Consider the following 576,152-nt stretch of genomic DNA (forward strand, 5'->3'; position numbering starts at 1 on the left):
CCCTTGTGACCCAGGAAATCCAATGGTGCTTGAAGTATTTGTAACAGATCATGATGCCATATGGGAGTCTGCAGTAATCCTTGATAAGATAATCAAATCAGTGGACCCTTCAAATCAGTTGAAGCAAATCCAATCCATGTCTCCACAAGCAAGTAGCTATTGTCTTTTTTGAGAGACTGAACCTAGCTTGCTACTGGCCCTGGTAGAGACTGACCTTGAGAAACCAGATGGCCATGTGACCTGAACTGCCTTTCATGCACTGGATGTTGACTAATACCCTAAGCCATAAAGTCTCATGTCGTAAGCAGAACTCTATCATCAAAGGGAAATGGTATATGCAAAATTGGGCTTTTATTCCTCCCTGCTGCCACCTGTTCCACAACTCACACAGAGGGGTTCATTGGGAGTTTCTTATAACCTGGTGACTGGGGAGAAAGACGGTAGTCTAATGAAGGGTTCTATGGAATGTGCTGGAACCACGTGGAAATGAACTGCTGCGATACTATAGTCCCGATGAGATGCGGCCCTGGAGTACAGTGGGGAAAGCGAAATCCTCACAGTGAGAAGAACATTGGTAAACTTACCGTCTGCCCATTTCCCCCAAAAGTACAGAGGACTGATGTGGGGGTTTACACTCATATATGGGGCTGTGGTTGGTGATTGTGAGATGGAATAAGACTGGCAGACTGGCGATAAGATTTGTGGAGGAGGTGTGTGGATGGAGCTCTCTGAACGGGCCCAGAATTTGAGAATAGTTGTGTCTCATGTGAACGCTCACTAAAGGGCCATTACTGTGAAGGAAGTTCTTAATGATTAGGTGAATTATAGGGAGCTGTCTGTGCAAGCCAGCCAGGCTATTTCCTAGGGCTTGAATCAACACTGCATCAAACACTCTTGTACAGATATCCTTTGATACATGTTCAAGAGATTCTCTAGGACCGTGCTTTTCAAATTTTTTGGACAGGGACCCCAGAAAGAAATATATTGTGCCTTAAAACACAAGTATGCATACACATACTTATACAGACACAACCATGTACATGTAAATGAAATTTTCATAAAGCAATTCCTACCCTTACTACTGGCAATGCAATCTGACATTTTCTATTCTGTTTTCTTTTAGTTCACTTGTTTAATGGTAGTCACAACCCACTACATTAATTTCACAATGTATTTACTAAAGTTTCATAGTGAGTATTTTGAAAAAGCTTTGCTCTTTGATACACAACTAAAAGTGGAATTTGCTGCATCGTAGATTATGGGTATCTCTGACTTTACTCAGTTATTCTAAATAACTATCTACATTCTACTCTCTACAATGATTGCGTCTTTGCTCCATATTCTTATGAACACTCAGTATTGTCTAAATCTCGAAGTTTTGCCTATCTCTTCAGTGTGAAATGGTCTATGAGGGAGAGTAGAAAAGCAGTAGAGTAGCAGGACGTGGATGGGGACTCAAGCAAGGGTTTTTCCCCCCTTCTTTTTAAGATGGGATCTACTAGAACATGCTTAAATACTAATGTTAGTGACCCAAAGGAGATGGGCAGATTACTGATTCTGAAGAGGGTGTGCTTGCGAGGCAGGGGTTGGAGTCATATGTTCGAAGTGTTCGAAAAGTCGGGGGATGATGGGATCCAAAGTACAAGTGAAGGGACAGGAGGAGAGACATTTTCTCCCTTGCAACAGGAGGAAGAGGCTGGGTTCAGAACTAACATAGGTTTAAAGATCCATTGTGGAAGGATGAGGCTTTTGTTTCAAAGCAGACACGGTGCCTGTGCACAAGGAGCTTCCCAGTCCAGCGGGAAAACGGAGTAAGTGATTAGAAGTTATACATGCTGAAAGGGAACATGGTGCTGTGGTAGCATTCAATGACGGATTTGATGTAGTCTCGTGGGTCCATAGAAGGCTCTCTAAGGAAATGCCATTTTAGCCGAGACCCGAATGATGAGGAAGAGTTACTGAGGCAAAGATTGGGGGAAAAGTACACTAGGCTGAGGGAATTATATACATTATATAACATGATATTATAATGTTTTGTATGTTATACAATTATGCATTATATAACATATAGCACATATTATATAGAATATATAATTATATAATAAATATTATGGGCTTCCCAAGTGGCACAGTGGTAAAGAATCCACCTGCTGACGCAGGAGACGCAAGAGACGTGGGTTCGATCCCTGGGTTGGGAAGATCCCCTGGAGTAGGCAACGGCAACCCACTCCAGTATTCTTGTCTGAAAAATCCCACGGACAGAGGAGCCTGGTGGACTACAGTCCATGGGGTTGCAGAGAGTTAGACATGACTGAGCATGCTGTACACAATAAATACTATATATACATGTGTGTGTGTGTGTGTGTGTGTGTGTGTGTGTGTGTGTGTGTGTATAATGAAATAGACATGAAATAGAGCTTAAAGTGGCTGCAAAAGTAAAAGAAGGCCAGTAATGCCAGTCTGGAGATTGAGGAGGACCAAGTCTGAGAGCAAGCTGGAGAGGCAGGCAAGGATCACATCCCTTAAGGTCTTATAGTCCCTGTAAGGAGACTCCAAGTTATGTGGGAAATCCTTACAGAATATTAAGGAAGAGGATGGACTTAATCAGATATGCTTCTTTAAAGACATCATGATTGCTGGTTTGGGGGATCGTACTGGAGATGGGCCCGAGGAGATGTGGTAAGAACCATTTTTCAGTAGTTCAGGCAACAGGTGCTGCTGGGTTGGACTGGACTGGTGACAGCTGATAAGAAACGATTGGAGAGATATTTATGAGATAGAATTGACAGTATTTGGTGATAGAATGTTGGTGTGTGTGGCGGGGATGGGGGATGGCAGGGCAGGGAGATTTAAGGGAAACCCATGTTTTTTGACTTGTTTAGACTACTGGGTGGATGGTGTAAAAGTTACAAAAGTGAAAGAGACTGAAAGAGACTCAAGTTCAGTGGAGAGGATCCTGAGTTCACTTATGATGTTCATTTTGAGGTGTGTGCAATAAATGTGTCACGGTTAGTCATTCTTTTGGCTGCTGCTACCAATGCAGACTTCCCTGGTGGCTCAGACCGTAAAGCGTCTGTCTATGATGTGGGAGACCTGGGTTCGATCCCTGGGTCGGGAAGATCCCCTGGAGAAGGAAATGGCTATCCACTCTAGTACTATTGCCTGGAAAATCCCATGGATGGAGGCGCCTGGTAGGCTACAGTCCATGGGGTCACAAAGAGTCGGACACGACTGAGCAACTCCACCACCAATGCAGATGCCAACTGAATACCCAATTAGGGATAGTTTAAACAAATGGGCCTTAAACGTTCATAAAACAAAAGGTCTAGACGAGGGTGGCTGTTGGAGCTGGTTCTGTGATTTAAAATGTCAACGCCAACATCTCCATAATTCTCTTGGCTTTCCCCCTCATGGTCACAAATGCTGTTCAAATGCATTCAAGTCCAAGGCAAGAAGAAGAGAAAAGCAGGAAAAAGTTTTCTTCCTGTGAGGCCTTGTCATTTGGTTCAGAAAGGGAAACTTCTCCCTAGTAGAATCCCTCTTGTAGCACATTAGCCTCCCTTGCATGCCCACCCTTAGGCTAATCAATAACTAAGAGGATTGTGCACCGCATCACTCATTTAGAACAATTCTTATTTCCTCCTTGAAGTCAAGGGATCTATGCATGGGAAAGGTGGGGCAGGAAATTGTTGTTGGATTCCCCTGGTGGCTCAGATGGTAAAGCGTCTGCCTACAATGCGGGAGACCCGGGTTCAATCCCTGGGTCAGGAAGATCTCCTGGAGAAGGAAATGGTAACCCACTCCAGTATTCTTGCCTGGAAAATCCCATGGACCGAGAAGCCTGGTAGGCTACAGGCCATGGGGTCGCAAAGAGTCGGACACGGCTGAGCGACTTCACTTTCAGGCCAAGGACAGTGATTGCCACAACATAGAAGGGGAGGAGATGTCAAGGACTATAATCCTGAGAAGAAGGCAAAAATTTTCAGATCAGGTGAGTATATTCATCCATCCCATATCAGAGAAAACAGCAGACTGTACACAGTTTTCCTTTTAAATATGAGCAAGATGAAAAGAAAGGCAATTATGTAAACATAGAAAAGCAAAAAAGTAAAGAGGAACAAAGTATGCAAAGACAGGGTTAAAACTTGAAGGAAAGCACAACCCAACAGAAAGAAGAAAATTTCCCACTGGTGCATCATCTTATAGAAGAACATAATAAATAGCATTTTCTCATGCATTGGGAGATGCCTGAAATAATGTTCATCTAATGTTGATGACTGATTTGGAGTGTGGCATTTTAATGTGTGTTTTTTTCTTTCTTTGTACTTTTCTGTATTGCTTGATTTTGTCATAAGAAACATTAAAAGTATTAACACTGCTGCTGTTGCTGTTAAGTTGCTTCAGTCATGTCCGACTCTGTGCGACCCCATAGATGGCAGCCCACCAGGTTCCACTGTCCATGGGATTCTCTAGGCAAGAATACTGGAGTGGGTTGCCATTTCCTTCTCCAATATCAGCACACAGGTGGTACTTAGATCCATATGTATGCATGAGATCTCTTAGGAGGATAGCATAATATACAGAAGAGCATTAGGAAATACCTCTGAGGAATTTTTAATGGTTGCGTATAGTAAAATATCTGGGAAAAAAGACTCAGTAGAATAACTGGAGGATATGAGGAAAATGTTATATCAAGGAGTGTTATATCAAGGAATATAAAGCCAGGAGTGATTTGAATGTGAGGGAGTTATAAGCTTTCGATGCTGACAAGATGTCAAAGAGATAAAGACTAAAAATGGCCATTGAGTTTAGCATCTACTGTATTGGTCATTAGTGTATTAGAAGAATACCATTTATGAGTGATGGAGGCCCAGCTTGACTGATGTGGGTAGAGAAGTGCATGAATAGTGAGTAAATAAGAACAGTGCTACATAAACTACTTTTTAATATACCTAAGTGTATTTTAATACTTATGAGATGGGTCCTTTAGAGATGGAAATATAATACAGCCACATAAAGTAGATAATCACTAAAGCAAGACACTGAAAGTGCAGGAAAGGAACTATGTGCAGAACAGTGAGTAAGGTTTAGATAACAGGAGGGAAAGAGAAAAGGTTGGAGGAAATGGAAATCAGTTTATAGATTTAGTGGTGGAAGGTGATGTTCATCTAGATTGTAGTATGTTTTATTACTTCATCCCTTTTATGGCTGAATAATATTCCATTGTATACCAAATTTTTAAAATCTATTCATCTGCTGATGGAAATTGTGAATAGACCTGCTATGAATATTCATGTACCAGTATTTGTTTATCTGTTTTCAGTTGGGTGAGTATACACCTAAAAGTGAATTTGCTTGGTCATATGGTAATTCTGTTTAACTATTTTTAGGAACTGCCAAACTCTCTTTCTCAGTGACTACACCATTTTACTGTCCCATGAGCAAAATACAAGAGTTCCAATTTCTCCATATCCTTGCCAACAGTAGTTATTTTCTGCTTCTTAAAATTATTGTTAGAGCCATCTTAGTGGGTATGAAGTGGCATCTCACTGTGGTTTGTATTTTTATTATCCTAATGACTAATGATGCTGAACATATTTTTATGTGCTTATTGGCCATTTGTATATCTTCTTTGGAAAAAAGTCAATTCAAGCCTATATTTTAATTGCGTTGTCTTTTTATTGTTAAATTGTAAAAGTTCTTTATATATTCTGGTTATTAGATCCTTACAGAGATATGGTTTGCCAAAACTTCCTGTAGGTTATCTTGTCACTTTCAGCTTAGTGTCCTTTGATGCACAAAAGTTTTAAATTTTGATGAGGTCCAATTTATCTATTTTTTTCTTCTTATGCTTGTCCTTTAATATCCTATCTATTCATCCATTGCCAAACCCAGGTCATAAAAAATTACTTCTATATTTTCTTCTAACATTTTTATATTTTTAGTTCTTACATTTAGTTGTTTGATTCATTTTAAATTTTGTATATGGTGTGAGATATGGGTCCAACTTCATCTTTTTGCTTGTAGATTTCCAGCTAGCTAAGCACCATTTGTTGAAGAGAGTATTCTTTTAAAATTCAATGGTCATGTAACACTTGTTAAAAATCAATTAACCATATATATGTATGGGTTTATTTCTGGAATCTCAGATCTATTTCATTGGTCTACCTATCTATATTTATGCCACTGCCACACTATTTTGATTACTCTAGCTTTATATTATGTTTTAAAATAGGAAATTTCCAACTTTGCACTTGTCAAGATTGTTTTAATTATTTGTGGTCCCCTGAAGTTCCATATGAATTTATGACTGACTTTTTTATTTCTGTAGAAAAGGCCATTGGGATACTTCAGATACTTCTGGAAGTGGTAATGAAAGTGGAGCTAAAAACAGAAGGAGTGCATGAAAGTCTGTTTAAGAAGTATTTAGATTTTCAGATCCCCTCCAAATTCTGTGGACTAGCCAATTTACCTCTTGTTTCCTGGCAAAAGACTCAAGGATTATTTTTAGAAGAGGGTGAAACAGGGTCTCTGGAATGGGAAACCATAGACAAAATTGAGATTAGGAAGCCTATATTAGAACAGGGAATTAAGACAACATGTTCAATCTCCATCCATCTTGCTGCAAATGGCATTTTCATTCTTTTTAATGTCTGAGTAATATTCCATTGTATATATGTACCACATCTTCTTAATCCATTCCTCCATTGATGGGCATTTAGATTGCTTCCAGGTCTTGGCTATTGTAAACAGTGCTACAATGAACACTGAGGTGCATCTATTATTTTAGACCATCTTTTTCTCCAGGTCTATGCTCAGGAGTGAGATTGCAGGGTCATATGGTAGCTCTATTTTTAGTCTCTGAGGGAAACTCCATACTGTTCTCCATGGAGGCTATACCAATTTACATTCCCACCAAAAATTTTGGAGGGTTCCCTTCTCTCCACACCCTTTCCAGTATTTATTGTTCGTGGATTTTTTGATGATAGCCATTTTGACTGGTGTGAGGTGATATTTTATTGTAGTTTTGATTTGCATTTCTCTAATAGTTATGTTGAGCATCTTTTCATATGCCTCTTGGCCATCTGTATGTCTTCTTTGGAGAAATGTCTATTTATATCTTCTGCCCATTTTTTTGATTGGACTGTTTGTTTTGATGATATTAAGCCTGATAAACTGTTTGTAAATTTTGGAGACTAATCCTTTGGGAAAGGAGTACATGAAGGCTGTATATTGTCACCCTGTTCATTTAACTTATATGCAGAGTACATCATGCTAAATGCCGGGCTGGATGAACCACAAGCTGGAATCAAGATTTCAGAGAGAAATATCAATAACCTCAGATATGCAGATGACACCACCCTTATGGCGGAAAGCAAAGAGGAACTAAAGAGCCTCTTGATGAAGGTGAAAAGGAGAGAGAAAAAGCTGGCTTAAAATTCGACACTCAAAAAATAAAGATCATGGCATCTGGTCCCATCATTTCATGGCAAATAGATGGGGAAACAATGAGAGACTTTATTTTCCTGGGCTCCAGAATCACTACAGATGGTGACTGCAGCCATGAAATTAAAAGACGTTTGCTCCTTGGAAGAAAAGCTATGACAAACCCAGACAGCATATTAAAAAACAGAGACATCACTGCCAACAAAAGTCTGTCTAGTCAAAGTTATGGTTTACCCAGTAGTCATGTATGGATGTGAGAGTTGGACCATAAAGAAAGCTGAGCACCAAAGAATTGATGCTTTTGAACTGTGGAGTTGGAGAAGACTTTTGAGAGTCCCTTGGACTGCAAGGAGATCAAACCAGTCAATCCTAAAGGAAATCAATCTTGAATATTCATTGGAAGGACTGATGTTGAAGCTGAAGCTCCAACATACTTTGGCCACCTGATGCAAAGAGCCGACTCATTGGAAAAGGCCCTAATGCTGGGAAAGATTGAAGGCAGGAGGATAAGGGGATGACAGAGGATTAGACAGTTGGATGGTATCACTGACTCAATGAACGTGAATTTGAGCCAGCTCTAGGAGATGGTAACGGACAGGGAAGTCTGGCCATGGGGTTGCAAAAAGTCAGACACGACTGAACAACTAAAAAATAATCCTTTGTCAGTCACCTCATTTGCAAATATTTTCTCTCAATCTATGGGTTGTCTATTTGTTTATGGTTTCCCTTGCTGTGCATAAACTTTTGAGTGTAATTAGGTCTGATTTATTTTTGCTTTTGTTTCCATTATTCTGGGAATTGGGTCCAAAAAGATACTGCTGCAATTTATGTCAGAGAATGTTTTGTCCATATTTACCTCTAAGAGTTTTATAGTGTCTGGTCTCACATTTAGGTCTTTAATCCATTTTAAGCTTATTTTTATGCGTAGTGTTAAAGAATGATCTAATTTCATTTTTTTACATGTATCTGTCCAGTTTTCCCAGCATCATTGTGTTGTCATGCCCCCTTTGTCATAGATTAATTGACCATAGGTGTGTGGGTTTATTTCTGTGCTTTCTATCCTATTCCATTAGTCTATATTTCTATTTTTGTGCCAATACCATATTGTTTTGATGACTATAGCTTTGTGGCCTAGAGTTTTTCATACTGAGTGAAGTAAGTCAGACAAAGGGATATTGTGATATCCTTTACAGTGGAATCAAAAAAAGAAATGATACAAGTGAAATGATATAATGTTTCTGATTTAGAAAACAGAGATTCACAGACTTGTAGAATGAACAAACATATGGTCACCTGGGGGAAGGGACAGTGACAGAGTTTGGTATGGATATGTACACACTGCTATATTTAAAATGAATAACCAAGAAGAACCTAATGTATAGCACAGGGAACTCTGTCCATTGTTATGTGGCAGCCTGGACTGGAGGGGAGTTTGGGGGAAAATGGATACATGTATATGTATGGCTGAGTTGCTCTGTTGTGCACCTGAAACTATCACAACATTGTTAATCAGCTATACCCCAATACAAAATAAAAAGTTGAAAAAAGAGAGAACATGTTCAAACAGATTATTAGTCTCCTGAAGAAAGTCTAACATGAAAGATAATGAGGGATGAGAAGAAACTTGAAGGAAACTATGCAATAAGAGGAAACCTTTTTTAAAAGCTATTAACTGTTTCTCAGAAGAAAGAAATATTCTTTAGAAGATTTCCAGATATATTCATGAAACAAGAACAGAATACTATTTTTAAAACAACAAAAAATGTACTCTTGGGGAAAAATACTTTAGCAGAAATGAAAAACTTGCTAGAAGGGTGGACAATATGTTTGAAGAAATCTTTGAGGAAATAAATCCAAATAATTAATATTGATTGAGGGAAAGGAAGGGGGTGGAGGAATAGGAAAGAAATGAGAAAAAATAAGAGCTCCAGACTAGAAGAGCTAATTTCCAAATAATAGAGATTCCAGAAACTACAGGAGAAAAAGGAAAGATGTGATCAAAAAGTAAAGAAAAATCCCCAGAACTGAGGTTTATAAATTTCTAGCTAGAGCAAGGGCAGAAGAATGCCTGGCACTTTCAAGGAACAGCAAGGAGGCTGGTGGGGCTTGACTAGAGTGCATGAAGGGAGAGTGGAAGAAGCCAGAGAGTTGACAGGGACAACATGTAAGGAAGCTAAGGATTTGGACTTTTACTCTAAGATAAGGAATCATTGTGGTCTTCCCTGGTGGCTCTGTGGTAAAGAACCTGCCTGCCAATGCAGAAGAGCAAGTTCAATGTGGGTCGGGAAGACCCCCTGGAGGAGGAAATGGCAACCAACTCCAGTATTCTTGCTTGAAAAATCCCATGGACAGAGGAGCCTAGCAGGCTATAGTCCACGGGGTCACAAAAGAGTTGGACATGACTTAGTGACTAAACAACAACAACAAAGGAATCATTGCAGGATTTTGAGCTGAGGAATCATATGGTTTGACTTAGATTTTTAAACTTTTATTTTGAAATTATAAAGACTGTTGCAAAGATAGTTCAGGAGATCTCATGTTCACACAGCTTCCTATAATGGATGAATCTTAATTATAATACAATATTATATCATAGTCTGTGTGTGTAATCAGGAATTTAACTTTATTTTTGTATTGTTGTATGTCATTTTATCATGTGCAGATTCATATAACCACCACAATCAAGATATGGAACTATTCCATTGCCATATAGATCTCTCTCATGCTTCCCCTTTATAGTTATACTTCTCACTTTCCCTGTCACCATCCCTAATCCTTACCAACCATTAATAATCTTTTTTTTCCATTTCTATAATTGTCATTTCCAGAGCATCATATAAATGGAATCAAACAGTGTATCACATTTTAAGATTGACTTTTTTCATTCAGCATAATGACCCTGGAACCCATTCAAGTTGTATGCACCAATAGTTTACCACTTTTGGTTGCTGAATAGTATTTAATGGCATAGATGTATCAGTTTGTTTAAACCATTTACATACTGACATACAGCACATGACCGGCTTTTCCTCAACATAATGACCTTAAGGCCCATACAAGTTGTGTATATCAAAAGTTCATTTCCAGTGTTTGGCTATTAAATAATAAATAAGGCTGTTATGAATGTATGTGTACAAGTTTTTATGCAGACATTTTCATTTAATTAGGGTAAATGTTTAGGAGTCAAATTCCTGGGTCATATGATAAGTTTTTTAGGAAACTGAAAAGCTGTTTACCAGAGTGGCTGTATCTTTTTACATTCCCACTGGCAATGTATGACAGAACTAGTTTCTCAGTTTTGTCAGCATTTGGCATTTTCATTATTTTTTTATTTTAGCTGAGAGGTGTGTAGATGTCCCAACATAGGCACAATTTGCATTTCCTGTCTATGGGGTTGCACAGAGTCAGACACGACTGAAGCAACTTAGCAGCAGCAGCAGCAATGGCTAATGACATTAGACATCTTTTCACATGCTTATTTGCCATCTATATATCCTCTTCAACGACATCTGATTTTTTAATGTTGAGTTTTGATAGTTCTTTATATATTGTAGATATGAGTCCTTTGTCAGATTTGTGGTTTGCAAATATTTTCTCCCAGTCTTTAGTTTGCCTTTTAATCCTCTAAACAGGGTGTTAGAACAAGATGTTAATGAAGTTCAATTTGTCAAATTTTTTTCTGTTTTTGGCATCATGTCAGGAATGTGTTCACTTTATGACAATTTCTTAATCTGTACATTTACAGTTTGTGCCTTTCTCTATATATATTATACTTTTTATGCTTCAGTTTAAAATTAAATAAAAAGCTAAAAATATTTAAAGACCCTCAATAAGGACTTTCCTTGTGGCTCAGTGAATAAGAATCTTCCTGCCAATGCAGGGGACATGGATTTCATCCCCGGTTTGGGAAGATCCCACATGCCACAGAGCAACTAAGCCCATGCACCACAATTACTGAAGCCCATGCACAACTACTGAGCCTGTGTGCTGCAACTACTGAAGCCCACATGACGAAAGCCTGTGCTGGGCAACAAGAGAAGCCACCACAATGAGAAGCCTGAGCACCACAACGAAGAATAGCCCCCACACCCTGCAACTAGAGAAAGCCCACACACAGCAACCAACACCTAGTGCAACAAAAAATGAAGAAATAAATGAATAAAACCCCTCAACAACATGTCAATTCTCTCCAAATTGGTCTATAGATATAATGCAATTTCTTTCAAAATACCAGCAAGATATGTTCAGGCACAGGAAAGCTTATTCTAAAATGTGTATGAAAAGGCACAGGCCCTAGAATAGATAAACAATTTTGAAAAAGAAGACTGGGGTGGGAGGAATAACTATTTGATATTAAGGGTTACTATATACAACAATTAAAATAGTGTGGTATTGGTGTAAGTATAGACGCATAAGATTAATGGAATAGAATAGAGATTGCATAAATAGACCCACACAAGTATGGCCACTTGAATTTTTACAAAAGGGCAAAGGTAATTCAACAGAGAAAGGACAGTTTTTTCAACAAGCAATGTTGGTACAATTGAACACTTCATAGGCAAAAAAAGAACTTTGACCTAAACCTCTTACAGTATACAAAAATATCTCAAAATGGATCATAGGTCTAAATGTAAAACATTTTTAAAAGATAACATAGGAGAAAATTTCCATGAACTAGGGTTAATCAAAGAATTCTTAAACATAACAATCCATAAAATAAGTAAAATTGATAAATTGGAATTTATCAAAATTAAAAACTGTTGCTCAGTAAAAGGTACTGATAATAAAAAGATAAGCTAAGACTGGGAGAAAATATTTGCAAATCACATATCCAACAAAGAATTTGTATCCTAAACATATAAAAAGCTCTCAAAGCTCAATAGTAAGCAAACAAACCAATAAAAAATGTCAAATGATTTCAACAGGCACTTCACCAAAGAGGAAGTATAAGATGGCAAATGAGCACAAATGGAAGCACTGTGTTGTGTGTAGTAGCCCTTTTGTTCCTCATTATTAATCCTAAAGTCCTTCCCTCCCTCATCCCTCCCCCTTGGCAACCACAGGTTGTTCTCTACGTCTGTGAGTTTGTTTCTGTTTTGTGGGTAGGTTCATCTGTGCAATATTTTAGATTCCATAAGTGATACCATATAGTATTTGTCTTTTTCTGACTTACTTAGTATGATAGCCTCTAGTTGTATCCATGTTATTGCAAATGGCATTATTTTGGTTTTTTATGACTAAATAGTATTTCATTATATATATGTACCACATCTCTTTTATCTATTCATCTGTCAATGGACATTTAGGTTGTTTCCATTTTCTGGCTACTGTGAATACTGTTACTATGAACATAGGTGGATATGTATCTTTTTGTTTTTTAACTATTTATTTTAATTGGAGGCTAATCACTTTACAATATTGTAGTGGTTTTTGCCATACATTGACATGAATCAGCCATGGGTGTACATGTGCTCCCCATCTTGAACCCCCCTCCCACCTCCCTCCCCATCCCATCCCTCAGGGTCATCCCAGTGCACCAACCCTGACCACCCTGTCTCATGCATCAAACCTAGACTGGTGATGTATTTCACTTATGATAATATACATGTTTCAATGCTATTCTCTCAAATCATCCCACCTTTGCTTTCTCCCACAGTGTCCAAAAGTCTGTTCTTTACATCTGTGTCTCTTTTGCTGTCTCGCATATAGGGTCATCGTCACCATCTTTCTAGATTCCATATATATGCGTTAATATACCGTATTGGTGTTTTTCTTTCTGACCTTTTTGAATTATAGCTCTGGGTATATATCCAGGGGTGAGACTGCTGGATCATATGGTGATTCTATTTTTACTTTTCCGAGGAACCTCCACACTATTTCCCACAGGGGCTGCACCAAGTTACATTTCCACCAACAGTGTAGGAGGGTTCCCTTTTCTCCACATTCTCTCCAGCATTTATCATTTGTGGACTTTTCAGTGATGGCCATTCTAACCAGTGTGAGGTGGTATCTCATTGTATTGACAGTTTTGATTTGCATATCTCTAATAATTAGTGATATTGAGCATCTTTTCATGGGCCTACTGGGCATCTGCATGTCTTCTTTGGAAAAATGTCTATTAAGATCTGTTCATTTTTCAGTTGGATTTTTAGCATTTTTTGTTACTGAGTTGTATGAGCTATTTGTGTATTTTGGAGATTAAGCCTTTGTCTCTCATACCATTTGCAAATATTTTCTCCCATTCTGTAGGTTATCTCCTCGCTTTTTTTTTTTTTAATGGTTTCCTTTGCTGTTGTGTGCAGCCATCTTTTAACCATGAAGAAATATCCCAAAGAGAAAGCTAACACATACAGAAGAGAGCAGATCTGAAAAAATCAGAACCAAAGCTCTGATGAAACTGTGCCTAAAATCCACATACTTTTAAACTTTTCCATTACATAAGCCAATGTCCCATGCTTGACTTGCATTTTCTGTTACTTGGAACTTAAAATATCTTTGTGTCTGCCATTCACATTATCAAAGTCAATATCATTCAAGACTTAAGTCCTCTCACCTCCAGGAAATTTTTCATGGCTGTTAACGGTTCTTCCTCCCTTTTTCCTTTGAGCTCCTCCAGTCCCTCCAAAGTCTGAGCCACTTGCTTTATCTCTTCCTTCTCCACCCACCTACACACACTCCAAACCCCCACAGAACTTTTGTGCTGTTTTATCTCATTTTCCATCCTTTCCTCTGTTATAGCACTGACCCTGGTACAACATGCAACATCTGTTACATAGAATTGTGACTGTTTCTGTCTTCCTCACAAGATTGTTAGTTCCTGGGGGCCTGGCAGTCCCTTGACTCAATTTCTCTCTGCCTCACCATTTCATGCATTGATGAGGCCCAGGAAGGGGAAAGGAGGGAGGCTGAAAGGCATCTATCCATTCAAGCTTGTTTAGTAAAGCCTGTGTATCCCCCATGACTACCTGCCTTTGTGATTTTGCTGAAAAGGGAAGCCATCCAGTTTCTCTCCACCTGGATCATCTATTTTCAAATCCTATCCTTTCAAACAAGGCCTACCTACTGTGGAAGGGAGAAGGGCTGTGACTGGAAAGAAACATGTGGGAACTTTCTGGGTGGATGGTAATGTTCTGTGTCTTGATAGGGGTGTTGATTACACGGGTATATATACATTTATCAAAACATGAAATTATACTCAATTTATATGCACTTCATTGTGTGAATATTTTAGCTAAAAAAGAATCACAAACATATTGAACTCTAGTTTATGGCATGCATGCAGAAGTGTTTAAGAGAATGTGTACAGGTATCAAATTTTGAAATGCATAAAAACAAGATGGGCTGATGGACAGATAGAGGGATGGATATAATAGATATATTTGACAAAGCAAGTGTAGTAAAACACTAATTGTAGAATCTAGATGGTAGATATACGGGTGTTCACTGTACAATTACTTTGACTTTCTGAACGTTTGAAAATGTTATAGTAAAATATCAAGGGGAAAAAAGGGAGGGGTGGGTTAACACCTCTAGTATCTTCATAACCACTGCCCTGGGTTAGACCTCACTGCATCTTAACTGGAATCTTGCAACCACCTTCACACTGGCCTCCACACTATGTGCTTTTGTCTCTCCCCACTCCAAGGATCACCAGAAAAAACATCCTGAAGCATAAACTGGACCTCTACGATCATGTTCCTGCCAACCTCTTCAGTTTCATCCCCCAACATGTGCCATCTAACCCCAGCCTGTATACCAACCCAACTCAAAAGCTTATAGTTCCACCTACACGCCAAGATGCTTTGATTTTCTCCTTTTGTTTATAATGCTATTGCAACTCATTCTTCTGCCTTCTCTTGCCAGGTGAATACCCTTCAATAGTTAATTCAGGTGTTCTTTCTTGAAATCTTTCCTGATCCTCAGACTGGGTTTGGTCTGCTTCATGCTCTCATATCATCCTATACTAATTTGTAACATAGTATTTATCCTAGCATTGCTATATTTGGATTTCCAAGTCTGGGTACTAAACCACATACATGCTCCTTAGGATCAAGTCCTCCAAAGGCATGTACAGGGCCTGACACAAAAGCTTTGATAAATCACTGTAGAATGGAACCAATGATATTGAACTGGCATGGATGATAATCTAGCACCTTCCAACAACTTTGTCATAGATTTAGTTGTATTTCCTCTAAAAGAGTGTAAGGCTCACTGTACTAATTAACTCAGTCATCTCTCTATGTCCTTAAAATATGTTCCTCATGAAGCCAACTTGATTTCCCACTGCAGGTTGAAATATTCTCTCCAATTCCCTTAAGGCTTACTTTCTCTGTAATCTTTAAGATTACAGGCCTTGTTGGTAGTGGTTGTGCTCAGTCACTCAGTTGTGTCTGACTCTTTGTGGCCCCATGGACTGTAACTTGTCAGGCTCCTCTGTCCATGGGATTCTTCAGGCAAGAATACTGGAGTGGATTGCTATTTCCTCCTCCAGGTGATCCTTCCTGACCCAGGGATCAAACCCATGTCTCCTGCATTGGTAGGTGGATTCTTTACCACTAAGCTACCTGGGAAATACCCAGGCATTGTTGGGCACATTTTAATTGGGGAAAATTAAACTTGATTTACCTGAATGTCAGGCATAGAATTAAGTTGTTTAAAGACACTGATAGGGTTAACAACACTCTCAACAATCCTCTATCTTCATTTTTATAAATGATGAAACCGAGTCAAGGAAACATGAAGCAACCTGCTCAAGATCCCATAACTGGCAGAGTTGGAATTGAGTCATTGGTTTTCTCAACTCCCAGGCAGATCCTCCTTCCATCATAGCCCATTGTCTCAGGTTGGGCCAGGTATGAAAAACCTTGAAACTCATGTGTAAAGAGCAGTGGAAAGCCATAGATGTTTTTATGCAGGAAGAAATGAAAAAATGAGGACTTTTGGGAGATAACCCTGAAAAGTTGTGTATGACAGAATGAGATAGAATATGACAGAGGCTTGCTGGACTCCTGACAAGGAAAATATAAAATGGATATTGTATCTCTCTTACCACATTCATTGTTGAGTGCTGGCAAAATGTTGTGGTCCTATAGGAAAGGAGAACTTTCTTGAGTTAAAGCTGAAAATTGGGATAAAGAAGTGCAACTTCTATCTCTTGTGTTGTATGAGTGGCTGACTCCATGGGTCAGCCTCCTGGAAATGACCTGGAATATCCACCCTTTATGAGATGCAAAAGTCCAGAAAAAGGTCAGAATCAACTACAGAATTGGGTGAAGGCTTCCTTAGGGGAGTGGCATTTGATAGGGCATTAGAAGATGGTACCCTCCCCATGCTTCTTTCAGTAAAAAGAAAGGATCTTTTTAAAAGGCGAGTTGAATCATGCCATTTTCTGCTTAAAACCCTTTAATGGTTCTCTGTCATTCACAGGATACAGTTAAGTCTTTGGACAAACATCAAATTATATATCCTCCATTATCTGAGGTTTTGAAATTAATATTGCGCCAAAAAACTAATCAATTTTGATCATATGACTTCTCAAACTACACATTCCCTCTTGGAGACGGAGACTCTGTATGTTCCCCTAGATGAAAATCACAGCTACAGTTATACTAAATTGCCTGTCCTCTATATGCATGTGGGTTTTCTTTTTTTTTTGCCTCCACTTCTGTTTTTTATTCATGGTATTGCCTTAGTTTGGAATATTCTTCCCACTGTTCTCTGCCTGACTGGCTACTTAATTTTCATCCTTCAGCTTCAAACATCCCACCCACCCTCCCCCTGCCCACCTCTCCCCCCACTCTGCCCCCAGAAAGGAAGCCTTGTCTGAACTCCCAGCTTCGCTGACCAGCATCCTGTGCTCATCTCTATCACCACACTGTACCATATAGTGCTCTTCTCCTCCACTCAGTTTACTGGAGAGCAAATGCCATTTCAGTCAACTGGTGGCTCAGATGGTAAAGCATGTGCCTACAATGCGGGAGACCTGGGTTCGATCCCTGGGTCGGGAAGATCTCCTGGAGAAGGAAATGGCAACCCACTCCAGTATTCTTGCCTGGAAAATCCCATGGATGGAAAAGCCTGGTAGGCTACAGTCCATTGGGTCTCAGAGTCTGGACACGACTGAGCAACTTCACTTTCTTTCACTTTCTGGTATGAACAAGGTCTTGATGGAAAGGGAGGAGTCCATGTACTTGAGGCAGAGAATACAACACAGGCAAGCAGAAGTGTGTGTGTACTAAGGACAGGTCAGGACTAGAGATTCAGTTTGGGCATCACAGCATCCAGGAAGTTTAGGAGTGACAATGCATTAGAGGGCTTCAGAGCTGAGATAATTCCATCTGACAAATGTAGAAACTGGTATCAAGACAAGCAATCTCCCCCAAATTACTCAGTTAGTCATTGAGACGGCAGGCTCTTAGTGACAAGTTCTGTGCACTTTTACACTTCACACTGGAGAGAAGACTGAAGTTGGGTGCTCTTGTTTTCTTTCCATTTTTCAGACAGAAGCCTCTTATCTGCTGGTACCTCTTATCCTATGAGAGAGTAAGGTGACCAAGACTCTTATCTGCTAATCGGAGGCTAGTGACAGTGCTCTGTCCCCTTACTGGAAAGGGTGGGGTGGGAGTTGGTGACAAAAAGAACCCAGCCCACCATTCCTGCAAGGGCTCTAAAATCCCTCCTCTTCCCTGTTGCCTTTCTACCAGGAGACACAGTTCCCCATGCTCCAGACAAGAACCTTCTCTATCTAAATCCTGCCCAATGTCAAGATTCATACTGGGAAAGCTGGAGGGGGGGACAGTCATTTAACTAGTAGGTGCTAAACCCAGCCAGCCATACCCTAGCGACACAGAAGCAAAATCTCCAAGATAAAGAAATCTTGATTGGGTTCAAACTTCTTTTACAGTGACCCTCAGACAGTAAGCAGCCTGCCTTTGGTCACAGAGAGAGTCCAGGTGGTGGTAAATTTGGAACTGAGGCTTCCAACATCACCCCTGAGGCTCTCCTCAGGATACACTGTCAATGCTACATGGTGCACACAAATGCTCAATAAACATCTACTGGGTCACTGAGCTGCTAAAGATCTTCTCACATGATAAAAGGAAAGAACATGGATTTTCAAGTCAGGCAGATCCTGCTATGGAAGGCCAGTGGCAAGCTTCAGTCACCTTCACTGTAAAATAGGGCTAATAACTATCTCCTGGGGTTGTCAATGAAGATTAAATGACATATCCCAGGTAAAATCCCTAGCCCAACCCTTGGCACAGAAAAGGCACTTAAATGGTAGCAGTTATCAGTGAGAGGTGCTAGAACAGAGTGATAGGAAAAGAACACAGAGTGTGGAACCAGGTTGGCTCCACTTTGTAAGATGTGTGATGCCAGAAGTTTCTTTTGCCTATTCCTTCATCAGTAGGATGAAGCTATTGGAGACGATGAAATGAATATAAATAGAATGCTAAGAGCAATGTCTAGCACAAGGAAATAAGCATGATATGCTAGCTCTAATAATTATATCCTTTGCAGTGGCCCTAAACACAGTAATCAAGTGCAGTCTGGAGAAGCATGTCAGAGAGAGAGAAGGGGAATAAAAAATAAAACCCCCACAACTCCACATTCACAGAAAGAAGATACAGGTATAGCCAGTAAAAATAGAAGCTATGGAAAGCCTTCCCAACAAACTTGTCAGGCCCCTTTGAATTGTTGCACGCTTTTCTGCTCACTGTACTTTTGATTATCTGTTTTTGGTGTATGAACTGTGTCTCCTGTGAGGGCAGGGATCCTATCCCATCACCACCTCAGGTATAAGGCTGGGCACTAGGGAAGAGCTGAGTTGATGGAAGAGACAGACGGAATGTGAAGAGAAGGCAATACTCCTGGGCCCCAACACACCACCACTCCCACCACCACCACCAAAAAAAAATAAAAATAAAAAAAGAATGCCGAGCAAAGCAATTGCCAAGATAAATCACTTTTATCTCTATAGGAAAAGAAGGATCAAAAAAAAAATATAAATTACATTAGTAACACAACATAAGAAAAAAACAGGGGAAAAAAAACAACAGAGATGTCTGTATGATGCTATTCTAACCTGTTTATAAAAAGGCCCTGCATCAGAAATTCACAATCCTACCCACTTCTAAAAATATATTTAGACATGTACAGAAGCGGTGGGTTTGTTTTTAAATTGCTTTTCTGTAAAAATATATTAAAGGTAAATAGAAATCCTCTCTCCCTGCCCCCTTTCCAACCCCCAGCTTTGTGCTGGGGATTAGAGACCAGAGGTAACTCTCTCACCATGTTCTAAACCTTGGTTATGGCCACTCCCAATCCCTTCCCAACTCACTTAGAACCTGAAACATTAAAAAAAAAAATACACTAGCCTCTTTGGAAAAGCATAAATCTGAGGGTAAACTTGCTTTTCATTTAAAACACAAAACAACAAACAGCAGGCTCTGAGAGCCCAGCTAAATTAAACAGAAACCCAGTCAAACTGAGGTTGGGTTTCAGCTCCACAGAAACTTTTAACAAAGAAACAGGGGAAAGAGGCCTGGAACCAGGGGGAATATGCTAGTAATTAGCTGCCTTTGAAAGAGCAAGGGGAGGAGGTTGTTAATGGGCAGAAAGGCTGGGGTCCTGGTCTTGGTTACAGCAGTCAGGGCCTAGTCAGGCAGTTGCCTACAGAAGAACACAGGCTGCCCTCCTTTCCTCCCGTCACTACCCTCTGTTGCTCTGAAATCCCCAAGAAAAGCAAAGCTGGGCAGAAACAGAGGGGAAGGGAGTGGTAACCCCAAGTGCTAGGGGGGAGGTAGCCAGGCTTTTCTGCCTTTGGTGTGACTAGATGGAGGACTGCTTGGCCCCGGGGTCCCAAAAGACAGAAAAGGCAAATGGGGCTAAGGGACCCCTGATTCCAATGAAGGAGAGTAGATGTGGGGCTGTGGAGAAAAGAAAGACAAAATGGTGACATGAAGATGACTAAGGAAGCCTCACATATTCCCTGCAGCCTGCATGGTAGCTGTTAGGTTCCCCAGAAGCACTGGGAAAACTGAGGTGACATTAAAGTGGGGGGTAGAGGACAAGGAAGTACTCCACTTGGGTAGTGCCAAAAATGGAGAGAGGGAGACATTCTCCATTCAGTCCAGGTCACCAGGGAGGGAAGACAGGTGGAGGTGGAGGGAGCTGGGGGAGGGCCAGGAAGGGGGTGGGCTCTGTCTGGACAATAGAAACATTCACAAAGGGAAGAGAGGGTGGGAGGACCAGATGATCTGCTCCTTTACAGAGGGGCATCACCACTCCTACACTCAGGGTTCTGAGTGACCCGTCAGCACTCTGTTTGAGCATCTACCTGACATCTGGGAGTACAGAGCCCCAGGAGTAAAAGTGTGAGTTCTGTAGCCTTCTTTAGACCAAGACCTCAAGGTGGGGAGAGAAGCAGGGAGGCTCCTGATGGAGAACCCGAGATGAACTGTCCTGCCACATCCTCTCCAGAAGGTCCAGGCTGTGCTCCGTGGTTTAGGTGAAGGGATCAGGCCATTGAGCATGGGCTATCTGCTTCAGTGGCAGATGCTTTCAAGCTTCTGGGAGATGGTTTTTGCCTTCTGGTGCCCAGCCAAAGCTTTGTGGATAATGTTCTGCAGGACCTCAAACTCCAGGCAAATCCCTGGAGCTCACCTTGGGAGAGGTGGCTTTGTCTATAGTCACCCAAAAGTAGCTTCCTCCAACAGGCAACAAAGTCTCAACCAAAGTCTTGGGTGTTGGTCCTGTCCCCACCTTGAAAAGTGACAGGAATCTTTCTTCTTTCCAAAGATGAATGAAGTCAGTCCATGGGCTTTCTAGGCCACCCTGGAAATGGGGCAGTAAGAAGACTCTGGGCCCTCCTCTTTATTTCCATGAAGCATTTGGCAAGAGGGGGCTGAAGCCAGAGCCTTCTCCCAGGAATGAGTCTTGAGTGAGACACATCCACTGGGCTGAGGGGATGAAGGAGAATGGGCAGAGATGGGTAGGCTTCTGGAGACAGGGCTAGAGCTGCAGAAAGTGTTGAGCGCTGGGCCTCCCACTTCATGACCAGGGAAACACCAAGGGGCCCAGGCTCACCTCATGCTTCTTCTCACTCTGCCTTCCAGCTTTAAGTGGGGATGAGAGTAAAGGGCAGACAAGGCTGGTGAAAGGGAAATGGATTGGAGTAGCAGAGAGAGGATTCTAGTCAGCTGGAAACCTCTCCCATTTATCTGCTACTCAGAGATATGGAAAAGAAAGGCAGGATGCTCTACTGGAAGTGGGGAAGGGAGTCGTGGGAGTAGGTGAAGGGGCCCATGGGGAGAGTCCATGCCCTTGGTCAGTTCCAAGAAAGCAGGACAATGCGCCTCAGCACCTTGTCCGGGGCAGGTAGGATCCAGGAGTGCCCCGAGAGTTGACAATGGAGAAGGCAATGGGGGTGAAGGGGTGAGGGGCAGAACACAAAGGAGCTCACAGAAGCAGTTTGCCATTTCTGTGGATTTTCAGGATACGGCCGAGTCTCTGCTTTGCTGTAGCCAGGCCCTTTTTGGGACGCTTTCCTGTGGGGGAAAGGAGAGGTAAGCAAAGGCTATGGCAAGGGTGATGGCAGCAGCTCCAGAACCAACTGTCCTTGAGCCATCCCCATCCTGTTCCTCTGCCCACAGAGCCTCTCCATCCTTATGCCTGGCTCCAGGACCATCTTGGGCCAACAAGCCCTCCTTAGTTACTTCCATCCAACACCACATGCTTTGGCTGTTCCTTCTTTGACCTCCTGCAGTGGCTACAGACTTTCTGGTTACTCTGTCTGATTCTTTTTCCCCACTGATTTCTTTAGTCCCAATCATTTTCCTTCCTAAATTCTGCAAGGAGGTGATTGTGCCTCCCCATCCTCTTATCCTGCCCAGCAGGATTGAACAAGTGCCTGGTTAGAGATTATAGCTAGTGTCTCTGAAGTTGCCACTCCCAGGGCCTTGCTTCATTAGAAACCCCTATCCTCATCACCCCAATGCTACACCAATCTCATCACCCTTGAGCTGTGTACTCTCAGAGCCAAAGTGAGGAAAAGGAGAGCTTGAACCCTCCCCATCCTTTTCCCCCACATCAAACCACCTCCTATGTCCCATGTGAACTCTTCCATATTTGATCAACTTATCCCCTCCTTCATTCCCTCTGCCAGAGCCCTTAGCTTCACTTCACTACAGCTTGGACTTGTGTATGCATCTCCTTCCTAGACTTCCCACCTTCAACTCACCCTCCACTTTGGCACACCAGAAAGATCTTTCCAAACTCATATCTGAGTTAATCTCTGCTTAACACCAATGTCTCTTCATGAACTATGAGGTCAAATCCAAGCATCTTAGGTTGCCCATTAGTGTCCCTCCTGGGTGTTTTAATTTACCAGAGTGCTTAGGGTTTGAAGCTGGTGATCCTAAGATCTCTCTCAGTTCTATAACCATGTGGCAGTTATACCTTGTCCTGCTTGATTGCTCTGGGAGCCAACTGAAGGGCGCCGCTGGGTCAGGAAGACACCTGGGGCCATGGGTGTGGTACTGCGATTTGCTTGGGCCATGCCAAAGGCATTGGGACGAGCAGTATACTCATGGTCAGCAAGACTTCCTGAGAGCGCTTCTTGTTTAGGCTCAGGAGGAGGCAGGGGTGATGAGGAGGTGAGAAGCTGGGGTGTAGCAGCCAGAGTTGGGGCTGGTACTGCCATGCTGAGATTGGGCTCTTGAGGGCGAGGCTGTTCTACCTCCTTCAACAAAGGCTTCTTCTTGATATATTTCTTTTTTTGGGCCTTCTGTAGCTCCTAAAACACAAGCCAAGTAAGAGGGGAGAATTTAGGAATGAATAAAAGAGAAGAAAATTCCCCAGAAAGTAAACTAGACAGTGGTCAGTATGGTTCCCCCCCAACTACCCTGCTTAGCTTGGATGTATTTACATACAGCACACAGGCCTTCCAATACTGCAGGTCCTTTAGTACCATCCATTCTTCATTCTTCACTGCTACTAATTAGTACAGTGGCAACAGAAGGGTAAATGAGTTTAGAAACTTGGGTTTTGGTCCTAGCATTGCCATTTATGAGGTGGACCAAGGACATGCCTAATAATAATAGCTAAATTTATGCTAGCAGCTGAGGCATTTTGAATGTTTGACCTCATATAATCCTTAGAACAGCCCTGAGAAGGAAAATTCCTGTTTACACATGAGAAAACTGAGGTACAAGGATATTAAGTAACTTAAGCCCAAAGCCTCACAGCTAAAGAGTTGTTGGGTTCAGGTTTCAACTAGGTATATTAGAACACCCACCCTGCACACTTCTCAAAATGGGACATCTGCAAGTGAAAGAGCAGCAGCTTTGGAATGAGATAAATTTGGGTTTAAATCTATGCTTGTAGTCCCTAATTTGGATGACCTTGGTCAAGCTACTAACCTTTCTGAAATTCAATTGCCTCTGTAAAATGAGCAAAACAATAGCTGTTTTTTAGGGTTGTTGGAAACATCAAAAAATATAAAAACACATAGCAAATAATAGGTACTCAGTAAGTGGTAAACTATTATTTTATCTTCATCTCTTACATCTTCTTTCTGGTCTTTTTTTAAATTTATTTAATTTAATTAGAGGCTAATTACTTCACAATATTGTATTGGTTTTGCCATACATCAACATGAATCCACCATGGGTGTACACGTGTTCCCCATCCTGAACTCCGCTCCCACCTCCCTCCCCATACCATCCCTCTGGGTCATCCCAGTGCACCAGCCCCAAACATCCTGTATCCTGCATCGATGTTCATTGCAGCACTGTTTATAATAGCCAGGACATGGAAGCAACCTAGATGGTCTTTTTTTTTTTAAATAAAGGACAGTCCTTCAGGTTGCTGCTGCTGCTGCTAAGTCACTTCAGTCGTGTCCGACTCTGTGTGACCCCATAGACGGTAGCCCACCAGGCTCCCCCGTGCCTGGGATTCTCCAGGCAAGAACACTGGAGTGGGTTGCCATTTCCTTCTCCAATGCATGAAAATGAAGTTGCTCAGACATGTCTGACTCTTAGCAATCCCATGGACTGCAGCCTTCCAGGTTACTAGATCTTAAAATATCAATTTTGGATGGAAGGGATGAATAAGGAGTTGTGTCACTTCTTGCAATATATTAGGTATCACCCATCCATCCCACTATAGATATACTATCCAGTGTGTAGTGAGTACCTTTATAATGAGTACCCGGACCCCTGAGAACCTGGAAAAGTGGTACTGGGAGCTTGTGAACAACTTCACCTTCTGAAATGCTACACAGCCACACAGACCAACTCAGTGATTACATTTCTTTGCCTTCTTTTGGCAACACAGGCCTATTCCTGCCTTTGGAAGATCTGACAGGCTGTGGCTACCATAGGAATTTCTAGGGCACAAGAATAATAATATTAGTAATACATGCCAAGCACTGTTCTATAATTTAACTCATTTAATACTCATATGAAACATGAGAAAGAAGAATTATAATTTCAATTTTATGAGCAGAAACTGGCACAGAAAGATTAAGTCATTTTCCAGTTCTCTTGCCTAGAGAACTCCATGGACAGAGGAGCCTGGTGGGCTATAGCCCATGGGGTCGCAAAGAGTCAGACATGACTGAGCAACTAACATACACACATACAGGAACAATAATGGGAGGGATGAATAAAGAGTTGTGTCACATAATCCCAAATTGGGAACCACCTGTCTTCAGAGTCTCTTTTCTCAGCCAAAGTGCTTGCTACTCCATCAATACCAAGAACTCTGTTTCTGATCCCATTTCTCTCATGTGAATCCAGAAATTATCTCTTCACACCTAGGTCACTTAAATTTTTCTACCTTTGTTGCTAATCTCCTTCTCATATATTCATCCAGATTCCCCCACAGAAGACTAATCTATCTTATGACAGGGCCACTTTTACCTTATCAATTCCTTTGTTCAAAAGGCCATTACCCAAGTACAAACTCCATGGCCTGACATTCATGGTCTTCCACAGTCTGGTCACTTATACCTAGCTAACCCGTAATGATAATGATGAAAAGTTAATGTGCCTATAGTACTTACTCTGTGGCAAGTGCTGTTCTCAGAGCTTTTACACATATTACCTCATCTAATCCTCAAATAGAGTCTATGAGGAAACCGAGGCACAGAGAAATTAAGTTACTTGCTTAAGTGAAAGGGTGAAGATTTGAACTCAAGCAGCTGGCTCTGGAACACATTTTTTAAACTCTATCTTACTCCCTTCCCCAACAAGAAGTCTATAATCCAGAAAGATCTGTTCATCCATTCATTCATTCTGTTAGTCAACAATGACTAAACACATGCTTAACATAGTAGGGATACCAAGTTAAATTAGACATGTCTCCACCCTTGAGGCCCTTACAGTTTAATAAGAAACACAGAAAAGTACACATTGTAAGTATCATGAGAGAATGCTATGGAAGCACAGAAGGCCACTGAAATAAACTGGTGGTGGATGGTGTGAAGGGGTGTTAGGTAAAGGCATCTAAAAGGGCATGATTCCCAATGTGCAGAGGGAACAGTTTGTGCAAAGGCACAGAGGCCTGAGACAATCTGATACACAGAATGAATATAAATACTGTAATGCAACAGTATGACTGGTATAAATGGCATACATGAAGGGCTGATATAAGGTCAGGGAGGAGAGGTAATCAGAGAGCAAATCAAGAGGGCCTTGTGTGCTGTACCAAGGAATTCCCTTATACTGGAATGCCTCCCTATCTCCTCCAAAAGTTTAGCCTGCAAAACCCTTCCCAAATTCAAAACCTCTTCTTTGAGGTCATCCCTGATGAACTCAACCAGAAGTGAGCTCCTCAGAAGGGACTAAGAGTAGTTTTTACAACTTTAATTAATTTGTTTATTTAAAGCAATCAAATCTCTCTCTCTCTTTTTTTTTTTTCAAATTACATCTTACATGGTACACATAACAGAGAGAAGTTCTGGACAAAGAATGGCCACTTGGCCTGGTTGGTTTCTGCTGGCTCCCATCAAAAGTCTCCAAGACATTTCCAAGTAACTCTAGAACTTCAAAGAACATCATATTAAAAAACATCATTCTATTAAAATTTAATTTAAATAGGATGTAATTACTGAATCATATAGACATTTAATTATTTAATTTTATTTAAATAGCACGTAACATGAAATTTGAAGTAAGAGGATATGAGTTTGAATCTTGTCTCCTCCATTTACTGGCTGTATTATCCTGGACTAGTCACTTAAAGAGAGCCTCATTTTCTTCACCTGCAAAATGATGAAAATGTCACCTACTGTACAGGGCTATTGGACAGATTACATGAAACATTGTACATGGAAGCACTTAACATAAAGCTGATGGTGAATAAATGCTCTAAGCTATACGATGTGGGATATAAGGGGATGTTGATAAGGAGAGAACCATTAAGACTCACCTCCAACTGCTTCCAGGTGGAGCACATTTAAGAACTTTGAAAACTATAACATGCTAGGAAGTCAACTTGATTCTAGGGCAAAACTTGGTGGGTGAAGCTTTCTTGGGAAGCAGAGGGTGAAGATCAAGGTAATAGGATCTGGTATAGAGGATGAGAAAAGCCTCTTTCCGAAAAAACAAAAACAAATTCCAATACTAATGGGAGACTGAGAAATTGAGTGTACTCAACTGAGTCACCTCCTCAGAGCTTCATCTGAAGCCAAATGCTCTCACCCAAGGACACCTGGTCCTTCCCATATGAGAGGTTTTTACACACCCAAGTGATATATGCAAGGGCTTTTCTCTGGCCCCTTATTTTCTTTCACTCTAAATCATGTCAACTGTGTGACCTATGGAAGTAGCTTTGCCATTTGGGATATGTAGGATATAGGAGAGAGCTGGAATACTGACATGGATAAAGATCACAATTTACCCACTTCCCAATGAGAACAGTGGGATCCTATCAGCCTGAAGGTCTGAGTTTTGAGACTCCAAGTCAAACTGTGATCAGTGGCAGAGCCATTGCCTAAGTGTCAGCACCTACCTGCTGGGCCAACTTTGCAGCTGCTGCAGCCAAGCCTGTCTCAATGGAAGCTACCCGGGTCCCCTCACGCACAGGACGGTCCTGCTTCGGTAAAGTTGGGGTCACACGGGCTGCAGAGAGAACAGGATGAAGACATTTATCTGAATGCCAATCATATTCCTGAACCCTGATCCCCCAAAAGGTGTCTCCTTAGTTTTCCTCCATTTAGCTTTTTACAAAGCCAGATTTTGCTTCCCAATGGGTAAAAAGCTAATTCATAAATGCCCAAGGTACACAAACCACACATTGATTAAAAGATAAAAGTTAATTTCCCTGAATTGGCATGTAAAGTTGTCCATGTTCTGCTCCCTACCTACCTCCCCAATCTTATTTCCTCTCCTATATCCTCAGCTTCTACAGACAGAATGGTTTCCTTATTATATATACCTCCAGAACACATACAGCTCATCCTATCCCCCTGTGCCCTCATCCTCACCATCCACACTGCCTGGAGTACCCACTTCCCTTTTGTCCACCTCTTTAAAACCTGCCCATTATTCAAAGGCAAGCCAAAATCAATCTTCTATGTAAAACATCTAGGGCTTCTTTGGCTCACACTGACCCCTCCCTCCTTTGAACTTAAGTACAACTCACTTAATACACAGCACATACCATCCTGTCTCATTCCCTAATGTTAATGTGTGCTATTTTGTCTAATAACCAGGCTATGAATTCCTGAAGAAGATCATCTTCTTGTAAAACCTTTTTTATAATGTCTTAACAATCCTGAATGAAAAAATAGTTATTCATCCCACATTTTATATAGGAATTGTATTTCAGGATACCCAAACAGCCCCAGATGATGAGCAAAAGCTCTTTACAGATGGCAGCTAATAAATGTAGAAGGAATAACAAAATTGGAAAATCACAGGTTTGACATTTCTCCAAACACATACAGATGGCCAATAAACACATGGAAAGATGTTCAACATCACTAATTATTAGAGAAAGGCAAAGCAAAACTACAATAAAGTATCATTTCACACCAGTCAAAATGGCTATCATCAAAAAATCTACAAACAATAGATGCTGGAGAGGATGTGGAGAAAAAGGAACCCTCTTGCACTGTAGATAGGAATGTAAATTGATACAGCCACTATGGAGAACAGTATGGAGATACTTTAAAAAAACTAGGAATAGAAAGAACTACCATATGACCCAGCAATACCACTACTGGGCATATACCCTGAGAAAACCATAACTGAAAAAGACACATGACCTCAATGTTCATAGCAGCACTATTTACAATAGCTAGGACATGAAACCAACCTAGATGTCCATCAACAAATGAATGGATAAAGAAACTGTGGCACATATGTATATAATGGAATATTACTTAGCCATAGAAAAGAATGAATTTTAGTCAGTTCCTGCGAGGTAGATGAACCTAGAGCCTATTATACAGATTGAAGTAAGTCAGAAAGAGGAAAACAAATATCACATATTAACACATATATATGGAATCTAGAAAAATGATACCGAGGAAACTATTTGCAGAGGAAGAATAGAGACTCAGATATAGAGAATGGACTTGTGGATACAGTGGGGGAAGGAGAGAGGGGGGTGAATGGAGAAAGTGGTGTTGACATATATATACTACCATGTGTAAAACAGATAGCTACTGAGAAGTTGCTACATAACACAGGGAGCCCAGCCTGGTGCTCTGTGATGATGACCTAAAGGGGTGGGATGGAGGGAGGGGAGGGAGGCTCATGAGGGAGGGGATATATGTATAATTATGGCTGATTTGTGTTATTGTATGGTAGAAACCAACACACACTGTAAAGCAATTTCCCCCAATTAAAAATATATTTTTTAAAAAAGAAAAAACCACAGGTTTGCAAGCCCTAATGAATGAACTGATTTTAGGGAACTGGATATTCAGATGGTACCAAAGTATTATCTTACGGATTACTTGCTAGTCTCAAAAGAAAAAAAAAAAAAGAATTTTACAATGGTGAGATCAGGAGTTCACCTCTTACTGTCACTAACAGCAAGATGGCAAACTTCATGCACCTCCTAAGTGTAATGTAATAGGAAATTTACAGCATCACCCGGGAGGTAGTTTTGCCACAGACCTGATGTCAAGTAAGCAGTTCATATTACTTCCAGTTTTCAAGAAACACAGAGACTTTTTAAAAATTAAATGACACTGAGGGCAAACAATCATCCTACAAGATAACTGGCTTGGTTTCTTTAAAGATACAATGTCACAAGGAAGCAAACAAATCTAGAAGGTGGAATGTGCTACAGGACAATTACACTAGTTTTTGTAACAATTCAACAGCATCAAACAAGAAAGGAAGGGCTTTCTCTGGATTCAGAGAGATTCAAAAAACAAGACAGCCCAATGCCATATGGACCCTGTTTAGACTCTGATTTAAACAAATCCACTATGAAAGTGCTTTTTTGTTAGACAGTTAAGGAAATTTGATTACAGAGTTAGTATTAGTAACATTGAGGCAAATTATAAAATTATTATATTGTTATGTATGATTACAGGACAGTGGTTATGTGAGCAAATGTATACTTTAGAGATGCATACTGAAGTATGTGGTGGAGTGGAGAGGGAGGGAGTGACACTATCTGGGATTTGCTTTAGACAGTTTTAAAAAAAGAAAGTTATAGATGAGTCAAATATAGCAAAATTTTTATAACTTGATTCTCAGTGGTGGATATATCAGATTTCACTTTTTTTAATTAATGAAAAAAATGTCATAGGAAAAAAAGAAGTGGTGGTACTATTGGATCTATATTTAAAGATTCCTTGGTTGGTTACCTATTGTTATTACTATAAAGGAGACTTTCTGTATAAGCAGTATGCCAATTCTAGAACAGGCAATTCAGGAGGGTGAAGTCCTTTTTTTAAAGGTGATGTTTTATTTGTTTTAAAAATAATCTGGAGCCAACCTAGCAAAAATGCTACTGCATACTTTTCAGTCATGGATTCTTGGGTGTATTTTATAGTGTTCTCTATAGTTTTGTAGAGATTCCCTGGTGGCTTAGTGGTAAAGAACCCATCTGCAATATAGGAGATGCAGGTTTGATTCTCGGGTCAGGAAGATTCCCTGGAGAAGGAAATGGCAACCCACTCCAATATTCTTGCCTGGGAAATTCCAATGACAGAGGAGCCTAGAGGGGTCCATGGTGTTACAAAAGAGCAGGACACAGCTTAGCAACTAAACAACAACATAGCTTTATATGTGTGGTGGTTTTAAAACAAGACCCCCAATTCTTTGACATTTTTCCTATTAATAGGTGGGGGTGGTGTCTATGTTTCCTCACACTGAACCTGAGCAGACTCATTTGTAGCCTATAGAATGTGACAGAAGTGACACTGCATGACTTCTGAGACTATGTCAGAAAAAGCAACTTTAGTTTCTATGTTGCTTCTTGGAACACTCACACTTAAGAGCCCTAAGCAGCCACATAAGAAGTCTGATTGCCTTGAGGCCATCAGGCAGTGAGGAAGCTATTAACCGTCACATGCAGAGGTCACATAATGGCACTCTGCTTGGTACTTCTGGCCTTTGAGTCTTCCCAGCCCAGGCACCAAACATGAGTTAATGAAACTTCAGATGATCCAAACTCTTGATCATCCAGTCTTCAAATTATTCCAGCTGAGGTCCCAGACATCACAGAATAGACACAAGCTGTCCCCTTTGTGTCCTTTCCAAATTCCTGACCTGTTAACACATGAGCAAGTTATTTTAATCTGAAAAAAAAAATTAACCTCCTGACCAGACCTGGATTTTGGGGGGAAAACTATAAAAGACATCTCGTAGGGATAGTTGAGGAAATCTGATCATGGGCTAGGTTATTAAAAGATCTTAGGGAATTATTAACTATTAAGTAAAACAAAGGTAGTGTGGTTATGCAGGAGGGCATTCTTATTCTTAGGAGATACTGAAGTACTAAGGGGTAAGATACTATGTTACGGTGGCTGCACATTAAAGTGGCTCAGCAAAAACTATAGACAGATAGATATAGATAATGAAGCAAATACAGCAAAATATTACAACTGTAGGATCAAAGTATTGAGAATATGGGTGTTTATGTTCTCTCCTACATTTACACGTTTGAAAATTCTCATAAAATTTCAAATAATGAATAAGATTAAGTGGTTACAAAAAATAAATGAAATGTATAGTTCTTGAACAGATCCTGGCTTAAATAAGCAAATTATATAAGATATTTTTGATATAATTGGGGGAAATTTGAATAAGCATTTGGTATTAAATGATATTAGGAAATAAATGTTACTTTACTCAGGTGTCAAATAATAGTACTATGATTATAGAAGAAAAAGTCATTTTCATAGAGATGAATACTGTACCATTGATATTTAGTATGTCATGATGGAATGACATCAGCAAAAATAGCAGTTAAGGGGTTCCAAAATTTCACTTCTGCATGCACAGGGGCTGTGAGCATAATCTGGAAAGACTTGAGAAATACTAAGTACTCACATGTGGCTGACTTTGAGGCTCTGCAAAGCAGGAAGTGAAGGCTAAGGCAGAGTTGTAAGTTGTCTGCCTGAGTGCTGAAAGTATGTCCCAACATGCACACAGAGCCCTTTGTCAAGCCCTGGAAGATTTATTGGTTCCAGGCATTTAAGGAAATCACCATCCAATTATTAGCTGACCACTAAGCTAAGTGAGTAGAAACTTGTACGTTAGTGATTTTTCTGAATAAATTCTGTAAATAAATAACAAGTAGCAACAAAACAAACCCTAGGGATTGAAGTATGGAGTACCTGATTTCCAGAGTTGCTGCCACATTAAACTTAAACGTTTAGTTTTCAAAAATATTTAGAAGATATGCAAAGAAACAAGAAAGGGTAGCAACACACAGGGAAAAAGTAACCAAAAAAAACCCTCCATGACTTTCTAAACAAAGTTCAACCTACTAGACAAGGACTTTATACCACCTATTTCAAACATGTTCAAAGAGGTAAAGGAAATCATGTCTAAAGAACTAAAGGAGAATATGAGAATGATGTTTCACCAAATAAAGAATACCAAGAAAGGGACAAAACATAAATAGGAAGCAAATGGATATTTTAGAGTTGAAAAGTAACTGAAATGAGAGTTTCACTAGAAGGTTTCAACAATAGATTTGAGTAGGCAGAAGGAAGATTCAGTGATCTTAAAGAGAGGTCATTTGAGATTACCCAGTCTAATGAGCAGAAAGAAAAAAGAATGAGGAAAATGAGCAGAGCCAAAGGGATCTGTGGGATGTGATCAAATTTATCAACATACGCATATAGGAGAGACAAAAAGGAGTGAAAAGACTATTTGAAGAAATAATGGCTGAAACATTCCCAAATATGATTAAAAAAACTAACCTACATATCCAAGAAGTTCAACAAACTTCATGACAGATAAACTCAAAGAATTTATATATCATAACCAAAGACAGAGGATCTTGAAATCAGCAAAAGAGAAGTGACTCATAAAAGACTTACAGTTTACTGATCATCAGAAACCATGGAGTTAGATAAAAAGCAGTAGGATCACATAATGAAAATGCTCAAAGAAAATCACTGTCAACCAAGAAATCTAAATCCAGCAGAATTATCCTTCAAAAAAGGAGAAATCAGAATATTCCCAAATAAACAAATACAGGACTTCTCTGGTGGTCCAGTGGTTAAAGACTCGACACTTCCAAAGTAGGGGGTCCAAGTTAAATCCCTGATTGAGGAAGTTTTGCATGCCACACAGTGTGGCCAATAATAATAATAAATGATCACTCTTAAAAAATGGCAAAAAAATTCCACAGAGTTCATTGCTAGTAGGCCTGCCCTATAAGAAATACTAAAGAGAGCTCTTCAGCTTAAAATGAAAGGACACTATACAGTAAGTCAAATCCGTATGAATAAAATGCACTAGTAAAGGTAACTATATATGTAAATATACAAGGAAGTATAAACATATTTTTGTTTTATCTCATTTTTTCCTCCTAATTAAAGACTGTTGCATAAAACAATTATTATAACTCTATGCTCTTGGGCACACAATTTAGAAAAATGTTATATTTAATTTGTGACAGTAATAACATAAAGGTTAAAGGAATGGAACTAATATACAGCAGCAAAGATTTCATATACCATTGAAATTAAGTTGATGTTAATCTGAATTCAAACTGTATCAATTAAGATATTAATGTTAATCCCTAGAATAATCACTAAAAAAACAACTCAAATATATATAGAAAAGAAAAAAATTAAAATGGACACTAGAAAGTAGCTTGTAAATACAAAAGAAGGCAGAAATGAAGAATTGAGGAACAAAACAGAAATAAAACATAGAGAAAACAAACACAGAAATGTGAACCCTACATTGTCAGTTATTACACTGAGTACAAATGAACTAAATTTCCCAGTTAAAAGGCACAGATTGGCAGAATGGATAAAAAACCATAATTACTATATGCTGTCTCCAAGAAACACAATTCAGATTCAAAACTATACTAATATCAGAAAAAATAGACTTAATTGCTTAAGAAAAAGACTGTTACTAGAAACAAAGGACATTTTATAATGATAAAAGGGTCAGTAGATCAAGAAGGTATGAGAACTATAAACACATATGCACTTAACAGCAGAAGCCCAAAATACATGAGGCAAAAACTGACTGAATTGAAGGGAGAAACAGATAATTCAACAACAATAGCTAAAGATTTCAATATCCTACTTCCAATATTCTAATGGATAGAACAATTAGACATAAAGTAAGCAAGGAAACAGAAATGTCCTGATGTCTGAAATTTCCCATAAAATGCTTAAAAAAAAGGATGAAGCAAATATAGTAAAACATTAGTTGTTAAATCTCAGTAATAAGTATATGAGTATTCATGATACCAGCCTCTCTAATTCTGTGTATATTTGAAATTTTTCATAGCAAGAATTCTTTAAAAACAAAGGAAAAAATATTCACTATTCTTGTAACCATTTATTATAGAAATATAGTATATTTAAATCTTAAAAGGCTAATTTCCTTTCATCATATCTGTTTACTCTCTTAAATTAATTTTAGAATGAGTTCCCCACAAAATTCCATTAGGATTTTGATTTAGGATAGTGTTAAGTATATATATTAATTAAATGACCCTTTATAAAAATCAGTCTTTATAATCAGACACATGCTATAACTCTATTTATTTAGGTCTTCTTATATGTTCCTCCAGAGAAGGCAATGGCACCCCACTCCAGTACTCTTGCCTGGAAAATCCCATGGACGGAGGAGCCTGGTAGGCTGCAGTCCACGGGGTCGCTGAGGGCCGGACATGACTGAGCGACTTCACTTTCACTTTTCACTTTCATGCATTGGAGAAGGAAATGGCAACCCACTCCAGTGTTCTTGCCTGGAGAATCCCAGGGACGGGGGAGCCTGGTGGGCTGCCATCTATGGGGTCGCACAGAGTTGGACACGACTGAAGCGACTTAGCATATGTTCCTCAGTAATGTTTTGAAGTTTCTTCACATAAGTCTCACACATATCTTAAGATTATTCTTGGGTATTTTATATAATTGTTGTTATTGTCAATAGGATCTTTTTTCCCCCCTCAGTGTATTATGGTTATTACTGATACTGGCAATTCCTGATTCTTAGATATGTGGCTTATATGCAGAGATTACCTAATTTATTAAATTCTCATATTAGTCTTAGTTGTTTTTCAGCTGATTCCCTTACATTTTTCTAGTTATACAGTCATATCATTTCTTTCACTTGTCAAATACTTATTATTTCCCATGTGCCAGGCACTCTGCAAGTTGCTACAGATATAATGATCAGGATTGCCACCCTTACAGTGCCTCATATCATAATTTGGTCTCTTAATTTCTAATAATTATAGTTCTTATTTCTGCTTCATTCCTAATTACGCTGTCTAGAACTTCTACAGTAGTGCTAAATAACAGCAGTGATGATGGGTATATTTGTCTTATTCCTCATTTTAAAGAGAAAATCTTTAGTAGACTGAGTCAATCTACTTTGAAAATGTGATAAAAGTTATTGGCTTTCTCTTTAGAGAAATATACATGCATATATGCATATTTATATAAAAAATACAGTCGTGTTAATTATCTGCTCTCTGAAAAGGGAAACAATGGATAAGATCACATTTTGACATAGAAATATTCATATTTTTTATGTAGAATGAGGAAAAAGTATCATAAATAAATTATATATATTTGACTACTTCTTATATATAAAGAGGGCCTCTGAAAATCTTGAAGACCTACATGAATAAATGAGAAAAAGTCAGACATGTAATTTACAAAAGAAGAAATTCTAATGCTAATATGAACATATAGGAAATGTCTAATCAAAAAATTGAAATTAAATTGGTGAAATATTATTGTTTGCCTGTGAATCACCAAAGGTCAAAAAAATACCATAATAGAGACTGCTTGTTTTCAACTCAGTACCATTCTCTCTTTCTTGTTTACTAATAAAAAATTTAACTTCGTGGAACAACTTAGCTAATTGGTATCTAACTAAAAACTATACTTCCTGGCCTTTTTAGCAGATAACATTGGCCATGACACAATTTCAGCCAAGGAGATTTTTTTTTTAAGTAGAACTTAAAACTCCTTGGGGAGGAATGCCCACCAGGCCTATTCCTTTCTCCTTTTGCTCTTCCTCTTCTTCCTAACTGCAACTCAGACCCTTCCACTGGAGGGGATAAGCACTCACTAAGGATGCCTGAGAGGTTTCTATTACTCATAGGCAAAGACTATTCTTAGCTATATGCTCAATGCCTATGAGGATTCATAAACAAATACTCTCACACATGGCTGGTGGGAGTGTAAACCAGTAAAACCTTTCTGGAAAACAATTTGGTAATACACATCAAGAGCTTTTAAAACATTCATATTAACAAATTATATTGGCAAGAGTGTAGGGAAACAGGCACACTCATGTATTGCTTGTGGGAGTATAAACAATGTTCAACATGTAATTGTTAAATGAGAAAAGTAAAGGCACATAACAGTATATAAAGTATGCTTCCAATTGAGTTAAGGGGTGAAAGAAAATATATACACGCATTTACGTGTATATGTATAAACTATGTCTAAAAGGATACACATGAAACTGATAACAGCAGTTGACTCCAGGTGGGGAATTGGAAGGCTGTGGAACAGGGGTGGGAGGGAGACTTTTGACTTGGCCCTTCAAGAGTTTCATGGGAATCACTTTTGACTTGGCCCTTCAAGAGTTTCATGGGAATCTATCCTAAAGCATATAAATAGAGACACACTTACAGAGAAAAATGTTCACTCCAAATGTTATCACTAATTGTAAAAATTTGGCAATTGGCTAAATGTCCCATATTAGAGAGGTTAGGTAAATTATATTCATGGAATAGAATATTTTGTAGCCATTAAAATACTATTTATAAATAATGGCATAGGGATATGTTTATGATATAATATCCAAAAGGCCAGATATATTTACTGGTTTTCAATTTTTACAGTCAACTTCTAGTCAACATGGAGTATTAATTACAAGACAGTGTTAACAACCGTGACAATATAAACAAAAATATACAGCTTATAGAAGGTTGGAGAAAGAAAAAAAGAGTAGCAGCATTAATATACACATCTTAGACAGTAGGTAATCAAGAGAGACTGACAAAAGCCAATTGAAGGAGAAATAGAGATTAAGATAATAAATCAAGAAATGGTAGTATAAACCCTATTATCTTGGGTTTTGGACTCAACTACCAGAAAAATGAAAATGACAATGTTGCCTCTCAGGCATGGGATTGGAAGTAGGGAAAGCAGAGGCAGACCACTGCATTTCATCCTAAACTCCTCTGTATTATTTGCTACTAAATATAGACATTATTTTGATTAAAAGGCAAAAGAAATTTTAAAACAGGATATATGATTGTGCTTTCAACCATAAAAAGAAAAATGCATAAAAAAAGACTAGAAGGAAATATAGCTGCTTCTGGGTAGCAGAATCATGGGTGATTTCTTCTTTACCCTTTCCTCGATTTACTGTATTTTCCAAATGTTCTATTATGCTAAAAGCCAGAAAGTATAGGAGAAAATAAAATCATAAAAGAGGCCTCAAGGAAGAAAAAAAGAAACATTTGCTGACTGACTCACTAAGAGAACACTTCCCAGGACTGTCCTGCCTGCCCACTCCCCCAATCCTAAGCAACTACCAGAAAGGTCAAATAAGGCTGGGTGGGGACACAAGGCCCTTTATTTCCTAGAAAACCACAGGGATACTGGAATGTTAGTACCCTCTATGGCAGGCTGTTGCAATAATGGCTCTCAATTTGTTCACATGTCCTTGTATGCCAAGGAAGACACTGCAGCTTCCACTCCCAAGAAACAGAATCTACTTCTCCACTTTTGGAATCAAAGCTTGGCCATGTTACTTGCTTTGACTAATAGGACAATAGAAAACAACACAGCAGAGGCTTGCAGAGTGCTCGCACATTGGGCTTATCCTCTCTTGCTCCTGGATACCCTTCTCCTACCATGTGAAAAAGCTTAAGCTGACCTCCTCCTGATGGATGAAATACCCCCTGGAGAAAGGCCCCAGCCACCCCAAATTAGGTCCCAGACACCTGAGGGAGATCTTTTTAGACCATCCAGCCCCAGGCAATCTGGTCCAGAACTAGAATAATAGTTCAATCAATGTACAGAATCATGAGAAACAATCAACTATTGTTGTAAGACACTAAGTTTTGAGTGGTTTGGCTAACTGACATACCATCCACTGTAAAAACCACCCAACCAGTGAGATGAATACAATTGTTTTATTACCCTCTAAATTCCATATTCAACTCAACAATCATTTTTCCTTCCTTCCTCAGAGGTGGACTCTCAGCCAGTACAGGTGACAATCTAAGGAGTCTTGGGCCTTGCAGAACTCAACAGTCAGCAGAATTTTCCTCCTTTGACAACAATATTATTACGAAAAGGCTTGGATGATGGTAGCTGAATGTTCTCAGGAGCCTTTGACTGCTTGCTGAAGTCTGTTCAAGGTCTTCCTCCTTTCATCTCAAGCCATATAATATCAAAAGCAACATGCTCCATTACCTCTGGCTTTGCTGATGTGAGTACATGAACTCTGTGTCTTACTGATCATTTTTGTTCCAGTACCTAACACAGTACCTGGCATACAGCAGATACTCATCAAATAAGTGGCTTCCTATATTAAATGTCCCACCTAGCCAGTCTATCTCCCTCCCAACTGCCCCCACAGAGTTTAAGGACAGAATACTGGATCACCTTTAGGACTCCATGGAGCATCATCTGAATTCTTCTTTTTCTTGTGTCGAGATTTCAAAGCAGGGTCATCATCATCAGACTCCAGGGAAGGGTAAACTGCGTGAGAAGGAAAAGCAGGATAAACTGAGATCTCATCCAGAATAGTGACAACAGAATGATACCTACCTGGGCTCCTCCCACTCCCCTACAAGTGGACCCTTTACTTAATCCATACTCAACTGTAGGAACTCCTGAATATGTCACATACTTTTCATGTGTTTCTACTTTGTGCACCCTTACTGCAAATGTTCTTCTCCCAGCATCATCTAACTCTGATTTCACTTGTCCAACAACCATTTAATGAATAACTTCATGAGTTGCTGCTGCTGCTGCTAAGTCGCTTCAGTCGTGTCCAACTCTGTGCAACCCCAGAGACGGCAGCCCACCAGGCTCCCCCGTCCCTGGGAGTCCCCAGGCAAGAATACTGGAGCGGGTTGCCATTTCCTTCTCCAATGCATGAAAGTGAAAGTGAAGTCACTCAGTAGTGTCTGACTCTCAGCGACCCCATGGACTGCAGCCTACCAGGCTCCTCCGTCCATGGGATTTTCCAGGCAAGAGTACTGGAGTGGGGTACCACTGCCTTCTCCAACTTCATGAGTTAATGACCCTATAAAATTCAGCTTTAGATTCACTTCCTAAATAAGCTTTCCCTCTCCTCTTAATCTCTTTCAGATGCCTCCTCAACTCTCCATAGTATCCTGTGTATACCTCTATTGGAGTTGTTACATAGTATTTAAGAGATAATTAGTAAATCTGCCACCTCTAATTTACTGTGAGGGCAAGGATATGTATTATCTGATTTTAAACGAAGGGAGCCAAACACAGTGTAGAGTAGCTGCTCAGTAAGTGTTTGTTAAATTAATGGAAAAAGAAGTGCCTCACACATTCATGCAAAGGAAACAAAAAGACCACTTAGGCTGAACTGGGAACAAGATAACTGGAATTGAATGATGTGAATGACAAAACACACACATATATTTTATCCTATACAAATACATACAAAAACCTAGTTTTATCATATATATACAACATCTATATGATTTAATAGGAAGAAAGTCTAGAAAGGTCCTACTGATGAGGTTACTCTACTGCTGCTAAACCTAAAAGAAAAGCAAAATGAGAGTGAAAATTTCTTCTTAGTGAAAATTTCCTCCTAATTTTCCCATTCCTACTAAGGATCAGCTTCAAACTTCTCTAGAATTCTACTTCATCAGAGAGAGGAATCCACTCTCACAGTTCTTTCCAGATGGGCCTCTCTGTAGGAAAATGAGTCTGTTTTTCAGGCCTTCTTCCTTGAGCAAAGAAGTAAAACCTCTGCCTCCTGACTCATTAAATTTTTAAAAAATTTTATTAATTGTCCCTAGAAAGAAAAGACTACCGGTAACAGAGTTGTTTGACAAAGGTTCCATCCCTACTAGCCTAATGGCTGTCAATGTTGGGTTTGTCGATTATTTCATTGAGTTTGAAAGGTTTTTTCCACCTAAAGGAAAGTAGAAGTGTGGTATGGTAGAAAGACCTCGAGTTTCAGGATTAGACAATTACTTTGAAATTTGGACTGACACACTAGCTCTGTAGCCAAGAACTTCTGTAAGTCTCACTACCCTCAACCATAAAATTGAAATAATAGATGCTACCTGCCTTGCAAAGTTCTGAGGACTGAGAGATCATAAGGTATAAAGTAATATACAAAAGGAAATCTACTCTAAGGTTCATGTCTTAGTCAAGATGAAATAAGATGTAGATAATAATTCATTTCAGACATTTAAAAAATACAAGTTAAAATATGCATATTAAAAATATGAGGGTGGGAGGAGTGATGCCCCCTCCAAAAATGATGGAATTGGGAGCTCCAAGGATCTGTTTTTTATTGAAGCAACCATTAGGGTGTCAAAAACTTATATAATAAACTTTTGGGTGATTCTGTAATCCAATCAAAAACTTACAACAACAAAAGGAATGTTTAACAAAGAAAAAACCTGCTAAATTAAGGAACTTATAAAAATTCTTTCAGGAAACCTCAGCTGACTGCTGAGGCAATGAAATGGATACTTCAGTGACCACACACAACAAGAACACAGTATTTGCAAAAAATCATTTGTAAATTCATTAAGTAAATAGATAATTGTAGCTCACAATAAGCAATAACAGTTAATCTCTAGGGAAAAAGGAAAGTATGATTTCCAGTTATCACATTATATTATTCAAAAGGTCCAGGTTTCAACAAAAAAATTTATAAGGCATGCAGAGAAACAGAAAAGTATGTCCCATTTATAGAAAAAAAATTGATAAAATTTATCCATGAGGAAGCCTGGACATTAGACTTACTATACAAAGACTAAATCAATTGTCTTAAATATGATTAAAAAAATAACCATGTCTCAATTTAACAAGAGACTATCAATCAGGAAATAGAAAATATAAAAAGAAACCAAATAGAAGTTTTGGAGTTGAAAAGTACAATGGCTTGAATAAACAATTCACGAGAGGGATTCAAAAGCAGATTTTGAGTAGGCAAAGACTCAGCAAACATGAAGAAAAAATTATCTAATCTGATGAGCAGAAAGAAAGAAAAAAGAAAAATGAACAGAGGTAAAGGGACTGTTGGGACACTATCAAGCTTAACCAACATATTCATATGGGAGTGTCAGAAGGAGAGGAAAGCATGAAAAAGGCAGAACAACTACATGAAGATACAATGACCAAAAACTTTCCAAGTTTTATGAAATACATGAAAATACACATCTAAGAAACTCAACAAATTCCAAGTAGGATAATATCAGATATTCACACTGAGATGAATGATATTTAAACGGTCAATAGACAAAGACAAGGAAGAAGAAAATATAGAACTACTTTGTCAAAAGAAAGACGGGATTTTAAAAGTGTATAAATACACCTCAACATGTTACCCAGAGTGTTAACTGGGTTATGGTATAGAGTTGCCAGATTTAGCAAATAAAAAATACAAAACATCCAATGAAATTTAAGTTTTAGATAAACGGCAAATATTTGTTTTTAGAACAAGCATGTTCATGCAATTATTTGTTGTTTATCTGAAATCCTAAATTAATGGGAAGTTCTGTAGTTTATCTGGCAGTGCCACATGGGGGACTTTGTTTACTTTTTTTTTTAATGATAAACGCACTTTAATTTTGAAATAAAAAGGAGAACTTACTAGAGTTCTGCTTTGTGTAAGAAAAAATAAAAGAAAGACAAAGGAGAGGATCTTGAAAGCAGCAAGACAGCACAATAAAACAACCAATTTCTCATCATAAACAATGAAGGCCACAAGACAGTGAGATGATATATTTTAAGTGCTGAAAGAAAAAACTGTCAACCAAAAGTATATCTGGAAAAACAATTCTTCCAAAATGAAGGCAAATTAAGACATCTCAAGTAAACAAAGGCTGGGGTAGTCCATTAATAAATCTGCCATTTAAGAAATGCTAAACAAAGTCCTTCAGAGTGAAATAAAAGGACATTTGAGAGTATAGAAAAACATCAATAAAAGCAACTACAGAGGTAAATATAAAAGTCAGTATTGCTGTAGTTGTGATTTCTAACTCTTTTTTTCTACATTATTTAACAGTTCCAATGTATAAAACAGTAACCATAAGTCTATGTCAAAAGGATCACAATGTTTAAAGATGTGATTTGTGACAAAAATAACATACATGGGTGGGAGAGCTATATAGAAGCAGTCTTTGTATGCTATAGAAGCTGGATTGTATTAATTCAAACTAGATTGTTATAAAGTTAGAATGTTAGTTGTAATCCCCAGGGTAACCACTTTTGAAAACTAAAAAGCATAAAAAAGGAACTCAGTGAGTCAATTTGGTATACCATCCTCCAAATATCAATTAAATATAAAAGAAAGCAGTAACTTAGGAAATGAGGAACAAAAAAATTTAGACATATTGAAACAAATAACAAAATAGCATAGGTAAGGGCCTAGATCTGATAGACAGAGTGCCTGATGAACTATGGAATGAGGTTCGTGACACTGTACAGGAGACAGGGATCAAGACCATCCCCATGGAAAAGAAATGCAAAAAAGCAAAATGGCTGTCTGAGGAGGCCTTACAAATAGCTGTGAAAAGAAGAGAAGCGAAAAGCAAAGGCGAAAAGGAAAGATATAAGCATCTGAATGCATAGTTCCAAAGAATAGCAAGAAGAGATAAGAAAGCCTTCCTCAGCGATCAATGCAAAGAAATAGAGGAAAACAACAGAATGGGAAAGACTAGGGATCTCTTCAAGAAAATTAGAGATACCAAGGGAACATTTCATGCAAAGATGGGCTCGAGAAAGGACAGAAATGGTAGGGACCTAACAGAAGCAGAAGATATTAAGAAGAGGTGGCAAGAATACACAGAAGAACTGTACAAAAAAGATCTTCAAGGCCCAGATAATTACAATGATGTGATCACTGACCAAGAGCCAGACATCCTGGAATGTGAAGTCAAGTGGGCCTTAGAAAGCATCACTACGAACAAAGCTAGTGGAGGTGATGGAATTCCAGTTGAGCTATTTCAAATCCTGAAAGATGATGCTGTGAAAGTGCTGCACTCAATATGCCAGCAAATTTGGAAAACTCAGCAGTGGCCACAGGACTGGAAAAGGTCAGTTTTCATTTCAATTCCAAAGAAAGGCAATGCCAAAGAATGCTCAAACTAACGCACAATTGATTCATCTCACACATGAGTAAAGTAATGCTCAAAATTCTCCAAGCCAGGCTTCAGCAATACGTGAACTGTGAATTTCCTGATGTTCAAGCTGGTTTTAGAAAAGGCAGAGGAACCAGAGATCAACTTGCCAACATCCGCTGGATCATGGAAAAAGCAAGAGAGTTCCAGAAAAACATCTATTTCTGCCTTATTGACTGTTCCAAAGCCTTTGACTGTGTGCATCACAATAAACTGTGGAAAATTCTGAAAGAGATGGGAATACCAGACCACCTGATCTGCCTCTTGAGAAATCTATATGCAGGTCAGGAAGCAACAGTTAGAACTGGACATGGAACAACAGACTGGCTCCAAATAGGAAAAGGAGTGCGTCAAGGCTGTATCTAGTCACCTTGCTTATTTAATTTCTATGCAGAGTACATCATGAGAAACGCTGGGCTGGATGAAGCACAAGCTGGAATCAAGATTGCCAGGAGAAATATCAATAACCTCAGATATGCAGATAACAAGAGGAACTAAAAAGCCTCTTGATGAAAGTGAAAGCGGAGAGTGAAAAAGTTGCCTTAAAGCTCAACATTCAGAAAACGAAGATCATGGCATCCGGTCCCATCACTTCATGGGAAATAGATGGGGAAACAGTGGAAACAGTGTCAGACTTTATTTTTCTGGGCTCCAAAATCACTGCAGATGGTGACTGTAGCCATGAAATTAAAAGACGCTTACTCCTTGGAAGGAAAGTTATGACCAACCTAGATAGCATTTTCAAAAGCAGAGACATTACTTTGCCAACAAAGGTCTGTCTAGTCAAGGCTATGGTTTTCCCTGTGGTTGTGTATGGATGTGAGAGTTGGACTGTGAAGAAGGCTGAGCGCTGAAGAATTGCTGCTTTTGAACTGTGGTGTTGGAGAAGACTCTTGAGAGTCCCTTGGACTGCAAGGAGATCCAACCAGTCCATTCTGAAGGAGATCAGCCCTGGGATTTCTTTGGAAGGAATGATGCTAAAGCTGAAACTCCAGTACTTTGGCCACCTCATGCGAAGAGTTGACTCACTGGAAAAGACTCTGATGCTGGGAGGGATTGGAGGCAGGAGGAGAAGGGGACGACAGAGGATGAGATGGCTGGATGGCATCACTGACTCGATGGACGTGAGTCTGAGTGAACTCCAGGTGTTGGTGATGGACAGGGAGGCCTGGCGTGCTGCGATTCATGGGGTCGCAAAGAGTCGGACACGACTGAGCGACTGAACTGAATTGAAGTCCTTCCATACCAGAAATCACTTTAATTGTAAATGGTTTAAACTCATTCTTCAGAACTTCTCTGGTGGCATACTGGGTAGGAATCTGCCTGCCAATGCAGGGGACACAGGTTTGCTCCCTGGTCTGGGAAGATTCTACATGCTGCAGTGTGGCTAAGACCATGCACCACAGACCCTGCACCACAAATACTGAGCCTGCAAGTCACAGCTATTGAGCCCGCATGCTGCAGCTACTGAAGCCTGCATGCCTAGAGCCCATGATCTGTAACAAAATAAGCCACCACAATGAGAAGCCCACACACCACAATGAAAAGTAGCCTCACACTCACCGCAACTGGAAAAAGCCCGCACAAAGCAACAAAGACACACTGCAGCCAATAAATAAAATTAATAAAAAAAAAAATTCACCCTCCAAAAGGCAAAGAAAGATAGACTCGGTCAAAAACAGGATTCAACTGTATACTACATATGAGAGATTCACATTAGGTCCAAAGAAACAATTAGGTTGAAAGTGAAAGGATGGAAAAAGGTATCCCATGCCAACAGTAACCAAAAAGAGAGCTAGGGTAGCTATACTAATATCTGGCAAAATAGAATTTAAGTACAAAATTGTTACAGGAGATAAGGAAGGGTATTACACAGTAATAAAAAGGTCATTCAACCAAAAACATATAAAGCAAATATTGACATACTTGAAGGGAGAAACAGTTCTATAATAATAGTTGGCAACTTCAATACCTTACTTTCAATAGTGAATAAGACATCCAGATAGAAGATCAATAAAGAAATGGAATACTTGAACAACACTATAAGTCAACTAGACCTAACCAACAAATACAGAAAACTTCACCCCAAAACAGCAAAATATACATTTTCCTCAAGTATACATGGATTATTCTCCAGGATAGACCATAATTTAGCCTACAAGTCTCAATAATTTAAAAGAATAAAATCATATAAAGTATGTTCTCCAAAAGCAATGGAATAAAACTAGGAATCAGTAACAGAACTGGAAAATTTATAAACTGGTGAAAATTGAACAATATACTCTGAAAAAAATCAATAGATTAGAGGGAAAAAATCAAAAGTTGATTTTTAAAAACTCTAAGAGGAAGGAAAACCAAAACACAAAACTTATGGGATGCAGCAAAAGCAGTGCTCAGAGAGACATTTATGCGTGCAAATGCTTACAATATTAAAAAAGAAGAAAGATATCAAATCAGTAACCTAATTTTACACCTTAAGAAACTAGAAAAAGAACAAACTAAATCTGAAACTAACAGAAGGAAGGGAATAATAAAGATCTGAGCAGAGATGAGTGAAATAAAAAAAGAAAAACAGAATCAACAAAATCAAAATTTGGTTGCTTGAAAGATAATCAACAAAATATGCACATATTTAGCTAGACTAACAAAGAAGAAGAAAGAGAAGACAAAGATACTTGAAATGAGAAATGAAAGTGGGGACATTATTGCAAACTTTACAGAAATAAAAAGGATTATAAGAAAATACTATGAACTGTATGCTAACAAATTAGATAAACTATACAAAATGACAAATTCCTAGAAGCACACAAATCACCTAAACTGACTGAAGAAGTGGAAAATCTGAACTCACGTATATTAAGTACAGAGATTGAATAAAAAATCAAAAAGCTTCCAACAAAGAAAAGTTAAGGTTATTTGATGGTTTCACTGGTGGTTTCTCAGTTCAGTTCAATTCAGTTCAGTCACTCAGTCCTGTCTGACTCTTTGCAACCCTATGGACTACAGCACTCCAGGCTTCCCTGTCCATCACCAACTCCTGGAGCCTATTCAAACTCATGTCCATTGCGTCAGGGATGCCATCCAACCATCTCATCCTCTGTCGTCCCCTTCTCCTCCCGCCTTCAATCTTTCCCAGCATCAGGGTCTTTTCCAATGAGTCGGTTCTTGGCATCAGGTGGTCAAAGTATTGGGGTGTCAGCTTCAGCATCAGTCCTTCCAATGAATATTCCGGACTGACTTCCTTTAGAATTGACAGGTTGGATCTCCTTGCAGTCCAAGGGACTCTCAAGAGTCTTCTCTAACACCACAGTTGAAAAGCATCAATTCTTCAGTGCTCAGCTTTCTTTATAGTCCATCTCTCACATCCATACATGACATTTAATGATTTCAATCCCTGTCAAACTCTTTCAAAAAACAGAAGAGGAGAGAACACATGCTAACTCATTCTATGCGACCTTGATATCAAAGCCAGAAAAAAGATGCTACAGGAAAGGGAAACTACACATTAATATGCTTTACGAATACTGATGTAAAAATCCTTAACAAAATACTAGCAAACCAAATTCAGCAGCCTATTAAAATAAGTATATGCTATGACCAAGGGGGATTTATCCCAGGAATGCAAGAGTGGTTCAACGTAAGAAAATCAAACAACCTAAATGTCCATCAATAGACAAATGAATAAAGAAAATGATACACATACAAATGAATGAATACTACTCAGCCAAAAAAAAAGAAAGAAATCCTACCATATGTGAACTGAAGGGCATTATGCTAAGTGAAATAAGTCAGATAGAGAAGGACAAATAATATATGATCTCACTTATATGTGGAACCTGAAAAAGAAATCCCAAACTGATAGAAAAAGAGATCAGATTTGTGGTTACCAGAGGCAGCAGGTGAGGAGTAAGGGAATTGGATGAAGGTGGTCAAAGGCACAAACATCCAGTTATAAATAAATAATGTATAAAGTAACTTCAGACCAAGGAAAATTAGCAGGGATGAAAAGGGATAGAAAAGAATGATAAGATGGTAAACATAATGACAAGAAAACAAAGCAATCTTTAAATGTGGATGCACCTAACATCAGAGCTTCCAACTGTACAAAGCAAAAACCGATGGAACTAAAAAGGGAAACAGATAAATTCTCAATTATGCTTGGAGACTTCAACACATCTCTCTCAGTAATCAAGAAAATAAGTAGATGAAAAATTAGCAAAGATACAGATTATCACTAATCAACAAGATTAAATTGAAACTGATAGAATATTCAACCCAACAGTAGCAGAATATACATTCTTCTCAAGTTTACAACACAAAATTATCAAGATAGACTAAATCCTATGTGAAAAAAACAAATCTTAATGAAGTTTAAGTGAAACCAAAAACTGTTCTTTGAAAAGATCAAATGGATAAGATGCCAACAAGAATGACAATAAAAGATACAAATTACTAACATTAAGTATAAAAATGAAAAAGATAACATCAAATTAAAAATATCACTAAAGACCTCACGGACACTAAAAGGATAATAGAGGAAAACTACAAACAGCTCTATGCTCATAAATTCTACAACTTAGCTAAAATGGACCAATTCCTTGAATACCACAAACTATCAAAACTTACCCAAGACAAAATAGAAAATCTGAATAATTCTATATCTACCAAAGAAAATAAATCCATAGTTAAAACATAAAAAGAAATCCCTAGGCCTGGGTGGTTTCACTCAAAAATTCTACTAAACATTTTTTAAAACCCACTAATTCTACATTATCTCTTCTAGAAAATAGAGGAGGAACATTTCCCAACTCATTCTTTGAGGCCAGCACTGATTGCCCTGATACCAAAACTAAAATATAAGAAAAAAAAATTATAGACCAATATCCCTCATGAACAAAGACACAAAAATCCTCAGTGAAATACTAGTAAATCAAATCCAATAATATATAAAAAGAATAATACATCATTAGCAATTAAGGTCTATCCTGTGATTTCAATTCTATGATATTTGAAAATCAATCAATGTAACCTACAATCTTAACAGATTAAATGAATAAAACAACATGATTATATCCATTGGTGGAATAAACACATTGGGAAAATTCAACACTCATTCATTAAAAAAAAAAAAAAAACTCAGCAAAAAAGGAATGGAAATGAACTTCCTTACCTTGATAACCTACACAGATAACACCATATTAGTAAAAAGATGATTTCTCCCTTAGATTGGAAACAAGGCAAGGGTGTTAGTTCACCCTCACCACATTGTGCTTGAAAATTGTAGCCAGAGCAAAAAGGCAAGAAGGAAAACAAAGATTGGAAAGAAAGGAATAAAATTGTCCCTACTTGCACATGACATGATCACAATCATCTAGACAAAAAAATACAAAGAATATGCCAAAAAAGAAGCTATGACAAACCTAGACAGCATATTAAAAAGGAGAGACATCACTTTGCCAACAAAGGTTTGCATAGTCAAAGCTATGATTTTTCCAGTAGTCATGTATGGATGTGAGAGTTGGACTGTGAAGAAAGCTGAGTGCCGAAGAATTGATGATGCTTTTGAACTGTGGTGTTGGAGAAGACTCTTGAGGGTCCCATGGACTGCAAGGAGATCCAACCAGTCCATCCTAAAGGAGATCTGTCCTGGGTGTTCATTGAAAGGACTGATGCTAAAGCTGAAACTCCAATACTTTGGCCACCTCATGTGAAGAGCTGACTCACTGGAAAAGACTCTGATGCTGGGAGGGATTGGGGGCAGGAGAAAAAGGGGACGACAGAGGATGAGATGGCTGGATGGCATCACTGATTCAATGGATATGAGTCTGATCAAACTCCGGGAGACAGTGAAGGACGAGGAAGCCTGGCATGCAGTAGTCCACGAGGTCACAAAGAGTCAGACATGACTTAGTGACTGAACAACAATTCCAAAAAAATTCCTAGAATAAGTGAGTTTACCAAGGTTGCAGGATATAAAGTCAATATAAATCAATCATATTTATATACACTTGTTGTTCAGTTGCTAAGTCATGTCTTTGTGTTTTATATACATATACACACACACACACACACACACACACATTACACTAGCAATAAACAATTAGAAACCAAGGGTTTAAAAAGGTACCATTTACAGTATTTGCAAAAAAAATACAGAACTCAGGGATAAATCTAATAAAAAAAGCATATGCAGGATCTGTATGCTCAAAACTATGAAACGCTGATGAAATTTTTCAAAGAGTAAATATGGAGGAACATATCATGCACACAAATTAGAAGATTCAATATATCTAAGGTGACAATTCTCTTGCAGTCCTTGTGTAAAATGTTTCAGTGGTCCCTCAAAGAGTTAAACACAGAATTACCATAGGACTGAGTAATTCTACTCCCGGGTATATGTCCAAGAGAAATGAAAACATGTGCCCACACAGAAACATGCACACAAACATCTATAGCAGCATTATTCATAACAGCCAAAAGGTGGAAATAACTCAAATGCCTATCTGCAGATGAATGGATAAACAAATGTAGTATATCCATACAATGAAATACTACTTAACCATAAAAAGGAACAAAATACTGATACATCCTATAACTTGGATAAACCTTAAAAACATTATGGTAAGTGAAAGAAGCCAGACACAAAAGATCACATACTATATGATTACTACTATATCATATATCCATAACAGGCAAATCCATATGGACAGAAAGCAGATTAGTGGTTACCAGGGGATGAGATGAGTGGGGACATGGGACACAATTATTTAATGGATCCAGGATATTTTTCTGGGGCCACGAAAATATACTGGAAACAGAGAGAGGCTGTGGTTGCACCACACTGTGAATGCACTAAGTATCACTGAATTGTAAACTTTAAAATGTTTATAATTATGTATTTCATGTTTAATTATATATACATATATATATGTTTAGCTATATATTTCACCTTGATAAAAAATAAAGATCACAATTCTCTCTGAATTGATCTATATAGTTAACATAATTCCAACCAAAACCCTAGCAGAAATTATTGTAGATTCAGACAAACTGACTCTTAAATTTTATGGAAAGAAAAAATTGAAGACGTTGTATTACTCGATTTTAAGAATTACTATAGGGCTTCCCTGGTGGTCTAGTGGTTAAGAATCTGCCCACCAATGCAGGGGACACAGGTTTGACCCCTGGTTAGGGAAGATCCCACAGGCCGCGGAGCAACTAAGCCCAGGTGCCACAACTATTGAAGTCTGTGCACCTAGAGCCAGTGCTCTGCAACAAGAGAAGCCACCTCAATGAGAAGCCAGCACACCACAACAAAGAGTAGACCCAAATCTCCACAACTGGAGAAAGCCTGTATACAGCAATGAAGACCTAGTGCAGCCAAAAATAAATAAATCTTAAAAAAAAAAAGAATTACTATAAAGCTTCAGCAATCAAGACAGTGAAGTTTTGACAAAGGGATTGATAACACAGATCAATGGAAAAGAACAAATCAGAGAAAGAACCACACAAATATGGTCATTCCACTTTTGACAAAGGTACAAATGCAAGTTAATAGAAAAATAAAAATTAAAAATCTTCTTTTCAAGAAATGGTGTTGGAACAAGTGGACACCCATATGCCAAAAAAAGGTTCACCCAACCTAAACATCATATGTTATGTGAAAATTTAGTCAAAATGGAACACAGATAGAAATGCAAAACCTAAAACCATACAGTTGTTAGGTTAAAAAAGGAGAAAAGTGCACCCTGAGTTTACAGAAAGAGTTGTTAAAAAGAAGCATAAGCCATGAAAGATAAAACTGATAAACTAGACTTTCTAGAATGTGAACGTGTTTAAGAAAGCCATAAGAGAATGAAATACAAGCCACAGAGTGGGAGAAAATATTTGCAAATCACATACCTGACAAGAGACTTGAATCCAGACTATACAAAGAACTTTCAAAGCTCAACAGTTAAACAACCTAATTTTTTAAAAGGCAGTAGTTGTTCCAAGTGTCTGTTTAAAGACATTTCAAAAAAGAGTATATGAGTAGCAAATAAATACATGAAAAGATGCTCAACATAATTAGCCATTAGATGAGCCACAAAATGAGGTATCACCACACACGTATTAGGATGACTAAAATAAGTGTACTAACAATACCAAGTGCTGGTGAGTATGCAGAACAATTGGAACTCTCACATATTTCTGGTGGGAATGTAAAATGGCACAATCACTGGAAAACAGTTTGGCAGTTTCCAATAAAGTTAAAGCATCTACTGCCCACACCGTTCAGGAATGCTATTGCTAGGTCTTTACCCTAGGGAAACTCATGTTCACCCAAAAGCCTCACACAAATGTTCACAGCAGCCCAATTCATAATCACCCAAAGCTGTAAACAATCCAGTGTCCTTCAATGGGTAAATTAATAAACTGTGGTAGAGGAATTTCCCTGACAGTCCAGTGGTTAGGACTCTGTGCTTCTACTGCAGGGGGCAGGGGTTTGATCCCTGGTCAAGGAACTAAGATCCTGCATGCCACATGGCTCACCCAAAATAAACAAAATGAAACTGTGGTAGATCCATACAATTCTTCAATAAAAAAAGAACAAGCTATCGATATGTGACAACATGGATAAATCTTAAAGGCATTAGGCTAAGTAAAAGAGGTCAGTCTCAAAATATTACATACTGTGTAATTCCTTTATATGACATTCTGGTAAAGGCAAAATCACAGTGATGGAGAACAGTGGTTGCCAGGAGTTAGGGATAGAGGGAGGGCATGACTACTAAGGGATAATATAAAGGACTTTGGAGGGGTTGTGTTCTACTCATTGTGGTAGTAGTGGTGATTGTGGTGGTTACAAGAATCTAAGCATGTGTATATCAACAAAGCCAATTTTATTTAAATGTTAATTTAAAAAATAAAATTAAAAAAATATTTTATCAAAAGGGCAGACTGAAAATAAATGAACAGAGCTTTCAACTCAAGATGTTGTACAAAGTACATTAAGAAAAAGGAATAAAATAAAGCCAGAAATTGAGTGCAAAGTTGCTTCAGTCATGTCCGACTCTTTGCTATCCTATGGGCTATAGCCCAACAGGCTCCACTGTCCATAGCATTCTGCAAGCAAGAATACTAGAGTGGGTTGCTGTGCCCTCCTCCAGGCAATCTTCCTGACCCAGGGACTGAACCTGGGTCTCTTTTGTCTCTTGCACTGGCAGGTGGGTTCTTTACTACTAGCGCCACCTGAGAAGCCCCAAATACAGTTAATTTTAAGACAGAAATATCAATTCTAAATCAGTAATTCTATTAATACAAATCACCATTAGCAAATTAAGAGAAAAACTATGTGTTTATATCAAAAGGTGCCCCCCCAAAATTTGATAAAACCTAATTCCACTCCAGTTTTTAAAACAAACAAAAACCTCTCTAACTAGATAGAGACTCCCCTGAACTTCATGAGAGTAGTCTACCAGAGACCTACAGAGCCCTGTATATTGATTGGATAAACACTGTCAACATTACCTGTAAAGTCAGAAACAACATAAGGATGCCTCTACCACCTGTAATAAAACTAGGAAAATCTAGAGGTATAAATACCAGAAAGAAAGGGGGTGTTATGGGATAACTGTGTCCTCCCTCCAAAATTCGTATGTTGAATTTCTAACTCTTAGTACTTCAGACTATAACTGTATTTGGAGATAAGGCTTTGAAAGAGGTAATTAGATTAAAATGAGGCCACTAGGGTGGGCCCTAACCCAATCAGACTGCTCCCTTTTTAAGAAGAGATTGGGATATACAGAGGGACAATAGGAGCCTGTATGCATAGGGGATCACCTCGTGAAAATGTAGCAAGAGGGAGATCATCTGCAAGCCAAGGTGAGTCTTCAGGAGAAAGCAACTCTGCTAATAATTTGATCTTGAATTTCTAGCCTCAAGAACTGTGAAAAGAATAATTTCTATTGTTCTGTGGGCTTCCCTGGTAGCTCAGCTGGTGAAGAATCCACCTGCAATGCAGGAGACCCTGGTTCAATTCTTGGGTCAGGAAGATCTCCTGGAGAAGGGATAGGTTACCTACTCCAGTATTCTTGGGCTTCCTTGTTGGCTCAGATGGTAAAGAATCTACCTGTAATGTGGGAGACCTGGATTTGATCCCTGGGTTGGAAAGATTCCCTGGAGAAGGGGACGGCTACCCAGTCCAGTATTCTTGCCTGGAGAATTCCATGGAGAGAGGAGCCTGGCAGGCTACAGTGCATGGGATTGCAAAGAGTTGGACATGACTGAGCAACTTTCACTTCATTTCACTTCCAGCCATCCAGTCTGTGGTATTTTGTTATGGCAGCCCTAGCAAACTAAGATAGGGGACATAGATCACCTACTTCAAGAGCCCAAGACAATTACCTAAAAAACTAAACTAACAGAACTAACAAGAGTATAGTAAGGTAACACAGGAACAATATAGAAAAATCAACTATTTTCCTGCATACTAGCAACAGCCAATTGGAAAATATGATAGATAAAAAGTGCCATTTTCAATGGGAACCAAACTATAAAATAAAATACATAGTAATAAACTGAAGAAGAGATATACAAGAAAGCATGAATAGAGCCAGACCGTGTTTGAAAACAAAAGGACAAGATGGCCTGTTTTGTGACTATTCAAAGGTAAATGGCAGAATGACAGCAATGTCATCTAGAAGTTGCACTGGTTCAAAAGCAATTTTCCCTGGCATGTTGTTTTTAACCAATTAGTGGTAAGTTTTCTCACATTTCAGAGAAAACCTATATATGAAGATCTACATATAAAAGCTAAAAATCCTACAACAGTGCCTCCTATCAGGAAGGGCAAATGGTGGCTTTGTTTTCTACAAAATTAAGTGCCAGTGGGTGAGGAGGATGGTGGAAAGTGCACATGAAGCAAGTTGTGAAGACACTTCTCCCTGTGTCTAAAACCAACAACAAAGACTGCTGATGACTAGGCTCTAGATCAGATTTTAATTTAATGAAGTTGCTATCTATCTTGAGCAAATACCCTCAAGAACCTACTTCCGCCCAGGCAGAGTTTAAGGCTACAAAGGATCCACTGATTACCCAGTACAGTACTGGGTGCAAATGCAAATGGGTTCAAACTGGGCAAGGATTACTTAAGGTAATCTTATTAAGGTTAGTTCCCCTAACCCTAATCCTATTGGTCAATGTGATTGCTAAAGGTAGGATGAGTAGCCAGGGAAACTTGGTAACAAATTAAGACTAATCACAGTTCAACCCAGACATAATGGGCTTGCTGAACATCCTTGTTCTCCTTAGGTCCAAAGCAAGTTCTGCAGAGGGGATCTGCTCTACCAGACACAAGGCCTGTAGTAACTAACCTATGAGGTAGTGCCACAGGAATGGACAAATTGGTTTTATGGAACAGAGTATTATTAATACTTATTATTAATATAATTAGTATAATAATATATAATAATAATATAATAATAATAATATATATATAATATATAATAATTAGTATAATAATACTAATTATTAATAACATCTAACACACAGCACTTATTATGTGCTGGGCAATATTCTAATTGCTTTACGTATAATTCATTTATTCCTCACAACAATCTAAGAGGTAAATACTATTATCACAGAGAAGTTAATTAGCTTGCCCAAAGTAATATAGCTATTTAGCAATAGAACTGGGAATAGAGCAGAAAAACAAATTCAGGGAATTCCTTGAAGTCCAGTGGTTAGGACTCTGTGCTTTTACTGATGAGGGTATGGGTTCAATCCCTGATCAGGGAACTAAGATCCCACAAGCCACTCAGCATATCATCCCCTAATTAAAAAAAAAAAAAAAAAAAGGAAAGAAATCCACACATATAAGGAAATTTCGTTTAAGACAGAAGAAGAGCTTCAAATCAGGGGATAATTGATGAACTAGTCAATAAATGGTTATTGGGGCAAATGACTATCCGTGTGGAAAATAATAAGTTAGATTCTTACCTCTCACAATTCATAAAACTTAATTCCAGAAAAAATAAAATTTTAACTTCTATATACTTTTTAGGTGAAAATATAAGAAATTTTCTTACCAAAACATAAAATACAAAATGTTGACAAAGACGACTATGTAAAAACTGAAATCTACTACACACTAAGATACCATAAGTAAAATTAAAATACAAGCAACAGACTAAAAGAAAATATTTTTCAACATTTTCAGAATATATAAAAAACACTCCAACAAATTGAGAATATATAAAGAATTCTTATAAATCAATAAGAAAAACTAACATTCTAAAAATGAGTGAATAACTGAGTAATTAATTCACAGGAAAGGAATAAGCACAAGTCAATAAACATATAAAACAAACTGTGACACCAGTTTTTGCCATCAGATTGGCAAAAATTAAAAATTACCACTGTTGGTAAGGCTGTAGGGAAACAGGTATTTCTCATACACTGCTCATATACTGACCCTTGTGGAGGGAATTCAGCACCATTAACATTTATTTTGTATATACCCTTCAACTCAGCAGGTCTAGCTACTTTAGAGAAATGCTAACTGGCACATGAAAACAAAAGGTTATTTACAAGAATTTTCATAACACTAAAAATTAGAAATAACCTAAATGTTAACCAGTAGGGGACAGTTAAACAAATGATGGTACACCTATGCTTCAGACTACTATGCAGCAGGTAGATCCCAATGCATTGATGAAGTAGACCTCTACATACTGATGTTGAAAGAAATCCAAGCAAGTTGTAGAACCACATACACACAAAACAAAACTATACCTCTATTTATGTCTACAAACGGGTATAAACACAAAAAATTAAAAGGTATACTTCAAACTGATAATAAATGTTACCTTTGGATAACTTCCTCAGAGAGGGGAGAATGTTAGTCAAAGGGAATTTTTCCTTTCTCTGTCCTACTTTTGGTCATCAAGGATTACTTTTTAAAATAATGTTAAAACGAAAACCTACAACTCAGTTGCACTATAAAAAAAGTGCTTTATACACTGCATACTCAATACATTTTAGTTTAAAAAAGGAGTCATCTATTAAATGTGAAAAGCCCACTAAAAAGTCATATACCTTTGCAAGAGATGAACTGAACAACACATAACACAAATGATACAGGTAATGGAAGTAAAGGGGCTTCCCTTGTGGCTCAGTGATAAAGAATCCATCTGCCAATGCAGGAGATGTGGATTCGATCCCTGGATAGGGAAAGTCTGCTGGAGGAGGAAATGGCAACCCACTCCAGTATTCTTGCCTGGGAAATCCCATAGACAGAAAAGCCTGGTAGGCTACATTCCATGGGGTCGCAAAGAGTCGGACACGACTGAGCAACTAAACAACAACAAGTGGAAGTATAATAGGTAAGAGGGAAAAAAGAGTCACCTGCAGTGATAACTGGACAATGATAAAAATGGATAATAGCTACCATTAAAAAAATTATTTATTTAAATTTGGCTGCACTGGATCTTCGTTGTGGCAGACGAGATCTAACTTCCTGACCAGGGATTGAGCTCAGGCCCCCTGCATTGGGAGCACAGAGCCTTAACCACTGAACCACCAGGGAAGTCCTTATAATAGCTATCATTTTTTGAGGGCCTCCCATAAGCAAGACACTGTGCCAGGTAGTCTGTACATCAACTTGTAAGATATTCCCATTTTACAGATTAAGAAAATACAGCACAGAGAAACTGAGTATCAGGCTTATGGTGAGGCCTTTGCTCACTACAGACTGTCCTGGACTGGATTTGGGATTGAGATTGGGGCTAGGGGGAACCCTCCTAGCCTTGACTCCAGTGCTCAGCTGCCCTTACTATACTCTGCATCCTTGAAGCATGCTCCCAAGCTGTCCTGTTCATCAAGACTGGCGTTCTCCTCTTCCTCCTCGCTTTCGGTTTTCCAGTAGGCTGGCCGCTTGATGGGCCGCTTCCCTGGGGTGCGCTGGGAAGCAGGACTGCTAGACATTGTGCCCAGCCCACTGTTGGAACTCGTGCTGCTTCGGTCCTGCCCTCCGGTCCACCAGGCCTGCAGGCTGGAGGTAGCTGGTGAGGATGATGAGGACTGCAGGTTGGCCATGCACAGCATGCCCTGGATAGCCTCCTGAGTGCTGGGAGAGGCAGGAGCCTCACTGTAAGGGACAGAAAAGAAATGCTGAAGGAGTTTCTCTAGTTGTCAGAGGAAACTAGTCATCAGAATAGTCAGGGAGGAGGGACAAGAGCTGCCTGGGTCAAGATAGGAACAAGCACAAGAGAATAATCCCAAGTGAAAAACTAGAAACCAAACTAAAGATCAAAATAGTATCAAAGACTATTTCCATAAAAAGGCCAGTCCTTCTTGACTGAAGTCTCTCCATAGACAGCAGGCAAAGTGGCAAGAAAAAGGGTGCACCTCCCTTCCTATTCACACAGGCCGCATTCTTTTTTTTTAAAGGAAAAAAAAAAAAAAAAAACAAGATCCAGAAAAGGCCCAGTGCTCCTTTCATGCCTCTTCTGACTTCCAAAGAACCCAGACTCACTGCCCTTGAAATCTGTACATCCTTTCTAAGTCATATCTTAAATATCTCAGGACAGATTTCATGTCTACTTTATTCTTTCAGCCCAAATGCCCTGGATAATTCTTTGTCCCTTTAAATGACTCAATTAATACCTACTGATTGGCTGACCTAGCCAAAGGTGGCAGGTGGGGGTGTGTGTTGTCTGATCACCTAGAAAGGGGAGAACAAAGCCAGTACTCACGTGAGGGCAGCATAGTCAGGTCCCCCCACCTGCCTGCTGGCCTTGAGCAGATCAAGAATTCCACCGGCTCCACTCCCATTTCCAAGCTTGCCTTCGACCCCTTCTATAAGGTCCTCATCTGTTGTATAGTCCTCCTGTTGGAGAAAAGGGATATCACCTCAGCTGCCCAGGCCCTAATATATGGTTGACACTAATATCTTCTGAGCACCAAGTATCTACCAAGTACTAAGCAGAATATTTGTTTTTTCATCTTAGTCTTTGAAGCATCTTTGTGAGGCAAGTACTAACTCCCATTTTACAGATAAGGAAACTAAGGCTCAGTGAAGTTAAATATGTATGCAAAGTCACAATCAGATATTCCAAATCAGATACTCTTTCTCCTACATCACACTGCCTTTTAGTCTACTCTATATTAAAGATTTTTTAAATATTTCAACTAAAGTATAATCTTCCATTTATATATTCAGGAGCACTTAGCATACAATCTTTCACTTTATAAATATTTTAGGAACTGAATGCATAGGCTGTCTCCCCCAACCTCAACTAAAATGACAAATCATATTCTGGTTCTGTAACCAGAACAAGCAGAAGATAAGAAACAGGGAAGGCTCCTACCTCAATGTCAAACTCAACTTCTCCTGGTTCACGAACTCGATTGGGGTCCGAGCAAGGCTTCGCACGAGGCAGCTTTCGGGGAAATTCTAGAAAGCAATAGAATGTACTTACCATGAAGCTAAGGTTAGTATCTGAGCCAAATATCCAGGAGAAAGAGAATAAAACTATAATTTTCCTGAAAGTAATGACCACAGATAAGTAATTTAGGGAGGTAAGGAATTAGTTCATAAATTAATCTCTAGAGCAAAGAAAGCCTACAGAGCTGGTAAATCAGAAAGTCAACAAGCTCAGGCCTAAGGTCTTAAGTCTACTGAAGGGACTAAAACCAAACTGAAATGGGCAGGGCAAGAAAGAAAAAGAACAAATACATACTTGGTCTTATTAACAGGGTCGCCTTCTCCTTTCCCAGTCTCTCATCAATCTGCAGTTCATCATCTGAATCCAAGTCCAATTCATCCTCCATCACCTGTTCTGACACCACCCTAGTCTTGTCTGCCTTCTTCACGATCTTGGCTCGCCGAGACTTAGATAAGCTCTTCACCTTCTTGGTACTGGAGAGAGAGTGAAGGAAAACATAAAAACAGTCTCACACAAAGGCAATTCTCTCCAAATTGTTCTATAGATTCAATGCAATCCTATCTAATGCATCTAGTTTTGTGGAGATTAATAAACTGATACTAAAATGTATATGGGCATACAAAGGCTATGTACATGGCCAAAACAATTTCAAAAAAGAACAAAGTTGGAGGACTTACACTACTCAATTTAAAAATTTACTATAAAGCTACAGTAATCAAGGTAGTATGATATTGGCATAAGGATAAAAATGAATGGAACAGAACTGTGAATTTAGACCTAAATCCTTAAATTTATAGTCAATTGATTTCTGACAAAGGTGCTTAGGCAATTCAGTGGAGAAAGAACAGTCTTTTTAACAAATGATGCTGAAATAAGTGGATATTACATGCAAAAAAATGAATGTGAACTCTTAACCTTATATCACACACAAAAATTAACTAAAAATGGATCATATATCTAAATGTAAAAGCTAAAACTATAAAACTTCTAAAAGAAAATGTAGGAAAATATCTTGTGGCCTGGATTAGGTAAAATTCAAAACATTTGTGCTTCAAAAGATGCCATTAAGAAAAAGAAAAGACCAGCCACAGACTGGGAGAAAATATTTGTAAATCATTTATCTAGAAAAGGATGTGTATCCAGAATATTTAAATAACTCTTAGAACACAACAAAGACAAAACGAATTAGAAAGTAAGTAAAAGATCTGAATAGACATTTCTCTAAAGTTGATACATAAATGTCCAATAATCACACCAAAAGATGCTCAACATTATTAGTCATTAGGGAAATGCAAATTAAAACCACAATAAGATACCACTTTACATCCATCAAGATGGCTATAATAAAAAAGATGGGCAATAATAAGCATTAGATAATATATGGAAAAACTCATAATTGCTGGTGGAGGTGTAAAATGGTAGATGCTTTGGGATAAATTTTGGCAGTTACTCAGAATGCTAAACAGAGTTACCATATGACCCTAAATTTTATTTCTAAGTGAGAAACAAAAACATGTCCACACATAAACTAGCATACAAATGCTCATAAGCACCATTATTCATAACAGTCAAAAAGCATAACCAATTCAAATGACCATCAACTAAAGAATGGATAAAGTAAATGTGGTAGATCCACACAATGAAATACTATTCAGCAATAAAAAGGAATCAATTAATGATAGATTCTACATCATGGATGAACTTCAGAAACACGTTAAGTGAAAGAAGCCAGACACAAGAGACTACATTTACATAGGAACTAAATGACTTCCATTTATATGAAGTATCTAAAAAGGCAAATTCATAGTGATAGAAAGAAGATTACTGGTTGCCTGGGTCTGGGGAAGAAAACCAGGACTGAATGTAAGTGGATATGAGTGATCTATTTGATGTGATAGAAATGTTCCAAAATTGGATTGTGGTGACAGTTGCATATTCTTTAAATTTACTAAGAGTCATTTTATTATATACTTAAAAAAGGTTAATTATATGATATGTAAATTATATCTCAAAAAACGTGTTAAAATATATAAAGTAGAAAGAATTCAAAAGTAGCTTAAATCTTAATAATTCTACCACACATGGTAAACAATGTTAACCAGTACAAACTGCTCAAATAAGCCTTATAAATCAAGAGAAACAAGTTTTTGGTAAGTGAATATACATTCAACAAATAGTCATTTGGTGAACTGGCTTTTAGTGAATTAGCTGTTTTCTACCTCAAAGGGTTGCTGGGAGGATAAATGAGCTAATGTAGAGACTGACATATAACAAGTGACCCAATAGTAGCTAATCTTATAGTTCTCTGGGTCTCACTTTCCCATATTAGTAAAATAGGGATAACAACACTTACCCCTAAGGGTTGTTGTAAGGGCTAAATAATGTATGTAAATTGCTAACATAGAGTCTGACACAAAGCAGGTGCTCAATAAATGGTAGCTATTCAACCTTGATCTTTTATTAACTTCTAATTATTAAAAATGACAAACTTAAAAAATATTAAAAACTCCATGTATCTAGGACCCAGCTAAGTTTCAGCAATTATCAACATACAGCCAATCTTGTTTTATTTGCACCTCAGCCTCCACAAAACATGGCACTATTCTGGAGAAAAGATCAGACATAATAAGTATCATATCGTCTGTAAATATTACTGTACCTGGACTCCCTAGGTTAACTTAGCAGCAGCCTCTAGCAGGTGGAAGGAAGTACTAGAAGCAGCACAAGGAAGACTGATGAGGAAAGGGAAAACGTCTCGTGTCCTTAATAAACATTACAGGCTGGAACCTCAGGACTCTCAACTTTCTCTTCCCCAGCAGACCAACCATAGGTTCTAGATAAAGGCAATGCTCAGTCTATCTTATTCTTGAGTAACGATGTTCTCAAACCACAAAGATAGCTCTGCTGCTTTCAGAATCTGCCCTGCCTTCACACTCCCTTTTCCTGTATTTCCCAGCCAGGTAGACTTACTATACTCACCCTTGAGATCTGAAAACAATCTTTTCCTAAAAAAAGGCTGTTAAAGTATCCTTGTCCCTCATGTTCCTACACTGTTCATACTCTATACTTAGCTCTTGACTGCTCCTGTCTGGTGTTCTGAGTGTCCAGAAAATAACTTTTACTGTCTTCCTCTGCTTCCCTACATGTTTGAGGATTTCTGACAACCTAGTTAGCTTCCGGCCATACCCACAACTATCATCATCATCACCACCACTGTCATCTTTCATTTTCAACTTCATTATTATATTTATAAAAGCAACCACTTATTAAACATTTACTATGTGCCGGGACCTGCAATAAGCACTTTACATACATTACTTCATTTAGTCCTCCAACAACCCTAAGATAAGTTTTATCTATAGAACAGATAAAATGAAGACAGAGAGATGCAGATATGTGTCAGAGCTGGGATTCAAATTCGGGAATGTCTGATTCCCAAGCTCAAGCTTTTTGTCAAGATGTGCTTTTATTCTTTTAGAAAACAGTCTGCTAAAAATTATTTTAAGAAAACTAATATATATTCACTGTACAAAATTCAAATGCTTTTGAAGTGAAAATTTCCTGTCTTGCCTCCCCTATCCTACTTTCCAGAGATAACTACTATTACAAGTTTGGTGTGACAAACATAAAATATATAACAAATATTGATATATTTGAGTGAATGTGTATAAACATCTCTGGAAGGAAAGCACTGACACTGGTGTTCCATGTGTGAGGGGAAAACTGGAGAACAGAGAAGGGTGGGAGCAAAATTTTTTCCTATGTATTCTTTCACACTTATTGAATTTTAAGCTGCATAAATTTTAAACCTCTTTTAAAAAGTTAAATTAAAAATAAAGGCAAGGGACTTCCCTGGTTGCCCAGTGGTTAAGAATCCACCTTGCAATGCAGGGAATTCAATCCCTGGTCAGGAACTAAGATTCTACATGCCACAAAGCCACATGCTGTAACTACTGAGCCCATGTGCTGTGGAGCCTGTGTGTCTCAACTCGACAGCACACATGCTGCAACTACTGATACCCGCATGCTCTGGAGCCCAAATGACACAACCATAGAGCCTGCGCATCATAACTACTGAGTCCCTGTTCCACAATGAAAGATGCTACATGACGCAACAGAGATCCCACATGCTGCAACTAAGATCCAATACAGCCAAATAAATAAATGTAAAAGACTGTATGTTACTTTTTTACACACACACATATGCATACATGCCTTTTTAAAAAATTAAAATGAACTATTCCCATATATTATCTTGCAACCTGATTTTTTCCACTTAAAATGTATCTTGGAAATCTTTTCACATCAATAGATACTAAACTCATTCTAAGTTACACAGTATTCTATTCCATAGATGTACCATAATTTATCCAACCCTTATTAATGAACGCTTCCAACTATTTACTATTACAATGATATAGTGAAATATATTTCACTATAAATATAGTGAAAGAGAAATACTCTTTCACACACCTAGCAAATACTTCTGCAAAATAAGTTCCTAAAAATTGAATCGCAAAAGGTATATAAAAAACTACTGCTCTTAACCAGTATACTATACTACTTCCTATTCCTGCCAACAGTTCTGATCCACTGACTTGCTGAAATTTCTAGAACTTATACAAGATTTTTCTCAGAATTGCCAATTAGTTCCAGACCTCTCCCCTTACCCACTCCCAGCACTACCATGGTTCTCTGTACTAAGCAATGTTTTCTGATAATATCTGGGTATTTCCCCAAGTACAGTCCCTCCCTCACCCATGTCCCAGCCCCAGGTCCCAATTCCATGCCTTGCATATTGCTACCAAAAATCCCAGCATCTCTGCTTCTTCTTCCCACCTCACCTGCCATTAGACATCAATAGGGCCAGCGGGCCCTCATTCCCATCAAGGTCCAAGTCTGGCGAGTCATCATCTGAGTCATTCAAGCAGGTGCCAGTGATGTTGAACTGCAGGAGGAGGAGGCTCAGTTGTCACCTGTCTGAAACTCCCATGTGAATCAGAATAACCAGTTCCCTCTGGTTTTACTGGTGGAGTTCACTATCAAAACCACCTGAACCAAGGTCTTCAACTATGCTGTCCCCCCATCCCCAACCCAAATGATCACAAGAGCAGAAGGTTGAGAATGTATGGCTGGCTCAGGGGAAACCTGTCAATCTTGCAAAACATGTTCCCTAAAAGGAGGGTGGAGCATCTTCACATGCCCATGGAGGGTACCACAATCTTTAAGCAAGGTGGGGCCCTGGAGGAGGACTTTTCTAAAAAATCTGTTCAAGGCTCCAACCTGCCACTCATATACCATGTACTCAAATATCATTCTTATCCTAGTATTTCAAGATCAGCTCAAGTTTCATGCTTTCTGAGAAGAGCTCCTGACCATCATCCCTACCCAGATACAATCATCCCCTCCCCTGTGTCTCAGGGTCCCACACTCACCCTTAATTGTGGCATCCACAACATCTCATTGCACTCATTTCTTTTTATGCCTATCTTTCTCACTAGCCTGTTGGCCTCTTGAGGGTTATTGTCTGCAGCAGCTATCACAGTGCCCAGCATAGACAAGGTCTCAATAAATGCCTATTAAATGAGTGGGACTGGCAGCCAAACACCAGGGGCCCTAAGGGAGGTGGGAGGACAGGAGAGCCTTTCCTTTTGATACTCTGCTCTTCCAAGGGACCCGAAAGGGTTGGGCTGAACCCATTGGCCAGCACCCACCTTTGCTTTCTGGGAAGAGCCTGTCTTCAGTGCCTGATGATTGTATGTATCCATGAGATTATAGCTCAATTGGCCAGCAGGCCCCAAGGCTGAGCTCTCCTTGCCCTTTCGCTCTGCCTTCTTGAAGAATTCCTTGGGCTTCAGGCCTTTCTTCTTTGAACCACTTTTGGAGGGCAGTGACAGCCTGGACATGGATACTGAAGTGGAATGGGCTGGCCTGGTTAAGGGAATGGAGCCGGCTGGGAAGATCCTCTGCAGCCCAAAGATATTGCTCGTCTTCCCAACGTTCTGTTGGAAGATATCCTACAAGAGTGTTAGGACACGAGGGGTTAGAGCTTACTCAAGGGTTCTCTCTACACTAAGAGCAGAGGTCTGTTCATGGCACTGGTGGTACTGCCATGAAGGGGTTTAAAGATGCTCCACATAGGCACTTATGCACACCCTAGTTTTTGCACAATAAGTCATCAAGAATTTACCGGGTGGCATTTCTTTACCCAGCCATTGACGAGTAAGAAGACGAGCAGAGAAAAATCCCAGCACTACTATCAAAATTGGAGAGAAAAGACTCCAAGAGCAGCTGACATGAGACAGAAAATAAATGAGTACTAAAATGTGTGGTTCCAACTCTAAGGACTACAGGATTTAAGAGAAGAGAGCTTCTAGTTCTAAATCTGCTTACTCATTAGCTCTGTGACCAAGGGTAAGTGCTCTGATCACTCTGGGGATCTGTTTTCTCAGCTGTAAATGTAAAGGAGCAGACTGGTTTTCAAAGATGCTCTGTGGCTTCTTTGAACTTCTTGGGAAGAGCCCTGAGGATTGGAGGTAGGTGGAAGGCAAATAAGAGAAGCAAGTGGAGCTCTAAGCCTCCCACCTTCGTAACTGCTACTTATTCATAGTAGTTATGCTTCAATTGGTTGCATATATTGAGATTCCATGTAAGATTTCATTTGAAAAAAAGGATTTCACTTCTTCAAAACATTTGAAAGCCAGTGAAAAAGATATGATCCACCTCTAAGTCCTCTTCCAACCAGCCCAAAGTTCCGTGTATACAAAACTTATATAGTTAGAGAAAAGACAGGCATTTTAACTAAACCCTGATAGATTCTGGCAGATGGAAGTGGAAGAAAATGAGGTAGGAGACGGGCAACGTTAAGCCATGGTGTAATGGTGCAGGTAGTGGAACATGCTGCAAGAGGTGAGGCTAGAAGTCCAACTTCCCATAAGCGCACTCTGACCACCCTTTAGCATGTTTAGTGCCTATATTCTGGGTGCTAAATGGAATCTTACAGCTTCTGAGCTAAAGGAAAGTTGAAACTTCAAGTCCAATTCTCCTCTGGTGCCTCTGCTACTTCACCAGCCCACACTGAGTTCTCTCTTCACTGCAAAGTCTAGTAACAACAATGGCTCACATTTATTGAGTACTTACTCTGCCAGGCACTGTGCGAGGGGCTCTACATACATTAGCTCTTAATTATAACAAAACTCTGAAAAGGTGGTATTGTCCTCACTTTACAGATAAGGATACTGAGGCCCTGAACGGCTAGCAAGTGACAGAGCAGGAACCAGAACCCAAGTTTCTCTGAGTCTCTTACCACTACACCTCACTGCCTCGTGGTATATGCCACCTGTTGAAACATGGCTTTGTAATCATCTTCAACCCAGGAGAACTGTCATTTTGTAGAATGCAGAGACTGAGTCAAAATATTAATAACAACAACTACTACTATGACCTCCACCACCCACAATCACATGACCCACCATCAGAATTTATTGAGCACCCACTATCTGCCCAGTCTTATACTTTGTGCTCAATCTATATTACCTTATTCAATCCTCTTAACAATCCCTCAGTAGTTATTAGCTATAGCCGCTTTAGGGATGAGGAACAGGCTCAGACAGGTTAACTTTGCCCAGGGTACTCTACTAGATTGTGAGTTCTTTGTGGGCAGGCACTGTAGTTATTTATGTGTCCTAAGCACTTAACCCAACATGTGGCATACTTGAGGCACAGAATAATTATTTAAATGAATGAATAGGGTCCTTGGTGGGGTCTTCTCAATCCTTCCCCTGAGCTCCCACGCCAGCTACAAAAGCCTGAGTAGCTGAGCTACCTGCCACTTGAGTCTTAAGCCCTTTTCCAATGCCTCCCCTGTTCCCATGCTTCTTACTTCCACCAGGCGGATCTCCCTAGCCAGATCTTTAATGAGCTGAACAGTCCGCACTGTCTCTGGGATTTCATCCTCGTGGTCTGGCAGAGCCTGTCAAACAAAAGGCATGAGAAATAGATCCACACATAAGAAACAACTGATTTTCAACAGTTACCAAGGCAATTCAATGGAGAAAGGGTACTTAGACTGATCAGATATCCACATGCAAGACAATACCTTCATTCTATATTTTGCATCAGACATACACAGACTCAAAATGGATTATAGAACTAAATGCCATAACTAAAACTATAAACCTTTTCGAAGGAAACAGAGGAGAAAATCTTTGTGACTTTAGGTTAGGCAAAGATTTCTTAGGACATAAAAAGTATGAATCATAAAAGAAAAACTGATAAATTAGACTTATTAAAAAAACACTGTTAAGGCAAACCACTGACTGGGAGGAAATATTTGCAAAACAGTGTCAAGAGGTGTGAGGAACTTAGTTGTGAGCTTGAACCACACCCCTCAGAAAGTCAAGAACCTCAGGAAGAACCCAGCCTCTTCACTTGTGAGCACAGAACTCAGTGCTGAGCAGCTATAGGCAGGCCCACAGCTAGCCCAACAGCAACCCAGGGAGGGACCTGTTGGTTATCTCTTTTTTAATTCATTAACAATTTTATTTACATCTTTATGCAGACAGACCTCTCAAGCTTTTCCTCTGTGATTTCTTCCACCAGTTTTGACTTGAATTCTGTATCCAGAGAGTACTGATAAAAATTCCTCAGCACTTCTTCCTTGCTTCCCATGGTTTAACTCTTTTAATCATCTGGAATTTATTTTGGTTGGCTGGGCAGCAATGGGGGCTGAGAACCCATGTGACCCAACTGGATAACCCTGACAGCTCTCTCCTCCCTGCCCAGGGGCTCTGGAAAGGTGAAGGAGCAAGTGCTTCTCATGGAAACCATTTGCACTTCACAGAAGTTTTCTTCCATGAGTGCGGGCTCCTCAGTTATATGTCCTCCTCTCTTCCAGCTCCCTCTGGTCACACTGTCTGGGGCCATTCTTTGGTCCTTGAGGCCATCCTGGCCCAGGACACGAGTGCTTAGGACCTACCCACCTCCCTCCCTTAAAGGTGTTCCTGAGGCAGAGTCAATCAGAAGTTCACTTCAGACAAGGGGCTGGTGGTATGCACAGTCAGAAATGAAACCCAAGGCAGCCACACCTGAGGGATGTGGCAAAACAATCAAAGGCTAAAGCCCAGGTGCAGGTGAGTCCAGGGAGCAAGAGAAGGCCCCAAACATGAAGTCCAAGAATATTTGAGGGGAAGGCTGTCAACAGGAAAAGGGGAAATTGAGCAAATCAAGCCTTCGGTGGCTGAAGAGTCTCCTCATGCTACTGTATGCAGGGGAAGGAATCTATAAGAATATCAGAAGTATAAAAGAATATATTGATATTTCCTTTTTTGCATTTCTTAAAATTGTTTTTTTTAATAAATCCAACATTTTGAATAGGTAATCCATTCACATAGCTCAAAAATCAAACAATATAAAAAGATATATACTGAAAAAACTTTGTCCCTGCCATCAGCCCCTCTAGCCCACCCCAACAGGTAACCACTTTTATTACTTTCTTCTGAATCCCTCCAGATTGTGTCCTCAGGCAAATACAAGCACATACAAATATAGTTCTTATCCCCTCCCCGCCTTTACACATAAGGCAGCACACTATACACACAGTTAGACACCTTTACATGATAAATTCTAGAAGTCTTCCCAAATCAGTACATAGACAGCTTCCTTAATCTCTTTTATCGCTGTTTAGTATTCAGTTGGATAGATGGATATTGGTATATTCCTAAAAAGCCATTTTGGCAGCATGCATCAAGAGTCTTAAATTTTTCATATACTTTGATTTAGCAATTGCTCTTCTAGGAATCTATCCTGAAGAAACAATCAAGAAATGAAGGACAAAGACTAATGCAAATAGATATTTACTGCATGATTTTCTAGAACTATTCCCCAAATAAATAAATAAAAAGGAAGCAACAATAAACAAGTGGTTAGGTAAGGATGGTACATCCCAGCAAAAGAATATCATGTAACTATCAATGTTTCTGGAGAACTTGGTAACACAGAAAAATTAAGATAAACCAATCAATTCAGATACAAAATTATATGTACAGGGTGATAGAAATCATGTTTTAAAAATGCATATTACAAAAAAACAAAACAAAATATACCCGCATGTTAATTCCCTGTGTGAGTGTTAAAATTACAGGTGAAGTTTTTCTTTCTTAATACTCTTCTGTCCTCCACTCTAATGCCAGGAGCCCACAAACCTCCCTGGTATCTTCTACCTCCCCAGAAGATCTTCCCAAAGCCAGTCCCTACTGACAGTAGACCTCTAAAGTAGATAGAGAAATAAGTATATTTACTTCTTTCTTTGTCCAGGCTCTAAAGGCCAAGTTCAGAGCTTTACCACCATGGACCAGGTAGGAGGCAGGGTGTCTCCTGTTTTCTCGCAAACCTACAGGGGGAACGAGGAAGGTAGAGTGTCAAAGAAACCATGCAGGGAAGTGAAGGACTTTTTAATTTTTTCAGACAACCAGAGAAAATGTTCAAGGTTCTGAGCACAACTCTAGATCTCAGTTCTTATAATGGTGTTCATTTTATGAGTACCTTGACATCTACTATCTGATTGAACCCTATACCCAACCCTGTAAGCCAGATATCATCTTCATTTTATAGTTCAGAAAGTAAGGCCCAGAGAGGCAAAGAATACAAAGGCCATACCTGGTAAGTGACAAAGCCAAGACTGAAACCACGTCTGTCAGAATCTGACACCAGTCTTCCTTCTACACTACTCTGCCTCTTGGGTTTCCAAATATGAACACTCAAGAGGACCACAATTGCCACTTACACAGATCTGAAGAGCCATTAACGCCTTGTTCTGAGTTACTCCAGGAGGAGATTATAACAAACATCCAAATTTAGGCTCAATAAAGAATTTTCTACTGAACTAAGATGTTCAGAACAGATAATAAGCAGTTAGTCATCTAGCCCCTGAATGAACACTTACATGACGGCTTATCTAGGTGGCAGAATAAGGGCTTGAGGTATTGCATAAGAGACTATACTCATTGGCCTCTGAGGTTCTTTGTAACTCTTCCTGGCCAAGTCACTTGGGAAATCTCAGGTCTGAGTAAGGGAGCCACTCTATTTCAGAGCAAACCAGGAAAGAAGAAACCCAGTAGGTTGGCTTCCACTTGGGCTGATACCCAAGACCAAACCAATGAGGTCAGCATAGGACTGGGTCTTGTCCCCTGGGGAGGGATATCTAGAGAACTCTAACACTATTCAGATTGAGTTTCTTATTTTAAGAATAGGAATAATTTTACTGTGATCCAATTTTCTCAGCTCCTTTTATTAAATGATATTTAAAATCCATGCCTTACCCTACATTATACTTAGTAAAAAAGCCAATTTCAAAAGATCACAACATTTGGTTCCATTTTTATAACATTCTTGAAATGACAAAATTAGAGAGATGAAAAACAAATCAGTGGTTTCCTAAAGTTATGGATAGTTTAACGGGAGAGAGTGGGTGAGATTATAAAGGGGTAGCACTACAGAGATTTTTGTGGTGATGGAATAGTACTGTATCTTGATTGAGGTGTTGGTTATGAGAACAGGGCAAAAAGGACAGTTGGCAAAGGGCTCCATACCTCGAAAGATGTCCAGGATGTGCTTTCCCACATACCAACAGATGGTCTCAAAGTTGGGGAACTTGAAGAGGTCTGCTGTGCTCAACCGTTTCTCAATCTCATAGGCTCTGGAGGAAGTAGTTACAATAACAATGATGAGGATACTGTTTACTGGGCACCTACTATATATCAGGTATTGTTCTGGATGCTTTGTATCCATTATCTCTAATCCTCACAACTATCCTTTAAGACTTTATTTTATGGGTTACGAAATTTGAGCTCAAACATTATGTGACTTGATAGTCACATAACGGCTAAGTGAGGAAGAGGTATTCATCCTCCACTGAACATCATCAGGAACCAATATCCATTCCTTTATGATCATCTCGCCTCCTTCTATGCTGTACTCCTCACTATAGGGGAGAACTCAAGGACTCCAGCAGATGGAAATGGCCAACTTGGGATCACCAGAGCTTCAGGACTCACTTGAGCTGCATTTCAATATTAAGGCTGTGTAAGAAATTCCCTCCAAAGGCAAGGCAGTCCACGGGGGTCAGCACAGCATGAATCCATCCTGCAGTGTAACAAGGCAAAAATCATAGCTGGCAGCGGGCCTTTCTTTCTTTGGACATCTCCACTGCCCACTCAGCTCAAACACAATACCTTAGAGCATCCAGTCTGGCAGTAACTCAGAATATTCTAGGTTCCTCCATATTCCCAACACTCATCCTGGCCAAGTCTGCCATCATTATAACCCTGTACTGGACCAACCTATGGGGTTAATAAACTCCTTCTACATCCCCCCCTCTGTCTGTACTTCAAAATCTCTTTGGTGCCTCACCTATCTTCTCTCTTATCACTAAGAAAGGCATCATCTACTTGCTATGATTACGTAACTCTTCAAACTCTGCCCTAAGTGAAACAAAGAGCTTTTGTGTTAGACATGGGTTCAAATCCTGCCATTTTCTAGCTAAATATCCACTTCACAGGTTGTGAAGAATGTACCTAGCTGAAACTAAATTATTTTCCTTGCCCTTGACCCTATACTGCTTTCTAGGACCTCCTGATTTTCCTTCTTAAATCTCTTTCATATTCATCTCCTCTTCATCCATCCATCCTACTAATGATTTGGTTCAGAGCCCTCATTATTTCTTACTTATGCTACTTATAACAGCCTCCAAACTGTCTCCTCTAACACCAATGGTTCTTTAAGGGGTGATACAGGGAATCCTGGGGCTCCTAGAGCCTCTTTCAGAGCATATGCAAGGTCAAAACTATGTTCATAATAATACCAAGATGTTATTTGTCTTTTTAACTCTCATTCTCTCATAGGTATACAGTGGAGTTTTTCAAAGGGTATAGGACATGATATCATAACATGCAGAGGCAGATTTGAGGGCCTTAAGTTTTCTATTAACCCAAACATTAAAAAGATTTGAAGAAATGTAAAGGTCAACCTTTTAACTAAATGTTTAGTTTTAAAATAGTTATTTTTCATAAAAATGGTTACTTATGCTAACATATAATGGGTTTATTCTTGTTTTCTCTCAATGAATATTTTTAAATTATCAGTTTTAATTTATAATTTGGTAAATATTAATATATATAAACCACATAAATAAAAGTTCTTTGGGATCCTCAATAATATTTAAGGGTATAAGGACAGCTAGAGTCCAAAGTGTTTGTAAACTACTGCTCCACAATAATCTTGATCTCTGAAGTCTATCTTCCAAATCCCAATCCTAAGTAATATATCCAAAATACAAATCTGCCCATATCATCTCTTGCTTGAAACTCTTAAATGAAATGTATATACACGGGAGAATACATAAATTGCTGTAGAGTGGAATAATAGAAAGCAAGTAAAATGAATGAGCAATAGCGACACGTATCAACAGGATCTCACAATTATAATGTTCAGAGAAAAATACATGTAATATGATTCTATTTATATAACAAAAACATGTAAACCAGAGACTTCTGTAGTGACTGGAGGTTAAGACCACACCCCTCCCCCCAAAAAAACATGTAAAACAATACTATACAGTGCTTAGTTGCTTAGTAAGGCATTACCTATGTAATAAAGGGATAAAAATGCAGGAGAATGATATCATCAACTTTAGGACAATGGCTAGCTCTGAGAGGGCAGAATGGGAAATTGAGGAGAGATATACAGAAGGCTTCAAATATGTTTGTAATATATTATATTTTTAGTTAAGTTATAAACACATAAATGTTCACTATATTATTCTTTATATCTTTTGCTTCATCTAAAATATTTCATGAGAAATTAAACAAATAAATCTTTAATAGTCCCCAGTTGCCTCTGAAGTAAGTTCAGCCTGCCAATCTTTTCAGCTTCATCTGCTCCCAGCCTTTGGTCTTTAGGCTCTAGTATTCATAAACTGCTTCACACATCTTTGCTTTGCTTATGCCTTTCCCTAATCTGAGAGGTCTTTTATACCTTTATTTCCTTTATCAGTAGCCACTTACCCTTCAGGTGTCACTCTTCTGAGAAGATTGTCACAAACTTCTGGCCAGACTAAGTGTTCTTCTCTGTGCTCCCCAAACTTCTGGTGAATACCTCTATTGTGTCTATTAGAACATTATACTGAAATGGCCTATACATGTTTAATCTCTAGCACCTAGCACAATGTTGGGGCAGATAGTAAACATGAAATGCTTGTAGAACTAAGCAGATTGCCCCCAGTTGTGGGAGTATCTACCAAGAAACAAATGAATCCAACTCAAATCTCTGGTAGACAAGTTCAATTTACCAGTTACCAAGTGTCCAGTGTTAAAAAAAAAAAAAACAACCATGTAAAACTCAGCAAAGAATTTAAAGATGGGTAAATAAATGCCTGGGAATAGAATACTATAAAAGAGGAAAGCAGATGGGTATGGGGGTGGGTGTGTGTGACTTGCCTTAAACATTTTATAAAACCAATGTAATCAAATCAATATAAGAATAAACAAATAGATCTGAGTAACAGAAAAGTCCAGAATTATACAATATAATGTTAGACAAAGATGTTAGAATTATATGACATGAATTTTAAAGGAATCATCATAAAAATGCTTCAACTAACAATTACAAACATGCTGGAAACAAGCAAAAGAAGTAGAGAGAGAAGCCATAAATAAACAAATGAAAATTATAGAACTAAAAAATTACTTCATCTGAAATATATAATGAAACAATGGATTCAACAGAAGAATGGAGACAATGAAGAAAAGAATCAGAGAATTTTAAGAGGGCAACAGAAAGCACCCAACATGAACAAGAGAAAGGAAACAGACTGAGTGAAAAATAAACTCAGGAACCTAACAAGGAACCTACTGTATATGTATAGCACAGGGAACTATATTCAATATCTTATAATAACCTATAAAGGAAAATAATCTAAAAAAGATATATATATGTAAAACTGAATCATTTTGCTGTATACCTGAAACACTGTAAATCAACTATATGTCAGTAAAATTTTTTTAAAAGACCAAAAAATAAAGAACCATGCAATAGGACAGAAAAAAAGTCTCAGAAACCTGTGAGACTACAGCAAAATGTGTTATATTCGTATCATCAAAGACCCAGAAGAAAAGTTAAAGAGTGTGGGGCTGAAAAAGTATTTGAAGAAATAATATCTAAAAACTTCACTAATATGGCAAAAGACATAAACCTACACATTCAAGAAGCTCAGTGAACATATAACAGTATAAACCCAAAGAAATCCACATATTATTGTCAAATTGCTGAGAAACTAAATAAAAAAGAAAAAATATTGAAAGTAGCAAGAAATAACACATACAGGAGAAAAAATAATTTGAAGGATAGTCAAAATGTTTTTGTATAGAATCTAGAAGGAAACAGCACAACATTAAAGTACTGAAAGAAAATAACTATCAACCCAAAATTCTACATCCAGCAAAAATATCTTTCAGGAGTGAAAGGGAAATCAAGGCATTTACAGATGAAGGAAAACTAAGAGAATCTATTGGCAGCAGGCCTACCCTGAAACTCTAAACAGAGGGGAAATAAGAGAAGGAATCCTGGAACACCAAGAAGGAAGAACAATGGAAGAGTAAAAATACAGGTAAAAACAACAGACTTCCCTGCTATATGGGTATTGAAATTACGTTTGACAGTTGAAACAAAAATTAAAACACGATGTGATGTGGATCTAATGTATGCAGAGGAAATATTTAAGGCAAATACATTATAAAGGGTAAAGAGATGTGAAAAGAGGTAAGGTTTGAACCCTTTGCTCAAACTGGTAAAATGTCAATTAAAACGTCAATACCAGTAGACTGTGGTAAGATTCATATATGTATGTATGTATATACATATATAGATATGGACATATTTACACATGTAAACACATGTACATATTTATCTATACATGTACATATGCATATGTGTATACATGTGTACACATATATATTCACACATATAAAACTAGAGCCAACACTAAAAAAAACTATATAAAATCTGAAGCTAAAAAATTTATATGGAAATTAAAGGTGAAAAAAAAGTTGGAAGGCTGATACTTTTCAATTTCAAACTTACTACAAATGTACAGTAACTGAGACAGTGTGATACTGTCATAAAGACAGACATATAGATCAACGGAATAGAATTCAAAGTTCAGAAACAAACCAACATATGGTCTACAGTCAATTGATTTTTGACAAAGGTGTCAAGACAATTCAATGGGGAAAGAATGGTCTTTTCAAATGGTTCCAGGACATCTGGACATCCACATGCAAAGGAATGAAATTGGACCCATATCTCACATCATACACAAAAATTAAAATGAAATGGATGAAAGGCATAAACGTAAGAACTAAGAAGAAAACACAGGTGTTACTCTTCATGACTCTGAATTAGGCAATGGTATCTTAGATATAATACCAAGCACAAGCAAAGAAAAAAAATAGATAAACTGGATTTTTGTGCCTCACAGACCAATTGCAAGAAAGTGAAAAGACAATCCCAAGAATAAGCAAAAGTATTTGCAAATCATACATCCAATAAAAGTCTAATCCAAAATACATAAAGAATTCTTACAAGTCAACAATAGAAAGATAAATTACCTAAAGAATGGGCAAAAGTTTTGAATAGATATTTCTTTTAAAAAAGATATATAAACATCCAATAAGCACATGAAAAAATGTTTAAGATCAGTAGCCATTAAAGAAACACAAAATAAAAATCTCAGTGAGCTACTACTTCACACCACCAGAATGGTTATAATCATAAAGATAAACAAAAACAAGTGTCAGGAAGGATGTGGAAAAACTGAGACCCTCATAAATCACTGGTGGAAAAGTAAAATGCACCTGCTTTAGAAAATAGTTTGGCAATTCCTTAAGAAGTTAAACACAGAGTTACCATATGACTCAGCAATCCCTTTCCTAAGTAGATATACCCAAGAGAACTGAAAATATAATATCTGTTAACACAATAACTTGTACATGAATGTTCGTAACAGTACTATTCTTAATAGGCAAAAGGTGAAAAAAACCCAGATGTCTATAAAATGATGAATGGATAAACAAAATGTGGTGTATCCTTACAAATGGAGTACTTTTCAGCCATTTAAAGAATGAAGTATTGATAAATGCTATAACATGGATGAACCTTGATATGCTGCATGACAGAATCCAGACATAAAAGACCACATACTGCATGATTCTATTTACATGAACTATTCAGAAAAGGAAAATTCATATACAAAGAAAAGTACAAAAGTGGCTGATACGGGCTGGCGAAGGAGAAGGAATGAGGAGTGACTGCTAATAGGTACAAGGTTTCTTTTTTTTTAAAGTGATGAAAACTTTCTGGTATTAGTGCTGATGTTTGTACAACTTGATGAAAACCTGAACTGTATCCTTTAACAATATGGTAATTTTAATGGTATGTGCATTATATCTCAACTTTTTAAAAAGCACATTTAGGGGACTTTCCTGGTGGTCCAGTGGCTAAGACTCTGCACTCCCATTGCTGGGGACCTGGGCTGATCCCCAGTCAGGGAACTAGATTCCCACATGCCACAACTAAGACCCAGCACAGCCAAATGAATAAATAAATTTCTTTTAAAAAAGCACATTTAACAAAATGAAAACTACAACATATCAAAATATGTGACATACCTAAATCAGTTCTGAGGGGGAAATTTATAGCACTAAATACATTAAAAGTGAAGAAAAATCTTAAGTCAATAATCTAAGTTATTGTCTCAAGACTGAAAAAAAGGAGAGCAAAATAAACCCAAAGTAAGCAGAAAGAAGGAAAAAAGATAAAAGAAGAAATCAATGGAATTGAAAACAGAAAGACTACATTGAAAATCACAATGAAACAACAGATGATTCTTTTAAACGTTCAACAAAATTGAAATTCACAGATTACTAACATCAAGAATGAAAAGAGGGTACACTAGAGACTTAGAAGATATCAAAAGAATAATAAGAAATACTATGAATAACTCTTCACATATAAATTTGACAACTTAGATAAGATGGGTCAATTGCTCCAAAAGCACAAACTATTGCAACTCACCCAGTATAAAATAACTTGAATAGCCTAATAAAGTTTAAGGAAAATGAATGTTAATTAAAATCTTTCCCAAAAGGGAAAGCTCTAGGTCCGTGTGGCTGCAATAGAGAATGATACTGAACATTTTGAGAAAATTTAACACTAATTCTGAAATCAAGGAATTAAGAAATTAGATACTCAAGAAAAATCTAAATAAATGGAAAGACATGCTGTGTTCATGGAAGATGCAACATACTAAAGATGTCAACTTTCCCCAAATTGAGACAACTAGGTTTTTTCCCCCAAAATAGCCACACTCAGACCAAACTTCAGACCTATGAATTCATAATTCTAGGGGTAAAGCCTAGGCACTTATTGTTTCAGAAAAAAAAAAAAACCTATCCCTACCCAGGTCATTCTGACTTACAGCTTACAATGCCAGTCTCTCCAGTCACTATCTCTAGAGTCATGGGGCTGAGAGTCCTGTTTTCTAACTGTCCACCAAGTTGACATCAGTTCAGTGCAAAAGAAGCCTATCAACTTCCTTCTGGACCTCCCCAAACAACCACACTGGTCACCACTTTGGTCACCACTTGAATTTTCCTGATGTGCAATTCTGAGTCTTTAACTGATACGAGAGGGGTATCTCACATTCAGGTCAAAACATTATGGGAAGGGGTTGGTTCTGGTGCCACAAGTTCCCTTCTTCTTCCCACCTTCCTCAAACCCTCCCAGAGGGGCCCAGGGAAGACCTGTAGGAATGAAAAGTGTCTGTCCTTGCTTCACAGAACACTTGTAGCACTTGTCCACCTGGTCCCCAAAGAACATCTCATTCTGGTTAGAGGAACTGCTCCAGCACTCAAAGAGAGTCAGGTTGGCATTTGTTGGACGGATCAGGTAGAAGATCTTCTCACCCTGAAACAAAGATGGAAGGGCCAAAGACATCAAGGGTTTCCAGTAAAGACTTCCAGGAGTCTCCAAAAGAATATTCTCTCATGTTCCAGGACCATGTAGTATGCTAGAATTCTTTCTGTCCAACGATCATTTATATACAAATATGGAAAACTTAAAAAGTTCCTTTTCACTTTGTACTTTTAAGCTTCTATAAGGTTAACAAAAACAATCGGGAAAGGGCATTTCAAACAAAATTGTCAACTTAAGACAAATGTACACCAAAGGCTCCTGCAATACCAAATGAAAGTGTCCTCTACAGATGAGCAGATCAATACTACCAGCCCCAGGAGAATTTAAGGCCACATTACTAATGAGAAGAAAATTGAATTTGCCTTTAAATGCCATTTGCAGAGAGTGTTTCTTCTCACACCTGTAATCACAGCTAATAAAAGTTTAAAAGTTCAGTAATCGCCCAAGGACTTCTGGAAGATTATATGTTGGGTGATTATCTGTTGGAAGAACACTTTATTTCTTAATTATGCTTTGCCTGGATAATCACCACATAAGTAGTTTGGCAGAAAAGAAAGAAAAACCCACTAGCACAAAAATCTCCCCAACCCATAGCTTGATTAGTTTAACCAATATTTCATGACAATACATTTCAGTGTAGAAAAGCAACACTAGAAAATATCTACTGTACAACTGGAGAAATTTGAATCAGATCTGTAGATTAGATAATAGTACTATATCAATATTAATTTTGATTCTGATAACTATATTGTGATGATATAAGAAAATACCCTTGTTTTTAAGAAATACACACTGAATTATTATAAGATAAAGGGATATCATGTCTGAAAATACTTTTGAGTGTTTCAGAAAAAATATATATGTAAGATTATTTTATTATGTTTGCTTCAGAGAAAGAGAATATAATAAAATAGTAACATAGGAATTTGAGTGAAGGGCACACAGGAAATCTTCCTATTAGCAATTTTTCTGTAAAAATGAAACTATTTAAAAATTAAAACGTTAATAGGGGAAGAGATAGGGAGTTTGGGATCTCCTGCTATATTTAAAACGGATAACCAACAAGGTCCTAGTGTATAGTACAGGGAATTCTGCTCAATGTTATATGGCAGCCTCAATCAGAGGGGAGTTTGGGGGAGAATGGATACATGTATATTTATGGCTGAGTCAATTTGCTGTCCACCTGAAACTATCACAACATTGTTAATGGCCTATACTCCAAAATAAAAAGTCAAAAAATAAAATAAACAGTTAAATATAACATTTGCATAATAGCACTTTAATTTACACACTCCAATTTCTTCATGATAAACAACTAGTTCAGGATTTGAGATCATTTGTACAAGAGCCATATCCAAGTTTCTGCTCTTTTCTTGGCATTTCTGATAAGAAAACTAAATAACATGAACAGTGGTAGAAAACAATAAGTTATTTAAGAAATTTGTTTACCAGACCTCAAAAATCCTTTAGTCATTGACAATCAATATGCTAATTACAAAACTGTAACAACCATGAAAAGGGAAACTATAGTAAGGCTGACATTTAAAAAAACCATCTCAGACTTCCCTGATGGTCCAGTGGTTAAGAATCTGCCTATCAATGCAGGGGACACAGGTTTGATCGCTGATGCGGGAAGATTCCATATGTCTTGGGGCAGCTAAGCCTATATGCCACAACTACAGAACTGCATTCTAGAGCCTGCGAGCCACAACTACTGAGCCTGTATGACACAACTACTGAAGCCCATGTGCCCTACAGCCCATGTTCTGCAACAAGAGAAGCCAGTGCAATGAGAAGCCCATGCGCCACAGCTGGAGAGTAGCCCCCACTTGCTGCAACTAGAGAAAGCCTATGTGCAACAATGAAGACCCAGTGCAGCCAAAAATAAATAAATAAAACTTTTTTAAAAAACCAAACACTTCATACATGCTCTATCTTCAGTGGTGGCAGTCATGCAACTATTTATACAATTGTCAAAATTCATTAAACTATAAACTTAAAACCGATGAATGTCATAGTAACAAAAATTATAATAAACTTGGGAGGAGGTTGAGTGTCTCATGTTACCAGAAATTTCTGCAGTAAATACGGACATTTCCATACCTAGAGGTAGGAGTACAGATTGGTTCAATTAAGATAACAAAGAAAACCTTAGACATCTGTTGTTATTTTTAAAAAAGTTAATCATCAAAACTATGAAGCAGAGACAACTTATACTGCATATCCACTCAATACCCAACCTTGATAAGAGTAGTTATGTGTAAATGTTACCCAAATAGAATCTGGGATGCAGGTAGGCCTTAGCAGCCTGTTTTATGCTACCACTTGAAACAAACAGGGAGGCCCAAGGCCTGGCTGTCTTCAGAAACCATACCCATCCTTACCTTGAGCACATGGTACCAGACCGAGGTGCCACCAAAGTCAATGTGAAAGTCTGTATAGCTATCCCGCACGCTCATGAGGCAGTACTTCTGCACGTTGGGCCTCTCAAAGATACACTCCTCTGGCCACAAGTTCTCCACCCATGAGAGCTTCCGAACAATCTTGGGTGTCTCCACAAGGTTAGAAAGCCTATCAAGGAAGGGGTGGAGAGCAGATGTCAGCTGATTGGGAATTGAAGGTTGAAGCCAGTATAAAATGCCCCCCATCCTAGTGAGAACCAGGGAAGACAAAGAAGTTCTCTCCACAGAATCCCCAAGAGCACATAGTACACTTATTTTTGTAAGACAAGTCAGCATTCTCTTTCTACTCAGCTATGGAAGTTCCAAGTCCCAGCTCCACAGCCATCCCCAGTCACAGGTGATCATTTCCTCCACTGAATGCTCAGAATCTCCACACCCAGGCCCACTCACTTGGCATGTGGTGTTTAATAGTATTGTATTGTCCCTATGTCATAGTGTCTTCTTTATGAAGATCAAGTAGAGAAACCTGTCAGAGCTCAGTTTCAGGTAAAGAAGTGTTTATCTGGGACAGTGGCGCTATCCTGGGAGTTAAACAGTGACCATGCCACAATCTACATACCAGAAAAAAAGGTCTAAGGAAGCTGTCCTGGATCTTAAAAGAGACAAAAATTAATTAAAACAGCCACTGAATAATCTATCCAATGCTAGAAACTGTAAAGGAGAAACATGATTTGGTTGTTATAATGTGAGCAACTACCCTAGAAAGTATAAACCAGCTCCCCATGCCAAAGGAAGAAACCACCCGAAGGAAGGGAGAGGAACACTAATACATACTCAGTATATACAAGTCCTGGGTACTCTGTGAAGCTTTTTACTTACCCCTGCCCCTCTTACCTGGTATCAGAGAATTCCAAACTAATAACATTGAGGACTTTCTCCCTCTTCCCGCTATAATAATATTTCACAAAATCACCAAGCTTCATCTTGCAGTCGGCCTGGCGGGCCACATCAATCACATCAATCTCTTTGTCAGAACCTGGAATAGAGACAGGCTCTGTACCAAGTGGCCTCAGGGACCAGGGAACACTCATCCCCTAATCAGTCCCTAGAGTGACCTTACACTGAAAACTTCTCTCAATGTATTTGTCTACACATATATGGGAAGTGGGGGAATTATTCCCTGGTGGCTCAGATGGCAGAGAGTCTGCCTGCAATGCAGAAGACCCGGGTTCAATCCCTGCGTCGGAAAGATCCCCTGGAGAAGGAAATGGCAACCTACTCTAGTATTCTTGCCTGGAAAATCCCATGGACGGAGGAGCCTGGCAGGCTACAGTCCATGGGTCGCAGAGTCGGACACATATGGGAAGTGGGGGTAGGTATTCCTCACACTCTCCTTAGACCTATGTGCCAGGTCCAGACATGCTAGGGCAACAGAAATGCCTGACACACAGTCTCACAGTACAATCCATCTGCCTGGGTCCTGCTTCCTCACTTCTCTTCCTCTCCCCTAAAACTCATGTCCAGAATACAACTAGCATATGAGGGCAAAAGTCAAAGGCTTTCTCATTTCAACAGAGTACAAAGAGGTCATAACAATCTTTGGAATTCCCCAGGTAAAAGATGGGGCTCAGCCTGGAGTTTGTGGTCTATTAGAAGGAAAAGGTAGAGAAGGCAATGGCACCCCACTCCAGTACTCTTGCCTGGAGAATCCCAGGGATGGGGGAGCCTGGTGGGCTGACGTCTATGGGGTCACACAGAGTCGTACATGACTGAAGTGATTTAGCAGCAGTGGGAGGAAAAGGCAGAGAAGGCAACGGCACCCCACTCCAGTACTCTTGCCTGGAAAATTCCGTGGACGGAGGAGCCTGGTAGGCTACAGTCCTCGGGGTCACTAAGAGTCGGACACAACTGAGCAACCTCAATTTCACTTTTCACTCTCATGCACTGGAAAAGGAAATGGCAACCCACTCCAGTGTTCTTGCCTGGAGAATCCCAGGGATGGCGGAGCCTGGTGGGCTGCCATCTATGGGGTCGTACAGAGTTGGACATGACTGAAGCGACTTAGCAGCAACAGCAGCAGGAGGAAAAGGAAAAAAGACCAGGATTTTGGTTCTAGCTTTGCCTAAGAATGACTCTGGGCAAGGTACATCACCTCAGATTTCCAAGATGGCTAGAAAAGAAATGAAAACTGGAAGGGAAGGGTCATATGTTTTGATGGGAGTGAACAATGTCACAGTTAAAAGGGTCTGTGGCGCTTACCAACATAGTGTTCCACATCCCTCACAGTGAATGATGGTGAGGGCAACGTCATCCCCAATCCATCTTTCTTCAAGACCAGGATGGGCACACTGAAGCTATTCTCTTCCAGGAATTCCACGGTCAACTGACTTCCAGTGGGCTTCAGAATCACTTCATCTGAACTGTGGGCCACACAAGAGAAAGCATGAACCCTACAAGCTCTGCTACTGAAGGCCTCACTGGATGCTTTCACTCACCAAAGGTGTGGGGTCTTCCTGAGGGGACATAATGTGGGCTGGCAACTAATAAGTGGCATAAACTTCACATCCCAGCTAAGAAATGACCTATCGAAGGCAAGAAGCCAGGCCACTGGCAGAGGTGGGAAGTTAAATCCAGGATATCCTGTCAATATAACGCTCTTCTTTAGATGACAAAGGAACAAACCAGTCAATAGCCTGCCCCAGAAGAAAAGAGGTATCAGACAAGTTTAGCTGATTTACACTAACCCAGTGCAGCACCTTGGGCTTCCCTGGTAGCTCAGCTGGTAAAGAATCCACCTGCAATGCAGGAGACCTTGGTTTGACTCCTGGGTCAGGAAGATTCCCTGGAGAAGGGATAGGCTACCCACTCCAGTATTCTTTGGCTTCCCTGGTGGGTCAGCTAGTAAAGAATCCACCTGCAATGCGGGAGACCTGGGTTTGATCCCTGAGTTAGGAAGATCTCCTGGAGAAGGGAACAGCTACCCCCTCCAATATTCTGGCCTGGAGAATTCCATGGACTATACAGTCCATGGGGTCGCAAAGAGTCAGACAGGACTGAGTGACTTTCACTTTCAGAGCAGTACTACCCCATTTTAAAATACTGGAAAATAGAGAAAAGATTGATTTAGAAAACAAAAACAATTTTTACAACCACTCTCTTCACATATATAGTTAGTTAACTAGAAAACAGGGGTTTCTGGTTTTCTTAAAATCATGTTGGAGAAAAAGATGGGCTATTTGACAAATTGTGTTGGGATAAACATCTGGAAAAATATTAAGATCAATGTCTGGCTCATTATTTACATAATTCTATATGGAACAAAGATTAAATTAGAAAAAAATAAAGCCACAGGGTAGAAAAAATTATGGAAAAGACAAGGCCCAGTAGCCATAAAAAATAGTAATAAGTAAATTAAACTACCTAAAATTTAAAATTTTCTGCATGGAAAGCTATTAAAAATCAATAAGAAATAGGCAGTAACCCAACAGAAAAACTGTCAAACAATGTAAGCAGATAGTTAACAGAGAAGAAAAATAAAGATGACTTATAAATGCATCATAATATACATGCTTCCTTAATCATGTTTCACATGGAAACAGTGAAATCTCATTTTTTATCTTATTAGAAAGGCAAAAAAAAGTTTGATAATAAATAGTGTTAGCCCGGGGATGGGGGAGCCTGGTTGGCTGCCATCTATGGGGTCGCACAGAGGCGAATACAACTGAAGCGACTTAGCAGCAGCAGCAGCAGTGTTAGCCAGGATAATAGGGAAATAGGGACCCTCACACATTGTTTAGTGGGAGTATGAAATGATGTGGTCACATTAGAAACAACCTAGCAATATCTATAAACATGTTTAAAGCACATACCCTTTGACCTAGCAGTTTTACTTTTAGGTAGTAAATCTACACGTACACTCACTCACATATTCAAACACTTAAGTACAAAGACATTAACTGCAGCGTTTTTTTCCTAATAGCAAAATACTAGAATCGATTTAAATGTTCATCAAGAGGACTACTTAAATAACTATACATTCATACAATGGAGTACTAAATATCCATGAAAAGGAATGAAGAACATCGGAATATGCTGTTATGGATTGACCTCTAAGATACAGAATTTATATTTTTTAAAAAGCAAGATATAGAACAGTAAGTGTTTCTATTTGTGTTTTTTAATTTTAAAAAAGGGGCAACACACACATTCATATATGTCTGTATAAGCAAAAACTATTTCTGAAAGAATGCACAAGAAATTGGTTGACTTTGGAGAAGGGACCTGAGGGGGGTAGGGTAAAAATGAGACTCATTGCCTTTAAATAAAACAAATATTAAGTTGAAGAAATACTTATAATCCTAAATAACACTTCATTTACAGGAGAGCTGAAAATGGTCAAATGAATTAAAAACTAAGCAAAAGAGTGTTTTTATTCATTAATTTTTCTAACTCATTATTTTTGTTCAAGTAGTTTATTTTCAATAAGCCAATCTTAATTTTTTGAGGAAACAAATATTTTCTTGATTGGAAAAGAAATACATGACTACTCAAAAAAATTTTTTTCCAGAAAGTTTCCGCTTCTCTACAATGAGAGAATTAAAATTTCTGGTTTTTAAGACTCTTTCTAGTTATAGCATTCCCTAGGTACATGTAAATATCCTCTCCTGACTGAGGCAAAAACTGCCTCTCTATCTACTCATAGTTTCTACAAGTAGACCTTAATGTACTCTGTACATCAAATGAAACTCTAACAATGTTTCTCAGAAACTGACTAAAACAGAAGATCTCCCCACAAAGGGAACTCACAGAGCCCTGCAAACATCCCCAAATGATGGAGGCACCTAGTGGGACAGCCAGTAGAAAAGCTGAGAAGAGATGGGTCCCAGCTTCCCAGAGCAGTAGCGTTCACTGGCCCTTGGAGTAGGGGGTCCTCACCTGTCAAAGGTCCTACTCCGGAGCTCTCGAATGAATGTAGGGCTTCCCGTCTTCACTGGCTTCCCCTTGTGTGTATCATGGCCTTTTGAAGATACACGGCGTTTTTTCACTAAGCCAGAAAAAGACAAGAGACTGAGTCAAAATGGCTACAGGCTATGGTTCTAAAAGCAAAAGGCTCAGCAGATCTTGCTTCTCTTCCAATCTAACAATGCACTGGGGCATCTGGAGTCAAGGAAGCCCTCATGGACTCAGAAAAGCACTTGGTGAGGATAGGTGCTTCCTTTGGGGAATCCCTAAATAAGGGAGGGAGGTGAAACTGCATTTCTGCCCTCTGAGTGGAGCAGCTGCTGGCCTGCAGGGCCTACATAAGCTTCTCCTATTTCCCAAGGGAGACAAATCTGAAGCACTCAGGCAAAGGCAATTTCCCTTCCAAGCTTCCTTTGCTTTGTCTGTCTGGATTGCCTTCTCTTTAAAACCCCAAGATCTACTTACTAATGGAGGGCCCATGTAAGACCTCACAGTTGGGGCAGTGGTAGAGGTCAATGTCAGCAGCCTTCTCCTCTTCGACACCAACACAACTAGAAAAGAGAAAATCAGCCAATGTTTGTGGAAATTTTATTTTTCATAAGGTCTAGAACTGTGTTGTTCAATACATAATTAAGTAAAATTTTAAATGTAGTTCCTCCATCACTCTAGGAACATTTCAAGTGCTCAATAGCCACATGTGGTTACCATATTGGGCAGATTATCAAACTGTTTTGTCAACGCAAAAAGTTCTATTGTACCACAACGGTCTAAAATAATTATGACAGAGCTAAAAATGTACAGACAATAAAGCTTCATTAAGACTCAGAATGGTCAAAGCTGGAAGAGAGTCTAGAGCAGTGCTGTCTGACAGAAATATAATGTGAGTCAAATACATAATTTTAAATGTTCTAATAGCCCCATTAAAAAGGTAAAAAGAAACAGTGAAGTTAATCTTAATAATAATTTAATAATAATATTTTATTTAACCACTATATCTAAAATATTATTCCTATATAAAATCAAACATTTAAACTTTATTGCTGCTGCTGCTAAGTCGCATCAGTTGTGTCCGACTCTGTGAGACCCCATAGACGTCAGCCCACCAGGCTCTCCTGTCCCTGGGATTCTCCAAGCAAGAATACTGGAGTGGTTTGCCATTTCCTTCTCCAGTGCATGAAAGTGGAAAGTGAAAGTGAAGTCACTCAGTTGTGTCCGACTCTTCGCAACCCATGGACTGCAGCCTACCAGGCTCCTCCGTCCATGGGATTTTCCAGGCAAGAGTACTGGATTGGGCTGCCATTGCCTTCTCCTAAACTTTTTTGAGCAATTTATTAAATGAAAAGGAATGAAAACAGTGCTTCCCTCTCAGTGAAGGATTATGGTAACCATTTTTTCTTCCTTATCTGTATTTCCTAATTTTCTACAATGAACATGCATTATTAATTTCATATTATAATATCTGAGAAAGACATAATTTTGGAAATCTCAGTTTACATGTACGTGAGCTAGTAATCTCACAAAATGTAAACCCTTCCTCACCAAAGAAGTCATCAGCAGCCCTCTAAAAATCTTCTGGCTAAGATCTAACTCTTAAAATCTTTGGTCAGCCACACAGAACAGGGAACATAAAAATAAGGCAGAGCTCCAACCATTTTGGTTCAAGACGATGCTCATGAACTGACTTCCTGGAATCAGGACGCCATCACCTTCCCCATTGCTAACCCTGTAAATCTGTTGCAGATCAATAAATTGGGGACATTTTATTTCATAAAAGCATTAGTCCATTACAGATTGGAAATTAAAAAAAAAAATACCCTGGTCCTTCACCTCAGAAAGTCTCAGAAGCACTGTGTTAGAACTTGGTCAGGTAGAAGCTGTACATTCTCCCAGACCCTTACAACTCAGGGCTGGGCTAGGGGTGGACGTCCCCCTCATTTTCCAGTGAGACTCTGAAATCATCTCTCCTCTATCTTTGTATAAGATTTCCTACTCTTCTGAGTTTTGTATCATTCATCCATACCTCTTCCCACTCCTCTTCACTGTCAGCTACTCATCTCCCAAACATACCTTTTTCATTCATTGAGGAACCTGCTCACAGATTCCTCTCCATCTCAAGTCCTGCCAACCTCTCACGTGACATAGTAAAGGATATAGAGGCCTAACATCCCAGCCTCTTAGCACATTGACCTTCTCATCTTCAGAGATTCCACTCCAATTTCAGCTACCAATTCTCATGGCCATCCCGCAAAACCCTATCAATACTTGCAACTGCTACACCTCTGGAATATAAAATGCACACATTACTCTCTGACCACAAGGTCATCCATCCAGGTCTCATTCTTTACACCTGTTCTTTGCCCTCAAAATCTCTTGATTCTACTTTTCACCTGTTCAACTACTATTGCCTTCACCCTTATTCCCTATCTAGTTTATAGATTCCATCATTCCTCACTTCAACCATTCTCTTACAGATACCCTCAACTCACTTGCCCCACTGCCTTTACATCACTCCCATGTGCAAATCCAAGCCCCGGCTCAATCCACTGAACCACTGGACATGGCTAGAAGAAAAAAAATCATTAAATGGATTGGTGCCACAATATACTAAGTGTCCAAAATATCTAAGCCATAGAATAACCAACACAACATTGAAGGAGAAGAACAACGTTGGAAGACCAATGCTACCTGACTCAAACACTTATTGTAAAGCTACAGTAATCAGAACTTCCCTGGTGGTCCAGCAGTAAAGACTCTGTGCTTCCAATGCAGGGGTAGCAGGTTCAATTCTTATCAGGGAACTGAGAGCCCACATGCTGCATGGTGTGGCAAAAATTTTAAAAAGCTACAATAATCAAGACAGTATGGTACTGATGGAAGAATAAACAGATCAATAGAACAGGAAAGAGTGCCCAGAAACAGATCAACAGAAATAGAGTCAACTGATCTTTGATAAAGGAGCAAAGGTAATACAATGCGGCAAAGACAGCCTTTCAACAAATGGTGCCAGAACAACTGAACATGCAAACAAATGAAATTACACACAGACCTTATACTCACCACAAAAAAGAACTCAAAATGGATCACAGACTGAAATACAAAATGCAAAGCTATAAAACTTCTAGAAGATAACAGGAGAAAATCTAGATAAATTTAAGTTTGGCAATGACTTTTTAGATGTTATACCAAAGGCACAGTCCATGAAAAATGAGAATTGATATGCCAGACTGCATTATAATTAAAACCCTCTCTATGAAAGGTAGATAATGAAAAGATAAGCCAAAGACTGACAGTAAATATTTGCAAAGGACATATCTGATAAAGGACTGTTATCCAAAATACACAAAGAACTCTTAAAACTCAACAGTGAGAAAATGAACAACCCGATTAAAAACGGGCATAAGATCTGAAGAAATACCTCACCAAAGAAGGCGTACAGATAGCAAATAAGTATATGAAAAGGTGTTCCACTTCATATATCAATAGGACAATACAAATTAAAACAATGAGATATCACTATACACATAACAGAATAGCCAAAATTCAGAACACTGACAGCACCAAATGTTGGCGAGGAGGTGGAACAACAGGAATTCTCATCCTTTGCAGGTGAGAATGCAAAACACAGCCACTTTAGAATACAATTTGGCAGTTTCTTACAAAACCAATTGCACTCTCTGTATTGAAAGTAACTAAAAACTATGTCCACACAAAAATCTGCACACAGATGTTTATGGCCACTTCATTCATAATTGCCAAAATCTGGATGCAACCAAGATGTCCTTCAGTAGGTGAATGGATAAACTGTGGTACATTCAGACAACTGAATATTATTCAGCACTGAAAAAAAATAAAAGAGCTATCAAGCCATGAATAGATATGAAAGAAACTTTGAAAGAACACCATCAGGCTACATATTTTATGATTCCAACTACATAACATTCTGGAAAAGGCAAAACAATGGGGACAGTAAAAAGATCAGTGGTTGCCAGGGGATGGCAGGCAAAGAGAGATGAATAGAATGTAAAGGACTAAGGCTGAGACTTCCCTAGTGGCTCAGACGGTAAAGCGTCTGCCTACAATGTGGGAGACCCAGGTTCTATCCCTGGGTTGGGAAGATCCTCTGGAGAAGGAAATGGCAACCTGCTCCAGTACTCTTGCCTGGAAAATCCCATGGATGGAGGAGCATGGTAGGCTACAGTCCATGGGGTCGCAGAGTCAGACACAACTGAGCAACTTCACTTTCACTTTTCATGAATCTATAATTATTAAAAAATAAAATTTATTAAAAAAATATGCCACTCCAAAAACAACCTATGAGCCCTAACAGAGCAGGCTGTCCTTCTGATCCTTCTAACTCCACACCCTACAAGACTTTCTCCAGACCAGGGATTCAGCAGCCCATATACTACATCTAGTAAACTCTGAATATGAATGCTAAGCCTTCTCTTTTCTCTTCCCTTTGCTACACACTCTGAAAGCTGTGGATTACCCTTCTGCTGCTTTAAAGAGAGTGGTATCCACTTTAACTTGATTTCACTTGGAACAAAAATGTGGAGTGTGTGTGAGCTTATAAGCCTGATTTTCTCTATCTCCCACTTGAAAATGGTTTAACCCAGCAGTGCCTTATACTATCTACAGTATTATATCCTATAGCAAGAGTCCAAGGGACCCAAGTTTGACTTGTGGTTGAACAACTAACTGGGTGTGTAGCTTTGAGCAAGCTATTTAACCTCATGAGAGAAAATAACAGCTCCAAAGAGCTATTTGAAAGATTAATCGGTCACTTCTGGTTCAGGAATAATGGAGTAAATGTACTTCTCCCTATTACTCTCACTAAGTACAGCTAAAAATCTAGGACAGTAAGAAAAATAAAAGGTAAAATGACTCTGAAAAATGGAGAGAAGGCAGCCTGACCAGATGACAGCAGTACCTGAGGTAGTGAGTGTCAACAGACAGCAAGTGGGGGAACCTGGACTTCTACTTCTACCTGCAGTAAAGAGTAGTACCTACCCCTTACCCTGACAATGAAGTGCAGTGTCTGAAGAAGTCTGCAAAAACAAGATATAATAACATCCAGAGTCTCATAACGTAATACCCCAAATATTCAGGATATAATGAAAATAATGACTCAGCTTATCAAGAACAAGAAAAATCACAACTTGAATGAACAAAGAAAATCAGTAATCTCACTAATGAGATGACACAGATGCTGGAATTATCCGACAAATTTTAAAAGAGCAACCACAAAAATGCTTCAATAACAATTATAAACATGCCAGAAACAAATGAATAAATAAAAAGTATAAGCAAAAACTAGAATCTCTGCAAAGAAATGGAAAATATAGAAAAGAACCAATGACATTCTTAGAAAAAACTGTTGTTGCTTAGTCACTAAGTCATGTCTGACACTTGTGAGACTCCATGGACTGTAGCCCACCAGCTCCTCTGTCCATGGGGTTTCCCAGGCAAGAATACCAGAGTGGGTTGCCATATCCTTCTCCATGGGACTCTTCCCAACCGAGATCAAATCTGTGTCTCCTGTATTGGCAGGCAGATTCTTTACCACTGAGCCACCAAGGAAGCCCTTAGAAAAAACTAAAGCAACTTAAATGAAAACTCACTGCATGGGCTCAACAGCAGAATGTAGACAATAGAGGGAAAAAAATAGTAAACCTAAAGACAGAACAACAGAAACTATCCAATCTGAACAACAGAAAGAAAATAGATTGAACTGTGAACAACTATAAGTCAAAAAATTGGACAACCTAGAAGAAACAGATTAATTCTTAGAAACATACAACCTGAAAAAACTGCATCAGGAAGAAATAGAAAATCTGAAGAGACTAATAAGGAGATTGAATCAGTAATAAATACAAAAATTTCCCAAAGAGAAGAGAAGCCCAGGACCAGATGACTTCATTGGTAAATTTTATCAAACATTTAAAGAAGAATTACCACCAATTTTTCTTAAACTCTTTTTTAAAAAATCAAAGAGAAGGGAACACTCCAGAACTCATTTTATGAGGCCAGGATTACCCTGGTACCAAAGACAGGTAAGAACACTACAAGAAAAGAAAACTACAGGTCAGTATCCCTGATGAATACACATAGAAACATTCTCAATAAAATACTAGCAAACCAAATTCAGCAGCAAACTAAAGGGAACATTTCCCAGGATCAAATGGGATTTATCCTTGAAACACAAAGCTGGTTCAACATAAACAAATTAATAAAGGTGATACATCACATTAATAGAATGAAAGAAAAAAGTGATCTCAAAAGAAGATACAGAAGCATTTGACAAAATTCAACACTGATTCATAAACACTCAGTAGGGTAGAAAAGAAATGTACTTCAACATAATAAAGGCCATATAAGATAAGCCCATAGCTAACATCAGACTCAATGGTATATGGTTGAAAGCTTTTCCTCTAAGATCAGGAACAAGACAAGGATACTCACTCTCACCACTTCTATTCAATAGAGTACTAGAAATCCCAGCCAGAGCAATCAGGCAAGAGAGGGGGAAAAGGCATCAGAATTGGAAAGGAAGAAGCACAATTATCTGTTTGCAGGTGACATGATTTTATATATAAGAAATCCTAAAATTCCATCCCAAAACTGTTACAGCTAATCAATAAATTCTGTAAAGTTATAGGATAAAAAGATTAACATGCGGGACTTCCCTGGTGGTTGAGAATCCACCTGCCAAAGCAGGGGACACAGGTTCAACCTCTGATCTGGGAAGATCCCAAATGCCATGGGGTAACTAAGCCCATGCATCAAAACTGTTGAAGCCCATGGGCCTAGAGCCCATGTTCCACAAGAAGAGAAATCACCATAATGAGAAACCCACACACTGCAATAAAAGAGGAGCCCCTGCTTACTGCAACAGAGAAAGCCCACACGCAGAAACAAAGCCCTAGCACAACCAAAAACAAAAAATTAATTTAAAAAATTAATATGAAAAAATCAGTAGTATGTTTATAAACCAAAAACATTATCTGAAAAATAAATAAAACAATTCCATTTACAGTAGTGCCAAAAACTATAAACTACTTAGGAATAAATTTAATCAAGAAGGTGAAAGATCTCTACACTGAAAACTACAAGACATCAGTGAAAGAAATTGAAGAAAACACAAAGAAATGGAAGGATATCCTGGGTTTATGGATTGGAAGAATCAATTTTGTTGAAAAGTCCACATTGCCCAAAGCCATCTATAGATACAAAACAATCTTTATCAAGATTCCAATGGTAATGATACAGAGAAGATTACCATGGCCCCTGTGCAAGTCAGTCAGTTTGGTTGGTCACTTGTGTCTGACTCTTTGTAACCCCATGGAATGCAGCACTCTAGGCTTCCCTGTCTATCATCAATTTCAGGAGTTTGTTCAAACTCAAGTCCATCGAGTCAGTGATGCCATCCAACCATCTCATCCTCTGTCGTCCGTTTTTCCTCCTGCCTTCAATCTTTCTCAGCATCAGGTCTTTTCTAATGAGTCAGTTCTTCGCATCAGGTAGCCAGATTGTTGAAGCTTCAGCATCAGTCCTTCTTTCCCTTAGGATTGACTGGTTTGATCTTCTTGTAGTCCAAGGGATTCTCAAGAGTCTTGTCCAACACCACACTTCAAAAGCATCAATTATGCAGCACTCAGCTTTCTTTATGGCCCAACTACCACATCCATATATGACTACTAGAAAAGCTATAGCTTTGACTAGACAGGTCTTTGTCGGTAAAGTAATGTCCGTTTTTTAATATGTTGTCTAGATTGTTTCTTATAGCTTTTCTTCCAAGGAACAAACATCTTTTAATTTCATGGCTGCAGTCACCATCTGCAATGATTCTGGAGCCCAAGAAAATAAAGTCTGTCACTGTTTGCATTGTTTCCCCATCTATTCGCCATGAAGTGATGGGACCAGATGTCATGATCTTAGTTTTTTCAATGCTGAAGTTTTAAGCCAGCTTTTTTACTCTCCTCTTTCACTTTCATCAAGAGGCTCTTTAGTTCTCTTTGCTTTCTGCCATAAAGGTGGTGTCATCTGCATATGTGAGGTTATTGATATTTCTCCTGGCAATCTTAATTCCAGCTTGTGCTTCATCCAGCCTGGCATTTCACATAATGTTCTCTGCATATAAGTTAAATAAGCAGGGTGACAATATACAGTCTTGACATACTCCTTTCCTAATACAAAACCAGTCTGTTGTTCCATGTCTGGATCTAACCGGTGCTTCTTGACCTGCATTCAGATTTCTCAGGAGGCAGGTAAGGTGGTCTGGGATTCTCATCTCTTAAAGAATTTTCCACACTTTGTTGTGATCGACACAGTTAAAGGCATTCACATAGTCTACGAAGCAGATGTATTTCTGGAATTCCCTTGCTTTTTCTATAATCCACAGGATGTTGGCAATTTGATCTCTCATTCCTCTGCTTTTTCTAAACCCAGCTTGTACATCTAAAAGTTCTAGGTTTATGTACTATTGATGCTTGGCTTGGAGAATTTTGAGCATTACTTTGCTAGCATGTGAAATGAGTGCAATTGTGCAGTAGTTTGAACGTTCTTTGGCACTGGAATGAAAACTGACCTTTTCCAGTCCTGTGGCCACTGTTGAGTTTTCCAGATTTGCTGGCATATTGAGTGCAGCACTTCAACAGCATCATCTTTCAGGATTTGAAATAGCTCAGCTGGAATTCCATCACCTCCACTAGCTCTGTTCATAGTGATGCTTCCTAAGGCCCACTTGACTTCGCATTCCAGGATGTCTGGCTCAAGGTGAGTGATCACACCATCATTATTATCTGGGTCATGAAGATCTTTTTTGTGTAGTTCTTCTGTGTATTCTTGCCACCTCTTCTTAATATCTTCTGCTTCTGTTAGGTCCATACTGTTTCTGTCCTTACAGTGCCCATCTTTGCACGAAATGTTCCCTTGGTATCTCTAATTTTCTTGAAGAGATCTCTAGTCTTTCCCATTCTATTGTCTTCCTCTATGTCTTTGCATTGATCACTCAGGAAGGCTTTCTTATCTCTTCTTGCTATTCTTTGGAACTCTGCATTCAGATGGATGTATCTTTCCTTTCCTCCTTTGCCTTTCACATATCTTCTTTTCTTAGCTATTTGTAAGGCCTCCTTACAACCATTTTGCCTTTTTTGCATTTCATTTTCCTGGGGATGGTTTTGATCACTGCCTCATGTACATGTTACTAACCTCCATCTATAGTTCTTCTGACACTCTATCAGAGCTAATCCCTTGAATCTATTTGTCACTTCCACTGTAAGGGATTTGATTTAGGTCATACCTGAATGGTCTAGTGGCTTTCCCTACTTTCTTCAATTTACGTCTGAATTTTGCAATAAGGAGTTCATGATCTGACCCACAGTCAGCTCCCAGTCTTGTTTTTGATGACTGTATAGAGCATCTCCATCTTCAGCTGCAAACAATATAATCAGTCTGCTTTTGGTGGTGACCATCTGGTGATGTCCATGTGTAGAGTCTTTTCTTGTGTTGTTAGAAGAGGGTGTTTGGGAAAAAAAAAAAAAAAAGAAGAGGGTGTTTGCTATGACCAGTGCATTCTCTTGGCAAAACTTTGTTAGCCTTTGCCCTGCTTCATTTCGTACTCCAAGGCCAAACTTGCCTGTTACTCCAGGGATCTCTTGACTTCTTACTTTTGCACTCCGGTCCCCTATAATGGAAAGGATATCTTTTTTGGTGTTAGTCCTAGAAGGTCTTGTAAGTCATCATAGAACCATTCACCTTCAGCTTCTTTGGCACCAGAAGTTTGGGCATAGACTAGGGTTACTGTCATATACAATGGTTTGTGTTGGAAACAAATAGAAATCATTCTGTCATTTTTGAGATTTCATCCAAGTACTGCATTTTGGACTCTTCTGTTGACTATGATGGCTACTCCATTTCTTCTAAGGGATTCTTGCCCACATAGTGGATATAATGGTCATCTGAATTAAATTCGCCTATTCTGGTCCATTTTAGTTCACTGATTCCTGAAATATCGATGTTTTCTTGCCATCTCCTGTTTGACCACTTCCAATTTATCTTGATTCGTGGACCTAACATTCCAGGTTCCTATGCAATATTGTTCTTTACAGCATCAGACTTTATGTCTATCACCAGTCGTATCGACAGCTGGGTACTGTTTTCGCTATGGCTTAGCCTCTTCATTAATTTCTCTACTCTTCTCCAGTAGCATATTGGGCACTTATTTACCTGGGGAGCTCATCTTTCAGTGTCATATATTTTTGCCTTTACATACTGTTCATGGGGTTTCAAGGCAAGAATACTGAAGTGGTTTGCCATTCCCTTCTCCAGTGGACCACATTTTGTCAGAACTCTCCATCATGACCCATCCATCTTGGGTGGCCCTACACAGCATGGTTCATAATTTCATTGAATTAGACAAGGCTGTCATCCATGTGATCAGTTTGATTAGTTGTCTGTAATTGTGGTTTTCATTCTGTCTGCCCTCTTATGGATAAAGATAAGAGGCTTGTGGAAGCTTCCTGAGTAGTGGACTGGCTGTGGGGGAATCTGGGTCTTGCTTTGCTGGGCAAGGCCATGCTCAGTAAATCTTTAATCCAATTTTCTGTTGATGGGTGGGGCTATTCCCTCCCTGTAGTTCAGGCCAAACTATGGCACGAGTAATGATGACCTCCTTAAAAAGGACTTATGCCAGCATGCCATGGCTCTGTTGCATTTCATCTCTCTCATGAGACTGTTGCATTCATTGCCCCCAATCCCACGGCAGGTCACTGTCGACCCATGCCTCTGCCAGAGACTTCTGGACACTCACAGGCAAGTCTGGCTCAGGCTCTTGTCAGGTCACTGCTACTTTCTCCTAGATCCTTGTACACACAAGGTTTTGTTTGTGCCCTCCAGAAGTCTGTTCCCTCAGTCCTATGGAAGTCTGTAATCAAATCCCACTGGCCTTCAAAGTCAAATTCCCTGGGGGTTCTCAGACCCTATGCCAGATTCCCAGGTTAGGAAATCTGTTATGGGCCCTAGAATTTTCACAAAAGTATGAGAATTTCTTTGGTATAATTGTTTTCCAGTTTGTGGGTCATCTGCTCAGTATAAGGATGACATGCAAATTCATGAAGCATTTCATATTTTTGAATTGAGAGAGTAGCACTGAAACATATACACTACCATATGTAAAATAGGTAGCCAGTGGGAATTTGTTATATGACTCAGAGCTAGACCCAGTGCTCTGTCACAATACAGAAGGGTGGAATGGGGTGGGAGAAAGGAGGAAGGTTCAAGAGGGAGGGGACATACATATACCTGTGACTGATTCATGTTGATGTATGGCAGAAACCAACACAACGTTATGAAGCAATTATCCTCCAATTCAAAATAAATCTTTAAAAATATTCCAATGGTATTTTTCTAAAGAAGTAGAAAAAACAACATTCAAATTTATATGGAACCACACAGGACCCAGAATAGCTAAAGCAATTCGGATAAAGAAGAGAGTGGGAAGTATCACATTTCCTGATTCCAAATTGTATTACAAAGTTATGGTAATCAAAACAGTGTGGTACTGGCATAAAACAGACCCATAGACCAAAGGAGCAGTATCAAGAGCCCAGAAATAAACCCTGCATACACAGTCATCTAATAATGGACAAAGGAGTCAAGAATACTCAGTGCAGAAAAGACAAGTCTCTTAAATGGTGCTGGGAAAATTGGATATTCAAATGTAAAAGGAGGGGCGGTCCTAAGATGGCAGAGGAATAGGACAGGGAGACCACTTTCTCCCCCACAAATTCATTGAAAGAACATTTGAACACTGAGCAAATTCCATAAAAAAACTTCTGAATGCTGGCAGAGGACATCAGGCACCCAGAAAGGCAGCCCATTGTCTTCGAAAGGAGGTAGGAAAAAATATAAAAGATAAAAAGAGAGACAAAAGAGGTAGGGACGGATATCCATCCCGGGAAGGGAGTCTTAAAAAAGAGAGAAGTTTCAAACACCAGGAAACACTCTCACCGACGAGTCTGTGGCAAGCCTTCGAACCTCAGAGGGCAACATAACCGGGAAGAAAAATAAGTAAGTAATTAAAACCCAAAGATTACGTGCCTAATGGCAACTCCCAGTGGAGAAACAGCACAGATGCTCCGCATTTGCCACTAGCAAGCGGGGTCTGGACAGGCAGGCCCAGGCTGCATTGCTTAGGATAAGGACTGGGCATGAATGCCCGAGGGCAATCTGAGGGAACTAACTTAAGATAGCAATCCAGACTGTGGGATAGCTATCCCATGAAAATCCCTAACCTAAGACACTGCCAGGCCTGTTCATAGAACAAAGGACTAAGCAGAGCTAGCAGGCTGCAGACCGGCCCATCCCCCGCTGGAGACAGGCAGGTGAGGGCAGCCAGAGCCAGAAGGGGGCAATCGCGGCCCCAGAGAGGCATCATCTACCAAACTGCAAGCAGGCTTCATTGCTAACCAAGACTTCTTGGGATTCTGGATGGTCGACATCCACCAGAAGGGTCACAGCCAGAGATCAGCTCCCAGAAGAGACATATCACATACCTGAGAAGGCACGCCAGTTGTACACCCAGAAAACTGAGCGGCTGGGACCGGGGAGGCAATAAGACACAGCCCCCAACTGGGGGCGACTGCGCTTACCAAGCACCTGGTCACCTGAGCTGCTCGGACCTGTGAAGGGCACAAAACACAGGCCCAAACAAGTCTGCGCCTTTGTGGAGTACCCAAGAACCTGAACCTGAGCATCTTAGACCTGAGAACTGCACGCAACCCAGGGCTCACCTCAGACAGCTCCTGGCAGAGCAACCTAGAGCCTGAACAGTGTAGACTGGGAAAGCACACACACTGTGAGCGGGGGCAAACCCAGTGTGGCCGAGGCACTGCAAGTACTCCCCACACAAGCCAGTGATATTTGCTTGCAGTGTTCTGCCCTCCCCACAGCACAACTGAACAAGTAAGCCTAAAAAAGTGACCACCACCACCCCCTCGTGTCAGGGTGAAAATTAGACACCGAAGAGACCAGCAAACAGAAGAAATTAAAATAAACAGAGGGAAATGCTTTGGAAGTGACAGGTGCAATAGATTAAAATCCTGCAATTAGCACCAACTACATAGGAAGGGGCCTATAGATCTTGAGAAGTATAAGCTGGATCAAGGAACATTCTGAAAATGAACTGACCCCACACTGCCCACAACACCACCAGAGAAAGTCCTAGATGTATTTTTGCTATTATGATTTTTTTTTAATTTTTAAGTCCTCTATTACTCTCTTAATTTTCATTTTTATAACCTACTATAACTTTGCAAAAAAAAGACCTTATTTTTCCAGCAAACTTCATGTATCTATATATATTTTATAATTTTTGTGACTTTGTTTTTTTGAGAATCTAACCTCTACTCTAGATTTTTAATCTTCGGTTTTTGATATTTGTTATCAATTTTGTACCTTTAAGACACCAATCTTGAGTACCCATTTTTACTTGGGAGCAAGATTGTTGGCTTGATTGCTCTCTCCCCCTTTGGACTCTCCTTTTTCTCCACGAAGTCGCCTCTATCTCCACCCTCCCCCTTCTCTTCTCTACCCAACTCTGTGAATCTTTGTGTGTTCTGGGCCATGGAGAACACTTACGGAACTGATTACTGGCTAGATCTTTCTCTCTCCTTTTGATTCTCTCTTTTCTCCTCCTGCCCACCTCTGTCTCCTTCCTCCCTCTTCTCTTCTCTGTGTAATTCCATGAACATCGCTGAGGGATCCAGACTGTGCAGAGCACATAAGGAAGTGATCACTGGCTAGCTTGCTCTCTCGCCTTTAGTTTCCCCTTTCTTCTCCTCCTGGTCACCTCTATCTCCCTCCTCCCTCTTCTCTTCTCCATGTAACTCTGTGTACCTCTCCGGGTGGCCCTCAGTGTGGAGAAACTTTTCATCATTAACCTAGATGTTTTATCATCAGCGCTGTATAGATGCAGAAGTCTTGAGGCTACTGTAAGAATAAGACTGAAAACCAGAGGCAGGAGGCTTAAGTCCAAATCCTGAGAACACTAGAGAACTCCTGACTCCAGAGAACATTAATCGATAGGAGCTCATCAAATGCCTCCATACCCACTCTGAAACCAAGCACCACCCAAGTGCCAACAAGCTCCAGAGCAAGACATACCATTCAAATTCTCCAGCAACACAGGAACATAGCCCTGAGCTTCAATATACAGGCTGCCCAAAGTCACACCAAACCCACTGACATCTCAAAAGTCATTACTGGAAACGTCATCGCACTCCAGAGAGAAGAAACCCAGCTTCTCCCACCAGAACACGGACACAAGCTTACCTAACCAGGAAACCTTGACAAGCCACCTGTCCAACCCCACCCACAGTGAGGAACCTCCACAATAAAGAGGAACCACAAACTGCCAGAATACAGAAAGGCCACCGCAAACACAGCAATGTAAACATGATGAAAAGGCAGAGAAATACTCAGCAAGTAAAGAAGAGGATAAATGCCCACCAAACCAAACAAAAGAGGAAGAGATAGGGAATCTACTTGATAAAGAATTGTGAATAATGATAGTGAAAATGATCCAAAATCTTGAAAACAAAATGGAGTTACAGATAAATAGCCTGGAGACAAGGATCGAGAAGATGCAAGAAATGTTTAACAAGGACCTAGAAGAAATAAAAAAGAGTCAATAAATGAGATCAAAAACACTCTGGAGGGAACCAACAGTAGAATAACCGAGGCAGAAGATAGGATAAGTGAGGTAGAAGATAGAATGGTAGAAATAAATGAAACAGAGAGGAAAAAAGAAAACTGAATGAAAAGAAATGAGGACAATCTCAGAGACCTCTGGGACAATGTTAAACACCCCAACATTCGAATCATAGGAGTCCCAGAAGAAGACGACAAAAAGAAAGGCCATGAGAAAATACTTGAGGAGATAATAGTTGAAAACTTCCCTAAAAGGGGGAAGGAAACAGTCACCTAAGTCCAAGAAACCCAGAGAGTTCCAACACGATAAACTCAAGGCTAAACACCCCAAGACACATATTAATCAAAGGAACAAATATCAAACACAAAGAACAAATATTAAAAGCAGCAAGGGAAAAACAACAAATCACACACAAGGGGATTCCCATAAGGATAACAGCTGATCTTTCAATAGAAACTCTTCAAGCCAGGAGGGAATGGCAAGACGTACTTAAAGTGATGAAAGAAAATAACCTACAGCCCAGATTACTGTACCCAGCAAGGATCTCATTCAAATATGAAGGAGAAATAAAAAGCTTTACAGAAAAGCAAAAGCTGAGAGAATTCAGCACCACCAAACCAGCTCTCCAACAAGTGCTAAAGGATCTTCTCTAGACAGGAAACACAGAAAGGGTGTATAAATTGGAACCCAAAACAATAAAGTAAATGGCAATGGGATCATATGTATCAATAATCATCTTAAACGTAAATGGGTTGAATGCCCCAACAAAAAGACAAAAACTGGCTGAATGGATAGAAAAACAAGACCCCTATATGTGTTGTCTACAAGAAACCCACCTCAAAACAAGGGACACATACAGACTGAAAGTGAAGGGCTAGCAAAAGATATTCCACATAAATAGAGACCAAAAGAGAGCAGGGGTAGTAGCAATACTCATATCAGATAAAATAGACTTTAAAACAAAGGCTGTAAAAAGAGACAAAGAAGGACACTACGTAATGATCAAAGGATCAATCCAAGAGAAGATATAACAATTATAAATATATATGTAACCAACATAGGAGCACCACAATATGTAAGACAAATGCTAACAACTATGAAAGGGGAAATTAACAATAACACAGTAATAGTGGGAGACTTTAATACACCACTCACACCTATGGATAGATCAACTAAACAGAAACTTAACAAGGAAACACAAACTTTAAATGATACAATGGACCAGTTAGACCTAATTGATATCTATAGGACATTTCACCCCAAAACAATGAATTTCACCTGTTTCTCAAGCACACACGGAACCTTCTCCAGGATAGATCACATCCTGGGCCATAAATCTAGCCTTGGTAAATTCAAAACAATTGAAATCATTCCAAGCATCTTTTCTGACCACAATGCAGTCAGATTAGATCTCAATTACAGGAGAAAAACTATTAAAAATTCCAACATATGGAGGTTGAACAACACGCTGCTGAATAACCAACAAATCACAGAAGAAATCAAAAACGAAATCAAAATATGCATAGAAACAAATGAAAATGAAAACACTACAACCCAAAACCTGTGGGACACTGTAAAAGCAGTGCTAAGGGGAAGGTTCATAGCAATACAGGCTTACCTCAAGAAAAAAGAAAAAAATCAAATAAATAACCTAACTTTACACCTAAAGCAACTAGAAAAGGAAGAAATGAAGAACCCAAAGGGTTATTAGAAGGAAAGAAATCTTAAAAATTAAGGCAGAAATAAATGCAAAGGAAACAAAAGAGACCATAGCAAAAATCAACAAAGCCTAAAGCTGGTTCTTTGAGAACATAAATAAAATTGACAAACCATTAGCCAGACTCATCAAGAAACAAAGGGAGAAAAATCAAGTCAACAAAATTAGAAATGAAAATGGAGACATCACAACAGACAACACAGAAATACAAAGCATCATAACAGACTACTATCAGCAATTATATGCCAATAAATCGGACAACTTGGAAGAAATGGACAAATTCTTAGAAAAGTACAATTTTCTAAAACTGAACCAGGAAGACATAGAAAATCTTAACAGACCCATCACAAGCACGGAAATTGAAACTGTAATCAGAAACCTTCCAGCAAACAAAAGCCCAGGACCAGACGGCTTCACAGCTGAATTCTACCAAAAATTTAGGGAAGAGCTAACACCTATCCTACTCAAACTCTTCCAGAAAATTGCAGAGGAAGGCAAACTTCCAAACTCATTCTATGAGGCCACCATCACCATGATACCAAAACCTGACAAAGATGCCACAAAAAAAAGAAAACTAGAGGCCAGTATCACTGATGAACATAGATGCAAAAATCTGTAACAAAATTCTAGCAAACAGAATCCAACAACATATTTAAAAGATCATACATCATGACCAAGTGGGCTTTATCCCAGGGATGCAAGGATTCTTCAATATCTGCAAATTAATCAACGTAATATACAACATTAACAAATTGAAAAATAAAACCATATGATTATCTCAATAGATGCAGAGAAAGCCTTTGACAAAATTCAACATCCATTTATGATAAAAACCCTCCAGAAAGCAGGACTAGAAGGAACATACCTCAACATAATAAACACTATATATGACAAACCCACAGCAAACATTATCCTCAATGGTGAAAAACTGAAAGCATTTCCCCTAAAGTTAGGAACAAGACAAAGGTGCCCACTCTCACCACTACTATTCAACATAGTGTAGGAAGTTTTGGCCACAGCAATCAGAGCAGAAAAAGAAATAAAAGGAATCCAGATTGGAAAAGAAGAAGTAAAACTCTCACTGTTTGCAGATGACATGATCCTCGACATAGAAAACCCTAAAGACTCCACCAGAAAATTACTAGAGCTAATCAATGAATATAGTAAAGTTGCAGGATATAAAATCAACACACAGAAATCCCTTGCATTCCTATACACTAACAATGAGAAAACAGAAAAAGAAATTAAGGAAACAATTCCATTCACCATTGCAACGAAAAGAATAAAATACTTAGGAATATATCTACCTAAGAAACTAAAGACCTATATATAGAAAACTATAAAACACTGGTGAAAGAAATCAAAGAGGACACAAATAGATGGTGAAATATACTGTGTTCATGTATTGGTAGAATCAATATAGTGAAAATGAGTATACTATCCAAAGCAATGTGGAGATTCAGTGCAATCCCTATCAAGCCACCAACAGTATTTTTCACAGAAACTAGAACAAATAATTTCACAATTTGTATGGAAATACAAAAAACCTTGAGTAGCCAAAGCAATCTTGAGAAAGAAGAATGGAACTGGAGGCATCAACCTGCCTGACTTCAGACTCTACTACAAAGCCACAGTCATCAAGACAGTATGGTATTGGCACAAAGACAGAAATATAGATCAATGGAACAAAAAAGAAAGCCCAGAGATAAATCCACGCACCTATGGACACCTTATCTTTGACAAAAGAGGCAAGAATATACAATGGAGAAAAGACAATCTCTTTTAACAAGTAGTGCTGGGAAAACTGGTCAACCACTTGTAAAAAAATGAAACTAGAACACTTTCTAACACCATACACAAAAATAAAATGGATTAAAGATCTAAATGTAAGACCAGAAACTATAAAACTCCTAGAGGAAAACATAGGCAAAACACTCTCCAACATAAATCACAGCAGGATCCTCTATGACCTACCTCCCAGAATATTGGAAATAAAAGCAAAAATAAACAAATGGGACCTAATTAAACTTAAAAGCTTTTACACAATGAAGGAAACTACAAGCAAGGTTTAAAGACAGCCTTCAGAATGGGAGAAAATAATAGCAAATGAAGCAACTGACAAAGAATTAATCTCAAAAATATACAAGCGACTCCTGTAGCTCAATTCCAGAAAAATAAACGACCCAATCAAAAAATGGGCCAAAGAACTAAACAGACATTTCTCCAAAGAAGACATACAGATGGCTAACAAACACATGAAAAGATGCTCAACATCACTCATTATCAGAGAAATGCAAATCAAAACCACAATGAGGTACCATTTCATGCCAGTCAGAATGGCTGCTATCCAAAAGTCTACAAGCAATAAATGCTAGAGAGGGTTGGAGAAAAGGGAACCCTCTTACCAACAGTGTAAACCCTCTTACACTGTTGGAGTGCAAACTAGTACAGCCACTGTGGAGAACAGTGTGGAGATTCCTTAAAAAACTGAAATAGAACTGCCATATGACCCAGCAATCCCACTGCTGGGCATACAACACTGAGGAAACCAGAATTGAAAGAGACACGTGTACGCCAATCTTCATCGCAGCACTGTTTATAACAGCCAAGACATGGAAGCAACCTAGATGTCCGTCAGCAGATGAATGGATAAGAAAGCTGTGGTACATATACACAATGGAGTATTACTCAGCCATTAAAAAGAATACATTTGAATCAGTTCTAATGAGGTGGATGAAACTAGAGCCTATTATACAGAGTGAAGTAAGCCAGAAAGCAAAACACCAATACAGTATACTAACGCATATATATGGAATTTAGAAAGATGGTAACAATAACCCTGTATGCGAGACAGCAAAAGAGACACAGATATATACAACAGTCTTTTGGACTCTGTGGGAGAGGGCGAGGGTGGGATGATTTGGGAGAATGGCATTGAAACATGTATATTATCATATGTGAAACCAATCACCAGTCTAGGTTCAATGCATAATACAGGGTGCTTGGGGCTGGTGCACTGGGATGACCCAGAGGGATGGGATGGGGAAGGAGGTGTGAGGGGGGTTCAGGATGGGGAACACAGGTACACCTGTGGTGGATTCATGTCAATGTATGGCAAAACCAATACAATATTGTAAAGTAATTAGCCTCCAATTAAAATAAATAAATTTATATTAGAAAAAAAGAAAAAAAAAAAAACCAAATGTAAAAGGATGAAAATAGACCCCTGACTTATATTACTCACAAAAATTAACTCAAAATGTATTAAAGATTTAAATGTAAGATCAAAAACCATGTAACTCCTAGAAGAAAACACAGGAAAAAAGGTCTTTAATGTGGAACTTAGGCAATAATTTTTTGGCTGTGACACTGAAAGCACAAAGTTACAAAATCAAAAATAAGTAATATCAAAAATAAATCAAAAATTTGGTTTGGCCACATCAAACTAAAAAGTTTCTGCTATGCAGAAATAAAAAGGTAACCTATGGAACAGGAGAAAATACTTGCAAATCATATGTTATATATTAAATAAGGGGTTATTATTCAAAAAAATTAAGAACTACAGGTCAATAGCAAAAAAAACCTGGTTAAAAAGTGGGCAGATGAAACACATGAAAAGATTTTCAACATCACTCATTATTAGAGAAATGAAAATCAAAACTACAATGAGGTAATATGTCATTGTAATGGCCAGCATCAAAAACTACAAACAATAAATGCTGGAGATGGTGTGGAGAAAAGGGAACCCTCTTGCACTATTGGTGGGAATGTAAACTGATATAGCCACTATGGAGAACAGTATGGATATTCCTTAAAAAAGTAGCAATAAAACCACCATACAACCTAGCAATCCTACTACTAGGCATATACCCTGAGGAAACCAAAACTGAAAAAGACACATGTAACCACATGTTCACTGCAGCTCTATTTACAATAGCTAGGACATGGAAGCAACCTAGATGTCCACTGACAGATGAATGGATAAAGAAGCTCTGGGATATACATACCATGGAATATTACTTAGCCATAAAAAGGAACACATTTGAGTCAGTTTGAATGAGGTGGATGAACCTAGAGCATATTATACAGAATGAAGTCAGAAAGAGAAAAACAAATATCGTATATTAATGCCTATATATGGAATCTAGAAGGATGATACTGATGAGCCTATTTGTAGTGCAGCCATAGAGACGCAGACACAGAGAACAGCCTTGTGGACACAGGTGGGAAAGGAGAGGGTGGGATGAATTGGGAGAGGAGCACTGAAATATGTACTTTACCATAAGTAAAATGGATAGCCAGTGGGCATTTACTGTATGACACAGGGAGCTCAAACCTGGTGTTTTGTAATGACCTAGAGGGTTGGGATGGGGTGGGAGGTAGGAGGGACGGGGCATGTGTATGCCTATGGCTGATTCATGTTGATATATGGCAGAAACCAACACAATATTGTAAAGCAACTATCATCCAGTTAAAAAAGAAAAAGTAAACAGACGAACTGAACAGACATTTTCACAAAGACATACAGATGGCCAACAGATACATGAAGGCATTATGCTAAGTGAAATAAGTCAAAGACCACTCTATGATCTCAATTATATATGAAATCTAGGAAAAAAAACCCAAACTCATAGAAAAAGTGAGATTTGTGGTTACCCTCCAGAGGCGGGGGTGGGGTAAGAGAATTGCATAAAGGTAGTCAAAAAGTACAAACTTCCAGTTACACGATATATAAGTATTGAGGACGTAATGCACAACATGATGACTATAGTTAACACTGCTGCATGGTATATTTGAAAATTGCTAAGAGTAATTCCTAAAAGTTCTCATCACAAGCAAAAAGCTTAGTTTTCCTTTCTTTTTTGTACTTACATGAGATGGTGGATGGTAACTAAACTAATTGTGGTAATCATTTCATTCTACACCTTATTGTGGTATAGTTATTGTATCTATACCTAATTGTGGTAATCATTATACTCTATACCTTAAACAGTACTGTATGTCAATTACATCTCAATAAAACTGAAATAAAATAGAGAAAAATGAACAGAGCTTTAGCAACCTGTAGACTAAAAAAACAAACCCAAAGAAATCCACACTCAGAAATAGCATAATCAGGAAACTCCTTGATGGTTTAGTGGTTAGGACTCAGTGCTTTCATTGCCATGGTCCAGCTTTGATCCTTGTTCAGGAACTAAGATCCCACAAGCCATGTGGTACAGCCAAAAAAAAAATCAAATTCCTGAACATAAAAAAGACAAAGAAAAAATCTTGACATCAGTGAGAAAAATGATATTTCCTAAAGGAGAATGCCAATTTAAATGACAGAAGCTCTCTTATCAGAAACCATGGCAGCCAAAAGACAGTAGCACAACAGTTTTCAAGGGCTGAAAAGAACTAGAAACCTAGAATCTGATATCAAATGAAAAGACCCCCTCAGCAATTCAAGGGAAATCAAGACATTCTTATATGAAGGAAAACTAAGAGTATTTGTTGCCAATAGGCCAATTCTAAAAGCATGTGTAAAGGATGTTCTCTAAACAGAAAGGAAATGATAAAAGGACTCTTAAGAACACCAGGAAGTAAGACAGAACAAGGGAAAGACTGAAAATATGGGTACATACAATGTATTTTCCTTCTCCACTTGAGTTTTCTACATCATATTTGACAGTTGAAGCAAAAATTATACCACTATATGATATGGTTCTCAACATATGTAGATGAAATATTTAAGATAACTATAGCAGGGGAGCATAAAGAAATTTAAAATAAGATTTCTACTCTTCACTCAAACTAGTAAAATGTCTATACCAGTTGATTGTGATAAGTTATGTATGTATTATGTCAATGCCTAGAACAAGCACTGAAAAAGCTATACAAAGAGATCCACTCAAAAACATTATAGATAAATTTATATTTATTTATGTATATATTTATATCTAAATTTATTATAGATAAATCAAAACGGAATTATTGAAAAGATTTAAGTAACCCAAAGGAAGGCAGGAGAAAGAAAACAGAATGAACAGAGAAAACAAACAAAACAAAAAAATTACCAACTTATGCCCTAACACATCAATAATTGCATTAAGTATATATGGTCTAAATATACCAATTATAGAGATTAGCAGAGTGGAAAAAAATAATTCCAAACTTATATGTGTCTACAAGAAACTCACTTTATATATAATGGTGTCAGTAAAAGTAAAGTGAAAGTAAAGGGATATAAACAGACATAAGGCAACCATTAATCAAAAGAAAGGAGTGGCTATTTTAATGTCTATATTAATATCCTATAAAATGGACTTCCATGCAAAGAAAACTGCCAGTGACAGAGGACATTACATAATAATTAAAGGGTCAATCCACCAAGACACAGCACTCCTAAATGCATCTGCACCAAACAACAAAGCTGTAAGATATGAGGCAAATGAAAAAACTGAAAGGAAGAATAGAAAATTTGACAGTTATACCTGGACACTTCACCTCTTTCTCAACAACTGACTGAACAATTATACATAAAATCAGCAAAGACAGAGAATTTAGCAACAACATCAACCAACAGGGGTAAATCAACATTCACAGAAAACTCCTCCAAACATCAGCAGGATATACATTCTTCTCAAGTGACCATGGAAACATCTACCAAGACAGACCATATCCTGGGCCATAAAACAAAATCCAGTAAATTTAAAGGAACTGAAATTGTACAGAGTATATTCTGTGGAAACAAACCAGAAATCAGTAACAGAATAACAGGAAAATCTGCAAACACATGGAAAGTAAACAACATACTTCTATACAATTCACAGGTCAAACACGAAGTTCCTAAGCGAATTAAAAATTAGAGTGAACTACATGAAAAGGAAAACATTAAAAATTTGAGGGACATGGCTAAATCAGTACTAAGAGGAAAACTGATAGCACTAAATACTTATGTTAGAATACAGGAAAAGTCTCAAATCAATAACCTAAGCTCCCACCTCAAGACATTAAGAGGAGCAAAATGAACCCAAAGCAAGCAGAAGGAAGGAAATAATAAAGTGTAGAAATCAGCAAAGCTGAAAACAGAAAGATAATAGGGAAATTCAATGAAATAAAAAGCTTGCTCTCTGAAAAGATCAATAAAATTGACAAAACTATAGCAAGTCTGAAAAGAAAAAAAGAAGATAAAAATTTTCAATATCAGAAATGAAATGAGATGTCACCACAGAGCCAGCCTGCAGACATCAAAAGGATAATAAGGGAATATTATGAACCATGGTACACACTAAATTTGACAACTTAGAAGAAATGAATCAATTCCTTGGAAAGCACAAACTACCACAACATATCCTATATAAAATAGATAATTTAAATAGTCCTTTAACTGTTAAAAGAGATACCAAAGGAACATCCCCATGGAAAAGAAATGCAAAAGAGCAAAATGGCTGTCTGGGGAGGCCTTACAAATAGCTGTGAAAAGAAGAGAAGTGAAAAGCAAAGGAGAAAAGGAAAGATATAAACATCTGAATGCAGAGATCCAAAGAATAGCAAGAAGATATAAGAAAGCCTTCTTCGGCGATCAATGCACAGAAATAAAGGAAAACAACAGAATGGGAAAGACTAGGGATCTCTTCAAGAAAATCAGAGATACCAAAGGAACATTTCATGCAAAGATGGGCTCGAGAAAGGACAGAAATGGTATGGACCTAACAGAAGCAGAAGATATTAAGAAGAGATGGGAAGAATACACAGAAGAACTGTACAAAAAAGATCTTCATGGCCCAGATAATCACAATGGTGTGATCACTCACCTAGAGCCAGACATCCTGGAATGTGAAGTCAAGTGGGCCTTAGAAAGCATCACTACGAACAAAGCTAGTGGAGGTGATGGAATTCCAGTTGAGCTATTCCAAATCCTGAAACATGATGCTGTGAAAGTGCTGCACTCAATATGCCAGCAAATTTGGAAAACTCAGCAGTGGCCACAGGACTGGAAAAGGTCAGTTTTCATTGCAATCCCAAAGAAAGGCAATGCCAAAGAATGCTAAAACTAACGCACAATTGCACTCATCTCACACGCTAGTAAAGTAATGCTCAAAATTCTGCAAGCCAGGCTTCAGCAATATGTGAACCCTGAACTTCCTTATGTTCAAGCTGGTTTTAGAAAAGGCAGAGGAACCAGAGATCAACTTGCCAACATCCGCTGGATCATGGAAAAAGCAAGAGAGTTCCAGAAAAACATCTATTTCTGCTTTATGGACTATGCCAAAGCCTTTGACTGTGTGGATCACAATAAACTGTGGAAAATTCTCAAAGAGATGGGAATACCAGACCACCTGATCTGCCTCTTGAGAAATCTGTATGCAGGTCAGGAAGCAACAGTTAGAACTGGACATGGAACAACAGACTGGTTCCAAATAGGAAAAGGAGTTCATCAAGGCTGTATATTGTCACCCTGTTTATTTAATTTATATGCAGAGTACATCATGAGAAATGCTGGACTGGAAGAAACACAAGCTGGAATCAAGACTGCCGGGAGAAATATCAATAACCTCAGATATGCAGATAACATCACCCTTATGGCAGAAAGTGAAGAGGAACTGAAAAGCCTCTTGATGAAAGTGAAAGTGGAGAGTGAAAAAGTTGGCTTAAAGCTCAACATTCAGAAAACGAAGATCATGGCATCTGGTCCCATCACTTCATGGGAAATAGATGGGGAAACAGTGGAAACAGTGTCAGACTTTATTTTTGGGGCTCCAAAATCACTGCAGATCGTGACTGCAGCCATGAAATTAAAAGACGCTTACTCCTTGGAAGCAAAGTTATGACCAACCTAGATAGCATATTCAAAAGCAGAGACATTACTTTGCCAACAAAGGTCCGTCTAGTCAAGGCTATGGTGTTTCCAGTGGTCATGTATGGATGTGAGAGTTGGACTGTGAAGAAAGGTGAGCGCTGAAGAATTGATGCTTTTGAACTGTGGAGTTGGAGAAGACTCTTGAGAGTCCCTTGGACTGCAAGGAGATCCAACCAGTCCATTCTGAAGGAGATCAGCCCTGGGATTTCTTTGGAAGGAATGATGCTAAAGCTGAAACTCCAGTACTTTGGCCACCACATGCGAAGAGTTGACTCACTGGAAAAGACTCTGATGCTGGGAGGGATTGGGGGAAGAAGGAGAAGGGGACAACAGAGGATGAGATGGCTGGATGGCATCAGTGACTCGATGGACGTGAGTCTCAGTGAACTCTGGGAGTTGGTGATGGACAGGGAGGCCTGGTGTGCTGCGATTCATGGGGTCGCAAAGTCGGACACGACTAAGCGACTGATCTGATCTGATCTGGTAACTATTGAATGAATTGAACTGATAATTTTAAAACTCAAAAAAAAGATTAAAGATAGTTCAGTTGCTCAGTCGTGTCCAACTCTTTGTGACCCCATGAACTGAAGCACGCCAGGCCTCCCTGTCCATCACCAACTCCCAGAGTCCACCCAAACCCATGTCCATTGAGTTGGTGATGCCTTCCTCCATCTCATCCTCTATCGTCCCCTTCTCCTCCTAACCTCAATCTTTCCCAGCATCAGGGTCTTGTTAAATGAGTCAGCTCTTCGCATCAGGTGGTCAAAGTATTGGAGTTTCATAAGTAAAGTATTTAGCATAATGACTGGCAGACTAGCTAGTACTCAATAAACAATAGTCATTACCATTTTATTTAAATCATCACAACTTCTCTTGGGGAAACTGAGGCTTTACAGAGATGAAATCCTTTGCTAAAAAGTAACACAGTCAGAATTTGAACCCAGATCTGAAGCCAGTGCCAATTTCCCTAGAGTTTAAGAGTCCACACCACAGCCACCATGTTGGGGATGTGCCAACCAATACTTCCTTTATAGACAGGAAAACTGTACAGGAGTGAGGTTTTGTCAAAGCCCAGATATATGCTTGCCAACCAACTTCCTCCACTAGTGTACAGCAAGGTTTCTCAAAAGTTAGGATACATCAGAATCCACCTGTTTGTAAAAATAGACTGCTGGCTTCCAACCCAAGAATTTACATTTTTTACAAATTTCCAGTTAATGAACCACATTTTCAGAACAACAGTGTACAGTTATGATATGTTAGCCCACCCATCCCACAATATCAGAAGCTGTCACACTCCACAGAATGGGAAAGAATTGAGACAGAATAATGCTCTAAATCAGTGGTTCTGAGAGTAGCTCCCACTCACATACTGAATCAGAAATCCTGCGGGTGGGGCCTACCTATCTCATCTTTTTAGAGGTCTTCCAAGTGATTCTGATACACCCTAAAGTTTGAGAACCACTTCTCTACAAATCAAACTGCTCTTCAAAATCCAGCCCCTTACAATAGAGGAATGGAGCTATACCACTGTTTTTTCCACTTTTGAGAGCCTGGTCTCAAGCCAGATAATTCTAAGTTCAAATCCAGACTCAAAGAGTAACTTAACTTCCATGAGTTCCAGATTCTCACCACCAAAATGGAATAGTCATCTTCCTTGTTATAACCTTTCCAGGAAGTAACATGGCATTACTAATCCCTAACTAGACTTTAAGAAATCTGGCCTTTGTAAGTCATCAGAGATATGAACAGATTTATATCATCTACAGGCATCTGTGGGCTTAACTATTGTGGGCAACCATGAAAAATGCAAAATATTTAGTAATTTTCAATTATGCTAAAGTATTACGAGCCTAGGATGTGTGTATATGTATGTGTTTGTGTGTGCATGTGTGTGCATGTGTGCAATGCACTTAGTAACCAAGAACAGCCACCCACCAAGGACCTGATTCTCAGCTGGCTTCCTTATTCTCTGGCAGTCCATAGAAAAGCATGATAAGAGATAAAATTTTGGTCTCTTTCATGGGAAAAAAAAATTAAGGCAGTTAACTTATGTCAGGGTGTGCACAGAAACACAGGACTCACCACAGAAATGTGATTAAGAAGGGGCCTGGCCCATAAACACATTTTCATATTGTAAATTTGGAATTCTTAAAGGTCTCAGTGGTATTCCTTATAAATTTCAGGTCTCTACCATGCAAAGATGCTTTCCACAATGTTTTCCCTTTTGTTTCAACGAGCACCCAAATAAAAATGCCAAACATTTCCAGAAACCCTAAAGTTTCCCTCACATCATAGTATTATTTATAATATAAAAAAGTAGAAACAACCTAAGTATCCAACCTCAAAGGAAATGACTGAGTAACTGATGACAAAGATATATAATGGGATATCAGAAATCATCTTTAGATCAATATTTAATGACCGTAACTTTATAATGTTAAGTAGGAATAAAAATCATGTTACAAAATGGTGTTTATAATACAATCCCACATTGTATTGGGTTGGCCAAAAAAATTGGTTCAGGTTTTTCTGTAAGATGTTATGGAAAAACCCAAATGAATCTTTTGGCCAACCCAATAAAATATACATTTATATTCTAAGTCAAACAATGGGAGTTAATGCAACAAAAAATTAAACAGTAGACTGTGCTGGATAAAAGGCCCATGGATGATTTTTATTTCCTTTTTTATTCTTTTTCTGCATTTTCTACAAAAAGCATGTCTCACTTATATAGTCAGGGAAAAATTTTTAATATTATTTGAAAACGAAATATCTAACTTTCAGGCTTGGATTTGCATTAGATGAGATAAATGTATGCCAAGTCTCTGTCATGGGGCCTGGCACACAATAAGCACTCAGGAAGCATTCATTCCCATTTCCTGTTCCCACACTGCAGAGTTAGGGTCTCTGTACTGCATGCAGAAGTTCACTTTTCAGGTTTAAACCTACACAATCCAAAGCAAGGCCCACAGGCAATGAATCAAGAAGATTCATTCGTTCATTGAAAAATGTACTCAGCATCTATTACAAGTTTAGCATTGAACTAGGTTCTGAGGATACCAAATATGAAAAGATTGCATCTCTGCCCTCAGGTAGCTCTTGCTAGTGAGTGACAAAAATACATTTATAACTATGATATGATGAAATAATTACTTTCAATAAGAATATACATAAAGTGCCATGGGAACCCAAAAGGAGGCCTTCTACAAAAGAGGTATGCTATGAGTTGTAAATGGAAGGACATTAGTGGGAATAGCATGTGCAAAGACAAAGAGGCATAAGGAAGTATAAAATTTCCCCAGAACTATAAGTAGTTCAGTCTTTCTGGGATATAAAGAACAAGGGAGGAGGAGTGGTGGTAAATGAGACTGAACAAGTATATCACAAAAGGTTTTGTCTGTCACACAAAAGAGACTGATTTTTATTATGTAGGAGGATCACTGAAAGAATTTTAAGCAGAGGAGTGACTTGATTAGCACTAGCAAAGATACCAGGAATCCTGAAAGACATCTTTTTTTTTTTTCTGAAAGACATCTTAATCCCCATTTATTTCCAGGGGAAAGAAAAATGCCCCATCATCTAGGTCTGTCCCCTCTTAAATGAAATAATATGAGGCAGTAAATAGAACTCTGCACCTGGCACACAGTAAATACTCAACAAAGATCAGCTGAATATGAATTTAGATGTGCTGCATGGGACAGTCCTTGCTAAGAGTAGAATTTTACCAGTACCAAAACCTTCAGTTTGGTCTTGGGTGTGGTAACAGAAACACCTCCTTCGGAAAGTGCACATGTGGTCAGTCACTAAGTCATGTCCGACTCTTTTTGACCCCATGGACTGTACCCTGCCAGGCTCCTCTGTCCATAGGATTTTCCAGGCAAGAATACTGGAGTGGGTTACCATTTCCTCCTCCAGGGTATCTTCCTGACCCAGGGATTGAACCCACGTCTCCTCTGTCTCCTGCATTGGCAGGTCACTAGAGCCTCTGTGAAGCTTCCCTTTGAAAAAGACTGATAACTGAAAATTCTAGAACCTAACAACATGCAACAGCAGGAGGGCGCCATACACTGTTTTGTTGTACTCCAATGTACAAATCCTTGCATGGTTTTCTTTCCAGAGCTGACATAAGTCCCAATAATGGGATAATAGTACAGGTTTATTCCAGACACTAACCTTTCTGGAATCCTGGGTGACAGGTGCTTATGTGCACACATGGTTACCTGGAGGGATTTCATTAGTGGTTTTACTCCTACTGTTTTACCCAATATCTCCTCTGCTTAATTCAATTTACCTGGATGGTTCTGCAGGTAAAACTGTAGAAATAAAATGCTATTGTATTTCTGCCTCCATTTACTAGGTGCGTGCAAAAATGCTTTAAATAAAGAGGAAGGCTGTATTAGATATATTTTATCTAATAGATAAAGAAAACACTCTGTCTGCCTGAAGACAAAGAGACTCAGAGAAGCAAAGCAACTTGTCCAAGGTCACTCTGATAGTAAGCTGCAAAACCACAACTCAAATCCATGTTTGTTGGACTCAAATATCTCAAAAATGCAGTACAGTCTCTCCCAAAGCCAGCCTCTGAGGAAAAACAAAATTACCAGAATACAAAGATGATACATTCTTTGTAACTGAAAAGAAAGTATTTTTCTAAGAAAAAAAATACAAAATAGAAGAAGGGTTCAAAATAGAAATATATATAGGAAAAGAAAAAAGAGGAGAAACCAAATGTCAATGTTAAGCTAGGCCATAATCTACAAGGAGGGATGTAAGAACCTGTGTCTTGGGGTGGGTTGGACCTAACTGTAGTGGAGAGAGGGGAAATTAAGTTTCTGAGGAGGAACCTGAACCAGAGTTGAGAAAGGAGCAAGCCAGTGAGCACCTGGCCACTGCACCCTGTCCAGGATGCCCTGCCCTCCTTACCTGCCATGAAACCAGTCCTGGCACATGTCACACTCGATCATGAAGCGGGTCACATCATAAGGCAGCCGACAGAGGCAATACACTGGTACTGAAGCCATCTTCACCAGGCCTTGGAGTGTTCTGCAGTGGGCCAGGATCTTAGCTTCAAAAGGAGCAGGAGGCGGCAGCACGCGTCCCCTCTGGACCAAAGCTGGGCACAAACGACACTTTTACAGAGTGAATCAGGTCCCCCAGGGTACCAACCCTCAGCTCTCAAATGGACAGTTACCGCTGCCGCCGGGATGCAACACAGCTGGTTGGGGCTGTAGGGGGCAACTGGAGAAAGTCCATGGGCCGCTTTAACAAATAAAGAACAGCGCTCTGCTCTCGTAGCTTTATTTCCCCTCCTTACCTCCTTCAGCCCCCTGCGTCAGTGATAACTTCTTTCCGGATTTCAGGGAAAGATCTGACGCCTTTTCAGGAAGCTCCTTTAATCTCTCACTGCAACCTCTCCTTGTTAGCAACGCTGCTTCCCAGGGCTCTCTTTATTATGACGCAAACGACAGCCTAGAGGATGAGGCTGGGGGTATAGAAAAAGCCCCTTCTCTCACTCCAAAAATAAAGGCAACAAGACAGAGAGAATAGGGATCCCTGGAAGTCCTCAGATTACTCGAAAATTACCTCCATGCCTTCAAGAACGAGGGAGACAAGACTAGGCGCCCAACTAAAATCACAGTTCTGGGGTCGTGTTCTGAGAGTTTAAATTATCTGCTCCTTCACTTTCAAAATTATTCCATCCACGACCAGACGGGAGTCTCATCACCCCAACAACTGAAATAAATCTCAACCCCAAAACTGATCAGCTCACCCACTACTTCAAAGCTGACAGGCTTCTGTTGCACCCCAGAAACTCAAATAGTTCACTTCAAAACCCCTGAAACTGACTAGAATTTCCTCACACTCCGCAACCAAGTGAGGATTTTCCTCCCACAGCTCTGAAATTGGCAGACATATCCTCACAGCCTCCTCAAACTGACCAAGACTCCTCTGCCCCCTTAAAACTGACAGGTATCTATCTCATCACAGATCCCAAAGTGACAGGAATATCCTTCCAGCCCCAGAAACTTAGGAGAATCTCCTCACGCCTCCCAAACTGACAGGAACCTCCTCATGCCCCAAACCTGACAAGAGCGTCTTCGGTCCCGAACCCTAAAGGGACCTCCTCATCCGTAAAGCTGCAGAGAGTCTTCAAGCCCGCGCAGCTCAGTCCTACCGAACTGCCAGCGGCCAGGCTCGCTCTGGAGCGGCTCAGCGCCTCTCTCAGCGGGAGGCTCGGCCGGCAGTTCCGGCCCCACAGGCTGCGCGCGCCGAATTGTGGGATCGTCACGGCAACGCGGCGAACCTCGCTCGCCTTACCCTCGAACCACCCGCTGGGTCTCGCTGGCCGCCCGGCGGTGCTTCAGGGCAGCTTTCTCCACAGCTCTGCCTCGGGCCCGGCCGTTAGGGCCTACTGGAGCCCTCGGCTCGGGCCTAGTCCGGCGGCCGCCCAATGAACGGGCTAGCGGCGGCGTCGCTGGGCTGGAAGGAGATTGCCGTGAGCAAACCAACGAAGAAAGAGACGAACCGGCGGCCGGGTTGGAGAAAAGCAGTCCGGAAAGTCGCTGGGAGATGCTCAGCGGCGGTGGTAGGTAATTCGGAGTAGTCAATAAAGTTTATTCAAAACAACGAGGAAGTTGGGGCGGAGAGGGCAGGAGAAACACGGGGTAAACAGCTACCATGTTGAGAGTGGCGGCACCGCCGTGGGGAGGCGACCCAACCGCCATCTTATGAGGTCCAGACTCGCGAGGTAACCGCGGCAGAGGCGGGCCCCGGCTCCCGCGTGACGCCACGAGGGGCGGAGCATCACCTTGAGAAGCAGGGCGGGGCTCAGCCACCTTTGGACCCGCTGGACTCCCCAGGTACCCAGTGGACGCCGAGGACCCGGAACCAAGAGGCGGAGAGGCCGCCATCTTAGGCGAGGCGGGCACTTGGCTCCATTTTGAGTGGGGCCAGAGCCTTCCCTGCTTCCCCCCTCCTCCGGGCAAGCAGGGAGTTAAGCACCCACCACCAACAGACTCTGACACACACACATACTATCTCTTCCTACTCCTCGCCAGCTTTTTCTTATGAGAGGAGGTGAACTCTGCGACTGTGCGCCGCAAACTTAATAGGTGGCGGCGTGGGGGAGGTGGGGGAGGGCGAGTGCTCACAGAGGCTCCTGTTCACTGAGCACCTTCAGCAGGTCGGCCTGTTTCACAGAGTCTCCAGGTCTTTAATCTACACAATGCAGGAGAATCTATCATCACCGAGTGAGGACACGGGCTTAGGGAAGCCAAGTTGCTTGAGTTTCAGAGCAAGAAAGTTGAACCTTGCACCCTCTACTACCCCTGGGGTCCTGCCCTCAGTCCCTCCATAAAACCTCTGTCAACTCCCCAGCTCCCTCTGAAATCTCTCTTCTTTGGTACTTCCCAACCCCGTGTGGGCTTCCCTGGTGGCTCAGCTGGTAAAGAATCCGCCTGCAGTTTGGGAGACTTGGGTTCAAACTCTGGGTTGGGAAGATCCCCTGGAGAAGGGAAACACTATGAACTCCAGTCTAATGGCCTGGAGAATTCCATGAACTGGTCGCAAAGAGTCAGACCCAAAGGAGTAACTTTCACTTTCACACCCACACCGCCCCCCCCCCCCCCCCCCAGTTCAGTTCAGATACAACTGAAGGGTTTCCATGCACCTGTCCCATGATTTTCTTACTACAGCCTGAGGATGGAGTAGAAGAGGTTGAAGGGACGGAACTCCACACGCATGCTTCAGGGTGGCGCTGGTTTTCTCAGACAGTCTAGAAAATTCTCTAGGAATCCGCTTAATATTTCATTTTCTTAACCGGTCCCACTGCTTTAGAAAAGAAAACGCGTGTGTGCGCTCCGATTTCCTAAGTGATGAGGGGGTTAGGCCCTGGGGATAGAATAATGAAAAAGAGGGACACTGCAGTGGGAAATTGCCAGCCAGTGCAGGAGACAAGGCTGCAAGTAAACGATTGGAATACAGCATCCAATAAGTACACAGATACCTCTCGCAAAATGTACAATAAGGCTAAGAAAGTGCCTCAGAAGCTGCTTGATGATGTCAAGGAAGATTTCAGAGAGACTTGGAGAGTATATAAAAGTTCACTAAATTAACAAGAACATTGTATGTAAAAGGATTATGATGTACAAACGGGATTCCCAGGTAGCTCAGTGATAAAGAATCTGCCTGCTAATGCAGGAGATATAGGAGATGTAGGTTGGATCCCTGGGTGGGAAAGATCCCCTGGAGAAAGGAATGGCAACCCACTCCAGTATTCTTGCTTGGAAAATCCCATGGACAGAGCCTGGTGGGCTACAGTCCATGGGGGTTGCAAAGAGTCAAACACCACTGAGTGCGTGCACATGCACAGACACACACACACACAAGCAAACATTGTGTACAAATGCATGGATGCACATGGGAAAACATTTACAAAAAAGTTGACTATTAGATTTTATCCTGGAAGCAATAAGAAATCACTATAGTTTTTGAGCAGAAGCAACAGCGTCACATTTGTGGCTTAGGCAGATGACAGTCCAGGTTTAGTGGGACCTGAAGCTTATACAGTTTGTGAGGTTCATTTCATTAGGAAAAAAAATATAGACTTGTAAATTCAAAATTACATTAAAAGGTAAAGTTTTTTCTAGAAATCATTCTTATACCTGGGTAATAACATATAAATGGAAATGGCACAAACATACAGATGTCCCCACTAAACCCAAACTAAATTTATCCTGCAAATCAACTTCTACTTAGCTGAATCTCAAAAATGTCTGAGGCGCTCCTACATCACCTACAAGGAAAATGTGACCAGGAAAACTCTCAGTAGAAAGGGACAGCAATTTTAACCAATTGTGGTTTAATTACACTTTGTAAACTTTATAAAACATATAACCACATAACCAAATGGCAGGTGACAAACCCTGCAGCTAAGCTTTCTTAACTTCACACAAAGGCAGAAGGATGTTTGCTTAAGCAGCACATATATTAAGATTGAAAAGACACTAAGAAGATTAAGCATGGTCCCTGTATGAGTATGACATACAAATTTATGAAGGATTCCATAATAAATGGCAGAAAAGGGGGAAGGCAGAGAGGAGGCAGTTGCAATAGTCATGAAAAAAAGATGAGGCCTGAATCAGAATAGTTGCAGCAGGGGGTAGAACATGATCAGATAAGTGGGGTATTTTGGAGGTTGAATAGGCAGGGCTAGGAGACTAACTGAAAATAGTAGATGAATGAGTGAAAGGAGTATGAGTTCATTTATGGATTGGGTGTCATTTCTGGATGATGATGCCATTGACTGAGCCAGGGTACATAGAAGGAAAAGCAGGTTTCGTGCAGAAGAGACTAAGTTCAGTTCTGAATATGCTGGGTTAAAGAGTGTGTGGAACATTAATTCACTCACTCAATAATTCTTGAGCATCTACTATTCACTAGGTACTGTACTAGGTGTGAAGATGTAGTAGTAACCCAGACAAGGTCCTGGCCCTTGTGATATTAACATTCTTCATGGAGATCAGTCAATAATCATGTACAATTCATTAATATATTTACTGAACACCTACTGTAAATGATCAAGCCAGTCAATCCTAAAGGAAATTAATCCTGAATATTCATTGGCAGGCAGGACTGATGCTGAAGCTGAAACTTCAGTACTTTGGCCACCTGATGTGAAGAGCTGACTCATTAGAAACAACCCTGATGCTGGGAAAGATTGAAGGCAAGAGGAGAAGGGAACAACAGAGGATGAGACGGTTGGATGGCATCACCAACCCAATGGACATGAATTTGAGCAAGCCCTGGGAGATGGCGAAGGAGAGGGAAGACTGGCATGCTGCAGTCCATGGGGTTGCAAAGAATCAGACATGACTGAACAACTGAACAACAACTATATACAAGGTACTGTTCTAGACACCGAGGATTCAGACAAGGTCCCTGCCCTCCTGTGGTTCACATTCCAGAGAGCGAGACAATTGAGTTAAGTAAGAGAATTTTAAACTGCAGTGAGTGCAATGAGGACAATAAAACAAGTTATGAGACAAAGATTTAAATAGACACTAGTCTATTTTAAATAGTCAAGGAAGGCCTCTTAGAGAAGCTGACATGTGAGCAGAAGACCTGAATAACAGGAAGAGCTGGCCAGGGACAGGATAAAAGGAATAAAAAGTGTAAAGTCCCTAATTTGGTTGTGGGGGCCATTTCAGGGCTCTCTCTCAGTAACATCTCCTGAACATTTATGATGGACTGGTGGGTTTTGGGGGTGGGGTCTCCAGACATGAATTAGAGACCCTGTACAATCTAATTAGGAAGGCAAGATTCAATGAACAATAACAAGGCTTAAAAGGTTAAACCCTCTCAAGTGCTAACTAGAGGTATGAATGACATGTATAAACAGAAAGGGAACCACAATTAATTCACATGTATTCAGTGGATGTGTCAAGAAAGGCTTCACAGGAGGTGGTGTTTGACCTAGGTACAGTGGTACCCATCCCTAAAATTATCCCCAGTGATCTTGAGTGGTGAGGTTGGTGGGATAAAAGATAATGGGGAAAGCAAAGCTGTAAGGGGGCTAAATCGAGCCAGTTAGATTTGCTGACAAAGTAACTCACACTGCCCTGGTTGGGAGGCAGCCCGCTGATGCCCTGAAAATGTGTGCTCCAGTTGTGCCTTACAACATCAGTGCTTGATCTGAACTGGCCGCCATAGCACAAGGCTGCCCTGGAAACTTTCTTCCTCTACCCCACCTCTACTTAACAGCTGTAAACATTTACTTTTAACTACATAAACCATAGGAAATGCATTCCCATTGTAGATTAACATCCAAACAGGCTGAAGATCCACCCTGACCACCATTCAATCCCTGCTTGCTTTCCTAGAAGGAACCTCAGTGAGCTCTTTTCTGATTTATCTGTCTAAATGTACATACATATAACTGTTGAGATAAAAAATTATGAGGGCCAAAGTGAACTATAAAATTTATGAAGAAAAACGGGGAAAATGAAAGCATTACATAAGAACAGACTTGCTCCAAAATAGACTGGAAAGTACAAAGACAGTGAAAACAGACAAAATAACAATAAATAACATTATCTGAGAAGCTATGGTGTGCTAAGCACCTGTTCTAACCTCTTTAAGTGCATTAACTCAATCCTTACAGCAACCCAATGAGGTACTAGTGATACTAGTACATTGGGTACTAACCCAATGATAGTACTAGTGCTTGTACTATCCCCATTTTATGGATAAGCTGAGTGTAGACACTTAAAACCACCTGCTCGAGGCCATATGGCTAGTATGTATGCAAGCTGGGGTTCCTGGTGATACAGGACCAGACTCCAGGCTTTTCACCACTCCATTTGTGAATCTAACGGTAACTGGTGACTCTAAGATCCATGTAATAGGAGAAGGCGATCAACAGCTTTTTGCATAATTTGAATCACAGAAGCAAAATAGGGTTTACACTCACTTAGAATGAAAACTAACAAGATAGTCCCCCAGGTGCCGAACTAGGTAACTAAAAACACCAGCCCACTCCTCCATGGCCATCTTGGGGTGCGCCAGATATACAGAGCTATACTCCCAGAAAAGACTTCAGGCTTGATTTAATGCTCGCCTGGCACTATCTTGACATTCTTAATTTTATGTTTGAATCTGTGTCTTTTAAGTATGGTCCAGCGTGACAATGGAGCATACACATGAGCAGAAGAGATATACTGAGTGGCAGTGAGCACAGCCTGTGGACATGGCAGTGCCTGGTATGTATAAGCAAATCAGGGGCAGTCTGGGACACTATGGGACCTGGAGTGGGGGACATTGAGCCAATGACAATGGTGGCAGCAGTAGCAGCAGCAGCAGCAGCAGCAGCAGAGGTAGCAATAGCCGTAGCCCTGAGAGAAAGGATAGCCTCTGCATGGGGGTAGTGATGGGACCTGTGGTGAGAGGCAATCTTGCCCTTCTGTCACAGAACCTGTCCCTGCCACTATACACAAATATTAACTCTGGCCTGAGAACTGGGTCAGGAACTGCTAGCATTCAGGCAGTAAACTTTGTCAGTAAATTATTACAAAATAAAAAGGTACTCATGGACATTGCAGAACAACTTTCAGTTCAGTTCATTTCGCTTGCTCAGTCATGTCCAACTCTTTGCGACCCCATGGACTGTAGCAAGCCAGGGTTCTCTGTCCATCACTAACTCCCAGAGCTTGCTCAAACTCATGTCCATCGAGTTGGTGATGCCATCCAACCATCTCATCCTGTCATCCACTTCTCCTGCCTTCGATCTTTCCCAACATCAGGATCTTTTCTAAGGATTCAGTTCTTCACATCAGGAGGCCTAAGTATTGCAGCTTCAACTTCAGCAACAGTCCTTCCAATGAATCAGGACTGATTTCCCTTAGGATTGACTGGTTTGATCTCCTTGCAGTCCAAGGGACTCTTAAGAGGCTTCTCCAATACCACACTTCAAAAGCATCCATTATTCAGCACTCAGATTTCTTTATGGTCCAATTCTCACATCCATACATGACTACTAGAAAATCCATAGCTTTGACTAAATAGACCTTTGTCAGCAAAATAATGTCTCTACTTTTTAATATGCTGTCTAGATTGTTTATCATAGCTTTTCTTGCAAGGAGCAAGCATCTTTTAATTTCATGGCTGCAGTCACCATCTGCAATGATTCTGGAGCCCAAGAAAATAAAGTCTGTCACTGTTTCCATTGTTTTCCCATCTGTTTGCCATGAAGTGATGGGACTGGATGCCATGATCTTAATTTTTTGAATGTTGAAGTTTTAAGCCAGCTTTTCTACTCTCCTCTTTCACTTTCATCAAGCGGTCTTTAGTTCCACTTTGCTTTCTGCCATAAAGGTGGTGTCATCTGCATATCTGAGGTTATTGATATTTCTCCTGGCAATCTTGATTCCAGTTTGTGCTTCATCCAGCCTGGCATTTCACATGATGTTCTCTGCATTTAAGTTAAATAAGCAGGGTGACAATATACAGCCTTGATGTACACCTTTCCCAATTTGGAACCAGTCCTTTGTTCCATGTCTGGTTCTAACTGTTGCTTCTTGACCTGCATACAGATTTCTCAGGAGCAGGTAAGGTGGTCTGGTATTACCATCTCTTTAAGAATGAATGTTCCACAGTTTGTTGTGATCCACACAGTCAAAGGCTTTGGTGTAGTCAATAAAGCAGAAGTAGATGTTTTTCCTGGAATTCTCTTGCTTTCTCTATGACCCAACCGATGTTGGCAATTTGATCTCTTGTTCCTCTGCCTTTTCTAAATCCAACTTGAACATCTGGAAGGTCTCAGTTCATATACTGTTGAAGCCTTGCTTGGAGAATTTTGAGCATTACTTTGCTGGCATGTGAGATGAATGCAATTGTGCAGTACTTTGAACATTCTTTGGTATTGCCTTTCTTTGGGATTGCAATGAAAACTGAAGTTTTCCAGTCCTGTGGCCACTGCTGCATTTTCCAAATTTGCTGGCGTATTGAGTGCAGCAGTTTCACAGCATTGTCGTTTAGGATTTGAAATTACTCAGCTGGAATTCCATCACCTCCACTAGCTTTGTTCATAGTGATGCTTCCTAAGGCCCGCTTGACTTCACATTCCAGGATGTCTGGCTCTAGGTGAGTTTTCATACCATCATTATCATTTGGGTCATTATGATCTTTTTTACATAGTTCTTCTGTATATTCTTACCACTTCTTTTAGTATCTTCTGCTTCTGTTAGGTTTATATTATTTCTGTCCTTTATTGTGCCCATCTTTGCATGAAATATTCCCTTGGTATCTCTAATTTTCTTGAAGAGATTGCTAGTCTTTCCCATTCTATTGTTTTCCTCTATTTCTTTGCATTGATCACTTAGGAAGGCCTTCTTATGTCTCCTTGCTAGGTTTTGGAACTCTGCATTCAGATGGATATATCTTTCCTTTTCTCCTTTGCCTTTTGCTTCTTTTTTTCTCACCTATTTGTAAGGCCTCCTCAGACAACCATTTTGCCTTTTTGCATTTCTTTTTATTGGTTTTTGATCACTGCCTCCTGTACATGTCAGTACTCCATCCATAGTTCTTCAGGCACTCTTTCTATCAGATCTAATCCCTTGAATCTATTTGTCACTTCTACTGTATAATCATAAGGGACTTGATTTAGGTCATACTTGAATGGTCTAGTGGTTTTCCCTATTTTCTTCAATTTAAGTCTGAATTTTGCAATAAGGAGTTCATGATCTGAGCCAAAGTCAGCTCCAGGTCTTGTTTTTGCTGACTGTATAGAGCTTCTCCATCTTTGGCTACAAAGAATATAATCAATCTGATTTTGGTATTGACCATCTGGTGATGTCCACTTGTAGAATCATCTCTTGTGTTGTTTCAAGTGGGTGTTTGCTATGACCAGTGCGTTCTTTTGGCAAAACTCTGTTAGCCTTTGCCCTGCTTCATTTTGTACTCCATTGCCAAATTTGCATGTTACTCTGGGTATCTCTTGATTTCCTACTTTTACATTCCAGTCCCCTATGATTAAAAGGACATCTTGTTTTTGGTATTAGTTCTAGAATGTCTTGTAGATCTTCATAGAACCATTCAGCTTCTTCGGCATTAGTGGTTGGGTCATAGACTTGGATTACTGTGATATTGAATGGTTTGCCTTCAAAGTAAATTACTTTGAGGTGTGGTTGTTAGAATTTTTTGAGCTGTGTAGAATATCTCATTTTGAAAACTAGTGTAAAATTGCAAAGAAAATATCCACAGGCTAGAAAGTGAAAATTAAATTTAAAGATCATCAAAGTAGACACATTAGATAAAAACTTTGGATTAACCAATTATTAATGAAGAAGATAATTTAAAAGTGTTTTCCTTATAATTGAAGGTATATTGGTAGAATGCATACAAATATGTTTTAAATTATAAATAAATTATGAAGCTATTTTCATTTCTTGTACGACCTTGTATTAGTCTATTCAGGCTGCTATAATAAAATTGCCATAGACTGGGTGGCTAATGAACAAAGATTTATTTCTCATGGTTCTGAAGGCTGGGAAGTTCAAAATCAAGGTGCTGGCTTGATTTAGTGTCTAGTGAGAGCCAGACACTGGCTCATAGATGGTAATCTTGCTGTTTGGGGGAAGGGGTGAAAGAGCTCTCTGGAGGTTCTTTTATAAGGGCACTAATCTCATTTATTAGAGCCTCACCCTCAAGACCTAATCACCTACCAAAGGCTCCCCCCTCCTAATACCATCACATTATGGGGGTTAGTATTTTAACATATGACTTTGGGGGTCAGGGACACAAGCATTCAGTCTATATAGCATACCTCCACAAGTTACAGGAAATGTTAGAGGAAACATTAAATGCCATTGTAAAAATTATATTTAAAATTAGATTTAGACTTGGACAAAACTGATCTGTGTGAAGAGTTAAATCTTTTTAGAAGTGTTCTACAGGAATCATCAGGTCTAGATGTGTGAAAATTTGTATTTTGAAAAATTGATCAGGAATTTATCCCATTGTTTTCACACCCTACAAAAAACAGTGCTAATGCATCAGCAGAAAGCTCCTTATCAAAATGAAAAGTTATCAAACATTTACAATCTTGTGACTGATGTTGCCTTCAATCATGTTGGTTCAAAATGAGCTTGCTAAAATGACTAAGTAATTGAATTTGCAGAAAAGAGAGGCAGAAAAATCTTATGATCAATCAAGATATCACATTAGTACATTTATTATATAAATTATAAAAATATTCTGCAATTTGTAAATTATTTTTCAGCTATCACTATTATCACCATTATGTTTTATAAGTAAAATATTTTTAAAGAAAAAACATTTTATTTTCATGCCTTTAACTGTACTTCCCATCTCTCCCCTAGGTTTTGAGCAAGGAACCCTCCATTTTCATTTTGCACTGGGCCCTACAAATTATGTAGCAGGCTCTCACTCCTGCTGGATGGTAATTGTGAGATGATTTGAGGGAATTGTAGCCACTCAAATGGTTACCGCCCTAACCAAACTCCTTTTCACTGGGAGTAGGAGGTGGGGGTGGGTAGAAACAAGATGACAACACAGAAAATGGAGGTTAGTGTAGGTATCAATCATTTTCATGTGAACAGGATCATACTGTCCGTATCATCTGGCCAACTGCTTTCTTCACTTGGCAATATCTTGGAGATCTTTCTACAAGCAAAATAATCAACCCTGTTCTTTTTTGAATTCTTGTTCAGGGAATTCCATGATTTGGATGGCTCTTGATTTATTTCTCCATTCCCCTGATGGATATTTACAATGGTTTAATTTTTCAGTAATACAGAGCTGCAGTGAACATACTAGTAAGGGCCTCCTTGTGCACAGGCATGTTTCTGTAGGTGGACACTCACAAGCGAGTTGCTGGGCCATGGGGTATGGATATTTTCAATCTTAATACATACTGCCAAATTGCCTTTCAAAACCATTATGTCAATTTTCACTCCCATCAGCAGTGTAGCTTCACATTTCCTAAGACTCCAACCTTTAAACTGTTTGCCAATCTGATGGAGAAAAAAAATGGTAACTTGTGTTTGTTTTTAACTTTGCATTTTCCCTCACTAGTGCAGTTGAGCATCTTTTTATCTGATGTTTATTGGCCTGTTCTTTGTGAACTGTTTGTAACCTTTGCCTAGTTTTTCTTAAAGGGTTGTTTTTTTCCATATTGAGTTGTTGAAGTCATTTATATTTCAGGATATTAATCCTTTGTCTATTATATATATATATATATATACACACACACACACACACATATATATATAGCTGATATTTTCCTATAGTATGTACCATGTTTATAGTTTGTGTTATCATACAGGAGTTTTAGATGTTTGTGTAGCCATTTGATATATTTATATCAGTCTTTTCTTCTGTGGATTTTCTGTTTTGTTTATTGCTTTGCAAGACCTTTTTTATCCAAGGCAACAACCATATTATTTTTTTTTCTCATTCTGTTATAGTGCTTTCCATTTAGGTCTATAACCTACCTTAAACTCATTTCCTTCTCAAAACCTTTGCATTTCCCCTATCTGGAACTCTTTTCCCCAAGATGTTCCTATGGCTGACACCCTCAGGGCTCAGCTCAAATATTACTTCTTCCAAAAGGCCTTTCCTGACCACCTTAACTAAATCAACCACCCTCTCTACATTAAGATGTGCCCTAGTTCATTACCTTAATTTATTTTCTCATAGATCACCTCTTACTGAAGTTACCCAACTTTTGTTTATATGTTCATGGTCTGTCTCTCCTTAGATCGAAAACTCCATGAAAGTAGGGATTTTGTCCTGTCCCTAGCTTCTAGAACACATTTAGAGTTTATTATAGTGAACTTGATAATGATAACTTAATTTTTTTCAAAGGATTGTCACAATACCTAGGACTCCCTTTTCTAAAGGAGAAATATTTCAGTCATCCTGTTTTTCTACTCTTAGTACTGTGTGAGTCGAGGATGGTTATGACAATTATTTGGTCCAGTGTTTCACAACCTGTAGTGTTTTGGAATCACACTTGATTTATTTTTAAATTTAGATATAGAGTGTGTATATCTTTTTTCCCTTTCATACTGAACCCTAAATATTCATTGGAAGGACTAATGCTGAAGCTGAAGCTCCAATACTTTGACCACCTGATACAAAGAGCTGACTTATTAGAAAAGACCCTGATGCTGGGAAAGATTGAAAGCTGGAGGAGAAGGGGACAACAGAAAGTGAGATGTTTGGGTGGCATCACTGACTCAATGAATATGAGTTTGGGTAGGCTCTGGGAGGTGGTGGAAGACAGGGAGGCCTGGCGTGCTGCAGTCCTTGGGGTTGCAGAGTCAGACGTGACTAAGCGACTGGACAAATAGAGTGTATATAGTTTCCTAGGGCTGCCACAACAAAGTACCACAAACTGTGTGGCTTAAAACAACAGAAATTTATTGCCTTACAGTTCTGGAGGCTAGAAGTGGTGATGGTGGGCCATGCTCACTCTGAAAGCCCTAGCAAAGCATCCTTCCTTGTCTCTTTCTAGCTTCTAGTGATTGCAGTCTTTGATATTCCTTGACTTGTAGGTGTATCTCTCTGCCTCCATCATCACATGTGTGTACCTGAATTTCTGTCTTGTAAGGATCCCAGTCATTGGACTAAGGTCCACCCTAATGTGATATGATTTCATTTTAACATGGTTATATTTGCAAAGACCATATTTCCAAATAAGGTCACAATCACAGTTTGGGAGGACACTATTCAACCCAGTACAGAGGGTCACATTTTAAAAATCTGCTTTATTAGGTCTGGAGTGGAGGCCCAGCATCCTTAATTTTTAAAAGCTTTACAGACTTGACTGATGTTCACCTGGAAAGGTGGACATGGGGGAAGGCCCTTTTAAAGCAAAATCCCAAATACAGATTCCAGTAAAGAAAAATACTGATGAATTTCACTGCATAAAAGTTAAAGCTTTGGTGGCGGGAGGGTGGGGGAGAATACCATAAACAAATTCAAAAGGTCAACAAAGCTGGGAAAACATATTTGCATCATATATGATAAAAGGCTAATTTAATTTACAACAAATTCAGAAGAACTAACATGAAAAAGACAAAACCCAATAGTAAAGTGAGCTAAAGAATAAGCAAGTAATCTACAGAGAAAGACATGCACACATCAATAGAGATTTGAAAAGATGTTTAATTTCATCCATGAGTAAAGGCATATAAATCAAAACAATAAAATGCCATCTTTATCTATAAGACTGGGAAATGTTTAAAGTATGATTTAAACAGAGTAAGTCAGGGTATGAAGAAATCCTAGATGTTTTCATATGCTGCTGGTGGGCTTGACGTTGTTACAACTTTTTTGATGTATAATTTGGTAGAATATATCAAAATAAAACATGCAGATATTCTTTGAATGTTGTAGGTGTTGCTCGTGCCTTCTCAGTAATCATTCCCCATTTTTTTCCTTCCCAAGAAGTTGTAGATTTTTATTTATGTGTCTATTCTTCCCACTCATAGCCCACGTATTTGCGGGTAAACAGATTTTATTCTCAGTTCTTCTGACCACAAACAACATTAGTTCAGAGGACTTGTGACCTAAGCAAGTCAGTGAGGGAGAACCATGGGAGTCCTACTTACTTGGAATGTTGGGTCAGAGTTTTCTCTTCTCTGCTGGACTTGATGAAGAGATTCAAAGCTTCCATTGCCACTGTCAGCGATTTCATTGGCACCTTGGCTTAAAGCACTGGTTCTCAGTCTTTAGTGTTCATCAGAATCACCTAATCTGTTAAAACATAGATTGCTGATCTTTATCTACTTTCAGAGTTTCAAATTCTGCAGATCTGTGGTAGGGACAAAGGATTTCCTTTTCTAAGAAATTCTCAGGTGAGATTGATGCTGCTGGTCCAGGGATCACACTGAAAAAAACTACTTGGATAAAGTAGGGACTGCACAGTAGAGACACTTAAAGAAACTGGGTAGCTCTAGCTCACCCTACCCCTGGAATTGTGTTTCGTTACTTGTAACCAAAATCACCCTAACCAATATATTCAGCAATTTTGGACTAAAAATTTACCCTATGGATATACTTGCAGAACTTTATCAAAATATATGCTGATGGATAGACTACCCTTGTGGCTCAGAGGTAAAGAAGCCGCCTGCAATGCAAGAGATGCAGGTTCAATCTCTGGGTCGGGAAGATCCCCTGGAGAAGGAAATGTCTACCCACTCCAGTATTCTTGCCTGAAAAATCCCATGGGCAGAGGAGCCTGGCAGGCTACGGTCCATAGAGTCACTAAGAGTTGGACACGACTAAACACAGCGCGGGCGCGTGTGTGCACACACACACACACACATATGCTGATGCATGGTAACTGCAGCATTGTTTGTAATAGCTAAAACTGGAAGCAGTCAAAGTACTTGTCAATAGGGAATTGATCCATCAGATGGAATCATCTATCTAATGGAATACCATGTGGTTTAACAATTATGAAATGCTCTGTATATGCTTGTAGAAAAATAAGATATATTAAATATAAAAATCATGATGATTAAAAGGGAGTAATTTATACTTTTTAAACAAAAGAATAAACATATATGCAGGTATGTGGTTAATTATTTCCTAGGATGTTAATTCTGATTAAGAACAGCAATATTTGAGAAAAAGAGTTGGAATTGAGGTGGTGCTAGCAGTTCTTCATTTTGTATATTTTATTCTGTTTGAGTTGCCTAACCTTAGGTAAATTTTCCTTTTGTCAAAAAAGAAAAGTCATTTGGCATTATCTGGGCAAGGCATAATTCAACTGTAATTTCCTTCTTTGTATTTCTCTATTGAAGAAACAACTAATAAATGTATTATTTTTAAAAAGATTAAATAATAAAAAGATAAATGGAAAATTGAAGACTTCTCAGGTATTCTGATGTGCAGCTGGGCTTGAGTGCCACTAACATGGTGCATAGGTTATACACTGGTGAGGACTTATACCTATCCTGATTGAGACTTAACTAGGGAGTTGCTAACTGTACTTTAATGTGCATATGAATTATCTAGGGATTTTGTTTGGAGAAGGCAATGGAACCCCACTCCAGTACTCTTGCCTGGAAAATCCCATGGATGGAGGAGCCTGGTAGGCTGCAGTCCATGGGGTCGCGAAGAGTTGGACACGACTGAGCGACTTCACTTTCACTTTTCACTTTCATGCATTGGAGAAGGAAATGGCAACCCACTCCAGTGTTCTTGCCTGGAGAATCCCAGGGATGGGGGAGCCTGGTGGCTGCCGTCTATGGGGTCACACAGAGTTGGACACGACTGAAGTGACTTAGCAGCAGCAGCACGGATTTTGTTAAAATGCAGATTCTGATTGAATAGATCTTTAGATGGGGCCCAATATTCTGCATTCTAATAGTCTCCCCAAATGATGCTGATGTTGCTGGACTACTGGTCACACTTTGATAGCAAGAACAAAGAAAGAGGAAAAGAGGAAAAAAAAGAAGCAGAAGGAGGAGGGACTATGAAGATAGAGAGAAGGGACAGATATGAGACATTGCAGAATTACTGGGCATATGGAGAGTTTTAGGTGATGAACTTTTTGGCCTGAGTGATGTGAGGATGGTAGTGACACTATCTAGAGATAGAGAAATCAAGCTAGAGGATGAGGAGATATAGGAAACAATGAAGGAGTGTGAGTAAGACTTCACATTTGAACATATTGAGTCATGATTTTTCTGGGAGAATATTATATAGACTTGCCCAGTAGACCATTTGAACTCTGACTCTGCTCAGTAAAGTTCACACAGAGGTAGATTTGGGAGTCATCTGTATAAAGGTAAGAGTTGAGGCCATGTGATAGGATGAAACTGACCAGGGAGAATAGTGAGAAGGTAGCTGAAAATAGAAACTCAGAAATGACATTAAGAGACATTCTAAGAAGAAAATGGTGAAGTAGTGGGAGAGATAGTACAGAAGAATAAATATCTTGAAGGGTGTTCCTCGGAGAAGGCAATGGCACCCCACTCCAGTACTTTTGCCTGGAAAATCCTACGGACGGAGGAGCCTGGGAGGCTGCAGTCCATGAGGTCGCCAGAGTCAGACACGACTGAGCGACTTCACTTTCACTTTTCACTTTCATGCATTGGAGAAGGAAATGGCAACCCACTCCAGTGTTCTTGCCTGGAGAACCCCAGGGATGGGGGAGCCTGGTAGGCTGCAGTCCATGGGGTTGCTAAGAGTGGGACACGATTGAGCAACTTCACTTTCACTTTTCACTTTCATGCATTGGAGAAGGAAATGGCAACCCACTCCAGTGTTCTTGCCTGGAGAATTCCACGGACGGGGAAGCCTGGTGAGCTGCCATCTATGGGGTCGCACAGAGTCAGACACGACTGAAGCAACTTAGCAGCAGCAGCAGCAGGGCGTTCCTACGAAAGAACAACCAGATTCGGCATAAAACATATTTTTTATTGTGTGAGTTAGCAACTGCTGCATGATAAACCATCCAAAACTCAGTAGCTTGAAACCAAACCATGTATTGTTGCTCAAGAGTCTATAGGTCAGTGCTCTGTTGATCTGCACTAGGCTTGGCAGATCTTAGCTGGGCTCACTTATGTATCTGTGGCTTGTGGGTTGGTTGAGGACTGACAGGTCTAAGCTGGTCTGGCTGGATATAGCTAGACAAATGGGTCTCTCCTCCAGAAGACTAGCCCAGGCTCATTCCCATGGTAACTCCAGGGGTCCAATGGAGTGAGCAGAAGCATGCAAGGCTTAGAACTGACATAATATCACTTCTGCAACATTCTATTGATCAAAGGAAAACACAAGACTATTCTAGATTTGAAGGGTAGAGAAACAGATGTCATCTCTTAAAGGGAAGAGCTGCAAAAGGTGTACATACAGAGAGGTGTAAACACCTGTGACCATTTTTGTAATCAGTTTATCATGCTGGACTTAGAAGTGAAAGAAGTCTTTAAAGATCAAGCAAGATAAAGCAAAGAAACAAAGCCATGACAATAGCAGTAATAAACCCCAGTAAGCTGGCTAGGGAGAGCAGGGCACTTGAGGACACTCAAGTGTCCTCAATGGAACAGAGGTAGTTCTTTGGAAAATTGAGGTGCTGTTATTGGAAGAAATGAGGAAAGGCTGCTGATCAGGTAGGAAAACAAACAGACATCTGCCTCAGAATCTAAGAGTCTAGTCTTTATCATGAGAAAATTCTAGAAATACTTTAAATTGATATGGAACAGTCAGTCTTTCTGGTCCTTGAAATCAGTATGCACAGGACACACCCTTCAGGAGTCTGAGCTTGGACTCAAAACCAGCATGCCAATTGTGCCACCTTAATGTATTAATGTGTAACGTGTTTTCACATCCACTAGCTTGTGTTACTCTTACAACTACCTATAAGGGAGGTAAAGCAGGCATTACTATTCCCATTTAATACTACTTCTAAAAATAATTTTGTCATTATCTTATAAAACTGAGCATTTGCCTGCCTTAGGTCCCAGCAGGAGACATATACACAAGCATTCATGGCAACATTGATGGAAATAATAATGGGTAGAGCTTGCCAGAGTTGACCAGAGCTGAGCACCCACCACTGCCTGCTGTGTACACCTCTGTGCCATGGCTGGCCTCAACTCCCTGGAGGCGGTGAAACGCAAGATGTAGGCCCTGCAGCAGCAAGCAGATGAGGCGGAGGACCGCACACAGGGCCTGCAGCATGAGCAGCACGAGAAAGACCAAGATGACGTGGCAGCTCTCAATCCACACATCCAGCTTGTCGAGGAGGAGTGGGACAGGGCTCAGGGATGACTGGCCACAGCCCTGCCGAAGCTGGAGGAGGCAGAAAAGGCTGCAGATGAGACTGAGAGAGGGATGAAGGTGATAGAAAACCCAGCCATGAAAAATGAGAAGATGGAGATTCAGGAGATGCAGCTTAAAGAGGCCAAGCACATTGCTGAGGACGCTGACCACAAATACAAGGAGGTTGCTCGTAAGTTGGTCATCCTGGAGGGCGAGCTGGAGAGGGCGGAGGAGTATGAGGTGTCTGAACTAAAATGTGGTGACCTGGAAGAACTCAAGAATGTCACTAACAACCTGAAGTTGCTAGAGGCTGCATCTTTAAAGTATTCTGAAAAGGAGAACAAATATGAAGAAGAAATTAAACTTCAGTATGACAAACTGAAAGAGGCTGAGACCCATACCAAATTTGCAGAGAACAGTTGTGAAACTGGAAAAGACAATTGATGACCTGGAAGAAAAACTTGCCCAGGCCAAAGAAGAGAACAGGGGCTTATCTCAGACACTGGATCAGACACTGAATGAACTAAACTGTATATAACCAAAACAGAAGAGTCTTGTTCCAACAGAAACTCCAGAGCTCCATGTCTTTCTCTTCTCTTGTAAGAAGTTTCTTTTGTTATTGCCTCTTCGCCTTGCTGGAAATGTCAAGGAAATTATGAATACATGAAAAATATTTTGTATCAGAGAAGCTTTGAGCACCAGTTAAATCTACTCCTTTCTTTTTTTCAAGTGGCACCAGTTTTTTCAGCTCTATTTTTATCCTTACCTTGCATATATTCTTAAGGTAGGCAGGGTATTTCATATTGAGCATACTCTCTTTTAAGACTGAGGGCATTTGGTTCCTGGGAGAATAGACAAACCCACACTTTCAAAACACAGATTCTGACATCTGGTCATGGGTCAGTTTAAAAGGTTGAAGAATTCCACCATTGGTCACACTGTAGGAGGCCAGGGATCATCATATTAAAATCTCAAGTGGATCTTCCCAACCCTACATTAAAATGGGTGGTGATTTTCCACCAGAGCAAAAAAGGCGGGTGAGGTTACTGTGGGAAGTCATAAACTACCAAGAGGTTAACCTGATCATCCTGGTTCTTTTCCACACTCCACCATTCAGAACATTATCTGAGCAGCCAGTGTAAGAATGCTTGGAAAAGAGTCGTAATAATCACCCAAATGTTTTCTGGACTGATCCTTGATATATTCTTCTATACGTTTCTTTCACTCTAAAGTTGTTCTCTGAGGAGCTGATGTCTTATTCCAGTAATGACACATGCTTATCTGCTTTGATATGAGGCCATTCACTCAGGAGAAATGAATGTTGGAGAATTCAGTCCTATTAGGAGAAGCTGTCTTTTTCATAAAGACTGCTTAGCCATCAGTAATTGAGAAAGACTGTTTTTCTATGAACAAATATTGGACAGAATGGCCCTCTCAGACTACAAAGTAAAAATAAAAGAAGTAATTGACCCAACTTCATCGCCTCTATACTCGAGGGAATGGCAAATTGGAGATTTACTTATTTAGAATTTTAATTCCTTCTTCAGGACCAAGTTAATAAAAAAACAAGAAACTCATGATTAAACTGAAAATGCAGTATTTTGTAGACAGGGCTGCACATTTTAGCCTTGTTATATTTCTGCTTTCTCAGTTAACATCTCAGAGCTGAAACATTCCACATTGTCCAGCAGTGTGGGGGCCAACTCAAGGTTACAATTCTGACTAAAAAATCACACTGCTTCTAGCTTATCTGAATCCTCTGCCCTCACTCCTATTTATTAAGCACCACACTATGCAAGAAATACACTAGCAAATTGTGCAACTGAATAAAACCCACACTTTTCATTTAGGTTCTTGCAACTGAATCATATGTAATAGTATCACTTTTTCTACATTTTGGTCAAATAAACTTTTACTCCAAAAAAAAAAAAAGAATGGGTAGATAAACTGTGGTATTACTATATAGAAGTGAAAAATTAACTACAGCTATAGCAGCAATGTGGAGAAGGCAATGGCAACCCACTCCAGTACTCTTGCCTGGAAAACCCCATGAACAGAGGAGTCTGATAGGCTGCAGTCCATGGGGTCACGAAGAGTCGGACACTTACTGAGCGACTTCACTTTCACGCATTGGATAAGGAAATGGCAACCCACTCCAGTGTTCTTGCCTGGAGAATCCCAGGGACAGGGGAGCCTGGTGGGCTGCCATCTATGGGGTCACACAGAGTTGGACAGGACTGAAGCGACTTAGCAGCAGCAGCAGCATAGCAGCAATGTGTTTGTGTCTTAGAGGAAAAAAAAAGTTGGATGAGAAAAGGGAGTTGCAGAACCTACATAAAATAACATTTTTATAAAATTAGAAAGCAAGTACAACCTAATACTATGTTGTTAAAAAATAATTGCATATGTGATATAACTATTTAAGAAGAAATCTAGGGAATGAAAACTGAAAGTGAAAATACTGGTTACCTCTGGGGAAGGCAGAGAGATGGGATAGTTCTTAGGTTGGGCAGCGGGTTCAGGAGAGTTCAGTTTATTATTGAATTTTATAACATATGTTACATACCCTTTTGCATTTATCAAATAATATGTGTGAGTGTGCTTAGTCGCTTCAGTCATGTCCGACTCTTTGTGACCCTATGGACTGTAGCCCGCCAGGCTCCACTATCCATGGGATTCTCCAGGCAAGAATACTGAAGTGGGTTGCCATGCCCTCCTCCATGGGATCTTCTCAACCCAGGGATCGAGCATGCATCTCTTAGTCTCCTGCATTGTCAAGTGAGTTCTTTACCACTGGTACCACCTTAGGAAGCCCTTATTAAATAGTACATAATAATATTTTTAAATAGTCAAAAAAGGAAAGCAAAACAGCAGAGAAGTGTCAAGGAAGCCAGAGAGTTTCATGAATGGGTTGTATTTCAATGTCAATTGCTGTGGAAGGCCTCAGCAAGATGCCTGTATGAAAACTGTGGACTTGGTGACAGGGTGCACACGTCACCTTTGGAAGCAGCCACATTCAAATAGGAAGGGCTGATGCCAGATTATAGGCTAGGGAGAACTGTATTACGAGGAAATCAGGACCTGGAGCTTAGACAAGTCTTTCATCTACTACCAACTCTTCCCCCACCCCCTGGCCAAACCTGTAACAGCTAACATTTATTGAGGCTGCATTATATGCCGGGCATTTTACATACACTATGTCTAGGGGGAGCTAAACTCAATGCTTGCTTTACCCCCAGATTATATCCACTTCAGTGCACATGCAGAGAAGCCCTATGACACTAGAATGGGAATGAATGCTTTACTCTTCCATTACAAATTTTAGGTATAATAACTCAAGTGGTTAGGCAGTGGCAACCAATCAAAAGGCAATTAATTGGAGCGGTTCCCTTGGCCTGGTGGCGGTGGCTGGTGGGGCCCCGGCCTGAGGGTGGCAGCGGCTCGTCTGAGCACCTGGATGTGTTGGTGGAGGACAAGGTGGTGGTCTTCCTCAAGGGGACGCTGGAGCAGCCCCAGTGTGGCTTCAGCAACGCAGTGGTACAGATTCTCCAGCTACACAGCATCTGCTACTATGCGGCCTACAACGTGCTGGATGACCCCCAGCTCCAGTAAGGCATTAAAGACTACTCCAACTGGCCCACCATCCTGCAAGTGTACCTCAACGGCGAGCTTGGGGGTGGGGGGGCTGTCACATTCTCCTGCAGATGCACCAGAATGAGGACCTGGTGGAAGAACTCAAAAAGCTGGGGATCCACTCAGCCCTCTTAGATGAAATCAAAGACTAGGACTCAAAGTGAGGGAGGGTGGCCCAGGTGAGAAGCTGCTGATGTCAGAGTCTCACCGCCAGAGAAGCCTTACCCATTCTGGTTCCTGCTCTACAGATGACTGCACTGGTTCCTCCAGTTTGTAAGCAGCCAAGTGACTTTAGCGTGTCTGGTGTTTGGGCAAGGAATATCCTATCGTAAACATAATCGTAACCACTGCACTGTCATAATCAATGTGGTATTACGAGCTTGTTGTAAACAAAATTCTTTCTTGTGTTGTCCTTTGCTCTTTGCAAAGGATTCAGGAGTAAACCTAGGAACTTTTGAATCATTGTTATTATTCATAAGTCCTCCGCAAATATATCAGTCTGCAAAGATAATATAACTCCCCTCCCCAGTTTTTTATAACTTTTTCTGTTAAGAAAAATGATGGGCAAGGAAGAAAATAAGATAATTGTTTTTTTTTTTTTTAAATAAACTGCCAACCCAGGGGGGGGAAAAAAGGCAATGAATCAAATCTACCCAGAAATGGGTCATTTCTCCCTGTGATGCTATTATTTTGACTCACCAAACTTATTTCTTCCGTGTTTCAGGGACATAGTAGATTTGTACTTTCCACCTCCAGGAAATTAGGTGCAACCATGTGGGCCATTTCTTGGGTAATGAAGAGAGAAGTGATGGGTGACATTTTAAGCTGTAAGGATCAGTGTGTGTTTTGGTCACATCCCTTCCTAACTCAGTGATGGGGCTTCTGTTGGTTTGAGTTTTCAAGTGGCTTTGGATGAACAGAGCTCCCCTGCCAATCTATGTTGGACATAATGAGCAAGAAGTATACCTTTATTATGTGAGATTTTGTATTATTATAGCAGCAAAGGGCTTCCCCAATGGCTCAGAGATAAAGAATCCACCTGCAATGCAGGAGATGCAGGTTCGATCCTTGGGTCAGGAAGATCTCATGGAGGAGTAAATGGCAACCCTCTCCAGTATTCTTGCCTGAAAAATCCCATGGACAGAGTAGCCTGGCAGGCTACAGTCCAAAGGGTCGCAAAGAGTCAGACACAACTGAGCAACTGAGCATGCATACACGCATAGCAGCAAAATCTAGGCCATCCAACTGATACATTCCCCTTTTCTAGAATTAAAGATTATAAATGTATAAGGACTTAATAATAAAATGAAAAATTTTTAAAGGTATAAAGTGACTAGAATTCTCCCTGGCACATAGTAATCCCTCAAAAAGATCACTTTCTGCATCTGCTCCTAATAAATGAGCACAGAATTTTCCTATTTCTTACACACAAATAAAGATTAGTTGAAGATATAAATAGAAGACAATGTTCCAGGCTCACATTATTCTTAATGCTTGTGATTTTAGGAGAGATATCTGCCTTCTTGGTCACGTTCTTCAAGTCCATGCAAATAACAGAGTTGGCACTGCTTGGGTCATATACCCATCCCTGCACTGGGGGAGGTGAAGCCATGTGACTGATGGTCAATCCACCTCTATCCCAAGATTGGAAGGAGAAGTTCCCCAAAGGGGTAAAAATCTAGGCTTAACTGCTGCCATAGGAGGAAGGAATGCTGAGCAGGGTTCAGTATTATCTACTTAGTCAAAACAAAATTAGATTTAGAACTCTGGTTTTTAATCACTTATTAGTTGTATGTGAACTTATGTAACACTGAACCAGTTTGCCCATGTGTAAAGTGAGGATAGTATTTACTTTGCAGAGTTGTTCAAGGTTTAGAAACAATGTACAAGAGCCTAGTACTGATAGCTTAGAGGTGAGTGATGCTGCTGTATTTGTGGTCTCTGAAGGACAGTTTCAGTCACTCAGAGCTTTGTGTAGATTTTATTTAAAGTAAAAGTGACAGAAAAAGCTTCTGACATAGACAACAGAAGGGGGCAGGAGAATACCCACCTCACTAGTTTAAGCTGGGCCTTATATACTTCTCAACTAGCTGCTGAGAATAGATAAAAAATACCTCAAGGCTATGAGAATTTTGTCCTGTCCTTTTCCCATAACATACATCCTGGGATGACATCAGCATGAGATTAGCCAAAAGGAACATGTTAACCCAGAGCTCAAGGCTGTGAAAGTTTTTACCCAGAACTTTTCTCATACCATTCATCCAAAGCTCAAAAAAAGGCATGTCCTTGAACAAGAGATACTGCTGTCTACAAAGGCCTACTTGTCCATGGCAAAAAAATGTGAAAAAGAAAGAATGTGTATCTCCTCTATAAAGGGGCCTTAGGCTTGGACTGCTTATCAACCTGCCTAAATTAACTCTCTTATTCTCCCCTTTTTCTTTTAGGAGAATATTGTTGCTGAGGAGAAAGGGGAGGAGAAATCTGTCAGTAACTGCTTCCTGCAGGTGAGGGGGGGCAGACCCTAAGTTGTTGAAGCAACATATTCTCATTACCCCTTTATTTAGGGTTTCTGATCCAAGGATCCCAAGTAATAGCTAGAGGAGGCAGTAGAAATTGTAGGAGCATGAACAATTATTTGTAATTTAAATGTTTTCAGACGGTTGGAAACAAATCTTATTACACAGTTACAGATGTAAGGAAAAAAACAGCAAAATCAGAATGATTACAAGTATTACAGTCAAGATAGTTTTTCACCAAGGAGAGCTTGTAAACCAAGATTATATCTATGACCAGAGTGGAACATCAGGGAAGTCCAGTTTTGAAGAGTGACCAGAATCTCTGTATCACCATTACTTTGTATGGGAAGCTGTTGTATCCTTCAGAAAGAACAAACTAGACAAGTAGATTAAAAGGCAGAGACCAAAAATCAGTAAAAGAATTATTGTAATCAGCAGTCCAAGCAAGAGTAAGAATCAGGTTACATTTGGTAGTAACTTTGATCCTGGTTTAGATATAGTCAACACCTGGGCTGCCCTATTTATAAGAATGGAGCCATTTGGCATGTTCATATACATTTTGAATGTGGGTATAACAAACCCAGTTAGAAGTAGTTGAAGGAGTGACAGCCTGAAGCTTAACAGACAAAATAAATCTTACCATTTCTTTTTAGAAGAATGAGTCTGAACCCCTATGTATACAGCTGTTTTAAGGAGATTTATAGTCATAGGTTACCCACTCCAGTATTCTGGCCTAGAGAATTCCATGGGCTGTATAGTCCATGGGGTTGCAAAGAGTCGGACACGACTGAGTGACTTTCACTTTCACTATGGTCAGAGCTAGTTGTCTAAGTTTGTCCAAGTAGGCTTTAGCCTCTTATTGTGGTATTAACATATAAGCCAAAGTAGTTGTCACTATTAACAATTGTAGATAGTGTTTTTCTAGGTATGAGAAAATGCAAGAATTTGGGCTCAAAAATTTTTTTACCTGAAAATATCTGACTATTCAAAGGCTTGTTTTGTCCATTTTTTTTCAGAGCACAAACCAAGTGTCTAATCTCTGATTTTCACCCTGAACTCCTTTAAGAGGATGTCGAAGGTCAGCAGCTGTAGTGTCCATGATTTAATCTTTGTAGAGGCAGATGGCAAGGGCCAGTTTCCAGGCACAGGGCCCCTTTATGGCCATGAGTTTGACCATGGTTTGGGGGCGTTTCATGGCCATCTTGTCCCACAGTGCTTGGAAAACTCATTACCAGGTCTGTTGAAGATTTCACTGATAGGCCACTCAATGTGCTGTTACTGGACTAGGCCCTGTGAGTAGCAAAATCTCCAGACTGCACCTGTCTCACTAGTCTCTTGGTCCAGGAGAATATTCCCTCTTGCTTCTTTTCATATACAGAGTCATATCATTATAATTATGGATTTTATATAGAACTGTACACCATCATTATATCAGTGGCTCCATCACATACTTGATAATGTAAGGGACAACACTTCTTGAAACAGGCAATATAGAAAACAATATAGTTAGCAGTAATAGTAAAATCACAAGTAAGACCTTAAGTCAAGAACTTAATTAGGTATAGCCCAGTGATATCTCCAGGTCATCTGACTGAGTTTGTTAAATGACTATAGCCTGCTGTTAATCTTCTGGTTGTAGATCCTGGAGCATCGGATCTTTATTTAAAGACTGGTTAATCGGATCTTTATTTAAAGACTGGTTACTGGGATAAACTTTAGAAACAAACTCAGAGTGTCCTTTTTAATAACTTAATTAAACCTCTTAGCAATGTAATATAACCACAAGGAACTAACTCAGAAGTGAGTCAGTAAATACAGACCTTAGTTAATAAAACTAGAATGTAATACTCAGTGAAACATGATAGATGCCATAGGCCTGACATCAGTTGGGTGGATTTTTCTTTTAGAGCTCCCCAGAACACTTTGAGATTTCTGTATATGTTGGGACACAGTCTTTTTTACCTTGATAAGGCTGTCCAGAACCCAAGTGTCTCCAATTTCGGAGGGACGAGGCAGAGAGAGAAGAAAAATGTTTTAATTTTACCCATAGATGTAAATCATTAAATTGCTTTAAACCATCAGTAACTTGAGAAGAAGAGCTTCTTTATATCTGAAAACAAAGATTGGAAGACAGTAATACATCAGACAAAAAGTCATGAAAATTGTAGTCATATTTTGCAGTCTACTCAATCCCATGCAACTGACCCCTTTATTCTGCCATTCCTGCTCGATGACCAAGGACATCAGCGAAAGCAATAGTCTCCAAGAAGCTCATGAAGTTTTTGCCAATGTCTGTATGACCTGTCCAGCAAAGTGGGTGCCCCAATCACTGGAGACTGCAGAAAACACACTTTAACCATTTTTTCCCATTGTGAGATATTAACCCCACAGCCAGGAAAGGCTTTAGCCTATCAAATAAAAGTGAGGTTTGTCAGGGAGCCGGAAAAAGCCAAGCGGCTGTGTTGGACCTCCCATAGCCCTGACTGTTTGGTTTACAGCCATTCTTTATCCATTTTAAATTCCCTGATGAGGGGTTAATTTTGTAGAAGCAGAATGAGCTTTGTCTATGTGCATCATAGTCCATTATTAAAAGCCACATTTCAAGAAAACTTTGTTCTTTTAATCAGGGAGAGAAAACCAAATTCCAGTTTGGTACCAGCTTACGTTCACTGTGAAACAATAGTTGTTCACTTAGTCAAAGTAACAATAAAAGACCTCAAAGGCAGTTTAATATCTTAAGAAACTTGTATCTTGCACAAAACTGTCTTCCACTTGCCACAAATCTTTTTTCATTTGTCACAAACCTTTTTTGTATTTTCTGTATTTATCACTTTATTTGCCCATTCAGAGAACAGCCACCTCTAAGTTCAGATTTACTTTCTTTTTCTTAATAGAATGTAATTTCATTTCTTATACCTTTTTATTGAAAACACACATCTTTCCTTCAGTAACCATGAACTGTACTTTATATCATCATTTTGTAGATTGGTAAATATAAATCACCCAAAGCTATGTCATTTGCAAAAGTATCTTCACAATGTCTATGTTAATTAGGTCAATAAGCAAACATCAACACTAGATATTAATTCAATAGTGAATATTTCCCAGTTTACACAAGCCTGAAATTCATTTTAATTTTTTTGAATTTAGAATTGTTTGATTTCTAAGTGCTTACTTCTCTCTAGGCCAATTAGGCTTCAGCAATATTGTCCAAGGACAAAGACACACACAGAGACCTCACAGTTTTCCACTTGAAATATAAAATGTCTCTTTGCTCCCCCCCTTTTTTTTCTTGGCTTGAAGTTCTGCCAACTTGCTCATGGTTGGAGTCCCAGACAGAGTGGGCTGTGTATCTCAAGGACATGATAAGAGTTAACTTCAGTTTCTTCCCCAGGCATGTTTTCTGTTTCTCAGGCAGGATCGGAGCTCCAAAAAAAGTATTTTAACAAGTCAGCTTTTTCCTAATTGCATGTGCTAGAAGAACTGGTTTTGCAATTTCAAAAAGATTTCATTTTAACCTATTTTTTCCAGAGTCTAAAAAATATCATGGCCATTCAGTGTCAAAAATGTCATCTCTTCTTTTTGTAGTCACAGTTTCATAGCTAAAATTTAAACCAGAGTGTTCAAATTGGCTCTGATGACAGGGGTAGACTGATTGATAAGATGTTGTCCCAGCAGGGATTGTCTCTCTGGGCAAGTGAGGTCTTCTCTTAAAGAAATCCTGTATATAAGGGACATTTTGGGCTCTGGGGATGAAACTTACCCCAGTTTTTCCAAGATACAATTCAAAGGGGGTAGTTTTAGGACTGCTAGCTCCCATTTGTAAGAGAAAAAAGCAGCGCCCAGTGCCGTGGCTTTTTTCTACTGGAGGCGACCCTCCCTGCTCTAGATAGGGGTGTAGACAGGCCTTCCACCTAAGCTTCCTTCCCTGGCCAGAGTTAAACTGTCCCTTACCAACAGTAATCCAAGTCTATGCCCCACTAAAGCTGAAGAAGCTGAACAATTCTATGAAGACCTACAAGACCTTCTAGAACTAATACCAAAAAAAAAAAAAAAAATGTCTTTTTCACCATAGAGGACTGGAATGCAAAAGGAGGAAGTCAAGAGATCCCTGGAGTAACAGGCAAGTTTGGCCTTGGAGTACAAAATGAAGCAGGGCAAAGGCTAACAGAATTTTGCCAACAGACCACACTGGTCATAGCAAACACCCTTTCCAACAACACAAGAGAAGACTATACACATGGATATCACCCGAAGGCCAATACCAAAATCAGATAGATTATATTCTTCATAGCCAAAGATGGAGCAGTTCTATACAGTCAGCAAAAAGAAGACCAGGAGCTGACTGTGGCTTAGATCATGAATGCCTTATTGCAAAATTCAAATGTAAATTGAAGAAAGTAGGGAAAACCACTAGACCATTCAGGTATGACCTAAATCAAATCTCTTACAATTACACCATGGAGGTGACAAATAGATTCAAGGAATTAGATCTGATAGGATGCATGAAGAACTATGGATGGGGATTTGTAACATTGTACAGGAGGCGGTGATCAAAACCATCCCCAAGAAAAAGAAACACAAAAAGGCAAAATGGTTGTCTGAGGAGGCCTTACAAATAGCTGAGAAAAGAAGTGAAAGGTAAAGGAGAAAAGGAAAGATATATCCATCTGAATGCAGAGTTCCAAAGAATAGCAAGGAGAGATAAGCAAGCCTTCCTAAGTGATCAATGCAAAGAAATAGAGGAAGACAATAGAATGGGAATGACTAGAGATCTCTTCAAGAAAATTAGAGCTACCAAGGGAAAACTTCATGCAAAGATGGACACAATAAAGGACAGAAACAGTATGGACCTAATAGAAGCAGAAGATATTAAGAAGAGGTGGTAGGAATACACAGAAGAACTATACAAAACAGAACTTAATGACTTGGATAACCATGCTGGTATGGTAACTCACCTAGAGCCAGACATCCTGGAGTACAAAGTCAAGTGGGCCTTAGGAAGCATCACTATGAACAAAGTTAGTGGAGGTGATGGAATTCCAGCTGAGTCATTTCAAATCCTAAAAGATGATGAAAGTGCTGCACTCAACATGCCAGCAAATTTGGAAAACTCAGCAGTGGCCACAGGACTGGAAAAGGTCAGTTTTCATTGCAATCCCAAAGAAAGGCAATGCCAAAGAATGTTCAAACTACTGTATAATTGCATTTATCTCATACGCCAGCAAATATTCAAAATTTTCCAAGCGAGGCTTTCACAATACGTGAACTGAGAAGTTCCAGATGTTCAAGTTGGATTTAGAAAAGGCAGAAAGAGGAACCAGAGATCAAATTGCCAACATCAGTTAGATCATAGAGAAAGCAAGAGAATTCCAGAAGAACATCTACTTCTGCTTCATTGAGTATGCTAAAGCCTTTGACGATGTGGATCACAACAAACTGTTGAACATTCATTCTTAAAGAGATGGGAATACCAGACCACCTTACCTGCCTCCTGAGAAATCTGTATGCAGGTCAAGAAGCAACAGCTAGAACTGGACATGGATCAGTGGAATGGTTCCAAATTGGGAAAGGTGTACATCAAGGCTGTATATTGTCACCCTGCTTTTAAACTTATATGCCAAATACATCATGCAAAATGCTAAGGTGGATGAAGCACAAGCTGAAATCAAGATTGCTGGGAGAAATATCAATAACCTCAGATATGCAGATGACACCACCCTTATGGCAGAAAGTGAAGAGGAACTAAAGAGCCCCTTGATGAAAGTGAAAGAGGAAAGTGAAAAAGCTGGCTTAAAACTTCAACATTCAATAAACTAAGATAATGGCATCTGGTTCCGTCACTTCATGGCAAATAGATGGGGAAACAATGGAAACAGTGATAGACTTTATTTTCTTGTGCTCCAAAATCATTGCAGATGGTGACTGCAGCCATGAAATTAAGACACTTGTTCCTTGGAAGAAAAGCTATGATAAACCTAGACAGCATATTAAAAAGCAGAGACATTACTTTGCTGACAAAGGTCTGTCTAGTCAAACCTATGGTTTTTCCAGTAGTCATGTATGGATGTGAGAATTGGACCATAAAGAAAGCTGAGCACTGAAGAATTAATGTTTTTGAACAATGCTTTGGAGAAGACTCTTCAGAGTCCCTTGGACAGCAAGGAGATCAAACCAGTCAATCCTAATGGAAATCAGTTCTGAATATTCACTGGCAGGATTGATGCTGAAGCTGAAGCTCCAATACTTTGGCTACCTGATGGGAAGAACTGACTCTTTGGAAAAGACCCTGAAGCTGTGAAAGATTGAAGGCAGGAGGAAAAGGGGACAACAGAGGATGAGATGGTTGGATGGCATCACTGACTCGATGGACATGAGTTTGAGCAAGCTCCAGGAGTTGGTGATAGACAGGAAAGCCTGGTGTGCTGCAGTCCATGGGGTCACAAAGAGTCGGACAATACTGAGCAACCGAACTAAATTGAACTTACCGATGCAGGTGTCTTATTACCATCCCTCCCCATTCTACCACCAAGGTGGGGTGGAGATGCAGCGAGGGTAGTCCTGATGGCATCCCAGATTGATGTCCAGTTCCTCACTATTAATGCCTTTGCATGATTTCTGCTCCTCCTCTGATGCCACCCGGGGTGATAAGAAAAAAAATAGGTGGTGAAGGGCCAGCCAGCGAGGAAAAAGTGATTTTTGTTGAGCTATTAGGGCCAATCCTTCCAGTTCATTTCCACAGATTACACAGAAAGAATATCTAAGGAGTTGAGACAAAAGCCACTGGAGAACCTCCTCTGGTCCGCTAAGAGCCAGCCTTACCAAATGAAGCCCATCACACTTCCAATCTGACCAGATCCTGGAATTCCCAATCTGTGTCCTCAGAAATCTCACAGTTGCCACAGATGGAGTGCCTCCATCCATATAGACCAGATGCACAGCTGTAACAAGGATTCATTTTCAGGTTGTTGGCCCGAGGCAGGCAGCTAAGGGAACAACCTCTAGCCTGAGAAATGTTCCTGGAGTCAGAGCTCCACCCAGCTCCCAACTGTGCTCCTGTCTGCAGTGCATGAAGACAATCCAGGTGTAACTTTTGGCTTCTAGCAAGACTAGGTGCTTTGTGACTATCAATCCAAATTTGAGGTCTAAGTAATAGTACACAGTAACAGAATAGATGGCAAGTCCCTTGAAAGTCTAGATTTGACAGATTAGGTTAGTAGTTTCAATTCTCCAGGCAGTTACAAAATGGTCAAAAAGACCAGGAAAAGGTGACCAAGAAAGGAAAGTTTGGTCCACACACTTCACCCATTTCAGGCTACTCCCCTCACAGGGACGTTGGCTGCCTCTGGGTATCACCAGTTCAGTATAAATCCCTGACAGGCTCCCCTTTTGGGGCTGCCCTCAGTCATTATGAGGTGCCACGGAAACACAAACTGGGCTCTACTCTCGCTTCGCACTTGTTTTGTGCATTTCTGGCTTTCAGTCAATCACTTGCACAGGCACACTGTAGAGTTAACAAAGCAGAAAACGTGTTTACTAGGACAACAAAAGAACTAGAACTCCAAGTGTCCTTACCTTGTCTTGAAGATCCTGGACGAGCACCAAAGATGATAGCTTATTGGTAAACAGTGAACAGTGCCGCTGGATTCATGGTCTCCGAAGGAGATTTAACTCTGGGACCAAAGACAGTCTCAGTCACTCAGAGCTTTGTGTAGATTTTATTTAAAGTGAAAGTGACAGAAAAAGCTTCTGACATAGATATCAGAAGGGGGCAGAAGAGTACGCACCTCACTAATTTAAGTAGGGCCTTATATACATCTGAGAATAGACAAAAAATACCTTAAGGCTGTGAGAACTTTGCTGACCCTTTCCTGTAACATACATCCTGGGATGACATCAGCACTAGATTAGTCAGAAGGAACAGGTTAATCCAGAGCCCAAGGCTGTGGAAGTTTTTACCCAGACTTTCCCCCATAAAATACATCCAAAGCTCAAAAAGAGGCATGTCCTTGAACAAGAAATACTGCTGCCTACAAGGCCTATTTGTCTATAGCAAAAGAATGTGAAAAAGAATGCTTACCTCCTCCATAAAGGGGCCTTAGGCTTGGACTCCTTATCAACCTGCCAAAGTTAACTCTCAGTACTGTATTAAGTCACTTTAGTAGTGTCTGACTCTGCAACCCCATGGACTGTAGCCCACCAGGATTCTCTGTCCATAGGATTCACTAGGGAAGAACACTGGAGTGGGTTGCCATGCCCTCCTCCAGGGGATCTTCCCAACCCAAGGACTGAACCCGCGTCTCTTATGTCTCCTACGTTGGCAGACATGTTCTTTACCACTAGCATCACCTGAGAAACCTAGTCCTATGCTTGGTACCTAATAGGTCCTCAGTTAACAGTAACTTTTAAAGGCCAAATGTAAAGATTTCCCACTATTAAATTCTTTTTTCTAGTTGAAACACTCACTTTATTGTTGACTGAATTTTATCATGCTTGAAGTGGAGTTGCTCAGTCATGTCTGACTCTTTGTGATCCCATGGACTGTAGCCTACCAGGCTTCTCTGTCCATGGAATTTTCCAGGCAAGAGTACTGGAGTGGGTTGCCATTTCCTTCTCCAGGGGATCTTCCCGACCCAGGGATTGAACCCAGGTCTCCTGTATTGCAGGCAGATGCTTTACTGTCTGAGCCACCAGGGAAGCCCTTATCATGCTTAAGGTGCTGAAATACTGAGGCACTAGTCAGGAACCTTGTTAGCATGTGTCAGACCCTACTGACTAATTCACAACAAAGATTTTATGTTATCTTTTGCCACTTTGTCCAAGACAGTAATGATAGCTTTAGGCATGTGAGTACAGCAGAAGATCCAGCTCCTCAGTCTGTTGTATTCATATATAAAAAAAAAAGTTTGGAAAGCTAATAAAGGCATTTCCTTAAGCCTTAAAACAACTGAAACCAAATCCATGCCAAGGTTCCTGCTTGACACATGTTCCTCGAAAGATATCTCAACATATACAAAGTCAAAAAAGGCATAGTTAAGGGACAGAGTATTACCTACATTATATGTCAACTTTTCAACATGAGAGAGAAAAGGCAAAGTTTCTTCATTTAGAAACTGGGTCTCCTCTTCACATATTCTGCCAAAATAGGATTGTGGGACTGGTTTTTAGGAGAGGTATTTTGAATGTCCAGTTTCTGCGGTTAATCCCTCATTTGCTCATCCTATGACAGCAAGAAACTTTCTGATTTTAAAGTCTTTTCAACTGACTAGAACTTTCTTATTGGATTCTGCCTGTTTTCCTTATAAGCACCACAAAAACAAAAGGAAAGCCTAGGAATATGAAACTAGTGAAAAAGGAAAGGCACATGTATCACTATATGAATAAGTACTCTTCTATCCATGGTGGATGTAACAATCTATTTCTTAAATTGCACTGTGCCTTCCTAATGATGTCAAACCCTAAAAGTATTGCAGAGATAGTAGGTTTTTTTGGGAAAAGGATGAGCTCTGTATTAGTCTGCAGTGACTCAGTTTAGATATGAAAACAGGTTCTGAAAAGTGACCTCTTTGGCCCATCTGGTTAGACTAGTTGATGTCTATGTAAACATTTATTCATCTTTATTAGCAAGGTTTAAAAGATGAACAGATTATCAAGGCTCCCACTATCAAATTCTGAGACCCAACACCTAGAGAACAAAGGTTAGGAAAAGACATCTATAGCCATAATGAACCAACTATAAAACAAAGTTTTACAAACGAGTTTTCATTTAAGGGAAAGTGTTTACAAACTTCAGTAACCTCTAATGCTTGCCTTTAGGCTCAGCTGTTTCCTTCTACAACCTGTACACACAGGGCACAGAGCAGTCATGGAGGTCAAGCCTAGCTAGCAACACTTAGCAGAAGCAGTAAAGTAAGAATCTACTCTAGAGTCCTGGCTTCAGATTCTGCTTTAAGCATCAGTCTATTGCTCAAAGATGACTCAGAACTCTTTTTTAATTTTTTTATTTTTTATTTTAACTCTTTAAAATTTTATTTTTATTTTTGGCTGTGCTGGGTCTTCACTGCTGTGCAAGCTTTTCTCTAGTTGCGGTGAGCAGGGGATACTCTTTAGTTGAGGTGTGCAGGCTTCTCATTTCGGTGGTCTCTGTTGTTGTTGTGGAGTACTGGCTCTAGGGTACATGAGCTTCAGTAGTTGCAGCTCCCAGGCTCTAGAGCACAGGCTCAATAGTTGTGGCGCATGAACTTGGTTGCTCTGTAGCATGTGGGATTTTCCCGATCAGGGATGGAATCTGTGTCCTGCATTGATACGTAGATTCTTTACCACTGAACCACCAGGGAAGTCAGGATTCTTTTTTTTTTTTTTTTTAAGAGCCCCATTTAAAAGCACATTTAAATGAACAGCATTCAGTGATGAACATTCATATTCAATCTTCCTGCATTTTGTCACTAACACATCCTCTGCCTCAAAAATCTACAATCTGTTTTGCACCATGTAACATTTTCAAACGTGTTTTAGCTGTCCTTAATTTAGTCATCAAACATTTCTAAGTGCATGCACGGTGGTAGATGCCAAGACAAAGTTGTTCAAGTTTAGTCTAGTGGCAGAGATGCAGTGAAGTGCTACAGGGACTGGCTATGGTGAGTCTGTACAGGGACCCCAGTAAGGGATCAGGAAAAGAACCCAAAAGACATGAGCTGAATCTGGAGGGAAAAGTTGACACTGCACCAGAGACAAGGAGAGAGAGGGATTCTAGGAAATGATATAAGCAAATGAGAAGAAATGGATATTAACAGTGTAATGTGTAGGATGCGCTTTAGTGTAGCTAGAGTAAGTTGGGGTGGCAGGAAATAAGGCTGCCAGATCATGAAGGCACCATGGAAGCAGCATGTAGCATGTCAGGACAGATTCCTCTGGAAGCTGATAAGCATGATGGATTAAAGCAGTGGTTCTTAACTTCTTAAGACTTCTTTAAGCAATAGAAGAAGGTACACACCCTTTCACTGGAAAAAGGTACATACACATAGACATAAAATTTGCTCACAGTTGCCTGGTTAGGAATAAGGCAGAGGAGCAACTACACCAATTCAGGTGAGACATAAGGAGGCCTGAACTAAACCACAGCAAGTGGGGAGATAAAAGAGACAGATGTGAGAAAAAGAAAGATGGTTGAGTGTTACCAACAGATCTTGTCATAAACTGGACTTGAGAAATGAGGGAAAGGCATGCATCAAGGATAACTCCCAGGTTGGTTTGTGGCATAGACAATTGAGTAGAAGGTAGTGTCACTCATGGAGAGAAGTAGGCTTTGGAAGAGAGATAGGTTTAGTTTGGGAAATGTGAAGTCAAAGGTGCCTTTAGAACATCCAAATAAAGAAGTTCAGCAGGAAGCTAAATATGACCCAGAGGGATGGTACAGTGAGGAAGGTGGGAGGGGGGTTCAGGATGGGGAACACGTATACACCTGTGGCAGATTCATGTTGATGTATGGCAAAACCAATACAATATTGTAAAGTAATTAACCTCCAATTAAAATAAATAAATTTATATGAAAAAATATGCCTTTCCTTTTAATGATTCTTGTACTGGCTCCCTTGCCCTAATGTTCAACTACAAACAGGCTTCTAAGTCTCTGTGTAACACTTTTAAATTGAGACAAGTATATCCTCCATTTACAGAAAAAAGTCCAGAAATGGGAAAAGAAATTAAACTTCACACACCCAAAATTATTTCACATTTTTTAACTGAAAGAATAGACTTTTATTAAGCACTGTAAGTTTCTTTCCATCAGCATTAACAGAACACCAGACCAATTTCCATCACAGAACAACTCCTGAGACATTTTCATTCCTTTCTGAAACACTTTCCTTAACTCCTGCAGTTTCCCCTAAGAAGCATCCATTCAAACTTACATTAATAAACTATGGAGCTTTTGTGGTGAGTTGGGCCAAAAAGGCAGGGAATTTGGAAGAGAAATACATATTATCCATCCACTAAACACACTGTCAAGAGCACAGGAGAAGAGAGATTAACACAGGAAAAAACAATGAAAGATTTTACTTTTGTCAATAACATCATTTATCAGGGAGCACTAAAAATCAATGAATCCTTGTAGTTAAAGTTTCTTTACCTAGTATGTTATTCTAGAAATAGAATAGAATAAAATAAAAGGTGGATGAGGAAGTATCTTCTGGGAAGTAACTAAAATGAATTCATCAGCTTTGGCGGGGTTATGAACAATTAATAAAAACTGAAATATGTAATTTGTTTCATTTACATGAAAATCCACTAGTCATCAGTTACTACCAACACGGACAAAGAGAGCATCTATAAAAAAGTACAAGGGCAATGTCAAAAGCTGCAGTGGGCACCCTAGCACAGGGGGTATTTTATTTTGCTTTTACCTTGGAAAAAATGTTTTGTAAAAAAAATATGAAGTTCTTTTCTTAGAACAGCAAAATAACCTCTGACAATCCTGAAGATAATTAGCAGTAATAGGGGAATAGGTACACTGAGCTCTACCTGCACCAGCAGACTATAGCAATAAGCTAAGGGAAAAGAAAATGGAAAGTCAAATAAAAGAAGGTGCCAAAGTCACAAGAGGGAGAAAAATATAGGGTGACACACAATGGAATAGTGAGAACTTACCCCCTGAAACCCCAAGCATATTTGGGAAATATGCATTAGGAACTGAACAAGTAAAATGATTAAACCTTAGTAGAATTAACTAACTACTTAAACTGTGGTCTACTTGTACTGTCATTTCAATGTGGGGTGGGGAGTCTTAAAGGCTGAAAGGGTAGCACTGACATGCTTACAGAAGCCTTCTAAGGTTCCAGTGGACTGGATCTCTATAGCCAAGCAGTTACTTCCACATTCTTTCTACCCTACATAAACGTTCTTTCCCCAAGCCCCTTCTTAACCACACTAATGCCTTACATGACTGTTTTTCTCAGTGATTAAAACAAGTTAATGTGACTTGGCCAATGATGCCAGGAAATCAAGATGCAGACAAAAATCAAATGTCACTAGCCAAAGCAAGTGCCATTTCTTGGGTTTTAAAATCTACCCAAAGTCCTACTGGCTTAGAATGAAAATGGTACAAGTGAGCAGAAGTTTTATCAGGCCTGGTCCAGACTAGACTGGCCACTGAATAAGGGTGGGAGTTATAGGCTGACCCCAAGATACACCAGCAGAAATCAAGAACTGCAAGTCCTTGAGGATCTGTGGCTGTATATATCCGGGGTGCTTTTGCTTATGGCCTTACAAAGTAAAGGGGTCATTCCTGGGGGTTCCTAAATGATGTATGACTTTGTTCAAGAAAGGCCACATTATAGTCAGAAATTGAACCTTAAATGAAGGATGACAGTCTCTTCAAGTGGTACTCACAACAAAGAGCAGACTCAGTTCCCTAATTTGAAAGAAATTAGAAAAAGTTGATCTTGAAACTAGAAAAACTTAACCTTCCAGTGATAAACCTTAGTCTTTCTGACTTCTAAATTATATGTCTTGGCAGATAAAATATAGGACTATGGCCCTTTATAGTTCTTTCTTGTAACCTTACAAACCCAAAATTCTGAATCTAAATAAAAATCAAAGTTGGAAGTGAGTCACTTGTTTCATCCTGGGCCAGGCTAGGAGAAAGTGGAGGTGTGTGGAAGGGAGAAAAGCAAGCCTTTTGGCAAACTGGAATCATCCCTGTCAAATAGCTGTTTTACTTCTCACAGTGAATGCCTACAAAATAATATATCTTCTTAATGCTGTGAGAGTTAACAATACTGTCATTTGATCGTATCAAATAGATTCAAGATTCACAGAAACAGCAGCTGAAGAAAATACCTTTCCATATAACTCCAAGTAGTTCCTAATAGAAAATAGAGCTAGCTAGCTAGTTAACACAGCTCGGTGATTCTGGTTACCTTTAGAGCTCCAAAGGATTCCTCCCTCTGTGGTTCCAGAAAGAAATTTCCAAGTCATGTAAGTTCGCTATTAAATCCTTCTCTTGCTGGAAACAGAAGTCCTAACCGTCAAGATGTTGTGAAAGGCTGGGCAGGCTAGGAGAAGAGCGGGGAAAACTAGGGGAGCCAATTCCATAGAGGAAGCTTTTGTACACTTTATCACTGGTTACATTTGCCTGGGTATGCATTCTTGTCATCCTGCTCTGGCTTATGTAAGAAGTGTCTGGGTAGGGGAAGAGGCATTCTAGACCTCCCCACCTCTGCAAACTGTGGGTTCTCTTAAACTGGGCCAGACTAGGATAAAACAGTCTGAGACATCTTTAATCTTTCATGATGATACACTTACTGTAAGTGGGCAGTAAGCAAACACCTTTCTGGTTGTCTGGAAAAATGTCACCAAGGACCTGCTCTGGGTTAAGGCGCATGAGGTTTTTCAAAAAGAGAGAGGACCCTGCTAGAAGTCTAGTCAGTTGTGTTCCTGTAGAAATGGTACTTCTTGGGCAAGAATATTACAAAGCCCAAAAGGAGGTGTATGAGGCTAAAAGCCTCAATTCCTGAATGAAGACACATGCTAATCTGTTGCAAGTCATGTTCCCATCCCTTATACTTAGGCTGCTGAGGAGGGAAACTGGAAGTGCAAGGTTGTCTCAAGAGTATTTCTGGCAAAGAGTAACAGACTCTTTGTCCTGGGCAGATTCTGATCTTACCTGGGGGCCGGGAACCTTTCATAGAACATCCCTGTTGGCCCAGGCCAGAGTCCTCTGAAGTCTTCCTTGCAAAGCAAATGAAAAGATCCAGTAGTCAAAATGTCAATGAATAAATGAAACAATCTAGGCATGTAAAATCAAATTGTCGATTTCCTCACACTTCCCTACCCACTGTCCTTCAGGGATGCATGGCAATCAATTCTAGCCTAAGGCCAGTTTGATGCTAGAGTTTCAGATAAGATTTCCCCAAACTGGCTGCAAGCCCTGGTAATTACCTTCCACCCCCCTTCTCTCTCCCAACCAGGCTGCTCCTTCATAAGAAAATGCCCAACTCTTCCCAATCCTACTCCAATCTCCTGTTTTTACCATAGGGGATGTGAGGACTCTGATCAAGATTAAGCTTGTAACAATCCAACTGTTTGTTGTTCTGAACAGGCAATCTCTGGAAAGTACTTTTTGTCTGCTTAGAGAAGCCCATCTTCTTGTAATTGTGATGGGCTACGACTTAGTAAGGATTTTTAAAATGTGGTCTTCTGAAACCCACCACTCCATAGCAGTGGAAGCATTTCTGGGAAATTCAGTAAATCTTCTGGGACATCATCATGTATGTATGTGTGTGCATATATATATATATATATATACACATACACACAACATATATATATTTATATATACATACATACACATATATTTATATATATATATATAAAATATATATAGATAAATAGATCTGTCTCTTTATATAAAGGGTATGTGTATGCATATAGATACACACATTCATATATACATCCACCCAAACATCCGAACACAGACACACACACACACACACGCACGCACGCACACAGTCTTTTGAGTTCCCTTTAGAACATCATTTAATTACATTGATTCCCACCCTTGCAGGGAGTGGGTGAACTGCACCACATCTTCTATTTTACAAATAATGCTTTAGTTCAGAGGCAGGAAAAATCTGCCCAGTACTTTTTCGACTCACTTGAATCCCCCAGTACAAAGGCCATTGGTAGTTATTTTAAGTGTATAAAATTAAAAAAAGAATAAAAAAAATAACCAATACTACCTCACTTCCCTGAAAACATCTACCTATCTGATTGTCAGGCCAGAGCTAGAGGCGGTAGTACAAATCCCTGGCATAGGTGAATGGGGAAAAGAGTTAGAAGGATGTGGATACTGATTATATATGAAGGCCCTACCAGTTCATAAAGAAAAAACCACGTTAGGAAGCCATAAGTAGCTGTATCCACTTTCCCATGGGTTTTGTAAATGAACATCATAATAAAGACTCAGAAAACCAAAGCTAGACTTTTCTGTAGGTCCTTGTGTGATGATACCCAATAGTCTGTGCCTTAATAGCCTCCCAGGGGAGGTAAAGACAATATTGGCACTATATATTCAATTTGAGAATAGGAACTAGTCTTGTTGTCATTCATATTTGATCAGAGCTTCTCTAGAAACAGACTGCTGAGTCTGGAAGCCCAGAAAAAGACAGGGAAGGGGAAAAGATGGATACCAAAGAACACCCTCATCAAAATCCTGAACAAAACTAGGATAAGCATTTCATGTCCTCCTCTAACTTAGGCCTACAATCAGAGAAGTATAGGTTTTCCCCTCTTCCTGATCTGCTGAAGCCATCTTCTTGCTTGTTACTCCTCTTTCTGTTGTGTCACAGTTCCTAGCTTTTGCTCTTGTAAGTGGTTCTTCTCGCCATTCTTCCCAGGGAAGTACCGGTTACCGTTATTACACACACTGTTGTCTCTGGATAAGGCAGACTGTGATGGAGATGGAAGATGATCATTCTTCTCTTCCTTGATCAATGTGCCACTGTTTCCATCTACCTGTGAGCTAGACCGACCTTGTTGAGGCTCCAGGGATTTAGAAACTCCATCTGAAGAGCTCTGTCAAAAACAGAGATAGTCAGTAGGAATGGTAATCCCAAAACTAGCTGATCCTTCCCAAGCATGTTTATAAGCTAGCCTGTGGAAACTGCTTCAGCTCTTAAAAAACACCAGAAAGCCCAAAGCTTGTTAGCACCTAGTACACTCTGACACTGTCTGGAGAACTTAGGGTGACAACAAAAGGATCTAACTCGAATCTAATGGCAATGACAACAACACAATAATGGCCCAGCTACTATTTACCAAGTTTTACAATGTATTTTTTCAAATGCTAAAAGGCACCTTAAATGGTAGATATTATGACATCCCATTTACAGATGAGGAAGCTGAGGCTCAAAAAGATTAAAGTAACTTGCTTAAGGAGATACAAGTAGAAAGTAGTGGGGCCAAGATTCCACTCCAGGTCAGTCAGTCTCTAAAGTTTATTCTCTTAACTTCCATGCAGCCATCCAATACTGACAGCTGGGTTTGTAAATGAAAGGAAAAGAAAACAAACAATAAGATCTATGTGCAATATTTCACAGTATCTTTCATAACTAAAAACAATCACTTGGTTTTAATTTCAGCAATGGTAACTGCTCCTGAAATGCTAATGCCATGAACTGCATGACCTTGAAGTACAGTATTGGCTCCCAATGAGTATTATTAGGAATAATAGGAGTTTCTGATTATTAAGTGGTTGGACATGCCAGGTATTCTGATGTTGGTTTCACAGATAAGAAAGACAAATGAGGCTCAAAAAAGTAAAATGACTTGCTCAAGGCCATTGGCATACCCAGATTTGCATCCAAGTCTGTTTTATTCCAAAGACATGTTCTTTCCACTGACACCATACATAATGGAAATCTAATGCCCATTGAATATGTGGTCATTATAGATAATAACTACCAATATTTATTGAGCACTTCCCATGTACCAGGTTCTATGTTAAATACTTCACTATATTACCTCATTTAACACTCAGAATAATTCTGAAGTAGATACCAATTCTTTCATTTTTATAGATGAGGGAACTAGGGCACAGAGAGGGTAAGTAACTTGCCCAAAGTTACAAAACTGGTAAGTGGCACTACCAGATTCAATGCTAGATCATTTGTCTCCAATACCTATACAACATAGAGGTTACTGTGAAGTTCTTCTCAAGAACCTGGAAATAAGACGAAACTAGTAATGGAAGGAATTAGCCATGTGAGTCAACAAAGAAATAAAAACATAATAAATACGGGACTGAAGAATTTGAGAATACACAAAACTCCACTGACCTAGAAATAATCTCATGAAGATAGGACTGTAATGGAATATTTAATAAACTGGAACAATTATCTCAGATGGGAAGATGCCTTAGCTACAAACAAAGTCAATGTAAGGATTTCCTTGGCCAGGGTACCTCTAAAGTAGGTAATAGTACCCCCAGAAATCTTAGCTAAGAGGAATTTAAGATCATCTATCATTCCTTTTTCACCCCTAGTTTCCCCATCTAGAAGAGAATAATAGTATATGACAGAGGATGAGATGGTTGGATGGTATCACTGACTCGATGGACATGAGTTTGAGCAAGCTCCAGGAGTTGGTAATGCACAAGGAAGTCTGGCATGCTGCAGTCCATGGGGTTGCAGAGTCTGACACGACTGAGTGACTGAACTGAATAGTATATATTAACTAGATATCAAATAAACCAGAGAGAATATCCATAAACTAGGTATCCATAAATAAGAGAGAATAATATCTATATCACAGGTTCATATAAGGATTCAATGACACACACCATGTAAAGCATGGTGGCGTCTGGCATGCTGTAAGAACTCAATAATTGGTAGCTAATATTATTGTTCTGATTCCACACCCTCGGGCAAACTTCTGATACCATGGCCTCCTTGGCAGCTTGCTCTTAGAGAAAGAAAGCTCTGATTAGACATGGTTAAGAGCATGCATATAAGAGTCAGGCAGGCCTAGGTATGAATCTTGTCTAACAATTACAGTTGTTATACTGTATCAGAATTAGCACAGTACAGGGCTTTGGAATCAGTCAGCTCAAGCTAGAATGCCAACTCTAATACTAACTTGATGGTCAAGATGCTTCATTCTTCTGAGCCTCAGTTTTCTCCTGTTTAAAATGGGAATAATAAATACATGTATTTATAAGAGTGACTAGGAAAAAGTATACAATATATTGTGATAATTATTTCTTTCCACTGTAAATTAGTACTTTACCTTTCACCTTCTCCCTTCTCGTCCCCTCCCCCACTCCTTTAGCCATATCCACAAAGCTATTTCTGTGATGTTGGTTAATGTGAGCCAACTACTGAAAGATGGATCCACTATGATTGCACCAAAGATATCAAGTTTTTTAGGCTGTATGCCTACTGATCAGTCCCTGAATCATGGTGAATTCATCAAGGCTGTACTACCTTGTGTATGTGTATGTGTATGTGTATGTGTGCTCAGTCATGTTCGACTCTTTGTGACCCTATGGACTGTAGCCCACCAGGCTCCTCTGTCCATGGGATTTTCCAGGCAAGAATACTGGATTGGTTTGCCATTCCCTTCTCCAACCTTATGAAAGGGCTATCTTATAGGGTACTACCTTATGGGAGACAACCCGAGTGATCTGTTCCTGCACAGTGCAATCCCTTTTCCCTTACTGAGCAGTTTCTGGAAAAAGCTGAGAAGCTTTGGAAAAACCCAAAGTCATTGCTTTCTGGCTTTGGAGTACATTACAAAATACGTTGTGTAGGGGACTTATCACTGTAGTTTCATATTGGACTCAAAATAACATTAAAGCAAATTTGTATTCCTTGCGAAAACATTAGAAAATGGGAGTAACATGGATGCAATGAGTGCTGGCTATATACATGAGAGCTGAGCTGGAATTGAGGACTGATGATAAAATGGCCTTGCAGTATGGTCTCATCAACGACCTTTGTGAGGATTAGAAACCACATGTAAAATGTCTAGTAGAGGCCTTTGGAGAATGCAGGCACTTAAGACATGATAGTTACTATGCTATGAGGAGCCCAGCGGTCTGAAGCCAGTACAAGATTTTGGATCTCTACAGGGGGATGGGGGACCAGTGAATTTGAAGACCAGTGAGTCTCAGACCATTCTGAACCATCAAGAATAAGCAGAATGGCAGTGCCTCCTCCTCTCCCATCATCAGCAAAGGCAAAAGTCCAATTTTCTAAGCATCTCTGGTAGCACCACAGAAACTGAGGTGTGCTGTTGGAATCCCACTGTTAATTTCACTTTGGCCTCCTTATGGTTCATGTAGTAATGCTTTGCTAAGTGCAGGTCTTTAGGACACAGTACCAGGTTTCTATTTTGTGGCCTCACTCAGGGAAAAGGATAACACTCTGCAGCCCTGTGGGAACAGCCTGGGCAGGTTAACCCTCAAAAGACTGCTAGAGAGTAGGCAGATGAAATCAAATGCTGGGAGAAGCTACGAAAGCTCCCAGGTTTCCATGCCTGATGTGATCTCTTGCAAACAACAACAACAAAAAAACAGAAGAGGTAGATCATCTCAAAAAGGTACTTACTTGTTTATTTCCTTTTTTGTGTCCTTTGGCTCCTCTACCAGTCTGTTCTTTTCCATGCCTTGAGAAAGTTAGGGGAGGGGGGAAAGTGATCATGAGGAACACATAAAGCCCATACCTCCATTTTCACTTAATTAACTACTCACCTCCACTAGCAAGTTTGACCCTCTTAGGTTAGATGCCTCTCCTCTGTGTTACCAGTGTAAACCTATATCTGTCACTTCTATGTTATACTGAATTGTCCTGTGTCCCAAGTCCCCCTCTAGGGGAAAGACTGTTTCAAGGCAGGGCATTTATTATATGTTTACTGAACTCAACTGAAAACTGGCTTTAAAAATGCAAAGTTAGTTCATGCCTCTTACGTTAATAAAAGGGTTCAATAGCTGGGCATTTTCCCAAGAGCACCTCGATTGATACAAGCTTATACCAACCTATTCAAATACATACCCCTTTCCTGGCCCACCGACAGAAACCACTTGCATGCCAAAGGAGCCTCGCCCCCTGGAGGATCTGCTGCCAGCCCACTGGCCTACAACCATCCCAGCAATCTCCAGTTTTCCTCCTTGGGGTGGGATTGGATGGAGTCCTAGAAAGAGAGGAACAATGGCAGCAGTGAATGGCAAGTGCAAGGTAGGATAAGAGGTGGAATAAAAGATCCACAGCCCACCTACTCTATGTATTTTTCCATTTCTCTATGATAAAAAGACTGTGATAACAACAAAGGGTCATGGTGGAAGCAAATTTCAGAGGAAGGGGTTGAAAATCTACATACATCCACTTAGCAAGTGGGGTGGGCCTAATTCATTTTTCAACTACAGAACCTATACACAGTAGGCATTCAATATTTGTGGAGAGAGAATGAGGTCTTAAGATCTAGCTATTGGAAAATTATAGGCCCAAACTACCTTTTAAAGCAGGAAATGAATTTATTTCATGTACACATGTATTCATGTATTTCCGGGAGAAATATCAATAACCTCAGATATGCAGATGACACCACCCTTATGGCAGAAAGTGAAGAACTAAAAAGCCTCTTGATGAAAGTAAAAGAGGAGAGTGAAAAAGTTGGCTTAAAGCTCAGCATTCAGAAAACTAAGACCATGGCATCTGGTCCCATCACTTCATGGCAAATAGATAAAGAAACAGTGGAAACAGTGGCATACTTTATTTATTTGGGCTCCAAAATCACTGCACATGGTGACTGCAACCATGAAATTAAAAGATGCTTACTCCTTGGGAGAAAAGTTATGACCAACCTAGACAGGATATTAAAAAGCAGAGACGTTGCTTTGACAACAAAGGTCCGTCTAGTCAAAGCTATGGTTTTTCCAGTAGTCATGTATGGATGTGAGAGCTGGACTATAAAGAAAGCTGAGTGCCGAAGAATTGATGCTTTTGAACTGTGGTGTTGGAGAAGACTCTTGAGAGTTCCTTGGATTGCAAGGAGATCCAACCAGTCCATTCTAAATTAGGAGATCAGCCCTGGGTGTTCTTTGGAAGGAATGATGCTAAAGCTGAAACTCCGATACTTTGGCCACCTCATGGAAGATTTGACTCATTGGAAAAGACCCTGATGCTGGGAGGGATTGGGGGCAGGAGGAGAAGGGGATGACAGAGGATGAGACGGTTGGATGGCATCACCGACTCAATGGACACGAGTTTGAGTCACCAACTCTGGGAGTTGGTGATTTACAGAGAGGCCTGGCATGCTGCAGTCCATGGGGTGGCAAAGAGTTGTACACGACTGACCAACTGAACTGAACTGAAATGATACATGAATTTATACATCCTCATGTAACTGGCCAAAACTACTTTTGATTCAAATGCATGTCACTACACACTGGAGGATTAGTCAAACAACCAAACAACAAAAAATAATGAAATTAAACTAACAATTTAATGAAGAATTGATGCTTTCGAATTGTGCTGGAGAAGACTTTTGAGGGTCTCTTGGACAGCAAGGAGATCAAACCAGTCAATCCTAAAGGACATCAGTCCTGAATATTGATTGGAAAGACTGATGCTGAAGCTCCAATACTTTGGCCACCTGATGCGAACAGCCAACTCACTGGAAAAGACCCTGATGCTGGGAAAGATTGAGGGCAGAAGAAGGGGAGACAGAATGAGATGGTTGGATGGCATCACTGACTCAATGGGCATGAGTCTGAGCAAACTCTGGGGGACACTGAAGGACAGGGAAGCCTGGTGTGCTGCAATTTATGGGGTCGCAAAGAGCTGACACAACTTAGTGACTAAACAACAACAAACTAACAGTGATTTATGATTACAAAGTAAGAACAGTAACAGTTTAAAACCAGAAGCAATTAAAGACAAGATAGCATATCATCTTAAAACAGGAAATTCCAACTCTGTGTGCGAGCTCACAAGCACAGCTCAGGTCTGAAATTTGGCACAAAAGAAAGCTTTCATAAGATAGGGAATGTTAGTAAGCCTTTAACTTTATTTTATGGAAAAACCCAAATATTAATAACTCTTCACTCACTTAGCAGGTTGTTAGCAAAGAGCCCCTCATTTATATAAAAATGGGAGTCTAAGGAACTAGGTGACTAGCCAATCCTAAGAGGGCAAGAAAGACTTGCATTTGGGGATCCTATTGTGGCCTTTAAGAAGGCAGGAGGCTCCTCATGAGCCACCAGTAACTGGAGACTAAGTTTTATCACTGGGAGCTGGGACAATGGTGAGGACCTTCTGAGAACTTGGCCTTAATTAAAGCTGTCTTCTGAGACACAATAAAATCAGCATGTAAAGAATGAGAGCAGGCATCTGTAAAAACATCTTCAAAGGATGGAATGAAGGGTTGGCTCCCTGGTTTGTGAGACCTAATCATGACCTAAGTGAACTGAGCAGACATTTACACTGCTCACCTAGGCACATCCTTGAACTAAAACATCCATGTTGAATTTTGTGACCCTAAATTTAAGACAAATTTCAACTTCCAAGCTTTACTATTTTTAAAGTGATGAGCAATACACAGCACACACTTCAACCATACCACTCTCACCCCATCACAGAATCTTGACATTTCATGTTAAAATGTCCCCATTAAAATACTGTTTCACCAGGGAAAAAGGTTGTTTGAATTATCAGGATCAGTACCTGACCTACCTAAGCAAGAGTGCTTGTTTGTCATTAAGCCACACCATAATTTATTCATACATGTGTGTATATATACTGTGTTGGTCAAAAGGTTTTTTTTTTTTTTTTGTAAGATGGCTCTAGTAGCGCTTCAGTTCAGTTCAGTTCAGTCACTCAGTCGTGTCTGACTCTTTGCGACCCCATGAATTGCAGTCTTTCCCAGCATCAGGGTCTTTTCCAGTGAGTCAGCTCTTCACATCAGGTGGCCAAAGTATTGGAGTTTCATCTTCAATATCAGTTCTTCCAATGAACACTCAGGGCTAATCTCCTTTAGGATGGACTGGTTGGATCTCCTTGCAGTCCAAGGGACTCTCAAGAGTCTTCTCCAACACCACAGTTCAAAAGCCTCAATTCTTCGGCGCTCAGCTTTCTTCAGAGTCCAACTCTCACATCCATACATGACCACTGGAAAAACCATACCCTTGACTAGACAGACCTTTACTGGCAAAGTAATGTCTCTGCTTTTTAATATGTTGTCTAGTTTGGTCATATCTTTCCTTCCAAGGAGTAAGCATCTTTTAATTTCATGGCTGCAATCACCATCTGCAGTGATTTTGGAGCCCAAAAAAATAAAGTCTGACACTGTTTCCACCGTTTCCCCATGTATTTCCCATGAAGTGATGGGACTGGATGCCATGATCTTCGTTTTCTGAATGTTGAGCTTTAAGCTAAATTTTTCACTCTCCTCTTTCACTTTCCTCAAGAGGCTTTTTAGTTTTTCTTCACTTTCTGCCATAGGGGCGCAGTTACCTGCATATCTGAGATTATTGATATTTTTCCCAGCAATCTTGATTCCAGCTTGTGCTTCTTCCAGCCCAGCGTTTCTCATGATGTACTCTGCATATAAGTTAAATAAGCAGGGTGACAATATATAGCCTTGACATACTCCTTTCCTATTTGGAACCAGTCTGTTGTTCCATGTCCAGTTCTAACTGTTGCTTCCTGACCTGCATATAGGTTTCTCAAGAGGCAGGTCAGGTGGTTATCAGGGTGCATTTATTTAAAAAAGAAAGGTAAAAACGCAACTGAAATGCAAAAAAAAAAAAAAAAATTTTGTGCAGTGTATGGAGAAGGTGCTGTGACTGATCGAACACATCAGAAGTGGTTTGAGAAATTTTGTACTAGAGATTTCTCACTGGACAATGCTCCAGAGTCAGGTAGACCAGTTGAAGTTGATTGGGATCAAACTGAGACATTGAGAACAGTCAATGTTACACCATGTGGGAGATAGCTGATATACTCAAAATATTCAAATCAAATGTTGAAAATCATTTGCACCAGCTTGGTTATGTTCATCACTTTGATGTTGGGCTTCCACAAAAGTTAAGGGAAAACCTTCTTGACTATAATTCTGCTTATGATTCTCTACTTAAACGTAATGAAAACGTTTCATTGTGATGGATAATTAAAAGTGGATACTGGACAATAATGTGGAATGGAAGAGATCATGCAGTAAGTGAAATGAACCACCACCAACCACATCAAAGTTCAGTCTTCATCTGAAGAAGGTGACGTTGTGTATATGGTGGGATTGGAAGGGTGTCTTCTATTATGAACTCCTTCTGGGAAACCAAACAATTAATTCCAACAAGTACTGCTCCCAATTAGATCAACTGAAAGCAGCACCCAATAAAAAGCATCCAGAATTAGTCAACAGAAAATGCAAAATCTTCCATCAGGATAGTGCAAGGATATATGTTTTTTGATGATCAGGCAACAACTGTTACAGCTTGGCTGCAAAGTTCTGATTCATTCACCGTATTCACCAGACACTGCACCTTCAGATTTCCACTTATTTTAGTCTTTACAAAATTCTCCTAATGGAAAAAATTTCAATTCTTTGGAAGACTATCAAAGACACCTGGAACTATTCTTTGCAAAAAAAAAAAAAGTTTTGGGAAGATGCAATTATGAAGTTGCCTGAAAAATGGCAGAAGGTAATGGAACAAAATGATGAATTCTTGTTCAATGAAGTTCATGGTGAAAATGAAAACTGTGTTTTTTAACTTTAAAAATGAAGGAACTTTTTGGCTAACCCAGTATATTTATATGTGGATCCACATGTGTATGTATGTATTTGCTTTCTTCACTAAAACGCAACCCCCTAGAGGGTACAGACTGTGACTTATTTCTCTCTATGCTTCTGGAAATGTGTTAGGTCTACTCTCAGAGTGGAAATGGGCATATCAAGCTATGGTTGTTTGCTGACACTAGGCATTTACTGACTTCCCACTGCTCTTTCTGCAAGTTCCTGTGTACACCTGTCTATGGGGAATGAGTGAGCTAACCAGCAACCATGAAGACCCAGTTCACATGAACTGCAGTTCTCAAAAGTAAAATGTGACTCTTGGTTTCTACATCAGTTACTTCATAAGTCAAAACCTTAGGGACTAATAACTTCCATGGAGAGTAGTCTGGGAAGTCAGTGGGCTTTCTTCTCCAGGCTACACCCCTCCATTTCAATAAGCTACTCTTCAAACCACACTACAGCACAGACCGTAAATGAGATAAGATATACACGAAACTGCTGATTTTGTAACTGGCAATAATTACTGGATGGGTTATTATGAAATAGATTGACACTGACACACACCTTATTCTTAGGTACTGACCTGCAAACCCCCGGCTCCTTCCTTGAGGGGGAGGTGGCACTGGGCCCATGGCTCGGGGGTAAAGTGAAACAGGGTAGAGAGAGGGCACCATGGGAGGCACGAAGGTAGGTGATGGAAGCAGAGAAGGCGGTGGATGGTTCATGTTGACTCCTTCAAGTATGCTCTGTCTCATCTTCTCCACTTTGGTTGCCAGGTCAGCCTTCAAATGAAGAACAGAGTAATAATAGCAGCTGCAATTTTTAAAACTTCTCCTATGTTTCAGGCACAGTATTGGGCGGTCTATGTAGAAACTCACAAGTCTATTCCCATGAATGGAATCATGACCTGGAGTTAAATGGCTCAAGGTAACATACTCAGGGAAGCCTGCCTGACAACAAAGCTCCCATTCTTTGCATGATGCCAAACTACCATCATACTAGTTCTGACCAAGGGCTTATGAGGCACCATGATTAGGTCAAGAAAGACAAATACAACGAGTATTTAGTAATGCCCGATCACACAGCCAGCAATAGGCTAGGTTATTTTTTAAGGGGGAGGTAATAGAATTATGTAAAGAGAGAACAAACTTGACACATACAAACCCTTTTAACCTTCTCCCTCATACTCAGGATCAGAGATCATGACCTCTATCCAGGAGAAGTCCATGCCTCTAATCAAGAGGTCAGCAAGCTTGTTCTGAAAAGGGCCATACTGTTTCTGTCACAACTACCTGACTCTGCCACTGTAATATGAAAGCAGTCATGGACAATATGTAAATGAATGAATGTGGCCATGTTTCAAAAAATTTTAGTGGAATAAAAATTCAAATTTAAAAAAATCTTTCTGTAGTTTGCTAGCCTCTTCTCTCTCAGCGTATTTCCCAAAAATGGACAAAGAAGAAAGTAAGGGCTCCTTTCCCTTGCCTTCTTTCATCTTTCCCAAGGCTTTATTGCAAAAAATATCCCCTGCTTTTACTCTGTGAGCTATTTTAATACCCTCTTCTATTTATAAAATAGTTCCTTTACAAAAAATATCATTTGAAAAAATGACTTAATTTTTGTAAATAAGTGAAATGAAATTCTAAGAATGAGGGGAAAGGCATATAATATATCTGAGCATTCATTTCATGGGGAAAAAATAACTCAGGGCAAAAAAAAGGAATATGAAAACTTGAAGCCCCATTATAAAAAAAAAAACAAACTCTTCCCAACATGATTTTGTTTTTTTTTAATATAAATTTATTTATTTTAATTGGAGGCTAATTACTTTACAATAGTGTATTGGTTTTGCCATACATCAACATGAATCCGCCACGGGTGTACACGTGTTCCCATCCTGAACCCTCCTCCTACTTCCCTCCCCATACCATCCCTCTGGGTCATCCCAGCGCACCAGCCCCGAGCATCCTGTATCATGCATCGAACCTGGATTGGTGATTCGTTTCATATATGATAATATACATGTTTCAGTGCCATTCTCCCAAATCATCCCACCCTCGCCCTCTCCCACAGAGTCCAAAAGACTGTTCTATACATCTGTGTCTCTTTTGCTGTCTCGCATACAGGGTTATCGTGACCATCTTTCTAAATTCCATATATATGCATTACTATACTGTATTGGTGGTTTTCTTTCTGGCTTACTTCACTCTGTATAATTGGCTCCAGTTTCATCCACCTCATTAGAACTGATTCAAATGTATTCTTTTTAATGGCTGAGTAATACTCCATCGTGTATATGTACCACTGCTTTCTTATCCATTCGTCTGCTGATGGACATCTAGGTTGCTTCCATGTCCTGGCTATTACAAACAGTGCTGCGATGAACATTGGGGTACACATGTCTCTTTCAATTCTGGTTTCCTCGGTGTGTATGCCCAGCAATGGGATTGCTGGGTCGTATGGCAGTTCTATTTCCAGTTTTTTAAGGAATCTCCACACTGTTCTCCATAGTGGCTGTACTAGTTTGCATTCCCACCAACAGTTTAAGAGGGTTCCCTTTTCTCCAACCCCCTCCAGCATTTATTGCTTGTAGAGTTTTGGATAGCAGCCATTCTGACTGGCGTGAAATGGTACCTCATTGTGGTTTTGATTTGCATTTCTCTGATAATGAGTGATGTTGAGCATCTTTTCATGTGTTTGTTAGCCATCTGTATGTCTTCTTTGGAGAAATGTCTATTTAGGTCTTTGGCCCATTTTTTGATTGGGTCATTTATTTTTCTGGAATTGAGCTGTAAGAGTTGCTTGTATATTTTTGAGATTAATTTTTTGTCAGTTGCTTCATTTGCTATTTTCTCCCATTCTGAAGGCTGTCTTTTCACCTTGCTTAGAGTTTCCTTTGTTGTGCAGAAGCTTTTAATTTGAATTAGGTCCCATTTGTTTATTTTTGCTTCTATTTCCAATATTCTGGGAGGTGGGTCATAGAGGATCCTGCTGTGATTTATGTCGGAGAGTGTTTTGCCTATGTTCTCCTCTAGGAATTTTATAGTTTTTGGTCTTACGTTTAGATCTTTAATCCATTTTGAGTTTATTTTTGTGTATGGTGTTACAAAGTGTTCTAGTTTCATTCTTTTACAAGTGGTTGACCAGTTTTCCTAGCACCTTGTTTTCCCATCTCTTGTTAAGGAGACTGTCTTTTCTCCATTGTATATTCTTACCTCCTTTGTCAAAGATAAGGTGTCCATAGGTGCATGGATTTATCTCTGGGCTTTCTTTTTTGTTCCACTGATCTATATTTCTGTCTTTGTGCCAGTACCATACTGTCTTGATGACTGTGGCTTTGCAGTAGAGCCTGAAGTCAGGCAGGTTGATTCCTCCAGTTCCATTCTTCTTTCTCAAGATTGCTTTGGCTATTTGAGGTTTTTTGCATTTCCATGCAAATTGTGAAATTATTTGTTCTAGTTCTGTGAAAAATACTGTTGGTAGCTTGATAGGGATTGCATTGAATCTATATATTGCTTTGGGTAGTATACTCATTTTCACTATATTGATTCTTCCGATCCATGAACACGGTATATTTCTCCATCTATTAGTGTCCTCTTTGATTTCTTTCACCAGTGTTTTATAGTTTCTATATATAGGTGTTTTGTTTCTTTAGGTAGATATATTCCTAAGTATTTTATTCTTTTCATTGCAATCGTGAATGGAATTGTCTCCTTAATTTCTCTATTTTCTCATTATTAGTGTATAGGAATGCAAGGGATTTCTCTGTGTTGATTTTATATCCTGCAACTTTGCTATATTCATTGATTAGCTTGGACATGACTGAAGTGACTTAGCAGCAGTAGCAGTAATTTTCTGGTGGAGTCTTCAGGGTTTTCTATGTAGAGGATCATGTCATCTGCAAACAGTGAGAATTTTACTTCTTCTTTTCCAATTTGGATTCCTTTTTTCTTTTTCTGCTCTGATTGCTATGGCCAAAACTTACAAAACTATGCCAACATGATTTTGTAACATGTACATAGACCCTGGGCCTTTGGGAGCATCCCTGACCAAGTTAGTTTAAGGTCAAACACATTCTCCCACTTCTGCTACCTCCTTCGCCAGTCTCTCTGCTCCTTTACCCTTTTCTGCCATTCACTTTCACAGCACATCACAGTTGATCTCAGTAGCTACCCAACATGCTGGTACCTGGCCATCGCAGAGCTCAACTAGGGATACTCTCTCTCGGCCTGCTTTAATTAGCTTGCTCTGGAACAGCTTGCCATCGAAGTAAATCCAGGGGCAGCAGTGTTCCCAAGGAACTGGCTGGCCACAGGCATCATTGGCAAACAGGGCTGTATCAACTCCGCTCATGAAGAGAGCAGCAAGCTGGATCCCTCGAGCATCCAGTTTCTCAATCTGAAACCACCATAGAGGAAAAACTACCATTAAGAAACTGCTGTTATTGGTTACATTTGCTCTTATTCCTGTTTCAGTTAAATAAGAACATGTTACTTTTCAATATGGACATTTGAGTACATAAGCAGCCTCTATCCATTTCCTTCCCTGAGATGGTTTGGAAGATACTCATTATAAAAAAAAAACCAACTTTCAAATCTTAAAAAGATACCCACTTCAGATACCAATTTTTCTGCCTGTCAAATAAGAAAAAAATTAGAACAAAACAAAAGACCAAAAGAACGTCCAATGCTGACAAGGATATGGTGAAATAAATGGCACACTCAAATAAAACTAATGAGCAATGTATACTAAAATTAAGCAATATGCATCAAGAACCTTAAAATGGTCACATTTGTTGATTCAGAAATTCTACTTTTAGGAATCTATTCTAAGGAAGTTAAGATGTGAATAAGGCTCTAATACATAAAGATGTTAATTATTACATATAGTAAGTGAAATCTGGAAACCAAATGGCCAAAAAAAGAATAATTAAATGATACATCCATATGATAAAATATTTACTATAAAATTTTCAGACATAGAAACTATGTTCTATGCTAAGTTTAAAAATATAATATATAATTACATACATAATATATCAACCATGTAGAAAATGCATGACAAAAGGCTGGAAGAAACCATAAAAATGTACACACAGCGGTTATCTCAAGTTGACATGTTAGATAGCTTTAATAGGAAAAGGGATAGTACATGCAGGTCCCCTCCTAGGTGTGGTGTGGAGTTGTCAGTACCTGCTCTAGTACCAAGCAATATCACATTTACTGTAGAAAGGAACCAACACTGTTTGTCTAAGACTGTTTTCATCTTTTCCTTAGTTGATCTCACATCAAGATTTTTAAGTCTTACTAGACTTGATTTTCTTCTAGTTTATACTAGGGTCTCAAAGGACCATGGCTACTTAAGTCACAAGAGGAGTGTCCTGCATTAATACCTAATTGAGTACTGTATACTTAGAACATGCTACCCACTCTTGTAAGTGTTTTGCATAGATTATTTTATTTAATATTCTCATAATACTATAAGTAAGGAAACTGAAACTACAGAGGTTAAGCAACCTAATGAGCTAAGATTCAAAGCCAAGGCAGCCTGGCTTCAGAGCCTACTCTCTAACCTACTATATTCTACTGCCTTCAGTTATTATGTTGGATTTACTTGCTTCCTCTTGCTTGTCTAGACTTCCCTCTAACACTCAGTATTATTTTTTAAAAGGAGGGTAGCACAGGGAATTATATCCATTAACTTATAATAGTCTACAATGGAATATAATCTTCAAAAAATACCAAATCACTGTGCTAACACCTGAACCTAATGTAATATTGTAAATCAAGTATTGGATTGTGTACGTGCTCAGTTGTGTCGGTCTCTTTGTGACCTGATGGACTGTAGCCCATGGACTCCTCTGTCCATGGAATTCTCCAGGCAAGAATAATGGAGTGGGTTGCCATTTCCTCCTCCAGACGAACTTCCCATCCCAAGGATTGAACCTATGTCCCCTGCACCTCCTGCACTGCAGGTGAATTCTTTACCACTGAGCCACCAGGGAGAGAGGGTAGATATTTACTCAAAGACAAACAGAACACCAGGATAAGTCCCCTGTAGCATCTTTTGAAAGAGCTGGAAACCTTACTGTGATCTATGGGCCACAACTTACCAGTCTTACACAATACCATTTTTTCTACCCATTCTCACCCATCAGTATGTAAGCAGTGTTGGGTTTATTAATAGACATAAATATTTGGCTAAAGTAAACCAAACATTTACCTGAAGAACTTGCTCTTCTCCCCAGCTGCAGGAAAAAAAAGACCTAAAATAGAGCTATGAGCTCATAAAATAATTTAAATGAGGATAGTTCAAATCACCTTGAGTTCTTGAAGTTGATCTGGTTCATAAAGTTGAGTAGAAACTGCCTGTGCCAGGAAGGTGTCTAGCTCATGGCGATGCAGGATTCGGCCGCCAGGCCATTGAACCATGTATCTAGAAGATAAAAGCATCATTGTTAAGTGACAAAAGCTCATTTATTCATTTCACAAAAACTTAATAAGCTAAGTGTAACCTACCATGGCCCAGATGCTAGCTAGGTTCTAAAATAAAGTAAAAGAATCTCTGCCTTTGGTTACTTCATCTAGATGGTAGAGGAGACAGGCACCGTTCACGTATAACTGCTGTTAAGTTTATGGCTTCTTTCTTCCTAGCACCTCAAATCTCAGTTTTTTCTCTTTTTCATACTACATATAGAATATTCTATCTTGCTTTTTTCATTCAGCATTGTAAGAACCTTTCATTCATTAAATAGTTGTCAAAAACATGATTGTAAATGACTTCACGTTCCTCATGTGTTTTATCAATTTATATAAATATTCCTATAATATTAGAAACATACTATTCATTTTCTTTTATTATAAAACTACTATAAAGATATTCACATATTTAAATCTCATCTGTATTTCTGATTATTCATTCAAGATAGACTTCTAGAAGTGCTGATCATTTTTATTTTATTAAATTTACCTCAAGAACATGCTGGCCCTTCGTTCAGATTTTTAAAATGGACACATGGCTTTAAGGGTGCAATGTATTTAACACTGCACAATATATTCAACAATGAGAATCTGGAGGTGGTATAACTATATACCTTTATACATTTAGTGGCACAAGTATAGGCACAAGCCCTGCAATTGGAGGGAAAATCCATTCAGGACTGAACAGAGAGGTTCTTGGTGCTGAGAGAATTTCCCCTTGACTTCAGCCTCGAGACAAACCAAGGAGTCTGCCAGTACACAGAAACCACTGAATTCAGGACAAACAGGAGTAACAAGATATGTATTAAGGAATTGGCTCTAGCCAATTACGATTATGGGGGCGCCAGTCTGAAGCAAACAGGGTTGGCTGGAAGCAGGAAATGTGACAATTCAAGTTTGTGATCTGTAGATTAGAACAGCAGTTTAGAGACAGAATGGTTAATGCTTTCTTCAAAAATTCCCAGTTTTCTAAACAAGTTCCTAGGATGCCTTCTTTAGACAGGGTTGAGTTAATTTTTGTATAATGTGTGAGGTTCAGATTGAAGTGTTTGTTTCTTTGGCCTATGGATGTCCGATTGTTCCAGCACCATTTGTTGAAAGGCTATCCCTTCTCCATTGAATTGTTTTTACACTTTTGAGTATACCTGTGTTGTTCTATTTCTAGGTTCTTAATTTTGTTCCATTGACCTATGTGCTTATCCCTTTGCAAATAACTCCAGTCTTGATTATTTTGGCTACAATATTAGGTAGAGTGATTCCTATACTTCTTTTTTGCAAGATTGTTTTAGCTATTGTAAGGGCCTATATAAATTTACACATAAACTTTAGAATAAGTTTGTCTTCATTCATAAAAAACCTTGCATTAAGCCCACAGGAATTGTGTTAAATCTACAGATCAATCTAACAATTGACAGCTTTACAATGGTAAGTCCATGAACGTTCCTTCTTTGATTATTTTCATTGGCATGAAGCAGAGTGATTCTGAGGTTGGTTCAGTGCTCTGGCATGTATTAGTAGTTTTATTTTACTGATTAATATTTTATTGATGGACATATCACATCCACTTCCCAGTTAACAGATATTTGAGTTGTTCCTACTTCTTGATTATTATGAATAATATTTCTTTGAACATTCATGTGCAAGTCTGTGTGGACCTATTTTTTTCAACAGATACCTAGGAGTGAAATAAATGAGTCATATGATTACTTGAATGGGCTTCCTTGGTGGCTCAGACAGTCAAGAATCTGTCTGCCAATGCAGGTAATCCAGGTTCGATCTCTGGGTTGGGAAGATTCCCTGGAGAAGGGAATGGCAACCCACTCTAGTACTCTTGCCTGGAGAATCCCATGGCCAGACGAGCCTGATGGGCTATAGTCGATGGGGTCACAAGAGTTGGATACAACTGACTATTTATATATTTATGTTTAACCTGTTAAGAAAATACCAAACTAATGTCCAAAGTAGCTATACCATTTTAAATTTACATCAGTGTATGAGGGAATCCCAATTCTCTGCAGCCAGGCCTACATTTGTCATTGTCATTTTTTAAAAATTATTATAATCATTTCAGCTGAGTGAAGTGATGTTTCAGTATGGTTTACATTTCCTCAGTGATTACTGAAGATGAGAATCTTTTCATGTGCTTATATTACAACCCTATATTGTCTCTGGTGAAATGTCTATTTACATCTTTTATTCATTTTTAGACTGAGTTGTCTGTTTTCTTATAAGTTTTAAGAGTTTATTATATATATTCTGATACAAGTCCTTTATCAGATATATGATTTGTAAATATTTTCTCTAGTCTGTGGCTTTTCTTTTCTGTTTTGTAATGGTGCCTTTTGAAGTGTACAAATTTTGTATTTGGATGAAATCTATTTTTTTAGGTTGATTTTGCTTTGGCTGTTGTATCTAAGAAATCTTCGCCTAACTCAAAATCATGAAAAATTTCTCCTGTAAGTTAGATAGTTTTAACTATCACATTTTAGTCTATGATCCATTTTTGTGTATAGTGTGAAGGATCTATATTCATCGTTTTTATCAGGTCACGTCAAGTTGGTTGATGATGTTTTGTGAATCTTCCATATTTTTTCTTTTTGTCTAGGTGTTCTAGCCATTATTGAGAGTAGGGCATTGAAGCCTTCAACTATCATTGTTGAAGTGTCTATTTCATTCTTAAATTCTACCAGTTTTTGCTTCATGTATTTAGGGATATTGTTGTTAGGAATATATGTTTATAATTATTATACTTTCCTGATGAATTGACCCTTTTGTTACTATAAAATTTTCTTATTTGTCTATTGTAACATTACTTGTCTTAGAGTCTATTTTGTCTGATATTAGTACAGCTATTATATCTCATGTGGTTATTGCTTGCATGGTATATTTTCTTCTATTCTTTGTCTTTTAACCTATTTGTGTCTTTGAATCCAAAGTATATCTCCTGTAGATAGCTCATGCTTTGTATCGAATCTCACAATCTCTGCCTTTTGATAGGAATGTTTAGTCCAGTTACATTTGATATAGTTGTTGATAAGTTTAGATTTATACGTTTCATACCTTTTTTGCTTTTTTGTTTTTTCTTTTATTGTCTTCTACTGCATTAAATACTCTCCAGTATAGCATTTTAATTATTTTATTTTTTTTACTATATTTTAGTTATTTTCATAATGGTTGCTGTGTAGATTACAAAATACATCTTAACTGACACACCACATCAAATTAGTACTAAGTAATTCCAGTAGAAGAAACGTTACTCCAATACAGTTCTCTCCTTTCCTCCCTCCACTATGTTATTATTGTGGTGTGTATTATGCTATTATTCTAAAACCAACGCACAATTTTATAATTATTGACTTATGCAGTTGTCTTTTAAATAGGTTAAGTGAACAAATGAGAAAAAATATATTTATACCACTTTTTACATATACCTATGTAACTACCCGGAGAAGGCAATGGCACCCCACTCCAGTACTCTTGCCTGGAAAATCCCATGGATGGAGGATCCTGGTAGGCTGCAGTCCCTGGGGTTGCGAAGAGTCGGACCTGACTCAGAGACTTCACTTTCACTTTTCACTTTCATGCATTGGAGAAGGAAATGGCAACCCACTCCAGTGTTCTTGCCTGGAGAATCCTGGGGATGGGGGAGCCTGGTGGGCTGCCGTCCACGGGGTTGCACGGAGTTGGACATGACTGAAGTGACTTAGCAATGTAACTACCACTACAGGTGCTTATTATTCATTTATTCATTTGGTGTCATTTCCTTTCAATGTGAAGGACATCTTTTAATAATTCTTATATGGCAAGTTGACAGCACTAATTCTCTTAATCTTTGGTTATCTGGGGATCTATTTCATTTTCCTTTCTACTTTACAGCTCTATTGAGATAAAATTATTATACAACTCATGTATTAATAGTGTATAAGTCACTGATTTTTGTTAATCCACAGGGCTATGTAACCGTCACCACTACATTTAAATCACCCTCAAAAGAAACTTCATATCCATTAGCATTCACTCTACATTTGCCCCTCCCTCAGACCCCTGGTAATCCCATATCTACAGATTTGCTTATTCTGAACATTTCATATAAACAGAACAATATATGCCATATTGTAACTGGTGAATTTTATTTAGCCTACTGTTTTTCAAGGTTCATCCACGTTATAGCATAAATCAACAGTTAATTCCTTTTTATAACTGAATAATATTCTATTGTATGACTATACTACATTTTGTTCACCCATTCATCAGTTGATGGACATCTGAGTTATTTCTACTTCTTGGGTATTATGAGTAATGCTATATGAATATTCAAGAACATGTTTCTGTGTGAATATGTGTCTTCATTTTATGTTCTTACCAGCAGTGTTCCAATTTCTGCACATCCTCACCAACACTTGTTGTCAGCCTTTTTAATTATAGCCACCCAACAACAGAATGGGAAAGACTAGAGATTACTTCAAGAAAATTAGAGACACCAAGTGAACATTTCATGCAAAGATGGGCTCCATAAAGGACAAAAATGGTATGGACCTAACAGAAGCAGAAGATATTAAGAAGAGATGGCAAGAATACACAGAAGAAAAACTGTACAAAAAAGATTTTCACGACCCAGATAATCACGATGGTGTGATCACTCACCTAGAGCCAGATATCCTGGTATGTCAAGTGGGCCTCAGAAAGCATCACTATGAACAAAGCTAGTGGAGATGATGGAATTCCAGTTGAGCTATTTCAAATCCTGAAAGATGATGCTGTGAAAGTGCTACACTCAATATGCCAGCAAGTTTGGAAAACTCAGCAGTGGCCATAGGACTGGAAAAGGTCAGTTTTCATTCCAATCCCAAAGAAAGGCAATGCCAAAGAATGCTCAAACTACTGCACAATTGCACTTATCTCACACACTAGTAAAGTAATGCTCAAAATTCTGCAAGCCAGGCTGCAGCAGTATGTGAACCGTGAACTTCCAGATGTTCAAGCTGGTTTTAGAAAAGGCAGAGGAACCAGAGATCAAATTGCCAACATCTGCTGGATCATTGAAAAAGCAAAAGAGTTCCAGAAAAACATCTATTTCTGCTTTATTGATTATGCCAAAGCCTTTGACTGTGTGCATCACAATAAACTTTGGAAAATTCTGAAAGAGATGGGAATACCAGACCACATGACCTGCCTCTTGAGAAACCTATATGCAGGTCAGGAAGCAACAGTTAGAACTGGACATGGAACAACAGACTGGTTCCAAATAGGAAAAGGAGTACATCAAGGCTGTATGTTGTCACCCTGCTTATTTAACTTCTACGCAGAGTACATCATGAGAAACGCTGGACTGGAAGAAACACAAGCTGGAATCAAGATTGCCGGGAGAAATATCAATAACCTCAGATATGCAGATGACACCACCCTTATGGCAGAAAGTTAAGAGGAACTAAAGAAACTCTTGATGAAAATGAAAGAGGAAAGTGAAAATGCTGGCTTAAAGCTCAACATTCAGAAGATGAAGATCATGGCATCTTCATGGCATCATGGCATCATTCCCATCACTTCATGGGAAATAGATGGGGAAACAGTGGAAACAGTGTCTGACTTTATTTTTTTGGGCTCCAAAATCACTGCAGATGGTGACTGCAGCCATGAAATTAAAAGACGCTTACTCCTTGGAAGGAAAGTTATGACCAACCTAGATAGCATATTGAAAAGCAGAGACATTACTTGGCTAACAAAGGTCCGTCTAGTCAAGGCTATGGTTTTTCCAGTGGTCATGTATGGATGTGAGAGTTGGACTCTGAAGAAAGCTGAGCGCCGAAGAATTGATGCTTTTGAACTGTGGTGTTGGAGAAGACTCTTGAGAGTCCCTTGGACTGCAAGGAGGTCCAACCAGTCTATCCTAAAGGAGATCAGTCCTGGGTGTTCATTGGAAGGACTGATGCTAAAGCTGAAGCTCCTATACTTTGGCCACCTCATGTAAAGAGTTGACTCATTGGAAAAGACCCTGATGCTGGGAGGGACTGAGGGCAGGAGGAGAAGGGGACGACAGAGGATGAGATAGCTGGATGGCATCACCAACTGGATGGACATGAGTTTGGGCACAACTCCAGGAGTTGGTGATGGACAGGGAGGCCTGGTGTGTTGCGATTCATGGGGTCGCAATGAGTCAGACACAACTGAGCGACTGATCTGATATCTACTTTGGAGAAATGTCAAATGAATTTTTTTGCCCATTTGATTTTTAAATCAAATCATCTCTCCTTTATTATTGAGTTGAAAGAATTCTTTATACATTCTGGATGCTTTTGATACTTATCAGATATATGATTTGCATTTTATCCCATTCTTTGAGTTTTGTTATCACTTTTCTTCATGGCATTGTCTCTAGCACACAAGCTTTTAGTTTGTTTTTTAATTGTAGTATAATTTTTTTTTGATTGGAGCATAAGTTTTAAATTTCTTAACTGGAGTATAATTGCTTTACAATGTTGTGTTAGTTTCTGATGTACAACAACGTGAATCAGCTATAAGTACACATATATCTCCTCCCTTGTGAGTCTCCCTCCTCACCACCCAGCATCCCACTCTTCTAGGTCATCACAGAGCACTGAGCTGGGATCCTTGTGCTATACAGCTACTTCCTGTAGCTATCTATTTTACACATGGCAATGCATATATATGTCAATGCTATTCTCTCAATTCATATCCTACCTCCCCTTCTCCTACTGTGTCCATAAGTCTGTTCCATACATCTCTGTCTCTATTCCCGCCCTACAAATAGGTTCATCTGTACCATTTCTCCAGATTTCATATATATATGTGTTAATATACGATATTTATTTTTCTCTTTCTGACTTACTTCACTCTGTATGACTGATTCTAGGTCCATCCACATTGGTACAAATGACCCAATTTCATTCCTTTTTATGGCTGAGTAATATTCCATTGTATATATGAACCAAAACTTCTTTATCCATTCATCTGTTGATGTACATCTAGGTTGCTTCCATGTTCTGGCTACTGTAAATAGTGCTGCAATGAACATTGGGGTACATGTGTTCTTTTGAGTTATGGTCTTTCTCAGGTTATATGCCCAGTAGTGGGGCTGCTGTGTCATATGGTAATTTTATTCCTACTTTCCTTCATACTGTTCTCCATAGTGGTTGCATCAATGTATATTCCCACCACCAGTGCAAGAGGGTTGGTACCCTTTTCTCCACATCCTCTACTGCATTTATTGTTTGTAGATGTTTTTTTTTTTAATTTTTTAAATTTTATTTTTAAACTTTACATCATTGTATTAGTTTTGCCAAATATCAAAACGAATACGCCACAGGTATACATGTGTTCCCCATCCTGAACCCTCCTCCCTCCTCCCTCCCCATACCATCCCTCTGGGTCATCCCAGTGCACTAGCCCCAAGCATCCAGTATCGTGCATCGAACCTGGATTGGCAACTCGTTTCTTATATGATATTTTAGATGTTTCAATGCCATTCTCCTAAATCTTTCCACCCTCTCCCTCTCCCACAGAGTCCATAAGACTGTTCTATACATCAGTGTCTCTTCCAATGTTCATCGCAGCACTGTTTATAATAGCCAGGACATGGAAGCAACCTAGATGTCCATCAGCAGATGAATGGATAAGAAAGCTATGGTACATATACACAATAGAGTATTACTCAGCCATTAAAAAGAATACATTTGAATCAGTTCTAATGAGATGGATGAAACTGGAGCCTATTTTACAGAGTGCAGATGTTTTGATTATGGCCATGCTAACTGGTGTGAGGTGATACCTCATTGTAGTTTTGATTTGCATTTCTCTAATAAATGAGGAATTTTGAACATTTTTTCATATGTTTGTTGGCCATCTGTATTTCTTCTTTGGAGAAATGTGTGTTTAGGTCTTCTGCCCACTGTTTGGGCTTTTTTAAAAAAAAAAATATTGAGCTGCATGAGCTCCTTATAAATTTTGGAGATCAATCCTTTGTCAGTTGTTTTGTTTGCAATTATTTTCTCCCATTCTAAGGGTTGTCTTTTCATCTTGTTTACAGTTTCTTTTGCTGTGCAAAAGTTTTAAGTTTAATTAGGTCTCATTTGTTTATTTATGTTTTTATTTCCACTGGTCTAGGAGGTGAGTCAAAAAGGATTTTGCTGTGATTTATAGCAAACAGTGTTCTCCCTATGTTCTCCTCTAGCTTTATAGTATTCAGTGTGACATTTCGGTCTTTAACTCATTTTGAATTTATTTCTGTGTATGGTCTAAGAAGTGTTCTAATTTCATTCTTTAACATGTAGTTGTCCAGTTTTCCCAGCATCATTTATTGAAGAAACTATCTTTCCTACATCATATATTCTTGTCTCTGTTGTCAAAGATAAGTTGACCATAAGGTGTGTGGGTTTATCTCCAGGCTTTCTATCCTGTTCCATTGATCTATATTTCTGTTTTTGTGACAGTACCATAGTGTTTTGATTACTACAGCTTTGTAGTACAGTCTGAAGTCAGGGAGTCCAATTCCTTCCTTTTCATTTTCTTTTTCAAGACTGCATCAACTATTTGGGGGTCTTTTGCATATCCATACAAACTAAAATTTTTTGTTCTAGTCTGTGAAAAATGCTATTGGGAATTTGATATGGAATGCACTGAACCTGCAGATTGCTTTGGATAGTACAGTCATTTTTATAATATAGATTCTTTCATTCCAAGAACATGGTATATCTCTCCATCTATTTGTGTTGTCTTTGATTTCTTTCATTAAGTGTCTTATAGTTTTCTGCATACAGGTCTTTTGTCTGCTTAGATAGGTTTATTCCTAGGTATTTTATTCTTTTGGGTGCAACGGTGAGTGAGATTGATTCATTAATCTCTGATTTTTTTCTGTTAGTGCATAGGAATGCAAGAGATTTCTGTGTATTAATTTTGTATTATGTGACTTTACTAAATTCATTGATTAGCTCCAGTAGTTTTCTGGTGGCATCTTTAGGATTTTCTATGTATGGTATCATGTCATCTGCAAACACTAATAGTTTTACTTCTTTTCCTTTCTGGATTCCTTGTGTTTCTTTTACTTGTTTAATTGCTATTGCGAGGTCTTCCAAAATTATATTGAATAATAGTGCTGAGAGTGGGGATCCTTGTTTTCTTCCTGGTCTTAGAAGAAATATTTCCAGTCCTTCACCATTGAGAATAATGTTTGCTGTGGATTAAGCTTTTAGTTCTGATCTACTCCAATTTATGTACTTTTCTTTCTGTCATGCTTCTGGCACTATATCTAAGAAATCATTGCCTAATCTGAGATCATGAAGATTTACACGTGTTCTCTTCTAAAAGTTTTATAATTTGGGTTTTTACATATAGGCTTATGATACATTTTGAGTTAATTTTTGTATATTATGTGAGGTAGAGATCCAACTTCACTTTTTTGCATATGAATGTCCAGTTATCACACAACTATTTGCTATCCAGTTATCACAAAACTATTTGCTAAAATGACTATCTTTCCCCATTGAATTATTGTGGTATCTTTGCCAAAAATCAGTTGACCATAAATGGAAGGGTTTATTTCTGGGCACTCAAATGTACTTCATCATTTATATGCCTACCCTTATACTACTGTCTCAATTACTGTAGTTTTGTAGTAAATTTTTAAATTAAGAAGTATGAATCTACAATTACGCTTTTTGTTTGTTTGTTTGTTTTTAATTTTATTTTATTTTTAAACTTTACATAATTGTATTAGTTTTGCCAAATATCAAAATGAACCCGCCACAGGTATACATGTGTTCCCCATCCTGAACCCTCCTCCCTCCTCCCTCCCCATATCATCCCTCTGGGTCGTCCCAGTGCACTAGCCCCAAGCATCCAGTATCGTGCATCGAACCTGGACTGGCAACTCGTTTCTTACATGATATTTTACATGTTTCAATGTCATTCTCCCAAATCTTCCCACCCTCTCCCTCTCCCACAGAGTTCATAAGACTGTTCTATACATCAGTGTCTCTTTTGCTGTCTCGTACACCAGGTTATTGTTACCATCTTTCTAAATTCCATATATATGCATTAGTATACTGTATTGGTGTTTTTCCTTCTGGCTTACTTCACTCTGTATAATAGGCTCCAGTTTCATCCACCTCATTAGAACTGATTCAAATGTATTCTTTTTAATGGCTGAATAATACTCCATTGTGTATATGTACCACAGCTTTCTTATCCATTCATCTGCTGATGGACATCTAGTTTGCTTCCATGTCCTGGCTATTAAAAACAGTGCTGCGATGAACACTGGGGTACACATGTCTCTTTCCCTTCTGGTTTCCTCAGTGTGTATGCCCAGCAGTGGGATTGCTGGATCATAAGGCAGTTCTATTTCCAGTTTTTTAAGGAATCTTCACACTGTTCTCCATAGTGGCTGTACTAGTTTGCATTCCCACCAACAGTGTAAGAGGGTTCCCTTTTCTCCACACCCTCTCCAGCATTTATTATTTGTAGACTTCTGGATCGCAGCCATTCTGCCTTTTTTTTTCAAATTCAACACTGTTTTGGCTACTCTGAGCCCACTGCATTTACACATTAATTTTAGTGTCAGTTTGTTAATTTCTGCAAAGAAGCCATCTGGGATTTTCAGTTCAGTTCAGTCGCTCAGTTGTGTCCAAGTCTTTGTGACCCCATGAATCGCAGCACGCCAGGCCTCCCTGTCCATCACCAACTCCCGGAGTTCACTCAGAATCATGTCCATCGAGTCAGTGATGCCATCCAGCCATCTCATCCTCTGTCGTCCCCTTCTCCTCCTGCCCCCAATCCCTCCTAGCATCAGAGTCTTTTCCAATGAGTCAACTCTTTGCATGAGGTGGCCAAAGTACTGGAGTTTCAGCTTCAGCATCATTCCTTCCAAAGAAATCCCAGGGCTGATCTCCTTCAGAATGGACTGGTTGGACCTCCTTGCAGTCCAAGGGACTCTCAAGAGTCTTCTCCAACACCACAGTTCAAAAGCATCAATTCTTCGGCGCTCACCTTTCTTCACAGTCCAACTCTCACATCCATACACGATCACTGGAAAAACCATAGCCTTGACTAGATGGACCTTTGTTGGCAAAGAATGTCTCTGCTTTTCAATATGCTATCTAGGTTGGTCATAACCCCAATGTTATACCCCAATGTTCATCAGAGCACTGTTTATAATAGCCAGGACATGGAAGCAACCTAGATGTCCATCAGCAGACGAATGGATAAGAAAGCTGTGGTACATATACACAATGGAATACTACTCAGTCATTAAAAAGAATACATTTGAATCAGTTCTAATGAGGTGGATAAAACTGGAGCTTATTATACAGAGTGAAGTAAGCCAGCAAGAAAGACACCAATACAGTATACTAACGCATATATATGAAATTTAGAAAGATGGTAACGATAACCCTGTATGCGAGACAGCAAAAGAGACACAGATGTATAGAACAATCTTTTGGACTCTGTGGGATAGGGTGGGGGTGGGATGATTTGGAAGAAAGGGATTGAAACATGTATATTATCGTATGTGAAATTGGATCGCCAGTCCAGTTTCGATGCATGAGACAGGATGCTCGGGGCTGGTGCACTGGGATGACCCAGAGGGATGGGATGGGGAGGGAGGTGGGAGGGGGGTTCAGGATGGGGAACACATGTACACCCGTGGCAGATTCATGGCAATGTATGGCAAAACCACTACAATATTATAAAGTAATTAGCCTCCAATTAAAATAAATAAATTTATATTAAAAAAAAAAAACACTGATTTGATGGACATGAGTTTGAGCAAGCTCTGGGAGTTGGTGATGGACAGGGAAGCCTGGCATGCTGCAGTCCATGGGGTCGCAAAGAGTCAGACACAACTGAGCAAGTGAAATGAACTGAACTTCAAATTTGATAATCTCTATTCATCTGCCTTCAAATTCTCTGATGTTTTTTTTCTTCTCTCAGCTCAAATCTGGTATTGAACTCCTTGAGTTAATTTTTCACTTCAATGAAGACATACTTTTCCACTTCAGAATATCTATTTTGTTTCTTTTAGTAATTTCTATCTTTTTTTTAATTGAAGCACAGTTGGTTTAAACATCATATTAGTTTTAGGTATACAGGACCATGATTCAGTAGTTTTACAGATTACACTCTATAACTCTTAATAGAGTTATTACAAAATGATGGCTATAAGTTCCTGTGCTATATAATATATCCTGTTGCTTATCTATTTTATACATAGTAGTTTGTATCTCTTAACTGCATAACCATATCTTGCCACTGCCCTCTTCCTTCTCCCCACTGTTAACCACTGGTTTGTTTTCTATATCTGTGAAACTGTTTTTGTTTTGCTATATACATTAATTTGTTTTACTTTAGATTCCACAAATAAGTGACATCATACAGTAATTTGTCCTTCTCTGTATGAATTATTTCATTATGCCTAATATTCTCTAGGTCTACCCATATTGCTGTAAATGGAAGCATTTCATTCTTTTTTTACAGCTCAGCATTGTTCCACTATATATATGTGTGTATATATATGTGTGTGTGTATATATATATATGTGTATGTGTGTACACACACAGACACAGATAGAAACACACCATATGTATTTTATCCATTCATCTGTTGATTTACACTCAGACTGTCATCTTAATTATAATATGTCTTGGTGTGGGTCTATTTGAGTTCATCTTTTTTGAGACCCTCTGTGCTTCCTGTCAGAGAAGGCAATGGCACCCCACTCCAGTACTCTTGCCTGGAAAATCCCATGGATGGAGGAGCCTGGTAGGCTGCAGTCCATGGGGTCGCTGAGGGTCGGACACGACTGAGCGACTTCACTTTCACTTTTTACTTTCACGCATTGGAGAAGGAGATGGCAACCCACTCCAGTGTTCTTGCCTGGAGAATCCCAGGGACGGGGGAGCCTGGTGGGCTGCCGTCTATGGGGTCACACAGAGTCGGACACGACTGAAGTGACTTAGTAGTACCAGTGCTTCCTGTATGTGGATATCTGTTTCCTTCTTCAGGTTTGGGAAGTTTCTAGCTATAATCTCATCAAATATATTTTTGATCCCCTTCTCTCTCTTTTCCTTCTGTGGCCCCTATAATATGAATGTTAGTATGCTTAATGTTATCTCAGAGATCTCAAACTGTTCTCATATTTAAAAATTTGTTTTTATTTGTGCTTTTCTGACTGCGTGATTTCCATTATTCTATCTTCCAGATCATTTATGCTTTCTTCTGAATCCCTTAGTCTGCTATTCATTCTTTCTAGTGTGTTTTTTATTTAAGTTAATCAATTATTCATTTCTTCCTTTTCCTATTCTAAAAGTTATTGTTTTGGTATGCTATTTATAGTAAGCTCTTTTTTCTCAGCTATCTTCATACTTTTCACAATCTTATTATACTTACTATACTTATTTAATCTACTTGAATCAGTTAAGCTCTAAGTGTTTTATCATATGAATAAATAAATACTGCAAGTGTTATTTTGATTTATCTATAATCTTGGAAGTTTATCATTCTAAACACATATATTTACTGTTTACAGAACATTTCTATTTAAATATCTAAATGACCTTTCAAAGGGAGTATATTCAGAATCCAACTCTTGTGAATTCTTCATTTCTGATTGGGTCTTTCTTATATTTTCAAGTTCTTGTTAAAATTCTCACTGTGCTCATCTGCTCTGTTCTTTAATTCAGTTAACATTCTTATTACTTATGCTTCAAATTCTTTATTATTTCTTTTCATTATTTGTTTTTCCAAGGGTTTTCTCTTGCTGTTTAAATTGAGACCAGTTCTTCTGTCTTTTCATTTTTGCTAAACTTGCTCTGTGCCTATGAAATTAGGTGAAACAGTTACCTATTGTGGTCTTGCGGGGATGTCTTTATATGGGAGTGTCCCATATAGACTGCGTGTGCCTAATGCCTTTGGTGGGGGGGTTGGATTTGATGTGGTTGCAAGTCACTGTCTTTCCTCAGGGTGTGCAGGAAGCTATTGCTGTGGTAGGAGGTGGGGCTGGAGATGGAGGTGCTGGGGCGGAGTCTGGTATGAGGCGGGGCTTCCTCTCTGCTCAGTGGCCATCATCATCCTGTCAGGGATTTGGATCAAGTCCCAAGATACTGAAATGGAAGCCCTTAGGATCTAGCTGAGTTGGCTCTGTTCCCTCTAAGTATGTGTTTCCCCCCTTCCTGCACTAGGACTTTTGCCCCAGAGGGAGATCATGCTGAAGCAAGGGGGGCCCATGCGAGCTCAGAGCTCATGTCAGCTGTAGGAGGTACAAGCTGTCTCCAAGGCACTGCTTGTGCAGGCGCCAGCAACTGTTTCCCTTGCTCTGCTCAGATGCAGCCTCAGTTCAACTCCCTATTGTCTCTCACATCCAATTACTGCCCTCAGCCTCCACTTCCCCAACCCTGCTTTGGAGTGACACTCAGGGCAGGTGGGGCCTGCACTGATTCGTAGTGCTTACGGGGAGGTGAGCTGTGCTGGAGTGTCCACTGTCAAGAGTTTTGGGCTACTTCTAATACACTGCTTGAGTTCAGTTCAGTCACTCAGTCGTGTCCAACGCTTTGCAACCCTATAAACCGCAGCATGCCAGGCTTACCTGTCCATCACCAACTCCCGGAGTCTACCTAAATCCATGTCCATTGAATCGGTGATGCCATCTAACCATCTCATCCTCTGTCGTCCCCTTCTCCTCCTGCCCTCAATCTTTCCCAGCATCAGGGTCTTTTCAAATGAGTCAGCTCTTCGCATCAGGTGGCCAAAGTATTGGAGTTTCAGCTTCAACAACAGTCCTTCCAATGAATATTCAGGGATGATCTCCTTTAGGGCTGGTTGGATCTCCTTGAAGTCCAAGGGACGCTCAAGAGTCTTCTCCAGCACCACAGTTCAAAAGCATCAATTCTTCAGCGTTCAGCTTTCTTTATAGTCCAACTCTCACACCCATACATGACTACTGGAAAAACCATAGCCTTGACTAGATGGACCTTTGTGGATAAAGTAATGTCTCTGCTTTTTAATATGCTGTCTAGGTTGGTCATAACTTTCCTTCCAAGTAGTAAGAGTCTTTTAATTTCATGGCTGCAATCACCATCTGCAGTGGTTTTGGAGCCCCCGAAAATAAAGTCAACCACTGTTTCCCCATCTATTTGCCATGAAGTGATGGGACCAGATGCCATGATCTTAGTTTTCTGAATGTTGAGCTTTAAGCCAACTTTTTCACTCTCCTCTTTCACTTTCATCTTGAATAAGCACCAACAATGGACATCACAGCCCCACCCAGACACCCCCCTGGAACTCAGTAGCCTCTGTGTACCACATCTGAGCTTTCTACCTGGTTGTGGCAATTCTAGATCCAATGCTGTGCTGCACTGTGGATAAGTGGGTCTGGAGCAGTCATTCGATTGGGGTTGGCACTGGGGCAGTTGTGGGAAACCTGGCAGTCACTGAGGCAGTCCTCACTCTGCCCTGCCTTGCTGGTGAGCTAGTATACACATGCTTCTCATACTCAATCCAGGCTTCCCACAGCCCTCTTGTTAGTCCCTGTAGTCCTCCAATCAGTCAAGAGAGCTTGTCTCCCCTGCGTCGGATCCTGGGGCTTCCCAATTTGTGGCTCAAACAACTTACTCCCCAGGGTGAATCTCCACCCGTGTAATCTCCCTGTTCTTTTGAGTTCCCTCCCAGGGGTACAAGGCCTGACCTGATTGCTTTTCTTCCCTTCCTGCCTAATTACGGATGAACCTTTCTTGTTGTCTTGGTTGTACAGGAGTCCTTTGCCAGTTTCCAATTAGTTTTCAGTGAGAATTGTTATGTGTTCATGGGGCAAGGTGAGTTGCACGTCTCCTTCTACTCGACCATCTTGATCTATTTTCTTATTGCTGTTCTCTATTTGATGGGTCATTGTCAGCATACTTTAATTCTTTAGATATGTTTTCCTTTAGTTCTTTGAATGTATTTATAGGAGCTGATTGAAAGTGTTTATTTACTATGTCCTATATACATATGCCCTCTGCTGCTGCTGCTACTGGAGAAGGCAATGGCACCCCACTCCAGTACTCTTGCCTGGTAAATCCCATGGACGGAGGAGACTGGTAGGCTGCAGTTTCTATTGACTGTTTTTTGTCCTGAGTATAAGCCACATATTATTATTTCTTTGCAAGTTTTTTAACTTTTTATTTGACATTGGACAGTTTTGATAATATAGCAACTCTGGACTTTTGACTCCTTCCCAAAGCACTGTAGTTGCTGCTTTTTAGTTTATTTGTTTAGTGACATGTCTGAGCTAATTCTGGACAGTCTGTGTCTCCTGCAATGTGTGGCCTGATGTCCTTGCTCAGATTTTTACTTTTAATTCATGTCATTTTTAAGTCTAGCTTCCTAGGAGTCTCCCTAGGATCATCATAGTTTATTCATCAGCCAATGATTAGTCAAAGGTTGTGCAGAAACATCTTGGGCCAATAAAGCTTTCATTTTTACAAAAGGGATCAATGTGTAGGTTAGGGCATACATTAAAAATTCAAGCAATTTATGTCTGGCTTTTATTGTTTTCCTTGTGCAGGTCTCATGTTCAACCAGGTATGAATATGTAATCAGGGCTCTTCTAAGCCTCTCCTGAGTCTATATGTAGCCATGCATATCTACACAATCTTCCAGATTCCCAGGACTATATGGGAGCTTATTCAAGCCATTTATGATTGTTTTATTTCTCAGATGTCCCAGTTAAATTTTTGTATGGTGTATTGCAACCACAGACAACTAAGGTATTTGTCCCACCTGATTGTTTGCCATTGATTTTGCTATTATTTTTGACAATGCCCTGGGCTTGAAGGCCTCTATATTTTCATTGAAGAAACGTGTTTCTTGTCTCAAGATCGGGTAAATCATTGCTCACCTTTTATTCTACCTGTTATTTTTTCCTTTACATTTATGTCTATAATAAATTTGTCTAGAATTTATGTGTGGTAAGGCTCTAACATGATGTTTTTTTCCCCAAATACCAACCCAATTTTCTCAACAATTATTAACAATTCATCTATTCCTCATTGATTTGAGAAGGTTTCTTTAGCATATTTTAAGTTATCATGTGTCTAGAATCTAACTCAGTATTAGCTGCACTAAAACAATGACCTGTCAATTTTTGTGTCAGTATCACATCATTTTAGTATATGTTTATAATATACCCTGGCTTTTTTGTTGATGTTGTTTGAGCCAAGACTCCTTTTACTGCTCTTTTAAAAAATTGCAGCACTGTTTTTAATAGCCAGGACATGGAAGGAACCTAGATGTCCATCGGCAGATGAATGGATAAAAAAGCTGTGGTACATATACACAATGGAGTATTACTCAGGCATTAAAAAAATACATTTGAATCAGTTCTAATGAGGTAGATGAAGCTGGAGCCCATTATACAGAGTGACGTAAGCCAGAAAGAAAAACACCAATACAGTATACTAATGCATATATATGGAATTTAGAAAGATGGTAATGATAACCCTATATGCGAGACAGCAAAAGAGACACAGATGTATACAACAATCTTTTGGACTCTGTGGGAGAGGGTGAGGGTGGGATGATTTGGGAGAATGGCACTGAAACATGTAAAGTATCATATGTGAAATGAATTGTCAGTCCAGGTTTGATGCATGATACAGGATGCTCAGGGCTGGTGCACTGGGATGACCCAGAGGGATGGGATGGGGAAGGAGGTGTGAGGGGGGTTCAGGATGGGGAACACGTGTACACCCGTGGCGGATTCATGTTGATGTATGGCAAAACCAATACAATATTGTAAAGTAATTAGCCTCCAATTTAAATAAATAAATTTATATTAAAAAATAAAAAATTATAATCTATTCTTATTCATTTGCTTTTCCAACATACCTTAGAATTATTCTGTCAGGTGAACAAAAACTATTTCTTATGCATCTTTATATATCAGGATGGTACATGATTAACTCAAATGTTTTATTATTGCTATGAATGAATCTTCTGCTTCTTAATAGAACTGTTCCTCTGAAGATACTACTTGAAACCCAATGGATTGGCAAAAATTAAGAAGTTATATAAGAACTGGCAATAATATGAAGAAATAGAAACTCTTATGCACTATTCATAATTTAGAACAAATTTCTAGAGAAATCTGGCAATATTTGGTGAAAAATTTATATGCACATTTTACAGGATCCAGGACTTCTACTCTAAAATGCATACTTCTGATAAGCTGACACAGGAACACAAAGAGACAGAGACATCTGTGAAGATATTCCCTGCAGCACTTTGGAATACCTAAGAACTGGAAACTTGTCTATCAAAGAACAAATAAAGTACTGTGATATTAGTACTTGTTGGAATATAATTCAGCAGTCATCAGGAATGAACCATATATGAATATGGATAGATCTAAAAAAGAACACTGAGTGAAAAAACTAAGAAATAGAAATGAGATGTACAACATCTCTTGTGTTTAAAAAGAAAAAAAAAATCTATGCAAATAAACATCACTAGAGATTGTACATGGATATGGATCTTGCCAACCCAGGGATAGAGCCCAGGTCTCCTGCATTGCAGGCAGATTCTTTTACCATCTGAGCTACTGCTATTGCTAAATTGCTTCAGTCGTGTCCGACTCTGTGCGACCCCATAGACGGCAGCCCACCAGGCTCCCCCGTCCCTGGGATTCTCCAGGCAAGAACACTGGAGTGGGTTGCCATTTCTTTCTCCAATGCATGAAAGTGAAAAGTGAAAGTGAAGTCGCTCAGTCGAGTCCGACTCTTAGCGACCCTGTGGACTGCAGCCTACCAGGCTCCTCCGTCCATGGGATTTTCCAGGCAAGAGTACTGGAGTGGGTTGCCATTGCCTTCTCTGTCTGAGCTACTGGGGAAGCCCATATATATGTCATGGCAATCAATTCCAGTGTTTCTGAAGTCTAAAGTCAGCATAAAACCTTCCCACTTCAAAATATCATAAAAACCACTTGCTTAAGGGAAATGTCAAAAAAGTAAAAGAGAAATGAACTGACCGCTTCCGGGTCACATAGCTTACCGGAGGACACAGCACATGAGCAGCAGATGGGTGGGGACGTTAGCTGGATTGAGCATACTGGGTGTGTCTGACTTCATACAGGCCAGGAAAGCACGCATCCTTCTGTTTTTGTCCTCAACTGCTTTGCCTAGCCAGAGCTTCTTGAGGTTTGGGCAAGTCCATTCCCGAAATGTCAGTGCAGACACCAGCTCTGGGGTTTGAGGTGACTTCCCTTTATAGGCAGACCACTCTTTAAGAATCACTGAAGGAACTAAAAGACAGAAATTGAGGAAAAACAGGCTATAAAGACTCTGAGCATTTCGCCGCTGGTCACAACTGACAGAATCCATCACACTTCAACATCTTCATATTTTCTGTCACTATAATTTTTATTGTTAGCAGCAGTAACGGCGAGAGTAGCAAACATTTATCAGATGCTTGGCATGTATTAAGTATTTTATATATAAATGTAAATCTTATTTCTCTAGACAAACCTGAGAGAGAAGCATTATGATTATATTATCACAAAATATAGTACCCATTTTATAAATGAAAAACAATCAAAGCTCAACTGTCACATAGTTCTATAGTCATATAGTAGTCCCTCCATTGTTCACAGGGAATACATTCCAAGACCCCCAGTGGACACCCAAAACCATGCATAGTACTGAATCCTGTATATACTATGGTTTTTCCTATACCTATAAACCTATGATAAAGGTATGCAAGAGATTAACAACAATAATAAAATAGAACAATTATACTGTAATAAAAATTATCTGAAAGTGGTTCTCTCTCTCTCTCAAAATATCTTACTGTACAAATTTAATGCCTTTTCCATCTTAACTAAGCCCTTATCATGTACTGTGTCCATAACTTTTGCAGTTCAAGATGTGACAGCAAAACTAGCATAAATTTCTTTTTTCTTCTTCACAATTTCACAGATAGAAGACTTGTTCTTACCATACATCTGTTTGTTCTTAGTACAGATGTTAGCAATGTCAGCATATCATTTTTCCTTCCCTTATTAATTATTGAGAACTTAATAATTAACTAATTATCAATTATTGAGAACTTTTACCTTTTCACTTAAAGAAAGCACTTTCTTGTTTCTCTTTGACATATTTGAACTGCTAGTATCACTACTCTTGCACTTTGGGGCCATTATTAAGTAAAATAATGATTACTTGAACACAAGCACTTCAACTGATTATAGGGACATCTCTGGCTGTCCAGCAGTTAATATTCTGCACTTCCACTGTAGTGGACACAGGTTCAATCCCTGGTTGGGGAACTAAGATCCTGCATGCCTCACTGTGTGGCTAAAAAAATAAATGAATAAAACAAAATGATTTTAATACAATAGCAAAGATAGGAAATAGACATTGGTACAACTGTGTGTATAGTTCTACATCATGTGTAGATTCATGCAATTATCACTGCAATCAAGATATAAAACTATTCTATCACCACAAAGATTTCTCCTGTGCTACCCCTTTTATGGTCACATGCAATGATCTCTGGCACCATCCTTGATCTCTGCCAACCACTAATCTGCTCTCTATCTCTATAATTTTGTCAGTTTGAGAATGTTATATAAATTGAATCAGAATGCAACCTTTTGAGACTGGCATTTTCACTCAGAATAATGCTCTTGAGATCTATTCATGTTGATGCATATATCAATAGCTCATTCCTACTTTGCTGAGTAATATGCCATGGTATAGATGTACATGGTTTACCTTTTGAAGGACATCTAGGTTATGTCCAGTTTGGGGCTATTATGAATAAAGGTGTTATGAATATTTGTGTATAAGTTCCTGCATGAAAATACGTCTTCATTCTCTAGCATAAATGCTCCAAAAATGTAGTGCTACATGCTTATTTTCAGTCTACTTTTAGTTTTAAGGAACTGCCAAATTGTTTTCCAGAGTGGTGGCATCATGTTACATTCCCATCAGCAAATCATGAGTAATCCAGTTTTCCCACACTCAATCTAGCATGCTCTATTAACACCATTATTCATTTTAGCCATTCTGATAGATAGGTATATAGTAATACTTCACTGTGGTTTTGATTTGCATTTCTCTAATGGCTAATGATGGCGAACATATTTTCATGTCTTTATATTTCACACATATATCTTGTTCAGTGAAATGTCTGTGAATGTCTTTCCTGATTTTCTAATTGGATTATTTTTATATTGTTCAGTTTTGAGAGTTCTTGCAGATACTTTCTTTCAGAGTATTTCAGATACTAGTTTAGATATGTGGCACTTGTTCACCTGTGGATTTCCAATTGATCCAGTACTATTTGTTAAAAAGACAATCCTTCTTCCAACGAAGTGCTTCTGCAGCTCTGTCAAAAATCAGTTGGCTGTACTTGTGTGAGGCAATTTTTGGGTTCTCTATTCTGTCCCATTGGTCTATACCACTGTTGATCACAGTCTTAATCACTGTAGCGACATATTAAGTCTTATAATCAGGTAGAGTGATTGCTCTCAAATTATTATTCCTTCTCAAAAATGTATTAGCTATGCTAGGTCCTTTCTTTTTCCATATAAATATTAAAATAATCTTATCTTCATATATATAGAATCCTGATAGAATTAGATATAAACTCTGTTAAATCTATATACAATTAATTTTGAAAAAAATTCCCAACAAACAAAAGTCCAGCACCAGATAATCTGATAGTGAATTCACCAAAAATTTAAAGGAGAGCTACCACCTATCCTTCTCAAATGATTCCAAAACAACTGAAGAGGGAGGAATGCCTCTAAACTCATTCTATATAAAACAAAAATATCCTTCAAGAATACAGGGAAAATGAAGACATTTTCAGATGAAGGAAAACTAGGATACTTTTAAAAAAGCAAACCTATCCTAAAAGAATGACTACAGGTATTTCTCTACACAAAAAGGAAATGATAAAAGAAGAAATTTTGGAATTATCAGGAAGGAAAAAAAAAAACAATGAAAAGAACAAATATATGGATAAATACAATATATTTTCTTTCTTCTGAGTTTTCTAAATTATATCTCACAGTAAGCAAAAACTATAACAATGTCTGTAGAGAAAATAATTAAGACAATTATAAATGGAGAAAGATAAAAAGATGCAATAGAGGTCAGGTTCACCTCACCTGAACTGGTAAAATGTCAACACCAGTATAGAGTATGATAAGTTATGTATATACAATGTAATACCTACTAAATACACTAAAGTAGTTATACAAAGAGATACATTCAAAAACATACAGATAAATAAAAATGAAATTCTAAAATAAGTTCACATATCTATAGGATTGGAAGGATAGGAAAACAGAGACATAAAAAACAGAACAAACAAGTAAAAATAAAATGCCAGACTTAAGCTTTAACATGCCAATAATTACATTAAATACAAGTAACTTGGTAAAGTAAAGTAAATTGGTCTAATGACACCAATTAAATACACTGTGGAATCTAAAAAGATGACACAAGGGATTCCCTGATGGTGCAGTGGTTAGGACTGGGCACTTTCACTGCCAGGGCCCAGGTCCAATCCCCGGTCAGAGAAACTAAGATCCTGCAAGCAGAGTAGTGAGGCCAAAAAAAAAAAAAAAGAGAGAGAGACACACACACACACAAATGAACTTATTTACAAAACAGAAACAGACTCACAGACTTCAAAAACAAACTTATGGTTAACAAAGCAAAAAGGAAAGGGCTGGGAGGGAGGGATAAACTAGGAGATTGGGATTAAAACATACACACTACTATACATAGAAGATATAAAGCAACAAGGACCTACTGAAAAGCAGTGGGAACTCTATTCAATATTCTGTAATAACCTCTATGGGAAAAACATCTGAAAAAGAGTGGATATATGTATAACTGATGAAATTAAAAGACGCTTACTCCTTGGAAGGAAAGTTATGACCAACCTAGATAGCATATTCAAAAGCAGAGACATTACTTTGCCAACAAAGGTCCGTCTAGTCAAGGCTATGGTTTTTCCAGTAGTCATGTATGGATGTGAGAGTTGGACTGTGAAGAAAGCTGAGCGCTGAAGAATTGATGCTTTTGAACTGTGGTGTTGGAGAAGACTCTTGAGAGTCCCTTGGACTGCAAGGAGATCCAACCAGTCCATTCTAAAGGAGATCAGCCCCAGGTGTTCTTTGGAAGGAGTGATGCTAAAGCTGAAACTCCAGTACTTTGGCCACCTCATGCGAAGAGTTGACTCATTGGAAAAGACTCTGATGCTGGGAGGGATTGGGGGCAGGAGGAGAAGGGGACGACAAAGGATGAGATGGCTGGATGGCATCACCGACTCGATGGACGTGAGTTTGAGTGAACCCCGGGAGTTGGCAATGGACAGGGAGGCCTGGCGTGCTGCAATTCATGGGGTCGCAAAGAGTCGGACACGACTGAGCGACTGAATTGAACTGAACTGATAACTGATTCACTTTGCTGTATGCCTGAAACTAACACAACACTGTAAATCAACTATACCTGAATATAAAATAAAAGTTTAAAAAAGGGTTCCCTTTCCTCCACATCCTTTGCCAATATTTGTTGTCTTTTTGATAATAACCATTCTGCAAGGTGTAAGGTGGTATCTCACTGTGGTTTTGATTTGCATTTCCCTGATGACTGGAGAAGTTGAGCATTTTTTCACATGTCTGTTGGCCATGTCTTTAGAAAAATGTCTATTCAGATCCTATGCCAATTATTTAATTGGGTTGGCTTTTTGATGTGGAGTTGTAAGTATTCTTTGTATATTTTGGATATTAACCCATTGTTGGATAGATCATTCACAAATCTTTCCCAATTCAGTGGATAGCCTTCCTGTTTTGTTGATAGTTTCATATGCTATGCAGTTTTCAGTTTGATGGAGTCCCATTTGTTTATTTTTGTTTTTGTTTACCTAACATAAGGAGACATATCAAAAAAAAAAAAAAAAAAACCCAAGACTGATGTCAAAGAACATAGGGCTTAGGTTTCTTTTAGAAGTTTTTATGGTTTCAGGTGTTATGTTTAACTGTTTAATCCATTGCATGTAGCTATCCAGTTTTCCCAACACCATTTATTGAAGAGGCTGTCCTTTTCACCATTGCATATTTTTGCCTCTTTTGGGCTCATTTATGGGCTCTCCATTCAGTTCCATTGACCCATATATCTGTTTATGTGGCAGTACCATTCTGTTTTGATTATTGAAGCTTTGTGTGTAATACAGTTTGAAATTAGGGATTGTGATGCCTCCTGTTTTGTTCTTTTCTTTAAAATTTACAACACTGTGTTAGTGTCAGGTGTACAGCAAAGTGATTCCATTTTATACATATATATATACACATTATATATAGGCTTCCCCGGTAGCCAGGCAGTAGAGAATCTGAACTTGAATATACAAGATATATAATTATAACTATATAATATGTATAACATATATATGTCCTTTTTCAGATTGTTTTCTCATATAGGTTATTACAGAGTATTAAGTTGAGTTCCCTGGGCTACACAGTAGATCCTTATTATCTGCTTTATGCATGCATGCTATGCATGCTAAGTCACTTCAGTCATGTCCAACTCTTTGTGATCCCAAGGACTGTAACCTACCAGGCTCCTCTGTCCATGGAATTTTCCAGGCAAGAATACAGAGTGGGTTGCCATTTCCTCCTCCAGGGGATCTTCTTGACCCAGGGATCAAACCCATGTCTCTTCTATCTCCTGCATTGGCAGGCAGGTTCTTTACCACAAGCGCTGTTTATGTTAATCCCAACCTCCTAATTTATCCCTTCTCCCCAGCCTTTCCCCTTTGGTAACCATAAGTTTGTTTTTGAAGTGTGTAAGTCTGTTTCTGTTTTGTAAATAAGTTCTTTTGAACCACTTTTCAGATTTTCCACACTAAGGAGTATCATACGATATTTGTCTTTCTCTGTCTGACTTACTTCACTTAGTATGAGAATCTTTAGTTCCATCTGTACTGCTGCAAATGGCATTATTTCATTCTTTTTTAATGGCTTGAGTAATATCCTAGTGTGTGTGTGTGTGAGAGAGAGAGAGAGAGTGTATTCCATTATCTTCTTCATACATTACTCTGTTGATAGAAATTTAGGCTGCTTTCATGTCTTGGATACTATATATAGTGTTGCTATAACCACTGGGTTGCATATATCTTTTCAAATTAGTTTTCACCTTTTCCAGATATATGCACAGGAGTGGGATTACTGGATCATATGGTAGTTCTAGTTTTAGTTTTTTTAAGGAAAAACACCATACTGTTATCAATGTTTTTTTGTTTTTAAGACTTTATGGCTATTTGGGTCTTCTGTATTTCCATATAAATTTTAGAGTTGTTTTAGTTCTGTGGAAAACATTGTTGCTCTTTTGATAGGGATTGCATTGAATCTGTAGATTACCTTAGTATGGTTTTTGACAATATTAACTTTTGACATTGATAGTATGGTTTTTGACAATATTAATTAACAATAATTAACAAAATTAACAAGCAATTATACCTTTCTGTTTGTGCCATCTTCACTCTCTTTCATCAAGGTCTTATAATTTCCTGAATATAGGTCCTTTAACACCTTGTTTAGATTTATTCCCAGGTATTTTAATTTTTTTAATTGGAGGATAATAGCTTTACAGTGTTTTACTGGTTTATTTTAATCTTTACATGCTTGTTTGTTGGGAGTTTTCGATTACTGATTCAATTTCATTAAATTGGCCTGTTCATATTTTCTATTTCTTCCTGATTTAGTCTTGGGAGATTATACATCTCTAGGAATTTATCTTTCTTCTAATTTGTCCATTTTATTCATTTTTTAATTTTAAAAAATTTTTGTTGTATATTGGAATATAGTTGGTTAACAATGTTGTGTTAGTTTCAGGCATACTAACAATGTTGTGTTAGTTTCAGGCATACAAGCATTCAGCTATACCTATACATGTACCTATTCTTTTTCAAATTCTTTTCCCATTTAGGTTATTTTACAGAGTACTGACCAGAGTTCCCTGATTCTTGTTGGTTATCTATTTTAAGTATAGCAGTATGCACATATCAATCCCAAACTCCCAGTCTCTCTTCCCACCTTCCCCCTGATATAGGTTGTCCATTTTATTGATGCATAATTGTCCATAGTAATCTCTTATGATCTTTTTCATTTATGTGGTGTTGGTTGTAGCTGCTCCTTTTTCATTTCTGATCTTATTGATTTGGGCCCTCTATTTTTCTTGATGAATCTAGCCAAAAATTTACCAATTTTATCACTTCAAAGAACAATGGATAAGAAAGCTATGGTACATATACACAATGGAGTATTACTCAGCCATTAAAAAGAATTCATTTGAATCAGTTCTAATGAGGTGGATGAAACTGGAGCCTATTATACAGAGTGAAGTAAGCCAGAAGGAAAAACACCAAAGAACAAGGTCTTAAGTTCATTGATCTTTCTTATTTTTAGTCTCCATGGCATTTATTTCTGTTCTGATTTTTAACATTTCTTCTACTACGTTTGGGGTTTTTGCTCCTATTTTCTAGTTTCTTTAGGTGTAAGGTTATGTTGTTTCAGATTTTTCTTTTTCCTGAGGCTGGGTTGCATTACTATGCCTCTTAGAACTGCTTTTGGTGCATCCCACCGTATATACTCAATTACTGTGTTTCTATTTGCATTTGTTTCTAGGTATTATTTGATTTCTTCTTGAATTCTTCAGTGATCCATTGATTATTTATATATGCTATTATTATTTATTATGCTACAATTTATTATAGTAGCATAACCTTTGACCTCCATGTTTGAGATTTTTTTTGCAGGCTTTTTTTTTCCCCCTTGTAGTAAATAACTAGCTTCATATTGTTGTGGTTGGAAAAGATGCTTGATGTGATTTCAATCTTCTTAACGTTACTGTGACTTATCTTGTGGCCCAGCATGTGATCTATCCTGGAGAATGCTCCATGTACACTTGAAAATAATGTGTATTCTGCTACTTTTGGATGTAACTTCTATATATCTACTAAGTCCATTTGGACTAATGTGTCATTTAAGGCCAGTGTATCATTTATATTCTGTCTGGATAATTTGTCAACTGATATAAGTGGGATGTTCAAGTTCCCTAATATTAATATGCTACAGTCAACTTCTCCCTTTAGGTCTCTTAATATCTGCTTTATGTATTTAGTTGCTATGTTAGCTGTATATATGTTTATAATTTTTGTATATTCTTGGATGGATCCTTTGTTCATTATGTAATGTCCTTTTTCTCTAGGCCTAGAGCTGGTGTTGAAAGGCTAATGGGTGGGGCTGGAGCCCAGAGGGTCCAGGGCCTGCTGTCCATCCACTAGTAGGTGAAGCCAGGTCCTAGGGCTAGTGCTGGCCCATTTGTGGGTGGAGATAGGTCCCAGTGTGTTGGAGTTGATGTTGGCCTGTAGCTGGATGGGCCTGGGTCCTGGTGTGGCTGGCAGCTCAGTACAGCAGCCAGTGTACTGGTGGGTAGGTCTGTGTATCTGCCCAGCTATCTGTCTGGCTTGGAATGTCCTAAGACTGGTGCTAATTGGCTGGTGGGTGGGGCTGGGTCCAGGCACTAATAAACTAAAGGGAAGGTTCCAAGATGGCACTTATCAGCACCAATATACCCATGACAGGATGAACTCCTCAAAATGGCTACTGCTGGCTTGATGTCTGCACGATGATGTTTCAATTACCTCTTGTCTCTCTGGGAGGCTCTCTAAATTAGCACTTGGCCTGATCCAGCCTCTTTACAAATTATTGTTTCTGTCCTGAGTCTTGGACTGTGTGAGATTTTTTGTGTATATCCTTTAACAGTGGAGCCTTTACTTTTATAAAGGCAGAAGGGACTCCATGACTTCTGATGAAAGATCAGCCTTTATTTGTATTATTTTCCCCTATATGTAAAGCATCATTTCTCTCTGGCTGCTTTCAATAATTTTTCTGTCTTAGGATGGACAAGGGTTTCATTTCCAAACTACACAAACAGATCATACAATTCAGTACTGAAAAACCAAACAACCCAATCAAAAAGTGGGCAGAAGATCTAAATAGACATTTCTCTAAAGAAGACATAAAGATGGCCAAAAGGCACATGAAAAAAAAATGCTCAGCACTGCTAATTATTAGAGAAATGCAAATCAAAACTACAATGATGTATCACCTCACACCAGTCAGAATAGCCATCATTAAAAACTCAATGCATATATATGGAATCTAGAAAAATGATACAGATGAACCTATTTCTAAGGCAGGAATAGAGACAGAGACATAGAGAATGGACCTATGGACATGGGGGGGAAGGGAAGGGTGGGATGAATTGGGAGATTAGGATTTACATATATACACTACTATGTGTAAAACACATACATTGGGGCTTCCCTGGTGGTTCAGATGGTAAAGCGTCTGCCTGTAATGCGGGAGATCCAGGTTCAATCTCTGGGTCGGGAAGATCCCCTGGAGAAGGAAATGGCAACCCACTCCAGTATTCTTACCTGGAGAATTCCGTGGATTGAGGAGCCTGGTAGGCTACAGTCCACGGGGTCGCAAAGAGTCGGACACGACTAAGCAACTTTCACTTTCAGCTTCTTGACTCTGTAGGCTTGTTTTTGCCAAATTTGAGAATATTTAAACTATTATTTCTTTAAGTAATTCTTTTCTCCTTCTGAGACTCTGATTTACACAAATATTAGATCTTTTATTATAATTCCACTGATCACTGTTCATTTTTCAGTCTATTTTCTGTTATTGAGACTAGATAATTTCTGTTTTTCTTTCTCTAGGTTCAAAATTATTTTCTCTGTTGTCTCCAATCTGCAGTTTAACCCATCCTTTGTGTACTTTATTTCAGTTATTGTATCTCTTAATTCTTAATTTCCATTTATTCTTCTTTGTATATTAGATCTCTTTGCTAAGACTTTCCGTCTTTAATTTGCATGAAGAATGTTCAGGGAATTCCCTAGCAGTCCAGTGGTTAGTACTTGATGCTTTCACTGCCAGGGGTCTGGATTCAGTCCCTGGTTGGGGAAATAAGATCCCACAAGCCAAGCAGTGTGGCTAAAAATAAATAAATAGAAAGAAGAAAAACAATGTTCAAAATTGTTTGTCAAAGCATTTCTCTCTCATGGCTGCTCTGAAATCCTTAGCAGGTAATTTAATCAGTTGTGTTACAATGATTTCATTTTCTATTGATAACACAAATCTATTGATTTTCTTTACTCAGTTTGAGATCTCAGTTTAAAATCTTTCTGGTTTTTGGTATAAAGGGGGATTTTCAATTCAAACCTTGATATTTTGGGTATCATTTTAAGAGACTCTGGATCTTATTTAAATTTTGTGTTTTAGCAGGTCTTTTCTGTTAACATTCTGGTGGGTGAAGGAGGATGCTGTCTCTTTACTGGCAAGTGGGAGAAGAAGTCCTAGCTTCCCACCTGGCTATGTCTGTCACCTCCACAGTGGGTGTAGGTGGCATACCTTCTTATAGTATGGCAAAGGTAGAATTCCAGGTTTTTCATTTGGCCTTTGTTGGTTGGGGCAAAAGTAGGTTATAGTTTTTCTATAGTGTTTGGCTGGAGTAGAATGGTTATTATCTAAACGCTTTCTGTATTGCTAGGTTGTTCCTTTGGGTACTTTGGCTAGAGAAAACCAAAATACTTGGTTTTCTTGGTCTGTAGCTGTTGGCACTTCTGGGCTGTGAGGTTGTCCTGTACCCAGCATGGGCTATGTAAAACACAGGGAAAACCAAGGGAACTTACTACTGCTTCATTCCTTGGAGCCCAAGGCCCTTAGCCAATCTGTCACCTCTTCACCTTCTAGAGCATCTTGTGCTTTTTAATATAGAATATCCTGAGCTTTTAGTTTTATTTAGCAGGAGGAATAGGTAAAAATACATCTACTCCATCTTCCCATAAGCAGAAATCTAGTTGGTTCTTTTGAATGTATTAATTTGACCATATTACTCTGGAGCTTAAAACATCTCAATGGCTCTAATTACCTACAAGATCGAATTTCAAAACAAAAACCACACTGAGGAGGAGAGACTACATCAGATACATCTCCACATTCCCAAAGTTCAGCACGGATCTTATAAGTAATAGTTACTCTGAATGCTTAACAATTAAAGAATTTGGGCTTAAGTTAATGTATTTCACTTTGGCCACCTCATGCGAAGAGTTGACTCATCGGAAAAGACTCTGATGCTGGGAGGGATTGGGGGCAGGAGGAGAAGGGGACGACAGAGGATGAGATGGCTGGATGGCATCACTGACTTGATGGACGTGAGTCTGGGTGAACTCCGGGAGTTGGTGATGGACAGGGAGGCCTGGTGTGCTGTGATTCATGGGGTCGCAAAGAGTCGACACGACTGAGCGACTGAACTGAACTGAACCAATATGTATTCTGGTGAATTATGCACTTTCTCAAAGACTGTTCCACAGCCAAAAGTATGATGTGCTTGCATAGACATTTTTGTTCTGAGCCAAAGCTTTCAGAGAACTACCAAAGCTAGAACCACATTTACCTTCTACAGGTAGCCGCCGCCGTATGGCTAGGCGTTCCATTTTCCGCTGTGTCTCTGCCAGACTGAAAAGAACCCCGTATACATATTGACGAGCTGACCGGAACAGGATGGCAGCTGGAGGAAGCTCCATGTTACACTCATCTTCAATACATACAGGAATCTTAATCTCACCCTAAAAAGAAAATGGTTCAGGAAAAAGGAGAGAATGAGTTACCTCAAGGTTTGGAATTGAGCTGAGAAGAACAAGTAATGAACTGTAGCCTAGCTATTAAATTTTCTACTTTTATTTAGACAAAATTTCAGACTAAAAAGAAGTTGTAAGAGCCCAGCTGAGTATTAGACAGCTTAAAGCTATTCCATTTTTAAAGTCTCTGCTATGATTAACTACAGCTGACTAAATGGGGAAAATTTATCTTAGACATTCTGCTGGGGAATGGATTTGTATGGTAAGGCTAGAGGAGGGAAATAGCTCAGGAGAAGTAGAGGGAGAGGTAAAGACCAAGGGTATAATGCCTCTTCTTAGAGTGTGTTCATCCCTAGACCAGACTTTACAAACATGGTACATTGTCTTCTCCAAAATCTCACAATTACCCTTCTCCTCTAGGCCTCATTTCCTGCACAGTCCCATCTTCTGCTGGTCTCACCTCACTAGAGACCCTCGACACATGAAGGGCCCTAGCATACTTGGTCTCTTTTAATCTCCTTTCAGATACAAAGGTCAGACTTTTCTCTGGTAACCTACAGTCCTAGGAAGTTGAAGTACAGTGCAGAGAGCAGGGAGGTAAGTGTCGATGTGTTCTCTTACCTTAGTGAGGACATGGTAGATATATGGGTACATAAGACCCCTTCGATGTCTGTGTTCAGCAACCCGCAAGACTTCTGGAGCTACTGGAGGTAAGGGTGGAATGGTGATGTCCATATGGTTCCTTGTAGACATAGACAGCAGAGATGGGATGTGGGGCTCACCATCACCCAGGCTGGCATTTGAAACTCCAGCATCAATGGGCTCTACCCAAGACCCTCTGTCACTATTTGGATCCTCCCATCCAGGCTGCTGCTGAAGTGTTTCTGTGATGCGACTAAAAGGTTTAAAAAGATAAGTGTGGAAAACAGAAAGGAGGTTAATAAAGATATTTCAACTCAAGATGTCTATTCTGATTACAAGGAATCTTACAAACCCTCTAGAAGCCAGGACACTGGGTTAGCACTGGATCTGATATCATTCCTCTCAGTGGCCATCACTATCCTCCTAGCTTCTTTCTTCAGATATAAACCAAAGCAATCAAAAGTCATGGGCTCCATTCTGAGTCCTTTATACCTTATAAAAGTCATGTTTAAAGTCTGCTTATGTTCTAAGGAAATAACTACAATTAAAACCTCAAAGTGGCTCTGTCTTCCAGGAATAATCTGCTTGGAAGAATAATCTAAGAAAAATGTTATTATACAAAATCCCACTGTTTTGATCCTCAGAACCTTTTTAGCTACACTTTTTTAGTTACCAAGCAATATAACTGCATACTCAACTGTTCTAATATTTCAACTCTATAAAACTTTCAATTTTTTTAATGTTCAATCTACTGTTCTTCACAAACTGAGAGATGAAAGACATGATACATAGCGCACCCCTACCAGGGCGTCCCTAGCCATCTGCTATGCTGTCTTCTACCTCAGTGGCCTGGGTATCTGAAAATTATTACCTGTACAGGGTCCAAGTGATCATGAAGTGACAAAAACATAGAGTTTTCCTACTTCACTTAAGTGCAAAGAGTCATAGAAAAAAGCCAGGAACATACACTTTCCCACATTCCCTACCTAGGTTAAAAGTACTTCAGAAATCTATTCCCTGGGGTGCCCGTATAGCTACTTACTCAGAGCTGGCTCCTTCTGGCTCATCACCATCAGAGGAAGAGGAGTGGGAAGAGTCTGGTCCCAAAGGAGTTGAGGCTTTGGAAGTCAGGTAATTGGGAAACTGGGATGCAGAGGAATCATAAGAGATAGCCCAATTGGCAAAGGGGCTGTCCTGCAGCATGGAATCCTCAGAAAAAGCATGGGATTCCCCCAAAGCATGGGGGGAGAAGAGAAGAGAGGAGTTGGGTCTCACTGGGAATGGTGGTGGATATTTCATTTTCTGGGGCACGTGGTGAGAAAACTAAAGGATGAAACAGACACAAAAGCTATTTATTTAACATTTTACCAGGCTCCAAGATGGTTCCCCCAAAGGTTGTGACACAGTGGATGAGGCCAGTAGCTGGAATTGTTGGGATACAAAGAACATACTGAGAATAACAAGAAATAATTCTAACAGTGATGTATGGACAGAATCCTTCAAAGGCAGGACAACAGACCAATCTATGTCTCCTAGAGTCATTCTTTCAATATTAGCTAATCTACATTCACAATGACCTAGTGGTTGCTGATTTGAATGTTTTCTTTAGAGTTTGCCAGCCTCAAGTTGAGAACGTGACATAGGTATATACAACCTTGACATTCTGATAATACTGAATCACCCGAACTCCTTAACTCAAGATTATAAAAATTAGGAAACAATCCTAGTCTAATGCTATCAAATGGTCTCAAGCTTCTTAAAAGATACTTACCATCGGCTTCCCAGCAGAGAGAGTGCCCATTTGATTTCGTGGAATGGGAGGATTTCCAAGGCGATTATTTCGAAAACCTGAAGCAAAGAGAAAGCGCTATCTCCTTTAGTCAATCCTAATAATTCTACTCTGTTACATTCTGGTAACCTCATATCATCTGAGAAATTATTATGAATATATGAGTTACAATTTATTGAATAGCTACTACAAGCTACACTAAGAACCTTACATAAAATTATTTCTTCTGATAACAACTCTATTAAGGAGGTATCATGAACCACATTTCATGTAAATGTGACTTGCAAAGATCACACAGTGAGTACATAACAGAGGTAGAATTCAAATTCAGGCCTGACCCCCACAGACGGGGCAATTTTACATATACCAGGCCACAACAGAGATTAGCACCAGAAGAAGCCCAAGCTAAGGAAATGGCATTGGATCCCATCTATAAATTCAAGAAATGAGGGCCCCGTTTCATGTCACCTCTCTTATTACATGGAAATCAAAAGGCAAATGTCTATCAAATAGGAATAACTTCTAGGAGGGTGCAATACAAATAAGTGATTACACTCTGTCCCAGGAGTTCTGAGAGACTCAGTTTCTTCTACATAAAGAGCAGCCCAGGGTCAAATGGAAGCCTTACCTAGAAAGGAGGGCCCCACTGGCAGTGAAGAGAGTTTGGTTGTAACTGAATAGTACTCAACTGCTTTCTTGAATCGTTCTATTTTATCTTCTGTCCTGGACTGGATATAGGAATATCAGATGTTCAGAAGGAGAAATAACATGAGTGTGCCTTTTTCATGCAATTTATAATTTGAGATTCAAAATAGTCACAGAAATAAAATGTTTCAAGAAACCCAAGAGAGCAATTTTTTTTTTATACTGCAGAAAAGATTAGGTTAGGGAGAGAGTATTATAGAACATTAAAGCTCAAATACTTAAAAAAATTGTTTAAAAAGTTTACTTACATTTTGTGCTATTCTAAAATTCTTACATGATCATTAGAAAAAATACATAAAGATAGAAAAAAACTACACGGTACCATCACCCAAAGGTATTTTGATGTGTTTCCTTCCACTGATTTTTAAAATTCATTTTTTTGGGGGTTGAAGTACAGCTAGTCTATTTTAATACATTTCTGTAATAGCTTATGGAAAAACTCGAACAAACTTTTTGACCAACCTAACATTTATTTTTTTCCTATAGCTGATACCATACTCTATGTAAAATTTCATGTCTTGCTTTTATTATAGTACAAGATAATTTTGAATGGCTGAATATCTTATCATTGTAAGTGTATCATAAATTATTTAACTACTTCTCTAATACCCAATGTCTCACTTATTTCTCACATTTGGCTATTATAAGTTACACAACAAAGAACATATATGTACATAAAAGTTTTTCTGGATTTCAAATTATGTCCTTAGGAAAATGTCCCCAGAGTGGAATTACTGGTTCAAAAAGTATGAACATTACAACCAAAACCACTTAAACATACAGAAAATCCATAATGTGAAATCACTATATATCCTCCAGAATGGTTAAAATTTAAGATTATAAATATCTAGCCCTGGCAAGGATATGGACTGACTGGAAGTCCAATACACTGCTTGTAGGAATATACATAGGTAGAGCTGAGAAAACAGTTTGGGAGTTTCTTATTATGCTAAACATATATTTGCCATATGGCACAGCAATCCTACTCTTAAGTATTTATCCAGGAAAAATAAGTACATATGTCTACCAAAAATATAAACAAGAATACTAACAACAGCTTTATTTAATAGCACCAAACTAGAAATAATTCTATCAACAGAAGAATGGATAAATTATGATATATACATATGATAAAAAAAACTGTACAGTAATAAAGAACAAAGGACTGATATATGCAACAATATGGACTAATCTCAGACATAATAATGAGTGAAAGGAGAAGCAGACAAAAGAGTACATATGCACAAGTGCACTCATCTCACACACTAGTAAAGTAATGCTCAAAATTCTGCAAGCCAGGCTTCAACAGTATGTGAACCATGAACTTCTAGATGGTCAAGGTGGATTTAGACAAGGCAGAGGAAGCAGAGATCAAATTGCCAACATCTGTTGGATCATCAAAAGAGTTCCAGAAAAATATCAACTTCTGCTTTATTGACTATGCCAAAGCCTTTGATTGTGTGGACCACATCAAACTCTGGAAAATTCTCAAAGAGATAGGAATACCAGACCACCTGACCTGCCTCTTGAGAAATCTGTATGCAGGTCAGGAAGCAACAGTTAGAACTGGACATGGAACAACAGACTGGTTCCAAATAGGGAAAGGAGTACGTCAAGGCTGTATACTGTCACCCTACTTATTTAACTTAAATGCAGAGTACATCATGAGAAACACTGGGCTGGATGAAGCACAAGCTGGAATCAAGATTTCTGGGAGAAATATCAATAACCTCAGATATGCAGATGACAACACACTCATGGCAGAAAGCAAAGAAGAACTAAAGAGTCTCTTGATGAAAGTGAAAGACGAGAGTTAAAAGGTTGGCTTGAAACTCAACATTCAGAAAACTAAGATCATGGCATCTGGTCCCATCACTTCATGGCAAATAGATGGGAAAACAATGGAAACAGTGATAGACTTTATTTTCTTGGGCTCCAAAATCACTGCAGATGGTGACTACAGCCATGACATTAAAGGACGCTTGCTCTTTGGAAGAAAAGTTATGACCAACCTAGACAGCATATTATAAAGCAGAGACATTACTTTGCCAACAAAATTCTGTCTAGTCAAAGCTATGGTTTTTCCAGTGGTCATGTATGGATGTGAGAGTTGGACTATAAGAAAGCTGAGCACCGAAGAATCGATGCTTTTGAACTGTGGTGTTGGAGCAGACTCTTGAGAGTCCCTTGGACTGCAAGGAGATCCAACCAGTCCATCCTAAAGGAGATTAGCCCTGAGTGTTCATTGGAAGAACTGATATTGAAGATGAAACTCCAATACTTTGGCCACCTGATGTAAAGAGCTGACTCACTGGAAAAGACCCTGATGCTGGGAAAGACTGAAGGCAGGAGAAGGGGATGACGGAGGATGAAATGGTTGGATGGCATCACCGACTCAATGGACATGAGTTTGAGTAAACTCTGCGAGTTGGCAATGGACAGGGAGGCCTGGCGTGCTGTAGTCCATGGGATTGCAAAGAGTCAGAAATGACTGAGCGACTGAATTGACTGAACTGAAAGTCCAAGTAGAAGTGAAACTTGGGCTTCCCAGGTGGCACTAGTGGTAAAGAACCTGCCTGCCAATGCAGGAAACATAAGAGACCTGGGTTCCATCCCTGGGTTGGGAAGATCTCCTGGAGGAGGGCATGGCAACCCACTTCAGTATTCTTGCCTGGAGAATCTAATGGACAGAGGAGCCTGGCAGGCTACAGTCCACAGGGTCACACAGAGTCAGACACTACTGAAGCGACTTAGCACACATGCACAGAAGTGAAACTTACTTATGGCAATAGAAAATACCACTTATCTCTGTGGGATTGGGGATGATTGAGAAGGGGGTTTTCCGATGTAATTTTAAAATCCTCTTGAATATAATTTATGACCTTTATAATATTTCATCAAATAGAATGTAAGATATTAAAGTCATTTCTAATTATAAATAATGTTCTAATAAGCATATTTTTACATGTTTCTTAGGTTATTTCATAGGAGATATTTTTAGAAGTGGAATTACTAGGTCAAAGGATATAGTTATTTTCATAGACTCTTGACACATGATATAAACCTCTTTCAGATGCAGATGTCTCAAGTTATACTCTCATCATCAATGCATGTGTGCTAAGTAACAGAGAAGCCTGGTGGGCTACAGTCCATGGGGTTGCAAAGAGTTGGAGATGACTAACCGACTAAACCACCAGGCACACAAATACAGATATTAAGATGTCTAGGTCATCTAGCCTCATTTTAGACACACAAGCCATACACAGAACCTTCCTTAATATCTCTACCTCTGTACCCTCATCCCTTCCACAAAGTGACCAATGTAACCAGTTTGGTATGTGTCCTGTCATAACTTTTGCTGTTTATACACACACACACATATGTAAATAAATACAGCTTTGTTTTTTTTTTTTCACATAAGTGGAATTGTATATTGTTTTTCAAATTGCCTTTTGCACTTAACAGTATGTCTTATAAATTATTATGTGTCAGTGAGTATACATCTATGACCCAATACCCTGAAATACTGAATCACACGTACTTCCCTCACTGTCCCACTCTGCTCTGTTTCCCGAAAGCTAAACATTTACTTTTCCTTCAAGGGGCACCAATTCTATGAAATCTTTCATTCTATGAAAACTTTATTGTTTTTTCCTTTGTTGTACTTATTTATTTGCTTCAACCTTCCCCATTAACCTCAAGTTCTATGAGGACAAAGAATGGTTTATTCATACTGACATTCTGCTAACATGGGACTTATCTATAGAAGTTTACTCAATATTTTACACATGATCATATTTAATTAAGCCCTACCATTTTCTTTTTGTTTTACATATTTATTTTTTAATTAATTAACTTTTTCAGCTGCACTGGTCTTCATTGCTGCACGGACATTCCCTAGTTGTGGAGTGCAAGTTTCTCATTGTGGTGACTAATCTTGTTGCAGAGCACAGGCTCTAGAGTGCGAGGGCTTCAGTAGTTGTGGCACATGGGCTTAGTTGCCCTGTGGTATGTGGAATCTTGCTGAACCAGGGATTGAACCCATGTCCCCTGTGTTAGCAGGTGGATTCTTAATCACTGGACCACCATGGAAGCCCCTAACCTCTTCATTAATAGATCCACAGAGGCCACAAGTAGCAGAGTAGAAATTCATAATTTGATGCTGTTACCTAGCAGATTTTGTATGTTTTTTTAAAACAGTTCTGATAATTCTATAACTGTTAAAAATATTTGTGAAAATTATATAGCAACAATGAAGAATGGTTTAAGACATAATGTTCAGTGGAAAAAGCAAGTTAAAGATGACTACACTGAGCTGACTACCACATTAGACATATAAAGAGGACTAGGAAATATTGTAAAACATTTAGGATGGAATTAGAAGCAAAGTCACTATTAAACAATTTTATTTTGTTTAGTCAAAGGGGGATTCTTGTTATTAAGTTACAAAGGCAAGCAAAAGCTATAACATTAAAAATATTCAACACTCAATTGAGCATGTACAAAAATTTTCCTCCATTTACAAACAATGGAATATTGTTGTTGCTGTTGAGTCTCTAAGTCATGTCTGAGTCTGCAATCCCATGGACTGCAGCATGCCAGGTTCCTCGGTCCTCTACTATCTCCAGGAGTTTGCTCAAATTCATGTCCATTGAGTTGCTGATGCTATCTAACCATCTCATCCTCTGCCACCTCTGTCTCATTTTGCCTTCAATCTTTCCCAGCATCAGGGTCTTTTCCAATGAGTTGTCTCTTTGCATCAGGTTTCAGTAACACTCCTTCCAATGAATAATCAGGGTTGATTTCCTTTCGGATTGACAGGTTTGATCTCCTTGCAGTCCAAAGGACTCTCAAGAGTATTCTCCAACACCACAATTCAAAAGCATCAATTCTTCGGTACTCAGCTTTATTTGTGGTCCAACTCTCAAATCCGTATATGACTACTGGAAACATAGCTTTGACTATAGAGACCTTTGTCTACAAAGTGATGTCTCTGGTTTTTAATTTGCTGTCTAGGTTGGTCATAGCTTTCCTTCCAAGGAGCAAGTGTCTTTTAATTTCATGGCTGCAATCACTGTCCATAGTGATTTTGGAGCCCAAGGAAATAAAATCTGTCACTGCTTCCACTTTTCCCCCTTACATTTGCCATGAAGTGATGGGACCAGATACCATGATCTTAGTTCTTTAATGCTGAGTTTCAAGCCAGTTTTTTCACTCTCCTCTTTCACCCTCATCAAGAGGTTCTTCAGTTCCTCTTCACTTTCTGCTACTGGAGTGGTATCATCTGCATATCTGAGGTTATTGATATTTCTCCCAGCAATCTTGGTTCCAGCTTATAATTCATCCAGCCCACATTTTGCATGATGCTTTGCATATAATTAAATAAGCAGAGTGACAATATATAGCCTTGTTGTACTCCTTTCCCAATTTTGAACCAGTCAGTTGTTGCATGTCTGTTTCTAACTGTTGCTTCTTGCTTTCTTAGTCGCTCAGTCAGGTCCAACTGTTTGCAACCGTTTGAACTGACTGTAGCCCACCAGGCTCCTCTGTCCATGAGATTTTTCAGGCAAGAATATTGGAGTGGGTTGCATTTCCTCCTCCAGGGGATCTTCCGAACCCAGGGACTGAACCCATGTCTCTTGCATCTCCTGCATTGCAGGCGGATTCTTTACTGGCTGAGCCACCAGGGAAGTCCCAAGTACACTGGAAATGGGTGCCATTTCCTCCTCCAGGGGATCTTCCCTACCCAGAGATCAAACCCGTGTCTCTTACCTGCATACAAATTTCTCAGGAGACAGGTAAGGTCGTCTGGTACTTTCATCTCTTTAAGAATTTTCCAGTTTGTTGTGATCTACATAGTCAAGGCTTTAGCATAGTCAGTGAAGCGGACTATGCTAGATTTTTTTTTTTCTGGAGCTTCTTTGCTCTCTCCACGATCCAATTAATGTTGGCAATTTGATCTCTGGCTCCTCTCCCTCTTTGAAACCCAGCTTATACATGTGGAAGTTATTGGTTCCTGTACTGTTGAAGCCTGCTGCTGCTGCTGCTAAGTCGCTTCAGTTGTGTCCAACTCTGTGTGACCCTATAGACAGAAGCCCACCAGGCTCCCCCTTCCCTGGGATTCTCCAGGCAAGAACACTGGAATGGGTTGCCATTTCCTTCTCTAATGTAGGAAAGTGAAAAGTGAAAGTGAAGTCACTCAATCGTGCCCGACTCCTTGCAACCCTGTGGACTGCAGCCTACCAGGCTCCTCTGTCCATGGGATTTTCCCAGGCTAGCTTGAAGGATTTTAAGTATTACCTTGCTAGCATGTGAAATGAGCATGACTGTATGGTAGTTTGAACACTCTTTGGCATTGCCTTTCTTTGGGATTGGAATGAAACTGATATTTCCAGTCCTATGGGCACAGCTGAGTTTTCCAAATTTGCTGGCACACTGAGTGCAGCACTTTAAATAGCATCATCTTTTAGGATTTTAAATAGCTCAGCTGGAATTTTGTCACCTCCACTAGCTTTGTTCACAATAATGCTTCCTAAAGCCCACTTGACTTCATATTCCAGGATGTCTGGTTCTAGGTGAGTGACCACACCATTGTGATTATCCAGGTCATTAAGACCTTTTTTGTATAGTTGTTTTGTGTATTTTTTCCACCTCTTCTTAATCTGTTAAGTCCTTGCCGTTTCTGTCTTTATCATGGCCATCCTTGCATGAAATATTCCCTCAATATCTCCAATTTTCTTGTAGAGATCTCTAGTCTTTCCTATTCTATTGTTTTCCTCTATTTCTTTGCATTGTTCATTTAAGAAGGTCTTATCTCTCCCTGCTATTCTCTGGAGCTCTGCATTCAGATGGGTATCTTTCCCTTTCTCCCTTGCCTATCACATCACTTCTTTCTTCAGCTATTTGTAAAGTCTCCTCAGACAACCACTTTGCCTTCTTGCATTTCTTTTTCTTTGAGACACTTTGGTCACTGCCTCCTGTAAAACGTTATGAACCTCCATCCATAGTTCTTCAGGCACTCTGTCTACCAGATTTAATCCCTTGAATCTATTTACCACCTCCACTGTATAATCATAAGGGATTTGATTTAGGTCATACCTGAATGGGCCTAGTGGTTTTCCCTACTCTCTTGAATTTAAGTCTGAATTTTGCAATAAGGAGCTCATGATCTGAGCCACAGTCATCTCCAGGTCTTGTTTTTGCTGACTGTATAGACTTTCTCCATCTTTAGCTGCAAAGAACATAATCAGTCTGATTTTGGTTTTGACCACCTGGTGATGTCCACATGCAGAGTTGTCTCTTGGGTTGTTGGAAAAGGGTGTTTGCTATAACCATCATCTTCTGGTGTCATATATTTTTGCCTTTTCATATTGTTCATGGAGTTCTTCAAGCACGAATACTGGAGTGGGTGGACATTTCCTCATCCAGTGGACCACGTCAATCTTGGGTGGCCGTGCACAGCAAGGCTTACAGCTTCACTGAGTTATACAAGCCCCTTTGCCATTACAAGGCTGTGATTCATGAAAGGGACAACAGAATATTATTCAATGTTAAAAAGGAAGGTTATTCTGACACATCCTACAACATGGAAAAATCTTAAGTACATTACGTTAAGTGAAATCAGCCCATTGCAAATGGGCATGCAAGCAGGCTCAGTCATGTCCTACTCTTTGCAACCCCATGGGCTATAGCCCCATCAGGCTCCTCTGTTCATCCAGGCAAGAATACTGGAGTCGGTTGCCATTCCTTTCTCAAGGGGATCTTCCTCACCCAGGGACTGAAGCTGTGTCTCTTGTGCCTATTGCACTGAAGGCAGATTCTTTACCACTAAGCCACTGGGAATTTCCTATATATAGTATAATTCCACTTATATGAAGTATGTAGAGTAGTCAAAATCAGAGATCAAAAGTAGAATAGGCAGAGAGGGAGGAGAGAATGGGGACTTATCTTTTAATGGTTGTAGATTTTCAGTTTTACAAGATAATAAGAGTTATAGGGATGAATGATGGTGATGGTTACACAATATTATGAATGTATTAATACCACTGAACATATATTTACAATGTTTAAGATGGTAAATTTTATATGCATTTTTATCACAATAAAAAATCAGCAGGAAAATGTATTCTCCATTTAAACAGTATTCCCTTCTTAATAAATACTAGGATCTCTCTCTACCAAACATGGCAACTTCTTTTTTTGTGGGTCAATCTCTTCATAATTGTCTCATACAAACAGCTGAAACTGCAACGCAAAGTAACAAAGCGAACAGGTAAATCTGTCATAAAGTCAGGATTTCCCAAAGTAAAGACACATGATGAAAAATGGCTCACATTATGCTAGAAGTCACAGACCAATGAGGATCTGTTACAGTTAGTCTTCAACAATGATGTAAGAGAGAATTATGAAAGATCATGGCAGGAAAGGCACTTGAAAAAAGAATGATTTGAATATCAAAAGAATGTAAATATTTTAAGAAAATATAACCCAAGTATGCTTTTTATTAAAACAAACCCAGCACTTAAATCATGCTAGAAAGTTAAACGTGACCTAGTGGGTATGAGAGCTATCAGAAAATTTTGTTTGGTAAACTTATTCTTTATTCATGGAAAAACTTTTTAGCTGTTGTTCAGTTGCTCAGTCATGTCCAACTTTCTGTGACCCCAAAGACTGCAGAATGCCAGGCTCCCCTGTCTTTCACCATCTCCCTGAACTTGCTCAAACTCATGTCCGTTGAGTCGGTGATGTCATTCAACCATCTCATCCTCTGCCGTCTCCTTCTCCTCCCATCTTCAATCTTTCTCAGCATCAGAGTCTTTTCCAATGAGTCAGTTGACCTTATCACGTGGCCAAAGTATTGGAGGTTCAGCATCAGTCCTTCCAAAGAATATTCAGGACTGATTTCCTTTAGAATGGACTGGTTGGATCTCCTTGCAGTCCAAGAGAATCTCAAGAGTCTTCTCCAATACCACAGTTAAAAAGCATCAATTCTTTGGCACTCAGCTTTCTTTATACTCCAACTCTCACATCCATACATGACCACTGGAAAAACCATAGCTTTGACTACACGGACCTTTGTCGACAAAGGCATGTCTCTGCTTCTTAATACGCTGTCTAACTTGGTCATAACTTTTCTTCCAAGGAGCTAGTGTCTTCTAATTTAATGGCTGCAGTCACCATCTGTGGTGATTTTGGAGCCCCCCCCAAAAAAAGTCGGTCACTATATCCACTGTTTCTCCATCTGTTTGCCATAAAGTGATGGGACCAGATGCCATGAACTTAAGTTTTCTGAATGTTGAGTTTTAAGCCAACTTTTTCACTCTCCTCTTTCACTTCCATCAAGAGGCACTTTAGTTCTTCTTCACTTTTTGCCATAAGGGTGGTGTCATCTGCATATCTGAGGCTATTGATATTTCTCTTGGTAATCTTGATTCCAGCTTGTGCTTCATCTTGCCCAACGTTTCTCGCGATGTGCTCTGCATATAAGTTGAATAAGCAGGGTGACAATATACAGCCTTGATGAACTCCTTTCCTGATTTGGAACCAGTCTGTTGTTCCATGTCCAGTTCTAACTGTTGCATCTTGACCTGCACAAATTTCTCAGGAGGCAGATCAGGTGATCTGGTATTCCCATCCCTTTAGGAATTTTCCACAGTTTGTTGTGATCCATACAGTCAAAGGCTTTGGCATATTCAATAAAGCAGAAATAGATGTTTTTCTGGAACTCTCTTGCTTGTTTGATGATCCAAAGGATGCTGGCAATTTGATCTCTGGTTCCTCTGACTTTTCTTGAACATCTGGAAGTTCACGGTTCATGTACTGTTAAGGTCTGGCTTGGAGAATTTTGAGCATTACTTTACTAGCATGTGAGGTGAGTGCAACTGTGAGGTAGTTTGAGCATTCTTTGGCATTGCCTTTCTTTGGGATGGTAATGAAAACTGACGTTTTCAAGTCCTACGGCCACTGCGGAGCTTTCCAAATTTGCTGGCATATGGAGTACAGAACTTTCACAGTATCATCTTTTAGGATTTGAAATAGCTCAACTGGAATTCCATCACCTCCATTAGCTCTGTTCATAGTGATGCTTCCTAAGGCCCACTTGACTTTGCATTCCAGGATGTCTGGCTCTAGGTGAGTGATCACACCATTGTGATTATCTGGGTCATGAAGATCTTTTCTGTATAGTTCTTCTGTGTATTCTTCCCACCTCTTCTTAATATCTTCTGCTTCTGTTAGGTCCATACCATTTCTGTCCTTTATTGAGCCCATCTTTGCAAGAAATGTTCCCTTGGTATCTCTAATTTTCTTGAAGAGATCTCTAGTCTTTCCTATTCCATTGTTTTCCACTATTTCTTTGCACTGATCACTGAGGAAGGCTTTCTTATCTCTCCTTGTTATTCTTTGGAACTCTGCATTCAGAAGGGCATATCTTTCCTTTTCTGCTTTGCCTTTTGCTTCTTTTCTTTTCTCGGCTATTTGTAAGGCCTCCTCAGACAACCATTTTGCCGGTTTGCATTTCTTTTTCTTGGGGATGATCTTGATCACTGCCTCCTATACAATGTCATGGATCTCCGTCCATAGTTCTTCAGGCACTCTGTCTGTCAGACTGAATCCCTTGCATCTATTTGTCACTTCCACTGTATTGTCCTAAGGGATTTCTGAAAGAGATGGGAATACCAGACCACCTGACCTGCCTCTTGAGAAACCTATGTGTAGGTCAGGAAGCAACAGTTAGAACTGGACATGGAACAACAGATTGGTTCCAAATAGGAAAAGGAGTACATCAAGGCTATATATTGTCACCCTGCTTGTTTAATTTATATGCAGAAAATTAATTTATATGAGAAACGCTGGGCTGGAAGAAGCACAAGCTGGAATCAAGATTGCCGGGAGAAAGATGAATAACCTCAGATATGCAGATGACACCACCGTTATGGCAGAAAGTGAAGAGGAACTCAAAAGCCTCTTGATGAAAGTGAAAGAGGAGAGTGAAAAGTTGGCTTAAAGCTCAACATTCAGAAAACAAAGATCATGGCATCTGGTCGCATCACTTCATGGGAAATAGATGGCGAAACAGTGGAAACAGTGTCAGACTTAATTTTTCTGAGCTCGAAAATCACTGCAGATGGTGATTGCAGCCATGAAATTAAAAGACGCTTACTCCTTGGAAGGAAAGTTAAGACCAACCTAGATAGCACATTGAAATGCAGAGACATTACTTTGCCAACAAAGGTCCGTCTAGTCAAGGCTATGGTTTTTCCAGTAGTCATGTATGGATGTGAGAGTTGGACTGTAAAGAAAGCTGACCGGCGAAGAATTGATGCTTTTGAACTGTGGTTTTGGAGAAGTCTGTTGAGCGTCCCTTGGACTGCAAGGAGATCTAACCAGTCTATTCTAAAGGTGATCAGTCCTCTGTGTTCTTTGGAAGGACTGATGCTGAGGCTGAAACTCCAATACTTTGGTCACCTGATGTGGAAAACGAAATCATTTGAAAAGACCCTGATGCTGGGAAAGATGAAGAGCAGGAGGAGAAGGGGACAACAGAGGATGGGATGGCTGGATGGCATCACCCACTCGATGGACATGAGTTTGAGTAAACTCTGGGAGTTGGTGATGGACAGGGAGGCCTGGTGTGCTGCGATTCATGGGGTCGCAAAGAGTCAGACACGACTGAACAACTAAACTGAACTGAACTGAACTGATACCTGAATGGTCTAGTGGTTTTCTGAATTTGGCAATAAGGAATTCATGATCTGAGCCATAGTCTGTTCCCAGTCTTATTTCTGCTGACTGTATAGAGCTTCTCCTTCTTTGGCTGCAAAGAATATAATCAGTCTGATTTCGATATTGACCATCTGGTGATATTCACGTGCAGAGTCTTCTCTTGTGTTGTTGGAAGAGGGTGTTTGATATGACCAGCACATTCTCTTGGCCAAACTCTGTTAGCCTTTGCCATGCTTCACTCTGTACTCCAAGGTCAAATTTGCCCATTATTCCAGGTATTTCTTGACTTCCTCCTTTTGCATTCCAGTCCCCTATAATGAAAAGGACATCTTTTTTGGGTGTTAGTACTAGAAGGTCTTGTAGGTCTTCATAGAACCATTCAGCTTCAGCTTCTTCAGCATTACTGGTCGAGGCACAGACTTGGATTACTGTCATATTGAATGGTTTGCCTTGAAAATGAACAGAGATCATTCTGTCGTTTTTGAGATTGCATCCAAGTACTGCATTTTGGACTCTTTTGTTGACCATGATGGCTATTCCATTTCTTCTAAGGGATTCCTGCCCACAGTAGTAGATAATATGGTTATCTGAGTTAAATTAACCCATTCCAGTCCATTTTAGTTCGCTGATTCCTAGAATGTCGACATTCACTCTTGCCATCTCCTGTTTGACCACTTCCAATTTGTCTTGTTTCATTGACCTAACATTCCAGGTTACTATGTAATATTGCTCTTTATAGCATTGGACTTTACTTCCATCACCAGTCACATCCACAACTGGGTGTTTTTGCTTTGACTCCATTTCTTCATTCTTTCTGGAATCATTTCACCACTGATCTCCAGTAGCATACTGGGCACCTACTGACCTGGGGAGTTCATCTTTCAGTGTCCCGTCTTTTTGCCTTTTCATACTGTTCATATTGTTCATGGGGTTCTCAAGGGAAGAATAAAAGAATAAAGCCCAGAGATAAATCCACGCACCTATGGACACCTTATCTTTGACAAAGGAGGTAAGAATATACAATGGGGAAAAGCGATCTCTTTAACAAGTGGTGCTGGGAAAACTGGTCAACCACTTGTAAAAGAATCAAACTAGAACACTTTCTAATACCATACACAAAAATAAACTCAAAGTGGATTAAAGATCTAAACCTAAGACCAGAAACTATAAAACTCCTAGAAGACAACATAGGCAAAACACACTCTGACATAAATCACAGCAGGATCCTCTATGACCCACCTCCCAGAATATTAGAAATAAAAGCAAAAATAGACAAATGGGACCTAATTAAAGTTAAAAGCTTTTTCACAACAAAGGAAACTATAAGCAAGGTGAAAAGACAGCTTTCAGAATGGGAGAAAATAATAGCAAACGAAGCAACTGACAAAGAATTAATATCAAAAATATTCAAGCAGCTCCTTCAGCTCAATTCCAGAAAAATAAATGACCCAATCAAAAAATGGGCCAAAGAACTAAACAGACATTTCTCCAAAGAAGACATACAGATGGCTAACAAACACATGAAAAGATGCTCAACATCATTCATTATCAGAGAAATGCAAATCAAAACCACAATGAGGTGCCATCTCACACTGGTCAGAATGGCTGTTATCCTAAAATCTACAAACAGTAAATGCTGGAGAGGGTGTGAAGAAAAGGGAACCCTCTTAGACTGTTGGTAGAAATGCAAACTTGTACAGCCACTATGGAGAACAGTGTAGAGATTCCTTAAAAAAACTGTAAATAGAACTGCCATATGACCCAGCAATCCCACTGCTGGGTAGGCATACACACTGAGTAAACCAGAATTGAAAGAGATGCATGTACCCCAATGTTCATCGCAGCACTGTTTATAATAGCCAGGACACGGAAGCAACCTAGATGTCCATCAGCAGACGAATGGATAAGAAAGCTGCGGTACATATACACAATGGAATATTACTCAGCTGTTAAAAGGAACACATCTGAATCGGTTCTAATAAGGTGGATGAAACTGGAGCTGATTATACAGAGTGAAGTAAGTCAGAAAGAAAAACACCAATACAGTATATTAATGCATATATATAGAATTTAGAAAGATGGCAATGATGACCCTATATGCGAGACAGCAAAAGAGACACAGATGTATAGAACAGTCTTTTGGACACTGTGGGAGAAGGTGAAGGTGGGATGATTTGAGAGAATAGCATTGAAATATGTATATTATCATATGTGAAACAGATCACCAGTCCAGGTTTGATGCATGAGATAGGGTGCTCAGGGCTGGTGCACTGGGATGACTCAGAGGGATGGGATTGGGAGGGAGGTGGGAGGGGGGTTCAGGATGGGGAACAGATGTACACCGATGGCTGATTCATGTCAGTATATAGCAAAAACCACTACAATACTGTAAAGTAATCAGTCTCCAATTAAAATAAATAAATTTAAAAAAATGAAAAAAAAATAAAGTTTAAGTTAAACATACACTTACCATATGACCCAGAATTTCCATTGCTAGGTATTACAGTAGGGAAATGAAAACGTATTCATACAAAAACTTGTACAGAAATGTTTATAGAAGCTGTATTTGAACCACCAAAAATTGGAAACAACTGAAATATTCTCTAGGGGTGAAAGCATAAAGAAAATGACATAGAGTGACACAATAGATACTATGGCAATAAAAAGGAACGAATTATCTATAGATGCAACATTCAACAACTTAAAACAATCTCAAAGGCATTATTTTGCATGAAAAATGCCATTCTTAAAAGATTACACACTCTATGATTCCATTCACATACTATTCTCTAAAAGATATAAGTATGACAGAGAATAGACTGGTAGTTTCCAGGGATTAGGGATGAGTTTGGGTGTAATTATGAAGGGACAGCATGAGAAATTTCAGGGAAGGTTCAACTGTTCTGATCCTGATTGTGATATTGGCTACACAAATCTATACATGTTTTAAAAATCCATATAACCATACAAGTCAGTTTTATTGACTTTTAAATTTAAAATAGAACTGAAAAACCCAGAGGATAAGTATAAATGAAATTGTCAAAAATAAAACTAACTTATTTTCCTAACTTTTAGTTTCATTTCACAAGATAAAATCCTAGGTGAGCCCTTTTTTCACTATTAATAATGAAACACTGTTGTTTCATATGGACATACTTAAGTAGCCTTTTTCAGCACTCATTTTACTCCAATAAGCAAGACCTCCTTTATATTAAAATATACACTGAAAAAAAAGAGAGGGATATATGCCAGAGTGATAACTATGGCAAGTTGTTTCTGGGTAATGAGAGTATAAGTGACATTTTCTAAATTCTGTAGAATGAGTTCATATAACTTTAATAATCAGTAGAAAAAAGGTAAAAAAAAAAATCCTTTAAATCCAGGCCTAGTGATGTTTTCTAAAAGAAACTTTGGGGCTCTAGTCTGTAAGAAGGGAGAAGATAAGCACCTAGGAGGAGAGAAGGCAGGCAGCACAAAAATGATCAAATCTGCTGGTGCTACTTGTGAAGTAAGAAAACTGGCCATTCTTAGGAAGGTGAAGGCTAGCTTACCTGAGACTGTTTGAAAACATCCTTCCCAACCACATCCAGGTTTGAGGGGTCTTTGATGGAACTAACATACTCAGAAACAGCTTTGATTACCACATCACAGGGAGGAAGAACCAGCTGATGAGCTCTGACCTAGAAGCAGATAAGCAAAGCACATTGATGTCTAAGATGGATCATTAAGAAAAAAGGTGAGACAGGGGTGAGATACAGAATTCAAATTCAGTAAATCCACTGAGAGATAGTTATCATCTTTTCTTTAAATTAATTTCCCCCTAATTTTTAGTACAGAAGACTTGGAATCAAGATTAAAAAGGATAAAGGAAGAAAAAAAAACCATATCAGCATAATCCCACACCAAAGATTACTGTTTTATTGCACTATCATAATTAATCATGATAAATTGTCATGATACATTTTAGCTGTTTCCAAACTTCTGCTATTAAAGGTAATGTATGAATCATGTTTAGATCCTGATTTGAAGTAACCACAAAAAAGCTTTTGTAAGACAAGCATGAAAATCTAAAAATGGATTAGATATTAAGATGATATCAAGAAATTATCATTAATTTTCTTAGGAGTAATAATGGCATTGTGCCTGTGTAAGAAAATGCTTATGTTTTACAGATGCATATCAAAGAACATGAGAGTGAAATAACTTGAGGACTGGCATCTGTTTTAAAATATATGAGTAAGAGCAACAACAACAACAAAAACTCAAGCAACCATGGCCACATGTTAACAACTACTGGCTATGGAAGTTGTTACAGTGACAGCTAACTATATATTACTTTTTCTATTTTTGTGGTGCTTGAAAATTTAAAATGTTATGGTGAAATGTAGGTATGACTTGTTGTCCACCTTCCAATTATCTAATTACATGTTTTCTAGAATGATAATTGCTGAGTAAAAGGCTATCAACTTCTTAAAAGCTTTTCAGTTCAGTTTACTTCAGTAGCTCAGTCATGTCCTTGAATACCCATGTCGTGCTTTTGTGACCCCATGGACTGCAGCATGCCAGGCTTTCCTATCCATCACCAACTCCCGGAGCTTACTCAAACTCATGTCCATCAAGTCAGTGATGCCATCCAACCATTTCATCCTCTGTCGTCCACTTCTCCTCCCGCCTTCAATCTTTTCCAGCATCAGTGTCTTCAAATGAGTCAGCTCTTCACATCAGGTGGCCAAAGTATTGGAGCTTCAGGTTCACCATCAGTCCTTCCAATGAATATTCAGGACTGATTTCCTTTAGTTTGATCTCCTTTCTGTCCAAGGGACTCTCAAGAGTCTTCTCCAACACCACAGTTTAAAAGCATCAATTCTTTGGCACTCAGCTTTCTTTATGGTGCAACTCTTACATCCATACATGACTACTGGAAAAACCATAGCTTTGACTAGATGGACCTTTGTCGGCAAAGTAATGCCTCTGCTTTCTAATATGCTGTCTAGGTTTGTCATAACTTTTCTTTCAAGGAGCAAGCATCTTCTCATTTCATTGCTGCAGTCACCGTCTGCAGTGATTTTGGAGCCCAAGAAAATAGTCTGTCATGTTTCCATTGTTTCCCCATCTATTAGCCATGAAGTAATGGGACCGGATGCCATTATCTTAGTTTTTTGAATGTTGAGTTTTAAGCCAGCTTTTTCACTCTCGTCGTTCACTTTCAAAGAGGCTCTTTAGCGCCTCTTTGCTTTCTGCCATACAGGTGATGTCATCTGCATATCTGAGGTTATTGATATTTCTCCCGGCAATCTTGATTCCAGCTGTGCTTCTTCCAGCCCAGCGTTTCTCATGATGTACTCTGCATTTAAGTTAAATAAGCAGGGTGACAATATACAGACTTGATGTACTCCTTTTCCTATTTGGAACCAGTCTGTTGTTCCACGTCCAGTTCTAACTGTTGCTTCCTGACCTGCATACAGGTTTCTCAAGAGGCAGGTCAGGTGGTCTGGTATTCCCATCTCTTTCAGAATTTTCCACAGTTTATTGTGATCCACACAGTCAAAGGCTTTGGCATAGTCAATAAAGCAGAACTAGTTGTTTTTCTGGAACTCTCTTGCTTTTTTGATGACCCAGTGGATGTTGGCAATTTGATCAGAGCTGTACAAGAGGGCAGACAGCATAGGGCTTTGTAGGCCATGGTAAAGATTAGGTGAGTGATATGAAGAGCCATTAGAGAATTTTAAAAAGAGAAGTGACATGATTTTAGTCAGTTTTTAAAATGACTCTGGCTGTTGTACTGGGAATAGATTTGGGGCTGGGGGTGAGAGGTATTGGGACATGAAATAGTGAAAGCAGAAGACCAATAGTTAGTAAAGTGGTATAATAATCCAGGCAAGAATGATGGCTTGCCCAAGGTAGTAGCTATGAAAATGGTGAGAAGTGGATATATTTTGAAGGAAGAACTGATAGTATTTCCTGACCAGAGGAGAGGTGGAGCATGAGTAAGAGAGAAGTCAAGGATGACGTCAAGCCTTTCAGACTGAGCAACTAGAAGGATGAAGTTGCTGTTAATGAAAATTAGGGAAGGCTGTGGAAAGGAACAGGTTTAGGGGAAAGATCAGGAGTTTCCATTTGGATGTGTTTCTTTGACATGTTTAATAGGCCATTAGATATTGGGAGCTAGAGTTCAAATGCGAGATCAAAGCTGGAGACATATATTTAGGAGTCATTAATGGACATATAGTATTTAAAGTCATGACCCCAGATGAGATCAATCACCAAGGCAGTGTGTGTGGATAGAAGAGAGAAAGGACTGAAGATAGAACTCTGGGACACTCCAAAGTTAAGTACATAAGACAAGGAAACAGCAAAGGAGATAGAAGCAGCAGCCAGTGAAGTAGGTAGGATTACAAGAGAATAGGGTCCTTAAAGCCAAGTGAATAACATGTTCTCAGAGAGTGAGCAAGTGGGTCATATACTGCTGATTAGTCAAGCAAGATGAAAACTGAGAGCTAGTCATTAGATTTATTAACATCACAGTCACTGGTTACTGTTGAAAGCAATTTCAGCACAGCAAAGTGAAGAGAGAAGAGGGAAAGGGGATAGTAAACAGCTCAAACATAGGCAACTCTCTAGAAGAGTTTGCTAAAAGGGAAGAAGAAATACGGAGCAGTAGCTTGGGTGGAGGGAGTAAAATCAAGAGCAGGTTTTATTTTTTCTGATGGATGCATGCTTATGCATCTGATGGGAAAGAGCCAATGAGAGAGGGAAAATGATGTGGGAGAAAGAGGGGAGAACTTCTGAAGTGATGTCCTTAAGTTAGCAAGGAGGCATGGATTCAGCATAAGAGCAGAAGGGCTGGCCTAAGACAGGAACAATAAGTCATCCAAGGCAGGCAGAGCATGCAGGTGAGAAGTTGAAAGGGTGGGACCTGGTGGAAGTTTTGCTCCCATTGCTTCAATTTTCTGAGTGAAATAGGAAGCCAGGTCATGAGCTGAGAATGAGCAAGGAAGGAGAATTAGAGGCTTGAGGAGAGAAGGAAAGATGTGAAATAGACATCTAGGAGAGTGAAAGGATTAGGGAAGTGTAATACCACCACCAACTTATACTACCACAAGAAGTATATGACAGCACCAGTCTCAACACAGCCTTGACAGGAGTGGGTAGACTAATCTTTCAATATTTTCTAAACTGTTAGGTTAAAAAAAAATCACACTGCTCATTTAATTTGCATCTCTGATCACTAGTGAGGTTTAACACCTAGTCATATTATTGGCCACTCTAGTTCCTCTTTTGTGAATTGTCTGCTTCTTTCCTTTGCTCATTTTTTTATTTAATAGCATATTAGTATTAATATTTTCCTTCATAGGTTTGTATGAATCCTTAAGATAATAAGGGTGTGAGATAGTAGAAAACATATATTGTTCTCTGACCGCAGTTCCTGGCATGCTGCTGCTGCTAAGTTGCTTCAGTCGTGTCCGACTCTGTGCGACCCCACAGACGGCAGCCCACCAGGCTCCCCCATCCCTGGGATTCTCCAGACAAGAACACTGGAGTGGGTTGCCATTTCCTTCTCCAATGCATGAAAGTGAAAAGTGAAAGTGAAGTTGCTCAATCGTGTCCCACTCTTAGCAACCCCATGGACTGCAGCCTACCAGGCTCCTCCATCCATGGGATTTTCCAGGCAAGAGTACTGGAGTGGGTTGCCATTGCCTTCTCCAGTTCCTGGCATAGAGCACCTAAAATCTTTGTAATTTCCTAGGTGGTAAGAGCACTCCTGTGCTCAGGATCCTCCCAGACCTCATCCTATGTATCTCTTCATCTGGCTGTTCACCTGCATCCTTTATCATACCCTTTAATAAACTGATACATGTAAGTATGTATTTCCCTGAGTTCTATGAGGTGCTTTAACAAATTTATTGAACCCGAGAAGGGAGTTGTTGAAACCTCAAAACTATAGCTAGTTGGTTAGTAAGAAGCACAGGTGATAACCTGGGCTTGCACCTGCCATCTGAAAGTGTGTGAGGGGTGGGGCGGTCCTTGGAATTGAGTCCTGAACCTGTGCAATCTGACACTATCTTCAGGTAGTAGTGTTAGAATTCAGTTAAATTGTAGGATACCCAGCTGGTATCACAGAAGATTGTTTGGTGCGGGGAAAACTCACCACATGTTTAGTGACTAGAAGTGTCAAAAGTGAAGTACTCTATGTGACAGTGGTAGTAGTGTGAGAGAGAGGAACACACAGGGAAGAACGACACAGGGGGGGATAACTAGATTTTTCCCTATAGAGTAGGTAGAAACTCAGTTTCTCCTTTTCAACCATAATTATAATTTCAACCATAATTATAATTTTTTTCTAAGTATCTGAAATAATTTAAGCCTAATGAAAGATTTACTCTATCAAAATTCCAATCAAAACGTGATGTCCTCTAGGCATGGATGCACAGGCAGGAAATGGGGCACATTACCTTAAGTGATGCAAGGGGATGTTCTGGTCCCAAGAGGCTCCAGTGAAAAGCAGCCAGGTCCTCATCTGGGAGAATGTGATTACCTATAAAGTATATCTGTCATTTATTGACTGTACAAATGTTTTCTTAGAATCTCCAGGCCATGAATGGACTTTGGGGAAAAAAGACAATCAAATAATTCATACATATCTATGTTCTTAATTTAACAACTACAGTATGTTTGATTATCTACTATGAATCACATACATTATATATATCATCTTTATACTAACTGTGTATGGTAATATTATCTCCATTTTTATAGATAGGAAAACAGGTTTGAGCAAGTCTCTTGACTTTACCCAAGGTGTCACATCTAATAAGTGCCCACACCAGGCTAAGAATCTAGGACTGTCTGGCTCCAAAGTACATGCTATTTTCTGTCACCTGGTTATGCTGCCTTTTATAATAATAGCCACCAACTGCTGACTGCCTACTAAGTGCTGGGCATTTTATATATCTTATTTCATTTAATCTTATCAATAACACTGTGAGGTATTATTATTCCATTTCACAGATGAGGAAACTGAAACCAGGAGGTGTAACTTCAGTGATTTGTCCAAGGCCTAATGCCAAAACTTGTGCTGACTCCACTAGATTGCTGCTGCTACTGCTGCTAAGTCGCTTCAGTCGTGTCCGACTCTGTGCGACCCCATAGACGGCGGCCCACCAGGCTCCCCCGTCCCTGGGATTCTCCAGGCAAGAACACTGGAGTGGGTTGCCATTTCCTTCTCCAATGCATGAAAGTGAAAAGTGAAAGTGAAGTTGCTCAGTCGTGTCCGACTCCTAGTGACCCATGGACTGCAGCCTACCAGGCTCCTCCGTCCATGGGATTTTCCAGGCAAGAGTACTGGAGTGGGGGTGCCATTGCCTTCTCTAGACTCCACTAGATTATCCAAGCTCAAATCCTTTGGGATTATAAACAGAGGTCACACCTGAGACAAGATATTAATTTTCATGCTGTCAGTACTTGGAAAACCAAATCAAACATAATCAACAGTCTGCAGTAACTTTGAAATACATTTTTTAAAGAAAAACTGATGGATGGATATAAAGACAGATATACGATAAAGCAAGTTTAGTAAAATGTTATTGGCAGAATACAGGTGGTAGAAACAGGATTTTCAGAGCAAATTCTTGCAGCTTTGCTGTACTTTTGGGACTTTTCATAATAAAATGTTAGCACAAGAGAAACAAAAAGAAAAATATGCAGAATGATTTGTGTTTTTGATCTAAAGTTAAACAGTGGGGAAGAGATGCTAATGCTCTGAGTGGGAAACCAAAGTTACCTAGGGCTAATAAGATATTTGGCCTAAGACGGTACTCTGCATAAAATACTTACAGAATGTAATGGAAGAAAAAGTTTTACAAGAATCAAAATAATATTCTGGAATATCCTGTATTAATAAATAATAAAACATGCTGAGTTTCTAGTAAGAAGCCCCAAAGCACAGTGTTTGGCGTGCAAATTTTCAGAAGATAAATCCAACAGTGATAACCATTGCTCTGGTTTTCATCTCTTAACACTGAAAGAGGAAACTTACATGATCATTAGAGTCTGTTCTTTGGACCACCTACCTAGCAGTGCAGCAAATATGGGAAAATTCATCCGCTTCAGGCCTAGCTGCTTGGCTACCTCCTGCATCAGAAACTGGTTGGTGGTGAGGTTCTTTCCATTCCAGCTCAGCTTCAGAGCATGGGAACTATAGTAAGATGGAATATTGTAGAGCGCATACTCGGAGTCATGGGCAAGAAGACCATGGAAGCCATTTTCCCTGAAAAAAGCCACCACTTCCAAATGGTGGTCTTCAAGGCTCTGAAAGACCTAGGAGGGAAAAAGAGAACACATCATGCAACAAAAGCTGACCTATATTTGTTTAAAAGTCAGAAAGGCTAGAAACTGAATTTTATAGTTTGTTGAAATTTAAGACTAAATATAATATAACTAAATATAAAACTAAAAAGGGCTTCCCTGGTAACTCAGCTGGTAAAGAATCTGCCTGCAATGCAGGAGACACCAGTTTGATTCCTGGGTTGGACGTTTCCCTGGAGAAGGGATAGGCTACCCACTTCTGTATTTTTGGGCTTCCCCAGTGGCTCAGCTGGTAAAGAATCTACCTGCAATGCAGGAGACCTGGGTTGGATCCCTGGGTTGGGGAGATCCCCTGGAGTAGGGCATGGTAACCCACTCCAGTACTCTTGCCTGGAGAATCCCCATGGACAGACTACAAGTAGCCCTGGCGGGCTACAGTCCATGGTGTCACAAAGAGTCAGACACTACTAAGCACAGCACAACACAAGGCTGAACAAAATACTCTTAAAATAAAGAAAGCCTTTCCTAGCCTAAACTGGATTATTCCTGTAAACACAGGCAGCATTATCCATTTGTTCATTCAAATGACCAGTTTTTTGACTCCCTGCATGGAACTATGGCCTGAAGCTCTTTAAAAGAATATTGAAATTAACATGGTTTATAGTATTTAAGTTTTTACTTTAAATAATAATAGATGAGAACTTTGTTAGAAAGATAATAAAGCTATTATATACTGCTTAGTACCTTCTATATACTGTGTGTGCTTTACATACATTATCTCATCAACAGAACAATCAAGGACAAGGCAGATATAAATGAAAAAACATACAAGTGGAAATAGACATAGAAAGGTTAAATAACATATAACTAGAGCCTGAATCTAAGTTCATCTAACTCTTTTTAAAAAATCCCTGCTCTCTTTCTTGGGAGCACCTTGGCCCACAGGGCACCTAAATGGGGCGCTTCCAACAGTTAGAAGCCAGAAACTTCACTCTATTTTAGAAATGGAAAAACTAAGGGTGTGAGAGGTTGGCTGCCCCCAAAGTTGCATAATGAGGGTGTATACACAGGTATACAAACCTAAGCTGATCTGACTCCAGAATGCACACTTCCCATTCTACCAGGCTTCTTCCTGGAGAGCACTATTTTTAATGTAATAGAGGCAGACTGTTAAGTGCCCTTCTTGTGCACACATCTATTGCTCTACATAAAGGATACTAAAGTGATTTGCATACTGGTTCTGCCATACTAAGTTCCTTGACTGCAGAAACTTTATAATCTCTGTATTCCTGGCTCCCACATAAGATCTGATGCACTGCAGTATGAATAATAGTTACTAACAGATACTGAACATATACTATGTGCTAAGTAATGTTCCAATTATTTTACATGTATTAATTCATTTCATACTCAAAACAATCCAATGAGGCTATAACTATTATTATTATCTCCATTTTACATCTCTAAGGTCACACAGCTGGAAGGAATAAAGCCTGGAGTTTGTCTCCAGAGCCTACAGACCTCAATAATTTTGTTGAACTCAATTGACTTAATTTTTAATTTAAGTTTTAGAGGAATGGTAGTTCTTCTGGCGGAGAAGGCAATGGCAACCCACTCCAGTGTTCTTGCCTGGAGAATCCCAGGGACGGGGGAGCCTATTGGGCTGCCGTCTATAGGGTCACACAGAGCCGGACACGATTGAAGCGACTTAGCAGCAGCAGCAGCAGTTCTTCTGGAGTCTGACAGGAGTTTCAATGCATTAAGCTTTCTCTAAGCTATGGAAAGAGGCTCTAGTTGCAGTACAGAGCCATGTCACATATTAAGTCACAGCAGAAGGAGGGACACTTGTAAGCAAATAACAAAGCAAGGTCTGTATTTATTTGATATCCAGGCAAAGGAAGCAAAAAACCTTACTTTGTGCCACAACATATTTATGTCTAGAGTTACAATTAACTCCAGATGGGTCTGGGTAGGGGTACAGTTTTGGGCTATCCCCTGGTGACAGTTTCTTCCAGCATATACCTCTCATACCAGTCACTGACTGAGCATCTATCTACATTGTACCAGGCACAGTGCTGACTGTGATACATTCTTTCTCATCATCAAAACCTGACTATGTTGGCATTATAAGTCCTGTGGTTCTGGTAAGGAAACTGAGGCTCAGAGAAGTGATGTGGTATGTTCAGGGCTACAGAGCTGGGAAACAGGAACCCAGATAAGACTGACACCAAAGCCCATGGTCTTTCTACAACATCACATTACCTTTAGCTGGTATGTAGTTGATTATGCCACCATCCAAGTGATTTCAACCCTAGAAAGTCAAAGACTAGTGATCTTTAACAAATTTGATGGCTCTCATAAGGAATATAAATCACAATCACCTGGAAAGCATTTTCAAAATCTACAAACCTGTGCCTCACCTCAGATCTGCTGAAACAATCTCCTGAAGGTGACTGGAATGCCTATATTCCAAAATTAGCTTCCAGTAGGTTCTGATGCACACTCCTAATTAAGAACCATTGAGCTAATCTAATTACTCATTAAAAAAAAAGTTGTATTGAGGTATAACTGACATACAGAATTATTACACATTTAAAGTGAAACTGAGAGTCACTCAGTCATATCCGACTCTTTGTGACCCCATGGACTAACAGTCCATGGAATTCTCTAGGCCAGAATACTGGAGTGGGTAGCCTTTCCCTTCTGCAGGGGGTCTTCCTAACCCAGGGATTGAACCCAGGTCTCCCAAATGAGAGAGTCACTTCCTAGGCAGGTTGATAAGAAGTCTAGGGGTCCCCAAGGAGGGACGGGTCTGGAATTCTCAAGGAGGAAGAAAGAACAAACTTTTTTTCCTCTACATTCCTTAGGATTATATAACAATAATGTATCCTGCCTGAGGATAGTCTCTGGATTAAACCCTCTGGCTAATCCTGTTATCTTAAAATGTAAATTATGGGAGTAGGTCTGGTGAGGTTTTTACAGTTCAGTTCAGTTGCTCAGTCCTGTCCCACTCTTTGCAACCCCATGCATCCCAGCACAGGACAGCCAGGCCTCCCAGTCCATCACCAACTCCCAGAGTTCACTCAAACTCATGTCCATCGAGTCGGTGATGCCATCCAGCCAACTCATCCTCTGTCGTCCCCTTCTCCTCCTGCCCCCAATCCCTCCCAGCATCAGAGTCTTTTCCAATGAGTCAACTCTTCGTGTGAGGTGGCCAAAGTATTGGAGTTTCAGCTTTAGCATCAGTCCTTCCAATGAACACCCAGGACTGATCTCCTTTAGGATGGACTGGTTGGATCTCCTTACAGTCCAAGGGACTCGCAAGAGTCTTCTCCAACACCACAGTTCAAAAGCATCAATTCTTCAGTGCTCAGCTTTGTTCACAGTCCAACTCTCACATCCATACATGACTACTTGGAAAACCATAGCCTTGACTAGATGGACCTTTGTCGGCAAAGTAATGTCTCTGCTTTTGAATATGCTATCTAGGTTGGTCATAGCTTTCCTTCCAAGGAGTAAGCGTCTTTTAATTTGATGGCTGCAATCACCATCTGCAGTGATTACTGCTTCCACTGTTTCTCCATCTATTTTCCATGAAGTGATGGGACTGGATGCTATGATCTTAGTTTTCTGAATGTTGAGCTTTAAGCCAACTTTTTCACTCTCCTCCTTCACCTTCATCAAGAGGCTTTTTAGTTCCTCTTCACTTTCTGCCATAAGGGTGGTGTCATCTGCATATCTGAGGTTATTGATATTTCTCCCGGCAATCTTGATTCCAGCTTGTGCTTCTTCCAGCCCAGCATTTCTCATGACATACTCTGCTGCTGCTGCTAAGTCGCTTCAGTCGTGTCCGACTCTGTGCGACCCCATAGACGGCAGCCCAACAGGCTTCCCCGTCCCTGGGATTCTCCAGACAAGAACACTGGAGTGGGTTGCCATTTCCTTCTCCAATGCATGAAAGTGAAAAGTGAAAGTGAAGTCGCTCAGTCGTGTCCGACTCCTAGCGACCCCATGGACTGCAGCCCACCAGGCACCTCCTTCCATGGGATTTTCTAGGCAAAAGTACTGGAGTGGGGTGCCATTGCCTTCTCCGGATGTACTCGGCATATAAGTTAAATAAGCAGGGTGACAATATACAGCCTTGACGTAGTCCTTTTCCTATTTGGAACCAGTCTGTTGTTCCATGTCCAGTTCTAACTGTTGCTTCCTGACCTGCATATAGGTTTCTCAAGAGGCAGGTCAGGTGGTCTGGTATTCCCATCTCTTGAATAATTTTCCAGTTTATTGTGAGCCACACAGTCAAAGGCTTTGGAATAGTCAATAAGGCAGAAACAGATGTTTTTTCTGGAACTCTCTTGCTTTTTCCATGATCCAGCGGATGTTGGCAATTTGATCTCTGGTTCCTCTGCCTTTTCTAAAACCAGCTTGAACATCTGGAAGTTCACGGTTCACGTATTGCTGAAGCCTGGCTTGGAGATTTTGAGCATTACTTTATTAGCATGTGAGATGAGTGCAGTTATGCGGTAGTTTGAACATTCTTTGGGATTGCCTTTCTTTGGGATTGGAATGAAAACTGACCTTTTCCAGTCCTGTGGCCACTGCTGAGTTTTCCAAATTTGCTGGCATATTGAATGCAGCACTTTCACAGCATCATGTTTCAGGATTTGACATAGCTCAACTCGAATTCCATCACCTCCACTAGCTTTGTTCATAGTGATGCTTTCTAAGGCCCACTTGACTTCACATTCCAGGATGTCTGGTCTTTACAACCTCCAGACATTCTTTTGATTCACTGTAAAGTATATAACTCCATTGCTAACACTAGCAAGTGGGTACTCTTTCTGCCCCCTTCTGATGCCTATGTCAGAAGCTTTCTCTATCTCTTTTATACTTTAATAAAACTTTATTACGCAAATGCTCTGAGTGATCAAGCCTCGTCTCTGGCCCTGGATTGAATTCCTCTCTTCTGGAGGCCAAGAATCCCAGCATCTTTTCATGGTTCAGCAACAACTGTTCACACATTACAGGTGGATTCTTTACCATCTGAGCCACAAAGGAAGCCCAAGAATACTGGAGTGGGTAGCCTATTCCCAGATCTTCCTGACCTGGGAATTGAACAGGGGTCTCCTGCATTTCAGGCAGATTCTTTAAAAACTGAGCTATAATTAAAGTGCACATCAAAGTGATATGATATACATATGCCCAATTACTCATTTTGCTGCTTAAGCAACTAGCCCCCTAGAAAAGATAGATGACTTGACATGGTTACCTAGTTAATCTGTAGCAGAACCAAGATTAGAACAAAAGTCTCATGATGCCAGGTATAAAACTTCTTTCACTGCATATTCTGGGGTAAATAATGGAAAACAAGAGAACAATAATATCATAATTCCCCAGCACCCTGGTCCTACCTGGCTAGTTTCCTAGCTACCCTTCTCTAAGATTACTGTTTCCTTTTCTTTGCTCCCTTGGTTTCCCTGCCTAGAATACCATACTGCCTCTCTTTTCCAATGTTCCAAATACTTTCCATAGGCCCCCTCTTACATTTCTTTCCTCTTAACTCTTACAGCACCGAGACAGTTGACACCATCAAGAAGTAACTCAACAATATCATCACCTGCCAAGTTGTAAGACCACAGATTCCTTGGTACTCTCATGTGTATCCTCCACAGTCCTAACCAACACTTAGAGAGGACATAGAGCTGGGGTTGACAGAATAGCAAAGAAAGGCCTACACAGGTTGTAAAAAGGGAAAGCAGCTCTGGCAAATAATAGGGCACTATCATCTGAGTATTTGACTTCAACAATTGATGTACCAGTGTCACTGGGAAAAGTCTTCCTGGACCGCAGGTTATTTAGATATCAAGTAGCAAAGTAATATTAGGTATCAACTGAGTACCTACTATGTACCAGGCACTGTTCCAAGTATACCTCATGTCTATTAACCTTCCAATAACATCATGATGCATTATTATCTCCCTTTTACAGATGACAGAATAACAAGGCTCAGAGGTTGAAGAACTCGACCAAAGTCACACAGCTAAAAAATGAAGCTAGCCAATATGCACATGAAAAGATGTTCAACATCATTAGTTATTAGAGAAATGCCAATCAAAAAACCACAATGAGAAACCAATTAAGACATACTAACATGGCTATAATTTTTAAAATGTAAAATAACAACAGTGTGGAGAAACGAATCCTCCATACATTGTTGGTAGAAGCATAAAATGGTGCAGTCACTTTGGACAACAGTCTGGGAGTTCCTCAAATGGCTAACATGGGGTTATTACACGATCCAATAATTGCACTCACAGATGTATATATACAAGAGAATTAGAAACATACATTCACACAAAAACTTGTACATGAGTGTTTGAAGAATTATTCACAAAAGTAAAAAATGGAAACAACCCAAATGTTCATCAACTAAAAAACAGATAAACAAAAGAGAGTATATTAATAAGAGGGAATGTTATTCAACCATAAAAAGGAATGAAATGCTGATTCATGCTACAACATGAATGCATCTTGAAAAAATTATAAAGTGAAAGCAGCCAAATACATATTTAAAAAAAAATTTATTTGGTTGCTCCAGGTCTTAGTTAATACACTTGGAATCTTTAGTTGTGGTATATGGGATCTACTTCCCTGACTGGGTATTGAATCCTGGTCCCCTACTTTTTCAGTGTAGCATCTTAGCCACTGGACCACCAGGGAAGTCCCACAAACAGACTTATTTCCAATAAATTGTCCAGTATTGGAAATATACAAAGATGGAAAGATAGTGGTTGCCAGGGACTGGAGGAACGAAAATTGGAGAATGACTGCTAGCAGATACTGGGTTTCCTTTTGGGGATGATAAAAAGAGTCCTGGAATTTGATAGTAGTAATAGTTGCACAATTCTGTGAAGTAACTAAATGACACTGAATCGTATACTTTAAAATGGTGAGTTTTATGGTGTGTAAATTATATCTCAGTTTTTTTTTTTTATCTCAGTTTTTTAAAAGTGGAGTTAGGATTAAAATTTAGCTCTGCCCACAAATCCTAAGCTCACTAATGCACTTTAAAAGCTTTTGATTATGGAAAATTTCAAAATAGAAAGGTAAGGAGACTAGCATAATGAACCTTCATGACACCATTATCCAGTTTCATATATCAATGTTAAGTCATTCTTCTTTCATCTGCTTTCTTTTGTATGGCATTTTTTAAATATAAGTTTTTACTGTGATAAGAAAAATCACACAACATAAAATTTACCATCTTAAACCATTTTATGAAGTGTATAATTCAGTGATAAATATACTCATCTTGAGACAGAGCTCTAGAACTTTTTCAACTTAAAAGTCTGAAACTTTATACCCATTAAACAACTCCCATTCCCCCTGCCTCAGCCCCTGGCAATCGCCTTTCTACTTTCTGTTTCTATGAATTTTACTACTTTTGGGGGCAGTCAAACAGTATTTGCCCTTTTGTGACTGGCTTATTTCAACTTAATGTTTTCAAGGTTCATCCATGTTGTAGCATGTAGTAAGATTTTATTCCTTTTAAGGATGAACAATATTCCATTGTATGTATATACATCTTCTTTCTTTATCAATGGACATTTAGGTTGCTTCCATTTCTTGGCTATTGTGAATAGTGCTGCTATGAACATGGGTGTGCAAATATACCTTTGAGATTCTGCTTTCAGTTCTGGATAAAGACCTAGAAGTGGAATTGCTGGATCATATGGCGATTCTACTTTTAATTTTTAAAGGAAACTCTATATTGTTTTTCATAGTGGTTGCATTGTTTTAGATGCCTGTCAACAGTGCACAAGGGTTCCGATTTCTCTACAACGTCACCAACACTTATTTTCCTTTTTTAAATAGTAGTTATCTTAATGAGTATGAAGTAATAGCTCACTGTGGTTTTGATTTGCACTTTTCCAATGATTGGTGATATTGATCATCCTTTCATATGATCACTGGTCATTTTTGGTACACTTGAAAGCAAGTTTCAGATATCAAATGACCTCTAAATACTTCATTATGTACCTGTAACAGAGACTTAAAAATGACAAACATGCTATTATTTCACTGAATAAAATTAACAAGAGTTTCTTAATAATACCCTGTCTCAAGGAGTTCTCCGGTGGCCTAGTGGTTAAGATTCCAGGCTTTCACTGCCATGGCCGAGATTCAATCCCTGGTCAGGGAACTGAGTTCCCAAAAGCAGCATGGAGGGCCTAGAGGAGCTATTCCACGTTCAAGGTCAGAAGGGGCGGCGGTGAGGAGATATCCCTCGTCCAAGGTAAGGAGCAGTGGCTGCGCTTTGCTGGAGCACCCATGAAGAGATACCTCACGCCCAAGGTAAGAGAAACCCAAATAAGACGGTAGGTATTGCAAGAGGGTATCAGAGGGTAGACACACTGAAACCATACTCACATAAAACTAGTCAATCTAATCACACTAGGACCACAGCCTTGTCTAACTCAATGAAACTAAGCCATGCCCATGGGGCCACCCAAGACGGGTGGGTCATGGTGGAGAGGTCTGACAGAATGTGGTCCACTGGAGAAGGGAATGGGAAATCGTTTCAGTATTCTTGCCTTGAGAACCCCATGAACAGTATGAAAAGGCAAAATGATAGGATACTGAAAGAGGAACTCCCCAGATCAGTAGGTGCCCAATATGCTACTGGAGATCAGTGGAGAAATAACTCCAGAAAGAATGAAGGGATGGAGCCAAAGCAAAAACAATACCAAGCTGTGGATGTGACTGGTGATAGAAGCAAGGTCCAATGCTGTAAAGAGCAAAATTGCATAGGAACCTGGAATGTCAGGTCCATGAATCAAGGCAAATTTGAAGTGGTCAAACAAGAGATGGCAAGAGTGAACATCGACATTCTAGGAATCAGCGAACTAAAATGGATTGGAATGGGTGAATTTAACTCAGATGACCATATATCTACTACTGTGGACAGGAATCCCTCAGAAGAAATGCAGTATCCATCATGGTCAACAAAAGTCTTCGAAATGCAGTACTTGGATGGAATCTCAAAAACGACAGAATGATCTATGTTCATTTCCAAGGCAAACCATCCAATATCACAGTAATCCAAGTCTATGCCCCAACCAGCAACACTGAAGAAGCTGAAGTTGAATGGTTCTATGAAGACCTACAAGACCTTTTAGAACTAACACCCAAAAAAGATGTTTTTTTCATTACAGGGGACTGGAATGCAAAAGTAGGAAGTGAAGAAAAACCTGGAGTAACAGGCAAATTTGGCCTTGGAATAGGGAATGAAGCAGGGCAAAGACTAATAATAGAGTTTTGCTAAGAAAATGCACTGGTCATAGCAAACACCCTCTTCCAAAAACACAAGAGAAGACTCTACATATGGACATCATCAGATGGCCAATACCGAAATCAGATTGATTATATTCTTTGCAGCCAAAGATGGAGAAGCTCTATACAGTTAGCAAAAACAAGACCAGGAGCTGACTGTGGCTCAGACCATGAACTCCTTATTGCCGAATTCAGACTTAAATTGAAGAAAGTAGGGAAAACCACTAGATCATTCAGGTATAACCTAAATCAAATCCCTTATGATTATACAGTGGAAGTGAGAAATAGATTTAAGGGCCTAGATCTGATAGATAGAGTGCCTGATGAGCTATGGAATGAGGTTCGTGACATTGTACAGGAGACAGGGATCAAGAACATCCCCATGGAAAAGAAATGCAAAAGAGCAAAATGGCTGTCTGGGAAGGCCTTACAAATAGCTGTGAAAAGAAGAGAAGAGAAAAGCAAAGGAGAAAAGGAAAGATATAAACATCTGAATGCAGAGATCCAAAGAATAGCAAGAAGATATAAGAAAGCCTTCTTTGGCGATCAATGCAAAGAAATAAAGGAAAACAATAGAATGGGAAAGACTAGGGATCTCTTCAAGAAAATCAGAGATACCAAAGGAACATTTCATGCAAAGATGGGCTCGAGAAAGGACAGAAATGGTATGGACCTAACAGAAGCAGAAGATATTAAGAAGAGATGGCAAGAATACACAGAAGAACTGTACAAAAAAGATCTTCATGGCCCAGATAATCACAATGGTGTGATCACTCACCTAGAGCCAGACATCCTGGAATGTGAAGTCAAGTGGGCCTTAGAAAGCATCACTATGAACAAAGCTAGTGGAGGTGATGGAATTCCAGTTGAGCTATTCCAAATCCTGAAACATGATGCTGTGAAAGTGCTACACTCAATATGCCAGCAAATTTGGAAAACTCAGCAGTGGCCACAGGACTGGAAAAGGTCAGTTTTCATTGCAATCCCAAAGAAAGGCAATGCCAAAGAATGCTAAAACTAACGCACAATTGCACTCATCTCACACGCTAGTAAAGTAATGCTCAAAATTCTGCAAGCCAGGCTTCAGCAATATGTGAACCGTGAACTTCCTTATGTTCAAGCTGGTTTTAGAAAAGGCAGAGGAACCAGAGATCAACTTGCCAACATCCGCTGGATCATGGAAAAAGCAAGAGAGTTCCAGAAAAACATCTATTTCTGCTTTATGGACTATGCCAAAGCCTTTGACTGTGTGGATCACAATAAACTGTGGAAAATTCTGAAAGAGATGGGAATACCAGACCACCTGATCTGCCTCTTGAGAAATCTGTATGCAGGTCAGGAAGCAACAGTTAGAACTGGACATGGAACAACAGACTGGTTCCAAATAGGAAAAGGAGTGCGTCAAGGCTGTATATTGTCACCCTGTTTATTTAATTTATATGCAGAGTACATCATGAGAAATGCTGGGCTGGAAGAAACACAAGCTGGAATCAAGACTGCCAGGAGAAATATCAATAACCTCAGATATGCAGATGACACCACCCTTATGGCAGAAAGTGAAGAGGAACTCAAAAGCCTCTTGATGAAAGTGAAAGTGGAGAATGAAAAAGTTGGCTTAAAGCTCAACATTCAGAAAACGAAGATCATGGCATCCGATCCCACCACTTCATGGGAAATAGATGGGGAAACAGTGGAAACAGTGTCAGACTTTATTTTTCTGGGCTCCAAAATCACTACAGATGGTGACTGCAGCCATGAAATTAAAAGACGCTTACTCCTTGGAAGGAAAGTTATGACCAACCTAGATAGCATATTCAAAAGCAGAGACATTACTTTGCCAACAAAGGTCTGTCTAGTCAAGGCTATGGTTTTTCCTGTGGTCATGTATGAATGTGAAAGTTGGACTGTGAAGAAGGCTGAGCGCCGAAGAATTGATGCTTTTGAACTGTGGTGTTGGAGAAGACTCTTGAGAGTCCCTTGGACTGCAAGGAGATCCAACCAGTCCATTCTGAAGGAGATCAGCCCTGGGATTTCTTTGGAAGGAATGATGCTAAAGCTGAAACTCCAGTACTTTGGCTACCTCATGCGAAGAGCTGACTCATTGGAAAAGACTCAGATTCTGGGAGGGATTGGGGGCAAGAGGAGAAGGGGACGACAGAGGATGAGATGGCTGGATGGCATCACTGACTCGATGGACATGAGTCTCAGTGAACTCCAGGGGTTGGTGATGGACAGGGAGGCCTGGCTTGCTGCAATTCATGGGATCGCAAAGAGTCGGACACGACTGAGCGACTGATCTGATCTGAAACCTACTGAACAGACAAAAGACCTGTACCCCCAAAACTATAAGGTGCTAATTAAAGAAACTGAAGAGGACACAAAGAGATGAGACGATATACTACGTTCTTGGCTTGGAAGAATCAACATTGTCAAAATTACTATACTATACAAGGCAATCTACAGATTCAATTAAATCCCCATCAAATTATCAATGGCATTTTTCACAGAACTAGAAGGAAAAATCTTTAAGATCTGTATGGAGACAAAGAAGACCCGGAATACTCAAAGTAGTCTTGAATACAAAAAATGGAGCTGGAGGAATCAGGTTCCCCCAGATCAGGCTATAATACAAAGCTATAGTCATCAAAACAGTATGGCACTGGTACAAAAACAGACATATAGATCAATGGAAGAAGACTGAAAGTCTAGAAATAAACTCTAGCACACATGGTCAGTAATCTATGACAAAGGGAGCCAGACTGCACAATGGGAAAGACAATTTCTTCAACAAATGGTGCTGGGAAAACAGGACAGCTGTATGTAAAAATGAAATTAGAACACTTTAACACAATACACAAAGGTAAACCGAAAATGGAATAAAGACCTAAATGTGAGACCATACACTATAAAACTATTAGAGGAAAACATAGGCATAACATTCTATGACATAAATAGCAGCAAGATTTTTTCAATCCATCTCCCAGAGAAATGAAAATAAAAACAAACTTAAACAAATGGAACCTAATTAAACAGAAAAGCTTTTGCACAGCAAAGGAAACCATAAACAAAATAAGAACACAACACAGACTGGGAGAAAATATTCATAAATGAGGTAACCAACTGGGGATTCAGTTCAGTTGCTCAGTCATGTCTGACTCTTTGTGAACCCATGGACTGCAGCACGCCAGGCCTCCCTGTCCATTGCCAACTCCCTGAGTTCACTGAAACTCATGTCCACTGAGTCGGTGATACCATCTAACCATCTCATTCTCTGTCGTCCCCTTCTCCTCCTGCCCTCAATCTTTCCCATGTATCAGGGTCTTTTCAAATGAGTCAGCCCTTTGCATCAGGTGGCCAAAGTACTGGAGTTTCAGCTTCAGCATCAGTCCTTCCAACGAACATTTAGGACTGATTTCCTTTAGGATGGACTGGTTGGATCTCCTTGCAGTCCAAGCTACTTTCAAGAATCTTCTCCAACACGACAGTTCAAAAGCATCAATTCTTCAGTGCTCAGCTTTCTTTATAGTCCAACTCTCACATCCATACATGACCACTGGAAAAACCACAGCTTTGACTAGACGGACCTTTGTTGGCAAAGTAATGTCTCTGCTTTTGAATATGCTGTCTAGGTTGGTCATAACTTTTCTTCCAAGAAATTAGTGTCTTTTTATTTCATGGCTGCAGTCACCATCTGTGGTGATTTTGGAGCCCCCCCCCCCCAAAAAAAGTCTGCCACTGTTTCCCATCTATTTGCCTTGAACTGATGGGACCAGATGCCATGATCTTAGTTTTCTGAATGTTGAGCTTTAAGCCAACTTTTTCACTCTCCTCTTTCACTTTCATTAAGAGGCTCTTTTGTTCTTCTTCACTTTCTGCCATAAGGGTGGTGTCATCTGCATATCTGAGGTTATTGATATTTCTCCCAGCAATCTTGATTCCAACTTGTGCTTCATCCAGCCCAGTCTTTCTCATGATGTAGTCTGCAAATAAATTCAATAAGCAGGGTGACAATATACAGCCTTGACGTACTCCTTTTCCTATTTGGAACCAGTCTGTTGTTCCATGTCCAGTTCTAACTGTTGCTTCCTGACCTGCATACAGGTTTCTCAAGAGGCATGTCAGGTGGTCTGGTATTCCCATCTCTTTCAGAATTTTCCACAGTTTATTGTGATCCACACAAAGGCTTTGGCATATCAATAAAGTAGACCTAGTTGTTTTTCTGGAACTCTCTTGCTTTTTCGATGACCCAGCAGATGTTGGCAATTTGATCTCTGCTTCTTCTGCCTTTTCTAAAACCAGCTTGAAGATCTGGAAGTTCTCGGTTCACATATTGTTGAAGCCTGGTTTGTAGAATTTTTAGCATTACTTTGCTAGCATGTGAGATGAGTGCAATTGTGCAGTAGTTTGAGCATTTTTTGGCATTGCCTTTCTTAGGGATTGGAATGAAAACTGACCTTTTCCAGTCCTATGGCCACTGCTGAGTTTTCCAAATTTGCTGGCATACTGAGTCCAGCACTTCCACAGCATCATCTTTTAGGATTTGAAATAGTGCAACTGTAAATCCATCATCTCCACTAGCTTTGTTTGTAGTTACGCTTCCTAAGGCCCACTTGACTTCACATTCCAGGATGTATGGCTCTAGGTGAGTGATCACCTATCTGGGTCATGAAGATCTTTCCTGTATCGTTCTTCTGTGTATTCTTGCCACCTCTTCTTAATATCTTCTGCTTCTGTTAGGTCCATACCATTTCTGTCCTTTATCGAGTCCATCTTTGCATGAAATATTCCCTTGGTATCTCTAATTTTCGTGAAGAGATCTGCAGTCTTTCCCATTCTACTGTTTTCCTCTATTTCTTTGCACTGATCACTGAGGAAGGCTTTCTTATCTCTCCTTGCTGTTCTTTCGAATGCTGCATTCAAATGGGTATATATTTCCTTTTCTACTTTTAAAACAGGGGATTAGTCTCCAAAATTTACAAACATGCAGCTTAATATAACAACAACCCAACCAAAAAATGAGCAGAAGACCCAAAGAGACATTTCTGCAAAGGAGACAAACAGATGGCCAAGAGGCATGTGAAAAGATTTTCAACATAGCTAATTACTAGAGAAATGCAAATCAAAACTACAATGAGACATCATCTCACACCAGCGAAAACAGCTATCATCAAAGAATCCACAAACAGTAAATGCTGGAGAGGGTGTGGAGAGAAGGGAACCCTCCTACACAGTTGGTAGGGATGTAAATTGGTAAAGCCATTATGGAGAACAGTATGTAGGTTCCTTAAAAAATAGAGCTGCCATATGACCATGTAATCCCACTCCTGGGCCTATACCCAGAGAAAAGCATGGTCTAAATGGATACATGCACCCGAGTGTTCATTGCAGCACTGTTTACAATAGCCAGATGCTTTTGAACTGTGGAGTTGGAGAAGACTCTTGAGAGTCCCTTGGACTGCAAGGAGATCCAACCAGTCCATTCTGAAGGAGATCAGCCCTGGGATTTCTTTGGAACGGATGATGCTGAAGCTGAAACTCCAGTACTTTGGCCACCTCATACGAAGAGTTGACTCATTGGAAAAGACTCTGATGCTGGGAGGGATTGGGGGCAGGAGGAGAAGGGGACGACAGAGGATGAGATGGCTGGATGGCATCACTGACTCGATGGACGTGAGTCTGAGTGAACTCTGGGAGTTGGTGATGGACAGGGAGGCCTGGCTTGCTGAGATTCATGAGGTCGCAAAGAGTCAGACACGACTGAGTGACTGAACTGAACTGACATGGAAGCAACCTAAATGTCCACCAGCAGATAAATGAATAAAGAAGATGATGACTACTACCCTCTGAAGCACAATGAGTTCCTAGTCTAAAGTGGGCCGGTTCAGTTAACCTTACAATTTTCCAGGAGACTAAAATTATTTAGGTGAGATTAAACAACAATATATGCAAACAACTAATCAGAAAAGGAGCACATTTGAGCTTTAAAGAAAGTAGGAGTTGAGATTCTGAACAACTATCTACAGCTTTTAATTGCTGGCTTACTGTTCAGTCTAACGAACATGAATTGAGGGACTACAAATGTCAAGATGCAGATAGCACCGAGTAAGTCACTTAAAAAGAACACAAAAAGCTATAAGCACGGTACCACTGGAACACAGAGGAAAGACACGTAACCAGTCAGTGAGGTAATGCTTTCTAGAAGAAGCACACCTATTTATAAAATTCAAGGGAAAACAGCTCCCTGAGAAAAGTTTAATGTCTCATTTTCCAATGTAGACATGTAGTCTAAAGCTTTACTGTACTTAGTCACTCAGTCGTGTTTGACTCTCTGCGACCCCACAGAGTGTAGCTCGCCAGGCTCTTCTGTCCATGGGGATTCTCCAGGCAAGCATACTGGAGTGGTTTGCCATGCCCTCCTTCAAGGGTCTTCCCAACCCAGGGATCAATCCAGGTCTCCCGCATTGTAGGCAGATTTTTTTTACTGTTTGAGCCACCTGGGAAGCCCAAGAATACTAGAGTGGGTAGCCTATCCCTTCTCCAGGGGAACTTTCCGACCCAAGAACTGAACTGGGGTCTTCTGCATTGCAGGTGGATTCTTTACCAGCTGAGCTACCCAGGAAGCCCCTACTCTACAGCTGCTGCTGCTGCTAAGTCACTTCAGTCGTGTCTGACTCTGTGTGACCCGATAGACTGCAACCCACCAGGCTCCCCCATCCCTGGGATTCTCCAGGCAAGGACATTGGAGTGGGTTGCCATTTCCTTCTCCAATGCATGAAAGTGAAAAGTGAAAGTGAAGTCGCTCAGTCATGTCCGACTCTTAGCGACCCCATGGACTGCAGCCTAACAGGCTCCTCTCTCCATGGGATTTTCCAGGCAAGAGTATTGGAGTGGGTTGCCATTGCCTTGTCCATACTCTACAGCAGTGGCTTTCAAATTGTGCTTCCCAAACCAGGATTTGGAGAAGTGGACCAAATAACCAGACAGGGCAAGTGCTCCTATTTTCTCTTCAACCTGAGCTCATATTCTCCATCTTATCTATTTTGTATTTTGGCTCTTTCAAAAAATATCTTACTGAACAACATTTTGCATTTAAAAACAAGTGTAAGTATTTATCACTAGAATGCATGCTCCAATAAAGCCAGGATTTCTTCGTCTGTTTTGTTTACTGGTATACCTCCAGTGGATAGAACATCAGTGAACCATTTAGGGCTTCAACCAATATTTACTGAGCCAAGCACTGAAACATGCCAGGCACTGACCTAGGTGTTAAGATACAATAGTGAACAAGAGCCCCACATTCCTGTCCTCATGAAGCTGACATTCTAGTGATTAATATTTCACAGTGGGGGGTCAGTTAGCTCAGTTTGGTAGAGCATGGTGCTAATATTTCACAATAGGCACAGAGCCATAGAGAATATCTAGATTGTAAGCCTGCTAGCTGTTAATTGTTTAGTCACTAAGTTGTGTCTGTCTCTTTTGTAATCCCATGGACTGTAGCCTGCCAGGGATTCAGTTCATGGGATTTCCCAGGCAGAAATACTGGAGTGGGTTACCAATTCCTACTCCAGGGGATCTTCCCACCCATGGATCGAACCCCTGCCTCCTGCATTGGCAGGCAGATTATTTACCACTGAGTCACCAGAGAAGTCCAAGCTTGCTAGTTACAATGGTTATATTATACCTATCTCTAGAATCTTGCCTGACCACAGAAGGTTTAATCCAGAGGTAATACTGCTTTCTGACCTCTGCAATATGACTTTCTCCAGTTCATCCCAAATTCTGCTGGGATACTAGCCTCATTTCCCTACCATGTTTAATACATGAAACTGGTGTCAGACTCAGACAGGGCTCTGTGGTCCACCTGTTCTCAATTCTGAAGAAATCAGAGATGACAAGGAAGCAGCACTTTATAAGAAAAGTAAAGGGCAGGTATGGATTATGTGTAAGTGTGCTTTATCGGGAGAAATATGGATGGCCTTATACTTCAACTGCAAGGTCTATGTGCCTTGAAGTCTAATTACCTTAAAATTACAGACTAAAACTACTGTTGATGCAAATTTGTGCCACTGCATACTGTGGAGTTCAACAACCATTAAAAAACTAAACTGATAATCACAAAGCTAAGAATAATGTCAAATTAAAAAGTAGGAATAGGGCTTCCCTGGAGTCCAGTGGTTAAGAATCCACTTGCCAATACAGGGGACACTGGTTTAATCCCTACTCCGGGAATATCCCACATGCTATGGGGCAACAAAGCCTCTGTGCTACAACTACTGAGCCCAAGCTCTAGAGCCTGTGAGCCACAACTACTGCGTCCACATGCTACAACTACTGAAGCCTACACACCCTCCAGCCCATGCTCTGCAACAAGAGAAGACACCTCAATGAGAAGCCTGGGTACTGCAACAAAAAGTAGCCCCCACTCACTGCAACTAGAGAAAGTTTGTATGCAGCAGTGAAGACCCAGTGAAGCCAAATATCAATCAATCAATCTTCTTTTAAAAAGTAAGAATAGTAGCAATCAAAATCATAGCCAATTCAAGGCAACATTCAAAAAGTGGTCCTCTCTCTCAACTATAGGAATATCAGTTATCTACACACACACACTGGTAGAGTCTTTGCCATTAAATAGTGCAGTCAAGCTAGAGGTGGTAAATACTGATCCAGAGTTACCAAAGGCTATTAAAGATGGTCATTTTAATTTGTGAATACTCAATTTTAGTACCCTTAAATTGCTCTTAGGCTGCCAAGAGCCAGCTCATTTCTGTAGGTGAAACTGCCTATCAAATATAAGAACAATAACTTAGATTTATTTAATTTGTTGTGGCTCATCTGGGGGCTGGAGACTATTTTGAGCATAACTGTTGTAATCAGCAGAAACTTCAGCATTCAATGGACCTATGCTCAAACTGAAGTTGTGGGGCAAATCATGGGCAAGTCATTTAACTTCTTCATCTATAAAGTAGAGATTCTGTTATATTCCTACCTAACTGTAAGACTTTGAAATTATCATTATGAAATAAAGCCCAGTCCGTTTCTTCTACGAAGATGAATTCTATGGTACATATTACTCTCTGCAGGTCCTCAGGAATATTTGAAACAAGTAGATTCCAGAATAGGCACTTGTTCTACCCAAAGCAACATCTTTAGGATTGAAAAATCAGAAGGCCCGATGAAAGGTAATCTTAGAAATAAGAGGAGAACAGGGATTTCCCTGGTGGTACAGTCTGCCTGCCACTGCAGGGGACATGGGTTCGATTCCTGGTCCAGAAGACTCCACATGTGGTAAAGCAACAAAGCCTGTGCTCCATAACTACTGAGCCTGTACACCACAACTACAGAAGGCAACATGCTCTAGAGCCTGCATGACCCAACTACTGAGCCCATGTGCCTAGACCCTGTGCTCTGCAACAAGAGAACTACTGCAATGAGAAGCCTGTGCACCCAACAAAGAGTAGCCCCTGCTCACCACAACTAAAGAAAGCCTGCCCAAAGCAACAAAGACCCAGTGCAGCCAAAAAGAATAAAAAATATTAAAAAAAAAAAAAAAGAAATAAGAGAAGAACAACAGTCCAAGGTAGCTTTTGGGTTACCTTGGCAAGGACAGGAACTGGAGAGGTGACAATGATGCTGAGAAATTTCTAACAGTCCTTGAATTAGGGGTTGCAGCTAACATAAATGAAAATGGTTAAGAAAATCAACCACCAGAAAAAAATTTTCCCTAAACTACACTGTGGGTGTTAACAATATGAACAACTAAAATACTAGAGTTTATAAATTCAAAATTTAAAAAAAAAGTTAAACATAGGAAAATTTAACCATTACATTTTTGCATCTGCTCCTTTGACTTAGAACAGGAGGTCTGATGCCTTTCTAATGTACCAAGAGGTCAATGTTAGGTCTTATATTTTTGTGTTACATGGGTACTAAAGAATTTAGCCTTGAATCCTTTTACTGGGAATGATTAATTTTATCCTATTTCATAATGGAAAACAGCTGCTTTGAAATGTAGGAATTTCCAAACATAAATAGATGTCTTGCATAGTGTTTTTTATATTTAGGATTACTACTCCTCAGATATTTGTAGAATTTTGGCATTTGAATGACATCATGCTTCAATTTCAGTACCACAGAACACTACATCAGTTATCTCCACTGTCGCTGAATATTCATTGGAAGGACTGAAGCTAAAGCTCCAGTATTTTGGCCACCTGATGTAAAGTGCCAACTCATTGGAAAAGACCCAGATGCTGGGAAAGACTGAGGGAAGGAGGGAAAGATTGAGGGCAGGAGGAGAAGAGGGCAACAGATGAGATGGTTGGATGGCATCACCGACTCATCCATCAATGGATGGACATGAGAGAGTGAAGGACAGGGAAGCCTGGCATGTTGCAGTCTATACGGTGGCAAAGAGTAAGACCCAACTGAGGGACTGACCAAAAACAACTGTAGCTATTCTTTCACACCATGAAAATCAATTGGAAAAGGTTATTTTCATAGAATATAAGGTCAGAGAAACTTTTACTGGAATTCAGTAGACAACTCCACAATTTGGGGAATGTAATTCAGGCCATCATGTTCATTTACTGGAAACCAATTTCAGCAAAGTGAGCCAGTCTATCTTCTGCCAAATGAGTGGTCCTAAGGCATAATTTTGCTGCTGCTGCTGCTAAGTCACTTCAGTTGTGTCCAACTCTGTGCGACTCCATAGATGGCAGCCCACCAGGCTCCCTGTTCCTGGGATTCTCCAGGCAAGAACACTGGAGTGGGTTGCCGTTTCCTTCTCCAATGCATGAAAGTGAAAAGTGAAAGTGAAGTTGCTCAGTCCTGTCCAACCCTCAGCGACCCCATGGACTGCAGCCTACCAGGCTCCTCCGCCCATGGGATTTTCCAGGCAAGAGTACTGGAGTGGGGTGCCATTGCCTTCTCCGATAGTTTTGCTAGGAATGAGCAAATACAGCCACACATTTGGAACATATTTCTGAACAACCTTACTTTTATTCAAACTGAACTGTAATGTCAACCAAATAGGCCAAATATTTTATTTTAGTCTTTGCTGGTGTGCTGAATGCCTTTTGGAGGCCAAGTAAGTTGTTTTTCTCCAGTATCTTCAGCACCATACCTCAACTAGGTCAATTAATCTCCATAATAGGGCAGATTTCCATGACATGAATCTAAAAATTCACCAAGCAAAGTATTCAACTATGTTTGGTGCAAACCAAAATGTTAATTACCAGTTACTGACATGATTCATTTTGAACATTTCTGCATAAAAAACGGAATCCAAAGGAGTGATACAATGAACAGCCTTAAGTCTTTGTAAAATGTTTCTGAAAAAGAATTGAAGCTTCCTAAGGCCAACAGTTTAACATTATTGCAGAAGCACCATCTGTAGTCATATTCATTAATTTTGACCAATCTATACTAAAAATTTCAAGACTTTTCTCAACATACAAAATCCAGATATTTGTAGATGAACCCATCACAAGCAACTCCAAAAGAGTTAGACTGCATCAAAATTATTAACATATAAATTATATATCTAGGTACAGTTCTCAAACTTTAGAGTGTATCAGAATCTGTTGGAGGGCTTATTAGAATAAATTGACAAGCTTCATTTCCAGTAGGTCTGGGGTAAGGCCTGATAATGTGTATTTATAACAAGTTCCCAAGTGGTACAGTGCTGTTGATCAGGGACCATACTTTGAGAACTACTGGCTAGACACATAATTAAGTGTATTTTTAAATGTACAGTGTTTATATCTGTTGTAACCAACTGTAATCTAAAACTTTATAATTTAACTGCTTGACACAATTTGTCACAAAAATGTTCAGCCACCAGTCTTAAACATCCTGAACAACAGTATCTACTACTTTTGCAAATGTTTATTCATGATGTAAAATTCTGCTGTACTCAACACTCTTTTCTTAAATCACTACCTACAAAAGGCTTTCAAGCCCTGGCAATTTTTTCATGTAATATATAATCACATTTCACGGCTGCTGCTGCTGCTGCTGCTGCTGCTAAGTCACTTCAGTCGTGTCCGACTCTGTGTGACCCAATGGACGGCAGCCTACCAGGCTTCTCCGTCCATGGGATTCTCCAGGTAAGAACACTGGAATGGGTTACATTTCATGGCAGTATTATTTAATTCTGTCTGTATTAAAAAACGACCTAATGAAATTCCAATCCCTTTTAAAAATTCTTTTTGATTCAGCACTTATTATTCTTGTATACTCGTCATATTTCTTACAATGGTTTATTTTTAAATGGTGTCTTAAGTTATAGTCTTTCAACAAACACACTGTGTTTAGATACATCATCACTTCCACTAGGAAATAGGCTCCCTTTAATTTTCCTTTAAATATTTGTCCTTCTGTATGTTTTCTCCACTTTTCAGATATGGGTAGAAGAAATATTGTATATTCTTCAAAACTACTATAAAAAAAGGACAAGCAAAAAAGAAAACAAAACAAAACAATAATACAAGCACAACAATCAATGGTGTTTTAGTTTTCTATTTTTATATAACAAATTACCCCCCAAATTTAGTAGCTTAAAGAGCATTTATTTTCTCATAGTGTCTGTGAATGTGGCTTAACTGGGTTCTTTGGCTCAGGGTCTCTCACAGACTGCAATCAAGGTGTCAGCTAAGGCTGCAGTCATCTCAAGGCTCGACTGGGAAAGGATCTGCTTACAAGCTCACTCAAGTGGCTGTTGGCATGATTTAGTTCCTGTGGGCTGTTGCACTGAGGACCTCAGTTCCTCACTGGTTGTTGGTCAGAGGCTGCCCTCAGTTACTTGTAACGTGAGCTTCTTCATAGGGCAGCCCAAAACATGGTAGTTTGCTTCACCAGAGTGATCAAGCAAAAAATCCAAGGGGGAGACAGAGTGCAAACAAGATGGAAGTTGCAGTCTTTTATAACCTAATTTTGGAAGTGACATCTCATCATTTTTTTTATATTCTGTTCATTAAAAGCAAGTCACAGTCCAGCCCACACACAGGAGGTGGAGGTAGATTAAACAAGAGTGTGAATACCAGGAAGTGGGAATTACTAGGAGCCATGTCAGTTCAGTTCAGTCACTAAGTCGTGTCTGACTCTTTGAGACCCCATGAACTGCAGCACGCCAGGCCTCCCTGTCCATCACCAACTCCCGGAGTCCACCCAAATCCATGTCCATTGTGTCAGTGATGCCATCTAACCATCTCATTCTCTGTCGTCCCCTTCTCCTCCTGCCCTCAATCTTTCCCAGCATCAGGGTCTTTTCCAATGAGTCAGCTCTCCCCATCAGGTAGCCAAAGTATTGGAGTTTCAGCTTCAACATCAGTCCCTCCAATGAACACCCAGGACTGATCTCCTTTAGGATGGACTGGTTGGATCTCCTTGCAGTCCAAGGGACTCTTGAGAGTCTTCTCCAACACCACAGTTCAAAAGCATCAATTCTTCAGTGCTCAGCTTTCTTTACAGTCCAACTCTCACATCCATACATGACTACTGGAAAAACTGTAGCTTTGACTAGACAGACCTTTGTTGGCAAAGTAATGTCTCTGCTTTTGAATATGTTGTCTAGGTTGGTCGTAACTTTCCTTCCAAGGAGCAAGCGTCTTTTAATTTCATGGCTGCAATCACCATCTGCAGTGATTTTGGAGCCCAGAAAAATAAAGGCAGCCACTGCTTCCACTGTTTCCCCACCTACCTACTGTGAATTGATGGGACTGGGAGCCATGTAGAAAATGGCTATCATGACAGGCAAGTGGCACTTGGTCAGACACCATGGAGTAGTACAGACTCCAATAAATGAAGACCATGTGGCTTGATAAAAGGGACAAGTCAGTGTTGCATGAGGATGATATTTCAAGAGCAGCTACAATGTTAAAATTCTTGGTAATATTTCACAATTTTTAAAATGTTGGCAACAAATCCATACTTATTAAAAAAGAAATGAGTTTGTAAAATGCAAGTTAAATGATAGAGGGAAATGAAAAACCATCCAACTAGATGATGCCTTAATATTCAATCCAAACCCACAATGTGACTTTAGATCCTGATGAACACTACTGATCAATGAAAATCAATGGAATTCTTTTAAAAAATGTGTGGTGCTATGGGCTGCCAGTTTGCCATCCTTGCCATAATCCTTGTGATTTTCTTTGTGGTACAGATGAAAAGACAAAAGTTTTGGTATCTGAAATGCAAATTGTGGTCCTGCCACCTTCACTATGTCCTTGGGCCTATGACAAGGGTCAGAGAAAAGATCCTCAGGGCTATTACTGTTAGTATTTTCTTATTTGTCTTTCCTACTAGACTATGAGCTCCTGGAGGATTAGAGTACCACTCCACTGACTGCAGTGTTCCCTGATCTCACTTTCCTAGTTCATTTTTCCATACAGCGCTTACTATACTACCTAAAATACTATACACTTTGTCTTTTTATCTGGTTTATTGTTTGTCCTTCCTACCAGAATATAAACTTCATGAGGTAAGAAACCTGTTTTGATCACTGCTTTATCCTCTCAATATTAAACTGTGCCTAGAGCACAGTAGAAGCCCATTAAACATTTGTTTAAGGAATAAATTCCACTGTTCATAGTGCAGAGCACAGGGTCTCACACAGGTGTTCAAAAAATGCTAAAAAGCATTCATTGTTCTGATGAGAAAAATGGGGTTAAATGAGGCCAGAGAATGGTAGGCAGATCAAGAAGTACCCTCCATGTCATGTCAAGCTTAAGGCATGAGAGTGAAATGTCAATGTCCAACTTATTTGGCATACAATATATTTTGGTCAAAGTAATTGAAGCTGTCATTTATATGGCATTTACTATGTTGCATATAATGTTCTAAGCACTGAACTTAATTTAATACTCACAATAAAGTCTGTTGCTGCTAAGCTGCTTCAGTTGTGTCTGACTCTGTGCGACCCCACAGACAGCAGCCCACCAGGCTTCTCTGTCCCTGGGATTCTCCAAGCAAGAATACTGGAGTGGGTTGCCATTTCCTTCTCCAATGCATGAAAGTGAAAAGTGAAAGTGAAGTCGCTCAGTCATGTCTGACTTTTAGCGACCCCAAGGACTGCAGCCTACCAAGCTCCTCCATCCATGGGATTTTCCAGGCAAGAGTACTGGAGTGGGGTGCCATTGCTTTCTCCGAATAAAGTCTGTAAATAAGATTAACATAATGAATCTATATAAGTTACTTAGCACAGGTGGTAGCTATCATTACTAAGACCAAGGGGAAATTTATTCCATAAATGCATTGCTAAACAGCTACAAAGCTTACTTTTCCTTAACAAATTGTGGCAATTACATTTGAAATTGAGTAAGTTTCATGGAACGAACCTATAAAATTATAAAACACTGGCTCTACATTCTTCCTTATCTGCCTTTCAAAGCCTTCTACAGTAAATGAGTCTATCAACTTACCTCTTTCTCTTTCAATAACCATTATTATTCACAATTCATCAAGCCCTGCAGCAAAATCTCTGCCCTCTTTGAACACAATTAAGAGATAATAGGGCCTCCCGATATGGATGGGTCATAGTGGAAAGTTCTGACAAAATGTGGTCCATTGGAGAAAGGAATGGCAAAAACACTTCAGTGTCTTGCCGTGAGAACTTCATGAACAGCATTAAAAGGCAAAAAGACATGACACTGAAAGATGAACTACCCTGGTCGGTAGGTGCCCAGTATGGTACTGGAGAAGAGTGGAGAAATAACTCCAGAAAGAATGAAAAGCCAAAGTGAAAACAACGCCCAGTTCTGGATGTGACTGGTAATGGAAGTCAAGTCTGATGCTGTAAAGAACATTAATGCATAGGAACCTGGAATGTTAGGTCCACGAATCAAGGTAAATTGGAAGTGGTCAAACAAGAGATGGCAAGAGTGAACATCAACAGTTTAGGAATCAGTAAACTCAAATGGACAGGAATGGGCAAAATTAATTCAGATGACAATTGTATCTACTATTGGGGCAAGAATCCCTTAAAAGAAATGGAGTAGCCCTCATAGTCAACAAAAGAGTCTGAAATGCAGTACTTGGGTGCAGTCTCAAAAATGACAGAATGATCTCTGTTCATTTCCAAGGCAAACCATGCAATATCACAGTAATCAAAGTCTATGCCCCAATCAGTAATGCAGAAGAAGCTGAAGTTGAGTGGTTCTATGACTACCTACAAGACTTTCTAGAACTAACATACATAAAAGATGTTCTTTTCATCACAGGGGAGTGGAATGCAAAAGCAGGAAGTCAAGAGATCCCTGGAGTTAACAGGCAAGTTTGACCTTGGAGTACAAAATGAAGCAGGGCAAAGTTTTGTGAAGAGAATGCACTGCTCATAGCAAACACCCTCTTCCAATAATACAAGAGACGACTCTACACATGGACATCACCAGATGGTCACTACTGAAATCAGACTGATTATACTCTTTGCAGCTGAAGATGGAGACGCTCTATATAGTCAACACAAACAAGACCAGGAGCTGACAGTTGCTCAGATCATGAAAAACTCAGATCATGAACAACTCAGATCATGAACAGCTTATTGCCAAATATAGACGTAAATTGAAGAAAGTAGGGAAAACCACTAGACCATTCAGGTATGACCTAAATCAAATCCCTTATGATTATACAGTGGAAGTGACAAATAGATTCAAGGGATTAGATTTGATAGAGTGCCTGAAGAAATATGGACGGAGGTTCATGACACTGTACAGGAGGCAGTGATCAAGGCCACCCCCAAGAAAAAGAAATGCGAAAAGGCAAAATGGTTGTCTGAGGAGGCCTTACAAATAGCTGAGAAAAGAGAAGCTAAAGGCAAAGGAGAAAAAAAAAGATATACACATCTGAATGCAGAGTTCCAAAGATTAGCAAGGAAAGATAAGAAAGCCTTCCTCAGTGAACAATGCAAGGAAACAGAGGTGAAAGACTAGAGATCTCTTCAACAAAATTAGAGATCCAAGGGAACATTTCATGTGAAGATAAGCACAATAAAGGACATAAGTGGTATGGACCTGACAGAAGCAGAAGATATTAAGAAGAGGTGGCAAGAACACAAAGAACTACACAAAAAAGATCTTCATGGCCCAGATAACCATGATGGTCTGATCACTCACCTACAGCCAGACATCCTAAGTGTGAAGTCAAGTGGGCCTTTGGAAGCATCACTATGAACAAAGCAAGTGTTCAGTTCAGTTCAGTTCAGTTCAGTTGCTGAGTCGTGTCCGACTCTCTGCGACTCTCTGCCACTCGCCAGGCCTCCCTGTCCATCCCCAACTCCTGGAGTTCACTCAGATTCACGTTCATTGAGTCGGTGATGCCATCCAGCCATCTCATCCTGTCGTCCCCTTCTTCTCCTGCCCCCAATCCCTCCCAGCATCAGAGTCTTTTCTAATGGGTCAACTCTTTACATGAGGTGGCCAAAGTATTGGAGTTTCAGCTTTAGCATCAACACTTCCAAAGAACACCCAGGGCTGATCTCCTTCAGAATGGACTGGTTGGATCTCCTTGCAGTCCAAGGGACTCTCAAGAGTCTTCTCCAACACCACAGTTCAAAAGTATCAATTCTTCGGTGCTCAGCTTTCTTCAGAGTCCAACTCTCACATCCATACATGACTACTGGAAAAACCATAGCCTTGACTAGACGGACCTTTGTTGGCAAAGTAATGTCTCTACTTTTGAATATGCTATCTAGGTTGGTCATAACTTTCCTTCCAAGGAGTAAGCGTCTTTTAATTTCATGGCTGCAGTCACCATCTGCAGTGATTTTGGAGCCCCACAAAATAAAGTCTGTCACTATTTCCACTGTTTCCCCATCTATTTTCCATGAAGTGATGGGACCAGATGCTATGATCTTCGTTTTCTGAATGTTGAGCTTTAAACCAACTTTTTCACTCTCCTCTTTCACTTTCATCAAGAGGCTTTTTAGTTCCTCTTCACTTTCTGCCGTAAGAGTGTTATCATCTGCATGTCTGAGGTTATTGATATTTCTCCTGGCAATCTTGATTCCAGCTTGTGCTTCCTCCGGCCCAGCGTTTCTCATGATGTACTCTGCATATAAGTTAAATAAGCAGGGTGACAATATACAGCCTTGACGTACTCCTTTTCCTATTTGGAACCAGTCTGTTGTTCCATGTCCAGTTCTAACTGTTGCTTCCTGACCTGCATACAGGTTTCTCAAGAGGCAGGTCAGGTGGTCTGGTATTCCCATCTCTTTCAGAATTTTCCACAGTTTATTGTGATCCACACAGTCAAAGGCTTTGGCATAGTCAATAAAGCAGAAATAGATGTTTTTCTGGAACTCTCTTGCTTTTTCAATGATCCAGTGGATGTTGGCAATTTGATCTCTGATAGGTGATGGAATTCCAGTTGAGCCATTTCAAACTTGAAAGAAGATGCTTTGAAAGTGCTGCACTCAACATGCCAGCAAATTGGGAAAACTCAGCAGTGGCCACAGGATTGGAAAAGGTGTTTTCATTCCAATCCCAAAGAAAGGCAATACCAAAGAATGTTCAAACTATACACAATTGTGCTCATCTCACCCACTAGCCAAGTAATGCTCAAAATTCTCCAAGTGAGGCTTCAACAATATGTGAATCAAAAAGTTCCAGATATTCAAGCTGGATTTAGAAAAGGCAGAGGAACCAGAGATCAAATTGCCAACATCCATAGGATGATAGAAGAAGGAAGAGAGTTCCAGAAAGACATCTACTTCGTCTTTACTGACTATACCAAAGCCTTTGACAGTATTGATCACAACAAACTTGGAAAATTCTTCAAGAGATGCTAATATCAGAACACCTTACCTGCCTCCTCAGAAATCTGTATGCAAGTCATTAAGAACCAACCATTACCATCTTTCTAAATTCCATATATATGCGTTAGTATACTGTAGTGGTGTTTTCCTTTCTGGCTTACTTCACTTTGTATAATAGGCTCCAGTTTCATCCACCTCATTAGAACTGATTCAAGTGTATTCTTTTTAATGGCTGGGGGGGGGGTATGATTTGGGAGAATGGCATTAAAACATGTATAATATCATATAAGAAACGAATCACCAGTCCAGGTTCGATGCAGGATACAGGAAGCTTGGGGCTGGTGCACTGGGATGACCCAGAGGGATGGTATGGGGAGGGAGGTTCAGGATGGGGAACACGTGTACACCTGTGGCAGATGCATGTTGATGTATGGCAAAACCAATACAATGTTGTAAAGTAAAAAAAAATAATAATTAAAAAAAAAAAAAAAGAACCAACCGTTAGAACCGGAAATGGAACAGCAGACTGGTTCCAAATTGGGAAAGGAGTACCTAATGGCTGTATATTGTCATCCTGCTTATTTAACTTATATGTAGAGTATATCATGCAAAATGCTGGGCTGGATGAAGCAAAAGCTGGAATCAAGATTGCCAGGAAAAATATCAGTTACCTCAGATGCAGATGACACCACCCTTATGGTAGAAAGTGAAGAGGAACTAAACAGCCTCTTGATGAAAGTGAAAGAGGAGAGTGAAAAAGCTTGTTTAAAACTCAACATTCAGAAAACTAAGATCATGGCATCCAGGCAAATAGATGGGGAACAATGGAAACAGTGACTGAGTTTGTTTTCTTGGGCTCTAAAATCACCACTGATGGTGACTGCAGCCATGAAATTAAAAGACACTTGCTACTTGGAAGAAAAGCTATGACCAACCTAGACAGCATATTAAATAGTAGAGACATTACTTTGCCAACAAACGTCCATCTAGTCAAAGCTATGGTTTTTCCAGTAGTCATGTATGGATGTGAGAGTTGGACCATAAAGAAACCTGAGACTGAAGAACTGATGCTTTCGAACTGTGGTGTTGCAGAAGCCTCTTGAGAGTTCCTTGGACTGCAAGGAGATCAAACCAGTGAATCCTAAAGAAATCACTCCTGAATATTCATTGGAAGGGTGGACGCTGAAACTGAAGCTCCAACACCTTCGGCACCTAACTCAAAAAACTGACTCATTGGAAAAGACCCTGATGCTGGGAAAGATTGAAGTGGGGAGGAGAAGGGGATGATAGAGGATGAGATGGTTGGATGGCATCACCGACTCAATGGAGAGGAGTTTGAGCAAGCTCTGGGAGCTGGTGATGGACAGGGAAGACTGGCGTGCTGCAGTCCATGGGATCACAAAGAGTCAGACGCAACTGAGCAACTGAACTGAGTGACATACAAATTTCCAGTCATAAGGTAAGTAAGTTCTAGGGATACAGTGTACATGGCATGGGAGAAAAAAAAAAAGAGAATCATAATGTGATATGAAAATACTATGAGAAAAAAAAAATGAGAATTTTTTTTTTTTAAAGCACTCTGATAGCACTAGGGAAGGCATCATTTACCTTGGCTGGGAAAGGTTTCATAGTGACAACATTTTAGCAAGAATAAGTAGGAATCTGCTACACAAAGAGTGAGAGTTAAATAAGAAAAGCACTATATGAGAAGACATAGTATGTCTAGAATGTTAAAAAAAGAAAGTTCAGAATGGTTGGGACCTTCCAATGTTTGGAACAGGTGTGGGCAAAGGTAAGCACCAAGTAAGCTGGAGAGAGTTTGGGATCAGACTGTGTGAATGGCATTGTCTGCCATGCTCACAAGTCTGAGTTTAGTAAGGTTAGGCAAAAAGTCATTGGGTATCTTTGGGCATAGGAAAACGTCAGCTTATCTGATAGAAATGTATAAGATGGACTATGGCACAAAGAGTGAGGCAATTTTCACAGTTCAGATAAGAAATGATGGCAGCCTGAACTACAGCAATGGGGGTGGAAGTAGCTGGATTCAGGAGACATATTTGAGGTAGAGGTGACAAGATCTGGTGACCAAGTGGATAGGAGAAGTGACAGGAAGACTGAAGAATTGAGAAGATCTCCATGGTTTCTGGCTTGAAATGGATGAAAGATGACATTCATAGAAAAAGAGAACATCATAAGTAGAACAAGTTTTGGTGGAAAATAATGAACTCCATCTTGGGTATTTTTTAATATAAGTGACCTACAAGACATTGAAAAGGTGTGTTGAAAGCTTATGAGAGAGGCTGGGCTAGAGAAAAACAGCTATAGGAATAATCATAATACAGTTAACACTTAAAGCCATAATAACAGATGAGATTGCTCAGAATATGTATGTAGAAAAATAGGGCTAGGGCAGAAATCATGAGAGCACCAATGCTTAAGGAAGCAGTAAGAGGAGGAGAAACAACTAGAGACTTATATGGGAGAATCAGCAGTAAGCTGCATTATGGAATCCAAGAAAGGAAATTCAAAGAAAGGATATCTTATAGAGCATTAATAAAGGGTAAGAATGGAAATGGTTTTGGTGGCTTCAGAATGGTGACATCACAAATCAAGTGGCAATAGGCTAGGGAATGGAAATTAATAAAATCTTATATCTTCAAGAATGATGGTTAAAAGGGAAGAAGAGGGATTAAGGGAATTACAAAACAAAGAGGAAGTTTTTATTCTTTAAAGGTTATTTATATATGCATATGTACTTATAAATGAAGGAAACCAGAAAGGGAGAGACTTAAAATGTAGGAAAAAAGAGAGACTGCTACTTTTGAATTCCTATAAAATCATTATATGAGTCACTCATTTGGCACTGAGCTTACACATTTGCTTGTACTGGCAGTACTGTCCACTTAGCAAATGAACATATGCTAATGCTAAGTCACTTCAGTCGTGTCCGACTCTGTGTGACCCCATAGACGGCAGCCCACCAAGCTCCCCCGTCCCTGGGATTCTACAGGCAAGAACACTGGAGCGTGTTGCCATTTCCTTCTCCAACGCATGAAAGTGAAAAGTGAAAGTCAAATCGCTCAGTCCTGTCCGACCCTCAGCGACCCCATAGACTGCAGCCCAGCAGGCTCCTCTGTCCATGGGATTTTCCAGGCAAGAGTACTGGAGTGGGGTGGCATTGCCTTCTCAAATGAACAGAAGTGCCCAATAAATCTTCTTCAAAATTTTATTGCATATTATCTGGCTAGAAAGTGTACAATTTGACACAAGAATGTACAAAAAGGAAACCATGTGAAACTGTGGAAACAGACTTTAAGCAATACAAATCCAGGACAGAATTTTACACACTATTTACTGTATATTTTGTTGTTGTTCACTCACCCGATCATGTCGGACTCTTTGCAACCCTATGGACTGCAGTATACCAGGATTCCCTATCCTTCACTATCTCTCAGAGTTTGCTCAAATGCATGTCCATTGAGTTGCTGATGTCATCCAACCACGTCATTCTCTGTCGACTCCTTCTCCTCCTGCCCTCCATCTTTCCCAGCATCAGGGCCTCTTCCAATGAGTGGGCTCATCGCATCAGGTGGCCAAAGAATTGGAGCTTCAGCTTCAGCATCACTCCTTCCAATAAATATTCAGGTTTGATTTCCTTTATGATTGATTGGTTTGATCTCCTTGCAGTCCAGGGAATTCTCAATAGCCTTTTCTAGCACCACAGTTCGAAAGAATCAATTCTTCGGCACCCTGCCTTCCTTATGGTCCAATTCTCACATCTTTAAACGACTACTGGAAAAACCATAGCTTTGACTAGATGTATGTTTGCTGACAAAGTGATATCTCTGCTTTTTAATATGCCTCTCAGGTTTGTTATAGCTTTTCTTCTAAGGAGCAAGCGTCTTTTAATTTCATGGCTACATACACCATCTGCAGTGATTTTGGAGCTCAAGAAAATAAAATCTGTCACTGTTTCAATTGTTGCTCCGTCTACTTGCCATTAAGTGATGGAACCGGATGCCATGATCTTCATTTTTTGAATGCTGAGTATTATGCCAGCTTTTTCACTCTCCTCTTTCATATTCATCAAGAGGCTCTTTAGTTCCTCTTCACTTTCTGTGGTGTCATCTGCATATCTGAGGTTGCTGATATTTCTCCTGGCAATCTTCATTCCACCTTGTGCTTCATCCAGCCCAGCATTTCACGTGATGTACTCTGCATGTAAGTACATAATGTACTTTGCATATAGGTGAAATTAGTACAGTGACAACATACAGCCTTGACATACTCCTTTCCCAGGTTTGAACCAGTCCATTGTTTCATGTCTGGTTCTAACTGTTGCTTCTTGACCTGCATACAGGTTTCTCAGGAGGCAGATAAGGTGGTCTGGTATTCCCATCTCTTGAAGAATTTTCCACAGTTTGTCGTGACCCACACAGTCAAAGGCTTAGCATATTCAATGAAGCAGATGTTTTGCAGGAATTCTCTTGCTTTTTCTATGATCAATGGATGTTGGTAATTTGATCTCTGGTTCCTCTGCCTTTTCTAAACCCAGCGTGCACATCTGAAAGTTTTCAGTTCACATACTGTTGAAGCCTAGCTTGAAGGATTTTGAGCATTACTTTGCTAGCATGTGAAATGAGTGCAATTGTGTGGTAGTTTGAACTTTCTTTGACATTGCCCTTCTTTGATATTGGAATGAAAACTGATCTTTTCCAGTCCTGTGGCCACTGCTCAGTTTTACCAATTTGCTGGCATACTGAGTGCAGCACTTTAACAGCATCATCTTTTAGGATTTGAAATAGCTCAGCTGGAATTCCACCACCTCCACTAGCTTTATTAATAGCGATGCTTCCTCAGGCCACTTGACTTCACACTCCAGGATGTCTGGCTCTAGATGAGTGACCACACCATTGGGGTTACCCAGGTAATTAATAGCTGTTTTGTATAGTTCTTCTGTGTATTCTTGCCACCTCCTCTTAATCTCTTCTGTTAGGCCCTTTTCGATTCTGTCTTTTACTGTGCCCATCTTTGCATGAAGCGTTCCCTTGGTATCTTCAATTTTCTTGAAGAGATCTGTAGTCTTTCCCAGTCTATTGTTTTCCTCTATTTGTTTGCATTGTTCACTTCAGAAGGCTTTCTTATCTCTCCTTGTTATTCTTTGCAACCCTGCATTCAGAGGGTATATCTTTCCCTTTCTCCTTTGCCTTTTGCTTGAACCCCATGAACAGTACTAATATCTAGACCAAAGAAAAATCATTTCACTTCTTTGCATCTGTTATTCAACTGTTAAATGGGCAGAAAAGCACATATTTTGAGAGCTTATGTGGATTAAACAAGATAAAAAGCACTTGCTATACAACCTGGTGCTCAAGAACAGAAGTAATTACTATTGTGGTAATTTTTCCTACCACTGGTGCATCTAGAAGAGTCACTAACATTTCAGGATGTGTCAATGACTGAGGATAACTAAATAATCAGGAGGCAAGAAGACGGCAGAGGAGTAAGACAGGGAAATTGCCAGCCTTACCACTAATACATCAAAAACTCATCAAGATAAAGAGCAACGCCTACAAAGCAACTTCTAGGTGACAGCAGAAGACTCCAGGCCTCCAGGGGGATAGGTTAAGCTCCCTAGAATGAGGTAGGAGAGAGAACGGGAGACATAAAAAGGGAAAAGACAGAAAACTTCTGGATGGGAGCTTGTGCCCGAGGGAGGGAGGGAATCCTGAAGCAGGAAGAGTTCCTGTGTGCTGGGAACCTCCCTCACAGGCAGGCCCAAGGGGGAGATGCAGAATCTGGGAAAACTGGCAAAGCAAGGACTTAGAGGGCAGAAAACAGAAAAAGCTGCACTACTCAGCCCATAAACAACTCACGGACTCTGGCCCTGAGCAGATGGCGGGCTCAGGGAACTGAGAGAAGCCCACAGAAGTCCCCCAGTGAAGAGGGTGGGCCTGGGGTGACGAGCAAGGCGCAGCATACAAACCTCTCCAGCGCACACAACCCTTGCAGCTCAGAGGGCAGGCCTGGAGAGCCAAGACAAGTGCACACAAGACCTGCAACATAGAGAGCTGACTGATGAGACAAAACAAGTGCACACAAGCCCCGAGACCCAGACAGCGGGTCCAGGGAGCCGAGACAAGTGCACATAAGCCCCAGGATGCAGAGGGTGGTCCCAGGTTGCGGAAACAAGTGAACACAAGCCCTGAGACATAGAGGGCAGACCTGGTGAGCTGAGACAAGTGAACACAAGGAGCACAATGCAGAGTGTGGGCTCAGGGAGCCAAGACAAGTGTACACAAGCCCCACGAAGCAGAGGGTGACCTCAGGGGCCTGAGGGAAGCCCACACAGGTCTCTGCAAAGCAGAGTGCACAGTTTGGGAGCCGAGAAAAGATCCACATAAGACCCCATCTATCAAGCTTTGTCTTGCAGTGCAGTGCAGGGCAGGACTGGGGAACAGAAGCACCAGCAAAGATTCCAGGGACAAGTAGGGGGCTGGCGGCAATGAAGATATGCTGAGAGGGCTTTGACACAGCTGTGGAAATAGATGTGTGTAACACTGCTAAAGCTAGACGGACTGCCCAAAGACATACCGGACCCAGACACCCCAAAACCTACTAGTGGAAACTGAATTGCCCTTCAGAGAGATGAGATATAGGTACATCAATGAGAACACAGGCACAAGCTCCCCCAACCAGGAAAGCATCACAGTACACTAATCCAGCCCCCATCCACTGGGGCAGAATCCACAGCCAAGAAGAACTATGACCTTGAAAACTTTTTTTTTCTTATAAATCACAGTTTATTCCACTTACATATTTCTACCTTCACATTAGCCTTTTGTGGTGGTGTGGAGTTTTCCTCTGTTTTTCCTGTAAACAAAAAACTCATTTTAAGATTTATTTTTCCTTTTTCAACCCTTTTTTAGGGGATTTCTTGGATTTTGTTTTTGCTATATTTGACTGCTTTTCTTATAGTTCCTTACCAGTTGTAGCTATTCCTGAATATGTATAAATCTTTCACATATGTCTATTTATCTTTGCTTTTCTATTTTTCTTTTCTCTTTTTACCCTCTTTTCCACCCTTTTCTTTTCTTTTTTTCTTTTCCCTATTTTCCTTCATTTTCTTTTTTTCACCAAGTACATTAAATTCTTGAGCTCTCTTTGCTATATTCCCCAGTTGGCACTCTGCTCAGGCTCAGTTTTTCAGATTGAGCATTAGCTAGCTCTGGTTTTAATTGGTTGATATCATTTTTCGTTTCCCTTCTTCACGAAGTCAGTCTCCTGTACTCTTTTCTTTAGAATACTTTGCTTGTAACTTTATGTGTGGAAGTGTGTGTATATGTCCCAGTATTTCTGTAATTATCTGCTTGATCAGCTTGGTCTCCTCTGACTAGAACACAGGCAGACGTCACCCCTAAAAAGAAGTCAACACAAACCACTCAACCAACCTTTCCCTCCAAGGGCAAAAACCAAGAGGAAGAAGGAATACAACTCCAAAGCCTGGGAAAAGGAGACCTCAAGTGGAGCAAGTTAGGAAAATAATGAAAAGACAGAGAAATACAGTACAAATGAAAGAACAAGGTAGAAACTTACAAGACCAAATACACAAAGAGGAAATAAGCAATCTACCTGAAAGAGAATTCAGAATAATGACAGTAAAGATGCCCCAAAGACTTGAAAATAGAATGGAGAAAATGCAAGAAACAATTAACACAGTTAATACAATCATCAGGACATAGAAGAAATAAAGAATAAGCAAACAGAGATGAAAAACACAATTACTGAAATTAAAAATACTCTAGAAGGAATCAATAGCAAAATAACTGAGGCAGACTGGATAGGTGAGCTAGAAGACAGAAAGGTGGAAATAACTGCTGAAGATCAGAATAAAGAAAAAAGTATGAAAAGAATTGAGGATAGCCTCAGAGACATTTGGGACAATATTAAACACACCAACATTTGAGTTATAAGGGTCCCAGAGGAAGAAAAACAAAAAGAAAGGCACTGAGAAAATTTCTGAAGAAATTATAGTTAAAATCTTCCCCAACACAGGAAAGGAAATAATCAAGTCCAAGAAGCGCAGAGAATCCCTTACAGGATAAACCCAAGGAGAAAAACATTGAGACACATATTAATTAAGTTAACAGAGATTAAGCACAAAGAAAGAATACTAAAAGCATCAAGAGAAAAGCAACAAGTTAACATACAAGGGAAAACTGATATGATTAACAGTGGATCTTTCAGGAGAAATGTGGCAGGCCAAAAGGGAATGGCAAGATATATTTAAAGTACTGAAAGAAAGAAAAAAAATCTACAACTAAGATTATGATACCCAGCAAAGACCTCATTCAAAATTGATGGAGAAATCAAAAGCTTTACAGACAAACAAAAGTTAAGAGAATTTAGCACCACCAAACCAGCCTTACAACAAATACTAAAGAGAATTACATAGCCAGTGAACACAAGAGAAAGAAAAGACCTACAAAAACAAACCCAAAACAATTAAGAAAATGTCAATACATTCTCTTAATGTATTGACATACATTAAGGAACATACATATCACTAATTACCTTAAATGTAAACGTATTAAATGCACCAACCAAAAGATACAGACTGACAGAATGGATACAAAAACAAGATCCATATATATGTTGCCTACAAGAGACACACTTCAGACCTAGAGACATATACAGACTGAAAGTAAAAGGATAGAAAAAGATATTCCATGTGAATGGAAACCAAAAGAAAGCCCGAGTGGCAATCCTTATTTCAGACAAAATAGACTTCAAAATAAAGAATATTATAAGAGACAAAGACAGATACTACATAATAATCAAATGATTGATCCAAGAAGATGTAACAGTTGCAAATATTTATGTACCCAACATAGGAGAACCTCAACGCATAAGGCAAACACTAACACGCATAAGAGGGGAACTCAACAGTAACACAATAAGAGTAAGGGACTTCAACACACCGTTTACCAATGGACAGATCATCAAAACAGAGAATCAATAAAGAAACAAACCTTAAATGAATCATTAGACCAAATGGACCTAATTGGTATCTTCAGGACTTTCCATGCAAATGCAGAGGAATACAATTTCTTCTCAAGTGCACATGGAACATTTTCCAGAATAGACCACATCTTGAGTCACAAGTCAAGCCTCAGGAAATTTAAGAAAACTGAAATTGTATCAAATGTCTTTCTCTGACCACAACGGTATGAGAATAGTTATCAACTACAGGGAAAAAACTGCCCAGAACACAAAATCATGGAGATTAAATAATACACTACTAAATAATGAAGAGGTTACTGAAGAAACAAGGGAAATAAAAAGATTTCTAGAAACATATGACAACAAAAATACAATGACCCAAAACCTATGGGGCTCAGAAAAAGTAGTTCGAAGAAAGAAGTTTACGGCAATACAATTCTACCTCAAGAACCAAGAAAAGCACTGAATAGACAACCTAACTACAACTAAAGCAGCTGGAAAAAGAAGAACAAAAAGTCCCCAAAGTCAGCAGAAGGAAAAAAATCATAAATATCAGAGCAGAAATAAATGAAAAAGAAATGAAGAAAACAATAGCAAAGATTAATAAAATTAAAGCTAGTTCTTTGAGATGATAAACAAAACTGACAAACCACTAGCCATATTCATCGAGAAAAAAATCAAACTAACAAAATTAGAGATGAAAAAGGAGAGGTTACAACAGACAAGACAGAAATACAAAGGATCATAACAGAATATTATGAACAAGTATATGCTAACAAAATGGACAACCAAGAGGAAATGGACATATTCTTAGAAAAGTTTAACTTCCCAAGGCTGAACCAGGAAGAAATAGAAATTATGAACAGGCCAATTACAAACGATGAAATCAAAACTGTGATAAAAAATCTCCCCAAAAGCAAAACACCAGGGCCAGATGGCTTCACAGGGGAATTCTATCAAGCATTTAGAGAAAAGCTAATGAATATTTTTCTGAAACTCTTTCAAAAAATTGCAGAGAAAGGAACACTTCCAAACTCATTCTACAAGGCCACAATCACCCTGATACCAAGAACAGGCAAAGACAACACAAAAAAAGCAAACTACAGGCAAATATCACTGATGAACAGAGATGCAAAAATCCTCAACAAAATTCTAGCAAACAGAATTCAACAAAAGGCTCAAACACCATGATCAAGCCAGGTTTATTACAGGGATGCAAGGATTCTTCAATATATGCAAATCATTCAATGTGATGCACCATATTAACAAACTGAAAGATAAAAACCATATGATCATCTCAATAGATGAAGAAAAAGCCTCTGACAAAATTCAGCAACCATTTATGATAAAAACATTTCAAAAAATCGGCATAGACAGAACCTGCCTCAACATAGAAAAGGCCATATATGATAAGCCCACAGGAAACACTTCTCAATGATGTAAAAATAAAAGCATTTCCTTTAACATCAGGAACAAGACAAGCGTGTCCACTCTCACCACTAGTATTCAACACAGTTTTGAGAGGTCCTAGTTATGGCAATTAGAGAAAAGAAATAAAAGGAATCCAGATCGGAAAAGAAGTAAAACTCTCACTGTTTGCAGATGACAATACATCAGTTCAGTTCAGTTGCTCAGTCGTGTCCAACTCTTTGCGACCCCATGAACCCCAGCATGCCAGGCCTCCCTGTCCATCACCAACTCCCGGAGTCCACCCAAACCCATGTCCATTGAATTGGTGATGCCATCCAACCATCTCATCCTCTGTCGTCCCCTTCTCCTCCTGCCCTCAATCTTTCCCAGCATCATCAGGGTCTTTTCAAATGAGTCAGCTCTTCGCATCAGGTGGCCAAAGTACTGGAGTTTCAGCTTCAACATCAGTTCTTCCAATGAACACCCAGGACTGATCTCCTTTAGGATGGACTGGTACTATAAATAAAAACCCTAAAGATACTATCAGAAAATCACTAGATCTAATCAGGGAATTTAGCAAAGTCAATACACAGAAATCACCTGCGTTCCTATATACTAACAATGAAAAATCAGAAAGAGAAATTAAGGAATCAATCCCATTCACCATTGCAACAAGAACAAAAAATATCTAGGAATAAACCTACCTAAGGAAACAAAAGAACTGTATACAGAAAATTATGAGACACTGATGAAAAAAAATCAAGGATGACATAAACAGATCGTGAGACAGTCCATATTCCTAGGTAGGAAGAATCAGTATTGTGAAAATGACTATACTACCAAATGCAATCTACAGATTCAATGCAATCCCTATCAAATTACCAATGGCATTTTTTCACAGAACTAGAACAAAAAATTTCACAATTCATATGGAAACAGAAAAGACCCTGAATAGCCAAAGCAGTCTTGAGAAAGAAGAATGGAGCTGGAGGAATCAACCTTCCTGACTACAGATTATACTACAAAGCTACAGTCATCAAGACAGTATGGCACTGGCACAAAAACAGAAATAGGGACCAATGTAACAAGATAGAGAGTCCAGAGATAAAACCAGGCACCTATGGGTACCTTATTTTTGACAAAGGAGGCAAGAATAAAGAATGGGGCAAAGACAGCCTCTTCAGTATGTGGTACTAGGAAACCTGGACAGCTACATGCAAAAGAATGAAATTAGAACACTTCCTAACACCATACACAAAGATAAACTCAAAATGGATTAAAGACCTAAATGTAAGACCAGAACTATAAAACTCTTAGAGGAAAACAGGAAAAACACTTCATGACATAAATCAAAGCAAGATCCTCTATGACTCACCTCTTAGAGTAATGGAAATAAAACAAAAATAAACAAGTGGGACCTAATTAAACTTGAAAGCTTTTGCACAGCAAAGGAAACTACAAACAAGGTGAGGTGAAAATACAACTCTCAGAATGGGAGAAAATAATAGCAAAGGAAACAACTGACAAAGAATTAATTTCCAAAATATACAAGCAGCTCATACAATTCAATGGCAGAAGAACAACCAACCCAATCAAAAAGTGGGGGAAAAGACTTAAACAGACATTTTTCCAAGAAGACATACAGATGGCTAACAAACACATGAAAAGATGCTCAACATTGCTCATTATTAGAGACATGAAAATCAAAACTATACTGAGATACCACCTCACACCAGGCAGAATGGCCATCAAAAAGTCTACAAACAATAAACACTGGAGAGGGAGTGGAGAAAAGTGAACCCTCTTGCATTGCTGGTGGGAATGTAAACTGATACAGCCACTATGGAAGACGGTATGGAGATTCCTTAAACTAGGAATAAAACCTCCATATGACACAGCAATCTCAGTCCTAGGCATATACCCTGAGGAAACCAACACTGAAAAAGACACCTGTACCCCAATGTTCATTGCAGCACTATTTACAATAGCTAGAACATGGAAGCAATCTAGATATCAATTGACAGATGAATGGACGGGGAAGCTGTGGTACATATATACAATGAAATATTACTCAGCCTTAAAAGGAATGCGTTTGAGTCCATTGTAATGAAGTGGACAAACCTAGAGCCTATTATACAGAGTGTAGTAAGAGGAAATATATATACCATATACTGACATATATACAGAGTCTAGAAAGATGGTACTTATGAATTTATTTTCATGGCAGCAGTGGAAAAACAGACATAGAGAACAGACCTTGGACATGGGGAGAGGGGAAGAAGGAGTGAGATGTATGGAGAGAATAACATGGAAACGTACAATACCATATGTAAAATAGACAGCCAATGGGAATTTTCTGTATGACTCAGGGAACTCAAACAGGGGCTCAAACTGTGACAATCTAGAAGGGTGGGATGGGGAGGGCGATGGGAGGGAGGGGACATGGTTTTACCTATGGCTGATTCTTGTTGATGTTTTACAGAAAACAACAAAATTCTGTAAAGCAATTATCCTTCAATTAAAAATAAAGTGGCAAAGAAAATAATAATCAGGAGCCACAGCAGCCACTGCTATACTGTATTCTAGAGAACAGAAGCACAAAATGGTGTATGCTCTTGGTCAGATTTCTCAAACTTTATTCATTTACTATCAACATGATTTCCGCAACATCCAAGTACTGTTGTTGTTTAGTCGCAAGGTCATGTCTCACTATTTTGCAACTCCATGGACTACAGCCCACCAGGCTCCTCTGTCCATGGCATGTGCCAGGCAAGAATACTGGAGTGGCTAGGCATTTTCTTCTCCAGGGGATCTTCCTGACCCATAGATCAAACCCACATCTTCTGCATTAGCAGGTGGATTCTTTACCACTAAGCCACCAGGGAAGCCCCTCCAAGTACTATATCCAAGTGCTGTACCTTAATACTTTTATTTAAATCAACTTACTTTTTAAAAATTGGCCTCATTCTAAAGAGTTATACCTATGAAACTACGGGTTTCATGTGTTCTATTTTTTTGTAATATATATATACTAACCATTAAAACAAAGTATTCGTACCATTAACCACACTACATCACCTTTGAAACCACATTCTAAAACTGCTTTATGGTTGCTCTGAGACCCTTGGGAAGAGATTAGGTAGCGATTTGTGGTTTTACTTAATTTTTGTGCTACTGGCAATGATCACGTACAAAGGTTTGCAGAACATACAATTGAAACCAACCAAATAACAAAAATTCATCCCAGTAAAATATAACACTGAATATTTTCAAGGGAAGTCCTAAATTGTTTAAACCTAAACAGACAATCTGGCAATTTATCTTTTATTTAATCCCTCTATTTTCTCTATCACAAATGAAAGTCAGATTGGGAATAAAGGCTGAACTTGTGACCTAGACTCAAGAACAGAACCAAGGGAAGGAGAAATACACTAGTGGGTTTTGGACTGAATCACTAGCATTTCAGTCAAAAGAAATGGAAAGCATGCAAATCATTCAAGTGAAAAACTGTTATCTTCAAGACAGTGAAACACCCCCCCTGAAAATGCAAACCACAATCAGTTATTAACCAACACCTTTCACGTCTGTGTTAGAAACCAAGAAGTTCTCCATCACTCCGACAACAACCACTGACCAGAGCAAGGAGAGAAAACTTCAGTCACTGATTACATCTACAGATACTTTATAGATGCAGTTTGGAGCCAGTCTTAAATCCACCATATTAAAAGCCACACTACACACTTTTAAAAAGTCATTCCCACAATGCATTCTATTAAGATCACTAACCTCTTCATTTCATCTCAGATATGCAGATGACACCACTCTTATGGCAGAAAGTGAAGAGGAACTAAAGAGCCTCTTGATGAAAGTGAAAGAGGAGAGTGAAAAAGTTGGCTTAAAGATAATGGCATCTGGTCCCATCACTTCATGGGAAATAGAGAAACAGTGGAAGCAGTGGCAGACTTTATTTTTTTGGGCTCCAAAACCACTGCAGATGGTGATTGCAGCCATGAAATTGAAAGACACTCACTCCTTGGAAGGAAAGTTAAAACTAGATAGCACATTAAAAAGCAGAGACATTACTTTGCCAACAAAGGTCCGTCTAGTCAAGGCTATGGTTTTCCCAGTGGTCATGTATGGATGTGAGAGTTTGACTGTGAAGAAAGCTGAGCGCTGAAGAATTGAGGCTTTTGAACGTTGATGTTGGAGAAGACTCTTGAGAGTCCCTTGGACTGCAAGGAGATCCAACCAGTCCATCCTAAAGGAGATCAGTCCTGGGTGTTCATTGGAAGGACTGATGCTGAAGCTGAAACTGAAGCTGAAACTCCAATACTTTGACCACCTCATGCGAAGAGTTGACTCAATGGAAAAGACCCTGATGCTGGGAGCGACTGGGGGCAGGAGGAGAAGGGGACGACAGAGGATGAGATGGGTGGATGGCATCACTGACTCAATGGACGTGAGTTTGGGTAAACTCTGGGAGTTGGTGATGGACAGGGAGGCCTGGTGTGCTGCGATTCATGGGGTCGCAAAGAGTCGGACACGACTGAGCAACTGAACTGAACTGAACCTCTTCATTGAAGGAAAAAAAGATATCCTGCACCTAAAATAAACAAGTTATTATGGAGACTATGAAAAGATCAAAGAGTTGTTTATAATCTAGCATGGGAAACAAGACATATTTTGCAAACAGTAGTGCTTATGACTACTGAGAAATTTTCCCCCCAACATTTTGTTACAAAAAACTTTAAACATATAGCAAAGTTCAAACAATTTCATAGTGAACATTAAACTAATCACGACTGAGACTTTACCATGTTTACTACATTTGCTTTGCAAAAAAAAAAAAAAGTGAAAATGAAGTCGCTCAGTCGTGTCCAACTCTTTGCGACCCCATGGACTGTAGCCTATCAGGCTCCTCCATCCATGGGATTCTCCAGGCAAGAGTACTGGAGTACTTGCCATTTCCTTCTCCAGATCTTCCCAACCCAGGGATTGAACCCGGGTCTCCCGCATTGTAGGCAGACGCTTTACCATCTAAGCCACCAGGGAATCCATCTATCCAATCCAAGATATATTTTTTATGAACTGCTGGGATTTTAAAAGTGAGCCTATGTGTATTGAAGAATCTTAGTAGGTCATTTTAGGGTTGCCTCTCAAAAATGTTTGCTGATGATATGCATGAACAAAGAAGTTGGAAAACCACAAACCCAGCGTTCAACTACCCTGCCAACCTCTAATCAAAATCTATTCAGAGCTTAAAGGCCATTTTATGTCTCCACATCTGTGTCCACTCTCTGAACCACCCTTTCCAGACCTCTTCAAGGCTCAGTACCAATCTGTGAAACCTCCCTCAATTTTCACTCTCAACCAGAATTAACCAATACTCCCTACAGGGACCATATTTTTCAATCATGAGCAATTAGCTCACAGTATCTGCAACTTTGTTTTCAGCTTGTCTCGTTTACTAAAATCTAACCTTCTTGAGGGTAGTGATCCCCTGACCTCACTCTGAATCCTCAGCAATCAACATATTACTAGCCTATAGGTACTCAACAAATAACAACAAACAGCCCCAAACCTGTCTTTACCCAGAAGCCAGAGAAGATGTTAGTCCAATATGGAAATGATTTAATCTGGCACTTTAGAAGGCTTCATCTTAGAGCACTGTTGCTAAGAGCATGAGCTTTGGAGCCAGATCACCTGGGCATGTATCCTAGCTCTGCCATTTATTGCCAGGTGACTCTGGGCAAGTTCCTAAACCTCCTGTTCCTCAGTTCCCTAGTTTGAAAAACGATAATACTGTTTCACAGGTTATTGTGAGGATCAAATGATATAATTTTCATTTGATAAAGCACCCAGATTAGCAGCTGGCACACAGTGAGCATTCCATCAACCTTAGTCACTGTTGACAGCAACCAAGTTAATGACAATGAGGTAAAAAGTCCTTAAAGATGGAGTGGTAGCAGTGAAAACAAACTGGAAAGAATGGCCATGAATGGACAAACTACTGAAAAAATGCCCCGTCAGGAAGGCAAGCAAATGGAGTCTGATATATATATTTCTTCCACTTTGTATTGAGATAGCTTATGATTGAATTTAAAAAAAAATTATTAAAAACAGCTATAATCTACCCAGCCTAGGCACGTATTAGATGCTGAGCACAAGAAGTCTAGCATGACTAGACTTCAGCCAAAAGCTGTATGACCACTGCAAGTTTCTTTACGTGGGTCTTTCAATCTCTCAGCTGAGATTTTCCCCTCCTCATTACTCCACCCAGCACCATTTCCTTAGTTTATGATTCCAGTTCCATGTCGTCTTCTGACTGTGTGTACATCCTCAAGAGCCTTGGTTGGGGAATAGGTTTGTGGTTCTGTCCTACTCAACCCTGTACTACTTTTTTTTTTCCTGCCCAACTCCTTTAATTCTCAAGCCTTGCTATTCCCTACACGTAGGAACTTGAAACTTAAGAGTATGGGAAAGAAACAAAGCAACAGCAGTTGTACCAAGAACTGGGGGGTGCTGCCAAGCTGTTCTCCAGGCCTCTCCATATGCAGTGACCCAATGCAGAGATTAGACTGGCCCCCATGAGGCCTCACATGCTTGATATTCCCATTTGCTTCTGCTCACTTTCTTTCTCTCCTTTAAAGAAGCCTCTTCCCAAGCCTGCAAGTAATTCAAATCCAATTCATTCTTAAAAGATCCAGGTGAGGTCCAACTTCAAGAAAGCCTCCTCTGAGCATTTTAGCCCAAATATTGCCCCCCAACACACATACACCAAACAAGTACTATACTTACAATCTTTACCATAAAGCGTAATCACATAACACATTTATATCATTGAATAAATGTTTCATGTGTATATTCTGATTTTCCAAGGGCAGGAACCATGTCTCACATGTCTTTTAAACACCTTACTCTTAGTGGGTTAATACTTGTTGTAAAGTGAACCAGTCGGTTTGTTTGTTTGTTTAGGCTAAGGAAGGATGAGATAGAAACAGGTTGAAATGAAAATGGTTGAATGGACAGATGGGTGCAAAAGAAGCAATGGTTCAAAATTCGGGGAAAAATTGTAGAAGAAAGGTGTTCAATTAACATGTTTAACTGATCTGCTGCAGGGTTGGAAAGAGAAACAGAAGGATGTCAACTGTAAAATTTGAAAAGGGCATTTCAGCCTGAGGCAGAAAACAGCAGGAGAAAGATGGAGCTACAAAAGAAATTCTGCTAAAATCCAGAGATAGGCCAACTGGGTAAAGGGGGTTATTGGGAGGACATGGGCAGAGAGATGTGGTTATGCAGGTGAGCGAATCAGTAGGGGGTGGTATGAAGGGTTGGGTAGATGGATAAAATGATCAAGGGTGCTTAGGCAAGTGGGTTAGCTGACTGGGCGGTGAGTGGGTAAATGGGAGAAAGGTAAGTGGGTGGGTGGTTAGGTGTTTAGTTGAGGGAATAGGTGTGGGGCGAGTTATTTAAGATCCGGCCCCTCCCTCACCTTGACCCGGAAGCGGATGAGTGCTAGCCTCACGCAGTGGCTCAGGCAGGCCGGTGGCAGGAACCAGGCCCGAGGAGGAGGGGTGCCCTTGTTGCCCACGTGTCCCACGATCAGTTGCGCTGTCTGCCGCTCGGCCTGGCACCGACGGCCCCATTCGGCCAGCCGGTCCTTACCCAAGCCCCCGGGGAACATGACCACCAGCTCCAGGCCGTCGCCGCCGGGATAGGCACAAGCCTGACAGAGCGCTGACAAGTAGCCCAGCATGGCGTTCCATTGGCCGCCACACACCCAATCCGTCTGGTAGCCGCCATAAAGCCGCGGCAGCGCTGAGCCCGCGTCCACAAGCACCCGGGCCCCGGGCAGCGGAGGGGGCGGCGGCGGCGGCGGCGGCGGCGGGTGCAGGCCGGGGTGCGCCTGGCCGTGATGGTGGAAGTGGTGAGCGGGGTGATGGTGCCGAGTAGGCCCCGCGCCCCCGGAGTAGGCGCCCAAGGCGGCGGGCGGGAATGGCGGTTGCTGAGGCGCAGAGCCCCTGGCGGCGCGTGGAGCCCCGGGCGCTAGGGCTGCCGTAGGCGGCAGTTGGCGATGCTGGTGCTGCTGCTGCTGGCGCGAGACCGTGCGCGCGAGTTTGAGGAGGTCCACGGGCACCACGGCCCCAGGACAGCGCTTCTCCAGGAACTCTTGGAAGCCCTGGACGCCCATGCTTCGTCGGTGGGCAGATGAGACGGCGGCTGCGCGAGCAAGCTAGGCGGCGATCTGGGCGCGAAGCTGGGGGCGGGCGCGTGCGCACTCCACGGGGGGCGAGGGGGCGGGGAAAGGATTCCCGAGGGGAGGGTGAGCTAGAGAGGGAACGAGGGCGGGGTGAAGAGGAGACAGCTGACTGGATTTGGGAGGAGAGAAGGGGAGAGGCCGACCGGACTCAGGAGAGGCTGGGAGGATAAAATCGATGACAGGCTCTAGTCACTTTTGTATTCCTCTGCCGCCGCTCTTCACCGCTTCAAAAGGGGTAAAGCCTTTTCCTGCCACCTCCGGGAGCCATATTGCCTCTTCTCTGTGGTACACGCTTTCCAGTCGGAGGCGGGGGTGGGGGAGTAGCGGGGGCGGGGCAGGGAAGCGGGGCATCCTGGGAGTTGTATTCTCTTCTAAGGCTTCAGGATAAAGAGTTGGAACTAAATTACCACCTTCGTCTACCCTTGTATTCACTAGGTATCAAGGGGCGGGGCGTGATAGGCATTTAGGATTTGCACTCCAACTCTACATCCACCGAGTTGCTTCAGGCTGTTCATCGCCTTTCCCAGGAAAAGGAGTTTGGGGGATAGTGATGCATCATGGGAAAGGAAGTAAAGTGGATTATTATAATTCACCTTAAGTATTATAAGATTCCCACGAAGGAAGAATTTTCCTTTGGGGGGAAGGAATAACGTGGGTAGCACATTATTGAAAAGGACACATATGAAAGGTAAAAGTGATCACCACCACCATTTCTGTGAGACCTTGATGCTGGGAAAGATTGAAGGCAGGAGAAGGGGAGGACAGAGGATGAGATGGTTGGATGGCATCACCGACTTCAATGGACATGAATTTGAGCAAACTCTGGGAAATAGTAAAAGGGAAGCCTGGCGTGCTGCAGTCCATGGGGTTGCAAAGATTTGGACATGACTGAGCCACTGGATAACAATAACAATATAATCTTAGGTTGTAAAATAACCTTAGTTCTGTAATAAGCCACATAACTTTTTAGCTAAGGTAATTCTTTGAGGAAGAGTTTTTTGGCCCCAGTTTATGAACAGTGAGATTTATATTATTTATTTGCCCAAGGTAATGCAGAGACAAAGTGAAATGGGATATCCAATGTACTCGGGATCTCTTTGTTTAGGGAGATGAGCATCAACACAAATTAAACTACAAGTTGTACCCTTCTGGTACTCTTTGAGCTACAATGTCATATAGTTAGGACATTTATTTGCAACCACTATGAATTAATTTGTTGGGGAGCTCTTGAGAAAATAGCAGTAAGGGCTCCAATTCCAGACATAATGAAGGAAGGGTCTGAGAGTGGACTCTTGTTTAACACTTGGAAATGAATTGTCTGAGGAGACATGTGCTGACAGAACAAGAGGCTTTATCAGGAAAGGGCACCAGAGCAGAGAACAATAGGGTAAGGGAACCCAGGAGAAGTGCTCTGCCACGTAGCTCGCAGCCTTGGAGTTTATGGTGATGGGGTTAGTTTCCAGTTTGTCTCTGGCCAATCATTCTGACTCTGGGCTCTTACTGGTGTTGTGTGAATTGCTCAGCCAAGATGGAGTGCAGTTAGGATTCTGGGAGGTTGGTAGGACATATGGACTGGCATCTTCTCTTTTTGACCTTTCCTGAATTCTTCTGGTTGGTGGTAGCTTGTTAGTTTCATGGTCCTTACCAGGAATCTCCTGTTGTTAAGATAACTCATGCAAGTGGCTACTATCTTGCCTGGCTAGGGCAGGCGGTTTCAGTTTTTCCCCTAACAGTACAGAATCATCTTTTGAAAAAACTATTTTTAGCATTCTCCTTGGTTGATTATGATATTGTGCCAGTCTTCTGGCTGGCTGACTGGCTTTTAGAGCCCACTGTTTCAATAGGAGGAGGGTAGCAAAGAAGATTAATTCTGTTCTGTGAGTAGTAGTCAGATCTGTCTTGGAATTTAATACAAGGCAGGAGATAAAAGCAGGCTAAATAAGAACACAAAAGTGCAGAACCCAAGAGTAGTCCAGGTGAAATGAAGTCTGAGACTAGTGTGAGTGCATGCTACATTGCTTCAGTTGTGTTTGACTCTTTGTGACCCTATGGACTCTAGCCTGCCAGGCTCCTCTGTCCATGGGATTCTCCAGGCAAGAACACTGGAGTGGGTTCCTGTGCCTGCCTCCAGGAGATCTTCCCGACCCAGGGATGGAACTCACGTTTCCTGCCATTGGAAGGCGGGTTCTTTACCAATAGTGCCACCTGGGAAGCCCAAGAAAAGTGTGACAGTGTTAATCACTCAGTCGTGTCTGACTCTTTGCAGCCCCGTGGACAAGTAGCCCATTGAGAAAAGTGTATGGGGATGCAAAAGCTGAAAAAGCATCAAACTCCATAAAGAAAGTCATCATAAAAGACTAATGGAGATAGAACAAGCCAGGTTGGCAAAGAATAAGTAGATATTGAAGCAATGCACATAAATAACTCTTGAGAAAACAAGCAGTGAAAGAGAGAATAGTGCCTTGAAAGGATGGCGGATGGAAAGAATAGAGGTTTTTCTAGTATAATGGATACCTAAATGATTGTTTACTCAGCCCTCCTTTCCTAAGAATTAACCCTCTCCCCATTTACAGTTATAACAAAAACTGTCATGTTAACCATAACCATAGCTGACTGGGTCAAAGGCAGATAATGAATTCAGGCTGGGTCGATCAGAATCTCATTCTAGAAATTTGAAACTGGACCAAAGAGACCAGTTTTTCTTGAAATTTAAATCTTGGACACTATCAGCAGTCAATTTTCCCATTAGATGAACAAAAGTAAAAGATGCTGGTCTGAAGGAAGGGAAGAAAGATGCAGACTCAGAAAAGAGATGGGAAATAGGAAGCCTTCATCATGTTTAAGTCCCAGGTTTTAGATCATTCTTTAGATATTCTTGTCCTTGGTTTCTCTGAAGCAGTCTCATACCCTTACTATTTTTAAGGTAGAATTGAATTAGAAACTACTCATGACCAAAAAATATTAATTCAAGAACTGGTACCAGAAATGGGGTATGTCAAATTACAAACCCTAAACTGTAGGACTGGCAGAGATTGGAGATCTCTCGTATCATTAATTGGGAGTTTGCATTCTGTTATTTGGCAATGAAATAGTTGCTTATTGCTCTTGACACTCAAAAACAGCAGCCCTTCTGCATATATCAAGAGTTTGGCAACTGTTGACGTTCAGATATTCATCGGCTTTGCTGACTTATAGTAGTAGAACTCTGTCTCACTTCAAATATTTCACTAATTAGGAAACTGGCATCCAGGCAGTTGGAATGAGGTTATTTATATAAGCAGATTCTTTACCATCTAAGCCACCAAGGAAGCCATCTATATAAGCCAAAGCCCCCAAATGTGAAGATCTCTTCCTCTGTACATGCATTCAGCTGAAATACAAGAGAAAGTCGGTAAGTGTAACATTCCCAGAGCAGGTCAAAAAAGAGAAGCGTCACGTCCTTTAAATCAGCCTACTGTTTTCTATCTGTGCTCTGAACTGGACACCTTGAGCAGAATGCCAGGGAGAAGGACGCAAGTCCTTAGGTACAGATATAAGAAATAGAGCTGCAACAGAATGAGTCAGGTTACTCTGTTTAGCAAATCTAAAGATTCAAAGTGCATAAGTTGATTAGATTCTTGGCACTTATTAGCATTGTGAGTCCCCTCAAATGAAATCAACAAGCAGTCCTATGAGGTTTTGAAGATGAAAATCATATTTAGTGAACAGCGACCATGAGCCAGCAGTGATTCTCAAAGTATGGTACATGGACTAGCACATCTGCACCTAGGATCTGTTAGATATGTAAGTTCTTGGGCCTCATTCCAGACCTCCTGAATCAGAAACTCTTGGGGGTGAGGCCAGTAATCTGTGGTTTGTGTCTGTGTGCTCAGTTGCTTCAGCTGTGTCTCAACTCTTTGCAACCCATGGACTGTAGTCTGCCAGGCTCTTCTGTCCATGGCATTTTCCTGGCAAGAATACTGGAGTGGGTTGCCATGCCCTCCTCCAGGGGATCTTCCTGACGCAGGGATCGATCCTCTGTGGCCTGTTTTGCAGGTGGATTCTTTACCTGCTGAGCCATTGAGGAAGGCCAATCTGTGATTTAAGTGGTGTCAAAGATAAACAAAGGCTGACATTAGTTAAAGCAGTGAGAACAGATTTTATTCAGTTACTGACAGTAGGGGAAAGAGCAGAGCTCCATTCCATTTGTGCAGAGGTGACAGCATTTTAAAGGGAGGAGGAGGGAGGAGGAGTGAGGCGGGGCTCAAGTAGAAGCAGGAAAGGGAAAAATTACAAAGGGCTGGCCAGTGTAAATGCAATTAGGCTAGCTGTGTATGCTCATTGGCAATTATTGAAGTCAGTATTATATCCTCCCACAGTTCCTGAGAGACAGAGGCCCTAGCCTTCATAATGATTACATTTCAAAGGATTGGTCCTTGAGACACACACACAGGGGAAGAATTCATAATTGTAAGCCCTTTTTGGTAAACACTCTTAAGAAAGAGAGGTCAGGAGTCTATTGTCAGATGTCAGCTAGAACAAGCTACACATTCTTTTTACAGCCCCAAGCTTTTCCAGATGAAAACTGGGTCATCCCAGAGACTCTGACATGTTAACATATTAGAACATGTTAGAACCAGACATGGAACAACAGACTGGTTCCAAATTGGGAAAGGAGTATGTCAAGGCTGTATACTGTCACCCTGCTTATTTAACCTATATGCAGAGCTCATCATGTGGAATACCGGGCCGGATGAAGCACAAGCTAGACTCAAGATTGCCAGGAGAAATATAAATAACCTCAGATATGCAGATGATACCACCCTTATGGCAGAAAGTGAAGAAGAACTGAAGAGCCTCTTGATGAAAGTGAAAGAGGAGAGTGAAAAAGTTGGCTTAAAACTCAACATTCAAATAACTAAGATGATGGCATCTGTTCCCATCACTTCATGGCAAATAGATGGGGAAACAATGGAAACAGCAACAGACTTTATTTTCTTGGGTTGCAAAATCTCTGCAGATGGTGACTGTAGCCATGAAATTAAAAGATGCTTGCTCCTTGGAAGAAAAGCTATGACCAACCCAGACAGCATATTAAAAAGCAGAGACATTACTTTGCCAACAAAGGTCCGTCTAGTCAAGGCTATGGTTTTTCCAGAAGTCATATATGGATGTGAGACTTGGACCATAATGCTGAGCACTGATGAACTGATGCTTTTGAACTGTGGTGGTGGAGAAGACTCTTGAGAGTCCCTTGGACTGCAAGGAGATCAAACAAGTCAATCCTAAAGGAAATCAGTCCTGAATATTCATTGGAAGGACTGAGGTTGAAGCTGAAACTCCAATATTTTGGCCCCCTGATGCAAAGAACTGACTCATTGGAAAAGACCCTCATGATGGGCAAGATTGAAGGCAGGAGGAGAAGGGGATGACAGAGGATGAGATGGTTGGATGGCATCGCCGACTCAATGTATGTGAGTCTGAGCAAGCTCCGGGATTTGGTGATGGACAGGGAAGCCTGGTGTGCTGCAGTCCATGGGGTCACAAAGAGTTGAACACAACTGAGTGACTGAACTGAACTGAGAGACTTAAAAGGCTAGAAGCCAAGTTTTGTCTAGTCTCTTTAGTGCAGGTGTTTGAATGGAGTGTTTGTGTTGAGTGTTTTTGCAGGTTGCACTAGTTCTCCAGATGATTCTTATGTACTCTTAAGTTTGAGAATCACTGCTCTTCTAGAGCAATCCCAAGGCCCAAGTACAGACTGGTAAAACAAGAAGGACCATCAGTATAACTGACTCTCATAAGTTTTTCTACACCTGTAATTTATTTCCTTCCTTCTTTCCTATCCAGGTGGAATGGTGTATACTCGGACCGGTGACTGGATAAAGGTGTGCCCCTTTGCTTTCCTAATAGGAAACTTTGTGGTTAATCTAAATATTTCTCTATTATTGCATGTTAGATCTATTGGTGGCAGTCAAGTTATAAAGAGGTTGCAGGATCCACATTTAGATTGCACTGAACTAGATGAAGAAGGGGCATGTCCATGCCATGTTGTTGCTCTGGATGCAGTAGCTGCATGTGATTGGCAGTTGTCCATAGATTGTTAGGTGTGGGCATTTTGGAATTGTAGATATGGGGGAAATGGCATATGTGTTTATAGGGCAATCAAAAGGAGGACTGTATGTAAACATCTATTTTGTCTCTTCTATACCCCTCTGCTACCCTTTTCTCTACCTTACTCTCATGGTTGCATCAGAAGCCATTCTTTATGTACCTTCCCAGAGAATTTGGGATTGAGCTGGAGGAGGAAAGATGATAAATCCTGGCTTCATTTCAGCACCTAATTTATTTGTTCCTAAGGGCCATCTGCATTATCCTTGTGTTTTGTCAGATACCAGCAACTTTATAATAAATTCCTCTTTTTGTTTAAGCTTGTTCAAATTGGGTTTCTGTTACTTAAAAACAAGAAACATAGAGCACAAGAGAAACTTTATGCTAAATATAGGCCATAGAGAGAGTACAGTAAACAGAGGCCAAAGCCCTGAAAATAAAAAGGGACAGTGAATGTCACAGAATAGTGGTTAAAGTGTGTGCTTTGGAGCTGAGATCTGGGCTCCAAAACCTGTTCAACCCCTTACGTGCTATATAACATCAACAAGTTATTTAACCTCTTGAGCCCTTAATGTATCTGTGAAACATAGACTCATTAAGTTTTCAGCAGATTTATTTGGTACATACTATGTGCCAGGAATAACACTTTAGTTAAGTTAGTGTTAGTCACTCAGTCGTGTCTGACTCTTTGTGACCCCTGGACTTTAGCCCACCAGGCTCTTCTGTCCATGGAATTCTCCAGGCAAGAATACTGAAGTCAGTTGCTATTTCCTTCTCCAGGGGACCTTCCCGACCCAGGGATTGAACCCGGGTCTCCCACACTGTAGGCAGATTCTTTACCATCTGAGCCATGAGGGAAGCCCACTATGTGCCAGGAATAACACTAGGCTGGGAGTAAAGAGTTCTCAAGACAGTCAAGGAGCTTACAAAGGAGATGTTAATGATACTTACCTCAGAAGCTTGTGAAGATTTAATGATATAATAAAGTGTTTGGCACAGTAAGCACCTAACAAATCTTAATCATTAAAGTGAAAGGTAGAGAGAAGCATAAAGAGGTTGCATGGAGAGGTCACATTGGATTAAATCTTATTATCTTCCACCTAAGTAGTTGACTAGCTGTTTAGTTTCTGTAAGGGCCCCACTTAGCCTTCTTTATTACCCAAATCTTTGGGGCTGTTTGAGAGGCTGTAAGCTTATAATGGTAATAGGAAATAATTCATTAGAAGGTCTAATGAGGCTTCTGTTTCTTAAACCAGCAATAATAGCAGGGAGGTCATTTGCTTAGTAAAGAAAACAATGACTGTGGTTCTCAACCCTAGTTAGGTTAATATGATACTAATATATTATCTGGGGAGCTTTTTAAAACAATACTAAATAGAGGGATGGGGCCCAGACACTATTTTTCTTTTACATTCTGGTAAAATACAACACAAAATTTACCATCTTAACCATTTAAAAAAATTAATTTATTTCTCTTAATTGGAGGCTAATTACTTCACAATATTGTAGTGGTTTTTGCCATACAGTTCAGTAGTGTTAAGTATATTCACTTTGTTGTGCAACCAAGGCACTAATTTTTAAAAATACCTCCGGGGTGATTTTAATATGCAAACAGGGATAAGAACCTCTGAGCTGGAATGGAGAAATCTTACAAATACTGGTTAAATTCCTGAGTCTATTTCCTCATTTGTAACATGCATGTGAGCTAGTCTTTTCTAATTCTTCATCTATTTATCCCAAAGTCCTCTTCCTATTCAGACTATCATCTATGCTGTACTTCATTTGTGTCTTGAGCTCCTGTCTTAAGACCCACCTTCTGTATTTCTTCAACTCCTACTACTTGAGCTCCTCCTAAATTCTTTAGTCACAGACTTAATTATGTCATCTCATTCTTTTATATAATGCTCATTAATGATGGCACATTTTAAATGGGTTTTATGGTGTTTTATCCCCCAACTTAAATATTTTCATCTCTGAACCTCACTTTACATCATCTATCATTGCAGCCAATACTCAATCGTTCCCCAGCCGACTTCCTGTTGACTTGCAGATTGGGTTCAGCTTTGTTACATCTCTATGACTGTTTCCTCTTCTCTTTAGTGATATGTAAGGTCCCTTCAGGAGTTGTTACTGTTATATGAGCAAACCTACTATGTGCCAGGCACAGTGCTAAGCCCTTTATGTTTTGTTTGTTTTTTTTTTTTTTTTTTTACTTAGTCTCAAAATACTACCACTGAAGTATTTTTACAGATAAGGAAATTGAAGCTAATAAGTAATTTTCTTAAGTTCACAAAGCTAGAATACAAATCCAGGTCTTCTGGACTCCAAAAGGCATCTGTATTAACTATAATCTGAACCAGGGCCCATTTCTAAACCAGCCTGATTTCCCAAGTGCAAGTTCGTTGTGAAGGTCACTAGAGATGTCTAACAATAAGCACACTTAGCAAATTTGGGACATATCTCATTTAATAGTCAAAACCACCTCATTTTACAAATGAGAAAACAGAGGTTTGAGAGGTCTGTAAATCAAAAAACCTGTGCTTGTTCCATTGTGTATCCTCCCTTTGTTGTTGTTTAGTTGCTAAGTTGTGTCTGACTCTTTTGTGACCCTAGGGACTGTGGCCTGCCATGCTCCTCTGTCCATGGGATTTCCCAGGCAAGAATACTGGAGTGGGTTGCCATTTCCTTTCTCCAGATCTTCCCTTTAGGGATCACCTAAGAGTGAATACCTTGGAGTCAATGAATCATTAAATCAAGGTAATAGATTTTTAAAAACATTTTAAGAATCCTCATCTAATCTTGAATATTTCTAATAGAGCCCTTATTCTGCCTCCAGGGCTATTTGCATAAATATATTCATGAGTCTTCTACCTAAATTATCAAATGAACAAGGGATCTGACCTCATTTGACAGTTTCCCAAGTCACTGTAGTGTGGTAAATGAAAGATGTGCAAGGGAGATTTCCAAATGCACTTTTTTTCCCTGAAGGTGGACCATAAACACTATCAATACAAATGGAAATACCCCATCATAAGTTTGTGCAAAGAGCACATTTTGAATCATTGCTTGTATCATAAACATATACATCTAATCCTGAAATTATAAAACAAGCACTGGATATAACCTCATGTAAGATATATGAAGGACTTTCCTGGTGGCGCAATGGATAAGCATCCTCCTGCCAATACAGGGGACACAGGTTTGATCCCTGGTCCAGGAAGATTCCACATGTCACAGAGCAACTAAGCCCCGTGTACCACGTCTAGAGAGTAGCCCCCACACACCACAGCTAGAGAAAGCCCGATCACAGCAATGAAGATCTAGCACAGCCAAAATTAAAATAAATAAATTAAAAACAAGAAAGATATATGAAAATATATACTAATCATAATGATTAGTTGAAAAGTTAGTCTAAATGAATTTTGATTGTTATTATTACAGTATATCTGAGGCTTCCCTGGTGGCTCAGACAGTAAAGCGTCTGCCTGCAATACGGGAGACTCAGGTTCGATCCCTGGGTCGGGAAGACCCCCTGGAGAAGGAAATGGCAATCCACTCCAACACTCGTCTGGAAAATCCCATGGACAGAAGAGCCTGATAGGCTACAGTCCATGGGGTCACAAAGAGTCGGACATGACTGAGCGACTTCACTTCCACTTTCTGAGAGTCAGTATGAAAGTCAAACTATTAGTCACTCATTCGTGTCTGACTCTTTGCAACCCCATGGACTGTAGCCCACCAGGTTCCTCTGTCCATGGAATTCTCCAGGCAAGAATACTGGAGTGGGTACCCATTCCCTTCTCCAGGGAATCCTCCCAACCCAGGGACCAAACCAGGGTCTCCTGCATAGCCTGGGATTTTTCACATGAACTTTGGAGTCAGACCTGGCTTTGGATCCAGGCTTCATCATTTACTAGCTATCATGCCTTGGTAAATTATGTAATCTTTCTGACCCTCAAATTTTCTCTGTTGAGATAGTAACAGATCTCGCTTATAGGATTGTTTTGTGAATTAAAAATATCACAAGCCTATTATTCAGTAAATCATAGTGACTGTTACAATTATGGCTCATTGACAAATCAGGGGAAGAGGTCCAACTCCAAAATTTGTTGGGCTATAAATCAAGAGGTAACATACAGGTTGGTTAGTTTGTCCAGCCAACATAACTACAGGATTAAAGTTTTTAAATCTGTTAAGTTAGATTTGGTAAATGAAGAATCAGCTTAAGCCAGGTGATTGCAGTGACTATGACAGCATTTTAATAAGATAATATACTCATTTTAACACAGCCTTTATTTTCTGTTTCAAAACAAAATTTCCAGGAAACAAAATACTTAACAATGGTTGGGTACAAATGAAATAAAAATCACAGTTTCAAAGAACCAAAATCAGACAACTGCTTAAAGGCAGATTGCTTAGGTTTATAAAAAAAATAATAAAAGGATTAAAATTAGGTTTAACAACATTCCATATAATGCTACATTCCCCAATTAAGAAAGGAGAGTTGACATATACAACTAAAGGTTAAGTGTAGAGAAGTGGCTAAAATTCTGCATATTTTATAGTAAATTATGCATGAAAGTTTATTAATTGCATAAACTTCCTGAGTGGCTCCCATGCTGCACTAGGTCTACATGCTTAATATTCATATCAAACAAATTACAGCTTTAAGTGATTGAGCATGACAGACCTTGAACAACTGCACTTTCCAATCAATCACTGTTTCTGCTGAGGGTATGTTTTGGACCACAAACTTCAATCTGAAATCTTACAGTGGAGAAGAAATGCAACTTTAAAAAAAAACAAAAATGGGAAGGATGACAAGCATGGATTTAGGAATTTTATTTTTCAGTGGCACTGATTTCGTTCTCAAGAGCCCAGTTTCTCTCTTCCCTTCTTGCTTGACTTTAAGCCTTTTTGCTTGAGGTTCTTTTAATTAAAGGAAAATCTTCCAGAATGGGAGCTGTTGGTTTATATAATCTTCCAGCTATCTCAGTTGAAAATACCTTCAGTGTAACCTAGTTACTATCCCAGGCCCATGCCTATGTTGGCTGTCAAGGTTTCTGACCAATGTTTGTGTTCATCCTTCGCATACAAAGACTATTTCCAGGGTGACCTGAAAGCATTTCAGAAAAAATTTCATACTAATTTCACTTCAAAGGATTTTACCAAGTTTGAGTGTCACCATTTTATAGTCTGAACTACTTGTGGGTTTTTTATTTCAATCTCAGAAATTACACTTAACCAAATCAATGACCTTTTCTATGCTCCCTTCCCTGATTGGGTCATCTTTTAAATAAAAGGGGAAAAAACAAGTCCCCAGGAAACTACTTTCATCAAACTTTCATCCAGGATGAAAAATGAACAATCTATTCTAGAAATAATGGCTTGCACAACACCTCAAATATCTCAATATTCTTCTAAACCAAACAGAAGATTAAATAACTAAATCCCAAACTGATGGCAAGGATACTTCAGGAATGTACTTGTAGATGAAGCCGGAAATACAATATTAGTACTAACATTAAATATGCTTTAGTGTTACACATAGTAAACAAGGGAAACAACATGTGGTTTACAAACATTTGCTCAGTCTTCTGGGGGAAAAAAAGGAATGCATCATTTTTATCACTCAGAGAAGACAGCAAAGAGGAAAGTCAATGCCTCTAATAAATGTTAGAGATTGGATGAACAGTTACAACTAACTACAATTCAACTAAAAGCATATAGCCATTTTAAGGTAATAAAATATCACTACAAATACTTAGTTGTATGCTAGTATGCTGAATGACAGGCCACTGCTATAAGATTTATCAAATATTTCATTGTGATAGTTAAAGCAATTTCAACCCATAGCCCTTTAGGCACACAGACAAGAAATGCATCTCTAATAAAAGATGCGAAGTTACAGGCACTGGACTGTCTAATTTAGGTACTTTCTTACCATTTGTTTGTTTACAACTAACTTCTACCACTAAGTCCTATATTGCCACCAGCTGGATTTATTTCTCTGTTCTCCATCCCTACATCCCCAAAGCTTATTTTAGACGCATGTGGCTCTCATCACTTAAAACATAGATTGGTGGCAGAGTGATGGTCCCTCTCATTTCAAACTCACAGCACTGGGATAAGAAGGCATGCCAGATTTATAACCTGAAAGAATACTGAGAATCAAGGCAAAAAAACAAGTTTCATAGGCAGTGTTTTCATGTGTACCCCAAAACAGCTTTGAAAGAGGTAGATAAAAAATTGTAATTAGATTGGGATTAAATATGGGGTTCTAAAATGATATAGCCCATCGTATTATACATAACACTCCACACTCAATCCAAAAATTGCAGCAGAAAAGTGCCTTTTAAACTTTCACAGATAAGTTTGCTGTCAAACCATTGGAATTCATGCTGGATATAAAACTGGCAAGAAAAGATGAAAAACGAAGTGGATATTTGTTAACTACAGCAAATTGCCTTAAATAGAGATTCAAGACTGGTACAAATACATAGGGTTATTTTCATTAGATTTACACCAATACTTGTTTCATATTCTTATGATGTTACACCCAACTTCACAAACATAGCAGCAGGTACTTCATGATGAAATGTTCACATTGCCACATATGGAGATACAGTACTATTCATCAGACTTGCACTTTGAGAAGTAAACATGATGGTTGGACATACTGACTACCCTCAAAAAAGCTTTACAAGCAGGATTGTTTAGTGTAACCTTTTTTCTTCTACAAGAAGGAAAATGGAAAGGACAGGTTTTGGTGTGTGTTGGAAATGAAAAGAAGGCCTTTCTTTGTAGTAGGCTCTTTGTTAAGTAAGAAGGGAATTTCTGAGCTATACCTCAAGAGTTAATTATTTCTGGGGAGGAAAAGTACCTCAGCAAGGATGAAAACAGCACTATCATGATTTATCAAAATTATGAAATAATGCAAAACCCCTAGATAGAAAACTAGCTAATATTTACAGTCAAAGTGACTATAATCTGAGTCAAACATTTAAGTAATGGGAAAAAAATAACTTAAAAACCCACAGTGATGTGAATAACACTGTTTTCTTAATTTCTGCACAAAACTCATTTTTTTCTGTATTTTTAAACTTATACACGTTACATATACATCATGTATACATAACATATATGTTAACCCAACTACTGCAGTCAGCATGGAGACAGCAGTACACTACTCACCATCTTCAAACTTTAGAAGACTACTTTTCTTTCCAGCAAAAAATCTGAAAAGATTCTAAATATTACAAGGCACTGCAAAAGTCTGCAGGCAAAAGAATGATGAATTGTACATAAAACAGAGGTGATGGCAAAATGTGGGACATATGATATAGAGCAGCCATTAATAAATGTCATCCATGGAGCTTTTTTCATCCTGGGGTACACTATTTAAAAGGATTGTAACTCCAAAAAGGATCATAAAACCTGCAGTATTTTCAGCTTATAAATTTTAAGTCTCAATGTAATCACACAAAGCTGACTCTACTAATGAAACGCAAGCAGTTTGAAAGAATTACAGATTTTAGGCACATTGTTTTTTATACACATGGAAAACGGCAATGCGAGAATCTGCATTACACTAATGTCCTAAAACCATTTCAACTTGCAAATAATACTGTAGAAGAAATTTGACGAATCTGTACATAAGATTTAGAAAGACTCATCCAAACCAGAGTATGTTTTATAAAAAGAAGCTGTGACTCTTATCAACAGCAGTTCTCAAAATGCTATCCTGGATGCCCCCAAATGATAGTGACAGAATCTTCATGATGCTGAGTGTGATCCTCAGGTAAGCAACAGAAGACATTTTTCTTTTTTGAAAAAGGGTGCTGAATGTCACAAAGTAGAGTGTGCAAAAAAAAAAAAGTACACCCATTAAGTTTTCCTCATTACCTGGCAAGATCATAGGGTAAAATTTTTAGAGGAATATGGAGGAAAATCTGTCAATAGAAATGTTGGGTGATCATCTGGAATGTTGACCAGTAGAACTCATTATTAGGTAAATGTGTCCTAGAAATGACTTTGAAATCTTCAGAGTGAAAAGTATTTTAAACATGTTTATATGTGGTAGTTGACAAATACCATTTTAGAATTCAATATTTGGGTTTCACAGATTGATCAAGCATTAGGTAACTCTGTGACCAGACTTTTAAGAATATTAGTTAACTTTCTTGAAAACCAAAAGTGTATATTCTGACATTGCCTCCCTTCCTCCTAAAACTGGATAAAACCCAGTAAAGTGCAACTTGACAGTGATCTCTCTCAGATTCTAAAGAGGCTGCCAAAATCATCTAAGATGCTACAGACTCTAACAAGATAACTATAACAACTAAAAAACAAAAAGGTAATCCCCCCAAAAAAATAAGCTAAGGACAACTTAAATAGTATCCTTTGAGGGTCTACTATCTACTGCAGGACAGTGTATACCCCTCATCTCTTCAGTTCAGTTCAGTTCAGTCGCTCTGTCGTGTCCGACTCTTTGCGACCCCATGAATTGCAGCACGCCAGGCCTCCCTGTCCATCACCAACTCCCAGAGTTCACCCAAACCCATGTCCATCGAGTCGATGATGCCATCCAGCCATCTCATCCTCTGTCGTCCCCTTTTCCTCCTGCCCCCAATCCCTCCCAGCATCAGAGTCTTTTCCAATGAGTCAACTCTTGGCATGACGTGGCCAAAGTACTGGAGTTTCAGCTTTAGCATCACTCCTTCCAAAGAACACCTGGGGCTGATCTCCTTTAGAATGGACTGGTTGGATCTCCTTGCAGTCCAAGGGACTCTCAAGAGTCTTCTCCAACACCACAGTTCAAAAGCATCAATTCTTCGGTGCTCAGCATTCTTCACAGTCCAACTCTCACATCCATACATGACTATTGGAAAAACCATAGCCTTGACTAGATGGACCTTTGTTAGCAAACTAATGTCTCTGCTTTTGAATATGCTATCTAGGTTGGTCATAACTTTCCTTCCAAGGAGCAAGCGTCTTTTAATTTCATGGCTGCAGTCACCATCTGCACTGATTTTGGAGCCCAGAAAAATGAAGTCTGACATTGTTTCCACTGTTTCCCCATCTATTTCCCATGAAGTGTTGGGGCCAGATGCCATGATCTTCATTTTCTGAATGTTGAGCTTTAAGCCAACTTTTTCACTCTCCTCTTTCACCTTCATCAAGAGGCTTTTTAGTTCCTCTTCACTTTCTGCCATAAGGGTGGTGTCATCTGCATATCTGAGGTTATTGATATTTCTCCTGGCAATCTTGATTCCAGCTTGTGCTTCCTCCGGCCCAGCGTTTCTCATGATGTACTCTGCGTATAAGTTAAATAAGCAGGGTGACAATTATACAGCCTTGACGTACTCCTTTTCCTATTTGGAACCGTCTGTTGTTCCATGTCCAGTTCTAACTGTTGCTTCCTGACCTGCACATAGGTTTCTCAAGAGGCAGGTCAGGTGGTCTGGTATTCCCATCTCTTTCAGAATTTTCCACAGTTTATTGTGATCCATACAGTCAAAGGCTTTGGCATAGTCAATAAAGCAGAAATAGATATTTTTCTGGAACTCTCTTGCTTTTTTGATGATCCAGCGGATGTTAGCAATTTGATCTCTGCTTCCTCTGCCTTTTCTAAAACCAGCTTGCTGAAGCCTGGCTTGGAGAATTTTGAGCAGTACTTTACTAGCGTGTGAGATGAGTGCAGTTGTGCGGTAGTTTGAGCATTCTTTGGCATTGCCTTTCTTTGGGATTGGAATGAAAACTGACTTTTTCCAGTCCTGTGGCCACTGCTGAGTTTTCCAAATTTGCTGGCATATTGAGTGCAGCACTTTCACAGCATCATCTTACAGGATTTGAAATAGCTCAACTGGAATTCCATCCCCTCCACTAGCTTTGTTCGTAGTGATGCTTTCTAAGGCCCACTTGACTTCACATTCCAGGATGTCTGGCTCTAGGTGAGTGATTACACCATCGTGATTATCTGGATCGTGAAGATCTTTTTTGTAGAGTTCTTCTGTGTATTTCTGCCACCTCTTAATATCTTCTGCTTCTGTTAAGCCCATACCATTTCTGTCCTTTATCGAGCCCATCTTTGCATGAAATGTTCCCTTGCTATCTCTAATTTTCTTGAAGAGATCTCTAGTCTTTCCCATTCTGTTGTTTTCCTCTACTTCTTTGCATTGATCGCTGAGGAAGGCTTTCTTATCTCTCCTTGCTGTTCTTTGGAACTCTGCATTCAGATGCTTATATCCTTCCTTTTCTCCTTTGCTTTTCGCGTCTCTTCTTTTCACAGCTATTTGTAAAGCCTCCCCAGACACCCATTTTTCTTTTTTGCATTTCTTTTCCATGGGGATGGTCTTGATCCCTGTCTCCTGTACAATGTCAGGAAACTCAGTCCATAGTTCATCAGGCACTCTATCAGATCTAGTCCCTTAAATCTATTTATCACTTCCACTGTATAATCATAAGGGATTTGATATAGGTCATACCTGAATGGTCTAGTGGTTTTCCCTACTTTCTTCAATTTAAGTATGAATTTGGCATTAAGGAGTTCATGATCTGAGCCACAGTCAGCTCCTGGTCTTGTTTTTGTTGACTGTATAGAGCTTCTCCATCTTTGGCTGCAAAGAATATAATCAATCTGATTTCGGTGTTGACCATCTGGTGATGTCCATGTGTAGAGTCTTCTCTTGTGTTGTTGGAAGAGGGTGTTTGCTATGACCAGTGTGTTCTCTCGGCAAAACTCTATTAGCCTTTGCCCTGCTTCATTCTGTATTCCAAGGCCAAATCTGCCTGTTACTCCAGGTGTTTCTTCACTTCCTACTCTTGCATTCTAGTCCCCTATAATGAAAAGGACATCTTTTTTGGGTGTTAGTTCCCAAAGGTCTTTTAGGTCTTCATAGAAGCATTCAACTTCAGCTTCTTCAGCATTACTGTTTCAGGCATAGACTTGGGTTACTGTGATATTGAATGGTTTGCATTGGAAATGAACAGAGATCATTCTGTCATTTTTGAGATTCCATCCAAGTACTGTATTTCGGACTCTTGTTGACCATGATGGCTACTCCATTTCTTCTAAGGGATTCCTGCCTGCAGTAGTAAATATAATGGTCATCTGAGTTAAATTCACCCATTCCAGTCCATTTTAGTTCACTGATTCCTAGAATGTTGACGTTCACTCTTTCCATCTCCTGTTTGTCCACTTCCAATTTGCCTTGATTCATGGACTTAACATTCCAGGTTCCTAAGAAATATTGCTCTTTACAGCATCAGAACTTGCTTCTATCACCAGTCACATCTGCAACTGGGTATTGTTTTTGCTTTGGCTCCATCCCTTCATTCTCTCTGGAGTTATTTCTCCACTGATCTCCAGTAGCATATTGAGCACCTACCGACCTGGGGAGTTCCTCTTTCAATATCCTATCATTTTGCCTTTTCATACTGTTCATCTCTTAGAACCTTGTAAAGCCAGTGTTTCATGTGTAAGTCTCAAAACCTACTTTATCAAGTAAATTTCTCTTCAGAAGAATGGATTAATAGAGGTGTAACTTGAATTGTCTTTGTTAGGAATACAAAGATTCCCCCCAAATGAGATTCATATCAGCTGCAGTATATCCCTTGCAAAAGAATGCAAGCCAAACCAATGCCTCTCATGCTCAAATACATGTAGTGTGCACATGAGAAACAAAGAGATAGCTGCTTTGAATTACTATGGAAATCCTAAAGCAGCTACATTATCTGCAGAATCAAGAACTGTTACAGTTCTGTTTTTTCCTTCCTCTCCGCCTCACCTAAAACAAGGCTTCACTCCTACTGCTGTGACGACGGGAAGAAAATCACATTAAAAAGGGCTCATGTTCTATATTGGTTGACAAAGTTATTCTAATTTTATACACCAAAACATTTCCTGCAGCAAGTTACCCTGCCTTCTGTGAAAGGTAAACCTAAGATAAACAACATGAAGAATCTCATAAGACCCTGCTGGAGAGTCTCACTTTGTGTATGTTTGGGGAATATAAATTTAAATAGTTCTTATACCTTTTAAAGAAAAGTATCATCTAGCTGCAGAGAACTGCAATAAAAAAAAATGGGGGCTCCTCAGCAATGCATGGAAAGTGTCCTGGAAATGACAATGCTCAAGCTGAGCATATTAAAGCATTCTAAACAGTATTTTTTTTAAAAAAATCAAGTATCAAAGAGGATAGGATTTGAAGTGAAAAAACATTTCTATGTGCAGTGTTCTATGTATAAACTGCACAGTTCTACAGGTGATGAGCTATATCAAATACTACATTGGAACAAAAAATAAGAGTGAAAAGTAAACTCAAAATGAGGGAAAGTATGGCAGAACCCAAGAAGAAGAAAGTTTAATACCTTAGGTATCCTGAAAATAATTATAAAGAAAACTCCCTTTTCTTCATTATCTACTCTGATTTACTTGGGACCAGGAGGGATTGTGGACGGATTCTGCACTGATGAAGCTGGAAACGCCTGCAAATTCATCCCTGGTTGGAACGGTCCCCCAGGTTGGTTAGGAATTACTAGAGACTGTTGTGGTGTTCCTGAAATTCCTACCCACTGTACTGGATACCCTGGCCCCACCACAGCATTATACTGACAAACATGGGGTATTCCATATGATGATAATGGCCCAGGAAATGAAGGGAGTGACAGTCCTTGTGGCAAGGAGGTTGGGACAGCTCCACGGATTTGGGACAGAGAAGAAATCCATGTTGGTGTGTAGCCCATAGTAGATGGAGTATTCTAACAAAAACAAAAATAAAAACAAAAGATCAGTTTATTTGATAGATGCTTTTATTCTATATTCCTTCCTATTCTTTTTTTGTCTTACTACTACTCTATCATTATTATTCTGAGTGTCTACCATTTTGGGAGTAACTTTCTGTGTGCTCACAGTTATATACCTTATTTCATTTCATCTTCATAACTGTCCTGCAAGACAAGCATTTTTAGATGAGGAAACAGAAGCTCAAAATTAATAATGCCCATCACCACTTAGCAAATTAATAGTAAGGTAAGGAGTTGAACACAGTTCCAGATAACTCCAAGGCCCCTGGTAAATTTCTGTTCACAGTTCCTTTCCTCATGCTAGCACTACTCTTCTATTTTTACTTCCTTCTGCCAGTCCCAGGCATTCTTTCATTCAGGGCCACAGACAATAATAGTTCATCTTACTACATAATTCTCGGAAGAGGATCATAATTTAGTGTGGCATAGGGAAAACAGCCTGGCATATACTGAGCCTGGTGCTCAGTAAATGTCACCTCCCTACCTCTTTCTACTACTCACTATTTGAAGTCTGATATTTCTGTTATATTTTGGGAAATTTAAACTCAAGACAATTATGTTTTTGACAGTTCTGAGAAAATATATTCCTGCTTGATTCTTATTATATCATATTGTGATTATGTGTATGTATAGAGATTACTAAAATCAACTAAGCACACACATAGAGATTACTGGAATCACATGCACATGGGAATAATATGTCTAAATGAAAGTAAATAATTCTTCCTTGAGGGAGAGCTTGGTATCAGTCCCCAATTCTTAGTTCTTTTAAATTGATGGTCAAGTTAAAACCCTTTCAACTAAAGTTTCAAGTTTAAGTTAGGATAAAGGTTTTTTTGCTTGACTCAAGAATAAATGACAAGATCTCTTGAGGGGAAAAAAGAACTTTTATTTAAAGTCCAGCAATCCAATTTTTATATCAGCATTTTTGTTGTTAAAGTAAAATTAAATACTTCTGGTTTAAAAATAACACAAATAGTATGATCATATGTTTGTAAAGCTATTTCTATGTATCATATATAGATATACAAAGATATCTGAAATGATGTTTATCTAAAGTTAGTGACAATCATTTCTGGGTGGTGGGATTTGAAGGTGGTATTTTAAAATTTTGTACTTTTCTGCATTGATTAACTTCTATAATATACATTATTATTTTACAAACAATACCAATGTGATTTTTATTTTTAACAAAGACTGAATTGGAGATGACTTGTTATACTTTATTTTCTCTTGGATATTTAAAAGGCACCTCAGATTCAAATAACCAAAATGAAATGTATGATTTTTCTACTACCAAAACACACTGCCTGCTCATGTTCCCCTTTTTGATAATTGGTACACTGGAATGATAGCCAGTTATACCAGCCAGAAACCTAGCCTTGACACCTCCATCTGGTCCATTTTATCTCTTAAACATTTTTTGGAATCTGTTCATTTCTCTTCATATCAGCTTCTGTCTGTCTCTCTTTTTTAAATAAAATAGTTTAAAAGTTCAACTTCTCTTTATCAGGCCTACTGTGACTAATTCTTGATTGGTCTACCAAGCTTATCTTCAATAATCTTTCTTCTTGCTTCAAGTCAGAGTGATCTTTTCAAAAAGCAAATCTGATCATGTCAACCCTAGGGCTTCAATGGCTATCATTCTTAAAGTAAAGACAAAGATCCTTATCATCACCACTTTTAAGACCCTACAGATTCACTGTGCACCAACTCCTCTCTGCTCTCTTCACTTCAGGCAAATGGGCCTGCTTTGAGTCCTTTCAGTCTCTGTTTCCCCATACAGGGCTTTGCATATGCTATTCTTCCTGCTTAGAATCATATTCCCTCCTGTTTTCAACTAGTTAATACTTACCCTTCACATCTCTGCTTAATCATCACTTTCTCAGGAAAGCTTTCATTGACTTCCCTTTACTAGGTCAAATTTCCCTTACTGTATGATATCTTATATCTCTCTTTTGTAGTCCTTATTACAGCTGCAATTTTATATTTTTTATACAAGTCTGTTCATATCTAACTTTCCCACCAGCATATAAGTCCCATGAGAATAGGGAACATAACACTTGTTCTTACTAATCAAACCCAGTGCCTAGCAGAGGGCTTGGCACATAGTAAAGGACCTGGAATATAACTGTGACAGTTTTCTAAAGCTACACAACAGTACTACGCAAGATCATTAGATAGTGAGACAGGCTCTCCACATAAAGATATAATCAACTGAACTTAAAAATACAAAAACAGTTACCACATACAGGATACTACTATGTGCTAGGCACTTTATAGATGTTAATCCTCACAACAATCCTGCAGACAAGAAAGTATCATCCCTGTTTTAAAGGCATGGAAACTGAGGCACAAATGACTTGTCTAAAGTCACATAACTAGTAAATGACTGACCTGACCTGGAACCAAGTCTGTATTAAGAACGTTTACCACTTTTATTCATACTCCATTTCCTATACACTCTTCCTCCAAGCATCCCTCATTATAACTGCAATAAACCACTCTTCAACTCAGCAACAAAGGCTTCCATTCACATGTTCAGAGCATCTTTCACTGGCAGCGCAAACACATTTATGCCTTGAAATCTGCCTCTAATGGCTTCCAATTTTTACAATGGTGATACTATCTGTGTATAAATCCATGCCAAGAATAATATAAATACAGAGAGCCCTCAAGGAGATACACTGTTTACTAGTTTGGAAAATCTAGGCTTTTGAAAATTTTTATTCAATGATAACTCTAAATGTATTTTCAGACTCTTTACCAAACTACATGCAATGACTATATATACACACACATATGTGTACACAAACATAACAGACACAGACATATCTCTTTCAATGATATGGGTTCAGATTCTAAGCCGTGATTCACATTTTAATAGATTTACTCATTTTGAAAAAAAATGATACTTTAAAAATTCACACACAGAAAACAACAAAGTAAAATTAGATCCAAATTCCACCATCCAGGATATTTTAAGGGCTTTTCCTATTTATATGCATATATAGGCTAGGCTCGGAGAAGGCAATGGCACCCCACTCCAGTACTCTTGCCTGGGAAATCCCATGGACAGAGGAGCCTGGTAGGCTGCGGTCCATGGGGTCGCTAAGAGTCGGACATGATTGAGCGACTTCACTTTCACTTTTCATTTTCATGCATTGGAGAAGGAAATGGCAACCCCCTCCAGTGTTCTTGTCTGGAGAATCCCAGGGACGGCGGAGCCTGGTGGGCTGCTGTCTATGGGGTCGCACAGAGTCGAACATGACTGACGCGACTTAGCAGGAGCAGCATAGGCTAGGCTAGGCTAAGTCGCTTCAGTTGTGTCTGACTCTTTGTGACACTATGGACCGTAGCCCACCAGGCATGCCTGTCCATGGGGTTCTCCAGGCAAGAACACTGGAGTGGGTTGTCATGCCCTCTTCCAGGGGCTCTTCCCAACCCAGGGATTGAACCCACATCTCTTAGGTCTCCTGTATTAGCAGGTGGGTTCTTTACCACTAGTGCCACCTGGGAAGCCCATATGCATATATACATGTATCTAATATATATAATTTTACCTAAATACTATATATACTATTCTGTGATCCTATCTTCTTTCTACTCCAGAATGCATTTTGGACATCTTTCTACACTCCAATTGCCATGTACACCTAAGACCAGATGCAATTAACCAGACATCTCATCCATAAACTTAAGACATTTGTTATAATAATTAAAGATCTTTAAAATTCTTTTTCATATTGAATACATAAAATAATTTACTGGCTCTGAGAATATTGATCTACCACTAACATAAGATAGCTTTTCCTCAAAATCCAAACTTCTTGTACCACAAAACTGAATTAACCCTTACTCCAGATGCTTTCTTTTTTGATACTTGATGTTTTTTCTTCCAGGTATAATAGCCTAAAACAAGGGTCAGCAATCTACAGCCTGCCTACCCTTTCCAAATCAAATTTTAATGGAACAAAGCCATGCATACTTGTTTATATACTGTCTATGTATGTTTTTGTAGCATTGAGTAGCTACAACCCCATGGCTTGAAAATATTTACTAATTGGCTCCTTCCCAGAAAAAAGTTTGCAGGCCTCTGCCCTAAAAGATAATTTGCTTGAAGACATAATGAACTAGACAAGGATAAGTGTCTCTATACTGTCAAGTCACACCACTCTTTCATGGTAATTATAACCACAGACCTATGTTAATCAATTTTTATGGTTTTAGTTCTGATAAATAAAGTCAGGTATAAACTACTTACTTCATATGCTTTGTTCCAGTTGTCTGTTTCTAGTTTCTGTTGACTTTGTTTAAGTTGGTTTAAACTTGGCTTAATAAGCGAATTTCCTACTGTTTCCTTTGTCCAGTCATCCACCAATTTGTGTAAGTCATCTGTGAACATTCCTTTTTTACTAACTGAAGATTGCTGGAATGATGCTGCACTACTTTCCACACATAGTGGATCTATAAGAAGAAAAACAGAGAAACCATGAAAATGAATTAAAACATAAACAAATACTCTTTTGTGGCTGATAATGCAGAACTACCTATTGGGTATTGATAGGGTAACCAGGTATTCTAGTTTATCTGGGACAGTTCTGGTTTAAAGCTGTTGTCCTGGTGTTATTACTAACAGTATGCCCTTCACTCTCAAAAGTTTCCTCTTGTTTGGATGGCAAATTATATGGTCACCTTAGGTATAAGTCAAATATAATAAACAGTATCTCAGAAACATCAGTATCAACTCTATAGTCTTTTCATCAGTTTCCTCAGATAGATACTTAGAAGAGTTAAAAAACAATCAGAATGTTAAAAAGTAGAAAGAATCTTAGAATCCTAATTCAAACCACTATTTGTTTTATAATGGGGAAATGTGGCCTAGAAAAAATAAATTGACATGCCTGAGAGCTTTCAGTTACCAGCAGAGTCAGGCCTGAACTCTAAAATCTAAATGAGAACTCTCTCTTTTTAATATACCATACCAACTTTCAAATTTTTCAGAAAACTAGAATCTCATTTATTTTTTTAAACCAATATTTCTGTTTATATCTAGAATAGCAGAAACCAGGAGGCAGATGGTTTGTTAGTCTCATGAGTTCTAGAGCACAAGATGTACAAATAGATGAAAGAAATCAAATATAGATGTCTCCATCAATGAAGAGTCTCCTAATCTGAACATCATAGTTAAGTCTTTAATTTAGTACTCTTACACAAGCTAACTAAATCATTCTCACAGAAAAGAATCATAAAGTTCCTCTGACTGATTTACAAGTCAAAACTTACAAAGTGGGTCTAAAATGAATTTTAGGAAATGCAGTTGTGAAATTTAAGCACAATAACACTTCCAGGGATTTAATTAAATACATAAGTGACAAAATCTTGTACAATTGTTGTTACTTTTTTTAATTGTGAAAAACTATTTAAAATGTAAAAGATAAGGCAAGAACCTCGATATTAACACATTCAAAGTACTTTTATCTTCTTTGAAACTCATAACAGGGCCATGATATAGGTTCAGCAAGTTATCATTCTATTTTGGGGATGGGAAGACTAGAATCCAGAGGGTAAACAGCTGAGGTTATATGCTGGGGTTAGAACCAAGTATCCTGACTGTTTTGTCAATGTGCTTTCCTTTTCCCATGGGAAAAGGATAAGAAAATTCCTTAATAAGGAGGAACATAATAATCTCAAGATTGCTTATATATAATCTGTCATTCTCTATGACTCCTGAGCTACTGAAGGCTTAGATTCAAGGATATTAAAAATTAAATGGACACAGGGAACTATATTCAATATCCTGTGACAAACCTTAATAGAAAAGAATATGAAAAACTCTCTCTATATATATGTATGTATGTATACCTGAGTCACTTTGCTGTAAAGAACAAATTAACACAACATGGTAAATCAAATCAACTACACTTCAATAAAATTTAAAAACAAACAAACAAAAAAGCAATGGAGTCTGAGGACAGACCAAGAGGAGCTTAGAGACATGACAAGTAAATATCAGGTAGTATCCTGGACGGGATCCTAGAACAGAAAAATAATTTATGTAAAAACTAAGGAAATTAAAGTATGGACTTTTGTTAATAAAAAAATTGAATGGAAACATATTAGTGAAAATTGCTTAAAAAGAGTTTAATGAAATAAGTGGAACATATTCTCATATATAAAATTTCACAAAATTAATTTTTACTAATTTTGGGCAACAATGGTGCACTAAAAACTGATGTACCAATCTTGTTGGAATTCCTACTTTTCTAAGTTTTAAAATCCAAGAACATACAAGTCAGCCTATAATAAAAGTATCAGTTTTTCCTGTTTTCCCTCTGCACATTCATCTGATTCTCTGCCAACTCCAATGAGCAAACAAATAGCACAACAATGTTGGGGAAGACTTTGGAGCTGAAGCCTTTTATAGATTGTGTTCTTACCCTGGAAAAATGTCAGCAGGTAGGAATGAAAAGGAGACAATAGCCAGAAACATATACATATTATCATTCTATTCATATCATAATAGTCTATACATATATATTCTATACATGTATCACAATCTTCTATACATATTATCAAGTGCCAGCATTTCTGCCCACACAGCTAATCTGGAGGAGTATTTCTGTGCTCATTCCCCTTTAGTTTCTATTAGAAAAAAACGTGTTACAAAGAGCTAAGTTTGGATGTCATTCATTTATGAACATTTCTGTACTAATGGAAAACCCAGTGTCAGGATTTTTCCTGTGTACAAATCTGGTGGAACAAGTGATCTTGAGCACTCAACTGGTGGTCAGTGATGGCCGCTACACTAATGCTACAATTGCCAACAAGTGGAGGATGTATTTATTTATTTATTTTTATTGAGAAAACACTGATCTACAACATTATATGTTTCATATGTACAACACTGTATTTCTACTTCTGTATACCTTACTGAATGTTGTTCAGTGCCTAACTATGTTTTACACATGGAAGGAACATTTATTGATTGATTTCATTTAAAAGTTATTCATGTCATATTAAAGTTCACAAACCAGAAATTATCCAACCAATGTATATTAAAAGAAATACACTTCATTCTTTTACAAGTGGTTGACCAGTTTTCCCAGCACCACTTGTTAAAGAGATTGTCTTTTCTCCATTGTATATTCTTGCCTCTGTTGTCAAAGATAAGGTGTCCATAGGTGCGTGGATTTACCTCTGGGCTTTCTATTTTGTTCCACTGATCTATATTTCTGTCTTTGTGCCAGTACCATACTGTCTTGATAACTGTGGCTTTGTAGTAGAGCCTGAAGTCAGGCAGGTTGATTCCTCCAGTTCCATTCTTTCTCAAGATTGCTTTGGCTATTCGAGGTTTTTTGTATTTCCATACAAATTGTGAAATTATTTGTTCTAGCTCTGTGAAAAATACCATTGGTAGCTTAATAGAGATTGCATTGAATCTATAGACTGCTTTGGGTAGTATACTCGTTTTCACTATATTGATTCTTCCGATCCATGAACACGGTATATTTCTCCATCCATTAGTGTCCTCTTTGATTTCTTTCATCAGTATCTTATAGTTTTCTATATATAGGTCTTTTGTTTCTTTAGGTAGATATATTCCTAAGTATTTTATTCTTTTTGTAGCAATGGTGAATGGAATTGTTTCCTTTATTAGTGTACAGGAATGCCAGGGATTTCTGTGTGTTGATTTTATATCCTGCAACTTTACTATATTCATTGATTAGCTCTAGTAATTTTCTGGTGGAGTCTTTAGGGTTTTCTATGTAGAGGACCATGTCATCTGCAACTAGAACACTTTCTAACACCATAAACAAAAATAAACTCAAAACGGATTAAAGATCTAAACGTAAGACCAGAAACTATAAAACTCCTAGAGGAGAACATAGGCAAAACACTCTCCGACATAAATCACAGCAGGAACCTCTATGACCCACCTCCCAGAATATCGGGAAAAAAATCAAAAATAAACGGGACCTAATTAAAATTAAAACCTTCTGCACAACAAAGGAAACTATAAGCAAGGTGAAAAGACAGCCTTCAGAATGGGAGAAAATAATAGCAAATGAAGCAAGTGACAAAGAACTAATCTCAAAAATATACAAGCAACTCCTGCCACTCAATTCCAGCAAAATAAACGACCCAATCAAAAAATGGGCGAAAGAACTAAACAGACATTTCTCCAAAGAAGACGTACAGATGGCTAACTAACACATGAAGAGATGCTAAACATCACTCATTATCAGAGAAATGCAAATCAAAACCATAATGAGGTACCACCTGACGCCAGTCAGATGGCTGTGATCCAAAAGTCTAGAAACAACAAATGCTGGACAGGGTGTGGAGAAAAGGGAACCCTCTTCCACTGTTGGTGGAAGAGGGTTAACTTCAAAAGTGCTCTTTTAATATTCATTTCTTATTGATGAAATGAGTAAAGTCAGAGTTTAGTCCTTCGTGTTCTTTTTTGTTTTTCACCCAAGTTAATTCCTACATTCAGGTAGTTCCAGTAATCATCCAACTGCAAATGTTTCCATCTCTTTACCTCAAATCTTGATCTTTCTTCAATACAACCTCACACACAACTCCCAAATGTGTTTTTCAAATTCAACTTCAATAAATTGTTCAATTAAATACACCTATCATTCTGTTAGTATGACAGTTTGCCTAAATGGTGTACTTCTGTTAAAGATACCACATTTTTTCCATTCAGACTAAGACCCTTTGAATCTCCCCACAAACACACATATCTAGTTTATCACCACATCATAGCAATTCATCCTGTACTACATCTCTTATCTATTTTCACTTCCGTAATTCTCTAAACTCTTAATTATCTCATACATGAACTGCTATGATGGCAATGATCTAAATAGATTGACTCCCTGGCTCTAGCTAACACACTCTTCAAAATGACAACAGATTCAGTTCAGTCGCTCAGTTGTGTCTGACTCTTTGCGACCCCATGAATCGCAGCATGCCAGGCCCCTCTGTCCATCACCAACTCCCAGAGTTCACTCAGACTCACGTCCATCGAGTCAGTGATGCCATCCAGCCATCTCACCCTCTGTCGTCCCCTTCTCCTCCTGCCCCCAATCCCTCCCAGCATCAGAGTCTTTTCCAATGAGTCAACTCTTCACATGAGGTGGCCAAAGTACTGGAGTTTCAGCTTTAGCATCATTCCTTCCAAAGAAATCCCAGGGCTGATCTCCTTCAGAATGGACTGGTTGGATCTCCTTGCAGTCCAAGGGACTCGCAAGAGTCTTCTCCAACACCACAGTTCAAAAGCATCAATTCTTTGGCGCTCAGCCTTTCACAGTCCAACTCTCACATCCATACATGACCACAGGAAAAACCATAGCCTTGACTAGATGGACCTTTGTTGGCAAAGTAATGTCTGCTTTTGAATATGCTATCTAGGTTGGTCATAACTTTCCTTCCAAGGAGTAAGGATCTTTTAATTTCATGGCTGCAGTCACCATCTGTAGTGATTTTGGAGCCCAGAAAAATAAAGTCTGACACTGTTTCCCCATCTATTTCCCATGAAGTGATGGGACCGGATGCCATGATCTTCGTTTTCTGAATGTTGAGCTTTAAGCCAACTTTTTCACTCTCCACTTTCATCAAGAGGCTTTTGAGTTCCTCTTCACTTTCTGCCATAAGGGTGGTGTCATCTGCATATCTGAGGTTATTGATATTTCTCCCGGCAATCTTGATTCCAGCTTATGTTTCTTCCAGTCCAGCATTTCTCATGATGTACTCTGCATATAAGTTAAATAAGCAGGGTAACAATATACAGCCTTGATGTACTCCTTTTCCTATTTGGAATCAGTCTGTTGTTCCATGTCCATTTCTAACTGTTGCTTCCTGACCTGCATACAGATTTCTCAAGAGGCAGGTCAGGTGGTCTGGTATTCCCATCTCTTTCAGAATTTTCCACAGTTTATTGTGATCCATACAGTCAAAGGCTTTGGCATAGTCAATAAAGCAGAAATAGATGTTTTTCTGGAACTCTCGCTTTTTCCATGATCCAGCGGATGTTGGCAATTTGATCTCTGGTTCCTCTGCCTTTTCTAAAACCAGCTTGAACATCAGGAAGTTCATGGTTCACATATTGTTGAAGCCTGGCTTGGAGAATTTTGAGCATTTGGCAATCCCTGGTGGCTCAGAGGTTAAAGCGTCTGCCTGCAATGTGGGAGACCAGGGTTTGATCCCTGAGCTGGGAAGATCCCCTGGAGAAGGAAATGGCAACCCACTCCAGTATTCTTGCCTGGAGAATCCCATGGAGGGAAGAGCCTGGTAGGCTACAGTCCACGGGGTCATAAAGAGTCGGACATGACTGAGCTACTTCACTTCACTTTACTAGCATGTGACATGAGTGCAATTGTGCGGTAGTTTGAGCATTGTTTGGCATTACCTTTCTTTGGGATTGGAATGAAAACTGACCTTTTCCAGTCCTGTGGCCACTGCTGAGTTTTCCAAATTTACTGGCAAATGGAGTACAGCACTTTCACAGCATCATCTTTCAGGATTTGAAATAGCTCAACTGGAATTCCATTCCCTCCACAAGCTTTGTTCGTAGTGATGCTTTCTAAGGCCCACTTGACTTCACATTCCAGGATGTCTGGCTCTAGGTCAGTGATCATACCATCGTGATTATCTGGGTCGTGAAGATCTGGGCCATCAGATTAGTACCAGTTACATGCTGTTTTCAGCATTTCATTCCTCTGCTCAAAGAAAACCCCTCAAACCCAAACTTTAATAGTTTCTTAGAACTAACAGTAGTGGGTTTTCAACTTGTTTTGGTGGCAAAGTCCTTGGTAGTCATCATTATCTTTGCAGAGCATGCAAACATTCATTATCTTATTTATTATCCTTAAACATTATATCATTAAGCTTAAATACATAATAAAGTGCTGCTGCTGCTGCTGCTGCTAAGTCGCTTCTTCATGTCTGATTCTGTGCGACCCCACAGACGGCAGCCCACCAGGCTCCGCCACCCCTGGGATTCTCCAGGCAAGAATACTGGAGTGGGTTGCCATTTCCTTCTCCAATGCATGAAAGTGAAAAGTGAAAGTGAAGTTGCTCGGTCGTGCCCGACGCTTAGCTACCCCATGGATTGCAGCCTACCAGGCTCCTCCATCCATAGGATTTTCCAGGCAAGAGTACTGGAGTGGGGTGCCATTGCCTTCTCTGAATAAAGTGCTAGATTAGATATATTATCTTACATCAAACTATAGCAATTTTTTTAAAGTGTGGGGAAACACCTACTAATGTTATGTCCTCCATTTAACTCAACTGTTATATTCTCTTTCTCCCAAATAAATCTTAACAGTTTATGATTTGCATTTCTTTGTATCATGCAGTTCTACCTATGGACAATACTCTTCACACTCCACTTTATCACTTTTAATCCAGTCCATTTACCTTTCAACACCAACTCAAATCCTATTTCCTGAATGAAACAGTCTCAGACCACTATTGCCTTTAGATGATCTCCTGTTGCCTCCTTTCAATCCAGTGCAGACACAATTTCTGGTATTGAGAAGCAATGCAATATAACAGTGAAGAACCAAGGCTTTGGAGTCAGATCTGCTTAACCCCAGTAACTTTAGTCTCCTTGTAAGGACAGACTTACTTCTAACTAGTTGAGAGATGTTTTGAGGATTGAGATTAAGTAATGTGATTATGGGCTTCCCTGGTGGCTCAGAGGTTATGCTTCAGGGCTCCCAAGACAACTCACAGATTCAGTGATTCAACAGAAAGTCTTACAGGACTCAGCATATAGTTGTATTCACAAATGAGTTTACTAGCGCAAAAGGATGCACAATAAGATCAGCAAGGGAAAAAGACAGAGGAATCTAGAGAAATTCATGCACAGATTTCCTTATGCTCTCTTCCTAAGGTGAGGGAGCATTCTTGAGTATGCTGCTTTCTCTCAGCAACAAAAAAGACAGCAACATATGGGTAAATATCTGGCCAGGGAAGACCAACAGAGACTCAGGTTTTTGTTAATACCCAGGTCAAATAAGCACTTTTTGCCTAGCATGAACCAAACTACCACACTCTAAAAGAGTCTTTATTCAGCATAAATCACATGATTTGTACCAACAATCTAGGCAAAGTGAACTATACTTATCAGGGAAGAAAGGGAAACCAAATTCCTACACAACAGCCAAAGTCCAACCTCGGAAACAGGCCTTCCTAAAGACAGCAGTCTTGTATCTACTATATTAACTCTTTTCAGCATAGTTTAGCACAGTGCTCACATTCAATATTATAAGTTAATCACACACCTGCATTGTAAATACCATTACATTGCAATATGCATCATTTCATGTTTCTCAAAATAGGTATAACTCCGGGCAGACAAAGATGGATATGGATCTTAGTATACATGTTAAGGCAGTGCTTCGTAAAATGTATTCTGTGAAAAGAAGGTTCTCTGGTAAAACTGTTTGAGGAAATGTACATTTATTCCCTTTCGTGAAAATTCTCAATACATATTAGCATATTAAAGGATCTAAGAGGTTCTACAGAGGAAAAATGATTTTTATATGACTGACTCCAACATTTCCTATTTGACCATACAACACCTATTAACTCCTTGCTGACAGCTTATAAAATGCTGTGCTAAGGCCAACAAATGTGTTCATTAATCATGGCCAAATAGGGAAAATATTAAACATCAGCAAGCTTTGAAGGAAAGCTATTAGAACTAGACATGTGAAATCACTTGGTTCTGTGATGGTCCACGAAGTAATACAACCACTAGAAGCTATGTGTGGAACACTCTATATTTGCAAACCTGTCTTTAATAGATTCTTAAAAGAAAGAAAAAATGAAAATAATTTAGCTTCCGTTTAGGGAAATAATATTTTCATATTAGGTATGCTTAGGAATTAACCTAAATATTTTAATAAATAAATTATTTAAATGAAAGTTTAATAGATACTCTCATTTCTACCTGATGAAAAATAATTTCTGTCTTCCAGCATGACAGAGTGAGGTTATCAAATTCTCTCGCTCAAAAGCAGTAATAAAACTGGACAAAACTCTCGAAAACAATTATTTCAACAATGTGGAATTTGGCCAAAGGCATGCAACAAAATCAAAAGTGTTGTTCATGAACACCACTCAACTTTTAAGAACTATGTAATCTGTGGCGTTTTTGCCCAGGACTCCTCCTGTTAACTCTGCATCAGCTCTTTTTGAATAGCAATTCAAACACAATGGCGGTGCTGTGGCGCCAGAGTGGCCCAGACGACATACCCCACGTCCAAGGTCAGGAGCAGCGGCTGAGAGGAGATACCCCACGTCCAAGGTAAGGAGCAATGGGTACACTCTGCTGGAGCAGCCATGAAGAGATACCCCACGTCCAAGGTAAGAGAAACCGCAGTAATACAGTAGGTGCTGAGAGAGGGCATCAGAGGGCAGACAGACTGAAACCACAATCACAGAAAACTAGCCAATCTGATCAAATGGACCACAGCCTTCTCTAACTCAATGAAACTAAGCCATGCCGTGTAGAGCCACCCAAGATGGATGGGTCATGGTGGAGAGTTTTGACAAAATGTGGTCCACTGGAGAAGGGAATGGCAAACCACTTCAGTATTCTTGCCTTGAGAACCCCATGAACAGTATGAAAATGCAAAAAGACAGGACACTGAAGATGAACTCCCCAGTTCAGTAGAAGCCCAATATGCTACTGGAGATCAGTGGAGAAATAACTCCAGAAAGAATGAAGGGATAGAGCCAAAGCAAAAACAAAGCTCAGCTGTGGATTTGACTGGTGATAGAAGCAAGGTCTGAAGCTGTAAGAGTACTTATGCATAGGAACCTGGGATGTTAGGTCCATGAATCAGGGCAAATTGGAAGTGGTCAAACAGGAGATGGCAAGAGTGAACGTCAACATTCTAGGAATCAGCGAACTAAAATGGACTGGAATGGGTGAATTTAACTCAGATGACCATTATATCTACTACTGTGGGCAAGAATCCCTTCAAAGAAATGGAGTAGCCATCACAGTCAACAAAAGTGTATGAAATGCAGTACTTGCATGCAATCTCAAAAACGGCAGAATGATCTCTATTCATTTCCAAGGTAAAAAATACAATATCACGGTAATCCAACTCTATGCCGTGACCAGTAATGCTGCAGAAGGTGAAGTTGAATGGTTCTATAAAGACCTACAAGACCTTTTAGAACTAACACCCCAAAAAGATGTCCTTTTCATTATGGGGGACTGGAATGCAAAAGTAGGAAGTCAAGAAACACCTGGAGTAACAGGCAAATTTGGCCTTGGAATACAGAATGAAGCAGGGCAAAGACAAATAGAGTTTTGCCAAGAAAATGCACTGGTCATAACAAACACCCTCTTCCAACAACACAAGAGAAGACTCTATACATGGACATCACCAGATGGTCAACACTGAAATCAGATTGATTATATTCTTTGCAGCCAAAGATGGAGAAGCTCTATACAGTCAGCAAAAACAAGACCAGGAGCTGACTGTGGCTGAGACCATGAACTCCTTATTGCCAAATTCATACTTAAATTGAAGAAAGTAGGGAAAACCACTAGACCATTCAGGTGTGACCTAAATCAAATCCCTTATGATTATACAGTGGAAGTGATAAATAGATTTAAGGGACTAGATCTGATAGACAGAGTGCCTGATGAACTATGGATGGAGGTTCATGACATTGTACAGGAGGCAGGGAGCAAGACCATCCCGAGGAAAAAGAAATGCAAAAAGCAAAATGGCTGTCTGAGGAGGCCTTACAAATAGCTATGAAAAGAAGAGAAGCAAAAAGTGAAGGAGAAAAGGAAAGATATACCCATTTGAATGCAGAGTTCCAAAGAATAGCAAGGGGAGATAAGAAAGCCTTCCTCAGTGATCAGTGCAAAGAAATAGAGGAAAACAATAGAATGGGAAAGACTAGAGATCCCTTCAAGAAAATTAGAGATACCAAGGGAACATTTCACGCAAAGATGGGCTCGATAAAGGACAGAAATGGTATGGACCTAACAAATGCAGAAGATATTAACAATAGGAGGCAAGAATACACAGAACTGTACAAAACATATCTTCGTGACCCAGATAATCACAATGGTGTGATCACTCACCTAGAGCCAGATATCCTGGAATGTGAAGTCAAGTGGGTCTTAGGAAGCATCATTATGAACAAAGCTAGTGAAGGTGATGGAATTCCAGTTGAGCTATTTCAAATCCTGAAAGATGATGCTGTGAAAGTGCTGCACTCAATACTCCAGCAAATTTGGAAAACTCAGCAGTGGACACGGGACTGGAAAAGGTCAGTTTTCATTCCAATCCCAAAGAAAGGTAATGCCAAAGAATGTTCAAACTACCGCACAATTGCACTCATCTTAGACGCTAGTAAAGTAATCCTCAAAATTCTCCAAGCCAGGCTTTAGCAATACGTGAACCATGAACTTCCAGATGTTCAAACTGGTTTTAGAAAAAGCAGAGGAACCACAGATCAAATTGCCAACATGCACTGGATCATCAAAAAAAAAAAAGAGTTCCTGAAAAACATCTATTTCTGGTTTATTGACTATGCCAAAGCCTTTGACTGCGTGGATCACAATAAACTGTGGAAAATTCTTCAAGAGATGTGAATACCAGACCACCTGACCTGCCTCTTGAGAAACCTATATGCAAGTCAGGAAGCAACAGTTAGAACTGGACATGGAACAACAGACTGGTTCCAAATAGGAAAAGGAGTATGTCAAGGCTGTATATTGTCACCCTGCTTATATAACTTATGCAGAGCACATTATGAGAAATGCTGGGCTGGATGAAGCACAAGGTGGAATCAAGATTGCTGGAAAGTGAAAGAAAGTTTAGTCGCTCAGTCGTGTCCGACTCTTTGCAACCCCATGGACTGCCCCCAGGTTCCTCCCTCCATGGGATTCTCCAAGCAAGATTACTGGAGTGGGTTGTCATTTCCTTCTCCAGGGGATCTTCCCAACCCAGGGATCAAACCTGGGACTCCCGCATTCCAGGCAGACACTTTAACCTCTGAGCTACCAGGGAAGCAGGGATGAGGATTGCTGGGAGAAATATCAATAACCTCAGATATGCAGATGACACCACCCTTATGGCAGAAAGTGAAGAGGAACTAAAAAGCCTCTTGATGAGAATGAAAGAGGAGAATGAAAAAGTTGGCTTAAAGCTCAACATTCAGAAAACTAAGACCATGGCATCTGGTCCTATCACTTCATGGGGAAATAGATGGGGAAACAGTAGAAACAGTCAGATTTTATTTTCCTGGGCTCCAAAATCACTGCAGATGGTGACTGCAGCCATGAAATTAAAAGATGCTTACTCCTTGGAAGGAAAGTTATGACCAACCTAGTTCAGTTCAGTTTAGTTGCTCAGTCATGTCCGACTCTTTGCAACCCCATGAACTGCGGCACACCAGGCCTCCCTGTCCATCACCAACTCCCAGAGTCCACCCAAACCCATGTCCATTGAGTCAGTGATGCCATCCAACCATCTTATCCTCTGTCGTCCCCTTCTTCCTGTCCTCAATCTTTCCCAGAATCAGGGTCTTCTCAAATGAGTCAGCTCTTCGCATCAGGTGGCCAAAGTATTGAAGTTTCAGCTTCAACATCAGTCCTTCCAATGAACACCCAGGACTGATCTCCTTTAGGATGGACTGGCTGGATCTCCTTGCAGTCCAAGGGACTCTCAAGAGTCTTCTCCAACACCACAGTTCAAAAGCATTAATTCTTCGGCACTCAGCTTTCTTTATAGTCCAACTCTCACATCCATACATGACCACTGGAAAAACCATAGCCTAGACAGCATATTAAAAAGCAGAGACATTACTTTTCCAATAAAGGTCCGTCTAGTCAAGGCTATGGTGTTGGAATTGTCTGATAAATACTCTAAAGCAGCTATTATAAAAATGCTCAAATAGGTAATCACAAAAACTACTGAACCCAATGACAAAACTGGAAATCTTAACAAAGAAATAGAAGAACATATATGAAATTTTAGAACCAAAAAATATACAAAAATGGTAACAACAAAAAACACCCACCAAAAAACCTCCTTGGATGAACTCAGTAACAGAAGGGAGATGACAAAAGAAAATTCAATTTTTGCCAGCTTTATTGAGATAGCACTGCATAAGTTTAAGGTATACTGCGTAATGATTTGAACTAGAACACCTTATGCAATGATTACCACGATAACTTTAGTGAACATCCACCATCTCATATAGATAACAAAGTAAAAGAAAAAAATTTCTTTTTCTTGTGGTAAGAACACAGATTTACCCTCTTAAGAACGTTCATAAAACATATAGCAGTGTTAATTGTGTTAATCATGTTATACATTACATCCCTACTACTTGTTTATCTTATAACTGGAAATTTGTACCTTTTGCCCATCTTTGTCACCACAAAAAAATATTGCATTTTTATTGACTATATTTTTCATACTATATATTTCATCCCTATGACTCTTTTAATTGTAACTGGATGTTTGTACTTCTTAATTTCCCTCACCTAATTCACTCATTCCACCCACTCCACAAAAAATTCAATTTAAACAACAGAGAAATAATACTGAAACTCAAACATGCACAGAAAGTAAGGGACCTATGGGACAAAAGCAAAAAGTCTAAAATTTGTGTCATCAGAGTCTTAGAAGGAGAGAAAAAAAAGACCATGATAAGAAAAAAATATTTGCTGATAACTTGCTAAATTTGGCAAATGATATAAATCCACATATTCAAGCAGCTCAGTGAACTCAGAACAGAAATAAACACAAAGAACCTCATGCCAACATACATACTAATTGCTGAAACAGAAATAATTTTCATAAAAATTATTGAAAATTAAAGAAAAGAAAAATTCTGAAGGCAACCAGAAAAAAACAATGTAGGAATTTTATACAGGAAAACAATGATTCAAATTTCTATGGATTTCTCATTATAAATCATGGACGCTAGAAAGAAGTGGACTAATATTTTTAAAATGCTAAAAGATACGTGTCAACCCCAAATTCTGTATACAGCAAAAATATCCTTCAGGAATCAAAGTGTGAAAAAAGACATTCTCAGATGAAAAAAATTTAAAAGAATTTGTCACCAGTAGATCTGTTCTAAAAGAGTAACACTAAAGGAAGGGTTTTCCAGGTTGGGCAGTGATAAAGAATCTGCTTGCCAATGTAGAAGATGCAAGGGATACAGGTTCAATCCCTGGGTGGGTTAAGATTCCCTGAAGTAGGAAATGGCAACCCACTCCAGTATTCTTACCTGGAAAATTCCATGGGCAGAGGAGCCTGGCAGGCTACAGTCCATGGAATCTCAGAGTTGGACGTTGCTGAGCACGTGTGTGCACACACACACACACACACACACAGGAAGACCACTATAGGAAGGGAACTTATAAAAGTAGGAAACATGAAAGAGCATGAAATGAAGGCAGACATACAGAAATGGTATATCAAATACCCTGAAACCCAAGTGAAAATGAAAATTATAATTCAGTGTGATACAGCTTTCCATATATGTAGATGGAATACACAAGATAATTATAAAGAATAAAGAAACCTATATGAATGTCAGGTTTCTACATTCCCCTTGAAGTAGTAAAAGATTGATTTTAGGTAGACTGCAAAGCTATAATCCCTAGAACAACCACTTAAAATGTAAAAAGAAATGAAGAAAAAACATAATAGATAAACTGAAATGGAATATTAAAAGTACATTTGAATAAACCAAATGAAGGTAGAAAAGGAGAAGGAATGAAAAATATGAACAGAAAACATATTTAAAATATGACCGACCAAAATCCAAACATACTGATCATTACATTCACTATAAATGGCTTAAAAATAAGTGAAAAACAAAGACTGCCAGAATGGATTCTTCTTCATGTGACCGTAAGTTATTTGCAAGAAACTCACTTCAAATGTAATAATATAGACAGATTAAAACTAAAAGGATGAAAAAGATACACCATGCAAACACTAACCAAAATAAAGATGGAATGGGTATTTAATATCAGACAAAGGAGACATCAAAGCAAGCAAAAATAACTAAGAATAAAGATGGATACATAATACTAAAAGAATTAACCAAGAAGATAAAACAATGCTGTGTTTGTAACTGCAGCCTCAAATACATGAGGCAAAAACTGATAGAACTGAAAGGAGAAAGAGACAAATCTACAATTACAGTTGGAGTCTTCTACACTCTTCTCTCAGTCAACAATAGAAGTAGTAATGCGGTTTAGGGAGAGAGTGGGTGGGATGAATGAGGAGATTGTGACTGGCATATATACATCTCTAGGTATAAAACAGATAGCTAATGAGAACCTACTGTATAGCACAGGTATCTCTACTCAATGGCCTCTGGTGACCTAAATTGGAAGGAAATCCAGAAAAGACAGGATATATGTATACATAGAGCTGATTCACTATGCTACATAGCAGACTGATACAACATTGTAAAGCAACTATAATTCAATAAAGATTTTAAAAAACAAGAGAAGTAGTGCATAGCAAATGAGCAAGGATATAGAAAAATTGAACAATACCATTCAAACATCTAGATCTAACCAACATTTATAGAAAACTCTACTAAACAACAACAGGGTTTACATTATTTTCAAGTGCACATGAAACATTCACCTAAATAAACCATATCTTGGGTCATAAAACAAATCAGAACAAATTGAAAGTAATCAAAACCACTGAAAATATATTCTCTGATCAAAATGAAATTGAAGTACAAATTAGTAACAAAGATAATAAGAAAAATCTCAAAACATGTGGAAATTAAACATAACCAAATAAACATGGAAGAAAGAGGAAGTCTCAAGAGAAGAAAAAATTTGGAACTGAAAAAGCCCCCAAAATACAGCATATCAAAACATAGAGGCTCTAGAGAATAAAGACTAAAACTTAGTGTGTGGAAAATTTTTAAATCACTTAGGAGGTAATAAGATCCCAGTATAGGATGCATTTGTCAAAAAATATAGAACATTACAGCAAGGAGATCAAACCAGTCAGTCACAAAGGAAATCAGTCCTGAATATACATTGGAAGGACTGATGCTGAAATTGAAGCTTCAATGCTTTGGCCACCTGATGCAAAGAACTGACTCTTTGGAAAAGACCCTGATGCTGGGAAAGATTGAAGGTGGGAGGAGAAGGGGACAACAGAGGATGAGATGGTTGGATGGTATCACCTATTCAATGGACATGAGTTTGAGCAAGCTCTGGGAGTTGGTGATGGACAGGGAAGCCTGCTGTGCTGCATTCCATGGGGTTGCAAAGAGCTGGACGTGACTGAGCAACTGAACTGACTGATAGAACTTTACAGCAGAGAAAGCCAACAAAATATTAGAATGAAATGTATGAAAATTTTAAAAAATCATTTAGGAGGTCGGGAATCCCAGGATGGAATCCCAGAATATAACAAAAGAACCTAATCATATTAAGTTCAGTTCAGTTCAGTCGCTCAGTTGTGTGTGAATCTTTGCGACCCCATAGACAGCAGCATGCCAGGCCTCCCTGTCCATCACCAACTCCCAGAGTTTACTTAAACTCATGTCCATTGAGTCGGTGATGCCATCCAACCATCTCATCCTCTGTTGTCCCTTTCTCCTCCCACCTTCAATCTTTCCCAGCATCAGGGTCTTTTCCAATGGGTCAGTTCTTCACATCAGTTGGCCAAAGTATTGGAGTTTCAGCTTCAACATGAGTCCTTCTAATGAATATTCAGGACTGATTTCTTTTAGGATGGACTGGTTGGATCCCCTACAAATGTATAATAGAATCTCACATAAAGGAGTAGAGGAACAAGTGCTGACCTACATAACTTTGGAAATGAGTGGCACCGTTAATATTAAAGGCAAAAGAAACTATACATAAGCACTGCATTCTAGTTGATAAAGGTATTTCCAACTGGGTTACAAATTAACAAATCTGAAACCACTATACATTATACTGAAATTGAACAATTAAATAAAGGGAAAGGGGATGGTGAGAGCCTCTCACTGTTGGACTGGGAGGTTATAGATAAACAAGAGAAAGCTATATAATCCATATGGTAATGGATTAGAGTTGGAGATAATATCAATGTGTATTTAATATAGATACAGATAGTTACATACAGAAATATTCATAGACATGGATATATATGAGTTAATATGCATATTCTTTATCTGTCAGCTAAAAGAATCTAGAAGCAATGACATCCCAGAAGCAAGGAGTACACCAAACACCCAGATCTTCGTTTCTAATCTGTTCTCCAATAAAATGATTTATGGTTCCTTGTGGAAACAATGGCTTCTAGGAGCAGGAAATATACAAGATGAGCTTGGAGAGTCTTCTGGTGTCTTTGTGAAAGTGTTTCTCAGCCGTGTCCAACTCTTTGCCACTCCATGGACTGCAGCCTGCCAAGCTCCTCTGTCCATGGAATTCTCCAGGCAAGAATACTGAGTGTGGATGAAACTGGAGCCTATTATACAGAGTGAAGTAAGCCAGAAAGAAAAACACCAATACAGTATACTAACGCATATATATGGAATGTAGAAAGATGGTAACAATAACCCTATATGCAAGACAGCAAGAGAGACACAGATGTATAGAACAGTCTTTTGGACTCTGTGGGAGAAAGTGAGGGTGAGATGATTTGAGAGAATAACATTGAAACATGTATATTATCATATGTGAAACAGATCGCCAGTCCAGGTTTGATGCATGAGACAGGGTGCTCGGGGTTGGTGCAGAGGGATGGGATGGGGAGGGAGGCTCATGATGGGGAACACATGTACACCCATGGCTGAGTCATGTCAATGTGTGGCAAAACCACTACAATATTGTAAAGTAATTAGCCTCCAATTAAAATAAATAAATTAAAACAAACAACAACAACAACAACAAAATAAATCCACTTCATACCTTTCAAAAAAACAGAATACTAGAGTGGGTAGCCATTTCCTTCTGGACGGGATCTTCCTGATCCAGGGATCAAATCCTATTTTCCTGCATTACAGGCAGATTCTTTACCATCTGGGCCACCAGGGAAACCCATGGACTGTAGCTCTTTCCTACTCCAGGGGATCTTTCTGACTCAGGGCTTGAACCTGTGTCTCTTGCATCTCCTGCATTTGCAGGCAGATTCTTTACCACTGTGCCACATGGGGTAAATCTGCTACTGCTACTGCTAAGTCGCTTAAGTCATCTCCGACTCTGTGCGACTCCAGAGATGGCAGCCACCAGGCCCCCCATCCCTGGGATTCTCCAGGCAAGAACACTGGAGTGGGTTGCCATTTCCTTCTCCAATGCATGAAACTGAAAAAATAAAGTGAAGTCACTCAGTCGTGTCCAACTCCTAGCAACCCCATGGACTGCAGCCTACCAGGCCCCTCTGTCCATGGGATTTTCCAGGCAAGAGTACTGGAGTGGGTTGCCATTGCCTTCTCCGAGGGTAAATCTAGGCAGGGCTAAAGATCAGAGTCCATTCTGTGTCTCACTTTCTCTGCATGGCCCAGCAAATATTTGTTTTTCCATCTTCATAGGAAATGCCTTACTCCCCTTTGAAGTTCCCCCAACATCTTCTTTTGTCGTTAGCTAAAGATGGTATTTAAGGTGAGGGCTTCAGTCATTTTGGTGAGTTATTTAGTTTTCCTGGGTCTCTCCTATAATTAGGTCTCTCTCCTAATAAAAGTATACATGTTATTAAAATTTTGTTTGATTTTCTCCTATTGTTTCATGTTAATTTAATTCTTAGACCAGTCAGAACCTAGAAGGAAAGAGAAAAATTTCTTCCCCCCAACAATGGTAAGTAAAGAAGTGTTCAAAAACAAAATTCTTCAAAATAACTGACTAGTACTCCTCAAAATTGTCAGGTCATTAAAAACAAGGAAAGTCTGAGAAACTGTTAAGCCAAAAGGAGCCTAGGATACATGACTGCTAAATATAATGTGGTGTCCTAGATGAGATCCTGGGACAGAAAAAGGATATAAAGTAAAAACTAAGGAAATGAAAGTAAAATATGGGCTTCAGTTGACAATCATATATTAAGACTGATTCATTATTTGTGACAAATGTACCATACTAATGTATAAGATGCTAATAATTGGGGAAACTGGGTGTGAGGTGTATGGAAACTTTCTGTACTATCTTAATAATTTTTCCATAAATCTAAAACTATCCCACCAAAATAAAGCTTAATTTTAAAAAATCTTAGTAGATGCAACAAAGTAGTGCTTATAAGGAAAATTTATAGCATCAAATACTTGTATTTTTTAGCATGAAATTCTTGTATTATAAAAAGAAAGGTCTCACATCAAAAATCTAAGCCTCCATTTTAAGAAACCAGAAATAGAATGAAATAAAAACAAGGCATGTATAGGGAAGGAAATAATAAAGATAAGAGCAGAAATCAATGAAATTTAAAATTGGAAAACAACAGAGAAAATCAATAAAAGCAAAGCTGGATCTTTGAAAAGATTAACAAAATTAATAAACCTCTATCAAGACTAACAAAGAAAAAAAAAAGAAGACACAAATTACAAATATCAGGAATGAAAGGAGTGATATCACTACAGATATCCAAGACATTACAAAGATAATAATGAACAACTCTAAACAAAAATATTCAGCAACATTGATGAAATGGATCAAGTTCTCAAAAACCACAAACTATCAAAACTCACCCAATAGGAAATTTATCACTACTGCATAATCCTATAACTACTATTCAAGAATTTGCATAATCCTATAACTACTATTCCAGAGAAGGCAATGGCACCCCACTCCAGTCCTCTTGCCTGAAAAATCCCATGGACGGAGGAGCCTGGTAGGCTGCAGTCCATGGGGTTGCTAAGCGTCGGGCACGACTGAGCGACTTCACTTTCACTTTTCACTTTCATGCATTGGAGAAGGCAATGGCAACCCACTCCAGCGTTCTTGCCTGGAAAATCCCAGGGACGGGGGAGCCTGGTGGGCTGCCGTCTTTGGGGTTGCACAGACTCGGACACGACTGAAGTGATTTAGCAGCAGCAGCAGCATAACTACTATTCAAGAATTTGAATTTGCAGTTATAAACCTCCAAAAAATAAGTCTTCTGGGCCCACATGGTTTCACCTGAAAATTTTTCGAGACATTTAAAGAAGAAATGATAATTCAACACAAACTTTTTCAGAAAATAGAAGAAGAGGGAGGAGAAAGCCTTCTAAAACTGCAGAGTAAGGACCTAGCTGAACTTACTTTTAAGACAATGAAAATATGGGCAAAACAACAAAAACCAACCATTTCAGAACTCTGAGAATTATCCAAAGACAAAGAACAAAATAAAACTCATTTACCCAGGACAAACTACTGAGGTCTGTGACATTTTAAACTGTGGCAGTTCACATTCCTGCTTTCTCCTCAGCTCAGTGTCGCAGTAGCCAAAACCCAGCACTGCAACAATGGAGAAAGAACTCTTTCGAGCTCTCTTCTAAGCACCTGTGGTGCTCGAGAAGACTCGAGAGTCCATTGGACTGCAAGGGGATCAAACCAGTCAGTCCTAGAGGAAATCAACCCTGAATATTCATTGGAAGGACTGATGCTGAAGCTCCAATACTTTGGCCACCTGATGCGAAGAGCTGACCCACTGGGAAAGACCTTGATGCTGGGAAAGACTGAAGGCAAAAGGAGAAGGGGGCAACAGAGGATGAGATGGTTAGATAGCATCACTGATTCAGTGGACATGAGTTTGAACAAACTCTGGGAGATAGTGGAGTACAGAGGAAGCTGGCATGCTGCAGTCCATGGGGTCACAAAGAGTCAGACAAGATTTAGTGACTGAACAACAATAACAACAAAAGCACCATCCCTAGAGCAAAATCAATATTTTGTCCAACAACCTAGGGAAATCTCTATTGAGAGTGAGGTAGATGTTTGATTTCACTCAGAGTTCAGTTCAGCCCTGCCAGGCATAGGTCTGGGGTGAGTGGGGAAGGTAGGGAGCTACCTCCAGGACATTGCTAAAACAATAGGAAAGTGCTTGGCAACAACTCAGATGCTTAAGACTATGATTTCAGTTGGGGCAAATAAGAGCCTGATCTACAACTTAAAAAGAATGTTAGATAGCTCAGTTGCTAAAGAATCTGCCTGCAATGCAGGAGACTCTGGTTTGATTCCTGTGTTGAGAAGATCCCCTAGAGAAGGGAAAGGCTACCCACTCTAGTAATTTTGGGCTTCCCTTGTGGTTTAGCTGGTAAAGAATCTGCCTGCAATGCAAGAGATCTGGGTTCAATCCCTGGGTTGGGAAGATCCCCTAGCTACCCACTCCACAATTCTGGCTTAGAGAATTCCATGGACTGTATAGTCCATGGGGTTCCAAAGAGTTGGACACTACTGAGTGACTTTCACTTTTCAGGGCAACTAGATGACCGTAAGATACTTTAAAAAAACCTCTGTCATATCCCCAGGAGTGTAAACATATGCCAGGACAGGAAAGACCTGAAACAGGAAAAGGGACAAGTCACTTTAATTGTGACTGAACTTGAGTTCATGGGCAACCAGGAAGTAAACTGCAAATATGCCTTGCAAACTGAAGCCTGAAGGCATGCCTTCTCACAGAAATTTCCTTGGCAACAAAAACCAGACAGATGAGATTAGATCAGTTGCTCAGTCGTGTCCGACTCATTGCGACCCCATGAATCGCAGCACGCCAGGCCTCCCTGTCTATCACCAACTCCCAGAGTTCACTCAGATTCATGTCCATCAAGTCAGTGATGCCATCCAGCCATTTCATCCTCTGTCGTCCCCTTCTCTTCTTACTCCCAATCCCTCCTAGCATCAGAGTCTTTTCCAATGAGTCAACTCTTCGCATGAGGTGGCCAAAGTACTGGAGTTTCAGCTTTAGCATCATTCCTTCCAAAGAAGTCCCAGGGCTGATCTCCTTCAGAATGGACTGGTTGGATCTCCTTGCAGTCCAAGGGACTCGCAAGAGTCTTCTCCAACACCACAGTTCAAAAGCATCAGTTCTTCGGTGCTCAGCCTTCTTCACAGTCCAACTCTCACATCCATACATGACCACTAGAAAAACCATAGCCTTGACTAGACAGGCCTTTGTTGACAAAGTAATGTCTCTGCTTTTGAATATGCTATCTAGGTTGGTCATAACTTTCCTTCCAAGGAGTAAGGATCTTTTAATTTCATGGCTGCAGTCACCATCTGCAGTGATTTTGGAACCCAGAAAAATAAAGTCTGACAGTGTTTCCACTGTTTCCCCATCTATTTCCCATGAAGTGATGGGACTGGATGCCATGATCTTCGTTTTCTGAATGTTGAGCTTTAAGCCAACTTTTTCACTCTCCACTTTCACCTTCATCAAGAGGCTTTTTACTTCCTCTTCAGTTTCTGCTATAAGGGTGGTGTCATCTGCATATCTGAGGTTATTGATATTTCTCCTGGCAATCTTGATTCCAGCTTGTGTTTCTTCCAGTCCAGCGTTTCTCATTATGTACTCTGCATATAAGTTAAATAAACAGGGTGACAATATACAGCCTTGATGTACTCCTTTTCCTATTTGGAACCAGTCTGTTGTTTCATGTCCAGTTCTAACTGTTGCTTCCTGCCTGCATACAGATTTCTCAAGAGGCAGGTCAGGTGGTCTGGTATTCCCATCTCTTTCAGAATTTTCCACAGTTTATTGTGATCCATACAGTCAAAGGCTTTGGCATAGTCAATAAAGCAGAAATAGATGTTTTTCTGGAACTCTCTTGCTTTTTCCATGATCCAGCGGATGTTGGCAATTTGATCTCTGGTTCCTCTGCCTTTTCTAAAACCAGCTTGAACATCAGGAAGTTCACGGTTCACATATTGCTGAAGCCTGGCTTGGAGAATTTTGAGCATTACTTTACTAGCGTGTGAGATGAGTGCAATTGTGTGGTAGTTTGGGCATTCTTTGGCATTGCCTTTCTTTGGGATTGGAATGAAAACTGACCTTTTCCAGTCCTGTGGCCACTGCTGAGTTTTCCAAATTTGCTGGCATATTGAGTGCAGCACTTTCAAAGCATCATCTTTCAGGATGTGGAATAGCTCAACTGGAATTCTATCACCTTCACTAGCTTTGTTCGTAGTGATGCTTTCTAAGGCCCACTTGACTTCACATTCCAGGATGTATGGCTCTAGGTCAATGATCACACCATCATGATTATCTTGGTCGTGAAGATCTTTTTTGTACAGTTCTTCTGTGTATTCTTGCCATCTCTTCTTAATATCTTCTGCTTCTGTTAGGTCCATACCATTTCCGTCCTTTCTCGAGCCCATCTTTGCATGAAATGTTCCTTTGGTATCTCTGATTTTCTTGAAGAGATCTCTAGTCTTTGCCATTCTGTTGTTTTCCTCTATTTCTTCGCATTGATTGCTGAAGAAGGCTTTCTTATCTCTTCTTGCTATTCTTTGAAACTCTGCATTCAGATGTTTATATCTTTCCTTTTCTCCTTTGCTTTTCACTTCTCTTCTTTTCACAGGTATTTGTAAGGCCTCCCCAGACAGCCATTTTGCTTTTTTGCATTTCTTTTCCATGAGGATGGTCTTGATCCCTGTCTCCTGTACAATGTCACGAAATCATTCCATAGCTCATCAGGCACTCTATCAGACCTAGGCCCTTAAATCTATTTCTCACTTCCACTGTATAATCATAAGGGATTTGATTTAGGTCATACCTGAATGGTCTAGTGGTTTTCCCTACTTTCTTCAATTTAAGTCTGAATTCGGCAATAAGGAGTCCATGGTCTGAGCCACAGTCAGCTCCTGGTCTTGTTTTTGCTGACTGTATAGAGCTTCTCCATCTTTGGCTGCAAAGAATATAATCAATCTGATTTCGGTGTTGACCATCTGGTGATGTCCATGTACAGAGTCTTCTCTTGTGTTGTTGGAAGAGGGTGTTTGTTATGACCAGTGCATTTTCTTGGCAAAACTCTATTTGTCTTTGCCCTGCTTCATTCTGTATTCCAAGGCCAAATTTGCCTGTTACTCCAGGTGTTTCTTGACTTCCTACTTTTGCATTCCAGTCCCCTATAATGAAAAGGACATCTTTTTTGGGTGTTAGTTGTAAAAGGTCTTGTAGGTCTTCATAGAACTGTTCAACTTCAGCTTCTTCAGCGTTACTGGTTGGGGCATAGACTTGGATTACTGTGATATTGAATGGTAAGGCGTTTAATAAAGTCTTTGCCTGCAATGCAGGAGACCTGAGTTTAATCCCTGGTTGGGGAAGATCTCCTGGAGAAGCGAATGGCTACCCACTCCAGTATTCTTGCCTGCAGTATTTCATGGGTAGAGGAGGCTGGTGGGCTACAGTCCATGGGGTCAAATAGTCAGGCATGACTGAGTGACTAACACTTTCACTTCCTTTCTGACCAATTACTTGCTCACCACTAAATGTACTGGCCCAGATGTGAATCCCAGTATACCAGGCTTTAAAAATTTTTTAGAAATTTTCTAGCTAGCAAATAACTCAAGGAATACAGAGTTAGGGAAGGAAAATCAGTAAAAAAATACACAGCAACAAGAAAATAAAACCAGAATAACAAACAAACAGAAAACAGCAACAACAACAAACTATGGTGAGGAAGGGGGTGGAAGAATCTGGTATAGGAGCTATTACAATCTACAACATCCAGTTTTCATCACAAAATTAACAGAAATGCAAAGAAATAGGGATGTATATCACATACACTGAGAAGGAAAAAAAAGAGTGAAAAAAAAGTCCTGAAAGAGGCCAACATTTTGGATGTAGTAGACAAAGCCTTTAAAATCAGCTATTATAGATGTATTCAAATTTAAGGAAACTCTGCCTAAAAAATTAAAGTATGATAACAGTGTCTCACACCAAATAGAGAATATAAACAAAGAGACAGAAATTAGTTTTTTTTTAAAAAAGAGAAATTCTGGAGTTGAAAAGTATAAAAACTGAAATACATTCACTGCTGCTGCTGCTAAGTCGCTGCAGTTGTGTCCAACTCTGTGCCAACCCCATAGACAGCAGCACCAGGCTCCCCTGTCCCTGGGATTTTCCTGGCAAGAATACTGGAGTGGGTTGTCATTTCCTTCTCCAATGCATGAAAGTGAAAAGTGAAAGTGAAGTCGGTCAGTCGTGTCCAAATCTTAGCGACCCCATGGACTGCAGCCCACCAGGCTCCTCTGTCCATGGGATTGTCCAGGCAAGAGTACTGGAGTGGGGTGCCAGTAGCTTCTCCCATACATTCACTATAGGGGCTCAATAACAGATTTGAGTGAGCAAAAGAATCAGCCAACAAGAAGATCACATAATAGAGAAATCCACTCTGAGAAACAGAAAGAAAGAATGAAACAAAATGAAGAAAACCTTGAAGACCTGTGGAATACCATCAAGCATTACAAAATATGCATAATGGAAGTTCCAAAAGGTGAACAGAAAGGGGCAGAAAAAATATCAATGAGATTCATATCTATGCATATCATAATTCAACTGATAAAGTCAGTGTTATCTAGTATGAATCTCATTGAGTTTATTCTAGAAAAAACTTTTAAAAGAAGAGTAAACTATAGCCTGTAGAAAGATGGAAATAATAAAGATTAGAATGGAGATAAAGAAAACAAAAACAATAAAGAAAGTCAGTGAAACTAAAAGTTGTTTTTTTAAAAAATATCAACAAAATTGACAATCCTTTTACTAGACTGACCAAGGGAAAACAAAAGAGAGAAAAGATTCAAAGTACTAAAATAAAAATAAATAAAAGAGGGGACATCACTATAAATCTTACAGAAATAAAAAGATTTTAAGAGAATTCTATGAAATTTCATATGACAACAAATTTCGTAATTTGAATGAAAGGGCCAGATTTCTATAAAATCACATACATTGACTCATGGAAAGAGAAAAATCTTAATAGACCTATAACGAGGAAGGAGACTGAATTGATATTTCTAACATATAAAACCAAGGTCCAGATGGCTTTATTGTTTAATTCTACCATACAATTAAGGAAAAATTAACACTAATTCTTTATAAATCCTTCTAAAAAAACAGGATACAAAAAAATGGCAAAAGTCTAAAATAGGCACTAAACCAAAGAGGATATATGGATAGCAAATAAGCATAAGGGAAAAAAATATCTAATATCACAAATCATCAGGGAAATGAAAATTAAAACCACCATGTAATACTACCACACACCTATTACATTTGTTAAACTTAATAATACCAGTAATATGATATGCTGAGAGCATCCAGAGAAACCAGAAGTTTCATACATTACTGATGGGAATGGAAAATGATGCAGCTGCTTAGGAAAACAGTTTTGAAGTTTCTTAAAAATTTAAAATGTACATATATATGACTGAGCAATTTTATTTCTGAGTATTTTATCCAAGTGAACTGGAAAGCTGCACATGAATATTTACAGCAGCTTTATTTGTAAAACCCAACACTGAAACAATCCTAATGTCTTTCAACAGGTAAATAGATAAACAAGCTGTGGTACATCATGCCATGTGATGCCATGGAATATTACTCAGAAATAAAAAAGGAAAAAGCTATTAAAACACAAAATAACTTAAAAAATAGCAAAGACAATGTTCTGAGTCAAAAAAGGCAATCTCAAAAGGCATGTTTTCTTACCAGGAGATCCCATGGTTGATTAGAAAGATGCGGTGTAGTGCAAGTGCCTGACAATTTGTTTGTTTGATTGTAATATAAATAAGTGCCTGGCATTAAGCTTTTTTTTTTTTCCCCATGGGTGTACATGTGTTCCCCATCCTGAACCCCCGCTCCCACCTCCCTCCCCATCCCATCCCTCTGGGTCATCCCAGTGCACCAGCCCCGAGCGTCCTGTATCATGCATTGAACCTGGACTGGCGATCCGTTTCACATATGATAATATACATGTTTCAATGCCATTCTCCCAAATCATCCCACCCTCACCCTCTCCCGCAGAGTCCAAAAGGCTGTTCTATACATCTGTGTCTCTTTTGCCATCTCGCATACAGGGTTATCGTGACCATCTTTCTAAATTCCATATATATGCGTTAGTATACTGTATTGGTGTTTTTCTTTCTGACTTACTTCCCTCTGTATAATAGGCTCCAATTTCATCCACCTCATTAGAACTGATTCAAATGTATTCTTTTTAATGGCTGAGTAATACTCCATTGTGTATATGTACCACAGCTTTCTTATCCATTTGTCTGCTGATGGGCATCTAGGTTGCTTCCATATCCTGGCTATTATAAACAGTGCTGTGATGAACACTGGGGTACACAGGTCTCTTTCAGTTCTGGTTTCCTTGGTGTGTATACCTAGCAGTGGAATTGCTGGGTCGTATGGTAGTTCTATTTCCAGCCTTTTAAGGAATCTCCACACTGTTCTCCATAGTGGCTGTACTAGTTTGCATTCATACCAACAGTGTAAGACAGTTCCTTTTTCTCCGCACCCTCTCCAGCATTTATTGTTTGTAGAGGTTTTGAGAGCAGCCATTCTGACCAGCGTGAGGTGGTACCTCATTGTGGTTTTGATTTGCATTTCTCTGATAATGAGTGATGTTGAACATCTTTTCATGTGTTTGTTAGCCATCTGTAGGTCTTCTTTGGAGAAATGTCTGTTTAGTTCTTTGGCCCATTTTTTGATTGAGTCATTTATTTTTCTGGAATTGAGCTGCATGAGCTGCTTCTATAGTTTTGAGATTAATTCTTTGTCAGTTGCTTCGTTTTCTATTATTTTCTCCCATTCTGAAGGCTGTCTTTTCACTTTGCTTATGGTTTCCTTCATTGTGCAAAAGCTTTTAAGTTCAATCAGGTCCCATTTGTTTATTTTTGCTTTTGTTTCCATTACTCTGGGAGGTGGGTCATAGAGGATCCTGCTGTGTTTTATGTCGGAGAGTGTTTTTTTCCCTATGTTTTCCTCTAGGAGTTTTATAGTTTCTGGTCTTACGTTTAGATCTTTAATCTATTTTGAGTTTATTTCTGTGTATGGTGTTGGAAAGTGTTCTAGTTTCATTCTTTTACAAGTGGTTGACCAGTTCCCAGCGCCACTTGTTAAAGAGATTGTCTTTCCTCCATTGTATGTTCTTGCCTACTTTGTCGAAGATAAGGTGTCCATAGGTGTGTGGATTCATCTCTGAGCTTTCTATTTTGTTCCATTTATCTATATTTCTGTCTTTGTGCCAGTACCATACGGTCTTGATGACTGTGGCTTTGTAGTAGAGCCTGAAGTCAGGCAGGTTGATTCCTACTGTTCCATTCTTCTTTCTCAACATTGCTTTGGCTATTTGAAGTTTTTGTATCTCCATACAAATTGTGAAATAATTTGTTCTAGTTCTCTGAAAAATACTGTTGGTAGCTTGATAGGGATTGCATTGAATCTATAGATTGCTTTGGGTAGTATATACATTTTCACTATATTGATTCTTCTGATCAATGAACACAGTATATTTCTCCATCTATTTGTGTCCTCTTTGATTTCTTTCACCAGTGTTTTATAGTTTTCTATATATAGGTCTTTTGTTTCTTTAGGCAGATATATTCCTAAGTATTTTATTCTTTTCGTTGCAATGGTGAATGGAATTGTTTCCTTAATTTCTCTTTGTTTTCTCATTGTTAGTGTATAGGAATCCAAGGGATTTCTGTGTGTTGACTTTATATCCTGCAACTTTACTATATTCATTGATTAATTCTAGTAATTTTCTGGTGGAGCCTTTAGGGTTTTCTATGTAGAGGATCATGTCATCTGCAAACAGTGAGAGTTTTACTTCTTCTTTTCCAATCTGGATTCCTTTTATTTCTTTTTCTGCTCTGATTGCTGTGGCCAAAACTTCCAACGCTATGTTGAATAGTAGTGGTGAGAGAGGGCACCCTTGTCTTGTTTCTGACTTTAGGGGAAATGCTTTCAGTTTTTCACCATTGAGGATAATGTTTGCTGTGGGTCTGTCATATATAGCTTTTATTATGTTGAGGTATGTTCCTTCTATTCCTGCTTTCTGGAAGATTTTTATCATAAATGGATGTTGAATTCTGTCAAAGACTTTCTCTGCATCTATTGAGATAATCATATGTTTTTTATTTTTCAATTAGTTAATGTGGTGTTTTACATTGATTGATTTCTGGATATTGAAGAATCCTTGCATCCCTGGGATAAGGCCCTCTTGGTCATGATGTATGACCTTTTTAATATGTTTTTGGATTCTGTTTCCTAGAATTTTGTTAAGGATTTTTGCATCTATGTTCACCAGTGATATTGGCCTGTAGTTTTCTTTTTTTGTGTGGCATCTTTGTCAAGTTTTGGTATTAGGGTGATGGTGGCCTCATATAATGAATTTGGAAGTTTACCTTCCTCTGCAATTTGCTGGAAAAGTTTGAGTAGGATAGGTGTTAGCTCGTCTCTAAATTTTTGGTAGAATTCAGCTGTGAAGCCGTCTGGTCCTGGGCTTTTGTTTGCTGGACGATTTCTGATTACAGTTTCAATTTCTCTGTTTGTGATGGGTCTGTTAAGATTTTTCTATGTCTTCCTGGTTCAGTTTTGGAAAGTTGTACTTTTCTAAGAATTTGTCCATTTCTTCCAAGTTGTCCATTTTATTTGCATATAGTTGCTGATAATAGTTTCTTATGATCCTTTGTATTTCTGTGTTGTCTGTTGTGATCTCTCCATTTTCATTTCTAATTTTATTGGTTTGATTTTTCTCCCTTTGTTTCTTGATGTGTCTGGGTAATGTTTTGTCAATTTTATTTATCTTCAAAAATCCAGTTTTTGGCTTTGTTGATTTTTGCTATGGTCTCTTTTGTTTCTTTTGCATTTATTTCTGCCCTAATTTTTAAGATTTCTTTCCTTCTACTAACCCTGGGGTTCTTCATTTCTTCCTTTTCTAGTTTCTTTAGGTGTAGAGTTAGGTTGGCATTAAGCTTTTGATTGCTGAGGTATGTATTTCAAAGTGGCTCAGTGGTAAAGAATCTGCCTGCCAGTGCAGAAGACATAAAAGATTCCTGGATTGGGAAGATTCCCTGGAGAAGGAAATGGCAACCCACTGCAGTATTCTTGCCTGGGAAATATCATGGACAGAGGAGCCTGGCAGGCTATAGCCCACAGGGTCTCAAAAGAGTGGGACATGACCTAACAACTAAACAATACATTTCAAAGAAATCTGTCTCAAATAAACACACTGCCAGCTATACAACTAGATAAAGAGCCAGGCCACCCCACCCATGAAGCTGCCCTTTTAGAAAGTCCTGGCTGACCTAGGTAACTGATCATTTGAGTGATCCTGCTTTTCCCTCCCCATGCTTTAATTCCCACTCTCTTTTTAAATTAACCTATAAGGAGTGAACTTGCAAAACCCTAGGTACCCCACCCTTAACCCAAATAAATGAAGAACCCTAGGTCTGCTAGTATTTGCTCTTGCTCTCTAGTGTGTGCTCCTGTTTCACATATCCCGACCAAACCTCTCATTATGTGACCCCACAGAATGTGTACTCCCCATAACCTGTGAATAATTAACCTTGTTTTTTCAAAGTTCCCCCGCCTTTTCTAGCTTCTAAGGGCTGCCTACATTCCTTGGTTTGTGACCCTTTTCTGCCACCTTCAAAGCCAGTAATGCTGCATTCTCTCTGACACTGCTTCCTTTTTCACATCTTTTCTCTGACCCTTTCTCCTGCCTCTTGTACTTCAGAGGAAACTTGTGATTACTCTGGGCCCACTCAGATAATCCAGGATATCTATTTTAAAATGTTGATTACCATCTTTAATTCCATCTACAACCTCAATTACCCTTTGCCATACAACTGAACATAATCATAGGCTGCAAGAATTTGTACATGGACATCTTTGGGGGGGAATCATTATTCTGTCTACCACAAATTCTGTTGAGATCTCATACATACCCTTATAGTTCACCCTCAACCCTCACCTTGACTATGCAGATGGAACCAAGGAAGTCTGATGTGATTAACTTGTTTATTAGTTAAGTAGAGATTGATCCTCTCTTTTTACAAATTCAAAGACATATATTTTTTCTAATATTCTCATAATAAATAAAGATCTCTTACATCAGATAGAACATGACTTTACTTTCAAGATTATCTTTGTTAGCAACAAACTCCAAATGCTAGACCAGCGGTTCCCATTGACTACCAACATTTCAAAAACTGTTTTGGTGATTGAAATTGGGCTTCCAGGTATTTGTTTTCCAAATGAAAACAACCTTTGTTTGCTCTCCAAAATCTATCACCTATTCTTATCATTATTTAATGAAAGAACATTCAGCACCAAAAAGAAAAGAATGTCAGAAAAATGTGTACTTCTTTAAATAATCTTAGGTTAATAAAAAATAAGTTTATTAGTGTTCTTTTTCTAATTTTGCTGATCTTTGACCAGGCTTTTAAAATCACTTATAAGACTGATTTACCTGTAGCAACTGTGCCACTGTCCACACATGTCAAGGACTGGGGACGGCTTCGAAGTTTGCTTTTTAAAGATCTTGGTCTACGTGGTGATGCAGGTGATACAGGAGCTTCTGATGATTGGACTTTGCTATCTTTAATTGCTCGAAGGCGTTCATAGAGCTCCTGTAGCTCCTTATTCTGCTGGGTTTGAAGATTTACCACCTCCTGAATATGTCTGAAGGAAAATCATGCAGAAAGCACTTTAATGGCACAGGAGCCATATACATGAGCCAAGGAACTCTACCAGTACAAGTAAAGTTTAACAAGGAATTTAGATTAAGAATGTGGAAATACAGAATATTTTCACAAAATTAATATGATCAGTGCCTTCCTAAAGTGCAACATTAAACTAATCAGACATAAAGAAAAAGCTCAATAAATTGACAAGAACAAATTTATAAAACCTCAATATAGTAAAAGATAATTTAAAAAATTAAAGTTCCATAGTACTGATAATATTAACATGATTATTCTTTGCAAGTGTAAACAGGAAATAATTTTTCAACATAGTAAAAGGTTACTATTCAGAACATATAAATATCTGCCAAAAATCAATGACTTTATAGAAAAGGGGGGAAAGAATAAGAAAAAGTAACTCTAAAGGAAAGGAAATACAAGTAGCCAATAAATATGAGATGATGCACAACCTTAGTATTAATTAGAACACAAATTTTAAAAAATAATTTTTATTCATCTGATAGGAATAAAATTAAAAGAATCAATAACACCCAGTCTAATGTTGTGAAGGAGTGGGAAAACAGGCACTTGTACAAACCTCTAATCCAGGAATTTAGGTATCCTTCTAATATAAGTACACAAACATAAAAGGATGTTCACTTCAACATTTTTTATATAAACAAAATATGGGATAAAACTGAAATTCTCATTAAGGAGGGATTAAATAAACTTTGGGGCTTTCCAGGTGGTGCAGTGGTGAAGAATCCACCTGCCAATGCAGGATACGAGAGGTCAATCCCTGGGTAGGGAAGATGCCCTTGAGAAGGAGATAGCAACCCACTCCAGTATTCTTGCCTGGAAAAATTCATAGAGGAGCCTGGCAGGCTACAGTTCATGGGGTTACAAAGAGTTAGATGCAACTGTGCACACACACACACACAAATAAATGGCTATATGCTATCCCAATGCATGGAATAAAGATTATTTGTGCAAACATGAAGAGGAGACAATGTTAAGCCAAAAAATGCAGAATAACATGTATATTATGATCCTACTTTTATAAACTTAAAAACTATATTTGTAAATGCATAAAAAAATGATGGACAAGTTATATACCAGTGGTTGCCTATGAGAAATGAGGTTAGAGCATGAGAAATAGACTGTTTTGTGTGCATTTTTACTGTTATGATATTATGATTTATAATAAAAATAAGATGTTATTTGATCTTGGTCCCTATTCCTGGCACACTGCTCCTAAAACCCTTGTAATTTTCTAAATGATAAGAGTGATCCAAGAATTTTTTGTTACAATGTTTGGTCTTTTGTCCTCAAATAGCTCCAGTTCCTGAAACATTTCCAGAGTGATAAAGGAGTGTCTCGTTATTCAAAATAAGCCCCTTTAAATCACAAAGTGACTTCTGGATAGCCCCTAAGGATGGGTACCTCTAAGGAGGGAAAAGAGGCTGGAGGTTGAATTAATTACCAATGGCCAATGATTTACTCAATCATGCCTACATAATGAAGTTTCCATAAAAATCTGTGAATTACAGGGATTCTGAGAGCTTCTAGGTTGAAGGAGGCATGTAGGTGCGACAGTGGCACTCCTGAGAGGCCATGAGGTTCCTTGCCCCTTCTATACCTTGCCATCTGGCTGTTCTTGAGTTGTATCCTTTTATAATAAACCAATAATCTAGTAAGAAAACTGTTTTCCTGAGTTCTATAAGCCATTCTAGCAAGTTAATCAAACCTGAGGAGAGGTTTGTGGAAACCTGTGGTAACAGGTTGGTCAGAAGCATAGGTAACACTACTTGGACTTGTGATGGGCATCTGAAGGGGGCAGTCTTGTGGGACTGAGCCCTTAGCCTCTGGGATCTGATGCTATCTTTGTAGTTTTCAATAACAAATTTTTTTGAATCATTAAAATGTCACCAGGGCTTCTCTGGTAGCTCAGCTGGTAAAGAATCCACCTGCAATGCAAGAGACCCCGGTTCAATTCCTGGGTCGGGAAGATCCCCTGGAGAAGGGATAAACTATCCACTCCAGGCTTCCCTGGTGGCTCAGATGGTAAAGAATCCACCTGCAATGCAGGAGACCTGGGTTAGATCCCTAGGTTGGGAAGATCCCCTGGAGGAGGGCATTGCGACCCACTCCAGTATCCTTGCTTGGACAATTCCCATAGACAGAGGAGCCTGGCAGGCTACAGTCCATGGGGTCTCAAAGAGTAGGACACGACTGAATGACTAATCACACAGCACAAAATGTCACCAATCTCAATTAGCTACCAGTCAAATACTTAGTTCTATAAAACCCAAAGCAATCAGATTTGTGACAAAAGAGAAACAGTTCTTACTTTTCTCGTAATCTTTGAAGCTCCACCTTTAAGTCCTCATCCTCTATTTCTGACTCATCATCACTGCTCATTGGGGAAGATGGTGAATAAAAGTGTGAGCTCTGTGTTTGAACACAGGCTTTTTCTTCACAGAGTGGTAAGCACTTTTCTCTCTCTGTACCAGTCTTCGCCATTGATTTCCCTCTGTCAGGAAGAGCGGCTGAAAATTCACAATTAGAGCTAGGCTGTTTCCTAGCAGTATGTATCTCTCTCTCTTTAAGCAGTTCAGATCCAGACTGCATGCTACTTCCTGTGGCTGAATTTTCTTCCAATTCCTTTTCTGTACTCATCGAAGATATATCAGTTTCACAAGCTATACTAAAAGATGAAAAGTTGTCAGTTTGTTTGGAAATTCTTGGATCTTCTTTGAAGGTTTCATGAAGAGCTTGTAACTTCTGAGGAGAAAGTGAAGTTTGTGGATTGTGTGTGACAGGTTCCATTTCTACCAATTGAGACTTTGCTGTTTCAGTAAAGGCTAAAGCTTCTTCACTAGACTGACTTGTCATTTCATTGAATGCTGGTATGTGTTCTATTCCAAAAGATGTCACTTCCACTGACTCCTGCTGGGGAACTGTAATCACCTGAAATACAAAAAGGCAGAGGTGGCTGGCTCTGCCTAACCAAAGAGTAAACCCACAAAGAAATTCAATATATTATATGGTACAGACAATTGGATGGTCTTCTGCAATGCATACACACTGATAATACCAAAACTTTAAAACCCCATTTAGGACTTCCCCAGTGGTCTAGTGGTTAAGACTCTGCACTTTCACTGCAGGGGCCACAGGTTTGACCCCTAGTCAGGGAAGTTCTGCATGTCACATGGAGCAGCCAAAGGAAAAAAAAAGTTTAAAAAAAATCCCATTTATTCTTGCCATATTCAAAGGTTTTCAGTTGGGCCTTTTGTAAATTCAGTTGGCTACATATTGCTCAAATACAATTCTGCAATTAAAACATTCCATAGGTGCACATACAACTAACACCATTTTGTAAACCATCTATACTTCAATAAAAAATTAAAAATATTTTAATTGCCAAGATTCTAAAGGACATGAAATCAGATTTATAAAAAAGATGACTCCCACCCACCAAAAAACAATGACACAGATCTATGCTCTGTTCCAGTTACTAAAATCCTCATTTCTTTAGACTCACCTTTAGTGGATGGCTACAGAAGGTGAGAAGATACATATAAGGGGGAAAAATTAAATATGATAATAATCTACATTTAAAATAATTACCATCTACAGACCTAGATCTTCAATGCTGTCACCTTTCATAATGTCCCTGTAGAAAATGATTCTACCAAAGACACAAACCTGAAACCGACCCCGCTGAAATGATCCACTCATTGCTTTACATTTACTCAAAGACCTAGTATCAGTTGTGGACTCTCCTGTCAGATGAATGGGGTCAGGAACAACTGCTGATCTCGTATCTTCTGTTTCCACTGCAAGTTTTGCCAAATTGTAAGCAGAAAGGAGAAAATTGTTTGTTAATATTACATTTGTTTACATTACCAGAAATGAAGTAGAAAAAGCTTAACTCCTGCTAGACAATTAAAAAAGTGTTAATGTAATAAGCAACACTGTAGAAGCCCCTACCTCTAAATCAGACATTTCAAGATTTATCCTGAGACTTAGTGTCTATATGAAATGAATACTTTAAAACTGAATTAGTTACAAAAGGAAAAATAAAATGGAAATGACATTAATGGGACGTGTTACATACATGGGCTATATGGAAAAGGTGGCAAGATTTGTGTATGAATAACAACAGAAAGAAACAGAAGTAAATGAAAAATGATGTTACCTAGTCTACGTCCCTGACTGTAAGCACACTACCTTGACGGACTTTTGATCTCTTGAAAAAGCTGGTTGACTGCCGTAGCCTGTATGCCCAGCTTTTTAATTTGCGAGTCCAGGATTTCTTGCTAATAGGATTTTTGAGACTAGGACAAGTAAAGCTTAGGCCAAAATATCCACCTCCTGTCTGTAGATGAATGGTTCCACCGCTTGACACAGCAGCAGGATAGGCCTCTGGATCTCCCGGAAGTGAAGCATCTGGGGACATCTCCTAGATGGAGATAAAAAGAGGAAAACCAAAACGGTAATAATTTACGTGAGGTAGAGCAGTTATTTATACCATTGGAGTTTCTTGTATGGACCAGTCAGTAATCAAAAACAGAATGCTATGTATATTTCTATTAATAGTACTATGTCAGACTAAACCTGAAGTATTGAACATATAGGAATTAAGCCTTCTTTTTCTTTAAAAATATTATTTAGACTTCACATAAATAAAATCACAGAATATTAAATTTCCACCCTAGAATATTTTTTATCATAGCAACTTTGAAAACTGAAAATTAAAATCTGAAGTAAACAGATTTAAAACAATAAAAAACCTTCATTACACCAATTTACTAAAAAAAAAAAAAGGTTAGTTAAATCTTATCATCTTAAAATGGAAATTTTCATCTATGCTTATATTACTTAGGACAGTTAAAGATGCCTGACACACATGATAAACATAGAAAATCAAGATATCTAGGCATTAAGATTTACAGAAATATATTACCAAATCAAATTTATTATATTATGTAATCACACAGAAATTTAATTTAAAATGGATCTCAAAATTATTTCAAATTCAAACTCTAAAAATTGTTAACATCAGGCCACAGCTGACTATAAAATCACACTTCCCTCTTGTATTCCCATTTTCCCCCCGAAAAATAAGAATTAACTGCTGTTTCTGAGTACTTTAAAAATAAATTCCTTATAATAACTCATACAAAAAATTAATATACATAGCCACAAATACTTTGGGAAATCTGAGAATGGCCCCTACAAATTTAGAAAATTAAAAAAGTATTGAGAAGCTCAAAGAATAGGATTTAGCATTTATCTGAAGGTAGATCGCCTGAAGTGAAGTGAAGTCGCTCAGTCATGCCCGACTCTTTAGACCCCATGGACTGTAGCCTGCCAGGCTCCTCCATCCATGGGATTTTCCAGGCAAGAATACTGGGGTGGGTTGCCATTTCCTTCTCCAAGACAGCCTAAAAGCAGCACTAAGTAAACTGCAGTTTGGGATAAGCATTTTTAATTCTTAGAGTCAACAGTCATTAAAAGTAAAATTCTGAACAACTAGTTTTTATTTTCCAAAGTCCTATTTTGGACTACCAATACTACTTTCATAAAGAGAAAAAAAAAAAAAAAAAACTCTCAATAACATTGGTCCCACTGAAATTACAGAAAAGATTTTTATTAAGTAATAACTGGATCAAGATGATAAATTAAATACAAGTTCTAGCTTCTCTTATCAACCCAAAGCTATAAGTGCAACAGGAAAAACAGATGTAGACACAGGCATATAAGATTAAAGGAGGAAAAAGTAGCCTCCTTTAATCTGCATGACATATGCAAGAACTGTTTCAAAATGCAGTAAACTCAGGTGGGAGATATGGGCAGCAGGAGAGAGCACCCTGAACAACCAAAAGGATGAGTAGTTGGATAGAATGCTTACAAAGCTACACACAATTTGTCTCCTATCTGTCACTTCAACATCATCTTGTAACACCCTACTACTTACTGGCCTTCTTTTGGTTCCTAAAACAGGTCTCTTACCTGTGAATATCACCATCGCAAACAAATCCTTCCGTGACCACTCTATCTAAAGTAATTCCTTAGTCATCCTATTGTAGCCCTTTTTATTTGTTTAGGATTTATTTTCCCCCACTAGAGTATGAGTTCCACAAAAAACAGAGATCTTGACTTATTCACTGCTCAGTAGATATCCACTGAATGGAAGAGTGAACTGGTTAGGGTACCAAACAAGGAACAGCCAGGCAGTTCTGCACCTTCCTACCCCACCTCCACAACAAAGAAAAGACATCAGAGGCATCTGCTCCCAAATAAGAGTGGCAAGAGGAAAATGTTTGTGGCCAAGAAAAGTATCAGCAATATAGGGAGGAGATAAGATCTAGGAGGTTAAGGGGAAGCCCTGCTACTTTTGAAGACTAGCTATTAGACCTCCCTCTAGGCAGCATCAGAGACAAGTTGCAATAACCAGTGCCAGGAAGCATGTCCCACGCTTTCCTCATAATTACTAGAGTAAGACTATAGTAATTGTATATAGCATTTACAAACAGACAAAGAGGGAATCTCATAGGGGAAAAAGAAAAACTGAGTACGCAATAAAGAATCACCAACACTTTTGGGAAATCAGTACTTTAAGAAAACACTAAACTCAACAAATAGAATAGCCAAGGAAATAACATTAATAACATAGAATAAGGCTTTAATATCTTCAAAGACATGTGTGAATATACACATCCATAAGAAAAAGAAATTATTAGAAATTAAAAATATAATCCTTCACATAAAAAATACCTGAATAGGAGATTATAAACAGCTTATAAATACAGAAATTCTCCCAGTACGAAAAGCAAAAGGACGAGATGGAAAACATGAAATGAAAAGTTAAATAGGTAAGAAAAAGAAAAAAAGTAAATGAAGAAATAAAATTGTCTATTCACAGATGATACAATCTTATATATTATATAGAATATCCACCAAAAGCTATTACAGCTAATAAACAAAGCAAAGTAGAAGCATATAACATCAACAATCAAAAATCAATTGTATTTCTATATGCTACCAATGAAAAATCAGAAAAGGAAATTTAAAAAAGCAATTTCATTTATAATAACAGTAAAGAGAATAAAATAACACTGCTGGAACAACTGGATGATCATATGCAGAAAAATGAAGCTAGATCTTTATCTCACACCATATACAAAAATTAACTCAAAATGATGTTACTACCTATACTTAACTAAGGGTAAAACAAAATAAAGACATTTTTGGACATTTAAAAAAATCAAACTGCTAATCCATGCAACATATTTAAAAATATTATTTATAGAAGCATTTGAGGGGGAAAACAAAACGGAATTCTAGGACACCAGAAATAGTGGCAGGTAATAAGTTTGATCTAGATGTAGCAAGTGGACATTTGAAACAAATAAAATAATCCATTTGACTTTGACACTTGGAAGATTTTCTTTTGAGCAACAAAGCTTAAATAATAGAGAATTACATTTCATTTTTTATGGTTCTAATCACATTACATGATCATCAGATAACACATATAATATGTTATTTACTGATTTTCAATTCTTCCAATCAACCTACAGACAAGGCATAACCAACTATTAAAAAATGTATATGTTATAAACTTTGTTAATGCTAAAGTGTAATTTAAGTAATAAAAATGGGAGGTGTACAGGGAAGAAAAATAGAGGAAAGAGAAAATATAATTTCTCCACCATTCCGAGAAATGAGTCAGATTTTATTATATGAAACTGCTAAATCCAAAAATCAGTAAGTATATTATTTACAAGTTATTAATAGCAATGACCACAGAACTAAAACCAGGAACTTAAATGTTTGGGGAGTGGGAGTGTCAACACAACAATTTAATTTCCTATCCTTCTGAATTTTTGTGTTTATGCATCAACTGCATAATTTTAAATTACTAGTTTACAAAAAAACAAGTAAGTTATTTTTATTCAATGGGATGTTATGCTGTTAGGTGAGGTAAAACTATGTATTCTGATATGGATAGATGTCTGTAAGTGGGGGAAAAATGCAGAACAGCACATGTATATAAGGAAGTATATGTATATAAATATATAGTATATATCTGTATCTTTGTGAATAGATATAATACATATAAAAAAGTGCTATATAAATATTTGTATGTTAGTTAAAACCATGTCTAGGAAGATTTATTAACAGCTGTGTCTATAGGTTTGAAAGTGAGGTGAATTTTACTTTATATATATGCATATATTACTTATATAATAACAATAATAGAGATACAGTGATAAATATGTCTATGATATACTATAAAATAAAAAATTAAATTGTAGACCAATATGTTTATAGCACAATCCTATTTTATTGAATAAAAAGTTATAGGTTTTTAACTAGATCTGTATAAGCTTAAGTCAAGAAGGATAAGTACCATATAGTGGATAAGCACCAGATAGTGGTTATCCCTATGAGCTGAAGGAACAGAAAAAAGAAGTTAAATTCTTACATTACATAAATTAAGAAAAAAAAACAAGTCAGGAGATTATGGGGGATTTTAATTTTCTTTTAAAAAATGTTCTCAAATAAATAAAAAACTCACAAACAAGATTAAATTAAAACCATACAATTTTTAAAAGGAAACTGATAATAGGTATTTTTAAGTGGAAATCTAAAAGCAAGTTCTTCCTACCCCCTAAAACAATCTATCAGTCCTGTTCTGTCATTAATATAAACATAAACATTGCTCACAAGTTCCTAGCTAATTCAACAGAGGGGTCTCTCACCAAAGATAGTTCTACTGCCTCTATTGAGAAGTTTTAGGCCCCTTCATCCTAAGCCATGGCCTTTTAAACACCTGTGACCTCAGAATCTTATGACATAGATAATTTCATTTCAAAGGACAGAACTTTAGAAAAGAAGGCATTTCTTTTAAAAGCATAAGGAATTGGTTAGAAAGAATGATACTTACATGTAAACATAATTCGCTGGGTATAGAAGTTATCACATTCAGGTCCCTTTTGAACACTGATATGTTAGCAGGCTGATTCACAGCCACATTGGACAGAATCTTAGAGCCTGTCTGCTGAAAATTAGGGGACTGTGCAGGACTATCTTGAATTCCACAGTGACTGGTGCCTATGACTTCTGGCACTGGACATGAGAGTACATCTTCAGCAGAGGAAGAAAATGGAGAGTCTATGCTTTGGGTATCCTTCTGACTCTCAGGGTAGATGCTAGGTATGTTATGCTCCTGATACAGCAAATTTCTTAATTTTTCATCCAGAGTTTTAATTCGGTTGTCTGTAAATTCCATTTTTGGAGGTCTTTCCCCATCTGATTCCAGGACAGTAGAGGATAGAAGGCTGGCTGGTTCAATGCCAGGATTCTGAGTGGGAACGACCATCTTAGGAGAACTTGCTTCCATGTTCACTGCAGCTTCTCCTTCTTGGGAAATAAATTCGGCATCTGTAGTTCGCTGCTGCACTAGTAAGGATTGAGGCTTTTGATCAGATATAAATGCCGGGGTTGTAAGACAGTTAGCTGCAATCTGAGTTGACTCGTCAGAAGCTGCCTGACTGGCAGCTTGGTGACCTGGATACACAGGTAGAAATATGCCTGCTTCATTGGTGAGTCCCTCACATTCAAGTGGAACTGCACGAACTGAAGTAGCAGTATGATTGGAACTACTAGCAACTGGTACCATTATTTGCCTGTCATCTTCCACTTGATAAAGTATAGCTGGCTGCTTAGTTTCTACACTGGCATATTCAGAAATCTTACCATCAACTACATCCTTGTGTTGTGATGTGGAGGTGAAAAGTACACGCTGGCACGGATTACTTTCTAGAGTAAGCAGTGTGTCCTGTGATATTTCCTTATTACTTATGTTTCTTGGACCTAGAATAATAACAAAGAATGGCTAAGCATGTATTGGTAAGTACAAAGCATAGACTAGTCCAAACTCAAAAGGGACAAAGAGAAACAAGAGGCAAATCAGAACCAGTGTGAAACTACTCTTGACAAGGAGAAAAATATTTTTTTCATAAATAATAAAATTTAAATGGCTTAAGTTATATTCTAATATTAACATCTTCAAAAATGCTTATGGAAATTCTCATAAATGGAATAAAATACCCATGTTGTTGTTCAGTTGCTAGTCGTGTCCAACTCTTGGCAACCCTATGGACTGCAGCACGCCAGACTTCCCTGTGCTTTCCTATCTCTCAGAGTTTGCTCAAATTCATGTCCATTGAGTTGGTGATACTATCTAATCATCTCATCCTCTGCTGCCCCCTTCTCCTTTTGCCTTCAATCTTTCCCAGCATTAGGGTCTTTTCCATGAAAACAACTTAAAGATACGGTATATATTTTGCATCCCCATCTCCCAGGTCTGAATAAAGGTGCAGCCAACAAACACTTACTAGAAAGTAGGTTTAACCCAGGAACTGTAGGCATGTACTGCTGAAGAGAAGGAGAAGATTGAGCTTCACGGTTTCTTATTGTCTGATTTATACAGAATCGCCATCGACCAACTGGGGATGACTGAGGAGGAGCAGATTCATCTGTAGAAAGAATTGGCAAAAATTAATATGCTAAGCAACTGTCAATATATTTAACTTGTTAACTAAGAAAATAAGGTTAAAACAACAAATTGTCTTTTATCTCTATTTCCAACAGCAACTTATAAGACCAGACCTCCCAAACCTGACTGACAAATACTCTAAAAAACTAAGCGCAAGATATCTTTAGAGAAGGATTTGGGATTCTTCAGAAACAAACACTGCATCAGTAGTGATGAAAAGCAGGGCACTTCTTTTTGGAAAAAAATGAAAAGCGTTTTTTCCATTAAAACCTACATCTTTGTTTTGTATCTTGATTATGGTAGTGCTTACACATATCTATAGTAAAGTTGCTTAGTCGTGTCTGACTCTTTGCGACCCCGTGGACTGTAGCCCACCAGGCTCCTCCATCCATGGGATTCTCCAGGCAAGAATACTGGAGTGAGTTGCCATTTCCTTCTCCAGGGGATCTTCCCCACCCAGGGATTGAACCCAGGTCTCCTGCACTGCAGGCACACGCTTTAACCTCTGAGCCACCAGGGAAGCCCCTGTGTATATGTGTATAGATCTGTGTATAGATACACATATCTATAAGAGGACAAAAATTTACATAACTACACCAAAAGAAAAAAAGCCAATTTTACTTTATAACAACTTAAAAAATAAAGTAAAATAAGGCCCTACATCTGTATTCCTACTTTGTTAACTTATTCAAATAAGTAATTCTCTTTTAAACTTTACCCTACTTTGCCAGTTAGAAATCTACTCAAACTCCTACTAATAAGAAAATGAAGATAGAGGAGAATCCTAGCACCCTAAAACAATCTAACTTTCAGGATAATGGTATCTGGTTCCATGACTCCCACACCACCTGTTGTTTCTTCATGCTATTGTAATTCCTTCAGAGGTCCTCATTTGTCTATGGTTCTTCTCCCCCTCACAGATACTCTAAATATATCTATGATCAGAGCTGAAAAGAATGGAGAAAAAAGGTTGTGAGAAAAGAAAATAGAAGACCTCATTTTTAGTCCATGGAAATTTATCTGGTATCTGATTTTCAAAAACTTATTAGTGATCAGAGCAGGTAGAAGCATATCATTGGTGGAATGAAATCAAGAAACGAATGCTACTGATATTAAACATGAGACAAACTCAGAATACAGTGATTTTAGTTAAGAAAGTCGCTGTCCATCTCATATCAGGAGAAAAATAAAACTTGCCAGTTAAATTCAAACATTAAAGCTGTTAAAGGTCATCAGTACTGTGACTGCTTTTCTGGTAACATACCACACGACAACTCAGAAATAAATTAATCAGGTAAAGAACCAATACTTGGAGGAAATTTGGAGAAGAGTTTTACTTCTCACTTTTTTTACTTCTTATTTCTGAGCTATAAAGTCCTTTCAAAGTGTGGGGAAACCTATATTAACAATTTATCAAATTCCTTTATTGGCTGATATCCTTCCCAAGGTATGTAAATTAAGTTTCCAAATGTCTTGCTTCAAAAGCCAAATGGTAAATTTTGTTAAATATACTTACTGCTGGTTTGACTGGATGCAGAATTTATCTGTACTTGTTCAGATGATCCTGTCTGAATTAAAAATGAATAGATAAATAAAGAAGTTCCTGATACATATTCGAGAAGACCTATTTGCTAAGCAACTGCTCTTACTTGGCTACTGCTGGGTTCCACAGTAACAGAGTCAACTCCAACAGCTCTTTCTGTAGCAGAGTGAACATGAAGGATCTCCTGGGCTTGACCTACGATAGCCCTCAATTCTTCCACAAATTTTTCTTTTTCACTTTCCAAGACAAAGTTATCTTCAACCTATCCAAAAGGAAAAGTAAGTCTGTTCAAAAGAATGTATTTAGTTTCTTTGAAATTATAATATGGTGACTACTGTAAAGAAAAATTAATTGCTATTTAGACCTGATTGCCACAACAGAATTAAGAAAAGACTAGCAATAAAATGCCAGACAACACATTAAATTATTCTTTCTACTTGAGATCACCAGCATTTGTCAGATTGGCACTACTTACCAGAAGCCAGCATTTAAAAAAATGTTAGCATTCTATAAATTAATTTGAATTCTAATTAATTAAAATTAATTAACTCTATAAATTAATTTGAAGAACATAACTGAGGCAATGTTTACATTTAAAACTAGGATGTCCAAACCCAAAAGCTTTTAAATCAAAAATCACAAAATGAAACATCTCTAAAGATGATAAAGTATGGCCCCAAGACAGTTCAGAAAATACTAAGTTGAATAAGAGGCAGAATTCACAATATTATTAACATTTTCAAATGTTAAATTCTGCTTGGCTAGGAATGTATATCCAAAGAAAACTGGCAGAAACAAAAGTATTATGTACTCTTCCTGCCACCCTAGCCCATTCCCCTAAAAAAAGAGGGGAATACTAACTTAAGCCTAACAATTCAAAGAAAATACAAAAACTAAATGAAATGATGAACATTACTTGAACACCTATATGTAAGATGTTATAACTGTATAAACTATTAATACTTAGGCCTCACCCTCCAAAATCCTAATTTAATTAGGGACCCAGGAAACAGAACTGTTTTTGTCTTAGGGTTTTTTTGGCCATACCATGCGGTTTGCAGGATCTTAGTTCCCCAACCAGGGACTGAACCTGGGCAACTGCAGTGAAAGCTCCAAGTCCTAACCACTGGACCTCTAAGGAATTCCCCAAAGGACTGTTTTTTAAAAGCTCTTCTGTTGATTTTGACATGCAGCTAGAGTTAAGAACCACTGACCTAGCTCCTTTCTTAATGAAACTCCCTCATATTTTACACATAAATATACTGACACCAGAGGGGGTATAGTGACTTACTTTTGATCATAACCAATTTAGCTCTTTACGAATTTTAAAAAGCAGCAGTACCCTAAGAAAATACGGCTCTCAGTAAATGAGGGGGGAGAATTAAAGGGGAAAAAGACAAACAATTCTGAAGGGAAAACGGTTTGTCTTTTCTGTACTTACCATATAGTCTGCAATATCCTCTGGTGCATCACCATCAACATCAAACTTGAAGGTGACCATCTTGTTATTGTGTGTCTCCAGTTGACACTCCACCATGTTGTCTCCAGAGGTTGAAACCTGGACACAAATATTTTACTAGTTTAAGAGTCAGTCATTGCCTTCTTTTTGCAAAGGAAATAGGAAATATTTCGATGAGCTCACATAAAATATATGAAAAAATGGTCTAAAATATTGAGAATCTAAAAAGATTCTGCTTTTCCCTTGGTGAAATACTGTCTAAATAACCACTATATGACAAATCTAAGGCTCAAATTATTCAGCAAAAAAATCAGGAAAGGAAAGGAGCACAACTTTTATAAAAATACAAAAAAAGTTACGATAATCCCTATAACTATCTGCAATGCAAAGATCTAAATCTGGGCAATCATTTTCAAAATTCTCCCAATCTCACAAATTGACCTTTAAGCAAAGGAAAATACACTAATAATAGAAATGTAAACTGGTCCAACCTTTCTGGACAGCAATCTAGAAATATGTATTGAGAAAGTTTAAAAATCTTCATACTCTGATCAATAATTCTACTTCCAAGAATCTATCATAAGGAAATAATCACCACAAATACAAAGATTTGTGCTCAAGGGTATCTGCTTAAGAATTTCATAATACTCTATACTCACTGCCACAGCAACATTGCCCCTCCCTGACTGCCCAGACCTCAACATGCACTCTTAACCAAATCATATTTACACACTGACCTGAAGAACAGTAAGCTGAAATTTAGTTCCCTTCTCTGACCGAGGACAGGAAGCTCTTCTCTGTTTGATCCGATCTTGTTTGCCATTTCCACTTGGGTTATCAAGGGTATTTGTGTTTTCCTTCACAGGTGCCACATCATGACTCAAACTATTATTTAAAAAAACAAAAAAAACAAAAGCAACTCCAATTCAGTTTCTCAGAGAAGACATTATTCTATGATTCTCAAAGTCCAATATTTAACCCAAATCAGATTTATAACTGATTTATATCTGAAATCCCTGTATGGCTAGAATCATTCCATTTTGATGGTAAAATTCTAAGAAAAACCCTCTATTACAAAATAATAAATGAGTTTAAATAAAATATATAAGTTGTACAATATCTCTCAAAAAGTTATAATTGTACAACTTTGCAAATATACTAAATTCCATTGAATTGTACACTTTAAATGGGTGAAAATTTAATGGTATGTGAATTATGTCTCAATGAAGCTGTTTTTAAAAGTTACAAAACACTGAGATTACTTGAGGCAAACATCTCACAGTAATGGGAGTGAAAAAAACACTGCTAGTGATGGACCTCTGTGGAACCTTTTATCAGTGGATGTTCTTGACCAATTTTATTTTGTTTGTTTAGGGTTTTTCTTATTAATGTTCAAATAAAATTCTAAAAACCAATTCTAACTCAAAATAATATACCTGTTCATGTAAGAAAATCAACAGAAGATAGATGAGGTGTGGAAGACAGAAATAGTGCAGGAAACAGAACAAGAAATGAAAATGAGATAAACAAAAGGAATATTATTCAGCTATAAAAGGAATTCCTGAAAAAAATCTACTCCTGATCACTGGCTATACTAAAGCCTTTGACTGTGTGGATCAAAACAAACTGTGGAAAATTCTTCAAGACATGGGACTACCAGACTATATTACCTACCTCCTGAGAAACCTGTATGTAGGTCAAGAAGCAACAGTTAGAACCGGATGTGCAACAACAGACTGGTTCCAAATGGAAAGGAGTACGACAAGGCTGTATATTTTCTTCCTGCTTATTTAACTTATATGCAGAGTACATCATGCAAAATGCCAGGCAGGATGAAGTACAAGCTGGAATCAAGACTTTCAGGAGAAATATCAATAACCTCAGATATGCAGATGATACCACCCTAATGGCAGAAAGTAAAGAGGAAATAAAGAACCTCTTGATGAAGTTGAAAGAGAAGAGTGGAAAAAGCTGGCTTAAAACTCAACATTCAAAAAACAAAGATCCTGGCATCTGGTCCCATTACTTCACAGCAAGTAGATGGGGAAACAATGGAAACAGTGACAAACTTTATTTTTTTGGGCTCCAAAATCACTGCAGATGGTGACTGCAGCCATGAAATTAGAATACGCTTGCTCCTTGGAAGAAAAGCTATGACAAACCTAGACAGTGTATTAAAAAGCAGAGATATTCATTTGCCAACAAAGGTCCATATAGTCAAAGCTATGGTTCTTCCAGTAGTCATGTATAGATATGAGAGTTGGACCATAAAAAAGGCTGATTGCCACAGAATTGATGCTTTCAAATTATGGTGCTGGAGAAGACACTTGAGAGTCCCTTGGACAGCAAGGAAATCAAACCAGCCAATCTTAAGGGAAATCAGCCCTGAATACTCACTGGAAGGACTGATGTTAAAGCTGAAGCTCCAATACTTTGGCCACCTGATGTGAAGAGCTGACTCACTGGAAAAGACCCTGATGCTAGGAAAGACAGAAGACAGGAGGAGAAGGGTGTAACAGGATGATACGGTTGGATGGCATCACCTACTCAATGGACATGACTTTGAGCAAACTCTGGGAGATAGTGAAGGATAGGGAAGCCTAGCATGCTGCAGTCCATGTGGTTGTGAAGAGTCAGATATGACTTAGCAACTGAACAACAACATAAAAAGAATGAAATCTTGCCATTTGTAACAACATACATAGATGTTGAGGGCATTATGCTAAGTGAAGTAAGTCAGAAACAGAAATACAAATACCGTATGATCAATGCAAAGAAATAGAGGAAAATAACACAATGGGAAAGACTAGGGATCTCTTCAAGAAAATTAGACATACCAAGGGAACATTTCATGCAAAGATGGGCTTGATAAAAGACAAAAATGGTATGGCCCTAACAGAAGCAGAAGATATTAAGAAGAGGTGGCAAGAATACACAGAAGAACTGTACAAAAAAGATCTTCACAACCAAGATAAGCACGATGGTGTGATCACTGACCTAGAGCCAGACATCCTGGAATGTGAAGTTAAGTGGGCCTTAGAAAGCATCACTACCAACAAAGCTAGTGGAGGTGATGGAATTCCAGTTGAGCTGTTTCAAACCTTGAAAGATGATGCTGTGAAAGTGCTGCACTCAATATGCCAGCAAATGGAAAACTCAGCAGTAGCCACAGGACTGGAAAAGGTCAGTTTTCATTCCAATCCCAAAGAAAGGCAATGCCAAAGAATGCTCAAACTACTGCACAATTGTACTCATCTCACATGCTAGTAAAGTAATGCTCAAAATTCTCTCAGCCAGGCTTCAGCAATATGTGAACCATGAACTTCCTGATGTTCAAGCTGGTTTTAGAAAAGGAAGAGGAACCAGAGATCAAATTGCCAACATCTGCTGGATCATCGAAAAAGCAAGAGAGTTCCAGAAAAACATCTATTTCTGCTTTATTGACTATGCCAAAGCCTTTGACTGTGTGCATCACAATAAACTGTGGAAAATTCTGAAAGAGATGGGAATACCAGACCACTTGACCTGCCTCTTGAGAAACCTATATGCAGGTTAGGAAGCAACAGTTAGAACTGGACATGAACAACAGACTGGTTCCAAATAGGAAAAGGAGTATATCGAGGCTGTATATTGTCACCCTGCTTATTTAACTTATATGCAGAGTACATCATGAGAAACGCTGGACTGGAAGAAACACAAGCTGGAATCAAGATTGCCGGGAGAAATATCAATAAACTCAGATACGCAGATGACACCACCCTTATGGCAGAAAGTGAAGAGGAACTCAAAAGCCTCTTGATGAAGGTGAAAGAGGAGAGTGAAAAAGTTGGCTTAAAGCTCAACATTCAGAAAATGAAGATCATGGCATCCAGTCCCATCACTTCATGGGAAATAGATGGGGAAACAGTGGAAACAGTGTCAGACTTTATTTTCCTGGGCTCCAAAATCACTGCAGATGGTGACTGCAGCCATGAAATTAAAAGACGCTTACTCCTTGGAAGGAAAGTTATGACCAACCTAGATAGCATATTCAAAAGCAGAGACATTATTTTGCCAACAAAGGTCTGTCTAGTCAAGGCTATGGTTTTTCCTGTAGTCATGTATGGATGTGAGAGTTGGACTGTGAAGAAGGCTGAGCGCCAAAGAATTGATGCTTTTGAACTGTGGTGTTGGAGAAGACTCTTGAGAGTCCCTTGGACTGCAAGGAGATCCAACCGGTCCATTCTAAAGGAGATCAGCCCTGGGATTTCTTTGGAAGGAATGATGCTAAAACTGAACCTCCAGTACTTTGGCCACCTCATGCGAAGAGTTGACTCATTGGAAAAGACTCTGATGCTGGGAGGGATTGGGGGCAGGAGGAGAAGGGGACGACAGAGGATGAGATGGCTGGATGGCATCACTGACTCGATGGACGTGAGTCTGAGTGAACTCCGGGAGTTGGTGATGGACAGGGAGGACTGGTGTGCTGCGATTCATGGGGTCGCAAAGAGTCGGACACGACTGAGCAACTGAACTGAACTGAACTGATGATCTTTTTGTGTAATCTAACAATAGGAAAAAACAACCAAGCAAAAACTTCCCCAGCCTCAAAGATATAGAGAATAGACTGGTGGGTGCCAGAGACAGGAATGGGGGGAATGTAGAGAGTGGGTGAAATGGGTGGAGGGAGTCAAAATGTACAAACTATTAATACCAGTTATAAAATAATTAAATCATGGGGATATAATGTACATCATGGAGATGATAGTTAATAATACTGTACTGCATATTTCAAAGTTTCTCAGAGTAGATTTTTAAAGTTCTCATCATAAGAAAAAAATCTTTATTAACTATATATGGTGATGAATTTTTAAACTAGACTTATTGTGATCATTTCACAATATATAAACATAGTAAATCATTATATTGTACATCTGAAACTAACATAAGGGTGTATGTCAGGTTTACCTCAATAGAAAGAAAGAAAGAAACAAAGGAGGAGGGAGGGAGTGGGGGAGAAGGGAAGAAGAAAAAATACACCACAATTTGGTTAAAAAAAACTGAATGATTAATGTGAAAATGATTCAACATGATTAATTCTTTTTTTTTTTTGATTAATTCTAACTAGCTATATTTTGCATGTTCAAGTCAATATGATTATGACAGGACAGACTTTCAGTTGATCTGTATCAAAGGTATTTTTCAGCTTTTTCCTTAATAAATTTGAATATATTCAATAAATACATTTGAAACTTAAATGAGGTCTGTATGCACCAGATATTTTTAAAATTGATTTTTAGGTTAAGTCCTTTCTCCTAAAGAACTACTCATGAAGTATGTGTATAAAGATATACAATACCAGTCAGAATGGCTGTGATCCAAAAGTCTACAAATAATAAATGCTGGAGAGGGTGTGGAGAAAAGGGAACCCTCTTACACTGTTGGTGGGAATGCAAACTAGTACAGCCACTATGGAGAACAGTGTGGAGATTCCTTAAAAAACTGGAAATAGAACTGCCTTATGATACAGCAATCGCACTGCTAGGCATACACACTGAGAAAACCAGAAGGGAAAGAGACATGTGTACCCCAATGTTCATCGCAGCACTGTTTATAATAGCCAGGACATGGAAGCAACCTAGATGTCCATCAGCAGAGGAATGGATAAGAAAGCTGTGGTACATATACACAATGGAGTATTACTCAGCCATTAAAAAGAATACATTTGAATCAGTTCTAATGAGGTGGATGAAACTGGAGCCTATTATACAGAGTGAAGTAAGCCAGAAAGAAAAACATCAATACAGTATACTAACGCATATATATGGAATTTAGAAAGATGGTAACAATAACCCTGTGTACGAGACAGCAAAAGAGACACTGATGTATAGAACAGTCTTATGGACTCTGTGGGAGAGGGAGAGGGTGGGAAGATTTGGGAGAATGACATTGAAACATGTAAAATATCATGTAAGAAACGAGTTGCCAGTCCAGGTTCGATGCACGATACTGGATGCTTGGGGCCAGTGCACTGGGACGACCCGGAGGGATGGTATGGGGAGGGAGGAGGGAGGAGGGTTCAGGATGGGGAACACATGTATACCTGTGGCGGATTCATTTTGATATTTGGCAAAACTAATACAATTGTGTAAAGTTTAAAAATAAAATAAAATTTAAAAAAAAGATATACAATAAAAGAAAAACAACACCTAATATTTTTTCTATGTCCCTGTGAAAAAGAATTTTCATAACTACAAGTGGAGAAAGAAGATGCTCTTAGTTCTTTAATAGACAGAGAAATAGCAGTAACATAACACATTAAGAGGATAAAAGGGATATAATTTTAGTCAATGCAGTTTTATCATTCACTTTACAAAGTTGTCTTAAAACACTAGTTTAGGGTTTGGAACAAGATGGCAGAAATTATACCCCTAAGTATAACCATAAAATCTGGAAATAATACAGTAGAGTATCACAGGAGGGCACTGAAGAGTGAAAAGATGAAGGCAGACTGGCTAGGGACTCCCAGGACTTGAAGAAAAATATATCAGCTAAGCATCTCCTGGTTACCCACCCAGTGACAGAAAGCAGTCCACGTTCAGTGTCTCTTGACTCTTGGCCAAAAGGCAAAGGTAGCTCAAGCACAGTGGTCTCCTGAGCCCCAACTCAGCAACAGAAGGTAGTTAAAGTGGGCCCTTTCCTCCCTTGGTGATGCTGGTGGGAATTCTACCAGTAGCATGTGGTCTGGAGAGAGAGCCTAGGGCAGTGGGCCTAGGGCATTGTTCTCCAACCCCTTGGTCCAGCAGTGGGCCCCAGTGATACAAGATGAACCAAAGCAGACCAGAATAGTACTACAGGGACTCTGAAAACTAAATTGGCATTAGAACCATAGTCCACAAAAGTATCGATAAATGAGTATCTTGGCACCTAAACACAGTGACTGCCTGCTAAAATAGAGGATTTAAACAGGATCCAGAATATCCTAACATAATGTCCAAAATGTCCAGGATACAAATGAAAATTCTTTGTCATACCCAAAACCAGGAAAATCACAACTTGAATGTGAAAAGTCAATCAAGAGATGCCAAGACCAGGATGAATCAGAACTACCAAGACCAGGATGAATCACAACTACCTGACAAAGATTTTAAAGCAGCCATTATCAAATTGTTTCAAAGATCAATTACAACTACTCCTGAAACAAATGCAAAGTCAGAAAATCTCATAATAATAGAATATATTAAGGAAGAACCAAATGGAAATTATAAAAGGAATATAATCATAAAAATAAACGATTCATTTTGCACAATAGCAGAATGAATAGGACAAAGGAAAGAATCAATATCAGTGAATTTGAATACAAAACAAATGAAATTAAGCCAATCTGAACAAGATAGGGGCTTCCCAGGTAGCTCAGCTGGTAAACAATCTGCCTGTAATGTAGGAGACCCCAGTTTGATTCCTGGGTCAGAAAGTTATTACCAAATGAAAATACAATTATATATATACAATACATAAAATTATGTGGTTTTTATAATAATATATTATTATATCTGGTTGTAAATTATTTATTTAGATTAGCTTGAACTTTAAATTACATTATTTCCTTTTTAAAATTCTTACAATCTTTTCTTAAAGAACAGAATATGAAGAGAATTCCCTGGTGGTCCAGTGGTTCAGACTCTGTACTCTCACCACCAAGGGCCTAGATTTGAACCCTGGTCAGGGAACTAAGATCCCGCATGCCAAAAAAAAAAAAAAATCCAGACTATTATAATAATGTGAACAAGAAAATGGTCAATAATATTACAATCCATATGATCCTTATTAACATAAAAAGTAATAATAATATCTACTATTTTTATTGAACATACACACAAATACTAGAACACAGAAGCTTCTGTAGTCAAGAGACTAAGCACCTAAAGAAGGCAAATACTTCAACATGCCCTCATTGCTTTCATGGTATTAATTTGAAGATACTCACCTTCGAACTAAATCTGGTTTTAGAAGAGTTGCTTGCTGTTCAGCTCCAACTGCTTGGGATACAGGCTGTAAATAGCACAGAAATAAAACTTATTATAACAGCAAACTTCCAGTTGAAGGTGCAATTTGCTATTATTGCAGAAAACACGTCTGTTACATTTCATATTTTGGTTACCACATAAACCAGATAGAATGTCTACATTACTGAATGTCTATATCAATCCTACTATTGATGTTACTACCAGAAAAAGAAAAACAAAATGCAGCAGTACTGATATTCACCAAGACTTTTTCATAAAAAAGATAGCATTGTTTCATATACTTTTGTTTGTTATCTTTCAATGGCTTCCAGTCCTAATAGTAAAACTACTAATGAATTGCTATCACTCCAGAAACAGATAAATCAGTGATTCAAGGTTTAACATGTTGTATGGTCTCTCTCTCTCTTGTTCTCTCTTCACTAAACTACTGCCAACAATCCCTTTGAGGTGTTGGTATCCAACAGCTGCAATACTGGCTTCTAGGAGAAAAGTTTAAGCCCTTTACAAATGCAAGTTTCAACTCTGTTGGAAAATAATTTTAAACATTTATCTAATCCAATCAATGTACTGCCACTGGTGACAGCAGAGTGACTTTAAAATGCAAATGTATCAAAATCAATCACTTATCTACCAAGTTCAAATTCTCTAATGATGGCACCTCATCTTCTATAAGGTTAAGTCCCTTTGGATGACAAATTAAGTCCTTAATGAACTGGTCCCTGCCTAATTCTCTAGTTCTTCTCCCCTTGAAGTCACACCGAACTCTAGCTCCTGTGAATGAGTCGAGCTTTTCCATATCTGGTGACTCTACTTATATTCCTTCATCTCCCTGGACTATTTATAATAAATATTATAATCACCATGTTAAGAAAATAGCATTTTTGGTTATTTTTTTCCCATTTTATTGCTTTTATGTTACTATTTACATTGTATAATTCAAAACTTTCAAAGGATAGCAAATACTAAGTGTATAGAAAATAGGCATTTTCATAAACCACTAGGATTTATGGGACTGTCAACTGGTTAGACCTTTCTGACGGGTAATTCAACAATTAAATTATCCAAGTTTTTAAAATGTCTAGCAATTTCATTTCTAGAAAATTAACCCAAGGAAATAATAAAAAAATAGCCTCCAATTAAAATAAATAAATTTAAATTAAAAAAAAAAACTGTATGTGAGTCACTCAGTTGTGTCTGACTCTTTGCAACCCCAAGGGCTACAGCCAGCCAGGCTCCTCTGTCCATGGAATTCTCTATGCAAGAATACTGGAGTGAGTAGCCATTCCCTTCTTCAGGGGATCTTCCTGACTCAGGGATTGAACCTGGGTCTCCTGTATTTCAGGCAGATTATTTACAACGTGAGCCACCAGGGAAACCCTATTGATAAATACTCTTCCTATAAAAGGAACAAACTTAAAGAAATGCCATAACTGAATATAAGCACACGAGAATATCAAGTGTGCTCAATGGAAAAAAAATGTATTACATTTTGTTAATTCTTCTACTGATTTTAAGATGTGTTCTGTAAACCAAGATATGAAATCAAATTAACAAGTTCAAGTTTCTTCTTTCACTTTCAGCTGACAACAAAGAATTATATCAGAATGGAAAAGTAGAACTGCTTCAAATGCACAAAAGTTAGCTACTCAAAAAAACACTGATTTTAACCCAATATTGTACAATATTTTATTTTAACAAAAATATTTAGGTGAGGCTTATAGCAATATATTATCATGTAGGTACTTACTGAGAAGGCTGAATCCAATAAACTGTAAATTTGACAATATCTTACTACACATCCTATTAATCTGAGTAATTTTGGGGGAAAAGAAGATATAAAAGCATCCCATTTTATATAATTCCATATTTTTCCACAGAGTTTATAGACAACACAGAATCAAAAGAGTTGTAAATAATTCTAATTCTAACCTTAACATTAGAATCTGCAACATGTAAAAATTCTAGTCATATATTGCTAGGCACTGCCAAATGATAATCAAATGTTTGTCATACAGTGGTTTTAAGCTTGTAAAATAATATTCAAAAGTTTTATACTACCCTGGTCCTTTTGTCTGAGTAAATTATAGTAAAATCAGGAAATAAATCAAGAGTTCAAACAAAGATTTAGCTATAAGGATGTTCTTCACAACATGGAATATAATTACAAACAGCAAAAAAGAAAAAGAAAAAAAATAGACACATGTTTATTTTACCTGCTCCATTAAATAAATAATGTATGATGGATAAAGCAGGATAACCACAGTGGTGTGATCACTCACCTAGAGCCAGACATCCTGGAGTGTGAAGTCAAGTGGACCTTAGGAAGCATCACTGCCAACAAAGATAGTGGAGGTAATGGAATTCTAAAAGATGATGCTGTAAAAGTGTTGCACTCAATATGCCAGAAAATTTGGAAAAGTCAGCAGTGGCCACAGGACTGAAAAAGGTCCACTTTCATTCCAATACCAAAGAAGGGCAATGCCAAAGAATGTTCAAACTACCACACAATTACACACATTAGGCTCAAAATCCAGCAAGCTAGGCGTCAGCAGTACATGAGCTAAGAACTTCCAGATGTACAAGCTGGATTTAGAAAAGGCAGAGGAACCAGAGATCAAACTGCCAACATCTGTTGGATCATAGAAAAACTAAGAGAATTCCAGAAAAATATCTACTTCTGCTTCATTGACTACGCTAAACCCTTTGACTGACTGTGTGGATCACAAGAAACTGTGGAAAATTCTTCAAGATATAGGAATACCAGACCACCTTACCTGCATCCTGAGAAACCTGTATGTAGGTCAAGAAGCAACAGTTAGAACGACATGGAACAATGGACTGGTTCAAAAATTGGGAAAGGAGTACATTAAGGCTGTATATTGTCACCCTGCTAATTTTACTTATATGCAGAGTACATCATGTGAAACGCCAGGCTGAATGAATCACAAGCTGGAATCGAGATTTCAGGGAGAAATATCAATAACCTCAGATGATGATACCACCCTTATGGCAGAAAGCAAAGAGGAACTAAAGAGCCTCCTGATGAAGGTGAAAGAGGAGAGTGGAAAAAGCTGGCTTAAAACCCAGCATTCAAAAAACTAGGATCATGGCATCCAGTTCCATCACTTCATGGAAAGTAGATGGGGAAGCAATGGAAACAGTGACATACTTTATTTTCTTGAGCTCCAAAATCACTGTGGATCGTGACTACAGCCATGAAATTAAAAGACGCTTGCTCCTTGGAAGACAAGCTATGACAAATATAGACAGTGTATTAAAAAGCAGAGACATGTGTTTGCCAACAAAGGTCCATATAGTCAAAGCTATGGTTTTTCCAGTAGTCATGTATGGATATGAGAGCTGGACCATAAAGAAGGCTGAGAACTGAAGAACTGATGCTTTTGAACTGTGGTGCTGAAGAAGACGTGAGAGTCCCTTAGGCAGCAAAGAGATCAAATCAGTTAATCTTAAAGGAAATGAACTCTGAATATTCATTGGAAGGGGTGATGTTGAAGCTAAAGTTCCAATATATGGCCACCTGATGCGAAGAGCTGATTCATTAGAAAAGACGTTGATGCTGGGAAAGATTGAAGGCAAGAGGAGAAGGAGATGACAGAGGATGAGAAGGTTGGATGGCATCATCAACTCAATGGACATGAGTTTGAGCAAGCTCTGGGAGATGGTGAAGGACAGGGAAGCCTGGCATGCTGCAGTCCATGGGGTTTCAAAGAGTCAGACACAACTGAGCAACTGAACAACAACAAAAATAAATAATGGTACATCCATACTAAAGGCTTTATGCAGCCCTTTAAAATGTGCTAAAACATGTAAGATGTTATAAGTGGAAAAAGATTTATATACATTATGGTTACATTAAAATTGCATATATGCATAAGCTTATAAAATGATCTAGAAGAATACACACTTCGTCTTAAGCAAGCTTAACTATATTCATCTTGCTTTGGTAATAAGAACTTTATACAGATTTATCAACCCTGAAATCTGGTAATCTCAGGGCTGGTCCCCCTTATTTCAGTGTGCAACATTATAGTTGTTTTAGACAAAAGTAAAAATGGAACATTTTACTAAATTTGAAAAACATCTACAAAAATGGCCAGGCATCTATTTGCAAATATTAATTTTGAACTCCCAGAATTATTATGACAGAACTTGATATGAAGCTGGCAATTAAAAAAGCAGATGAATCAACTATTAGCTTTGATTCTGAGGACCAAAATAATTGTTAATAATAATTATAAGTGGTTATAAAATATAATTCCAGATTGTTGTCACAGAAACTACGTTTTGTTTATGTTACCTCCAGATTTAAGCATGAGGACCCCATGTCACTGCTCCATCTTGCTAGGACTCCTCATAATTTTTTAAAGTTTCTTTAATACAAACATTTGTTAAAGTTGGATAAAACAAGATGTTGTTAATGTTGTGTATACAAAAAAAAGAAATCTCTTTGCCAAAATATTTGCTTTCAAATACTTTGAAATGTAAACAGTGATTATATTAAAGAGTTAATCATCTAATCTCTAATTAGAAGCCAATCTAATTTATACAGGGGGAAAAAACTTCATTATGAATTGACCAGGTTAGATGGGGGAAGGCGAAAGTAGAAAACGGTATATTCTTCTCATTTCTCCCCAGTCCTTACCTTCAAATCCAAATCAAAGACAGATATGAATCCCTTTTCCTAATGAGACCTTTGATATCTGGATATCTGAGACCTTGATAACTAGCTAGCAAATTTCAATATAACTAAAGTACCTCTTATCACTTGTAGAATGAGGACAAGGCCAAAATGAGAAGCAAATCTAGGCCTGAATTCCATGGGCCACACTGAGAGAGTCCTTTCCTAGGCAGGTTGATAAGAAGTCCAGGAATTCCCAAAGAGAAAGGGGTCTGGAGTTCTCAAGGAGGAAGAAAGGACAAACTTTTTTGTCCCTCTACATTCCTTAGGATTATATAACAATAATGTATCCTGCTTGAGGAAAGTATCTGGAAAAAACTTTCTGGCTAATCCTGTTATCTTAAGGTGTAAATTATGGGAGTAGGTCTAGTGAGGTCTTTATAACCTCCAGATATTCTTTTGATTCACTGTAATAACTAATAAGGGAGTATATAACTCCATGGCTAACACTAACAAGGGGGTACTCTTTCTGCCCCCTTCTGATGCCTATGTCAGAAGCTTTCTCTATCTCCTTTATACTTTAATAAAAGCTTATTACACAAAAGCTCTAAGCAATTAAGCCTCATCTCTGGCCCCAGATTGAATACTTCTCCTCCAGAGGTGAAGAATCCCTGCATCTTTGCATGGTTCAATAACATCCTTTCAACACCATTCTTTCCTGTTTACCATAGCATTTATTTTTTTACTATAAATTTATTCATTTTAATTGGAGGCTAATTACTTTACAATATTGTATTGGTTTTGCCATACAACAACATGAATCCGCCACGGGTGTACACGTGTTCCCCATCCTGAACCCCCCCCCACCTCCCTCTTCATCCCATCCCTCTGGGTCATCCCACTGCACCATCCCTGAGCATCCTGTATCATGCATCAAACCTGGACTGGCGATTCATTTCACATATGATATTATACATGTTTCAATGCCATTCTCCCAAATCATCCCACCTCACCCTCTCCCACAGAGTCCAAAAGATTGTTCTATACATCTGTGTCTCTTTTGCTGTCTCGCACACAGGGTTATCGTGACCATCTTTCTAAATTCCATATATATGCGTTAGTATACTGTATTGGTGTTTTTCTTTCTGGCTTACTTTACTCTGTATAATAGGCTCCAGTTTCATCCACCTCATCAGAACTGATTCAAATGTATTCTTTTGAAGAAAGCTGAACGCCGAAGAATTGATGCTTTTGAACTGTGGTGTTAGAGAAGACTCTTAAGAGTCCCTTGGACTGCAAGGAGATCCAACCAGTCCATTCTGGAAGAGATCAGCCCTGGGATTTCTTTGGAAGGAATGATGCTAAAGCTGAAACTCCAGTACTTTGGCCACCTCATGCGAAAAGTTCTCATTGGAAAAAGACTCTGATGCTGGGAGGGATTGGGGGCAGAAGGAGAAGGGGACAACAGAGGATGAGATGGCTGGATGGCATCACTGACTCGATGGACGTGAGTCTGAGTGAACTCTGGGAGTTGGTGATGGACAGGGAGGCCTGGCGTGCTGCGATTCATGGGGTCGCAAAGAGTCGGACACGACTGAGCAACTGAACTGAACTGAACTGAATATTCCATTGTGTATATGTACCATAGCTTTCTTATCCATTTGTCTGCTGATGGACATCTAGGTTGCTTCCATGTCCTGGCTATTATAAACAGTGCTGTGATGAACACTGGGGTACATGTGTCTCTTTCAATTTTGGTTTCTTCAGTGTGTATGCCCAGCAGTGGGATTGCTGGGTCGTATGGCAGTTCTATTTCCAGTTTTTTAACGAATATCCACACTGTTCTCCATAGTGGCTCTACTAGTTTGCATTCCCACCAACAGTGTAAGAGGGTTCGCTTTTCTCCACATCCTGTCCAGCATTTATTGCTTGTAGACTTTTGTTTTTTTTTTTTTTTTTTTTTTTTTTTTAATTTTATTTTATTTTTAAACTCCACATAATCGTATCAGTTCTGCCAAACATCAAAACGAATCCACCACAGGTATACATGTGTTCCCCATCCTGAACCCTCCTCCCTCCTCCCTCCCCATACCATCCCTCTGGGTCGTCCCAGTGCACTAGCCCCAAGCATCCAGTATCGTGCATTGAAGCTGGACTGGCAACTCGTTTCTTACATGATATTTTACATGTTACAATGTCATTCTCCCAAATCTTCCCACCCTCTCCCTCTCCCACAGAGTCCATAAGACTGTTCTATACATCAGTGTCTCTTTTGCTGTCTCGTACACAGGGTTATTGTTACCATCTTTCTAAATTCCATATATATGCGTTAGAATACTGTATTTATGTTTTTCCTTCTGGCTTACTTCACTCTGTATAATAGGCTCCAGTTTCATCCACCTCATTAGAACTGATTCAAATGTATTCTTTTTAATGGCTGAGTAATACTCCATTGTGTATATGTACCACAGCTTTCTTATCCATTCATCTGCTGATGGACATCTAGGTTGGTTCCATGTCTTGGCTATTATAAACAGTGCTGCGATGAACATTGGGGTACACGTGTCTCTTTCCCTTCTGGTTTCCTCAGTGTGTATGCCCAGCAGTGGGGTTGCTGGATCATAAGGCAGTTCTATTTCCAGTTTTTTAAGGAATCTCCACACTGTTCTCCATAGTGGCTGTACTAGTTTGCATTCCCACCAACAGTGTAAGAGGGTTCCCTTTTCTCCACACCCTCTCCAGCATTTATTATTTGTAGACTTTTGGATCGCAGCCATTCTGACTGGCGTGAAATGGTACCTCATTGTGGTTTTGATTTGCATTTCTCTGATAATGAGTGATGATGAGCATCTTTTCATGTGTTTGTTAGCCATCTGTATGTCTTCTTTGGAGAAATGTCTATTTAGTTCTTTGGCCCATTTTTTGATTGGGTCATTTGTTTTTCTGGAATTGATCTGCAGGTGTTGCTTATATATTTTTGAGATTAATTCTTTGTCAGTTGCTTCACTTGCTATTATTTTCTCCCATTCTGAAGGCTGTCTTTTCACCTTGCTTATGGTTTCCTTTGTTGTGCAGAAGCTTTTAATTTTAATTAGGTCCCATTTGTTTATTTTTGCTTTTATTTCCGATATTCTGGGAGGTGGGTCATAGAGGATCCTGCTGTGATTTATGTCGGAGAGTGTTTTGCCTATGTTCTCCTCTAGGATTTTTATAGTTTCTGGTCTTACGTTTAGATCGTTAATCCACTTTGAGTTTATTTTTGTGTATGGTGTTAGAAAGTGTTCTAGTTTCATTCTTTTACAAGTGGGTGACCAGTTTTCCCAGCACCACTTGTTAAAGAAATTGTCTTTTCTCCATTGTATATTCTTGCCTCCTTTGTCAAAGATAAGGTGTCCATAGGTGCGTGGGTTTATCTCTGGGCTTTCTATTTTGTTCCATTGATCTATATTTCTGTCTTTGTGCCAGTACCATACTGTCTTGATAACTGTGGCTTTGTGGTAGAGCTTGAAGTCAGGCAGGTTGATTCCTCCAGTTCCATTCTTCTTTCTCAAGATTGCTTTGGCTATTCGAGGTTTTTTGTATTTCCAATGCTCTCTTGGGACTTCCCTAGTGGTGCAGTGGTTAAGCATATGCTTTGCAATGCAGAGGATTCAGGTTCAATCCCTGGTCAGAGAACTAAGATCCCACATTCCAAGAAGCAACTAAGCCCCCATGCTGCAACCACTGAGCCAATGAGCCACAACTAGAGAGTCTGTGCACTGCAATGAAAGATCCTGTATGATGCAACAAAGACCCTGCCTGCCACAACTAAGACCCCACGCAACAAATAAGTAAATATTAAAATAAATAAAATGCTCTCCTGAACTTGTTACTTGATCTTTATTTCCTATGACAGTGTGGGAAGAGACTGTGTCTGTAAGATTTATCACAATATCCCCAGTGCCTAACCAACACTTGAAATAAGAATAGCTGCTCAAAAATCTTTCACTATTATAATGTTCCCATTTTTACTGTTTTTATTGTTATTATAGCAACAAAACAATCACTATTTATTGAGTATTTATTAAACACTAAAGTGAAAGTCACTCAGTCATGTCCGACTCTCTGCAACCCCATGGACTGAGGCCTGCCAGGCTCCTCTATCCATGGAATTCTCCAGTCAAGAATAGCTGTTCCTTTCTCCAGGGAATCTTCCCAACCCAGGGATCGAGCCCTGGTCTCCCATATTGCAGGCAGATTCTTTACCATCTGAGCCACCAGGGAAGCACTTTATATTCATTATTTAACTAAATTCAACCCTTATGACAACTCTAAGCATAGGTACTATTACTTTTGTTTTACCAATAAGGAAACTGAGACTACAACTGATGGAGGCAAAAATTAAAACAAAGAAAATGAATGAATAGACAAATGACTCCAAAGAATACTGAAGAGCAGAGACGTCTTGTGCATACCACAGAAGCTTTTCTGTTAGTTCTTAACCCTTCTCTCTCTTTTATAAGACTTTTACTTCACTATTACTTGCCCTCCTCCCATCAGTGGTTCTTGGCCCTGAGTGCACTTTGTAATCTTAAGGGAAGAAAAGGCAGAGAGAAGGAAAAAGGAGAAAAAATTTAAAAAAGGGAAAGAAAATCCAAGCTCAAGCACATTCTAGAGATTCTTATTCAGTTATTCTGGAATGAAGGAAAGCAGTAAAACTGGGAAACGTTTTTATTTTAAAAATTATTTAAAGTTATTTGAAACATTTTATAATCTGCCTGATTGTACTATTATTTTAAAACATTTTATAAACTTCCTTGGTACTAATGACACTATAAAACATGTCTCTCCCACAAAGTACTTTTAAACAACCATTATGTATTGAGCATTTATTGCAGCCATGAAATTAAAAGACGCTTACTCCTTGGAAGAAAAGTTATGACCAACCTAGAGAGCATATTCAAAAGCAGAGACATTACTTTGCCAACAAAGGTCCGTCTAGTCAAGGCTATGGTTTTTCCAGTGGTCATGTATGGATGTGAGAGTTGGACTGTGAAGAAAGCTGAGCACCAAAGAATTGATGCTTTTGAACTGTGGTGTTGGAGAAGACTCTTGAGAGTCCCTTGGACTGCAAGGAGATCCAACCAGTCCATTCTGAAGGAGATCAGCCCTGGGTGTTCTTTGGAAGGAATGATGCTAAAGCTGAAACTCCAGTACTTTGGCCACCTCATGTGAAGAGTTGACTCATTGGAAAAGACTGATGCTGGGAGGGACTGTGGGCAGGAGGAAAAGGGGACAGTAGAGGATGAGATGGCTGGATGGTATCACCAACTCGATGGATGTGAGCTTGAGTGAACTCTGGTAGATGGTGATGGACAGGGAGGCCTGGCGTGCTGCAATTCACAGGTTCACAAAGAGTTGGACACGGCAGAGCGACTGAACTGAACTGAACTGAGGCACTTCTCACATGTATCTCATGTAGTCTTTAGCCTTCAAAATAGGCATTTTTTCTAACAGTATGAAAAATTTCCAACATACAGAAAACCTGATAATTGTTCAGTGAAAGCCCATACATCTACCACCCACAGTCTACAATATTTTACTATATTTGCATTATCAAATGTATATCCATCAATCCATCTTATTTTTTATGCATTTCAACGTAAGTTCCAAATGCAAGATAGGCATTTTAAAACTTCATTTTAAAGATGAAAAGAACCTAAGCTAAAATAAATAACTTGCCTAAAATCATACAATAAATAATTAAAGGAGCAAGAATTCAAATTCAGGCCCAACTAAAGATATAAAGTAGCTCAAACCTATTTTTATGATGTATATACCTATTTAACAGTGAAATTTTGCTCATTTAATTGAAGAAAATTATCAGGTGAGGAAGGTGCATGATACCCATTTCCATATTTTTTATGGAACCCTTTATCTATAAAGTCATTGCTTATCTAATTCCATTTTTTGGCCAAGCCAAGATTCTGAATAAAGAAATTTACCCTAAGAAATAACTGATCCACACACAGCATAGTTCCATGAATAAACTCACATAATGATGCCCAGGCTATTAAACAAACAGGAATAAAAAAGATGGAAACATACCATCAACACAGTGATTAACAGACAAGAGTAATAGAAACTGGAAGAAATTTCATTAATTATAGGGCAGGTAGCACTGAACTGAAGAAAACATTACTCAGGCTTCATTCCAGCAACTTCCTAGAGATCGCCTCATCAAAGAGAAGCTAACTTAAAGGAGACATACTTCATATTTTCCCCCTTAGTATCTGTTGCTAGTTGAGTTATCAAGAGTCTGTATCAACCAGCAAATTGCACTACTCTTGTCTCAGCCCATCCAAACTTTCTATAAGTCCATGGAATACTCCAGGCAAGAATACTGGAGTGGGTAGCCAGTCCCTTCTTCAGTGGATCTTATCGACCCAGGGACTGAACCCAGGTCTCTTGCACTGCGGGAAAATTCTTTAACATCTGAGCCACCAGGGAAGCCCCATAGTTATTTGGAGAGAGCAACCAACATTGTTTTTTGTTTGTTTATTTTAATGGTAGAAGTGAGAATGCATATCGGAGATAAAAAGAAGACTGAGTCATTTGGCATTCTAGGAGGAGGAGTCCCCATAAAGTTAAGCCAACTCAGCAAGGATGCAGAAAAGGAAAAATTTTGGTATCCATATATGTTAGATGGATCCACACATTTTTAAAAGGGCCACTCTGCTTACTATCATGAGAAAAGGTAATAAAAGAACAAAAGCACAAGGAAGAACAATCAGAAGTCTAATGAAATGATGCAAGAAAGAGAAAGTAGACTAGCATGGTTATCATTATGCAGTCCATGGGGTCGCTAAGAGTCGGACATGACTGAGCGACTTTACTTTCACTTTTCACTTTCATGCATTGGAGAAGGAAATGGCAACCCACTCCAGTGTTCTTGCCTGGAGAATCCCAGGGACGGGGGAGCCTGGTGGGCTGCTGTCTATGGGGTCGCACAGAGTCAGACACGACTGAAGTGACTCAGCAGCAGCAGTAATTATGGTGGAGGTGGTGACAAGTGCTCAGATTGCATAGTTCAAGGGAAAAGACAAAAGACTTTCTGATGATGTGAAGTGAGACATGAGAGGAAGAGAGGAATAAAAGATGACCACAGATATATGGCTTGAGTAACAGGAAAGACTGAGTTGCTATTTGCTGAGATGAAGACAACTGTGGAAAGAACAGGCTTCAGGTGGTGGTGGGAGGGCAGTGCAAAAAAAAGTGTTTAATTTTGGACATATTAAATTTGAAATTCCTATTATACAATCAAGTGGAGATATTGGGTGTATACTATGGAAATATGGCAAAAAATTTTCCTAGAAAACAAAGTCAAATCTAAAATGGACTGGAGGTATCAGGATGAAATACACACACACACACACACACACACACACACACACATCTGCATGTGCGCACACACATTTTAATCTGTGCAATGGGAATCCTAGGAGCTACGACTCCCAAGAAGCATCAAACACACCCAACACCCAGATTTTGATCCTTAAATTACCTTTCTTGCTAAAAGGAAACAAAGCCCCATGGAGAAATGGAGAAATAACTGACCTAGATAGCATATTAAAAAGCAGAGACATGACTTTGCCAACAAAGGTCCGTATAGGCAAAACTATGGTTTTTCCAGTAGTCATATATGGATGTGAGAGTTGAACTATAAAGAAAGCTGAGCACCTAAGAATTGATGGTTTTGAACTGTGGTGTTGGAGAAGTCTCTTCAGGGGCCCTTGGACAGCAAGCAGATCCAACCAGTCCATCCTAAAGGAAATCAGTCCTGAATGTTCATTGGAAGGACTGATGCTGAAGCTGAAACTCCAATACTTTGGCCACCATATGTGAAGAACTGACTCGTTGGAAAAGACCCTGATGCTGGGAAAGATTGAAGGGGGGAGGAGAAGGGGATGACAGAGGATGAGATGGTTGGATGGCATCACCGACTCAATGGACATGAGTTTGAGTAAACTCCTGGAGTTGGTGACAGACAGGGTGGCCTGGTGTGCTGCAGTCCATGGGGTTGCAGAATTGGACACGACTGAGCAACTGAACTGAACTGAACTGCATTTTGGACTCTTTTGTTGACTAAGAGGACAACTTCATATCTTCTAAGGGATTCAGGCCCACAGTAGTAGATGTAATGGTCATCTGAATTAAATTCTCCTGTCCATTTTAGTTCACTGATTCCTAAAATGTAGATGTTCACTCTTGCTATCTCCTATTTGACCACTTCCAATTTACCTTGATTCATGGACCTAACATTCCAGGTTCCTATGCAATGCTGTTCATTACAGCATCAGATTTTACTTTCACCACCAGATACATCCACACCTGGGCCTTGTTTCCACTTTGGCTCAGTCTCTTCATTCCTTCTGGAGCTATTTCTCCGCTCTTCTCCAGTAGCACATTGGACATCTTACCAACCTGGGGAGTTCATCTTTCAGTGTCATATCTTTTTGCATTGTCATACTGTTCATGGGATTCTCAAGGCACGAATGCTGAAGTTGTTTGCCATTCCCTTCTCCAGTGGGCCACATTTTGTCAGAACTCTCCACCGTGACCCATCCATCTTGGGTGGCCTTACATGGCATGGCTCTTAAGTTTCATTGAGTTAGACAAGGTTGTGGTCCATGTGATCAGTTTGATTAGTTTTCTGTGATTATGGTTTTCATTCTGTCTTCCCTCTGATGGATGAGGATAAGAGGCTTGTGGAAGCTTCCTAATGAGAGGGACTGGTTGTAGGGAAAAATGTGTCTTGCTCTTGTAGGCAAAGCCATACTTGGTAAATCTTTAATCCAATTTCTGCTGATGGATGGTGCTGTGTTCCCTCCCTGTAGTTTGGCCAGGCCAAACTAGGTAGGTGTAATGGCGACCTCCACAAAAAGAACTTATGCCAGCATGCTGCCCTTCCCAGGATGGCTGCAGTCAGTGTGCCTGACCCCAAGGCAACCCACTGTCAACCCACACCTCTGCTGGAGACTCCCAAACACTCATAGGCAAGTCTGGCTCAGTCTCTTGTGGGGTCACTGCTCCTTTCTCTTGGGTCCTAGTGTGCACAAGGTTTTGCTCGTGTCCTCAAAGAGTCTCTGTTTCCCCAGTTCTGTGGAAGTTCTGTAATGAAATGCCACTGGCCTTTCAAAAGTCAAATTCCCTGGGGATTCTCAGTCCTTTTGCTGGATGCCCAGATGGGAAATCTGTTGTGGGGCCTAGAACTTTTGCAACAGTTCGAGAACTTCTTCATCATATTCTTTGCAGATGAAGACAGAGCAGCTCTATACAGTCAGCAAAAGAAGGCTGGGAGCTGACTTTGGCTCAGATCATGAATTCTTTATTGAAAAATTCAGACGTAACTTGAAGAGAGTACAGAAAACCACTAGGCCATTCAGATATGATGTAAATCAAATCCCTTGCAATTATACACTGGAAGTGACAAATAGATGCAAGGGATTAGATCTGATAGACTGCCTGAAGAACTATATATGGAGGTTTGTAACACTGTACAGGAGGTGGTGACCAAAACTATCCTCCAAAAAAGAAATGCAAAAGACAAAATGGTTGTCTGAGAAGGCCTTACAAATAGCTAAGAAAAGAAGAGAAGCAAAAGTCAAAGGAGAAAAGGAAAGATATACTCAGTTGAATGCAGAGTTCAAAAGAATAGCAAAAGAGATAGGTAAGCCTTCCTAAGTGAACAAGGCAAATAAATAGAGGAAAACAATAGAATGGGAAAGACCAGAGATCTCGCCAAGAAAATTAGAGATACCAAGGGAACATGTTATGCCAAGATGGGCACATTAAAGAACAGAAATGGTATGGACCTAACAAGCAGAAGAGATTAAGAAGAGGAGGCAAGAATACAGAAAAAAATTATACAAAAAATAAGATCTTAATGACCCAGATAAGCATGATGGTGTGATCACTCACCTAGAGCCAGACATCCTAGAATGCAAAGTCAAATGGGCCTTAGGAAGCATCGCAATGAACAAAGCTAGTGAAAGTGATGGAATTCCAGCTAATCTATTTCAAATCTTAAAAGATTATGCTGTAAAAGTGTTGCACTCAATATGCCAGCAAATCTGGAAAACTCAGCAGTGGCCACAGGACTGAAAAAGGTCCACTTTCATTCCAATACCTAAGAAGAGCAATACCAAAGAATGCTCAAACTACCACACAATTACACTCATTTCACATGCTAGCAAGATTAGGCTCAAAATCTTGCAAGCTAGGCATCAGTAGTATATGAACTGAGAACTTCCAGATGTACAAGCTAGATTTAGAAAAGGCAGAGGAACCAGAGATCAAACTGCCAACATCCATTGGATCACAGAAAAACTAAGAGAATTCCAGAAAAACATCTACTTCTGCTTCACTGACTAGGCTAAAGACTTTGACTGTGTGGATCACAAGAAACTGTGGAAAATTCTTCAAGATATAGGAATACCAGACCACCTTACCTGCATCCTGAGAAACCTGTATGCAGGTCAAGAAGCAACAGTTAGAACTGGACATGGAACAATGAACTGGTTCAAAATTGGGAAAGGAGTACATTAAGGCTGTATATTGTCACCCTGATAATTTTACTTATATGCAGAGTACATCATGCGAAATGTCAGGCTGGATGAAGCACAAGCTAGAATCAAGATTGCCAAGAAAAACAGCAATAACCTCAGATGATGACACCACCCTTATGGCAGAAAACAAAGAGGAACTAAAGGGCCTCTTGATGAAGGTGAAAAGAGGACAGTGGAAAAAGCTGACTTAAAACTCAATATTCAGAAAACTAAGATCATGGCATCCGGTCCTATCACTTCATGGCAAATAGATAGGGAAACAGTGGAAACAGTGAGAGACTTTATTTTCTGGGGCTCCAAAATCACTGCAGATGGTGACTACAGCCATGAAAGTAAAACATGCTTGTTCCTTGGAAGAAAAGCTACAACAAACCTAGATAGTGTATTAAAAAGCAGAGACATTACTTGCCAACAAAAGTCCATATAGTCAAAGTTACAGTTTTTCCAGTAGTGTGTATGGATGTGAGAGTTGGAGCATAAAGAAGGCTGAGTGCCAAAGAATTGATGCTTTTCAACTGTGGAATTAGAGAAGACTCTTGAGAGTTTCTTGGACAGCAAGGAGATCAATCCAGTCGATCCTAAAGGAAATCAACCCTGAATATTCATTGGAAGGACTGATGCTGAAGTTGAGGGTCCAATACCTTGGCCACCCGATGCAAAGAGCTGACTCAATGGAAAAATTGCTGATGCTGGTAAAGACTGAAGGCATGAAGAGAAGACGGTGACAGAGGACGAGATGGTTGGATGGCATCACCACCTCAATGGATATGAGTTTGAGCAAGCTCAGGGAGATGACAAAGGACAGGGAAGCTTTGTGTGCTGCAATCCATGGTGTTACAAAAAGTTGGACATGAATGAACAACTGAACAACAACATGACTCCATACTAACATAAACAAATGACTGAATGAATGAATTAGTGAATAAAGGAGGCATAAAGGCCAACTAATTAATATAAGGAGGAATGATGAACTTAGAATATCATGAACAGATACTAAAACTAATGGGTGAAAGTTTTGATGAGGAAAGGCATATTTACATGGCCTCAAAAGATCTCCTTACAAATTACTCATAAAGTAAAACAATGTAACTTTATGGTGCAAAAACCTAGCAGGCCTTAATAAAGTAATAAAGGTAATAAATTAATAAAATAATAAAGTAATAGAAGTTAATATCATCAATACTGGCATTACCAGTATGCCTCCTAATAAGGTGGCCTGAGTAGAATACAATGCCACATACATCGTATTCCTGTCAAAAATGTATGATTTGACTCTAATCATGAGGAAATATTAATCAAACCCAATTGATGGGCATTGTATAAAAAACTGGCCTCTACTTTCAATACTATCAAGAAAAGCAAAGACTGAAGAACTGGTTGAGATTAAAGCAGACTAAAGAAAACGACAAACAATTTTTTAAAAAATGACTTGATGAGGCACACTTCACAAAAGAAGATATCTGAATCTTTAATAATTACATGAAAAGATGCTCAATATCATTACTTATCAGGGAAGTGCAAGGTAAACCATGATATATACCATATCGCATCCACCAGAACAGCTAAAACGTAAAGGACTAGCAATACTGTTGATACAGATGTGAAATAACTGGAACTTTAAACATTGCTGCTGAGAATGCACTTTGGACAACTATTAATACTATGGAAAACTGTCTGGCATTATTTAGTATAGCTACACATACATTTATCTTGTGACCCAGCAATCCCACTCCTAGGTACATACACAAGAGAAATGAGTGTGTGTGTCTATAGAAAATACATAGAGGAGCATTCACAGTACCTTTATAAGAGCCAAAAACTAGAACCAATCTTAATGTATTTCAACAGAATGAATAGCTGAATTGTGGGTATATTCTACAATTGAACAATTCATACCAAAAAAGAAAAAAATGAAACAAACTACTGATACATGCAACAATGTGGATGAATGTCAGTGAACTTTCTAGGGAGCTGGAAGTGCTCTATATCTTCATTTGCATTTCACATAGGAATACATGTGCAAAAACACATCAAGCTGCACATTTAAGATTAGGCTACTTCAATGTATATATGCCTTGAAAGTGTTAGTCACTCAGTTTTGTCCAACTCTGTGACCCCATGGAGTGTAGCCCACTAGGCTCCTCTGTCCATGGAATTCTCCAGACAAGAATATTGGAGTGGGTTGCCATTTCCTTCTCCAAATATATGCCTTATATACTTCAATTTAAAAAAAAGAAACCTTTTTAAAAGCTACTATGATCCAATTCTAATCAAATAAATACTAAAAAATGTGCTTGTGTATGTATATGCACAGAAAAAAAATGTGCAAAACTTCAAAGGTTTTAATTTCTCAGAGGTGGGGTTACAGGCAATTTTCCTTTATATTTTTCTGTATTTTTAAGAGTATAAGAATAAAAGTTATTTTTAAAAAGCTATTTTCATATGAGGATTTAAAATATCCATACCAAAGACATATAAAAGACACATACCAAATGCCACCTATAAACACTAAGGAGGAAAAAGGAAGCAAAAATTTGACTAGCTTTAGGCTTCTCTTCTGCAGCATTAACTAGAAACCAACAGAACAAAATATCTTGTAGATATAAAGAAAAGCTGTTAACTCTATTTTTTTATTCAGCCAAGTAATATTTCATGTGTTATATTTCATGGGTTAGTTTCAGAGAGCCATAGTTTCAGAGAGCCAAAGAGTTAAAAACTGTATATCCAAGTAACCTTGAAAAATTACACAAAGCCATTCTTCAAACTCAGCCAAAGTTAAGAATCAAGAATAGGGAACTTGTGGTATAAATACTGGAAGTTTCATACTAAAAACCAGTGTACTAAAATGAATAGTATTAAGTTCAAATTGCTAAAACTGTATTTTAAAACTGGTTAAACAGATAAAAATTGAAAACATAATAGACATAGTATGATAAACTTTCTAAGTGCATTTCCTACTGGCTCAGATAATCAAGAATCAGTCTGCAAAGCAGGAGCCTCGGGTTCGATCCCTGGGTCGGGAAGATCCCCTGGAGAAGGGAATGGCAACTTCAGTATTCTTGCCTGGAAAATTCCATGGACAGACAAGCCTGGTAGACTACAGTGCATGGGGTCTCAAAAGAGCCTGACACGACTGAGCGACTAACACTTTTACTTCTTGCATCCCCCCAAAACAACAGCTTATCTTTTCCTTAAATACCTTATATAACAGTAACCTACAGATAACCAGCTTCTCAGCTCTTTTCATTAACCTCCAAAATCGAAGATGTCAGTGGTGCTCCTATTTTGTAGGATGATTCCCTCCTGGAGAATGGGATCAACCTGAAAGATTCCCATCCCTTCAAAGTCCTCTATTTCCAACTAATTTACATTACAAAAGAACAAAAATATGGGTTAAATAATGTGGCTAAATAAAAAAGGCTAAATAATGTGGCTGTAAATCAATCCAAATGACTAATGTCCTTAAATTTACCAGTTTTAACATTATGAATATACACTAAAGAATATGTGCCTTTTGGGAACTTTTTTTTTGTTTTTTTACAATGTTCAGCAAAAATACGTACTGTTTAGACCAATTTCCCTTCAATTAGAGCAAAGTAATTTCACATGAATACAATATTGTGCTAAATAGAATTTTGATATAAATGGTCTAATAACTGGGAAGCCACAATCTCTCTCTTCAGGCAAAGACAAAACTTTAGTGATCAATTTTTACTCAAACATTTTATTTAATGGAATGAACTTCTTTATAGATGAAGTTACAATGAAGATTGAATGAAATGACACTGCTTGATACATAGCAGATCCTTAATGTCAGCTCCCTAACTATAAGATTTATTCTTTAGAATGCCTTAGAAACTGATTACAAAACATATTAAATAACAAGGGATAAAGTAAACATCTGAAAGGCACTGTTATCTTCAGTAACTATCTTTATGGGTCTTAAACATATTATGGCTAGAATTAAAATCACCTGACTGAAGACTGAAACATATATTATTTCACTGATTGAGAAACTGGAGCTGAAAATTATGATGATTCCATAGAGATCAGCTACAAAACAGATAAAACGGTAGTAAAGTAGGAAATGCTAATAAAAAACACAATTTCCAGAGTAATTTTACAAATATACAGCTCAGATATGCTACCATGGGGGATATAGCTTAGTGGTACAGCATATGACTACAGATATGCTAACATGGCTGCATGGCACTGGAGTGGCGACTGCATGGTGCTGGAGTGGCTGTGAGGAGATATCCCATATCCAAGGGCAGAAAAGCCCGAGCAAGAAGGTAGGAGGGGCGAAATCCTGTTTAGAAGCAAACCCCATACCCATCAGAGACCCTCAGAGTGCTCAAACATATCTTGTGCACACCGGGACCCAGAGACCCCGCAGAGACTGAGACAGAATTGTGTTTGAGTATCTCCTGAGGAGGTACGGGTCTGCAGGGGCAGGGGCTCTGGGTGCAGTAGATCTGGGTATGGCATAAGCCCTCTTGGAGGAGGTCACCATTAACCCCACCATAGAGCCACCAGAACTTACACAGGACTGGGGAAACAGACTCTTGGAGGGCACAAAGAAAACCTTGTGCACACCAGGACCCAGGAGAAAGGAGCAGTGACCCCACAAGAGACTGACCCAGACTTGCCTGTGAGTGTCCAGGAGTCTCCGGCAGGGGGGTGGGTCAGCAGTGACCTGCTGCAGGACTGGGCGCACTGAGTGTAGAAGTGCATGCATGGGACCTTTTGAAGGAGGGAAAGTGACCTTTCTCTTAAAATGTTAATGCATATTTTTCATGCACATAAAAAAAATTCCAAGAGACTGATTCAATATGGTAACAATGAACACATGTTAACACTCTAATACTCTAGAAAGCAACAGTAATTACATTTTTAATAAACTAGAATGAAGATATAACATCTAAAAAAACTAAAAGAGTGCCATCTACAAATCATAAATGATGGAGAATCTCCAAAGAAATAGAAACCAGTAGATCACATCTATACGGAAACAAAATCTACAGAAATGAAAGCTTCAAACACACATATACAGGAGAAAATGAATACAAAGTTAGGAGTGATTTGGGAAGCACCAAACCTACTCAACAGATACCAGAAGCATAGGCTGGCCTTGAGGAATTCAATTCATTAAATGCGAAGGTAAATTAAGAGCAACTGGGCAGTCCTATCCACCCACAAACCCCTGTTGTGCTGTGCTGAGCAGCAATAAAATCTGCCCCCAAACTCAAGCTATAGCCTGGGCAGAAGGACAGATCCACAAGTGACTACTGAAGAAAATATGCTCCCTCTATAACTTATTCCTCCTCTGCTGAGACTAGAGGGAGGTAGACTACTGTTTTCAAATCAGGCAGGTGAGCAGGATCCTTAAATACAAGGACAGAAAATCAAGAATCACCAAACCCCTGAGAAACACCAAGGCTTACAAGAAGAGAAGCACCAAACTCAACAAAGAAATTAAGTCTTTAGAACAATTAACTTCAAGTAGGTACTTGAAGCTGTCTGGCAATCTTACTACCTTTCATTCTGCTATTCTCCTAAAAAATGACTTTATACCTTCTCCATTGTCAAACTTTTAACACACATTCCCTCCCCAAAGTCATGCCCAGATGACCTTGCCTCTATTTAACTGAGAAAATAAAAAAGCAACAAGGAGAGAAGTTCCATAAGCTCCCATTACCACATCTACTCACCCAATAGCATTTGTGGCCAAATGCTCTGCCTTTGCCCATATTATCAGTATTATGGACAACCTGTCAGGACTCCTATGCTAAGGCTAGCTCCTTTATTTAGAAACTAAACTTTATCCCCTCGCATCTTCTCAAGGATATCAATCCATTAATTCTCCTTTCTCTCTCTTATCTCACCTATTTTTCCCTCACACATAAATCATTCCTCTTATAAATATGAGATTATATCTCCAATAAAACCCTCTCAGCCAGAGCTCACGGAAATACAACCAATTATGAAGTTGGGGCGGGGAATAACAGAAAAAGCATGGACTACTTTGTTGTATAAAGATAAGTTCAAAGAATGATGGAGACTTGTCAAAAGGATAAAGGAACCAGCCTGAAGAGGATCACTAGCCGAATCTAAAAGATAGTTCATTCATCAAAGTAAACAATGATACTACTGGATTATAGTTCCTAGAATAAAATTAAAATTTACACGTTACATTTAAATAAATGAATTAATAAATAAATGGGGAAGAATGGAAAGTTCTAATCCAAATAATAACTGTTGTTCAGTCAGTCAGTTGTGTCCGACTCTTTGTGACCCTATGGACTCCAGTAGGCCAGGCTTCCCTGTCCTTCACTATCTCCAGGAGTTTGCTCAAACTCAGGTCCATTGAACTGGTGATGCCATCCAACCATCTCATCCTCTGTCGTCCCCTTCTCCTCCTGCCTTCAGTATTTCCCAGCATCAGGGTCTTTTCCAGTGAGTCAGCTCTTTGCATCAGGTGGGCCAAAGTATTGGAGCTTCAGCTCCAGCATCAGTCCTTCCAATGAATATTCAGGGTTGATTTCCTTTAGGATTGACTGGTTTGATCTCCTTGCAGTCCAAGGGACACTCAAGAGTCTTCTCCAGCATTACACTTAGAAAGCATCCATTCTTCAGTGCTCAGCCTTCTTTATGGTTCAACCCTTAGATCTATGTATGACTACTGGAAAAACCATAGCTTTGACTATACGGACCTTTGTCAGCAAAGTGATGCCCCTGCTTTTATTTAAATAATAAACACAAATCCCAAAATCAACATTTGGCAATCACCATAGTGATTGCTACAGGTAAGAAATCTTCAATGGCTACCAAAACTGAGTAAAGTTTTAAAATAAACAGAGTCTCAAAGTAACTTGCCACAAATTACCTAATTATAATGCATGTGTGTGTGCTCAGCTGTGTCTGACCCTTTGCGACCCCATGGACTGTAGCCTGCCAGGCTCCTCTGTCTATGGAATTTTCCAGGCAAGAATACTGCAGTGGGTTGCCATTCCCTTCTCCAGGGGAGCTTCCTGACCCAGGGATCAAACCCATGTCTCCTGTGTCTCCTGCATTGGCAGGCAGATTCTTTACCACTGAGCCACCAGGGAAGCCCAGTTATAAAGTAATAAATGATAACATTTCAGTGGAAAAACCTGATAGATATTGCCTTAGCCCAGTGATTAACATCATCAATAATAAAACAAGGGACATCTTGTGCCTCCTGATATGATACAATGAAAAGGACCCAACATCACCGTTACAGTATTCCTGCCACAATGCATTAACTTGAATCTAATCACACAGAAACATCAGACTAACTCTAAAAATGGGTTGAAATTCTACAAAAAAAAAAAAAAAACTGACCTATACTCATCAAAAATGTCAAGGTCATGAGAGACAAAGAAAGACTAAAAAAAAAAAAATCTGTTCCAAATTAGAAGAAACTATGAAAGAAGCATAACAATAAAATGCAACCAGTTATCCTGGATTAGATCCTGAACTAATTTTTTTTTCTTTTGCTCTTATGGAGAAGATTCATATATTTATAAGAAATTTTCTTCGGAGAGTAGTTAAAAATGAAGAACCTGACAGGCTTCAGAAACAGCCCTTAAACATCACACACAGAACAGCAAACTACAAAAGATTTTTTGCTACTGCAGGCATTCTTGAGATATGAGGTGAAGATTAATAAACTAAAAGCCACAAAGTTAACATACTTTAATTAAGGAAAGGAACCCCAAATCAGCTCCTAATGCTGATCAATCAGACCTTCACTTTTAAATATAAGGTAATAAGCCAAAAAAAAAGGCAAAAACATGGGAGGAGGCTTAGCAACCATTAAAATTAATAATACAAACTCTATCCCAAAGTAATGGTCCAGAAATGGAGGAATAAGCAAATTAATGGAAAGAATTCAATTGTACATCAATGGGAGATGGGAAAATGAATGAACTAGAACTATATATATCACCATGTAGCTTAATTAATATTACAATGTTATTTTTTTTCAAAACTGCAGAAGAATATAAATGTTAAGATACCATTTCCATGAAATTTTAAGTCTTATAGAAAAATACAAGTCTCCAGGAGACTGCAAATGCACTGATAATTTTTTATTTATTAAGTTGGGTGATGGATATATGGGTGTTCCTTGTTCCTTAGAAATATTTTTGCATTACAAATATTTTAAAATTTTTCAACATAAATATTGTTACATTATATTTTAAGTCAAGAATACAGGTTAACTATTGAAATATTTTAAGAATATTCAATTCTGTTCGATAGGGCTTACACATACCAATTATGTAATCCTTAATGTAAAAGAATGAACCTGCTTTAAAAAGAAATGTCAGGTATGCCATTAAATTAAGTTTGGCAACAAACAGAAGAAAGTCCTTTCAGTATATAGATACTTACAATTAAGGCATTTGTAGATGCCTTCAGATTTGATGGAGAAATCAAAAGCTTTTCAGAGAAGCAAAAGTTAAGAAAATTCAGCACCACCAAACCAGCTTTACAACAACTGCTAAAGGAACTTCTCTATATAGAAAACAAGAGAAGGAAAAGACCTACAGAAAATAAACCCAAAAAGTTAAGAAAATGGTTATAGGATCATACATATCGATTATTATCTTAAATGTAAATAGATTAAATGCACCAACCAAAAGACACAGACTGGTTGGGTGGGTGAAAACATGTGCATGTATGCACTTTCACTTACCTCATCATTCTGCTTCACATCCCAAATTGTATGTAATTATTTTATCTCGTTAAGTTAATCGTGTTCCCATTATGGCTTGCAATTGTAATTATCTTTTATTTTTTGTCTAGCTATTGATTGTGAAAACTGATAAATATTTTTTACTATTGTGATTATGTAACTACTACTCACTTAATACCATTGTATCATGATTGGTCAACAGAAAAATATTAGAACTCTATATCACCAAAACTAGGATCTAATAGAAAAACCAGAAATGACTTTTTAAAAACCAGATGCATATCCGAAATATCTTGAAATTTTATGAAAAATACAAATGCTCAGGTATTGCTTTTTTTCATCAGAACTCCAGATATGTTTCTAATAAACAGTCATGTTTAAAAACAACTGGACTATATGATTATCTTTTACTTTTATCCAGTTTGTTTCACTTTTTCTATTTCATATTCAGAACTCCTATTTCATTTAGTTTATGTTCTACAATTTCTCTATCTCTCATATTTTTTGATGTTCTTTCTCAAGCTTTTATCAAGTGTAGTAGAAAAGCTTTTGTATATATACATATATATATGTATAATATATATTGTAGAAAACTTATGGATTTTTGCCTAACAAAAAAAATTATGTTTTACTTCTACTCGTTTGACTTAATATGAATAGAATGCTAGATGTCTAATTAAAAAATAGATATGCAACAAGCAACAAAGGTTTACTGTATAGCATAGGGAACTAGAGTCAATATTTTGTAACAACCTATGATGGAAAATAATTTCAAAAATAATATGTGTCTATTTGTATAACTGAATCACCTAGTTGTGCACCTGAAACATTGTAGGTTAACTATACTTCAATAAAATATAAACATTTAAAAAAATAGAAAGAGCAATCACTAAGTAAACTATATCCCAATATACCCAAAAAAGTGTAAATAAAACAAGTAGGAATTTGAAAAAATTTACAAGTACTCCATAGTAAAGCAAAAAAAGAGAAATAAAGGAAAGAAAAACATAGGGGAAAAGCAAATACTAAAATGACAGAGAACAGACGTATGGACATGGGGAGAGGGGAGGAGAGGCTGAGATGTATGGAAAGAGCAACATGAGAACTTACATTACCATATGTAAAATAGATAGCCAAAGGGAATTGCTGTATGGATCAGGAAACTCAAACAGGGGCTATGTATCAACCTAGAGGGGTGGGATAGGGAGGGAGATGGGAGGGAGTTTCAAAAGGGAGAGGATATATGTATACCTATGGCTGATTCATGTTGAGGTTTGACAGAAAACAGCCAAATTCTGTAAAGCAATTATCCTTCAATAAAAAATAAATAAATTTTTTAAAAAGTATGTAAAACATTAAAATAAATTAAGTGGTAGACTAAGTCCTAAGATACCAATAATTATTTTAAATGTAGTCTAAATATGCCAATTAAAAGGGAGACACTGGCAGAGTGGATAAAAAGCCAAACCATGCCCTCAAGAAAGCAGTCATAGAAGGAACATACCTCAATATAATAAAAGCCATATATGATAAACCCACAGAAAACATTATCCTCAATGGTGAAAAATTGAAAGCATTTCCCCTAAAGTCAGGAAAAAGACAACAGTGCCCACTCTCACCACCACTATTCAACACAGTTTTTGAAGTTTTAGCCACAGCAATCAGAGAAGAAAAAGGAATAAAAGGAACTTAGACTGGAAAAGAAGAAGAAAACTCTCACTGTTTGCAGATGACATGATCCTCTACATAGAAAACCCTAAAGGCTCCACCAGAAAATTGCTATAGCTAATCAATGAATATAGTAAACTTGCAGGATATAAAATTAATACACAGAAATCCCTTGTATTCCTATACACTAACAATGAGAAACCAGAAAGAGAAATTAAGGAAACAATTCCATTCACCATTGTGATGAAAAGAATGAAATACTTAGGAATAAATTTAACTATAAAAACAAAAGACCTATATATAGAAAACTATAAAACACTGGTGAAAGAAATCAAAGATGACACAAATAGATGGAGAAATATACCATGTTCATGGATCAGAAGAATCAATATAGTGAAAACGAGTATAATACCCAAAGCAATCTATACAGTCAATGCAATCCCTATCAAGCTCCCAATGGTATTTTTCAGAGAATTGGAACAAATAATTTCACAATTTGTATGGAAATACAAAAAACCTCGAATAGCCAAAGCAATCTCGAGAAAGAATGGAACTGGAAGAATCAACCTGCCTGACTTCAGGCTCTACTACAAAGCCACAGTCATCAAGACAGTATGGTACAGGCACAAAGACAGAAATATAGATTAATGGAACAAAATAGAAAGCCCAGAGATAAATCCATGCACCTATGGACACCTTATCTTAGACAAAGGAGGCAAGAATATACAATGGAGAAAAGACAATCTCTTTAACAAGTGGTGCTGGGAAAACTGGTCAACCACCTGTAAAAGAATGAAACTAGAATACTTTCTAATACCATACACAGAAATAAACTCAAAATGCATTAAAGATCTAAATGTAAGATCAGAAACTATAAAACTCCTAGAGGAGAACATGGCAAAACACTCTGATATAAATCACAGCAGGATCTACTATGACCCACCTCCCAGAGTAATGGAAATAAAAACAAAAATAAATAAATGGGACCTAATTAAACTTAAAAAGCTTTTGCACAATGAAGGAAACTATAAGCAAAATGAAAAGACAGCCTTCAGCATGGGAGAAAATAATAGCAAACGAAGCAACTGACAAAGAATTAATCTCAAAAATATACAGGCAACTCCTGCAGCTCAATTCCAGAAAAATAAACGACCCAATCAAAAAATGGGCCAAAGAACTAAACAGACCTTTCTCCAAAGAAGACATACAGATGGCTAACAAACACATGAAAAGATGCTCAACATCACTCATTATCAGAGAAATGCAAATCAAAACCACAATGTGGTACCATCTCACGCCAGTCAGAATGGCTGCTATCCAAAAATCTACAAACAATAAATGTTGGAGAGGGTGTGGAGAAAAGGGAACCCTCTTACACTGTTGGTGGGAATGTAAACTAGTACAGCTATTATGGAGAACAGTGTGGAGATTCCTTTAAAAACTGGAAATAGAACTGCCATATGACCCAGCAATCCCACTGCTGGGCATATACAACGAGGAAACCAGAATTGAAAGAAACACGTGTACCCTAATGTTCGTTGCAGCACTGTTTATAATAGCCAGGACATGGAAGCAACCTAGATGTCCATCAGCAGATGAATGGATAAGAAAGCTTTGGTACATATACACAATGGAATATTACCCAGCCATTAAAAAGAATACATTTGAATCAGTTCTAATGAGGTGGATGAAACTGGAGCCTATTATACAGAGTGAAGTAAACCAGAAAGAAAAACACCAATATAGATACTAACGCATATATATGGAATTTAGAAAGATGGTAACGATAACCCTGTATGTGAGACAGCAAAACAGACACAGATGTATAGAACAGTCTTTTGGACTCTGTGGGAGAAGGCGAGGGTGTGATGATCTGAGAGAATAGCATTGAAACATGGATATTAACATATGTGAAACAGATTGCCAGTCCAGGTTCGATGCATGAGAAAGGGTGCTCAGGGCTGGTGCACTGGGATGACCCAGAGGGATGGGATGGGGAGGGAGGTGGAAGGGGTGTTCAGGATGGAGAACACATGTATACCTATGGCTAATTCATGTCAATGTATAGTGAAAACCACTACAATACTGTAAATTAATTAGCCTCCAACTAACAAATAAATTAATTTAAAAAAAAAGCCAAACCACAATGGTGTGGTAACTCACCTAGAGCCGGACATCCCTGAATGTGAAGTCAAGTGTGCCTCAGGAAGCATTACTACCAACAAAGCTAGTGGAGGTGATGGAATTTCAGCTGAGCTATTTCAAATCCTAAAGAGGATGCTGTGAATGTTCTGCACTCAATATGCCAGCAAATTTGGAAAACTCAGCAGGGGCCACAGGACTCAAAAAGGTCAATTTTCATTCCAATCCCAAAGAAGGGCAATGCCAAAGAATATTCAAACTACCATACAATTGTGCTTATTTCACATGCTAGCAAGGTTATGCTCAAAATCCTTAGAGCGAGACTTCAATAGTACATGAATTGAGAACTTTCAGATGTGCAAGCTGCATTTAGAAAAGGCAGATGAACCAGAGATCAGGTTGCAAACGTATGTTGGATAATGGAGAAAGCAGGGAATTTCAGAAGAACATCTACTTCTGGTTTATTGAGTACCTTAAAGCCTTTGACTATGTGGATCACAATAAACTGTGGAAAATTCTTAAAGAGAAGGGAATACCAGACCACCTTACCTGCCTCCTGAGAAACCTATATGCAGGTCAAGAAGCAACAGTTAGAACCGGACATGGAACAACAGACTGGTTCATATATGCAGATGATACCACCCCAATGGCACAAAGTGAAGAGGAACTAAAGAGCCTCTTCATAAAGCTGATATGGGAGAGTGAAAAAGCTGGTTTGAAAATCAACATTCACATATCTAAGATCATGGCATCCGGTCCCATCACTTCATGGCAAATAGAAGGGGAAAAAGTGGAAGCAGTAACAGATTTTATTTTCTTGGGATCCAAAATCACTGCAGACAGGGACTGCAGCCATGAAATTAAAAGATTCTTGTTCCCTGGAAGGAAGGTTCTGGCAAACCTAGATAGCATATTAAAAAGCAGAGACATCACTTACTTTGTTCACAAAGGTCTGGATAAGTCAAAGCTACAGTTTTTCTGGTAGTCATGTAAGGATGTGAGAGATGGACCATAAAGAAGGCTGAGCGCCAAAGAACTGATGCTTTTAAATTGTGCTGGAGAAGATTCTTGAGAGTCCCTTGAACAGCAAAGAAACCAAACCAGTCAATCCTAAAGGAAATCAACCCTGAATATTCATCGGAAAGACTGATGTTTAAGCTGAAGCTCCAGTACTTTGGCCACCTGATGCAAAGAGCTGACTCATCAGAAAAGACCCTGATGCTGGGAAAGATTGAGGGCATGAGGAGAAATGGGTGGCAGAGGATGAGATGGTTAGATACCATCACTGACTCAATGGACATGAATTTGAGTAAACTCTGGGAGATGATAGAGGACAGAGGAGCTTGGCATCATGCTGCAGTCCATGGGGTCACAAAAGTTGGACATGACTTAGCAACTGAACAACAACTACAAATGTGCTTTTTGCAAGTAACTCACTTAAACATAAGATAAACAGGTTGAAAACTGAAGGATGGCAAAAGATATATCATGCTAACATTAGTCAAAAGAAAGCAGGAGTGGGTATGTAATATTAGAAAATGCAGAATTCAGAGGAAAGAATTACTAAGGATGAAGTTATGGGGCTATTACACTAATTAAAAGATCATCATACTTAATGATGAAACATTGAAAGCTTTCTCACTAAGATCAGGAACAACTACTGGAAGTTCTAGAAAAAGCAATTAGGAAGAAAAAGAAATAAAAGCATCTAAATTGGAAAAAAAAAGATGATAATATCTTACATAAAGTCCTGACAAATGATGAATCCACCAAAAAACAAAAACAATATGGAAATACAAAAAACCTCGAATAGCCAAAGCGATCTTGAGAAAGAAGAATGGAACTGGAGGAATCAACCTACCTGACTTCAGGCTCTACTACAAAGCCACAGTTATCAAGACAGTATGGTACTGGCACAAAGACAGAAATATTGATCAATGGAATAAAATAGAAAGCCCAGAGATAAATCCACGCACATATGGACACCTTATCTTTGACAAAGGAGGCAAGAATATACAATGGATTAAAGACAATCTCTTTAACAAGTGGTGCTGGGAAATCTGGTCAACCACTTGTAAAAGAATGAAACTGGACCACTTTCTAACACCATACACAAAAATAAACTCAAAATGGATTAAAGATCTAAACCTAAGACCAGAAACTATAAAACTCCTAGAGGAGAACATAGGCAAAACACTCTCCGACATACATCACAGCAGGATCCTCTATGACCCACCTCCCAGAATATTGGAAATAAAAGCAAAAATAAACAAATGGGACCTAATTAACCTTAAAAGCTTCTGCACATCAAAGGAAACTATTAGCAAGGTGAAAAGACAGCCTTCAGAATGGGAGAAAATAATAGCAAATGAAGCAACCGACAAACAACTAATCTCAAAAATATACAAGCAACTCCTACAGCTCAACTCCAGAAAAATAAATGACCCAATCAAAAAATGGGCCAAAGAACTAAATAGACATTTCTCCAAAGAAGACATACAGATGGCTAACAAACACATGAAAAGAAGCTCAACATCATTCATTATCAGAGAAATGCAAATCAAAACCACTATGAGGTACCATTTCACACCAGTCAGAATGGCTGCGATCCAAAAGTCTACAAATAATAAATGCTGGAGAGGGTGTGGAGAAAAGGGAACCCTCTTACACTGTTGGTGGGAATGCAAACTAGTACAGCCACTATGGAGAACAGTGTGGAGATTCCTTAAAAAACTGTAAATAGAACTGCCTTATGATCCAGCAACCCCACTGCTGGGCATACACACTGAGGAAACCAGAAGGGAAAGAGACACGTGTACCCCAATGTTCATCGCAGCACTGTTTATAATAGCCAAGACATGGAAGCAACCTAGATGTCCATCAGCAGATGAATGGATAAGAAAGCTGTGGTACATATACACAATGGAGTATTACTCAGCCATTAAAAAGAATACATTTGAATCAGTTCTAATGAGGTGGATGAAACTGGAGCCTATTATACAGAGTGAAGTAAGCCAGAAGGAAAAACATAAATACAGTATACTAATGCATATATATGGAATTTAGAAAGATGGTAACAATAACCCGGTGTACGAGACAGCAAAAGAGACACTGATGTATAGAACAGTCTTATGGACTCTGTGGGAGAGGGAGAGGGTGGGAAGATTTGGGAGAATGGCAATGAAACATGTAAAATATCATGTAGGAAACGAGTTGCCAGTCCAGGTTCGATGCACGATGCTGGATGCTTGGGGCTGGTGCACTGGGATGGCCCAGAGGGATGGTATGGGGAGGGAGGAGGGAGGAGGGTTCGGGATGGGGAACACATGTATACCTGTGGCGGATTCATTTTGATATTTGGCAAAACTAATACAATTATGTAAAGTTTAAAAATAAAATAAAATTAGAAAAAAAAAAAAAAAAGAAACCCTAAAAAAAAAAAAAAACCCACAAAAACCTATTAGAGCTAATAAACTATTTTAGTAAAGTTACAGAATACCAGAACAGCACTCAAAAATCAGTTATATCTATACATCACCAATGAGCAATCCAAAAAGGAAATTAAGAAACCAATTTCACTTACAATAACATAAAAAAGAATAAGGGTGTAAGACTTGTATACTGAAAACTATAAAATGTTGCTGAAAGAAATTAAAGAACACAAAATTTAATGAAAAGATATCCCATGTTGATGGATTGGAAGATTATTATTAGGGAACAATACTATTCAGAACTAAATCAATCTCTATTAAAACCTGGATATTGGGAGGAGATTCTTTTTCTTTTTGCAAACTTGATTTTAAAATCATATGGAGGTGCAAGCGACACAGAAATGCTAAAATAGTCTTGAAAAAGTAAAACAAAATTGGAGGACTCATGCTTTTATATTCAACTGATTTTCATTGAGTGCTATGTCTTAAAAAAAAGAGTGCCAAGTCTATTCAATAGGGAAAGAATACAGATGGTCTTTGACTTTTGGTCTTTGACACAATATTTTTTCTAACCATATAATGGTGTGAAAGCAATACACATTTAGTAGAAATTGTACTTTTATTTTTGAATATTGACTTCTCTTAGACTAACTATGTAGTATAATACTTTTCTGTGATGCTGGGTAGTGGCAGTGAGCCACAGCTCCTGAGTCAGCCATGTGATCATGAGAATAAACAATCAATACATTTACAACTATTCTGTTTTTCACTTTCAGTACAGTGCTCAGTAAGCTGCAAGAAATATTCAAGACTTTATTATAAAATAGCCTTTGTGTTAGATGATTTTACCCAACTGTAGGCTAGTGTAAATGATTTGAACACATGTAAGGTAGGCTAGGTTAAGCTATGATGTTCAGTAAGTTAAGTATATTAACAGCATTTTCTATTTCAATTTATGATGCATTTACATAGGATATAACCCCATATAAAGACAGACAAAGGCCACTAAGTATACAAAAAGGTGCTTAATATCAGTCATCAGGGAAGCACAAATTAAAACCACAATAAGGTACTACTACACATTCTCCAGGGGCTTCCCAGGTGGCGCAGTGGTAAAGAATCTTCCTGCAAATGCAGAAAATGCAGGAGACACAAGAGACACAGGTTTGATCCCTGGGTCAGGAAGATGCCCTGGAGTAGGAAATGGCAACTCACTCCAATATTCCTTGCCTGAAAAAATCCATGGACAGAGGTGCCTGGCAGGCTACACTCCATGGAGTCATAAAGAATTGGATACGACTGAGCGACTAAGCACACACACACATACTCACCAGAATAACTAAAATTAATGTTGGCAAGGGTGTGAATCTCTCATATATTGCTGGTGTTAGCAGCCAATTTGGAAAACTGAGAATTCTTAAAAAGTTAAACAGCTATCCTATGACCCAGCAAATTCTACAACTGGGTATTATTCAGGAGAAATGAATACATGTATTAACAGAAAGACTTATACAAGAATGTTCATTACAGCTTTATTCATAATAGCTCCCACCCAAAAAAAACTAATACACACAACATGGATCAATCTTTAAAACATACTGAATGAGAGAAATCTTACACAGGAGTACATACTGTGTGATTCCATTTCTATGAAGGTCTAGAGCAGGGTAAATTAATCTACGGTGAAAAAAAAAAAATCAACAGTGGTCAACTGGTGGGAGGTGTGTGGTTGGACACTGACTGGGAAGGGGAATGAAGGAAATTTCTGCAGTAATAGCAATATTGTTTATCATGTGGGCAAGCTACAGCCTGCAAGCCAAACCTGGTACACCAATCATTTTTGTGAATAAAGTTGTATTGGAACACGGTCATGCCAAATATCTTATATATTGTTTATGGCTGCTTTCACACATGCAATAGCAGAGTTGAGTAAATGCAATGGAGACTACATAGAGCACAAAGCTTAAAATAGTTACTATCTAAACCCTACAGAAAATATTTGCCAACATCTTTTTTAAATTTTTATAATGGTTTGGGTTACAGAGGTGTAAGCATTTGTCAAAACTCAATGAATTATGATCTCTGCATTTTACTGCACATAAATTTAAACTGTGGGAGAGGGAGAGGGTGGGATGATCTGGGGGAATGGCACGGAAACATGTATAATATCATATAAGAAATGGATCACCAGTTCAGGTTCGATACAGGATCCTTGGGGCTGGTGCACTGGGATGACCTGGAGGGATGGTATGGGGAAGGAGGTGGGAGGGGGGTTCAGGATGGGGAACATGTGTACACCCCCGTGGCAGATTCATGTTGATGTGTAGCAGAACCAATACAATACTGTAAAGTAATTAGCCTCCAATTAAAATAAATAAATTTAAATTAAAAAAAGGAAAAAGTTCAAAAAAAATTTAAACTAAAAAATATAAACAAATACTGAATTCTAGTCAATGATATGCATGCTGAAGTGTTTATGGATAAAATATACTAATGTCAGCAACTTTAATTTCGAATTTACTGATAAATGGATAAAGTAGTTGATAGATAAGAGATAGACCAAATACAACAAAAATTAACTGTATAATCTGGCTGGTAGATATATGTACATTCACTTTTTCTTCAACTTTTCTGTATCTTTGAAATTCTTCTTAATAAAATGCTGGGGGGCCGATTTTAATTTGTTGTTCAGCCACTTAGTCATGTCCAACTCTTTGCAACTCCATGAGCTGCAGCATGCCAGGCTTCCCTGTCCTTCACCATCTCCCGGAGCTTGCTCAAATTCATGTCCATTGAGTCGATGATTCCATCCAACCGTCTCGTCTTCTGTTGTCCCCTTCTCCTCCTGCCTTCAATCTTTCCCAGCATCAGGGTCTTTTCTAATTTTTAATTAGGTAAGGAAAGTATACAACACATGCCCACAGAAATGAACATTCCAATCTAAAATACCTTGTGAAAAAATTTATTCTAAAGGAATGTCCTGGAATAGCATGATTTGAAGAAACTTCAAAGACCTTTATTAATCCTTGATCATTCCTGATAGAAGTTAACATGCACACATTAGAATTCATTATACTTTATGCCCCTGATGAAGAAGAAATTTCATAAAATACACAATACTTAAGATCATAGCTGTTTAAAACAGTAATATCACCAGTAAAAAGAAAAAAAACTCATAGCACATCTATCACCTAAGGACCTCAAAGCATTTTATTAGCTAAACTCAATAAATTCAGTCTTTAGAAATACCTGAATCAGAACAGAAGAGAAAAAATAAAGTGAATTCTCAGTTCCTACCTTTAATTAATTCAATCGATCCCATGAGTTAACTACATCTCACTGAAGTCATCATGTTCTTTTACTCAAATTCTGGCAGGGAGAATAGCTATCTTTTAAAGAGGATGGATGATGTAATGATTTAAGGGAACAGCCTCTGCAGCTAGGTGGTCTGGGTTGAAATCCTGGCCCTCTCATATGATACTCAGAAAGTTATTTAACCTCTCTGAACCTCAATTACCCTTAATGAAAGCTACTATTCATAGGGTTGTTTTGAGGATAGTACACATAGAGCCATTAGAACAGTATTTGGCACCTAAGAATCACTCAGTAGTGCTCATTATTATCATCCCATAAAATCCAATGCTATATAATAAATGTAGAACAGTAAGATAGCCATAGACTTGAAACGTATTAGGACTTGCTGTTCTTCAAACATGCCAAACCCACTTTTCTCTCAAAGTCCCTCTGCCTGAAATGTGCACTAAGGACTCCCTCACCTCTTTCAAGTGTGTGCTGAATTTGTCAACCTTCTCAATGAGGCCTACCCAGATCATCACCTTATTTAAAATTGCAACCCACTTTCCTCCTTAGCCTCCACTGAGCAAACACTGGGAGATAGTGAAGGACAGGGAAGCCTGGTGTGGTACAGTCCATGGGGTCGCAAAGAGTCAGACATGACTGAGTGACTGAATAACAACCCTTTACTGTATTATATAATTTACTTTTTATTGTGGTTATTGACAGTCTCCCTGCATTAGAAACAAAACTCAATGACAGAAAGAATTTTTGTCTTTTATTCACTGATATATTCCAAGTAGGTGCTCAAATATTTTTTGTTAACATCATCTGGTCTAATCCCTTCACTTCTTTCATGAAGAAATGCTAAAAAGGCTTGAATCAAAGCTACCTACTGATTAAGGAAAAAAGCCAGGAACAGGGACTGTGACTTCCAGTCCCATTGCCATTTTTACTATAGCTCACTATATCCTGGATCCTTGAACATTACAGAAAATGCACAATCATCCATATTTTCCCCCCAGGAGAATTTACCTTTGAAATTTGTTGGCCTTGCAAATACTGCTCTGTCCGTAACAAAGAAATGCTCTGAGAGGCAGTAGAAGCCTGTACTGGAATACTAAGTGGCGACAAATGAACAGAAGAAGATGGCTGATTTGTAAGGTCTATCCAAGAACTGGATGAGAGTTTGGTGTTGTAATTGTGTTTCTGATGACCCAGAACGAAATGCTAAGCTAGAAGATGACTGCCACTGTGGCTGGACAGCAGACTACTGCTGAATGCATGCTGGCTGGACTGCTGTGCTAGGTTTCTTTGCAGCGGAAACGTTTAATTCCTGTCTAATGCCAGAAGCACTCGAGGCTATTCAAAAGGCTGTATTACATGCTGGTGCTTCAGTGACGCTGGTTGCAACTGTTCTTGCAAAGGATATATAATCAGGGCCACATGTGTAATGGCTTTTGGAATACCTGGTAATGGCTGAATCTGCTTAGGTGCATGTGAATGAGGTACCTGCTGTTGGAAAGCAGCACGTTGGATATATAAAGACTGCTGTTGATTTAGGGGATCTTCTTGGGTACACAGTGGCTTTTCTGTGCTTGCCTATGAGATAAATTAGTCATCTGCTGCTGATGAAAGAAAGCTGAGTGAGAAGCCTGGCTTCTTGTTAATATGATTGGAAATGCTGTGCAGAGAAGTATGGGGGCTGGATCTGGGTCTTTGAAGAGGCCTATGAAGGACATTCGGAGAAGGCAATGGCACCCCACTCCAGTACTCTTGCCTGGAAAATCCCATGGACGGAGGAGCCTGGAAGGCTGCAGTCCATGGGGTTGCTAAGAGTCGGACACGACTGAGTGACTTCACTTTCACTTTTCACTTTCATGCATTGGAGAAGGAAATGGCAACCCACTCCAGTGTTCTTGCCTGGAGAATCCCAGGGACGGGGCAGCCTGCTGAGCTGCTGTCTATGGGGTTGCACAGAGTTGGACACGAATGAAGCGACTTAACAGCAGCAGCAGCAGCAGCAGCATGAAGGACATTTGTGCCGGGTGTTGAAGCTGTCCTTCCACAGCCCTCCGAGATGTAATGCTAATTGAATGGGCTTTTAGCTGCTGGTGCCCAAAACTGACATCTGTTTGTTGGGTAGGCTGAATTCTACACATTAAATAAAGGCTCAATAGAATGTGTTTGTGTATCTAAGGTTAATGTTAAATATGACTTATGTCTTTTGCTCCAATGTTGAAGAACCTTGGGGTTGTGTTAAATAAGCTTGTTGCTCAGAAGTCTGCACTACATAAGGTGGTACTGAGTAAAAGTCCTGATGTGCAGTTTGTAATATGTATTTGCTTGCAATCAGAAGAATTTACTTTGTATACTCACTGGGTGATGAAGGTTGTCTGCTAAGTTGTCTAGATGGTGTAAGCAGTGTGTTCTGAATAAGGGACATACTCAAATGCCTGGTAAGCAGGCTGTTCTATAGGTTTCACAGGGTAAGCTGCTTGGATTATACATTCTGGCTGGTCTGGAAAAGGAGACCAAACCAGAGGTTCCACTGTATAAACAGGCTACCCTTGGACTGGGGCCAAATAAGAGGGCTATGCCACAGGTAGGGCTGGATAAGAAGTCTATAGAATAGGTTGGTTGTGATGCTAGAGGTTGTACAGTGTAAACAGGATGCTCTGGGATGGTAGTAAATAAATAGGCTGTGTGGAAGCCTTTATTGGGTAAGTCGGCTGTGATGAGTTAAGAAGCTTATTCCTCGGAAGTATCACAAGGTGCAGCTGCTCAGAAGCCTTCAATGGGAAGGATGGCAGTTCTGCAGGTGGTCCTGAATAAGTGTGTTGAACAGAATAAGATGGCTGTTTCAGGGCCTGAATGACACTGGCAACTTACATGAGTTTCAGATTTTTCAGAGTACAATCCCACTGAACATGTTTCTGTGGTGATGTTATTAAGTTGGTGTAAAAGTAATTGTGGTTCTTGCATTGTTGAAATTTGCTGTTTAATATTGGATACATTCTTAAATGTGGTTATGTTATATATTCTTTTAATGTACATTTCTTGCTTTATGTTTTTTGCTAATGATTTATATATTGATTGTTGTTTATTTTATATTTATTTTAGACTGTGGAAATGATGTTAGACAAAAAGCAAATTTGAGAAACTTTCTTATTTGAGTTCAAAATAGGTCATAAAGCAGCAGAGACAACTCACAATATCAACGACACATTTGGCCCAGGAATTGATAACGAATGTATAGTAGTGGTTCAAGAAGTTTTTCAAAGGAGATGAGCGCCTTAAAAATGAGGAGCGTAGTGGCCAGCCATCGGAAGTTGACAACAACCAACTGAGAGCCATCATCATACGTGGGAAATTGCCAAAGAACTCAATGTCAACCATTCTACAGTCATTCAGCATTTGAAGCAAATTGGAAAGGTGAAAAACGGTCAGTAAGTGGGTGTCTCATGAGCTGACCGAAAATCAAAAAATTGTTGTTTTGAATTGTCATCTTTACTTATTCTACATAACAACAATGAACAATTTCTCGATCAGACTGTGATGTGCGACAAAAAGTGAATTTTATACAACAACCAGAAGTGAACAGCTCAGTGTGAAAAGAAGCTCCAAAGCACTTTCCAAAGTCAAACTTACACCAAAAAAAAGGTCGTGGTCAGTTTGGTGGTCAGCTGCTAGTAGGATCCACTGCAGCTTTCTGAATCCTGGAAAAACCATTATATCTGAGAGATATGCTCAGCAAATTGATGAGATGCACTGAAAACTGCAACACCTGCAGCCAGCATTGGTCAACAGAAAGGGCCTAATTCTTCTCCATGACAATGCCCAACCACACGTTATACAACCACACTTCAAAACTTGAATGAAATGGACTAGGATATTTTACTTCATCTGCCATATTCCCCTGACCTCTTGCCAACTGACTATCACTTTTCAAGCAACTAAAAAGTTGCTTGACAACTTGTTACAGGGAAAATGCTTCCACGACCAGCAGAATGCAGAAAATGATTTCCAAGAGTTCATCGAATCCTGAAGCACAGATTTTTACACTACAAGAATAATCAAACTTATTTCTCATTGGCAAAAATGTGTTGACTGTAATGGTTTATAGTTTGATTAATAAAGATGTGATTAATAAAGATGTGTTTGAGTCTAGATATAATGATTTAAAATTCATAGTCTGAAACTACAATTACATTTGTAACAATCTAATAAAAGATGCTTACTCCTTGGAAGAAAAGCTACAACAAACCTAGACAGCATATTAAAAAGCAGAGACATCACTTTACCAACAAAGGTCTGTATAGTTAAAGCTATGGTTTTTCTAGTCATCATGTACAGATGTGAGAGTTGGACCATAAAGAAAGCTGAGTGCTGAAGAATTGATGCTTTTGAAGTGTGGTGCTAGAGAAGACTCTTGAGAGTCCCTTGGACTGCAAGGAGATCAAACCAATCAATCTTAAAGGAAATCAGTCCTGAATATTCATTGGAAGGACTGATGCTAAAGCTGAAGCTCCAGTACTTTGGCCGCCTGATGCAAAGAACCAACTCGTTGGAAAAGGCCCTGATGCTGGGAAACATTGAAGGCAGGAGGAGAAAGGGATGATAGAGATGCTTGGATGGCATCATTAACTTAATGGACATGAGTTTGAGCAAACTCTAGGAGATAGTGAAGGACAGGGAAGCCTTGTGTGCTGCAGTCCATGTGATCAAAAAGAATCAGACACTACTGAGCCACTGAACAACAACAATATAATCTTAGGTTGTAAAATTAATGGCTGCTGCTGAATAGAGGCTTAGAAACAATGCTTCTCTAAATGCAGTCTGGCTTTGTGGAACTGAAGAATCTGGAACTACAGACTTCTGATATACCACTGATTATGGCTAGGATACTGAATGTATCTTTTGTGAAGGCTAATGGGCCCTCGAATGCACCTCAATGCAATTAGAAGGGAGCTAAGCTGTACCACCAGCGTTCTGTGCACTGCTCGCAAGTTGGGCAAAAGAATAATTTGACAAAGCTGGAGGTGATTAACTGATAAGAAACTAGAAATTTGATTGGCATTTGGTAATTTAGTTAATGCCTGATTCCCATTTCTAGGGTCAAGTTCAAGTTGAAGACCAACCATTAGATCCTGGGAAATCATTTGTGAAGCATGCAATGTCTAAGGAGAAATTATAAACAAGACTGGTTGTGGAACTCCAGTAACTGACAAGTCTAAAGCCACAGGTTGAGCTAAAATTTGTACATCTGCTCCAAAACTCAGCTGTAGTTCCTGGTGCTGATGCAAAAGAATTCAAATTATAAATGCATGTATCATGGGAATTCTCTGGCCTCCAATGGTGAGGACTTGGTGCTCTCATTATCAGGGCCCTGGGCTCAATCCTTGATTGAACTAAGATCCCACAAGCTGCAGAGTGTAGCCAAAAATTTTTTAATTAAAAATAAAATAAATGCATATAGCATGTTCAATTTAATGGGGGGAGTCCCAGACAGAATGATAGGTAAAATAATGCTATGTTGTAAAGATTTGGGGGCTTCCCTGGTGGCTCAGAAAATAAAAGGATCTGCCTGCAATGCGGGAGATCTGGGTTCAGTCCCTGGGTAAGGAAGATCCCTAGAGAAGGAAATGGCAACCCACTGCAGTATTCTTGCCTGGAAAATCCCATGGTCAGAGGAGCCTGGCAGGCTACAGTCCATAGGGTTGCAAAGAGTTGGACACGACTGAGAGACTAACACACTATAAAGATTTTAGGAACTTATCCAAAAGGTGTTGGGTATAGTGTTAGTCCTATAAAAATTCTATTAATAACACCACAAACAAATGTTAATTGAAGACACTAACAGACTGAGACTAGCCCCCAACAAAATATTGCTCATGGCCTCTCATTTACTGAACTTGTCACATAACTCATTCAAACCATGGTAGAAATTCAGAGTAACTGAATCTGACACCTTCACACACCAGAAAGTGGAAGTTCTAAGAGAAATCTCAAAAGGATTTTAATATCATAGCTAAAAGGAACAAAGAAGCTCTCTCAAGAGGAGAGGAGAGAGTTGGTTGAATACATATAGGTTGCCTGTAATAATTCCTAAAACTTAAACCACTAGGTTTATAAAAAGACCCTCACTGGTCAAAGTGCTTACTTATGTGAATTCTAAATATTAGGTGAAAAAGGCAGGCTACAAAATAGTATGTATGTGATATACATATGTATGTATAAAAAAAGTTATATGTGTACACAAAAAGACAAATCTAGAGTTCATATATTCATAAGATTTAAAGACACAGTTCAGTTCAGTTGCTCACTCGTGTCCGACTCTTTGCGACCTCATGAATGCCAGAACGCCAGGCCTCCCTGTCTATTACCAACTCCCAGAGTCCATCCAAACTCATGTCCATTGAACTAGTGATGCCATCCAACCATCTCATCATCTGTCATCCCCTTCTCCTCCTGTCCTCAATCTTTCCCAGCATCAGGTCTTTTCAAATGAGTCAATTCTTCCCATGAGGTGGCCAAAGTACTGGAGTTTCAGCTTTAGCATCATTCCTTGCAAAGAAATCCCACTGCTGATCTCCTTCAGAATGGACTGGTTGGATCTCCTTGCAGTCCAAGGGACTCTCAAGAGCCTTCTCCAACAGCACAGTTCAAAAGCATCAATTCTTTGGTGTTCAGCTTTCTTTATAGTCCAACTCTCACATCCATACATGGCCACTGGAAAAATGATAGCCTTGACTAGACAGACCATTGTTGGCAAAGTAATGTCTCTGCTTTTCAATATGCTGTCTAGGTTGGTCATAACTTTCCTTCCAAGGAGTAAACGTCTTTTAATTTCATGGCTGCAATCACCATCTGCAGTGATTTTGGAGCCCCAAAAAATAAAGTCTGACACTGTTTCCCCTGTTTCTCCATTTATTTGCCATGAAGTGATGGGACCGGATGCCATGATCTTAGTTTTCTGAATGTTGAGCTTTAAGCCAAGTTTGTCACTCTCCTCTTTCACTTTCATCAAGAGGCTCTTTAGTTCTTCACTTTCTGCCATAAGGGTGGTGTCATCTGCATATCTGAGGTTATTGATATTTCTCCCGGCAATCTTGATTCCAGCTTGTGCTTCCTCCAGCTCACCGTTTCTCATGATGTACTCTGCATATAAGTTAAATAAGCAGGGTGACAATATACAGCCTTGACGTACTCCTTTTCCTATTTGGAACCAGTGTGTTGTTCCATGTCCAGTTATAACTGTTGTTTCCTGACCTGTATACAGATTTCTCAAAAGGCAGGTCAGGTGGTCTGGTATTCCCATCACTTGAAGAATTTTCCACAGTTTATTGCAATCTACACAGTCAAAGTTTTTGGCATATTCAATAAAGCAGAAATAGATGTTTTTCTGGAACTCTCTTGCTTTTTCGATGATCCAGTGGATGTTGGCAATTTGATCTCTGGTTCCTCTGCCTTTTCTAAAACCAGCTTGAACATCTGGAAGTTCATGGTTCACGAATTGCTGAGCTTGGTTGGAGAATTTTAAGCATCACTTTACTAGTGTGTGAGATGAGTGCAATTGTGCGGTAGTTTGAGCATTCTTTGGCATTGCTTTTCTTTCAGATTGGAATTAAAACTGACCTTTTCCAGTCCTGTGGCCACTGCTCAGTTTTCCAAATTTGCTGGCATATTGAGTGCAGCACTTTCACAGCATCATCTTTTAGGGTTTGAAATAACTCAACTGGAATTCCATCACCTCCACTAGCTCTGTTCGTAGTGATGATTCCTAAGGCCCACCTGACTTCACATTCCAGGATGTCCAGCTCTAGGTGAGTGATCATACCACCATGATTATCTGGGTCGTGAAGATCTTTTTTGTATAGTTCTTCTGCGTATTCCTGCCACCTCTTCTTAATATCTTCTGCTTCTGTTAGGTCTATACCATTTCTATCCTTTATTGAGCCCATCTTTGCACGAAATGTTCCCTTGGTACCTCTAATTTTCTTGAAGAGAACTCTAGTCTTTCCCATTCTATTGTTTTCCTCTATTTCTTTGCATTGATCATGGAGGAAGGCTTTCTTATCTCTCCTTGTTATTCTTTGGAACTCTGCATTCAAATGGGTATATCTTTCCTTTTCTCCTTTGCTTTTGGCTTCCTTTCTTTCCACAGCTCTTTGTAAGGCCTCCTCAGACAGCCATTTTGCTTTTTTGCATTTCTTTTTCTTGGGGATGTCTTGATTCCTATCTCCTGTACAATATCACAAGCCTCTGCCCATAGTTCACCATGCACTCTGTCTATCAGATCTAGTCCCTTAAATCTATTTCTCACTTCCACTGTATAGTCATAAGGGATTTGATGTAGGTCATACCTGAATGGTCTAGTGGTTTACTCCACTTTCTTCAACTTCAGTCTGCATTTGGCAATAAGGAGTTCATGATCTGAACCACAGTCAAATCTAGAGTCTCTACCCCCAAATATAAATGATAATTTATTTCTAGCTGGAGATAGTATATGGTTTTCACTGTCTTCTTTATAACTTTGCAGACTTTATTTTTGGAGAAGGCGATGGCACTTCACACAGTACTCTTGCCTGGAAAATCCCATGGATGGAGGAGCCTGGTAGGGTGCAGTCCATGGGGTCGCAAAGGGTCAGACACGACTGAGCGACTTCCCTTTCACTTTTCACTTTCATGCATTGGAGAAGGAAATGGCAACCCACTCCAGTGTTCTTGCCTGGAGAATCCCAGGGACGGGGGAGCCTGGTGGGCTGCCGTCTATGGGGTCACAGAGTCGGACGCGACTGAAATGACTTAGCCACACCAGCAGGTTTTATTTTAAATAGGTAAATAACACTTTCATAAGTTTTTTATCCTTTTTTTTCAAAATACACAAACCTGTATATTTATGTGGTTGAACCTAAATTATTATTAATAATTTAAGCATCCATCCAACACACTTTGCATTATAGTCTTAAGAGATAAATCCAACCACAACATGAACTCAAGAATGAACATATACCACATAAGCTACAAACACTAGCCACACACCATGCACTGTCAACTATACCATATTAAATATATCCTCTGCTGCTAAGTCGCTTCAGTTGTGTTCAACTCTGTGTGACCCCATAGACAGAAGCCCACCAGGCTCACCCATCCCTGGGATTCTCCAGGCAAGAACACTGGAGTGGGTTGCCAAATATATCCCCAGCAGATTTTAAATGTGTCTGGCATTTGTCAAGTATGTGTATGTTTTCCCCTACAAGATTGAGCTTTTTGAGGGCAAGGACCATATTTTATCTTGTTTTATACCCCCAGAGATGGCAGTTATTAAAAGTGTGCTGATGAACTTTGACTATATACTAATCTCTTAAAACCAACAGATGCACCAGCTGCTAACTAAATCGTATACAAAGAATGCCTAGGAGCTCAGATGATCTCATTCCCAAAGAGAGAAGACACACGTAGGGGATGGTGAAGTTGAGAAAAGAAAATGGGATGGCAAAGAAAAGCCCAACCATGTATCCAAAGTCTATAACCTAGGAAACCAGGATATAGTACTGATATACAAACACTCAAGAAAGAATGTGTACTCGTTGTCAGAAATGAGTAATGTTGACTTTGAGAGTCTAAATGAAAAAACATGTTCTTCTACAGAAATAAATGTGAACAAAACAAGTCAAGAATTTAGATCAAAGTACTAAAAATTATAACAGTCTATGAGATACTATTTCTAATTAACTACAAAAGACATCCCTCCACATCCAAATCATGCTAAGAAGTCCAACACAAAAAACAAACCAAGAAAAAGGGATTAGAGTCATAAATAAATTTTTTATCCGTATATGGAATTCTCAGTTTCTTTTCCAATTATATAAGTAGTGTCTCAAGATTCTAGTTACACAATATTAGGCACATCCTCAAGAAGAATGTCTTAAGTGGAGGAAAATACAAACAACTTTAAGCTTTCAGTGACTTTTATATAAACTAGGATGAATCTATGTAAGAGAGCCTTTGCCTGTCAGAAAAATCTGTGCTGTGCTTAGTTGCTCAGTAATGTCTGACTCTTTGTGAACCCAAGGACTGTAGCCCGCCAGGCTCCTCTGTCCATGAGGATTCCCCAGGCAAGAATATTGGAGTGGGTTGCCATGCTCTCCTCCAGGGGATCTTCCCAACCTAGGGATCGAACCCAGGTCTCCCATATTACAGGCAAATTCTTTACCATCTGAGCCACCAGAGAAGCCCAAGAATACTGGAGTGGGTAGCCTATCCCTTCTCCAGGGGATCTTCCTGACCCAGGAATCGAACTGGGGTCTCCTGCATTGCAGGTGGATTCTTTACCAGCTGAGCTACCAGGGAAGCCCAAGGTACCAGGGAAGCCCTAGGCAGTGTTAAATATGTTTAACTGAATACAGAGCCTCTAAAATGTATCTTACCTTTATCTGTGAGGCCTTTGGGACAGTTAAAGGTGAAACCTGGGGTTGTGAGACAATTGGAGGTCCAAAGACGTGTACAGGCAAAATAGTGGACCGACCTTGAACCAAAGGCAAAATTTGGGGCTGAGTCAGCTTTGGCTGCTTCTGCAACTGTTAAATAAGAACAAAAAGATAAAAGATAAATTCTCCCATTTACAGTAAATATACTGATGATATATTTTTAAAAAACCAATACAATATTGTAAAGTAATTAGCCTCAAAATTAAAATAAATAAATTTATATTAAAAAAATATATATATATATAACAGTTCATCTCACCCCTGAAATCTGCTGGTAATGTCCCACTAGTTGCTGGGATGGATAAATTTTCTCCAGAATATTTATTTCGGTCTGCGGCATATTAGAAACCATTTGAGAGCCCATCATCTGGTCTGAGGAGTAGGCTACACTGGGCTGATTTGAAGTATCTGAGTGTATAGCTGATCCCGCTCCTGCCTCAGACAAATTGTCACCTACGACAAAGAAAATAAGATAGAAGAGAAAGACTCAAAACACAAGGTCCAGACGGAATAGGAAATGGTAAGCACTCTTTTTTTTCTTTTTTACTCTGACAACCTGAAACAACTTCAAATAAGATATGTACACTGCAGAATTAATCAAAAACCATCATGTAAACTTTCCATGCTGATATTATGGTATAACTAAAATTTTATTAGTAAAGCAAAACTACAAAGAATTACATAAAAGTTAACTCCATTTGCTGGCCATTTCATGCATATCCTAACTAATCTATGTGTGCCATTAGGATTTCAGTTAATATTCTCATTTTCATACAACCTGGCCACAAAATAATGCTGCCTTGCCTTTATAGAACAATGGGTTATCACTATGAAAACACTCTGTCCTTCTAGAGAAGAGAGCGCATTACAGCCAGAAAAATTAGAGAAACTGTTAATTTTATACTTGAGTCTAAAATACAAAAGGTCTTAAAGTCCAGAAAATTTTCTCTTGAAAAATAAGTTCTATCTTTAGATCCATATTTCCTTTACTAAAAGATTCATGTTAGACTCTTAAAAATGGTAAAAAGATTATAATCCTGATTCAACTAGTACCTTGGACAAGTCACTTAACAGAACAGTTTCTTAATTTTAAAGTAAGGAAACTAGCTGGCTTGTCTAGTTACAGATTTTGGAAAAGGATTAATGAAAGGATAGATAACAAAATGCTTTGAAACATACAAAAGTACTATTTAAAGATAATGGAGTACAATTACATGTTTCCTTTTATACATTATAACTGTGTTACCTGTAACAGAGGAGCAATGATATTGTGGTTTTCTTTGTAGAAGCTGTTGTCGCACATGTTGATCAACTTCAGTTTCTTCACATTCCGCCCCAGTGTGCTGAACAGGAGGAGGGAGCAAAGATGTATTTTGGGGCTGAGGGAGTATATTCCCTACAGACTTGCACTGGGAATCCCTGCGTTCTTCCAAACAGCCAGCTGGCTTCTTCTCCCTTGTCTTCTTTATCAGGGTCACTCGGTCTCTAATGGACTTAGCAACAGCTTTGGAATCACTTTCATGGAAGAATCCTGACTTGACCTACAAACAAAACATAAAAAGCAAATAACATCTCTTTTTTCAATTAATTAATTAATTTTTTATTGAAGGATAATTGCTTTACAGAATTTTGCTGTTTTCTGTCAAACCTCAACATGAATCAGCCATCAGTTCAGTTCAATTCAGTTCAGTCACTAAGTCGTGTCCAACTCTTTGCGACCCCATGAATCGCAGCACGCCAGGCCTCCCTGTCCATCACCGACTCCCGGAGTTCACTCAGACTCAGGTCCATCGAGTCAGTGATGCCATCCAGCCATCTCATCCTCTGCCATCCCCTTCTCCTCCTGCCCCCAATCCCTCCCAGCATCAGAGTCTTTTCCAGTGAGTCAACTCTTCGCATGAGGTGGCCAAAGTACTGGAGTTTCAGCTTTAGCATCATTCCTTCCAAAGAAATCCCAGGGCTGATCTCCTTCAGAATGGACTGGTTGGATCTCCTTGCAGTCCAAGGGACTCTCAAGAGTCTTCTCTAACACCACAGTTCAAAAGCATCAATTCTTTGGTGCTCAGCCTTCTTCACAGTTCAACTTTCACATCCATACATGACCACAGGAAAAACCATAGCCTTAACTAGACATAGGTATACATATATCCCCTCCCTTTTGAACCTCCCTCCCATCTCCCTCCCCACCCCACCCCTCTAGGTTGGACACATAGCCCCTGTTTGAGTTTCCTGAGCCATACAGCAAATTCCCGTTGGCTATCTATTTTACATATGGTAATGTAAGTTTCCATGTTACTGCTTCCATACATCTCACCCTCTCCTCGCCTCTCCCCATGTCCATAAGTCTATTCTCTATGTCTGTTTCTCGACTGTTGCCCTGTAAATAAATTCTTCAGTACCATTTTTCTAGATTCTGTATATATGTGTTAGAATACAGTATTTATCTTTCTCTTTCTGACCCACTTCACTCTCTATAATAGGTTCTAGGTTCATCCACCTCATTAGAACTGACTCAAATGTGTTCTTTATTATGGCTGAGTAATATACCATTGTGTATATATACCACAACTTCTTTATCCATTCATCTGTCAATGGACATCTAGGTTGCTTCCATGTTCTAGCTACTGTAAATAGTGCTGCAATGAACAATGGGATATATGTCTCTCTTTTAATGTTGGTTTCCTCAGGGTATATGCCTAGGAGTGGGATTGCTGGGTCATATGGTGGTTTTATTCCTAGTTTTTAAAGGAATCTCCATACTGTCTTCCATAGTAGCTATATCAATTTACATTCCCACTAACAGTGTAAGAGTGTTCACTTAACTCTACACCCTTTCCAGCATTTATTGTTTGTAGACTTTTTGATGAGGGTCATTCTGACCGGTGTGAGGTGGTATCTCATTGTAGTTTTGATTTGCATCTCTCTAATAATGAGTGATGTTGAGCATCTTTTCATCTGTTTGTTAGCCATCTATATGTCTTCTCTGGAAAAATGTCCGCTTAGGTCTTTTTTCCCACTTTTTGATTGAGTTCAGTTCAGTTACTCAATCGTGTCTGACTCTTTGCGACCCCATGAACCACAGCACGTCATGCCTCCCTGTTCATCACCAACTGCCAGAGTCCACCCAATCCCATGTCCACTGAGGTGGTGATGGCATCCAACCATCTCATCCTTTGTCATCCCCTTCTCCTCCTGCCCTCAATCTTTCCCAGCATCAGGGTCCTTTCACATGAGTCAGCTCTTTGCATCAGGTGGCCAAAGTACTGGAGTTTCAACTTTTTGATTGGGTTGTTTGTTTTTCTGGTATTGAGTTGTATGAGCTGCTTGTATATTTTGGAAATTAATCCTTTGTCAACTGTTTTATTTGCTATTATTTTCTCCCATTCTGAGGGTTGTCTCTTCACCTTGCTTATAGTTTCCTTTGCTGTGCAAAAGCTTTTAAGTTTAATCAGGTCCTACTGGTTTACTTTTGTTTTTACTTCCATTACTCTAGGAGGTAGGTCACAGAGGATCTTGCTTTGATTTATGTCATTGAGTCTTCTGCCTATGCTTTCCTATAAGAGTTTTATAGTTTCTGGTCTTATATTTAGGTCTTTAACCCACTTTGAATTTATCTTTGTGTATGGTGTTAGGAAGTGTTCTAATTACATTCTTTTACAAGTAGCTGTCCAGTTTTCCCAGCACTATTTATTGAAGAGGCTGTCTTTGCCCCACTGTATATTCTTGCCTCCTCTGTCAAAAATAAGGTACCCACAGGTACATGGGTTTATTTCTGGGCTCTCTGTCTTGTTCCATTGGTCTGTATTTCTGTTTTTGTGCCAGCACCATACTGTCTTGATGACTGTAGCTTTGTAGTATAAACTGAAGTCAGGAAGCTTGATTTCTCCAGCTCCATTCTTCTTTCTCAAAACTGCTTTGGCTATTCAGGGTCTTTTGTGTTTCCATATGAATTGTGAAGTTTTTTGTTCTAGTTCTGTGAAAAATGCTGTTAGTAATTTGATAGGGATTGCATTGAATCTGTAGATTGTGTTTGGTAGTATAGTCATTTTCAAAACATTGATTCTTCCTACCCAGGAACATGGAATATCTCTCCATACGTTTATGTCATCTTTGATTTCTTTCATTCAGTTGAGTTCAGTTCAGTTGCTCAGTCGTGTCTGACTCTTTGCGACTCCATGAATCGCAGCACGCCAGGCCTCCCTGTCCGTCACCATCTCCCGGAGTCCACTCAGACTCATGTCCATCGAGTCAGTGATGCCATCCAGCCATCTTATCCTCTGTCATCCCCTTCTCATCCTACCCCCAATCCCTCCCAGCATCAGAGTCTTTTCCAATGAGTCAACTCTTCGCATGAGGTGGCCAAAGTACTGGAGTTTCAGCTTTAGCATCATTCCTTCCAAAGAAATCCCAGGGCTGATCTCCTTCAGAATGGACTGGTTGGATCTCCTTGCAGTCCAAGGGACTCTCAAGACCCTTCTCCAACACCACAGTTCAAAAGCATCAATTCTTCGGCACTCAGCTTTCTTCACAGTCCAAGTCTCACATCCATACATGACCACTGGAAAAACCATAGCCTTGACTAGACGGACCTTTGTTGGCAAAGTAATGTCTCTGCTTTTCAATATGCTCTGTGTACAGTTCTTCTGTCTCCTTAGGTAAGTTTATTCCCAGATATTTAATTCTCTTTGTTGCAATGGTCAATGGGATTGATTTCTTAATTGATCTTTCTTATTTTTCATTGTTCAGTTCAGTGGCTCAGTTATGTCCTACTCTTTGCAACCCCATGAATTGCAGCACGCCAGGCTTCCCTGTCCATCACCATCTTTCGGAGTTCACTCAAACTCATGTCCATCGAGTTGGTGATGCCATCCAGCCATCTCATCCTCTGTCGTCCCCTTCTCCTCCTGCCCCCAATCCCTCCCAGCATCAGAGTCTTTTCCAATAAGTCAACTCTTCATATGAGGTGGCCAAAGTATTAGAGTTTCAGCTTTAGCATCAGTCCTTCCAATGAACACCCAGGACTGATCTCCTGTAGGATGGACTGCTTGGACCTCCTTGCAGTCCAAGGGACTCTCAAGAGTCTTCTCCAACACCACAGTTCAAAAGCATCAATTCTTCAGCGCTCAGCTTTCTTCACAGTCCAACTCTCACATCCATACATGACCACTGGAAAAACCATGGCCTTGACTAGACGGACCTTTGTTGGCAAAGTAATATCTCTGCTTTTAATATGCTATCTAGGTTGGTCATAACTTTCCTTCCAAGGAGTAAGCATCTTTTAATTTCATGGCTGCAATCACCATCTGCAGTAATTTCGGAGCCCCCCAAAATAAAGTCTGACATTTTATTTTAATTGTTAGTATACAGAAATGCAAGTGATTTCTGTGTATTGACTTTGTATCCTGCAAATTTGCTAAATTCACTGATTAGTTCTAGTAATTTTCTGATACTATCTTTAGGGTTTTCTATGTACAATATCCTGTCATCTGCAAACAGTGAGAGCTTTACTTCTTTTCCAATCTGGAACCATTTCTTTTTCTTCTCTGATTGCTGAAGCTAGGACTTCCAGAACTATGTTGAATAATAGTGGGGAAAGTGGACACCCTTGTCTTGTTCCTGATCTTAGGGGGAATGCTTTCGGTTTTTCCCCATTGAGAATAATGTTTGCTCTAGGTTTATCATATATAGCCTTTACTATGTTGAAGTAGGTTCCTTCTATGCCCATTTGTTAAAGAGTTTTAATCGTAAATGGGTGCTGAATTTTGTCAAAGGCTATTTCTGCATCTACTGAGATGATCATATGGGTTTTTTTTTAATTTTATTTTATTTTTGAACTTTACATAATTGTATTAGTTTTGCCAAATATCAAAATGAATCCACCACAGTTATACATGTGTTCCCCATCCTGAACCCCCCTCCCTCCTCCCTCCCCATACCATCCCTCTGGGCCGTCCCAGTGCACTAGCCCCAAGCATCCAGTATCGTGCATCGAACCTGGACTGGCAACTCGTTTCCTACATGATATTTTACATCTATCAATGCCATTCTCCCAAATCTTCCCACCCTCTCCCTCTCCCACAGAGTCCATAAGACTGTTCTATACATCAGTGTCTCTTTTGCTGTCTCGTACACAGGGTTATTGTTACCATCTTTCTAAATTCCATATATATGCGTTAGTATACTGTATTGGTGTTTTTCCTTCTGGCTTACTTCACTCTGTATAATAGGCTCCAGTTTCATCCACCTCATTAGAACTGATTCAAATGTATTCTTTTTAATGGCTGAGTAATACTCCATTGTGTATATGTACCACTGCTTTCTTATCCATTCATCTGCTGATGGACATCTAGGTTGCTTCCATGTCCTGGCTATTATAAACAGTGCTGCGATGAACATTGGGGTACACGTGTCTCTTTCCCTTCTGGTTTCCTCAGTGTGTATGCTTAGCAGTGGGATTGCTGGATCATAAGGCAGTTCTATTTCCAATTTTTAAGGAATCTCCACACTGTTCTCCATAGTGGCTGTACTAGTTTGCATTCCCACCAACAGTGTAAGAGGGTTCCCTTTTCTCCACACCCTCTCCAGCATTTATTATTTGTAGACTTTTGGATCGCAGCCATTCTGACTGGTGTGAAATGGTACCTCATAGTGGTTTTGATTTGCATTTCTCTGATAATGAGTGATGTTGAGCTTCTTTTCATGTGTTTGTTAGCCATCTGTATGTCTTCTTTGGAGAAATGTCTATTTAGTTCTTTGGCCCATTTTTGGATTGGGTCATTTATTTTTCTGGAGTTGAGCTGTAGGAGCTGCTTGTATATTTTTGAGATTAGTTGTTTGTCGGTTGCTTCATTTGCTATTATTTTCTCCCATTCTGAAGGCTGTCTTTTCACCTTGCTAATAGTTTCCTTTGATGTGCAGAAGCTTTTAAGGTTAATTAGGTCCCATTTGTTTATTTTTGCTTTTATTTCCAATATTCTGGGAGGTGGGTCATAGAGGATCCTGCTGTGATGTATGTCGGAGAGTGTTTTGCCTATGTTCTCCTCTAGGAGTTTTATAGTTTTTGGTCTTACGTTTAGATCTTTAATCCATTTTGAGTTTATGAGATGACCATATGGTTTTTATCTTTCAATCTGTTAATATGGTGTATCACATTGATTGATTTCCATATATTGAAGAATCCTTGCATTACTGGAATAAACCCAACTTGATCATGGTGTATGAGGTTTTTGATGTGTTGCTGAATTCTGTTTGCTAAAATTCTGTTGAGGATTTTTGCATCTATGTTCATTAGTGATATTGGCCTGTAGTTTTCTTTTTTTGTCTTGTCTTTGTGTGGTTTGGGTGTCAGGCTGATGGTGGCCTTGTAGAATGAATTTGGAAGTGTTCCTTCCTCAGCAATTTTTTGAAACAGCTTTAGAAGAATAGGCATTAGCTCTTCTCTAAATGTTTGACAGAATTCTCCTGTGAAGCCATCTGGTACCAGGATTTTGTGTTTTGGGAGATTTTTGATCACAGCTTCAATTTCAGTGCATGTAATTGGGTTGTTCATCATTTCTATTTCTTCCTGGTTCAGTCTTGGAAGACTGACCTTTTCTAAGAATCTGTCCATTCTTCTAGGTTATCTATTTTATTGCCATATAGTTATTCATAATAGTGTCTTATAATCCTTTGTATTTCTGCATTGTCTGTTGTAACCTTTCTTTTTTCATTTCTAATTTTGTTGATTTGATTCTTCTTTTTTTTTTGATGAGTCTGGCTAAGGGTTTGTCGATTTTATCTTCTCAAAGAACCAGCTTTTAGTTTTATTAATCTTTACTATTGTTTTTTTCATTTCTTTTTCATTTATTTATGCTCGGGAATTTAAGATTTCTTTCCTTCTACTAATTTTGGGTTTTTTTTCTTCTTTTTCCAGTTGTTTTAGGTGTAAAGTTATGTTGTCTATTAGATGTTTTTCTTATTTCTTGAGGTAGCTATAAACTTCCCTCTTAGAACTGCTTTTGCTACATCCCATAGGTTTTGAGTTGTCATGTTTTCACTGTAATTTGTTTCTAGAAATTTTATAATTTCCCTATTGATTTCTTCAGTAACCTACTGGTAATTTAGAAACGTGTTGTTTAATCTCCACGTGTTTCTGTTTCTTACAGCTTTTTCCTTGCAATTGATATCTAGTCTCATAGCGTTGTGGTCAGAGAAGATGCTTGATACAATTTCAATTTTCTTCAAAGTCACATCTTTAACATTTAAGATTTTTACTTTTATTTTTTACTAGCAGAGTTATTTTCCTACCCCAAATTCCAAATGCTATTAAAAATAGTTAATTTGTTTCATGTTCTTTCTTTCTTTGGGATTGGAATGAAAACTGACCTTTTCCAGTCCTGTGGCCACTGCTGAGTTTTCCAAATGTGATGGCATATTGAGTACAGCACTTTCACAGCATCGTCTTTTAGGGTTTGAAATAACTCAACTGGAATTCCATCACCTCCACTAGCTTTGTTCGTAGTGATGCTTCCTAAGGCCCACCTGATTTCACATTCCAGGATGTCCAGCTCTAGGTGAGTGTGTGTGATCACACCTTTGTGATTATCTGGGTCATGAATATCTTTTTTGTACAGTTCTTCTGTGTATTGTTGCCACCTCTTCTTAATATCTTCTGCTTCTGTTAGGTCTATACCATTTTTATCCTTTATCGAGCCCATCTTTGCATGAAATGTTCCCCTGGTATCTCTAATTTTCTTGAAGAGATCTCTAGTCTTTCCCATTCTATTGTTTTCCTCTATTTCTTTGCATTGATCACTGAGGAAGGCTTTCTTATCTCTCCTTGCTATTCTTTGGAACTCTGCATTCAAATGGGTATATCTTTCCTTTTCTCCTTTGCTTTTCACTTCTCTTCTTTTCACAGCTATTTGTAAGGCCTCCTCGGACAGCCATTTTGCTTTTTTGCATTTCTTTTTCTTGGGGATGATCTTGATTCCTGTCTCCTGTACAATGTCACGAGCCTCCGTCCATAGTTCATCAGGCGCTCTATCAGATCTAGTCCCTTAAATCTATTTCTCACTTCCTCTGTATAGTCATAAGGGATTTGATTTAGGTTACATCTGAATGGAAAAATTCAGTTTTAATTCCAATCCCAAGGAAAGGTAATGCCAAAGAATGCTCAAACTGCCACACAATTGCACTCATCTCACACGCTAGTAAAGTAATGCTCAAAATTCTCCAAGCCAGGCTTCAGCAATACATGAACCATGAAATTCCAGATGTTCAAGCTGGTTTTAGAAAAGGCAGAGGAACCAGAGATCAAACTGCCAACATCTGCTGGATCATTGAAAAATCAAGAGAGTTCCAGAAAAACATCGATTTCTGCTTTATTGACTATGCCAAAGCCTTTCACTGTGTGGATCACAATAAACTGTGGAAAATTCTGAAAGAGATAGCAATACCAGACCATTTGACCTGCCTCTAGAGTCACCTATACACAGGTCAGGAAGCAACAGTTAGAACTGGACATGGAACAACAGACTGGTTCCAAATAGGAAAAGGAGTACGTCAAGGCTGTATATTATCACCCTGCTTATTTAACTTATTTGCAGAGTACATCATGAGAAACGCTGGGCTGGAAGAAGCACAACCAGGAGAAATATCAATAACCTCAGATATGCAGATGATACCACCCTTATGGCAGAAAGTGAAGAAGAACTAAAGAGCCTGTTGATAAAAGTGAAAGAGGAGAGTAAAAAAGTTGGCTTAAAGCTCAACATTCAGAAAACTAAGATCATGGCATCCGGTCCCATCACTTCATGGCAAATAGATGGGGAAACAGTGGAAACAGTGTCAGACTTTATTTTTCTGGGCTCCAAAATCACTGTGGATGGTGATTGCAGCCACGAAATTAAAAGACGCTTGCTCCTTGGAAGAAAAGTTATGACCAACCTAGATATCATATTAAAAAGCAGAGATACTACTTTGCCAACAAAGGTCCGTCTAGTCAAGGCTACGGTTTTTTCAGTAGTCGTGTATGGATATGAGAGTTGGACTATAAAGGAAGCTGAGTGCAGAAGAGTTGATCCTTTTGAACTGTGGTGTTGGAGAAGACTCTTGAGAGTCCCTTGGACTGCAAGGAGATCCAATCAGTCCATCCTAAAGATCAGTCCTGGGTGTTCACTGGAGGGACTGATGTTGAAGCTGAAACTCCAATACTTTGGCCACCTGATGCGAAGAGCTGACGTATTTGAAAAGACCCTGGTGCTGGGAAAGATTGAGGACCGGAGGAGAAGGGCATCACAGAGGATGAGATGGTTGGATGGCATCACTGACACAATGGACGTGGGTTTGGGTGGACACCGGGAGTTGGTGATGGACAGGGAGGCCTGGAATGCTGTGGTTCATGGGGTCACAAAGAGTCGGACATGACTGAGTGACTGAACTGAACTGAATGTTCTTTCTTAATCAGACATGTACAAATGCCAGAGCCTGGAATAGGAAAAAAATTACTAGGCTCCAGAAACATAAGTGCCTAAGCTGGTCCTTTTTCCTATAAGTACACACAAGCTGGTGGTAAGAAATGTATAAAAATTTAAAATGAAATAAGAGGTAGAAATAAGCTGCTTCAAAATAAGCCCTAAAGGAACAGAAGCCTTTCTAGTGGAAGTAGAGAAAGAATCACAGAAGAAGGGAAAGTCTGACCTGGATTAAATAAAACAAGGAACTTGAAGACTACTGAGGGAGAGGTAGATGAAGTCCAGCAATCAGCACTCTAGGCAGTTGATGTATGCTCATAGCAAAGTGCTATATCTTACTAGGTGTTAGTAGAGTTACATGAGAGACATTAAGGGCTTGTTGTCTAAAAGGAATAGGGCTGAGTAGCACAGATAATGACCTGAAGAGATGTCAGGCATATTATTCTCAGTTCTACAGTCTGTATTTTAAAGTATGTCTCAAGGTTCTACAGATTTGGGGAAATTTCATCATAGTTGAAAAATGATTAAAATGTTAGATGGAATCCATATATTTAATTTCACTCTTTCACAAAGTTCAAAAAAAAAATCCAGAGTAAATGGATTTTTAAGTCATAAACTCACAAGGATAGACAGAATAAAGTCAACTGCAACAACAAACATTTTGGACATTTGGGGATGTCGAAAACAGATAATAACTGGTAAAGGTGAGTCAGGGAAAGCTGAGAATCATTCTCATTTATACTGAATAAAACTCATAATACATAGGAACTAGCCATACCAGGTACTTACAGAAGTGGATAAAGTCAAGAGATGACTAAAATAAGGAAGATTAAGTGAAAGGGTTTTCAGAAGTAGTTAGGTATTAGGTTCTGATCTCCCACCCTCCTTTCCACATCTTTGGGTGATTGCTTCTCCCCTACTCAAAAAGTCTAAAATTTTGTTCTCTGGAAAGGGTAAAAGAGGATCTCTGGACTAGGGAACACCAGGCACAGTTGAAGGTATAGCTATCATGTGAAAAATAAGAAGATTATATGACCATATGCATGCTGAATGCCATACACAGAAACTGCCAGCACTCTTCCCCACTTGGCTACCAAAATGCACCAATAACCACATCCTTAACCTCCAGGCAGGATACTGAAAGATAATTCTCTGGAGAATCTGGCCAATTCAAGAAAAAAGATGCACAACTATTTACATCAGAGGTTCCCTGATTATTGGCCCACCCAGATGCCTGAAAGTAGAGGTTAACAAGTCTGACCTTCCCAGACTCAGCTCTCATAAATTCATAGGGAAGTTTGAGCCAGACTATGACCAAGAGACTCTGTTCAGCTTACCTCTCCTGGGTATCTTCACCTAACAGTAACTTCAGTAACCAGCTAGGTGTGTGCTGGGCACTCTAGTTTTCAAAACAAAATAATATATATTATTTAGGTACACTATAATGAAAAGCAAAGAGTAACACAAAAGTCAGGGTAGATCCATGGCTGATTCATGTCGATGTATGGAGAAAACCACCACAATATTGTAAAGTAATTAGCCTCCAATTAAAGTAAATTAATTATTTCTTTAAAAAGTCAGGGTAGATATTATCTATAGTGATGAGGGAGGGGAATGCAAGTAGGAGGGACACACAGATAACTTCTAAGGCACCAGTAGTGTTCCATTTCTTAACAAAAGTAGAGTTTTACTATTCTTTATACTGTACATACAAATTTAATATACTCAGCTGCATAGATATATTTCATAATAAAATTTCAATTTAAATAAAGAAAATGAGAGAAAAGAAAGCAATCAGAAAGAGAAAGGCTGCAACTCTGATACTATAACGGGAGGGGAGGCTGGGGATAGGATTCACTTACCATTTCATATGCTACTTCCTCAGGTGTATCTGTTTCTAAATTGAAACTAAATTCAATAGCTTCATTATCTTTATGTTTGCCTTTCAATTTTTTAGGGTCTTCAACCCAGAGTCTTAAAGCCAGGGATGAATTTGAGCAATCATCTTCCTCTGCCAACTCCACTCTTAGTCCAGTATCCTCCGCAAAAAATGCGTGGTTTAGTAGGTCCCTTATAGACAACCTAATAAACAATATACAAACCTGTTATCAATTCTTCCAATCACAAACAAGACATAGAACACTTAATCAGTAAAAAAATCTGTCAAAGCAACAAGTTTATTTAAAATTTTCTATTAACTAAACCATTGTCTTATTATAAGAAGAAAATCTTATATCCACTTATTATTATCAAGGATGCAAACAAACCTCGATTAACATGCATTTGTAGTGATCTTAATTAAGGACCATTAACAGTAACATATCCAGATACTGAAGTTTAACATATCTAAACGTATGCCTAGAGATAATTTGAAAAGTGCTGCAGTATGTTAGATGGATTCAGTATCTTCCCTAAATCACTGGCTTAAGTCACTAAAACTCTAACAATGGATTGTCAGCAAGGAAACTAAAAACTCTTCCAGATATATAAACTCTAAAGTAAATTAGCAATTCAAACTTTTTTTTAACAAAATTTATAAACCGAACTCATTAACTCAATTAACAGTAATCTAGTCAGTGTACTGCATTCACTCTTTAGAGAATGCCATGGGTGAAGCTAATTTAGTTCAGCAAAGTCATACAGTTTTCTTGAAGTATTTAAGGCCAGTGTCCTATGCCAAAGAATACACATAATGGATACAACTCCAGCCTAATGTTAGGGATTAATCTAATATTAGGTTAATATTAGGTTAAGAGAAGAAAAAAAAGACAGAGGTTCAAATTTTTTTTTTATATGCTTGGAAAGGTAATTTCCCTTTCTTTGACCAACTTCTAAAATAGAGAAATAATATCTATATTACAGGCCAGTGAGAGCTAAAACTGATATATTCCATAATGTCTATGTAGAAAGCCCCTCCTGTACTATTTAAAATAGAAGCTATGACAAACCTAGACAGCATATTAAAAAGTAGAGACATTACTTTGCTGACAAAGGTCCATCTAGTCAAAGCTATGGTTTTTCAAGTAGTCATGTATGGATGTGAGAGTTGGACCATAAAGAAAGCTGAGCACCAAAGAATTGATGCTTTTGAACTGTGGTGTTGGAGAAGACTCTTGAGAGTGCCTTGGACTGCTAGGAGATCAAACCAGTCAATCCTAAAGGAAATCAGTCCTGAATATTCATTGCAAGGACTGATGCTGAAGCTGAAGCTTCAGTACTTTGGCCACCTAACGTGAAGAACTGACACACTGGAAAAGACCCAGATGCTGGGAAACATTGAAGGCAGGAGGAGAAGGGACGATACAGGATGAGATGGTTGGAAGGCATCACTGACTTGATGGATATGAGTTTGAGCAAGCTCCAGGAGTTGGTGATGGACAGGGAAGCCTGGCATGCTATAGTCCATGGGGTTGCAAAGAGTCAGACACAACTGAGTGACTGAACTGAGACTGAACTGAAAGCATGTTGACAGCACGGTATCCTGTAAGTTGAGGATTTTCAACCTTCTACACTTTAGTGATCAAGAGATAAACATTTAACTAAGACAGTTTTTATGAAAAGAATATGCTTGCTCAGACTAATTAGTCTTAAGGCCGTGAGATGTGTTTAAGAAGGTACAATTAAGTTAAGTATTCTGGTTCTCAATGAAAGTTTTGCCTAGATATTTTTACTATGGAATAATCACTGCAATAACAGCAGATAGTATCATTCATTAAATATTTATTATTCTGTTAGGTATTTTATACTCATTATCTTTTTAATCATCAAAATAATACCTATTTTGAGGAACACCTAAGTAACTTGCTCAAGATCACACTGGCTAAGTGTGACTCCAGATTTGAATCTTCTGCTATGGAAGCCTAGGCTCTTTCCAAAACACTAATGTGCCATGAACCTTTTTTGAATATTCCAGTGTTATTTGGTAATAGATCATTATTAAAATGCTGTATAAAAAACAAACAGAAACCAAACTAAAACAGCTACTTCAATGGTAGTTTTAGCATAGCTTTTAAAAAAAGCATGCCTAAACTCCTACAATTCAAAACCAACAATAAAACAACTCAATTTTTTTCTAAAGGAAAAGGACTTCAATAGATAATTCTCCAAAGAAAACATACAAATACTGATAAGCACATGAAAGGATACTCAACATTATTAGTCCTTAAGGAAATGGAAATCAAAACCAAAATGAGATAGCACTTTACACCCATTAAGATGGATATTACCAAAAAACAGTTGGTGCGGATGTTAAGAAACTGGAACCATCATACATTGCTGGAAGGAATGCAAAATGATGCAGCTACTGTGGAAAAAAATTTGGTGCTTCTTCACAAAAATTAAACATATTATTACCATATGATTTAGTAATTCTACTCTTAGGTATATACCAAAAAGAACTGAAAGCAGAGATTTAAGAAGATACTTATTCACCAATGTTCATGCTGCATTATTCACAATAGCAAAAAGGTAGAAATAACCCAAGTATCTATCAACAGATGAATGGATAAACAAAATGGTGTGCGTATGAGAGCACAAAAAGACAAATATTATATTATATGACCCAAAAGGACAAATATTATGATTCCACTTATAGGAGGTACCTACAAAAGAGGTAGAGACAAAGTAGAATAGAGATTGGCAGGGAGTGAGGGGAAAGGGAATGGGGAGTTACTATTTAATGGGCACAGAGTTTCTGTTTGGGTTGATGATAAAGTTCTGGAAATAGTGGTGATGATTGTACAACAATGTGAATGTGCATAATGCCACTGAATTGTACATTTAAGAATGATTAAAATGGTAAATCTTAGGTTATTTATATTTTACCATAATTAAAATATATAGATATAGCCTACTGGTACAAACACCAAGAATGTTGTATAATAAAGCTATAATTAAACAGGCTTTATCTTAGTGGCTTTTTATATTTTCAGATATGCAACAGTAAACTTAGATAACTAATAAAAATGGGAGAGAGTCAGTGAAATGCTGGTGGAAATAATTTCTATAAAAGATCTATTATCTAATTTAATCATAATCAACTGGAGATAAAACACTAACCTACCAATTTAAGTAAGCAACTGTCCAAAGCTCAAATTAAAGAGAAAAGCTAAAACTAAAATTGTGAGAAAAATATACATTGTGACACAAATAAATTTAGAATTATTATTATTTCTTGAAAAAAAATAGCCCTGTCAGCTTTACCATTATCATGACACAAGAACACATGGACAAATTAAAAAAAAAATAGCTAGTGAGTTGATGCTTAAATTTTTCTTAAACTATCATAAAAAACCATTTAAGTACTTATGTGAAGTTGACAATGCAGAAACTCTCCACTATCTATTAACTGTTAGAATAAAGTTTACCTGAGAGCGAACTGTTAAACTGATGGCTAAAAGTGATGAAGCTTAATATCGGGTCAAGGAAAATTCAATACATAATATAAATTTAAAATGGCAACAAAAGGCAATAATACACTTCACTATAAACAGTGTGGTTTGGCTTCCACTCAAAAGTCATACCCAGCATGATTCAAAGGTCAGAAAAAGACCCAAAGCAAGATAAGAGAAAAATTCATCCATTAGTTATGTCTTTTCACTATATATGCACCCACCTTTCAGATTTGTTTTGACGAATACATCCTTCGATGATTTCTTTCACTTCAGGATCAGTGACTTTATCAAAACTGGCTGGTTTTATACCCTGGAAGAGGAAAAATGGTTTCTAGTCACAAATTAAGCAATTGAAACCCCAGACCAACATAACACTTAGTAAAATAATGATTTTTTTAAACACTAAACCACATTCAAACCTTAAATGAAATAAATATATATAAACAATATAAGTTTAACAACTTTTTGACAAGGATTTTGTCACCATTCTACGAACAACAGTGAAAAACTGTAAACAATCTAAATCTTTAATAACAGAAGTAATAGTATATAAACTATGTGATATACATATAAATACAAATGCTAATAAACAGAAACTAAAAATAGTCTCACAGTAATTAAAACAATGGAGAATTCTCATACTACAACATTAAGCAGAAAAAACACAGGATTTCAAAATGTACCTACAGTATAACCCCAATCAGTAAAATATAATAAATAAGTATTTCTTGGAATCAGAAAAATCAATGTTATTAAAAAAACACTTTCAGAAATTCTAAATAAGGAATTTTCTACTGCCAACAAATCAAGTCAGTATTTCAAAGTCTTCTAGAATGGCTAGACACAATCAATAAATATACATATAATATATATATATATATATAGTTATATGCATAAACTTTTAAGAAATTTATATTGTTTTTATCCTTAAACAATATCAAAATATTGAGAGAACCTTAAGCTAATTGTCATGTTCTAGGAATTAAATATCAAATCAATGAGGTCCATATAATTCAAAACGTTTTTATAACTGTGCTTGCTGCCTAAACCTGCTTATTTTACATTCTATAACCCTTAATTTATGAGTTTTATATTTAAAAAATAATACGAGATTGCTGCCATCACTTAATAGAAAATTCCAAATTAAGCTACAAGCAGAAAGGTATAATAGAATAATTATCACAGAATGAGGCAATCTAAGATTTCGTTCTGGGTCTGTCACACTACCTTACAGTATATAGAATCAGAAAGCCAAATATCATATTGTAGATAAATCTGGTGAGATTAGGAGTTAATTTGGGCCTCAAATTCAAGCAGCTTTAGTAGACATGGAAATCTGAATTGTGATATTGCATTTTTGTGACTTTGATATAAAAGAATAAAGTTACCAATCAAAAAATGGAGTTTTTAATTCTTATAGAAAATACCCTCTTTGACCTTTGCACTGATCTCTTAACTACTCCCTAGGCCTAGAAAATTATTGCTTTTCTCTGCTCCTGGGGGGAAATAACTGGGGAGCTGAAACTTAAAAAATCAAGCACAGACTCTTCCATTTGTGGCCCAAATTAAAAGAGCATTCTAGCCTCATTGGAGAAGGCAATGGCAACCCACTCCAGTACTCTTGCCTGGAAAATCCCATGCACAGAGGAGCCTGGTAGGCTGCAGTCCATGGGGTCACTAGGAGTCGGACACGATTGAGCGACTTCACTTTCACTTTTCACTTTTATGCATTGGAGAAGGAAATGGCAACCCACTCCAGTGTTCTTGCCTGGAGAATCCCAGGGACGGGGGAGCCTGGTGGGCTGCCGTCTATGAGATCGCAAAGAGTTGGACACGATTGAAGTGACTTAGCAGCAGCAGCCTCATTAGTTGTGTTCTTGCCTGGAGAATCCCAGGGACGGGGGAGCCTGGTGGGCTGCCATCTCTGGGGTTGCACAGAGTCGGACACGACTGAAGCGACTTAGCAGCAGCAACAGCAGCAGCAGCCTCATTAGTTATCTGAAACACGTGAACAATCTCTTTTGCAGCCTACCTTGAGCCACCCAACTGAACATGAAAGAGATCTATTTTGAACAATCCTAACACTTTGCTTCTATCTCCCTTAAATTCCTTCTATACTCCAATCCTCTTATTTTTGTAGTCATTTGTGAGTTTATATCACTGCCCTGCTAAAAATGTAAACTCTTCGTAGGTGGCAAACACATCTTACTCACATTCCTTGTAATTTCTAATGTAAAAAATTACTCATAGCAGTGACTATCACTTAATAATGAGGCTTTTAGAACTAGAAAAAGTCTTCAAAACATTTAGCCAATCTTTATTATTTAGCTTTGGAAAATAACATCCATCTAAGAAATAAAAAGATCAGTTTTCATTCCAATCCCAAAGAAAGGCAATGCAAGAAGGTTCAAACTACCACACAATTGTACTCATCTCACATGCTACTAAAGAAATGCTCAAGATTCTCCAAGCCAGGCTTCAACAGTACGTGAACCATCAACTTCCATATGTTCAAGCTGGATTTAGAAAAGGCCGAGAAAACAGAGATCAAATTGCCAACATCGGCTGGATCACTGAAAAACAAAGAGACTTCCATAAAAACATCTACTTCTGCTTTATTGACTATGCCAAAGCCTTTGACTGTGTAGACCACCACAAACTCTGGAAAATTCTTAAAGAGATGGGAATACCAGACCATCTGACCTGCCTCTTGAGAAATCTGTATGCAGGTCAAGAAGCAATAGTTAGAACTGGACACGGAACAACAGACTGGATCCAAATACGGAAAGGAGTACATCAAGGCTGTATTATCACCCTGCTTATTTAACTTATATGCAGAGTACATCATGAGAAATGCTGGGCTGGATGAAGCACAAGCTGGAATCAAGACTGCTGAGAGAAATATCAACAACCTCAGATATGCAGATGACACCACCCTTATGGCAGAAAGCGAAGAAGAACTAAAGAGCCTCTTGATGAAAGTGAAAGAGGAGAGTGAAAAAGTTGGCTTAAAACTCAACATTCAGAGACTGGACTCAGAAGAGAGCAGAGGAATAGGACAGGGAGACCACATTCTGCCCCACAAATTCATCAAAAGAACATCTGAATGCTGGGCAAATTCCACAGAACAACTTCTCAATGCTGGCATAGGACATCAGGCACCCAGAAAGGCAGTCCATTGTCTTCAAAAGGAGGTAGGACAAAATATAAAAGATAAAAAGAGAGGCAGAAGAGGAAGGGATGGAGACCCATCCCAGGAAGGGAGTCATCAAAGAGGAGAAGTTTCCAAACTGCCCCACCTGGGGAGAGTGCACTGGCTAAGCACCTGGTTGCCTGAGCTGCTCGGACCTGGGAAGGGCACAAAATGCAGGCCCAACTGAGTCTGTGTCTTTGTGGAGTACCGAAGAACCTGAACCTGAGCAGCTTAGACCTGGGAAGTGCACGAAACCCAGGGCGTGCCTCAGACAGTTCCCCGGCAGAGCAACCTAGAGCCTGAGAAGTTTAGACTGGGAAAGTGCACGCACCACGAGCAGGGGAAAATCCAGTGCAGCCAAGACACTGTAAGCACTCCCTTCACATACCAGTGCTATTGTTTGCAGTGTTCCTCCCTTCCCACAGCACTACTGAACAAGTGAGCCTAAATAAGGGACCACCTTCGCCCCCTTGTGTCAGGTCGGAAATTAGAAACCGAAGAGACCAGCAAACAGAAGAAGCTAAAATAAACAGAGGGAACCGCTTTGGAAGTGACAGGGGCAACAGATTAAAACCCTGTAGTTAGCACTGACTACATTGGAAGGGGCATATAGATCTTGAGAAGTATAAGCCGGATCAAGGAATATCTGAAACTGAACTGACCCCACATTGCCCACAACAGCCCCAGAGAAATTCCTAGATATATTTTTACTATTATCATTTTTAAATTCTTTAAAAAGTTTTTTTTTAATTTTTAAGTCATTACTCCTTTAATTTTCATTTTTATAACCTACTATTACCTTGCAAAAAAAAAGACCCTCCCTATTTATAAAGCAAACTTCATACATATATTTTATAATTTTTGTGACTTTTTTTAGTATTGTATTTTTGAGAGTCTAACCTCTACTCTAGATTTTTAATCTTTCCTTTTTGTTATCTGTTATCAATTTTGTACCTTTAAGAACCCAATCTTCAGTACCCATTTTTACTTGGGAGTGCGATTACTGGCTTGATTGCTCTCTCCCCCTTTTCACTCTCCTTTTTCTCCACCAGGTAGCCTCTATCTCCTCCCTCCCCCTTCTCTTCTCTACCCTACTCTGTGAATCTCTTTGTGTTCCGGGCTGTGGAGAACACTTAGGGAACTGATTACTGGCTGGATCTGTCTTGCTCCTTTTGATTCCCCCTTTTCTCCTCCTGGTCACCTCTGTCTCCTTCCTCCCTCTTCTCTTCTCTGTGTAAATCCATGAACCTCTCTGAGGGGTCCAGACTGTGGAGAGCTCATAGGGAATTGATTACTCTCTAGCTTGGTCTCTCCCCTTTTCATTCCCCCCTCTTCTCCTCGTGGTCACCTCTCCCTCCTCCCTCTTCTCTTCTCCATGTAACTCTGTGAACCTCTCCAGGTTTCCCTCACTGTGGAGAATCTTTTCATCATTAACCTAGATGTTTTATCATCAGTGCTGTATAGATGGAGAAGCCTTGAAGCTACTGTAAGAATCAGACTGAAAACCAGAGACAGGAGGCTTAAGTCCAAAACCTGAGAATACCAGAGAACTCCTGACTCCAGGGAACATTAATCGATAAGAGCTCATCAAAAGCCTCCATACCTACTCTGAAACCAAGTACCACCCAAAAGCCAACAAGTTCCAGAGCAAGACGTACCACACAAATTCTCCCAGCAACACAGGAACATAGCCTTGAGCTGCAATACACAGGCTGCCCAAAGTCACACCAAACCCATAGACATCTCAAAACTCACTACTGGACACTTCATTGCACTCCAGAGAGAAGAAATCCAGATCCACCCGCCAGAACACCGATGCAAGCTTCCCTAACCAGGAAACCTTGACAAGCCACCTGTCCTACCCCACCCACAGGGAGCAACCTCCACAATAAAGAGGAACCACAAACTGCCAGCATATAGAAAGGCCACCCCAAACATAGCAATCTAAACAAGATGAAAATGCAGAGAAATACTCAGCAAGTAAAGGAACATGATAAATGCCCACCAAACCAAACAAAAGAGGAAAAGATACGGAGTCTACCTTAAAAAGAATTCAGAATAATGATAGTAAAAGTGATCCAACATTTTGAAAACAAAATGGAGTTACATACAAATAGCCTGGAGACAAGGATTGAGAAGATGCAAGAAATGTTTAACAAGGACTTACAAGAAATAAAAGAGTCAATAAATAATGAACAATGCAATAAATGAGATCAAAAACACTCTGGAGGGAACCAACAGTAGAATAATGGAAGCAGAAGATAAGTGAGGTAGAAGATAAATGAGGTAGGAGATAGAATGGTGGAAATAAATGAAGCAGACACGAAAAATGAAAAAAAGAATTAAAAGAAATGAGGAAAACTTCAGAGACCGCTAGGACAATGTTAAATGCCCCAACATGCGAATCATAGGAGTCCCAGAAGAAGAAGACAAAAAGAAAGGCCATGAGAAAATATTTTAGGACATAATAATTGAAAACTTCCCTAAAATGGGGAAGGAAATAGTCACCCAAGTCCAAGAAACCCAGAGAGTGCCAATATGATAAACCCAAGGCAAAACACCCCAAGACACAAATTAATCAAATTAACAAGATCAAACACAAAGAACAAATATTAAAAGCAGCAAGGGAAGAACAACAAATAACACACAAGGGGAAACCGATTAGGATAAGAGCTGATCTTTCAATAGAAACTCTTCAGGCAAGAAGAGAATGGCAGGACATACTTACGGTGACAAAAGAGAAAAACCTACACCCAGATCATTGTACCCAGCAAGGATCTCATTCAAATATGAAGGAGAAATCAAAAGCTTTTCAGACAAGCAAAAGCTGAGAGAATTCAGCACCACCAAACCAGCTCTCCAATAAACGCTAAAGGATCTTCTCTAGACAGGAAACACAGAAAGGGTGTATAAACTCAAACCCAAAACAACAAAGTAAATGGAAATGGGATCATACTTATGAATAATTACCTTAAATGTAAATGGGTTCAATGCCCCAACCAAAAGACAAAGACTGGCTGCTGCTGCTGCTAAGTTGCTTCAGTCGTGTCTGACTCTGTGCGACCCCATGGACGGCAGCCCACCAGGCTCCCCCGTCCCAGGGATTCTCCAGGCAAGAACAATGGAGTAGGTTGCCATTTCCTTCTCTAATGCATGAAAGTGAAAAGTGAAAGTGAAGTTGCTCAGTTGTGTCCGACTCTTAGCAATCCCATGGACTGCAGCCTACCAGGCTCCTCCGTCCATGGGATTTTCCAGGCAAGAGTACTGGAGTGGGTTTCCAGTGACTTCTCCGAAAGACTGGCTGAATGGATACAAAAACAAGACCCCTATATATGCTGTCTACAAGAGACCCACCTCAAAACAAGGGACACATACAGACTGAAAGTGAAGGGTGGGAAAAAGATATTCCACACAAATAGAGACCAAAAGGAAGCAGGAGTAACAATACTCATACCTGAAAAAATAGACTTTAAATAAAGGCTGTGAAAAGAGACAAAGAAGAACACTACATAATGATCAAAGGATCAATCCAAGAAGAAGATATAACAATTATAAATATATATGCACCCAACATAGGAGCACCACAATATGTAAGACAAATGCTAACAAGTATGAAAGGGGAAATTAACAATAACATAATAATAGTGGGAGAATTTAATACCCCACTCACACCTATGGATAGATCAACTAAACAGAAAATTAACAAGGAAACACAAACTTTAAATGCTACAATAGACCAGTTAAACCTAATTCACATCTATAGGACATTTCACGCCCAAACAATGAACTTCACCTTTTTCTCAAGCACACACGGAACCTTCTCCAAGACAGATCACATCCTGGGCCATAAATCTAGCCTTGGTAAATTCAAAACAATTGAAAGCATTCCAAGGATCTTTTCTGACCACAATGCAGTAAGATTAGATTGCAATTACAGGAGAAAAACTATTAAAAATTCCAACATACGGAGGCTGAACAACATGCTGCTGAATAACCAACAAATCACAGAAGAAATCAAAATATACATAGAAACAAATGAAAATGAAAACACAACCCAAAACCTGTGGGACACTGTAAAATCAGTGCTAAGGGGAAGGTTCATAGCACTACAGGCTTACCTCAAGAAACAAGAAAAAAGTCAGCTAAATAACCTAACTCTACACCTAAAGCAACTAGAAAAGGAAGAAATGAAGAACCCCAGGGTTAGTAGAAGGAAAGAAATCTTAAAAATTAGGGAAAAGAGACCATAGCAAAAGTCAACAAAGCCAAAAGCTGGTTCTTTGAGAAGATAAATAAAATTGACAAACCATTAGCCAGACTCATCAAGAAACAAAGGGAGAAAAATCAAATCAATAAAATAGGAAATGAAAATGGAGAGATCACAACAGACAACACAGAAATGCAAAAGATCATAAGAGACTACTATAAAGTTTAAAAATAAAATAAAATTAAAAAAAAGAAGTTATTAGATTTCTTTTTCAGGGAACTAACAGGACTTTGCTTATACGTTTATAATAGCACTCAAATCAATCTACCATAATTATGTGTTTGTGTCTGTCTGCCCTTTGAGAATAAGTTCTTTGAAGGCATGGATCATGTCTTTTATTTTTGTATTTCCAGCACTTAGCATATTTCTTGGCCCATCATAAGCGCTCAAGAAATGTCTCTTAATTGATTGAATAAATAAATTAATGGATGAAAAATGTTTTCCATACACTCAAAAAAAAAAAAAAAGAGACTACTAAAAGCAACTATATGCCAATAAAATGAACAACTTGGAAGAAATAGACAAATTCTTAGAAAAGTACAACTTTCCAAAACTGAACCAGGAAGAAATAAAAAACCTTAACAGACCGATCACAAGCATAGAAATCGAAACTGTAATCAGTAATCTTCCAGCAAACAAAAACCCAGGACCAACTTCACAGCTGAATTCTACCAAAAATTTAGAGAAGAGCTAACACCTATCCTACTCAAACTCTCCCAGAAAACTGCAGAGGAAGCCAAACTTTCAAACTCATTTTATGAAGCCACCATCACCCTAACACCAAAACGTGACAAAGATGCCACGAAAAAAGAAAACTACAGGCCAATATCACTGGTGAACATAGATGCAAAAATCCTTAACAAAATTCTACCAAACAGAATCCAACAACATATTAAAAAGATTATACATCATGACCAAGTGGGCTTTTTCCCAGGAATGCAAGGATTCTCCAATATCCAGAAATCAATCAATGTAATACACCACATTAACAAATTGAAAGATAAAAAACATACGATTATCTCAATAGATGCAGAGAAAGCCTTTGACAAAATTCAACATCCATTTATGGTAAAAACCCTACAGAAAGCAGGCATAGAAGGAACATACCTCAGCATAATAAAAGCTATATATGACAAACCCACAGCAAACATTATCCTCAGTGGTGAAAAACTGAAAGCATTTCCCCTAAAGTCAGGAACAAGACAAGGGTGCCCACTCTCACCACTACTATTCAACAGTGTTTTGGAAGTTTTTGCCACAATAATCAGAGCAGAAAAAGAAATAAAAGGAATCCAGATCGGAAAAGAAGAAGTAAAACTCTCACTGTTTGCAGATGACATGATCCTCTACATAGAAAAGACCTAAAGACTCCACCAGAAAATCACTAGAGCTAATGAATGAATACAGCAAAGTTGCAGGATATAAAATTAACACACAGAAATCCTTTACATTCCTCTACACTAACAATGAGAAAACAGAAAGAGAAATTAAGGAAACAATTTCATTCACCATTGCAACGAAAAGAATAAAATACCTAGGAATATATTTTTTACCTAAAGAAACAAAAGATCTGTATATAGAAAACTATAAAACACTGATGAAAGAAATCAAAGAGGACACTAATAGAGGGAGAAATATACCATGTTCATGAATTGGAAGAATCAATATAGTGAAAATGAGTATAATACCCAAAGCAATCTATAGATTCAATGCAATCCTTATCAAGCTCCCAATGGTATTTTTCAGGGAATTAGAACAAATAATTTCACAGTTTGTACGGAAATACAAAAAACCTCGAATAGCCAAAGCAATCTTGAGAAAGAATGGAACTGGAGGAATCAACCTGCCTGACTTCAGGCTCTACTACAAAGCCACAGTCATCACGACAGTATGGTACAGGCACAAAGAAAGAAATATAGATCAATGGAACAAAATAGAAAGCCCAGAGATAAATCCACACACCTATGGACACCTTATCTTTGACAAAGGAGGCAAGAATATACAACGGAGAAAAGACAATCTCTTTAACAAGTGGTGCTGGGAAAACTGGTCAACCACTTGTAAAAGAATGAAACTAGAACACTTTCTAACACTATACACAAAAATAAATTCAAAATGGATTAAAGATCTAAATGTAAGACCAGAAACTATAAAACTCCTAGAGGAGAACATAGGCAAAACACTCTGACATAAATCACAGCAGGATCCGCTATGACCCACCTCCCAGAATATCGGGAAAAAAGCAAAAATAAATAAATGGGACCTGATTAAACGTAAAAGCTTTTGCACAATGAAGGAAACTATAAGCAAGGTGAAAAGACAGCCTTCAGAATGGGAGAAAATAATAGCAAATGAAGCAACTGACAAAGAATTAATCTCAAAAATATAGAAGCAGCTCCTGCAGCTCAATTCCAGAAAAATAAACAACCCAATCAAAAAATGGGCCAAAGAACTAAACAGACATTTCTCCAAAAAAGACATACAGATGGCTAACAAACACATGAAAAGATGCTCAACATCACTCATTATCAGAGAAATGCAAATCAAAACCACAAAGAGGTACCATCTCACACTGGTGAGAATGGCTGCTATCCAAAAGTCTACAAACAGTAAAGGCTGGAGAGGGTACGAAGAAAAAGGAACCTTCTTACACTGTTGGTAGGAATGTAAACTAGTACAGCCACTATGAAGAACATTGTGGTGATTCCTTAAAAAACTGGAAATAGAACTGCCATATGACCCAGCAATCCCACTGCTGGGCATACACACTGAGGAAACCAGAATTGAAAGAGACACGTGTACCCCAGTGTTCATCGCAGCACTGTTTTTAATAGCCAGGACATGGAAGCAACCTAGATGTCCATCAGCAGACAAATGGATAAGAAAGCCATGGTACATATACACAATGGAACATCATGCAGCCATTAAAAAGAATACATTTGAATCAGTTCTAATGAGTTGGACGAAACTGGAGCCTATTATCCAGAGTGAAGTAAGCCAGGAAGAAAACCACCAATACAGTATATTAATGCATATATATGGAATTTAGAAATATGGTAATCATAACCCTATATGCGAGACAGCAAAAGAGACACAGATGTATAGAACAGTCTTTTGGACTCTGTGAGAAAAGGCAAGGGTGGGATGATTTGAGAGAACAGCACTGAAACATGTATACTATCATATGTGAAACAGATCGCCAGTCTAGGTTTGATGCATGAGACAGGGTGCTCGGGGCTGGTGCACTGGGATGACCCAGAGGGATGGGATGGAGAGGGAGGTGGGAGGGGGGGTTCAGGATGGGCAACACATGTACACCCATGGCTGATTCATGTCAACGAATGGCAAAACCACCACAATATTATAAAGTAATTAGCCTCAAATTAAAATAAGTAAATTAAAAAAAAAAAACTCAACATTCAGAAAGCTAAGATCATGGCATTTGGTCCCATCACTTCATGGCAAATAGATGGGGAAACAGTGCAAACAGTGGCTGTCTTTATTTTCTTGGGCTCCAAAATCACTGCAGATGGTGACTGCAGCCATGAAATTAAAAGATGCTTGCTCCTTGTAAGAAAAGTTATGACCAACCTAGATAGCATATTAAAAAGCAGAGACATTACTTTGCCAACAAAGTTCCACCTAGTCAAACCTATGGTTTTTACAGTAGTCATATATGGATGGGAGAGTTGAACTCTAAAGAAACCTGAGCGCCAAACAGTTGATGCTTTTGAACTGTAGTGTTGGAGAATACTCTTGAGAGTCCCTTGGACTGCAAGGAGATCCAACCAGTCCATCCTAAAGGAAATCAGTCCTGAATATTCACTGGAAGGACTGATGCTGAAGCTGAAACTCCAATACTTTGGACACCTGATGTGAAGAACTGACTCACTGGAATAAACCCTGATGCTGGGAAAGACTGAAGGCAGGAGGAGAAGGGGATGACAGAGGATGAGACGGTTTGATGGCATCATCAACTCAATGCACATGAATCTGAGTAAACTCCAGGAGTTGGAGATGGACAGGGAGGCCTGGCGTGCTGCAGCCCATGGGGTCACAAAGAGTCAGACACAACTGAGCGACTGAACTGAACTGAATAAATATCTAAAAATTCTTCACAAAGAAATGGATATAGATAATATATCTATACATTTTCCCCAAAGATACTAATATAGAGCATTTTATATTACCCCATTTGAGTATGGGTACATAGCATAAATCTAAAGCTTGTTTCATTACAATTATGTTAAATTTAGCACTATTTAAAAAGAACTAAACCAAAGTTAGGTTTGACTAAGTTGACTTGTGGTTGACTTTACCATGAAATGTGGCAATTTGTGAAGTAAAAAGAATAAAGTTGTACTTACACTAGTTACTTTACGGTATATTTGAGCTGCATTCTGGCATTCAGAATAAGGGTACTCCGAAGTAGCCATTTCCAGCATACACATTCCAAAAGCATAGACATCCACAGATTCATCATAGTGCTCTTCATACATCTCTGGGGCCATAAACTCGGGAGTACCTACAAAATACCACAACCACGTATTTTTAAGAAAGAAAAATGTAGAGAATTCCCTGTCAGTCCAGTTGTTAGGACTCTGTGCTCTCACTGCCTAGGGCCCAGGTTCAATCTCTGGTCAGGGAACTAAGATCCCCCAAGTCATGTACTGTAGACAAAAAAAATCTATGCCAAGATCACATTCCCTTTGCCATAAGGATTACTTGAGAGAATTTCTGTTCCCTAAAAGCAAAAATACATACATACATATATATATATATATATATATGAAAATATAAATATATATACATACATACATACACACACACACACACATATAAAATGTCCTTAATTTCCTTAATTTTCCATACTGATAAAGGACAGTTTGCAATGCTCATAGGTAATGATTACAAAAATCTGTTTTTCTTTCTATCTTTCATTTTAGTTATGTAAAACTTTTGAAGTAGTAAATCCTCTTTATAAGTCCTCAGAATTTTTCAATATTATTAAATACATCACAAAAGAAATACACTGGGATGTCTCTGAAATCAGTCAATATAGAATAGATATTTCAAAGTAAACTCACATTCTAGGCCAGGGGCCAGTAAACTTCTCTATAAAGGGTCAAACAGTAAATATTTCAGGCTTTGCAGTCCATATGGGCTCTGTCACAACTAATTAACTCTGACACTGTAGTGCAAAAGCAGCCATACACAATATGTAAATGAGTGGGTATTGCTGTGTTCCAACAAAACTTTTTTTACAAAAATAGGCAGGGAAGTTCGATTTGGCCCACAGGCTGTGGTTTGATGATGTCTGTTCTAGAAATATACAGTTAAAAAAAAAATCTTCCTTTACACAATCAATAAACTATAAAACGTTAATCACCAATGACACTTTTAGCAAATGATGTTCGCATTAAGGTGGCTAGTCCTAGATCACCAATCTTCACAGATCCAGTGGGTCCCGTGATGAAAATATTGTCACACTTCAGATCCCGGTGAATAATAGGAGGAGTCCTGGTGTGCAAGAACTGCAACCCCTTTAAAATCTGCCTGCACCAGCTCCTTAAGACCTTTGGTTTCATTACTTTAAATCGTTTTAAGTACCTACACAAAGAAACAAAAGATCACATGTAAACAAACATACCTAGCTTATTGTATAAGTACATTATGGTAAATCACATAAGCCAGCCAATACAGTATGTATTATGATTGCCATCACTGAGTTATTTTTTATTGTCTAACAAAATATTTTAAAGTATAAAGCCTCAAAGTATACCCCCCCTACAGAAAAAGTACATACCACATATAACAGTCACAAATAAGTGGCTGTACCATCAGATGAAATGCTCTAGTCAGAAACAAAACAATAGACTATAATTATATAGCATTGCTCACTAGATATTTGAACCTGCCACATCCCCAATCTTTCATCCTCTACAAAATGACATTATCTCTATAATGATTTCTAATTCTTAAGTTCCATGATATGCCACAAACATTAATTTTTCAACATTGTATTTTCTAACAAACTTCATTAACACCCTAATTTTTTAACCTGCCCTGAAACACAGTCACTAGATTCAGATTCTACCAATTCTTTAACCATGTAATGTTACTTTGCCAAAAACTTTTGTGACTCTTGAAAATTATTTCCAAATAAAACTCCATTGGCACTATCAGGGTCAACTTACGTCTTTAAGGTTCCTGATGTCATAAGTTCCGTAACTAATACAATACATTTCTTTCCTTTTAATACAGACTCCCAGGAATCATAAAATCGAACTATATTGGGATGTTGGAGACCCTTTAACATCTCTGCTTCTTCCTTGAACCTTTGCTGCTCGGCTTTGGTTAATTTCCGGTCCTAAAATGGAAGATCAAGTTCCAAATTAAAGTCTAGAAATTGTCTTGGATATTTATAATACCACTCAAATGAGTATTTTATTTATGCATATATATATATATATATGTATCTATTTTCGCCTGTCAATTTTTTTCTCAGTACCTATAAAATCACTGATATTTGTTAGGTACTTGCTCTGACTCCTCTCATAGAGCAAAATGCAGCAGTTGTTTGTTGTATTTGTTGTTGTTGTATAGTTGCTAAGTCACGTCCAACTCTTTTGTGACCCCATGGACTGCAGCCCACCAAGCTCCTCTGCCCATGGGATTTCCCAGGCAAGAATATTGGAGTGAGTTGTCATTTCCTCTTCCAGGGGATCTTCCTGACCCAGTAATCAAACTCACATCTCCTGCATCACAGGTGGATTCTTTACCACTGAGTCACCAGGGAAGCCCTGTTTGTTGTATACTTTAAACTGATACATTGTTATATGTCAATTATATTGCAACAAAATTGGAATAATAAAACTTCCTTTGCTGGAAAAGAAAAATAGTATCTCAAAATGAGAAAAAGTAATAATCAAAACCAGTCCAGTCTGATTTCAAATTGGGAAAAGAGTATGTCAAGGCTGTATATTGTCACCCTGCTTATTTAACTTATATGCAGAGTACATCATGAGAAACGCTGGGCTGGATGAAGCACAAGATGGAATCAAGATTGCTGGGAGAAATATCAATAACCTCAGATATGCAGATGATACCACTCTAGTGGCAAAAAAAAAAGAGAGAGAGAGAGAGAAAGAAACTAAAGAAACTCTTGATGAAGGTGAAAGAGCAGAGTGAAAAAGCTGGCTTGAAATTCAACATTCAAAAACTAAGATCATGGCATCCAGTCCCATCATTTCATGGCAAATAGATAGGGAAACAATGGAAACAGTGACAGACTTAATTTTCTTGGTCTCCAAAATCACTGTGGACAGTGACTGCAGCCATGAAATTAAGACGCTTGCTCCTTGGAAGGAAAGCTAAGACAAACCTAGACAGTGTATTAAAAAGCAGAGATATCACTTTGCCAGAAAAGGTCTGTATAGTCAAAGCTATGGTGTTTCCAGTAGTTATGTACAGATTTGAGAGTTGGACCATAAAGAAGGCCAAGTGCCGAAGAATTGATGATTCTGAATTGTAGTGCTGGAGAAGACTCTTGAGAGTCCCTTGGACAGCAAGGAGATCAAACTAGTCAATTCTAAAGGAAATCAACCCCAAATACTCATTGAAGGACTGATACTGAAGTTGAAGCTCCAATACTTTGGCCATCTGATGCGAAGAGAAGACTCGTTGGCAAAGATCCTGATGCTGGGAAAGACTGAGGGCAGGAGGAAAAGAAGGCATCAGAGCATGAGATGTTTGGATGGCATCACTGACTCAATGGACATGAGTTTGAGCAAACTCCTGGAGACAGTGAAGGACAGGGAAGCCTGGCATGCTGCAGTCCATGGGATCACAAAGAGTCGGACATGACTTAGCAACTGAACAACAATAACAATCAAAACAGATAATAAAAAACTTTCCCCTAAGAAATCTTTGAATTTCCACATCTAAGGATCTATAATGTCAGGGAAGGAATAACAGAATGTTAGACACCTAGACATTGGCAACATATTTCCAGACAGAAGTATAATGTTACCAACCAGTAAAAGACATTCAAACAGGCATTGGACCTGTAATCTGCCACATTAAATACTAGAAGGCAAACGAGAAATATTTATAGAATTCTGAGGGATGACTGTGACTCTCAAATTCTGAACCCAGACAAGCTATCAATCAAGTTTACAAGGGAAAAATACACACATTTCTATGAAAACAAAGACACAGGAAGTATACCACATCATTTACCAATCCTGAAAATAGTACTCAAAGAATTAAATGTGGCCAAATAATATCATTAGAAAAAGAGGGTGCAGCATGTCATGAATAGTAAGAAACTTTCAATAATGCTTTTTAAAAAAGAAGCTTAAGTAACTGTGGCTAATATGGTTGGCGATGTTCTCTAAACAGTAATTAAAACTGAAGATATATACAGCTGACCTTTGAACAACACAAATTTGAACTGCATGGATCCACTTACACCTGGATTTTTTTCAATAAATATTACAGCGCTATATGATACATTGTTCATTGAATCCTTGGATGTGGAACTGCAAATATGGAGAGTCAACTAAAAAGTTATCATGAATTTTCAACTGCTTAGGGCTGGCACCCCTCACCCACACATTGTTCAAAGGCCAACTGTAATGCAAAATGATAAATCTGGAATTACTTCATTAAAATCTAATACAGAAGGAAGAATAAAAACAATTTCTATCTTCGGCAAGGGAGAGGAGAGAAAGGATTGATAGAACTATTTTAAGTTTTGATGTCAATAGATAATTAAATTATGTTAGTTAAAAATTTAGGTATGATTTCCATTTCAAGATGGTTGACAACATATTAATTCCCATCCCTTCCTACACCCCACCAAAATGACAAAAGAAATATATAAATAAATCTACAGTAGTATTTTAAATGTGAGATGGGTTCAAACTAAAGATTTTTTAAAGATAAAAAATATATACCCTGATAGAATGCAGTTATATGAAACTCATGAGAGTATAAGAAATGGCAATTTGATAAAAGACTTCTGTTAAAAAAGGTTTTTTAAAGACTTCATAGTAACCCTAGGTAAGCAGCACAGCCACAGCTCTGACAATTTCATTTTTGGTTACTTTATTCATATTATTCCTTGATATGAAAATATGTAAAAGGAGAGTCGGTTGCAGCATGGTTTGTAATTGTGAAAAATTAGAAATAATCACACAAAGAAGGCAATGGCACCCCACTCCAGTACTCTTGCCTGGAAAATCCCATGGATGGAGGAGCCTGGTGGGCTGCAGTCCATGGGGTTGCTAAGAGTCGGACACAACTGAGCAACTTCACTTTCACTTTTCACTTTCATGTATTGGAGAAGGAAATGGCAACCTACTCCAGTGTTCTTGCCTGGAGAATCCCAGGGACAGGGGAGCCTGGTGGGCTGCTGTCTATGGGGTTGCACAGAGACGGACACGACTGAAGTGACTTAGCAGCAGCAGCAGAAATAATCACAATGTCAATAACAAAGTCTATTATATGCCAAGCACTGTCCTAAATATTTTTGTATATTAATTAACACTTTTAGTCCCTACAATAACCCTTTGTGATAGTCACTAATACTGTCATTACCATTTTGCAAATAAAGAAACAGGTTAAGAAGGTTAAGTAATTTGTCCAGGATCAAATGGGTTATATAGAATGCTAAACTTGGCTATAAACAAATTTAACAGTTAAACGAATAAGCTAGGTCTATGTGTAGTAATGTGGATAGATCTCTCAAGGCCTACTATTGAGTGAAAAAAAATCTGAAAGAAATTTATGACACCTTGTACATAAAAGAAGGGGTTTTCTTGGTGGCTCAGTGGTAAAAAACCCACCTGGCACTAAAACTAGTTTTATGTTTTACTTTTTAGGTCTATGAAGTTGAAGTGAAGTGGCTCAGTTATGTCCGACTCTGTGATCCCACTGACTGTAGCCTACCAGGTTCCTCCATCCATGGAATTTTCTGGGCAAGAGTACTGGAGTGGGTTGCCATTTCCTTCTCCAGGGGACCTTCCTGACCCAGGGATCAAATCCAGGTCTCCTGAATTGCAGGCAGACGCTTTACCTCTGAGCCATGAGGGAAGCCCCTTTTAGGTCTATAATTTATTTAGGGCTATAATTTGAGTTAAAATTTTGTGATGTGTGAGAGTTAGGTCAAGGTTCGTTTTTTTGAATATGTATGTCTAGCACTTTTTGTTGAAAAAAACATCCTTTCTATGCTGAATCACCACTGCACCATTTTTCTTTCTAAAATCACCTGACCACATCTGTTTGGGTCTATTTCTGAACTCTATTCTGTTCCACTGATCTATCTGTGTACCTACCTTTTCACCAATATCATACATGTATTATTACTACACCTTTAGAGTAAGCTTGGAAATCAGTTAACATGAATTATTCAAACTTGTTCTTTATCAGAATTGTTTTAGCTATTTTATTATCCTTGCCTTTGTATATTAGTGGGTTTTTTTTTACTATTATTATTATTTATTTTTATTTTTGGCTGTACTGGGTCTTTATTGCTGTGTGCAGACTTTCTCTAGTTGTGGCATATGGGGGCTACTACCCTCTAGTTGTGGTGTGCAGGTTTCTCATTGTGATGACTTCTCTTCTTGCAGAGCGTGGGCTCTAGCACGCAAGTGCTTCAGTAGTTGCAGCGTGCAGGCTCAGTAGTTGTGGCACACAGGCTTAGTTGCCCCAAGTACATGGGATCTTCCCAGACCAGGGATCAAACCCATGTCCCCTGCATTGGCAGGTGGATCCTTAACCACTGGACCACCAGGGAAGTCCCCCATATTAGTTTTAGAGTCAGTCTGTCAACATGTAAAAAAAATTCCTGCTGGGATTTTACTAAAATTGTTTTGAATTTCTAGGTCATATGGAGAGAATGAACATCTTAAGAACAGTGAATCTTCCAACCAACACATTTATTTAGATCTTTGATTTCTTTTAACAGTGTTTTTTAGTTTTCAGCATACAGATTCTACACATACTTTGTTATTTATACCTATGTATTTCATTTTGGGTGCTACTGTAAATAGTACTTTTTTAAAACTGCAATTTCCAATTATTTATTGCTACTGTAGAGAGATATAACTTTTTTTTTATATTAACCTTGTATCTGGCAAACTTGTTAAAATCACTTATTAGTTTCAAGTACTTTTTGTAGATTCATTGAGATTTTTCATGTAGATAATCATGACATCTGCAGGTAAAGACAGTTTTATTTCTTCCTTTTTTCTGTATTCCTTCTATTTCTTTTTCATCCCCTATTTCACTAGCTAGCACTTCCAGAACAATGATGTTGAGAGCATCATATCAGAAGTGTTGAGAGAAGACATCCTTCCCTTGTTAGAGGAAAAGCATTCAGTCTTTTCACCATTAAGTATGATGCCAGCTGTTTTAAGCCATTCTAATAGTTGCATTTTTTAAATAGATGTCTTTTATCAGGTTCAGGTTTCCTTTTACAGCAAGTTTGCTGAGTTCATCATGAATGGATATTGAATTTCTTCAAATGCTTGTCCTGCAACTATTGAAATAACCATGTTGATTCCTCTACAGGCTATTAATATGTCAAATTACATTGAGTTTCAAATGTGGAACAATCCTTGCATCCCTTGGAAAACTCCACACTAGTCATCATGTATTACTCTTTTAATATATTACTGGATTCTATTAGCTAATGTTATGTTGAACATTTTTTCACCTATGTTCATGAGGGATACTGCTCTATAGTTTTCTAGTAATGTCTTTAACTGTTTGGGGTATTAAGTGGGTAGGCGCTGGCTTGACTCCTGGCTCTGCTCTCTTGAGCAATCATTCCTCTGAAAGTTAGTATACAAATGAAGGTTTGGGCCTCCACTTTGTCATCCTATACCTTCTAACTTCATCTCCATGAGTCTTCTAGAGAGCAGATATTAAAGACTGAGAATTTTCAGGTATTATATTCTACCATCAGAAAGAAGAGATAACGTTATCTCTTCCCCAATGTTTATGCTGTTTATTTTCTTATCTTATTGATTCTGTTGAAACATCCACAACACCAAAAAATAATTGTGATAACAGTCACGACTGTCTTTTATTGTACTTTAATTAAAAAACAGCCTTATCTCATAACTTGACTGTTTACAGTATTTTTTTTATTTCCACAAATAGTTTAACATGTTGAAGTAATTTCCTTATATTCCTATGTTACTTTTATTTTTTAATTAGGAGTGGCTGTTGAATTTTACCAAATATTTTCTCAACACCTACTGATATGATCATAAGGTTTATTGACAGGTTCCTGACAAAGAACTATTCTTCAAATCTTAAAGCCTAGCACACTATTCTTTTGACCCACTGGTGAATTCTATTTGCTAATATTTTCCTATGGATTTTAATATCTGCATTCATATATGAGACTGAGGTATAGTTTTCCTTTTTGTACAAAACTAGCATTTAGTTTTAAGATTATACAGCTTCATGAAATTAACTGGGATTAAACAGTTTAACATTGGAACAGCTTGTCAATTAAAGGTTGTTTAGAAATCAAGCTCTGAATCTACTTTCTCCTGATGTGTTTTTTCTCTTTTTAAATTATAAAAATATTCAGGCATAAACAAAAAGGTGTAACAACCAGCTTTGTTTAATTTTTAACATTTTGCCAAATTTGCTTCCATTTTAACAAGACATTACAGAATTAAAGACCTCTACATATTACTCCTTGATTCAATACCTTTCCTTTCCCTCCCAGAAGTAACCACTGCTTGAGTTAGGTTTTTAATCCATGAAAGTTTTTAGAAGTTTTAATTATATCCTTGTATCCATAAGCAATATAGTTTTACATATGTTAAAACATATAGGTGGGTTATCACATGCTGTGTGTCCTTCTGCAAATTACTTTGCTCAATGTTTTTATATTTATGTACTGTGATATGTATAATTTGAGCTTATTCATTTTAACTATTATACAGGATCTCATTAGACAGTACTACCACACTGATAAATAAAGTTATCCATTCAACCCATTGATGGGCATTTGGATTGATCAAAGTTTACTTTATTATAAACAATTTTGCATTGCATATTCTTGGGATGGCTCCTTGCCCTGGTATTGTGACAGTCACTTAGTTGTGTCCGACTCTTTGTGACCCCATGGACTATACAGTCCATGAAATTCTCCAGGCCTGAATACTGGAGTGTGTAGCCTTTCCCTTCTCCAGGGGATCTTCCCAACCCAGGAACTGAACCAGGGCCTCCTGCATTGCAGGTGGATTCTTTACCAGCTGAGCTACCAGGTATTAAGTGAGGGGCGGGGGGAAGAGCTTAAATCCCCTCTCTAAATCATCTTAATACCTAGCCTACTTTTCTTCTTTTTCTCCTAATTTTGATTAGGAGTAATCTATTAAGATTTAAAATTAAATCTGTTATCAATTAAATCTGTGTTATCATTGTGAAAAATAGAATCTAGACAGTAGGTATTATGAATGTTCTAAGATTTTTAACTTTGTTCTAGATTTGAAATGTTTCATAAGAAAATGCTAGAAAAATTTATGGTCAAATGTACACGTAACATTCTCTTATCATTCTTTTACTCTTCCATAGCTGGCTATGTTGCATTTCTCATTTCTTCGCTCATATATTTTTACCCTCATATTTTCCTTCATCAGGTTCATTAATCCCTTTTCAGAGAGTAAAAAAATTTAGAATTTATCATATTTTATATGTATAATTTTTATTAATTTCAATTATCTTATATTAACTCCCTCTTTCTCTTTTTTGCTTTCTTTCAGTGTTACTTCTCTAATGGCTTAAGATAGGTACTAAATTCCTTCTAGTTATTGTTCATTAATAATGAAGGCATTGTAGTGATAAATTTTCTTCTGGGTGTAGCTTTTGCAATGACTCACAAATTTTGTTGCAAATACCTTCGTTTTCATTGCTTTCTAGGTAGTTCATACTTTCAGTTTTATTTCCTCCTTGACCTAAATTTTATATAGGACTGTGATTTCTGATCTCCAGTTAGTTAAGAATCTTCTTGTTACTTGTTTCATTATTTATTTCTAATTTTGAGTGATGCAGAATATAAAATCTCTTTTCTTTTAACATACGGTTTTCTCTGAGCCATATATTTAACCAATTTTTTAGTAGCTTGTAGACTATAAAAATGTGTATTTCCTATTTGGAGGATATTTAAGGTCAAATGGAGTTTATGGATTATATTATTCAGTTCCTATTTATTCACTTTTGTCTGCTTGATCTGCCCTGTTCTGAAAGAAGTGTATGAAATTTCCTACTACAGTTATTCATTTATCCATTTTCCTTTCATCTATTTGATGTTCTGAATTTAAAATATTAACCAGAATATTTTTGGTGCCTACAAGTCTTTATCAATGGTATTTATCTTCTTAAACTATGAAGCAAATAACTTCATAATAAACAGGTATTTCTGTTTAATGCTTTAATTTTACTTTCTTTCTTCTGAGATAGATATTAATATTGGTTGGTACTCCTCCTGCTTTCTCTTTGCTGGTTTATAGCTTCACCTTAACTTTGCTTTATCATTGTTTTAAGTATTTTTTCTAGTAAACAATACACGTGGGTTTTGTCTTTTAATCCCATCTGAAAATGTGAGTTTTTTAACAAACAAGTATAATATGTCCACATTTGATACAGTAAAAGGTATATTTCATTTTACTCCTTCCATTTTATTCTAAGTTATTTATCTTAATTTGCTGCTTCCTTTTATTCCTGTTAACTTAAAAGTATTTTATATTGTTTCTCCTTTTTACTAGTGGTTAGCTTCCTTTTCCTGACATTCAAAATCAAACACTAATAAACTAATTCAGCAAAGTAGCACGATACAAAATCAACACTCAAAAATAAACTGTGAAGGCAATGGCACCCCACTCCAGTACTCTTGCCTGGAAAATCCCATGGATGGAGGAGCCTGGTAGGTAGCAGTCCATGGGGTCGCTAAGAGTTGGACATGACTGAGCGACTTCACTTTCACTTTTCACTTTCACGCATTGGAAAAGGAAATGGCAACCCACCCCAGTGTTCTTGACTGGAGAATCCCAGGGACGGGGGAGCCTGGTGGGCTGCCATCTATGGGGTCACACAGAGTCGGACACGAATGAAGCGACTTAGCAGCAGCAGCAGCAGAATTTAAAAGGATATCTTGCATAAATAAAGTTAGGAACCCCAAGGGGGATAGTATTCATGTAATGATAAATTATAAATAAATTTACCCTAATGAAAAAGGAAAAAAAGTTGTTTCTATACACTAAAATAAATAATTCTAAAAGAAAATTAAGAAAACAATTCCATTCATCACATCAAAAAGAATAAAATATGTAGGAAGAAACTTATCTAAGGAGGCAAAAAGACTTCTATCACTTAAAACTACAAAACACTGTTAAAATTACAGAAGGCACAAACAAATAGAAATACATCCCATATTTATAGATTGAAAATCCTAATACTGTTAAATGTCAATACCAAAAGAGATCTGCAAATTCAATGTAATCCGTCAAAATCCCATATTTTTGCATAAATTTTAAAAAATGCTAAAATCCATATGGAATCTCAAAAGTGAAAGTGAAACCGCTCAGTCGTGTCCGACTCTTTGAGACCTCATGGTCTGTAGCTTACCAGGCTCCTCCCTCCATGGGATTCTCCAGGCAAGAGTACTGGAGTGGGTTGCCATTTCCTTCTCCAGGGGATCTTCCTGACTCAGGGATCAAACCCGGGTCTCGCACATTCCAGGCAGATGCTTTAACCTCTGAGCCACCAGGGAAGCCCCTCAAATACACAAAAAGATCTTGAAAAAAGGAACAAAGTTGGACTTCTGGACTTCAAAACTTACTACAAAGCTACAATAATCAAAATACTGTGATACTGGTACAAAGACAGACATAAAGATCAGTGGAACAGACTACAGAGCTAGAAATAATCCCTTGTATAGTCAAATAGACAATTTTCGACAAGGGTATCAAGATTATTCAATGAAGAAAGGATTGTCCCTTTACAAAAAGTTGGGGAAATTGAGTATCCATGTGCAAAATAATGAAGAACTTATAAAAACATAGTAGCACAGTGGTTAACCTTACTTTACACCACATACAAAAATGAACTCAAAATGCATCAAAAACATAAGAGCTAAAACTTTCAGAAGAAAACATAGGGGGGAAATCTTCATGACACTGGGTTTCACAATGAATTTCTAAGGCAAAAGCACGTAGGCAACAACAGGGAAAAAAATAGATAAACTGAACTTAAAAACTTTTGTGTATCAAACGCACTATTAAGAGTATAAAAAGGCAATCCATAGAATGGGAGAAAATATTTGCAACTCACATATCTGGCAAAGGATTAATACTCAGAATATATAAAGAACTCTATCTCTCAACAACAATAACTCAATTCAAAAATTGGCAAAGGACTTGAATAGGTATTTTTCCAAAACAGAAATACAAATGGTAAATAAGCACAAAAAAGAGGCTCAACATCTCTAGTCACTGGAAAAATGCAGATCAAATCCATAATGAGATGCCACTTCACACACATAGGATGGCTATTTAAAAAGCACACACGCAATATTGGCAAAGATGTGGAGTAAATAGAACCCTTATGCATTGCTGGTGGAAACGTAAAATGAACACTATGGAAAACAATATGGCAATTCCTAAAAAAGTGAACACAGAATTGTCATAGGATACAGCAATTCCACCTTCTAGGTATATACCAAAAAGAACTGAAAACAGAGACTTGAGCAGATACTTGTACAGTAATATTCATAGCAATGTTATTCACAATAGCCAAAAGGTGGACACAATACAAATGCCCATCAATGGATGAATGGACAAAACAAGTGTGGTATATACATACAAGTTCTTAAAAAGGAATAAAATTCTTAAACATGCTACAACGTGGACAAATCTTAAAAACATTACACTAAGTGATGTAACTCAGACACAAAAGAACAAATATTGTATGATTCCACTTAAATGAGATACCTAGAATAGACAAATTATTAATAGAGACAGAAAGTAAAATAGTAGTTACCAGGGGCTGGGAAGAGTGGGGAATGGGAAGTTATTGTTTAGTGGGTTTCAGTTTGGGATGATGAAAAAGTTCTGGAGATGGGTGGTAGTGAGGGTGAATGTACTTAATGCCACTGAATTGTACACTTAAAATAATTAAAATGGTAAATTTTATGTTATTTACATTTTGTCACAATAAAAATTTATTTTAAAAAAGAGTTAAGGAACTCATATAGTATTTGTCTTTCTCTGACTTATCTCACCTAGCATAATATCTCACCTAGCATAATGTCTTCAAGGTCTTTCCATGTTGTCACAAATGGCAGGATTTCCTTCTTTCTTGAGGCTGAATAATATTCCACTGTATACATATATACATCACATCTACTTCACCCAATCTTCTGTTGACAGACACTTTGACAGACACTTAGGTTGTTTCCATATCTTGGCTACTGTAAATGCTGCAATGAACATGGGTATGCAGATATCCCTTCAAATTACAAATACCATATGACACCATTTATATGTGGTATCTAAAATCTGAACTTGTAAAAACAGAGAGTAGAATAGTGGTTACCAGGTACTAAGGGTAGGGGAATGTAATTTCAGGGTACAAACTTAACAGAGAAGGAAGTTCTGGAGATCTAACCAGCAGTGATTATAGTCAACAATATTGTATGTTTGGGACTCCCCTGGTGGTCCAGGGATTAAGAATTCACCTTTCATGCAAGGGACAGAGACAATCCCTGTAGGGTCAGGGAACTAAGATCCCACTTGCCGGGGCAACTAAGCCCACTCGACACAACTAGAGAAGCCTGCAAACTGCAACGAACAGCCTGTATGCCACAGCTAAGACTCAACAGACCCCAAAAATAAATAAATTAAAAAACAATACTGTATGGTAAACTTCAAAGTTGCTAATAGACTAAATCTCGGCTGTTTTCAACACAAAAAAGAAATAACTATGTAACATGCATGATAAAGGTATTAACTAATGTTACTATAGTAATCATATTGCAGTATATAAATGTATCAAACCAACAGTGGGTTGTTATACCTTAAATTTACACAGCATATCTCAATTTTTTTAAGCCTAAAAAAAAAGAGTTAAGGAACTCAAAGAACAAAAGCAAGGAATAACAAATTTAGAAGACAGCTGAAAACAAGTAAAGTGTTTATGCTTTTCTATCTAATCTAAAATGACTAATAAATTCTAAACGTCCCTGAAATTGGCTAGGAGTCATCCTCTCATGACAGATCAGTAGATATGCTCTGAAGAATAACGAATAGATTTTGATGCTTTCTGATTAAATTAGCAGAATACAAGTCTTTCATCTACCAAATCAAATTACTGTACCTTTTGATCCTAGTCAGCATTAAAAGTAAACAACTTTACAAAATTACAACTGCTGTCCCAGAAATATTGCTGGAAGTCCACTAAAAAAGGTATGGCCAAGACCTTCAAAGGTCCACTTCTAATTCAGTGAGAGGAAAATAAACCTGTCAAACTAGCACCAAAATCCAGAGGAAAGTTTTCAGCTACTATAGTAATCTTAAAACACAGACAGATTGATACATGTAGACACACACACACATACTCTATTGTATTGATGATAACCACTTTTATAAGTTAATTGTAATATATCGCCAATGAGTAGAGTTCATACTAAGAAATGAATAAGGATCTAGAAGGCAAACTGCGATAGCTAATGGAGATGACACAGTCAGAAACCAGAAAAATTATAGTCTATAAAAATGATCCCTAAATCTACTGTCTCTAAGCAGTAAGGTCACAAAAAGTATCAAATATCAATTTTCAGTGTTATAAATATTAGTTTATATGGCTGATAAATATAATAGAGGTCAAATACAAATTTACCAAATAGATTTCAACTATTCCATACTTCTTTCAAAAGAAATACTGTCCTGTTATGAATGTTAACTAAACACATTATTATAATATATGGAATGCTAAAAATGTACACAAAATCTTTCCTGAGACAAGGCACAATATCAACACGATTAACCTGCATATGTATTTATTCAAGATAAGAAGCATTTAGTTTCCAAAAGGTAAACTATGGCCTTATCAGCTATGTCTATTAATGCAAACACCAACAATGAACTACAGAACCAGGTCAGAGGCTATATGAATCTGTTTCTGCAAACATGAAAGAAGGAAGAAGAAATCATTAACATTGTTACAAAAGCTGTATTATAACTTGTTCAATTAAAGATGAATGCTATGAAGGCTTCAAAATGGTTCTTAAATATCAATGAATATTCTGAATAAATACAAAATCACTAAGTATTTTATCACTAACATTTACTGAATACTCAAATAGGTACCTCATGCTTTATAAGCATTATCTCTAATTCTCAACATTTTATTTCTCAAGTTGAACAGTAGGTACACAATTTCCACCATATTATTCTTTATTCAGATATCAGAAACATCTATTATACTTTTCTTTTTAAAAAAAAAAAAGTGAAAAAGTAAAGCTCCAAAATGCTAAACTACTTAGCTTACCCACAGTACCTAGCTAGCACAGATAAACTGGAACTTAGGTCTGCTATATTATGAATTCTAAGCACTTCCTAGTTCAAAGCTCTGTCCCTCAGAAACAATATTCACAGTAATGACTACAGACACCTCATTCACAAACCACTTTCCATGAAGAGATATGTGTAGCACCTTAGAACTAAAACTAAATGAAACAAACACACACTAGGGTAATTATAATTTGTAGATGGTAACATCCGAGTACTAATCAAGAAATCAGAATATAAACAAAGAAATCAGCATATAATAATCACAGTTTGGCCATAAGAGCATATTAAAGCTTTTAGACAGCAATGGTATGTATCAATACCTAAACGAAAGTGCTCATCAATGGTGGTCAAAATAAGATATAGAAAGAGAGATGAAACACAGACATAGCCAGGTTCACTTGTCTTCCAGTACCACTGAACACAGAGGATTCTTCATCCAGTTAGGACCTGAACATCCAGTTCATTTGGTCAGTATACTGCCTTAGCAGACACACAGGAACATCTAGTTCCTTTGTTCTGACTCTATACTAGCTTCTGATTATAATTTACCTTCCCATGTATCTAACCTGCAGACCATTAGAGCATATGGCCTAACAACTATATCAGGTTAAATGAATTCATTAATTTGTTCTAAACTAATAAATTTCTGTCCTAGATCTAAGCATTTGAGTTAGCACTAGTCAGTCTCCTCAACATGTCTAACCACCTCTGGACACTGACGAAAGGTGAAGTCCAGATATTGAACCAGGGCAACCCAACCATGAAACTGTTCCTCAGAATCCCCAAGCCAGAGAATGTCCTTAAATGAAACCATTAACTAGTACCCCTTGAGCTTGAGCAGTTAGTTTAATGTTAAGAACATTATTTTACAGGAATGATGATTTCTCAGTAGAGTCTCTGATGCAGGTCTTGATGTCAAAAATTAAGTTCTAACTCATTAGGGAGAGGGAATCTTAAAATGCCCATTTAAGAAATAATTTCTTGTAAAATGGCTGAAAACATGAAAGAGTGAACTGTTCAAATAACTAACGAGGAGGAAATTCTTAAATCATCTATGTAAGTGTTATATGCAGGTACTTATATACCTAATACAATGGCATCCCACTCCAGTATCTTGCCTGGAAAATCCCATGGACAGAGGAGCCTGGAAGGCTGCAGTCCACGGGGTCGTTGAGGGTTGGACAAGACTGAGCGACTTCACTTTCACTTTTCATTTTCATGCATTGGAGAAGGAAATGGCAACCCACTCCAGTGTTCTTGCCTGGAGAATCCCAGGGACGGGGAAGCCTGCCATCTATGGGGTCACACAGAGTTGGACACGACTGAAGTGACTCAGCAATAGCAATAGCAATATACCTAATACTAGGACCCTGATGCTGGGAAAGATTAAAGGTAGGAGAAGGGGACGACAAAGGATGAGATGGTTGGATGGCATCACTGACTCAGTGGACATGAATTTGAGCAAGCTCCAGAAGCTGCTGATAGACAGGGAAGCCTGGTGTGCTGTAGTCCATGGGATCACAGAGTCGGACAGGACTGAGCGACTGAACTGACAAGTGTTATATATATACAATTGATAGAATATAAATCCCTGCTCTATCCCTTTGGGCAAGTTCCTTAATGTATCTAAACCTCACTTCTACCACCTGAAAAGTAATCATTCCTACCTCTTTTAACTATTGCAAGATTAAATAAATATTCAAATTAAGTACCTGCATAAGTGCTCAATTAATGTATTAATTTTGATAAATGCAAAAGTGTACAATACCATTATTAGTAACTTAAGATAAGTTCCTCAAACCACAAATTACCTGTTGGCTTTTCAGAACCCAACTGTTATATTTAGGAAGAGTCCACATAAAACTAAAAGGTAATTCCAATTAATAAATGGAGGAGAGTGGAAAATAGAAAATCACCATTAGAACACCAGAGTTAATACTTATTACAGGCAAAATATACTAATGGATGCCAAAAAAAAGGGAAAGTTTGAGGAGAAACAGATATTTGCATAGGCTCAAAGTATCTACTCCTAAGATCTTTATTTATTAATATGTACAAAGGGAAAATATTAATTTATAATAGAGAATACCTATCAGACATCACCCTAACCAAATGATGAAGGTTATCATAACCAGTAATCCATACATCATATATACCCTGCTATGATGCACTGAGAATGGAGCATCATTTCTATGGTATTCTTGCCAAAACTCATAAGCCTAAAGCTAATCATATAAAAACATAAGACAAACCCAAATTAAGGAATACTCTTCCCTGATGGCTCAGATGGTGAAGAATCTGCCTGCAATGCAGGAGACACAGGTTCAATCCCTGGGTTGGGAAGATCCCCTGGAGAAGGGAATGGCTACCCACTCTAGTATTCTTGCCTGGAGAATTCCATGGACAGAGGAGCCTGGCAGGTTATAGTGGGATTGCAAAGAGTTGGACCCAACTGAGTGACTAACAATTTCACTTTCTACAAACTAACTGAGCAATACTCATTAAAAGTTTAAGATCATGAAAAAAAACAAAAAAAAGTTCAAAATCATGAAAAACATGCCAAGATGGAAGAATTGCCACAGATTAGAAGAGACTAAACATCTATTTCTGCTTTATTGACTATGCCAAAGCCTTTCACTGTGTGGATCACAATACACTGTGGAAAATTCTGAAAGAGATGGGAATACCAGACCACCTGACCTGCCTCTTGAGAAACCTATATGCAGGTCAGGAAGCAACAGTTAGAACTGGACATGGAACAAAAGACTGGTTCCAAGTAGGAAAAGGAGGAAGTCAAGGCTGTATATTGTCACCCTGCTTATTTAACGTATATGCAGAGTACATCATGAGAAATGCTGGGTTGGAAGAAGCACAAGCTGGAATCAAGATTGCCAGGAGAAAGATCAATAACCTCAGATATGCAGATGACACCACCCTTATGGTACAAAGTGAAGAGGAATTAAAAAGCCTCTTGGTGAAAGTGAAAGAGGAGAGTGGAAAAGTTGGCTTAAAGCTCAACATTCAGAAAACTAAGATCATGGCATCCAGTCCCATCACTTCATGGGAAATAGATGGAGAAACAGTGGAAACAGTGGCATACTTTATTTTTCTGGGCTCCAAAATCACTGCAGATGGTGACTGCAGCCATGAAATTAAAAGATGCTTACACCTTGGAAGGAAAGTTATGACCAACCTAGACAGCATATTAAAAAGCAGAGACATTACTTTGTCAACAAACGTCTGCCTAGTCAAGGCTATGGCTTTTCCAGTAGTCATGTATGGATGTGAGAGTTGGACTATAAAGAAAGCTGAGCGCCAAAGAATTGAAGCTTTTGAATGGTGCTGTTGGAGAAAACTCTTGAGAGTCCCTTGGACTTCAAGGAGATCCAACCAATCCATCCTAAAGGAAATCAGTCCTCAGTGTTCATTGGAAGGACTGATGCGAAGAGCTGACTCATTTGAAAAGACCCTGATGCTGGGAAAGATTGAGGGCAGGAGAAGGGGACGACAGAGGATGAGATGGTTAGATGGCATCACCGACTCAACAGACATGAGTTTGAGTAAACTCCAGGAGTTGGTGATGGACAGGGAGGCCTGGCGTGCTGCAGTCTATGGGGTTGCAAAGAGTTAGACATGACTGAGCAACTGAACTGAACTGAGAAGAGATTAAAGGGACGTAACAACATATGTAGGGGTCTTGTTTTTGTATCCATTCAGCCAGTCTTTGTCTTTTGGTTGGGGCATTCAACCCATTTACGTTTAAGGTAATTACTGATAAGTATGTTCCCGTTGCCATTTACTTTATTGTTTTGGGTTCGAGTTTATACACCGTTTTTGTGTTTCCTGTCTAGAGAATATCCTTTAGTATTTGTTGGAGAGCTGGTTTGGTACTGGACCAGGAAGAAATAGAAAATCTTAACAGACCCATCACAAGCATGGAAATTGAAACTGTAATCAAAAATCTTCCAGCAAACAAAAGCCCAGGTCCAGACGGCTTCACAGCTGAATTCTACCAAAAATTTAGAGAAGAGCTAACACCTATCCTGCTCAAACTCTTCCAGAAAATTGCAGAGGAAGGTAAACTTCCAAACTCATTCTATGAGGCCACCATCACCCTAATACCAAAACCTGACAAAGATCCCACAAAAAAAGAAAACTACAGGCCAATATCACTGATGAACATAGATGCAAAAATCCTTAACAAAATTCTAGCAATCAGAATCCAACAACACATTAAAAAGATCATACACCATGATCAAGTGGGCTTTATCCCAGGGATGCAAGGATTCTTCAATATCCGCAAATCAATCAATGTAATACACCACATTAACAAATTGAAAAATAAAAACCATATGATTATCTCAATAGATGCAGAGAAAGCCTTTGACAAAATTCAACATCCATTTATGATAAAAACACTCCAGAAAGCAGGAATAGAAGGAACATACCTCAACATAATAAAAGCTATATATGACAAACCCACTGCAAACATTATCCTCAATGGTGAAAAATTGAAAGCATTTCCTCTAAAGTCAGGAACAAGACAAGGGTGCCCACTTTCACCATTACTATTCAACATAGTTTTGGAAGTTTTGGCCACAGCAATCAGAGCAGAAAAAGAAATAAAAGGAATCCAAATTGGAAAAGAAGAAGCAAAACTCTCACTATTTGCAGATGACATGATCCTCTACATAGAAAACCCTAAAGAGTCCACCAGAAAATTACTAGAAATAATCAATGACTACAGTAAAGTTGCAGGATATAAAATCAACACACAGAAATCCCTTGCATTCCTATACACTAATAATGAGAAAACAGAAAGAGAAATTAAGGAAACAATTCCATTCACCATTGCAACAGAAAGAATAAAATACTTAGGAATATATCTACCTAAAGAAACTAAAGACCTATATATAGAAAACTATAAAACACTGGTGAAAGAAATCAAAGAGGACACTAATAGATGGAGAAATATACCATGTTCATGGATTGGAAGAATCAATATAGTGAAAATGAGTATAATACCCAAAGCAATTTATAGATTCAACGCAATCCCTATCAAGCTACCAACAGTATTCTTCACAGAGCTAGAACAAATAATTTCACAATTTGTATGGAAATACAAAAAACCTCGAATAGCCAAAGCGATCTTGAGAAAGAAGAATGGAACTGGAGGAATCAACCTACCTGACTTCAGGCTCTACTACAAAGCCACAGTTATCAAGACAGTATGGTACTGGCACAAAGACAGAAATATTGATCAATGGAATAAAATAGAAAGCCCAGAGATAAATCCACGCACATATGGACACCTTATCTTTGACAAAGGAGGCAAGAATATACAATGGATTAAAGACAATCTCTTTAACAAGTGGTGCTGGGAAAACTGGTCAACCACTTGTAAAAGAATGAAACTGGACCACTTTCTAACACCATACACAAAAATAAACTCAAAATGGATTAAAGATCTAAACGTAAGACCAGAAACTATAAAACTCCTAGAGGAGAACATAGGCAAAACACTCTCCAACATACATCACAGCAGGATCCTCTATGACCCACCTCCCAGAATATTGGAAATAAAAGCAAAAATAAACAAATGGGACCTAATTAACCTTAAAAGCTTCTGCCCATCAAAGGAAACTATTAGCAAGGTGAAAAGACAGCCTTCAGAATGGGAGAAAATAATAGCAAATGAAGCAACCGACAAACAACTAATCTCAAAAATATACAAGCAACTCCTACAGCTCAACTCCAGAAAAATAAACGACCCAATCAAAAAATGGGCCAAAGAACTAAATAGACATTTCTCCAAAAAAGACATACAGATGGCTAACAAACACATGAAAAGATGCTCAACATCACTCATTATCAGAGAAATGCAAATCAAAACCACTATGAGGTACCATTTCACACCAGTCAGAATGGCTGCGATCCAAAAGTCTACAAATAATAAATGCTGGAGAGGGTGTGGAGAAAAGGGAACCCTCTTACACTGTTGGTGGGAATGCAAACTAGTACAGCCACTATGGAGAACAGTGTGGAGATTCCTTAAAAAACTGGAAATAGAACTGCCTTATGATCCAGCAACCCCACTGCTGGGCATACACACTGAGGAAACCAGAAGGGAAAGAGACACGTGTACCCCAATGTTCATCGCAGCACTGTTTATAATAGCCAAGACATGGAAGCAACCTAGATGTCCATCAGCAGATGAATGGATAAGAAAGCTGTGGTACATATACACAATGGAGTATTACTCAGCCATTAAAAAGAATACATTTGAATCAGTTCTAATGAGGTGGATGAAACTGGAGCCTATTATACAGAGTGAAGTAAGCCAGAAGGAAAAACATAAATACAGTATTCTAACGCATATATATGGAATTTAGAAAGATGGTAACAATAACCCGGTGTACGAGACAGCAAAAGAGACACTGATGTATAGAACAGTCTTATGGACTCTGTGGGAGAGGGAGAGGGTGGGAAGATTTGGGAGAATGACATTGTAACATGTAAAATATCATGTAAGAAACGAGTTGCCAGTCCAGGTTCGATGCACGATACTGGATGCTTGGGGCTAGTGCACTGGGACGACCCAGAGGGATGGTATGGGGAGGGAGGAGGGAGGAGGGTTCAGGATGGGGAACACATGTATACCTGTGGTGGATTCATTTTGATGTTTGGCAAAACTAATACAATTATGTAAAGTTTAAAAATAAAATAAAATTAAAAAAAAAATAAAATAAAGGGACGTAACAACTACATGCCATGTGGAATCCTGATCTGGAAAAAAAGAACACCAGAAGGAAAACTGGAGAAATTCAAACAAGTTTTATATTTTAGTTAACAGTATTGAACTAATAATAATTTCCTACAGTTTTGGTAACTGTTCTCTGGTTGAAATATTAGCATAAGAAGAAACTGAGTGAAGGACATACAGGAATTTCTATACTATCTTTGTAACTATTCTGTTAATAGCAAATTATCTCAAAATAAAAAAGAAAACTAATTAGTAAAGGAAAAACTAATTGGTAAATAGGATCCCTGTTTCTTGCTATTTCCAACCCTATCACTTCTTTCAAACAAATCTATATTTAACAGCTCTTTCATCTTTTCACTAATTTCAATCTCCAAGCCTTCTTCTTACTGATTATAAATTCCCTCAACTATATAAGCTTTTATGAAAATGGAGCCTGAATCTGCTTTTTCTCCCCATTATGTCCCTAGCACTTAGCATAACTCTGATACATTGTAGGTACTGAGCATTTACTTGTTGAATGAATGAATGAACAATGAATGAATGACAGCTGTTTTCTCTGTATTCATTTCCTGTTGCTGCTATAACAAATTACTACAAATTTAGTGGCTTAAAACAACACAAATTTATTATCTTCCAGTTGTGGAGATCAAAAGTCCAAATGAGTCTCACTCAATTAAAATCAAGGTGTTGTCAAGGCTGTGTTTCTTCTGTATGCTCTAGGAAGAAACTGCTTGCCTCTTCCAACTTTTAGAGATTGCCCACATTCCCATCACTCCAACCTCAGCTTCCAGTGTCAGATCTCCTTCTGACTAATGAGCATCCTTCTTCTCAAAAGCACCCTTGTGATTATACTGGGTCCACCCAGATATTCCAGGATAATCTACCTATCAGAAGATCTTAAATTTAATTGTACCTGCAAAATCCATTAGGTAACATTTATAGGGATTCCCAGGTAGCTCAAGAGTTGGACACAACTGAGCGACTGCAGTTTCACTTTTCACTTCCATGCATTGGAGAAGGAAATGACAACCCATTCCAGTGTTCTTGCCCTGAGAATCCCAGGAACAGGGGAGCCTGGTGGGCTGCCGTCTATGGGTTCACACAGAGTCGGACACGACTGAAGTGACTTAGCAGCAGCAGCAGCAGCCAGGTAGCTCAGTGGTAAAGAATCTGCCTGCCAATGCAGGAGACAGATTCGATCCCTGGGTCAGGAAGATTCCCTGGAGAAGGAAATGGCAATCCACTCCAGTACAAGTAAACTTACAATGTGGAAAACGTAAAATTCTTGTTTCTATAGAGGAGGAAATGGAATACATCAGATTATTTTTATGGCATTTAGTGCTCTCATGTAGATTTAGATCTTCTCCCTACCTTCCACAACACTGAAAGGCCTCTCCTCTCCATCATTCTGTGTCTCTTTTTATATGGCTACTTCATTGCCATAACTGTCTACTCTCCAACTTAGTTTGCCAGCTTTACTTTAGTTCAGTATTTTTGGAAAATATTACAGTTGCATATTCTCTCCTCTTATTCAAAGTTCTTCAAAGTTAGAGAATGCCTTCTACTGCTTTTGAATAATCCCAAGACTCTCTAGAACAGTTCTCTTCTTAGACTAGAATCCATTAAATGCTGTTGTTGGGGAGATAAGAATCTATCATGTTTTTAATACTTCTGAAAAATGAGATTCCTTTGCTTCCCTTGGTAACACATACCAAGGTCTATCAGCATCAGGAAATTTGCTTGGGAAATCCCATGGACAGAGGAGCCTGGCAAGTTACATTCCATGGGGTCACAAAAGAGTCAGAAACAACTTAGTAACTAAACCACCACCACCAATATATTTATAGGTTCTAGGGATTAGGACATGGACATCTTTGGAGTGTACAACTATATGTATCAATTTGTTATCTAACAAGCAGATAGTTACCTCAAAACTAACTAATTGAACTGGGAAAATTAATTATATTTCTCAGACCAAGTCTGTCTCCTGCTACTCTCACAACCTCTGTCATTTCATGAAAACATCTGCCTTTGGTTTATAGCTTTTTTTTCAAGTCTTTATTAAATTTGTTACAATACTGCTTCTGTTTCATGTTTTGGTTTTTTGGCCATGAAGCATGTGGGATCTTAGCTCCCTGACCAAGGATTGAATCTGTACCCCTGGCACTAGAAGGCCAAGTCTTAACTACTGTACTGCCAGGGAAATCAGAGCATTAACTATATTTAAGTAATTTGTATTCTTCCTCCATTTGATGTAATTATTCTTTGCCTATGACAGTATTCCACTTTGAGGGCTGAGCCCAAAGAAAACAGTGGGAAATTAAAATCAAATAACACTATTCAGGGTATGCATATATGTAATGAAGCATCTTCTTGATAGCTCTAACAGAATCTAGAAACACTTCCAAAAGGGTCATAACAAAAGTATTTTAAGAGCAAAAGTATCCCAGTATGAATACTTTGGACAACAATATTTATTCAGAAACAAATTCTAGCATATATTTTAAAATTATCTTTTCCTCTATTGGAAATTCAGGTATTTTCACACTATTTTCTAATTTCACAATTAAATGTAGGGCTGCGTAAAAATATACTTCTCCCCAAAGTGTTTTTGATAAATGAAAATAAAACAGAAACAAGTTTCTCCAAAATTTTGATAGATACTTCAAGCATGGAAGTATAGATCTTTAAACTGTTACTTCTACTGCATTGCTTGGAATATATTCACTACTATAATCAAAGTGTATTAGAATGCTCACTCAACATGTCAACCTGCTATAGTCAACTATGTCTTTTTTCTAATCTTTCTTTTCAGTAGCATTTTTAAAAGTTCAGTTCAGAGACTATAGCTGACTTGTTAGAGGTCTAGTTGTTAGATCTACTTAACGATGGCCTGTTTAATTACCTTGAAAAGCACGTAATCACAGAATTGATCCCACAGTGAAGCTTATTATAAGCAAATATATTTAGAAACAGTCAAATAACAAAATTCATATATCTATGTGATTCCTCTGATTGGAAAATAGCCCCATTATATGAAAACTCAGTTCCATCAAGAAAACAAATGGCATACTAGTGAAAGTAAAGCAGAAGCTGGTTGTGTTCCCATGTGTAAAAGCAAAGTGCTACTGATTTTTCAAGCTGACAGTGGAGAAAACTATTACAAACCCGTGTGACCCACTCCTCCTAAAACTTACTAAACAGGGCTTTCAGTAACATCTGACCAGGTCTTTCAATATCATGAACTGCTGCTAAGTCACTTCAGTTGTGTCCGACTCTGTGTGATCCCATAGACGGCAGCCCACCAGCCTCCCCCGTCCTTGGGATTCTCCAGGCAAGAACACTGGAGTGGGTTGCCATTTCCTTCTCCAGTGCATGAAAGTGAAAAGTGAAAGTGAAGTTGCTCAGTTGTGTCCGACCCTCAGTGACCCCATGGACTGCAGCCCACCAGGCTCCTCCGTCCATGCGATTTTCCAGGCAAGAGTACTGGAGTGGGGTGCCATTGCCTTCTCTGCATCATGAACTAAAGTCTTCTAAATAAAACGTATGACTGACAGCCCTCACTCACAGTAAATTACCAATTTATCAAGTAATTACCAAGTAATCTACAAATTGTTTACAAAGAACAATAGATCAAAGTCTTTCCACTAATGCATTAAAAAATCAAATTATGGAAGAGAAAAAAATAAATCAAATTACGGAAACCATAAAATACGACAAACTGTTGAAATGCAGGTATTTATGGCCAAATCCTAAATCTGCACACATCATCAAAGGGTTTGTCTGTTTTTAACATCCTCAAAGTCAAACATCAGCAGTACAATCTATATATCCTGATTCTTGCACTGCCCTAAAGTCAATGTATTCTAAATAAATGGGTATGAGGTTTTTAAGAATTGCTGGACAAGGCTCAAGTATCTACCATAGGGGGAAATACCATCAAGAGAAAAAGGTATAAAAGTCTTTTCTGAGCTATGAATTTCAAATCAAACATGAAAAAGTAAAATTTTAAAAAGGAAAATAATTCATATTTCAGGGGAGAAGATTAAGAGGTGGTATGTATGCAATAAAAATATAGCTTACATATTTTAATGATGTTAATAAATAGAAAATACATATCAAGTTAATAAAACAAAAGTATAGACACTCAAATTTTATATATTATACATACACACCTATGCTAAGTCACATCAGTCGTGTCCGACTCTGTGTGACCCCATAGACGGCACCCAACAGGCTCCTCTGTCCCTGGGATTCTCCAGGCAAGAATACTAGAGTGGGCTGCCATTTCCTTCTCCAAGGAAAGAATATAGAATAATTTAAACTGTTCACTGGGATATTTTTCAACAAAATTGCTTAATTACATAATAAAGAGTAAGATTTTACTGAAAAAAATATGAGAAATTGTACATTACAAATTACATAGTACTTACAGGAAAGTAATTAAAAGATGATGTCCTTATTATCTTCCTGGGATTCCAAATAACTTTATTGTTGCTGTTTTCAGTCATTAAGTCATGTCTGGCACTTTTTCAACCCCATGAACCATAGCCCACCAGGCTCCTCTGTCCATAGGATTTCCCAGGAAAGAATACTGGAGTGGGTTGCCATTTCCTTCTCCTGGGATCTTCCTGACCCAGGGATTGAATCCACGTCTCCTGCATTGGCAGGTGGATTCTTTACCACTGACCCACCAGGGATGCCCTCTAAATAAGTTAGTTTTTCCTAATTTCAAATACGCAAAAAATAACATGATGTCTAAAAATAATATCAACTAGGTCCACTAATTTCGACATTCCTTTCAGAATGTGCTCAGTCGCTCAGTCATGTTCAATTCTTTGCAACCCCGTGGACTACAGCCCGCCAGGCTCCTTTGTCCACAGAATTTTCCAGGCAAGAATACTGGAGTGAGTTGCCATTTCCTTCTCCAGGGGATCTTCCCCACCCAGGGATGGAACCCAAGTCTCCTGCATTGGCAAGTGGATTCTTTACCATTAGTGCCACCTGGGAAGCCCAATTCAGAAAAGAAAACTTCAATTGTTGTTCTTTGTGTAAATTAAAATGTACTTTACACTTTAGGACTTCCCTGGTAGTAAAGTGGATAAGAACTCGCCTGCCAATGCAGAGAGCACAGATTCGATCCCTGGTGCAGGAAGATTCCACATGCTGTGGAGCAACTAAGTCCCTACGCCACAAATACTGGGCCCAAGCTCTGGTACCTACAAGCTGCAACTACTGAGCCTGTGTGCCACAACTACTGAAGCCTGCATGCCTAAAACATGGCAAAAGATGTTGCCTAGAACATGGCAACAAGAGAAGCCACCACAATGAGAAGCCCACACACCATAACGAACAGTAGCCCCTGCTCGCTGCAACTAGAGAAAGCCTGCACTAAGCAATGAAGGCCCAGTGCAGCTCCCCAAAAAACATACTTTATCTTTGTAAATTAAAATTTACATTTGCTCTCCATGACAGATCCCCAAATCTGGCTATATATCCAATTACCCAGAGAACTTTTAAAACTAAGTTCCTGGGGGAAATTCCCTGGTGGTCCAGTGGTTAGGACTCCACGCTTCCACAGCAGGGGCCACAGGTTTGGTCCCTGGTTAGGGAACTAAGATCCCTCAAGCTGCACAGCACGAACAAAAAGTAATAATAATAAAACTGCATTTAAAACATAAATAAATAATAAAAGTAAGTTCCTGAGCCGAAAGTCTGCAGTGGATGCCATGAATCAGTATGCTGCTGCTGCTGCTGCTGCTGTTAAGTCGCTTTAGTCGTGTCCAACTCTGTGTGACCCCACAGACAGCAGCCCACCAGGCTCCCCTGTCCCTGGGATTCTCCAAGCAAGAACACTGGAGTGGGTTGCCATTTCCTTCTCCCATGAATCAGTATATATGATATAATATTATATAAAGCTAATGTTGGTGTATTAAGGGAATTCCTCCTGTGATTCAGCTGGCTCTTGGAATTGATCCCTTATTTCAGGGCTTTTCAAGCTCTACTGTGCATAAAAATCACCTGCAGATGTTACTAAGAGGTAGATTCTGATTCAGTAGGTCTGGGGTGAGTCCTGGGGACCTGCAGCTCTAAGTTACCAGGTGATGTCCATGCTTCTGGTCCAGAGAGTACACTTGGAGTAGTAAGACCTCATAGGATCTTTCAGTCTTTCCACATGTGAATAATAAAAGGTATTCCCATATGCAGTTCTTATTACTGAAATATTTTCAAGTTTTACAGAAACATTCTTTAGCATAGCTAGAGTATACAACTTGCAAAATATTTGACACATCTTTACTATGTGTCCTACTACCAAGTGAATGGAAATTATCTCCCCCATTTACAAACAGAATAACACTAAAAGATGAGTGTTACTCCAGTCAAAAGATACAAACTTCCATTTATAAGATAAATAAGTACTAGAAACATAATGTACAACATGATAAAGATAATTAACACTACTCTATGTTATCTATAGAAATGGTTACGGGAGTAAGTCCTAGGAGTTCTCATCACAAGGAAAAAAATTTTTCTATTTAATTTTGTATCTGAGATGATGTTCACTAAACTTACTGCTATACTCATTTCATGATGTATCTTAGTTAAATCATTATGCTGTATACTTTAAACTTACACAATGTTGTATGTCAATTATATCCCAATAAAATTGGAAGAAAAAAGCAAACAACAATAACAACAACAAAGGACCAGACAATAAGTATTTTACATTTTGTAGGTCTCTACCCCCAAAAAAGATGAGTGTTACTGAAATCACAATGCAGAGATTAAATTAAAATTTACATAACTTTATACACACACACACACATATATGCAAAAATGTTTATCACAACCATGTTTATAATAGTAAAATACTGGAGAAAGTCTAGAAGTCCAACAATAGAGGACTGATTAAATATCTTATAAAGGCATCTATCAAAGATAATGATGTAAATGTACAACTACCAGTAATGAAAAGATGTTCATGATTAAGTTTAAAAACAAAGTTTTGTCCAAACCTTATAGTATGGTTCCATGGGGGTGCATACAATCATATATACATTTATTCAAAAGAAAGAGTCCATAAAGATATATGTTAAAATGGTTAAAGCATCCTCAAAGAATTATAATTTCAGGTGATCTTAATGTTTGTTTACTTGAAGGATCTAATATTCCTACTATGACACAGACTTTATAATAAAATTCTTAAAGGGTAAAAAGGGGTGAGAAGAAAATCAAGTAAAGCCCACATAGCACATGCACACATCTTTCAAGAACTACTCTAATGGCTTGACTCCAAACAGTCATCAAGGGACTTCCTATATTCAAAGCACTTCAAATCTTGTTAAAACTGTAGTCTTGCATCCCACCCCAGACTTACAGAATCTGAATCTCTGATGTAGGCTCCTAAATCTGCATACAAAGCAAACAGTGACTCTTAAACACAGTAAATTTTGGAAACAAAAAGATTCCTAGAAATGAAAGGACCAAGATTAAATTTCAACCTATTTAAACGGCAAACTACGGCAAATTCAGAATGGGTGAAATCATGTAACATACCTATACACCACACGCAGCAACCACTGGAATATGAACAACAAAAACCTATATTTAGCAACCAGATTTATTTAATCTTAATTTTAAGCGTCTCTTGTGAACATTGATCATTTCCCATGAGCTGACTGAGGTCACAAAGGTTTTCCTTATGTTTGATCTACATCTGTCTGAAACTATTCCTATTATAACCTTTTCTATGATGTTCTGTCTCTATTTACTCCTACATTAGTTAAAAGTACTATATAGACATTTACTATGGAACCAAATATCTAGATAATTCAACTATTCTTCTGATGCTTTCACTTCTCCTTCCTAAACAACATTCCAGTTGACTAATCCCAGTAGATTCTGGCGATTATTTCATCCAAAGATCCTCTCTGAGGCAAACTCAAAGGCATGGAGAGGAATTTATACTACTAGAAGCCTTCAAAGAAGCAAGGAAAGCATTTCCTGTTCTGAAAAACAGCACATGAACCCCCAAAAGTCTATTGACAGAGAAATGGAAAATATCATACTGAATATATCCCTAACATATCAACTCATAAGGCATACATTTACTAAAAACTTTCAAAATGAGACACTAAGAGTTTTGAGAATTTCCTAAGGTTAATAAATTAGAATCATTTCCCCAAAGAAAGCCAGAACAGACTTTCCCACCTTTAAAACAGAGAGGCAAACAGTAGGGAAAAAAAAGTTTGGCATGAGCTCCTAAAAGGATTTAAGAAAGGAGCATAACTTCAGGGATGTGGGGACAAGTCCTTCATTTTATTTTAATCCATGATACATTTTAATCCTGGATCACTCAGAAGTCCAGGCCAGCTGAAACTGGAATTTATTAAAACCAAGAAGATTATATACCCACCTGCAGCTCACACCAAGCAACCTCTACCCATGTTTCAGTGTCGAGTCCTTTATATACTGTTTTAAATGCTCCTCTTCCCAGTTCTATGTCAAATTTCAGGAACCTGCCACTAGGAGAAGTAGCTACAGCCTTCATTTCTGCTTCTTCTTCCATCTCCTTTTCATTTTTCTCCTTGAAATAATCTTTTGAGGATTCTGATGTTCCCTTTGAACACTGCTCATATTTAACTTCTTGTCCTCCTCTTAGCACATTTGTAGGAAGCTTTTCTACTCTTGGAATATTTGTTGCAGTCTTTATTCTCTCATCTTTGGAGGAAGATTCAGCAACTTTGTCATCTTCTGTCATCTCAACACTCTTTCGAAAGAATCTTTTCTTTTCTATAGTTTCTCCAGAAGCAGAGAAGGTATTGCTTTTCTCCTTTAGTCTAGCTTCCACTGTCAAAGTTGCTGCAACCTGAGGAACTCTGTTTTCTAATGAAACTCCATCAGGTTTCTCAGAATCTTCTGTGCTAGCTGGCTCCCCTGAATCAGTAGCCATTGTAATTAAGGTTGGCACTAAACTTTTTCCTGTCCCACTCTTCAGTTCAGTTGCATCTCAGGTATCAGAATTATCAGGATGGACTTCCTTTTATATGGTCATATGTTTCCATAGCAACCTGAAGGGGGGGGAAAAGGATATATTAAAATCACCCCACAAAGGAAATCATTAAGGAGAAAAGTCACCTGACTGTTTAATCCCTTTTTTCTTAATAAGAAGTTTGTTCTTTTTCTGTCCAGTCTTAGCAACCAGCAGCCTCCAGGGACTATGTCTTATCTTGTTTACCATTGCAGTCTTCTGTGCCTAGCAGACTACTTGGCATACAGCTCAACAAGTCTTCATACTGTATGAACATTGTTTATAAACCAAGTTCTCAGCCCCTTCTATGAATCTATCATATTTAAAGCAAGTATCCAAACCTTGAATTTGCTTAGCTACAAGGTAATACACAAAATAGGCTTCTCTGGTGGCTCAGATGGCAAAGAAATTTGCCTGCAATGCAGGAGACCATGGTTCAATCCCTGGGTCGGGAAGACCTCCTGGAGAAGGGAAACGGCAACACTCCAGCATTCTTGCCTGGAGAATTCCATGGACAGAGTAGCCTGGCAGGCTACAGTCATGGGGTCACAAAGAGTCGGACATGGCTAAACATGCACACACATAATACACACAATAAGCAAAAATAGCACATAATTTCTCAGTAGGTGGTTTTTTCTAAAATTCTGGAACTAATCCATAGATTTTTTTTATTGTGGCAAAATTTAATCATTGTTAAGTGTACAATTCAGTGGCATTAAATACTCTGACAATGCTGTGCAGTCATCACTACTATCCATTTCCAGAACTTTTCCATCCTTCCAAACTGAAACCTATTAAAACAATAATTCCTCATCACCCCGGACCCTGGTAGTCTCTATTCTATTTTAGGTCCTTGTGAATTTGTTTATTCTAGGTACTTCATGTAAGGACTCATACAATATTTGTCCTTTTGTGTCTGGCATATTTCACTTGGCATAATATTCTCAAGTTTCATTGATATATATATATATATATATATATATATATATATTATGGCATGTATTTCATAAAAAAGAATTTCATTCTTTTTTAAGGCTGAATAATAATAGTCCATTATATGTATATAACACATTTTGTTTATCCATTCTTCTAGTCAGTGGATTGTTTCCACCTTTTAACTATTGTGAATAATGCTACCATGAACATTCAACAGTAGTTTTGAATAATGAAAATATTATACTTGTCTATTGAGCTTGCCTTCATATTTCAATAGGAAGATTTTAACTACTATCAAATAATAACACATACTATTTAAAAATGGCAAGAAAGACTTAAAATATGTATCCTCTTGAACCAGCAATTCCATTCATAGGAACTTGTCATAGAAAATAGTCAAGAATCTGTGCAAAGATTTAACTGTAAAGACATTCATTACAGCACTTATAATTTGGCAAAACTATAACTAAATATAAGCATAATAGGGGTTTAATTAAGTATTTCAAAATGAGATAGGGTACAGCATTTTAAAAACACTGTAGTAGTGAGACGAAAAGACATTTCCCATATGTCATATGGTTAAATGAAAAAAGAAATATATACAACAAACTTTCGTTACACACACATGATGTTAATTCTGAAAGGTGGAATTATGGACTTTTTTTCTTTCTGCTTTTCTGTATTTTCTAACATTTTCCACAAAGAACATGTGGAAATATGTGGAACATATAAGGGAAAACTGTTTAAAAGGTTTTTCAAATGATTGGTCAAACCAATAGAAAATTCTTTCCTTCTCACCACAAACATACATCACAAAGTTAAGCATGTATATCTGTTATGATATTATATAACCTAGAAGGCAGAATTTGTCATGTTAAACCAAAAATATACAATAACAAATTTGAAAAACTGAAGAAAAACAACTCTAAACTAAAACAAACAAAATTGGGTGACATATCCTAAACTGTTCTATACATTCAACACAATTCCTATCAAAATTCCAGTTGGTTTCTTTAACAAGCTGATCCTAAAATTCATATAAAACTTCAAGGGTCCCAGAATAGCTAAGTTCAAGCAAACCTGAAAAAGAACAGAGCTAGTGGACTCAACCTTTCCAATTTTAAAACCTACTATAAAGCTACAGTATTAAGACAGTGTGGTACCAGCATAAGGATAGATGGATAGATAGGTGGAATAAAAATACAGAGTCCAGAAATAAACACATATATTTGTGGTCGACTGATTTCCAACAAGGGTGCCAAGACAATTCAATGGGGAAAAAACTCTCTGTTCAACAAATGGTGCTAGGACAACTGGATGTCTACATACACAAGAATGAAGTTGGACTCTTGGGAGTCCAGGTTAAGTACGCTTCCTGGAAAAGATGCCTGAACTGAGTCTCAAAGAAAGAAAATTAGCTCATCCAAGCAGAGAGAAGATGACAAGCAAAGTCATGAAATAGCAGAACAAGTATATAAACAATTCACTAGCAATACTAGACCTGGTGGCTCAGACAGTAAAGAATCCATCTGCAATGCAGGAGACCTGGGTTCAATCCCTGGGTTGGGAAGATCCCCTGGAAGAGGGCATGGCAATCCACTCCAGTATTCTTGCCTAGAGAATCCCCATGGACAAAGGAGCCTGGCAGGCTACACTCCATGGGGTCACAAAGAGTCGGACATGACTGAACGACAAAGCACAGCAATACTAGAAGCAGGAAGATGAGGACAAAGAGCAGATAGTCACCAAGGATTTCTACAATATACAATGTAAAACAAGATCAGTTAGAGAGCTACTGTAATAATCCAAGGAAGAGTTGCTGAGGTTTGAGTGAAAATAGTGTCAAGAGGTAAGATATATTAACGAAGTACTAAATACAAGATTTACTATCTGAATGAATATGACTGTGAAGGAACAGGAAGAGTCTATGCTAACTCCTAGAAATTTGCCTATCAGATGACACAGCTAGGACAGAGCTAAGAAACTAATAGCTCATGATGTGCTACATGAGGTTACACTGCGAAATTAATAGATTTTGAAAGTCAGTAAGACTAGTATTACCTGCAAGTGGGAAAAGGTAACTAACAATGCCTCATTTAGGTAGAGATATTTTTAACTTATTTTTAGACTTGGAAAAAGACGTGCAAGAATATACAAAGAATCTAGTATACCCTTCACTCACATCCCCAAATGTTAACATTTTAGATTGGACATTCTTAAGACTAACTCTATCCACTTCACCTAACTAAAGGTAACTTATTCAGAAACCTCAAAAGCAAAGATCCATAAGTAAGACAAAAGGACTGCTGCTGCTGCTGCTGCTAAGCAGACAAAAACAGGTAAAAAAAAAAAATCAAAGAATTTAAGTTGGAAAAGCCTTCAAGATTTTTTAACGGCAGAACCTCTTTTTTTAAAAAATATGAAATCTCACTCAGAACCCTAATATAAAAATAGAGGGGCAAGTAGTGCTGCCCTGGTATAAGAACTATAGTTATAATGTCTGGTCACCTGGTTTCCCAAACCATGGAATAAGCAGCAGCAAAGAAGAGAGATGAGGAAATCAGTGTTCCTTTAGTCTTAAAAACCAACCCCTAAGACAAAAAATATTACTAAAAACAAAGAACACTTTATAAGCATGGAAAGATTAATTCATCGGGACAATGTAACAATTATAAACATATACACATCTAACAACAGAAGCCCAAAATATATTAAATAAAAACTGACAAAACCAAAGAGAGAAATAATTCAGTAGTAATAGTAGGAGATTTTAATACCCTATTCTCACTACTGGGGAGATAGATAAACTAGACATAAAATAATCAAGAATCTGGAAAACCTGACCAATAGTATCAGTCAACTTGAACTAACTGCCATCTATAGAACACTCCACCCAGCAAAAACAAAATACACATTATTTTCAAGTACACATGGAAAAATCTCCAGAACAGATCATGTACTATGCAATAAATCTCAAAAAATTTAAAAGAACTGAAACCAAAGTATACTCTCCTACCACAAAATAATTAAATTAGAAATGAACAGAATAAGTGTATATAGATCAGTAGAATAGAATTGAGAGTCTGATCAACTGCTTTTCAATGGAGCGGTCAAGACAATTCAATGGGAAAAGAAGAGTCTTTCAAAAAATGTATTGGGACAACTGGATATCCACATACAAAAGAATAAAGTTGGACTCTTACCTCACACCATACAAGAAATGAACTCAAAGTGGAACATGGACTTAAATGTAAGATCTAAAACTACAAAACTCTCAGAAGAAAACATTAAATTCTAGGGACTCTGGGTTATGCAATAAAATTATGAAATCATACTGTACCGAGGTACAAGTGATAAAAGAAATACAAGTGATAAAAGAAAATTGAGAAGGTGGACCACTCATTAGAGAAATACAAATAAAAATCACAATCAAATACTATTCCATACCCATGATGATTACAATAAAAAAGACAAGACAGTTACAAGTGTTGCTAAGGATATAGAGAAAATAGACCCCTAATACACTGCTGGTGGGAATGTAAAATGGAACAGAGTCTGGCAGTTCTTCAACAAGTTAAACATAGAGTTACTATATGAATACCCAAGAGAAAGGAAAACTTATGTCCACATAAAAACTTATACATAAGTGTTCACAGCAGCACTACTCACAATAGCTGAAAGGTGGAAACAATTTAAATGTCTAACAACAGCTGGATAAACAAAAATGTGTTATATTCATGCAATGCAATATTATTTGGCAATAAAAAGAAAGGAGGTATTGATACATGCAACAGTAAGGATGAACCTTGATAATATTATGCTAGGTGAATGAAGGCAGAGGAAAGACCACATACTGCATGGTTACATTTATTTATATGCATTGTCTAGAAAATGCAAATCTATAGAGACAGAAAATAGATTACTTGCTGCCTTAGGCTGGGGCATAGGAACTGGACTGACTGCAAACTAGCACAAGAAAACTTTCGGGGGTGATGAAAATGTTCTAAAATTAGATTGCAATCAAGGTTATACAACTGGATAAATTTGCTAAAAGCCACTGACACTTATACTGGTGAATTTTATGATATATAAATTATATCTCAATAAAATATGTCCTTTAAGAATCTTCAATATTGTGACTAAAATCAAAGCCATCATAATATCAAATATATCTTTTTAAAACTATACTCTCTACCTCCCCCACCACCACCCCCACCCCATTCTAACCACTCTCCTCATCTTTTGCCTGGCCTCTTGGGTTAAGAATCATTGGTCTGAAGGGAAAAGACCTGATAACAATAAAATGTAATAGCTGGTGGCCTAAGGGTAAACAATGAATAAGAAAAACAAACTTTTAAAAAACAGGTAAAGAACTTCACTAAGCAGAGTATATCAGTGGCCTTTTCATCATGTATCCAATAGCTGCTGCTGCTAAGTCACTTCAGTCGTGTCCGACTCTGTGCGACCCCATAGACGGCAGCCCACCAGGCTCCACCGTCCCTGGGATTCTCCAGGCAAGAACACTGGAGTGGGTTGCCATTTCCTTCTCCAATGCATGAGAGAGAAAAGTGAAAGTGAAGTCGCTCAGTCGTGTCTGACTCTTCGCAACCCCATAGACTGCAGCCCACCAGGATCCTCTGTCCATGGGATTTGCCAGGCAAGAGTACTGGAGTGGGGTGCCATCGCCTTCTCCATCCAATAGCTACTTAACCATAAAAAAGAGTTTCAGAACTCAGGCTTCGGAGTGGGAGAAACCTGGAATCAATCATGGTTCTGCCTCTCACTCCTCAGAGACTTGGGGCAAATTACTTAACCTCGTTCATTTTTTATTTCATTTGTAAAATCTCACAGGACTATCATGAAAATAAAATGGAAATATACATGTAAAGTACTTAACACAGTGCCCAGCACAATATAAAAAAAATAAATGGAAGCTTTTATTTCCTACATCTTACTAACCCCTAGGGGAAGCACTATACTAAAGCACAACTCAACAATACTCAAGAAAACATAAAATGATTTTTCAGAACACTATTTAGTAAGGCTGAAAAGTATATAATATGTTCTTTTAAACCTTTCCAGTAAGAAACCATGGTGGCATTGCTAAAGGGATACGATCAGGATAATATCTCTTCCACACTCAGCAGTGCAGAAACATAGCTCAGTGACAAGGGATTGAAAATCAGGCCTCAAACCTGAAATTTCTTTACCGAGTACAACAGCTATGTATCATAACCTACATGTGACCATTTTTTCCTTCATATAATGATAACACATTGATTTAAGCCCTAGGAATATGCATAAAGACAATCACAAAAGCACTTCTATAGAGAAAGCCTCTATAGGGAAAATCTCATAAATCTGTGTCCCGTATCTAATCCTTCAATATATTTGATATACAAGCTTGGAGCATTTCAGTTAAAAGCTCAAGATAATTTCCCCCCATAAGCATATCATGGTTGTATCCATGGGAAATCCAGCATACAATCAGTATTTAGTCAGTGACTCAATAATTTCTTCAACTTTTGGAACCAGCAACTGTAAGACTGAATCTGTAAATAGCCAGAAATGTGGCTTCCCTGGTGGTCCAGTGGTTACATGTCCTCTTTGCAATACAGGGGACTTGGGTTTGATCCCTGGTTGGGGAACTAAGATTCCACATGTTGCAGAGCAATTAAGTCCGCACGCCACAACTACTAATCCAATGTGCCACAACTGGAGAGTCTGTGCACAGCAACGAAAAGATCCTGCATGAGGCTACAAAGATCCTGCATGCCGCAACTAAGACCCAACACAGCCAAATAAATTAACAAATATATTTTTTAAAATAAGGAATGAGAATTATATAATAAAATTTTCCAAGAACAATTCTCTCTCTCATACACGTGTGTTCATACCAATAAACACTCTAAGTGCCAAGCACCGGGTTAGGGTCTGTGGCTAAAAGAACAAAAGTCAGTCTTTGTCCTCAAGGAGCCTATAGTTTTACAATCTTAAAATATACCTCTGTTGACTTCTAGTTCAAGACAATGAACTGAACACCTATGTCTCTTGTACTTTCCAAGACTCTGAAAAAGTGATGGTAAGAGTACAGAAGTAAAATTACAAGTTAAGGACAGGAATGGAAAATGGCATAGCAAATACAAGATTTCAACAATTTATGACAGAAAGCAGACAAGAAAGAACTGGCTGATAATACAAATCAAAGGAATGCTACAACCTAAAATATGAAATAGAAAGGGTTCCAACCCAGGAGGAAGCAGACTTACAGGGCAAAACCCCAGAGGGGTTCCACACTCAAAGAAGACTGATCCTAAAGAGGGCTAAAATGAGAACAGGCTAAATACATGGATTAACTGAAGCTCTGAATTATGACAGTTGATGAACTCTCCCCCCAAAATAAATTCCTGCATACACAATACCGAATTCAACAAACTAGGAAGAATGAACAACAGCAAGGAAGAATAAGGGCACCCTAGTACAAAGCCCTCTGCCCTCTGGCATTTGGGCCCTCCAAGTGTAAAAGCCAGCTGCCCACACACTCCCCCCGAAACCAGTTGACATCCCTGCCTAGAAACACGGAATTCCCAGTCAGCCCTTCTACTAGTTCGTTATTTAATACAAACAGAATCAGGAGGCAGCCATTTGAAGAAAACCTATATAACACAGAAGAGAAAGAACAGAGAAAATGTCCTTGGAAGAGCTGAAATAATTCAAGAAATCATTTTAAATTTAATTTTTAAGATATAACCATAAGATTCAAAAATCAAAGAAAGAGGTATATAATGAACAGGTTCACTCCCAAATCTTGTTTCCTATCCATTCAATTCCCCCCAACTCTCTCCACAAATAACCACTCATTAGATTTTCTGTAGCTCTCCAGAGTTTCTTAGGGCAAATAAGCAAATATATGTTCTCTCTCCTTTTCTACATGAAAAGTAGCATAATACGTATCAAGCATTTTTTATAGTCAGAATAACTTAAAATACTTTTTTCCTGGTCAGTACACAGAGGTTCCTTCATTCTTATTTTTATATCTATATAGTAATAGTATTTGATTATTTGCTATGACAGACAAAATTGAATATTTCATTTCACATATATGTATGTCTGTGTATATACATGTGTGTATTGTGTGTGAATGTAAATTCCCTGAAGTGGGACTGCTGGCTCAAAGGAAATTTGCAGATTTACCTTTTATTGAAATACACTAATATATCAGTAAGAGTACACAAAATTCATGTGTATCTTTATATAATGCTGCCAAACTGTCTGCCACAGCATTGTACTGATTTAAACTCCCACCAGCAATGTGTGAAAGTGTCTTTTACCCCAGAGCCTTGACAACAACAATAAAAAAAGGTGCTGTCAAACATTTTGATTTTTAACACTCTGAAAGGTTTTAAACAGGAATCACAGTGTGGTTTCAATTAGCATTTATCTCATGAGTGAGGTTAAGCATTTTTCACATAAACAATAGAGTCAGGAATAAACCAAGAATTGCTATTATCACTGCTAACACTTAAGGAAATAAAACATGTCATACAAATACTGGAAAGTAAGAGACAAAACTCAAAACTTGCAGATTATATGAATATCTATCTAGAAAATTTAAGCAAATTCAACTAAAAAAAAGATGATAGGAACTAACAACAAAGGTCAATAGAAACATTAAATGCAAAATCAAAAAATAAATCAATACCTTTGATACACATCAGCAATAATCAATTAGAAAATATAATTTAAAAAACAACTATCCTAAGGTAAAGGCTCCAGGGGAAGATGGCACCAGGAGAGGGCAGGAAGGGTGTCCTGAAAGAAAGGCAGGTCACTGCAATTACTATATATATATATGTATATATATATGTATATATATATGATATATATATACACACTCATAAGAGCAACAGAGCTATAAAATATTAATCTAGGAATAAACTCAAAAAGAAATATGCAACACCTATATAAAGAAGACTAAAATTTTTACTGAAGTACATAAGATACACCTTTCTTTGTTTGAAAGACCCAGTATTAGCATCTTCAGAAACCCTCCTCTGAGATTATCCCAAAGTCAATGTAAGTCCAACAGAAATCCCAAAGAGATGTTTTTGTCCCAAACTGACAAATTGATTTGAAAAGAGTACAAGGAAAGCCAAGAAAATCTTGAAGAACAATGAGAGTTTGCCTTACCAAATAATACTTACAGCTATAGTAAGTTAAACAATGTGCTTTCATCACAGAAATACACAACTGGACTAATGGAGAACAATCAGTAGAGAAACAGACACATGTATGTATAGCAAGGTACTCCGTGGTAAAGATAGATTTCAAATTTATGAGGAATAGATAGCATAATAAATGATGTCAGAATAACTGGCTATCCATTTAGGGGGAAGAAGTTAAAGCCCACTTAAAACCAGTCACAAAAATAAATTTCGGATAGATTAAAGAGCTAAACATAAAAAAAAAAAAAACTATGTAACTATTAAAAAATATGGCAGAATATATTTCTAACCTGAAGAAAGGCTTTCTTAAAAAGATAAAAATAGGAAGACCATTAATAACAATGACAAAAAAATACATTTGGCCATTTGACCATGAACTAGGTTAAAAGATAAGCAACAGACTGGGACTGGAAGCAAACATCTGCAACATGCATAGCAAAGCATTAATATCCAGAATATATAAAGAACTAAAAAATCAGTAATAAGAAACATAAATAGACAATACATGCATGGCAGAGGGATGGCTCAAACTCCTTAGTAAGCAGGGAGATGCAAATTCAAACAATTCAATATCATTTTTTGTCTATTAGGTGAGAGAAAATTACATTATCTGTTACTATCACATTTTGAGTGTGTGAGAAATTTAGCACACCATGCACTGTTGACAAATAAACTGGAATAGCCTTTTCATATGGCAAATTCCAAATATCTAGTGCATACTTGTCATCCAACAATTCCACTTCTTAGTACTTACATGACAAATATTCCTGTATGTATACAAATATGTATGTACAAGGATTTTTTTACTGAAGGGCTTTTTATTGTTTGTAACAGCAAAAAAATGAATAAAATTTACATATTCATCCATAAGAGAAAGGTGAAATAAAAATGTACTACGTAATAATATGCATCTGTTTAAAAACTGAGAAATGGTTATACAGATGTATAAAAAGTCTCCCACACATATATATATACTGTTAAGAAAAGTAAGTTGTACAACACATATATCTATATATCATATATACATATGTTATATATATATATATACACACATATATAAAAACAAACAAAACTTTATGTTTCTAAATGTACTCATATATGTGTAAATGCATATTAAAAAGACTGGAAGGATATGCTCTAAACTGATTCTAGTGGTTAAAGAAGCATGTAGTATGAAATACTATGTCTCCTTTAAAAAGAACAAAGTCAACATACATATACTTACATGAAAGCCTTAACACATATACTTTGGGAAAAAAATAAGTCATAAAATACATTTTATTTGCATATGCACATACATATACATGTAAATACAGAGAAAAAGGACTGTACAAGTTCATATTCAACTCTTAATAATGATTACCCACTGGGAGGGCAGGAAATTGGGTAAAGGAGGACTTGAAGGTTTTAATCTACCTCTGTATTATTTTAATTCATAAAAGCAGAATTGTCCATCAATAACCTGTACCAAGAACCAGTTAAAGATATTATAATTTCTTAAAATAACTGAAGGAAGGACAAAACAAATTAGGTATGTACAACTTATATCCAAATAAATATTCTCAGTTAACACTTACTGAATGCTTTGGGCTAAGCACTCTAAGTCCTTTCATGCATTTTCTCATGTAATCGTAAGAATCTTAAGATAAAATTATCCCCATTTTACAACTGAGAAAACTAGGCTCAAAAAATTAAGTTAAACTTTCCTAAGATTACACAGCTAGTAAAAACCAAGGACAAAATTAAACCCAGGCAACTGACTCCCAAATCCACTCGTGTGTGTGTGTGCATGTGTGTGTAAATCACTTCAGTTGTGTCTGACTTTTTGTGACACTATGAATCCTAGCACACCAGGCTCCTCTGTCCATGGGATTCTCCAGACAAGGATACTGGAGTGGGTTGCCATGCCCTCCTCCAGGGGATCTTCCTGACCCAGGGATAGAATCCCCATCTCTTAACGTCTTCTGCACTGGCAGGCAGGTTCTTTATCACTAGCGCCACCTGGCAAATCAATATAGGGCCACACATAATTTGGAGCCACATGTACACACTATACATAATCCTGAACTGTACAGATACATACATTAGATAACCACATCACAGCCCTTGGGAGTTTATAACTGTCTTCGTCCTCATTTCCATCTTCCAGTTTTGTTTGGCAAGGTCATTCCCTCAATTAAAGATGCTCATTTTATGTGAAAATATTTCTGGATCCACATTAGAAAAAGAATCTAAATCATCTCCATCTTCCTTAAACAATCTCTATCTACCAATCACCTACCCTTAATCCCTAATTACCACTTTATTCAGTTTAATCCTTCACAACAGTGGTAGCCAAACTATATACAGCCCTCAGGCCAACCTACCTTACCTCCCAGCCTGTTTCTGTGAAGCAGGTAAGTTGAGAAAGATTTTTACATTTTTAAATGGTTGAAAAACATCAAAAGAAAAATGGTATTTCATGACATGAAAATTATTCAAAATTCATATTTCAGTGTTCATGAATAGCATTTATGAACACAGCCACTTTCATCATTTATATATATCTATGACTGCTACACAGAAGAGCTGAGTGGTGGCAAAAGAGATTCCATGGCCCACAAAGCCTAAAATGCTATATTCACTATCTGGTCCTTTATGGAGAAAGTTTATCAAATCTCGTTTTACAGTTTTCAAAAGAAGTTCATCTATTTAACTCATTACTCCTAACAACAACCCTGAGAGCTACTTGGTATTTGCCTGAATTCTGAAAATTAAGAAGGCTCAAAGAAGTTTAGTGTCTTGCCTGTCACAGAGCTAGTAAGTAAAGGCAGAATTCTGGAACCCAAGTTTTCTAGCTTCAAATCCAACGTAATTTTTACCACACTACCACTTTCAAAGAACCCAACCCCTTCTGATTAATCGATGAGTTTAGACATTTGGTGCTAAAATTTACCAGATGGGGAGGGACTGGTAAAAGCTTTAAACTGGTCAGAAAACATGTCTCAATTGACTCCAAAAATAGATGAATAGGATACATTGCATTTCACATGCAGTTGTATAAATTGTTTCATTTAATTTGCAAAGAAACCCTGCTAAATAGGTAGTGCTTTTGTTTAGTAACAAATAAGGAAACATACAGACTTGCAAAAGATTATACTAAGGCAAGACCAGAATCCAGGCTGACCCCTACTCCAATGACAGTTCCGACAGTTCTATTCGGGAACATTGTCTCTTCTCACAAGGAATGTACCTGTTGTTTTCTTTTTTTTCCCCCTTAGAAATAAAAAGCAGTTAACTTAAAAAAAAAAAAAAAAGAGCATTTAAGAGAAAGAAACGAAAGCTTTATTTTAGAAAGGATAAACTAACAATTTAACAAAATAATACCAGAAGGGATACTCTTTAACATCTGGATCTCTGTTCAAAGTCACCTTCTCAAAGAAGCCTGACAAAATAACCATGTGAGCCAGAGGCTCCCCACAACACCCCAACACTCTTTAAAATTTTTTCTTCTTAGCATTTATTTTCTGAAATATTTGCTGACCATATGTTGCCCTCCACTGTAATGTAAGCTCAAAGATAGCAGGGCCATTGCCTGCTTTGCTTCCTTTCATCCATCCTCAGCACATCAATCCAGGCATACAGGAGGAACATAATAAATATTTGTTGAATGAATGGTAGAACCTACATGTACATTGGGTAAATCATATTCTGTAACTCACAGATTCAGAATAAGTTATCAGCATATTTGAAACATTCCTTAGCAAATGAAATACACATCTTCAATAAGAGCTTTTTCTCTTGCCAGAAAGACACCATCAAAGACGAATTCAATGGAAATGCCACAATTGCCCAGCAGGACAAAAATTATTCTCTGGGTAGCAGTGGATATAATGAGCTGAACTAGCACCTTATAGATCTTAAGACTGATTAAGCAGATTTTTCATTCTTGTATTAAAACACATCCTCTAATTTAAAAATTCTAATTACTGTCTCTATTTTAATTATACTTAACTAGAGGCTGAGGTTTAAGAATTGTGCTGTGCTAAATTTTAATTCTCATTTTTACAAGAAACCAAACTCAAATAATCTTACATTATCCCAATAATATATGATGAATGTAGCCCAAGCTAAAGTAAAAAGTCTCCACACGGTACTAACTGTTAAATGTTTTCATCAAGAAGTTGGCTCACAAACATAAGCTATACAACACACACACATAAATTACTTTCAGCATAAACCTAATATCAATTTCTGGTAATTAAAAACTAAATCTACTTTTTTCCCCAGTAAGTAGAGATTTCACCCTACACAAACAATTTTAAAACCACAATAATATTCTTTACATAAAACATCACTCATGGGAAATTCCCTGGTGGTCCAGTGGTTAGAAATCCATGCTTTCACTGATGAATGTGAGGGTTCAATTCCTAGACAGGGAACTAAGATCCCACAAGCCATGAGGTGTAGCCAAAAAAAACAAAAAACAAAACAAAGGGGGAAATAATCACTTATGTAACTTTAGCATAAGGATCGGAAAAGGCAATGGCACCCCACTCCAGTACTCTTGCCTGGAAAATCCCATGGACGGGGGAGCCTGGTGGGCTGCCGTCTATGGGGTCACACAGAGTCAGACACAACTGAGCACCTTCACTTTCACTTTTCACTTTCATGCATTGGAGAAGGAAATGGCAACCCACTCCAGTGTTCTTGCCTGGAGAATCCCAGGGACAGGGGAGCCTGGTGGGCCGCCGTCTATGGGGTCACAGAGTCGAACACGACTGAAGCGACTTAGCAGCAGCAGCAGCCCCAGCAGCATAAGGATCATCTAGTTTGCCATACTGAAGTTTCCTGATCATAAAAGTCTCATTGATTCACAAAGAGTTTTAGAATCCCCATACTTCAAATACAAGACATGACCTTCAAAATGCATTTAAAAACAGTTCTTCCCCACAACTACCAAGAGTGATTAAGTATCACCACAAATAGCTTTAACATAGATGTATAGTACTATTATGTATTTTATAGTTTAAAAATCTTCAAGTTAATCCACATGCAAAAGAATGAAGTTGAACTCTTATCTCATACCAGATACAAAAATTAACTCAAAATGGATGAAAGACCTAAATATTAAAGCCAAAAACTACAAAACTCTTCAAAGAAAATATAAACCTTCATGATCTTGGATTTGACAGTGGTTTCTTAAATATGACACCCAAAGCACAAGCAACAACAGAAAAAAATAAACTGGACTTCATCAAATTTCAAAACTTTTATGCACCAAAAAACACTATAAAGAAAGTAAAAAGAGACATATAGGCACATGAAAAGATGCTCAACATCACTAATCATCAGGGAAATACAAATTAAAACCATAATGAGATATCACCTCACACCTGTCAGAATGACTATTATCAAAAAGAAAACAAATAACAAGCATTGGTGAGGATGTGGAAAAAAAGGGAAACGTCATGCACTGTTGGTAGAACTGTAAACTAGTACAGCCACTATGGAAAACAATATGGAGATTTCTCATAAAATTAAAAATAGAAGTATCATACGATCCAGCAATTCCATTTCTGGGTATTTATCCAAAGAAAACAAAAACACTGATTTTAACATATAATATGCACCACTATATTCATTATGGCATCATACATAATAGCCAAGATATGGAAGCAACCTAAGAGCCCCTCAACAGATAAATGGATAAAGTAGATGAGGTATGTATATATATAGATAAATAGATAGATATAGATATATATATACACACACCACACACACACACACACAATGGAATATTACTCAGCCATAAAAATAATGAAATCTTGCCATTTCAACATGGATGGAGCCAGAGGGTATCATGCTAAGTGAAATAATTCAGAGAAAAAAAGCAAAACAAATGAACAAACATAACAGAAACAGAGTCACGGACACCAAAAACAAATTGCCAGAGGGGAGAAGGTTGCGGGGAGGGGAGAAATAGGTGAGAATGATTAAGAAGTATAAACTCCCAGTTGCAAAGTAAATGAGTCACACATATGAAATGTACAGTGTGGGGAATATAGTTGATAATTATTTAATATCTTTGTATGGTGACAGATGAACTAGACTTAATCTTGGTGATCATACTGCAATATATAGAAATACTGAATCACTATGTTGTGAACCAGGAACTAACACAGTGTTGTAGGCCAATTACACTTCAAACACAAGCAAACAAACTCATAGAAATAGAGATGAGATTTGTGGCTACCAGAGGTGATGGTAGGGGAAAGGGGAATTAGCTGAAGGTAGTCAAAAAGTACAAATTTCCAGTTATAAGATAAATAAGCACTAGGGCTATAATCTGCCTGCAATGCAGGAGACCTGGGTTCGATTCCTAAGTCGGGAAGATCCCCTGGAGAAGGAAATGGCAACCCACTCCAGTATTCTTGCCTGGAGAATCCCATGGACAGAGGAGCCTGGTAGGTTCCCAGTCCATGGGGTTGCAAGAATCGGACATGACTTAGTGACTAAACCACCACCACCAGGGATATAATATTTAACATGATAAAAAATAAGGAGGGAGGTGGGAGGGGGGTTCAGGATGGGGAACACGTGTATGCCCACGGCGGATTCATGTTGATGTGTGGCAGAACCAATACAATATTGTAAAGTAATTAGCCTCCAATTAAAATAAATAAATTTAAATTTTAAAAAAGAATAATAATATATGGAAAAAAATAATTAGTACTGTTGTATGTCACACATGAACTTTTTTGGTTTGTTTTTTGGCCATGCCACGCGGAATGCAGGATCTTAATTCCCCAAACAGGGATTGACCCCGTACCCGATGCATTAAGAGCGTGGAGTTTTAAGCACTGGACCTCCAGGGAAGTCTCCATGAAAGTTGTTACGAGAATAAACCCTAAGACTTCCCATTACAAGGAAAAAAATTTTTTTTCTATTTCTTTAACATTGTATCTGTATGAGATGATAGGTGTGCACCACCTGATGTGAAGAGTTGACTCATTTGAAAAGACCTGATGCTGGAAAAGACTGAGGGCAGAAGGAGACGGGAAAGACAGAGGATGAGATGGTTGGATGGCATCACTGACTCAATGGACATGGGTTTGGGTGGTCTCCAGGAGTTGGTGATGGACAGGGAGGCCTGGCGTGCTGCAGTTCATGGGGCTGCAAAGAGTCAGACACGACTGAATGACTGAACTGAACTGAAACCTACTACAGTAATCATTTCATGATGTCTGTAAATCAAATCATTATTTTATCTCAATAAAACTGGAAAATAGATAAACACAGAGTGGAAAAAATTTACAATCATATGTCTGATCAGGCTCTAGTATTGACAATATATTTTATAAAAACTCTTACAACTCAACAATAAAAAGATAACCAAATGTAAAAATGAGCAAGGACTTGGACATTTCTTAAAAGAAGAGATTTAAATAGACATGAGCACATGAAAAGATGCTCCACAGCACTAGTTATTAGTAAAATGGGAATCAAAACCACAATGAGATATCACAAAACACCCACTAGATGGCCATAAAACACACACATACACACACACACACACACAAACACAAAATCCAAATGTAACAAATGCTGGGGAAGATATAAAAAAATTAGAACTCTTATACATTGGAGGTGGAAATGGTGGAAAACATTTTGATGGTTCCTTAACAAGTTAAACATAGAATTACCATACCTGTACATATCCAAAAGAAGTGAAAGCAGGTGTTCAAACAAAAACTTGTACACAAATACTCACACATCATTGTTCACAAAAGCCAAAAGGGAGAAAAATGCCAAATGTCCATTTTGAATAAACAAAATGTAGTATATCCGCACAATGGAATATTATTCAACCATAAAAAAGAATGAAGTACTGATACATGCCACAATGAGAATGAATCTCAAAAATATGCAAAGTGAAAGAATCCAGACACAAAAGGCTACGTATTGTATGAAATATCTAGAATAGACAAATCCATAAAGACAGGAAATTAGTGGTGACCAAGGACTGGGGGAAAAGAGGAATGGGGAGTGAATACGTAATGAGCATAGGCTTTCCTTTTCGGGTGATGAAAATGTTTTGGAACTATATATGCAACATTATTAAGGTATTTAATGCAATTAAGAATTGTACACTCCAAAACAGTAAATTTTATGTTATGTGAATTTTATCACAATAGAAAGTTATAAGGTTAAAACACAGAAGATTTCTTCATTTCTATTTTCTAAAAAGTTCATGAAAAAAATAATATATTCCTTGAAGGGGCAATAAAGGTACACTTGCAGTAAGTTAATCTCAACATTTTCCAAACCAAATACCTCATAAGAAGCTCTACCAAAACAATTAAAACTGGCATCAGGACTTCCCTGGTGGCAAAGTGGATGGCAATCTGCTGGCCATCCACTGGCAGGGGACACAGCTTTGATCCCTGGTCCAGGAAGATTCCACATGCCACAAAGCAACTAATCCCGTGTGCCACAACTACCGAACCCACATGCTGCAACTACAGAAGCCAGTGCACCTAGAGCCAGTGCCCCACAATGAGAAGTCTCCACAATGAGAAGCCCTTGCACTGCAACGTAGAGTAGCCCCTGCTCACTACAATGAGAAAGTAACGAAGACCCAGCACAGCCAAAAAATAAAACAAATAAATAAAAATTTTAAAAACTGGCATCAAATTCTACTTTGAAGCTTTGGGAATTTCTGTATGAATGCCTTTATAGATGTTCTTTACAGTCATCAAATATCTCCTAAAAGTACCATAAACTTTATGATCTCAAACAAAAATGGAAAAGACCCACACCTCTGAAAGTATTCTGGTTTTTAGCCAAGAGACATAATCAAGTATATCTGCAAACAGAGTTGGTCTACTTATACTAAGATGGGAGAGTGAGGAAGGAAGGGATTTTTCTTACACACTACCCCTCCCCCCTCACACACAAACATACACACAAAAATGTAGGCCTTCCCTTATTTTTAAGTAAATTACTGGACTGGAAATTTAATAGTAATATAACAGTTCTCATCTTTACTTCTGACTACTTTGATTCTGTGCAACCACTGGCTTTATCATTTCCTGGCTAAGTGACAGACACCTAAATGAAAGAAAATTCCCCTAGGGAAGAAAGGTAAAGTCCACATTACAAAAATTTAACTCCTAAAACACTATAGAATAATTACATCAATGAATGTAGACTTGTGATACAGGGATCAACATTGGCCTAGAAGTCAGAACTCCAGGATAGACCACTTACTTACTAGGGTGAGTCTTATTTTTCTGAGCCTTGTTTTCTTTCTCAGGAAAGGAAAATAACTTTCCTGCCTGCTTCCCAAAAGAAGTACAGTAATAAAAATATGTACAAAGTGTGATAGGACCACTAAAGAGGGGCACCTAACCTAGCCTGATGGAGGATGCTGGGAAAAGGAAAAATGGGGGATCAGGAAAGGCTTTCATGAATAATGACAGAGGTCAGTATAAAAAGAATGAATTAAAACTTAATGGGAGGGAGAGAGAGAGAATTCCAGATTTGGGGTGGGAGGGGGGCAGGATCAGAAGCAAAGCCAGAGAGATGAACACCACAAATCTGCTTATGCTGTTCACTCCTTGGTAAATAGTCAAAGGCTCCTAACTCTGCAGGGTAGTCCTTCACTCCAGCCTCAACCTGAGATTCCAGCCTTATCTCATTCCATTCTCCAAATATACCATGCTTACACTCCCTGCCTCAATACTTGAATGTTCTTCCACTCCAGGAACATCTAGTTTTGAAACTGGGAGACCAGCTTGCCTGCCAGAGTTGGTGCAACATTTCCAGGCTTTCATGGTGCTTTTATACTTTTATTCTACTGCTTAGTATACTAAGTATTCATTTAATCAAAGAGAATATGAACGAAGTATTAACTTTTTAAACTCTGGGTAGCCAAAACAAGGATTACACTCTTTCCAACATCAAAGCAGAATAAAAGAAAAAGGACATGGGAAAGTTCTCAAATTTGCAATATTTCCAAGATAAATGAATATGTCATTAAAGTATGTAAAAAGTAAGCATGAAAAGTTGGAAACCCATAAACTATTAATCTTGACCCAGAACAGAATGAGACCATCACAAGACATCCTTACCAGAAGATATGAATTTAGAGAACAGCATGTCCAAGTAATCTGCAGTGATTTAAACTCACGCCAAAAAGTGTCAATTTTCAAACAAGGTAAATTCAGATTAATGGAAAAAAATCACATATAATTATTTTAGCATTCAAAATAGGTATTTTAGCTATCCTTTAATGCAAGGTATCTTTCCTTTGGAGTGCCGACTTTAAAACAATTTTTAAATTCATCAACCCAAACGACAGAGACTGTCTAGAAGACATCTACTGCTTTGTTGTCATATATGGAGACCTCTTTAAAAGTTCTCTTGGTATTACAATTTACTACAGATGAAAAACAGGTAACAATGCCTCCCCAAATTGAGTGTAATCATCACTATACAGAAGATTTCCACAACTTAAAGGCTACTTATCATACAATTGCTTCAGTCCACAGTAACTCTTATGAAGTAATAGCCATACCACTTGCATCTGTTTTGAGGATTCAATCTCATTTTAACAAGATCTATCAAGTCTCAAGATAGGGAGATACACACGTGCAGGTTATCCACCCACAACCCACTACGTAAATGTTTCACCATTCTTAACTAGACAAAACCTCGTACAGTACAGTACACCACACCACTTTCATACTAACCTCACCATACCATCTCCTTCCCATCCGATCAGTCACAGAACACACCGTTCCCAAATAACACCTCTCAATCTCCTTGAACCTAACCCATTAACACAAACATCCAGCAGCATTCCCCACAGGAATACAGTCTTATCGACCTTCACACATCAACTGAATCTCTAAATTAAATTCACTTTCCCTCATACACTGAAACTCAACTTCCAAAACCCGACGCGATCCTCGCTTTCAGTAGCTCCAATCTCACTTAAATGATCAGTTTGTCAACCGTCACCCGGTCCCCTCATGTAACCGCCTCACCTTCCCGCCCCCCCCCCCATCCCCTAGTCTCCCATCAACTCCCAAAGTTGTCACTCCTCAACGAAAAAGACAAAAAAAAAAAAATGTACCACAACCTCAAACCTACCCTTCCCCACTTTTCCCCTCCGAATTTTCCTCTCAGCCTGTTGGCTCACACCGAAAGCAGCTCCGACAACTCTTAACGACCCGAGCCGGGCCTCGTCCCACACGTCTCGGCGACTGCAATCACCCTGCCTCGGTCAAACCGCCCCCCACTAACGCGCTTACTCTGAACAGACTCTTGGTCGCCGCTGCCTCCCCTCCATTCATCCCCGGCCCATTCATCTCTCAGCCGGATCCCAGACACGCCCCCCGGCCTCCTCCCTCACTCCCACCGTCCCGGCCAGCTCGGGACCCTCACCAGATTAGAGGCTCTCGCTGAGGGAGACTCTTTTCGCTTCTCCCTCGCCCTCTTTCAAGCCTCCGCTCGACCCTCGAGTAGCCACACCATAGAACACGCAGATACACACACACCGCCTCCTCTGTCGCCTCCTCAGATGCTTCTTACTCCCCTCCTAGATGTCTCGCGCTCCGCTCCGCGTTGTGTGCGCGTGCGCGCGCGAGCGTCTCAGCGCGAGCCCACCCGGCCAGCTACCGCCGGTAGGTAAAGAGAGGGCGGGGTTAAGGGAGCGGGGTACGAGCCCAAGCTCGCGCTTGCCCGGGAGCTGAGCAGGCGCACGCGTACTCCTGTCAGGGAATTCAGATAGAGAGGGGGACGGAGGGGGGCGAGGAAGGGAGGGGAAGAAAGGAGGGGGGAGGGGCGGAGAAAGCAGACGGAGCAGCCCCAACTCCGAAGTGCCCCTATCGCAGCGAGGTGCCGAGTGGCTACCCAACTAGAGCGTGCGCACTCTTTTCCCACTCTCCTCAGCGCAGCGGGAGAGAGGGATGCTCGTCAAGAGAAAGGCTTCGCTCTTTTCCAAAAAGAAAATCTGTGGGGAGCCACGCGTGACATCTCCTGTGTGTTCAAAAGCTCTCCACGGCTGTTTTACCCTCTTCCCTTCAAAAGAAAATCCAAGCACACACTTCTTCCTAGATACCCACCGCCCATTCTCAGTTCTCTACATGCCTTTAAATGCGGTCGCTCGGCCGAGATGTGGTACTCGCCAGCATCTTTTCACCCGCCACCCCTAACTCCCTTTTTCCAACTCTCGACTCTTCTCGCGAGACCCATACCTGCCGGCTTCGGGATTAGAAGTCGAAGCACACATTTACAAATACCGGTCTCCCGATTATGCTGCGACGGCAATAGCCATAGTATGTACCCCCTACCCTCCAGGACCGCAGTGCGCGCGCGCGGGGGCTGGGCAACCACGAAAGCTGGGATGGAAAAGGGAAGCTATGAAACGGATTTTTGACGGCATGTAACCGCTAGGCCTGGGCACGTGCCCTGCGCCTCGCGGGCGGATGCGGTGTACCCTGGGAATTGTAGTTTTTGTTCCCACCTCCAGTCCCACTCCCACCTCAGCCTTACTTAGGCCTCTGTCCAAGAGGGGGATTACTGACACCATTTTGCCGGGAACAATGGCCCTCGGCCGAGGCAGCGGAGGGTGGGGGAGGGAATAATGTTTTAAGGGTTCAGTTAACCTCCCCTGGCCCCTCGGTGCCATAGCAACCCCTCAGAAACCTGGCCACTCCCCCTCGCTGCTCTGCCGGGCTCCAAGATTGCGCGCATGCGAAAAGGTCACCTCCCGGTGAGGCTGGCTCTCACCGTCTCCAGCAGTCCACCTCCCAGATTCACTAGTTAGTCGTTAGTGACTGCTACCTTCTTTGAGCTTTCACAGCAGGTTAACCTCCACGCAGTGACTTTATCTAAGAACTGCTTCCTGCACTGTATCAACTGCAATACAGAATTGTTTCTATCACTCTCACGTGAGCAATCTTGACTCTCCAGAGGAGGAAACTGAGGCTGGGGGGGGGGGGGGCGGGGAATGGACATGACTTGTTCAAGTTGGCACAACTATGTATGGAAGAGTCAGATCTTTAACCCAGGTGTGTTCACTCCAGAGCGCCTGAAATTTTCAGTCCCTCAGGTTGCATCTGGTATCAGAGACCCAGAAGAAAACTCCTAAAGGGCGGTATTTCTTTCTGAATGCCCTTCAAGGTTTAGTAGGATGCCCTGAGGGTAGGAGGGTGTGTGGAAAATGCCAGGCTAATATTTTCAAATGCCAACCTCGGGGCCCCATCACAGAGCTGTACTAATCTCTCCTCTCCACCATTTTCTTTTTCGTACTGTACACCTCAGAACCTCAGCCTTTTTCAGCTCTTAAAAAAAAATCAATAAATTTAACTGAGGTTTCCAAAGTCCAAAGGGAGTGGAATGATGGGAGACCTTGAAGCCCTTGTTTCTTGTCTTTGCACCTTTCGTCTTGAAGGTCACTTATTAATCCTAGTATTGCCAGAAAATACAAGGAAACCAGACCCGTGTGTGCCCTTAATAAATCCACCCCCTTTCCATTTTTGACAAGGGAGGGAGACTCTGAGGAACTAAATTCAGGACTATGAGGTTCAGCTATTCCACCTGTAGCTAAAATTGAAAGAGCAAGATGTGATTTTTTTCAAATAGTGCAACTACCTTACCTGAAAGGTCTCTGCATTCCAAATTAGCTGCAGAATGGATGGGGTCTCCCAAACTCTGTCTTCCCTCACTGTCCCTGAAGATAGTTCCTTTTTCCTGTAGAATCCCAGGTGGCACTAGTGGTAAAGAACCTGCCTGCCAATGCAGGATACATAAGACGTGGATCGCTGGGCACGGCCAGTATTCTTGCCTGGAGAATCCCATGAACAGAGGAGCCGGACGGGCTATAGTCCATAGGGTCGCAGAGAGTCAAACACGACTGAAGTGACTTAGCACACACACACAGCACATGGGGAAAACAGGAAGTACAGCCAAATAACCACCAAAGGGTACTATCAAAAGCTACCAAGTTATTTCAAGCTTTTGTAGGTCCCAACTCCCACTGAGATGGTAACTACAAACTTGTGCCCTTTTCCTTTTATTTCTCAATGTCACCTTACTCCCACCACCACACACATCTATCCACCTTTAAGAAAATCAACAGGTACCTCCCTCAGTTGTGGCCTGCTCCTCTTCATTTGTTTCTGAGCCTTGTGTGTTAGCCCGTCAACCTGCTCAGATGTGAACCCTTCTGCAAAAGTCCTCTTCTTCAGTCAAACATTTGCTAAACAACTATGAAGTAGTATGACTTTTACAAATCTCAGAAATTAGAAAATCAAATTTAAGTCTGCTTCCCATCAAAATACAGGCCCTTCTCAATTTAGACCTTTTATTGATAGATGTGCTCTTCTGTTTGAAAAAAACCTGTCCATAACTCAGCACAGATGCCACCATAAGAAGAAAGGGGAGAGGGCAATTATAGCTAGCCAGTAATGTATGGCAGGGACCATTCCTTTCTGATCCACTGGTTTCCACTTACTCTCAAATGGCATTTGTGATGTTTCTATTCACCAGATAGAAAATTTAATTCATATTGACCACTTGTAATTTGGCTTTACATTATTCTGGGAAAACATCCTTCCAATAATCTAGTTTATCTTGTCTGAAGACTCTGGTGCCAAGAAATTAGCAAAGGCTTCACAGGAACTATTTTTTGAACCCAGCATCCCACAGGGGTGGGGATGGGGGTTAGTTTCATGGCCCTACTAGGTGCTGATCTCCTCTTTACCACACAGATGGTAACTCCTCAACCAACAAGATAGAACTAAGATGAACATCAAAGTTTAGCTGACTACTACAGCCTTGAGTAGAATAGTGACTCTTTTTGGAACTCAGTTTCTGACCCTGAGCCCTCCTTTGACCAGATTTTTGGGAAAACAATATGTCATTCTTGTTCTTTTCCCTTATCCCAGGTGATGCTATAGTTTAGGGGTCTTATGTAGTACCCAAGCAAGGGGGTACAGTAAAGGTAATGCTTCCAAGTCCTTAGATCCTGTCAATAACTGCTAGCCCTCTGCCCACGTGGAATTTTTCAGGCACTGTGTCCTCTCCAACATCTCTTCCACACTTGGGGGCACAGAACTCAATGCCAGGACCACTTGCTATTCCATCTACCTAGACATTTTGCACAGCTCTTTCTCTGTTGAGTCTTCATGCCAACCAAGTGTTGCTTCTCGAAGTATATGCTGCTTGAGCTCCCAGAGAGCACTCTCTCTTTGCATCGTTCACCCCAAGAAGAGGGGAGTAAGGAAAAGAAAAATCCTTTTTTTAAGCTAATGCAAATCTTTCTCCCTTCTAGTTGCCTGGCTCAGATACTTCGTCTCTGCACCTGCACCCAATCCACCTTCACTAGGGCTTACACTTTTGGAACATGAAAGTCATAGAGACTGGCAGAGTATTTGTTTTCCTGCTTTTCCACCTCTCTCCCCTGAGATATACCACAAAGGTGACTACTTTGGGGGAGAGGAGAGAAAATAGAAAGGGGGGAAAGAAAAAATCCATTTATATCTCAAGATAATATTGCAGCACATTCTTCTTCAATTAAATGTTAGCATGTCAGCAAAGAAAATTTACTTGTCATCCAGCCTCCTCCCCTTGGATGCCTGGGTGATCTTTTCTCCAGGCAAGCCTTGGCACCTGGGGAGTTTCTCACCTGGATCATCTAGGGTATGTTAATGTCCTCCCGGGGAGGCTGTCCTTCCTCCAGCACAAGTTGAGTGTCCCTTGAGGAAGAAAAAGTATCGCCTACCTCAGAAATGAGTGGGCTTCCCTGGTGGCTCAGTGGTACAGAATCTGCCTACCAACGCAGGAGATGCAGGTTCAATCCCTGGGTCAGGAAGATCCCCTGGAGAAGGAAATGGCAACCCTCTCCAGTATTCTTGCCTGGGAAATCCCAAGGACAGAGGAACCTGGCAGACTACAGTCCATGGGGTCACAAAGAGTCAGACACGACTTAGCGACTAAACAACCTCAGCAGTGACCTCAGAAATGAGCAGTTATATTTGGCATAGTGACTGACTTAGAAACATTCCACCTTTCAGATTGGACAGTGTAATTTCTCAAGGCTTACAATGGAGTCTGATCTCTCCTAAACATAATCTTCCCTCATGTGCCCTAGGTCGTGTGTGTGTGTGTGTGTGCGTGTGTGTGTGTGTGTGTGCGCGCTCAGTCATGTCTGACTCTTTGTGACTCCATGGATTGTAGACTGCCAGGCTCCTCTGTCCTTGGGATTTCCCAGGCAAGAATACTGGAGTGGGTTGCCATTTCCTTCTCCAGGGAATCTTCCTGACCCAGGGATTAAGCCCATGTCTTTTGTGTCTCCTGCATTGGCATGTGGATTATTTACCACTGAGCCACCTGGGAAGCCCAATCCATATTGTTGTTGTTGTTCAGTCACTAAGTTGAGTCTGACTATCTGCAACACCATGGACTGCAGCACGCCAGTCTTCCCTGTCCTTCACTATCTCCCAGAGTTTGCTCAAACTCATATCCGTTGAGTCAATGATGCCATCCAACCATCTCATCCTCTGCTGCCCCCTTCTCCTCCTGCCCTCAATCTTTCCCAGCATCAGTGTATTTTTCAACGAGTTGGCTCTTCACATCAGGTCGCCAAAGTATAGGAGCTTCAGCTTCAGCATCAGTTCTTCCAATGAATATTTAGGGTTTATATCCTTTGGTATTGACTGGTTTGATCTCCTTGCAGTCCAAGGGACTCTCAAGAGTCATCTCCAGCACCACAGTTCAAAAGCATCAATTCAATACTCAACCTTCTTTATGGTCCAACTCTCACATTCGTGCATGACTACTGAAAAAACCATAGCTTTGACTATACAAACCTTTGTTGGCAAAGTGATGTCTCTGCTTTGTATAGGTTTGTATGCTGTCTAGGTTTGTCATAGCTTTTCTTCCAAGGTTCAAGCATCTTTTAATTTCATGGCTGCAGTCACCATCTGCAGTGATTTTGGAGCCCAAGAAAATAAAATCTACCACTGTTTCCACTTTCCCTGTGTATTTGTCATGAAATGATGGAACCAGATGCCTCGATCTTAGCTTTTTGAATGTCGAGTTCTAAGCCAGTTTTTTTCACTCTCCTCTTTCACCCATATCAAGAGGTTCTTTAGTTCTTCTTTGCTTTCTGCCCTTAGAATGGTGTCGTCTGCATGTCTGAGGTTATTGATGTTTCTCCTGGCAATATGATTCCAGCTTGTGCTTCATCTAGCCTGCCATTTTGCATGATGTACTCTGTGTATAAGTTAAATAAACAAGGTGAGAATATACAGCTTTGACATACTCCTTTCTCAATTTTGAACCAGTCCATTGTTCCATGTCTGGTTCGAACTGTTGGTTCTTGGCCTGCATACAGGTTTTTCAGGAGGCAGGTAAAGTGGTCTGGTATTCCCATCTCTTTAAGAATTTCCCACAATTTGTTGTGGTCCACACAGTCAAAGGCTTTAGCATAGTCAATGAAACAGAAGTAGATGTTTTTCTGGAATTCCCTTGCTTTCTCTATGATCCAATGAATGATGGGAATTTGACCTCTGGTTCCTCTGCCTTTTCTAAATCCAGCTTGTACATCTGGAATTTCTCGGTTCATGTACTGTTGAAGGCTAACTTGAAGGATTTTGAGCATTACCTTGCTAGCATGTGAAATAAGTGCAATTGTACAGTACTTTGAACATTCTTTGCCATTGCCCTTTTTGGGGATTGGAATGAAAACTGACCTTTTCCAGTCTTGTGGTCACTGCTGAGTTTTCCATATATCAGGGAGAAAAGTTCAGTTCCTTTGCCTCCTCCTTTATCTGGAGGAGGAAATGGCAACCCACTCCAGTATTCTTGCCTGAAAAAAATCTCTGGACAGAGGAACCTGGAGGGCTACAGTCCATGGGGTTGCAAAGAGCCAGATATGACTGACTAACTCTTGCAGAACCTAAAAAGAGAGTAAGCCCACTTACTAAAACTTGCTAGGTATCTGAAATTGTAACTGCTCTGCAAAGACCCCATGTTTGGAGGATACAGAGCCTGAGTTGGGATGGCTGTAATAGACTTTTCCCTCTCCAGAAGAGGATTAGTTCTGCTAGAAATGTACAGTATAGTGCATTTTTCTGAGAATCAGAGAATTCAGTCTCCTGGGCTAATGAACAAGGCTGCATTGACCTATCTACCATTCATTTCTCTCTGCTTCCCTTCCACTGACCCTTCTGTTTATGTCCCAACATTCCATAATAGTCTTTCAAAGCAGTCTTGTTATTAATACAAATCCTTCCTGTAGCAGGAATGAGTCAGAGTCTACCACCACCACCACCACTACTACTATTACAACAACTGCTACTACTACTGGTAATAAGACAACATTTACTATGTGCTTTATACAAACCCATTGAATTCTATGAGGTAGATGCTATTATTAACACTGTTTTTCAGATTAGTAAACCAGTGCACAAAGGAGTTAAAGAATTCATCTTAACATTCCCCCACCACACTCATTCCACAGTCCTGGTCTATTACACAGTGCTGAGGCCTGGGAGCAGAGGTCCATTAAGTCCTTGGTCACCACGCAGCACAACTTACCAGTACATTGCCTCCCCGCACAGTGTTCCTTTATGGTCTAGCAAGTCTTAGTTGCACAGGGACCCTGCCAATTACTTGGTAATTTCTGTTAAAGCTGCCTAGGACATTCTCTCTTCTCTCAAGTTTTCCTGTCTACATAGGGGTTGTGCCACGAAACAGGACACAGGTCCCCTCTACCTAGGACCCAGGGGTCTGTGTAACATTACATTATCACCAACCCTAGTACCAGGAAAAGTTATCTCTAGGCTGGATAAAATCCTTCTCCCTTCATATTTTCTGGCCAAGATGCTATGTTTATATTCCTAATCCTCTTCCTCTAAGGATGTAGGCTTTTGAAACACAAAAACAAAGAGATTGGAAAGTAAAATCTGCTCTTTGTTTTGTGTGGCCCTTCCCGGAGACAATAAATCTTGGGTGGGAAGCAGGGTCAGGGAGAGGGAGATACAGAAAGGAAAAGCAGTAACTACAGAAAACATAAAGTTATTGGGACTTCCCTGCCAGTCCAATGGCTAAGATTCTGCACTTCCAATGCAGGGGGCATGAGTTTGATCCCTGGTTGGGGAACTAAGGTCCCACATGCCACATGGCACAGCACCCCCCCCAAAAGATATTTGTTTCAGTTCTGTGCAAAAAAGATAGTTTATTCAATATATGGTGCTTTCCGGTACTGGATGCTTAGGGCTGGTGCACTGGGACGACCCAGAGGGAGGGTAGGGGAGGGAGGAGGGAGGAGGGTTCAGGATGGGGAACGCGGGTATACCTGTGGCGGATTCATTTCAATATTTGGCAAAACTAATACAATATTGTAAAGTTTAAAAATAAAATAAAATTTAAAAAAAATATATGGTGCTTTCAAATTTGGTCATCCAACTAGAAGATCACATACCAAAAAAATTCCAGATGAATGTTCTTTTCTCTGCTTCTATCCATTGCTGATGGAAGTATGATTCGTTACTATCTTTTTGGAAAGTAATCTAGAAAAATATAATAAAATTTAAAAATCTCCAGTATCAGTTTGAAATGGTTTGGGCTGCAAGTGATAGAAAATCTGACTAATAGGGGCTTAAACAAATAAAGGTTTGTTTTTCTTTCACACAACAAGAAATCTGAAGGGACACAGATGCTAAGCTGCTCAACAAAGTAGTCAAGAACATAAGCTTTTTCTGTCCTTCTGTTCCACCATCCTTGACGTGTTGGCTTTTGTCCCTAGGCATTTTACTTCATGCTTATAAGATGGCTACTAAATCTAGATATCACAGCTGTATTCAAAGGCAGAAAAGGAGTAAGGGAATGGCAATGGCCAGGAAAGCAAGATGTACCACTCTCCTTTTTTTCAGGGAAGGCAATTTTTTTCCAGACATCCCCCAAGAAATTACCCATACATCTCCTTTGTCATAACTAGATCATATAGTCCAGGGAATAGAACCAAATTCCTTGAGATCAAGGCTCTCTGCCTAATACCTGAACAGTTAGCATTCTGTTAGCAGAAAAGAAGGCAGAGAATGCCAGGTGATTAGGCAATTAATGTCTGATACATACACTTACCCTCTGACTGAGCTGTTCAGAGTCTATCCTATAGAAATAAAAGCACCAAGAAACTTGCATGCCCATCAATAGGGGAGTGGCTATATAATTTCTGTTAATAATGCTGGTTAGTTGTATAATTTTAAAAGAATATTAGACTGAGAGTCAGGAAACCTGGGCAAAATAATTTTGCTGCTACTTGGAGAAAAGAGAAGTATACAATTATAGTCCCTGCTTCTGGTAGACTTAGAAGGCAGATGAAGAGATAAGGCATAAACAGGTGAAAAGGAAAATAATAATTCAAGAATTGTTACAGAGTACTGAACAACAAATTGTCATGTGCATGTTGCTTATAATAAGTGCTGCAACCAGTCAGGCATTCATTCATTCTTAGGCTTTTAGTACATAAGCTAATATATCAGACCTTCCCTGGGTAGCTGCCTTTGCATTCTCCCTTTTCTCAAAATTGGTGTCTAAGACTTAACTCTCATCTGGTTTCCCAGTTTCAGTGACTGATCCCCTGGCTTGTTATCATCTAACATAATCTGCCCTGTGCACTGGGTCTGGGGCCCAGCTTTGCTCTCCCCCTGTCCACCTCCTTCCCAGAAACCAGTCCTGAAATCTGTCCTGGGAATGGCTGAGTTTGTGCTTCTTACTGCCAGATTTCCATGATGCTGCCTGTGTGGATCTGAATTGCATCAGCCTCCTTGCTAGTCTCTTTGCCTATGTTCCCATAGCACCAGTATGGGAATGGTAGCCATCAATGATCATTCTAACCCACAGATCCATCCTATCATTTATCTGCTTAAAAACCTTCAATGGGCTCCTAGGGATTAACAGGGACCAGATTTACCCTCTGACGAAAACAACTTAAAAATAGACAAAATATATGGAAAAATTATTTTCAGACATTGGACATCAAGCAGTACAGAAAAATAAGTCCTGAGAGATGGGAAATAAATGAGGTGAATTCTGCAATTGCCTCAGCTAACTCCTGAAGATAGGTTTCAGGCCACAGTTCAGGGATAAGGGATTCAAATGGAACTTGGTGTTCTCCCTGAGTTGAGGAGGTGGAGCTGAGGATTCAGGGAAGCCAGGATAGCTAGACTTCATAAAGCTAAATTCCATAATTGAAGTTCCAAAAAGAGAGGGAAGGTGAGAAAAATGTTTAAAAAACTATTGGCTTAAAAATTTCCCAGTTGGTTGAAAATTAGAAGAGCTACAGGGAGAGTGTAGAACTGCACAGAGAAAGAACTCCAGAGACCTGCAGAGAGTTCCTCTTGAACTGTCAGCTGAACACTGGTCAGGACATTCATGTAAAGAAATTATCCGAGGCTTAGAAAAGAATTACCTGAAAGAAGCAGGGGGGTATTCTTGGGGCTCATGTAGAGCTGGGATCATTTACATTTCCAAAAGTTGGTATGGAAAAAATTTCTAACATATGAGACATCAGGAAGAGTACTGGGAGGCATATTACCTCAGTAGTAAGGCAAATTAGCATAAAGACTATTCTGTTCCCATCTACAACGCATGAAAGTAAGCTTCAAAGGGATAAAATTGTTTCCAAGTGATTTATCCCTGTCCCAAAACAAAGTTCAAAATCATTTAAAGGAATAAAAAGAAAATCCAGAACCCAACATGGTAAAAGTCACAATGGCTCAGTTCAGTTCAGTTGCTCAGTCATGTCCAGCTCTTTGTGACCCCATGGACTGCAGCACTCCAGGTTTCCCTGTCTATCACCAACTCCTAGAGCTTGCTCAAACTCATGTCCACTGAGTCGGTGATGTCATACAACCATCTCATCCTCTGCTGTCCCCTTCTCTTTCTGCCTTCAGTCTTTCCCAGCATCAGTGTCTTTTGCAATGAGTCAGTTCTTCACATCAGGTAGCCAAAGTACTGGAGCTTCAGCTTCACCATCAGTCTTTCCAATGAATATTCAAGACTGATTTCCTTTAAGATTGACTGGTTTGATCTCCTTGCTGTCCAAGGGACTCTCAAGAGTCTCCTTCAACCACAGATCAAAAGCATCAATTCTTTGGCATTCAGCTTGACCTGATGGACAGAGTGTCTGATGAACTATGGATGGAGGTTCGTGACAATGTACAGGAGACAGGAAGCAAGACCATCCCCAAGAAAAAGAAATGCAAAAAGGCAAAATAGCTGTCTGAGGAGGCCTTACAAATAGCTGTGAAAATAAGGGAAGCAAAAAGCAAAGGAAAAAAAAGAAAGATATACCCATTTGAATGCAGAGTTCCAAAGAATAGCAAGGAGAGATAAGAAAGCCTTCCTCAGTGATCAATGCAAAGAAGTAGAGGAAAAAAATAGCATGGGAAAGACTAGAGATCTCTTCAAGAAAATTAGAGATACCTAGGGAACATTTCATGCATAGATGGGCACAATAAAGGACAGAAATGGTAGGGACCTAACAGAAGCAGAAGATATTAAGAAGAGGTGGCAAGAATACACAGAAGAACTGTACAAAAAGATCTTCATGACCCAGATAATCACGATGGTGTGATCACTCACCTAGAGCCAGACATCCTGGAATGTGAAGTCAAGTGGGCCTTAGAAAGCATCACTACGAACAAAGCTAGAGGAGGTGATGCAATTCCAGTTGAGCTATTTCAAATCCTGAAAGATGATGCTGTGAAAGTGCTGCACTCAATATGTTAGCAAATTTGGAAAACTAAGCAGTGGCCACAGGACTGGAAAAGGTCAGTTTTCATTCCAATCCCAAAGAAAGGCAATGCCAAAGAATGCGCAAACTACCGCACAACTGCACTCATCTCACACGCTAGTAAAGTAATGCTCAAAATTCTCCAAGCCAGGCTTCAGCAATACGTGAACCGTGAACTTCCAGATGTTCAAGCTGGTTTTAGAAAAGGCAGAGGAACCAGAGATCAAATTGCCAACATCCACTGGATCATCGAAAAAGCAAGAGAGTTCCAGAAAAACATCTATTTCTGCTTTATTGACTATGCCAAAGCCTTTGACTATGTGGATCACAATAAACTGTGGAAAATTCTGAAAGAGATGGGAATACCAGACCACCTGACCTGCCTCTTGAGAAACCTGTTATGCAGGTCAGGAAGCAACAGTTAGAACTGGACATGGAACAACAAACTGGTTCCTAATAGGAAAAGGAGTATGTCAAGGCTGTATACTGTCACCCTGCTTATTCAACTTCTATGCAGAGTACATCATGAGAAACCCTGGGCTGGAAGAAGCACAAGCTGGAATCAAGATTGCCAGGAGAATATCAATAACCTCAGATATGCAGATGACACCACCCTTATGGCAGAAATTGAAGAAGAACTAAATAGCCTCTTGATGAAAGTGAAAGAGGAGAGTGAAAAAGTTGGCTTAAAGCTCAACATTCAGAAAACTAAGATCATGGCATCTGGTCCCATCATTTCATGGCAAATCGATAGGGAAACAGTGGAAACAGTGGCTGACTTTATTTTTCTGGGCTCCAAAATCACTGCAGATGGTGATTACAGCCACGAAGTTAAAAGACAGTTACTCTTTGGAAGGAAAGCTATGACCAACCTAGATAGCATATTCAAAAGCAGAGACATTATTTTGCCAACAAAGGTCCGTCTAGTCAAGGCTATGGTTTTTCCAGTGGTCATGTATGGATGTGAGAGTTGGACTATAAAGAAAGCTGAGTGCTGAAGAATTGATGCTTTTGAACTCTGGTGTTGGAGAAGACTCTTGAGAGTCCCTTGGACTGCAAGGAGATCCAACCAGTCCATCCTAAAGGAGATCAGCCCTGAATATTCATTGGAAGGACTGATGTTGAAGCTGAAACTCCAATACTTTGGGCACCTCATGCGAAGAGCTGACTCATTTGAAAAAACCCTGATGCTGGGAAAGATTGAGGACAGGAGGAGAAGGGGATGACAGAGGATAAGATGGTTGGATGGCATCACCGATTCAATGGACATGGGTTTTGGTGGACTCCGGGAGTTGGTGATGGACAGGGAGGCCCAGCGTGCTTCAGTCCATGGGGTTGCAAAGAGTCGGACACGAGTGAGTGACTGAACTGAAATGAACAGCTTTCTTTATGATTCAACTCTCACATCCATACATGACTACTGGAAAAACCATAGCTTTGACTAGACGGACCTTTGTCAGTAAAGTAATGTCTCTGCTTTTTAATATGCTGTCTAGGGTGGCCAGAGCTTTTCTTCCAAGGAGCAAGTGTCTTTTAATTTCATGGCTACAGTCACCATCTGCAGTGGTTTTAGAGCCCCTCAAAAGAAAGTCTGTCACTGTTTCCATTGTTTCCCCATCTATTTGCCATGAAGTGATGGGACCTGATGCCATGATCTTCGTTTTTTGAATATTGAGCTTTAAGCCAGCTTTTTCACTCTCCTCTTTCACTTTCTTAGAGAGGCTCTTTAGTTCCTGTTCGCTTTCTGCCATAGGGGTGGTGGCATCTGCGTATCTGAGGTTATTGATATTTATCCCGGCAATCTTGATTCCAGCTTGTGCTTCATTCAGTCTGGTGTTTCTCATGATGTACTCTGCATTTAAGTTCAATAAGCAGCGTCACAATATACAGCCTTGATGCACTCCTTTCCCAATTTGAAACCAGTCCATTGTTCCATGTCCAGTTCTAACTGTTGCTTCTTGACCTGTGTACAGATTTCTCAGGAGGCAGGTCAAGTAGTCTGGTATTCTCATCTCTTGAAGAATTTTCTACAGTTTGTTGTGATCCACACAGTCAAAGGCTTTAGCATAGTCAATGAGGCAGAAGTAGATGTTTTTCTGGAACTCTCTTGCTTTTTCTATGATCCAATGGATGTTGGCAATTTGATCTCTGATTCCCCTGCCTTCTAAATCCAGCTTTAACACCTGGAAATTCTCAGTTCACATACTGTTGAAGCCTAACTTAGAGAATTTTGAGCATTACTTTGTTAGCGTGTTAAATGAGTGCAATTGTGCAGTAGCTTGAACATTCTTTGGCACTGTCCTTCTTTGGGATTGGAATGAAAACTCACCTTTCCCAGTCCTGTGACCACTGTTGAGTTTTTCACATTTGCTGGCATATTGAGTGCAGCACTTTCACAGCATCATCTTTCAGGATTTGAAATAGTTCCACTGGAATTCCATCACCTCCACTAGCTTTGTTTGTAGTGATGCTTCCTAAGGCCCACTTGACTCTGCACTTCAGCATGTCTAGCTCTATTTATCTGGGTCATTAAGACTTTTTTTGCATAGTTCTTTTGTGTATTCTTGCAACTTCTTGTTAATCTCTTCTGCTCCTGTTAGGTTCATGACATTTCTGTCCTTTATTGTGCCCATCTTTGCATGAAATGTTCCCTAGGTATCTCTAATTTTCTTGAAGAGATCCCTAGTCTTTACCACTGTATTGTTTTCCTCTATTTCTTTGCATTGATCACTGAGGAAGGCTTTCTTATCTCTCCTTGCTATTCTTTGGAACTCTGCATTCAGATGGATGTATCTTTCCTTTTCTCACAATGTCTTGGATTCAATTAAAAAATGATCAGGCCTGTAAAATAGCAGAAAAATGCAACCAATATGGAGAAATCAATCAATAGAAAGAAACCCACAAATGAAACAATGAGAAAATTAATTGAAAATGACATTAAAACAGCTATTATAAATATGTTTTATATGTTGAAGAAAGTAGAGAGAAGAGTGAGCATATTAAGGAGAAAGATGGAAGATTTTTTTTAAAGGACCCAAATTGAACTTCTAGAGATAAAAAGTCATTGTCTGAAATGAAAAATACAATGGAGGGGATTAATAGCCTCATTATTTTCCAACAAAATGTTCTGATGTCCACAGAAGAGATAACACAGTTCTTGAAAGCATAATGCTTATAAGCATAAGGCCTACTTGTGAAGCATAAGGCCTACTTGTGAAGAGAACTTCTGTACTTAGTATGTTATATTGTTTCCAGCAAGAAGTCTGCTATCATTTTATCATTGCTCAGCATATAAAGTATCTTTTTAAAAAAAAACAAGTTTCTTAAAAGATTTTCTTCAACATTGGACATTGTAGAAGAAAAGATTAATGAACTTGAAAACATAGCTATAGAAGCTATCTAAAATTAAAGACACAAAGTGGGGAAAAAGACCAAAAAAAAATGAACAGAGCTTAGTGAGCTGTGCAACAACTTCAAGGGACCTTAATATACATATAATTGAAGTTTCAAAAAGAGAAGGAGGGTGAGAAAAAATATTTGAAAAACTGTTGGCTGAAAATTTTCCCACTTTGTTGAAAATTTGATTTGAAAACCACAGATCCAGGAAACTTAAAAAAACGCAAGCAGAATATACATTCAGAAAACTACACTAAGGCATGTCATAACCAAATTGCTTAAATCCAGTGATAAAAATCTTAAAGAAAGAAAAACACCAATACAGTATACTAACGCATATATATGGAATTTAGAAAGATGGTAACAATAACCCTGTATGCTGCTGCTGCTGCTAAGTCGCTTCAGTCATGTCCGACTCTGTGCGACCCCATAGACGGCAGCCCACCAGGCTCTGCCGTCCCTGGGATTCTCCAGGCAAGATTAACACTGGAGTGGGTTGCCATTGCCTTCTCCATTATGTGAAACAACAATAGAGATACTGATGTATAGAACAGTCTTTTGGACTCTGTGGGAGAGGGAGAGGGTGGGATGATTTGGGAGAATGGAATTGAAACATGTATAATATCATATATGAAACAAGTCGCCAGTCCAGGTTTGATGCACGATACTGGATGCTTGGGGCTGGTGCACTAGGAAGATCCAGAGGGATGGTATGGGGAGGGAGGAGGGTTCAGGATGGGTAACACGTGTATACCTGTGGCAGATTTATGTTGATATATGGCAAAACCAATACAATATTGTCAAGTTAAAAAATAAAATAAAATCTTAAAGCAGCTTGTTTTTAAAAAAGATACTTTATGTACAGAACAATGGTAAGGATGATAGCAGACTTCTTGTTGAAAACAGTGTAACCTATTGACAACAGAAGCTCCCTTCACAAGTAAATCTTACATTTGAAAGCATTCTGTTTCAAGAACTGTGTTATCTCTCAGCCATGAAAGGGAATGAAATTGGGTCATTTGTAGAGACGTGGATGGACCTCAAGACAGTTATACAGAGTGAAGTAAGTCAGAAAGAGAAAAATATGGTATATCAATGCATATATGTGGAGTCTGAAAAAATTGGTGTAGACAATCTTATTTACAAAGCAGAAATAACAACACAGACATAGAAAACACACATATGGATACAAGGGGGAGGGCAGGGTGTGATGCACTGGGGATTTGGGATTGACATATTTACACTATTGATACTTAAAATAGATAACTAATGAGAATCTATTGAATAGCACAGAGAACTCTACTCAGTGCTCTGTGGTGACCTAAATGAGAAGGGAATCCAAAGATAGGGGATATGTGTTTACATATAGCTGATTCAATTTGCTGTACAGTAGAAACTAACACAACATTGTTAAGCAACTATATTCAAGTCAAAATTTTAAAAATATAAATACAACTAAAAAAATGGTGACATCTCTTCTGTGGACCTCAGCAAATATTTGCTGGAAAATAATGAGGCTCAGGCTTATGTATGTATTACATTCATTAATTAACACACTCCGTGTTCAACTTAAGGTAAGAACCCAAGTGTATGCATGCATGCTTAGTCACTACAGTCATGTCTGACTCTTTGCTACCCAATGGACTGTAGCCCACCTCTATCCATGGGATCCTCCAGGCAAGAATACTGGAGTGGGTTGCCATGCCCTCCTCTAGGGAATCTTCCCAACCTAGGGATCGAACGTGCGTCTGCCTGTGTCTCCTGCATTGCAGGCAGATAGATTCTCTACCCACTGAGCCACCTGGGAAGCCCCGAGAACCCAGGACAGAAGGCCGAGTCCCAGCATTTGAGCTTACAGTTTAGTCAGAGGCCCAAAAAAAGATCTGTGGTTTTATAATCTCCAACAAATTTTTTAAGTGTTGGGCCATTAGTTTTTTAACTGTTTTGGTTTTAATGTTAGGAAGATGGACTTGTTGATAATGGCTTTCAAACGACTGAGCAGGGAATTTTTACGTGAACTTTAAGGTGTCTTTTCAATCTTCTTGGCAAATCAGTGGAATTTGAAAACCAGCCTTCTTTTTTCATTTGATACTACTGTATATAGCAAGTTGTACCCTGAGCAATAGCTCCATGGAGCTATGAACTTCTCTTATTCTGGAATCCCGTATATATCAGTAGTAATCTATACTGATTCCCAATCCAAAACCTAAAAAGTTATATCCTTTTCCTTCATCATTAAATTGTACCATTTGGACTCAATTTTCAATGATGTATTTTCACTCATCTGTACATATTCTTTTACCTTGTTCTTTTCTTTCACAGTTGAATCCTCTTGACCAGCTGCTCTAATATGCTTATCACAAGAGTATCAGCAAAAACACATTGCTTTGGATGTGTTTAGTGTTACTAGTCTTTGTACATTTTATGGTATTATTTCTTTCACTTTTTTTGGCTTTCCATTTGCATTTTATATAAAATAATGAGAGAAAATGTAATAAAATATTTGAATCACTGCAAAATCTGCTCTACCACGATGGCTTTGTTGTCATAACTGGAGGGTTGGCTAGCAGGCAATAGCCTGAAATATTTGTCTGATGTATTCAAGTCCAAATTTAGTCCAAAGAAGATAGTTTAGATATGTTAATATATAATGTATAACTGTGCAGATGTTATAAAAGTCAAGTGTATAAAATCTGGAAACCTGTGAAACCAAATAACTTTTAATACAAAGTAGAAAGTAATGTGTGCTATAAACAGGTATCAACTTAGAAATAGCTATGGGGAGTTATGGGAGATCAGATTGAAGCAACATTGATGTGAGCCTTGAACGATTGGTAAGATCTAGACAGGCCAAGATGATGGGAAAGGACCTTCTAGGTGGAAGCAAAGACTTGCTTGCATATTTGAAGTTTGTAACTTCCTTGGGTTGGTGGGAAAATTTCAAGCTTCCTTTATTCTTATCTACTCCCAAAATGGAGGACTTGTGATAAGGTTTAGGAACACAGAATTGAATCACTGTCTTAGGAGTAGAACTTGAGAGGTTAAAAGCTATTGCCATAAGATTTCTACTTTGGCATATCTCTATCTTGACCTTCCCCTTGCTTGGATATCTTTCTTTGTCTAGTTAACCTGTTGGATTGTGCCTTTTTTCCAGTGCAGGTGGAAGAATAGAAATATCGATTCCTAGACCACCATCCTTCACTGAGCAGGCCAACTGGGAACTTGGATAGAGTCCAAAAGATTGGAAGCCTGGAAATGGAGGATGATATTGAGGCATGTTCTGCTCTAATCCCTCTAAGTCAGGGTTTCCCAACTTTAGTACTGTTGATATTCTTTGTTGTGGGGGCTAGTCTGTGCATTGTAGGATGTTTAGCAGAGTCCCGAGTAGATGCTTGTAGCACCTCCTGCACAAAGAGGAGAAAGGGCAAAATCACCCATGTTGAGAACCACTGCTCTAAGCCTTATGAAAATGTTATCTATGATTCCAGCTACTCATAGTCTGACTAGTAAGATTGAGAGGGACAGAAAGAACCCAGGGTATGAGCCCAAATGGAAGGACCAAGAAATTTAATTGGCCAGTCTCTAGGTTAGACCCTAAGCTGAAAGGCTTCATCTCTTTTAGACTCATAGTTCATACATGCTCTAGAGTAAGATCTGGATGTCTTCCTAATCCTGTATTGCCGTTTCTTCTCATAGAGCACAATTAACATCTAATATGGCTCATCCACCTTTGGTGAACATCTGCACACATACTGTGGTGATACCAGTATCTCTGCTTACTGTCTGGGGAATGGTGGTAGATGCTTCTCAATATCCTGTGAAAGTTTGGAGAGTAGGCAGAGGTCATGGAAAGGGGTCTAATTATCTCTCACTAGCCAGTTTGTGAATCTTGCTATCTGACACCTCTCAGGGTAGGGAAGAGCAGGGCAACATTCAGCTTTGTCTCAGAAAGATCTAGACCTCTCCTCTTCCTGAGGACTTCTTCATTAAGAAGATAGCCCAGGTCATAGCATCAGAATTAAGAATTCAGGCCCCTACCAAGCACCCAGGTGACATTCTTCTGACTGAAAAAAAGAAATAAAGTGCTTTGGATATATTGGGAGCTTTAATTGTTTCCTTAGGAAGAAAAGATTAATTTGCTCATGAAAGGACTTCATATTGTTAAATTTTATTGGGCATTATATGGTCATTATATTAATAGTTACTTGAAACACATTGTAAAATTCAATATGTAGATCTGGGTTGCATAGCAGGTACATTGTTCTAAATTCCCCACTCCCCCTACAAACTCACTCCTCACAGAGTTTTTCCACAGCCTCACTGAGTGGGCAATGGGCCTTTGTCACCTCACACCTGGGATATAGCTGATTGGATCAGGTTAGGCACGTAACCTGAGCTAATCAGCTTCTCTTCCCTAAGAATTTGGAAGGGGACTCAGTAACTTCAGTCAGCTAGCCACAGGTGCTGGACTGACACAGAAAGAGTTTTGGAGGCCATGTGTGGGCTATACAAACTGATGAGCTGGCAAAGAATTAAGTCTTCAGTCTATTTAGTTTCTGTTTCCCCTACAAGGTTATAAGATCAAAGAACATAGGAACCATGTCTCTTTTGCACACTAGAGTAGTCCCAGAGTCTGGTACAGTGCCTGATGCATGATAGACACTCAATAAATATTCATCAAAAAGAGTTTTGACCAGTTTTACCCCACTGGCTCAGCAGTAAAGAACCTGCCTGCCAATTGAGGAGACAAAGTGGAAGCCATGAGTTCAATCCCAGGGTGGGAAAGGCCCTGGAGAAGGAAATGATAACCTACCCCAGTATTCTTGCCTGGAGAATTCCATGGACAGAGGAGCCTGGAGGACTATAGTCCATGGGATTGCAAAACAGTCAGACATGGCTTAGCAACTAAACAACAACAAACCACTTAAGAGAATGCATATGTATGCTCAGTCCTTTCAGTCATGTCCAACTCTTTGTCCTCTTCCAGGGGATCTTTCCGACCAAAGGATTGAATCCATGTCTCCTGTGTCTCCTGCACTGCAGGCAGATTCTTTACCACTGAGCCACTGGGGAAACCCACTTAAGAGAATAAATAAGGGCTATTTGTCTTCTTTCTCTGATTAACTGTTTAAGCATTCATCTGCCTTTATTAATAGGAAGTCACTATTTCCCTTTTGAGGGCTCTATCTCCCCTAAACTTGGTAAAGAAGATAAGAACTTATTCATTCCAAGATGGTGAGTCCTATTTCTAAATTCTAGGCAGAGGGAGAGAGAACTGGAAAGCCTAGTCAGTGCACTAGCACCATTATTTTTCTTGCCATTTCCCCTGGTCATGCATAGTGCAAGAGTTTCGAGTGTCAAGGTTACAGGTCTTTGAGTTAATTCTTCATGCTCAGCTATTAACCCTCAAAACATATCACTGTGTTTTCTAGATTCAGTCCTGGGGCTTTAAATCTTAGAATCAGCCCAAACCCCAAGAATCCTTAGGTTCCGGTGTTGATCCCAAATAAGCAGCCCAGATTTTTTCTGCCTAAAAGGTAATTTTTCCTTTGGGACCACTGGCATCCTTTCTTGCCATTCCACAGATGTCTAAAACTTTGAATCTAAGCAAGAAGTAATTAGATTCTTGGCCCTTTCCCTCTCAGAAAGCCCTTTGCTTTCTTATGCAGATTTATCTACTCCTTCCCCCAAGACTCTCCAGAACTCTGAATAACATTGTTAAAACACAGAGGGAAAAGGTCTTGTTATTTCTTGGCTAAGAGTGCCTTTCTGCCTTCCATTTACACGACTTAGGGAACTAGGCAAATCATTTTTTTCTATAATAAAATATCTGCCTAGAGTGAGTCACAGTCTTCATGACATCAAAAAGAGTGGGATTATTTTTTTTAATTCCACTCTACTAGGTACCTAGCTATATAAGAACAAAGATGCAATTACCTGGAATGTGCTTTCAGTGTGACTCTTCCAGGAATCTGTAGAGGTTGTAGGCCAAGGATCTGGGTCATCAGGGTTTTGACTCTCTGAAATACCTAACAACATGCAAGGGCAAGAGAGAGCACCATCCAGTATTACTTCATTTCAACTTGCTTGCATCTGCAAAGACCCTATTTCCAAATGTCACATGAACAGGTACTGGGAATTGGACTTAAACGTTTTTGGGGAGAGCACAGTTCAGCTCACAACAGAGACTAACATCCACCATGAGAAAACCAACATCTGTGTTAAGGCTGTGTCTCTTGCTGTTTCCAATCTTTGAAGTGCTAGAAATATGCTATGTTCTGCATAGTAATGGGGGTAAGTTCCATCTCTTCCATTCTGTGTTACCCTTTATCCTCCTATGTCTAATGGGATCCCTTGTAAAATCAGCTCCTTGTATTCTGCCTGAAACCTCTTTTTACTCAGGGTTTAGACACTAGTCCACCCAGCCCACAGGGGCTTCCCTGGTGGTTCAGATGGTAAAGAATCTGCTTGCAATGTAGGAGACCCAGGTTCAATCCCTGGGTCAAGAAGATCCCCTGAAGAAGGTAATGGCTACCCACTCCATACTTGCCTGGGAAATCCCATGGACAGAGGAGCCTGGCGGGCTACAGTCCATGGGATTGCAAACAGTCAGACACAACTGAGAGACTAACACTAACGCACACCACACAGTGTTAGTCAGGAGACAGACAATACATGTAGTAGAGTGATCAAGCATGTAAGCACTGCGATTAGACTTTCTGAATCTACTAGTATGTGTGGTGTTGGTTAAGTTAATCTCCTTAAGCTTTAGGCTCCTAATTTGGAAAGTGGATATGAATGATAATCTACCTCACTTGAGGATTAAATGAGATATCAGACATATATATAAAACATTTAGCCAAGTTCCTAGAATATAGTGAAGTGTGAAAGTCACTCAGTCGTGTCCAACTCTTTGTGACTCCATGAACTATACAGTTCATGGAATTCTCTAGGCCAGAATACCAGAGTGGGTAGCCTTTCCCTTCTACAGGAAATATAGAATATGGTAATTATTTAAATGAGAATGAACCTACCACTAAGAATAAACATATTAATGTATTTTCACAATTGCTACAGATTTTTTAATGCCAATTCTTTCCATGGCTGACTGTTTTATTTATTTATTTGGCCATGCCATAGAGCATGCAGGATCTTACCCTGACCAGGTATCAAACCTGTGACCCCTGCAATGAAAGCAGAGCCTCAACCACTGGATCGCCCAGGAAGTCTCCAGATTACTTTTGAAAGAAAGAAAACATTACAGATACTTCTCAAGCCCCACCCCACATCCCTTTCCCCTTTGTCCCTCCTCAATGGTTGCCATCATCCTCAACAGGGTATATATTATTTCAATGAATGCTTTTATACTTTTATTTTATGTCAGTTGCCATAAACAATATTTATCATTGCTTTTGCAAAAAGGTCTCAAAGTGTATGTATGATTTTGAAGCTTGCCTTTTAAACTTAATGTTGTTTTCCAGGTTTATCCCAGTTGATTCATGTAGATCTAGCTCCATTGTATATTCTATTCAAATCATAGTTGATTTATCCATTCCTTTACTGAAGTACAGTTGAGCTGGTTCCACCTTTTTGGTATTACATAGAGTGCTGCAGTAAGCTTCCTTGCATATGTCTACCTATACTCATGTTTGAGATTTTTCTGTAGGATAAATACTTAGAATTGGATTACTAGGTAATAGGGAATATATATCTTTTTCTCCAACATTTTATTAAGAAAATTTTCAAACATACAGAAAAATTGAAAGAATTGTACAGTGAGTTCACACGTACCCACCACCTAGATTCTACAATTAACATTTTGCAATACTTGTTTTATGATACATAAATATCCATCTATCCATTCCTCTATTAATCCATCAATCTATCTTATTTTTCTGATGCTTTTCGAAATTGCAGACATCAGTAACTTCACTCCTAAATACTTCAGCACATACATCATTAAATAGAAGTCAGTATTTGTGTATGGTTCTTTTTTCTTTAGAGGTAAAATTTGTATGTAATAAAGTACACAAATCTTAAGTGGTAATACAATGAGTTTTGACAAATGCATGTACTTGCATTGTTGTAATTCCTTTCAGTACACAGAAAATTAGCATCAACCCAGAAAGTTCCTTCACGTGTGTGCCTGCTACATCGCTTCAGTCATGTCCTACTCTTCGCGACCCTATGGACTGTAGTCCACCAGGCTTCACTGTCCATGGGGATTTTCCAGGCAAGAACAGAGAAGTGGGTTGCCATGCCCTCCTCCAGGGCATCTTCTGGATCTGGGGATTGAACCCATATCTCTTAACTCTCCTGCATTGGCAGGTGGGTTCTTTACCACTAGTGCCACCTGAGAAGCCCAAGTTCCTTCACACCTCTTCCCAGTCAATTACCTCTACCCCAGGCAATCACTGTTTTGATTTTTTCTGCCACAGATGAGCAGTTCTGTCTGTTATAGAAACTCATATAAATTGAATCATGCACTGTATATTCTTTTGTGTAAGGCTTCTTTAACTCAGCCTTTTTATTACTGAATAGTATTCTATTGTATGAATGCACCATACTTTGTTTATCCATTTTCTTATCAATGAACATCCAAGCTATTTCCAGTTTGGGGCTGTTTTGAATAAACTTGCTGTGGTAGGCAACCTCTAAAGTGACCCCAAATGATCACTGCATCCTGGTACACATGAACTTGTGTAATCTACCTCCTTCAGCTGAATCTTCATATGAGAGCACAGCCCCAGATGATACCTTGATTGCAGCCCTGTGAGAGATCTTGAGGCAAAGGCATTCAACTAAGCTGTGAATGCAACTGAGAAAATAAACATTTGTTGTTTTAAGACACTGAATTTTGAGATACTCTATTATGTGGCAATAGATAACTAATACAGTAGCTGTGAACATTCTTATAAAAGTCTTTTTTCAAACAAGTGCTTTGATTTCTCCTGGACCTCAATATTTAATTTTACTAGGTATTTCTGAATTACTCCCCCAAACTATCTGTTCTTATTTATATTCCAACCATTAATATCTGAGACTTTTTTCCTTCAATTTCTTACCAATACTTGATATTACCAGATCTAGTTAATTTTTTAATTTAATTAGATGTTGCTAATCAGATGGATGTGAAATATTACCAATCAGATTGCATAGACGTGGGAATAAGTTCCATCTCTTTCACTCTAATGTCATTTTACTTTTAGTTTTCCTGATTACTAGTAAGCTTTACCATCTTTTCATATGTTTATTGGCTCTTTTGTAGTTCATTTTGTGTGAATTGTCTTCATATCATTTTCCCACTTTTTAACTGAATTGCTAGGAGTTCCTTATTTATACTGGATGTTAATCCTTCATTGCAATATTTATGGAAATTTATTTTCTCCCAATTTGTGGCTTAAATTTTCATAAAATTATCTCTCCATCCACCAGACATCTACTCTGCTATGTATTCTTCTTGCTGTTTGAATTCATCCTACAGAGAGACCTCACCAATTGTTTATTCTGGTTATTCTTGGGTGGTGGAGTTTGGGGGGTATTTGTTGCCTTCTTTGTTCTTTTCTCTACTGCTTAACTTTTCTATAAAAAGCATATGTGATATTTGTAAAAGCGATAAAGTTTGCATCTCCTGTTTAGTTGAAGGTATGAAATGAGAACCTGGAGAAGTAAAAAGAAGGAAAAGAAGATATTTGTAATTTGCTTGAGAGGTGAGACTTGACATCAAGTGAAGCTGGGCAGGACAAGTAAGGTCAAATAAATTGATGTCCCTCACTTCTAGATAAGGTAAGTATGGAGTAAAATTTCCAGATCACTCACCATATTTAATGAAAATCTACATATGTGGTCAGATTACATTATTCAAAATTCCAATAAGAGGATCTATAGAATAAATTTTGCTGAGTCCTCTTTGTTTCAGGAAAAGCTGCATAAGGATAACACTAGGAAAAATGGAAGGGCATACTTAAAGCAGTTTCAGGATGGCATAGATTATCTTGGTGAATTACATTTCAGAGTCTGGCCTCAGACTTACAGGCTCAATGTGGCTGAATATATTTTAGGTAAAAGTTTTTTTAGGTAGACCTTTTATTGAAGTATCATATACATATAGAAAAATATCCAGATCTTAAATGTAGGGTTTAATGAATTTTCATAGAGAACACAGGTATGTAGCGAGCATCCAGATCCCAAAACAGAACATGACCAGTCCCCCAGAAACTCTCCTCATATGCCTTCCCAGTCACTACTCATCTCTAAGATAACCACTACTCTGATTTCTAAGACAAAAGATTAATTTGCCTCTTTTAGAACTTCATATAAATTTAATCATACAGTATGTACACATGTCTGGCTTCTTTTACTTAATGTTGTATTGGTGAGAGTCTTCTGTGTTGTTTCATGTAGGGACCTATTCATTCTCATTGTTGTATGTCATTCCATTGTGTGAATACACTATAGTTTATCCATTTTACTGTTGAGAATTTGGGTCATTTCCATTTGGGGCTATTATAAATAATGCTAACACAAATATTCTTATATATGTCTATTGGTGAACATATGTATGTATTTCTCTTGGGTATATATAAGAAGTAGAATTGCTGGGTCACTGGGTATACATATGTTTAGCTTTAGTGTTATTGCCAGTTTTCCAAAGTGATTGTACCAGTTTATGTTTCCCATCAAGATGTTCCACATCTTTGCCAACATGTGGTATTGTTAGTCTTTTCTATTTTAACCACACTAGTAGGTGTATAATGATGTTACATTATGATTTTTTAAAAGTAATTTTATTTATTTATTTTTGGCTGTGCTGGGTCTTTGTTGCTTTTTGAGGGCTTTCTCTAGTTGCCTCGAGTGGGGGCTATTTTTCATTGTGGTGCACAGGCTTCTCACTGCAGTGACTTCTCTTGTGGAGAACAGGGTCTAGGTGTGTGGGCTTCAGTAGTTACAGCACGTGGACTCAACAGTTGCAACACATGGCTCCAGAGTATGGGCTCAGTAGTTGTGGTGCAAGGACTTAGTTGCCCACAGCATGTGGAATCTTCCTGGTCCAGGGATTGAAACAAGTTCCCTGCATTGGCAGGTGGATTCCTATCCACTGCGCCACCAAGGAAGTCCTAGATTATTATTTGAATTTGCATTTTCATTATGACTTATGAAGTTGAACATTTGTTCTTTTGTGTGGTGCTGGTTTAAAGTCAGTTTTCAATTAAATTGTCTGCATTTTCCTTCCTTTAGATTTCTAGAACTTTGTTATATATTGTTAACATGAATCCTTTGTTGGATATATATGGGTTGGCCAATAAGTTCATTTGGGTTTTTGGCTAACTGTTACAGAAAGCCTGAATGAACTTTTTGGCCAACCCAATATATTTCAAATATCTTTTTCCTTTTTTGGTCTTGCCTTTTCAATCTCTTAACAGTGTCTTTTGATAAACACAGTTGTTTTCTGAAAGAATTTCAGTTTTTTTCACTCTATGGCTAGTACCCTTTGAACTCTATTTTAAAAGCCTTTGCTTATCTCCGGTTATTTTGAAATACTAGAGTTATTTTCTCCCTGTATTTCATTTCGTCTTTTCCCCCTTTCTGCCAGATAGCAGACTCTGTTTCATAGCCTCTGTTTCAGACTTCCTACATAGCCTTGTAGGAAATATGTGGCCAAGCTGAAAGCAGATTAGCTAGCAAGATATTTATTTGAGCGTTCTTTTCTAAAAACTTGAGCACAGTAAGAAGAATTGGGTTTGAGGGAGAATGGGACTTCCATCAGATTCACAAGGAGTGTCCTTTGGGTTGAAGTTAGAGAAGGTGGGAGGAGTCAGGTAGAAACTGGGCCTTGCTTCTGATGGCTTCTTGGAGAAGCCTTGGAGTGGAATGGCTGCTTTAATGACATTGAGGGACAGAAATACAAGGCTTGGGGTTATAAATACTAAAAAAAAGTCTTCTGTGTCCCAAGGCTGGCAAGAGATACTGCCAATCTAAAGAGGCCAAGTGAACAATGTCACAATAACCTGTGAGGACAGATGATCCTTCTCAATACCTACCCAAGGTCTGGCATTAAATAAGACCCCAGAACCAGTTAGGGAAGCCCCAAGAGTATAAATGAGACTGATCCCATTCTAGCCCCAACAGAAGTAGCTCATTTACTTCTTTATGTGGTAATTTCTGAAGTTTGAGGTTGATTTGAGAAAGGAGAGCATTCACAACTATTTAAAAAATGAAGAAACAGAACATGGCTGAAAATTACTTGATGTAAACTGCAGGTGAAAGTATAATCTCCTTAATAAATTCCAGTTTCAGCCAGCATAGCTTCCTAAATGACCTAGGATTAAAATAATAACATGGTTCAGAATGGAAGTTTTTTTCTTTTCCCTGAATTGTATTCCTCTTCTCGATCCTCTTAGGAGCTCACCAAACTTTTCTTCCTCCTGTGTTTTTCCTTTTAGAAAAATGAACTTTGCTGCTTTCTTTACATGTAAAAAAATTCTTTAAATTTTCCATAATAAAAAATAATACTCCTAATTTATCTTTAAAATATTTTAAATGAAGTAATATTTAATACATAAAAAATAATATTTGCAATTTATGTTTGTCATAAAGCTTAATATTAATAATAAAATAAACACCCATGAAGCTACCATCCAACTTAAAAACTATAACATTTCCAATACCTTGTAGTTATCTGAATGTTTTTCTCTATCCTATTTACTACCTCTCCACATAGTTAACCACTATTTTGAATTTTATATTATTTTCAAAAAGCTCTATTGCTTGTGTATGTATTTATAAATAATATTTTGCTTAATTTTTCCTTATTTTTAACTTCATAAATATAATATTACACTCTACATACTCTTCTGCATTTTGCTGTTTCTACTCAACATTTTATTTCTAAGATTTACCCATTTTGTTATACATAGCTGTAGTTCATTAATTTCCAAAGCTGATAGCTCACGGTGAACAATGTCGGATTTGTGATCTCCGAAGAAGAGACCAGAGACCAGACTTGATCACTCAAGAGCTTTTGTGTAGCAGAGTTTTATTAAAGTAAGAAAAGGGATAGAGAAACTTCTGACATAGACATCAGAAGGGGGACAGAGAGTGCCCCCGTCGCTAGTGTTAGCAAGTGTTAGCAAAAATTATATACTTTTTAATTAATTATTACAATAAATCAAAAGAATGTCTCATGTTTATGAAAATTTTACCAGACCCACTCCCACAATTTACATTTTAGGATAACAGGATCAGAACTTAACAATAGAAGGATACTACCAGACCCACTTCCATAATATACATTCTAAGATATCAGTGTTAGGTAGTTAGAATAGGAAACAGGAGTCCAAAATGGCAGTGGCTAAAAGACAAGGAAGGGAAAAGCCCACGAAAATAGAACAAAGGAAGGTCACAGGAAGGTCCAAGGACCTGAGTGAGGACCTCAGGTAGAACAAACAGCACTCCTGGCTAGCCCAATTTACATAGGGCAGGCCCAGGGGGAGGAAAAAAACATATAAAAAGAGGAGCCAAAGCGTGCTCTCGCTCTCTCTCGCGCGCTCTCTCTCTCTCTCTCTCCCTCTCCCCACCTCCATCCACCTCCCTCCCTCCCTCCCTCTCCCTCTCTCTCTCCCCCTCTCTCCCCCCCCACCCCGTCGTCTCTCCCCCTCCCCCCGCGTGCTGGCGCACTCCCGCACTCTCTTCTCTTCGCATCTTTGGGTTGGCATGCCTTCACGCCTCGAGGATGGATTCTCTTGCTATTTTCTAAATAAAATAGAGCTGTAATACTGATTTGTCTAAAAGCTATAACATGGTCTGTCCAAGACCTGAGAGCTGTGATGTGCCAAGGGCTTTAATGTACGTCACCCCAAATCTTTGTTGAGACGAAACAGAACAGAGGAGCATACACTCGCTTGACATCTATGGTGCTGTGGTTCAGGTTTAACCTGGCTGAAACAACCTCGTCGTGGCCCCCGCAAGGAGGAGGCCAAGCGTAGCAGGAGCCCAACTCAGCGAAGCTCCCGCGGTAGAAGCAGAACGCGAAGAAAACGCAGCGCAAGGGAAGTGACAAGAGGCCTATCATGCTGGAAACCCGGTCAGCGAAAAACGAACTCAGCAGAATGATTAAGGTAGGAGGTCCTCGCTCCTATGGCTGGAGGGACATATGCCTAACGAAATCTTAATTCCTTTACAATCTCTCGTTTCTTGTCTCCTCAACCCCCCGTGACACAGTTGAGCGGCAGTGGGTGAACTGAGGGACTCTGGAGAGGCTACTCTTTGGTATGTCCCAAAAGCACTCTCTGCTGAGCCCCAGTAGCTGTTACCCAAGCTGGTGGGGGTTCTTCTGTCCTTACTCTTCTTTGTGCCAAGGATCAGGCCAATGAAAACTGTGAGCACAGGTCAGGTATGAAGGGGATCCCTTGGCACGTTTTTCCCACTGCTTTTTCCTCCTGTCCTTCAGCTCTCTCCTGGGACTCGAGCCGGCCAAAACCCAGGATGCCTGGCTTCAGGACCTAATGAAGCTCAGGCTCTGATGTCTCATTGCAAAAATTCAGTGAGAGACAAAGCAACAAGAGGTGGATTTGTTAGGATTCAGAAAGAAGCACACTCTTCAGGGTGTGGGCCATTGCCGAGGGCAAGGGCTGGGGCCATGGAATTCGGCCTGGCTAGGTTTTGCTAGCAGAGAAGGCAATGGCACCCCACTCCAGTACTCTTGCCTGGAAAAATCCCACGGATGGAGGAGCCGGGTGGGCTGCAGTCCATGGGGTGGCAAAGAGTCGGACACGACTGAGCGACTTCACTTTCACTTTTCACTTTCAGGCATTGGAGAAGGAAATGGGAACCCACTCCAGTATTCTTGCCTGGAGAATCATAGGGATGGCAGAGCCTGGTGGGCTGCTGTCTCTGGGGTCGCACAGAGTTGGACAAGACTGAAGCGACTTAACAGCAGTAGGAGCAGCAGCAGGTTTTACTAGGGGTGAATTCATATGCTGATGAGTGGGAGGGTCATCCCAACCATTGGGGAACCACCCATTCCTCCATCTTTTGACAGTGACTTAGATCTGTCCTGCCACCTCTGGGTGTGTCTTTTGGCTTACAGATTGGGGATTAAGGTTTACTTGAATTTAATTTGTCATCTTGGACCCAAGTGATTTTAATAGGTTTACGTTATGCCCTTGTGCTATGTCGTTCTTTCAAAGGTTGTGCCCTGCCCCCTTCCCTCCTGTTTCATGCTCCTTTCCTCAGCCCCATCCAGGCCCACAATGTTGCCTCTACAATCTGGAGGGACAACCAGAAAATAGCTAGCCCTTGGGAGGGAAATACTGTATAATAACCAATCCCTCTAGATATTCAGGCCTTCATCTTCCATGTTTCCTACAACATGTACAACATCAACATCTCTCAGTGAACCCACTAGGGTGGGCAACAGTCACAAAATGCCTACTGGAAGTCCATCGGTTGACATCCCTTCAAAGGCAATTGGGCTTCCAGGGATAATGTTTGCCACTTTGGGAGTTAGCCCTGCAGGCCATTTGTGCCCAAACCCTTACCACCCTTCTCCTAAAGTTACAAACATACCCCTGGATCAAATCTCCACTCCACTTTTATGGAACATCTGGTCTGTTGCCTCTTAACAAATTTGCTCTTAAGCCAATTACTAACTACTACAATCAGGACCCTGACCCCTTGTAGGCAACATTGCTCCACCCAGCCTATTAAAATATCTTAATGTCCCTAACAGGGCCAGATAACTCATTCCTTTGTCACTACTTTTGTTATTACCTCAAGTGGGTCTATGACAATGAAATGTTTACCATTGGAGATACCCTAACCTGCTCTTATGGAGAACTAGGGAAAGAAATCAGTGACTTACAATCCCTTAGAGCAGTAAGAAGATAAGTCTTACGACTGTTACACTGTTTCCCATTCTCAGGGCACAGGCTTGGATTGCTTTACATCATGATATCTATTCCCATCCATGGTGGACAAACCAGCAATGAGTTAAGATTACAACCCCTTAATCCTACCCAGCACTGGTCACGCTGGAGACCTTGGGGATGCCCAACTCCAGTCCGGGGGTCCCAGGAGGTCAACCTGCCTTGACCTGCCTAGGAATCTGGTCCTCGAAAGATTATCATGCTTCAACCTGCTCGGGGATCCGCCAGTCCAGGAGTCCCAGGAGGCCGTCACTCCTCGACCTGCCCAGGCATTCAATCTCTAGGAGGCTGTCACACCTCAGCTTGCCTGGGAATCTGTACCCTGACCCGGGGATGCCTGGCTCTCAGGTTGCAACAGTACTGGGTAGGATAAGCTTCAAAAAGACTCACCCTTAAGGAAGTCCACCCATGGAAATTGAAGGCCTATTAGTTTTTTTTTTTTTTTTTTTCTTTTTCTTTTCCTCCCTGTCATGACTGTCTTTCAGATGGGAAATAACCAATCCACTTCCTGACAGATGCCCTTGAGATGCATCCTTGATAACTGGAACCTGTTTGATCCTCTAACTCTAAGAAGTCGCTTAAAATTCTTTTGTGCCACTGCGTGGCCGCAGTATCCACTGGGGGACGAGGAACACTGGCCTGAGGATGGGAGTTTAAATTACAATACCATCCGGCAACTAGAATTATTCTGCAAAAGACAAGGGAAATGAACAGAGATCCCCTATGTCCAAATTTTCTTCTGACTAAGAGATATGAAGGAACTCTGTTTTAAGTATGGGATTGTTGTACACCCTAAAAGTGAGCCTACTAGGCAAATGGTGTTAGGCACAGGCAACCAAGAGAAGTAACCCCCCTGTAAAGGCTCACCTCTCATTCCCCCAAAGAGACTGGAGCCTTCCACGGCTCCTGAGTTGCCTGGTGCTCCTTCCTTGTATCCAAACGTGCCCCCATATCCAGGAGCACCCCCTTCACAAAAGCCAGCTCGAGTATGTCCCTTAGTTGAAACTGGAGGAGAATTTGGACCAACCGGGGTCCATAAGCCCTTCTCCCTTTTAGAACTAAGACAGATCAAACAAGACCTGGGAAGCTATACAGATGACCCAGGCAAATATATAGATACATTCCAACAATTGCCTTGGCCTTTGACTTCACGTGGAAGGACATCATGGTCATATTTAGTCAAACTTTATCTGATCCTGAACATACTAGGGTCTTAAAGGAAGCCTGAAGGTATGCAACTGGGCTTCACATGTCAAGTGATAGATACCCAGTAGGGGAAACTGCAGTCCCTTCCTCCGATCCTAATTGAAATTATAATGACCCTGAGCACATCTGGGAAAGGGATCATTTTCTAATCTGTGTGAAGACAGGAATGAAAGCAGCCCAACAAAAAGTAATTAGCTATGCCTGGGTCTCAGCAATAACTCAGGAGCCCAATGAGAACCCAATTGCTTTTCTGGAAAGGCTAAAAGAGGCCCTCCAAAAGTTTACCAATCTGGACTTAGACTCTTACGAGGGGCAGGTGATTTTAAAGGACAAATTCCTGTCCCAGTGTGCATCAGATATCAGAATTAAGTTACAACAGCTACAGCAGCAGGACCCTGCTTCCTTTTTAGATGAGATGGTCCAGACAGCCACCAATACCTTTTATAACAGAGAACAGGAGAAGAAGGCCAAGGCCCAGGAGAGGGAGAGAAGGAAAGAGACAAGGCATGCCCAGATGCTGGCTGCCCTCCAGGAAAGCCCTGTGGCAAACCCCGAGTCCTTGAAGGACAAGGCACGAGGCAAATGCCTAATCTGTAGACAGGTGGGGCATTGGGCCAAAGAGTGTCCAAACCATGACAAGTCTCCTAAAACGGTTTGCTACAAATGCCATCAACTGGGACATTGAGCGGCACTCTGCCCTGGGGACTCAAAAGCCTCAAGGTCAAGTGCCAAGCCTTCCCTCACTATGGTTCAAGAGGATTGAAGCGGCCCACTCCAGCCAGCCCACCTGTCATGGATAACCATCACGGGGCTGGAGCCAAGTGTGCAACTGGATGTGGCAGGTAGGTCTGAGAATTTCTTGGTTGACACAGGGGCTACCTACTCTGTCTTGATCTCCTACTCCAGAGTCTTCTCCTCCCAAACCTGTACCATTTTGGGTGCTACAGGAAAAGCAACTACTAAAAGATTCACCCAAGCACTTCTTTGTTGCTGGGATGGACAAATATTTTCCGACCAGTTTCTGGTGGTCCCTGAGTGTCCTACTCCCTTATTGGGAAGAGATATACTCACTAAACTGGGGACCACCCTTATGATGGGAAGCTTTTCAGCCCCTAGGGCTGAACAACTTCTGGTTACTACTGAAGAACCCATTACACCTTCTCCAATAGACAGGGACCAAAAACTATGGGAGGACAAAATTAACCCCTAGGTGTGGGACCAAAGAATTCCTGGACGAGCCCACCAAGCTGAACTGGTAATCATTGTCCTCTGAGATCCCACTCTGTTTCCTAACCAGAAACAATATCCCCTCAAAAGAGAGGCTCGGGAGGGACTACAGCCTTTAATAAATAAATTCCTTGTTTGTGGGCTATTGGTCCCCACCAATTCTCCATGTAACACCCCAATCCTCTCAGTAAAGAAAAAGGATGGAACCTGGAGAATGGTTCAAGATCTCCGGATTATAAATGAAGCTGTAGTCCCCCTCCATCCCACAGTACCCAATCCCTATGTAATCTTGGGACAAATGCCACCCAGTGCCAAGTGGTTTACAGTCTTGGATCTCAAAGATGCTTTTTTTTTTTTTTGCATACCACTGGCTAAGAGGATCCCAATATCTTTTTGCCTTTGAGTGGGAGGTCCCAGGAAAAAAAAAACGCCAACAGATGACTTGGACAGTATTACCTCAGGGGTTCAGAGATAGCCCTCACTTGTTTGGACAGGCTCTTGGTCGGGATCTCCTAGATCTCGACCTGGGACCTAATGGGAAAATATTACAATACGTAGATGACCTACTAATCTGCTCTCCAGATGAAAAAAATGCCCCAAAATATGCAATTCAGGTTCTAAACTTTTTGGCAGAAAGGGGATATAAAGTCTCCCGTGCTAAGGCACAGATGGTCGAGACAAAGATCAAAGGTCACTTACCTTTACCTGGGAGTTCAGATTACACACGGGCCTAGGAGGCTGTCCTCTAATCAGGTACAAGAAATCCTCCAGTTGCCCTCCCCCATGACTCAAAAACAATTGCAAGCTTTCCTGGGGTTAACTGGGTATTGTAGAATCTGGATACCCAACTGTGGTCTATTTTACCCAGCCCTTATATGAAAGCTTAAAGGGACGGGATGATTCAATCCCACCGATATGGGGAACTCCTCAAAAGAAGGCAGAGGCTACATTACAACAGGCCTTAACTCAGGCACCTGCCTTGAGGTTGCCAGACCCAGAAAAAGCATTCCAACTTTATGTTCATGAAAGAGAAGGAATAGCCTTGGGAATGTTAACTCAAAGGTTGCGATCTGAGCCCCAGCCTGTAGCTTACTTATCCAAGAGGCTCAATCCAACCGCCCAAGCCTGGCCCTCCTGCCTTCAAAATCTTGCAGCTATTGCAATCATGATAGAAGATGCTTTAAAACTCTCCTTTGGGGACAAACTAACTATTTTTACCAGCCACCAAGTAAAACAACTCCTAAATGGGAGAGGCCATTTAAGGATGTCTAATTAAAGAATCCTCAGATATCAAGTAATGCTGATGAAAAATCCAGGCCTCACTATATCCCCTTGTGAGGTTCTTAACCCAGCCACCCTCCTGCCTACCCCTGAGGGCTCTCTCCCCTTTCACTCTTGTCTAGAAACCTTGGACCACTGGACAAAACCCCGAGAGGGATTGTCGGAAGATCTTCTGACCAATCCTGAGGAAATCTGGTACACTGATGGAAGCAGCTTTGTCTTAGATGGAAAAAGAAGAGCTGGATAGGCAGTAGTCTCCAATTTTGAGATCATAGAGGCTAAGCCTCTTCCACCAGGTACTTCAGCCCAATTAGCTGAGCTCATAGCCCTGACTCGAGCTTTAGAACTGGGTAAAGGAAAAAGAATAGCCATTTACACTGACTCCAAGTATGACTTTCTGGTGTTACATGCACATGCTGCTATTTGGAAAGAAAGGGGCCACTTGACCACCCGAGGGTCCCCAATCAAATGTGGTGATCAAATTATTAGACTTTTGGAGGCAGTCCATCTGCCCACTGAGTTTTCAGTCTCCCACTGTAAAGGACACCAAAAAGGGAGCACAGAAGTGGCACCAAGGGAACCAAGCAGCTGATCAGGCACCTAAGAGAGCAGCATTACAGAACAATGACTTAATAGGGGTTGCCATCCTAGTTCCACAGACTGATTTGCTAGAAACTCCTTCATATACTGAAGGTGAGACTCTTAAAGCTAAGAGTGAGGACTTTCAAGAAGATCATATTGGGTGGTTCCAGAAGGAGGAACTCCTTTTTCTGCCTGGGAACCTCCAATAGAAGTTGGTTAACTCCGTATATGCCACCACTCATTTAGGGGAGAAGGCCCTCCAAAGATTACTAGGAAGGTCCTTCAGAGGAACAGGCCTCCAAACAACTATAAGGCAAGTGGTCTCCTCTTATCCCACTTGCCAATTAAACAACCCCCAAGGAGCTCAAAGACCTCAGCTGGCCCAGCCCATCCAATAACATGGGACCTACCCAAGAGAGGAAAGGTATAAATACCTATTAGTCTTGATAGATACATTCACAGGATGGATTGAAGGCTTTCCTACCCTGACTGAGAAGGCTGAAGTGAAGTTGCTCAGTCGTGTCTGACTCTTTGCGACCCCATGGACTGTAGCCTACCAGGCTCCTACCTCCATGTGATTCTCCAGGCAAGAATACTGGAGTCGGTTTCCATTTCCTTCTCCAGGGGATCTTCCCAACCCAGGGATCGAACCCATGTCTCCTGCATTGCAGGCAGATGCTTTAATCAGGATTTGGTCTGCCCAGGTCATTACAAAGTGACAATGGGACATCATTTACTTCTAAGTTCACCCAAGGGGTCTCTAAAGCATTGGGAATTACTTATTATCTCCCTTGTGCCTGGAGACCTCAGTCTTCAGGAAAAGTAGAAAGAGCCAACCAATTCTTAAAATCAGCAATAAAAAATATAACCCAGGAGACCTCCCTGGGATGGAAGGAGGCTTTACCATTAGCTCTCCTCAGCACCTGTATTGCCCCTAAGGAACAGGTTGGTCTTAGTCCTTATGAGATTTTATATGGGAGACCTTTTGTTTATGTCAATGACCTCTTCCCAGATCCAGAGATTCAGACCCTCCAGTCTTATACCATGGCCATTGGGCAATTCCAACAGGATATACGCTTGTGGGGAATGAACAAGGACCCAAAAGATTGTAAGGAGTCACCACTATATGCTCCAGGGACTCAAGTCCTAATTAAAGTCTGGAAAGATGGGTCCCCAAAGGCTCAACTCCAGCCCACATGGAAGGACCCCTACCCTGTAATACTTTCTACTCCCACAGCAGTCAAGATACCAGGACATGAGTCAAGCTACAGAAGAAAACAGAAGATGACACTCAATACACCTGTGAGCCCCTAGGCGATCTCAGATACCTATTCAGGACTATAAATGAGTGCCATGAGGAATTAAGGGGTGTCTCAGTAAGATTTTATAGGAAAAAACCCTTTTATTGAAGTTGAACTTTGGGTGAGTGTTTTGCAGGAGGGTCTCAGAAAGTGGGAGTTTGGTCTAGTTTTCATGCCATCAGGAAGAGGGGATGATTTTGTAATTGGGTATGTCAATAAATTTTATCTATTGGGAGGAGAGAATAGCATATAGCTAAAGCTATAATTGATAAAGAAGTAGAAGTCACTCATTTTGGCAAAGAGGGGAGTGTTTGGTACTTTGTAAGAGGAACCAGAGATCAAATTGCCAACATCCGCTGGATCATTGAAAAAGGAAGAGAGTTCCAGAAAAACATCTATTTCTGCTTTATTGACTATGCCAAAGCCTTTGACTGTGTGGATCACAATAAACTGTGGAAAATTCTGAAAGAGATGGGAATATCAGACCACCTGACCTACCTCTTGAGAAACCTATATGCAGGATAGGGAGCAACAGTTAGAACTGGACATGGAACAACAGACTGGTTCCAAATAGGAAAAGGAGTACGTCAAGGCTGTATATTGTCACCCTGCTTATTCAACTTCTACACAGAGTACATCATGAGAAACCCTGGGCTGGAAGAAGCACAAGCTGGAATCAAGATTGCCAGGAGAAATGTATCAATAACCTCAGATATGCAGATGACACCACCCTTATGGCAGAAAATGAAGAGGAACTAAAAAGCCTCTTGATGAAGGTGAAAGAGGAGAGTGAAAAAGTTGACTTAAAGCTCAACATTCAGAAAACTAAGATCATGGCATCCGGTCCCATCACTTTATTGGAAATAGATGGGGAAACAATGGAAACAATGGCAGATTTTATTTTTGGGGGGCTCCAAAATTGGGCAGATGGTGATTGCAGCCATGAAATTAAAAGACGCTTACTTCTTGGAAGGAAAGTTATGACCAACCTAGATAGCATATTGAAAAGCAGAGACATTACTTTGCCAACAAAGGTTCATCTAGTCAAGGCTATGGTTTTTCCTGTGGTCATGTATGGATGTGAGAGTTGGACTGTGAAGAAAGCTGAGCGCCGAAGAATTGATGCTTTTGAACTGTGGTGTTGGAGAAGACTCTTGAGAGTCCTTTGGACTGCAAGGAGGTCCAGCCAGTCCATCCTAAAGGAGATCAGTCCTGAGTGTTCATTGGAAGGACTGATGCTAAAGCTGAAACTCCAGTACTTTGGCCACCTCATGCGAAGAGTTGACTCATTGGAAAAGACTCTGATGCTGGGAGGGATTGGGGGCAGGAGGAGAAGGGGACGACAGAGGATGAGATGGCTGGGTGGCATCACCGACTCGATGGACATGAGTTTGGGTGGACTCCGGGAGTTGGTAATGGACAGGGAGGCCTGGTGTGCTGCAATTCATGGGGTCTTAGAGTCAGACACGACTGAGTGACTGAACTGAACTGAACTGAAGTGGCAGTGCTTGCATGCATGCATGCATGCATGCTAAGTCGCTTCAGTTGCGTCTGACTCTTTGCAACCCTATGGACTGTAGCCCGCCAGGCTCTTCTGTCATAGGATTCTCCAGACAAGAATACTGGAGTGGGTTGCCATGCCCTCCTCCAGGGAATCTTCCCAACCCAGGGAACGAACTCTAGACTCTTATGTCTCCCGCATTGGCAGGGGACTTCTTTACTACTAGTGCCTCCTAGGAAGACCAAGCGGCAGTGTTTAGACAAAATTATGAAGTGACCATGCTTTGTCTCAATTTGTTGTGATCTTAGAGTAAATTTGTCTGAGGTTGGTATTCTGTGTTTATATCTAAATAGGAGAATCAAGTGGCCTATCAGTGAGTGCTGGGGTAGCTTCTGAATGTCAGGGGCTGTTCTTTTTTTCTTTCTCAAAGTTTTGCCTTTATTTGTAAGTAACTCATAAGTCTGAAGTTGCATTTTGTAGATGGTATATTTTAAGGCTCCAATTTCATTTTTTTTTCTTATATATAATCAATTGTTCTACTATCATTTGCTGCCAAATCTCTCATCTTTAACCCCCTACTTTGAGAACTTTTAGTAAATGTTTTTATTAGTTGATTGAGAGTGTGATATGTTAGGGATATATTCTCTTTAAGCAAATTTTTGTGGGCTCATGTGATGTTTTTCAGAGAAGAAAAGGTTTTACTTGATTCTCTGAGGAATTCTATGGATGTAAACTCTTCATACTTTTGAGTTTATCTTAGAGAGAATCTCTGGAAGAAATAAATGCCAGAATCTACTGAGGTTAGTCAATTGGAAGGTGTTTAGAGAGGAGAAATGAAAGCAGCAGAATAGTTTATTTACATAGACATTTGGTACCATAATAGATGTTTATGTAGTACTTTTAACTAATGAAGGACTAAATAGGGACAGAAAATCACAGAAAGGGTTATAATATGAATAGTTTCCCGATAGATATAGGTCAAATATAAGTAAAGCCTTTGTGATCTCAATCGCATAGGAAGTAGTCAGTATTCACATAAGATGCTTAAAATTAAGACGAAATAAAACCAGTAGCTCAATACATATAGGCTATTGTTTTTAATGAACATAAAGGGACCTTAGAGATGAGGTAAAAACTGGAACCTAGGGAGGTATAGTAAATTCTCTGGGAAAAATTGGTTACTAAAACTAAATCTAGACCTTGAGTAGTATAATATTGTATGATTACGAGCTACCACTTACATATCACTTGCTGTGCGATAAGTGTTTCACTTATATTACTGTGTTTAATCCTTACAGCAGTCCTGTGAAAATTAGATACTCATTATCATCACTGTTTTACTAATGGAGAAAGAAAAGCTCAGAGAAATGGAGTGGCTTGCCCAGGGTCACACAGCTGGTAAATGTCAGGAGTCAGAATCAAATCTAGGCTTTCTCTCTCCAAAACCTAAGTTATGGATCACAGAACACTGTGGCTACCTTAGTGGTAGAAAAAGCAGACAGTTTTGAATCAGAATAGCAGAGTTCAAATTCTGATCTTTCTACATAATAGTGTAGAACCATGATCTATTTTTTCCATATTGAAAACCCGAACTTTTAGCCAATCCAGTACTTACCCTCTCTGAGCCTGTTTTCACGCCTGTGAAATGAGAATCGTACTTGACCACTTGATCGTACTTGCTGTGAAATGCCTGGTTGTTCTGAGGAGACAATTTAAAAAAAATTATGGTTCTGATTGTTTCTTCCTTCACTTTGCTTCCCAGCTCAGTTCTCGTTTCATTGCACTCTGCTGCCTCCTACTTGATGTCACATTACATTCAGCAGCTAATGAGTTTGTTTCTTGCCCTTCAAATTTCAGTGGTCCCTGTGAATGTATGTATAAGATATCATGATTTCACCCATCCTTAATTTGCTGTAGGTTGCCATTGAGATAGGCTAGAACTTATTCCATGTCCCTGAATTTCTAGGAATCTTTTATTTTAATTTGTTTATTTTTTAGGTGGCTACTCAGGGCATCTGTAGCAGAAGCAGGGCTGGAAGGAAACCTGGTCTCCAGGATCCCAACACAGAGATTTCTCTGAAAGGTGAAATGAAATAGATCTATCGTTTTTATTAGCATTTATTAGGTGCCAGACACTATTCTATGTCATACAGATTAATTTTTATATATCTCACAACAACATATCGTCACTTCAGAAGTGAGGAAATTGAGGCACAAAGAAGGAAAATTATTTGCCCAAGGTCACATTACTAGTAAGTGATTAAGTCAGAACTAGAACTATGCAGTCTGACTCTAAAGTATATCCTCTTAACATGTATGGTATTTTACACTTCCTCCTAAGAAGAAACAAAGATCTTGGTTAATATGCACTGAACTCAGATGGTGTCAAGTGGGATTTTGGACCTGATGTCACGTTCCTTTCTCTCTTCAACCCATTGTGAGTTGGTCCCCACCCATCCAGTGAAATTGCACTTGGCATGGTCACTGGTGAACTCTAGGTTGCCAATTGCAATATTTTTTTATCCTCATTTTACTCAACAACTTACCAACTGTTACGGACTGAATGTTTGTGTCACCCTAAAATTCATATGTTGAAATTCAAACTCCCAGTGTAATAGTATTAGGAGGTGGGGCCTATGGGGTGATTAGGTCATGAGGGCAGTGTCCTCATGAATGTGATTGGAGCATTTCCTTTATAAAAAGAAATCCCAGAGAATTCTTTTGCCCTCTCTTGCTTTCTCTGCCATGTAAGGATATAAAGAGAAAATGGTTGTCTGCAGCCTGGAAGAGGATTCTCACCAGAACCATGTTGGCATCCTAATCTTGGACTTCTGCCTCCAGAATTGTGAGAAACCAATTTCTGTTGTTTATAAACCAGGCAGTGTATGGTATTCTTTTTTTAATTAAAAAATAATAATATTATTATTATTTTAGCTGCACTGTGTGGCATGTGGGACCTTAGTTCACCGGCCAAGAATCAAACCCATGCCCCCTGCAGTGGAAATGTGGAGTCTTAACCCACTGGACCACAAGAGAAATACTATGGTATTCTATTATAGTAGGCTGAACTGATTGAGACACCAACATTCAACAGAGTTAAGCATTCCATTCTTATAATGATTCCTTCTCTTAGTCTTCATAACATAGAAACCTCATGGTGTTCCTTTTATCTTCCTGACTGCTTCTTCATTGCTCCTTCAACTGACTCCAGCTTTTACTTTCTTTCCAGCCTCCAAATTTTGCAATGTTTAGGGCTCAATCTTCAGACATTTTTCTAGATAATTTAATCCAGTTCTCACAATTCCAGTTCAGTTCAGTCACTCAGTCGTGTCCGACTCTTTGCAACCCCATGGACTGCACCATGGCAGGCCTCCCTGTCCATCACTAACTCCCCGAGTTTACTCAAACTCATGTCCATTGAGTCGGAGATGCCATTTAATTTAATTACTCCCAAATAGACATCCCCAGCCTTGATTTATATCCTGAACACTTGTATACTCAACTGCCTACTTGAACTTCCCACTTGGATATCTTATAGGTATGTTCAGAATAAATTCTTCCTACCAGCACAAACCTGCTTCTCCTGTAATCTTCCCCTTCTCAGTTAATGACAACTCCATCTTTCCAGTTGCTTAGACTAAAAACCTAAGAGACATTCTGGAAAATCCCATGGATAGAGGAACCTGGCAGACTACGGCTCATGGGGTCTCAAAGAGGTGGACATGACTGAGCACACACATGCACACACACAGTCTTGATAGCTCCCTTCTCATCACAGTTTACATCAAATCCATCATGAAGTCCTCTCAGTCCCATTTCAAAAATATATCTGTCCACTTCTCACCATCTACACTGAGATATCTTGGGAATCATTGGCAAGACAAGTAAGAGAAGGAGCATTTGTACCTTCTCTAATCAGGGAACAGTACATTTTTGTACCTATGACAAATGAGCAGAGGGTGAGGAGTGAAGAGCATCACAGTGTCTTGCTGCTATTGATCAAAATTGAAGTCCACGGTTTGATGGGCTCACTATTAGCTTTTTATTCATTTGCTCAAAGGAAGATTGAAAAAATCTCCTTAGGAGCATCACATCTTGTCTTCTAAGGGGTTGAAGAGTGTTCTCCTTATATATTTGTATATTTACAGACGTTCTCTCCCTTGCAATTTCCTCTTCATACTTGTCTATCTAGCGACTATTAATTCCTCCTTTATGTCTTAGTCCAAATATATCTTTCCACTCTATTGGTTAATAGTTAATTAAATGGTACCAATAGACCAGGCTATGGCCTTAGGTGTTAGAAAGATAAAGATGAATGAAACTCTGTGCATTCTAAAGTAATGTCACAGGTTGGTATCAGAGAAAGAAATGTAAAGTAACAGGTGCAACAAGACATCTGAATGGATTTCAATAAGTTCTGTGACAGACATCTGAATGGATCTCAATAAGGGTATGTCCAGTTATACCTGAAGGCATCAGATGAATCTGGAGAAATTAATAGGTGCTTATCAGGTACTGAGAGAAGCAAGACAAATGATACAAATATGTGAAACAACTTGGTGAATTCAAGAATGTCAAGCCGTTCAAAATTGTTACATTAGGGTGGCAGTTTGGGTGGTTTGAGAGATCATTCTGGTGAGGTCTGCAGTGGCTATATCATGAAGAAATGTGAGTGCTAAGTTAAAGAACGTGAGTTTTATCCTGTGGGTGTGTGTGCTAAGTCACATCATGTCTGACTCTTTGCAACCCCATGGCCAGGCCCCTCTGTCCATGGGATTTCCCAGGCAATAATACTGGAATAGGCTGCCATTTCCTTCTCTGGAGGATCTTCCCAACTGAGAAATTGAATCTGTGTCTCTTGCAACTCTTGCATTAGCAGGCAGATTCTTTACCACTGTGCCACCTGGAAAGCCCTGGAGAGTCATTAAAGTTTTAACCAAGGGGATGATCTGATTAAATTTCCCTGTTACAAAGATTCAGTTGTACCAGTGGATTTCTGGAACTGGCTCATACCAACTACCACAGTAAACAGTTCTTGCAATTTCAGGAATTTTGCAAGCCAACTGACATCTTAGTAGCTTGAACTCAGTTATATTTATATCATGGAAAGCAGAAAATGTTACAAATCAGAGCTTTTTTCTTACAGAGCCTCTTGTTAAACATTTACCAGGACACAATTGGCAGTGGCCATTTTGGCAAGTGGACTGGAGAAGGAAAATATGAGTGAGAGAAGCAAATGTAATAATCAAGAAGAGAGGTATTGAGACCAGAGTTAGGGTGAATGTTAAGGGAATGGAGAAAAAGGGACTTATTTGATACACCTTTAGTTGCAGGGTCAGCAGGCTTTAATTGGAAGAGTTGAGCAGGGAGCAAGAGAGACAAGGACAACGTTCCTGGCTTAGGTCATTGTGTGGATGATAATGTCACCAGTTAGGGAAGGAAACATAGTAGAAGAAGCAAGTTTGGGTAAGAAGATGGTGAGTTCCGTGAGACTTGTTGAGTTTGAAGTATTTATGGAATATCACAGAGAGACATCCAGTAAGGAATTGGAGGAGTGGGTCTGGAACTCAGGGAAGAAGCTTGGGCTGAAAATGAAGACTGCACAACATCTGCATGAACAGCCATGACACACTGCCTTTGTTTGATTCATTGACTTCTTTACAAATCTCATGGCAGCTTTGGACTTTAGGAAAATACACATTAACCCTATGTTTTATGTATTTGATCGCATTGAGAATAGCAAATAAAATTAATCTTTTCAAATAATTATCTCTGTCACTGTCATTTGTTAACCAAAAAAGGGTCATTATCTTTGGAGGGGAGGGGGAAGTAAAATGAAAAGAAAATATCAAAATAAAAGCAGATATAAAAAATTCTTCAATACTACTCAAAAATAAATTTAAACTAATGATGTATAAAAAGAATTATAACCATGACCCAGTGGAATTTATTCCAGTTACGCAAGACTGGTTCAATATAAGGAAATCAGTATTATCCTTCATATCAACAAACTAAAGAAGAAAAATCATGTGATCAAAGCAATTGACACAGAAAAAGCATTTGACAATATCCAGCATGTATTCATGAAGAAACCCTCAGTAAGTTAGGAATAGAGGGGAATTGTCTCAACTTGATAAGGAGTGCCTACCAAAAAGATCTATTTTACAGATGACATAATTGCCTATGTGGAAAACCACAAAAAAATCATTAAAAAAACCCCAACAACCTAGAACTAATAGATGAGTTCAGCAAGGTTGCAGGATACAACAGAAATAAATAATTTCTATATATTAACAATGATCATGTAGAAATTGATATTAAAACAAACACCACTTACAGGAATTTCTGAGAAAATGAAATAGTTATGGATACACTTAATAAGATGTGCAAGGTTTGTATGCCAGAAATTATAAAATATTAATGAAATAACTCAAAGAATACCTAAATAAAAAAGGAAAAACATATCACGTTCATGGATTGGAAGATCCAACATGGTATAGATGTCGATCTCCCTAAATTAATTTATAGGATTAATGCAATTCCTATCAAATGCCCAGCAACGTTTTTGTAGACAAAAACAACCTTACATTAAAGTGTCAGTCACTCAGTCATGTCTGACTCTTTGCAACCACATGAACTGTAGTCCTCCAGGCTCTCTGTCCATGGGATTCTCCAGGCAAGAACACTGGAGTGGGTAACTATTCCCTTCTCCAGGGGATCTTCTCTACCCAGGGATCTAACCTGGGTCTCCTGCCTTGCAGGTGGATTCTTTACTGTCTGAGCCACCAGGGAAGCCCTGCAAAAAAGACAACCTATGGACTGGGAGAGAATGTTTGGAAACGATGTGACCAATAAGGGATTAATTTTAAAAATATACAAACAGTTCATACAACTCAATTACAAAAAAACGAACAACTCAGTTAAAAAGGGGGCAAAAGACCTAAATGGCCAATTAGCAAATGAAAAGACACTCAACATCTCTAATTATCAGAGAAATGCAAACCAAAACTACAATAACATGACTTCCAGTTCAAGATGGCAGAGTAGAAGAACGTGAGCTCATCTCCTGCAAGAACACCAAAATCACAACTAGCTGTTGAACAACCATCAACAGGAGGATGCTGGAACCTACCAAAAAATGATAGGCGTCCAAAGACAGAGAAGAAGCTGCAGCAAGACAGTAGGAGGGACACAAACATGATAAATAAAATCCCATACCTGTGATCCACAAACTGGAGAACAATAATTCCAAAGAAGTTCTCCCACTGTTGTGAAGGTTCAGAACCCCACGTCAGGCTTCCCAGCCTGGGGACCTGACAAAAGAACTGGGAATCCCCAGGGAATCTGACCTTGAAGGTGATCGAGGTTTGATTACAAGACTTCCACAGGACTTCCACAGGGGAAACAGACTCCAGCCTTGGAGGGCACAAACAAAACCTTGTTCACACCTAGACTCCGAGGAAAGGAGCAGTGACTCCATAGGAAACTGAACCAAAACTACCTGCTACTGTTGGAGGGTCTCCTGTGGAGGTGTGGGTGGGAAGAGGCTCACCACAGGGACAGGGCAACTGGCAGCAGCTGTCTGGGAAAGTCACCTTTTGTGTAAACCCTCTTGGTGTATGTGCTAGTCGCTTAGTTGCATCCAACTCTTTGAGACCCCATTGACTGTAGCCCGCCAGACTTTTCTGTCTATGGGATTTCCCAGGCAAGAATACTGGAGTGGGTTGCTATTCCCTTCTCTAGGTGACATTCCTGACCCAGATCGAACCTGGGTGTCCTGCATTACCATCTGAGCCACCAGGGAAGCCCAAACCCTCTTGGAGGTCGCCATTAACCTGACCATAGAGTCCATATACCTAAGGGCTGGGTTGTTCAGTTCAGTCACTCAGTTGTGTCCAACTCTTTGCGACCCCATGAATCCCAGCACGCCAGGCCTCCTGTCCATCACCAACTCCCGGAGTTCACTCAAACTCACGTTCATCAAGTTGGTGATGCCATCCAGCCATCTCATCCTCTGTAGTCCCCTTTTCCTTCTGCCCCCAATCCCTCCTAGCCTCAGAGGCTTTTCCAATGAGTCAACTCTTTGCATGAGGTGGCCAAAGTACTGGAGTTTCAGCTTTAGCATCATTCCTTCCAAATACACCCAGGACTGATCTCCTTTAGAATGGACTGGTTGGATCTCCTTGCAGTCCAAGGGATGCACAAGAGTCTTCTCCAACACTACAGTTCAAAAGCATCAATTCTTTGGCGCTCAGCTTTCTTCACAGTCCAACTCTCGCATCCATACATAACCACTGGAAAAACCATAGCCTTGACTAGACGAACCTTTGTTGGCAAAGTAAATGCTTTTCAATATGCTATCTAGGTTGGTCATAACTTTCCTTCCAAGGAGTAAGTGTCTTTTAATTTCATGGCTGCAATAACCATCTGCAGTGATTTTGGAGCCCCCAAAAATAAAGTCTGACACTGTTTCCACTGTTGCCCCATCTATTTCCCATGAAGTGATGGGACCAAATGCCATGATCTTAGTTTTCTGAATGCTGAGCTTTAAGCCAACTTTGTCACTCTCCTCTGTCACTTTCATCAAGAGGCTTTTTAGTTCCTCTTCACTTTCTGCCTTAAGGGTGGTGTCATCTACATATCTAAGGTTATTGATATTTCTCCTGGCAATCTTGATTCCAGCTTGTGCTTCTTCCAGCCCAGCGTTTCTCATGATGTACTCTGCATATAAGTTAAATAAGGAGGGTGACAATATACAGCTTTGCTAAATTACTAAGTCACTTCAGTCGTGTCTGACTCTGTGTGACCCCATAGACGGCAGCCCACCAGGCTCCCCCGTTCCTAGGATTCTCCAGGCAAGAACACTGGAGTGGGTTGCCATTTCCTTCTCCAATGCATGAAAGTTAAAGGTGAAAGTGAAGTCGCTCAGTCGTGCCTGACTCTGCGACCCCATGGACTGCAGCCCACCAGGCTCCTCCGTCCATGGGGTTCTCCAGGCAAGAGTACTGGAGTGGGGAGCCATTGCCTTCTCTGATATACAGCCTTAACGTACTCCTTTTCCTATCTGGAACCAGTCTGTTGTTCCATGTGCAGTTCTAACTGTTGCTTCCTGACCTGCATATAGGTTTCTCAAGAGGCAGGTCAGGTGGTCTGGTATTACCACCTCTTTCAGAATTTTCCAGTTTATTGTGATCCACATAGTCAAAGGCTTTGGCATAGTCAATAAAGCGGAAATAGATGTTTTTCTGGAACTCTCTTCCTTTTACGATGATCCAGCGGATGCTGGAAATTTGGTCTCTGGTTCCTCTGCCTTTTCTAAAACCAGCTTGAACATCTGGAAGTTCATGGCTCACGTATTGCTGAGGCCTGGCTTGGAGAATTTTGAGCATTACTTTACTAGCGTGTGAGATGAGTTCAATTGTGCGGTAGTTTGAGCATTCTTTGGCATTGCCTTTCTTTGGGATTGGAATGAAAACTGACCTTTTCCAGTCCGTGGCCACTGCTGAGTTTTCCAAATTTGCTGGCATATTGAGTGCAGCACTTTCACAGCGTCATCTTTCAGGATTTGAAATAGCTCAACTGGAATTCTATCACCTACACTAGCTTTGTTCGTAGTGATGCTTTCTAAGGCCCACTTGACTTCACATTCCAGGATGTCTGGCTCTAGGTCAGTGATCACATCATTGTGATTATCTTGGTCGTGAAGCTCTTTTTTGTACAGTTCTTCTGTGTATTCTTGCCACCTCTTCTTAATATCTTCTGCTTCTGTTAGGTCCCTACCATTTCTGTCCTTTATCGAGCCCATCTTTGCATGAAATGTTCCCTTGGTATCTCTAATTTTCTTGAAGAGATCTCTAGTCTTTCCCATTCTGTTGTTTTACTCTATTTCTTTGCATTGATCACTGAGGAAGGCTTTCTTATCTCTCCTTGCTATTCTTTGGAACTCTGCATTCAGATGCTTATATCTTTCCTTTTCTCCTTTGCTTTTTGCTTCTCTTCTTTTCACAGCTATTTGTAAGGCCTCCTCAGACAGCCATTTTGCTTTTTTTGCATTTCTTTTCCCTGGGGATGGTCTTGATCCCTGTCTCCTGTACAATGTCATGAACTTCCGTCCATAGTTCCTCAGGCACTCTATCTATCAGATCTAGGCCCTTAAATCTATTTCTCACTTCCACTGTATAATCATAAGGGATTTGATTTAGGTCACACCTGAATGGCCTAGTGGTTTTCCCTACTTTCTTCAATTTAAGTCTGAATTTGGCAATAAGGAGCTCATGATCTGAGCCACAGTCAGCTCCTGGTCTTGTTTTTGCTGACTGTATAGAGTTTCTCCATCTTTGGCTGCAAAGAATATAATCAATCTGATTTCGGTGTTGACTATCTGGTGATGTCCATGTGTAGAGTCTTCTCTTGTGTTGTTGGAAGAGGGTGTTTGCTATGACCAGTGTGTTCTCTTGGCAAAATTCTATTAGCCTTTGCCGTGCTTCATTCTGTATTCCAAGGCCAAATTTGCCTGTTACTCCAGGTGTTTCTTGACTTCCTACTTTTGCATTCCAGTCCCCTACAATGAAAAGGACATCTTTTTTGGGTGTTAGTTCTAAAAGGTCTTTTAGGTCTTCATAGAACCGTTCAACTTCAGCTTCTTCAGTGATACTGGTTGGGGCATAGACTTGGATTACTGTGATATTGAATGGTTTGCCTTGGAAACGAACAGAGATCATTCTTTCGTTTTTGAGATTGCATCCAAGTACTGCATTTCGGACTCTTTTGTGGACCATGATGGCTACTCCATTTCTTCTAAGGGCTGGGTTGCCTCAGGCCAAAAAAACTACCAGGGAGGGAGTGCAACCCCACCCATCAGCAGATAATTGGATTATTGTTTTACTGAGCAAGGCCATGCCCACCAGAGTAAGACCTAGTTTTTCCCATCACCAGTTCTTCCCATCAGGAACCTTACACAAGCCTCCTAGTCTCCTCCATTAAATCGCAGACAAAAGAAGCAAGAAAAACCACAATCCCACAGTGTCTAAAACAAGTATCAGTTCAGTTCAGTCAATCAGTCATGTCCGACTGTTTGCGACCCCATGGAGTGCAGCATGCCAAGCCTCCCTGTTCATCAACAACTCCCAGAATTTACTCAAACTCATGTCCATTGAGTCGGTGATGCCATCTAACCATCTCATCCTCTGTCATCTCTTTCTCCTGCCTTCAGTCTTTCCCAGCATCAGGGTCTTTTCCAGTGAGTCAGTTCTTCACATCAGGTGGCCAAAGTATTGGAGTTTCAGCTTCAACATCAGTCCCTCCAGTGAACATTCAGGACTGATTTCCTTTAGGATGGACTGGTTGGATCTCCTTGCAGAGAGTCTTCTCCAACACCACAGTTTAAAAGCATCAATTCTTCGACACTCAGCTTTCTTTATAGTCCAACTCTCACATCCATACATGACCACTGGAAAAACCATAGCCTTGACTAGACAGACCTTTGTTGGTAAAATAATGTCTCTGCTTTTTAACATGCTGTCTAGGTTAGTCATAACTTTCCTTCCAAGGAGCAAGTGTCTTTTAATTTCATGCCTGCAGTCACTATCTGCCTGATTTTGGAGCCCCCCAAAAATAAAGTCTGCCATTGTTTCCACTGTTTCCCCATCTATTTCCCATGAAGTGATGGGACCGGATGCCATGATCTCAGTTTTCTGAATGTTGAGCTTTAAGTCAACTTTTTCACTCTCCTCTTTCACTTTCATCAAGAGGCTTTTTAGTTCCTCTTCACTTTCTGCCTTAAGGGTGGTGTCATCTGCATATCTGAGGTTATTGATATTTCTCTCCTGGCAATCTTGATTCCAGCTTGTGCTTCCTCCAGCCCAGTGTTTCTCATGATGTACTCTGCATATAAGTTAAATAAGCAGGGTGACAATATACAGCCTTGATGTACTCCTTTTCTTATTTGGAACCAGTCTGTTGTTCCATGTCCAGTTCTAACTGTTGATTCCTGACCTGCCTCCAGATTTCTCAAGAGGCAGGTCAGGTGGTCTGGTATTCCCATTTCTTTCAGAATTTTCCACAGTTTATTGTGATCTACATAGTCAAAGGCTTTGGCATAGTCAATAAAGCAAAAATAAATGTTTTTCTGGAACTCTCTTGCTTTTTCAATGAGCCAGCAGATGTTGGCAATTTGATCTCTTGTTCCTCTGCCTTTTCTAAAACCAGACTGAATATCTGGAAGTTCACAGTTCACGTATTGTTGAAGCCTGGCTTGGAGAATTTTGAGCATTACTTTGATAGCGTGTGAGATGAGTGCAGTTGTGTGGTATTTTCAGCATTCTTTGGCATTGCCTTTCTTAGGGATTGGAATGAAAACTGACCTTTTCCAGTCCTGTGGCCACTGCTGAGTTTTCTAAATTTGCTGGCATATTGAGTGAAGCACTTTCACAGCATCATCTTTCATGATTTGAAATAGCTCAACTGGAATTCCATCACCTCCACTATACAGAAAGTATATCAGCATGAAAATTCAGAAAGTTACATCTCAGATGAAGGGACAAGCTAAAACCCCAGGAGAACAACTAAATGAAGTGGAGATAGGCAACCTTCCAGAATATTATTATTATTATTCAGAATAATGATAGTGAATAAGATTCAGGATCTCCAAAAAAGAATGGAGACAAAGTTTGAGAAGATGCAAGAAATATTTACCAAAGACCTAAAAGAACAAACAAACAGAGATGAATAATACACTAGAAGGAATTCACAGCAGAATAACTGAGGCAGAAGCACAGATAAATGACCTGGAGGACAGAATGGTGGAAATCACTGCCAAAGAACAGAATATAGAAAAAAGAATGAAAAGACATGATGACAGCCTAAGAGACCCCTGGGACAACAGTAAATGCACCAACATTCACATTATAGCGGTCCCAGAAGAAGAGAGAGAGAAAGGCCCTGAGAAAATATTGAAGTGATAATAGCTGAAACTTCCCTAATATGGGAAAGGAAATAATCAACCAAGTTGAGGAAGTCCAGAGAGTCCCAATGGCACCCCACTCCAGTACTCTTGCCTGGAAAATCCCATGGGTGGAGGAGCCTGGTGGGCTGCAGTCCTTGGGGTCGCTAAGAGTCAGACACGACTGAGTGACTTCACTTTCACTTTTCACTTTCATGCATTGGAGAAGGAAATGGCAACCCACTCCAGTGTTTTTGCCTGGAAAATCCCAGGGACAGGGGAGGCTGGTGGGCTGCCGTCTATGAGGTCGCACAGAGTCGGACACGACTGAAGTGACTTAGCAGTAGAAGTAGCAGTAGCAGTAGCAGAGAGTCCCAAGCAGGATAAACCCAAGGAGGAACCCACTGAGACACATAGTAATCAAGCTCACAAAAATTAAAGACAGCGAGAAAATATTAAAAGCAACAAGGGTAAAACGGCAAATAACATATCAGGGAACTCCCATCAGGCTGTCAGCTGATTTTTCAACAGAAACTCTGCAAGCCAGAAGGGAATGGCATGATATATTTAAAATGATGAAAGGGAAGAATCTACAGCCAAGAATACTCTACCCAGCATGACTCTCCTTCAGATTTGATGGAGAAATCAAAAGATTTCCAGACAAGCAAAAGTTAAGAGAATTCAGCACCACCAAACCAGCTTTACAACAAATGCTAAAGGAAATTCTCTATGCAGAAAACAAGAGAAGGAAAATCCCTACCTTCAAAAAATAAACTCAAAACAATTAAGAAAATGGTAATAGGATCATACATATCAATAATTACCTTAAATGTAAATGGATTAAATGCACCAACCAAAAGACAGACTGGCTGAGCAGTTGAGAACATGTGTATGTATGCACTTCCACTTACCACATCACTCTGCTTGAGCTTTCAAATTTCATGTAATTATTTTATATTATTAGATTAATCATGTTCCCATTATGGCTTACAATTGCAATCATCTTTTATTTTTTGTCTGGCTATTTATTGTGAAAACTGGTAAACATCTTTTACTATTGAATTATGTAACTATTACTTAGTTAATACCATTGTATCATGATTGGTCAACAGAAAAATTATAGAATTCTATATCATAAAAGGTAGCATTTAATAGAAAAATCTGCAATCACTTTTTAAAATCCATATGCATATCAGAATTATCTTGGAATTTTTTGAAAAACACAAATGCCTATGTATTCCTTTTTTTTTTGTCAGTGCTCCAGATATGTTTATAATGAGCAGCCATGTTCATTATAAAACAACTGGACTATATGAGAATCTTTTACTTTTATCTAGCTTATTTCACTTTTTCTATTTCATATTCAGAGCTCCCATTTCATTTAGTTTGTTTTCCAATTTCTCCATCTCTTCTTTTTTTATGTTCTTTCTCAAGCCTTTATCAAGTATAGTAGAAAAGCTTTTGTATACATATGTGCTGCCAAGTCACTTCAGTCTTGTCTGACTCTGTGCGACCCCACGGACTGCAGCCTACCAGGCTTCTCCGTCCATGGGATTCTCCAGGCAAGAACGCTGGAGTGGGTTGCCATTTCCTTCTCCAATGCATGAAAGTGGAAAGTGGAAAGTGAAAGTGAAGTCACTCAGTCGTGTCTGACTCTTAGCGACCCCATGGACTGCAGCCTACCAGGCTCCTCCATGCATGGAGTTTTCCAGGCAAGAGTACTGGAGTGGGTTGCCATTGCCTTCTCCATACATATATGAACAATATTTATAATATATATATTTTAGAAAACTTATGAATTTTTGCCTAACTAAGAAAAAAATATATGACACTTATTCCACTTGTTCGACTTAATTGAATAGAATACTATGCAACAAGCAACAAAGGTTTACTGTAGAGCACAGGGAACTATAATTAATATGTTGTAATAACCTATAATAGAAAATAATTTCAAATATAATGTATGTGTATAACTGAATCACACATACAAAAGAGAATTCTAATTTTTGAAATTTAGTAATGTTTATCTTTTTACCAGTTTTTCTAAATGTTCTATGAAAGTTTAATAACAATAGATTAGATACAAAGTTTTAAATGTATTTGTGTAGGATATGATTAATATAAATTACCTAAATTTTATAAATCTGTTAAATTATTAACATCATTTAAGACGCTCCTATTATTTTTTCTGAACTTGATAAAATTTTCTCAAAGAAATGTTAATATGTCTCCCTATGATTATATATTTTTTCTTTTCTCTTGTATTTCTTCTGATTTTTGCTTTATGTATCCTTGTTTCTTTGCTCTTAAGCTGTCTAATGGTTTATGTCTTTCTTCTCTTTCAATTTTACCTTTTACCATTAAAAATATTCATCTTTGTTTCATTTAAAATAAATAAATTAAAAAAAAAATACACTGACATTGTAATTTTAAAAAATTACAATGACACCAGTCAGAATGGCCATCATTAAAACGTCCACAAACAATAAATGCTGGAGAGGGTGTGGAGCAAAGGGAATCCTCCTTTGCCATGTTAATGAGAACATAAATTGGTGCAGCCACTATGGAAAACATGGAGTTTTGTTCTTTACAAAACTGAAAAATAGAGTTATGCTATGTATGATCCAGCAATCCCACTTTTGGGCATATGTTCAGAAAAAACTCTAACTAGAAATCTAAGGCATATGCTCCCCAATGTTCATAGCAGCTCTATTTGCAATAGCCAAGGCATGGAAGCAACCTAAATGTACACTAACAGATAAATGGATAAAAAAGGTGAGACACACACACACACACACAAAATGGAATACTACTCAGTCATAAAAATGAATGAAGTAATACCATTTATAGCAACATGGATGGACCTAGAGATTATCATACTAAGTGAAGTAAGTCACACAAAGAAAGACAAATGTCATATATATCTATCACTTATATGTGGAATCTAAAATATGATACAAATGAAATAATTTACAAAACAGACTCATAGATGTAGAAAACAAACTTATGGTTACCAAAGGATAAAAGGGCAGGGTGGTGAGGATAAATTAGGAGTTTGGAATTAACAGATATACACTACTATATATAAAATAGATAAATACTAAGGACCTTCTATATAGCATAGGAAACTATATCCAATATCTTGTATTAAACTGTGTGGCCTTCTCAGGTGGCTCAGTAGTAAAGAATTTGCCTGCCAATGCAGGAGATGCAGGAGATGCAAGTTCGATCTCTATGTCAGATAGGTCCCCTGGAGAAGGAAATGGCAACACACTCCAGTATTCTTGCCTGAAAAATCCCATGGACAAAGGGGCCTGGCAGGCTACAGTCCATGGGGTAATACCTCATAACCTGTAATGAAAAGAATATATGTGTGTGTGTTTATGTATAACTGAATCAATTTGCTGTATACCAGAAACTAATACAACATTGTAAATCAACTCTACTTCAATTAAAAAATAATAATTGATTAATTAATTAAATGTATATGAAAAGGTAAAAGTTCTAGACTAGCTAAACAGTCTAGAAAAAGAAGAATAAAATGAGAAGAATCATTCTACCCAATTTTAAGAGTTATTATATAGCTATGTAATCAAGACTCTGTGGTATTACTAAAGGGATAGGCACACAGATCAATGAAACAGAATAGAGAACACAGAAATGGATCCACACAAATATTTCAAACAACTTTTTAAATGGAGAAAAGGAAATTCAATGGAGGAAGGATAGTCTTTCAATAAATGGTGCTGGAACAATTAGTCATCCGTAGACAAAAATATGAACTTTGACTTAAATGTAACACCTTATATAAAATTTGGAGAAGGAAATGGCAACCCACTCCAGTACTATTACCTGGAAAATCCCATGGACAGAGGAGCCTGATAGACTCCAGTCCATGGGGTCGCAAAGAGTTGGACACAACTGAGTGACTTCACTTACTCTATATGAAAATTAACTAAAAATTGATCATGGATTTAAATGTAAAGCATAAAACATTAACACTTTCAGGAAAAAGGAGAAAATCTTTGGGGTCTAGGGTTAGGCAGAGATCTTAGACTTGACATTAAAAGCACAATCCATAAAAGGAAAATTTGATAAATTGGAATCATCAAAATTTTTCTTACCCTGTGGAAGCAGTCCCTGTTAAGAATATGCAAAGACAAGCTATTGACTGGAAGAAAATATTTATCATCCACATATTCAACAAAAAAGCACTCAAAGCTCAATAGTTAAAAAAATTCAACCAGAAAATGGACAAAAGATATAAAAAGACATCTCACTTAAGAGAGTACAGAGATAGAAAAGGAACACATAAAAGGATGCTCAACATCATTAGCCATTGCTGCTGCTGCTGCTAAGTCGCTTCAGTCGTGTCCGACTCTGTGCGACCCCATAGATGGCAGCCCACCAGGCTCCCCCATCCCTGGGATTCTCCAGGCAAGAATACTGGAGTGGGTTGCCATTTCCTTCTCCAATGCATGAAAGTGAAAAGTCAAAGTGAAATCACTCAGTCGTGTCTGACTGTTAGCGACCCCATGGACTGCAGCCTACCAGGGTCCTCCATCCCTAGGATTTTCCAGGCAAGAGTACTGGAGTAGGGTGCCATTGCCTTCTCCATCATTAGCCATTAAGGAAATGCAAATTAAAACCACAATGAGATTTCACTGCATACATATCAGAATATCTGAAATAAAGCAGTGATGACATCAAATGCTGGTGAGGATGCAGAGAAGCTTGGTCACTCATACATTGTTGGTGGGAATGGCATAGGCATTCTGGAAATGTTTGGCAGTTTCTTCAAAAATAAAACTAGGTATGCAAACACCCATTTATGATAAAAACTCTTCAAATAGTGGGTATAGAGGGAACATACTTCATAAAAATAAAAGCCATATATGATAAGCTCAAAGCTAACATCGTACTCAATAGTGAAAAGCTGAAAGCATTTCCTCTAAGATTAGGAACAAGACAAGGGTGCCATTCTCACCACTTTTATTCAGCATAGTACTGGAAGTCTTAGCCATGGCAATCAGAGAAGAAAAAGAAATGAAAGGAATCCAAATTTGAAAAGAAGAAGTAAAACTCAATCTTTGCAAATGATATGATACTGTACATAGAAAATCCTAAAGATGCCAACAAACAACTACTACACCTGATCAATTAATTCAGTAAAGTTTCAGGACACAAAATTAATATACAGAAATCTGTTGCATTTTTTAATATTAATAATGAACTAAAAAAGTAAAGAAGAAAAATTAAGGAAACAATCCCATTTGCAATAGCATCAAAAAGAATAAAATACCTAGGAATAAATCTAACTAAGGAGATAAAAGACCTGTACTCAGAAAACTGTAAGACACTGATGAAAGGAATTGAAGATGACACAAACAGATGAAAATACACATTATATTCAGGGATTGGAAGAATTGATACTGTTAAAATGACCATACTACCCAAGGTAATCTATATATTTAATGCAATCTCTTTCAAAATACCAATGATATTTTTCACAGAACTAGAATAAATAGTTTTAAAATTTGTATGGAAACAAAGGCTCCAAAAAGCCAAAACAATCCTGAGAAAGAAGAACACAGTTGGAGGTATCATATTGCCTGACTTCAGACTATAATAGAAAGTTATAGGAAACTAAACAGTACGAAGCTGGCACAAAAACAGACACGTAGATCAATGGAGGAGAATACAGACAACAGAAATAAACCCATGCACTTATGGTCAGTTAATCTATGACAAAGGGGGCAAGAATGTACAATGAGGAAAAGACAACCTCTTCAATAACCGGTGCTGAGAAAACTGAACAGCTATATAAGAATGAAGTTAGAACATCTTCTAACACCACATGTAAAAAATAAAGTAAAAATGGATTAAAAACCTAAATTTAAGACCAGAAACCAAAAAACTCCTAGAAGAAAACATAGGCAGAAAACTCTTTGACATGAACCACAGCAATATTTTCTTGGATCTGTCTTCTAAGGCAAAGAAAATAAACAAAAGAGACCTAATTAAACTTAAGGGTTTTGCACAACAAAGGAAACCAGCAACAAAATGAAAAGAAACCTACTGAATGGGAGAAAATATATGAAAACTGTGTGACTGATAAAGGGTTAATATCCAAAATATATAAACAGTTCTTATAAGTGAAAGTGAAAGTCACTCAGTCGTGTCTGACTCTTTGCGACCCCATGGACTGTGTAGTCCATGGAATTCTCCAGGCCAGAATACTGGAGTGGGTAGCCTTTCCCTTCTCCATGGGATCTTCTCAACCCAGAGATCGAACCCAGGTCTCCTGCACTGCAGGCAGATAAAAAAAAAAAAAAAAAACAGAAAGAAAGAAAGAAAAAACTGATTTAAAAATGAGCAGAAGACATGAACAGGCATTTTTCTAAAGAAGATATACAGATGGCCAACAGGCACATGAAAAGATGTTCAACATTGCTCGTCATCATAGAAATGCAAATCAAAACCACAATGAAATACACCTCATACCTGCCAGAATGTTGTTTCTGTTTTTCGCTAAGCCCTGTCTGACTATTTGTGACCCCATGAACTGCAGCATGCTTGGCTTCCCCGTCTTTCACTATCTCCCGGAATTTGCTGAAACTCATGTCCATTGAGTCAGTGATCCAGCCATCTCATCCTCTGCCGCCCACTTCTCCTCTTACCCTCAATCTTTCCCAGCATCAGGGTCTCTTCCAGTGAGTCCTCTCTTCACACCAGGTGGCCAAAGTATTGGAGCTTCAACTTCAGCATCAGTTCTTCCAATGAATATTCAGGGTTGATTTCCTTTAGGATTGACAGGTCTGATCTCCTTGCTGTCCAAGGGACTCTCAAGAGTCTTCTCCAGCACCACAGTTCGAAACCATCAATTCTTCAGCATTTAAGGTCCAACTCTCACATTCATACATGACTACTGGAAACACCATAGCCTTGACTAGATGGACCTTTGTCGGCAAAGTGATGTCTCTGCTTGTTAATACACTGTCTAGGTTTGTCATTGCTTTCCTTCCAAGGAGCAAGTGTCTTTTAATTTCATGGCTGCAGTCACCATCCACAATGATTTTGGAGACCAAGAAAATAAAATCTGGCACTGTTTTCTCTTTTTCTCCATCTATTTGCCGTGAAATGATGGGACTGGATGCCTTGATCTTAGTTTTTAGAGTGTTGAGTTTCAAGCCAGCTTTTTCACTCTCCTCTTTCACCCTCATAAAGAGGCTCTTTAGTTCATCTTTGCTTTCTGCCATTAGAATATTCAATATCATCTGGATATCTGAGGTTATTGATATTTCTCCCAGCAATCTTGATTCCAGCTTGTGATTCATCCAGTGCAGCATTTTGCATGATGTACTCTGTATATAAGTTAAATAAGCAGGGTGACAATATACAGCCTTGATGCACTCCTTTACCAATTTGAAACCAGTCCATTGTTCCATGTCCGGTTCTAACTGTTGCTTCTTGGCTTTCAAACAGGTTCTTTAGGAGGCAGGTAAAGTGGTCTGGTATTCCCATCTCTTAAAGAATTTTCCACAGTTTGTTGCGATCCACACAACACTTAGTGTTGTCAATGAGGCAGAACTTGATGTTTTCAGGAATTCTTTTGCTTTTCCTATGATCCAATGGATGATGGCAATTTGATTTCTGGTTCCTCTGCCTTCTCTAAATACAGCTTGTACGTCTGGAAGTTCTTGGTTCACATACTGTTGAAGCCTAGCTTGAAGGATTTTGAGCATTACCTTGCTAGCATATGAAATGAACGCAACTGTGTGGTAGTTTGAACATTCTTTGAAATTGTCTTTCTTTGGAATTGGAATAAAAACTGACTTTTCCAGTCTTGTGGCTACTGCTGAGTTTTCCAAATTTGTTGGCATATTGAGTACAGCACTTTAACAGCATCACCTTTTAAGATTTGAAATACCTCAGCTGGAATTCCATCACCTCCACTAGTTTTGTTCATAATAATGCTTCCTAAGGCCCCCTTGAATTCACATTCCAGGATGTCTGGCTGTAGGTGAGTGACCACACCATCGTGGTTATCTGGATCATTAAGACCTTTTTTTATATCATTCTTCTGTATATTCTGACCACCTCTTCTTAATTTCTTCTGCTTCTGTTAGGTCCTTGTTGTTTCTGTCCTTTATTGTGCCCATCTTTTCATGAAATGTTCCCCTAGTGCCTCCAGTTTTCTTGAAGACATCTCCAGTCTTTCCCATTCTATTGTTTTCCACTATTTCTTTGTTCACTTCAAAAGGCTTTCTTATCTCTCCTTGCTATTCTCTGGAACTCTGCATTCAGGTGGGTATATATTTCATTTCTCCTTTGCTTTTCTCTTCTCTTCTATTTTAAGCTATTTGTAAGGCCTCCTCAGACAATCATTTTGCCTTTTTGCATTTCTTTTTCTTGGGAATGATTTTGGTCATCACCTCTTGTACAATGTTAGAAACCTCTGTTCATAGTTCTTCAGGCTTTCTGTCTACCAGATCTAATCCCTTGAATCTACTCATCACCTCCACTGTATAATCCTACAGGCTTTGATTTAGGTCATACCCGAATGGTCTAGAGGTTTTCCCCACTTTCTTCCATTTAAGCCTGAATTCTGCAATAAGGAAATCATGATTGAAGCCACTTCAGTTCTAGGTCTTGTTTTTGCTGACTGTATAGAGCTTCTCCATCTTTGGCTGAAAAGAATATAGTCAATCTAATTTCAGTATTGACCATATGGTGATGTCCATGTGTAGTCATCTCTTGTGTTATCTGAAGAGGGTGTTTGCTATGACCAATGTATTCTACTGGCAAAACTCTGGTGGACTTTGCCCTGCTTCATTTTGTACTCCCAGGCCAAACTTGCCAGAATGGCTATCATCAAAAGACCACAAATAACAAATATTGGTGGGGATGTGGAGAACACTTGTACACTGTTGGTGGGAATATAAATTGGTGCAACTACTGTGAGAATGGCATAGAGTTTTCTCAAAAAGCTAAAAATAAAGCTACCACGTGATCCAGAAATTCCATTCCTGGCTATATATCTGAAGAAAACAGAAACTCTATTTTGAAAAGATACATGCACCTCAACAGTAGTTGAGGTGTGAACATCCTGGAGTGTGAATTCAAGGGGGCCTTAGGAAGCATTATTATGAACAAAACTAGTGGAGGTGATGGAATTCCAGCTGAGGTATTTCAAATCCTAAAAGGTGATGCTGTTAAAGTGCTGTACTCAATATGCCAATAAATTTGGAAAACTCAAATAATACTAGCAGTATTATTTACAATACCTATATATGGAAGCAACCTAGTGTCTATCAACAGATGAATTGATAAGGAAGATATGGTATATATTTACAATGGACAACTATGGAGCCATAGAAAGAATGAAATTTTGCCATTTGCAACAGCATGGATGGACCTGGAGAGTATCATGCTTAGTGAAGTAAGTCAAATGAGAAAGACAAATACTGTATGTGATCACTTATATGTGAAATCTAAAAAATAAACTCAGTTCAGTTCAGTTCAGTTCAGTCACTCAGTCATGTCTGACTCTGCGACCCCATGAACTGCAGGCCTCCCTGTCTATCACCAGCTCCCAGAGTCCACCCAAACCCATGTCCATTGAGTCGATGATGCCATCCAACCATCTCATCCTCTGTCATCCTCTTCTCCTCCTGCCCTCAATCTTTCCCAGCATCAGGGTCTTTTCAAATGAGTCAGCTCTTCACATTAGGTGGCCAAAGTATTGGAGTTTCAAAAATAAACTAATGTATATTTAAAAATAGAAACAGATTCACAGATCTAAAGAGCAAACTAGTGGTTACCAATGAGGAGGCATGGGAAGAGGCAAGATTAGGGAATTAGGGAATACAAACTACTGTGTATAAAATAATCTATCAGAATATATTGTACAGCACAGGGAATATAGCCAATATTTTATAATCACTTTACCTGGGGTATAGTCTATAAACATTTTGAATCAGTATTTGTAAAACATGAAAATATTATAATATTATAAATCAACTATACCTTATTAAAAGAATCAAAAACAACAACAAAAACCCAAATATGCAATTACCATATGACCCAGCAATTGTACTTTTGGGCATTTATCCCAGAGAACAGAAAACTTATGTTCACACTAAAACCTGTACATGAATGTTCATAGGAACTTTATTTGTAATAGTGAAAACCTGGAACCAGTCTACATGTCTTTCAATGGTCAATGGTTATACCAACTGTGGAACATCTATATCCTTGAACATTTGCTTGCTTGCTTGCTAAGTTGCTTCAGTCATGTTCGACTCTTTGTGACCCTATGGACTATAGCCTGCCAGGTTCCTCTGTCCATGGAATTCTCCAGGCAAGAATACTGGAGTGGGTTGCCAAGCCCTCCTCCATGGGATCTTTCCGACCCAGGGATTGGACCCTTGTCTCTTTCATCTCTTGCATTGGCAGGTGGGTTCTTTACCACTAGCCCCACCTGGGTAGCCTATCCTTGAATATTACTCAGTAATAAAAGGAATGAACTATTGATAGATGCAGCAACTTAGCTGAATCTCCAGGGAATTATGGTGAGTGGAAAAGCCAGTCCCCAAAGGTTACGTATCGTATGATTTGTATAACTTTTCGGGGTTTTTTGGCTGCACCAGGTCTTAGTTGTGGCCCACAGGATCTTTAGTTGAGGAATGTGGGATCAAGTTCCCCAATCCAGGATCGAACCCAGGCCCCCTGCATTGGAGCATGGAGTCTTAGCCACTGGATCACCAGAGACGTCCCCAGCATAAGTTTTTTTTTTTTTTTTAATTGGGATTTTCTGTATCTTTCTTTCTTTTTCTTCCCTCCAGCATGTAACTGGGTCAAAGTACCACTGTCTGTCTAAAATTTAAAACAGGAGTTGCTTGTATATTTTTGAGATTAGTTGTTTGCCAGTTGCTTCATTAGCTATTATTTTCTCCCATTCTGAAGGCTGTCTTTTCACCTTGCTTATAGTTTCCTTTGTTGTGCAGAAGCTTTTAATTTTAATTGGGTCCCATTTGTTTATTTTTGCTTCTATTTCTAACATTCTGGGAGGTGGGTCATAGAGGATCCTGCCATGGTTTATGTCAGAGAGTGTTTTGCCTACGTTGTCCTCTAGCAGTTTTATAGTTTCTGGTCTTATGTTTAGATCTTTAATCCATTTTGAGTTTATTTTGGTGTATGGTGCTACAAAGTGTTCTAGTTTCATTCTTTTACAAGTGGTTGACCAGCTTTCCCAGCACCACTTGTTAAAGAGATTGTCTTTTCTCCATTATATATTCTTGCCTACTTTGTCAAAGATAAGGTGTCCATAGGTGCATGGATTTATTTCTGGGCTTTCTATTTTGTTCCATTGATTCTTTCTTTGTGCCAGTACCATACTGTCTTGATGACTGTGGCTTTGTAGTAGAGCCTGAGGTCAGGCAGGTTGATTCCTCCACTTCCATTCTTCTTTCTGAAGATTGCTTTGGCTATTTGAGGTTTTTTGTATTTCCATAGAAATTGTGAAATTATTTTTTCTAGCTCTGTGAAAAATACCATTGGTAGCTTGATAGGGATTGCACTGAACAAACAAACAACTAATCTCAAAAATATACAAGCAACTCCTGCAGCTCAATTCCAGAAAATTAAATGACCCAATCAAAAAATGGGCCAAAGAACTAAATAGACATTTCTCCAAAAAAGACATACAGATGGCTAACAAACGCATGAAAAGATGCTCAACATCACTCGTTATCAAAGAAATGCAAATCAAAACCACAATGAGGTACCATTTCACACCACTCAGAATGGCTGCTATCCAAAAGTCTACAAGCAATAAATGCTGGAGCGGGTGTGGAGAAAAAGGAACCCTCTTACACTGTTGGTGGGAATGCAAACTAGTTCAGCCACTATGGAGAACAGTGTGGACATTCCTTAAAAAACTGGAAATAGAACTGCCATATGACCCAGCAATCCCACTGCTGGGCATATACACCGAGGAAACCAGAATTGAAAGAGACACGTGTACCCCAATGTTCATCACAGCACTGTTTATAATAGCCAGGACATGGAAGCAACCTAGATATCCATCAGCAGATGAATGGATAAGAAAGCTGTGGTACATATACACAATGGAGTATTACTCAGCCATTAAAAAGAGTACATTTGAATCAGTTCTAATGAGGTGGATGAAACTGGAGCCTATCATACAGAGCAAAGTAAGCCAGAAAGAAAAACACCAATATAGTATACTAACACATATATATGGAATTTAGAAAGATGGTAACGATAACCCTGTATGCGAGACAGCAAAAGAGACACAGATGTATACAACAGTCTTTTGGACTCTGTGGGAGCGGGGAGATGATTTGGGAGAATGGCATTGAAACAGGTATAATATCATATAAGAAATGAATCGCCAGTCCAGATAATATGCATGATACAGGATGCTCGGGGCTGGTGCACTGGGATGACCCAGAGGGATGGTACGGGGAGGGAAGTGGGAGGGGGGTTCAGGATGGGGAGCATGTGTACACCCATGGCAGATTCATGTTGATGCATGGCAAAACCAATACAATATTGTAAAGTAATTAGCATCCAATTAAAATAAATAAATTTAAATTTAAATAAAATAAAATAGATCAGAAGTAAAAAATAAATAAATAAAATTAAAACAATTTTAAAGAATTTTAAAAATTGGAAATTTTGGGGACATCCCTGGTGGTCCAGCGGTTAAGATTCTGAGCTCCCAATACAGGGAGCCTGGGTTTGATTCCTGGTCAGAGAATTAGATACTGCATGCTGTAACTAAGAGCCTGCCTGCCACAACTAAAAAGATCCCAATCCCACATGCCGCAATGAAGATCCTGAATACAGCAACTAAGACCCAGCACAGCCAAAAAAAAAAAATATATATATATATAAATATTTTTAATTGAAAATTCTTGAAGAAAATTCCCCAGAAGAGATTCATCTTCAACTTCGTGACTCTGAAGGCCAATTTCTTCCATGACCAGTTTTGACATTTGCTCTGGCTTTGGCTTTGCATTTCCTCCCAAAATGGCCATACCAGCTAGTCCTTTAAGGACCTTACAACTTCCATTTCACTTCCACATGGCAATTGTCAAGAGATTGCTTCAGACTGAGGCTCCCACTTCATTGCCTAAAAACCTGACAGTTGTTTTGGGGGCTATTCAGTTTCATACTTTCCACTGTGCATAGTCTAGGCAGGAGGGGAATTCCCAACACCTGCTTCCCACTGCTGGCTCCTGTTACAAAAGCCAATGGGGCCAGATCCTTTTTTTACCTCCACTCTGGTATAGATACTGTGTGGGCACTTGACCCAAATTTGGCTCTCTTTTAAGACTTTGAATCATGAGTGAGTAATGCAATAATGGAGAAAACTGGAAATGAGAGTGTTCACGGCAATTGCAATTATGTCACAAATCTTTTTTTCTTCCCACTCCTCAGAATCGACTACCAAACTTGTGCTCTGCACACTAATGTGTGGCTTATAGAACTAAGGGTTCCCTAACTATCAGCTTTGTTCTCCCGTGGGGGTGAGTATATTATATGAGACCCTCTACCTGAGGCTGTACTTTTAGTTACCAGGGAAAAGTCATAAATTAATTCACTCAACAAAAATTTATTCAGCATGTGCTTTGGGCCAGGCAGTGTTCTAGATGCTGGTGATACAATGAAGTATAAGGCAGATGTAGGCTCAGCTCTCCTAAGTAAATAATAAATAAAAAAAGGTAAGTTCAGATAGTAATGTTATATGAAGAAAATGTAATCAAGTGGAAAATGGGGTTGGAGTGGAAAGGTCTACATTAGATATGCTTATCAGGGAAAGCCTCTTTAAGAATATATTTGAACTGAGACCTAAAGGATGGCAAGTCAGTGGTATGGATATCTGGAGGAAAAGAATTCCAGGCAGAGGGAAAAGCAAGTACAAGACACTGAGATGAGATGGGTTTGGTATGTTTAAGAAACAGAAAGATGGGGACATCCCTGGTGGTCCAGTGGCTAAGACTCCACCCTCCTAATGCAGGGGCCCCAAGTTTGATCTGTGGTTAGGAAACTAGACCTCACATGCCACAGCTAAGAGTTCAAATGCCACAACTAAAGATCAGGCACAGCCAAATAAATAAATATTAAAAAAAAGAAACAGAAAGATGTCTAGTGCAGTTAGGATAGAGTGATTGATGAAGAGAGAGGTAAGAGCTAAGATTATGGAGGTATTGGGAAGCAGATCATGCAGGACCTTGTGGGCTACTATTGGGGCTTTGGGTTTTACTGTGAGTGCAGTGAGAGCCATAGGAGGATTTTGAACAAAGGAAGGATGTCATTGACTTAGGTTTTCACTGGACCCATTTGACTGCTGTGAGATATGTTGATGGAGGCAAGGATGGAATCAAGAACAAGGTTGCTATTTAGGTGATATTTGCCTATCATTGTTTGACTTCAAAAATGGCGCCTTCTCCAGGTAGACATAACCCCCATGGCACTTGGCTTGGAGAAGAGGGCCTTTATCTAAAGAAGATGCCCCTTTTTGCTGCAGATGCAGCCCCACACCTGGTACATGATTTAGAATCAGAACACATACTGGACTTCAGCCCCTACTGGGCCCCTAGCCAGATATCCTTGCACAGTGTACAAACCATGCAACTGTTGATAGTCCCGATCAAAGAGACTGGTGGAGGCTGTTGCTGTAATCCAGATGAGAGATGATGATAGTTTCGATCTAGGTGGCAGCAGAGTGGAGGGAGGAAAAGGCACAAGGCATATGCTGAGGAAGTCCTTTATCCTGGGACCAGTCCTAGTCCTGAGAAGAATGGACTGTTATTGTCTCGAAGTAACGTCTACCAAAACTGTGGGCTCAGACTCATTCCAGCCCTAAACAATTCCCTCAAGGGAGAGTTGGGGGTGGTTACTGGGTGAGAGGTGGAAGTGGGCAAGGGAAGGAGGTTTCTTTCCCCATGGAGAGAATCCATAGTCCCCAGGAAGATTTGACCTTCCAGAAGAATGACAGGCAGTAGGCTAGCCCTGCAAGAGAGTCCAGGAACAGTTGTACATCTATGCAAATTGTGAGAAATGTGGATATTAATCCCTACTTAACCTTACAAGGTGGTTATGAGGATCAAATATATGTTCAAAGCATCTAGATTAGGCCTGGCAATTAGTAGGCATTCAGGAGGCCTTGGCCCTAGTCTTGGTTCCTCCACAGACTCACTGAGACATCTTAGACAAATGGCTTTCCCTTTCTGAGGCTCAAATTCTTCATTTGTACAATGAATAAAATACTCCTTGCAAAGATAAAGTTGATGGAACAGACAGAATGAAACCCTGGATGTGAACATGACAAAAATGAGATTGCCTTAAGAAAGTTTAGCAGAATGCTACCCAGAAAAATGGTGATAATTACCCTAGAGGGCTTAGAGAAGCTGGTCCACCACTTTTCTATACTCTTTCTGGTCTTCCTTCATTTCTGTTTCTCTTTCCCTTGGTCTTTGTCAGACCTTTTCTCCTTCCTGGCTTCCCTCTGTGTTGCCCCTTTCCTTTTTCAAATTTCTGCTTTTCTGTTTCTTTGCCTTACTCTTCTCATTCCCTTCAATGAGCAGTCTTTGGACCAATCTAACTCTCCATGTTCCTTTGACCACTTACCCCACTCTGTCTCTTGTCTGCTCCATCCCCACCCTACCCTTTGTCCCTCCTCCTAGATTTAAGGATGAGTAATGTCTGAGACTCTCGAGCTATTGCAGCTGTTCTGAGCCAATGGGGCCTCCCACCTCCCAGATCTGAATAAGGCTGATCCTCAGGAGGGGCAGAGGGGAGAGGGTAGCAAGAAATAGGGATTGTTGTTACACTTGTAGTCTACTTTTTTGCCATTCATTTTGGAAGAGGAAAATGAAACAAAAGAGGAATTTAAAGCTTCTTCTTTTATCTTGCTCCAGATGCAATTAATGATGCCCTAAGAGCTTGGTTTGACTTTCTAGGAAAGAAAACTCCTCTAAGAAACCACATTGTTTAAACATTAGATTTGCCTGGACCACAGGATCTGATAAGACAATGAAAACAGAAAAGGCTTTTAAGACCAATTTAATCCACATACAAATGTAATTCTAATGAAGAATCAATAGTCTGGTGGATCATTTTTCCTGCTACTCCTTGGAGAAGCTTAAATAGACTTTCAATCAATGGAGTGGATAGTGAATAAAATAAAATAAAATGTAATAGACAAGGTGGTACATAAATCTTGGCAAATTTCCTAAGGTGATTCTTCAGTGGCTGCTGTTTAGGAAACAATGATCTAATGAAATTAATATATAATGGGAGGTGGCCAGATGCCTACACAAATTAATCAGGGCTATGACCACATCTGAAGAAAGAATGGCTCCACTAACAAGTGTGCCCAGCCTTAAGAAGGAGAGATACAGAACTGGAAGAGCATGGCTAGTCCTGTCTAGGGGAGAGAGATTTGGAGATATTGCTTGTTGATTTATGGATGCCTAGACCCACTTCTTCTCTTTCCTTTGTTGTTTTTGGGGAATTCTCTCTGAACATTGTAACAGGCCTTGTCAATTGCCCCCTTCTTACAGGTTGTCAGGGCTCTTCCTTGGTTCCAGGGCCCACTTTTCCCCTATATGATTCAGGACTAAGTCCTGAGTGATTTAAGCCAGTGGTTCTCAAACATGATCTGAGATTCTTAGGGGATCCCCAAGACCCCTTTAGACTGCAAGGTCAAAACTCTTCTTGTGATGTTATTTTCCTTTTTCACCCTCATTATTTCACAGGTACATAATGGAGTTTTCCAGAGATTACGTGACATCATGATGTTATCACTCTGACAGTTAACAGAATGTTTGTGTATTTTTGTATTTTTTAGAATTTTCCAAGGTTTAACATATAAATATCTGTGTTTTTACAGATAAATTCAGGTTGACTTCAATACTTCTACTGTGCTGTTATTATTATCTGCAGTGGTTTCTGTGATAATCTCTTTAACTATATTATTATTAAATATATTATTACTTTCATTTTTTTCAACAGTAAGTATTTATTTGGCTACACAAGGTCTTAGTTGCAGCATGAGAACTCTTAGTTGCAGCGTGTGGGATCCAGTTCCTGACCAGGGATCAAACCCAGGCCCCCTGCATTAGGAGCATGGAGTCTTAGCCACTGGACCACCAAGGAAGTCCCATATTATTACTTTTAAATCACAAAGGTTTCCTTGCACCTATATGGAAATACACAAGAAGTTAGTGTAACACTAACTTTTCATTGTTTGGTCTTGCAATCATGTTTTTAAAATTTCTCAGTCTTAACTTCTGATATTATATGAACTGGTAGCTATCGCTCATATAAACAAAAGCTCTTTGAGATCTTCAATAATTTTTAAGAATATAAAGATGTCCTGAGGCTGAGAAGTTTGAGAACTATTGGCTGAAGCCAGTCACAAGAGGTCCCAATCCTCTTTCCAGAAATTGGTTAAAGGAAAATGTGTCACTGTCCCAACTCATGAAGCAGAAAGGGAGGTCTGCTATGGAGTGGAATTGTGAAAAAGATTTTTTTGACCTGAAAAGAAACACACAAAGAAGCAACCATTCCTTTTATTTATTTATTTATGGTTGCACTGGGTCTTTATTGCTGCCCATAGGCTTCTCTCATTGCTATGGCCTCTCTTGCAGAGCACAGGCTCTAGGTGCGTGGACGCAGTAGTTGCCACACACAGGCTTAGTTACTCCAAGGCAAGTGGAAGCTTCCTGGGCCAGGGACTGAACCTGTGCCCCCTGGATTGACAGGTGGACTACTATCCACTGTACCACAAGGGAAGTCAAGAGCAACCATTCCTTGATTTGTGGGGTTTTTTAAATTAAATTAATTAATTAATTAATTTTTGGCTGTGCTGGGTCTTTTTTGCTACGTTCAGGCTTCTCCTAGTTTCAGAGAGTGGGGGCTACTCTATAGTTGCAAGTTTGCAGGCTTCTGATTGTGGTGGCTTCTCTTGTTGTGGAGCGTGGGCTCTAGGCTAAAGGGCTCAGTAGTTGCAGTGCGGGCTTAGTTACTCCATGGCATGTGAGATCTTCCCAGAGCATGGATCAAACCCGTATCCCCTGCATTGGCAGGCAGGTTCTTAACCATTGGGCTACCAGGGAAGTCCCCTTGGTTTGTCTTTTGATACTGTCCTGTCTGGAAGTGATGCTGAGATCAGCAGCCAGCCAGGCAAGGTAGCCTGAGAACAAAGTCAATGCACTGAGTTTCACAGAATGGCAGGGTAGAATAAACTGAGTCCAGAGGTACTTCTGGGTCCCAAAAGTCCCCCTACCCGAGGGCTTCATTTTTTGTGAAATAATGCATTTTTTGTTGTTTTTTAAGCCAGTCGAGTAGGGTTTGAAGCTACTCACATCTTAATTAATTAATTGATATACCCATTGTATGTAGTCTTCATGAGACAGTAAAACTCATGAAGGGTGAAAACTTCAGTAGGCTAGATATTAATTCTTTGCTCCCTAGTGTGTTGAAGGGAGTTGATTTCTAACCTTAGTCAACTAGATGCTCTTTTTGAATTATAAGCAAAGAATACAAGAATAGGGGCAGGGGAAGAGGATAAAGTTTTTCACTTCTCAGAGCATTCCTATAGCTCTCTTTCTTATTCCTGCCCTGTTCTTAACCTGGTCCTCCAATCATGCATAGATTCTAGAAGCACAGAGTTGATTTTTGTTGTTCATAACCAACAACCTTAATGGAGATGCAGGATCAGAGATAGGAATATACTAATCACTAAGTTGTGCACTCTATTTCCTTTGTTTCATCAGACAAATATAACTCAAGGCTCTTCATCCCTGGGGGAATTTCCTGGCAGTCCAGTGGTTAGAACTCTGCACATCCACTGTAGGGGGTATGAGTTTGATCCCTGGTCAGGGAACTAAGATCTCACATGCCGTGTGGTGCAACCAAAAAAAAAAAAAAAAACCCTCTCCATCTCTGTTGGTACTGGTTCTCTGCTCAACCAAGCAGCCACTCCATAAGTGCCTGGCTGGGTTGCAAAGAGTCAGACACAACTGAGTGACTTTCACACATAACATAAAATTTACCACCTTAACCATTTTTAAGTATACAGTTCAGTAGTATTAAGTATATTCACATTGCTGTGCAACCATCACCACCATCTATTTCCAGAACTCTTTACCTCTTTCAAAACTGAAACCTTGTACCCATTAAACAATCACTCCCCATTATCCTATACCCCAGCCCCTGGCAACCATCATTCTACCTTCTGTCTCTATGGATTTTGCCTATTCTATGTATCTCATATATTTGGAATCTTACAGTATTTGTCTTTTTGTTACAGGCTTATTTCACCCAGCATAATTTCCTCAAGGTTCATGCATGTTGTAGCATGTGACAGTATTTTCTTGGATAAACCCTTCTTAAACCATAATTCTGCTGCTTCTTGGACCCACTTTGATTAGCAAGATAGTAGGCCATACTAAAAATCTCAGGATAAGGTCTTGAAATCTTAATCTTTGTGTTTTACTTTTTTGGCTTACCCTTTTTAACTCTTTCACTGGGAAACAAGAGCATCCATGTTTGTGTTAGTTTGTAATAATTAGTAATTATTGTATAATTAGGACTTCCCTGGTGGTTTAGATGGTTAAGTGTCTGTTTGTATTAGTCTGTAATAATTAGTAATTATTATATAATTACAATACAGTTATTTGTATTCGCTGTTGCAACAAAATACCACAAACTGGATGGCTTCAAACAGCAGGAATTTATCCTCTCACAGTTTTAGAGGCCAGAGATCCAAAATCAAAGCGTCAGCAGGGTTAGTTCTTTTAGAAGGCTCTAAGGGAGAATCTGATATATGACTCTCTCCTAGTTTCTGGTCACTGCTGGCAATCCTTGGTGTTCCTTGACTTATAGATCCATCACTCCAATCTTTGCCTCTGTCTTTATATAGTTTTCTCCCTATGTGTCTGTCTTCTGTGTTTCTGTGTCCTAAATTCCCTCTTCTTATAAGGACATTGGCCAGTGGATTTATGGCCCACCTCAGTCCAGTATGACTGCATCTTAACCTTGCTATATCTGCAAAGACCGTATTTCCAAAGAAGGTCGTATTCATAGATTCTCAGATCAGATGAGATCAATCGCTCAGTCGTGTCCGACTCTTTGTGACCCCATGAATTGCAGCACGCCAGGCCTCCCTGTCCATCACCAACTCCCGGAGTTCACTCAGACTCACATCCATCGAGTCAGTGATGCCATCCAGCCATCTCATCCTCTGTCATCCCCTTCTCCTCCTGCCCCCAATCCCTCCCATCATCAGAGTCTTTTCCAATGAGTCAACTCTTCACATTAGGTGGCCAAAGTACTAGAGTTTCAGCTTTAGCATCATTCCTTCCAAAGAAATCCCAGGGCTGATCTCCTTCAGAATGGACTGGTTGGATCTCCTTGCCATCCAAGGGACTCTCAAGAGTCTTCTCCAACACCACAGTTCAAAAGCATCAATTCTTTGGCGCTCAGCCTTCTTCACAGTCCAACTCTCACATCCATACATGACCACAGGAAAAACCATAGCCTTGACTAGACGAACCTTTGTTGGCAAAGTAATGTCTCTGCCTTTCAATATGCTATCTAGGTTGGTCATAACTTTCCTTCCAAGGAGTAAGCGTCTTTTAATTTCATGGCTGCAGTCACCATCTGTAGTGATTTTGGAGCCCCCCAAAATAAAGTCTGACACTGTTTCCCCATCTATTTCCCATGAAGTGGTGGGACCGGATGCCATGATCTTCATTTTCTGAATGTTGAGCTTTAAGCCAACTTTTTCACTCTCCACTTTCACTTTCATCAAGAGGCTTTTTAGTTCCTCTTCACTTTATGCCATAAGGGTGGTGTCATCTGCATATCTGAGGTTATTGATATTTCTCCCGGCAATCTTGATTCCAGTTTGTGTTTCTTCCAGTCCAGCGTTTCTCATGAGGTACTCTGCATATAAGTTGAATAAGCAGGGTGACAATATACAGCCTTGATGTACTCCTTTTTCTATTTGGAACCAGTCTGTTGTTCCATGTGCAGTTCTAACTGTTGCTTCCTGACCTGCATACAAATTTCTCAAGAGGCAGATCAGGTGGTCTGGTATTTCCATCTCTTTCAGAATTTTCCACAGGTGGTCTGGTATTTCCATCTCTTTCAGAATTTTCCACAGTTTATTGTGATCCACACAGTCAAAGGCTTTGGCATAGTCAATAAAGCAGAGGTAGTTGTTTTTCTGGAACTCTCTTGCTTTTTCTATGATCCAGCGGATGTTGGCAATTTGATCTCTGGTTCCTCTGCCTTTTCTAAAACCAGCTTGAACATCAGGAAGTTCACGGTTCACATACTGCTGAAGCCTGGCTTGGAGAATTTTGAGCATTACTTTACTAGCATGTAAGATGAGTGCAATTGTGTGGTAGTTTGAGCATTCTTTGGAATTGCCTTTCTTTGGAATTGGTATGAAAACTGACCTTTTCCAGTCCTGTGGCCACTGCTGAGTTTTCCAAATTTGCTGGCATATTGAGTGCAGCACTTTCATCATCTTTCAGGATTTGGAATAGTTCAACTGGAATTCCATCACCTCCACTAGCTTTGTTCGTAGTGATGCTTTCTAAGGCCCACTTGACTTCACATTCCAGGATGTCTGGCTCTAGGTCAGTGATCACACCATTGTGATTATCTGGGTCGTGAAGATCTTTTTAGTACAGTTCTTCTGTGTATTCTTGCCATCTCTTCTTAATATCTTCTGCTTCTGTTAGGTCCATACCATTTCTGTCCTTTATCGAGCTCATCTTTGCATGAAATGTTCCTTTGGTATCTCTGATTTTCTTGAAGAGATCCCTAGTCTTTCCCATTCTGTTGTTTTCCTCTATTTCTTTGCATTGATCACTGAAGAAGGCTTTCTTATCTCTTCTTGGTGGATGTAAATTTGGGGAGACAATGCTATTCAATGCAGTACATTGTTGCCTCTAAGGAAATTTGGAATTAAGATCATTAGAGAAGGAACATAAAGAGAAGGAAATAGATAACACTCAGCTTTTTGTTTTGTTTTGCTCCTAACTTAGACCATTGTACAAAGTTAATGCACTTTGTGCAAAAGAAAAATCCTTGATTGGAACAGAACATAGTATAATAAAGATTAGAAAAAGAGGAGAGGAAAATAGAGACTGCCTTGTGGGGCTCTCCCCCTACCAAATGCTGCCTGAGAGTCTGGTAAGGGGGAGGAAAGAGTAGAGACAGTGGCCTTAGAGGAGGTTAAGGGGGCCTAAGAAGAAAGGATTGAATGGTGGGACCATGAAGAGGAGCAGGAACAGGGTGAAAATAGTGTCAAGCACTGTTGCTGGCAGCTCAGGGAAGCCCCCATCGAAAAGGGCAAGAGTGGCTATGCCACCTACCAGGGCAGTGCAAAGCAGAGGTAGAGCCCAGAATAAGTAGGCAATCTGACCAGAATAAATGAAATTTTGCCAAGAATTTTCAGCAGTTTTAAGGGAAATATTGGGTTTTTCAAGTGGCTAGGATTTGAGTCATTTTTTGAGAATGTTGAAGTAAGAGACCACATTGGGATGTACTTTTCAGATACATTTAGGCAGAAGGCATTTGGATAACTTTTGGATTTGTCCAATATCAATGCTTTTGTCTTGAGACCCCTACAACATTGACATCCCTACCACAGTCATTCATTCAACAAATATTTGTTGAGCATCTACCATGTGCTTGATACTGGAGGTCCAGGGATGAGAGAGTCAGACAATCTCCCTGTCCTTCTTGGTGTCTTCTGGTTGGAAAGAGAGGCAGTGAACTAACAATTTATATAAGAACACATGTAGACTATATGAATAGCTTTATGACTCTTGAAGAGCAAGAAGAGTCACATCTTTCTTATTTCTCCAAATTAGATGAAAACTGACTTGAGCTTTCAGGAGCCAGAAGAGCAAGAAGCTCAATACCATCCTCTTTGGCTCTTCTCTTCCTCTGGTTTATCTATTAGCTTATTTAGATTACAAAGGAGGTTGGTCTGTTTGTCCATGCCTCAGCAGAGAAAAGCCTCTACTGCCATGCCTTCCATTGTACCTCATTGCCACAATATATGACTAGTGAACACAGGTCTGCTTCCTTCCATCTGACACTGCTGGTCCACTCCTGAGCAAAGCTTCCGGTGCAGGTCAGCAAAGTCCTTCAAAGTCTTCCCAAGTGGCAACTCTAGTTTTGACCAGTGTTTCTGGGCATACTTTCAGCTCTTCTCAGAGACCTCACTGCCTCAGAGGCCTTGGATTTCAATTGAATCAGGCATTTGCCCATCACAGACACTTTTACTTTCCATTCTTTAGGGATTCATCCCAGGAGTTGAGAGACTTTCCTTTTTAGGCCTCTGAAATTCCCTTTATTGGGCAAAATAACCTCATTACCTCCAAGGAAGGCCCAGATCTAATCAATACACAATTTTGTTAACACTTCCTAGGAGAAAAACCTTACAAACCTCACTCTCCCAAAGAAGTACAAGAGTGAAATGGATATTTAATTGGTTCTCAACCACCCAGCATTCATTCCTCACTATTTTGATAACAGCACCCTGATTTGGGAGATTTGAATGATTATTCTCCTATTGGATATAGTCTGGTCGGACTGTCAACTATTGGATATAGTAAACTATTGAATATAGTCTGGATATATCCAACTATTGGATACAGTCTGGTAGGACTGGCAAAGCATGACTATCATGCTTTCCTCTAGTCAAGGGAGTGGCACATGACCCAAACCAAACCAGCTGGATCTTGAAGAGGTCAGCGCTTTACTGAACTCTAATGTGCATATGAATCACTTGAGGGTCTTGTTACAGTGCATATTCTGAGCCAGTGGGGCCTGAAATCCTGCATTTCTAAAAAACTCCCAGATGATGCCAGTGCTGCTGTCCCACAGATCACCTTTTGAGTAGAAAGGGAGTAGGGTAAGCAAACAGTACTTTCATCTAAAACTGGATGGAATACCTTCATTCAGATGGAATAGCCTTAAAAGCTCATCAGTCTACAATTGCTCTGGATCCTGTCCTCTCTGACCTGAATGTTCAGCCTTTCCTTCCATTTCTACAAGCTTTCTATATCCTTAGAGTAAATTATATTTCATATTCAAGATGACAGAATTTATTTCTGATATTTGCAACCAAAGTACAGAAGGAGAAGAAGGAATGAAGGAAGAAGGGAGAGAGAGAGCAATTTCCCTCCAGCTTGTAACTAGGTCAAAGTACCATTGTCTCTCTATACAGCTAGCAACTAGTTTTCAGCCTTTATGTGCTGCTGATTTCAACAAAGACATTCTGTTTTGTGAACCTCTTTGGGAGACTATTAAGGATCTTGGGCTTCTTCAAAACAGTAGAAAGCTTCTTCATCTAGCAACAACTGAAGGAAAACATTGGGGAACTATGTGCATAGATGCTTGAATATTCATCTTGTTTTGGTGTTTTGATAAAGGAAAAAATTCTGCACATCACTGTGATTTTTTGGATTGATGTCAAAGTCTCCATTAATAATTGTTCAGGTTCATCAAATTTCTGGAAGGCCATATTTGAAGGAATTGGCATTATAAATGCTATAGCTTATTAAAGGCTTCCTGGCAGGAAGGAGATATGGTTAAGGATGATCTGAGCTTGACGTCCCAAACTCACTGTTCTCACAACTCAGGTACAAAGCTGCGAGACAAAATATGAGTTTCTCAGTGTGTACCTGAGAGATTGTTACTAGTTGATAAGAACAGTTCAGAAAGCTCCTCTTTAAAAATAAAAATAAAACCAGACTTAACATCTCTGCCAGGGTTAATCTTTGAATAAAGCCCTCATATGAAGCCCTGGTTCCCAGAGATGGAATGAATGCCTGAGGACATTGGCATTATTGTGGATGAAGCCCAGCAGCTGGGAATTCCAGGAAATGTTCAGCTCTGGTTTCTCCTAGGCAAGTAATGTAACACTCTTATAGGGTTTCCATCTAGGACCATATTTGGAATGGAGCAGAATCTGTAATGGATAAAGCAAAAATATGGATGAGTTTTGCTTGTCCACACTGTTTTCATAATCAATGGTTCTTGCCTGCCCAACATTTTGCCAAGATGACTCTGTTTCCAAGGCTCCAGAAATTTTCTGACAGCAAATAATATGAGGTATTATGTTCATTTGAAATTTGGTTTGTAATAGGCTTGTTATTCCATATCACATAGTAATTTGAGTTCACTCATAAGTAGCAAAATTTGAATCTATAAGACATCATTCATTACTACTCAGAATGATATATTTAAGGGTCTCCTCTCAAAATCATTCTTGTAAGGTTGGCAGTTCAGCCCAACCTCATCTCCTCTCTTGTAACTGTGAGGGTTTAAAAAAAGTTTATTAATTTATTTGTATTTTTGGCTGTACTGGGCCTTAGTTTTAGCACACAGGATCCCTCGTTTCAGCACAGAGGCTTAGTTGCTCCCTGGCCTGTGGGATCTTAGTTCCCAACCAGGGATGGAACCTGCATCCCCGGCATTGCAAGGCAGATTCTTAACCACTGGACCACCAGGGAAGTCCACAACTGTGAGTTTTGATCATAAGTCTTTGCTTGCAAGTAACAGTAAGTGACCCTGGCTACCTTAAACAAAAAGGGAATTATTTCAAGGCTGGGGTCGAGAACTCACTGGATTGAAAGGAAGGCTAGGTAGACAGAAACCATTTAGCTACCAAGGGAACTTCAGAATAGCAAAAAATTTATTAACAGTTTTCCCTAGATACCGCTCCTAGAGTGAATGAACACCAATCATTTTTTCTATCTTTGCATCACTGTATACAAATCCCTGACATTCCAATAGAAGAATAAGCAAGGAAGATGGTCAAACCAAAATCAGATGGATTATATTCTTTGTAGCTGAGGATGGAGAAGCTCTATACAGTCAGCAAAAACAAGACCAGGATCTGACTGTGGCTCAGATTATGAACTCCTTATTGTAAAATTCAGGCTTAAATTGAATAAAGTAGGGAAAATCAATAGGCCATTTGGGTATGACTTAAATCAAATCCTTTACGATACAGTGGAAGAGACATAGAGATTCAAGGGATTAGATCTGATTGACTGCCTGAAGAACAATGGATGGAGGTTCATAATATTATACAGGAGGTAGTGATCAAAACTATCCCCAAGAAAAAGAAATGCAAAAATGCAAAATGGCTTTCTAAGGAGGCCTTACAAATAGCTGGGAAAAGAAGAGAAGTGAAAGGCAAAGGAGAAAAGGAAAGATATACCCATCTGAATGCAGAGTTCCAAAGAATAACAAGGAGAGATAAGAAAGCCTTCCTCAGTGATCGGTGCAAAGAAATAGAGGAAAACAATAGAATGGGAAAGACTAGAGATCTCTTCAAGAAAATTAGAGATATCAAGGGAACTTTTCATGCAAAGATGGGCACAATAAAGGACAGAAACGGTAAGGACCTAACAGAAGCAGAAGAGATTAAAAAGACGTGGCAAGAATACACAGAAGAACTATACAAAAGTATCTGAATGACCTGGATAACCATGATGTTGTGATCACTCACCTAGAGCCAGACACCCTGAAGCACAAAATCAAGTAGGCCTTAGGAAGCATTCCTACAAACAAAGCTACTATAGGTGATGGAATTCCAGCTGAGCTATTTCAAATCCTAAAACATGATGCTGTGAAAGTGCTGCATTCAATATGCCAGCAAATTTGGAAAACTCAGCAGTGGCCACAGGACTGGAAAAGGTCAGTTTTCATTCATTCCAATCCCAAAGAAGGGTAATACCAAAGAATGTTCACACTACCACACAGTTGCACTCATTTCACCTAACAAGGTAATGCTCAAAATCCTTCAAGCTAGGCTTCAACAGTTTATGAGCGGAGAACTTCCAGATGTACAAGCTGGATTTATAAAAGACAGAGGAACCAGAGACCAAATTGCCAACTTCACCTGGATCACAGAAAAAGCAAAAGAATTCCAGAAAACATCTACTTTTGCTTCATTGACTACACTAAAGTCTTTGACTGTGTGGATCACAACAAACTGGAAAATTCTTAAAGAGATGGGAATACAAGATCACCTTACCTGCCTTCTGAAAAACCTGTATGCAGATCAAGAAGCAACAGTTAGAACCGGATGTGGAACAACAGACTGGTTCCAAATCAGGAAAGGGGTACGTCAAGGCTGTATATTGTCACCCTGCTTATTTAACTTATATTTAGAGTACATCATGTGAAACTCTGGGCTGGATGAAGCAAAATCTGGAATCAGGTTTGCTGGGAGAAATATCAACAACCTCAGATATGCAGATGATATCACTTTTATGGCAGAAAGCAAATAGGAACTAAAGAGCCTCTTGATGAAGGTGAAAGAGGAGAGTGAAAAAGCTGGCTTAAAACTCAACATTTAAAAAATTAAGATCATGGCATCTGGTCCCATCACTTCATGGCAAATAGATGGGGAAACGGTGACAGACTTTATTTTCTTGGGCTCCAAAATCACTGCGGACAATGCCTGCAGCCTTGAAACTAAAAGACACTTGCTCCTTGGAAGAAAAGCAATGACAAACTGAGACAATGTATTGAAAAGCAGAGACATCACTTTGCTGACAAAGGTTCATCTAGTCAAAGCTATGGTTTTTCCAGTAGTCATGTATGGATGTGAGTTGGACCATCAAGAAGGCTGAGCACTGAAAAATTGATGATTTTGAATTGTGGTTCTGGAGAAGACTCTTGAGAGTCCCTTGGATGACAAGGAGATCAGATCAGTCAATCCTAAAGGAAATCAACCCTGAATATTCATTGGAAGGACTGATGCTGAAGCTGAAGCTCCAATACTTTGGCCACCTGATGCAAAGAGCTGAATCATTGGAAAAGACCCTGATGCTAGGAAAAATTGAAAGCAGGAGGAGAAGGGAACAACAGAGGACAAGATGGTTGGATGCATCACCGACTCAACTGACATGAGTTTGCACAAACTCTGAGAGATAGTGAAGGACAGAGAAGCCTGGCACGCTGCAGTCTATGGGATCTCAAAGAGTCAGACATGACTGAGCTACTGAACAACAATGAACAGACCATTTGCAGAAAGTACAGTGGAGGAATGACTATATGAATAGAGATAGTCCCTGCCCACAAAGGGTCACATACACTATCAAGCTGAGTGCTCCCTAGGGCAGGGCCCTGGGCCCAGGGCCCACAGCCTTCTCAAGGACTCCCCATCAGATGCTTTGTTTATATCAGCTCCTTTAATCCTCACAGCAACACTGTAGAATAAGTATGATTATGTCCCATTTGTCCAACAAAGGAACATGCTCAGACAATGAAAATGACTAGCCCTAGATTGTCTAGATATGAGGTGGCAGAGCTGAGGTTGACCTTACACTGATCATTTTTCCTACACATGCTGCCTTGGCTGCCATACATGGTTGTGCAGTTTATGCATTGTACAAAGTGCCCAGTCCAGAGGGCTTCTCAGGTGGTGTTAGTGGTAAGGAACCCGCCTGCTAATGCAGGAGACATAAGAGATGTGGGTCCCATCCCTGGGTTGGAAAGATCCCCTGGAGGAGGGAAATGGCAACCCACTGCTTGCCCGAGAATCCCACCAGGCTCCTCTCCTCTGTCCATGGGATTCTCAAGGCAAAGATAGTGGAGCAGATAGCCATTCCCTTCTCCAGGAGATCTTCCCAACCCAGGGATTGAACCCGAGTCTCTGCAGTCCATAGAGTCGCAAAATGTCAGACATGACTGACGCAATTTAGCATGCATACCCAGCCCAGAGGGCTTCCCCAATAGCTCAGTTGGTAAAGAATCTGCCTGCAATGCAGGAGACCTCAGTTCAATTCCTGGGTCAAGGAGATAGGCTACCCATTCCAGTATTCTTGGAGTTCCTTTGTGGCTCAGCTGGTAAAGAATCTGTCCACAATGTGGGAGACCTGGACTCGATCCCTGGGTTGGGAAGATCCCCTAGAGAAGGGAAAGGTTACCTACTCCAGTATTCTGGCCTGAAGAATTCCATGGACTGTATAGTTCCACGGGGTCGCAAAGAGTCAGATACAACTGAGCAACGTTCACTTTCACTTTCACTTTCCAAGTCCAGAGGACTGGGGCTAAGCTGAAATCTAACCTGTGATTCACTCAAGAAGCCTACTGCCCCTTTGTAAACCTGTGCCTATCTGGAAGAAGGGGCTCATTTTTCTAATTTGTCCATCCAAGGGAGTGTCTTTTTCACTCTATTCAGGGAACAGGGCTAGTAGAAGTTTTACCTGTTGCATCTCTTTGAAGAAGGTGTGCAGAGGGGGTCGTTAGAGGTGGCTGAATAAGGAAGAGATGGCATAGGATGAGTGGCTGTTAGCTTGACAGAGGTGGAGGAAAACATGAAACATTGCATGAGACCCAGGAGGTACTCAGAGCAGGAACTTCTACATAGGGAAAAGGACAAACAAGGGGCATTGCCTCTCCCTGGTAATTTATTCAGGCTTATGTGAGCTTCTCAGTACAATCTTGGGGCTTGATCTGAGGGGCATGCAATCTGTGGTGTTCTACTTTAGGATCTCAGTTTGAAGGCTCCACTTGAGGGGACAGGGCTCAGTTTATAAGGCATAGATGACCCATCCACCATCCTGGCCTCTCAATTTTCTGACCTCTTCAGCTTTACCTTATCCTTCAGCCATCTCAACCTCCTCCTTCCATGGTCACAGCCTAGCCCTTGTCCTCAGTGAAAAAAGGAGACTCCTCCCTGAACCTCAATTTCAAATGTACCACTCTAATCATCATTTCCTGGTCCTCTAGTTGATCTACTCTTGTACCTAGCGTGCATAAGAATTCTTCGATCACATCTCAACCTCTGATTCTTCCACTCCATCACCCTTTCACTGCCCCTCACTCATCTCTTGTCCTCCCTTACTTTCTTAACTAGTGTGACAGGAAGAATTTTGAGATGACCTCTGTGATCTGTACTCACCTGGTATTACTCCTATATAGTCCTCTTCCCTAGAATATAAGCAGGACTTGTGACTTGCTTCTAACTCAAACCTGGGTCTCCTGCATTGCAGGCAGATTCTTTATCATCTGAGCCACCAGGGAAGCCCTTCTAACCAACAGAATATGGCAAATATGATGGGAATTTATATATTATGGCTCCATTTTGTTACCATGTGAGGAATGTAGCTGCAGGCCTTGAAGAGATAAGCTGCTAGACTGTGAACTTCCTATTGATAGGGCCACATGGCAGGAAATTTCAAGAAGACCATAGGATCTGAAGGCCTCAGCTCTATAACCCCCCCCCCAAAAAAAACGAAATTCTACCAATAATCATGTAAGCCTGGAAGAGAATATGGAATAATACATGGCTTCATATGAGACCACACCCCTGGCCAGTATCTTGATTTCAACTTGTGAGACCCTGAACAAAGAATTCTGATAAGTTGTGTCTGGACTTCCAACACATGGAAACTGTGAGTAATAAACATGTGTTGTTTTAAGTTGCTAAGTTTGTGGCAATATGTTCTGTAGCAATAGAAAACTAATATACCCAGCTTAGGTTTTCATTATCCATCATTGTAATCACTCCCTTGCAAACATCCTTACTATTCTAGCCCTTGTGGCTGACAGACCCTAAAGTAACCCCCAATAATCCCCACCACCTGGTGTTCATGCCCTGTGCAATCCCTTACCCTGAGCAGAACCTCTGAGCTGCTTCTAGCCAAAAGAATATGACAAGAATGATAAGATGTCACTCCCCTAAGACTCCATCTTATCAGACTAGAGTTTAAGAGACTCTTTTTTTCTAGCTTTCAGAAGTAAGCTGCCATATTGTGAGAGGGCCAATGGAAAGGACCACATGGTGAGGAATTTGGATTCTAGCAACTGAGAGCCATCTCTGCCTGAAAGCTAGCAAGAAAATTAGGACCTCAAAGACAAAAAAAAATGAACAAAAAATAATAAAATAGGACCAAAAAAACTTAAAAAAAAAAAGAAATTTAAAAAAAGAACCCCCCCAAAAAGAAAAAGAAAATGTGGACCTCAGTCCTGGAGCTTCGAGGAGATGAATTCTTCCAACAAGCTGAGGGAGCTTGGAATTGGATATTTTACCTAGTCAAGCCTCTGATGTGACTGCAGCCCCAGCTGATATTGGAGCCTGATGAGACCCTGAAAGAGAAGACCCAGCTATTTGTTCCCAGATTCCTGGTGCATAGAAAATGTGAGATGATAAATGCATATAGTTTTAAACCTCTAAGTTATGGTAATGTGATATGCAGTATAGAAAACTAATACAGTCTTCCTCTTCCATCTTTATACTGACTTGACCAAATATAACCCAGGTTGGCAAGAACCTAACAGAAGCAGAAGAGTTGAATAAGAGATGCAAAGAATATACAAAATAATTATACAAAATAAACCCAAAGATTTTAATGACTCAGATAAGAATGATGATGTGGTCACTCATCTAGAGACAGACATCCTGGAGTGTGAAGTCAAGTAGGCCTTAAGGAAGCATTCCTACAAACAAAGCTACTGGAGGTGATGGAATTCCAGCTGAGGCATTTCAAATCCTAAAACATGATGCTGTGAAAGTGCCACACTCAATATGCCAGCAAATCAGGAAAACTCAGCAGTGGCCACAGGACTGGCAAATGCCAGTTTTCATTCCAATCCCAAAGAAAGGCAGTACCAAATGATGTTCAAACTACCATACAATTGCACTCATTTCATATGCTAGCAAGATAATCCTCAAAATCCTTCAACTAGGCTTCAACAGTATGTGAACCAAGAACTTCTAGATATACAAGCTGGATTTAGAAAAGGCAGAGCAACAAGAGATCAAATTGCCAACATCCATTGGACCATAGAAAAAGCAAGGGAATTAAAAAAAAAGAACACCTACTTCTGCTTCATTTATTACATTAAAGCCTTTGACTGTGTGGACCACAAGAAACTGTGGAAAATTCATAAAGGTATGGGAATACCAAGCCACCTTACCTGCCTCCTGAGAAACCTGTTTGCAGGTCAAGTAGCAACAGTTAGAACCAGACATGGAACAGCAGCCTGGTTCCAAATTGGGAAAGGAGTACGTCAAGGCTGTACATTGTCACCTTGGTTATTTAACATATATGCAGAGTACATCACATGAAATTCTGGGCTGGATGAAGCATAAACTGGAATCAAGATGGCTGGGGGTGGGGAGATTGCCGGGAGAAGTATTAACAACCTCAGATATGCAGATGATACCACCCTAATAGCAGAAAACAAAAAGGGGCTAAAGAGCCTCTTGATGAAGATGAAAGAGGAGAGTGAAAAAGCTGGCTTAAAACTCAACATTCAAAAAACTAAGATCATGGCATCTGGTCCCATCGCTTCATGACAAATAGATGGAGAAAAATTAGAAACAGTGACAGACTTTATTTTGCTGGGCTCCACAATCACTATGGATGATGAATGCAGCCACAAAATTAAAAGATGTTTACTCTTTCAAAGAAAAGGTATAACAAATTTATGTTGTTGTTGTTCAGTTGCTTAGTTGTGTCCAACTCTTTATGACCCCATGGACTGCAGCATGCCAGGCTTCCCTTCCTTCACTATTTCTCAGAGTTTGTTCAAACTCACATCCATTGAGTTGATGATGCCATCCAACCATCTCATCCTCTGCCATCCGTTTTTCCATGCCCTCAATCTCTCCCAGCATTGGGGTCTTTTCCAATGAGTTGGCTTTTTGCATCAGGTGGCCAAAGTATTGAAGCCTCAGCTTCAGCATCAGTCCTTCCAATGAATATTCAGGGTTGATTTCCTTTAGGATTGACTGATCTGATCTCCTTGTCATCCAAGGGACTCTCAAGAGTCTTCTCCAGAACCACAATTCAAAATCATCAATTTTTCAGTGCTCAGCCTTCTTGATGGTCCAACTCACATCCATACATGACTACTGGAAAAACCATAGCTTTGACTAGATGAACCTTTGTCAGCAAAGTGATGTCTCTGCTTTTCAATACATTGTCTCAGTTTGTCATTGCTTTTCTTCCAAGGAGCAAGTGTCTTTTAGTTTCAAGGCTGCAGGCATTGTCCGCAGTGATTTTGGAGCCCAAGAAAATAAAGTCTGTCACCGTTTCCCCATCTATTTGCCATGAAGTGATGGGACCAGATGCCATGATCTTAATTTTTTAAATGTTGAGTTTTAAGCCAGCTTTTTCACTCTCCTCTTTCACCTTCATCAAGAGGCTCTTTAGTTCCTCTTTGCTATCTGTCATGAGGGGAGTGTCATCTGCATTTCTGAGGTTGTTGATATTTCTCCCTGCAATCTTGATTCCAGCCTGTGATTAATCCAGGCCAGAATTTCTCATGTACTCTTCATATAAGTTAAATAAGCAGGGTGACAATATACAGCTTTGATGTACTCCTTTCCCAATTTGGAACCAGTTTACTGTTCCATGTCCGGTTGTAACCATTGCTTCTTGTCCTACATATAGGTTTCTCAGGAAGCAGGTAAAGTGATACGGTATTCCCATATCTTTAAGAATTTTCCATAGTTTGTTGTGGTCCACACAGTCAAAGGCTTTAGTATAGTCAATGAAGCAGAAGTAGATTGTTTTTTTGGGAATTCCTTTGCTTTTTCTATGATTCAGTAGATGTTGGAAATTTGTTCTCTAGTTCTTCTGCCCTTTCTAAATCCAGCTTGTACATCTGGAAGTTCTCAGTTCATGTACTGTTGAAGCCTAGCTTGAAGGATTTTGAGCATTATCTTGCTAGCATGTGAAATGAGCATAATTGTCCAGTAGTTTGAACATTCTTTGAATTTGCCCTTCTTTGGGATTGGAATGAAAACTGAACTTTTCCAGTCCTGTGGCCACTGCTGAGTTTTCCAAATTTTTTGGCATACTGAGTGAAGCACCTTCACAGCATCATCTTTTAGGATTTGAATGCCTCAGCTGGAATTCCATCACCTCCACTAGCTTTGTTCTTAGTAATTCTTCCCTAAGGCCCACTTGACTTCACACTCCAGCATGTCTGACTCTAGGTGAGTGACCACACCATTGTGGTTTTCCAAGTCATTAAGACCTTTTTTGTACAGTTCTGTGTATTCTTGTTACCTCTTAATCTCTTCTGCTTCTGTTAGGTCCTTACCATTTCTGTCCTTTATTGTGCCCATTTTTGCATCAAATATTCCCTTGGTATCTCCAATTTTCTTGAAGACATCTCTAGTCTTTCCCATTCTATTGTTTTCCTCTATTTTTTTGCATTGTTCACTTAAGGCTTTCTTATCTCTCCTTGGTATTCTTTGGAACTCTGCGTTCAGTTGGGTATATATTTCCCTTTGAAACAGGACAGAAAGGTGCAGGGCACACCTTTTGAAAGAATGCCGTAGCCCAAGGGCACAACATAAACTGATTAAAATCAAATGGTCCAAGATGGCAGACAACACAACTTTGACTAGATCTTTCTCCTCAACCAGCAAGCTAAATGACACACCCAGAGGTGCCATGAAAGTTCCAAGGCACCATCATAAGACCAAAAAGTGGATGGTGGCCCAATTCCTGGAAATCTCCACCCCTTCCCCAAAATAGTTGGAAAAATCCTCCCACTCATTAGTTTATGAAATTACCCAGCCCATAAAAACTTAGCAGGCCACATTTCATGGCCGTACTCACTCTCTATGGTGACCCATAGTCTGTCTATGGAGTGTGTTTCTCTCTGAATAAATCCACTTCTTACCTATCACTTTGTCTCTCATTGAATTCTTTCTGCCCTGAGACATCAAGAACCTGAGCTTCATTACTGTGGGTTTTGGTTGGGTTCGAGTCCCAACTACATAGGTTCAAGTCCCAATAAGAGGTAAACGGTTTTACCTTTCTCCTTTGCCGTTTGCTTCTCTTCTTTTCTCAGCTGTTTGTAATAACAAACCTAGACAGTGTATTAAAAAGCAGAGAAATCACTTTGCTGACAAAGGTCCATATAGTCAAAGCTTTGAGAATAGTAGTCTTGTGAGAGTTGGACCATAAAGAAGACTGAGCAGCAAAGAAATGATGTTTTTGAAATTCGGTGCTGGAAAAGACTCTTGAGAGTCCTTTGGACAGCAAGGAGATCAAGCCAATCAATCCTAAAGAAATCAACCTTAAATATTGATTGAAAGGACTGGTGCTGAAGTTGAAGCTCCAATACTTTGGCCACCTGATACAATGAGCTAACTCATTGGAAAAGACTGTGATGCTGGGAAAGATTGAGGGCCAGAGGAGAAGGGGATGACAGAGGATGAGATGGTTGAGTGGTACATCCATGTGGTGGACATCCATGTCTACCAACTCAATGGACATGAGTTTGAGCAAACTCTAGGAGATAGCGAAGGACAGGGAAGCCTGGCATACTGCAATCTATGGGTCACAGAGTCAGCCATGACTTATCAACCGAACAACAACAACCCAGGTTAATTGTAATGCCCTACCCATTCTGCATCTGTATCAGACCAGCTGAATGTTATCGGAGGAAACCAAAACCACACAGGTCAATTGATTTCACTCTAAATTATTGGTTGCATACCTCAGATGGGCATTGGTAGCATTGCAATTCTGCTATGCTCACAGAGAGAACTATTTCATACTTTCTCTTCTTCTCCCAAATCTCCCACATCCCAGCTTCTGACCTCACCTTTAGCTGATGACCACACATCACCCTTCATTAAGAAGATAGATGTATTCAAACAGGAATTTCCTTATCTTACCACCAGATCTACTATCCTCTCTATACACAACTTCCTCTTCACAGGGAAAAACTCTCCCTCCTCATATAAGACCAGTCCCTCCACCTTTGCTTTGGACTCCTCCCACCTACTCAAGGACTGCATTCCTTCAGTCAGTCCCATCTCATGTCATCATGCATGCACCTGCTCTATCATCTACCATCTTTAAGAATCCCCCTTGAGACTTCCCTGGTGGTCCAGTGGTTAAGAATCTGCCTTCCAATGTAGGGGTCTCAGGTTTGATCCGTGGTATGATGCTAAAGCTGAAACTCCAGTACTTTGGCCACCTTATGTGAAGAGTTGACTCATTGGAAAAGACTCTGATGCTGGGAGGGATTGGGGGCAGGAGGAGAAGGGGACAACAGAGGATGAGATGGCTGGATGGCATCACTGACTCGATGGACGTGAGTCTGAGTGAACTCCGGGAGTTGGTGATGGACAGGGAGGCCTAGCGTGCTGTGATTCATGGGGTCGCAAAGAGTCAGACACGACTGAGCGACTGAACTGAACTGACTGACTGACTGGGTAACTAGATCCCACAGGTTTCAGGACAACTAAGCACCCACATGCTGCAACTAGAGAAGCCCAAGCAGCACCCCCCTCAAAAAAAAAGAGTTCCCCTTGAATTCCACAAGCTCTTCCTGCTATGCATTATTTCTGTTTCTTTCATGGCAAAACTTCTCAAGATTACACGTTGATTTCTCCACTTCACCTCCCAGTCACTTTTCAACCAACTCCTGTTTAGTTTTGCACCACTCAGTGGAAATTGCTCTTGTCAAAGTCAGGAAAGACTATGTTGTCAAATCCAACAGACAGATACTTTCCTTTTTTCACCTTACTTGTCTCCCAATAGCATCTGACACAGTTAACCAGCCCCTCCTTCTTGAAACATGTCCATTTCTTCTCATTCTCCTTTACACACTTCTAAATGTTGACATTCTCTGAGCTTATAAACCTAATTGCCCCCTTATCACCTGCATTTGAATATCTCACAGGCACCTCAAATTGACCATGTCTAAAACAAAAATCTTGATATTCCCCTGAAATCTGTTCTTCCTGCTTCCTTTCCCTACTTCAGTACAACTGAGACAGGAGATAAGGGGACAGGAAACAACCTTTAGAAGAATGACATAGCCATTGAGGATGTGATATAACCTGGTCAAAACCAACTAGGCTCAAGATGGTGGAAGATCTGACTTCAAATGGACTTTGAGCCTCACTCTACTCTGATACATTAGCATATGCTAAATGACACACCCACAGGTACCATGACAGTTTTGAGGCTGATTGTAAAAGGCAGCAAAGTGGATGATGCCCCAGGTCCTCAAAATCCCTGACTCTTCTCAAAGATAATTAGATTATTCCTCCCACTTGTTATCTTATGAAATTACCCAGCACATAAAAACTAACCACCCCCACACTTTGGGCTGCTCTCCCCTTCTGAAATGGCCCACAGTCTGTCTGTGGAGTGCGTATCTCTCTAATTAAACCTGTTTTCACTTTACTATGGCTTGCTCTTGAATTCTTTCCTGCTCGAAGCCAAGGACCCTCACTTGGCAGCCCATCCAAGGGATTCACCAGAGACCTGGGATATGACTATCCTCTTGTGCCCCATTTTTCCTACAACACAATCACCAGTTATGGAACTAGAAAGCTGAGAATCAGGAACTCCCTGGCGGTCCAGTGGTTAGGACTCTGTGCTTTCACCACTGAGGACATGGGTTCAAAATCCTGCAAGCCATGTGTTAGAGACAAAAAAAAAAAAAAAAGAAACTGAGAATCATCTGTTTCCCTCAACTCCTCCATACTCAGTTCTTATTATGGAGTACTATTGGGTTTATCTCTAAAATTTATCTTGAATTTGTCCACATCTCTCTGTCTCCACTATCACTAACCTATACCAAACCACCATTGTCTCTTGTCTGAACTATTATAATAGCTTCCCAATGGTCTTTCTGTGTCCACTTTTGCTTCTTTATAATTAATTCCTTCTCTGTATAAATAGGTAGAGTGGTCTTTCAAAAAAAGTAAATTACATCATTTTATCCCCCTGCATACAACAGTTTCCACTGCATTTCAAATAAAATTCAAACTTCTTACCATGACTAACAAAGCCATTGCTGGGTGATGAGCCACACCTCATCTCCTGTAGGTCTTTTTTTTTTTTTTTTTTTTCTTTCCTGTAGCTCTTTTCATCTCATACTAAGTTCTGATTCCCTGGCTTTTGCTCTTGTCCCTTTTCTTGGAACCATCTTCCTTGTCCTCTGTCTTCTCCTTAAGGGCACAGCTTAAATGTTATATTCTCAGAGGTGCTTATTCCCAGGTAATGCTAGTGGTAAAGAACCTGCCTGCCAATGCAGGTAGACATAAGAGTTGTGGGTTTGATCCCTGGGCTGGGAAGATCCCTTGGAGGAGGGCATGGCAACCCACTCCAGTATTCTTGCCTGGAGAATGCCACGGACAGAGATCCTGGTGGGCTGCCATCCTTGGGGTCGCAAAGAGTTGGACATGACCTCTGCTTGCACGCAGAGGTGCTTTCCCTGACCACCCTATTAAAAACTGTTCCTCTCTCCACTGTTATCCTCACTCACATTGTAAATCCTGTGAAAGCAGAGCCTTTGTCTGTCTTGTTAGCTCCCCCGTGCTTAGTGCAGTGCCTGGCATTCATTCAGCACTCAATTAATATTTGGTTAATGAATGACTGGATGAATGACTGAGTGAGGCAGTTTCTCTGAGGATCTGGCTACCTCAATGTGGTAGCCATTGTTGTAGCCTACCTCAATGAGATTGGCATAAAAGACAAAATGCACTGGACAATTAAGGAGATGATTTTATTCATGTTGGTGCAATAGAGAAACTGTACAACAGGAGAAATGTTTGAAAGAATAGGGATACTGGGATACTATGGAGGCAAGTAGACAAGGGTAGATGATTTGGGAGCTTCATGAAGTGATGAGGAAGGAAAGAGACAGGTTTTATCTGAGTCATTAAAGAAAGGTGGTGTTGAGCCTTATCTTGGACAACACAGGAGCAGGGAAGTCCTTTGCTGTTAACCCTTTCTTAGAGCCCAAAAGAGAGGGAGAATTTGGGGACCATGTTGCTTTACAGAAACAAAGGGCTCAGATAAGTTTCAATATTGTTGCTGTTTATCTCAGCTTTCCAGATGACACCACCCTAATGGCAGAAAGCAGAGAGGAACTAAAAAGCCTCTTGATGAAGGTGAAAGAAGAGAGTGAAAAAGCTGGCCTAAAACTCAGTATTCTAAAAACTAAGATCATGGTATCCAGTCCCAACACTTCATGGCAAATAGAGAGAGAAAAAGTGGAAACAGTGACAGATTTTATTTTCTTGGGCTCCAAAGTCACTGTGGATGGTGATTGCAGCCATGAAATTAAAAGACACTTGCTCCTTGGAAAAAAAGCTATGACAAACCTAGACAGTGTATTAAAAAGCAAAGACATTACTTTGCCAACAAAGGTCCATCTAGTCAAAGCTATGGTTTTTCCAGTAGTCATGTATGGATGTGAGAGTTGGACTATAAAGCTGAGCACTGAAGCATTGATGTTTTGGAACTGTAGTGTTGGAGAAGACTGTTGAGAGTCCCTTGGACTGCAAGGAGATGAAATCAGTCAATCCTAAAGGAAATCAGTTCTAAATATTCATTGGAAGGACTGATGCTGAAGCTGAATCTCCAATACTTTGGCCAGCTGATGACTCATTGGAAAAGACCCTGATTCTGGGAAAGACTGAGGGCAGGAGAAGAAGAGAGCAACAGAGGATGAGATGGCTGAATGGCATCACTGACTTAATGGACAGGAGTTTTAGCAAAGTCTGGGAGATAGTGAAGGACAGGGAAGCCTGGCGTGCTGCAGTCCATGCAGTTGCAAAGAGTTGGACACGACTGAGTGACTGAACAACAACAACAATCTCGGGTTCAGTATAGGAGCTTAGCCTGAAGATTTCAATGTGAAAAAATAAGTTCAGGGGTCTAATCCATGCAGTCACTCTGTGGACCTTTATTTGGGTTCAATCTGAACAACCCAAGTGGACCACGTAGGGCTATCATCGCATGTAAATTAATATGGAGTCCTAACCCTAGAGACTCAAACTTGGGACCTCAGTTTGGCAGATCAATTTCAGGGAGCTCTATCTGGGAATTATACTCTGAAGAACTCAATTTGGAGGCATCAGCTGGTCTACCCTGTTTACTAGGCATAGTTAAAGGGGGCTTTCCTGGTGGCTCAGTTAGTAAAGAATCTGCCTGCAATCAGGAGACCTGGGTTCCATCCCTGGGATGGGAAGATCCCTTGGAGAAGAGAAAAGGTACCCACTCCAGTATTCTGGCCTGTAGAATCCCCATGGACTGAGCCTAGTGTGCTACAATCCACAGGGTTGCAAAGAGTCAGATACAACTGAGAGACTTTTACTTCACTCACTGGATGTGAGAGACTGGTACTCCATCTGGCAGTTTATTCTGATGTTACTCTGATGTACCCTGAGTTTTGTTTTGGTGGGGGTTCAGTGTGGTCTCAGTATGGGGGTCTGAAACTTTATTCTGAAACCTAAATCTCTAGTACACAGCCTGGGGAACTTCTTCAGGAAGGTTAGGCAAGATATTTGTTCTGGAGACATCATTTTGGTGGTTTGACGTAGAAACTGTTTGAGTCACCTACCTTATGGTTGCCTGTCTAGGGACTCAGGCATTGCTACCTTAGTACCAGGATCAATCTCACAATACTGATCAATCAGGAGTTCTATCTGAATCATTCATTGTTGGGTGCTCAGCATGAGAATTTGGGTTTAGAGTGCTGACTCACTGTGGCTCAGATATCAGCCCATTCTAGAGGGTTCGGCATCTCATCAGAGACGCTAAGGATGGTTTGAGCCATAAATGAATAGTTTGAACCATATGTGAATGGTTTGAACCATATGTGAATGGTTTGAATATGATGAAAGCCTTTATTTATTTCAAGTAAAAACAATCCCAAGGAACTGCCCCTCTCTTCTGTTCAGATCTCATTAGCCAAAGCCTATATATCACATATCAAATAGCTGTACCCAGTTGCAAGGAAGACTTGGAAATGTCTTTTAGTGGGGCTTGCTTATGCCCACTCAGCTAAAAATATGGATTCTGTTCCAAAGAAGGAAAGGGGCAATGTAAGTTGGAGTGTAAAGCTAGCAGTCTCGCTACACAGGTAGCAAGAATCCTGGGATTCCCAGTCTGAATCCCTGGTTCTGTGAATACAATTTTGTGTACTGATTCTGAGGGTATGAACTTAAGGACTAGATGATTGAAAGCTCATTCTGGGGAATCAGTTTCATGATCACAGCTGGGGGACGTTGGTCTACAAACCTACTCTAAAGGATTCAGTTCAATTTCTGAATCTTTGGACAGTATGATAGATTCAGCCCACATAATCCCATTCTTGACGTTCATTTTATAGGGGGTTTGGTCTGGGGGTGCTCGAGATCATAGTAGTATTTCAATATGAGAGTTCAGGGGCTTTCCGGCAGTCCAGTGGTTAAGAATCCACACTTCCACTGCAGGGGAGCTCAAGTTCAATCCCTGGTAAGGGAACTAAGATCCTGCATGCCACACTGCACAGCAAAAAAAGAAAAAAACCATTAGAGTTCAGAGCTCAGTTTAGGAGCTTGATTATTTGGATTCTACCTGAGGGCTCAGTCCAGGGTCTGTCTGATCTGTATCACCAGTCTGGTGCTTCATTCTGGGCTTTGGGTTTGTTTTATGGGCCCAGAGTTTGGAGGTTCAATCTAAGGAAAGTGGCTCAATTTGGAGGATTAACCTTCAGTCATCAATTTCAGGAGTCAGTGTAGGGTTCTCATTCTGGAGTGTTAGGACTCCCTCTCGGGATATTTGTCTAGGAATTCATTTTTGGATTATGTCATGACAGCTCAGACATTGGTAGCTGTCTGGGGGCTCACTGTGGGAGCTTCCTCAGTGGGGGTCTTAAGAGGAGCCCATTCAGTGGCAGTTAGACTGGGGGCTCAGTTTTGGCAGGTAGCCCTGTGAACCTAAGCTTAAAGTTTTCAGAGTGAGAATTTCATCCGGAAGCCTTTGGGGGTCCACCAGGCTCACTCCTTCTTTCATACAAGCCTGTGAGAACTCACTCAGACTGGGCTGTTAGTCTGAGACTGAGACCTTGGAAGTTCATCTGGGAGCGTGCTGGCTCCTGATCTCAATCTATAGGCTCACTCTGAAAATGGGAGTTATGGTTCTTAAACATTGACAGCTCAGTCTGGAGCAATTAACTTCACTGTCTCATTCCTTGGAGCTTGTGTTAGTTCTGAGAAGCAGACACTAAGATGGGGTTAGTGTCACAAAAGTGAGGACACGTTTATCAGGGGGGATGCCCATGAGAGAAAAGTCACTGGAACATAATGCAGTCTGATCCAGACTAAGAAGAGGAGGAGGGAAGGTTGAGTGAAAGAGCTCTAGAGTGCTGTGCAATGTATGGGAGATTTGGCAAGACTGTCTGGGATTCCTTGAACCAGTCACCAAAGTATCCCTGCCACACTCAGTCATTGACTGAGAGTAGCTCATGGGAAGTATGGTCTCTGCACAAATGAGAGGATGGATTTAAGAACACATCAGCTGGGGCTCTTGATCAATTATGCTTCCTGAAGTTCAAAGTCTATAAGATGCATCCTCATAGCTTTCATGGGGTGCATACTGGTTGTTCTCTCTGAGGATTCCCTCTAGGGCTCATTCTGGGCATGTTATTTGGGACATTAAGTTTTCAGTCTGAGGGAATCTGTTTCAGAATATGGGATTAGTTTGTACTTTTGGTGGGGGGATATCTGTGGCCTCAGTGTGTGAGGGGTCCTTCTGGGAACTCAGTCTGGGCCCACTTCCAAGGTATCACCCCCATTCTCCTTCAAGGAGCTAAGTTTGAGGTCTTAGTTCTATGGCTCTGCCTAGAGGCTCATTATGGAGAACCTGACTTTGAGGGTTTAAATGTTGACAATTCACTCTTGAGACACCTAAGGATTCAATATGGGAGCCTGATTTGTGGTTTAAGATATGACTGAGCCTCTCACCAAGTGAGTGCCAGGCTCAGGGCTCAGTCTGGGTGGCTGAGTCTGGCTGGCTTTGGGAGGCTCAGATACTGGGGGCTCAGTCTGGGATATTTTAGCCTTAAGGAGTCATGCCTAAGGTATCTCAGTGTGATGACCTTACCTGGGAATTTCTGCCTGGTGGGCTGTCTTGGAATCCTAAGTAGGGTCCTTGACTGAAAATTTTCATCTGGAAATACACTCTGCATTTATACTCTAGCAGTTCAATTTGGCAGTTCAACCTGCATTTCAGTCTTGGAGCTCTGTCTGAGGTCTCATGCTGGGGACTGAATTTTGGTTTAGGTTTTGGGAGTTCAGGTTTTACCATATCAATATGGTCATCTTCATCTGAAGGCCTAAGGTAGCCTGAAATGTTCCCTCTAGAGGGGTCTAGGAGTATTAAACCTGGGATTCATGTATTTATAAAGCATCATGTATATAATTTGGAATGTCTATGTATATGGATGCTAAAAAATTTTATTTTCACCAACTTCCATTTGAAACTTGACATTTTTTCCATAATGAATGTAGGCAACTGAACACAGTAGTATTAGCAGTACATATGACTTGTCTGACAGAATGTGGTCCACTGGAGAAGGGAATGCAAACCACTTCAGTATTCTTGCCCTGAGAATCCCATGAACAGTATGAAAAGGCAAAATGATAGGATACTGAAAGAGGAACTCCCCAGGTCAGTAGGTGCCCAGTATGCTACTGGAGATCAGTGGAGAAATAACTCCAGAAAGAATGAAGGGATGGAGCCAAAGCAAAAAGAATACCCAGCTGTGGATGTGACTGGTGATAGAAGCAAGGTCCGATGCTGTAAACAGCAATATTGCATAGGAACCTGGAATGTCAAGTCCATGAATCAAGGCAAATTGGAAGTGGTCAAACAGGAGATGGCAAGAGTGAATGTCGACATTCTAGGAATCAGCAAACTGAAATGGACTGGAATGGGTGAATTTAACTCAGATGACCATTATATCTACTACTGCGGGCAGGAATCCCTTAGAAGAAATGGAGTAGCCATCATGGTCAACAAGAGTCCGAGATGCAGTACTTGGATGCAATCTCAAAAACAACAGAATGATCTCTGTTTGTTTCCAAGGCAAACCATTCAATATCACAGTAATCCAAGTCTATGCCCCAACCAGTAATGCTGAAGAAGCTGAAGTTGAACGATTCTATGAAGACCTACAAGACCTTTTAGAACTAACACCCAAAAAAGATGTCCTTTTCATTATAGGGGACTGTCATGGCACTGGTGGGTGAGTCATTTAGCATGCTAATGTGTTTCAATGAGCAAATAATGAAGCTCAGGGTCTACTGGATAGTCGACTATTCTGCTCTCTTGGACCTAGTTGGTTCCAACCAGCTTATGTTGTGTCCTCAATGGCTGTCATTCTTTTAAAGGTTGTGCTCTGCTCCTTCCCTCCTGTTTCATTAGTTGTTGTTGTTCAGTCACTAAGTTGTGTCCGACTCTTTTTGACCCCATGGATGGTAGCTCACCAGTCTCCTCTGTTCTCTACTATCTCCCAGAGTTTGCTCAAATGCATATTCATTGAGCTGGTGATGCTATCTAGCCATCTCATCCTCTGCTGCCCCCTTTTCCTTTTGCTTTCAATCTTTATTAGCATCGAGGTCTTTTCCAGTGAGTCAGCTGGTCACATCAGGTGGCCAAAGTATGGGAGCTTCAACTTCAGCTCCAATGAATATTACTTCCAATGAGTATTCAGAGTTGATTTCCTTTAGTATTGACTGATTTGATCTCCCTGGAGTCCAAGAGACTCTCAAGAGTCTTCTTCAGCACCACAATTTGAAAGCATCAATTCTTCAGCACTCAGCCTTCTTCACAGTCCAACTCTCATATCCATACATGACTACTGGAAAAACCATTAGTAGATCATGGTATTTAATGCATTAATAAGGAAATATATATACTGGGAATTCCCTGACGGTCCAGTGCTTAGGACTTGGTGCTTTCACTGCTAGGTCCTAGGTTGTATCCCTGGTTGGGGAACTAAGATACTACAAGGCATGCTCAAAAAGAAAAGTATGTTACAATAAATGCTTATAGTATTTTGGTAACTGTATTTTAATATAATTGGTTTCCTCTGTAACTCTATATTTTAGTTTATGCATTTAAAAACATTATTCTGAGAAAAAGTATACTGTCTACACCAGATTGTTAGATGCTAGATGGGTTCAAAGCACAGAAAAGGTGAAATTTGTCACTTTCAGTCTCACGGCAAAGTCTCAGGGTTCATTCAGAGGCCTTGGTTTGTTGGAGCCTAGAATTGGGCTCCCTATGTGGGAATTTCTAGTGGGTCTATCGTGATATTGTGATTTATAATAAAAATATATATTGGAGAGTCCCTTGGACAGCAAGAAGATTAAGCAAATCAATCCTAAAGGAAATCAACCCTGAATATTCATTGGAAGGACTGATGCTGAAGTTGAAGTTTGGCCACCTGGTGGGAAAAGCTGACTCATTGCAAAAGACTGTGATGCTGGAAAAGATTGAGGGCAGCAGGTGGAGGCGACAGAGGATGAAATGGTTGGATGGTGTCACTGACTCAACGGACAGGAGTTTGAACAAATTCCAGGAGATGGTGAAGGACAGAGAAGCCTGGTGTACTGCAGTCCATGGCATCCCAAAGAGTTGGACACGACTGAAGGACTAAGCAACAACATTGAGTCTTCAGTTCAGTTGCTCTTTGAGACCCCCTGACTGCAGCACACCAGGCTTCCTTGTCCATCACCAACTCCTGGAGATTGCTCAAACCATTCCTAACACAGAATTCCTAAAACCTTTGGAATTTCCTCTGAGAAGAGAGTGATGAAAGGTGTGTTTTGTTATGTTAATGAAGTGACTTTTTTGTGGAGCCAACCACACGATTAGGGTTGGCACTTTCAGTCCCTCCCCTCTACCTCTAGGAGGGGAGAGAGGCTGGAGTTTGAGTTCAGTTACCAATGACCAACCATCTAATCAATTGTACTCTGTGCTGGAACCTCCATAAAACTCCAAAGGAACAGGTTCTGAGAGCTTCTGGGTTGATGAACAAGTGAAGATTCCAGCAGAGTTTCATGCTCAGAGAGCTTGGAATCTCCTTGTTCTCTTCCATGTGGCTGTTCCTGAGTTATATCCTTTTATAATAAACCAATAATCTAGTAAGTAAAATGTTTCTTTGAGTTATGTGAGCCAGTCTAGTGAGGTGAGGGTCACTGGGACTCTGATCTGTGGGCCTGGGCCTGTGGGTCAGAAGCACAGGTGACAACCTTGAACTTGGGGATCAATGTCTGTAGTGCGTGGTGGGGGGGTGGTCGGTGGAGAGAGTGCAGAGAGAGGCAGTCTGGTGACTGAGCCCTTAACCTGTGGGATCTTCTATGATCTAGCACTATCTCCAGGCTTCCCTGGTGGCTCAGACAGTAAAGAATCTGCCTGCTGGGTTTGACCCCTGAGTCAGGAAGATACCCGGGAGAAGGGAATGGCTACCCACTCTAGTATTTTTGCCTGGGAAATCCCATGCACAGAGGAGCCTGGCTAGCTAAAGTCCATGGGATCACAAAGAATCGGACACAACTGAGGTATTTTCACTTTCTTTCTTTCCAGGTAGATAGTATTGTTGCAGAAACCAGTAATCAAGAAACCAAGCACCACATTTGGAGAGTTGGAGAACTCAGGTTTGTTATGCCAATGGGCCCAGAGGAGTTAACACTCTAAGCTCTGAGCCCCAAACAAAGGGGTTACAGAGTTTTTATAGACCTACTATAGTGGGCAACACTAGCTGGTAATAGGCTGGTTTAAACTAAGGAGTTTCACACAAATAGGAACAGCAGTCAAGATGGGGAGGGGGATGCCTGACCTTTACACGGACAGGCATGATTAAGCAGGTTGGCAGGGGCTGGGCAATTGCAAAGAGCAGGACCAGGGTGAGTGAGATAAGCTCCAGTTCCTAGTACTGTAAGTCCCCACTTTCTGAGACTTTGTGACTTAAGTGATCCAGACTTTGCAAGGAGCAAGCTGAGTTACAGAGGCAGAATGAGCAGAAGGTTATGTAAAATTTTAACTTTTCCTCTTCAGTATCAGAATTGAGTTGAATTGTAGGACACCCAGCTGATGTTGAAGAATTGCTTGGTGATGTGGGAAAACCCAAGACACATACACTGCAACTGGTGACTAGAATCTTACCTACTCTCTCTATGTACGTTTGAGGCTTTGGGAAGTCACTCGAAAGTGGGAAGTCACTGGGAAGTGCTTAATCTCAGTTTTTCTGTTTGGGCCTCTTTGAACTCAATTTAAGTTGGTGAGTCTGCAGGAATGAGTCTCTAGAGCCCCGTAGGAGTTGACGCCTCCTGAGATGATCAGTCTGGGAGTGCTCATGATTATCATCATACACCACATTATTTTCTGCTTCTGTTTTTTGGTATAGTTTTCTCAGCATTAAAGGCTGTTTCTTTTAGAAACACACTCCTATCCTCATCTATACAAACTTTATCACCTGGCAAAATTCCACTCAAACTTTGAGGTATTATCTCTCATAGGCTTACCATAATCCCCAAAGCTGGATCAGGAACCCCCTCTGCCGGACTCACATAGGCCCCCGTGCTCCTTTCTCCTCTAGCACTGCACAGAGATGGACTTATCATAGAACTAGTAAAATTTAGCTTCCCTAGTGGCTTAGATGGTAAAGCGTCTGTCTGCAACGCAGGAGACCTGGGTTCGATCCCTGGGTTGGGAAGATCCCCTGGAGAAGGAAATGGCAGCTCACTCCAGTATTCTTGCCTGGAAAATCCCATGGATTGCAGAGCCTGGTAGGCTACCGTCCATGGGGTTGCAAAGAGTCGGACACTACTGAGCGACTTCACTTTCAGACTTTCAGTAAAATTTAAGCCTCATCTCCTCACACTTGCAAAGACCACATTCAAGTCTTTGGTGGTTGAGCATTGTAAATTTGAGAAGTACTTAAGACTTGTCACTGTACAACAACAATCAAAATATCATGGAATTTTACACCTCACATGTAAAAAAAAACTATATAGAAGTTTTCCCAAATTTAACAACAGTCTCAAATTTTGTATTACTAATAATGAGCTGTGAAGTAGAAATTTTCCTAAACTACCAATAACAAAATATTTTGATCAGTTGAATGGAATTTAATTCAATTGAATTCTTTTTATTCTCTCTTGAAAATGTTATAAAATAATTGTTCTTTGCTTACAGAAGGATATCAAAGTGCACCCAAAAAGAAAAAAGGAAACATTAGTAGAGAGATGAGTTAGGAAATTAATAAAAATATTTTATTTTTCTAGTTTTGAGGATGTTTTGTGGCACTTCTCCATTTTTTAAATTGGAATTTGTAAATTTTAAAATTTGTTTGATAAATCTAAATCACTTTCACTCTAAATTTGTACTATTTTTCTTAAAGACAGCTTTCAAAATTCTGTCAACCTCAGGCCTTTCAAAATCTGCATTCACCATGAGCACTGATCATAGTCTATGGTCCTGACAATCTTGCATGCCAGGCTGTAAGCTCCTTGAGAATCTGACCAAACCCTGTGACCCAGCAGCACTCAGCATAGGACCAGACACAGAAGCATCAGTACTGTTTGTTAACCTAGTCTAGCCCAGAGTTTGCATCCTTTGCTGTGAGAGGGGATCACCTATAACTCTTTTATAAAAACAATTTTATTGAAATATTATATACTATAAACTTCATCCATTTAAAAAGTACAATTAAATGGTTTTTAGTATATTTTCAGAGTTGTGCAACTATATTTGTTTGCTAGGGCTGCCATAAGAAAATACTCCAGACTGGTGGTTTTAACAACAAAACTTTATTTTCTCAAAGTTCTAGAAGCTAGAGGTTCAAGATCAAGGTGTTGCTAGGTTTGCTTTCTTATGGGGCCATTTTCCTTGGCTTGCAGATGTGTGTTCACATGGTCATCTCTCTGTGCATGCATCTGGTGTCTGTCTCTGAATCGCCTCTTTTCTTTTTTTTGGCCTCACCACACTTCTTGCAGAGTACATGAAAGAAATGCTGGGTTGGAAGAAGCACAAGCTGGAATCAAGATTGCCAGGAGAAATATCAATAACCTCAGATATGCAGATGACACCACCCGTATGGCAGAAAGTGAAGAGGAACTAAAAAGCCTCTTGATGAAAGTGAAAGAGGAGAGTGAAAAGGTTGGCTTAAAGCTCAACATTCAGAAAACGAAGATCATGGCATCTGGTCCCATCATTTCATGGGAAATAGATGGGGAAACAGTGGAAACAGTGTCAGACTTTATTTTGGGGGGCTCCAAAATCACTGCCAATGGTGACTGCAGCCATGAAATTAAAAGACGCTTACTCCTTGGAAGAAAAGTTATGACCAACCTAGGTAGCATATTCAAAAGCAGAGCCATTACTTTGCCAACAAAGGTCCGTCTAGTCAAGGCTATGGTTTTTCCTGTGGTCGTGTATGGATGTGAGAGTTGGACTGTGAAGAAAGCTGAGCGCCGAAGAATTGATGCTTTTGAACTGTGGTGTTGGAGAAGACTCTTGAGAGTCCCTTGGACTGCAAGGAGATCCAACCAGTCCATTCTAAAGGAGATCAGCCCTGGGATTTCTTTGGAAGGACTGATGCTAAAGCTGAAACTCCAGTATTTTGGCCATCTCATGCGACGAGTTGACTCATTGGAAAAGACTGATGCTGGGAGGGATTGGGGGCCAGAGGAAAAGGGGATGACAGAGGATGAGATGGTTGGATGGCATCACTGACTTGATAGACGTGAGTTTGAGTGGACTCCGGGAGTTGGTGATGGACAGGAAGGCCTGGCGTGCTGCAATTCATGGGGTCACAAAGAGTCGGACACGACTGAGCGACTGAACTGAGCTGAACTGAACTGACACTTCTTGTGGGGTCTTAGTTCCCCGACCACGGATCAAAACCCCCTGTGTCCCCTACAGTGGAAGCTTGGAATCCTAACTGCTGGGCCATAATCTTCTCTTCTTCTAAGGTCACCAATCATGTTGGACTAGGGTTCACTGTATGGCCTCATTTTACCTTAATCATCTCTTTAAAGACTCTGCCTCCAGATACAGTCACATTCTTGGGGGTAGGGCTTGAATATATGAATGGGAGAGGGGTGCAGGGAGGACAAAACTCAGGCCCTAACAGCAGGTGTCACCACATCTAATTTCAAAACATTTTCATTTTCACTAAAAGAAACCCTATACTCCTTAGCAATCAGGCCCCATTTCCTCCCTTCCCCTATTCCTGCTGCTGCTGCTGCCTAGTCACTTCAGTCGTGTCCGACTCTGTGCAACCCCATAGATAGCAGCCCACCAGGCTCCTCCGTCCCTGGGATTCTCCAGGCAAGAACACTGGAGTGGGTTGCCATTTCCTTCTCCAATGCATCAAAGTGAAAAGTGAAAGTGAAGTCACTCAGTCGTGTCCGACTCCTAGCGACCCCGTGGACTGCAGCCCACCAGGCTCCTCCATCCATGGGATTTTCCAGGCTAGAGTACTGGAGTAGGGTGCCATTGCCTTCTCTGTGCCCTATTCCTAGGCAACAATTAATCTATTTTCTGTCTCTATAGATTGGCTTATTCTGTACATTTCAGATAAATGATACCATATAATATATGGGCTTTTTTTGACTAGTTGGGAGTGATGTCACTTTTCATTCCTGATTTCAGTAATTTGAATCTTCTCTTTTTTCACTTCGTCTATCTAGCTAAAATTTTGTCAATTTTGTTGATCTTTCTTAAAAACACTACTTTTGGTTTTATT

General features: G+C 39.3%; 3 protein-coding genes, 1 long non-coding RNA gene, 2 other non-coding genes and 1 pseudogene across 22 annotated transcripts; 4 read left to right on the top strand and 3 right to left on the bottom strand.

The window, feature by feature from the left end:
* Positions 1–19,395: 19,395 nt before the first annotated feature.
* On the bottom strand, positions 19,396–117,333 carry PHF8 (PHD finger protein 8). Of its 9 annotated transcripts, none has more exons than XM_005228232.5 (22): positions 116,909–117,333; positions 115,514–115,703; positions 85,784–85,869; positions 85,292–85,400; positions 82,616–82,776; positions 81,251–81,392; positions 80,339–80,525; positions 77,783–77,945; positions 70,982–71,069; positions 70,517–70,623; positions 69,227–69,318; positions 66,811–66,900; positions 64,643–64,945; positions 63,773–63,876; positions 59,223–59,401; positions 58,851–58,936; positions 58,236–58,369; positions 57,315–57,628; positions 38,759–38,854; positions 27,463–27,572; positions 22,906–23,242; positions 19,396–21,995 (listed from the first exon to the last, which is right to left on the bottom strand). In XM_005228232.5, exons 2-22 carry the CDS (start codon positions 115,609–115,611, stop codon positions 21,907–21,909), a joined length of 3,075 nt encoding a protein of 1,024 aa, XP_005228289.1. In that variant the 5' UTR covers positions 115,612–115,703; positions 116,909–117,333; the 3' UTR covers positions 19,396–21,906. The 9 variants fall into 9 exon arrangements, with proteins under 9 accessions (XP_005228289.1, XP_002700168.3, XP_010820318.1 ...); XM_002700122.7 differs by lacking the exon at positions 116,909–117,333 and adding an exon at positions 116,674–116,839; XM_010822016.4 differs by lacking the exon at positions 116,909–117,333 and adding an exon at positions 116,674–116,839 and having other exon boundaries at positions 115,514–116,072.
* Positions 117,334–119,558: 2,225 nt separating this feature from the next.
* LOC112445232 (U6 spliceosomal RNA) lies at positions 119,559–119,662 on the top strand. Its single transcript, XR_003033600.1, has one exon. It is a non-coding gene; the product is annotated as a U6 spliceosomal RNA (small nuclear RNA).
* Positions 119,663–128,857: 9,195 nt separating this feature from the next.
* Positions 128,858–274,377, bottom strand: FAM120C (family with sequence similarity 120C). Of its 6 annotated transcripts, none has more exons than XR_009493573.1 (19): positions 273,660–274,377; positions 227,436–227,682; positions 225,819–225,901; positions 220,917–221,045; positions 205,565–205,664; positions 204,919–204,995; positions 204,190–204,470; positions 203,127–203,400; positions 202,322–202,493; positions 190,833–191,082; positions 171,639–171,753; positions 169,507–169,716; positions 165,902–166,100; positions 160,581–160,719; positions 160,137–160,194; positions 154,694–156,603; positions 147,607–150,326; positions 141,994–142,141; positions 128,858–132,501 (listed from the first exon to the last, which is right to left on the bottom strand). XR_009493573.1 is itself a non-coding variant. In XM_024988790.2 (17 exons), the coding sequence occupies exons 1-16, from the start codon at positions 274,356–274,358 to the stop codon at positions 158,672–158,674; spliced, it is 3,069 nt and encodes a 1,022-aa protein (XP_024844558.1). In that variant the 5' UTR covers positions 274,359–274,377; the 3' UTR covers positions 156,513–156,603; positions 158,665–158,671. The 6 variants fall into 6 exon arrangements, 4 of the variants coding, with proteins under 4 accessions (XP_024844556.1, XP_059739768.1, XP_024844557.1 ...); XR_009493574.1 differs by having other exon boundaries at positions 128,858–136,167; XM_024988790.2 differs by lacking the exons at positions 128,858–132,501; positions 141,994–142,141; positions 147,607–150,326 and adding an exon at positions 158,665–158,707 and having other exon boundaries at positions 156,513–156,603.
* On the top strand, positions 133,703–134,420 carry LOC132344322 (tropomyosin alpha-4 chain-like; annotated as a pseudogene).
* An 86-nt stretch (positions 274,378–274,463) lies between the features above and the next one.
* Positions 274,464–280,833, top strand: LOC132344323 (uncharacterized). Its single transcript, XR_009493575.1, has 2 exons — positions 274,464–274,662; positions 277,663–280,833. It is a non-coding gene; the product is annotated as an uncharacterized lncRNA (long non-coding RNA).
* Positions 280,834–284,750: 3,917 nt separating this feature from the next.
* On the bottom strand, positions 284,751–475,722 carry WNK3 (WNK lysine deficient protein kinase 3). 4 transcript variants are annotated; one of them, XM_024987725.2, is made up of 23 exons: positions 475,636–475,722; positions 453,615–454,269; positions 425,038–425,210; positions 424,230–424,450; positions 423,208–423,365; positions 411,602–411,690; positions 407,850–408,069; positions 396,780–397,074; positions 395,793–395,986; positions 395,474–395,623; positions 350,498–350,562; positions 343,269–343,416; positions 342,514–342,630; positions 341,179–341,334; positions 341,046–341,097; positions 339,369–339,509; positions 337,916–338,844; positions 333,331–333,421; positions 332,665–332,795; positions 331,307–331,926; positions 328,743–328,954; positions 297,586–297,788; positions 284,751–293,276 (listed from the first exon to the last, which is right to left on the bottom strand). In XM_024987725.2, exons 2-23 carry the CDS (start codon positions 454,149–454,151, stop codon positions 292,947–292,949), a joined length of 5,232 nt encoding a protein of 1,743 aa, XP_024843493.1. In that variant the 5' UTR covers positions 454,152–454,269; positions 475,636–475,722; the 3' UTR covers positions 284,751–292,946. The 4 variants fall into 4 exon arrangements, with proteins under 4 accessions (XP_024843493.1, XP_024843494.1, XP_059739250.1 ...); XM_024987726.2 differs by lacking the exon at positions 475,636–475,722 and adding an exon at positions 475,504–475,590; NM_001256587.1 differs by lacking the exon at positions 475,636–475,722 and adding an exon at positions 474,824–475,063 and having other exon boundaries at positions 292,947–293,276.
* On the top strand, positions 439,306–439,371 carry LOC112445247 (small nucleolar RNA SNORD52). The gene has a single exon (XR_003033613.1). It is a non-coding gene; the product is annotated as a small nucleolar RNA SNORD52 (small nucleolar RNA).
* Positions 475,723–576,152: the final 100,430 nt, after the last annotated feature.

The sequence above is a fragment of the Bos taurus genome, chromosome X (genome assembly GCF_002263795.3).
Source record: "Bos taurus isolate L1 Dominette 01449 registration number 42190680 breed Hereford chromosome X, ARS-UCD2.0, whole genome shotgun sequence".
NCBI lineage: Eukaryota > Metazoa > Chordata > Mammalia > Artiodactyla > Bovidae > Bos > Bos taurus.

Coding starts and splice junctions, on each gene's coding strand:
- PHF8 (XM_005228232.5), bottom strand. CDS start 115,611: ATGGCTTCAGTACCAGTGTATTGCCTCTGTCGGCTGCCTTATGATGTG. Junction 80,526..81,250: donor TTGGAATTCTCTGATACCAG/GTAAGAGGGGCA, acceptor CTTCCTTGATAG/GCTTTCTAACCTTGTGGAGA. Junction 27,573..38,758: donor TGCTCCATGGAGTCCTAAAG/GTGATCCAGTAT, acceptor TTCTCTCTGCAG/CCCGTGTGACCCCAACTTTA.
- FAM120C (XM_024988788.2), bottom strand. CDS start 274,358: ATGGGCGTCCAGGGCTTCCAAGAGTTCCTGGAGAAGCGCTGTCCTGGG. Junction 225,902..227,435: donor CATATTTGCTGCACTGCTAG/GTAGGTGGTCCA, acceptor TATACTTTATAG/GTAATCACATTCTCCCAGAT. Junction 221,046..225,818: donor ATCCCCTTGCATCACTTAAG/GTAATGTGCCCC, acceptor ATCTGCTTCTAG/GTCAGAGCTCATCAGCTGGT.
- WNK3 (XM_024987725.2), bottom strand. CDS start 454,151: ATGGCTACTGATTCAGGGGAGCCAGCTAGCACAGAAGATTCTGAGAAA. Junction 424,451..425,037: donor ACATCAGGAACCTTAAAGAC/GTAAGTTGACCC, acceptor TTCTTTGTGTAG/GTACTTAAAACGATTTAAAG. Junction 395,987..396,779: donor TCATTGCTCCTCTGTTACAG/GTAACACAGTTA, acceptor TCTTTGTCGTAG/GTGACAATTTGTCTGAGGCA.